Source organism: Trachypithecus francoisi, unplaced genomic scaffold (assembly GCF_009764315.1).
Source record: "Trachypithecus francoisi isolate TF-2019V2 unplaced genomic scaffold, Tfra_2.0 Lachesis_group8, whole genome shotgun sequence".
NCBI classification, from domain to species: domain Eukaryota; kingdom Metazoa; phylum Chordata; class Mammalia; order Primates; family Cercopithecidae; genus Trachypithecus; species Trachypithecus francoisi.
The window spans coordinates 2,200,710-2,711,106 of NW_022681473.1; the positions used below are offsets into that span (position 1 = coordinate 2,200,710).

General features: G+C 52.5%; 5 protein-coding genes and 1 pseudogene across 10 annotated transcripts; 2 read left to right on the forward strand and 4 right to left on the reverse strand.

Annotated features, from left to right (window-relative positions):
• Window positions 1–21,595: 21,595 nt before the first annotated feature.
• Window positions 21,596–422,779, forward strand: KCNQ1 (potassium voltage-gated channel subfamily Q member 1). Of its 3 annotated transcripts, none has more exons than XM_033207530.1 (16): window positions 21,605–22,190; window positions 105,732–105,822; window positions 147,978–148,104; window positions 148,672–148,750; window positions 149,357–149,453; window positions 150,169–150,309; window positions 160,688–160,798; window positions 162,237–162,332; window positions 164,596–164,718; window positions 165,740–165,881; window positions 235,142–235,262; window positions 342,011–342,086; window positions 349,405–349,473; window positions 350,389–350,435; window positions 351,388–351,449; window positions 421,535–422,779. In XM_033207530.1, exons 1-16 carry the CDS (start codon window positions 21,805–21,807, stop codon window positions 421,690–421,692), a joined length of 1,926 nt encoding a protein of 641 aa, XP_033063421.1. In that variant the 5' UTR covers window positions 21,605–21,804; the 3' UTR covers window positions 421,693–422,779. The 3 variants fall into 3 exon arrangements, with proteins under 3 accessions (XP_033063422.1, XP_033063421.1, XP_033063420.1); XM_033207529.1 differs by having other exon boundaries at window positions 21,607–22,190; window positions 349,405–349,499; XM_033207531.1 differs by lacking the exons at window positions 342,011–342,086; window positions 349,405–349,473; window positions 350,389–350,435; window positions 351,388–351,449; window positions 421,535–422,779 and adding an exon at window positions 237,129–237,940 and having other exon boundaries at window positions 21,596–22,190.
• On the reverse strand, window positions 189,573–190,531 carry LOC117081496 (annotated as a pseudogene). The gene has a single exon (XR_004436179.1). The product of XR_004436179.1 is annotated as a 60S ribosomal protein L5-like (transcript).
• Window positions 422,780–455,288: 32,509 nt separating the features above from the next.
• On the reverse strand, window positions 455,289–457,741 carry CDKN1C (cyclin dependent kinase inhibitor 1C). Of its 2 annotated transcripts, XM_033204284.1 has the most exons (4): window positions 456,957–457,723; window positions 456,750–456,922; window positions 456,074–456,209; window positions 455,289–455,992 (listed from the first exon to the last, which is right to left on the reverse strand). In XM_033204284.1, the coding sequence occupies exons 1-3, from the start codon at window positions 457,601–457,603 to the stop codon at window positions 456,079–456,081; spliced, it is 951 nt and encodes a 316-aa protein (XP_033060175.1). In that variant the 5' UTR covers window positions 457,604–457,723; the 3' UTR covers window positions 455,289–455,992; window positions 456,074–456,078. The 2 variants fall into 2 exon arrangements, with proteins under 2 accessions (XP_033060175.1, XP_033060176.1); XM_033204285.1 differs by lacking the exon at window positions 456,750–456,922 and having other exon boundaries at window positions 455,289–455,987; window positions 457,316–457,741.
• Window positions 457,742–457,747: 6 nt separating this feature from the next.
• Window positions 457,748–460,907, reverse strand: SLC22A18AS (solute carrier family 22 member 18 antisense). The gene is given in 4 exon segments (XM_033204283.1): window positions 457,748–460,374; window positions 460,376–460,508; window positions 460,511–460,581; window positions 460,583–460,907. Coding segments are annotated over 4 exon segments (435 nt in total). The 5' UTR covers window positions 460,711–460,907; the 3' UTR covers window positions 457,748–460,271.
• A 10,625-nt stretch (window positions 460,908–471,532) lies between these two features.
• Window positions 471,533–494,035, forward strand: SLC22A18 (solute carrier family 22 member 18). Of its 2 annotated transcripts, none has more exons than XM_033204282.1 (11): window positions 471,533–471,644; window positions 474,763–475,038; window positions 477,658–477,755; window positions 478,618–478,778; window positions 479,020–479,152; window positions 486,049–486,167; window positions 487,426–487,533; window positions 488,742–488,842; window positions 491,045–491,146; window positions 491,398–491,518; window positions 493,801–494,035. In XM_033204282.1, the coding sequence occupies exons 2-11, from the start codon at window positions 474,895–474,897 to the stop codon at window positions 493,986–493,988; spliced, it is 1,275 nt and encodes a 424-aa protein (XP_033060173.1). In that variant the 5' UTR covers window positions 471,533–471,644; window positions 474,763–474,894; the 3' UTR covers window positions 493,989–494,035. The 2 variants fall into 2 exon arrangements, with proteins under 2 accessions (XP_033060173.1, XP_033060171.1); XM_033204280.1 differs by lacking the exon at window positions 471,533–471,644 and adding an exon at window positions 473,732–473,897.
• A 3,021-nt stretch (window positions 494,036–497,056) lies between these two features.
• Window positions 497,057–498,231, reverse strand: PHLDA2 (pleckstrin homology like domain family A member 2). Its single transcript, XM_033204286.1, has 2 exons — window positions 497,669–498,231; window positions 497,057–497,451 (listed from the first exon to the last, which is right to left on the reverse strand). Exon 1 carries the CDS (start codon window positions 498,126–498,128, stop codon window positions 497,679–497,681), a length of 450 nt encoding a protein of 149 aa, XP_033060177.1. The 5' UTR covers window positions 498,129–498,231; the 3' UTR covers window positions 497,057–497,451; window positions 497,669–497,678.
• Window positions 498,232–510,397: the final 12,166 nt, after the last annotated feature.

Below are 510,397 nucleotides of genomic sequence, written 5' to 3' on the forward strand. Positions count from 1 at the left end.
TGCTGTCTGCCCTCCTGGAACCATGCGCCGGGTCACAGGCCACCGGGCAGAGATCTCCCTGGGCCCCCAGTCATACTACCCTGTCCCACCTGGGGCTACCTGGCAGCTCCTGATCCCACAGAGCTGTCCCTTGGTTATCCTGTGCCCACCCTGTGCCCAGGCGCTCTGGGCTGTGCCCACCACAGAAGGCCCTTTGTGAGAAGACAATGGACCGTTCTGTAAAACCTTTCATTTCCTAGAGAGGGGCCCACCAGTGACCTCAGAAGGGGACATAGGAGTTGAGGGGACCTTCAGGCACGAGAGGGAGTATGTCCTGGGACCCCTGGTGGGGGGCTGGCTTTGGGGCAGAGGCTAAGGCCAAGGCCCTCCCCACTAGGTCTCTGGAGCCAGCGCAGTTACTGCGTCCCCAGACAGGTATGTCCAAGCCCCAAACCCCAGTACGTGGGAATGTGACCTTTGGAAACAGGCCCTTTGCAGATGTGATTAAGATGTAAGTAAAGATGAGGCCATGTTGGAGCAGGGGGAAGCCTGATTCCCAGGTTCTCATATAAAAAGGGGACATTTGGACATAGAAACAGATGAGCAGGGGAAGACACCCTTTAAGACACAGGGGAGGTGGAGGCAGGGGTTGGGGGATGCAGCCACAAGCCAAGGGACACCTGGAGCCCAGAAGCTGGAAGAGGCAGGGAGGATCCCCCTCAAGAGCTTGGCCCTGCCGACACCTTGACTTAGGACTTAGCACTGGTGGCCTCCAGAACCATGAGAAAATCAATTGCTGTTGTTTTAAGATGCCCAGCTCGGGCTGCTGTCTCGGCTGCCCAGGGTCCCTGTACGAGGCCCAAGTCAAGCCTAGCATGACTTCTGGTGACTGCCAGCCCCAGGCAGGACCCACTCACGGACCTCAGCCCCCTCCTCTGGCCAGGCCTGCGGAGGCGCCCTGATGCTCTCAGCACCAAGTGGGCCTCAGCCGTCCCCGCAGGGTAATGCAAATCCTCCCGCACTTCCTGCCTGCAGAGCTGGAACCAGCCCGCAGACCGCAGAGAGGCAGTATTTGAATACGGCCTCCCGCGCTGCTGGTGGAGATGCTTGGTGGTTTTCAGTGTTGGAAGCTCGTGTCTGTGGCCAGGCCCTAGCTGGGGGCTGGAGGCTGGGACAAGACTTGGCATTGCTGTTGCGTCCCAGGGCTGCTGAAACAAAGGGCCGCACCCTCGGGGGCTCAAAACAACAAATGATGATCTCATAGTTCTGGAGTCCAGACATCCCAAATCCAGGCATCGGCAGGGCCGTGCTCCCTCTGGAAGCTCTCCGGCGGGTCCTTCCCACCCCTTCCAGGTTCCCAAGGCGCCAGGTGTTCCTGGCTGTGGCCGCGTGGCTCCAGCCTCCGCCTTGGTTGGCGTGTGGTCTGCCTCACCTGTCTGTCTCCTCTGCAATTACTGAGTGCCCAGGCCTGCCCTACCCCAGTGTGCAAGGACCCTACTTCCAAATGAGGTCACATTCTAAGCTTTGCAGTGGACAGTATCCCACCATTAGTGTCGCCCCGTCTGAGAGGACACCACTTAATGCAGAACAGGCAGTGAGGTGGGATGTGTGCTTGCAGCCCTGGGCGGGGGTCCTCACCCTGGGTGGGAGTCCTCACCTTGGGCGGGGGTCCTCAGGCTGGCCTTCACTCCCACCAGGCCCTGCCACACCTGGCCACCCACTGGGGTAAATCCTGGCTACATCTGGACATGTGCCCTGCGGCTGGGGATGCATGACCAGACTTGTCCCCAGCACAGGGTGTAGGGGTTGGGGTTTGGCCATGACCCTCAGCCTGGGGGACAAGGCTGGGCTGGACAACACTGTTATCCTTACTTTCCCAATGACTCTTAGGCCATAGATGGGGGACTCCCTCTTCTCTTCCCTTCATCCCTGATGGGGAAGCTAATGGGAGCCTGGGCCTTGGGAGGGGTCCTACGGGGCTCCCTGACCCTTGAATTCCTCTCCAGTGAACCTCAGTTTTGCTTCTTGGAAGTTCTGGGATAGGACACCCATGAGCACCCTTCAGCCTGGAGCTCAGCAGCTCCTCCCCGACTCTGTGCAAGCCCCCCGGGGGAAGAGCAGCAGCCATTAGAGGTGGAAGCAGCCACAACCCAAGCTCTGGCCCTTCCCAGGGCCCACAGCACCTCTTTCCTCCTGAGGACAAGGCAGAGCTAGGCGCCCAGCAGCTGAGGTCAGGGAAGCCGAGCAGCAGCGTGGGGCAGCCTCACCTTCCCAGTGGCCGCAACCACCCCTTGCCCCACACCCAGGCTCGGCACCCCCTACACCCACCGGCCAGCCCAGGGGCTGAGGAGGCATTTGGGCAGGTGCTGGGCACCAGGCAAATGGGCCTAGAGGGAGGCAATGCAAATAGCTGGGATTTGCATGAGCAGGTGCTCAGGTCTTCTGCACCCCTCCCTGTGCATCCCAGGGTGGGGCAGGGAGCGGGGGACAGCCAGAAGCCTTCGTGACCCCTGGCCAGAAGCCCATCCCAGAACTCCCAAGAGGCAAGACTGAGGCAGCGCCCCGGGCAGTGAAGGTGCTGGGGCGGTCAGGGCAGTGGGGCACCCGTAGCCACAGCCATCCCAGAGACAGCCAGAGCCAAACATGGCTTCCCTGGCACCCCAGGACCAACGCAGGACAGAACTGGATGGCCAGGACCTGGGGTCCCAGCCCCACTCATCCCCACCAGGCTGTGTGACTTTGGGCGGGTCCCTCGGCCTCCCTGGGCCTGTCTCATTTTTGAGATTTGGGGGAACGGCGAGTCACAAGGGGAAGGTGCCAGAACGGTCCTTGCAGGCAACAGGCAGGAAGTCAGATGTGTCCCTGCGTCCTCCCTATGAGGATGCCCCATCTCCCTGGGCTGCAGTGGAGGACATAGCTCAGGGAACACAGTAGTGACCTGGTGACCCCAGACCCCTCCCACTGCCCCACTCCCTTCACCCTCGGCTTCTGAGCCACACCTGCCTTTGCAGGCTGCCGGCCAGACACTGTCCCTGAAGTCTCAGATCCAGAGCCCCTGGGGCTGGCCCTCCTGCCCAGACCATCTTCCAGCACTGGGCAGCCCCTTCCAGAATGCCCCACCTCACCCACAGTGGGGCCGGCCCTCCACAGCCCAGGGAAGCGGGGATCCTCCCTGCTAAAGATAAGGAAACTGAGGCAAGAGGCAGGGTGTGGCCAAGCCGCACTGTCCTGGTCCCCACTCCTCTCGTGCCCAACTGCCCTTCCCGCCCGGGAGGAGGGGTTACAATCCTGCCCCTTCTCCCTACCTGGGCTGTCAGCGGTGTGAGGGTCCCTACCTGCCTGCCTTCTCCCCAGCACCCTGACACGCGGCTGCTGGCCAAGGCGCGGGTGGAGCCGTCTGCCTACCTTGCAGGGTGTGCCTGTGGGCCCAGCTCTGGAGCCTCTCCTCCTCCTCTTCCCCACCCACAACTTCTGGCACCTCGGCAGCCAATGCTGGCCCCAGGGAGCTGGCTGTGAACCAACACAGGGCACCACCTGACCTGCTCAGCACGGCCGAGCCCACAGGCCTGCTGTTGTCAAAGCCACCCAGACACCAAGCGCTGGCCTTCCTCAGGTGTGATTGGCACCAAGGCCCTGGGGGCCTCTCTAATTTGACGGGGAGAGGAGACCCTGTGTGGACGTGGCTTCTAGGCCACTTAGATTGCTGCCATTGCCTCCTTTGGTGCTGTCTGGCGGGATGGCCCGGAACCGAATGCAGCTGAAGTCCACCCTGAAATGTGATTGGACAGGGCTCTTCAACCTCAGTTTCCACAGTAAGTAGGAACAGGAGCTGCCACAAGAGCACACGTCTCATCTGGAGTGCTGGGCCCAGCTGTCCCATGGAGGACAGGGAGCCAGAGCGACTGCCTCCTCCCTACTGTGGCCCTGCGAGGCCACGGGGCATTGGCTCTCATGGTGTCTCATCTGTACTGGAAAGGCTGCACAGCCAAGGGCCAGCTGTGAGTGATGTCCAGTCACCGGTCAGCACTGGGGATGCTCTGTGAGGACTGTCCCCGAATCTGGAGTCAGGACAGGGTGCCAGTGGAACAGAGTGTCCAGTCACCGGTCAGCACCGGGGATGCTCTGTGAGGACTGTCCCCGCATCTGGAGTCAGGACAGGGTGCCAGTGGAACAGAGTGTGCCTCTGGAGTCCTGCAGTCCTGGGATTGGATCCTGCATAGCTGTTGAGCTACTTAGCCACTCTGGGCCTCAGTACCTTGGAGTGTCAAACAGAGACTCTAGTAGCCTGGCTTCTGGGAGGCTTCAGGTAACACATGAGAACAGAGCCTGGGGAATACCTCTGTGTGCCCCTTCACAAAACAGACTCCAAGGACCCCCTGTCCGGGGCCCCTCAAACCATAAACTCCAGGAATTGTGGGGGACAGTATCTGGGACTTGCTCTCTGGGACCCTGGTGGCCTCGCTAGTCTGGCCTTTCAGCCACCAGAGGGCGCCAAAGGACCACAGGCAGAATCTGAGGCAGTGGTAATGGGTGAAGGTGATGGTGGTGGTGGTGATGATGGTGATAACAATGATTATGGTAATGATGGTGATGGTGGTGGTGGAGGTAAAGATGGTGGTTGTGATGATGGTGTTCATGGTGGTGGTAATGCTGGTAGTGGTGGTGATTATGATGGTGGTGATTGTGGTGGTGATGATGGTTGTGGTGATGGTGGTGGTGATGGTGGAAATGATGGTGGTGTTTGATAGTGGTGGTGATTGTGATGGTTGTGTTCATGTTGGTAATGGTGATAATGGTGGTGGTGATGATTGTGATGGTCGTGATAATGATGGCAGTGGTGATAATGGTGGTGGTGGTGACAATGGTGGTGATGGTGGCAATACTGGTGATGATGGTGGGGGCGGTGGTGGTTTTGGTGGTGGTGATGATCATAGTGGTGGTGATTCTGGTGATGGTGGTGGGGATGGTGCTGGTGGTGGCAATTATAGTTGTGATGATGGTAGTGGTGGTGGTGGTAATGATGATGTGGTGATGGTCGTGATGGTGCTGATGATGGTGGTGATGATAATGGCACTGATGGTGATGACGGAAGCGGTGGTAGTGATAATCACGGTGTTAGTGGTGATGGTGGTGATGAATATGGTGGTGGTGATGATTGTGGGGATGGTGATGAGGGTGGCAGAGGGGGTGATAATGATGTTGGTAATGATGGTAATGTTGGTGTGATGATGATGGTGGTGATCATGCTGGTGGTGGTAATGGTGGTAGTAATGATAGCAGTGGTGGTTTTGGTGGTGGTGATAGTAGTGATGATCATGGTGGTGGTGGTGACGATGATGGTGATGATTCTGATGGTGGTGGTGATGGTGGCGCTGGTGGAGGCGATGGTGGTGGTGATGATGATTGTGGTTGGGATAATGGTGGTGATAGTGGTAGTTATTGTAGTGGTAGTGTTGATCATGGTGGTGGTAGTGATGGTGGTCATGATGTTGGTGGTGTTGATATTGGTGTTGTTGGTGATGGTGATGGTGGTGGTAATAACCATGGTGATGATGATGATGGTAGTCATGGTGGTGGTGATAGTGGTGACAGTGGAGGTGATGGTGGTGGTGATAATGATTGTGATGGTGATGATGATGGTGGTGGTGATAGTGCTGGGACTGGTGGTGGTGGTGATGGTGATGTTAGTGGTGGTGATGGTGGAGATGGTAGTAACGGTGGTAGTGGTAGCTGGTAGTGGTGGTGATGGTGATGATGATTGTGGGGATGGTGATGGAGGTAGTGGTGGCTATGATAGTGTTGGTTTTTATGGTGGTAGTGATGATCATGGTAGTGGTGACTATAGTCACTGGTGATGCTGGTGGTTGTGGTCATGGTGATGATGATCGTGGTGATGGTTGTGTCAGTGCTGCTGCTGATGGTGGTGGCGGTGATGATGAGGGTGGTGATAGCAATGAGTATGATGGTGGTGGTGATGATAGTGGTTGTGGTGTGTTGATGGTGGTGTTTATTGTGGTGGTGATGATGATAGTGTTAATGATTGTGGTGGTGGTGATGTTGTTGGTGTTCGTGATGGCATTGATGCTGGTGATGGTGGTGACGGTGATGATGATGGTGATGATTGTACTGGTGTTGTTGATGGTGTGGTATGATGGTGGTGCTGATGGTCATGATGGTGGTGGGGGTGATGATCCTGGTGGTGGTGATGGTGGTTTTGATAATGTGATCATGTTGGAGATGGTGGTAGTGTTGATAGTAGTGATTGTGGTGGTGATAATGGTGATCATGGTGATGGTGATATCAGTGTGGGTGGTGTGGTGGGGGGGATGGTTAAGATGTTGGTGATGGTGGTGGTGGTGGCAGTGATAGTTAGGATGATGGTGATGATGATGATGGCATGGGTGCTTGATATGGTTTGGCTCTGTGTCCCAATCTCACCTCAAATTGTAGTCACTATAATCCTCATGTATCAAAGGCGGGACCAGGTGGAGGTAATCAGATCATGAGGGTGGTTTCCTCCATGGTGTTCTCATGATAGTGAGTGAGTTCTCATGAGATCTGATGGTTTTATAAGCATCTGGCATTTCCCCTCACTCCATCCTGCTGCCATGTGAAGAAGGTGCCTCTAAGTCTATGGGGTTGGGGGGCACCGTCCTTCCTCTATCCTGGTCCTTCCCTCCACCTCTGTCTCCTGGACACTCAAAAAAACCTGCAGAAGTTCTTCCCCAGCCACCCCTGGTTCAGTACTAGGTAATGTTCCTCCCTGCCTACAACCTTCCATGGCTCCCTATTACCCTGACAATAAAACCCAAAGAAGCTTTGGAACCTCGGCTTCTGGTGCTCTGCCAGGAGCACTCTTCCTTGGAACTCCTGCTGGCTCCCTCTTGCCACTCAGACACTGGCAGAACCTGAAGTGGGTGCTGGCTTGCACTCACTCCATCCTGCTGCCCTGTGAAGAAGGTACCTTGCTTCCCCTTCATCTCCGTCATGATTGTAAGTTTCCAGAGGCCTCCCCAGCCTTATTGAACTGAGTCCATTAAACCTCTTCCCTCTATAAATTACTCAGTCTCAGGCAGTTCCAATACAGTGGTGATGGTGGTGATGGTAGTGATGGTGGTGGTGGGGGTGGATGGTTATGGTAATTACAGTGGTAGTAGTGATGGTGGTGGTAGTAATGATGATGATAGTGGTGGTGGTGATGTTGGTGGCAGTGATGAGGGTAGTGGCGGTGATGGCAATGGTGTTGGTGGTGGTGGTAGCTTTGGTGGTGGTGATGGAGGTGGTGGTGATGATGGTGGTCATGCTTATGGTAGTGATGACAGTGATGATGCTGGTTGTGGTAATAGTGGTTGTGGTAGCAGGCCATGTTATAATGCTAGCAGCTTTGCTCTGGGTAGGAAGGCTCCAGGTACTCCCAAAGTAGGCACCTATGGGCTGCTCTGTAAGTGTCCTTTTGTCTCCTAGCATGGCTGAAACCCTCATCCTGAGAGGAGAAGCAGATATCAGATTCCTCAGTAAATACAGGTTGGTGTTGAGCTCAGAAACCCAGAACTTGGCTCTGGGCAAATGGGACTCAGACCAGGGACCTCACAAGCCCTCAGGGCTGAGACCCTAAAATCCTGGTTCTGAAGGTGAGGGGCCTATCTTGTGGGCCCTGGGCAAGGCAGAGGGTCCACTAGACCCTGAAAGTCCAGCCTGAGCTCACATCCACTCCTCTAGCCTGGATCGTTGTCCTACAGCAGGTTCTGCCAGTGTCTGTGGTATGTGAAGAATGAGAAGGTTCTCCCAGACCCTGTAAGCCTATGGGGTTGGGAGGCACAGTCCTTCCTCTATCCTGGTCTTGCCCTCCACCTCCATCTCCTGGACACCCAAAGGACTGCAGAAGTTCATCCCCAGCCACCCCTGGTTCAGAACTAAGTCATGTTCCTCCCTGCCTACAACATTCCATGGCTCCCTATTACCTTGACAATAAAACCCAAAGAAGCCTTGGAGCCTTGGCTTCTTGTGCCTTGCCAGGAGCACTCTTCCTTGGAACTCCTGCTGGCTCCCTCTTGCCACTCAGATCTCAGCTGTCATGTCCTTCCTCAGAGACCCCCTCACCCTAGACTACATCAGCACAGGGTGCTTCCCTCGGTCTCTTCCCATGTGACCTGGTGTTAGTTTTCAGTATGCCTCACACTCTGAAATGTCTTTCATTTACTTTTTTGCTTGTCTGTGTCCCCTACATGAGACTAAGGCCTGGGCATTCCCTGCCACTTCCCTGGGGCCCAGAACACACAGGTACAGACCACGTGTTCTAAAGTGGTAAGTCGATGAATGAATGAGTGAATCCATCTGTGAGTGTCCAGGTGTGTCTCTGTGTGAGCACTGCCATCAAGGCAGAGACGGAGGTGTCTAGGGAAGGCTGCATTTTTGCAAGGAGCAACTTCCTGGCTCACACTCATGCCCTGCATGGAAGGGCAGACACTGGGCCGGGGCTCCACTGTCTGCCCGCTCTAGCCACAGCCACTGCTGCCGGGGGAGGAGGTGCTCAGACGCTCACCTGCGTCCATGCATGCTGTCATGAGCGACATCCTAGCTGCCAACCGCAGCCTCTGCCTACCCTCTGCAGCAGCTTTGCCTTCAGCGGCCTCTGTCTCCTTTGCTACAGTTGGCCCTGAGCAGGCTTTACGTTGGAACTTCCTTTGTGTGAGAGGCCACGCCGCAGGGCAGGGCTCCAACAGGGCCCAGCCCCTGCCCCCACAGGGCCTCTATCCCTGGGACAGCGGATCCCTTTTGGACTCCCAGCAACCTGCCCGGCTGACTGCAGAGGCTCAGCTCTCTCCTGCTAAGCCCTGCCATGCGAGGCTGGGCCTACAGGCTCTGAAGCTGACCCCAGTGTCCAAGAGAACATGAGCCATCCCTGACCGGGGTCCTGGGGCCTCCGCTGAGAGGAGGAGCTGCAGGTAGCCTCCACCCTGGGCACATTCTTGGGTGCCATGTGGCATTTTATGTACAGAAAGACTTGCAACCCACTTCTTTGTCTTAGAGGAGAGAAACCACCACCCAGGGTAGGGCCCGCTGGCCCTGGGACCCCTGCCAGTGTGGTGGGTCCCCCCGACCCAGCACCTCCCTCTGAACCACACGCAGTCCAGTCCCTGGTGGGAGGGAGGCAGCTGGAGCCCCTCAGACAGGAAAGCTGATGGTGCGGGCGTCAGGTCTGACCCCTCAGGGGGGCGGCCTGAAGCCATGCCGTGGGGCAGCAGGGCCATGGGCAAGTTCTGCCAGTGGTGCCTGTGTCCAAGGCCTCTGGGCAGATCCTGAGTGCCCAGCAGTGGAGACCGGGAGTCTGGGGACCAGTGGAGCCACACGTCTGTCCCCACTCCATTAAGTTCCCTGGCCCGGGCAGTGCCTGCAGCTGGCCACCGCTGTCTTGGCACCATCCTTGCAGCATCACCTTATGCCTGTCCTTCTACTCTGGGAGGGCAACCTTGCCCCTATCACAGGATGTGAACAGAGGTAGAGGTTGTAGGGGCCAGCGAGGCCAAGTGACCTGCCCATATCAATGCTGCCATGAGGCAAGGCCCATGCCCTCTCCCCTACTGTTCTGTCCTGGAGCTTCCGCAGCTGCAGGAAGACGTCCCCTACGCCGCTCCCTGCAGAGGATGCTTGGCGGTCAGACGGCGGATCTGCAAAGGAAGGCGTACCCTTCTCAGTGTGCACAAGGGCTGCCAGGCCAACTCCACCATCGAGAGCAGACGCCGGCTGGGGAGAGGCCGAGTGCTGCCTGGGCCCAGTGGCTGGGGTGGGGGGCTCCATGCACCGTCCATGAGGGCTTGTCCATCTGGCGTGTGTGCACCTGTGTGAGTGTGCTGTGTGTGGAGTGGGCACTGGGCCGGTGGTCAAGGCTGCAGTAGGACTTTCAGTGATTCCAGCTCCTGTCTGGAAATGGGGATCATGAGAATTCCCTCCACTGAAGGGTACGTGAGGCCTGAGCCAGTGTGCCTGGAACGTCCTGAGGACCAGCGGGGCCGGGGCCTGGACACGGCCTGGGTAAGTGTGAGAAGCAAGGACCAGTGTGTGCCTGTGTGTGTCACTGTGGGCACACGGTGTGTGTGTGTGCGTGTATGTGTGGACACCGTGGGCATTTATGTGTGGATGTTGTGTGTGTGTGTGTAGCTGTACTGTGTGTGCAGATACCAAGTGTGCCTGTGCGTGTGTCTGTGTGACACTGTATGTGAGTGTATGTAGACACTGTGGCTGTGTGTGTAGATGCAGTGTGTGAGTGCATGTGTGTGTAGGTGCACTGTGTGTGTGTGGATGCTGTGTGTGAGTGTATGTAGACACTGTGTGTGGCTGTGTGTGTAGATGTACCATGTGTCTGTGTGGATGGTGTGTGTTTGTGTGTGTAGTGCACTATGTGTAGTGGACCATGTGTGTCTGTGTGGACACTGTGAGTGCATGTGTGTACATGGACACCGTGTTTGGTTGTGTGTGTGTCTGTGTGGACACTGTGTGATTGCATGTGTGTGGCTGCACTGTGTGTGTGTGTAGTTGCACTGTGTGTGTGGACACTGTGTGTCTGTGCAAATGCTGTGTGTGTGTGGATGTGTGTGGGTACATCATGTGTGTCTGTGTGGATGCTGTGTGAGAGTGCATGTGTGTGTGTAGGTGCACTGTGTGCAGACACTGTGTGTGTGTGTGTGTGTGTGTCTGGCTGTGTGTGTCTGTGTGGACACTGTGTGAGTGCATGTGTGTATAGCTGCACTGTATGAGTGTGTGTATGTATGCTGTGTGTCTGTGAGAATGCTGTCTATGAGTGTGTGTGAGTGTATGTGCAGGTACGCTGTGTCTGTGTGGACGCTGTGTGTGAAAGGGTATGTGTGTGTGTAGGTGCACTGTGTGTGTGGACACTGTGTGTGTCTATGTGGACAGTGTGTGAGTGCATGTGTGTGTAGGTGCACCGTGTGTGTGGCTGTGTGTGTGTCTGTGTGAACACTGTGTGAGTGCATGTGTGTGTAACTGCACCATGTGTGTGTCTGTGTGGACACTGTGTGTGTGTGTCTGTGGTGTGCGGGTGCTGGGAGGCAGGCTCTGCAGGTGCAGCTGGAGCTCCAAAGTTTGAGCATTGGGCCAGGAGGACCACAACCTGGCTGATCCAGGGGAGAGAAGTCGTTTCTGAGATTCTGGAAATGACAGCCATTGGTAAGCATCCCACAGCCACTCATCCGTAAACTCAACCATCCGATCACCCATCAGTTCATGCAGTCATTGGATACAGATTTACTGTTATTCATGTATCCACTTGTTTTTGTAGAGATGGGGTCTCACTATGCTGCCCAGACTGGTCTCAAACACTTGGACTCGAGCAATCCTCCCACCTCGGCCTCCCAAAGCACTGGATTATAGGCATGAGCCACCACAGCTGGCCTGGGGAGAGATTTATTGAGCAACTTCTATGTGCCAGGCACTGTGTCAGTGGGAGACACAGACCTTAAACAAGGGGATAAGTGAGGAAGAAGGAAAATCAATCAATGATTAAAATGGTTATGGAGAAAAATAAAGCAGTGGGGAGGCCCAGTGGCTGCGAGATTTTATTTTTAAATGGGCTGGTCGAGGGAGAATTCATGGAGAAGGTTCCATTTGTGCAAATAACTGGAGGAAGGGTGGCCCATCTGCTGGTCTATTCACCCAGCCACTCACCCATCCACTCATGTACACATCCACCAGCACACATGCACCTCCTCACCCATCACCACCCACCGAACCATCCAGCCTTCCACCGGCCTGCCCACCCGTCATTCACCCATGCACCCATTTACCCATCCCTCCGTCTGCCCATCTGTCCATCCATCCATCCATCCATCCACCCACCCACCTGTCTGTCCATTCATCCATCTATCCACCGTCTGTCCATCTGTCCATCCATCCATCCATCCATCCACCCACCCACCTGTCTGTCCATTCATCCATCTATCCACCGTCTGTCCATCTGTCCATCCATCCATCCATCCATCTATCCGTCCATCCACCCACCCACCTGTCTGTCCATTCATCCATCTATCCACCGTCTGTCCATCTGTCCATCCATCCATCCATCCATCCACCCACCCACCTGTCTGTCCATTCATCCATCTATCCACCGTCTGTCCATCTGTCCATCCATCCATCCATCCGTCCATCCACCCACCCACCTGTCTGTCCATTCATCCATCTATCCACCGTCTGTCCATCTGTCCATCCATCCATCCATCCACCCACCCACCTGTCTGTCCATTCATCCATCTATCCACCGTCTGTCCATCTGTCCATCCATCCATCCATCCACCCACCCACCTGTCTGTCCATTCATCCATCTATCCACCATCTGTCCATCTGTCCATCCATCCATCCATCCATCTATCCGTCCATCCACCCACCCACCTGTCTGTCCATTCATCCATCTATCTGTCTGTCTGTCCATCTGTCCATCCATCCATCCATCCATCCACCAATCTGTCTATCCATGCATCCATCTGTCTGTTCATCCATCTGTCCATGTGCATCTGTCCATCTGTCCACCCACCCATCCATCCATCCATCCGTCCATCTATCTATCTTCACCCACCTGTTCACTCCTCTCTCCAGTCACCCACTCACCACTTACTAACTTCTCCCCAGTGCCTGGGCTCTCCAGGATGGCGAGTCAGTCTCTGGTCTCGGGATGCCCACATGCTGGGGCACAGGCAGCTCTTTTGCAGGTAGCCACGGGGGATTGGCCAGAGCACCCCAAGAGAGCATGGGCAGTTCTCATGGCTTCTCCCTAGCCAGCATATGTCACAGAAGAGGTTACCATCCTTGAGGCCAGGAGCCTCACCTTCCGCTCCCCTGGCCTCCCCCACAGGCTGGGAATTCAGTAGGTGCCCAATAAATCCTGGGCACCTGGCTGAGTCATCCCACCTCCTCCTCCCCTACTCATCACCCAGTCAGCTTCTGGCCCCGTTGCCCAAACCCTGCTAGCCTTTGGGTGACCTGCTCAGCTGCCACCTCAAGTCCACTCTCGGCTTGGGGCCAGCTCTGGGCTCCGGCCTGTGATGGGCCATTGTGGGCTTCAGAGGGTGAGCCCCCGACACCATTGTACCAGTCTGGCAGCATCTGCAAGACAGATGAGTGCCCTGGTCAGGAGTGGCCCACCATGGCCTGGAAGGATGTAGGGACAGGCTGCCCATCACCTGTCACACATCCTGGACAGGCCTGCCTGGGCCCAGGGAAGGGCTATGTGTGGAGGTGGCAGGCTGCTGCCCTGGGCAGGGGCCCCACCAGGGTTGGGGAGGCCTCAGACCCAACACTCCCACTGGGGGTGGTAAGCTTGGTGGCCAGTGATGGGAGGGTCAACGGAGGGGCCCGTACTGCTGGCTGAAGCCAACCTCCCACACAAGGCGATGCTGACAACTCCAAGAATCGATGCTCCTCCGGGAGCAGTCTCAGAAGTGATTTCTGCCAGATGGGCTGGGCCTAGGCGGGAATCTGGGAGCTTCCCCAGAACAACAGGGAACATGCGACCAGCTCAGAAAGTCCGCAGTGAAGACATCAGATGACCTGACCCCAGACCAAAGCAAACACAGTCAGAAGCACCCCGCTCACCCTCCCCAGAACAACAGGGAACATGCGACCAGCTCAGAAAGTCTGCAGTGACATCAGATGACCTGACCCCAGACCAAAGCAAACATAGTCAGAAGCACCCCGCTCACCCCCCTGGGCGCCGGGCCAAGCCCCTGGGTCCTGGGCTGGGAGGAGTGAGTGTGGGTGTGTGACTTGCTGGGAGGGCCCGGCCACCAGCCATGGGCCCCAAGGGTGTAGCTCCCCACCTCTGTACTCTGCCCCACTGCTTTGTGTCCTGGGTGCACCTTTCCCAGCCTGCCGGATCCTGCTGCTTTAAGGCTGTCTTTCTTAGGAGAAGGGATGGGGGATCCCCAGGTCCTTCACGGTGACAAAAAGGCTTATTCACACATGCACGCCTACACATACTTGCACACGTGTGGGCAGACACACATACAGCCTCAGTCTTCCCTGGCCGGTTCCCAGCTTGGCATCTTGGAAGAGGAGGAGGTGGGGTACACCCGAGCTGTGAATTGGCGGACAGGCCATGGCACACCCATCTCCTACATCTCCTGATTTCACAGGTGAGAAAGTTGCCTTGGTAGGGAGCCCTGGCTTCATGTGGACCTGCTCCTGGGCGGGGGGTGCCTTTCTCTGTGAAGGCGTGTCTGTCCTGCACCACTGTGAGATTCATGAAGGTAAGGCCTCTAGTGCGGTGTGTGGGGCACAGTCAATGCCAGTGCTCACTGCTGAGTGACCATCCAACGTAGCCTGAAATCAGGAAGGACCAGGTCAAGGAAGAGCTGAAGGACCCTGGGCGAGTTCTGGCTCTGTCCTGCTGTGGTGCCCGAACTTGGGGACCCTTCTGCACAGGGTCTTCTGCACAGGAGAGAGGGGAGTACACTAAAATGCAGATTCCTGGGACCCATCCAGCCCCACTGCATCGGGTCTGCATTGGAAGCTGTTTACAGAGCCCCCAGGCAACTGCCCTGGGGTCCCCTCCCAGACCTGCTGGTAGGAGCGGGTCTGAGCTGACCAATCTTTATGAGCATGTGGGGGCAGGTAGTTAGGGAATAGGTGAGGCAACAATGAACTAGGAGTCACCTGTGGGGCTAGGATGAAGAACAGGGGCTTGCTGATGAACGTAAATGTAAATGTACGTAAATGTAAAAATCCTCAACAAATAATAGCAAACTGAACACATCAAAAACTTAGTTCACCACATCAAGCAGGCTTCATTCCTGGGAGGCAAGGTTGTTTCCATGTATGCAAATCAATAAATGTGGTTTGTCACATAAACAGAACGAAAAACCATCTGGTCCTCTCAATAGATTCTGAAAAAGCCTTTGATAAAATCCAAACATCCTTTCATGATAAAAACCTGCAACAAACTAGGCATCAAAGGAACATACCTCAAAATAATAAGAGCCATCTATGACAAACCCATAGCCAACATCATACTGAATGGGCAAAAGCTGGAAGCATTTCCCTTCAGAATAGGAATAAGACAAGGATGTCCACTCTCATCACACACAAAAAATTACCTAGGAATACATCTAACCCAGGAGATGATACATCTCCACAAGGAGAAACACTCCTGAAAGAAATTGGCTGGACGCAGTGGCTCACACCTGTAATCCTAGCATTTAGGGAGGCTGAGGTGAGTGGATTACTTGAGTCGAGGAGTTCGAGAGCAGCCTGGCCAACATGGCTAAAACCCCATCTCTACAAAAAAAATACAAAAATTAGCCAGGCATGGTGGCACATGCCTGTAGTCCTAGCTGCTAGGGCGGTTAAGGTGGGAGGATCACCTGAGCTTGGGAGGTTGAGGCTGCAGTGAACCATGATTGTGCCACTGCACTCCAGCCTGGGTGACAGAGTGAGACCTGTCTTAAAAAAAATTATAGATCACACAAATGGAAACACATTCCATGCTCATGGATAGGAAGAATCAGCATCATTAAATCACATTATCCAAAGCAATCTACAGATTAAGCGCTATTCCTATTAAACTACCAATGTCATTTTTCAGAGAATTAGAAAAACTGCTCTAAAATCTATATGGAACCAAAAAAGAGCCAGAATAGACAAGGCAATCCTAAGCAAAAAGAACAAAGCCAGAGGCATCACATTACCTGACTTCAAACTAATGTTCAAGGCTACTGTAACCAAACCAGCATGGCACTGGTACAAAAATAGACACACAGACCAATGGGACAGAATAGAGAGCCCAGAAATAAAGCCACATACCTACAGTAATCTGATCTTCAACAAAGTCAACAAAAATAGGAAATGGGGAAAAGACTCCATATTCAATAAATGGTGCTGAGATAGCTGGCTTGCCATATGCAGAATAATGAAACTGGACCCCCAACTTTCACCATATGCACAAATTAACACAAGATAGATTGAAGATTTAAATGTAAGACCTCAAACTATAAGACTACTAAGAGAAAACATCATAAATACCATTCTGGACATCAGCGCTGGGAAAGAATTTATGATTAATTTCTCAAAAGCCATTGCCACAAAAATATAAATTGACAAGTGGGACCTAATTAAGCTAAAGAGCTTCTGCACAGCAAAAGAAACTATCAACAGAGTAAACAGACAACCTACAGAATGGGATAAAATATTTCCATCTATGCATCTGACAAAGGTCTAATATCCAGAATCTATAAGGAACTCAAACAATTCAACAAGAAAAAAATAAATAACCCCATAAAAATTGCTCAAAGGAGATGAACAGATGCTTCTCAAAGGAAGACATCCATGCGGCCAACAAACATATAAAAAAATGCTCAACATCACTAATCATTAGAGAAATGCAAATCAAAACCATAGTGAAATCCCATCTCACACCAGTAAGAGTGGCCTTTGTTAAAATGTCAAAAAACAATACATGCTGGCAAGGGTGAGCAGAACAGGGAACGCTTATATGCTGTGGGTGGGAATGTAAATTAGTCCAGCCACTATGGAAAGCAGTTTGGAGATTTCCCAAAGGACTCAAAACAGAACTTCCATTTGACCCAGCAATTCCATTAATTACTAGATACATATACAAAAGAAAAATCATTCAACCAAAGAGACACCTGCACTTCCATGCACATTGCAGCACTATTCACAATAGCAAGACCTGGAATTAACCCAAGGTGCCCATTAGTGGTAGACTGGGTAAAGAAAATGTGGTATGTATACATCATGGAATACTATGCAGCCATAAAAAAGAATAAAATCATGTCATCTGCAGCAACATGGGTCCAGCTGGACACCATTATTCTAAGCAAATTAACTCAGGAACAGAAAACCAAATACCACATATTCTCACTTATAAGTGGGAAAGTGGGAACTAAACGACGGATGCTCATAGACATAGAGATGACAACAATAGACACTGGGGACTAGTAGATGGTTGAGGGGGAAGGGTTGAAAAACTATTGGCTACTATTGTCACTATCTGGGTGATGGGATCATCCATACCCCAAACCTCGGCATCATGCAATATGCCTACGTAACAAAGCTGCACACATACCCTCTGAATCTAAAAAAGAACAACACGTCCTTCAGTGAGGCGATGCCTTACAGGTGTGGGGCATGATATCCATAGGAGGCATTCTCCAGCCAGAAGGATCCTCTGGAGAGACACATCACCTTGAGGAATACAGGGCGGTGGCTCTGTTCAGCCACCCTCCCCCATCTCCTAGCCGCCCATCCATTCTGCATTGAGTGCCTACTGCATGCGGAGTCCTCCAACAGCAAAGACCTCCCAGATTCACGGAAGGGCCTGCTCCAGGGTCTCTGTGGAGACGCCCCCAGGGCCCTTGCTGACCATCCTCCACAGTCTGCAACCCCATCCTGTGCACCCTTCATTTTCTTTGTCTCACCACTACCTGGTGGTCTTGCACACAGCTCTGTGGCCTGCGCCTAGAACAGTGCCTGGCACTCAGCTGGTGCTGTACGAGGATCTGGGGGAACGAATGAATGAATGAAGGAATAATGAATAGGTAGGAAGATGACCTGAAGGAGGATGTTGGCCAGGAAGCCTTTGGTGGCCTGGCTGTTCTAGCAGCCCATCCCTGGCCCACAGATGCTGATCTCATAGCAGCCACACACCCTTCCTTTGGTCAGCCTCAGTTTCCCCATTCCTCAGCATTCTTGGTGACCTCTGAGGCTCCTCCCACTTCAGGCCTCTGACCCTGCCGAGGGAACACGAGGTGAGCCTAGTGAACTGAGGGATGTCGGCAAACAGCCCTGGAAGGTGGGTGTGAGGTAGGTTGAGAGCCATGTTTCCAGAAGTTTCTGAGGCTCTGGGACAGCCTGAGGGCCTGAGAGGCTAGGAGAGGGTTGCCTCCCTGTTCATGCTGGCTGGATAGGTCTGTCAGCCTTTGCATCCAGGACAGCCAGGGCTGGACATGTGCACCCATCAGAATGATAGAGGAGGGGCTTTCCTCAGTGGAGGGACCCCAGGGGTCCTGCTCCCTCAGCTGATAGGGGCCCTCCTCACCTCCATGCTCACACAGAGTGGCCACTGGGCTCAGTCAGGCCCCACTTGTATTTCCTGTTCTACCAGGCCACCCATCCTTACTCCCCCACCCTCAGCCCTTGGCCTCACCTGAGCCCATACCCAGCCCAGCCCAGCCCCACCTTACCTCACCTGCGCACCTGGCCTTACTCCCGCCTCTCAGTTCCCCACCCATCCCCCTTCAGTTCCCTGGAGTTTGCAGGGAGCTTGAAGACAATCCCTTATCCAGCCTCTCTCCTGCCTCAGTGTCCCCAAGCCAATGGGACCCCATAATCCCAGAGCAGCAGGCTGTGGCACAACTCAGGGCCCAGGAGACAGCCCTGGGGTCCTCCAAGAAGCCTGCCCAGTGAGTTTTTTTTTTTTTTTTTAGATAGAGTTTCGCTCTTGTCACCCAGGCTGGAGTGCAGTGGTGCGATCACGGCTCACTGCAGCCTCCACCTCCCGGGTCCAAGTGATTCTCCTGCCTCAGCCTCCCGAGCAGCTGGGATTATAGGCATGTGCCACCACACCTGGCTAATTTTGTATTTTCGGAAGAGATGGGATTTTATCATGTTGACCAGGCTGGTCTCAAACTCCTGGCCTCAAGTGGTCAGCCTGCCTCGGCCTCCCAAAGTGCTGGGATTACAGGTGTGAGCCACTGTGCCAGGCCTAGAATTTTTAAAATATGGAGGCTTGACCTGCTTGACCACTCTGCCTTTTCACTTGTCTTCAGAATAATGAGTCAAGCAACCTGCAGAGGACCAAATAGGATTTTTCAGTATTATTATCAATGCATGGGCTTTCCAGCTATTTGATGTGTTTTAATCCATGACTCTTCTTGATGCTCAAATTGTCCCATTGTTGATCAGCCCCTTCTCCAACTTGACAATGAACAGTAGTAGGATATACCTTTTTCCTAAGATAAAATAGCTGGGGAGTCTATGCTAACATAGTCCACTCAAATTTAAGGATTGGTTTGTACCTCTTTGATTTTTTAAATCTATATCTTTTTTATACTGAAAATCTTGCTTTCAAAGGAATTTAGCATCATTGTTTCTTTGATATATATATACACACACATATATCAATACAAATATATAAACATATATACACATATATACACACACAAACAGTTCTTTGGGATCTTTTGGTTCTTTGAGTATTAGTAATCATATTGATCATGGCACTCCATCGTGTGGCTGTACCATGGCACAGCTGAACCAATGGAAGGACAGTGTGATTGTCTCTAGACCTTTGCTAATATAAAAAATGCTGTGTTGACTATCATTTATATATGTACTTTTCTATTTTTCCTACATATCTTTGTGTTATTTCCTAGAAGTGGGGTTTCTGTATCAAATGATACATTTAGTAATATCACTAGGTCCCTTTCTACCAGTGACGAGGAGTGCACCTGCTGCCTCTCCCACAGAGTTGCCATCAAAGGTCTGGATTTTTGCCAATCTGATAAGCAACCAGTGGTATCAGAGTGTACTTTTAATTTGCATTTTTCTTGTTATAAATGAGGTTGAACATTTTTTCCTAAGTGCAAAGGTCATGAACCCCATTTGCTATGAACTGCTCATGTCTTCTGCTCCCTTTTCCATAGGACTGTCTGGCAGGTTCCTCACCTCAGTTTTGGATGTTCTTTATGTATTAGTGATATTAATCCTTTGTGATCGAAACTGCAAATACTTTTGCCATTTGGCCATTTGTCACCTTTACTTTGCTAATGGTGCTTTTATTTTGATTTTTCTTATTTTATCTATTGCTTTTGGATTTCAAGTCATAGTTGGAAATGTTTTCCCAGTTCACAGGTTCTTGAGGAATTGACCTGTACATTCTTGTAGAATTTACATGGCTTCATCTCACCTTTTACACATAAGCCTCTGATTCATTTAAGATTTATTCTTGCGTGTGGTGGGATGGACCCAAGCTATCCTTTTTCTTTCTTTCTTTATGACTGTCCAGTTGTCCAAACACTGCTTATTCACAGCTCACCTTCCTCCCGCTGAGGTGGGAGGGGAAGACAGAGACTCCATGCAGGTGTGTGTGCGTTCGCCCAGAAAGTACTTGCTGAATGTGTGCTGTGTGCCCTGTAGAGCTGACTGACCGCCCCCATCTTCTGGCCCGCTGCCCTTTTGTACTATATGCTTCCCAGGAAGGTACCCTCTCCTCGGCATCCCCTGCGCTATCATAGTGCCCAGCACAAGCTGGGAAGCTGGGACCCACTCCATCCACTCTTGCTGCAAATACAGACTGTGCACCCCTGTGTGGGCACCGCACTAGGGTGGGGAGTCAGGCGTCAAGGGCCTGGGCTGGACTGTCTCCATGATAAAAGAGCAGACTTTTGGCAGTAGGGTGGTGGATACGTCAGATTGGCCCAGGGTGCTCAGCGATGACCTGGAAGTGTCGCATGAGTTATGGGTCTCCTGGCCGGGCTGAGAGTCACCGCTGAGCTTCACCTTCAGTTCTTGCCTCGAGTCTGTGTGCAACATCCTGAAAAAAGCCGGTCTTTTCTGTTGGCTGCCCCCCCCCCGCCCCCCACCATCCCAAGCCTGAGATTTGCTGAGACCCAAATGCCAGCAGAGGGCGGGAGGCAGTGCAGAATCCCGTGAAAACCTTCCGATGTGATCAACCCACCCCTACTCAGGGGAATCCACGGGGCGCAGCGGCAGCGCGGTCCTGAGGGTAGGGAGGACAAGGCGCCCATTCTCCAAGACCCTAGGGTGGCACAAGCGCCTCTCCCTTGACCTGTCCAGGCAGCCCCTCCCGTTATGCCTGGCAGTCGAGCCAGGTGCAGACCCCGGCTGTGCCGCCCCGCTCTGCAGCAGCACCCGCACAGCTCCCACTGGGGGGTACCTCACAATTGGTGGTTCCATCTCACCCTCCTGGTCCAAGGGCCCCGGTGGGAAGCGACCCGAGCGTATTCCCCGCCCACAGCTCGTGCGCCTGGGCACCTGGGGGCGCTCACAGTGATCGCGGGGCCAGCACACCCTCACCCAGGACATCCCTTTCCTCCCACCACCCCCAACTCCAGAGCGGCTCAGAGGGAGGGAAAATAGATGCCGGCACCCTACCCCGCCCCTCCTGCCCGGGCTGTGCAGTTCTGTGGTGGTATCAGCCTGGCCTTACCCCTTCCTCCCTGGCTCAGCTGGGGTCCTCCTCCGGGCCAGGCAGAGCAGGCGGGCATCAGAAGTGGGGGCCAAGCAGGTGGGTGAGGGCAGGACAGGGGCAAGCAGAGGAGATGCAGAAGGGGCGGGGCTAAGCAGGTGGGCGGGGAGAGTCGGAACCAAGCCGGGGGGGGGGGGGGGGGGGGGTGTAAAGGCACATAGGGGCGGGGTCAAACAGGTGGGCGAGGAGGGGCGGGGCCAAGCGGGGTAGTTGCAGACAGGAGTGGGGCTAACTAAGCAGGTGGGCGGGGGCGGGGGCGGGACAGGCCAAGCCAGGGGGTGAGGCGGAGGCGGGACCAAGCCGGTCCTCGAGGGAGAGGGCGGGCCAAGCCGGTGGGCGCGGGCAGGGACGAAATGAGCGCGCCGGGCTGGCGGGGGCGGGGCGTGCAGGCGGGGGCGGGGCCCTCCGCTCCATGAGACCGGTCCTCGGCCACTGCCCCCTCCGGCCCCGCCCCGAGCGCCCGGGCTGGGCCGGCAGCGGCCCCCCGCGGCGGGGCTGGCAGCAGTGGCTGCCCGCACTGTGCCTGGGCGCTCGCCTTCGCTGCAGCTCCCAGTGCCGCCTCCCGGGCCGGCCCGCTGCGGGCTCTCCTTGTTATGGCCGCGGCCTCCTCCCCGCCCAGGGCCGAGAGGAAGCGCTGGGGTTGGGGCCGCCTGCCAGGCGCCCGGCGGGGTAGCGCGGGCCTGGCCAAGAAGTGCCCCTTCTCGCTGGAGCTGGTGGAGGGCGGTCCGGCGGGCGGCGCGCTCTACGCGCCCATCGCGCCCGGCGCCCCAGGTCCCGCGCCCCCTGCTTCCCCGGCCGCGCCCGCAGCGCCACCAGTTGCCTCCGACCTTGGCCCGCGGCCGCGGGTGAGCCTAGATCCGCGCGTCTCCATCTACAGCACGCGCCGCCCGCTGTTGGCGCGCACCCACGTCCAGGGCCGCGTCTACAACTTCCTCGAGCGTCCCACCGGCTGGAAATGCTTCGTCTACCACTTCGCCGTGTGAGTATCGCCACCGGCGACGGCCGGCACGAAGGTGCTTCCTGAGAGCTTGTGTGGGGGAGCTCTGTCCCAGCGCCACCTGCCCCGTAGGGGCTGCGACCCTGGAGCAGAGGAGGGAAGGAAGTGGGGAAAGGCAGAAACACAAACTGCACTCCCCCTTGAAGTTCAGGGGCGCTGCTGTGTCTGGGGGTGCGCAGCTGCTCGCAGGCCCAGCATGGGGAGGGAGCCGGCTGGGGAGGGGACCACCTGGAGCCCAGAATTTGGCGCCACACCTCCGGGAGGGTCGGCCCAGGTGTGATTCCTTCTGGGAAGAGAAGCCTGCTGGGGAGCGCACCTTTGGGTTCAGTAAGAGAACTCCTCAAGGTCGGCTGAGACCCGAGGCTCAGGGGCCCCCAAGAGAGAAGGCGCCTGATGTCCAGCTGGTGCCACATCTCAGACCCCTCTGAGGCGCAGTTGTACTCTGGGGAAGGGGGCTGTCCAGGATAGGAAGGTGACGGTGGCGGTGCTCCTTGAGGGCTCAGCGTGCCATGGGACGCCCCCACCGGCCTCACATTAACCGAACCAAGCTCATGAAAACCTGGCTTGATGCAGAGTGGAGAGGCACGTTTGCAGCTCTCATTCAGAGGCAGCTGTGCTCCCGCAGACGGTAGCGCTGGTAGCAGAGGCTCCTGGCCCTCCCTGTTACCAGGTGGTTCCAATTCCCGGTACAGCGTGCCTGAGCAGGGCTGGGCACTAGATTTCTCGGGGATGGGCCCGGGAAGTCACCTCCGGAAAGGTCCAGGCTGCTCTCCTCAGTGCCTGCCTGGGGCCCTCCCCCGCCGCCCCCGTGGCCCTACTTCCTGGCTGCCCAGCCAGCGGCCTTTTGGTGTGGTGCCAGCCTCTGGCCTGGGAGCCTCTACCCAGCCATCCTATGGCTGATGGCCGTGGGGCTCACCTGAGGGCTGAAGGGTGGTCTCCCTGAGCATCCTCAGGTGGAAGCATCTCCTCTGCCTTGGGCAGGCTCAGTAGAGAACTGGCTGGAGGGCATCCAGGGGCCTCTCCATGCCTGCTGGCAGCTGCCACCAGCAGGAGCCAGGCCCCAACCAGCTTCAAGCATCGTCTCAGGTGAGGGGGTGGGGTAGAGGTCGCAGGGCTGCTGCCTTCCTTGCTGAGAGGTGGCCTTCCACTTCAGGAAGGGGATGTCGCAACCACCTCTGTCCTCAAAGATGTGGTTGGGGTGTGGTCTTGGAGACTTTTCCCCACCCCAGCTCCCAAGCCCCTGTCTCCTGACATGTCAGTGGGTGCCTGAGCCACAGCTGCTGCTGGTCTGTGAGAGGAGCTGGCGCTGCTCATGGGTGCAGCCGCAGGGGCTTGGCCTGGGGTCTGGGAGATGTTTGTGTGCAGTGACCTAGGGGAACCCACCCAAGTCCGATGCCACTGTGCAAATGTCCAGCAGATGCCAGATTCACAGGTGCTGTGTGCTGGTGGCCACCTGCCTCCTGGACCCCAGACTCTTTGAGGTGTCCAGGGGTGGGAAGACCCCCTCAGCCAGAGGCCAAGACAAAGTGCCTGCAGACCCCCTCCATTCTCGCTTGTATTCAGGTTTGTGGACATGTGCCTCTGCGCTCACTGCAGCCACCCGTGCGGAGGAGGAGGAGGAAGAGGGCTCGCCGCGCCCCAGAGGAAGTCTCTGCTTGCACTTGTGTTTTCTTCCTGATTTGGATTGTTTAGGTCTCGGAAGTTTGCTCAGCAGAGTCCACCTTTGCCCAGCCTCCGTAGAGCTGGCAAGGCAGGGGCAGCTTCCGGGGACAGGGGCAGCTTCCGGGGACAGGGGCAGCTTCCGGGGACAGGGGCAGCTTCCGGGGACAGGGGCAGGATGGCTTCTGTGAGGGGGTGGCCAGGAAAGAGATGCTTCTGTGAAGTGGCCAGACCTGGGGCTGGTCCTTTCCAGCTCTGGGCCCTGTCCCTGTAAGATGTGTGCCTGGCCCTGGGAAGTTGTCATGAACAGCCCCCTCCCAGGTACCTCCATGCGGAGTGGGACTGGAGGTGGACCCTGGCTGGGCAGGACATGTGGCTTGGTGTGGGCCTGGGAGATGCACTCCCACCCTCAGTGCTCTAGGAGGTTGGCACGACCAGTCTCTCAAGGGGAGACCTGGTCATAGAGCCAGGATGGCAGAGTAGCTGGAGGCCACCTACAGCCTCACAAAATCCGGTCCAGCCCTGCGCCTGTCCAGTCCTTGTGTGGCTGTAAGAAGTCTTGGCAGTGGTGGCAGAGACAGGGCCCTGTCCTTCGGTGGATTGTGAAATGAGAAGTATTGTGATTTTTGACCTGAAGACGACAAGCCTGGCCTTGAAGAGCCAGGGCCCAGGCGTGTGTGCAGGGGGGTTGAGGCAGGAGCCGGTGTTCCGCTGACCCTACAGGGCTAGGCGAACTCTCCTGTGTGTGGCTGGGGAAGCCAGTGAGGATATCCTGTCCCCTCCTTGGGGAACCCCCGCCCCCAGGAGAGCAGCTCTTCCTGTGTTCCTTTTGGCCTCCCTGGGCTGGCCAGGGTGGACACAGCACCTGGGCCACGACCCTTGCCCGCTTAGGCTTCCTACCCCCAACACCCCCAGTTATCTGTGGCTGCTTGCGCCCCCACTGGGGGCAGCTCCCATCTTAGCTGAGGGGATGGGGATCCGTACAGCCCTGTTGCACCCAGAGGTCCTAGCTCCCTTGCTGTGAGCCTTGGTCAGGGGTGTGGACATCCAGCTGGCATCTATTTTGGTTGCTGAGATGCTTGGAGATCCTGGTTGTGGTCAAGGAGAGGGATTTGAGGGGATACCTGGAGTGCATGGAGACAGCCCCCACAGGCCCTCAAACCCAAGCCTGGCTCAGCAGCCCCTGGTCCCCCTTCCCACAGCCTTGGCTTTCCCTGTTTCCCAAGAACTTTCCAGGGGTGTTGGCAGAACCCTCACGGATGCTTGTTAATCAACAATGGAGCCAGAAGCAGGTCCTGGAGGTGGATTGGGCTGATCTGGTTGCCTCCCCAAAAGACAAAGCCATGCAGAGGCCAGCTCTCAGGGTGCAGCACCCAACTTTGTGGACCTCAGTGCCCTCCTGTCTCCAGGCTCTAGCATTGGAGTCCGAGGCAGCTGCTAGGCAGTTGTTCTGCAGCTGGGCAGGGAGGCTGGAGGCTGAAGCAGGTGCTGGAGCTGGGCACAGAGGAGGATGGAGCTCTTTGGACAATCAGGTCTCTTTCCATCTTCTTTAAGACTCCTCAGCCCTAGGTTCCCAGTAAAACTGCGAATTCCTTTTGGGGCTTTTCCCAGTGCCACCTTCTGTGGGGCCTGAGCCTTTGGTCTCATCCTCTGGCTGTCGGGGGTCACCTCACCTCCATTACAGACCCAGCCCGGTGTTTCTGGATCCACTCTTGCCAACATGTTGAGTGCCTGACTCTGGCTTCACTCTAGCTGGGGGGAGCACAGGCATCCCTTACCCCTGGCCATCAGCTGGGGAGGGGGTAGTCCAGGTGGCAAAAGAGCCTGGAGTCTGGGAGAAAGGGCCTCCCCAGCCTGTGTGGGGACAGGGGGTCAGGAGTGTGGTAGGGACTTGGGTCCTTGAGGTGGCCTGGGCAGTGCCTGGTGGGCGTGGAGCAGGCGGCAGGGTTTTGTGTCTGCGCATGGCCCCATGGTTGGGCCGCCTTGGCCAGGGTCCTAGGCCTTCTGAGTCTGCGTCTTGTCCTCTGTGGCAGAGGCTACTGGTGCTGGCGCCCTCAGTGCAGGGTGCCTCAGTTGGAGGGAACATTCGCCCGTGCCTGGCACTGAAGCCACAGCTCCCTGTGGGCATGGTACTCGCAGCTTGAGCCTACAACCCTGGGGTGCTGGAGGCGAGGGGGTCCCTTTTCACTTGGCAGTTGCGAGGTCCTGGAACCTTTACACATAATGTGTTGGCTGTGATGTGTCGTGGGGCCGGGTCTGAGGGAGGGGCTTTTCAGGGACACTCCTGGGTGCCGATGGGATGAAATTCCTCTGGGTGTGAGGGCCTGGGGTGCAGTTGGGCCGTCCAGTGGCGAGGTCAGGTGGTTGGAGCCAGGGAGCTGGCATGTCAGCTGCTGCTATGAGTTCTGCCACGTGCCATCCTGGCATGTGGCACATCCTGCAGAGGACAGGAAGGGTGAACAGCTCCAAACCCACCCTATGTGTGCTCCAGAGCTGGAAACAGGCTGTGTGGAGCTGAGCGCCTTTGGGGGCAGCTGAGATGGGCAGGAGCACCGTGCCCACCGCGGGTATCAGAGTGACAGGGATTGGCAGGCAATTCTACTCGGGTGGCTGATGCCGCTCTTTTTAAAGGCGTTGGGTGCTGAGAATTCTGCTCCTGCTGTCAGGCTGGTTTCAAGTCTGCTCCTTCTACGCTCGACGCCCTTGCCAGGGTGATCCAGAGCTGCTCAGACGAGCAAGCATCCTCGAGTCCCAGGGGTGCTGTTTGCAGGGCTGTTGCCTGATGCAGCAGGTCCAGGGAACTCATGCCTTCCAGTGATGGGAATGCCACCGGTCGCTGTAGCCAAGGTGCAGACACACGTGTCCTGGTCCTGAGCCCCTGCTTGGCCCTGGGCAGGGCCCCCAGTCCCTTGCATTCCGCCAGCCTTGTCTGGGAGGTGGACGAGCCCTCCCTAGCCCTGACATTCCAAACTGCCTTTTGGCCCCTGCGATATCTCGCTGTGATTCAAGACTCTGCCCACGGGCAAGAACAACAAGGCTGGGACAATCTCATCTCAGGCACCTGTGGGAGGAGACAGGTCCCAAGGCCACGTGGTGCCAGGAGAACATTCCAGGCCTAGGAGGAGCTGAGAGAGCAGACGCCCAAGGGGAGATGCTGGTGTGTGGCTAGTGTCGGGAGAGCATGGTGTCGGCCTGGGGAGGTGCTGCAGAGAAGCTTCCAGAAGCCCAACATCTGCTGCTGGAGGGGAGAATGGGGCAATGAATATCACCATCCTGGGCCACTTTGACCCAGACCCCAAGTATTTGGTTACAGAGGGGAGGGCGGCAGGGTCTGGCTTCACTCTCAGGAGGTGCCTTGGGGCTGGCCAGTATGGGATTGCTGTCACCACGGGTCACTCCAGCCCCTGGGCGCTCCTACACTATGCTCTGCTTGTGCCTGGGGTCCCTGCAGGCACGTCGGTGAGAACGTCCTGGCCTCCACACCCCTTCCTGGTGGGTGGCTGTGTCTTTCCAGCACCTCCTCGGAGCACCATGAGAAACTCCAGACCTCATGGATGCAAAATTATGGTGGTTGATGAAGGGAGGCGGCTGGTGTCTGTGGTACCGGCTGGGTGACCACAGCGATGCCGTGTGACCCTAGTCCAGGGGGCCAGTTTTACATGAGGCATCTGACCATGTGATGGGATGTGGCTTCCGCTGCCCGGCCCAGCCCCCTTCTGGGAGCTGCATGTGGGTGGGTGCTGACTGGGCAGGGTCTTCTCTCTGGGGAGCAGGCCCTGGCTGGGGCTGGGGAAGATCCATGATGGGACCCAGGTGTCTTCCCACTTCCCGACCATCTCCTGGGAAGTTCTACTATTTGGTTCAGGGTGTGGGGTCTGTCTGAGCAGGCGTGGTGCTTCCAGAAGGATCCAGGTTAAGGGTAGTGTGTGCAAGGGGGTGCCTGAGCCCTTCTGCGGAAACACCATTCCCCACAGAGCAGCAGTCCTCAACCTTTTTAGTACCAGCGACCTGTTTTATGGAAGACAGATTTTTCCACTGGGACAGTGGTGATCTTGGGATCAAACAGTTCCATCTCAGATCATCAGGCATTAGATTCTCATAAGAAGCACACAACCTAGATCCCTCGCATGCGCAGTTCACAATAGGATTTGTGCTCCTGTGAGAATCTAATGGCAGCGCTGATCCAACAGGCGGTAGAGCTCAGGTGGTCATGCTCATTCACCTGACACTCACTGCTGTACGTCCTGCTCCCTAACAGGCCATGGACCTGGGGTTGGGGAACCTTGTCTCAGAGGATTGAGGCTCGGGGCCATGGGATCGGCACTGTCGTTGCCCTTGGAGGGCTCTGAGCACCGGAAGGACCCGACTGTGGTCCCAGGTACTGTGTGGGATGGACCAGCAGAAAGGCTCCCAGGAGGGTGGTGGCTCCGTCATCAGCACGGGACTGTCGGGATGAGCCGTCTGGAGTCTGTTGGCATCTGCCTGGCCACCTCTGGCAGGAACTTCTCTTGATTGAAGAGCCGGGCTGGGGAGCTGACCCCAGGACATGCTCCTACCCCCTCTGGGACCTGGGACCTGGGCTCTGCTCCCCATTTCGCTCATCCACACACAGATGGGGACATTTGGGTCTCCTTACAGATGAGACAGCTAGGCCTGGCCACTTTGCTCATGCCATGCCCAGAAAGCCCTTAGGATGCCCAAAAGCCCTTAGGATGCTGTGGTCTCGAGTGAGGTGACACACTATTCCTGGCCTCAAGTCCAGTTTGTTTCCACGGGCACCCCCACTCCCACCTAGCACTTGCCACGAGGAAGCACCCTGAGGACTGTCCCCTTTGAGAGGCGGCTCCAAAAGCCTTGCTCTGTGCCTGTGTCGGATGAACTCTGGTAGCGGATGAACTCTGGCCGCCCTCACCCAGAGGGTGCAGGTTCCCTGGGGATGGGGGCTCTTGGCTTCCCCTCCATATCTGCTAAGGTGCACGCCTTTCTCTGCTGCCTTCCCAAATCACACTCTGGGGTGCACTGAAAGGGTGCTCTGAGTAGCTCTCCCCAGCTCCTGGCTGAACGTGCTCCAGGCAGAGACTTGAAGAGATTCAGAAAGCAGGAACCACAGGCAGAGCAGCTGGAGAGGGACCCCCACCCCTGCACTCCCTTCGGCCCTGGACCGCTCCTCTGCATGGAGACAGCCCAGCTGCACTGGGACCCCTCACCCCACCCTGGGGCCAGGGGCTGCCTCCTCGACTTCCACTCAGAGCAGCCTGGGTAGCTCAGAGGAGGGAGCAGAAGGATCTCTGACTGAGAGGGGCAGACCCCTCCCAGAGGCATCCCCACCCTGCCCCACAGAGGGGAGCAGCTGGAGACAGGGGGCGGGAACCTCTTCTGGCTGTGTCTGAGCAGCCCCAGGAGCCATGCGCTTCAAGCATTTGATCTTGGCGGGCCCTGGGCTTGGCATTCTACTCCATGACGTCTCCAGCTGTTCTCTTGTGAAGAGTCACGTCTGTGCTCTTGGCTAGGATGGCTCAAATATTATAAAACATACAGCTTTGCTAATTAAAACAGCATGACACTGCCTTATAGGCAGGCAGATCACCAATGGAACAGCTTTTTAAAACCGCATGTAACTCCATTGTATATGAATTTTAGTAAAAGCAGACGCGGCATCTCCAACTAGTGGGGAACAGATGGGCAGCTTCCTGCGTGCTGCGGCGTGGGTGAGTGGCCACGTGGAAAGTGATCAGACTGTATCCACTTGTCACATCACACACCAGGATAGACTTCCAGGGGGTCAGAAAACCACTTGGGTACCAAAAGAAAGCACCTGGAATTCTTTAACCTGAGAGTGAAGAAACTTTTCTATGACTTGAAAGCTAGATGCATGGAGCAGGAGATTTATGTGTTTGACCACATAAGAAAGAAGCAACTTTGGTCGGGCATGGTGTCTCACGCCTGTAATCCTAGCACTTGGGGAGGCCGAGGCAGGCGGATCACCTTAGGTCAGGAGTTCAAGACCAGCCTGGCCAACATGGTGAAACCCGTCTCTGCTAAAAATGCAAAATTAGCTGGGCGTGGTGACACATGCCTGTAATCCTAGCTACTTGGGAGGCTGAGGCAGGAGAATCGCTTGAACCTGGGAGGTGGAGGTTGTGGTGGGCTGAGATTGCGTCATTGCATTCCAGCCTGGGTAACAAAAGCAAAACTCCATCTCAGGAGGAAAAAAAAAAAAAGCAAACTTAACGGGAAACAGCCAATGCCAGGCTGGGGGAATGTGCTGTTTGATGAAGGGTTAATCTCTTTACTATAGAAAGAGTTTCTGAAAACAGAAGAAAACCCACAGCCAGCAGGAGATATGAACACCACTCACAGTTCAGCAACCCACAGGGGGCCCTTGAACATGTGAGAAGGTGCCACCTACACTCCTGGTGAGAGGAGTGCCAAGGAAATGTCACTGAGGTCCCGTCAGGCTGGCAGAAATCCTTTGGCGTTTGCTAGCAGGCATGCAAGAGGGTAGACTCCGTGAGGAGGGGATTTGGCAACATCTAGCAAAACTGTCTGCACTGACCTCTGACCCAGCAGTCCCCCTCCCCGGAACCTACCTGAAGGCACCGGCATCGGCAAAGGCAGGAAAAGCCACGTGTGAAGGGCTGCTTGTGAAAGTACTGTTTGGAAAACTGCAAATGCCCGTTGTAGGAGACTGGTTGAGTCAGAGATGTGTGGAATATTATGCAGCTGTAAAAAAGGAATGCATAGATCTCTCTTACTGTGGAGTGATTATCAGGATTTATTTATTTTTTAGACAGGATCTTGCTGTGTTGGCCAGGGTGGTCTTGAACTCTTGGCCTCAAGCAATCCTCCCACCTCAGCCTCCCGAAGTGCTGAGATTACAGGTATGAGCCACCACACCCAGCATATCAGGATACTTTTTAAGTGAAAAAGCACAGTGAATAAAAATATAGCAGCTATTCTTCATCTGATAAACAGGAAGATGCAAGTCTAGATGTGTATTAAAAACAAAAGCAATGGAAGCCTCCAGATCTTAAAAGTTGACCTCAAAAGGAGCGGGGTATGGAATCAAGATGTCCCTGAACACACCTTGTTTTACAGATTTCACTTTGGAGCCATGTAAATAGTTTGCATACTTTTAAAAAAGCTGTTCCTAATTGCTTAGTGAAAAATCCCTAAATAAATCTTACCCAGAAAAAGCAGTCCCTCAAAACGGAAATGAAACAAATGAGCCTAAAAATGTGTGCTGAGTTCGTGGCTTAACCACCCAGAAGGACTGATTTCAGGTGACCTATTTCTAGCGGGTTACTGCTGAAGACAAATAGAGCTGCATGCAGTGACCACATCATTGTTGTGATACTATTTGTTTTATTATTCTAAGAGTGCTGCATGGGAATTGCAGGTTAAGATAAGTAATTGTGTTGGTGTCACCAAGAATGGAGGTTTTACAAAATATGATTCACGTATAAACAGAAGTAAAAACAACCGTATGATCATCTCAATAGATGTAGAAAAAATTTTTGATAAAATTCATCATCCCTTCATTTAAAACTCCTCAACAAAAATAGGCATCAAAGGAACATATCTCAAAATAATAAGAGCCGTTTATGGGCCGGGCGCGGTGGCTCAAGCCTGTAATCCCAGCACTTTGGGAGGCCGAGACGGGCGGATCACGAGGTCAGGAGTTCGAGACCATCCTGGCTAACACAGTGAAACCCCGTCTCTACTAAAAAAAAAAAAAAAATACAAAAAGCTAGCCGGGCGAGGTGGCTGGTGCCTGTAGTCCCAGCTACTCGGGAGGCTGAGGCAGGAGAATGGCGTAAACCCGGGAGGCGGAGCTTGTGGTGAGCTGAGATCCGGCCACTGCACTCCAGCCCGGGTGACAGAGCGAGACTCCGTCTCAAAAAAAAAAAAAAAAAAAAAAGCCATTTATGACAAACCCATGGTAAATATGATACCGAATGGGTAAAAGCTAGACGCATTCCCCTTTAAGAATAGGAACAAGACAAGGATGCCCGCTTTCACCACTCCTATTCAGAATAATACTGGAAGTCCTAGCCAGAAAAATCAGGCAAGAGAAAGAAAAGGGGATCCAAAAAGGAAAATAGGACCTCAAAACATCTCCCTTCACCGATGACGGTAAGATTCTATACCTAGAAAACCCTAAAGAGTCTGCCAAAAGTCTCCTGGAACTGTAAATGAAGTCTCAGGATACAAAATCCATGTGCAAAAATCAGCATTCTTCTTTTTTTTTTGAAACGAAGTCTCGCTCTGTCACCCAGGCCGGAGTGCAGTGGTGCAATCTCAGCTCACTGCAAGCTCCGCCTCCTGGGTTCACACCATTCTCCTGCCTCAGCCTCTTGAGTAGCTGGGATTACAGGCACCTGCCACCATGCCCGGCTAATTTTTTGTATTTTTTAGTAGAGAAGGGGTTTCACCGTGTTAGCCAGAATGTTCTCAATCTCCTGATCTCGTGATCTGCTCGCCTCGGCCTCCCAAAGTGCTGGGATTACAGACGTGAGACAGCGCGCCTGGCCAATCAGCAGCATTCTTATACACCAATGACGTTCAAGCTGAGAGCCAAATCAAGAATGCAATTCCACTTATAATAGACACAAAAAGAATAAAATACCCAGGAATACATCTAACCAAGGAGGTGAAAGATCTCTACACAAGAGTTACAAAACACTGCTGAAAGGAATCATAGATGACAGAAATGGAAAAACATTCCATGCTGATGGGTTGGAAGAATCAATATTGTTAAAATGGCCGCATGGCCCAAAGCAATCTACAGATTCAATGCTATTCCTATCAAACTACCAATGTCATTTTTCATAGAATTAGAACAAACTATTCTAACATTGGTGTAGAACCAAAAAGCCCAAATAGCAAAAAATAAACTAAGCTAGAGGCATCACGTTACCTGACTTCAAACTATACTTCAAGGCTACAGTAACCAAAACAGCATGGTATTGATACAAAAACAGACACATAGACCAATGGAACAGAACAGAGAACTCAGAAATAAAGCCATACATCTACAGACATCTGATCTTCAATAAAATCTACAAAAATATGCCATAGGGAAAAGGCTTCATATTCAATAAATGGCTCAGGAATAACTGGCTCCCCGTATGCAGAGGAATGAAATCAGATTCCTATCTATCACCATATACAAAAATTAAAGACAGATTAGATGTGGCCAGGCACGGTGGCTCATGCCTGTAATCCCAGTACTTTGGGAGGCCAAGGTGGGTGGATCATGGGGTCAGGAGTTTGAGACCAGCTTGGCCAAGATGGGGAAACCCTGTCTCTACTAAAAATACAAAAATTAGCTGGGTGTGATGGTACGTGCCTGTAGTCCCAGCTACTTGGGAGGCTGAGGCAGGAGATTGCACCACTGCACTCCAGCCTGAGTGACAAGAGCGAAACTCTATCTCAAAATAATAATAATAATAATAAAGATTAGATGTAAACATTAGACTACAAACTGAAAAAATCGTGGAAGAAAACCTAATACCCTTTTCAATATTGGCCTTGGCAAATAATGTATAGCTAAGTCCTCGAAAGCAATTGCAACAAAACAAAAAATTCACAAGCGGGACCTAATTAAAGAGCTTCTGCACAGCAAGAGAGACTGTAGAGGGAATAAATAGACAACCTACAGAACGGGAGAAAATATTCGCAAACTTTGACAAAGGCCTAATATCTGGCGTCTACAAGGAATTAACAAATCAACAAGCAAAAAAACAACCCCATTAAAAAGTGGGCAATGGCCAGGCACAGTGGCTCACACCTATAATCTCAGCACTTTGGGAGGCCGAGGTGGGCGGATCACGAGGTCAGGAGATCGAGACCATCCTGGCTAACACAGTTAAACCCCGTCTCTACTAAAAATACAAAAAATTACCTGGGCGTGGTGGCGGGCACCTGTAGTCCCAGCTGCTCGGGAGGCTGAGGCAGAAGAATAGCGTGAACCTGGGAGGTGGAGCTTGCGGTGAGCCGAGATTACACCACTGGACTCCAGCCTGGGCGTCAGAGCGAGACTCCGTCTCAAAAAAAAAAAAAAAAAAAAAAAAGATATGGTAGACATTTCTTAAAAAGAAGACATACAAGCAGTCAAACACCTGAAAAAATGCTCATCACGGATCATCAGAGAAGTGCAAATCAAGGTCACAGTGAGATACTATCTCACACCAGTCAGAATGGCCTTTGTTTAAAAAGTCTAAAAACAGATGCTGGAGAGGCAGCAGAGAAAGGGGAACACTTACATCCTGTTGATGGGAATGTAAATGAGTCCAGCCATCATGGAAAGCAGTTTGGAGATATCCCAGAGAACCAAGAGTTGAACTACCATTCGATCCAGCAGTCTCATGTGCTGAATGTATACCCTAAGAAAAATTAGTCATTCTACCAAAAAGACATATACACCTATACATTCATGGCGAAAGACATAGAATTAACCCTGGTGCCTGTCAATGGTAGATCGAATAAAGAAAATGTGGTATATATACACCGTGGAATATTATGCAGACATGAAAATCATGTCCTTTGCAGCAACATGGATGCAGCTGGAGGTCATTATCCTAAGGGAATTAATGCAGAAACTGAAAACCAAATACTGCATGGTCTTACTGATTATAAGTGAGGGCTAAACATCGAATACATGTGGACATAAAGATGAGAAAAAGAGACACTGGAAAATACAAGAGTGGGGAGGGAGGAAGGGGAGCAAGGTTTGAAAAGTTACCTGTGGGTGCTGTGCTCACTACATGGGAGACAGGATCCGTTTGCACGCCAAACCTCAGCATCATGCAATATACCTTCGTAACAAACCTGCACTTGTACCTCCTGAACCTGTTTAAAAAGTTGAAAAAAAAAAAAAAAAGTGGAAACTTTTGGCATGGGAGAAAAAAAAAATAGATGTAAGTTAGAAGAGGTTAAGCAAAAATCCTCCATCCCTACATTTGAATGAGGACTACCAGTATGCATCCATGATGACATTTACTTAAATATCTCTGTTTACTGGAAAGGCCCAGGACCAAGGACCACTCAGTAGCTAAGAGCATCTCTAGACCCCAGACTGTGGCCTCTAGGTACCATTTCCCCCTGAAAGAAACCAGGGCCCCTGGCGGGTTCCAGGTTGTGGCGGGAGATGTGCAAGCTAAGCCTGAAGTATTCATCACAGCAGAAGGCAGGGAAGTTATCAAAGGCCGTCTAGGGCCATGTCAGTGGGACTTGAAGGTGTCCCTGTCTTCCCCCTTCTCCCCAGGCTGAAGATGCAGTGGGTAAGCCTCACTGAAAATAACAGAGGAAGTGGATGAGCTGCATCGATGGGGTTCAGATCCCAAGTTCATTCTGATACTGAGGGGCAAAACCAGCGGACTTTGATTTGCATTTCTCTGATGATCTGTGGAGGTCGACAGGGAGACCACTCATGATGTTGAATCCTGGCAGAGTAAATGGAGAGAATCTGACATGTGTCCCTGCTGTGATTCCCCTGTGAACTGTAACTTGGGGAAACCCAGCAGCTCATGAAGTTGCCTCTTTCTTCAAGACTCACGCAGATGCCCGAAGCAGCAGTGCTGCTAAAGTCCTGCCAGACTCCAGCTCCTGGTGAGGTCAGGGATTCCGCATGGAGCGCCACAGCTGCCAACCTCTCCAAAGCAGTGAAGGCCTTTGGACGGGGCACAGAAAGTGCTCCCATCCACAATGCTTCCTTGCCTGGATGGATGGATGGATCGATCTCACCAAACCTCGTGCTCTAAGTACAAGTTAACTGGAAATACTCGGGCCAGAGGAACACGCTGAATGGCACTACCGGAGGCCACTTGCGAAATCCCAGTGGTGGGGAATGCTCCATAGGACACACGACCTGATTTCCTCAGCAAGTCAATGACCAAGAAATAATGGGAAGGGAAGGAGGAAAGAACCACCTATCCACCAGTTGCGACGTAGGCCTTAGTTAGGTCCTCACTAAATAAGTGACAACAAATATTGTATTACATTACTTCTGGTTTGCTGACATGTTCCATTTGTGCCCATGCCCCACCTGCTAGGGTGCGTTTCTGATCCACGTGCCCATTTGGGAGGGTTTGGGGCTGTTGGGATGCTTTTGTGAATGGCTTCCTTCCTTCCCAGCACAGGGGCTTAATGGCGCTCTGGAGCAGACAGACCAGAGGTTGCACCCAGCTCCCAGCTGGCCATGTTACCTCAACCGTAAAACGAGGAGAGGCAGACTTCCCTGGGACGCAGTGGTGGGGACACTGTGGTCTGTCTCCTCTGGGCGCCCCGTGGTGCCTGGTGGTGTGAGGTTAGGATGTGGGGCGTGGTGTCCAGGGGCTGTGTGGCCTGCCTGGAGCTGGGCAGAGACAAAGCACGTATGTGACACTCCCTGACTTTAGGCCATAACAGGGGCGGGGGAGCGGTGAGGCAATCGGGGTTCCTAGAGGAGAACCCCATGTAGTTCCTCACTGCAGGGCTTAGTGGGAACAGGTGAAGGCTTACCTGTCTCAGGTAATGAGGAGCTGTGGGAGTCTGAGACAGCTCTGGTTCCTTTAAGGGTATGTAGGGGTCACTGCCAGTCTGTAGCTCCCTCTGTGCGGGGCAGACTGTGGCACTATGGTGACTGGTAGTACTGACTTCCTCTAAGCCAACCAGGCAGGGACAAGTCAGCTTGTTGTTCCGTCCATGGTGGAGGGCAGCCCTGGGGGTGAACAGCTGACTGTGAGGGCGTGGTCCCTCCCCCTAGACCACCCTGGAGGCCCCCTCAGCCCTCCTGCCTACGAAGAGTTCCCCCTATGTGGCGAGAGGCCTGGGCCTCAGAGGTAGATGATTGGAGTCTGTGAAATCAGGGCAGGGGTTCACTTCTGCTTAAAACCCACTCTCCTTTCCTGCGGAGAAACCTGCGGCCAAAACCTGCGGCTGGATCAGAGGACTGGTTTAGTAAGAATTGTTTTTTTTTTTTTTTTCTTTTATGTGGTTACCTGCTAGCCAGAAAAGGTGTGTGGTTTTGCAGTCTTACAGACAAGTGAATTTAATAGTAGCTGACGTGAACAACTGTTTCTCCTCTAGGCTCCAGAGCCCCACCCCAGTGCAGATGTGGAAGCTCAGTTCCTCCGAAACCTAGACGGGCCTCGGTGTCCTGACTGCCACCCCCAGGGTGCCCGTCACTCAAGTCCTTGCTCGCAGTGCCCTGGAGACGCAATAGGGCCCAGACCCCTACCAGCCTGTGGCCCAGCTGGGGGCAGGACTCCGGGGCAGGGCGAGTCCCTGAGTGACCTGATTCTCTGTGGGCAGGCCGGGCAGGTTGGCTGCAGGGCAGTGGAGCCTTTGCTGCTGGCCTGTATTTCTCTGGCTGGACAGATACTGCGCTCATATCCCTGGTCTTTCAGGGGGCTCTGTGGCTGGTGGAGGGCAGCAGTACCCCAAGGGAGGAGCAGGTGCCCAAGCCCCTAAGCAGCCCTGTGGGTACAGGTACTTGTCTACTCCGTGCATCAGTCCTACTTCCCAACTCAAGGCTTTGGCCTCCACAGGCCGCCTCCCTTCCTCCCGCTTCCCTTCCTCCCTCCCTTTTTTCCTGCGGCTCTGAGGCCTGCTGGAGAAAGGCTCCAGTCTGTGTCCATGCGTTTGGAAGGCCTCTCAGGTACAGGGACCGTCAGCCCAGCTATAACGGGACCTTGGACCACAAGTTTGCATAGGACCCTTTGCCAAAGCCCTGTGCCCACTGCCGGGGAATGCTGGGGACTCTGCTCTGGTGGGGCGGTGGGGCTGGATGGGAGCAGCTCCCTATCCAGGTGGCTGTGGCCAGGGCTGTCTCTGGATGCTCCGAGGCCCTTATGAGAGGGAGGTAGGTGTGTCTCCACAGTGGGGGACCAGATCTCTCTCTGGCACCAAAGACTGCTTCAAGCCTTTGGAGGAGCACTTCGCCCCAGGCTGGGGTGGGACTGCTTCTGGTTTAGGGTCGCTGCCTGTGCAGGTGGCCCTCTTGTCAGTCTTGTCTGCTGCCTGGGGGTGTGGCCTCTTGTGGAGGCCCCTGTCCTGGGTGGTACTGCTGCAGGACCTGGGCTTCCAGGAGGTGTCCGGGAGTCAGATGGGCCTCCCTCTCCTGGCCTCCACTGGGTCCGGGGTGGCGATCTGTGAGCCAGTGGCTGCGGCTGGGGGCAGCCTGGGGTGGGTGAGAGGCCCTGGGCAGCCACTTTGTGTCTCTGAGTTTGTCCTCATGTGTCTCTGGTTCTGGGGCTGGAACTTGGTGTCCGACCTGGTGACAGGTCAGGTGTGATTAAGTGTGTGGGACTCGGTCTGCGTGTGCAGGGCTGTTCGAAGGCCTGCGGGGCTGTCTGATGCCCCCCATTTCTTCCACCTCAGAGGGGATGGCATCTCAGGCCGCCTCGCAGATTTGCGGGCCGGTTGCTGTCGTTCCTGAAATAGCCTCTGAAGCTCTGTCCGGGAAGGGAACCTTGAGTGTGGAGGAGATAAGGCTGCTGACTGGGTAAGCTGGCCGGGGGCGGAGGCGGCCCCTCTTCCCTTCCTCCCCTCCAGCTTCCATGGCCTGGCGCTGTGAGAGGCTTGGGAAGGCCCTGTCTTTGCGCCCGCACACATATGTGTCTGGAGTGCGGGAGGGCGCTGGTGCTGGGCCTAGATGTACTCAGCCCAGATCATGGCTGCTTTTGTTTACGTGGTCCCTGCTCTCACCCACAACTCCAGGCTTCTGGCTCTCGGGAATTTGAGGCCTGTGGCCGCTGTGGACCCTGGGAAACAGCCTGTGCTGCCTGAGACAGTGCGGGGCCTGGCATGGAGTAGGTACCCTGGGGGTGGACAGGTAGGCAGAGGGAGAGATGGGCAGGTGGATGGGGGGATGGATTGTGGTGAGTTATGGGTGGCGGGTAGATGGGTGGACAGCTGGATAGATGAAGTAGTGGGTGGGTGAAGAGAGAAAGGGGTAGGTGGACGGAGGGATGGGCAGGGAGAGAAATGGATGGGGCATGCTGGTTCCAGCACCCACTGGGTGCAGCTGTCTGCCGTCTGCTCTCCTGGGGGAAGGTCTGGAGAGGGCCTCTCCGTGCGTGTGGTCTTGGCCAGCCTAGCCCCAGTACACTTGGGATGCATTGCTTCTCCTTCTGCCATCTCAGCAGCTGTCCAGGGATGAGACCCAGCCCTACTGTGTCTTTCTGGGATTTACAAGTGACTCCGAGCCCTTCCCTGGGCTGAGGGGCGTCGCTGTGGGTGTATCTCATGGAGAGCCCCTGGGAGCCTGGCTGGAGCCTTCTGGTGGTTTGGGTTCCGGATCAGTGGGTGCTGGGTGGGTCTTCATGGCTGTTCCTGGGGCCGCCAGGCCTGCAAGGTAGACAGGACTCTGGACTCGAGTGTGGCTGTGGATGAGGGCAGCGTGGCCATCAGAGGCGGTGTCTAGGGCCGCCCCATCTCCCCCTCTATCTCCCTCTGACTTGCCTCCTCTCTCTGACGGGCCTGCTCCTGAGCCTGACGCCTGCCTGGGGGCTCCCAGCAAAGGGCGCTGGTTTCAGAATGCACCATCTCTTCCTGGCGTGATGGAACCACCTGTGATGTTGCCACCACCTGACTGTAAGCTGTCATGATCCCCCCATGTGCCCCCTGTAAGACCCCCACCTGTTACTGAGTGGCAGGGACGTGCTCCCACACCCCCATGTGCCATCCTGCAGGCAATTTCTGCTGACCTCTGTGTGCCCTGGGGCCTGCTCTCCTAGTAGAGGGTGACCCTGTCTGTGACTTAGATGGCTTAGAGTGCCAGGACTGAGGCGAGGGGCCAGTGGAGTGAAGGGGAGGGTGGGCACTGCTGGCGAGAACCACAGGCAAAGGGTGTCGGGGGCAGGGAAGACCTGGAGGTTTGAGGAGCAGAAAGGAGACCCTCCCTGGACTGGTGAGTCAGGGCCCAGCCCAGAGTGACAGGGACCGAACCTGGGTCCGTGTGCCGTGCCCAGCCTGGGGTTCGGGTTTCTTCCCAGTGAGCCGAGCAGACAGGGAGGGTCTTGGGTGAGGGCTGCAGACTCTTGGTGGAAGAGTCTCGGGTGAGACCCCCGAGCTGGTAGGTGGGGCAGCAGCGGCAGGGGGCCCAGGGAAGTGGGGCCAGTCGGGGGTCCTCGGGGGTCTTTCAGGGATGTATCTGCTGTCAGGGTGTGGGGAGTGGGGAGTAGGGGGCGGGGTGGATTCCAGGATCCTGGGTTGTGCTTGGTCGGAGTGGGGAACTGGACTCTCCGTCCCTGGCTCAGCCTCTGCCGGCTGTGACCTCGGGGGACCATTGACCTTACTGTGTGCCTGGTGAGCCTGATCCCTACCTGCCAGTGGGTGAAACAGCCGGCAGGAATACAGAAGGCCTTTCAGAAGTTCTCGCTGACCTGCAAGGTAGAGGCTGTTTTCTGCTAAGGATAAAATCACCCCCTCTATCTCCCAGATCAGCGGCTGCTCGAGGAGCCCAGTGCAGCTCCATGGGGGTGCAGCAACCACAGGGCAAGTGGTGGAATGTTCTGGTTGTCCTTGGTGCAGGGGGCGGGCGGGGCTGGGGGCTCTTTAGCCTTCCTGGCCTCGGTCCCCTGGGCAGGCTCCACCTCCCTTTTATCATGCCCCTTTGGCAGGCTGCCTGCCACCTCAAAGTCACGCCGCCCTGGGCGTCCTGCCTCTTCCGGGGACTGGGGCTGGGGCTGGGGCTGGGGCAGCGGTAGCCGTGTTTATGCGTGTACTCCTTGTGCTGGGCCCTTCACTGAGCTCAACACACAGGGGCTTAGGGAGGTCTGTGGGTGCCTAGGCCAAGATGTGAACCCTGAGTTTGTGCAACTTGAGTTTCAGAGCGGTGACCTCTGCTGCTCGCAAGACATTGCCCTGTGAGGGGGTCAGCCCTGAAGCCGGATGGTCCGGCCCCTGGCTACCACGTGGTGACTCCCTGTAGGTGCTCATGTAGACACCCCTGTGGGGGGACTTGCTTGGTCCATGGATCAGAGGGAAGGTTCTCCCCAGGGTGTGAGGCAGCACTGAGGGCTCCGTGCCCAGCAGGCTCACTGTTGGGAGTTGGGTCTGGTTTGATAACCGTGGACTGGGGTGACCGGCCCTGACTCTGCAAAGCAGGACTGTGGAATATGGACACTGATGCTGCCAGGTGGATCCAGGCAGGGCCAAGATGTTTGCAGGACAATTAGAATGACTGGGCCTGACTGGCATAGGGATGTGGAATACGGTGCTTGTCATCAGCAGATACAAGCTGTATGTGGTGGGCTGAGGGTGCTCCCTGGGCCAGAATGCACGGATGTCCAGATGTGGAATGGCCCAGACAGCAGACGCCAAGCCTTCATCGTGGTCACCCCTGGGTGTGGGCTGTGGGTTTTAATCTTTTCATTTTTGCTCATCTGAATTTTCTAATTAAAAATCTATTGCTTTTTAAAAATTATAAAAGATCATTTAAATTAAAATGTATAAGTGCGGAGAGGCTGGTAAGAATGTTCTGGAGTCCCTGGAGTATCTTCTGGCATCTCAGGGCTGAGAACTCTGATTGAATTAAGTGTGATTTGACCTAGGAGGGTGCTGGGGTGGGGGCAGGTGCACTGTGGCCCTGGGTCCTCATGGTGCCAGGGTCCCATGGGTTTCTGGCCCCTGGCTGCTGCCCCTCTATTGGGCCCTGCACAGGGCATGAGTCCCATGTCCTGTCCTTGGGGAGGCCTGGGGGATGGGAGTGGGTGGGATGGGCAGTGCCTCTGTTTGGCAGATTCCAGCTTCTCTCAGGGGCCAGGATTGCACGGTCCGTGTTGGACTCTGGGATGCTGGTGGGAAGAACAGTCTGGGTGAGGAGGAAAGAGTGACCCTGCTGACCCCTCTTAGGTGGGCTGGGGCTGAGGCGGATCCCACCTGTGGGGCGCTGCCTGGAGATGGAAGGAGCCAGAGTCCACAGGGCGTTTCTCTTCTCTTTTCCTGTATGTTAAGGTAGTTCAAAGGCCTCCTGCCTAAGGAAGTAAGACAGCAATCTCTGTGGTCCTGGGCACCAGCTCTGGGCACCGATGGGCCGGTCCAGTGCGGGGAGCTGCCCCGGCAGCCCCTGTGGGTGCAGGCCATGGCCTCTTGTTTCCTTTCCTGAATCTGTAAAGTGGGTAACGACAGCTCCTTCAGGGACTGTTAGCCACGTGCTTAGACCACGCCTAGAAAGCGCAGTCCCTCCAGAGCTCCTAACCTTTCACGGGCCACAGGCCCCTTCCCAGAAGTTTTTTTATTTTTTATTTTTTGAAGCAGGGTCTCACTCTGTCACCCAGGTTAGAGTGTAGTGGCGCAGTCATAACTCACTGCAGCATGACCTCCTGGGCTCAAGCTGGCACTGTGACCCCTCGTCCAAGGTACCAGCCTGGGAGGCTGGTCTCTAGTCCAGGTGTGAGGCCCTGAGGCCCTGGCTACAGCTGGAAGCTCTTGGGCAGTGCTCTGTGCCCATAGCAGACTGCCTCCATCAAGCCAGGCGGCCTTAGATGCTCCTCCAAGGCCCAGCCAGCCGGGACCTGAGTCGGGAGGAACCATGGTCCCCACCAGGGCTGAGACTCCTCTGAGCTCATCATCCATCTTGGCTGGGTAGAGGCCTGAGAGGGCGGACACTTGCCCAGGGTCACACAGCTGGTGCTAGCAGAGCTCTCTGTCCGGCCCCTGCCCCATGCCGGCCCCTCTCGCACCTTGCTCACACTAGGTGCCTTGTACCAGTGCCTGCTTGGGGGTAGAATCAGAGAGGGGAGGGGTGGGCGCGGAGCTCTGCCTCCTACTAGCACGTTTCCGGAGCTTCCTGGGAGAAGGTTTTTAGAGCAGTGGCCTTGTCTGGTGTTCCTCTGGGTAGAACCTGTGTTCTGGGCAGGCTGGGAACAATGAATGGTATGGATCCACTGCTCCCCTTGGGCCTCGGTGGGTGCCAGCTGTGCCTCCTGGAAGGTCATTTGGAGCCTGGTCGGCAGGCAGGAGCTGAGTGCTGCTAGGCGGATCTGGATGTGGTTGGTTCCTGGCTGCACCTGCTGGGCTCATGACCTGACCTGTCCTTTCCTGAGGGAGCTTGGTGATGGCTCAGGCTGACTCCCAGGGGCCTGCCCTTCAGGGCCTGCATGAGTGTCCCTGGACTGGCTGTGGGACATTGCTTCTTCCTGTCCTAGCCAGGACCTGCCCATCCACCCAGGGGCTCAGGGACGTTTTTGAGTTTTCCTGAGGCTCTGCTAGGGAGTGTTGCTGAGGAAGCTAGAGCAGCGACCTTCGTTGTTGGGGGAGGAGATGCAGTAGGCTGTGGCCCAGCTACCCCATTTTGTAGCTGGGGAAACGGAGGCCCAGAGTGGAGAAGGGATCTCCAAAGGGGAGGTGATCCCTTCTCAGGCGGAGCCCCTGCCTGATGGGTGCTTGCTGTGGGGAGAAGTCCTGGGGTTCCCCTCCCCAGGCTGGGGTTTGTCCCCTACTTTGCAGGAGGAGTGGGGCTCCCAGAAGAGAGTGAATTTTGGGGGAACATAGTGCTGGGGGTCCCCTCCTGGGCCTGGGGCTGTGGTTCTTAGAGGGGCAAGGGGCTGGCCCCTGTTGCTGGCCATGGCAGCCACAGTTCTGACCCTTGCTGGCCTGTCATGGAGTGGGGTTCAAGATGCTATCACAGACATCTGCCCAGCCTCGGGGGCTTCTGTGTGGTGCCAGCCTTGCCCGGGGGCACAGCCCTCAGCAGGCCAGAAGTCCTCAGGAGAGCTTGCTGCCAGGCCGCTGCCTGGGGCCGGGCTACAGATATGCTGGCCAGCCTTGTCCAGGGGGCCTCCTGCCAGGGGGACAGAGGGAGACGGCCTTCCTGTCCTAGTGAGAACAGGGCTGGGCTCCATGCCTGGCAGTTCCTTAGCCTCTCTTGGCCTCAGTCATCCTGTCTGGAAACAGGGATTATAATAGTTTTAGTTTATAGAGAGCGAGGGCCCGGCCTCTGCCCTCTTCCTCTGTGGTCCCCTCTGCCCACTCCCAGAACACCTGGCCGCTTGCTCTGAGGGCCAGCCCTGGGTTGCAGCAGTGAGCATGACCTGGCCACAGTCCAGGGGCTTTGGGGTGGGTTTGTGAGCAGCTGGGCTACAGGGGGCTGTGGGAGCCCGAGGGGTACCTTCCAGGGGAAGCCCGACAGATGGGGGTACCCCAGGCAGCGGCAGGAGGTGACCTGGAAGTCAGGGAGCAAGCTGTGGCTGGAGAGCCAGGCAGGGTTGGTCAGCAGGACCGAGGGCCTGGGCCTCCCTGGGGTGAGGGCCAGGGTGCCTCTGCAGGGGTGGAAGTGGGCTGTGAGGGGGTCTGGGTTTATCTCCCCATTGCACAGGGCTCCATGGGGTGGGCTGAGCTATGGGCGCTCTTCGTGGCACCTTGGTGTCCAGCAGGGAGGCAGGGGCCCAGGAGGAGGGCATGACTGGCTTTGACGGCGTCAGTCTCTACCCTTTTGGTCCTCACAGAAGAGGCTGCTCCATCTTCCCTGGAGCAGCCAGGGATGGCGTAGGGGTCTGGTCCCCTGGCTCGATGTAGGCTTCCGCAAAGGATATGGTGTGGCCGGGGGCTCAGCTGAGAAGCCACCAGGAGACAGATACAGGCTCAGGAAGTGGCTTTGTATCTCTGCTGAGAGCCACAATCCGAGTCACAAGGGCCCATTGAGATCACGTCAGGGTGTAGGCGGGGCAAGGCTGGGAGCTGGGCTTTGGCAAAGGCCCTGGGGTGCTCCTGTGCTGGACAGGCTGCTGTCTACCACCGGGCCTGCCCCAGGTGAGGTGAGAGACACCTGCCGCCCACATCAATGCCTGGGCACACGGGCCCAGCGCACACAGCCAGAAGGCGTGCGTCTTGCAGTGGGGGCTGCGGGAACCACTTTGCTCCCCGATCCCTCCCCTGCAGACCCAGGAAAGGTGGATTCAAGGTGTGGGGCAGGGTAGGGGCTGGGCACTGCCAGATGGCACGGGCCACCCACACTGGGGCTGCTGTGACCTCCGAGTCTGGGCGCTGCTTTCCATGTGGTTAGGGACAGGGCAGGGAGGCTGATGGGCTGGCCCAGCGTGGGGACCTGCCCAGTGGCCCTGTGGGTGCAGGCCATGTGCCTCTGCATTTCCTTTACCCCATCTGTAAAATAGGCATAACAGCAGCTCCTTCAGGGGCTGTTAGCCACGTGCTTAGACTGCACCCAGAAAATGCACTGTCTCTCCTGGGCTCCTAACCTTTCATAGGCCACAGGCCCATTCCCAGAAGTTTATTTATTTATTTTTTATTTTTTGAGACAGGGTCTACCTCTGTCACTTAGGTTAGAGTGCAGTAGTGTGATCTTGGTTCACTGCAGCCTCGACATTCCCGGCTCAAGGGATCCTCCCGCTTCAGCCTCCTGAGTAGCTGGGATGACAGACGTGCACCACCACGCCCAGCTAATTTTTGTATTTTTTTGCAGAGATGGGGTCTTGCTATATTGCCCAAGCTGGTGTCAAGCTCCTGGGCTCAAGCAATCTGCCTGCCTCAGCCTCCCGAAGTGCTGGGATTACAGGCATGCACTTTTTTTCTAAGTAGCTTTATGGAGGCGTGCTTGGCATATGGTAAACTGCCCCAGTTTAAAGCAGACAGTTCCACGAGTCCTGACATTTGGAGACCCTGTGAAACCAGCATCAGAGTGGGCACACCCATCACCCTCACAGTGTCCTCCTGTCCCCACGGCCAGGCCACCGCTGCCTACCATTAGGCTTGATGGATGAGCCTGTGCCTTGTGGAACTTTATTTGGATGGACTTTTGCAGCCAGTGCTGGTTTCGTCTGGCTTCCTTTACTCAGCGTCATGATTTTGAATTGTGTGTCTGTTGTGTGTGTCAGTTGTTTGGGTAGAGGCTACTTTGCTGTTCCATGCACCTGTTGATGGATATGTGGGCTGTATCCCGTTTGGGCTGTCACAAATGATGCTGCTAGGAATAGTTGGAGTGTTTGTGCGAGCAAATGCTTTTGCTTCTCTTGTGCGAGCACATGGTTTAACCTCTCCACAGCCAGCTGGGAAGTGGAACGGCTATGTCATGGGGTGGGTGTGGGTTTAACTTTCTAGGACACTGACAAGTCGTTTTCTAAAGCAACAATCCCCTTTTGCAGTCCAGCAGCCCTGTGACAGCTCTAGTTCCTCTGTCTCCTCGTCAACACTTGATGTGGTTGGTCTTTAATTTTAGCCAATCTAATGGATGTGTCGGGGCCCTCCCTGGCCTTCCTGGTGACTCACTGTGTGGGGGTATCTTTTCAGCTGCTTAGTTGTCCACATGTCTTCTTTGGTGAAGTTTCTGTCCAATTGCTTGTTAAGAAAACTTGATTGTTTTTTATTGAATTCAAGAGTTTTTTTTTTTTTTTTTTTTTTTTCCTGAGACGGAGTCTCGCTCTGTTGCCCAGGCTGGAGTGCAGTGGCACAATCTTGGCTCACTGTGACCTCCACCTCCCAGGTTCAAGCGATTCTTCTGCCTCAGCCTCCTGAGTAGTTGGGACTACAGGCACCTGCCACCACACCCGGCTAATATTTGTAGTTTTAGTAGAGACAGGGTTTCACCACTTTAGCCAGGCCCGTCTCTAACTCCTGACCTCGTGATCCTCCCGCCTCGGCCTCCCAAAGTGCTGGGATTACAGGCGTGAGCCACTGCTCCCGGCCAAGATGTTACATGTTTCTGTATTCTGGACCAAGTCCTCTATCAGATACCTGCTCTGTGAAGTCTTCCCTCTTCCCTTGCTAGTCCTTCCGTTCTTTTAAACAATTTTTTTAGAGCTGTGGTCTCACTCTGTCACCCAGGTTGAAGTGGGTGGTGCTCTCATAGCTCACTGCAGCTCCAACTCCTGGGCTCAAGCCATCCTCCCGTCTCAGCCTCCTAAGTAGCTGGGACCACAGGTGCAGGCCACCACACCTGGCTGGTTTTTAAATTTTTTGTAGAGCTGGGGTCTCGCTATGTTGCTGACAATCAAAATGAGTACTGGAAGCATACTCCTCAAATCATCGAGGTTTACTGAGCCGGCTTGAGGGCACGCCCAGGAAAGTCTCAAGTCACAGAAGCATCTGTGGCTGCTTTTCCAAAGAGGTGCTTAGGAGGTTTCATTCATATTTATATGTTTTCTTGAAGAGGGGAGGGACATCAATTGAGACAAACGATTATATACTGGCGAGACTTTAGTTAGTACCCAGTAAATCTGCGTTTTATAGAAGACACACATTGGAGGAAAGAGGGAGCGTGGAAGCGTACATCTCAGGGAGGCGGAAGAACATCTTGTTATCTCATCTTGTCTTTGTTCTGTGCCTGGGAAGGAAGACAAGTGGTCATCTTATGAAAAGGCTGGTTTCTGTTCACCCTTTGGGGAGAAAACCCAATGACTGTTATCGAGGGAGGGGGTGTGATGATACGTATCCGACCACACATCCGTCGTGGCCCTGAACTCAGCTTCCAGAGTTTCTCTGGGTTCCCTCGGCCAGGTGGGGATCCGTCCAGTCAGGTGAGGAAGTGCTTAGAATTTTATTTTTATTTCTCATTGCCCAGACTGGTCTGGAAATCCTGATCTCAATCCATCCTCCCACCTCGGCCTCCCGTTCTCTTAATAGTGCCGTTTTAGAGAACAAACGTTTTGACTTTGATGAAGTCTCGTTTATCAGTTTGTTCCCTATGGATTGTGTTTTTTGGTGCTGTCTCAGAAATCTTTGCCTAAACCAAGGGCACAGATTTTCTGTTTTCTTCTAGAAATTTTGTAGTGTCAGCTTTCACGCTGAGGTGGCTATTCCTTTTGAGTTAACATCTGACCAGCTGAGAGGTGTCAGTGGAGGCTCCCTTTCTGCCTGTGGGTTCCAGCACATTTGCTGGGATGGCCCTCCTCCCTCCACAGCAGAGCTCTGCCCGCCCTCACCACCCTGTATCAATCCATCTCATCGAAATCTTCCAACGGCTGGGGAACAAGGGCTGACTCAGCTGCAATCATCCTGCAGGCAGACTCAGCGACCGAGGACTCTGAACCTCCAAATGCCCTGCTCTTGTCAGTGACAGAGACCAGGACTCAAGCCCACAAAGTAGCCCAGGCCATGACCCTCCTTCTCTGGGCTGAGGTGCTTCATTCACCCTGAGATGAAGGGACCAGCCTCGGCCTCTCCAGTTCTTTCCAGCTCTGCCCTGTGAGGGACATGCACACGTGCATACACACACACACACACACACAGACACCCATAGCCTGTGGTTTCAGGCTCCCCAGCCTTTCAGACCCCACCTCTGAGTTGCTCTGCAAGTGGGGATTGGCAGGGCTGTACCCCAAATGCTGCTTGCTTCTCCCGCCCTCCTCCCTCTCCCCATCGGCTCTCGGCTGCACCCCCAACCCTGACCCAGGTGTCCTGTGCACTGGTCAGCAATGCCACAGCTTCTGACACTCCAGGGCACTAAAGTGTCAAGAGACCCAGGGAACCCGCGAGATCCACCTCACCCCACACACCACCAGGTCCCCAGGGCTTGGAGGACTCTGAGGGCCAAGCTCTGGGTCCTAAGCATGGCAGCATCACAGCCTCACATGCACATTTGTCTGTGTGTGCGTGTGTGTGGGTGCGTGTGCACCTGCGTTTATAGGTGTGTATGGGTGTGTGCACGTACGCATGGATGTGTGTACACACGTGTATGGGTGTGTGCATGTGTGTATGTGTGCATGTGTATGGGCGTGTGCAATGTGTATGGGTGTGTGCATGTGTATATAGGTGTGTGTGCACGTGTATGGGTGCGTATGCCCCATGTGTGTCTAGGTGTGTTTATGGGTGTGTGTGCACCTATGTGTGTATAGATGTGTATGTTTATGTATGGGTGTATGTGTATGTGCGCCTATGTGTGTATATGTGTGTATGTGCATGTCTGTATAGGTGTGTTTGAGTGTGTTTGAGTGTGTGTGCACATAGGTGTGTATGTGTGTATGTGCATGTCTGTGTGTGTGTGTGTTCATGTCTGTATGATTGTGTGTATGTGCAAGTCTGGGTGTGTGTGTTCATGTCTGTATGGGTGTGTGTGTACCTATGTGTGGGGGTGTGTGTGTTCATATCTGTGTGTGTGGGTGTGTGTGTGTTCATGTCTGTATGGATGTCTGTGTGTGTGTTCATGTCTGTATGGATGTCTGTGTGTGTGTTCATGTCTGTATGGCTGTGTGCATGTCTGTATGGGTGTCGTGTATGTGTGTGTTCATGTCTGGGTGTCTGTGTGTGTGTTCATGTCTGTAGTGCTGTGTGTGTTCATGTCGGTATGGGAGTCTGTGTGTGTGTGTGTATGCACGTGTGCATGTCCCTCACAGGGCAGAGCTGGAAAGAACTGGAGAGGCCGAGGCTGGTCCCCTCATCTCAGGGTGAATGAAGCACCTCTACCCAGAGAAGGAGGGTCATGCCCTGGGCTACTTTGTGGGCTTGAGTCCTGGTCTCTGTCACTGACAAGAGCAGGGCAGAGCGGCTGGGAGGGGCGTCATACGGGGCTTTCTGAGTCGCTGGCTGTGCGATGTGAGTGGGAGGTCTGTGGGACGGGGAGCTGGCCAGGGACTTGAGCTCCCTGCCTGCTGCGACCTCAGTCAGGCCCTGCCCCTTGTCAGTCTCCTTCCCTGTCTGGGAGTGCCCAGTAGAGCTGCCCAGCCCTGCCACCCCAGCTTGTCTGAGGAACAGGTGCAACCATGCTGTGGGTGGAGCCAGGTGTGATTCTGTCCTCAGGGGCATGGGGGTGACTCCATGACTCTGAGCCAAGTCACAGCTCTGGGGCCCTTCCTGATACTCCAGGGCCCCCATCACCCCAGCACCGAGATGGGCATGAGCAGAGGGGCTCATGGTGATGGGGTGGCGTGGCTGGGAGAAGCCTGCACATGAAGCCCTCTGTCGTTGGAGGAGACCATCCCATGTCCCCCCAAATCATGCCCCTGAGTGGGGAGCACCTTCTGGGCAGAGTGGCGCACAGGGTCCCACCCATCTCAAGTGTCTCATCCCCAGTTTGTCCCTGGGCAGTTCCCATCCATGGGAATAACTCCCCTGTGCTGGCACCTGCAGGAGCTGCTGCCTGTGGCTGAGGCGAGGCCAGGTCAGGCCAAGGAGAGCAGGCGAGAGGCCGGGGTCTGGCAGCGAGGGAGCTCCATCTCCATTAATTCTGATGTCCTTTATTGCTGTTCCTATATTTGTGTCATAAATGGAAGAAAATAGTGGTTGGGGGCTTGCTGGGGACTCAGGGAGTGTTGGGGACCTCCAGGGCTTCCATTCGCCCTGGGGCGCATGGTGCAGTGAGTCCTGCCTGGAGTCCCATCCAGCAGGAGGCAGGAGAGCTGGTTTCTGGAGATGTGAGGGGCTGGGCCCTCCCAGGTGAGCAGGGTGGGGAAGGAAGGGGTCTGTGCTGGGAAGTCCAAGGGGCAAGGCCGTTTTCCGTCCTGGTCCGTCGTTGAGTCCTCTGCTGTGGGACAGCCCTCAGCATGGCACAGATGCTCAGCTGTGTCATGTGGCCTGTAGAGCAAGGGTGTGTGGTTGGCATCATCCCAGGGAGCTCTGGAGGGACCAGGCCTCGGTGGGCATGGCCCGGGGCTGCCAGCCAAGAGCCTTCCTCCATCCCATTGAGAGCCAGGGCAGGTCCTGGAGATGGCAGCCTGCAGGTTGAAACCCTGACGACTGGGGGAGGCACTTGTCTGCAGGGGCAGGGCCATGGGGCCCGCTGGCCAGGGTGGCCGTTGCTCAGTGGCACCAGCTGGGCAGACAGCCACATGCATTCACCCCTCGCTGTCCACAGATGGGAGCCTGGGAGAGCCCTGACTTCAGGAATGGACGTTTTCCTTCACCAAACCCGCAAAATAGGCCTGATGCCAGGAACGGGGCACTACAAGGCCCTCGGGAGGGAGGTAAGCGGGCAGCCGGGCCAACCTGCTGCTTGGGGAAGGGCTGTGGCTGGCCCCAGCCTCCTACCAGCACGCTGGCCCAGTGGTCTCTCCACACATCACCCAGTGTGGAGTGGTTTTTTGTCCTTCCTTCGAAACAGGCTTTCCTCACTGAGGGGCTCACCGTGGGGCTGTGCTGGGGACACTGGATGTATACAGGGTATGTCAAGAAGGGTTGGGGGTAGTCAGGGTCTCGGGGACCACTCTGCTGTGCTCGGGTCTCCTGGTAGTGGCCAGTGGTGACTCTTGTGGCGCCTGGGCCACAGCTGCTTTGTTCACCTCCTAGGAGGGAGAGGGCAAGGGTGAGCCGAGGGCAGACACCAGGGCAGCGAGGCTCACACAAGTCTCTTTGCTTCTTCTTGCGCCCAGGCTGCAGTGGACACCCAAGCCCTGTGGGAAGTCCTGAGCCTGCAGCTGAGCAGAATGGCAGCCACCAGATGATGGGCCCCAAGTGGCTGCAGATTGCAGGCACCATTAAATGCAGAGACCGTCTGAGGCTGCAGGCTCAGCACAGGTGGCTTTGGTGCCCTCAGGGAGGGGCAGCGGCGGAGCCCAGGTCTCTGAAACATTTATGACTTCATACGTCAGCTGGAGGCTCTTTCACCGCCCAGACAAAAGGCCCTTGCGTCAGAATGTTCCATGTGGGGCGGGAGCTTGGGTTGAGAGCTTGGGTCCATGCTCCCAGAGCTCCCTGGGAGAGGCCCAGACCTGGGGCAGCCACACCTGCTGGGAATGCCGCTGGTGGGACTAGGTTAAGGCGAGGAGGAGGGTGTCCATGGCCAGGTGGATTATGGCAGATTGTGATGGTGTGGTGGTCCTCACGGCGGGGGACTTACCCATGGGAACCTCGTCACAGCCCCACATTGGCCCCTTTTACAGATGGGAAGACTGAGGCATGGGGTGCATAGCTAGTGAGGAGCAGAGCCAGATGGGAACCCAGGCGTCGAGTTCAGAGCTGACCTTTATGCATTTGTGTGTTGTTTATATTGTGATAAAATACACATAACGTGAAATTGACCTTTTTAACCCATGTTTTGTGGTCTTCGGTTTACTCGCAACGCTATGCATCCACCACTTCTTTCTTCTAATTCCTGAATGTTTCCATCATCCCCAAAAGGAAATTAGAAGCCACTCCTTTCCCCCTGCCCCCAGCTCCTGACAACCACAAGCCCACTTTCTACCTCTGGATTTACCTATTCTGGACATTTCATGTGCCCGAAATCATGGCAAACGTGGCCCTGTGTGTCTGGCTTCCTCCACCGAGCATCCTGTCCTCACTGTCCACCGTGTTACAACACACAAGGGAATTCCCTTCCTTTCTGAGCTGAGTAGTGGTCTGTCGTGTGGGTGGACTATGCGCAGTTGTCCTGCCTTTGGCTGTTGTGGCTAGAGGTGCCTTCCTAACAGCCTAATACTTAGAATGGATTTAAAAACAAATTCAAATATGTGTTGCTTATGAAAATCACAAAATTCAGTATGATGCCATCAAAATGAAAAGATGGCTAAAGATTTTTAAGTACACACACCTAAAGATAGCAGAAGTTTCATTCAGCCTTAATCTCAAAGAATTAGGGCAAGGAGGGCAATTCTAAATGGCTGAAGACATAGTCAGCTGCGAAGCTGTAACTTTCATGAAGACAATGACGTGGTTTGACTGTGTCCCTGCCCAAATCTCATCTTGAATTCCTGTGTGTTGTGGGAGGGACCTGGTGGGAGGTAATTGAATCATGGGGACGAGTCTTTCCTGTGCTGTTGTTGTGATAGTGAATACATCTCACAAGATCTGATAGTTTTAAAAAGAGCCATTCCCCTACACAAGCGCTCTCATTTTTTGCCTGCCACCATCCACGTAAGATGGGACTTGGTCCTCCTTGCCTTCCTCTCTGATTGTGGGGCTTCCCCAGCCACATGGAACTGTAAGTCCAATTAAACCTCTTTCTGTTGTAAATTGCTCAGTCTTGGGTATGTCTTTACCAGCAGTGTGAAAACGGACTAATACAGACAATAAAGTAAAAACTATTTAAAATGCAAACGAAAATATAAATTTAAATCACTTCATCCAGTCTTTGGTAGATCAAGAAAACAAAAATAATCTGAATTATTAATATAGTTAAATCAATAGATAAACTTTGTAATTTTAAAGCAAAAGGTGTACCTATTACAGTGTTTCTGGGACACTCACAAACATTGATCATATATTAGACTGCAAAAACTTTAAGACATTCTAAAATTAAGAACCTGTGCTGGATATCTCTGATTTCAACATATGTTTAAAACTTATATTATTAATTACAAGTTTAATTAATGAAAGTCTAAAAGAAGAAAAATCTACTTAGAAGTAAAAACATCAACAATAGATGTTTTGATTAACAGATCAAAATAGATGTTTTGTGTAATAGATATGAACGTTAAAGGAGTATATAGGCATATCTGTATACTGAGGCAAATTTATAGCTACAGGCATTTTCATTTTTTGAAAAAGGTAAATATGTACGTTAAAAAGTTCACAGTTAGAAAAGCAAATATAAATAAGAGATAAGAACAGAAAATAATAGGAAACAGGAAAACAGACTTGAGAGTTCTTTTCAGGAGGTGATTCTTGGTTCTTTGAGGAAAAAAATATATATCTTATCATTTCAATCATGGAAAAACCCAAAATATATAACTAAATTTAGACATGAGAAGGCTCTTCAGCAACCGAGTTAGAAAAGTTTTGTTTGTTTTTTTGAGACAGAGTCTCACTCTGTCACCCAGGCTGGAGTGTAGTGGTGTAATCTTGGCTTACTGCAACATCTACCTCCTGGGTTAAAGCACTGCTCCCCTTCTCAGCCTCCCAAGTAGCTGGGTTTACAGGCATTGGCCACCACCCCTGGCTAACTTTTTGTATTTTTAGTAGAGACAAGGGTTTCGTTATGTTGACCAGGCTGGTCTCGAACTCCTGACCACGAATGATCCACCCACCTCGGCCTCCCAAAGTGCTGGGATTACAGGCATGAGCCACTGCACCCAGGCAAGTTTTTAATGGGACAGTACTTTGTAAAATTACACTCCAACGAATTTGAAAAATGTGAGATGGCTTATTCTTTGGGAAAAGATGTTAAGTCAAAATTAGGAAGAAGTGGAGACAATCTCAGTATGTGTGAGATGAATCTGAACCATCATCAGAATGCCCACAGCTGACGTCGAACGCATTGGCAGGTGAGATAGGTGGAGACATGGCACGTGGTGAAAGTGCTTGGCAAAGTGCTCATGGCAGGATGGAGATACTGTATGGGCATTCACTGGACACTGGTTTCATCCTGCATGTTTGAAAAATTTTTGTTTTTGTTTTTGTTTTTTGTTTTTTTTGAGACAGAGTCTCGCTCTGTCACCCAGGCTGGAGTGCAGTGGCCGGATCTCAGCTCACTGCAAGCTCTGCCTCCCGGGTTCCCGCCATTCTCCTGTCTCAGCCTCCCGAGTAGCTGGGACTACAGGCGCCCGCCACCTCGCCCGGCTAGTTTTTTGTATTTTTTATTAGAGACGGGGTTTCACCGTGTTAGCCAGGATGGTCTCGATCTCCTGACCTCGTGATCCGCCCGTCTCGGCCTCCCAAAGTGCTGGGATTACAGGCGAAAAATTTTTAATGTGGGATCAAAGGTAGGAAATGCTCCTTACAGAGTCATCAAAAAGTTTTTTTCTGGAAAAGCCTCCAGCCCACCGTGACCTAGGTTCTTCTCACTGTTGGAATAAGATGCCGTCTGCTACTGAGAGATCCAGTCATGTTAGTGGCTCATTAGGCAGGGTGCCCAGATTGGCTGTGAACAAAGTGATCTCTCTGCTGCCTCGCTAGCAGAGAGAAAAGAAAAATACAGACCACTGATACGTACACAGAGAGAGATGAAAATCCTCATTATGATGGCAGACTAAACTCATAGTGTGTTAAAAATGACCACACATGTAGGCCAGGCTCAAAGAGCCAGTGGTTGTAGTCTCAGTGTCTCCCACCACTACTTACTAGTTACAAAGGAAAAAGAGTCACTTCCCAAGGGCAAAACTGTGACACCACCCGAGCCAAGTGATCCAAGTTAGCATCGCCAGGAACGGGACAGGCCAGCTTCACCACCTTCTGGATGGACAGCCTTGGTAGCAGAACTCCTGCCAAAGACACAGCTGTCCAGGGTCAAATCATCCGGAGACATAGGGCAAACCCACATGGAGGGAGACACACAGTGTCCTGAATACTTCCAAAATGCCAGGGCCAAAAACCGTAAAAGGCTAAATAAAGTACTGTTCAGGGCAAAGGGGAAGGAAGAAATGTGATCCCTAAGTGGGAGTCTATGATTCCACTATGTTATGTATTAGTCCATTTTCACATTACTGATAAAGACATACCTGAGACTGGATAATTTATAAAGGAAAGAAGTTTAATTAACTAACAGTTCCACATGTCTGGGGATGCCTCACAATCACAGCAGAAGATGAGGGAAGAGCAAAGGGACATCTTACATGGTGACAGGCAAAGAGAGAAAGAAAACTGAGCACAAAGGGTTTCTCCTTGTAAAACCATCAGATCTCATGAGACTTATTCATTACCATGAGAACAGTATGGAGGAAACCGGCCCCATAATTCAATTATCTCCCACCAGATCCCTCCCACAACACGTCAGAACTATGGGAGCTACAATTCAAGATGATATTTGGGTGGGGACACAGCCAAACCATATCATTCCACCCCTGGCCCCTCACAAATCTCATGTCCTCACATTTCAGAACCAATCATGCCTTCCCAACAGTGCCCCAAAGTCTTAACTCATTTCAGCATTAACTCAAAAACCTGCAGTCCAAAGTCTCATCTGAGATAAGGCAAGACCTTTCCACTTATGAGCCTGTAAAATCAAAAGCAAGTTAGTTAATTCCTAGACACAATTAGGGTACAGGCCTTGGATAAATACACCCATTTGAAATGGGAGAAATTGGCCAAAACAAAGGGGCTAAAGGCCTCATGCAAGTTCGAAATCCAGTGGAGCAGTTAAATCTTAATGCTCCAAAATGATCTCCATTGAATCCATGTCTCACATCCAGGTCATGCTGATGCAAGAGGTGGGTTCCCATAGTCTTGAGCAGCTCTGCCTCTCTGGCTTTGCAGGGTACAGCCTCCCTCCTGGCTGCTTTCACAGGCTGGCATTGAGTGTTTGCAGCTTTTCCAGGCACATGGTGCAAGATGTTGATGGATCTATTATTCTGGGATCTGGAGGACAGCGGCCTTCTTCTCACAGCTCCACTAGGCAGTGGCCCAGTGGGGACTTTGCATGGGGGCTCTGACCCCACTTTTCCCTTCTTCACTGCCCTGGCAGAGGTTCTCCATGAGGGCCCCACCCCTGCAGCAAACTTCTGCCTGGATATCCAGGCGTTTCCATACATCTCTGAAATCCAGGCAGAGCTTTCCAAACCTCAATTCTTGACTTCTGTGCACCCACAGGCTCAACACCACATGGAAGCTACCAAGACTTGGGGCTTGCACCCTCTGAAGCCGCAGCCCAAGCTGTACCTTGACACCTTTTAGCTATGGCTAGAGTGGCTGGGACACAGAGCACCAAGTCCCTAGGCTGCACACAGCAGGGAGGCCCTGGGTCCAGTCCAGGAAGCCATTTTATCCTCCTAGGCCTCTGGGCCGGGGATGGGAGGGGCTGCCACTAACGTCTCTGACATGCCCTGGAGACATTTTACCCATTGTCTTAGTGATTAACATTTGGCTTCTCATTACTTATGCAAATTTCTGCAGCCAGCTTGAATTTCCCCTCAGAAAATGGGTTTTTATTTTCTATCACATTGTCAGACTGCACATTTTCTGAACTTTTATGCTCTGTTTCCCTTTTAAAACTGAATGCTTTTAGCAACACCCAAGTCACCTCTTGAATGCTTTGCAGCTTAGAAATTTCTTCCACCAAATACCCTAAATCATCTCCCTCAAGTTCAAAGTTCCACAAATCTCTAGGGCAGTGGCAAAATGCTGACAGTCTCTTTGCTAAAACATAGCAAGAGTCATCTTTAATCCAGTTCCTAAAAAGTTTCTCATCTCCATCTGAGACCACCTCAGCCTGGATTTCATTGTCCATATCATTATCAGCATTTTGGTCAAGCCATTCAACAAGTTTCTAGGAAGTTCCAAAATTCTCCCACATTTTCTTGTCATCTTCTGAGCCCTTCAAACTGTCCAACCTCTGCCTCTTACCCAGTTCTAAAGTTGCTTCCACATTTTTGGGTATCTTTACAGCCGCACCCCACTCCCAGTACCAATTTACTGTATTAGTCCATTTTCATGCTGCTGATAAAGGCATACCTGAGACTGAATAATTTATAAAGGGAAGAGGTTTAATTGACTCCCAGTTCCACAGGGCTGGGGAGGTCTCACAATCATGGCAGAAGACAAAGAAAGAGCAAAGGCACATCTTACATGGCAGCTGGCAAAGAGAGAATGAAAACCGAGTGCAAGTGGTTCCCCCTTATAAAACCATCAGATCTCATGAGACTTAATTCACTACCATGAGAACAATATGGGAGAAACTGTCACCATGATTCAATTATCTCCCACCGGGTCCCTCCCACAACACATGGGAATTATGGGAGCTACAGTTCCAGATGAGATTTGGATGGAGACACAGCCAAACCATATCAGAAGTGAATCCTGGCTGGGAAGAGAAGGCTGCAATAGCCAGCGTCGGGGCAGCCGATGACATGAGAGTGTGAGGTAGTGTGCAATAGAGACCTTTAGTGTGTATGTCAGTGTTCATTCCCAATTTCGACAACAGTACCACATGGTTACAGAATAGAACACCCTTATTCCTAAGAAATCCATGAGGAGGCATTTAGCAGAAAACAGGCATGGTATCTCCAAGGGCTCAGAAAGATTCAACTGAAAGAGGAAAGGCTGGAGAGGGATGGGACGGAGCAGGACGGGGACAGTGTCGAAACTGCAGGGAAGTCTAGGCAGAGCACGTTTGGGAGTTCCTCCTGCTATTCTTTCAACTTCTCTATAAGTTTGAAATGAAATCATAAATCGAAAGTTAGAAAAGAATTACCACATCACATTGGATTTCACTCATAGCCACAAGAATGGGTGGTGGTCTTTTCTGCGGTGTACTGATGCGATGTGTGATGTCACTAGTTCTCATCCAAAGCAGCTGACAATTCCAGTCACTACTGGGAGGGTTGGGGTTATCTCCTCACCAGACATGAGAAAATGTTTTTAGTAGATCAGTTTTTCTGATTGTAATGTTCAGAAATGTTAATCAGAGAACGTGCAGAAATTTTAAAGAAGAAAAGGAAAATGACTCATCATACCAAAAACCAGAGATGCCAGCTTTTAGTTTCCTGCTCGTCTCTTTTTCTCAGCGTGTGTGTGTGTGCATGTGTGCAGGCACATGTTTCTTCTTGGTCATTGAGTGTGTGTTAAGGGCGTGTACGCACACAGTGCAGTCAGGAGTGAGTTGCGGGTCTACAGCTAGGCTGCTGCCCCGAGGCTGTGTGGCCATCAGCCAGGCGTCCCCAACCCCCAGACCACAGAGCACTACCAGTCCATGGCCTCTTAGGAACCAGGCTGGACAGCTGGAGGTGAGCAGCGGGTGAGCAAATGAAGCTTCATCTGTATTTACAGTCACTCTCCATCGCTTGCATTACCGAGTGAGCTCCACTTCCTGTCAGATCAGTGGTGGCATTAGATTCTCACAGGGGTGTGAACCCTGTTGCAAACCGTGCATGCGAGGGATCTAGGTTGACTGCTCTTTATGAGAATCTAATGCCTGATGATCTGTCACTGTCTCCCATCACCCCCAGATGGGACTGTCTAGTTGCAGGAAAACAAGCTCAGGGCTCCCACTGATTCTACATGATGGTGAGTTGTATAATTATTTAATTCTACATTGCAATATATTAACAGTAGAAATAAAGTGCCCAATACAAGTAATGTGCTTGAATCATCCCAGAACCACCCCCACCACTGGTCCATGGAAAAACTGTTTTCCATGAGACCAGTCCCTGATTCCAAAAAGGTTGGGGACCACAACCATTGGCTGTTTGCTTTACGAATTTGTGCCTCAGTTTCTTCATCTCTGAAATGGGAACGACAGGATCCCTCACCACGTAGGGTGGTTTGAGGATTGAATGAACTCATTGTCCAGCACTCTTAGCTTCTTGCCAGCTCAGGAAGTGCTGAGCGGGGTAGCCCCTATCACTGTGTGTGTGTGTGTGTGTGTGTGTGTGTGTGGTGTACTTGCCTATGCATGTCTGTGCAAATACTTGGTAAAATTGGGAGGGTACTAGACAACTCATTCATATCTTCTTACCTCTTGACACATGGCAGACGTGTCTCACATTTGTTCTTCCTCCAAATGTGAGTTTTCAATGACTGCCTGGCATTTCCCCTGTGTTATTGAACGTAACCAACTCTCTATTGACGGCTGGGTTATTTCCTAATTGACTGCTGTAAATAACATTGTGATGCAAATCCTTGTACACTCATTTTTGCCTGGAACTCAAGATTATTTCCTTGGGTCACATTTTCAGGAGAAGACTGACAGACAGGATCAAAGGGTTCCTGCATTTTTATGGCTCTGACACCTTTGGCCAAATCACCTTCCGGGACTGTTTTCCTAATTTAGCTTCTACTGTGCTGCTGGACTTCACTGACTCCCCCCGCCACCCCCCACCCCCCACCGCACCACAAAGCTGGGTATTATCTTAAAAACACTGCCATTTTGATGAAGCAAAAATAGAATATCCTTCCTCTTTGTTAGTGAGGGGAGTGTGTTTATGTTTGTTGACTTCTTTGTATTTTAGCCACCCATTCACTGGCCCACCTGCCCCTCGTGCACCTGCAGCAGTGAGACTGTCATCTAGGTTGCTGGGGAAACTGGGAGTGAGTGGAGCAGGAGGGTCACCCTCCAGGAAGTGATATGCAAGATAGTGGAAAGAGTCATGGACTGGCATGGCGTGGTATTATACGGCGCGTGTCTCTCAGCAGTAAGACTCTGAGAAGGAGCCAGGCAGGGGGAATGGGAGGGTGAAGGAGTGCCTTTTGTGGAGGGGAGTTGGACACAGCCTCTTGGGCCAGATGGGATTTCAGCAGCCACCCAATGGAACTGAGGGAGTGGGCAGTGTGTGCTTCTGCATGAAGAGCACCCAGGCAGAGGGCACGGCACGTGCAAAGGTCCTGTGGTGGGAACGTGCTTGGTGCATGTGAGGAACAGTGTGGGGAAGGTGCTGGAGATAGGACAGGAGGACCATGAGGGTTAAGATCCCAAAAGCAATGCGGGGGGAATGGGGGCAGAGGGTGGGGTTGTGAGTGATGAGGGATAACATCAGTCCTCTCTTGGCTTCTGTACTTTAAAAAAATAATTTTGTTTTGAAGTAATTATAGACCTACAGAAAAGTTCCACGACAGTACTGAGAGTTCCTGTAGACTCCTGGTATTAACATCTTAATAACGGGGTATACTGATCAAAACCGACACCTGATATGTTACTGTGAACTCAACTGCAGACCTGATTCAAATCCCACGTTTTTCTAGCGTCCGGTTTCTGTTCTGTGATCCCCACGTTGCTTTCAGCTGCCAGGTCTCCTTTCGTGTCCTGCAGCCTGTGCCAGCTCCTCAGTCTCTCTTTGTCTTTTGTGACCTTGATGTTTGAGATAAGTACTGGGCCGCTCTTTTGTAGAATGCCCCTCAGTTTGGATTTTCCGATATGCTCTCATGATTAGATCAAGATTGTGCATTTTTGGCAAGAACACCGCGGGGGTGTTCTTGGGTCCTGAGGAGTCCCTGTGGCAGGGCTGTGTGAGGTTAGCATGACTTAGGGCGGGTTCATTTGACCTTGACTGTTCAGGTAGGAGTGTGTCAGCCGGGCTTCTCAGCTGCAAAATGACCATTTTCCACTTCCTAGTTAGTAAACACCTTGAGGAAGCTGCACCGAGACATTGCAGATACCTTTTGTCTCCTGAGATTTTGCCCCGCTGATTTTAGTACCCATCAGTGGGTCTTGCTTGTGACAGGTAAAGTCTGTGGTGCTTGCCAAATGGGGATTTATTTCCCGCTTGCTTTCTGTGTTTGTCAATTTGGATTCTTCTCCAGGAAGAGCTGTCCCCTTTGCTCTGGTTATGTATCCAGTGGCTTATTTATATCAACATGGTTTCATAGATACTTCTTTTGTGTTATGGGCTATAAGCCAATGCTATCATTATTTATTTTCCTCTCTCTCTCCAGAGAGAGAGAGAGAGAGAGAGAGAGAGAGAGATTGAGATTGAGATTTACTCTTGTTGCACAGACTGGAGTGCAGTGGCGTGATCTTGGCTTACTGCAACCTCTGACTCCGGGGTTCAAGTGATTCTCCTGCCTCAGCCTCCTGAGTAGCTGGGATTACAGGCATGCACCACTACACCCAGCTAATATTTCATATTTTTAGTGGAGACTGGGTTTCATCATGTTGGCCAGGCTGGTCTTGAACTCCTAACCTCAGATGAGCCACCCACCTCAGCATCCCAAAGTGCAGGGATTACAGGCATGAGCCACCACACCCGGCCTCATTATTTATTTTCATTGCTCAAATTATGCTGGCTCTGGCCCCAGAAACACCTTCCAGCCAGCTTTCATGCCCCTTTGGTGTACCCTGTCTTTTCTTGGACACTGCCTTCCCGGCATCCCGAGACGCTGTGGGTTCAGCTTGTATTTCTGTGTCCCAGTCCTGAAATCAGTCACTTCTCTGAGGAGCCGGGGTTCCTTGCATTGGAGAGTGGTCTTTAGACACCCAGGCCTGGGTGCGTGGTGTGCTCATTGCCACTGTGGAGCTGCTGCTCTGGGCCCACTCAGCTGACGGAGCTGGGGAATATGTGTATGGCACCCCCAGGTCTATGTTTCTGTGTTCATCTGCAGATGTGTTCATACATACCTGGGCTCATACTGTCTCCAACTCCAGTTCTGCCCCAGTGGGGCCAATACTCTCTGTTGTAACATCTATCTTCGATAGTGAGAAACCTGGCTCTCACACCTTCACATGCTTGTCCGACCCCAGCTGCAAGGGAACTGGCTCCTCACTTGCTGATGCGTACCCCCATGAGAAACGACCGACCACCGAGGGCCCGGCGTCTGTGCACGGCACGTCTTGTCTTCAGCCTCGCTGCGTCCCATCAGTGCTTTTCCCCACGGTGACTTCGGGTATTTCTTTACTTCTCTACTCCCTTCAGTGTGATTATATCATTCATCTGTGATATGTTTAGATTCATCTGTTAGGTTAGTATTCCTTTTTGGGTGTCCCCCAATTCTGATTGGTTTTCGTTACTTATTTGGGGGTTTGTGTGAAGGGAATGTAAAGCTGCTATGACTCCTGGAGTCAGACCTGCACAAAGAGGTGTCCTCAGAGGAGAGCTAGGCGCCCACCCTGCCAGGCCCTCCCTCCCTCCCTCCTCCATCCCCCACCCCCAACCCTGGACAAAACCAGCTCTTCAGCCTTTTATGTCTCTCTTGCAGGCCTCTCGCACAGACGAGAAAATACACATGTGTTTTCCCGTATCCCCTCTTTCTTACAAAAAGGGAAGCACACTATCGATACTCCTTTGTAAATCTTTAATTGTGGTAAGATACATGTAATGCAAAATTTACCATTTTAACTATTTTTAAGCACACAGTTCGGTGGCATTAAGTACAATGATTTTGTTATGCAGCCATCACCACCATCCATCTCTAGAATTTCTCATCCTCCCAAACTGAAACTCTGTCCTCATTAAACACCAGCTCCCTCATTCTCTCTTCCCTATCCCCTGGCACCTACCATTTACCTTTTGTCCCCATGGATTTGATGACTCCAGGAACCTCATATAAGTGGAATCATTGAGTACTCTATTTGTCTTTTGTGACTGGCTTATTTCACTCAGCAAAATGTCCTCAAGGTTCACTCATGCTGTAGCATGTGTAAAAATTTCCTTCCTTTTCCTTTTCAAAGCTGAATAATATTCCATTGTATGGATAGACCACATTTTGCTTATCCATTCATCTTTTGATGAACAATTGGGTTGCCTCCATGTTTTAGCTATTGTGAATAATGCTGATATGAATATGGGTGTACAACTATCTTTTCAACGCCCTGCTTTCAATTCTTTTGGGTATATACCTAGAAGTGGAATTTCTGGATTATATGGTAATTATATTTTTAATTTTTTGAGGAAGCACTATGCCATTTTCCACAGTGGCTACCACATCCTCACCAACACTTGTAATTTCTGGGGTTTTTTAATAGTAGCCATTCTAGTGGGTGTGAAGTGGTATCTCATTATAGTTTTGATTTGCATTTTCTTATGATTAGTGATGTTGAGTATCTTTTCATGTTCTTATTAGCCATTTGTATATCTTCTTTTTTTTTTTTTTTTTTGAGACGGAGTCTCGCTCTGCCGCCCAGGCTGGAGTGCAGTGGCTGGATCTCAGCTCACTGCAAGCTCCGCCTCCCGGGTTTACGCCATTCTCCTGCCTCAGCCTCCCGAGTAGCTGGGACTACAGGCGCCTGCCACCTCGCCCGGCTAATTTTTTGTATTTTTTAGTAGAGACGGGGTTTCACCGTGTTAGCCAGGATGGTCTCGATCTCCTGACCTCGTGATCCGCCCTTCTCGGCCTCCCAAAGTGCTGGATTACAGGCTTGAGCCACCGCGCCCGGCCTTGTATATCTTCTTTGGAGAATATCTCCTCAGCTCTTTTGCCCACTTCATTAAATTGAGAGGTTTGTTTTTGTTGTTGAGTTTTAACACTTCTCTATGTATTCTGGATATAAATCCCTTATCAGATATAGGATGCGCAGATATTTTCTCTCATTCTGTGGGTTGCCTTTTTACTCTGTTGATAGTGTCTTTAGGTGTACAAAAATTTTTAATGTTCATGAAGTCCAAGTTATCTATTTTTTGTTTTGTTGCCTGTGCCTTTGCTGTTTGTGTTAGTCCATTTAGCATTGCTATAAAGGAATACCAGAGGCTGGTAATTTATAAAGAAAAGAGGTTTAATTGGCTCATGATTCTGCAGGCTGTACAAGAAACATGGTGCCAGCATCTGCTTCCAGTGAGAGCCTCTGGAAGCTTCCAACCATGGCAGAAGGTGAAGCGGGAATAGGTATCTCATATGATAAGACAGGGAGTGAGAGAGAGGAGGTTTCAGTCTCCTTTTAACAACCAGATCTTGCATGAACTCATTACCTAATCATGGGGAATCTGCCCCCGTGACCCAAACGGCACCCACCAGGCCCCACCTCCAACACTAGGGATCACATTTCAATGTGAGAGTTGGAGGGGACAAACATCTAAACTCTATCAATGTCATATCCAAGAAATCATAGCCAAATACAATGTCATGAAGCTTTTGCCCTATGTTTTATTCTAAGATTTTTATAGTTTTACGTTGCACATTTACATATTTGATCCATTTTGCGTTTTTGTATATGGTATGAAGTAAGAGTCCAGCTTTCCTCTTGCATGTGGATTTCCAGTTTTCCCAGCATCGTTTATTGAAAAGACAGTCCTTTTCTCATTGACTAGTCTTGGAACCCTAGTCAAAAATCATTGACCATTTATGCTGGGGTTTATTTCTGGGCTCTTTCATGTTCCATTGGTTTATATGTTGGTCTTTTTGCCTGTACCACACTGTCTTGATTACTGTAAGTTTATAGTAAAGTTTTGAAATCAGAAAGTGTTAGGCTTCCAGCTTTGCTTTTCTTTTTCAATATTGTTTTTGGCTGTTTGGAATTCCTTGAGATTTCCGTATGAATTTTAGGATAGGTTTTTCTATTTTTGCAAAAAATGTCATTAGGATTTTGAGAGGGATTGCACTGAATCTATAAATCACTTTGGTTAGTGTTGATATCTCAACATTGTCTTCTAATCCATGAACATGGGATATGTTTCCATTTATTTGCATCTTTTAAGTTTCTTTCAGTAATGTTTTATCAGTTTTGCTGCACAAGTCTTTTACCTCCTTGGTTAAGTTAATTCCTAAGTATTCTATTTGATGCTATTATAAATTGAATTGTTTTCTTAATTTCATTTTTGGATTGTTCATTGTAAGTATATAGAAATGCCACAGATTTTGCCTGACTTTAGATTCTGTAACTTTGCTGAATTCATTTATTAGCTCTAATAAGTTTTTGTGGAATCTTTGGGGTTTTCTACATATAAGATTATGTCATCTGTGAATAGAAATAGTTTTACTTCTTCTTTTTCCATTCTGCATGCCTTTTATTTCTTTTAATGTTTTTCTTGCCAAATTGCTCTGGCTAGAATTTTCAGTACTATGTTGAACAGAAGTGATGAAAGTGGTCACCCTGGGCTTATTCCTGACCTTAGAGGGAAAAATTTCAGTCTCATCATTATCATGTTAGCTGTGGATTTTTCACATATGGTTTTTATTATGTTAAGGTAGTTTCCTTCTATTCCTAGTTTGTTGAGAGTTTTTAATAAGGATGTTGAATTTTGTCAAATGCTTTTTTGTATCAATTGAGATCATGTGATCATGTGAGTGATATTTTCCTTCATTCTGTTAATATGCTCTATTACATGGATTTATTTTTTATGTTGAACCATCCTTGCATTCCAGGAATAAATCTCACATGGTCATGATGTGTAATACTTTAAATATGTTTCTGAACTCAGTTTGCTAGTATTTTGTTGAGAATTTTGCATCAGTTTTCATAAGGAATATTGATCTGTAGTTTTCTTGTAGTCTTTGTCTGACTTGAGTACCAGAGTAATGCTTTCCTCATAGAATGAGTTAGAGACGTTTCCCCTCCTCTTTAATTTTTTGGGGAATTTTGAGAAGGATTGGAGTTTATTCTTTAAATATTTGGTAGGATTCACTGGAGAAGCCATCAGGTCCAGGTTTTCTTTGTTGAGAGTTTTTTGATTACTGATTCAATCTCCTCACTAGTTATAGGTCCATGCAGATTTTCTATTTCTTTGTGATTTCGTCTTGGTTGGTTTTGTGTGTCTCAGAATTTGTCCATTTCATCTAGGTTATCCAATTTGTTGATACACAATTGGTCACAATACTCTCTTATAATCCTTTTTATTTCTGTAGAATTGATAGTCATGTCCCTATTTTCACTTCTGATTTTAGCAGTTTTCTCTCTTTTTTACTTAGTCCATCTAGCTAAAGGTTTATCTTTTGTGTGTGTGTGTGTGTGTGAGACAGAGTCTCGCTCAGTTGCCCAGGTTGGAGTGCAGTGGCGCGATCTCAGCAAGCTCCGCCTCCCGGGTTCACGCCATTCTCCTGCCTCAGCCTCCCTAGTAGCTGGGACTACAGGTGCCCACCACCACGCCCGGCTAATTTTTTTTTGTATTTTTAGTAGAGATGGGGTTTCACCGCGCTAGCCAGGATGGTCTCGATCTCCTGACCTGGTGATCCGCCTGCCTCTGCCTCCCAAAGTGCTGGGATTACAGGCGTGAGCCACCGCACCCGGCAGGTTTGTCAATTTTTAAAATCTTTTCAGAGAAGCAACTTTGATTTCGTTGATTTTTCTCTATTTTTTTTCTATTCTCTATTTTGTTGATCTCTGCTGTGGTATTTATTATCTTGTTTCTTCTGCTAGCTTTGCGTTTAGTTCTTTTGCTAGTTCCTTAAGCAGTAAAGTTAGGTTATTTATGGGAGATCTTTCTTGTTTATTAATGTAGCAATTTTTAGGGAGGGGGTGGAGCAAGATGACCAAATAGAAGCCTCCAATTGCCCTTCCCAACACCAAATTTGGTAACTACACAAAAAAGCACCTTCATAAGAACCAAAAATCAGATAAGCAATCACAGTACCTACTTTTAACTTTATATTGCTGGAAGAGGCACTGAAGAGGACAAGAGAGACAGCACTGAATCACCAACAGCACTGCTGTCCCATCCCCCAGCTATGTGGCATGGAGAGAGAATCTGAGAGCCTGGGGGAGGGAAAGTCCAGTGCTTTGGGACTTTCCGTTGAGCTCTGATTCCCTGTTGCCGCAGAAAGCAGAACCAGGCTAAATTCAGCCCACACCCAGCACAGAGGGAGAATTTAAACCAGCCCTAGCCAGAGGGGAATCACTTATCCTAGGGGTCAGAAACTGAGTTCCAGGAAACCTTGCCACCATGGGCTAAAGTACTCTGGGGTTGTAAATAAACTTGTAAGGCAGTCTAAGCCACAGTAACTGCAATTCCTAGGCAAGTCCTATTGCTGTAATGGGCTCAGAGCCAGTGGACGTGGGGGGCACACAACCTAGTGAGACACCAGCCAGGGTGGCTAACCCCAGGCAGCACAGCTCACAGCAACAAAAGTGACTCTTTTCCTCTGCTTAAAGAGAGGAGAGGGGGAAGTAAAGAGAACATTGTCTTGCATCTTGAATACCAGCTCATCCACAGTAGGAGAGGGCCCTGGGCAGCGTCAATGGGCACCCATTTCAGGCCCTGGCTCTTGGACATTTCCAGACACACCCTGGGCCAGAAGAGAATCCATTGGCTTGGAGGGAAGGACCTATTCCTGTCAGTATTCATCATCAGCTGACTAAAGAGCCCTTGGACCCTGAACAACCAGCAGTGCCAGGTAGTATCCTGTGGGCCTTGGATGAGATTCTGAAATATACTGACATCAGGTACCAGCTTGACCACAGTGAGGTAGAGCACCAAACGGGTTCTTGGGGTCCCTGATTCCAGGCCTTGGCTCTTGGCCAGCACTTCTGGACCTGCTCTAGGCCAGAAGACAGCCCACTGACCTTGGAAGTTGAGTCCACAGCCTAGAAGCCTTCACCACAAGCTGACTGAAGAGCCTTCAGGCCTTCAGTGAACAACCATGGTAACCTGACAATACTGCCTATGGATCTGTAGTGGTGGTGGCCACAGGGAGAGACTCCTTTGCCTATGGAAAGGAGAAGAAAGTCTAGGAATGACTTTGTCTTGTGCTACTACTGAGTGCCAGCTTAGCTTCTGTAGTATACCACACCAGGTAGGTTTCTAAGGTCTTTGACTATAGTCCCTGGCTCCTGGATGGCATCTCTGGACCCACCTTGGACTTGGGGAAACTTACCACCCTAAAGTAAAGGACAAAAGCCTGGCTGGCTTTACCATTTGCTGATTGTGGAGCCCTAGGGCTTTGAGTGAACATAGTTGGTAGCCAGGTAGTGCTTACAGCGGGCCTTGGGTGAAACCCAGTGCTGTGTTGGCTTCAGGTCTGACCAGCACAGTCCCAGTGGTGGTGGCCACAGGTAAGCTTGTGTCACTCCACCCCAAGCTTCAGGTGGCTCAGCACAGAGAGAGACTCCATTTCCTTGGGAGAAAGTAAGAGAAGAAAATAAGTCTCTGCCTGGTAATGCAGAGAATTCTTCTGGATCTTATCTAAGACCACCAAGGCAGTATTTTTTTTAATATTTATTTTTTGAGACAGAGTTTCACTCCTGTTGCCCAGGCTAGAGTGCAATGGTGTGATCTCAGCTCACCGCAACCTCTATCTCCTGGGTTCAAGCGATTCTCCTGCTTCAGTGTCCCGAGTAGCTGGGATTACAGGCATGTGCCATCACGCCTGGCTATTTTTTTTTTTTTTTTCAGTAGAGACGACGTTTCTCCATGTTGGTCAGGCTGGTCTCAAACTCCCACCTCAGGTGATCTGCCTGCCTCAGCCTCCCAAAGTGCTGGGATTACAGGAATGAAAAGAAGAACGATAAATAATGACTACAGCAACTTTTGCTCTACAATAGGCAGTACAGTAAGATAAAGAGACACCAAAAACTTAAAAAGCAGAGAGACAAAAGTTGAAGTGTAGAGATTTTTTATTTTACTTTAAGTTCTGGAATACATGTGCAGAACATGCAGGTTTGCTACATATGTATACAGTGCCATGGTGGTTTGCTGCGCCTATCAACACATCATCTAGGTTTTAAGCCCCACATGTATTAGGTATTTGTCCTAATTCTTTCCCTCCCCTTGGCCCCCATCTCCCAACAGATCTCAGTGTGTGATGTTCCCCTCATTGTGTCCATGTGTTCTCATTGTTCAACTTCCACTTATGAGTGAGAACATATGGTGTTTGGTTTTCTGTTCCTGCGTTAGTTAACTGAGAATGATGGTTTTTCAGCTTCATCCCCACAAAAGACATGAACTCATTCTTTTTTTATGGCTGCATAGTATTCCATAGTGTATATGTGCCACATTTTCTTAATCCAGTCTATCATTGATGGGCATTTGGGTTGGTTCCAAGTCTTTGCTATTGTGAATAGTGCTGCAGTAAACATACATGTGCATGTGTCTTTACAGTAGAATGATTTATAATCCTTTGGGTTTATACCCAGTAATGGGATCGCTGGGTCAAATGGTATTTGTATTCTAGATCCTTGAGGAATCACCACACTGTCTTCCACGATGGTTGAACTAATTTACACTCCCACCGACAGTGTAAAAGTGTTCCTATTTCTCCACAGCCTCACCAGCATCTGTTGTTTCCTGACTTTTTAATGATCGCCATTTTAACTGGTGTGAGATGGTATCTCATTGTGGTTTTGATTTGCATTTCTCTAGTGACCAGTAATAATGAGTTTGTTTTTTCACATGTTTCTTGGCCACATAAATGTCTTCTTTTGAGAAGTGTCTGTTCATATCCTTCACCTACTTTTTAATGGGTTTTTTTTTCTTGTAAATTTAAATTCCTTGTAGATTTTGGATATTAGACCTTGTCAGATGGATAGATTGTAAACATTTTCTCCCATTCTGTAGGTTGCCTGTTTGCTGTGCAGAAGCTCTTTAGTTTAACTGGATCCCATTTGTCAATTTTGGCTTTTGTTGCAATTGCTTTTGGTGTTTTAGTCATGAAGCCTTTGCCCATGCCTATGTCCTGGATGGTATTGCCTAGATTTTATTCTAGGGTTTTCATGGTTTTATGTTTTACATTTAAGTCTTTAATACATCTTGAGTTAATTTTTATATAAGATATAAGGAAAGGGTCCAGTTTCTGTTCTCTGCATATGACTAGCCAGTTTTCCCAGCACCATTTATTAAATAGGGAATCCTTTACGCATTGCTTTTTTGTCAGGTTTGTCAAAGATCAGATGGTTGTAGATGAGTGGTTTTATTTCTGAGATCTCTTCTGTTCCCTTGGTCTATATATCTGTTTTGGTACCAGTACCATGCTGTTTTGGCTACTGTAACCTTGTAGTATAGTTTGAAGTCAGGTAGTGTGATGCCTCCAGCTTTGTTCTTTTTGCTTAGGATTGCCTTGGCTGTACGGGCTCTTTTTTGATTCCATATGAAATTTAAAGTAGTTTTTTCTAATTCTGCAAAGAAAGTCAATGGTAGCTTGATGGGGATAGCATTGAATCTGTAAATTACTTTGGGCAGTATGGCCATTTTCATGATATTGATTCTTCATATCCATGAGCATGGAATTTTTTTCCACTTGTTTGTGTCCTCTCTTATTTCCTTCAGCAGTGGTTTGTAGTTCTCCTTGAAGAGGTCCTTCACATCCCTTGTAAGTTGTATTCCTAGGTATTTTCTCTTTGTAGCAATTGTGAATGGGGGTTCACTCATGATTTGGCTCTCTGCTTGTCTATTCTTGGTGTATATGAATGCTTGTGAATTTTGCACATTGATTTTGTATCCTGAGACTTTGCTGAAGTTGCTGATCAGCGTAAGGAGTTTTAGGGCTGAGACAATGGGGTTTTCTAAACATACAATCATGTCAGCTGCAGAGACAATTTGACTTCCTGTCTTCCTATTTGAATACTCTTTATTTTTTCTCTTGCCTGATTGCCCTGGCCGGAACTTCCAATACTATGTTGAATAGGAGTGGTGAGAGAGGGCATCCTTGTCTTGTGCCAGTTTTCAAAGTGAATGCTTCCAGCTTTTGCCCATTCAGTATGATATTGGCTGTGGGTTTGTCATAAATAGCTCTTGTTATTTTGAGATATGTTCCATCAATACCTAGTTTTTAACATGAGAGTTTTTAACATGAAGGGATGTTGAATTTTATTGAAGGCCTTTTCTGCATCTGTTGAGAGAATCATGTGGTTTTTGTCATTGGTTCTGTTTATGTGATGGATCACATTTATTGATTTGCATATGTTGAATCAGCCTTGCATCCCAGGGATGAAGCCCGCTTGATCCTGGTGGATACGCTTTTTGATGTGCTGCTGGATTCGGTTTGCCAGTATTTTATTGAGGGTTTTCGCATCAATGTTCGTCAGGGATATTGGCCTGAAGTTTTCTTTTTTTGTGTGTCTCTGCCAAATTTTGGTATCAGGATGATGCCGGCCTCATAAAATGTGTTAGGGAGGAGTCCCTCTTTTTCTACTGTTTGGAGTAGTTTCAGAAGGAATGGTACCAGCTCCTCTTTGTAACTCTGGTAGAATTTGAGTGTGAATCCATCTGGTCCTGAGCTTTTTTTTTTTTTTTTTTTTTTTTGGTTGGTAGGCTATTAATTACTGCCTCGATTTCAGAACTTGTTATTGGTCGATTCGGGGATTCAACTTTTTCCTGATTTAGTCTTGGAGGGTGTGTATGTCCAGGAATTTATCCATTTCTTCTAGATTTTCTAGTTTATTTGCACGGAGGTGTTTTTAGTATTCTCTGATGGCAGTTTGTATTTCTGTGGGGTCAGTGGTGATATCCCCTTTATCATTTTTTATTGCATCTATTTGATTCTTCTCTCTTTTCTTCTTTATTAGTCTGGCTAGCAGTCTATTTTGTTAATCTTTACAAAAAACCAGCTCCTGGATTCATTGATTTTTTTTTTTTTTGAAGGGTTTTTCATGTCTCTGTCTCCTTCAGTTCTGCTCTGATCTTAGTTATTTCTTGTCTTCTGCTAGCTTTTGAATTTGTTTGCTCTTACTTCTCTAGTTCTTTTAATTGTAATATTTGGGTGTTGATTTCAGATCTTGCTAGCTTTCTGATATGGGCCTTTAGTGCTATAAATTTCCCTCTAAACACTGCTGTAGCTGTGTCCCAGAGATTCTGGTACATTGTCTCTTTGTTCTCATTTGTTTCAAAGAACTTTATTTCTGCCTTAATTTTGTTATTTACTCAGCAGTCATTCAGGAGCAGGTTGTTCAATTTCCATGCAGTTGTGCGGTTTTTAGTGAGTTTCTTCATCCTGAGTTCTAATTCGATTATACTGTGATCTGAGACTGTTTGTTATTATTTCCGTTCTTTGGCATTTGCTGAGAGTGTTTTACTTCCAAATATGTGGTCGATTTTAGAATAAGTGCTATGTGGTGTTGAGAACAATATACATTCTCTTGATTTGGGTTGGAAAGTTCTGTAGATGTCTATTAGGTCTGCTTCATCCAGAGCTGAGTTCAAGTCCTGACTATCCTTATTAATTTTCTGTCTCATTGATCTAATATTGACAGTCGGGTGTTAAAGTCTCCCACTATTATTGTGTGGGAATATAAGTCTCTTTGTAGGTCTCTAAGAACTGGTTTTATGAATCTAGGTGCTCCTGTATTGTGTGCATATATTTAGGATAGTTAGCTCTTCTTGTTGCATTGATCCCTTTACCATTGTGTAATGCTCTTTTTTGTCTTTTTTTATCTTTCTTATTTTAAATCTGTTTTATCAAAGACTAGGATCACAAATTTGCTTGGTTTCTATTCCTCCATCCCTTTATTTTGAGCCTATGTGTGTCTTTGCACATGAGATGGATCTCCTTAATACAGCACACTGATGAGCCTTAACTCTTTATCCAGTTTGCCAGTCTGTGTCTTTTAACTGGGGCATTTAGCCCATTTACATTTAAGGTTAATATTGTTATGTGTGAATTTGATCCTGTTGTCATGGTGCTAGCTGGTTATTTTGCACATTAGTTGATGCAGTTTCTTCATAGTGTCATCGGTCTTTATATTTTGGTGTGTTTTTGCAGTGGATGATACTGGTTTTTCCTTTCCATATTTAGTGTTTCCTTCAGGAGCTCTTGTAAGGCAGGCCTGGTGGTATCAAATCCCTCAGCATTAGCTTGTCTGGAAAGGATTTTATTTATCCTTTACTTATGAACCTTAGTTTGGCTGGATATGAAATTCTGGGTTGAAAATTCTTTTCTTTAAGTATGTTGAATATTGGTCCCCACTCTCTTCTGGCTTGTAGGGCTTCTGCAGAGAGATCTGCTGTTAGTCTGATGGGCTTCCCTTTGTGGGAAACCCGACCTTTCTCTCTGGCTGCCCTTAACATTTTTTCCTTCATGTCAACTTTGGAGAATCCGACAATTACATGTCTTGGGGTTGCTCTTCTTGAGGAGTATCTTAGTGGTGTTCTCTGTATTTCCTGAATTTGAATGCTGGCCTGTCTTGCTAGGTTGGGTAAGTTCTCCTGGATAATATCCTGAAGTGTGTTTTCCAACTTGGTTCCATTCTCCCCATCACTTTCAGGTACACCAATCAATTGTAGGTTTGGTCTTTTCACATAGTTCCGTATTTTTTGGAGGTTTTATTCATTCTTTTTCATCCTTTTTTCTCTAATCTTGTCTGCATGCCTTATTTTATTAAGTTCATCTTCAGTCTCTGATATCCTTTCTTCCACTTAATATTGATTTGGCTATTGATATTTGTGTATGCTTCACAAAGTTCTCATGCTATGTTTTTCAGCTCCATCAGGTCATTTATGTTCCTCTCTAAACTGGTTATTCTAGTTAGCAGTTCCTGTAACCTTTTATCAAGGTTCTTAGCTTCCTTGCGTTGGGTTAGAACATGTTCCTTTAGCTCAGAGGAATTTGTTATTACCCACCTCCTGAAGCCTACTTCTGTCAATTCGTCCATCTCATTCTCCATCCAGTTTTGCGCCCTTGCTGGAGAGGAGTTGCGATCATTTGGGAGAGAAGAGGCATTCTGGTTTTTAGAATTGTCAGCATTTTTGCGCTGGTTTTTCCTCATCTTCATGGATTTATCTACCTTTGATCTTTGAGGCTGATGAACTTTGAATGGGGTTTTTGTGTGGGGGTCCTTTTTATTGATGTTGATGTTGTTGCTTTCTGTTTGCTAGTTTCTCTTTTAACAGTCAAGCCCCGCTCCTGCAGATTTGCTGCAGTTTGCTGGAGGTCCACTCCAGATCCTGTTTGCCTGGGTATCACCAGTGGAGGCTGCAGAACAGCAAAGATTGCTGCCTACTCCTTCCTCTGGGAGCTTTGTCCCAGTAGGGCACCAGCCTATGCCAACCAGAGTTCTTCTGTATGAGGTGTCTGTTGACTCCTGTTAGGAGGTCTTGCCCACTTAGGAGGCACGGGGGTCAGGGACCCACTTGAAGAGGCAGTCTGTCCCTTAGCAGAGCTCATGTACTGTGCTGGGAGAATCTCCCTTATCAGGATCAGCTGCTCTCTTCAGAGCCTGCCGGCAGGAAATTTTAAGTGTGCTGAAGCTGTGCCCACAGCCACCCCTTCCCCCAGGTGCTCTGTCCCAGGGAAATGGGAGTTTTATCTATGATCCCCTGACTGGGGCTGCTGCCCTTCTTTCAGACATGCCCAGTGAGGAGGAGTCTAGAGAAGCAGTCTGGCCTCAGCTGCTTTGCTGTGCTTTGGTAAATTCTGCACAGTCCAAGCCTCCCAGCCTCCTTAGCACTCTCAGGAGAAAACTGCCTACTAAAGCCTCAGTAATACCAAACACCCCTCCCCCTACCAAGCTCGAGCATCCCAGGTCAACTTCAGACTGCTGTGCTGGCAGCGAGAATTGGAAGCCAGTGGTCCTTAGCTTGCTGGGCTCCATGGGAGTGGGACCCGCTGAGCGAGACCACTTGGCTCCCTGGCTTCAGCGCCCTTTCCAGAGGAGTACACGGTTCTGTCTTGCTGGAGTTCCAGGCACCACTGGGGTACAGAAAAACTCCTGCAGCTAGTTCAGTGTCTGTCCAAACACTCAATTTTGCGCTTGAAACCCAGGGCCCTGGTCATATAGGCACATGAGGGAATCTCCTGATCTGCAGATTGCAAAAACCATGGGAATAGCATAGTATCCAGGCCGGTATCACAGTCCCTCACAGCTTTCCTTGGCTAGGGGAGGGAGGTCTCCCAGTTCCTTGCATTTCCCAGGTGAGGCGATGCCCCCCCGCTTCTGTGTGCCCTCTGTGGGCTGCACCCACTGCCTAATCAGTCCCAATGAGATGAACTGGGTACCTCAGTTGGAAATGCAGAAATTGCCCACCTTCTGTGTTGATCTCACTGGGAGCTGCAAACTGGAGCTGTTCCTATTCTGCCATCTTGCCAGATCTAAAGTGTAGAGTTTTTGATTGTGTGTGTGTGTGTGTGTGTGTGTGTTTTTGCTTGTTTATGCAATTAGTGTTAAGTTGTCATCAGTTTAAAATAATGAATTATAAGATATTTTCAAGCCTCATGGTAACCTCAAATGACACACACACAAATAAAAAGCAAGAAATTAAAGCATACCACTAGAGAAAATCACCTTCACTAAAAGGAAGACAGGAGGGGGTGGCGCCAAGATGGCCAAATAGGAACAGCTCCAGCCTCCAGCTCCCAGCATGAGCGACACAGAGGATGGGTGATTTCTGCATTTCCAACTGAGGTACCGGGTTCATCTCACTGGGGCGTGTTGGACAGTGGGTGCAGGACAGTGGGTGCAGCCCACTGAGCGAGAGCCGAAGCAGGATGAGGCATCGCCTCACCCAGGAAGTGCAAGGGGGAAAGCAAATTCCCTTTCCTAGCCAAGGGAAACTGTGACACACAGTACCTGGAATAGACTCCTGCACAATAATAATGGGAGACTTTAACACCCCACTGTCAGCATTAGACAGATCAACGAGACAGAAAGTTAACAAGGATATCCAGGAATTGAACTCAGCTCTGCACCAAGCAGACCTAATAGACATCTACAGAACTCTCCACCCCAAATCAACAGAATATATTTTCTTCACAGCACCACATTGCACTTATTCCAAAATTGACCACATAGTTGGAAGTAAAGCACTCCTCAGCAAATACAAAAGAACAGAAATTATAACAAACTGTCTCTCAGACCACAGTGCAATCAAACTAGAACTTAGGATTAAGAAACTCAGTCAAAACTGCTCAACTACATGGAAAATGAACAACCTGCTCCTGAATGACTACTGGGTACATAACGAAATGAAGGCAGAAATAAAGATGTTCTTTAAAACCAATGAGAATAAAGATACAACATACCAGAATCTCTGGGACACATTTAAAGCAGTGTGTAGAGGGAAATTTGTAGCACTAAATGCCCGCAAGAGAAAGCAGGAAAGATCTAAAATTGGCACCCTAATATCACAATTAAAAGAACTAGAGAAGCAAGAGCAAACACATTCAAAAGCTAGCAGAAGGCAAGAAATAACTAAGATCAGAGCAGAACCGAAGGAGATAGAGACACAAAAAACCCTTCAAAAAATCAGTGAATCCATGAGCTGGTTTTTTGAAAAGATCAACAAAATTGATAGACCGCTAGCAAGACTAATAAGAAAAGAGAGAAGAATCAAATAGATGCAATAAAAAATGATAAAGGGGATATCACCACTGACCCCACAGAAATACAAACTACCATCAGAGAATACTATAAACACCTCTGTGCAAATAAACTAGAAAATCTAGAAGAAATGGATAAATTCCTGGACACATACACTCTTCCAAGACTAAGCTAGGAAGAAGCTGAATCCCTGAATAGACCAATAACAGGCTCTGAAATTGAGGCAATAATTAATAGCCTACCAACCAAAAAAGTCCAGGACCAGATGGATTCACAGCCAAATTCTACCGGAGGTACAAGGAGGAGCTGGTACAGTTCCTTCTGAAACTATTCCAATCAATAGAAAAAGAGGGAATCCTCCCTAACTCATTTTATGAGGCCAATATCATCCTGATACCAAAGCCTGGCAGAGACACAACAAAAAAAGAGAATTTTAGGCTAATATCCCTGAAGAACATCGATGCAAAAATCCTCAAAAAAAATACTGGCAAACCAAATCCCAGCAGCACATGAAAAAACTTATCCACCATGATCAAGTGGGCTTCATCCCTGGGATGCAAGGCTGGTTCAACATATGCAAATCAATAAACATAATCCAGCATGTAAACAGAACCAAAGACAAAAACCACATGATTATCTCAATAGATGCAGAAAAGGCCTTTGACAAAATTCAACAGCCCTTCATGCTAAAAACTCAATAAATTTGGTATTGATGGAACGTATCTCAAAATAATAAGAGCTGTTTATAACAAACCCACAGCCAATATCATACTGAATGGGCCAAAACTGGAAGTATTCCCTTTGTAAACTGGCACAAGACAAGGATGCCCTCTCTCACTATTCCTATTCAACATACTGTTGAAAGTTCTGGCCAGGGCAATCAGGCAGGAGAAAGAAATAAGGGGTATTCAATTAGGAAAAGGTGAAGTCAAATTGTCCCTTTTTCCAGATGACATGATTGCATATTTAGAAAACCCCATCGTCTCAGCCCAAAGTCTCCTAAGCTGATAAGCAACTTCAGCAAAGTCTCAGGATACAAAATCAATGTGCAAAAATCACAAGCATTTTATACACCAATAACAGACAAGCAGAGAGCCAACTCATGAGTGAACTCCCATTCACAATTGCTTCAAAGAGAATAAAATACCTAGGAATCCAACTTACAAGGGATGTGAAGGACGCCTTCAAGGAGAACTACAAACCACTGCTCAATGAAGTAAAAGAGGACACAAACAAATGGAAGAACATTCCATGCTCATGGATAGGAAGAATCAATATTGTGAAAATGGCCATACTTCCCAAAGTAATTTATAGATTCAATGCCATCCCCATTAAGCTACCAATGACTTTCTTCACAGAGTTGGAAAAAACTACTTTAAAGTTCATATGGAACCAAAAAAGAGCCCACATTGCCAAGACAATCCTAAGTCAAAAGAACAAAGCTGGAGGCATCATGCTACCTGACTTCAAACTATACTACAAGGTTACCGTAACCAAAAGAGCATGGTACTAGTACCAAAACAGAGATATAGACCAATGGAACAGAACAGAGCCCTCAGAAATAATACCACACATCTACAACCATCTGATCTTTGACAAATCTGATGAAAACAAGAAATGGGGAAAGGATTCCCTATTTAATAAATGGTACTGGGAAAACTGGCTAGCCGCAAGTAGAAAGCTGAAACTGGATCCCTTCCTTACACTTTATACAAAAATTATTTCAAGATGGTTTAGAGACTTAAATGTTAGACCTAAAATGGTAAAAACCCTAGAAGAAATCCTAGGCATACCATTCAGGACATAGGCATGGGCAAGGACTTCATGTCTAAAACAACAAAAGCAATGGCAACAAAAGCCAAAATTGACAAATGGGATCTAATTAAACTAAAGAGCTTCTGCACAGCAAAAGAAACTACCATCAGGGTGAACAGGCAATGTACAGAACGGGAGAAAATTTTTGTAATCTACTCATCTGACAAAGGGCTAATATTGAGAACCTGCAAAGAACTCAAACATATTTATAAGAAAAAAACAAACAACCTCATCAAAAAGTGGGCAAAGGATAGGAACAGACACTTCTCAAAAGAAGACATTTATGTAGCCAACAGACACATGAAAAAATGATCATCATCACTAGCTATCAGAGAAATGCAAATCAAAACCACAATGAGATACCATCTCACACCAGTTAAAATGGTGATCATTAAAAAGTCAGGAAACAACAGGTGCTGGAGAGGATGTGGAGAAATAGGAACACTTTTACCTTGTTGGTGGGACTGTAAACTAGTTCAACCATTGTGGAAGACAGTGTGGTGATTCCTCAAGGATCTAGAACTAGAAATACCATTTGACCCAGCCATCCCATTACTGGGTATATACCCAAAGGATTATAAATCATGCTGCTATAAAGACACATGCACACTTATGTTTACTGTGGCACTATTCACAATAGCAAAGACTTGGAACCAACCCAAATGCCCATCAATGACAGACTAGATTAAGAAAATGTGGCACATTTACACCATGGAATACTATACAGCCATAAAAAAGGATGAGTTTATGTTCTTTGCAGGGACACGGATGAAGCTGGGAGCTATCATTCTCAGCAAACTATCACAAGAACTGAAAACCAAACACTGCATGTTCTCACTCATAATTGGGAGTTGAACAAGGAGAACACATGGACACAGGGAGGGTAACATCACACACCAGGGCCTGTGGGGGGTGGGGGACTAGGGAAGGAAGAGCATTAGGAGAAATACCTAATGTAGATGATAGGTTGATGGATGCAGCAAACCACCATGGCATGTGTACACTTATGTAACAAAACTACATGTTCTGCACATGTACCCCAGAACTTATAATAATAATAAAAATCCTGTGGGATACAGCAAAAGCTTAAGAGGGAAGTTTCTAGTTAAAAGCACCTGCATCAATAAAGAGAAAAGCTTCAATTTGATCTTAAAGAACAAGAAATGTTCTAATGATCTTAAAGAACAAGAAAAGTGAGAGTAAGTCAACCTAAAATTAGTAGAAGAAATAATAAAGCTTACAGCAGAAATACATGAAATTGAAGGGAAGAAAAGACAAAAGATCAACAAAATAAAAAGTTGGTTTTTTTGAAAAGATAAAATTGACAAACCTTTAGCCAGACTAAGGAAAGAAGAGGGAAGATCCAATTAACTAAAGTTAGAGACAAAAAAGGAGACGTTACAACCGATACCACAGAAATTAAAAGGATAATTAGTGGCTGCTATGAGCAACTCTATGCCAATAAATTGGAAAATCTAGAAGAAATGGATAAATTCCTAGACATGTACAACCTACCAAGATTGAGCCAGGAAGAAATGCAAACCTGAACAGACCACTAAGCAGTAACGAGATTGAACCTGTAATTTAAAAATCCTCCAACAAAGAAAACCCTGAGACTTGATGGCTTCACTGCTCAATTCTGCCAAAATGTTTCAAGAACTAATACCAATCCTTCTGAAACTATTATGAAAAACAGAGGAGGAGGGAATACCTCCAAACTCATCTACAAGGCCAGTATTACCCTGTTACCAAAACCAGACAAAGATACATCAAGAAAAGGAAACACAGGCCAATATCCCTGAAAATATTGATGCAAAAATCCTCAACAAAATACTAGCAAAGCAAATTCAGCAACACCTTAAAAAAGATCACTCATCATGACCAAGTGGGAGTCACCCCAGGAATGCAAGGATAGTTCAACATATGCAAATCAATGTATGTGATACATCGTATCAGCAGAATGAAGGACACAACCACATGAACATTTCAATTGATGCTGAAAAGCACTTGATAAAATTCAACATCCCTTCAACATAAGAACCCTCAAAAACCTAGGTATAGAAGGAACATACCTCAACATAATAAAAGCCATATGTGACAGACCCACAGCTAGTAACATACTGAAGGGGGAAAAACTGAAGGCCTTTCCTCTAAGACCTGGAACATGACAAAGATGCCCACTTTCATCACTCTTATTTAACACAGTAGTTGGAGTCCTAGCTAGAACAATCAGACAAGAGAAAAAAATAAAGGGCATCCGAATGGGAAATAAAGAAGTCAAATTATCCTTGTTTGCAGGTGATAGGATCGTATATTTGGAAAAACCTAAAGACTCCACCAAAAAAACTATTAGAACTGATGAATTCAGTAAAGTTTGCAGGATACAAAGTCAACATACAAAAATCAGTAGCATTTCTATATGCCAACAGTGAACAATCTGAAAAACAAATCAAGAAAGTAATCCCATTTAAAATAGCTACAAATAAAATACCTAGGAATAAACTTAACCAAAGAAATGAGAGATCTCTACAATGAAAATTATAATACACTGATGCAAGAAATTAAAGAGGACCCCAAAATGGAAAGAAATTTCATGTTCATGGATTGGAAGAATCAATATTGTTAAAATGTCTATATTGTCCAAAGCAACCTGCAGAGTCAATGCAACCCCTGTCGCAATACCAATGACATTCTTCACAGAAATAGCAAAAACAGTCCTAAAACTTATATGGAATCACTAAAGTCCCAGAATAGACAAAGCTATCCTGAGCTAAAGAACAAAAGTGGAGGGAGCACGTTACCTGAGTTCAAATTATACTACAGAGTCATAGTAACCAAAACAGCATGTACTGGCATAAAAGCAGACACATAGACCAATGGAACAGAATAGAAAATCCAGAAAACAAATCCATGTATCTACAATGAACTCATTTTTGAGTGGTGCCAAGAATATGCATTAAATTGGAAAATCCAGAAGAAATGGATAAATTCCTAGACATGTACAACCTACCAAGATTGAGCCAGGAAGAAATGCAAACCTGAACAGACTACTAAGCGGTAACGAGATTGAACCTGTAATTTAAAATCCTCCAACAAAGAAAACGCTGAGACAGGGAAATGGACAGTCTCTTCAATAAACGATGCTGGGAAAACTGGATATCCATATGCAGAAGAATGAAACTAGGCCGGCGCGGTGGCTCAAGCCTGTAATCCCAGCACTTTGGGAGGCCGAGACGGGCGGATCACGAGGTCAGGAGATCGAGACCATCCTGGCGAACACGGTGAAACCCCGTCTCTACTAAAAATACAAAAACTAGCCGGGCGACGTGGCGGGCGCCTGTAGTCCCACTACTCGGGAGGCTGAGGCAGGAGAATGGCGTAAACCCGGGAGGCGGAGCTTGCAGTGAGCTGAGATCCGGCCACTGCACTCCAGCCTGGGCGACAGAGCGAGACTCCGCCTCAAAAAAAAAAAAAAAAAAAAAAAAAAAAAAAAAAAAAAGAAAAAAAGAAACTAGACCCCTATCTCTTGCCATTTTAAAAAACCAAAGTGGATTCAAGATTAAATCTAGACTTCAAACTATGAAACTACTAAAAAGGCACTGGAGAAACTCTCCAGGATATTGGAGTGAGCAGATTTCTTGAGTAATCCCTAAAAGCACAGGCAACCGAAGCAAAAATTGACAAACGGGATCACATCAAGTTAAAAAGCTTCTGCACAGCAAAGGAATCAAAGAGACAGCCTGCAGCATGGGAGAAAATACCTGCAAAGTGCCCGTCTGACAGGGGACTAGTAACCAGAATACATAAGGAGCTCAAACAACCATACAAGAAAAACATCTAATAATCCAATTAAAAGATAGGCAAAAGATCTGAATAGACATTTCTCAAAAAAAAGACAAATAACAAATAGGTAAATGAAAAGGCGCTCAACATCACTGATCAGAGAAATGCAAATGAAAACTATAATGAGATATGACCCCAGCCTAGTTAATACAGCTTTTATTCAAAAGATAGGCAATAATGAATGCTAGTGAGGATGTGGAGAAAAGGGAACACTGTCATACACTGTTGGTGGGAATGTAAGTTAGTATAGCCACTGTGGAGAACAGTTTCAAGGCTCCTCAAAACTAAAGATACAGCTACCTATGATCCAGCAGTCCCACTGCTAGTTATGTACCCAGAAGAAAGCAAATCAGTCCAGCAGAGAAGGATCCACACTCCTGTGTTTATTACAGCACTGTTCACAATAGCCAAGATTTGGGAGCAACCTGAGTGTCTATCAACAGATGAATGGATAAAGAAAATGCTGTGTATACACACAATGGTATACTAGTTAGCCATGAAAAAGAATGAGAACATGTCATTTGCAACAACATGGATGGAACTGGAGGTCACTATATTAGGTGAAATAAGCCAGGCACAGAAAGACAAACTTTGCATGTTCTCACTTATTTATGGGAGATAAAGATTAAAACAATAGAACTCGATATAGAGTGAAAGGATGGTTACCAGAGGCTGGGAAGCGTAGTGGGGGTTGTGAGGGAAGTAGAGATGGTTAATGGAAATAACAAAAAAATAGAAAAATGAATAAGACCTGGTATTTGATAGCACAACAGGGTGACTATAGTCAATGATTTAATTATACACTTAAAAATAACTAAAAGAGGGCCAGGCATAGTGGCTCACACCTGTAATCTCAGCACTTTGGGAGGCCAAGGCATGTGGATCACTTAAGGCCAGGAGTTCGAGGCCAGCCTGGCCAACATGGTGAAACCCCCTTCTCTACAAAAAATAGAAAAAATAGCTGGACATGGTGGCATACACCTGTAATCCCAGCTACTTGGGTGGCCGAGGCATGAGAATCACTCAAACCCAGGAGGTGGAGGTTTCAGTGAGCTGAGATCGCACCACTGCACTCCAGCTTGAGTAACAGAGTGAGACTCTGTCTCTAACTAAATAAATTAAATAAAACAAAAGAGTATAATGGGGTTGTTTGTAACACAAGGGATAAATGTTTGAGGTAGTAGATACCCCCGTTTACCTCGATGTGATTATTATGCACTGCGTGCCTACATCAGAATATCTCATGGACCCCATAAATCTATACACCTACTATGTACCCACAAAAATCAAAAAGAAAAAGAGCTTATAGGTGTACATTTTTCTGTTAGCACCACTTTTGTTGTGTTCCAGTAAGTTTGGGTACATTGTGTTTTCATCTTCATTTGCATTTAAGTATTTTCTAATTTCTCTTCTGATTTTTTTTTTTCTAAGTTCTAGGTTCCATGTGCAGGACATGCAGGTTTGTTACATAGGTAAATGTGTGCCATGGTGGTTTGCTGCACCTGTCAACCCATCACCTAGGTTTTAAGTCCTACATGCGTTAACTATTTATTCTGATGCTCTCCCTCCCTCTGCCCCCCTTTTTCTTTGATTTATTGGTTAAGAGTATGTTGTTTCATTTCCATAAATTTGTTAATTTTTCCATTTTACTTCTATTATTGATTTCTAACCTTATCCCATTATTGTTGGAGAAGATCCTTTGTATGACTGGCATCTTTTTGAGTATTTTGAGACTTAATTCATGGCCTGATCTCTCCTGGGAACATTTCCATGTGCACTTGGGATGAACATGCATGCTGTGGTCATGGGTCGAGTGTTCTCTGTATGTTGGTTAGATCTAGGTGGCTTATTGTGTTAAGTCCTCTATTCTGTAACTTACCTTCTGCCTGGTTGTTCTGTTTATTGTTGAGAGTGTGGTATTGAAGTCTCTCACCACCATTGTAGAACTATTTCTCCTTCAGTTCTGTAAATTTTTGCTTTGTATCTTTTGATCATCAGCCGTTAGATGCAGAAATATTTATAATGGTTATTTGTAACATCTTCTTGCAGTGTCGAACCTTTGATTAGTATGCAGTGTCCTCTTTTGTCTCTTGTAACCTTTTTAGATTTATTATAAAACTATTTTTGGCTGATGTTAGTAGCCAGTCTGCTCTTGTGGTTGCTATTTGCATGGAACATCTTTCTCTACCCTTTCCACCCTTTCACTTTCAATCTTTCTGTGTCTTTGGCTCTAACATGAGTCTCTAGTAGACAGCATGTAGCTGGATCATGTTTATCTGTTCTGCCAATGCCAATATTACCTTTTGATATACAGACTTTAGATTTTCATAAAATTTAATTTGTCCATGTGCTTAGCCCCTATGATCCAGCAATCCCACTGCTAGTTGTATACCCAAAAAGAAAGAAAATCAGTCCAGCAGAGACAGATCCACACTCCTACGTTTATTGCGGCACTGTTCACTGGAACCTGTGCCCTTGATGTTATATTCAAGATATCATCCTCAAATCCAATGTCCTTCTATTTTCTTCTACGCGTTTATACTGTTTTAGGTCTTACATTTAGACTTTTGATCCATTTTGAGTGAATTTTTGTATGCCCAACTTGATTCTTTTGCATGTAGATACTCAGTTTTCCCACCGTCATTTGTTGAAAAGACTATACATGAACTTTTTGAATTTGCTTTTCTCACGTGATAGTATTTTCTAGAGACCACTACATATCAGTTCGTGGGGTCCTTCCATATTCTTTTTTATAGCCACCCTGTGTTTCATGGTTGGATGTGCCATGCTTTTTCAAACCCTCTCCTGTTTGTGGGCATTTAGGTTGTTCTGGTATTGTGCAATGATAAACAATGTTGCACAGTGTAGCCTTATACATATGTATATTGTATTATTGAAACAATGTTGCAAAGAATAAATTTGTATCTATGGATGTTCCTATTGTTGGAGGTTTTATCTTCAGGGTAGATTCCTAGAAATGAGAGTGTTGAAAGAGAAACCCCTAGTTTTGTTGGGTGTGACCAAATTTCCCTGCAGAACGGTTACACATTTGCACAACCCCAGCAATGCATGAGCATGCCGTTTTTTCTACAGTTGTGCTGGCAGTGTGCTGTCACACTACTTTTTGCCAGGTCCATAGCTTTGTTTTAATCTGTTTTTCTGTAATTACGTTGAGTTTGAATGTTTTCCCTGTTTCTGAAAGTCATGTCTGTGTGTATTTGTAAATCGTCTCTCTTCTCATTTCCAGCTTCTTCTATTGGGTTTTTGGTTCTTGGTCTCTCAATCTTTAAGTCATTTATGTTATGGGAACATTTGTCTGGACTCATGTGAATCGTCTCCCCAGTCGGTCACTTGTCTTTGGCTTTGCTTATGGTGCTTTTTGCTATGAGAAATTTTGCATGTTCATATCATCAAATTTATCATGCTTCTTTCTACTGCCTCTCAATTACCGGCCACAGTTGAGAGGCTTTTCCTCCACTGAGGTTAAGGGGAATCCACTGTGTTTTCTTCTAGAAGTTTGGGGCCTTGTCTTCTGCATTTAGCTCCTTGTCCCTTTGGAGTTTGCTCTTGTGCATGATCTAAGGTAATCTTTTCTCAGATGGCGACCTGAGACCACTTCCTTAGAAGTTCACCCCACTGGCTGGAGCCTTCATGAGGGCCCTCTGGCCTCTAAGTGGAACATGGAGTGTTGGGTCACTGGGCAGGACGGGAGATGAGCAAAAGGCTGTGACTGACAGGTGACTGCGGGATGGGACGGCATGGCTTGCTCTAGAGGGTTTGAAGGAAGGGTGAGAAGTCAGGACCACTGCTGTCGAAAACAGGGTTTGCAGGTAGATTGGGTGGTGGGCGCAGGGAGAGGAAGAGGCAAGGATGCTGCTAGGACCCTCACACCTGGGAGGATGCACTTTCTGTTTCTGACATGGATCAGGGTTGGGGTGAAGGAGTCCAGCTGGGGACGTGTTATTTTGGAGGTGTTTGTGAGGCAGCCAGATGAGGCGAGTTGAAGGCAGTAAGACCCACAGGTGGGAGCTCTGGAGAGAGAGTGCAGGCTGGCTCACAGGTTAGGGGAAGTGTCAGTGTATAAATGACGTGAGAGCCGGGGCTAGACAGGGCCTCCCGTAGCCTGGGTGGGTGGAAGGGCAGAGGGCGAGAGCTGTAGTGATGGCAGCTGTGGAGGCTGAGGGCAAGGAAGGCAAATCCAGGAGTGAGGGTGTCCTGCACCCACACAGGGGCGATGGAGGAAGAACCAAGGACTCAGTGTTGAGCACTCCCGAGAGGTTTCGGAACTAGCCTTGACTTGGTAACATGGGGTTGTGGGTTTTATTCCACACATGTATGTGGGAGTCTGGGTCCTGGTGGCTCCCAGCCCCGTACATGGAGGCTGGGACCCTGCCCGAAACCTCTCAGGCACAAACACCCAGCTTGGCCCCACAGAGCTGGCCTGGGCCCCAGCAGGGGTCCGTGCTGCCTTGGCCCCACAGCAGTGGAGCTGAGGGTTCCCGGGGATGCTGCTGCTGAAGGTGAGGTTTGCAAACACTAAGCATGCATGTTTGAGGTGCAACAACCAAGGACCCCAAAGTCCTTGGTGGTCACCAAGGGTCTTTGGGTTCCTGTGTGGACCATACTGGCTTGTCTGACTTGCCGTTGCCCGGCGGAGATGTGACTTGGAAAGACTTTAGGCCAGGAGCCCATCATTGTCCTGGAACCTGGGTTTGGCAGGGCAAGCTATGGGGAGCACCGTCCAGACAGTGCCCTGGACACTGCATCTCAGGTCAAGACACAGCTCCCAGGGCCTGGCTGCTCTGCACGGGGAGGAGTGTGGGTCCTGAGTGGAGTGTCCCATGTGTCACGCAGGCGGTGATGATATAACCAGCAGGTGGGGTGGGGGTCTCGCTTGGCTCACAGGGTCTCAGGAGACTAGTAGGTGGGCTTCTCAGAGCACAGAGGGTGTGGGTGGCCCAGATCTCCTGTTGTTGCTCAGAGGCCCCCAGGGAATCCTTGAAGATGGCAGTGACCCCCTGGCTTCCTCTACAGAAACTGCCCGAATGGGAGGGATGGCAAGACTGTTGAACTAAGCTTTTCAGGGAGAAAGCCATCAATTCCCCTGCTCTCACACAGGCTTGAGGAGGGCTAAGGAAAGTCACAGTTGAACACGTGCTCCCTCCACACCTATGTGCCAGATGCACACAGCCTGGCCCTTGTGGGCACTGGAGGGCACCCTACAGTCACAGAGGCAAACGAAGAAAGTAGAGCTCCAGCTGGATGAGGGCCATGGGGAAGGGGCACAGTGCTGGGCAAGTGTGTGCAGAGTCTGCATGGGATTTGACTGAGCAATCTGGAAGGCTTCCTGGAGGAGGAGGTACTACTCAGGGTGAAATAGAGGTCTTGAAATTAGTACAACACATGCCCCATTCTGGGGAACTTGGGGGCCCCTGGGGGAAGGACTCTGCTACCAAAAACATAGCACAGGTTGGGAGACAGAGCACCTATCTCAAGGCTTTTATCTGCTGTTTCATGAAACTGAAAGTGTAAGTTTTTAATATCACATACTATTTCGTGAAGAATGGCTTTGGACTTTGGGGAACGGGCTGGTAGGATCCCAGGGCCCCTTCCCTCGGCGTCCTCATTGCTTCCCCTCCATGTTCAGGTTCAGCGTCTCTGCACCCCCTTGCCTGGCAAACCTCATCTTCCTCTCCAAAGCCAGACTCGGCTCCCTTTGCTCCAGTGAGTGGCCGGAGGCTGGGAGGCTGGGTCTGTGCTGTGTAGGGTGCCTTCGGTGTCTTAGGAGGAGTCTGTGTCCTGAGCAGAGGCTGGGGAAGGCAGGGCAGCCTGCTCAGAGGATGTGCCCGGCTATTCTGGGATTCAGGCAGGAAGTGGCAGCTCCAGGTCCGGGTGTGAGGGCAGTAGCACAGGCCGTGGTCCCAGATGGCCACGGAGGTGCCAGCGTTTCACTCCCACCACGTCACACCATGTCCCTTTCCTCTGCTTTGTTCCTCCTCAGCTGTGAGCTGTCTGGGTCTGGGCCAGGAGACAGTCCTGGGATAGAGAAAGAAAAGAGGGGCTTCCGGGGGTGGGGAGCGGGGCTGGGTGGCTGCTGGCTGAGCCAAGTGGACTGGGAGGCGTGGACAGGGAACCCTGGCGGGGCCGGCCAATGGTGGTGTGATGCAGCCTGGCTTGGGAAATGCCCACAGAGGTGACAAGTGACAGCCGGGAACAGACCCACTGCCAGGGCCGCCTCCCTCTTTAGATGTGTCCTGGTATCTGACTTTGGTTTCCTGGTGTTTAAAGGCTAATTGGGATCAGTCGTGGTGCCTCAGGCCTGTCATTCCAGCTCATTGGGAGGCCAAGGTGGGAGGATTGCTTGAGCCTAGGAGTTCGAGACCGGCCTGGGCGACATAGCAAGACCCCATCTCTACAAAAAAATTAAAATATTAATACTAGCTGGGTGTGCTGGCATGCACCCGTGGTCCCAAATACTCGGGAGGCTGAGGTAGGAGCATCACTGGAGTCCAGGAGTGCAAGGTTGCAGAAGCTATGATCTTGCCACTGCACTCCAGCCTGGGCGACAGAATGAGACCCTGTGTCCTAAATAAATAAATAAATAAAGGTTTGTTGGATGTGGTGGCTCACGCCTGTAATCTCAGCATTTGGTGAGGCTGAGGCAAGTGGATTGCTTGAGGCCAGGAGTTTGAGACCAGCCTGACCAGCCTGGGCAACATGGTGAAACCCCGTCTCTACTAAAAATACAAAAATTAGCTGGGCGTGGTGGCTCACATCTGTAGTCCCAGCTACTCTGGAGGCTGAGGTGGGAGGATCGCTTGAGCCCAGGGGTGGAGGTTGCAGTGAGCTCAGATTGTGCCACTGCACTCCAGTCTGGGGGACAGAGCCAGGCCCTGTCTCAAACAAACAAACAAGGCTTATTGGGCTTCTCGGCTTCTGGGCAATGCCCATGAAAGTGAAGCCACGCTGGTGGTGGTCTACCTTTCCATCCAGCTGAAGTCTCTGAGGCCCGGGCCAGGCGCTTCTCTGGTTAGCAGCAGGTTCTAGGCCAGAGCCTGCCTCCAGGTCCTGGGTAGGCTGGCACGTTCAGATGTCGCTCCTGGGCCTGGAGGCACTCCTGGGCGCGGCCTTCCTCCGATCGCAGTGTGAGCAACTCTCCCTGCCCATCACTCTGCTCCCACCACCCAGACCAGGCCATGCCTCGGGGCTTCTGCACATGCAGTTTTCTCTGCCTGCGGGGTCTGCCTCTAGCTCTCTACTCGATTCAGATCCCACACCAACTTCTGGGGCAGCCCTCTTGCCCTGCCTCTCCCCAAGACATCACCCTTTCTCTTTTCCCCATTGGTGGTGGTTTTATGTGTTCATTTACTGGTTTATTTTCTCTCTCCCTGTGTCTGTCATCTGTCGCTGCAACCCTGAGGCCCAGGGTGGTGCCAGGCACACACTACGTGCCTCCTGGGTCGGGGGCAGCAGGAACAAAAGCCAGGCATGGGATGTGGCTCTTGTGGGATGTGGCTTGGGTGTGGCTGTCACTGAAAAGGGGATGTGGGGTGGGGAAGGGGGCAGCCCTACTGTTCCTGGCAGCAGGGCCAGAAATGAGAGCCAGAGGTTGCCACTGGAGGGCTTCCTGGGGAGGCAACTGGCACCCCCTGATTCCTCTTTCTGAATGCCCTCTCCCTCTCCCCAACCCCCATGGAGCCAGAACCAACTCGTCAGGCCCAGGAGCCCTTCAGGGTCAGTCTCTGCGTGGGTGGTACTATGGCTTAACCGAGTCCTGGTCAGTCTGTGGCCTGGGAGTCCACCCTCCATGACTGGTGGTTTGTGGCAGGTGACGGGTGAGTGGTCTCCATGCTCCTAGCTGCTGTGTAGAGGTGCCAACCTGCCCCTCCTGCCAGAGTTGGGCTCCTGTTGGGCGGGACTGAGGATACCGAGACAGAAATAAAACTGCTAAATGCATCTGTTGTTGAATAATTCAATGCCCCATGCCAGGCCTGTTGCAAAATTAGCCACTTCCTCCCTCCAGGCCCATGAGTGACTCCAGGATTTGGTGAAAGCCAGGCCTGGTGGAACTGTGGCCCGGAAGGTCCTCTGTGCCGTGGGAACCTCCATGCAGGAGCCCAGGGGAGCGGGTGCTTGGACACATGCGGGCCCCTCAATCTGCTGTGTGGAACCTGGCCTGGCCTGCAGCCCCCTGTGCAGGGAGAAACTTGTGGTTTTCCCTGGTGGAGGGCACAGGTCAGAGTGGGCGTGGACAGGGCATGAGGAAGCAGTGCAGAGGAAGCATGAGCATTTGTCTCGGGTCAGCTGGAGAAAGGAAATGGGACCGCTTCCTGCAGGGCAGAGACGTCAGGGGCTGCACTGTAGGGTTCGGCATGCAAGATTTGCGTCTCATCCCAGGGTTGGGTGCCTCCTACATGCCAGGGCTTTCCATGGGCTGTGCACCCTCAGTCGAACAAGATTTGCACAAAACCTAGGACATAAGCTTACTGAGTGCTCGGCCTGGCCAGTCCGTGACAATGAGAACTGCACATGCTCAGCCTTCCCTGGACTCAGGACCCTATGGGTGCTGGAGCCGGGTCGGGAGGGGGCTGCAGGCTGCCCCTGCCTCTGCATCCTCCCCATCGATGCCTAGGGCCACTGGGATTGGCAGAAAAGTGATGCCCCCAAGATGGGCAGCCAGGAGAACTGTCTGTCCCCCATCCCAATATGCCCACCTCCCACTCTGAATCCCCGTTTCCCCCTCATCCTTGCCCCCACCTACCCGGATTTCCAATGGGATGCACAGCCACCTGGAATGACAGCCCCTCCCAGTCTTCCCTCAAGACAAGTGTGGCCACGACCGCGTGGGGCCAGCGGGCTGTGTGTTGAAGTGTCCCTCAGTGGCTTCTGGGGATGGGCAGCCCTGCCCTGAGGCCCTCTGGCCACCTCTTGCTCTGTGAGTGGGGATGTCCATGCCTTGGGCCTGAGGCTGAACTGGGCTGGGTCCCTGGGTGCCTGGGGCCACACACTCTGGTCCAGCCTGCTGTTACAGGGGATGCCTCAGGGCCACCACTGGTCATGGAGGCTGAGGGCACCTACCTGCCTGCCTGGAGTTCAGGTAAACAACCCCAATGAGGAGGCACCCCCAGTTGTGGGGGCTGGCGTGTCCCGTTCCCCAAGGGGGTCTGTCCCCTTGGCGAGATCCTTGCTGTGTCAGCAGAGGGTTTTCCTGGCCCAGGGTCTTGGGGAGTAGGTGATGGGGCTTTAGGAGCTCTGGCTCTGGGAAGGCAGTGGGCCCTGGAGCAGGAACCTTGGGAGGTCGGAGAGTTGGTAGCTCGGGAAGGAGGCTGCTCGTGCCCTGGCCTGCTCGTGCCCTGGCCTGCTCGTGCCCTGGCCTGCTCACTGGGAAGAGCCATCCTCCAAGGAGAGTGCTTCCCAGGAGACAGCCTGATGCTGTGCTGTGCTCTGGGCTACCAGGTCTTATTTGGGGGTGAATCCTGACCCTGTGTGATGTGGGTGCAGGGACCCCACCAGGACCTTTGTCTTCTCCTGGCCATGTCATTGCACAACTCCAGGGGGCGTCACTCACCTGAGCGCTATTTGCTCTTCTTGGCTGTCCCCTGGTATGGCCATGCAGAGACTATCTCTAAGTGTCAGTTCTAGACTCAACTGGAAAGGATTCATGACCTCAAGAGACCTGTGGGACATGAGGGTGGGGCAGCTGTTTGCCCTGCGGATCAAAGGGGAGTGTCTGGGATGGGATCCACCTGCCCTGCCCTCAAAGTGCTGGGCAGTCCCCGAGAGCCGCAGAGCCTAGCGGGTCTTGGGCCCTCTTCCCCAGGGCATGGCCTAAGCACCTGCCGGCCTGAGGTCCCTGCTGGGCCCAAGGCACCCCTGTCCTGTGTAGGGTTCCACAGACACCAGTCCACCACACTGGGGCCTATTGGGAGAGATGGCCACCCACTTGCTGTTGGGAGCCTCCATCACCAGAGCCTGGGGTTGTCCTAGCCACCCCAGCCACTGCTTCTCTGCGTCTGCACTGGCCTCTCTCCTGAGTTCCGTCCATCCCTGTAGGTTGCATTCTTTTCTCTCCTCTGGGATCTGCACAGGCTGCCATCCTCTCTGCCTGGACTGGGCCTCCACCTCTGAGAAGCCCTCCCTGATTGCCCCTTCCAGTGGGCTGGGAGAGGGAGGAAGGTCGGGTGCAGAAAGAGAATTCACCTGCCTGGCTAAAGCCCCACCTGCCTGTTTCAAGGCCTCTGATGCCCCCCGGCCTGCAAGGCGTGTGCATGGGGCCTGTCCCATGCTGGTTCACCCAGCTGCTCAGAGAGGCAGGTGGCTCCCGGGCCCCACAGTGACACTGGGGGACTGTTTGTCTCCATCAGCGGTGGGTGGGGGGTGTGCAGGTGACTCCTGGTGCCCTGGTCAGCTTCCTCAACCTGAGCTGCCCTCAGCTCCTGGCTTGGCCCTCCACGGAGGGGAAGATGCCCGCCTCCCCTGCCATTGTCGCACCTTACCTCGCTGGCGGCCATGGCGGCAGTGAGAAGAGCCGAGGGAGCTGCCTGGGGCACGTTGCCATGCAGGACACTGGCCGCCTCCCCACTTGCTCTTAGCCTGGTCATAGAGCCTGGCAGCATCTTACCAGGTGTCTGTGGTCCCGGAGCCTGGGGCTGCCCCATCTCTGGAATATTGAGGTGTGGCTGGGGCTGATCTGAGGATGAACGTGGCTCAGGTTGCCGGGTGCCCTTGATGCATTCCCATGTCCCAGTGGGGAAACTGAGGCTCGAGGCCACACAGCAGCTCTGTTTCCAGGGACACCCTGTGTTCTCTGTAGTGGGTAGGAGGTTTCCCTATGTAGGAGACCAAGCTACAGCAAGAAAGACTTGGGCTAGATGTGAGGAGGGACTTTCTCAAGTAGGGATGAACCCTGAGGACCCACACCCTGAGCTGCCAGTGGGTTGCATTGACCTGGCTGCCTGCGGTTCCCAGGCACCTGAGACCTTCTCTGTCCTTCCGCACCTCGCCCCCTTCCCGAGTGGAGGCTCTGGGAGCCCTGCCGGCTTCCTCAAGTCTTTCTTATTTTTTATGTTATGTTGTTTTAGATTTGAGGAGTACACATACTTGTTTGTTATGTGCATAATGGTGGGGTTTGGGCTTCTCGTGTGCCCATCAGCCGGGTATTGGACATGACACTCAGAAGGTAATTTTTCAACCCTCCCCCTCCCACCCACTCCACCTCCCCTTTGGAGTCCCAGAGTGACCTTTCTCCACCATCCAAGCATCCCATCTGTCTAGCTTCCACTCATGAGTGAGAACGTGCCGTGTTTGGTTTTCTGTTTCTGTTAGTTCGCTTAGGATCATGGTCTCCAGATGCATCCATGTTGCTGCAAAGGACGTCGTTTCATTCACTTCTCAGAGGCTTTAAAGCCCGCCCTGTGTGGGGGGGGTGGGGAGGCCTGGCCACCCCTCCCACGTCCCCGAGGCCCCTGCTGCCCAGCAAGACCACCACCCTCTGCTCCAGACAGTGCCACTGCCATCAGTGGGGGTGAGGGACAAGGCTGCTGGGACCAAGCCATGCCCAGGCAGAGCCTCGCCATTTCTGGGGTGGGGGGTGCTCAGGTGCATCTGGTCCGCCCAGTCCCTCCCCACCCTGGGCAGGCCTCTCACAGAGACAAGACGAGTGTCCTAGGGCAGATAGGGCCACATCCATGGGGTCACTTCAGTTTGTCCTCCCGGCGCCTTCTAAATATACTCTCTGTGGGTGTCTTATCACAGCCCAGGGAGCCCGGCTTTGTGTGGCTGGCCCCGGGAGCACAGAGCCCCGTCCCCAGCAGCCCTCGGCCCTGGCGGGCTTGTGCCTCTGCCTGGCCACCTGCACCCTCCAGGCCCCAGGAGAAGCTCATGCCTTTCCTGCTTGCACCCCAGAGCCTGGCCACCCCCGTCCTCTGCTGAGGCCCTGGCCACCTCTGTGTGTGCCATGGCTGCAGTGACAGCTTTGACCCCAGGGGCCGGGCATCCCACTGCTCTCCTCACTGAGCCCCTGGGCCTATCTGCCCACCCCCAGGCCAGGGCTCCTGCTGGAATCTCCCTCTGGAAGGTCAGGCTGCCCAGATGCCCACCACTCCAGGCTTACTTCTGGGTTGTAGTTTTCAGGGTGCTTCGAGGTACAGTGGGGACCTGTGATGCTGTCAGGCAGACCTGGAGTCCAGTTCTCTCCAACTGCTCAGTGCTGTGTGACTCGAGGCAGGTCCCTTAAGCTCTCTGAGCTTCCTCTTGTCCTGTGAATGAGGGATGGGCCAACTTCTCAGGCTTCTCATGAAGTTTAGAGTTGACAGGAGGAAGTGGACTTGACATGGCTCAATCCCAGCCTCCCCTCACGCCTGGGACCACTGACCCACTGTGCTTCTTGGGAGGCCACGATGGAGCCTGTTTGTAAAGGGGATGTGGCTGCCAGCTCTGGGGGCACACGTTCCTGTTTGAATTCTCAATCTCTGGGTTCAAAATTGGCCCCCAGAAAGCCTTTGAAATGGACAGGGAGCCAGACATGACCAATTCGGTTGCCCTCAGCTTGATGTTTACATGCCATCGTTGGGTGCTCCTGATCATGCAGCGGGTCCCATGAAACTAACACCCAGGTGCAGACACCCGCGTCATCCTGCCAGAGCCCTGGGTTCTCAGCAGTAGTCTGTGCCGGGGTCCTCATGCTACAGCCAGCACCTGATTTTGTCAACAAAGTTTTATCAGGACACAGCCATGCCTGGCCAAATATTGCCACAGAGGCCACCTGCCCCACCACACCTAGGACATTTCCTCTCTGGCCCAGAGGTGTGCCAGGCCTGCACTGGGCTCTTCTGGTAGGAAGGGACATTGTTCTGACCCTCCCGCCCCAATCTCTCCCCCACCTCGCCCTGACTTCCCGGTGGTGTCATTGGGAAGCTTCCTAGCAGCCTGAGGCTCCCCCAGCACCTGTCCCTCTAGTGCCTCTGAAGGGCTTTGATGTGACACTCAGGATGGTGCGGCAGGGGCCTCGAGCATGGCTGTGTTTGCCCCCAGGCTGCTCTTGGAAAGGAGGGATCAGGGCCAGGCTCCAGGCTCTGCACTGAGGTGTGGTCGAGGGCCCTGGCCATCAGGGAATGAATTGGGAATGAGCCCTTAGTAGCTGCCAGGCGGGGCCAGTCCTCATCCCCACTGCACAACCTGAGCATCCAGGAGCTCTGTGCTCAGCTGAACCCAGCAGTCCCTGGCTGGGTTCCTCAGCAGTCCCTCAGCAGAACCCAACACCCTGCAGGGCTGTTGAAAAAGGAACGCACACCTGTTGCCTCTTGGTGCGGGGGACATCCAGGTTCCTGGTGATGAGGATGGGGTGAGATGCACCTGATGGATCTCCAGGGACAGCTCCTGGGACACCCTGGAGGGCTCTGGTGGGAGACCTGGCTTTCTGTCTGCACCGAAGGGGGCTCAGGGCTTGGAAGCCCTGGGACAGGTTGGATTTGGGGCGCCTTCCCCACCCCACACGTGTTGAGTCCCGGCTGCGTCACTGTCTGGCCTGTGGCACCTCACCTCTCTGTCTGGCAGGAATCAGGCAGAATGGAAGTAAAGGCAGGACCTTGTCCCAGGACGTCCAGGCATGTGGTGTGGCAGCCAGGTGGGTTGGGAGGGTTTCCCCCGGCAGGATCACCACCTCCTGCACCTGTCCTGAGTTGGTCTTCTAGGGGCAGCCCCTAAGATGCTGCTCCTTCAGGGAAGAGGGACTGCTTTGGCCAGTGGGAGCATGTGCCTGCACGTCCTGCCCACTCACACCTGCCTGCTGGGGTGGCCATGCGAGCATGTGCCTGCACATCCTGCCCATCACACCTGCCTGCTGGGGTGGCCATGCGAGCATGTGCCTGCACGTCCTGCCCATCACACCTGCCTGCTGGGGTGGCCATGCGAGCATGTGCCTGCACGTCCTGCCCATCACACCTGCCTGCTGGGGTGGCCATGCGTGCACCCGCAGCTCACGTCAGAGCCCACCCCAGGAGGCTCCCAGCGACTTGTCAACCTGTGCTGTTGGCATGCAGCCTGGGGGTGAGGGGGTTGCAGAACGCTGCTTCAGTACCATGTCCTGCTGAAAGGCCACTCGGGGGCTAGGCTGAGCCTGTGGTGTGGGGCGGGATAGGAAGGAAAAGAACAGAGCCTGAGGAGCCTAATCTCACTTCCAGATTCACTCTGGAGGCCTGCATGGAGGAGGCAGCACTGAGACTTCGTTCACCGAGCTTCAGGGTTTACCCTAGACATTCATTCACACCAGCAGTCATTCAGTAAACACTTCACAGACGTGCATCCCAAGCCTGGCACTGGGCCTTCAGAGGGGATGCAGCTGGTAGGCCCCTGCCTGGGGAGCCCCTGCTCTGGTCGGGGAGGCAGTGGTGGAAATGACTGCCTGGTGGTCCATGAACTGGTACAAGCCAGAGCCAGAGGCCTCCTGAGAGGCCCCACAGTTGGGGTACAGGCCTGGTGGCCCCACAGTTGGGGTGCAGGCCCAGTGGCCCTGGCAGGGGGACCAGCCTCTGGGGAGGTACTGCAGGCAGAGGAGCTCTGTGGGGGCCCAGCCGAAAGCTGGCAGGGAGGGACCTGTTTCTTGGGGTTCCCAGTCCAGATCTGTTTTGGGAAGTGTCAGCTGAAACCCCAAGAGGCTGGGGACAGCCTCAGTCCTGCTGCGGGACACAGGTTTAATCTCCAGATGGCTCCTTGACAGGCGGGCTGGCGGCTGTGTCTAACGGGGGCAGCAGCACACTTGGGGCTTCCGGAGACAATGAGGGCAGAAATCTTACCCCCCGGCCGCACCGAGTCACCCATTGTTGTGTCCTTTGGGCTATGGATCACGTTGCCTTCAAGAACATTTGAAAGAAATGAGGCTCAGATGCTGTGGAACAAGTTGCAGTGAAAGAGTTCAAAACAGCGTGAGGCATGGGGTGGCCGCGGGAGCCCTGGGCCAACACGGCCCGGCCAGGTGGGGAGGCATCCGTGCACCCAGAGCTGGACCGGGAGGCCCAGGCTGTGGGTCTGTGAAGCGGGTGTGGGATCCCATCCACGCCTCTTCTGTGGGTTGTGCTCTGTTGTGGCCGCCAGGGGAGAGGCTTCCAAGGCCCTGCCAGCCAGCTGGGACGTGTGGACAATGGCAGACAGGGCGCTCTGGGGGGGCCTGAGGGGCAATGGTTGGGGGCAGCTGTTGCCTTTCTGGTGAGAAGTGCTGGTCCCTGAGGGGCTGGGGTGCTAGGGAGCCTCGTGGACCTACTCCTGACGTGGCAGCTGCCTGCTGAAGATGGACCAGCCGGGTCCTGCCTGTGCTGGGAGTTGTCATCCCCAGCTCCCTTTTCTCCAACACAACAGGGTTTGGGTGATGCCCTTGGGCTGAATGGTGAGGGAGATGTCCCTGTCCTGACACCAGTGTGCATGGACACCACCCTCGTTTTAAAAGAATCTTTGCAGATGCAATTCCATGAAGGATCTGGATGTGAGAGGATGAAAAGGAAACTCTGAGTGTTGAGTACATTTTGAATTATGTTTTAAAAATTAAGACATGAGGCCAGGTATGGTGGCTCATGCCTGTAATCCCAGCGCTTTGGGAGACCAGGGTGGGAGGATCGCTTGAGCCTAGGAAATTGAGGCTACAGTGAGCCAGGATCATACCACTGTCCTCTAGCCTGGGCGACAGAACAAGACCCTGTCTCAAAATGAAACAAAACAAAACAAAAAAAGCTAATATATGTTTTTGACCAATACCTAATTCGGCTGTTTAAGAATTCAAAATCTACCAATAATGATCATAAGTAATGTATTAAATACTTATCATATGTCATAGGACACCAGGTGGTGGCCCCCAAGACTGGTTTCCATCCCTGGAAGCTGCAAATGTGACCTGACATAGAAAAAACCCCTTTGCAGCTGAGGCTGAGGGTCTGGAGAGGCATGATTGCATTACCCAGGGGGCCCAAGTCCAGTGACACATGTCCTCCTAAAAGACAGGACAGATTCAACAGAGGAGGATCCGGCCACGTGCTGCACAGCACGAGAGTGAGGCCACCACACACCCAGGACACGGGAGCCCGCAGAGGCTGGAAGGTTGAAAAGGGCCCTGTCGCCCCCACCCCCACCCAGGATGACGCATGGCCTGGTTATGGCATTCCTGCCTCAGGACCGTGGCACCGAGTGGTGGGGCCGGGGGCCCTGGAGTCAGCCAGTCTGGGTGCGTCCCATGCTGTATCTGAGCCCAGCGTCTCCATCAGTTGGTAGTACCTCCTGGTCCCAGTCCAGGGGGCTTCCGGGGGGCAGCCTGGGACCAGACGTGCCTCACCAGGGCTTCTGTCTCCTCACCAGGACTTCCATGATGTGACGTGGGGTTCAGAGGGGGGAACCTGTGCCCGGTGTCCAGCCCAGCGTGGGGCCCTCTGTGTGGGCCAGAACTCACCCCTTGGGGAGGGGTCAGGAGATGCCTGGCCCAGGCTCCACCCATGCAGAGCCAGGAAGCAGGTGAACCTGTGGGTAACCTTGGTGACCCCCAAACCCTGCTGAGGCTGCCCGCTGACAGCCACTGGTGAGGGGGGTGACCAGCTGGTAGCTTTTTTACTGAGGTACAGATTCAGCCCTGGGGAACAGCCCTGGCAGGCCCTGAGACCTCTGCCCCTGGTCGTCCACATCCCAGGGCTCTGAGCTCAGCAGCCCTGGAGCCGGCAGCCACATCAGGGATGGAGACCTGCTGGTGGCCAGTGAGCGAGCAGGGGAAGCCTGTCCTCCCCAGCCCCCAGTGTTTCCTTCCTGGGGCACGTGGGTTTTGGAGGCATTTGGAGTCTTCCAGGATGACTTTTTTTTAAGCCCCTAGATGTGGTTTGGGGTTTAAGCATCAATATTTAATCTCTTGAGGTTACACATTCGAGGCCCTGTCCCGCCTTCGGCTTTACGTTCGCTTAACCTATTGTCTGCTTATCAGCCTGGCGAGGTCCTGTCCCCAGTGGGGGTCTTTGAACATTGCTCGATCTCGTTCACCAGCCACGTGAAACATTTTGAACCTTCTGATGCATGCTCTATGAATGTTGTTTACTGTTTCCTTTAAAAAGTGCTTTTTATTTTATTGTGATAAAATACACAGAACACAAAATTTACCATCTTAACCCTTTGTAAGGTTACAGTTCAGTGGCATTAGGTCCATTTACATGGTTGTGCAACCATCACCACCATCCACCCCAAAACTTCTCTCCCAAACTGAAACTCTGCACCCATGAAATTCCACTCCCTCTCCCTGGCCTGCCGTCCTGCTCTCTGCGACCATGGATCCGTCCTCCCCGTGTCCACAGATCCCCTGTCCCCCGGTCCCGCTGTCCGCCTCCCTGCGACGGTGGATTTGGCTGCTCCAGGTGCCTCCCGAGTGGAGCCCTGCGGCCTTTGTGCTTCTGTGACTGGCACTGTGCGTGGTGCGGTGTGCTCAAGGCGCCTCTGTGCTCATGTCCTTCCATGCATGATGCTTTCAGACTGACAAAGCTCTTCAAGTATTAACGTAATTTTTAATGTTTACAGATTCAAGAAATTAAGCATACGGACACGGGAGTGCAAAGTTCTCCAGGGGTTTTGCGCCTCGGGGTTTCAGCTTCGACCCTGGGTGAGCTCCACGGTGCAGTGGCTTCGAGCTGGAGTTCTAAGGGCACCCCTCGAGCTGCCCACATGTCTTTGCACGTGAAGTAGGCGGCTGTCTTTCAGGTTTCTCAGCTTTATTGGGAAACATCTCAGGGTTATAAAACGCCCCCCATGGGCTAACGAGGCTGTCACTCACTGTGTGTGCGTCCTGTCCCCAAGTGGGCACAGAAGGCCAGGGTCCCAGCATGTCCCCTGCCTGGACTGGATTCGCACCTGGATCAATCAGGCCCATTTAGGGGCACTGCTCAGGGGGCCCTAGTGTGTGCGACAGGGCAGGTCATGGAGTCTCCAGCCTTGAACTCGCTTTAGCCCCAGGCCATCTGAGCCATGGAGCCCACCCAGGCCCACTGCCTGCACCCCGGGGGAACCCTCCTGCAGCGTCTCAGGCTGTGACCCTGGTAGGATTCCTGCACTCTCCCGTGTTCCCGGCCACCCGGGACTGAGATGTTGAAATGATGTTGGATAATTCACCAGGTGCCCTCGGGGCTGGCACTCACCGTCACTGCTCCTGAGGCCGATTTGCTGCCAAGGAGAACAAGTAGGGGATTGTTTCCTGGGGCATGGGGGGCTGCCCACTCATGCAACGCCCCCCGCATGACCACGCTGTCCCGGGAGCTCCGGTGGGACAGCGTTCAGGGGACCATATGACCTGGGGGGGGGTCAATGTCTTCTCCCTTCCACCCCTTCACTAGCCTGCCCTGCTTTCCCCTCCGTGTCCAGAACACGCATAGGATTCATCCTTTCCCAGGGCCTCGGTTTCCCGGCTCTGCAGTCGGGGGCTGCGACTGCCTGGCCTTGGAGCTGAGGCAGAGGGGGTGGCGGGTGGCTCTGCAGAGGCAGGAGGGTGCACAGGCACCCCAGGCCCTGAGTGCCTCAAGGGCAGGGACCCCAGCTCGGCTCCTGTGAGGTTCCCAGCTCCGCCTGAGACAAGAATAGATAAAGCGGTAAATAAGATAAAACTCTTTTTATCTGGAGTAGATAAAAGTAACCTTTGTCATATAATTCCTTCTGAGGCTAGCACGGTGTATCAAAATATTGGAAGAATCATTTAGCCTTCAGAATATGGCAAGGCTGACAGCCAGCCTGGCCCATGGGCACCTGTCCCCACCATCTGCCTGGCCTGCGGGGGAACATTTCTCAGCCCCTGCTGGCTCCCAGCCCTGGTCCTGGAGCCCCGTCTTCTGACTCAGCTGCGATTCCACTGCACGGGACTTTCCCAGGCACCTCTGCCCAGGCAGTTGGGGTGAACACTCTGGGGGGGCTGGTCCAGGACCACCCACGTGCAGTCTTCCCTGGTCAGATCCTGTATTCCCCCGCAAGGTCCAGTCGAGAATCTTCCCGCTGCAGTAACTCCACACACCTGAGTCCACTGTGTCTCCCGAGCACAGGACATGGGCAGGACAAGCCCCTGCAGCTGGAATCCATGCCATGAAGCCTAGGCGCTTGGCGTTGGCAGCCAGTCACCAAGCTTCCAAGCCCACTTGCAGCCTGTGAGTGAGTGCCCACTCTGCACTTGGTGCTAACCAGCATCCATCATGGCTTTTTTTTTATTTTTATTTTTTTGAGACGGAGTCTCGCTCTGTCGCCCAGACTGGAGTGCGGTGGCATGATCTCGGCTCCCTGCAACCTCCACCTCCCTGGTTCAAGCAGTCCCCCTGCCTCAGCCTCCCGAGTAGCTGGGGTTACAGGCACAAACCACCACCACGCCCAGCTAATTTTTTCATATTTTTAGTAGAGCCGGGGTTTCACCATGTTGGCCAGACCGGTCTCGAACTCCTGTCCTCAGGCAATCCTCCCACCTCGGCCTCCCAAAGTGCTGGGATTACAGGCATGAGCCACTGCGCCCATCCCTGTCACTGCTTTCTATGCCGTGGCTGAGGTCACCAACTGCCACTGTGATGGCCGGCTGTCGCCCAAACAGCACAAGAATCGAAAAGCCGTGACAGCAGATGCAGAAAGCAGTGTCGCCTGTGGTCTTTTAGAAGAGTGGCCGTGAAGTGAGGCTATCTCAGCTTCCACGTTGCAGGTACCCATCACGGTGCCCTGCGAAGGGCAGAGAGGCTGCAGGCGATTCTGTTCGCTGGCCTCTGCCACGGAAGAAGTTTACAATTTGTTTGTTTTTTTTTCTTAAAAATTGAGAGCTTTCAACCTGGGCCTGGAGGCTGCAGGGTCAGCAGATCTGGGTCCTGCCCATGGCCCCCTTCCCTCCCCAGGCCCCCGTTTGCTCATTTGAGAGTGGGGGGAGTGCAGCGCCTTCTGTGCAGGTCACTGAGAGGCTGGGGCAGTGGCGTGGATTCGGGCGCGTGACTCAGACACGGCTATCACTTGGCTGAACGGTGGCCCCTGAGGTGTCCATGTCCTTGTCCTGTGAGCAAGTTAGGTTGTGTGGCCAAAGGAGCTTTGCAGGGTGACTGAGGGATGGCTCGCGAGAGGGGAGGTTGTCCTGAGTCACTCGGGTGGGCCCTCACTGCGATGGTGAGGGTTCTCCTAAGAGAAGCAGGAGGATCTGAGTTGGAGGAGGAGACGGGAGGATGGAAGCCGAGCTCTGCGACGGGGAAGCGGCCGTGCCCCCCTCACTGCAGCCCTATCCCTGCCCACGCGCACCGAGACCAGAGCCCGGCAGTCTCTCACACTGAGGGCCCAGCCTCCAGGAACCCCAGCCATGCCGGGTCGGGGAACCAGGCTGCAGTCCTTTGTCCCCTCCTCAGTTTACCCCAGTTGTGACCTCAGAAGCCCTTGGAGCCTTAGTTTCCCTACCTGTAGCATGTGTTTGATGATCGCGTGGCAGTGACGTCACAGTCGGGCAGGGTCTCGTGGGGGTCTGTGTTACTGTCTGCAAAGCACTGGCTGAGCCGGTGGTCAGTGAGCAGGGGTGTGGGTACCAGGCAGGGGCCTGCAACCCCCAGGAGCACTTCCTGTTGCTGGACAGAGAGCAACTTAGTGGATCCTCCCCAGGGTCCCTGGTGGGTGGTGGGTTTTGCCACATCTTTGCAGGAGTCAGCACTGGGAGCTTCTGGTTTATCCAAGGCCTCAGGGTGAAGTCGACGCTCACTCCTGACTCCCTGCTGGATGTCGGGTGACACTTCCCTCCACAGCCTGGGAAGAAGCACCTGTGGGCCGCTTCTTTGTGTTGATGAGGAAACTGAGGCAGGGGAGCTGCCTGGGGCACCAGTGGGCACTGCATCTCCATGTGCAGATGGAGCCCTGGTCCTCTCTGCACCCCATGGGCCTGGGGAGCAGGCAGGTGGCATCTTCTGCCCCGGGCAGCCCTGCTCTGCTTCCTCGTGGCTGAGCCAGGCTGTGTCTAATCTCACTTCCCTGCTCACTGCAAATCAAAACAAACAGACGTCCAGGAGGATTAAGTGTGGCAGTCATGGCGGAGGGAGCCCTGGTGGGGTGAGAGAGCCAACAGTTGTACCAACAAGGGGCAGAGACCCAGCCCTGCCTTGGGGGCTGCAGAGTGTGGGGCCAGGGCCTGCGGCTTGGCACAAAGGCTCTTCTAAGAACCTGGAGGGAACCCTGCTCCGGCAGTGGGCAGCATGCTCTGTGCAAGTCGGGCCAGTCTGAGCCCATTCCCAGTGCCCAGAATGGTGCCCAATGCAGATGGGCACTCACCCTTCCAACCAATCTTTGCTTGTATCCCCATGAGATCCACAGAGTCACCCTATGGAGGGCTCCCCACAGGGTTGGCCCAGAGGCTCCAGCTGTGTCTGTTGAACTAATTACTCTGCACCCACCCACCCCATGCCAGCACTGTGCAGATTTTGGTCCCAGAGACAGATGAGGGCAGGAGTGGTCAGTGTGGGAGCACCCAGAGGGAGCCTGGCAAGGCCGGGGCATCCTGTCCAAGCTGGCCAGGAAGAGTCCTCAGAGCCAAAGCAGTGTGGAGGGTGGGGGTGCAGAGAGGGTCCCTGGTTGGAAGCACCGCATTGGCAAATGCCAGGCAGCTTATGCAGCCAGAGCTTTGGGCCGGCGGGGGTCGGGGAGACTGAGGCCCAGGGAAAGGCAGGGCTGCATGCCAGCCTTCCAGGTGCTCCTGGAACCACATGGCTGATCAGACTTGTGCTTTGGGTCGAATGTCCCAGTGGGGGAGTAACCTCACGGAGCAGAGGAAGGGTCATGCTGAAGGGGATGAAGCAGCAGCATTGGGGCTTAGAGATTAAATGAAGGAAGTCCCACGGGACTGATCACCTACTGTGCACCAGGCCGCATCCTGGGTGTGCACTGCAGCCCACAGCCCCACTCTTGGGGTGCTCATGGTCTAGGGGGTGGACAACAGACTCTCGTCCCAGTGGTGATACTTGAGTATAAAGGACACAGTTGGGGTGTTGTGGGTGCCAGGGTCAGACATCAGAGTTGGCCTCTGCCCATGAGACAGGGCCCGTTGGTAGGACCCTGAAGCTGGGCTTTTAGGCTGGGCAGCAGCAGGCGCACGGGCCCTGTGGTGGGCTGGGCCAGGCATAGTCAGGACTGGCAACAAGGGCCAGGAGGAGCTGGGGTGGTCTGGGGCCACTGCGGTGTAATACTGGGGTATGACATTGAGGGTTCACTGACTGGCTGGGTATGTGGGCTGGGGATGCCAAGGGTGGAGGTGGGCACCGTGGTCAGGGGGAGATGAGGATGGATGGGCAGGGTACAGATGGGCTGGCTGGGGTCAGCTCTGCAGGTAGAGCTGACCAGTGTGGGAGGGATGGGGCGCTGGTGAGGCAGGTGGCTGAGGAAATGGTAGCTGCAGGTTTTGGCCCAGTGCCAGCAGTGGGACTATGGCTATGGGGAGGGAGGAACCCAGGAAGGGGGCCTAAGCAGGGTCGTTGGTTGAGTGAGCCATCAAGGGCCTTTGGGTAGGGCTGCCAGAGGCCAGGAAAGGATTGCCCTGCCCACAGGAGCTTGCTGGGGAGGGGGGTGCAGAGCTCCCCCACCACCTCCCCCAGAAACCTCTGTGCAGTGGGAGGATGAGCCAAGGCAGGCTGTGCTGGGAGGTAGCCTGTTTTTTGTGGGCTCCGGGGGCCTGGGGAGGGTGGGCTGGGCTGTACACATCTGGACAGGTGGAAGAGGATGGGTTCCACGTGGGGCTGAGTTCTGGAGGCTGGGTGAGAGGCAATGCAGGGGGCTTCTGGCTGCCCTGGGATGGGTTAGAAGCCACGTGGGATGGCAGGATCTCAGGGAGTGGAGGGGGCCTGGGGCACCCTATGCCAGGCGGAGGATCTATGCCAGGGCCCTCAGGGTCTGTGTGTGGCTTTCTCTGTGTCTCCCTGGGCCCTCGGGGCTGTGTGGCCACTTCCCGGCTCTCCTGTCGCTGAGGATCCATGGGGGTCCTTGGAGTCTCCGGAGCCCACAGGAATCTCCCCAGAGGCGGGAGGAAGGCCGGGCGGGCCCTGGAGGGTACGTTTGCAGAGGCAGCAGCCCCTTATCTTTATGGTTCCCTGGATCAGAGTGGGCCGCCCGTATGTTCTCTGCGAGCCCACAGGTACAGAACGTTTGCCCCAGGGTGGGGCTCTGTGCACCTTCCTTTTCATGAGTTCTGTGGCTCGGCCTCCAGGCCTTGGGGAGGAGGAAGTGAAACTGGAGGAGAGCCGCCCACAGCCTGCAGCCTCGAGGCTCCTCTGGGAAGCAGATACTTGGTGCAGGTATCAGGACCCCCATCTGGTGGGCTGGCTTCTGTGCTGTGACCACCAGCACCCCTGCCCTGGGCCCTGAACTCCTGGACAGGGGGCTGTTGACTGCTCTCTGGAAGTGATTTGTAAAATCAGCTTTGCGGAGACATGATTACGTGCCGCAGTTCACTTATGGAAAGTGGGCCCCCTGTGGCTCTAGGACGTTTGGAGTTGTGTAGCCATCACCACCATCCACATCCAGCATGTTTAATGACCCCAAAAGAAAACCCCATGCCCATAGCAGTCCCACCCTGGGGCAGCCACCAGCCTGCTTTCTGTTTCTGTGGCGCTGACTGTCCAAGGCGTAGCCACGCTGCAGGTGGTCAGCAGGTGGTCAGCAGGTGGTCACCTGTCTGTGTCTGGCCTTGGAGCCATGTTTCCAGGGCCCGTCCACGTGGCGGCACCTGTTGGTGCTTCGTCCCTTCCCGCGGCGGGACGGCATCCCTCGTGTGGACCTACGTCAAGTGTGTGCTCACCAGCTAACAGACGACTGGGTTTTCATAGCACTGTCTAGTCCTACCCAGGGGCAGGACTGAGGCCGGGGCCCCTCCACTCGCCGGGTGCATCTATGGGGTGGGTGGAGGCCGTGGCGCTGACCACCGTGTCCCTGTCTTACAGCTTCCTCATCGTCCTGGTCTGCCTCATCTTCAGCGTGCTGTCCACCATCGAGCAGTATGCCGCCCTGGCCACGGGGACCCTCTTCTGGATGGTACGTAGCATCTGAGGGCGTGGCTGGATGTCATGGCTGCCCTGGAGGCTGGCATCTCCCCAGCGCTGGGCCCCATAAGGTGGGGCAGAGCCGCCCCCGGCCCCTTGCCCACACGTTGGCCCTGCCCTGATACAGGGGCACCTCCCCAGACCCCACACTTGCCAAGTGACTCGGGATGTATGTGCCACAGGCGAGGGGGCCAAGGACTGAGAGGAGCCTGGAGCTGGTGGTCTGAAAGGACTTCCTGGAGGAGGCGCTCCCAAGCTGGGCTGGAAGGAGGGAAGGAGGAGGGAGGGTAGAGCTGGCGTTGTGGCCGGCAGGGGCCTGCCCGAGCCTTCATGCACAGTGTCCCTGGGGTCTGGGTGACACCTGCCCCTGGGTTATGGCTGGCACATGGGCCCTGCTGGCATCCCAGCAGCAGCCCTCACCCCGGGCACCTGGATGGTCCCCTCCATTGGCCTGAGCGGTGTCGGTGCCATCTGTGCCAGGCAGGTGCTGAGAGCAGGGCAGGGCAGGCTCATAGCCTGGTGGAAAACCCCAAAGTTGATCTGGCCGTGAGGCTGCCCGGAAGGCGGGGTGCAGGGAGCCAGCTGTGTCTGGAGCCCACAGGGTCCCCACACAAGCCACCTGAATGTGGGCCGTGGGCAACAGGACTCCGGCAGGACTGGGTCCAGCACCTCTCCGTGGCTGGGCTGTCTTGTTTTCCTGTCTTGTTGTGGAATATTTCCAGTATCTGCAAAGAAAGAGAGAGTCACGACTCAGGTCCTGGCACACACAGGCAGATCTGGGCTGGTTTCTTGCTGCTTTTCGGTGCTGTGTCTTCCTGGCTAGGGGAGCCTGTCCCGCCGGGGTCCAGAGTCCTCTCATGATGGCCTCAGTGGTGGAGTCCATCCCATTTCTAGGGAGTCCATTTTAGCTTTCCTTCGTTGCTTTTGGACCTTGAGCCATAGCTGGAGGAATTCACCTGTGGTTTCCTCCAGCCCTCACCAGGTTAACTGTGTGTGCTCCATGGTGGCTGGGAGTTTCCTGGTTAAGTGGTGTGAGGCACAGGCCTGCTGTGCTTCCCAGTTCTCCCAGTGCCGTGTTTTCCACAGTCCATCTGTCCTGCCTGACTGGAGGGGCCGTCTTCTCTGTAAACCAGAGGTCCAGAGGCAGCAGGAAGGGTCTGCTTTGGGGTTTTTCTATTCTGTCCCACTGGTCTGCTGGACTTTTCCTTTACCGGGGGCCCTACTGACTTGGTTCTCCCAGTACTAAAGTCAATTTCATGATGCCACTTTGTGCCTCGGCAGGGCTTTCTTTTTGGAGGGTTTCCTGGTGGCACTTGCAGCCTTGCTTTTCCCAGTGAATGTTGTCATCACCTTATCCAGCCCCGGGAAGAAACCCAATGGCAGTGGGTGAATGAATTGGGGGAGACCGACATCTCGGTGGTCTCCAGGAGCATGGCGTGTGTGTTTATGGGCAGCGTTTTGTGGTTTCATTATGTAGATTTCAGGCAGTTTTTGCTAAGTGTATTCCTGATGATTATAATATTGATGAGAATAAGTTGTTATTGTTCCCATCACATAGGGAGTCTCTAGTCTCTCATGGTTTCCAGGCACTTTGCTGGCATCTGTGAAAGCTGTTAATTTCTGCTACAGCCTGTGGCCCCGCCACCTCTCATGACTGGTCACAGTTTTCCCCTCTATCCTCTGCATTCTTTTGTGTTTCCAGATAAGGGATGCCCAGGAGGGCAGATTGCTGCTTGGGTCTGTCCAGAGCTGGGGGTAGTGCCTGCGGCCAGCTGGGCCCTCCTGGCTTCCATGGGCAGGTTGGCTGCTGGGCAGGGGTTGTGCACCTCCTGCGCTTAGGAAGGGTCCTTCAGGTCCGATGTCTGGTGTGGTTTTTTTAAAATTTTTTTTATTTTTGAGATGGAGTCTTGCTCTGTTGCCCAGGCTGGAGTGCAGTGGCTGGATCTCGGCTCACTGCAAGCTCCGCCTCCCGGGTTTACGCCATTCTCCTGCCTCAGCCTCCCGAGTAGCTGGGACTACAGGCGCCGCCACCGCGCCTGGCTAGTTTTTTGTATTTTTAGTTTCACCGTGTTAGCCAGGATGGTCTCGATCTCCCGACCTCATGATCCGCCCGTCTCGGCCTCCCAGAGTGCTGGGATTGCAGGCGTGAGCCACCGCGCCCAGCCGTCTGGTGTGGTTTTATGGTGACCATGTGGATTCTGGTCAGGGGTCTTTTCTGCTTCTGTGAGGTGCTCCTGTCGGTGAGGGGCCTGCCTTGCCTTCCGGGGACAAATCCCCTTGGTCCTGGAATTTGAGTTTCATGTCCTATCACACTGTACTCTCATACTTTGTTCAGACTTTTACACTGCACCAGTGAGGTGGGGTGTATGTGTCGTCTTGTGCCATCTTGGTTAGGGTGAGGCCATCCTTCCCCCACAGGGCAATGTCCAGTAGCCATGGCAGCATGGGCCCCATGTTTTATGGGGCCCCCATGGCACCTGTCCAGGATCCCCAAGTCCTCCGCACCCACCACAGACCTGGCTCTCAGGTGAGCACCCAGCCAAGTCTCTGGCTGTGACTAGCAGGAGGACGTTCTGCCCTCGCCAACTGACAGGCTTGGCTCAACTTCAGGAGTGGGCATGGGATGTCCTTTGCTGGTTCTGCCATGGGGGCTGGGTCTGTGGGGGGGTCCCTGACCTGGTAGTTGTCCCTGGAGGGCCTGGGGCCAAGGATGCCAGTGGTTCCCAGGCTGAGAGCCGGACTGCCAATCATTCCCCTGGAGGGTCTCCGTGTGAGGCCCTTTGTACCTCTGCAGGTGTGTGTACATGTGTGTATGTGTGTGCCCATATGCATGGGAATGTGTACGCGTGTGGCTGTGTGTACACGCATGTATGTGTTTATGGGTGAGCTGTGTGCTTAAGTGTGCATCTGTATCTGAGTAAGCGTGTGTACACATGAGCACGTGGGGACTTTCATGCATGGTTGGCTCTGTTTCATTGTGTGTACATGTGTGCACGTGTGTATCTGAGCATGTACACATGTAAATGTGGCCACATATAGGCACATTGTACTGTGCACCTGTGAGCATGTGTTGTGTGTTTATGTATGGCTGCGTTGTATGTATTTATGTATAGATATGTGTTGCTGTGCGTGTGTACCTATGTGTATGTATGTATGTTCATGCCTGTGCTGTGTGTGAGACGTGAGATCCTGCCTGTCCTGTCCCTCACATACTAGCTTGGATCTGGGTGGTTAGCCCCTCGCCCCCGACGTGGTCTGGGACTTGCTTGGTTTTAAATGGAGCATGGAGCTCCAGTGCTAACGTGAGCCCACCCAGGTGCCCCTGCCCAGCCAGGGCTGTCAGCACCACAGCATCCAAGTTCAGGTCCTGACTTCCTAGGTGGTCATCTCCCAGGCAGCTGGGAGGGCAAAGCCTGGAGAAGCGTGCACCCAGGCCCAACCTGCAGGGACCTTCAGATGTGCCCTGGGCTCCACGTGCCCATCTACAGCTCGAGAATTAGACATTCCCTGGGTTCCACGTGCCCATCTGCAGCCCTAGAATCACCAACAGCGCCCCAGGGCCTCCATGTCGCATCTAAACCAGGCAGGGACAGGGGCGAGGAGCAGACCAGGTAGGGTTGCTCCCTAGGATGCAGCCCTGCCCAGGCAGGAGGGCAGACCCTAGATTTCAAGGCACAGTGCTGAGCTGTGCCCCCAGGGAAGCCTCCAGGATGGTCCTTATCCCGGCAGCCCTGCCCACTGTCCACGCATCCCTGGGGTCTGTGCGCCACCTGGTGGCTATTTGCTGAACTGTGGCCACAGACCCCTGGTCGGCAGGAACCAGGCCTTTCACTGCCCTGCAGCTCCCTCTCCTCCAGGCTGGGGTGGCATGGCAGAGAAGCAGCCCGCAGCCCCAAGCAGAGAGCCCCCTTTCTGCTGCAGTCCCCTTTGCAGTCCCCTCTGCCTTTTCCACTGCTTGGAAGGCAGAGACCCTGGCCGCCTCCCTTGTCCCTCCTTCTCTCATGCCGGCTGCCTCCCTGCCACACCTTGCGTCTCACCAGGCAACCCTGCACACAGCAGCTGGGGAGGACTTTCTAAGACAAAAATCTGATCATTCCAGAAGCTCCCTGCGACGTTTAGAGTACACTCCCTAAGGTGCCACGTTCAGGTCCGTCACCTGTAACCCTCCCCTCTCCACCTCCTCCAGCCTGGGCTCACTCACTCCAGGCCAAGCCTTGGACATTCCTGGCTGCCCCAGGGCCTTTGCACACCCTCCGCCCTGGGCCTGGCTGTCCTCGGGAGTGTCAGCACTCAGCCTCTTAGCAGGTTTCAGGCCTCTGCTTGGCGCCATCCTGCGCAGCATCCCCGCCGACCTGCCCTGTTCTGGGTTGGTGGGGCTCTGGGAGGCTCAGAAGCATCTGTCTGCCTCAGGCCATTCCACACTCCCTGAGGGCGGGACCCCGTGGCCGCGCTATCCCCACAGGCTGCGCATGGCACTTCCTGGCTGTGCATGTCCCTCCCTGCATCAAGTCCATAGGCCAGAGTTGCCCGACGAGGACACCCCAGCTGGGTATGTGCTCCTGGTTTCCGCTGCCCCTGCATGGTGGAGGGGTGGGACACGCCCTCCCGCTCGCCTCGCCACACTTCCCAGCAGTCTCTTGAAGCACTGGCCTCATGGAGTCACATCCTTCGGGGGAATTTGAGGGTCCAGCTGTCAGTCATGGCCATGGAGGGCACACTGGGACACAGCAGAGTGAGGCAGCCGCGGGCCCGGCCTTGAGAGGCGGGTGTACAGACACATCAAAGGCAGAGCCGAGACTGAGGCGTAGGCTCTGGGTGGGGAGTATCTGCAGGGACAGTGACCACTTGCTTGGAGGAGGGGGCGCTCAGGTGGGAGGGGCACAGTGAGAAGGAGGTAAGCAGGTGCTGGCAGGGCAGGCAGGGACCCCTCCCAGGGCTCACAGCTTCCAGTGGACAGCAGGCACAGGGCAGGCGCAGGGCGGGCGCAGGGCGGGCGCAGGGCAGGCGCAGGGCGGGCGCAGGGCAGGCGCAGGGCGGTGGGGCTCAGAGCATAGGCAGAAGTCGGGGACTTCCTGGGGAAGGGGCTGACAGCAGGTTCCTGAGGCTTCAGGCCTGGAGGAGTGAGGACGGCTGTTGGGTTCTTGAGTCCAGCAGAGGGAGGCTGCGCAGGGTTGCAGGAAGGACGGGAGGTGCTGCGGGGAGGCACAAGAAGCGGAGGTGTTTGCAGCCCCTGGGCCAGGCGGCGGGAACGCCTGGAGACGCCAGAGGGCGCTCGGGTTACGTGCGACTCCGGAGCTGCGGGCCCCGCCAAGGAGTGCTGAGCGCGGGGAGCCCAAACCACAGCCTTGGGGAACCCAGGAGGGGCCGGCCGGGTGCAGGACCCGCGTGAGGGATTCCGAAAGCACGATGTTTAAATGCTGGGGAAAAAGTTGATCAAAGCGGTGTGTTTCCAGGGAGCCCCTGTTTTCTCGTTTCTTTTCGTCCGCCCAGCTTTGCAGTGCCAGAAAGCTGTTATCTCAGCGCGGCTAAGGAAAGCCCAGCGCGGCCTCGGAGGGATTAGGATTCTGCTGAACCAGGGATATGCGGTGGGCCTGAGAAAGCCATTTCGGGAGGAATCTGGTCTCGGCTGGGGTCCGGCGGACACCGTGAACAGCACGTGAACAGCACGTCGGAAATCTGCTGGGCAGGGAGATTTGCTCATGGCCTCCCAGGGAGGAGAGCCACTTCCTGGGCTGTAAAGAGGGCCCCAGCCTGGTTTCTGAATTCAGAGGGGGCTGTGTGTGCACGTGTTTACGTACATGCGTGTGCACATCTGTGTGCCCACGTCCGTGGAAGTGACACACGTGTGCATGTGTGTACTGTGTACGTGTGTGTGCTTGTAGGTAGCTCTGTGCACACATGCATACACATGTGCCTGTTGTGCGCGTGCACACGTGTGTCTGACGTGCGTGTGCGTTGCGTGTTCTTGCTTGGGAAGGAGTTCCCGGTTTGGGTGGCTCTCCTGTTTCTTGCTGAGGCCGGCTGCTGCCAGAAACTGCCCCCCTGCTCTCTGCAGTAGGAGACCCTGCCCTGGCCCAGGTGAAGGCCTGGCTTTTGTCTCCAGGATCACGGCTTTTGTCAAACCCCACACAAAGAGAGAGGCACTCAAAAGCACAACACAAACATGGCTCGTCCGCGCCTTTGGTGGTGAACATACCAGGGAATTGTCCTGCAATGCCTGTGGTTAAAAAACCCCGTGAGCGGCGGCCCCGGAGGCCTAGGGGATGAGGTCATCGCTGCGGCTTCCTCCCCTCTGCTGAGGCTCCCTCCACCCCGCCCGGTGGCCCACCCCTCCCGCCAGCTGGAGCCTCCACTGCCTGGGTTTCTGCTGCCCCTTCAGCACAGAGTGAGGCCTCAGTTTCCCTCCCAGCACAGAGCGAGGCCTCAGTTTCCCTCCCAGCACAGAGCAAGGCCTCAGTTTCCCTCCCAGCAGCAAAGTGAGACCCTGTGGAGAGTCTCTGGGCCTCCGTGACAGCCCTGGGTGGGCCCCTCTCTGTGGAACAAGGTTGGGTCCTGTCCTCAGCGCCCTGGCCTCCACTTGCTCAGGGCGCCCGCAGGCCCGCAGGTCTCCACCTGGTGTTTTCCACCTGGGACCCGCAGCTGCTCTGATGAGGAGCCTGCTCTGCGCAGGGCCTCAGGCGGTTTCCCGCAGCGCCCTTGCTGCTGCTGCCGGGAAAAGACGCAGAAGTAAAGGCACCTTTGCCCGCGTTGGGGAACCAGTGGGTGACTCAGAATTTTCCTCAACCCACCGCGAGGTCTGATTCCCTCTGCAGCTGCTGCCCGCTAGGGGTTCTCTTCCTCCCTGCCTGCCTCACTCTGCCTGGTGAGCTCCTATGGGTCTGACAAAGCCCCGTCCTGCACACTTGCTTCAGGGGCAACTCTCCACTAGACTGGTTGCCCAGGGACAGAGTACCCACTCCCTCCTCAGGGCTGCAGGGTGCTCTGGGAAGCGTCGTGTCCCTCTGTGGGATTGTGGGCTCACTTGCCTTTTTGTCCCTGTCACTCGGGAGCTACCCAGCCAAAACCGGTCCCCACTGCCCAGGCCACCCTGAGGCTTCGAACGCAGTCGTCAGCTCCCTGGCCGGGTTATTTCCGCCTGCATTTGTTCAGCCAGCAAATCTTTATTAAGCACCTACTGTGTGTCAGGATCTATGTGCAAGCAGACCATGGGCTCATGAAAGGCAGATCTGGACTTGGATTCTGCACCCCGGGATCCTCACTGCAGGGCCCTGTGTATGTGTGGGCCAGAGCCCTGGTTCCTGTCTGCACTGAGACCCTGGAACTAGGACTTGACAGATGTGGGCCCTCCCTCTGCACAGCCCCCAGGGCACGGGGTGGCCTGCAGCTCTGCACAGCCAGACTTGAGGTCACTGCCCCGTGAGCCTGTAGGAGGAACTTCTCACTCATCTGTCCTGAGACCCTGCCTGGAGCCCACCCCAGGGAGACAGAGGCTCTCGGGGCCTGTTCAGGATGGAAGGATGCTGGAGCTGGACACTGGCCTGTAGGCTTTGGGCAGGCACGGGTAGCGAAGGTGAACGTGGACCAGGGGCAGGGGGAACAGGGTAGGCCCGAGTGTCTCTCTGGGGCAGTTGGGGGCACCTAGGTGGGCTGAGCTTCAGCTGCCAAGGCTCCTCCCGGGTCAGGGTCGACCCCTGATGTCCTGGCAAGAGTTCCAAGAACAAAGGCTCAGAATCCACCAGGCAGAACTTGAAGCCACTGCCCTGTTGGGACAGGAGAAGTAACTTGGCCGACTCTCCAGAGCCCGGTGTTGGTCACTGAGGACCACCGGATACCAGTCCCTCCTGCCTTCCCCTTGAGTGACTCTGAAGCTGTTGAAATCCCCTTCTGCCAGGAGCTCCTTGTCCTGGGAAGTCCTGTGCAACTCCCTTGCTGCCTTTCAGAGCCCTATGGCGTCTCTCTATGTGCTGGCCATAGAGCTTCCTAAAAGCATCTCTGTCACCCACTCTGCACCTGAGAGAGGGCGGCCAGGTGACTGGTGCCCCTTGAAGAGCCCGGGCCAGGCCCCCTGCCTCTGGGAATCCATCAGAGTGTCTCCTTTCTGAGGCCGCTTTGCTGGGCGTAGGATCAGCCTTGCTTTGGGGGCTGTTTAGGAGAGAAGCCACGGCGTTGCTGTTCCTCGGAGGCAGCCTGTGCTTGTGATGGGCGCCCTGCTTTGAGTGCTCTGCTTCAGGGTGTGGGATGCACAGCTGGGGGGCAGGGGCGCTGCTGAAGCCACAGTCTCAGAGTCTGAGGCCCACGGGACATGGCATGAAGACCCAGTGGCTCTGCTTCCCCGGGACAGCCTTGGTCCAGCCTCACTGGCCACATGCTCTGCTTAGCACACCCGCTGCTGTCCCCAGCCACCCAGCCCCACGCACAGGCCACGCGGTGACAGGGGCTGCTGAAGGAAGGCCGGCCTGCTCCCTGCCTGTGATGGGAGCTCAGGCTCAGGGCAGGGCAGCAGGGGCACTCAGCTGGGCCGCAGCTCCATGGTGTTGAGGGATTCTAGAAATTTCCTGCTGTGCCAGGCTGCAGCAGAGACTCCAGCCCCAGGCTTCCTGTACTTGGTGATAAACGCACCATCCACAGTGCCTACGGCTCTTACAGGAGTCTCGTGTGCACCATTGCTCAACTCCCGAGAGTTACGGAAGGAAGGGAGGCTGGGGTGGGTGCTCCGAGCGCCTTGTTAGAGTGGAGGCTGGCGCTGCCCTCCCCACCAGGGTGGCTGGCAGGGCTCAGCAGTTGCCTGGCCTGCAGGGGTGGAGGACCTGGGGAGACATGCTGAGCCCTCCCAGCCAGACACTGAGGGTCGGGAGGGTAAAATGTGATTTTGAGGCCACCTGCTACAGTTTCTCGGTACCTCCCTCTCTCAGGTGGGTCTGGAACCCGACAAAACTGGTTTGGGCCACAGCAATGGCTTCCCAGGCTATGCTTCAAAACCAGACACAATGTGCGGCTCTCCCTCCCAACCTCTGGTCTGCCAGAGGGACTGCTGGGCCTATCTCCTGCCACATGGGTCACAAGAGTCAACCCGGGCTGTGTGATGGGGGACCCCAGGCTGGGCGGCTTAAACCGTGGAGGTCGCCTTCTCACAGCTCTGAACGATGGAGGGCCGAGACCCAGGTGTGGGCAGAGCTGGCTCTTCTGAGGCCTTTCCCAGCTTCTGGGGGTGGCTAGTGACTGTTGGGTCTTTTGTCTTGTAGATGTAGTACCCTAGTTCCCCCCAGTCCCTCCCTTTACCTCACAGGGCATCCTCCCTATGTGAGTCTGGAGCCAAATTTCTCCTCTTTGGAAGGACACCAGTCTTACTGGATTGCAGGCTACCCACTGACCCCCTCTTAACTAATCATTTCTGTAGGGACCCCATTTCCAAACAAGGTCTCACTCTCAGGTACTAGGGATTAGAGCTTCATCATATGAATTTGAGGGCAACCCAGACCCAAACCATGGCCCACAGGGTGGCTCCCTGTGTGTGTAAATAAAGCTTTATCAGCACACGGCCCCATATACTTGAGGGCCTAATGCCTCTGGCTGCTTTGTGCAATGGCAGATTTGAGTCCTGCCATGGAGACTGTGCAGCCCACAGGGCCTAAGATCCCTACTGTCTGACCTTCCAGGAAAGGTTTGCCACGCTGTTTATTTAGCAGGATAATTTTGGAAAGAGCAGTTGCTAGGGGCATTTAAACTTGCATTTGAATTAGTAACAATGTTATTTTCTGGGAAAATAGAAGTGGGAGAGCGTGTGCCCCGGGCCAGCCCGATGTGCCCCAGGTTTGTACAGCGCCCAGGTTGGCGCAGGGCCTTTGGGTTCCACAGTCTGTGTCTTTCTTCCTGGATGTTTGAATTTTGATTTAATCTCAGGCTTGTCAGTACGAGCAGCTCCCAGGCACCCTCGGCCAGGTCAGCAATGGCTTTCATCTTCTGCCATTTGCTCTGCATGTTTCTCTCTATATGCAAAAATCTATATGGGTTTTGTGGGGTTTTTTGTTGTTAGTTTTTTAAATTTATTTTTATTTATTTATTTATTTTTGAGAGAGAGAGAGAGTCTTGCTGTGTTGCCCAGGTTGGAGTGTAGTGGTATACTCATGGCTCACTGCAGCCTTGGCCTCCCGGGATCAAGTGTTCCCACTTCAGCCTCCTGAGCAGCTGGGACTGTGGGTGCGTGCCATCATGTCCAGCTAATTTTTGTATCTTTTGTAGAGATGGGGTTTTGCCATGTTACCCATGCTGGTCTTGAACTCCTGAGCTCAAACAATCCTCCCGCCTCAGCCAACCCAAAGTGCTGAAATTATAGGCGTGAGCCACGGCACCCAGCCTGCTTTGTTTTTATCCTGAGTCATTTGAGAGTAAGTTGGAAACAGTGTGATCCTTTCTCCCTATAAAGCGTGTGTATATCCTCTGGAATGAGGACCTTCAACTTAGCCAGGGTGTCCGACTCTCAAGACACTGCTGTCCGTTTCACAGCCTGCATTCAAGGCTCATCACTCGTCCCAGTGAGCGTGACTGGTTTTTCCTCATTGCACGTGACTGTCACGCGATTTCAGCTTCTTTGACCTGGAGCAGCCCTGCCCGGCCTTCCCTTCATGGTCTGTCTCTTGAGCAGGGAGAGGTGGTAGACATGGAGGCTTGAGGACAGTCCCCTGGCCCCAGGGATGTTGTGTGGAGGAGTTGGAGGGCTCACTGGCCCCTCTGTGGGGCCCAGGGCAGAGGCAGCAGGCAGGCTGTCTCCAGCACAGTGGACATCGTGTATGCCCCAGCCGGGTCCCCTGTCCCAGGACCGCGGTCGACAGGGTTTGGGTTGGCTACGTTCCTGTCTGAAGGCAGCTGCTTGGGCGGAGGACAGCTGACATTCCTTCATGCAAAATCTGCTCGCGGGAGAGTCGTGAAAGTGGGAATCCTGGGCTGGAACCGGAATGTTCCCCAAGTACATAGGAATCCTGGGCTGGAACCGGAACTTTCCCCGAGTACAGGGGGCCTTGTGTGTGGAGGGGCCCCACGGTGAATCGTTTTCTTTAACAAAGACTTCCTCTGTGCAACCCACACCCGGGCCTCACGTTATCTTTTGCAGGCCAGAATTGTCATATATATCAAGTTCGTTCAGAACAAGATGGGGTGGGGTGGGGGGCGGTGAGGGGCCCGGGGCAGGAGGTAGAGGAAACTGCAAGATTTTTTAAACCTTCCCGAAAAGTAACTTGGACAGCAACCCGATTCTGTCCAAGTGGTTTGTGAGAATTGGGTTGACACCCCTGGGCCGGAACCTGAGAACCGCCAGTCCGCGTCTTTCCTCCAGGGAGGCTGTGCAGAGGGAAGGCAGTGAGACCCACCTGGGTTTGAGGAACCTGGGGCTTCAAGGGAGGCACTCTTAGCCCATAGTGCTCCGGCCAGGGGTAGGGCAGCCGCGGCATGAGTGCACAATGTCCCGTCTGCAGCCTGTGGTCCCTCTGGGGGTCAAGGTGCCTGTTCCCCATTGCTCCTCCATCAGAACTCCTCCAGATCTGCCAGGTGCGCTCCCTGGAGGAAAAGGGGATGGGGACCTGGCTTGTGCCTGAGAGCAAGTCCTCTTGGGCCCCAGAAAGACCCCATAATGGCCAGGTAGAAGCTCCCACCTGCTGTGCCGGGAGAGTCTAGGGCCCTGTGGGCTCATTCCGTCGTCTTCCCTGTTTTCAAGCCACAGGAGTGCGATCTTTCCAGAGCACTGAGTGACTAGAGGAACAGGCTTATGCTAGGCAGGCGCTGGCATCTTAGACAATACCTGACATCTTTGCGGAACCTTGGTGAGAGACCCCACAAGCGTGTGACCCTGTGCAGACTCCACCGCGGCAGCCTGGGGGCCGAACCGATGGCTGTGCCGGCCGTAGGGAGCATCACTCGTCTCGCCTTTCCAGAAACCCCTGGGAAAGGCTGGTGGGAAGGAAAGCGGGGCTGGGATGGGCCCATCTCTCTCTGGGGCAGGAGGAACCAAGAAGCCAAACGCAGCCAGGTGCCTGCCCGCAGCCAGCACTCCCCACCACGCCCCAGTGCCTGGCGTGCATGGCGCGCGTGGTCTCCAGGTCTCTCCCCAGTGCCAGGTATCTGGGTGGTCTCTCTAACTCCCCCTACCGCACTCGCTTCTCTTTCTCCTCTTTTTAGAAATTGTGATGATTCAGCTCCACGTTGGTAATGAGAGAGCCAGCGGCCTGGGTTTGGGTGCAGGCGCAGTTGGGGCCAAGCAGGGCGCCTGCGGGCTCTGCCAGGGTTGGGGCTCAGCCTGGGCAGGGGCTCTGTGTCGGGAGGAAGGGCCTTACTGGAGCGGGAGCCCCCAGTCCCTGGAAGGTGGTGACTGCACAAGGACAGGAGTGAGGGGACCCTTAGGCACCCAGGGTGTTGGAGGCCCCCACACCGCCATGGTGCTCTGTTCTCGGCAGCCCTGGGTCTGGTTGGAAGCTGTCCCTGGTGAAGGGCGGCCGCGGCTTTCCAGCTCTCCCAGGCCAGTTCCCGTGTTTTCTCTCCCGCCTTCCCCATAGTCCGGGACAAAAGTCAGACCTTGGTGGGGGGTGCCCCTAGCTGCAGGGCCCCCGGGCTTCTCCATTCGGGTTTAGTGGGATTAAAGTGTGCGGCCCTGGGGACAGGTGTTTCCTTTATGTCCTGCCTGAGGGCTGGAAAGAGCCTCATCAGTGAGCGCCACGTTCGGTGGGGGTCTCTGGTGCAGGGGAGCCGGGGGGCTGGGTTGGGTTAGGTCCTTGTTTTCACATCTGACCCTGGCCAGCTGGAGAGCCTCGCTTGAAGCACAGGGCAGCAGCTGACACAACACAACGGGACGGGCTGAGCAGGCCGGGCACAGGCAGGCGTGGGGGAGCTGGCACCGGCACTGCACGTGGGGCTCCCAGGGGGCTGCCAGGGAAGTCGTTGGGGGATAATAGGATCCACCCTGTGGGGCCCACTGGCCATGGGGTGCTGCACAATGGGGTCCACCCACTGTGTCCCTGGACGAGGAGGTAGCCTGAGGTCTCCTCTGACACTGGGCAGCAGCCTGGGGAGGGGCTGGGCAGGTGCCAGGGGAACCCCTAGGGCGTTACATTCAGATGAGTTCTAATCCCATTCTTAGCTTCCCAGGTCACACAGAGCGAAAACCAGAGGTCCTGGCCAAGGACCATTGAAGTGTGTCATCGTGTGACTTTGCGGGTGTGGGGACGGGGCTCGGTGTGGCCTCACGGGGTCAGGAGCTGCGGCTCGAGCACCTCGGACCCCAGCCCTCTGTTCAGGGCCAGGCCTAGACGGCTCTTCCCACAGGATTTTCTGTCTCCCAGGTATAAAACTGGGACCAGCAGGGATGCCTGGGGGGATACCTGGGGCCAGGGGCTGCCAGCAGCCTCCTCAGTAGCTTATGGGAGATGCTCTCAACCCCAAGGTTGGCTCCAGCTGGCCTCAGGAGGAGTGGATGTTCACTTCAGGTGTCTTTAGGACCCTGGCAATTGGGGACAATAGTCTCCTCCCCACATATGCAGTCTTGACTCCTGGCCACTTGGAAGGTGTATTCTGGACCTCACAGCTTCATGCCCTTTAGGATGGCAATGGGAGGCAGAGAGCACAGCCTGGGGACTTGCTATGAGGGGACTGCATTTGAATTTTTAGGTGGAGCTAATCCTTATTGGGCTGAGAAAAGTCCTGGGCGGCCGTGAGCTGGTGGTGAGGTTTCCAGACTTGGTCATGGTCAAGGTAGTTGAAGTTGGGGGTTGGAAAACACACTCATGTCCAGCCCAGATGCCTGGTGGAGAAGAGGATGCACGGGCACACATGCACAGACATGGGTGCACGGATGGGCGTGTGGACACATGCACACACAGGTACCCATGTGGACACACTCACGTGTGTGCTCACGTTCAGGTTCAGACACGTGCCTGCACGCACACATGCACACGTGCACACCCAGCCCTGGACCTCAGGCGGGCAGGGAGAGAGACCCCCTTGGGGCCGCGTTCCATTTGCACATTTAATCCAGAAACTGTCAGCATGGGAAGCCTGGATGAGAACAAAATGTCAAGTGTGTGCCGAGAGGCGCAGGCCAGCCCCTTTTCCTGGCGGGGCGATGATCTGGTCAGTTTCCGAGCACCATGTGCTGAGAATAATCTGTGCATTGAGACCAGCATTTGGTGGGGAACCTGGGGGAAGGGCGGCGTCTTTATTTCATTTTAGCTTTCTTTAGCGAGGCCTGTGTCTCTTCTCGCTGACCATTTTCTGAAACTGGCTAGGGAGGGTCGGGGGTGGCTGCTGTCCTCCGGGGAGGGACTGAGCTGGGTCCTGTTTGCTGATCAGTTCTCAGTGTTGTCCACCCAGCCAGGTCCCTGGACCTGGCCATGGCTACAAAAGCCTGGGATTGAGGACAAAAGCCATGGGGACGCCGTTTTCAGGATGCTTGTGAGCAGGGCTTTGTCCCCACCGTTAAGATACTCTGAACGTTCCCAGAAAACCCCTCCTGCTCGAGTTCTCGCGCTTCATCTCAGGCTCAGGTGTTTTGGGTGTTCTTTTTAAATGAGGACATCTGTTAGACCACTGAGGCGTTCTAGAACCTGCGGAAAACCGCCTCTCATCCTGAGAGTTGGTAAGAATTTGTCGTTTCTCCCCAGTTTTCATGGAGCCCCTGTCAGAGGCACTGAGGCCGGGTCCTGTGGCCGATTCTCGCATAGACATCAGCTAAGGGGGTTTGGGGGCCAGTCGGCAGCCTCTGGAGGCCTCTGCACCCCTCCTGTGAAAAGCCAGCGTCGAGCTGCGGCGTGGGGCCCCTAGCTTGGGGTGGGCCTCAGACGCTGTCGCTGTGCCTGCTGTTCCTCTTCATGGCCCTGGGGCCTGGGATTGTGGAAAGACTCCCACACCTTGCTGGAGAAACTCCAGGATGTGGGGAAATCCTGAGACTTCCCAATGGGTCCACACACATCACCAATCCTCTCTGCACCTCAGTTTCTTCATGTGTAAAATTCAGGTCACATCAGGACCGCAGTTCCCGGGGCTGTGCCGAGGGTGTGGGGACATTTGGCACGAAGGTTCTCAGTCCAGAGCCAATGGCCAAGAGGTGTTGGTGGACAATGCCTCCTCCCCTGACAGGGGCAGGAAAAGAGGTGCTGGGGAAGCAGATGTAAAGGGCCCCGTGCCCACCAGAGGTGCGCTAATTGCGAAGGAGGGGCCTCCGCCAGGAACCACCATAGCCTCAGTTTTATTTATTCTGCTCACTCAAACAAAAAATCAGCTTTGTTGAGGTATAATTGGCATAGAGTAGACGGCCTTGTTTAAAATGTACGATTTGACCAATCTGGGCATGGGTGTGTGCCACGGGACCATCACCACAATTGAGACAGCAGGCACATCCGTCACCCCCAGAAGGCTTCTCGTGCCCGTCGCTGGCCCCTCCTCCGCTGCTCCTGGCTCTGGATGGGACCCCTGGTCTGTCTTGTCAGTGTAGACGGTTGGTGTTTTCTGGAGCTTGCTGTCAGGGGAATTATACAGTGTGTGATTTTTATTGTTTGGTTTCCATCACTCCACATTTGAGAGTCATCCAGTCTGTGGCACGTAATAATTCATCCCTTTTTCATTGCTGAGCCGTATCCCATTGTATGGACGCATCGCAGTCTGTTTATCCACTCGTGTGCTGGTGGACTCTGTATAAAAGTCTTTGTAGGGACTTATATTCCTTTCTTCATGGGTAAATACCTAGGAATAGAATGGCTGGATAATGTGGTGGGGGTATATAGATATAGATATATAGATATATAGATATATATAGATATATAGATATATATAGATAGTTTTTTTTTTTTTTTTTGAGACAGCGTCTCCCTCGGTCTCCCAGGCTGGAGTGCAGTGGCTGGATCTCAGCTCACTGCAAGCTCCGCCTCCCGGGTTTACGCCATTCTCCTGCCTCAGCCTCCTGAGTAGCTGGGACTACAGGCGCCCACCACCGCACCTGGCTACTTTTTTGTATTTTTAGTGGAGACGGGGTTTCACCGTGGTCTCGATCTCCTGACCTTGTGATTCGCCCGCCTCGGCCTCCCAAAGTGCTAGGATTACAGGCGTGAGCCACCGCGCCTGGCCAGGTGTATATTTTTAACTATTTAAGAAACCGACTAACTCATCAACACTTGACATGGTCTGTCATTTTCATGTGAGCCAGTCTCAGAGGTGTGTGTGGCATCTTGCTGTGGTTTTAACTTTCATTTCCTAATGACCAGTGATGTTGAATATCTTTTTACATGCTTCATTGGCATCCAGGGAACATCTTTGGTGACATATCTTTTCAAATGTTTCACCCGTTGTAAAATTGGGCTGTTTATCATCTTACTGAGTTGTAAAAGTTCTTTGTATATTCTGGTTACATAGCTATTTGTTTTACACATATATTCTCTAGTTGGTGGCTTTCCTTTTCATTAATTTAATAGTTTTTTTTTTTTTTTTTTTTTTTTTTGAGACTGGGCCCCTGCACTGTGCTCAGGCTGGAGTGCAGTGGTGTAAATGTAGCTCACTGCAACCTGGAATTCCTGGGCTCCAAGGATCCTCCCACTTCAGCCTCCCAAGTAGCTGGGACTGTAGGCATGTGCCACCACAGCTAACTTTTTAAAGTTCTTGTACAGACAGCGTCTCACTTTGTTGCCCAGGTTGGTCTCAAACTCCTGGACTCAAGCGATCCCCCTGCCTTGGCCTCCCAAAGTGCTGGAATTACAGGTGTGAGCCACTGCTCCAGGCCCGATAGTATCTTTTAAAGACCAAACATTTTCAGTTTTATGAAGTCAAATGTAGCTTTTTCCTTTTAAATATTTCTCATGCTTTTGACATTATATTTAAGAAATGCTTACAAAACACACAATTACTAAGATTTTCTGCCAGTAGTTTTATAATTTTTGTGCTTACATTTAGGCCTAGGATGCATTTTGGGTTAATTTTTCTCTATCATGTAAGACAAAGGTGGAGATTCATGTGTTTTTTTCTTATGGATGACTGGTCCAGTGTCATTTATTGAAAAGAGTATACTTTCCCCAGTGAACCACCTTGACTCCTTTTAAAAGGTTCAATGTATCATAAAAGTGTCTCTTTCTGGACACTCTACTGTGATCCGTTGATCTGTCCTTTTGCCAGTCACACACTGGGATCGTTACAGCTCTATGATAAGGCTTAAAATAAGTTAGGGTAATTTCACCAGCTTTGTTTTGCTATTTCAAGTTGTGTTGGTGGTTCTGGGTCCTTTGTATTTACATATAAACTTTGGAAGCTGCGTGCCAGTTTTTACAAAGAAGCCTGGTAGAATTTTGTTTGGGATTGCGTTCAACCTAAAGATCAACATGGGGAGAATTGACATCTTACCAATATTGAATCCTCTGATCAATGAGACTATCTATTTCATATATATGGTTATATGTCTAATATGTATATGGTTATATAGCTCTTATACATATAAGGGTTACATATCTCATATATATATATACACATATGAGGTTATATGCCACTTATTTAGATTTTTTTTTTTTTTTTTTTTTTTTGAGACGGAGTCTCGCTCTTTGGCCCAGGCTGGAGTGCAGTGGCCGGATCTCAGCTCACTGCAAGCTCCGCCTCCTGGGTTTACGCCATTCTCCTGCCTCGGCCTCCCGAGTAGCTGGGACTACAGGCGCCCGCCTCGTCGCCCGGCTAGTGTTTTGTATTTTTAAGTAGAGACAGGGTTTCACCGTATTAGCCAGGATGGTCTCGATCTCCTGACCTCGTGATCCGCCCATCTCGGCCTCCCAAAGTGCTGGGATTACAGGCTTGAGCCACCGCGCCCGGCCACTTACTTAGATTTTTAACTTGTGTCAGAGATGTTTCGTAGCTTTTAGTGTATAGGTCTTGTACAATCTTTTGTGAGATACCCAGATATTTCGCATTTTTTTAATGCTATTGTCACTGGTATTTCTTCTAATTTAGAACTGAAATACATTTTGGCAAATTTATCTTGAATCTTGCAACCTTTCTAAACTCAGTTATTTTTGTTCTAGTGGCTTTTGAAAAAATGAACTCCATTGATTTCCTTACGTTAATATTGTTTTCTGAAAATAAAGAAGTTTTACCTCTTTTTCTCCAATGTGGATGCCTGTTTGTTTCTTTTTCTTGCCTGATTGCAGCGTCCAATAGAAGTGAACATTGCCCTGTCCTCAGCCGTAGAAGAAACGCCTTGTCATTCACCGTCAAGTGTGGTGTTGGCTCTGGATCTCCACAGATGTCTTTACCAGGTTAAGGAAACATCCTCTCTGATACTATTGCTGAGGTCTTTTAATACGAATGGGTGTTCCTTTTTGTCAAATGCTGTTTGCTACATCTTTTGATATGATCATGTGGTTTTTCTTCTTCAGTCTCTTAATATGATAAATTATACTGATTTCATTTTCACAGGTTAAACCTTGTATTCCTGGATAAACCCCACTTGGTCATGTTGTAGTATTCTTTTTGTGTATCATTGGACTTGACCTGTTAAAATTCTGCTAGCAACCTTTGTATCTAGGTTCGTGAGGGATATTGTCTCTATATTTTCTTGTAACGTCTTTGGCTTTGGTATTAGAGTAATGCTGGCATGAGAAGTGAGTTGAGAAGTGTTCTCTCTCCCTTTTCAAGAGGGAGTTTGTGCAGAATTGGTTTTATTTCTTCCCTGTGTGTTTGGTGGACTCCATCAGGAAAGTTGTTTAGGTAGGCCTGGACTTCGCTTGATGAGAAGGTTGTTAACTAGATTTTAAATTGACATGATAGTTATAGTCAGGTGATTGATAATTATATTCAGGTGATTGATAGTAGTTATAGTCAGGTGATTGATAATAATTGTATTCAGGTGATTGATAATTACATTCAGATGATTGATAATTATATTCAGGTGATTGATAGTTATATTCAGGTGATTGATAATAGTTATATTCAGGTGATTGCTTCTTGAGTGGGCTTTGGTATTTTGTGTATTTGAAAGAATATGTTCATTTCACCTAGGTGTTAATTATATTGGCATAAAGTTGTTCAGAATATCCTGTTATTATCCTTTAAACAGCTTTAGAATTTGTAGCAACGTCTCCTCTCTCATTCCTGATATTGGTAATTTGTGCCTCTTTCTTCGTTAGTGTAATTAGCTAAAGTTTTAGCAATTTTATAGATCTCAAATAATCAGCTTTTGGTTTCATTAATTTTTTTCTTTTTGGTTACTTGATTAATTTCTTCTTTTTAATTATTTTATTCTGCTTAGTTTTAATTTGCTCTTTTTTTCTACTTTCTTAAGCCGGAAGCTGAGGTCATTGATTAGAAAATTTTTTTTCCTTTCTAATACAGGCACTTGGTGGTATAAATTTCTCACCCTTTAGTTACATCCACAAATTTTGTGTTTTTTTAATCCCATTTAAAATATTTTCTAATTTCCTTTTTAGTTTCTTCTTCGGTGCCTGCGTTATTTAAAAGTGTATTCGAAACATTGAGGGATTTTCAAGACACCTTTTTGTTACTGACTTCTACTTTAATTCATTTATGGCTATAGAAATACTTAATATAATTTGGTCTCTTAAAATATATTAAGACTTGATTTATGGCTCAGAATATGATTTATCCTGGTAAATACGCCATTGTGTGCTTGGAAAGAGTGTGTACTGCTGTTGTTGGGAGGACTGTTCTATAAATGTCAATGAGACTAATGTGGTTGATGATGGCATTTTCCAAGTCTACATCAGTAATGATACATCGTTACTGATTTTGTATCTACTTGTTCTGTTAGTTCTTGAGAGAGGGATGTTAGCATCTCCAACTATATATGTGGATTTCTCTAGTTCTTTATTCTTTAGTTATTAGTTTTTTGTTTAATGTATTTTTTTGCTTTGCTCATTTAAAAAATTATTTACATTCATTATTTTTCACTTCTGTGGATACGCAATAGTTGTACATATTTATGGAGTCTATATGATATTTCAATACAAGTATACCACGTGTTCAATGTATTTTGAAGCTTCGTTCTTGGGTGCATTAGCATTTAGGATTGTTGTGTCCTCTTGAGAAATCAACACATTTGTCTTTATGAAACTGCCTCTTTATCCCTGGTCACTTTCTTTGCTCTGAAATCTGCTTTGTCTGAGATTAATATGGCTATTCTGGCTTTTTCTTTTTATCATTGTTAGCATAGTATGTATTTTATTCATTTACTTTTAAACCATTTGTGTCTTTAGACTCAAAACATGTTTTTCATATGAAGCATATATTTGAGTCTTATTCTGTGAGTCAAACTATTTTTCTCCTGATGAGTAAAGCTAATTTGCATTTATTCATATAACTGATATTCTTGGTCTCAACTCTGTCACTGTCTTTTATAATTACGTATATTTTGTCACGGTTGCTGTTGTAGTTTTCTTTACAATATGTGTATTATTCTCTTTTTAAAAACATTTGGGTAATTAGGAGGTTGTATTTTTTATTTATTTATTTATTTATGAAAAACAGTTTCACTCTGTCACCCAGGCTGGAGTGCAGTGGCACAGTCTCAGCTCACTGAAACCCCCATCTCCCAGGGTTTAAGTGATTTTCTTGCCTCAACCTCCCAAGTAGCTGGGATTACAGGTGGGCACCACCACACCTGGCTAATTTTTTTGTATTGTTAGTAGAGATGATGTTTCACCATGTTGGCCAGGCTGGTCTTGAACTCCTCACCTCAAGTCATCTGCCCACCTCGGCCTCCCAAAGTTCTGGAATTACAGATGTGAGCCACCACGCCCAGCCTGTATTTTTGTCATAACAGTTACCTTTATACTTATGCCTTTTTAAGTTTCTTTAGTCCCTGGTTTCTCATTTAACCCTTTACTGTCTGGCTTACTGTTTTTATTAATGTGCCTTAACCTCCACTTAGTGCCTATACCACAAACAATAAGCTGACTCCATTTCCATCTTTTATAAGTTCAGACCCCCAAAACTTTGGGTGGACTACTGACTACTTCGAGGGTAAGAAATGGTAAGTGGTATGGAAGGGGAGGGGCGGCAGTTCTCAGTGGAGCGGCCAGGCTGCAAGTCTCTGGAGGTGAAGGTCCAAATGTTAGGGTTTCGGGGGCAAGCATTCCTGGCAGACAGCATGGCACACGCTGAGACCCAGATAGGGTGTGTGCCTGGTGCAGGTGGAGGGAGCTGTGAGGATCCCATAGCGTTCAGAGACGGGGAGCAGGGAGCGGTGGGGGATGAGGTCAGGGAGGCGGTAGGACCTGGCGTGCGAGGGCTTGGGGCGACTCTGGGGACTTAGGGTTTTGCTCTGCATGACAGGAGCCCTGGGGCCTGGCATGGTGTGACTCAGACTTAACACTGCCCCTCTGACTGGTAGAGGCCAGGCCCAGGATAAGGTGGCGGCAGGCAGGCCACTAAGCAGTGGCAGCTCAGGCCTGAGGTCCCAGGGTCACACGTGTTTGTCCTGATTGCATGTGTCGTGCGAGCACAGAAGCGCAGGTAGAAAGATGGTGGCTCCGTCCAGGGAGGTAGATTGGGGGGTGTCTTTTGCTACTTCCATTGAGTTTTGCTTCTCAAAGTCTGAATGAAGCATATGGCAGAAGAAAATACAGCAGAACATAGGATGGGAGTATCCATGCGCATAGTCCGTCAGGTTAGTTGCTGTATTCTGACATATTTGAAAGATTTCATAATGAACAAAGAAAAATTCCGGTATAATTTTCCCATAGCAGTTTATATTCCCTTTCTCAGCCTTGTTAGGTGTAGGTGGAGTGTCCTGAGCTCTGGGTCAAGGTGACTTCTTCTTGCATCTCAGATAGCACCATGCTTGTGTGTTTGCACATGTGCACACACGGTGTTGGGCTCTGGCGGTGGCCTGGGTGTGCTTAGGCTGTGCACAAATGCCCGTGCATATACACACACACAGACACACACACAGCCTGACTTGGCCCAGGTGGGTGGGTATCTGAGGAGAAGTTTGCCATTGTCGACCTTGAAGTAAAGTGAGGACCTGTCTGGCGGGAATAAAGGGGCCCTATTGCCCCCCGGCCCTCCTGAGCCCCTGGGGCTGAAAAATCCTTACTTTGGAGGATGTTTGGTGACAGGTGCTGGGGCCTGGACAGGACCTGGTTTCTTCATCCCAGGGGCTGTACATCCAGCTTCCACCCAAGGGAGAGTGACTGGGGGGAGAGGGGCAGGATGAGGTCTGAGAAGCCAGGCTTGGGGGTTGTGGAGCAAATGATGGTGACTCAACCATGTGGCTTTAGGTCCCCAGCACGTGCTAGTGGCCATCAGCAGGCTACAGCATCCAGCCAGTGCCAGCAGGAGCTCACTGGTGCCAGGATGCTGGGGTGGGGCTATGGGGGAAGGAAGGCAGGTGGGCCAGGGTATGGGAGAAACCTGGGCCAGGCACCTGGGACGACCCTCCTTGGCCGTCCTCTCCATCCTCTCTCTCCACACCTCTGACCTTTGCCTGCTTTGGGGGCAGTTTGGGGCCTCAGATTTTCTACCTCAAAGAGATGGAAACCAGAAGACATGGGGTCCTCGAGGAGGGTCCCCTGGGGGCTGCGAAAGCTGAGGGAGTGGAGTGTTACCGGGTGTCCCGGCCTGGGCAGGTCCTGTTGTGAGCTTCGTGACCTGCTTATGGTACAACTGGGCTGTGACTGTCACTTCCAGTGCTCTGCACAGCCCGGAGGCCGGGGGACTTCCTCCTCCCAAGCACCTGGGGTGTTTGTGTTCTGCGTGGGCGGCCCTGGGCTCCCCGGGCCTGGTGTGGGGATGCCTTGGGGGGCAGTGGACATGAGCAGCAGCACATGGCCCCCAGTCACGAATGCCCTAGGCCCCTATGCACCTTCTTCCCCATGGCTGGCCCCTGGGCAGGACACCCCTCCCTGACTTTCCTTCTGCACCACTCAATCTGGGGGCTCCGGCCCCTTGCCCACTGCCCCCACCACCCAGTGCAAGCTGCGTAGAGCAGCAGGAAGGGGAACCAGCTCCACCTCCAGTAGACCCAGAGACGGGGAGGCCAGGGTGCAGGGGACTGTTTGGGCCTCGAGAGGGACAGACCCCAGAACTGGACCCCAATGTGCAGGTCTGCGTGTGGATGTACCTGTGTGTCTTTGGGGAGCTCAGATGAGGGGTGCCCAGAGTTGTCTGTAGAGAACCAGAGCCTCCAAGCCCCAGCCTGGATGGACATCCCACAGGCAGTACACGTACCTCCCCCGCCTCTCTTTGCCGTTGCTGGGACTGGGCCGTGTGCCTGGAGTTCGAACCTTTCTGATCACGGGGTGAGAGGGTCTTTGCAGAAGCAGAGCCGTGGCATGGCACCTGCATCCTCGCCGTCACCCCTCACGCCCCCTCCTAGGGTCCCTCTCGGGGTTGAATGAAAAGGCGTAGGTAGAAGGTGGGAGAAGACCATGTTCTGGGAGCATCGTGATGGCCCAGACACCCACGCTCCTCCCTGGGCAGCTCCACGCCCGGGCCCTGGAGCTGGAAAGCAGCCAAGGGCACTGCCCGCCCTGGGAGCTGGTGCCTGACATGCATCCTCACTGAGGCCAGAGTGCCAGGCGGGGTAGGGGAACAAATGCCAACACGTGAGGCCGAGTGACCGGAAGGGGCGGCGCCTCCCTAAGCAGGTGAATGAAGGGCGCTGGGGTGGCGAGTTGAGCGCCAACAGAGACAGTGTCCCAGGTGGTGTAGGGTCAGAGGCTTCTGGAATCCAGAGCCTCACAGGGAGAGCAGGGCAGCACCAGGCTCAGCCCAGAACCAGAGTGCAAATAGGGCTAGAGTCCTGAGTACGAGGCATGGACAGGAGCCAGGCTTCACCCAGCACCTGGCTCCCCGGGGGCCCACACGGCAGGTGAGGGGTGCCTGGGGAGGCTGCCATGTGAGGGGGCACAGACAGAGACAGGGCCCCCGCGTTCCATCCACGGGGTACAGTGGCTCCCAGGCCAGACTCTGGTGGTAGCAGGATCCGGGGAGGCTACGCTGAGCTCAGTGGGTCTGGTGGGGTCATAGCTGCCTCTCTCCTCTAAATAGATTAACTAAAAAATATTGTTGATTGACTCATGCATTTCTTTGGTTTTCTTATTTTCTAATTTCTTCTTCTTTTAAATTTAGGTTTGTTGAGGTTTAAATTACATATAGGAAAACTCTCCTCCTCTGTAGGTGTCCAGGTTGATGAGTTCTGGCAAACATGTATGGTCCTGTGACCACCCCCAAAATCAAGATCCAAGGTGTTCCCATCACCCCAAAAGCTCTCTGGTACTCCTTGGCGGCTAGCCCCCTCCCCCCGCCGCACCTGGGAGCCATGGACGTGGTTCCTGTCCCCATGGCGTTGCCTTTTCCAGAACGTCATGTGAATGGAATCTTGCAGCGTGCAGCCTCTGTGCCTGGCTTCTGTCACTTAGCATAATTCATTTGAGGTCCATCCGTGTCACGGTCTCTGCATTCAGCAGTTTGTCTCCTGTTATTTGGAAAGGATAAAATGTACCATAGTTTGTTTATCCTTTCACAGGCTGATGGACATTTGAGCTGTCTCCAGTTTTCAGCTGTTATGATTAAAGCTGCCATGAATATTGCGTGCAGGTTTCTGAGTAATCGTATGTCTTCATTTCTCTGGGGTAAATCCCTGGGAGTGGGATTGTGGGATCATGTGTTAGATACATGTTTTCCTTTCGAAGACACTGCCAAACCATTTTGCAAAATGGTAGGCCGGTGTTTCACTGTTACCATCAGTGTATGAGCCCCTACGGATTCTCACCAGCACTTAGTATTGTCTGCTTTTTAAGCTTTGCCTATCCTCAAGGTTGGAGCCATATTCCGTCGTAGTCTTTATTTGCATTTCCCTAGTGACGAATGGTGTTGGGCGCATTTGCCATTCATTTATCTCCTTTGATGGAGTATCTGTTCAATTTGTTGCTGATTTGAACAATTAGGTTGTCTTCTTAGAATCATAATGTGCGTTGTAAGAGTTGTGTCTATTTTCTGGATATCCGTCCTTCACCAGATCTGTTTTACAAATATTTTCTCCCAATCATGGCTTTATCTTTGCGTTTTCTTAACAGGATCTTTCAAAAGAGCAGCAGTTTTTAATTTTGATGAAGTTCAATTCATCAGGGTTTTTTTTTTTTTTCCTTTAGGGTTCATGTTCTTTGTGTTCTGTCTAAGAAATATTTGCCTAATCCAAGGTTACGAAGTTTTTTCTCCTGTTTTCTATAGAAATTTTATAGTTTCACATTTCTTGTTTAGATCTGTGATTCATTTCGAGTTTAATTTTATATATGGTGACAGGTATGGATGGAGGTTAAATCTTTTTGCATGTGGTTATCCAGTTGTCCCAGAGACTTTTTTCCCGTTGAATTACTTTGGCACCTTTGATGAAAATCAGTTGGCCGTGTGTGTGGGTTCGATTTCTGGACTTTGTCATCTGTTCTGCCAGGAAAGCACTGTCTTGATTACTGTGACTTTTACGCTAAGCCTTGAAATCAGGTCCTGTTAATCCTCCAATTTTGTTCATTTTCAAGAGTGTGCTGCTCTGCCAGCTCCTTCACATTCCCATGAATATCTTAGAATCAGTTCATCAATTTCTACCAAAAAAAAAAAATTGGCTAGAATTTTGATTGGCATTGCATTGGATGTGTAGATAAATTTGGGTCTCATACACATCTTAATAATACTGAGTTTTCTGATCCACGAACACGGTCTCACTCCCCAGTGCCTTAGATATTTTTCAACGCCACTCATCAGTATTGTGTAATTTTTAGTGGTGCGAAACTTGTTAGATTTGCTCCTAAGTATTTTATGTTTTTGAAGCTACTGAAATGATATTGTTTTCTCAGTTCCACTTTTGGATTATTTGTTGCTGGGATATAGAAATACAATTGATTTGTTCGTATATTGACCTTGCATCCTGTGACTTTGCTCATGTTACTTGTTAGTTTGAGAAGGTTTCTTGTTCATTTGTTTTTGGGTGTGTGTGTGTGTGTGTTTTTTTTGGTAGATTCTTTAGGATTTTCTATGGAGATGATTGTGTTGTCCCAAATTAAGTCAGTCTTATTTTTGCCTTTTCAATCCATATGCTGTTTATTTCTTGTTTTTGCTTGAACGCACCTGAGAGTGTCTGCCAGTGGGGAGAGGGCCGCTATCCTTGTCTTACTCCTAAGGTGAAGTGAGGCAGTCTTTCACCATTGGGTGTGGTGGCAGCTGTGGGATTTTAGTAGAAACCACTTACCAGGCCAAGAAGTTCCTCCTCTTCCTGGTTTGCTGGGAAGGGAGAGTGCGTTAAGAATGGCTGTTGGGGCCGGGTGCAGTGGCTCAAGCCTGTAATCCCAGTACTTTGGGAGGCCGAGACGGGCGGATCATGAGGTCAGGAGATCGAGACCATCCTGGCTAACACGGTGAAACCCCGTCTCTACTAAAAAATACAAAACACTAGCCGGGTGAGGTGGCGGGCACCTGTAGTCCCAGCTACTTGGGAGGCTGAGGCAGGAGAATGGCGTAAAACCTGGGAGGTGGAGCTTGCAGTGAGCTGAGATCCAGCCACTGCACTCCAGCCTGGGTGGCAGAGCAAGACTCCATCTCAAAAAAAAAAAAAAGAATGGCTGTTGGATTTTTGTCAAGTGCTCCTTCTGCCTCTATTGAGATAATCATATCATTTGCAATGATCTCAATCACAAATTCTTCCTTAATTTGCTAGTGTGGGGAATCGCATTGATTGATTTTCAAATAGCAAAGCAACCTTGCATTCCTTACACAAAGCCCACTTGGTCATGATGAATTTTTATTTTATTTTGTTTTATTTATTTATTTTATATGTATTTGTACTTTTTAAAAATTTTTATTTTTTTGAGATGGAGTCTTGGTCTTATTGTCCAAGCTGGAGTACAATGGCGCGATCTTGGCTCACTGCAACCTCTGTCTCCCGGGCTCAAGTGATTCTCCTGCCTCAGCCTCCTGAGTAGCTGGGACTACAGGCACCTGCCATCACAACTAGCTAATTTTTGTATTTTTAAGTAGAGATAGAGTTTCACCTTGTTGGCCAGGGTGGTCTTGAACTCCTGACCTCAGGTGATCTGCCTGCCTTGACCTTCCAAAGTGCTGGGATTACAAGCATGAGCCACCGTGCCCAGCTGTCATGATGCATTTTAAAACACCTTGTTGGATGTGACTGACTTCGGTTGTGTGTAGAACTTCCACGCCCGCGCTCACGAGGGCGTCGCCTGCCGTGTGTTGGCTGTTGTGTCTGGTTTTGGCATCAGATGCCGCTGGCATCAGAGAATGAGTTGGGAAATATTTCCTGCTCTTCAATTTTTAGGAAGAGCTTGTGTAGAATTGCAATTATTTTTCCCTTAAACATTTGATAGCAAGAACATGTGGAGGTATCTGGGCCTGGAGTTTTCTTTGTGGGGAAGTTTGTCGTTGGAAAGTCAGGAGATACAGGGCTATGCAGGTTGTCTATTTCTTCTTGATGAGGTTTTAATAGTTCATGTCTTTGAAGGTATTTGTCCCCAAGGAACAGAAGCCCCAGCCCCAATTTGGAAACAAGACCCTGTTGTGCTGAGATGTCATTCCTGAGCAGCTTAGGGGCTGTGGGGTTTACAGACCTCTGAATGCAGCCATCTGCTGGGGGACCCTCCTCAGTGCCCTGAGGGGGCCTGGGCTGGGTGGTCTCTGCCACTGGCCATCCCACTGGGCACTGCCCCCCCAGGGATTCTGCAACGGGACACAGTGAGGGGCACGGGGGACAAAGATCAGACTTTCGCTGTTTCCTTCCAGCTTTGCTCCCCAGGAAGGCAGCCTCTTCTCAGAGGAATGAAATTTAAGAAGACGGGCCCTACAAATTCACGACAAGTCTGCTTTTGACTCTCCCGTTTACTGTGTAAACTTCGGCCCTAAAACAACATACATCCTTCTGAAGTTGTTCACATATTAGCTCTTAAAACAGCAAAATCCGTGCACAATTTCCTCTCAATCCCTTAAAACATTCCTGAAAGGGGGGGAAAAAAACTGTTTAAATTCACCGCCTGTTATTAAAATCTCTAGATTTGCAGAATCAGAGTGAGGTACCCAGCAGTCAGAAAACAGACTAGACAGGCCCGCGTGCACACACGCACCGACACACGTGCACACACACACGTACACAGGGCAGCCTTTAATAACTGCAGGCCTTCCTGTCCCAACACCGTGCCGGCCCCTGAAAGGCTGGTGTGGGTCGCAGCTCCTCAACCTCTGCTAAAGTAAACAGGGTTCAACCCTGCGGCCTTCTCAGCACTCTTCCCAAGTCAAAAGAAGGGTGCTCAGAACTTGGTTTGCCAAACTTCTAGTGCTGGTGAAATTCTTAAATAAGACATTTTTAGAAGCTTCGGCTCCTGGCAGATAAAAATAATGTCCCTCCCTCCACTCCCTTTCCCCCCCATCCCAGTTCCAGCTAAGACAGTGATCATAGGGGTATACGGTCTTTGGGGTTAACAGCCATCAGCAGTGGGGTTCCCAGGCTGAAAGTAAATCCTCGTTTAACTGGCCTGGAGACGGAAATAGCCCTGCCTGGGGAAAATGGGGATTTGCTTTAAATACGTGTAAAGCTGCCTGCCGGGCGGCTAACGGTGTCTGCAGCCAGGCATGGGCGTCTCAGGGCCATGGACTCCCCCACCACAAATTGCAGGGCGGCCGGCTTGGGCCACTCCTGTGTGTGCGGGGCCGTGGGTGTGATTCCTGGGAGGCAGCTCCCAAACTGTGGGGCTCAGCAGAGGGTTCAGGGCCTGATTTGCGGGCAGCCCCACCTGCCTTTTTGACTGTCCAGAGCCCTGGGTGCCTCCACACGCCCACGTTTTCCTGCCCCTGGGCCTTTTCTTCTGCTGGTCGTCGGCCTGGAGTGCCTCCACTGACACTTTGAGTTCCGCCTTCAGAGCCCGGGTTTTCCGGTGGAAGGGGGCAGGGGTAGGCTGATAGACCTCTTGGAGAGACAGGGCACTGTTTATTGTAGGCCCCAGGGACACTGCCTGGGGAGGGGGAAGCTTCAGGCCCTGAGGCCTATGGCCAGGACTTCTCCAGAGACCGTAGAACAGACCTCTGGCCTGGCCGTGCTGATGACCTGGAGCCCCTGGTGCCAGCGGTAGCCCCTGCCTGTCCGGGAGAGTCTGAGATCCGGGTATCAGCTGGGTGGGCTCTTTCTAAGGCTGTGAGGGAGTGTGTTCCAGCCTCCCCGAAGCTACTGTGGAAGGGTTCCTGGTCGATGCAGCACACCAGGCTCTGCCTCCGCCTCCACACAGTGCTCCCCTGGCCTGCAAGTCCATGTCTAGGTTTCCCATTTGATAAGAACACCAGTTGTATGGGAATAGGGGCCCGCCCTAACCACCTCATCTTAACTAATAGCGTCTGCAGCAACCCTGTTTCCAAACAAGGTCACACTCTGAGGTGTGCTAGAGGATATAGGACTTCAACGTATGAACGTGGGGACACAATTTAGCCGGTAGGAATACCTACCCGTCAGAGGATTCTTTATTCCAAGGGTCTGCAAACCATAACCTACAAACCTGGCTGCTGATTTGTATAAATAAGGTTTGATTAGCACACAGCCACGTGTGCTTGTGAATATCTCATCTCTGGCTGTTTTTGTGCTATAACAGCACAAAATTGTCTGCTGGAATTGTTGCAACAGAAATCGCATGGCCTGCAAAGCCTAAAATATTTACTATCTGGCTTTTGAGAAAAAGCTTGTCAAGCCCTGTTCTAAACTATGAAAACAATGTTGGAGGTTGCTTTCTTTACCCACAGAGCCGTTGATGGGGTGAAGGGAGAGGGGTGAAATGCAGTCACACGCAAATTCTTATCTTCCTGAGGAGAAAGCCTTAGGGAACACACTATAGTGGAAACTGTCTTTAGAAAGTAGCAGACTTGGTTGTGAGTTGAAGGAACCAGTGAAATGAGAGTTCAGTGAAATTCTCAAATTCATGAGATCAGAAAATGGATAATATGTGGGTCAACTAAATAACCAAAAGCAAAAGGGAGAAGCAAGAGAGTCAAATAGCAAATATAAAGATAGAAAAAGTCAAATCAAATGCATCCAACTCCACACCAAATGTAAATGGCCTGAATTCCTCTTGGAAAGAGAGAGAAGGTCCCGCCATAGCTGCTGGGCTTTTATCTTTTAACAAATACATTGCTCAGTAGCATTAAGTAAGGCAAAGCAATAATGGGTGGTTGAAAAATAAATGAATGGCGAAAGAGATGCCAAGAAATTGCAAGCTAAAAGAAGAAAAGAGAGAGAAAAAACAGGGAGATTAGGATTCATATCAACACTGAAGCCAAAATAAGACAAGTGTGAATGAGATCAGGCACTATTAGAAGACCTGACTGTAATCTTTAAGGCATCAGACAGCATAAAATACATAAAGCAAAAGCTATTGAAAATCTGCAAGGGCAGGAAGGTTAAATATGATAATGGGAGGAGATTTTAATGTACCTCTTTTGGAATAGCACAGTTCTAGTGAGCACAAAATAAGTGAGGACATGGACAGTTAAATGTTGTAATCATGAGCAATTTCAGATTCTAACAGTAATTTGAAATAACTCCTATTCTTGCTATCTATAGCTATGTAACAAACCATTCACAAATCTAGCACCTTCAAAATAGGCATCACGCCTGAGCTCACTAGCGTGCAGTCTGGCAGGGCTCAGTGGGATGGCTCATCTCCCCTCTGCGTAGTATCAGCTGGGGCTGGAGGTTCCGTAGCAGCATTGCACCTATGTGGTTGGTAAGGCTCCTGTTCATGAGGGCCTCTCCAAGGCTGCATGGATTCCTCACATCTCAGAAATGAACAGTCCAAGAGACAGGCAGGGACTGCAGAGCCACCTGGCTGTATTCTCTTGATGCAGGTGTCACAGAGCCCAGGTTCAGCTGGGGAGGACTGGCAAAGAACTTCAGGACTGTGCTTTAAAACCAACGCTATATCTTCGGACCCTAGTAATGGAGTTGTTTTGTTCCCTTATGTCTGCGGAACACTTACAAAACCAATCATTCATGTGGCTATAAACAAATCTAACCTACCTCAAAAAATTGAGATTTAACTGGCCATGTTCTCTGATCAAAACCCGGTATCACGAGAAATAAATGACTTAAAGATTGGGGAAGAAAAATCCCTTCCCTATTTGAGAATTAAGCAACACTCTCCCAAATAGCCAGAAAGAAGAGATTGATGTGGGAAGGGTGGGCCCTGTACGGCGTTATGAGACGTAGGCCCCTCTGCCTGCCCCAGCCCCCACCTCACTCCAGCTGCCCCCCAGCAACAACTGTAGATGCTTTTATTTTGTAAATTCCTTGGCAGTGCCTGTGTCCCTTGCCGGTGGCTTCACTGTGTTTGCAAATGTTATCCCCCCCATGGACTGAAATTCACCTATTGCCTGAAAGTGATGAAATACGTGCCTTGCACACTGTGTAAGCACACACATTTATTCAGTGCCTCCTGGGTCTCACCCCTTGCCAGGCGATGTGTTGATTCGATGTGCTGGGGGTCTCCAGGCGGGGAGTTCCACATAGTTTTTGCTTCATCAGAATTTGCTGATAAGCCCAGTTCGGAGCAGAGATTCGATGGGCCAGCCTATGGGCACTCTGCCTAACGCCATCTGCCTCTCCCACCCCAGGCAGGTGTCGGGTGGCTGCTGCGCCCTGTGTCCGCCTCCTGACCTTGAGAACACCCAGGTGGGGGAGGAAGTGGGCCGCGCTTGGGAACCCCCACCCCGCCGGCTCGTGCAGCGAGCTGGGTCCCAGGGCTGGAGGCACCTCATTAAACCGCCTGAAACGTGTGTAACTCTAGTCGGCCCCCGTAAGGCACCGGCAGTACATGTGAAATTAAAATTACCGAGAGGCCCCACTCGCCTCCCCACCGTGGGTGGGCAGCCTTCATGCGGAGGCCAAGGCCCGGAAGCCGGCAGTCCTGGGAAAGATTTGGCCCCAATGATAATGGGCCCAAGAATGTGCTGGGCCTAGGGTGTGGTCCAAGTTCCTTTCTTAGCTAACCCCTCCACCCTGAGAAGCCTCCCCCCGCTACACCCACACGTGGGGCCAGCTGCCTTGAGCGCCTCCTGCTCAGACCCAGGTGAGGTACCTGAGTGACAAATGTCGGGAGTTTGCAGTCACTTCCAGAGCTATGGACGAGGGGCAAGGAGGGGCTGGAGGCACCGGCCCAGCAAGAGGGGTCACTTGAGCCTTGGCCTGTGGGGAGGTTTTGCTCAAGGAATGTCTCTTGAGCAAAATATTGCAGTTTTGTTGCTCTCTGAAAGCCCACCAGGCAGTCTTCCCAGAGGTGCCTCCTGGGAAGCCCGTGGAGAGAATGCGTTCTACACTCAAGGCCTTATGGAATCAGTCCCAGGGCCTGGAAAGTCGTAGGGAAATGTGTGAACATGGCTCCCCTTAGGCCAGGGGTAGACAGAGGACCAGGGAGGATCAGGAAAGCCCTGGATCTTGTAGACACCCCGGGGTGTGCCCCTGTAGCTACTTAGATGTAGAGCACGGGGCAAGGGGAGGGCCAGCTCCTATGGTTTTAGCCTCCCGAGAGTCTCCCCAGACAGCCCACAGGGGACACTGGGCCTCATGCCGCCTGTCGGGATGGTGTCCAGGATGGGGGGACCAGACGACAGCTGTCGCCCACTTGCAGGGCCCGGCTGCCCGGTGGATGGGAACGGCCGTCCCCATGACAACCCAGCAAGTCCCTTGCCTCTCTTGCTCACCAGGAAGAAGAGACGTCCGGGCAGCTGGCAGGTGGGGCTAGTTCTTGAGGGAAAGAGGCCCTGTGCTTCCCAGAGTTACCCCGAAATCATTAACGGGGAGACAAGCACACAGAGCAGCTGGCCGATTGCGACTCTGAAGGTCAGAGATGGCCGCCGGCTGTGGGAAGGCCTGTGGCTAGGGCTCTGCTGCCCGCTTCCTGGGCAGGGGCTCCTTCCTCCCTCTCTGTCTCTGGGTCCCATGGGAAGTCAGGGTGGGGCCTGGTGTGTGGCTTCCGCTGACTTTCTGGGTGTGTCTTCCTGCAGGGTCAGGACCCCCAAAGTGTTCCAGTGACTTCAGGGAGGGGGAGCCAGACCAGGAGGAGCTCCAGAGGTGCCCTGTGGGGAGATGGCAGCATCCGAAACACGGGGGAGGGGGGTACAACCAGCCTGGGGATGGACAGCAGCATCTCAGCCACGGGGGGCAGTGACATCCGGTCAGGAGGGGGTTAGCAGCATCTCAGACATGGTGGGGTGATGTCCAGCCCAGGGGAACGGGGGAAGGTGACGTCCATCCTGGGGGATGGGAAGTGACGTCCATCCTGGGGGGGTGCGGGGTGATGTCCATCCTGGGGGGGTGGGGGGTGATGTCCATCCTGGGGGGGCGGGGGGGTGATGTCCATCCTGGGGGGTGAGGGGGTGATGTCCATCCTGGGGGGGCGGGGGGGTGATGTCCATCCTGGGGGGGTGGGGGGTGATGTCCATCTTGGGGGAGACGGCAACATCCCAAACATGGGGGGTGATGTCCAGAGTGGGGGTCTGCAGGTCTTTACAAGCCCCTCAGCCTCCCTTTCCACACCCCAAGTACAGCACCCACAAGGCAGGTGCCTGTGAGAGAGACGCACCTGTCCCCTGCCTGAAGTTTCTCAGCAGGCTTTTGGGCACCGGCGGGTAGTGAGCTGGTCTCAGCACTGAGCTTGCAGGTAGAGAAGGCGGCCCCTGACTTGAGGGTGCTCTGGGCGGGATGAGGACAGACCTGGAGGAAAGGAGGGATCCCAGCAGAGGCAGAGGCAGCAGAGGACGGGGCAGGGCTTCACCGCAGGGAGGTGAGGCTGAGCAGTGCCCTCCCGGACAGATAGGCACTCCCAGGCTGGAGCTGTGAACAGATAGGAACTTCCACAGCCGGGAAGGCCAGGTGACGTGGAGGACTCCAGGCAGTTGGGCCAGCACGGGATGGGGCGTCAGGTCAGCGGGCCTCTTCTGTGCTGTGTGCGGCATGAGAGTCTGCACCCCAGCTGTACTCAGCACCCTGCCCCCACCCCCGATAACAAGGCTGCTTCCCTCTTGAGCGCACGGAACCCCACCTTCCTGCTACACTGTTCTCATGGCATTTCCACAGCCCAAGCCACTGTCGTCGTTCCACCCTCCCCACAGCCCTTGGAGGTGGGCACTGCTGGTGCCCCTGTTTTACAGATATAGATGCTGAGCACAGAGTGGCTGAGCTGCTCGTCCAGGTCCCCTGCCTGGGATGCCACCAGTGTCCTCACACCAGCCTGCTCCTGCCCTGCGCCCATCCTCCTCCTGCTTAGCGATCCTTTCTCTTGCTAATGTGTGGGACGGGGCTCCCAGGAGGCCTGCCTGAGGTAGCGGGTCCCCCCACCATACTCCCAGTGCCACCCCTGGCTGCCTGGAGCTAGCTGTGCGGGGTCCCAGAAGCCCTCCCCTCCGAGGAAGTGGGCCTGTTCCAGGCTACCTTGGGCGGGCAGGGCCTTGAGCGGCCAGGGCCTTGGGCGGCCAGGGCCTCAGGAGGGACACAGAGGGCCCCACTCAAGGTCGCAGGCTGCACATTCCATGGGGCCTGGGGAAACAGCCGAGCAGAAGGTTGCAACCCTGGACTAAGGCTGGCTCCGCGTGGCACCCCAGCAGTGCCCACACTAAGGGGACACTTGGCAGGGGAGGGGCTGTGGTAGGGCAGGGTCAGCTCCCCAGCAGTAAGACCAGGACAGGGCAACCGGACCCCGACTGTGTCACCCTCAGCCCAGTGGCTGGTGCATCTCACCTGGGCCTGGCCGGCTGTACCGTGGCGCCTGCCCCAGACCAGGCTACCTTGGGCAGGGTGGGGACTGGTGCTCTCTCGGGGGGTGGGGGTGAGGGGGGTGGCAAGTGTGGACTGAGGGCCCCAGCTGTGCCCAGCACGTCACCGGGGGCCCACAAGCTCTCAGCACAGGCTGGCGGCTGGGAGCAGCTGGCCACAGGCAGGCCCTGGGACAAAGGGCGCTTTGAGCCGCCTGAGTGCCTGCATCGCCCTCCGGCCAGCTGACCCTCCCGGGAGCCGAGACTGGCTCTCTCTGTGGCTTATCAGGGCCGGGCCGGCGTGGAGTTGGAACAGCTGGCCCCAGAGCCCGCCAGCCGGGCTCTATGCTGTGGGGACCACTGCCCCCACAGGGAAATGCCTGGCTCAGTGCAGGCCCAGCCCTCTGGCGTCCCAGCTATGGGAGGGGGTGAGACCCTAATCCCGGGTCCCCACAGCACCCTCAGCCTAACCCTGTGTCCACCCCTCTTCAGAGTCTCCAGGCCCCATCTTGGCCTGATGGGATCTCATTGTCTCCTAAAAAAGTGTGGGCACAGATCTCAGGCTTTTCGGGGGGTGGGTGGATTCCTGACTCCAGCGGAAGGTCCCCAGGCCTAAGTCTATGGGGGCGCCTGGGAGGCCAGCTGTGTTTCTGCATCCTTGACCCTGGCCCCGCCACAAAGCTCAGCTCTGATCCTTGGTATTTAATCTTCATCTTCCAGCCCTCTTTAAAATTAAATTTCCTTTAAAGATATTGTAGAGTAGTAACATCAGAGACACCAAAATAGACAAAAGAGATAATAGAAGAGTAATATCAGAGACGCTAAAGTCCTCGCGATAAGGGTCTGCGACGCTTCCTTTATTGTTTTGCAAAAAAAAATCTATATATTTCATCCAGAAAGACAGGATATGAGTGCAGCTGGTCAGAACCAGTTATTTCAGGCTGCCCTGCGCTCTTTCCCGTGTGATGGATTGACACAGGGACCTTCTCTCAGATCCTAAATTATGTGGTTCCGGCAGCGTGGAACTTCAAAACACATTGAACCCCAGAAAATCTTCGCTATGATGCAGATTCACCGGCTGATAAAAGCAAAACAATAGATAAGATGGCCAGGTCGACCTTCAGCCTTCTCGGAGAACACCGGTTCCACAGCCGGTTGCAACACGTTTGAGCCAAAGTGCGACCTTTCCCCCCTCTGTTCACTCAGAGACTAAAAATCCCAGATAAGCACCTGCTTTGCTAAACCCTCGCTGGCCCTCCGGCTTTGGGCAGATCTCCTGTTTACGCTACTGTAACCCCACAACACCGGATACCAGCATGGGGCCGGCCTGCGGGGCCGTGTGTCTCCTCCTGTGTGACCTTGAACTACCTTGAGCTTCCATTTTCCTTCCACACCACGCACTGATTTCCTCTGGGTTGAGGTTGAGGGTCCCAGGGTCTGTCTGCCTAATGACAAGATTTCAGCCCAACAGTGAAGCCGTCAGTGGCAGTGACTGTGCTTTAGGGTGTCCTGTTGGCATCCAGGACCCCCTGGGAAGGACGGCACTGAGCTCCATTCAACATAAGTCTTGTCAACGATGAAACAAGATTAGGGGAATTTTACAGCTTGCCTGTGTTTTTCCACCCAGGGCCCTTTGCACTGCCTGCTATTTGTTTTCTGTCTTCATCCTGAGAGGGCTCAAGGTCTGCGTGCCATTTTGCAATTGACAAATGACTTGTGCTTAGCTATTTTGTTTAATGCTGAACTAACAATAGTTAGTGAAGATTAAGAACTAAAGGCTCAAGGACAGCTACAGATGACCACAGCTGGAGTGTGGCAGATACTCGGGGCCGCTGGGTGGCCCTGAAGGTCCATGGAATCTTTTGGGAGACGTGACCCGCAGGAGCCCAGGTGAGCAACCGCCATGGACCAGGGCCCCTCAAGGCACTCATTTCCGTATCAGAGAACACACATAACGTAAAATTCACCATTTCAGCCATTTCATAGCGTGCAATTTGGTGGCATTTAGTACATTCACAAGGCAGTGCAACCAACACCTGTCTCTGGTTCCAGAGGTTTTTTATCACCTCAAAAGGAAAACCATCCCCACTGCCTTTCTCCCAGTTCCTGACAAACACATTCTTTTTGAAAATTATGGTGAAATATAAGGCCAGGTGCAGTGACTCACGCCTGTAATCCCAGCACTTTGGAAGGCTGAGGCGGGCGGATCACCTGAGGTCAGGAGTTTGAGACCAGCTTGGCCAACATGGTGAAAGCCCATCTCTACTAATAATACAAAAAAAGTTAGCCTGGTGTGGTGGTGCGTGCCACTAATCCCTGCTGCTCAGGAGGCTGAGGCAGGAGAATCACTTGAACCCAGGAGGCAGAGGTTGCAGTGAGCTGAGATAGCGCCACTGCACTCCTGCCTGGGCAACAGAGTAAGACTCTATCTCAAAATAAAATAAAATGAAAATGTGTTTTACCATCTTAACCCTTTTTAAGATCGCAGTTCATTGCGACCGTCGCCACCATCCAGCTCCAGAGCTTTTTTCATCCTGTAAAACTGATGAAAGTCTGTCCCCGTTAAACACTCACTCCCTACTCCCCCTTCCCCAGCCCCTGACACCCACCATCTACTTTCTACCTCTGTGAATCTGACGACTGTAGCAACCTCACGTGAGTGGAAGTAGATAGTATTTGTCCTTGTGTAACTGGCTCGTTTCACTGAGAGTAATGTCTTCAAGGTTCCTCCATGTTGCAGCCTGTGTGAGAATTCTCTTCCTTTTTGAGGCCGAATCCTATCCCATGGTATGGAGGGACCACATCTTCTGTCTCCGTCGGTGCGCTGAGGGTCACTGGGCTGGTTCCACTTTTTGGCTGTTGTGAATGGTGCTGCTGTGGACATGGGTGTGTGTGGCTCTCCTTTAAAGAGACTGGGGACAGACTCCAAGGTGGAATTGCTGGGTCATACAGTCATTCTATTTTTTTTTTTTTTCTGACATATTATTTAAATAGACTGTTAGAGCAGTTTTAGGTTCACCACAAAATCGAGAGACTGGTCGTTTCATGTTTTAAAGCAGCTGCAGCATTCTACCTCCCCCAGCAGCACACAAGGTCCCAACTTCTCCAGATCCTTGGGAGCACTTGTCACTCTGTTTGGGGTGGTAGCTGCCCTAGTGGATGAAAGGCGGCATCTCGTTGTGGTCTTGATTTCCCTGATGATTAGTGACACTGGGCACCTCTCCGTGTGCCTGTTGGCCATCTGTGTATCTTCTTCACAGAAATGACTGTCCAAGCCCTTTGCCTATTTTTTAAAAATTGAGTCATTAGGAACTTTGGTTTTTTAAATAATTTTAAATCACACAAACAATACCCCTGAGAACCAACTTATAACACGCCCCAGGATGGACATGGACTTCTGGTAGAATGGAGCTAGGGGTACAGCATGGGATGGCTGGCTTGTGGGCAGGGGAAAGACCCGTGGCCTATCTTGTTTTGGGGGGCAGGGACCCAGAAACCCATTGCTTTCAGGCCTTGCTAGAAGAGCACACAGTCGAACGAGTGGGTCCAATGTGGAGGGCAGTGGCATCAGCCAAGGCTCCGGGGCGTTTCTTCCCATTTCACGTCTTTTCTGTTGTTTCTGTGAGGGTGTCTCAGGGAGGGGCAGAACCCACAGGATTTGGCTTCCTGACCCTGAACATCCTTGTCCCCAGCCCCTCACTGGGTCTGGAGGAAGGAGGGTACAGTGGTCCTGGTGGCTCTTGTGCCTACACCAGCCTTGGGGCCATCTGACACCCACACCCTCTCTCCAGGCTAGACCCAGCTCTCTAGCTGCCCACTAGATGACCACCAAGGGAGGGCAGCTGGTGGTGCTGACGGCTCTGTGAGGCCCAGGCCTGTCTTCCCCACCTCGCCCCACAGGGCTGAGACACCTCCCTGTCCCATGGTAGGTGGAGGCTCTGGAGTCTCTCTTGGTTACCCTCTCCCTCCTGGGGCTGCTTTTGCAGCCTGGTGTCCTTGTCTCATGTCTGGGTCCCCTTTGCCAAAGGTCCTCCAGCCTTTGTCCTGTACCCACTCACCCGGCAGTAACAGGGCCGCTTCCAGAACCACCACCATGCCCAGGTCGTGTCTGAAAGTGGTCAGCCCTCCGTGGCAGGCCTGGCCTCACCTGCCAGTGTCCTCTTCCACACCTGAGGATACCTGTACCTTGTCCCGGAGGCGGGTGGGGGGGTGCTCTCTCTGCCATGGACACCAGCCTTCCCTCCCCTAAGCTGCGGGTGACCTGACCTAGCCAAGCCTGGCTTTCCTCCTCTGTAAAATGTGAACAGAGGCCACCACCCCCATTATGTGGGTCTGTGTTTGTTCTGTGCACGTCTCGGTGCCCAGCTCTGAGGCCCTTTTGTCCATGAAGCCATCCGCAGCCAGGAGGCGGCCTTGCTTTAGTCTGAAGGAGGGTGTCCAGGGTGGGAGGGGCCTCTTTGTCCCTTTGGTCTGTTTGTGGTCTCAGTGGAGACCAAGGACGGCTCTTTTTCTTGTATCTGTGGGGCAGAGCTCAGGGCCGCACTCCATCAGCGTCCCGGGCCATTGCATCCTTGACCCCGGGGGGCTTGCAGGCGCCACATAGATCTTGTGAGAGACGCTTTATGGGGCTGGACGATCCTGGGTGCCCCTCAGAGAAGGGCCTGGGGCTGGCCCTGTTATCAGTGGGGGAGTCAGGAAGTACCCCTGGCTCTGCATGTGTAGTGGGTGGGCCTCTCAGAGGGGCTGGGGGTGGGGGTGCTGAGCTGGCCTGAGAAGGGTGGGTGGGATAACCTAGGCGGTGGAATGGGGAAGGGAGAGAGCACTCCAGACACAGGGCCCTGAGGAGGCAGGGGCACCCCAGGGAATGGGGGACACCTGGGGCCCATGGGAGGCTCTGGGGGAGACTGGGCTGTGAGCCCCCGGGAAGAAGGCCTCAGGGACAGCCCTAGACTCTGACCCTCAGTGTGGACAGCAGGAGCTATGGCAGTTGCTTAAGCAAGGTGGGCAAGGGAGAAGTGCCAAATGCATGCAGGTTCTGGGGAGGAGCTTGAGGCCCCTTTAGTTCACCTTTGGAGCTTAGAGCCAAGTCTGCAAATACAGATGAACCCAGGGTTAGGAGGGTGGCTAGGGCATCACCCACCTGGGGTCTGGACTGCTGGAGCCAGGGGGAGGCAGGCCTGCCATTCTGTGAACCTGCTTTAGACGGGGGCTGTGGTCCTGTGAATTGGGGATGGGCCATGGCATGGTGTGGGGGACTAGCCCTCCTCCCTGTCCCCGGCTGAGTGTGAGCTCCCTGGGGTCTCGCTGTGGCCTTGGCCCTGGGTGTTGTCCCGCACAACCCAGGAGAGTGTTGGAGGCTGATGGTGGTGGAGATCGTTTTGTCTCTGAGCAAACATTCCATCTTGCTGTTTCCAGCCTAGAGATGGTGAAGGAACTTTTCCTTGGCTCTTTCCTGGCCTGCCAATGGCACCAGCCTAATTAACCCAACAAGCCGGGCCTCCCCAGCCACAGAGCCCGGCTCCCTAAAGGGCAGGTTCTCCGAAGCAAAGACCGATGAGACTGAGCTCCTGCTACCAGAGAGCTGTAGGCCAGCTCGTTGGAATAGTCATGTATTTGTTCCTTCGTTCGTTCATTCAGCATGTCCATGTTGAGCACTGACTGGAGCAGGTCCTGTTCTGGGGCCTGGGAAATGGGGGTGGGTAAGACCAAGGAGCTTAGCCGGACCTCAGCCTAGAGCCCCAGTCCCCAGGAGCTGAAGACAGAGGTGGGACCCGAATCCCACCATGAGGCCACAGAGCCTGCAGGTGTTCACACCTTTTGTTTTTGTGTGTGTGTGTGTGTTTTGTTGTTTTTGTTTGTTTTCTTTTTTGTTCTTTTTCTTTTATTTTTTGAGATGGAGCCTCGCTCTGTCATCCAGGCTAGAGTGCAATGGAGCAATCTTGGCTCACTGCAACCTCCGCCTCCTGGGTTCAAGTGATTCTCCTGCCTCAGCCTCCTGAGTAGCTGGGATTAGAGGCACCCGCCACCATGCCCGGCTAATTTTTGTATTTTTAGTAGAGACAGGGTTTCACCATGTTGGTCAGACTGGTCTTGAACTCATGACCTCGTGATCCGCCCACGTCGGCCTCCCAAAGTGCTGGGATTACAGGCGTGAGCCACCGTGCCCGGCCCACACCCTTTCTTTACCTTGCACCCCTGCCATCTCCCGTATGCACTCGACTGCACACACCCCGACCCCTGAAGGATCTGACGTCATGAGCCTAAAACATTTTTGCAAAAGGAAAGCAACTAAGCTCCCAGCATGTCTCCCCTTATCCATTGGGCTTGCCCCAAACACATGCTGGATGGTGTAAGTATCATTCCATCCTAATTAATAACATTTGGGAGCCAGTGATGGCAGTGTCCAGATGATGGCTCATAGTAGACTCCCTGGTGGGGGTGTGGCCTGGGAGCAAGGCCAGCCGCTGTCACCCAGTGGGAGCAGAAGTCCCCTCCAGGGCCCAGCTTCTGAGGGAAGCCAGGCAGGAGTCTGCCGGAAGTGGGCCTGAGACGCTGTATGCCTGTGGCTTTGTGGCTTTGTGTGGCTAGCGCCTCTCACATGTGGGGGCTGGTTTCATCTTCCAGCCCCACATACCTTCCCTAAGGGCCTCCCATACACCCCGGCTGCCTGGGCGCTGGGCTGGAGCCTGCAGCTGGCCGCCATGCTTTAAGTGTCACAACGGGCTGCACTTCACATGAAAGCTGCATTTTGGCAATAAATCTCCACGAAAGCCCACTGAGCCTGGCACTGCTGCATCCACACTTTACAGCCGAGGAAACTGAGGGCCAGGTTCCCACTTCTGTGCCTAGGGGGTGGGGTCCAGCTCCGAGCGTCGTCTTCCCACTCCTCCAGGAACCTCAGCCTCCTGTTGTCGGTGGAGTTGAGGAGGTGTTGGGGTGTAGAGGGGCCAGGTGACTCCCTATACGGGCAAAGTGGTCCAGAGGCTGCCCCTACCCCAGGTATACCAGGCTCAAAGGCCAGCTGTGAGGTTTTCCAGGGCTGGATCTAGTGGAAAAATGCTTCTCATGGAGGGCGCCCAGGGTTCCTGGCGTGGGGCCCCCTCTGACCCAGGCTGGGGTCCCTGGCGTGGGGCCTCCTCTGGCCTGGGTGGTCCTGGCCTGAGAGCTGCAGCCTCACCTGGGCTCCACTGCCTGTGGACGTGAGCTGAAGCTGCTCGGCTCTCCAGGGCCTCTGTGCGCAGGCGTCGCCATCCGCAGCGGGCCAGGACCTGGGCCTGCTGTTCTCGGTGTCCTTCAGGGGAGGCTCCAGCATGGCTGGGTTCAAACAGGTTGCAGGGCCTGAAGCCACTCAAGGCCGAGCCTGCCTGCAGTGAGTGCCCCACTCTGTCGCTGCAGGAGATCGTGCTGGTGGTGTTCTTTGGGACAGAGTACGTGGTCCGCCTCTGGTCCGCCGGCTGCCGCAGCAAGTACGTGGGCCTCTGGGGGCGGCTGCGCTTTGCCCGGAAGCCCATTTCCATCATCGGTGAGTCATGCCTGCCCTGTGGAGGTCACGCCCAGGTTTCCAGACCAGGAATGACCCCCACCTCACGATCCCCACCAGATGGAGTCCCCTAAGGACTGGGGAACCCCAAGGCCAGCAGCGGGTGACTGCCCAGGATCCAGCATAGGAGCATTGGCAGCCCTCAGCCACCTCTGCACTAAGACGCTGACATGGTGTTGGGAGTAGGGGATTGGTCCCTTACAGATTCCCATGAGCCCTTGCAGCCCAGCATAGCTTCACGGTGGGGCGGTCGCCCTCGGCGGCCTGAGAACCATGGTCCAGGCCTAAGGCCCTGCCCTTTCTGGTCCCTTGCAGGGCTCAGCACAGGGCCCAGCAAGGGCTGGGGGCTCCACATGACCAGGACAGAGGTTGGGTCTCTCGGTTTAGACGCTGCCTGCCTCCCTATCCGAGATGTCCCCCTGTCCCTGGTCATCAGGCCCTGACCCGCCTGACCAGCAAGCCCCTTCCCCAGATGAGAGAAGGGGGTGTGCTCTTCCCCGGGATCCCGGCTGTGACGACCACAAGCTCCCCCTCTCCTGTACTCCACAGACCTCATCGTGGTTGTGGCCTCCATGGTGGTCCTCTGCGTGGGCTCCAAGGGGCAGGTGTTTGCCACATCAGCCATCAGGTGCGTCTGTGCCATGAGCTCTCCCTGCCATGCTGACCTGCCCCGAGCACCCCTCCTGAGCCGTGGGTGGTCTCGTGCCCCATCCGCCTTGCTCTGATGCAAGGTGCCCTGGTGCCCGCTGCCCCTGGGGACACTGAGCCATGTGCTGGGGTGGGTGGAGCGGAGTAGGTGCAGGCAAGTGTGGAGGGCACGGCTCAGACCCAAGATGCCTCAGGCAGTCCTAGGCTCTGGCCCAACGCCAGCGCCTCTGAGCTTCCAGGACTTGGGTGGTAACCTGACCATCTGGGCACATAGCCTGCCCATCTGCAAACTGGGGTGACCCCAGGGGCTCCCCCAGAAGGCAGTCTGGGGACTGAGGGAATCTGGAGGTACCTGGTCGACCCCCAGCCCCAGCCCTGTGTGAGCAGATTCAGAGCAGACTCTGGGGGGCTGCGCCTGGGAGGGAAATTCCGAGGCCCCTGTCATGATGGACGTATACCCGGCTTCCCCACCCAGAGTGGGCGCCCGGCAGGGGCAGGGACACCCATGCCATCGGCCACCCCCAGGCCCAGAGTGAACACCTGAGCCCAGCCTGGCTCCCTCAGCCCCACACCATCTCCTTCCCAGGGGCATCCGCTTCCTGCAGATCCTGAGGATGCTACATGTCGACCGCCAGGGAGGCACCTGGAGGCTCCTGGGCTCCGTGGTCTTCATCCACCGCCAGGTGGGTGGCCCAGGTTGGGGTGGGGCCCGGGTTGGGGGCAGGATGGAGGGAGCAGAGCAGCCCACGCCAGGACAGCTTGAGATGCGCCGAGGCCCTGGGGGTCGGTGGGTGCCGGGGCGCAAGGGTACCTGAACGGGGCCCAGGATCTCAGAGCAAGCCCAAGCCTGAGCCCAGCTTGGATGCTCACCCCAGCCTGGTGCCGGTGACCCTGGCCTGCCAGGCTGATGATGTGCTCACTTTCCTCTGAGCTGGGAGCAAAAGAAGACAGAAAGTCAGAAATGAAAAACCCAGGCAAATCAGGAACCCGGTCAAGGCGGGGACACCCGCACCCCTTCCCGAGGGTGCGCCCAGATGGGCTCGGGCTGCACCAGCCCCTGGCTCTGGGGTGAGGGGACCCTTCCTCTCCCTGGGGATCTCCTGGGTCCTGGTCCATTCTTGGTTCTGTCATGTGGCGGGAAAGAGAGCCGGAGCCTGTGCCGGTCCAGACGGTGGGCCTGGGGCGACCCCAGGGCTGAGCCTCATTCTGGGGGTAACCCCCACCTGCCACTTACTGGATGAGGAGTGGGTTATATTGAAGCCAGCCCCATGCATGTGAACCGCACTAGAGCGGCTTAGGACGCCCAGTGATCGCTGGGACTCGCTGCGTTAGGTGTCTGCACAGGAGGCTCCCAGCCTGCAGTTCCTGGAGCCCGACACTGTCTGTTTTCTGGCCTAGGAGCTGATAACCACCCTGTACATCGGCTTCCTGGGCCTCATCTTCTCCTCGTACTTTGTGTACCTGGCTGAGAAGGACGCGGTGAACGAGTCAGGCCGCGTGGAGTTCGGCAGCTATGCAGATGCGCTGTGGTGGGGGGTGGTAAGTCAGAAACTCCCAGGCATGGGGACAGGGGCAGCTGGGGCTGAAGAGGTGGCAGGACACCAGGGCACCGGTGTCTCGAGACTGCAGGCCTTGTTGGCGGGGGGCTTCTCACCTGCGTGCTCACAGGCCTCTGTCCACAAACCTGCGCTTGGAGCCGCTGGCATGGGTCCCCGTGCTCAGTGTCCAATCCTTCGGCATCACTGTCTTGAAGTTCTGAACGTCTCGTCTTTGAACTTGAGATTTGAGAGGGAAGTTGGAGTGGTCACTGGAGTGTGTGTTGGGGGCTTAGCGGTCTCGGCTCCCCCATGGCTCTGCCTCCCACCATCGTCCTAGGCTGCCCATTCTCTCCTCCACCCCGGCCCTCACCCTGGCAGGGCCCCAGGAGAGCGGCGTCAGACGCATACCTCCCGTGTCTCTGAGGGTCCGCACGGGCCCTGTGAGTGCCCCTGACCCCAAGGAGCCAGACGTGAGACAGCAAACAGGAAAGACCACGATGGCTCAAGAGACCCCAGCAGAGATCCGAGAGTCCCCGTGTTTCCAGTGGATGCTGGGCCTGCAAGTTCTGGAGCCGGCCCTGGGCGGTGGCGACGTAGGTGCAGCTGAGCCTGGGGAGCAGGGACCCGGCCTGTGGGCCCAGAGGCTCTGCCCCTGGCTGTGAAAGTGGGTTCCAACCACCTAGAGCAGCCCAGGAGCCTTGGGGAAGTGGGTGTGCAGCAGGCGGATCCCGCAGTGGAACACCAAGCCACCCAAAGCTCCGTGAGGCTGCACAGGAGGGGTGGGGCGGGGTGTCTCAGGCCGAGTCTGTGGCGGCTTCCTTGAGGGCGTCAGGCTTGCACGTGGGAGAGGGAGATGTTCCGATGAGGATGCAGCTGCAGGAATCAGGGCGCACCCTCTGAGCTGCAGGCTCCCCGAGTCCCGTGTCACTGGCCTGTGGGCCCAGCAGCAGTTGCTCATGGCTCGGAGGACGTTGGTCGAGGCATTTTTAGGGGCAGGCCCAGCTTGCCAGTGTCCCTCTGGGAGCTGGTGGTTGCCTTCAAATCCTCCAGTGAAAGCTGGCGTTTATATACACGTGGAGCTTGAGAGTTGCTTCTAGGGGGAACACGTAGGTACCCTGAGGGGAGCAGCTGGCTGGAGGTCAGAGTGCAGGGAGGGAGTGACTCCATCCCATCTCCCCCCACAGCTGCAGGGCTGGGTGGGCCGTCCAGAGGCCACCAAGGCCCAGGGTGGCACCATCACACCTTGGGGAGTGGCCGTGGGTGGGTGCCGGGAAGCCCAAATGCCGAGGTGACGGGGTACCCCCTGCTCTGCCGCCACAAGGCTGTCCCCGCGTCTGCTCTTGCCTACTGACCTCCGGACTCACTCAGCCCGATAACAGGCCAGATGGGATCGTGGTAGCAACAGGGGCTGGGGGCTGCGGAGGAGGCCATCGAAGCCCGCACAGGGTGGGAGCCAAGGACTGCAGGCCGCACAGGGGCTGGAGGTGGGGCGGGCAGGGCATCCATGGGCAACACATGCTGGTGGTGCCAGGACCCAGTCTGTCTGCCCTGAGTTCTCCTTCCAGAAAGGACCAGCCTTGCTGGCTCTTGGGCCCCCCGACCACCATCAGAGCCTATCTGGGCGGGATGAGAAGCCTCCCCGTGGCTCCCCAGGCAGGCACATGTCCCTGCGATTGCTGTGCCTCGTCCCTCCCCCACCGCTTCCCCGGTGAGGCCAGACACTCAGCAGTGGCTCCTGACATAGGCAGAGTCAGCAGGTTTTCTGGAAGCTTCCAAAGTGCTGCACGGCTCAGGGATGGCAGGGACATGCTGACACAGCTCCTGGGCTGGGGCAGGCCCCGGTTTCGGCCTCTTCCCGCCTTCCTGGGGGCCTGTGTCCCTGAAGGCCCCAGGGTGGCAGGCCTGGGCAGGTTTGGGCAGAAGGACCCAGCCCCCGGCGGGAGCCTGCCGGCAGTGAGTGTGGGTGGGTAGGGCCTGCTCGGGGAATGGACTGCCCAAAGCCAGGAGAGTTCCCAGGAGGCTGGTGGCAAGGTGGGCAGTGAGGAGTGGTGGTGTGGCGGAAGCCAGTGGATACTGGCCCTGGAACGGCTGATAAGCAGTGCCCAGCCTTCGGTGCTGTCCTGCCTGCCTTCCCAGCCGCCCACTGGAGCTATGGGCAGCAGACGCTACTCCCCAGCCCCCCAGCCCGCGGCAGAGCGGCGCTCCCACTCCCACACCTGTGCAAACATCCGCTCGCTGGCCGGGAACACGGCCCCTTTGTGCCCGGCTTGGCATCAGTGCCCTGGCCCGCACTGTCAGCTGCAGCCTGAGCCTCGGCCATCGCGCGCCCTGGCCTGGCCATTGTTCCCGCCGGGCCCTGCGCCCCTGGTCGCCCTGGGCCCCCCGCCGCCCGGGGCTCTGGGGCAAACAGCTCCCATTCAGCTGCCCTGCAGCTGTCTGGGGGGAGCGGCCCCTGAGGCCTGAGTTATGGGCTGTGTTCCTGGCGTTTCTCGGACAAACAGAACTTGAGAAACGCAAGAAGGGGCAGCCCAGATGGGGGCTTTTAAGCCAGTTTTGCCAATTTGCAACTGCGCCCTGAGCAGTTGTTTTCTTTCAGCTCCTTTGTCCTGCTTCCCTCACTCCACTGGGGAGTGAAGCATGCCCCCCCGGCCAGGCAGCCAGGCCTGCTCCATGTCCGTCCGTCTGTCCGTCTAGGCTGCCACCGGCCCTTACTGGGTGGGAGGTGGCTTCCTGGAGGCCAGGCCATTCTGATCATCATGCTGCATCTGCCCCAGGCCTTGCCTGGACTCTGTGGACTCCTCACCCCTCAGACACACCCTGAGAGGGTGCTGGAGCTGCCACAACAAAGTCCTCGAACTGCTGGGCCCAGAGCAACAGAAACGCACGAGCTCTAGAGGCCAGAGCCTGAAGCGAGGTGTGCACAGGGCCGGCCCCTCCGAAGGCTCAGGGAGAACTTGCCTGTGCGGCCGCCTCATTCCTCTGTGTCAGGCCCTGTCTCTCAGGAGGACGCTGTTGGCTTTCGAGTCCACCCGGGGGATCCAGGAGGAGCTCATCTCGAATGAATCTTCAAAGCCTATTTCCAAATATCACATTCTGTGGGGCCGGGTGAATGTGAATTAGGGGGGATGCGGTCCAGCCTAGGACAGTGGGTGTGGCCCAGGTGGGCTTCCTGGGAAGGTCCCTCCCCTTGCCAGCCACCAGTTTCCACAGCTGTCCAGTGAAGGTGCCAGCTCAGTGGCTGAGCGTCCCCTCCTGTCCCCTTCCCCAGGGTGGCGATACCCAACTTGGATGTGAGAACTCCCGGACCCCTAAGCGTGGCGCCTGCCCTGGCTGCCGAGGCGTTTGGGGAGAATTTAAGACTTTTCTTTGCCCTTGGAACAAAATGCGTTTGTTTGTGTTGAAGTTTGAGTGGAGGGAGAAGCAGTTTTTGCAAACACGGGCTCCTCTGTTCAGCGCCTGGGGGTCTCTAAAAACAGGAGGCTGCCGGGCTCTGTTTACCCCTCTGCATCTAAATTTAGAATTGACAGTAAAAAAACTGGAACCCCATTCCTACATTTCAGCTGCCTTTTGAAGTAGAACCTCACTGCCTGCCGTTCACTCTCTCCTCACCTGGAGGCTCCAAAAACTCCCACCTCCTTGGCAGTGCTGCACCCTGGCGGGGCAAGGCCAGAAGGGGCTAAGGGCTGGTGCAGGGGTGTGCATGAGGGCAGGGCCTCCCAGGCAGTCACAGGCAAGCCCTGTTGGCACTGCCCAGCAGGAGGGGTGGTGTCCGGAATTGCTGGGGAAGCCAAGGCACTGTAGGCTGAGGCGCAGCAAGACCCGGCCCCCATCTGAGCACCTGGGTCAGGGTTCTTCCTCCTCCTGGAGTTCCGTGCAAAGGGGAATGAGTTCAGCTGCCCTACTGAGTGGGCCTGGGGACAGAGGCAGAGTACGCACCTGCTGCGTGCCTCAGTTTCTCCATCTGCACATGGGAGACAGAAATCCATCTCCCAGGGCCAATGCGGGGCCCGCGGCGAGGGCTGCTGAGGACTGTAATCCCAGAGGCTGCGACCGATCCCTTTGCTGCGGTGACTCCCTGGACCGAAAAGGCCTCCTGGTGAGGCTGGGTCTCCATTTGTGGACTCACTGTTGAGGCATGTGGCTTGCGGTCCTACTCTGTGCCAGGCACTGGCAGGGGTTCGGGCAGCCCTGTCTTGCTCTCTCTGTCACGGTCAGGAGCAAGAAGCATGGTGTGAGCTGGTGCTGGCCTGTGGTGGTTCACAGGTGGCCATGGGACACGCCACCGGGGTGTCCCTGCAAGACAGTCTCCGCGCGGGGCAAGGAGGCCTCCCTGAGGTGACGTCTGAGCTGAGACCTCAACACAGAGTCACCGTCACCTGGGCCACCTTCGGGCAGGGTGCTGAGCCTGACTGTACCTCGGGGAAGACGCGGCCTGGGGCCTGGGTGCCATGGGGGTGTTGACGGTTTCACCACCAGCCCGTGTGTGGGGCTCCGGCCTTCATGAGTGAAGAGAGGACCCCATGTGATGGGGAGGCCTGGCCCTCATGAATTTGTGTTCGTTTATTTACTTTCTCCTGCTGAAAGGAAGCGGGTTTATTTTGGGGTGTGTGTTTGCTTTTGCTTTTACCCTGAGAGTTTGCGAGCCTGCTGGCTTGTTCCCCCACCCCCACGTGGCGGCGTCAGCCCCTTTATGGCTCTTCCTGAAAGCCAGGCCAGAGTCTCCAGGGCGGCCCCACGGGGGCTGGGCGAATCTTCGGAATGTGCTGGGCGTCCCCTCGGAATGTGAGTGCCTGGCCTGTTAGAGCCCCAGGACTGCTGGCCCCACCCTTCTCTGCTCCAGAGGCAGTCCTGCCTCCCATCCAGGGGCCTCCCTCTGTCCATGGCTCCCCCTTCCCCAGGCCACCCCCAGGCCCCTCTTCTCCAACTCTGTTGGCCCTGCCCTCCGTAGTATCACCCAGGGCAGGGGGCCCTGTCCTGCCCTGTCCTGAGGAGTGCATGTCTCTGATCCCTGCATGGGGGCAGCCCACCAGCTAGCAGAGGCTCTAGACAGGCTCTAGACTGGGTCTCTAAGTCTGCAAGGGGCACCAGAGCACTTTACAAATCCCAGGAGTGAATGACAGGCTGGCCATGTGCCAAACCCTAACCCAGCAGGCAGCCCGTGAGAAGTGTGTTGTGACCATGCACCTTCCTAAGAGGAGGAAATTGAGGCACAGAACAGGCTGGGGCTTTGCCTGAGGCCAGATGGACAGGGTGAGAACTGCCCCCCACACTCAGCGCTGTGGTGCCAGCCCAGCCTTGCCAGCACGGCAACCACAGGACTGCCAGGCAAGGCGAGGGTGCCAGGTGGGGCCCGAGGCCCTCACAGGGCATTGTCCCACATCCCTTGGAACGGCTGAGACAGGCATCGTGCCACGAGAGGGGACACCTGCCTGGACCTCTGTGTGCTCAGCCTACTGGGGGCACTGAGACTGAGGGCGCAGCTCTGGGAGATCCTACATGGGCTTCCTGCTAGGCCCTGGAGAGGGGACCAGGCCTGGGAGGGCATCCTTGGCCCAGAGCCTCCATGAAGAGCCAGGGGCCTCCTCATGGCTGGGGCCCCGGCACAGCGACCTGGGAATGGCTGTGGTCGCATGGGATGTCCCAGAGCCCCTGCCACCCTCCCTGGAGCTGTGGGGCTAAGCTTGGGTGCTGCACTCTCCTGACTCCATCCTCGGGTGCCTCCTCATGGGCAGCCTGCGCCCTCGATGCTGGGCAAGGTCTAGGCCTACAAGGCTGAAGCAGCCTCAGTCCATCTCTGCCTTCGGGGACCACAGCGGGAGCGTGGGTCCTGCAGGCCTTGGTCCAGCTGTCTGCCTGGACACTTTCTAATGGGAAGCCCTCAACACAGTGACTGCCCAGCCTCAGTTTCCTCCTCTGTAGATGATCTTGACCTGAGGGTGCCAGCTGGGGTGTGACACCTCTGGGCTACCCCCTGCTCCCGCTCTTGACCACCCCTCCCTCTGGACAGATGACCACCACCTCTCCAGCCAAGGCCACCCCTTCCTTCTGGGCAGATGACTACCACATCTCCAGCCGGGGCCAGTGAGTTCTGAGAGCCAGGGCTTCGCGTGTGGCTGGAGCTCAGGTTTCTGGGCTGGCCTCAGTCATCCCCTTGAGGCCAGCCTTGAGGAGGCTGCTTCCGAAAGGAGGGAATAGAATCCCAGTGCTCCTCAGGGCGGAAAATGGGGAACTAGAAGGCTCCCCATGCCTCCCACCCCTTCACACGGGAGTGAAGGCACAGGCCAGCAGGAGGGTGGGAGAACGTGCTGACCAGTGGGGTGTGGGTTCCCCACTCGCCCCCACAGTTCCTGCCATGGGTGTGACTTTGTGTGCCTCGTGTGACTGGCGCCCTGGCAAGGAGCTGTCGCCCAGGAGACAGACATGTGGATCTGCATTCCAGGAGGCGGGCCATCAGGGACTAATCCCCAGCATAGTGACCATAAAACAGCCCATTCCTGAGCTGCTCGTGTCTGAATGTAGGAAAAACAAACAGGTCTGCAGGGAGGGGCCTTTTCCTCGTTAACTTGAGGAGGGGGGTCGGGCCGGGTCTGGGCAGACGGGCAGACAGGGCGAAGGTGGGGTCCTGGAACTACATCTGGCTGTATGTGTGCTCTCCACGGTGGGCAGACACCCAGGGGTACTTCTGGGGCTGGCCTTTCTCTCCCGCTGGGGGCACCCCTGGCTTCTACAGACCGCCCAGCCAGCCAGCCAGCAGGCGCCCACGTGTACCCAGCTCAGCCCCAGGAGGTGACGCCCCCACCCTCAGCAGGTCTCGTCTGTTTGGGGCAGGTTTGGGAGGCGGTCTGGGGTGTCCTTACCTGAGCAGGTGGCCACCTCACCTGCTCGCCTGACCCCAGCTCCACTCTGGCTTCCAGGCCAGCCCTACTCCATTCCACCTTCATCATGGAGTTTCTGTATTCGATTTTTAAGTAAATCAAAATATAGTATTTTCATTTAAAAAGTAATGATTCTAAATATTTTTAAATAATGTAATGTTATTATTAAAATGACGTTTAATACACCAGCCCGTGCCATTTGTTCTGATGCCTGAGTTTGCCGGCGCCCCTTACACTTGGCACCCAAGGCACGAGCACCTTGCTGGCGTCCCCCAGCCACCTGCTGCCTGGACCCCCTACAGGCCAATTCCTGCCTCTCAGCCTATCTTGGGTTTGTCCCCGGCCTCCTCGGGAGGCAACCGTGCCCAGGCCTCTTGGTCTCAGGGCCCCTTGGTGCCCCTGACAGAGAAGCCCCGTTCGTGGGCATTGTGCCATCAATGTTTAATACAGTGGAGACATGTAAAAACAATTCCATATTAATTTATTAAAATAATAGACCCATTACATTTTCATAAATAATGTTATGAAAAATTTCTATATTTTCCAAAACAAATATTATTGAAAGAAAAATATGCATTTTTGCAAATCTCCAGAAAGCCTGGCTCCCCAGAGGACGGGGATCCCCACACCTGCCCCGGGCCTGTCTGTCAAGAGCAGTGTCCCACTGCTCACGCTTGGGTGGGAGCAAGAGCACCCGTGAGTGCCCCCCAGCCATAGCGAGGGCTGCCGTCCCTGAGCCCGGCCCCAGCAGATCATCAGTGCACATTTGCCTGGGGAATGCAGACTCAGCCCTGTCCTGGACACAGCCCTTCAACCCTGCTTCTCGTACCTGGCCCCCACCTTGGGCACTGCTCTGCCACACCCCACCACCCCCGCTTTCTTCGGCCTAATCTTGTCCTTCGGGACCCAGTGCTAGAAGGATGTCCTGGTGGGGTGGGACTTGGGCCTGCGCTGGGCTGCTTCTCAAGTCTCGGGCTGCACATGCCAGCCAGGCGGATGGTGCTGAGAGGGCCCCTTCTGCAGAGCAGAGGCAGAGCCAGGAGTGGAGGGGTGAGCACTGCCTCAGGGCGTCAGCAGGGGCTGTGCAGGCCCAGGCACAGGTTTGAGGGATGAATAGGAGGAATCAGCATGTTCATACTGAAGGAGTGAGTGTCCCCCCAAGAAATCTGGATTAGACAGACTCTGGAGCCCTCTTGTTACCTGTCCAGGCTGCAGGGGCCCTCTGAGCTTAAGGCCAGGATAGGCCAGGGTCCCCGCTCTGCCCAGGCCCTTCTAGGCCCGTTAATGGGCCACCCGTGTGTGCTTTCTTGGACTTGCTGCAGACTTGGTAAATAGTGGATGTGCTGGGCCCCTAGGCTCTGAGCCTCTGGGCTGAGAGCTCACCAGGTGAGAGTTGCTCCCCAGGGCAAGACTGGCACAGGGTCTCCGATGCCCCGCCCAATTTGCAGCCCTGTGTCTGCCTCTGCAACTCCCCACCCCAGTGCACATGGGCCCTCTGGGGAAGTTAGCGGCAGCCCAGCCTGTGCATGTGGGTGCAGGCCCTCTGGGGAGGACACCCTGCAGACAAGGGCCTTGGGCTTCCCCAGGGTCTCCCTCTCTGCCAGTCACTGTCAGCCTCACCCATGGCCTGGTTGCACCCTGCAGGGACGTGGCTGCACTCTGTGCCTGTGCTGCGCGTTCAAGGTGTCTGCACCTCAGTGCGCCCTGAAAGTGTCAGGCTCGGACATGGGGACCAGCTCCCTTTTTACATGACCTTGTCACGTGTGTGACGCACGTGTGTGTACCGACCGGGTCATTGTATGTTTCAGTGTGTATGTGTGCGCACACACATGTGCATGTGTGGAGCGTCCCATCTCTGCATGAGGCATGTTTGTGGGTGTGTGCCCACGCACACAGAGCCGGGTGGCCCACAGAAAGGGCCTGGCAGTAAACAGCTTCCTGTGCACATTGTGTGTATGGTGGGGGCATGGGTGCATGTGGGTGTCTCTTAAGAACAGCGGCACTGCAGGGAGAGCTCCGTGTGCAGTTGCAGAAGATAACCTGCGAGCAGCCTCTGCACCAGCGTCCTGACCATAAGCGAACGTGCGGTCAGAGCATTAGCGGGGCAGGGGCCTGGGTGACGGCCAGGGCTCAGCAGTGGCCTGTCCTGCCCCGCGGCCTGACGGCGGTGGCTGGCATTTGTCAGTGTTCGTTAATGTGCTCATCAGCACAGCCTGGTTTCCCATAATGTGGCCCCTTCTGCTGCCTGAGCCTCCAAGCCTCCTGCTCTGGCAGTTCTGGGCAGTCACATGAGCTGTGGGCACCTGCTTCTCCACGTGTGCGCCTGTGCACGCCTGCCCAGCGGTGGTCACGGGGATTCTCCCCACCCTCCCTCCTCCTCAGTGGCTGGTGGAAACCATGGGGAGGCCCGGGGACCCTGGTCTCGTGGGGGTTCAGGTGGGCCGGGAATTGTTCTTGCCCTTCCATCAGAGTGTGTTAAACAGGCCTCAGGCCTTCCTGCCATCAGCACTGGGCCCATAGGGCTGAGAATCCAATGGGGGTCTCCATGTGGTTCCCAGCTAGGGCATTCCTGGGCCTGCAAGCAGTGGCTGTCACTTGGCCTTGACCAGAAGCCCCAAGCGGGTAAATGCTGGGCTAATAGCTGAGTGTGGTGCCCACAGCAGGGCTGCAAAGACCTCCCGCAGCCACAGCCTTGGTCTGGGCCACCATGCCAGCTGTCCAGGTGACCCTGGGCATGAGCCTGTGTGTCTACAGGGTGAGCTGTGCCTCAGGGCCACTCTGGGTCTCCTTATTGGGCTCAGCGCCAGCTCCTGAAGAATCCAGCAGGCAGCCCACACAGGGTGGGCTCCTAAGTCCTGCAGGATGACATTTCCAGGCTCAGGCTGGAAGCCCCAGGAAGCAAACCTCAGATGCCAGCAGGAGGCATGGGCGGGGGGAGCCTCCTATTGTCCCACCACACGTCCTGGACGGATGGCTCTCCCACCAAGAAGAAGGCTTGAGCTGCATCTTGTACTCTCAGAAAAGAGGAAAATAAAACATCTGGTGCCCTGGAGTGGCGTCAGGAAGCAGCGCGTCATCCCAGCCCTTGCTCTTTGTCAACGACCGGCCTCAGTGGGAGCTACCGGTCTCCTGGGGGCTGGCACACAGCAACGTCGGTGGTCCAGGGGCCCAGCCTCCTGGGGACAGGCAGGCAGATGAGGCAGCAGGTGCGGGGTGAGCTCTCAGGCCCACGTTCCCAGCCAGCAGGCCCGGCCCTTTGTGGGTGCTGGGGTCCTTGCATGTGCTGGTGGGACATGCCTTGTGTGTGACACCGAGAGCCTGGGAGACACGCGCCATCCCGCTGCTCTGTTCCTGGTGCTTTCGCCGAGTCACACGGGGTCGTCCTGGTGGTCAGGGTCTCTTATGGGCCTCTCCGCGCATCAGAGTGGTGGGTTTGGGTTAGGCAGGTGGCCCTCCCAAGGCTCCAGTCCCATCCGTGGCTGACCACTGTCCCTCTTCCTGCAGGTCACAGTCACCACCATTGGCTATGGGGACAAGGTGCCCCAGACGTGGGTCGGGAAGACCATTGCCTCCTGCTTCTCTGTCTTTGCCATCTCCTTCTTTGCGCTCCCAGCGGTAGGTGCTCCATGGTGTGTTTTCCCCAGCTCCTCGGACAGCTGGGGCCCTGGGGTGGCTGCACGCCCCTCCCTCTGAGCAGACCCGCTTCTGTTCAGAACCAAGAGGGCGCTTCCCTTCCAGAAGGTGCTAGACCCCAGAGCTCCACTTGCCCTCCCTGGGGCCCTGGATGCAGACTTCCTGTTTGCAGTCCCCATTGGGGTCCTTGCAGGCAGTGTGGGAGGCAGCCTAGAGTGGCTGTGCATGGACACAGTGTGGGACAGGCCTGCTTACTCAGCCCTGCGGGGTGGGCAATGCTGCTACCACGCCCCATGGAGGCAGAATCTTGCGCCTGGAGAGGGCGCTTCCATGCTGTGGCTGGCCCGGGGAGGGGGTTTGTTCCATGGCCTTTCCAGAAACCACAGATTGTTAGGTGATGTGTCTAGTTCGCAATGCCCATATGTGGGTGTATGTGTGTTATGTGTGTATGTGCATATGTGTTTGTGCTGTGTGTGTATAATTTTATGTTACTTGTATACTATGGATATGTGTATATGTATCACATGGGTGTGTATTGTACCGTATATGTGCGTGCATACTGTGTATACATATTGTATGTGCATATGTTGTATTTAGTATGTGTGGTGTGTTGTGTGCACATGTATGCGTTATACATGTATATCAGTATGTTTGCATATGTGTATTTATGTATCTGTGTGTCACAGGTATATATACTATACATCTATGTGCTGTATATGTGTGTGTGCACATGACATGTAGACGTACGTGTTAGTGTGTTAGTATGTGTTAGTGTGTGTTAGTGTTTGTTAGTGTTAGTGTGCATTATTAGTGTGTTAGTGTTTGTGTGTGTTTGTGTTAGTGTGTTAGTGTTTGTTAGTGTGTGTGTGTTAGTGTGTTAGTGTGTTAGTGTGTGTGTTAGTGCGTGTTAGTGCGTGTGTTTGTGTGTGTTAGTGTGCATATCTATTGTGTGTGCGTGTGCGTCACATATGCATATGGACCATGTGATCCCCTCTGTAGACCAGGAGTTCTCTAGCTTGTGGGTGGGTCCTTTGCATCCCATCAGCCGTCCTTGGGCAGGGCGGCAGCAGCAGTGACTGAGAAGGGCTGACTTCTCACTTGCGACCCCCATCCCAGTGGTATGACCCCTTCCTGGGTGCATACAGATGGGCCAGCCCACCTGGCCCCCAGAATGGTCCCTGGGAATGGGTTAGAGAGGCTCTAGCCCCACCCCACGGGACTGGGCCCCTTGCTGGATAAGCCCTGTGGTATAAGTTCTGCCCCCCATGCTGGCCCAGGACAGGCAGGCTGGGCCCAAGGTGGGACTTGGGGGACTTCCGGCATGGCCTTCCCACAACTATGACTGGCAACCATGTCCTGAGGCTGCACCCAGCTGGCAGTGGCCTGTGTGGACGGGACTCTCCTGTCCATTCCTTCCCAGGGGATTCTCGGCTCAGGGTTTGCCCTGAAGGTGCAGCAGAAGCAGAGGCAGAAGCACTTCAACCGGCAGATCCCGGCGGCAGCCTCACTCATTCAGGTGCGGTACCTGCAAGGCCCTAGTCACTGACATTTTGGTCACTGTTAGTGTTGCTTCCAGCCCTCATGGCCACCTGTCGGAACCACCATTGGCCCCTGTGTCCGCCTGGCTGGCCTGTGGGGCATACCCTGCTTGTGGAACCCTTGGCTTCTGTGGTGATGGGGTGAGCATGGGGCGCTGGAGCCTGTCTTCCTGCAAAGCCACTCCCATCAAGGGCCATGCCCTGTGGGCTGGAGAGGAGGCACGGCCGTGGCCATGCCAGGAGTGGACGTGGTTGGCTCTGAGGCTCCCCTGTGCTCCCATTCTCCCCCCAACCGCACAACAACCTGAGGGCTGAGTCTGGGAGTGGGGTGGCCAGGTGATTGTCCCCAAGGGAGGTAGGACCCAGCTGTGCAGTTGGTGCCTTCTGGAGGGCCTGGCATCCCTCAGGGCTCGGGAGGCCCTGGTGCCTGGAGGTGAGGGCTGGCGATGGACGGCATGGGCCTTCCTCTGGGCTCACAAGGCCAGTGGGCTGGGAAAGGCAGAGCCCTGGAGCATGATGGGCAGGAAGGTTCTGGGGGTGGGTGGGAGGCAGGCAGTACCAAGCTCTGGGATGCTGGGCTCTGGCTCTGTCACTCCAGGCTCTCCAGGACCCACCGGAGAATGGGACTGCCCTGTTAACATAAGCAAGGACTTAGCACAGAAGCCACTTGAGAACTGCGTCCCTGTGGGTCTCTCTGGTTGGCCACCGCAGGGCCAGGGCTGCCCTGAGGAACAGCTGCTGAGGGGCCCGGAGGGTGGTCATTGCTAGGTTGAATGACAAGTGCCCACTAGGGATAGGGCCTCTGCCCAGTGCAGTGGCTGGGAGCAGTGTCAGCTCCTCTGGGTGCACTGGGCCTGATGTCCCCCAGGAAGGCCCAGGGCCTGGGCAGCCCCTGCTGGCTGGGGTCCCCCCTGCAGGCCTCCTGAGCTTGCTGCCCCAGGCAAGGCCCAGGCTATCAGGGGCCAGTCGCAGTCCTGCCGGGCTCCTGGCTCAGCTATGGGGGGGCTGTGAGCTCCCACCCTTGGCCTGGTTTTATGACTTCACAGTTTCTCCTTCCCAGGAGACCGTAAATCAGGCCCGTAAACCCACCTTGGTCCCAGCGTGAGCATGCTGACTGCCCATGCCCAGCAGGGGACCACATTGGATTCCTGGTCCCACTCCCTAGGAACCACAGGTCCTGTGAAACGGGGCTCCCTCGGAAGCTGCACACACTGTGCAGGGAGGACTGGAGTGGGGGCCCCAGGTGACAGGCCTGCACAGGAGCAGGGCAGGGGTTGTGGGGTTTGCCAGGGTTGGGGGACCACATGGAGTGCTCGACCTGTATGTGTGATGCTCGGGCCTTGGAAGACTGGGCTTGTGCCCTTGCCTGCCTGTCCCTGGGTGCTGGGTGGGAGTGAGGGCTGCAGGTGCCCCTCGCCAGCTGCTGTGTCTATCTGGGACTATCACCCAGGAGCCCACCAGTGTGGGGGCACATTCTCCACTCGGCCCTCTCTCAGGCTCATGTGGCCAGTGATGACAAGGCCACCAGGACGTGTCCTCATACAGGCCCTGGGAGCCCCTCCTGCCCACCTGGATGCTGCACGACTTCCCTCTGCCAAGTCCCCTACCGACAGTGTCTCCTCCTCCCACCCTTCCCATGTGGTGCTGCCATGGGGTCTCTCTGAAATGCTGGCTTCAAAGCTGCACTCATGTGCCATCAGAGGCTCCCCCAACTGCAAGGTGGCACTTACAGGCCTCTGGGAGAGACCTCACCTCCTGTCAGCCCAAGGGACCCTTCCTCTCCCTGCCCCCTGTTCAGCACCTGCAGGTCCTGGACGACCTCTTTCTCAGCCCTTCCTCACTGTGTGGCCGCTGGTTGCCTATGTCTGCATTGGTCTCCTATGCACGCTGTGCACCCTGGCACCCAGGGACGCTGTGCAACCTGCCCACCTTTGCGAGTCTTGCCTTTGGCTCAAGGCTGGCTCGGGGCCGGTAAAGACCTTTGTGGTGTCCCAGCTGTGGGTAACAGTTGGCCCAGGTGGCGGTGAGCTGCCTGGCACAGCAAGGGACCAAGCCAGGCTGCCTGGGCAGAGGGTCTGGGAGCTGGGACCATGTCAAGCCTGTGACTCTGAGGTCCCAGACCCTGCCACCCAGAGGGGAGGGAGTCTGGCCTGGGGAACAGGGAGGGGGAGCTGTAGCTTCCATAAGGGCCCCCACTGGGTGGCTCAGCAGGTGACAGCCTCTCCCCCTGACCGACCTCAGACCGCATGGAGGTGCTATGCTGCCGAGAACCCCGACTCCTCCACCTGGAAGATCTATGTCCGGAAGCCCTCCCGGAGCCACACTCTGCTGTCACCCAGCCCCAAACCCAAGAAGTCTGTGGTGGTGAGTAGCCCACCTGCCACCAGGGCAGGGCCTTCTTGCTAGCAGGTGGGGGGGCATGGGGGCCGCAGCACAAGGCTGGGATCTCACCATGCATTGGACCTGGTGTGGCCTATGTCAGGGTGTCAGCATCGTTCGGGACACTGGGCTATACACCCGATGCTAGGTTCCTGCTATCCCAATGTCCCCCGACTTGGGGGTATGTAGGATCGGTCATTCCAGGGTCAGGGCATGAGAGTTCCAGAGATAGAGCTCTGGGAGCAGGACGTGCTGGAAAGAAGGCTCTTCAGAGGGCCTTGGGGTTGGGCTTTCCACGTGGGGCGCAGTGGGTGGTGAGCAGTGGGCAGGGGGCCACGTGAGGTGGGCAGTGGGAGGGGAGCAGCAGGGGAGGGAGGTGATGCAAGGGTGTAGCGAAGGGGGTCTGGAGGTCACAGGGCAGTGGAGTTTGGCAGGTGCCAGGCAGAAGTCTTGTGACGTGGCTGCGGTCATAAGAGGGGTTGGGGCTGATGCTGGCATGGTTCCGCTTCCTGGCCTGTGCCCACACCCTCTGTGGAGAGACCTGGCCTTCTCAGTTTCCAGCTGCCAGTGGAGCCTCCGTGCCGACTGTTCCCTGTGCTGGAATGTTCCCCCAGATTTCCACACAGCCTGCTCCCTGACTTCAGGCGCCCTCTTCATGCCCTGCTGGCCCCTAGCCTGTTCCCTCCATATGCCTTCACCCTTACTGGTCACAGCTCCCATTACCACTTCCACTGGCACCATCTTGTATGTCTGTCTGCTTCCTGCTGTCCTGTTAGCGAGGCCATGAGCTCACAGGGCAGCACCAGGGCCAAGCCCCCCATGTGACCCCCAGCAGCCCTGCCCTGTCTCTGTGTGAGGACTCTGGAGCTGGCCCCAGGCCTCAGGTCCCTGTCCGGGTGTATGTGGTGGGGGCTGGGCTCAGGGTAGCTGCACAGGCACTTTGGGGCCAGCGTAGGGCCTGGCAGATGATGTCCAGGAACCGCTAATCTATTGTCTGTTTTTTTAGGTAAAGAAAAAAAAGTTCAAGCTGGACAAAGACAATGGGGTGAGTCCCGGAGAGAAGATGCTCACAGTCCCCCATATCACGTGCGACCCCCCAGAAGAGCGGAGGCTGGACCACTTCTCTGTTGACGGCTATGACAGTTCTGGTGAGAACCCCTCAAGCAGGTGTGGGCCACAGGGCCGGGAAGGTCACTGCCTTTTTTGGGAGACCGAGCAAGCCAATGAGTTTCTCCCTTGGGCTGGGGTCTCTGATAACGAGGTATGAACAGACAGAGGGTGGAGCTTCTAGAAACTTCTGTAAACCTTCCAGCTGCCTTCCCCTCAGAGTCTTCCCAAGGAGGGGCTGGCCACACCTTCTGATGCGAGAGGAAGCCTGGGCAGGTGACGGGACGGGTCAGCTCTGTCCGGCCGTGCTGAGGGTAGGCTGTGTTCCTGATTCCAGCTGCCTGGCTTCCTCCCAGCTGAGCCCACGGGCTGTGGTTGGAAAGTGTCTGGGGTGACCTCTGGGCCCACTGGCAGGGAGACCAGAGGTAAGGGGTCTGGGGACGGTGCCCTGGAGGAGAAGCCCCAGGCCTGGGTAAAACGTGGGGGGTCTGATGGGACAGGCTGTTCTCATGCAGCCCGGAGGCCACGAGTCTGTACGTGATGGTGTGGCTCAGACCTGCATCCCTCCTCTCACCCCTGCAGTGGGGGCTGGGATGAAGCTACCTTCTGCAGCACCTGACAATTGGATGGCAGACCTGTCTAGGGTTTAGATGCCCTCCATCCCGGGTGAGGGGTTTTACCCACGCTAACTCGTAAGCATGGCTCTTTGACAGACATGGAGAGCGAGGCCCTGGACGCTGGGCTCGTGTGCTCTAGCCACACGGCGGGAATACAGCAGTGCCCAGTTGTGGCCCCCACGAGTGAGGCCCTGGAGGCTGGGCTCGTGTGCTCCAGCCACACGGCAGGGACACAGCAGTGCCTGGTTGTGGCCCCCATACGCCTCCTGCCAACTTCTGCTGTTCCCAGAAGTGCAGCTGGCTGAGCGCACACAGCAGGTGGCCTGCGGTGATGCCAGGGCATCAGTGCTTGGCCTCCCCACACTGCTCCAGGGCAGACCTGGCCTCCTGGCTGCTTCAGGAGGCACACGTGATGCATCCGTCATCTTGGGACCAGTTTTGAGACAAACCTCCTATAGGACAGGACCGTGAACTGGCCAGCTCTACAGAGTGTGAGGGGCTGGAGACCTCATGCTCCCTGGCCACAGATGCCCTTGAGAGTTAGGAGAGGCGGAAGGGACCCCACTTCTCCCTGGGAGCTCCAACTTCTCTCGCATATGACTTCAATGCCCACTTCTGGGGACTGTGATCCCAAACTGCCAAATTCTCTAGCAGCTCCCTTAAAATCGAATGTGAAGGATTCTGGCTTTTTCTGGCCTCTGAGCCCAGTGTGGGGTATTCGAGATAGCTGTGCTGCCACCAGGACAGGGGCGTGCCCCTTGTCTTCCCAGGAGAAAACACAGTGAAGCCTGTTTGCTCCCCAGTACCTTGTGCAAAGGTGCCATCTGTGGCCCTGCTCGCTGCTTCCTCTGAGGCAGACATAGTGGTGACTGTGTTCTGATACAAAGATGGCACTTGCCGGCTGCTGCACTGCAGCACCAATGCAGGGGCCCTGGCAAATGTTTGCAGAAGCACCTGTCCCAGGGCGCGGTCTCCCTGGGAGGAGAGGGGCACCTGTTTTGAAAATACTTGGTTGTCATGGTGCCAGAAAGAAGCACTAGTTCAGGCCCACGGGAAACAGTGGCCTTGCCCTCCCAGCATGGGAGAGCCCTCAACTTCCAGGTGGTGGGGGGAGCACAGCATTCCAGGTGGTGGGGAGCACAGCGTTTGAAGCCCACTCCTCTTTGACCACTTGCTGTTGTCCAGACAGACATCACGCACTTGCGCCTTGCATTGGTTCCTGCTCACCTTGTTTCTGCTCACTGGGTTTCTGCCCCTTGAAGTCTCAGACTCCTTCTTCCATGACTCCAAGGCATGTCCCTCTAAGGAGGCTTGATCCCACCCTGGAGGGACTGCTCCCCACTCTCCCTGCCTTCCATGCCCCATGGGAGGACTCCATGTGGCCCAGTCCCTTGGAGACTTGACCCCACTGTTCTGGACTCTGGGCTATTGGAAGCCAGGCCCTGCCTCAGTTGTGCCAAGTGGCCAGGGTTCCATGCCTGGCAGAGGAGGTGGGTCATCCACCTTGCCCTCCCATCCAGGTCATATGATCCATTCCCTCATCAGCAGCTGTCCCTTTACCCTTTGATCACTTCTGTATCCATCCCTCCTCTCTCAGACCTCTTCCCGGTGCCTGGGACCAATCCGAATGTTCCAGCTTACCAGCAGTTGTAAGGATGCTGTCACGTCTTATGCATGGCAGAGAGGGTACAAACCCACACTGTTCACAACCCTTTGTGCTTGCAGACACCAGCCCAGCCCGCCAAGCTCCAGTTTATTCGGGATGGTTCACCTGCATCCCCCCATCCTTGGCAGGAGGCTGGGTGGTGTTCCCTGCCCCTTGGGGCTTTCCTGGGCATCCAATGTGGAAGTCACCAGGCAAGACCAAGTCCAGGCACCCGCTCCACTGGGCACCAGGCTCCCCAGGGCCTCAGATGCCATCAGGATTTGGCTGGGACCTGGCCACATCTCTGAGCCCCTGGGATGTGCTCCCACCTGCCCGCTGGAGCCGGCACAAAGGGCGATTGTGCCAACCAGTGCCCAGTGCCCCCACAGCTCTGGATTCAGGGCTGGGACCATTGTCTCCATGCAAATGGGGGCTTTCTGCGCATGCTAACGGGCAGGTGGGCGTGGCCGGGGGCTGGGGACGCAGCCTGTGTGCGGCCTGGAGAAGCATCGCTTGCTGCTTGCTGAATGCGGGGCAGCCCGAGTCGATGCCATCCATTCAGCCTGGTTAGTGTTATGAAGTCATTAGTGCTGTCTGCGGAATGTTAATGAGGAGCAAGTGCGGAGAAAGTCAGGCGCCTTTTGTGGAATGCTCCTCCACGGAGGTTTTTCTTTCCTGCTGGACTTTTTTCTTTCCTAACTTGATAAGTCAGCCCAGGCTGGAGCCACCAGATTTCTGGAGCCTGAGCTGTCGACCTGGCCCCCAGGGACCTAGAGCGGCCCCTGATACTCCTGAGTCCCCTTTGCCCAGGAGGCTCTTGGAGAGTCCTGGCATGGGGAGAAGGGCATGTGGATCCCAGGGCAGATGCCACCCCTGGGGAAGCCCCACAGCCCCTCAAGGCGGGTACGAACAGCCACACTGATCCCCCGCAAAGGCAAACCCAGGCCTCGACCTTGCCTGACTGTGCTTATTGTTGTGTGAATCTGCAGATTAGGCAGAAGTCCCCTTGACCCTGCCTCAGGGCTCCTACCTGTCTGCGCCATCCACCTGCACACAGACCCCTTCAGCTTGTGCTCTAGCTGGTGCTGTGCAGTGTTGGCCCCATTTATAGATGGAGAAACGGAAGGACAGGGCCATGTGGGGAACTCCTGAGGACACCTGTGTGTCCTGACACCCCACTGAGCCTGCTAAGAGGCACATGCGGGTATGGCAGTGGCAGACCTCAGGGGAGGGAGGCTGGGAAGGAAGAAGGTCCCTCACGGTGGCATCAGAACACAGACTAACCTGCAGCAAAAATGGGCTGCGTGGTCCCTGCAGAGCAGCCTCACTAAGGGGAGGAACCAGCGCTCATCCCACGCGGCAGGGTCTGCTGCTGTTCCCCCAACCTTCTGACCTGGGTGGGGAGGGAGGGGAATGGCAGCAGCCACCCAGCTCGAGAGCCAGAGCGCAGCAGGGGCTGGCCAGCCTAGCCCTAGGGTCTTTGCAGTGAAGCCTCACAGACTGCTCGTGAAGGATGCATGGCGACCCAACCTCAGGCCGCTTGGCTTGGCAGTGTTGAAGGGACTGGGGACCTGCGAGGATGCAGTGGCCACTGTCCATGCCTAGCCTGGGGAGCCTGACACTCACAGCCTGGCTGCTGCTGCCTTGGGGGTCCTGAAGATCCTCTGTATGCTTGCGGGGTGGGGGCAGACACAGGCAGCCTCCTGCTCAGAGGGTCCAAGTAGGCACGGGCCATCCACATCTGCAGGTCAGAAGAGGCCTGGGCTGGAGCCACATACTGGCCATCCTGCCTCGCTGTCCCTGCCTCAGAGCCACTGTATTCACTCTGCCTGGAACTGTCTTGCCTGGATCCCAGAAGTCCTGAAGGAGCCACCTCCATCCTGCGCTGACTACCCCGCCCCTCCTCCACTCTAGTTGTCTCCACAGCCAGGTCACCACTGACCAGGTTGTCCAGTCCCCTCCTCAAAGGGGAGTGGCCCTTTGTCTTTCACCACTGACCCTTCCCGAGCTGGTACCATGCGTAACCCACGGTGGGCACACGATAAAAATGCAGGGCCGTGCCACCAGGGTTTTGTCTTGACAAAGGGGCTGGAGGCGGGTTGTCAAGAACAGGGCTGGCCGGAGGTGGCCTCCTGAACACCCAGTCCCCAGGAGGGCAGAGGCGACTTCCCCAAATTCACTGGTCCTGGAGGCCGCCGCAGAGGCCTTTTGCTGCTCAGAGAACACTGGGATGGAAGGTCCGGGTCTGTGACGTAGGATCAGGCAGCACGTACGTTTCCACCTGGCCTAGAGGTCATTCTGAAGGGCTTCTGCGGAGGTGTCTTCAAAGCTGTGCCTGTGTATGTCACCACGTGTTTGTCAGGTGACCTGGGATGATTGTGTGGTTCCCCATTTGTGAAGTGGGGCAGCGTGCTGGAGGAGCATGCGTCACCTACCCAGAGGTTCCCTGTGGCCTGGGGTCTCGTCTTTCACACTCGTGTGTGTACTTTTTGGAAGCACGCGTCGTGGAACAGCCTAATTTCTCACTTCTACGCTTGTGAGCCTGGTTCTCACAGGGTCAGGCTATAGCCTCCTCCTGCTCCCAGCTTGACATCCTCAGCCCAACACACCAAGCCTGGCCTTTCACCCACTCCTCCATTCAAAGCTGTGTGTTCTGATTGTGCATTTTTGGTGGCTGCTGCAGGATTAAATCCTGAATGCTTTGCCAATGGAGATCAAAAGTCACCCTAACTCCTCTGGAACCTCACTGGGACCTCAAGGTGCTCCAGATCCTACTGTCTCTTGCCGTTTCCTGGGCCTTTGTTGCCCAGTGTTTTGGTTTTGTCTTTTAAACAATCCTCTTTTTGTTGATGCTGCATACATCTAGATATTTACTCACAGACTTGCAGTTTTCTGTCTCACTGTTTGGATTTAATTTCCTTTTTCCTGAAGTCTGTGATTCTTTCAGTGAAGGTAAACTCTCAGTTTCTGGTTGTCTGAAATATTTTTACTTTGCCTTTATTCTTGGATGATGATTTCGTTGGGGGGAAAGTTACAGGTTAATGTGTATATTTTGTCTGAAGACTCTGGAGCTATAACACTGCAGTCTCCTAGCTTCTGTGGCTTATCAGGCTGATTGATTTTCCTTTGTAAGTGACCCTACCTCTAGTGACTTCAGAAACCTTCCTTTTGACTTTAGTGTTCAGAAATTTCACTGTACTGTACCAAGGTGGTGGATTATTTTTATTTATCGTGCCTACAATTTGTTGTGATTCCTGAATCTGAGGATTTATGTCTTTCGTCAACTGTGGAAAGTCAGTACCATTATGTTGTAGAATATTGCCTCCCCTAATGCTTCTGATCTTTTCCAGAAACTTCTATTTGACCATCTCATTGTCTTCCTCAGCTGTCTCATAGATTTTCTATCTCTGTCTCCCTCTGCTTCACTCACAGAATTTTCCATGCAGTTTCTAACTCTTGAGATGTTTCTGTTCCACTGCTTTATCCACCCACTGAGACTTTCAGTTACATATTTTTTCCATTCCTATAAATTCTTGTATGTGGGTTTAATTTGCTTTATTTTAGCATCTTGTGCCTTTCTCATATTTTAAACTACAACTTTAAATCTTTAGGTCATTTGAACCTGTGTATTTTGTACCCTCTATCATGTCATTTCATCATCTGCAGTTCTTGGAGAATCTAATTCTGTTCACTGTAGTTTTTCCTGACTCTTGCTCATGATGGCTCATTTCACTGTGGGTTTGCAATTTAGATCATGAGTTTGTGTGGTGGATGTTTTTGTTTGTGGGGTTCCTGTGTATCCTGTATAAGGTACATGCCTCTGGAGAAGCTGTACTTTTGCTTGTACAGGGTGACTGAGTGAACCAATCCAGGACCTTCATGATACATGTTTTAGATATGGGATCTTCCAGACAACCTATGCAGTGTAAACAGAAACCCCAGTCTCCTGTGAGAGCAAGTCTAAGTTACATATATTGAGAGAGTTTTATTTTATAAAGTAAAACTGTCTTTATTTGCAGGAGACACGGCTATCTATGTAGAAAATCTGATAAATATACAAGATGACCACTATGACTAATATATGAGTTTAGTAAGGTGGCAGATACAAGATTAATATGAAAAATCAATTCCATTCATATATTCTTACAGCAAATAACCAGAAATTGAAATTTTTAAAATACAGGCATGTTTCATTCTTATTGACTGCACTTTGATTTGTTGCACTTTGCTGATAATGCATTTTTTACAAATTGAAGGTTTGTGGCAACCCTGCTCAAGTTGAAGCCAGTACTCATTTACCATTTCAATAATCCTAGGGCCCTTAAGAATTATGCTAAATCTACTCTGCTTATGCTCTATAATGGAACAACAAAGCCTGATGACAGTACATCTGTTGACAACATGGTTTACTGAATATGTTGAGCCCATTTTTGAGACCTACTGCTCAGACAAAAAGATTCCTCAAAATGTTACTGCTCATTGACAGTGCACCTGGTCATCCAAGACCTCTGATGGAGATGTACAAGAAGATTAATGTTGTTCTTATGCCTGCTAACACAACATCCATTCTGCAGCCCATAATCAAGGAGTAATTCCAACTTCAAAGTTTTATTATTTAAGAAATGCATTTTATAAGGCTATAGCGGTCATAGAGAGTGATTGCTTTGATGAATCTGGGCAAAGTAAATTGAAAACACTTTAGAAAAGAATCACCATTCTGGATGAAATTGAGAATATTAGTGATTCATGGAAGAAGGTAAAAATATCAACATTAACAGGAATTGGGAAAAAGTTGATTTCAACCCTCTTGGATGACTGTGAGGGGTTGAAGATTTCAGTAGAGGAAGTAACTGCTGATGTTGTGAAAACTGCAAGAGAACTAGAATTAGAAATGGAGCCTGAAGATGTGGCTGAAATATCATTAGTTATTAGAGAAATGCAAATGAAAACCACCATGAAATACCAGTACCCAATTATTATATTGTGTAAAATTAGGGAGATGGATGATACCAAGTGTTGGTGAAGATGTGTTGGAGGTGGAACTCTCACGTGCTCCTGGTGAGCATGCAAAGTCCAAAGCGATGCAACCATTTGGGAAACAGTTCAGCAGTTTCTTAATGTGTTAAATATATACCTACCATATTCCACAGCCATTCTATTCTTAGGTATTTATCCAGGAGAAATAAGATCATATGCATGCCACCATTTGTACATGGAATAGTCATAGCAGCTTTATAAAAACTGGAAACCCAAAACTGGAGGCAACTCAAATGCCCATCATTTGAATAGATTTTTTTTTCAAAGTTGTGGTATATTCCTACAATGGAATACTACTCCGAAATACAAAGGAATGAACCATTGATACACCTACAATATGGATAAATTGCAACATAATTATGGTGAGTGAAAGAAGCCAGACCAAAAAAAAAAAAAGAGTACATGGTATCTTATTTATGTAAAAATCTACAAAATGACCACTAATATAGAGTGGCAAAAATATCAGTGGTTATCAGTGGTTACCTGGGGGTCAGGGGTAGTGGCAGGAGGGAAAAGGACACAAAAGGGCACAAAAAAACTTTTGGGGCAGTGGATATGTTCATTATCATAATCATGGCAATGGTTTCATCGTGTGTCAAAAGTTACCAAATTGCACACTTTAAACATATGCAAGTTATGTCAATTATACCTCAATAAAGCTGTTTATAATAAATGTGTAATATAAATATATAATATATATTTTGCATAGCAAAAAAATACTGAAAATACTTTTTTATTGATAACCTAAAGAAACCAGTTGCCACTCACCTATAGGCCTGGGGCTAATTTAGTTGCTATATAAAAATGCTCTTGGCCAGGCCGCGGTAGCTCATGCCTGTAATCCCAGCACTTTGGGAGGCCGAGGTGGGCAGATCACAAGGTCAGGAGATCAAGACCATCCTGGCTAACACGGTGAAACCCCATCTCTACTAAAAAAATACAAAAAATTAGCCAGGCGTGGTGGCGGGTGCCTGTAGTCCCAGTTACTTGGGAGGCTGAGGCAGGAGAATGGCGTGAACCCTGGAGGCGGAGCTTGCAGTGAGCTGAGATCACGCCACTGCACTCCAGACTGGGAGAGAGAGTGAGACTCCATCTCAAAAATAAAAAAAATAAAAAATAAATAAAAATGGTCTTGTAAATAAAGATAAAAATTAAAGGGTTCACAGAAAAGGAAATACCAATGATTCTTAAGAATGAAAATGGGCCGGGCGCGGTGGCTCAAGCCTGTAATCCCAGCACTTTGGGAGGCCGAGACGGGCCGATCACGAGGTCAGGAGATCGAGACCATCCTGGCTAACATGGTGAAACCCCGTCTCTACTAAAAATACAAAAAACTAGCCGGGCGACGTGGCGGGCGCCTGTTAGTCCCACCTACTCGGGAGGCTGAGGCAGGAGAATGGCGTGAACCCGGGAGGCGGAGCTTGCAGTGAGATGAGATCCGGCCACTGCACTCCAGCCTGGGCGGCAGAGCGAGACTCCGTCTCAAAAAAAAAAAAAAAGAATGAAAATGTGCCGGATGACTTCAATTATGACAGAAATGCAAATTAAAGCAATGGGATTTTTGAAACTTATCTAATTATTAAATATCAAAGAGTTTGATAACACTATGGGTATGTGTACAGGGAAACTCTCAGTCATTGATGTTGGAAAAATAAATTGATGCAAACCTCTGTGGAGATAAATAAGGCAATCTCAATCAAAATTAAAGATGCATATGCCTTTGAATCATTCTAGAAATTTATTCTACACATATCTTACACATTTGCAAAACAATCCATCATGAGGATATTGATTTCTGCAATTGTTAAATAGCAAATAATTGCAAACCAGCAACATGCCCATCAGTGGAGGCCTGCTTCAAGTATCATATCTCCATTAAACAGTCATCAAAACTGTGAGGCTGCACTCTCATCACTGGTGCAGGCCATCCCTGATATCTGATCCTAGAAATAACAGTACATCTTTCAGAAAAGTATGAAATCTGCCATCCTGTGGGGGCAAATACAATGGTTTACAAAACAAAGTTTTATCTGCCTTGTTCTGTGTCTTGGAACTGTTTGAAGAACATTGGGATTATCTTTTCTGTAAAGGTTAGATAGAACTGAGTTGTATAACCATCTGGGCCTGACACATGTTTTATAGGACATCTTTAATAATTTCTTTTTAGCCTGTTTTATGATAAGTTGTTATACATTAGTTTATTGCATCTTTTGGAGTGATTTATTCACTCCTATTTAATTTCCTCAAGTGTTTCAATTGTGTTGCCACTTGGTAGCAACTAATTTTTTCCTTTAGTGATTTTATGGTCTCTATCATCTCTTTGTTTTTCTTTTCCTTTATGCCTGAACTTTTGTAGTTTTTCTCCTTTTCTCTTAAGCACATGAGAAATTTATCTATTTTATTTATATTATCAGAAAACTATCTTTGTACTCTTTGTTATCTATTTCATTAATCTAAGCTTTTATAGCTGTTAATTCCCTTTTCTTGGCTAACTCTGTTTTCTTTTACTTAAGAGTCATAGTTCATTTATTTGAAGTTCTTCTACTAAAGGCATTTTTAAAGGCTATAAATTTTCCTCTGATTGCAGCTTTAGCTGTGACACATAGATCTGATTATGAAATATGTTCCTTTTCATTGCTTTCTTGATAGTTTTTATTTTGTGTTTTGATTTTTCTCTTTAGAGTTCTTTTAATGTCTTCTTAATTTTTAAGCAGTAAATTTTTATCACTGTTATTTATTTCTAATTTAGTAGGTTTACAGTGAAAGGATGTAGCCTATGAAGTCTCCACTTCTTTTAAATGAAGATTTTCTTTGTGTCCAAGTATGAAAATAAGACCATTATTTTTGTAAATGCTCCACAGACCTCAGAAAATATTTTCTGTATTTGTAGGACACAAAGTTTTATTTGTATACGTGACAGCTAAAATGTATATTGAGATGGATTGTATATACATACATACATATATATATATATGTATACATATATGCTTATTCATTGCCTCATTTAGGTCTGCTCTGCTCTTAGTTTAAAAAAAAAAAAAAAAAAAAAAAAAAAAACCTAATACATCTGCCAGATTCTGAGACAGGAAAATTAAATCCTTCCTGTACAATTATGTTTCTAAAACTTGAGTGGCAGGTTCCATGGAGTGGTTTGGAGTATAGCCTATATGGCCAACCTTCTTAGGGCCATAGCCCAGCTCTGCCATTTTCTTACGTGGCCCTAAGCAAGCTACTGCATTCTCTATGCCTCAGTTTCCACATCTGTGAAATCAGGATCCTAACTGTGCCTGCTCCCAGGACTCCTGTGTTGACTGAGTTAGAACATGTAAAGTGCTCACCCAGGGCCCATATGCAGCAAACAGTCTTGTGTCTCTGTCTACTGCCAAATTGGCCCCAGGCTCTATCAACACCAGATCTGCTCTGCTCTCCTTCCAAACACTCGTACCACAAATCTAGGGGCTATTCTTTCTTTTAGTGTCCTTAATATTGTATTACTTTCTAATATTCACTTTAACTTTACAGATGAGTAGAATGGAATAGATGTGTTTCAGTACAGAACTTTTTTCTTATGTTTGCTTGAGCTCCCCTCCTCTCTGTTACCTATGTTGATAATCTAGGATTTGTTGTCTAACATTTTTCCTGATGTTCATATAATATTCAATGAAATAAAATACATGTGACATAATGAAGGCATTATCATTGTTTTCCAAACTCATGGAATCATATCATACCTGCTTTCTGCATCTTGTTTTTCTCAATCAGTAAAATAGTAAAAATGTCCCTAAGGCTGCTGGAACAATTCTATTTTGATTTAATTCGATCTCTAATTGAATTTTATTTCTATTTCAATTCTATTCTAAAATTTATAATCTCTGCTTAATTTCCTTTGGTGTACATATTCTGTGATGTTCTCTATTGCTTAAAATTCATTTTGTTTCTGAACATAGGTTCTTGAACCTGTTTCTATGTACAGAACTTTTATTTCTATGTGATAAATTTCCAGAATGTATTCGTTTGCTAGGGCTGCCATAACAAAAATACCACAGGCTGGGTGGCTTAGACGGCAGACATTTATTTCTCACAATTCTGGAGGATAGAAGTCTGAGATCAAGGTGTCAGCAAGGTTGCTTTCCCTGAGGCCTCTCTCCTTGCCTTGCAGATGGCTGCCTTCTTCCTGTGTCATCACATGGTCGTTGCTCTGTGCACTTGCATCCCAGTGTTTCTCTGTGTGTCCAAATATCCTTTTCTTTAAGGGCACCCGTCACATTGGATTAGGGCCACCCTAACAGCCTCACTGTAGCTTCATCACCTCTTCAAAGGTCCTGTCTCCAAATATGCTGAGTCACATGCTGAGGTATTAAAGACTAGGGCTTCAGTTGCAAATCTTGTGGGACACAATTCAGCCCATGACACAGGAATAGGCATGTTAATTTCAGTGATGTGGCCAGGTTGTTTTTCTTGGGTTGTCTGACCTTGAATTCCACAGGCAGGGTTCCTCTTTCCGGGCCGGCATTCCTGCCCACCCATCCTGGCAGAGTGACTTGTTGTCAGCCAAGTGGGGCAGAGTTTCTCCACTGTACTTCTATTGACATCTAGTGCCGGATAAGTCTTTGTTGAGGGAGGAAGTCCTGTCCATTGTAGGATGTTTAGCAGCATCTCTGGCCCCTACCAGGAAGCCAGCAGCATCATTCCCTCAGTTATGACAACCAAAAACATCTCCACATGTTGCCACATGTCCCCTGGAGGGCAAAATTGCCCCCAGTTGTGACCTGCTGGGCTAAGGTGGTCCCTCATGATTCTTTCTTAAAACAAAACAAACTTTATTTGGCAATAAAATTTTGAACTACAGAAAAATTACAAGCATGAGATATAAAACACCTATATACCCTTCACTAAGACTTACCAGTTTACTAATTGTTACATTTTGCCACATTCGCTTTATCATTTGAACCCCTTTCTCTACATTCTATTCACATAACGTTTTTCTGAAACATCTGTGAGTTGCATACTCCACAGCCCTTTGCCCCTAAACATTTTGCTGTGTATTTCTGAAAAATAAAGATATTATCTTTGAAAGCAAGAATACAGTTATCGACTTCTACAATTAAACATCGATATAATACTTTGACCTAATTTAATGCCTATGTTCCCATTTTGTCAGTTGCCATGACAGTGTCCTTTGTAGCATTTTTTCCTCCACTGAAAGATCCAGTTCAGGGTCAGTATTGCCTTTAGATGTGTCTCTTCAGTCGTCTTTAATCTGGAGCATTTCTAGTCTCCTTCTCTGTTATGACACTGATATTTTTGAAAGATACAGTCCTGCCACTTCTTGGGGGAGTTTGATGTTTCCTCAGGTTATATCCACGTTGTGTACTCTGTAAGTGACCTGATGTCCTTCTCAGTGTACCACATCCTGAGGCACACAGTGTATCTGCCCCTTATTGAAGATGTTATTTTGATCACCAAATTGAGGCATTATCCACTTTTCTACCTTACGGTTACTATATTTTGTCTTGCAACCAATAGAAAATCTGGGGGAGATTCTTTAAGGCCATGCATATACCCTGCTGTGTATCAAAAAAGTCTCTCCAGATTTAAATGCTTTTGGAAACCAGGCTTTACTGTGGTAGTTGCAAAAATGATAATTTTCCAACTCTAGCACCCCTTCTACGAGAGTATAGAAAGAAAAAAAAAATACCATCCCGTTGGAATGGTTACCTCATCGTGGTTTTGATTTGCATTTTCCTAATGATGCTGAGCGTTTTTCCATGTGCCTGGTGCTCAATTGTATATCTTCTTTAATGAAATATTTATTCAGATCTTTTATCCATTTTTAAAAATGACACTTTTAAGTTTTTTATTTTTAGACATTCACATGCAATGGTAAGAAATAATAGGGATCCCATGCACCCTTTAGTTAGTTTCCCTCAGTGGTAGCATCTTCTAAAACCATAGCACAATATGATAACCAGAATGTCAACAGTGAGAGTCAAGATACAGAGTGTTTCCATCACAAGGATTCCCATTGTTTGTCCTTTTACACCAACTTTCTCCCACCCTATTCCTCTAACCCCTGGCAACCACTAATCTGTTCTCTGATTCTGTAGTTTTATCTTTTCAAAAGTGCCATATAAATGGAATCACACCGTACACAATATCTTAGAAACTGAGTCTTTTGGCTCAGCATCATTCTCTGGATTCACTCAAGTTGTTTTGTATAGCGACAGTTCACTAAATTGTAGTGCTGAGTGGAATTTCATGATATGGACGTATACCCCAGTTTAACCATTCCCTCATCCAAGGACATGTGGGTCATTTCCAGTTTGGGCTATTACAAATCATAGTAGGCTGAACAATGGCCCCCAAAGTAGCCAGGTCCTAACTCCTGGAACCTATGACTATTGCCTTCTGTGGCAAAGGGCACTCTGCAGATGTGTTAAATGAAGGACCTTGAGATGGAGAGATCATCCTGGATTGTCTGAGTGGGTCCAGTGTAATCACAAGGGTCCTTATAAGAGGGAGGCAGAAGCATATTTGACTATAGAAGAGAAAGAGGGTTATGTGGCCACGGAAGCAGGGGCAGGAAATGGTAATGTGATTTGAGGAAGGGGTCGCAAACCAAGGAATGCAGGCAGCTTCCAGAAGAAAAGGCAAGGAAAGGGAAGTGGAGCCTCCAGAAGGAACCGGCCCTGCCGACACCTTGATTTTTAGTCCCTTAAGACTCTTTTCAGACTTCTGGCCTCTAGAACTGTTAAAAAAAAAAAAAAAGAAAAAAAAAAGCTTGTGTTGTTTTAAGCCACTAAGTTTGTGGAAATGTATTACAGCAGCCATGGGAACCTTATACATTGATAAGGATGACATGAATATTCTTGTAAGGTTCTTGTGTGAACATAAGTTTTTATTTCTTTGGGATAAAAACCCAAGCTGGTAACTGCTGAGTTATATGGCAGTTGCATGTTTAGTTTTATAAGAAACTACCAAACTGATTTTCCAGAGTGACTGCACCATTTCACATTCTCCATTCCTGCCAGCAATGTCTAAGTTATGTAGTTTCTCTGCATTCTTGCTGGTATTTGATGTTCACACTGTTTTTCATTTTATCCATTCAGATAAGTGGGTAGTGAGATCTCACTGTGGTTTACATGTACATTTCCTCATTAGGATGATACTGAACATCTTTTCATGTGCCTGTTTGCCATTTTTATGTTCTATTCAGTGAAATTCTTATTGATACCATTTTCCCATTTCCCAATTATAATGACTTTTTGTTACTGTCGAGTTTTGGGAGATATTTATATATTCTAGACACTTATACTAAGTCAGAAACAGGGTGCAAATATTTTACTCATTGTAGCTTTCATTGTCATCATCTCAACAGGGTACTTTATAGAGCAAACATTTTAAAATTGGATGAGATTCAATGTATCCTTTTTATGGATTGCACTTCTGATGTCAGGTCTAAGAAGACCTTGGCCCTGGACCCCAAATATTTTCTCCCATAGCTTTTTTCTAACAGCCTTGTGGAGATAATAGTTTACATACATACAATTCACCCATTTAAAGAATATGATTGAATGGTTTTTAGTATAGGCATACCTCGGAGATATTGTAGTTCGGCTCCAGTACACTGCAATAAAGCAAATATTGCAATAAAGCAAGTCACACAAATTTTTTGGTTTACCACTGCATATAAAAGTTATGTTTATATTGTAGTCTATTAAGTGTGCAATAGCCCCATGTCTAGGAAAACAATGTGCCTACCTTAATTGAAAAACACTTTATTGCTAAAAAATGCTGACCCAGAATGAAGTGAGCACATGTTGTTGGAAAAATGACACTGATAGACTTGCTCAATGCAGGCTTACCACACACATTTAATTTTTAAAAAACACAATATCCACAAAGTACAATAAAGTGAAGTGTGCCTGTGTATCCCCAGAGCTGTGCAACTGCCACTCCAGTTTGAGAACATTTTCATCATTCCAAAAAGAAACCCAGTGCCTTTTAAATATCACCCCCAAACCCACTATTCCATCTCCCTCAGCCCTAGGCAATAACTAATCTTTCTCTCTATGGATTTGCCTATTCTGGACATTTTATATAAATGGAATCATACAATGTATGGTCCTTTGTGACTGGTTGCTTTGACTTAGCATCATGTTTTTAAGGTTCGTACTTCATCTTTTTTTTTTTTTTTTTTTTTTTCTTCTGAGACGGAGTCTCACTCTGTTGCCCAGGCTGGAGTGCAGTGGCGTGATATTGGCTCACTGCAACCTCTGCCTCCCGGGTTCAAGCAATTCACCCGCCTCAGCCTCCCAAGCAGTTGGGATTACAGGCACACACCACCAAGCCTGGCTAATTTTTGTATTTTTAGTAGTGACGGGGTTTCGCCATGTTAGCCAGGCTGCTCTCGAACTCCTGACCTCAGGTGATCTGCCCGCCTTGACCTCCTAACCTGCTGGGACCACAGGTGTGAGCCATTGCATCCAGTCCTTGTGCTTCATTCTTTTATGAATGAATAATCTACCATCGTATGATATACAATGAATAAACATTTTGTTTATCCATTCATTTGTTGATAAGCATTTTAGATTGTTTCCACATTTTGACTACTAGGAAAAATGCTTCTAGAACACGTGAATATGGGTTTTTGTGTGGACATGTGTCTTCATATCTCTTGGGCATGAAAGAGATATGAAAGGCTGGGTGTGGTGGTGGCTCACGCCTGTAATCCCAACACTTTGGGAGGCCGAGGCAGGTAGATCACCTAAGGTCAGGAGTTCGAGACCAGCCTGGCCAACATGGTGAAACGCTATCTCTACTAAAAATACAAAAATTAGCTGGTTATGGTGGCAAGTGCCTGTAATTCCTGCTACTCGGGAGGCTCAGGCAGGAGGATTGCTTGAACCCAGGAGGAAGAGGTTGCAGTGAGCTGAGACCATGCCATTGCACTCCAGCCTGGGCAACAGAGCAAGACTCCGTTTCAAAAAAAAAAAAAAAGAAAGGGATATGAAAACACATGGGAATGGAAAGCTGAGTCAGATGACAACTTTTTTTTTTTTTTTTTTTTTGAGACAGAGTCTTGCTCTGTCGCCAAGCTGGAGAGCAGTGGTGCAATCTCAGCTCACTGCAACCTCCGCCTCCTGGGTTCAAGCGATTCCCCTGCCTCAGCCTCCCAAATAGCTGGGATTACAGGCACATGTCACCATGCCCAGCTAATTTTTTGTATTTTAGTAGAGATGGGGTTTCACCATGTTGTCCAAGATGGTCTCGATCTCCTGACCTTGTGATCCACCCGCCTCGGCCTCCCAAAGAGCTGGGATTACAGGTGTGAGCCATAGCACCCAGCCGATAACTATCTTTTTGAAGAACTGACCAATTATTTCCAAAGTGGGTGCATCATTTTACATTCTCACCACCAGCATATGAGCACTGTGCAATTTCTCCACATCCTCACCAACACTTGCTATTATCTTTTTTCAATTACAGCCATCTTAGTGGTTATTAACTGGTACCTCCTTTTGGGTTTGATTTACATTTTCCTATGACTAATCATGTTGAGCATCTTTTCATGTGTTTGTTGACTATATATATGTCATCACTGAAGAAATGTCTATTCCAATTCTTCATCCATTCTTTAAGTTGGGATATTTGTCTTTTTGTTTTTGAGTTGTAAGAGTTATTTATATATCCAGTAACAAGTCCCCTATCAGATAAATTATTTGCAAATATTTTCTCCCATCTGTAGGTTGTCTTTTCACTTTCTTTAAGATGTCTTTTGAAGCACAAAAGTTTTTAATTTTTATGAAGTCCAATATATCTACTTTTTTTCTTTTGTTCCTTGTTCTTTGGTGTTATATCTAAGAAATCTCTGCCAAATCCAAGGTCATAAAGATTTACCCTTATGTTTACTCTAAGAATTTTATAGCTTTATCTGTTATGTATTTATGTCTTTGATCCACTTTGAGTTAATTTTTGTATATGATGTGGAGTGGTCCAATTTATTTTTCTCATGTGGATATCAATTGTTTCAACACTATTTGTTCAAAAGACTATTCTTTCCACATTGAATGTTCTTGGCATCCTTGTCAAAAATCAATTGACATAGATGTATGGCTCCATTTTTACACTCGATTCTATTCCCTTGATCTATATATCTATCTCATGCCGGTATCACATTTTCTTGAATACTGTTGCTTTGTAGTCATTTTGGAGATCAGGAAGTGTGAAGCCTCCAACTTTTCTTTTTCAAAATTGTTGCTATTCTGGGTCCTTTGCATTTTCATATGAAGTTTAACATCAGTTTATTATTCTACAAAGAAACCAGCTGAGATTCTGGTAAGGATTGTGTTGAATTTGTAGATCAACACAATTCTGGGAGTGTTGCCATCTTAACAATATTAAGTCTTCTAGTCTATGAGCATGTAATGTCTTTCCATTTATTTGTATCTTCTTTTCTTTCAACAGTGTTTTGTAATTTTCAGAGGATAAATTTTGTACTTCTTTTGTTAAATTTATTCCCAAGATATTTTATTTTTCTTTAATATGGTAAAGATATACATAAAATCTACTATTTTACCCATTTTAGGTATATAGTTATGTGGCATTAAGTAAATTTGCACTGTTGTGCTTTACTCTTTTTTGAGGTTGTTGTACATGGAATTGTTGTCTTAATTATATTTTCAGATTGTTTTTTGACAGTGTGTAGAAATACAATTGATTTTTATATACTGATTTTGTCTCTTGCAACCTTACTGAACTCATTAGTTATAATTGTTTCACAATGGATTCCTTGGGGTTTTCTGTATACAACAGTGATATGGTTTGGATGTTTGGTCCCTCCAAATCTCATATTAAAATGATTTCCAATGTTGGAGGTGGGGTCTGGTGGGAGGTGTTTGGATCATGCATGGAGCCCTCATGAATGGCTTGGTACCATCCCCATGGTAATCAGCGAGTTCTGTGGTAGTTTATGCTAAGAGCTGGTTGTTTAAAGAACCTGCCACCTCCCTCCACCTTGCTCCTGTTCTTGCCATGTGATATGCCTTCCCCTCTGCCTTTCGCCATGATTGTAAGCTTCTTGAGGCCCTCACCAGGAGCAGGTGCTGGTGCCGTATTTCCTGTATAGCCTGAAGAACTGTGAGCCCATTAAAATCTTCTTTATAAATTACCCAGCCTCGGGTGTTCCTTTATAGTAATGCAAAACTGAACTAACACAAAGATTATGCCATCTCCAAGTAGTTTTACTTCTTCTTTCCAGTCTGGATTCTTTCTCTTCCCAAATTGTCCTGGATAGAACACTCAGTAAATGTTGAATACAAGTAGAAAAAGCAGATCTCTTTGTCTGGTTCCTGATCTTAATGGGGAAACATTTAGTCATTGCTGTTAAGTATGATATTAACTGTGATTTTTAATAGATGGCCTTTATCAGGTTGAGGATGTTCCCTTCTATTCCTAGTATACTGAGTACGGCTTTTTCTCCCATCATGGAAGGGTATTGAATTTTATTACCCAAATGCTTTTCTGTGTCTTTTATTCTATCATTAATTGCTCTAGATGGAATGTGTGTTTCCTCACAATGTGTATGTTGAAATCCTAACCCCCAATGTTGGTATTAGGAGGTGAGGCCTTTGGGAAGTGGTTAGGTCATGAGGGTGGAGACCTCATGGAAGGGATTAGTGCCCTCGTAAAAGAGACCTCAGTGAGCTCCTTTTTTTTCCTTCCATCATATGAGGACACAAGAAGACAACTGTTCATGAACCAGAAAGTGGGTCCTCACCAGACGCTGAATCTGCCAGTGCCTTGACCTTGAACTTCCAAGCCTGTAAAACTGCAAAAAAATAAATTTCTGTGTTTATAAGCCACCAGTTCGTGGTATTTTGTTATAACAATCTGAACAGACTGACAGAAATCGTGATGTTTTGTCTTTTATTGATAATGGTGCATTACATTAATTGATTTTCAGATGTTAATTCAACCTTGCATTCCTGAAATAAGTCCCATTTGATTATAATGTATAATCCCTTTTAAACATTGCTTGATTTTACTTGCTAGTATTTTGTTGAGGGTTTCGAGGGTTTTACATCATTTTCATCACAGTTATTGTAACAAAATACAAAAATCAATAGTATTTCTATATGCTGTCAAAAACAATCTGAAAATATAATTAAGAAAACAATCCCATTTACAACATCAAGAAAGAATAAAGCACAATAGTGTGAATTTGCCTAATGCCACAGAACTATACACCTAAAATGGGTAAAATAAATTTTATAAGTTCTCTTTTCATGTTTTTGTCTGATTTTGGTGTCAGGGTGATACTGGACTCAAAGAATGTATTGGAAAATTTTTCCTCCTCTTCTATTTTTTTTTTTTTGTTGTTGTTGTTGGAAGAGTTCATAAAGAATTTATATTCTTTAGATATTTGGCCATCTGGCCCCCTTGGGCTTTTCTTTTTAACTAGCGTTCTGATAACGAATTCAATCTCTTTAACTTGTTATAGATCCATTCACATTTTCTGCTTATTTCTTAGTCAGTTTTCATCTTTCTAGGTATTTGTCCATTTCATCTAAGTTGTGTAATTTATTGGCACAAAATTGTTCATAGTATTCCTTCATAATCCTTTTTATTTCTGTCAGGTTGGTAGTATACTTCCCTCATTCATTCCTTTTTCCTTTTCTTTTTCAGAAACAGAGTCTCTCTCTGTTGCCCAGGCTGGAATAGAGTGGTGTAATCATAGCTCACTGTAACCTTGATCTAGTCTCAAGTGATCCTTGCCCCTTACCTTATGATAGGTGTGCACCACAACATCAGCTGTTTTTCAAAAAATATTTTGTAGAGATAGGGTCTTGCTTTGTTGCACAGGCTATTCTTGAACTCCTGGCCACAAGCAATTCTCCTGCCTTGGCCTCCCAAATTGCTGGGCTAACAGGGGTGAGCCACTGCAGCTAGCCTCTTTTTTCTCCTTTAATTTGTAAAACTGCCATTCATTTTTGATTTTAGTAATTTGAGTTTTCTCTATCCCCCTTCGCCTCATGCACTTCCCCCTCTCTCTTTCCTTTTCCCCCTTTCTCCCTTTCTTTTCTTCTCCCTCTCCCTCTCTCTTACCAATCTATCAAAGGTTTGTTAATTTTGCTGATCTTTTCAAAGAACAAAGTTTTGGATTTGTTGACTTTATTATTTTTATATTCCATATTTTATTTCTACTCTAATATTTATTATATTTTTTTCTACTTGCTTTAGGTTTAGTTTGCTCTTCTTTTTCTAGTTTCCTGAGGTGGGGAGTTGGCTTATTGATTTGAAGCCTTATTTTTTGATATAGGCATTCATAGCTATAAAATTCCATCTCTGCACTGCTTTAAATGTATCCCATAAGTTCTGTTATGTTGTATCTTCATTTTCATTAATCTCAAAGTACGTTTAATTTCCCTTGTGAATTCTTTCACCCATTGATTAAAAGAATGTAGTGTTGTTTAATTTCCACATGTGTATGTTTCCCTAATTTCTTTGCTACTGGGTTCTACTTTTATTCCATTATATTCAGAAAAAAATACCTTGTATTATTTCAATCCTTTTAAATTTATGGAGGTTTGTTTTGTGACTTACCATATGGTCCTTCTTGAAGAATGTTTCATGTGCACTTGAAAATACTGTATATTCAATGCTGGTTGTTGGGTGAAGTGCTCTATAATTACCTTTTGAATCTAGTTGGTTTATGGTGTTGCTCATATCTTCTATTTCCTTATTGATCTTCTTTCTTCTACTACACATTATTGAAAGTGGAGTGTTGAAGTCTCCAACTGCTATTGTTGAATTGACTATTTCTCTGTTCAGTTCTGTCAGTTTTTGCTTCATATGTTTTAGTTCTATTGTTAGGTGAATATATGTTTGTAATCATATCTTCTCATGAATTGACATTTTATTATGAGATATCGTGTTTAACTTCAGTAACATTCTTAATTTAAAGTCTCCTTTGACTTTATTATAGCACTTCAGGTTACTTATGATTGCTGCTTACATGATATATATTTTTCCATCCTTTTACTTTCAGTCAGCAGTTTTCATCTAAAGTATGCCTCATATAGATGGAATACAGATGGATCCTGTTTTTCAAATCCGGTCTGACAATTCCTGCCTTTGATTAGATTGTGTAATCCATTCACATTTAATGTTATTACTGATATAGTTAGATTTACATCCTCAGTTTTACTTTTTGTCTTTTCTTTTTTTTTTTTTTTTTTTTTTTTTTTTTTTTTTTTTTTTGAGACGGAGTCTGCTCTTTCGCCCGGGCTGGAGTGCAGTGGCCGGATCTCAGCTCACTGCAAGCTCCGCCTCCCGGGTTTTACGCCATTCTCCTGCCTCAGCCTCCCGAGTAGCTGGACTACAGGCGCCCGCCACCTCGCCCGGCTAGTTTTTTTGTATTTTTTTTTTAGTAGAGACGGGGTTTCACCGTGTTAGCCAGGATGGTCTCGATCTCCTGACCTCGTGATCCGCCCGTCTCGGCCTCCCAAAGTGCTGGGATTACAGGCTTGAGCCACCGCGCCCGCCACTTTTTGTCTTTTCTATGTACTATTTCTTGTTCCTCTATTTCTCCTTTGCTGCTTTCTTTTCCATCTAGTGAATATTTTCTAATATAAATTTTCATTTATGATTCTTCAATATTCTATTTGTTATTAGTGTTTGCTCTAGGGCTTACCTTATGTAAGCCCTATGTCTCAAAATTTACTTCATATTTATATTAATCCGGGTGAGATATAGAAGTTATTCCTGTATGAGTTTATTCAGTTTTACCACTTTTGTGGTATTATTGTTACATATATTACATCTTTATTATGCACTATTATAATCGTATTATATAATGATACATCTTTAAAGAAGCTGAAAGGAGAGCAAGTATATATTTCTAGTTTCTGTTTTATTAACCTCCTTATATCATATGTTTGATCTACTTTTTTGGTTTTTATGGATTTGAGTTACCAACTGGTAGCACTTCCTTACTCTAGAACAGCTTTGCTCCTATTTACCTCCTTACTCTTTGCTTTTGGATATATGTGAACTTACTAGGAGCACTTGCTTTTTGCCTGAAGAACTTCCTCTAGTAGTTCTTACAAAGCTGGTCTGCTAACAAGGAATTCTGTTTTTGTTTATCTATAAATGTTTTTATTTTGCCTTATTTTTGAAAGAAACTTTTCTGGATACAGTATTCTTGGATTCTTGGTCGACTTTTTTTTTTTTTTTTACTTTGAGCACTTTGGATATGTTACCCCACTACTTTGTGGGTACCACTGTTTCTGACGAAAAGTCAGCTCCACATTTGTCTCCCTGACACCAGAACAGGGGAGGGTATTAAGCAGAGTGCCACATAGCCTCACCTCCCACCATTTCATCCAACAGTAGTGGTTGGGTAATAGTTCAGTACCCCACTCTGAATAACTGATAGAACAACAAGACAGAAAATCAACAAGGATATGAAAGAGTTCGTACTATTATTGTTAAATTGTCTATTATTGTTGAATTGCCTGTTTCTCTCTTCAGTTCTGACAGTTTTATTTCATATACTTTAGGGCTGTGTTTTTAGCTGTTATAAATTTTTTATTTATGATTTTTGTTTATGATTTCTATTTCTTCCTGTTAAATTTTCTATCTTGTAAACATTGTAAAATGTTTCTCAATATCTCTAATAACGTGGCTTGTTTTTAAAGTCTATTTTGTCTGATTTTATTTATTTTATTTTATTTTTGGGATGGAGTCTCACTCTGTCGCCCAGGCTGGAGTGCAGTAGCGTGATCTTGGCTCACTGCAACCTCCACCTCCCGGATTCAAGTGGTTCTCCTGTCTCAGCATCCCAAGTAGCTGGGACTATAGGCATCTGCCACCATGCCCAGCTAATTTTTAGTCGAGACAGGGTTTCACCATGTTGGCCAGGCTGGTCTTGAACTCCTGACCTCGAGTGCTCTGTCTGCTTCGGCCTCCCAGAATGCTGGGATTACAGGTGTGAGCCACTGCACCTAGCCAATTTTGTCTGATTTTAGTGCAGTCACTCTAGCTTTCTTATTACTGTTTGCATGTCATCTTTTTCCATCATTTTACTTTCAACTATGTCTTTGAATCTAAAGTGTGACTCTTGCAGACCATATATATTTGGATCCTGCTTTTAAGGCAGTCTGGCAATCTCTGCCCTGTATTGAGTTTTTAATTCACTTATATGTAATATAATTATTGATGCTGAAGGATTTATATCTACCATGTTGTTATTTATTTTCTATATGTCTCATATCACTTTTGTTCCTCTCTTCCTCCTTTACTGCTTTCTGCATGTTGAATAGGTATGTTCTAGAGTACCATTTTAATTCCTTTATTAGTTTATTTCCCCCATTCATTTTTATTTTTTTTTCTTTCCATAAGTTTATTGCCTGTATCTGAAAAATCATCATAGAAAATTGTTTGGTTTAGCTCTCAGCAGCCCGCTCCTGAGCTCTGAAGAAGCTTGCCTTCTTTTGAGCTACCCGATCCTTCTTCTGAGCAAGACATTTTGGGACAGTTCCATCTCTTCTTTTTAACTTCTTTCTTGGGCTTCTTTTCATAGACTGGATTCTCTCATATTGCAACATGAGCTTTCTTATACATCTCCTCCATCATGTCTGGAGTTATGCTGTTCTTTATGTATTGAGAGAACTGTTTCTTGTAAGCATCTTCATCTTCTTCCATTAAGTAGCACATGTAATCTGCAGCATTCTGGCCCATGATGTGCTTCCAGTGTACTTCCGCATTAAATTCCTTGCTTTCAGAATCATAACCAGGAAATCGTTTGGTACTACGAGGGATAGACAAGCCTCCATCCACAGCTCCCTTCAGGGCGCCAAAAACTTTATTGCCAGTGGTAGTTCTGGCAAGGCCTGCATCCAAATAGCAGGTGAAGGCACCTGGCTGACCATCAATGCTTTCCACATTGTATTCATCACCAGTCACCTCCACTTGGCCTTTATAGATCTTGTCCATGCCAAACCTATTGAGAAGCCTGCGGGCCAGCAGCAGGCCAGTACAATATGCTGCAGCATAATTTGTCAGGCCAACCTTCCCACCATATTTTGGCAGTTCGTGGGCATATGCTGCACAGACTATCATATCTCCCTCTATACGGGCATAAGCAATCTGACAAATGATATCTCTGTTTGTTACACGAACTATCATCCTGTATTTGGGTGTGTTGTATTTATTTTTATCCTGTATCACCAAGAGTTCGTGAGCATAGTAATCAGTTTTACCCTCTCGTCGTCTTCTAAATTTCACTTGGTATCTCTTAAAGTAGGCCTTATTCTTAACAACTTTAACAAACCCCATCCTGCGGAACTGAGACCCGCATCCGCAGCTCAACAGAGACCTGCAGGCCCAGCAGCGCTGTGGGGGTGGGGAAGGGTCCCCTATTTTTAAAGTGTAATCTGGAGGTTACAATAAGCAGCTTAAGCGAAAACAATCTGCTTCAGGTTAATAATCTACTCAAATATTTTTGTCTGCCCTTTTCTCTCCTTCTGAGTACTCTTATTAACACATATGTTGTTACTCCTTAATTCCACATATGTTTTCTACTCTTAATTACATGTATATTACAACTTAATTACACATACATTGTTACACATCCTGTTAGGACGGAGTTCCCCAACCCTAGGGCCATGGACTGGTACCAGTCTGTGGCCTATTAGAAACTGGGCCACACAGCAGGAGGTGAGCAGTGGGGAAGCAAGCATTACTGCCTGAGCTCCGCCTCCTGTCCAATCAGTGATGGCATTAGATTCTCACAGGAGAGCAAATCCTATTGTGAACTGAGCATGTGAGGGATCTAGGTTGTGCACTCCTTATGAGAATCTAACTAAAGCCTCCCACAGCTGGCTGTGGAAAAATGGTCTTCCACAAAACTGGTCCCTCGTGCCAAAAAGGTTGGGGACCACTATATTATGGTATCCAATGGGTATCTCTTCATTTTTCTTCATTATTTTTCTTTCTACAGTCTGAATTATCTTTATAGATCCATGTTCAAGTTCACTGATTCTTCTGCCAGGTCAAATTTGCTTAGCCCCACTAGTGAGTTTTTCATCTAAGTTATTATATTTCACAACTACAGAATTTCTATTTGGTTTACTTTATCATTTCTGTCTCTTTATTGATATTACCTATTTGATGAGTCTTTGTCATCACACTTTCATTCTTTAATGTGGTTTCTTTTGGTTTTTGGAACATAGTTATGATACTTATTTTGAAATCACGTCCTTACATTTGGGGTCCCTCAGAGATAATTCCTATTTACTGCTCATTATTCTTGTTTAAGGGTCACAATTTTCTGTTTCTTTGCATATCTCATAATTTTTTTTGTTAAAAACTTATTTTAGATAATATATCATAGAAACTCTGGATTCTAATTCTTCTCCCTAACCAGGGATGATTTCTGTTGCTCGTTTATTTGTTTGTTGGCTTGTTTATGCCTTCTCTGCATGGATTCTGCAGCGTCTGTGTTCTTCTGCAGTGTGCAGCCACTGGTGTCTCTGCTCAGTTTTGTTTGTTTTAACTCTTATGTTTGTTTTGTAAGCCCGGCTTCATTGGTGTCACCCCTGGATCAGCACAACCTAGTGGTCAAGCCATGATTAGTCAGACATTTGTTTAAACATCTTGAGCCAGTGAATCTTCCACCCTCTGCTGAGGGGATCTATGTGTGGGTTGGGACATTCAAAGTTCAGGCACTTTATAACTCTGTCCTGTATTTTACTGTCTGTTTTCAAAAGGTCTCACAGTCAGCCAAGGATAAGTAGATAGCGGGAAACCTCTCTGATCTCTCCTGTGAGCATGTACAATCTTCCATATCTCCAGACTTCCTTTTAAAATTTTTCTTAATCTGTCGCTTGCCCAACCAGTATTGGAACATTAGATTGCTGTGATGTTGGCTGCCTCCAATTATTTGCCACTGAAATCGTTGTTGCTTGACATAGTGCATAGGGTTTTCTGTGGAATTCAACATCAGATGAGCCTTCTTTGTTGCTGGTCCTCAAACCTACTGTGCCCCTGAGCTTGGGTGGGGAGATGGCAGCCCCATGTTAAATCAGAACAAACCCTGCTATTCTTAGGCAGGTTTGATATTTTTTTATTTAATTAGCACTTTTCAATTTTTGTATTTCTTTGGTTAATTTCCAGACTTCTTAAATGGTTGTTTTTGACAGTTTTGTCCAGTTTTATCATTGCTTTTCAGGGAGTGGTTATACCAAAGTGCTCATTCCACCATCTCAGAAGTGGTCCCGGCCGGGCGTGGTGGCTCAAGCCTGTAATCCCAGCACTTTGGGAGGCCGAGACGGGCGGATCACGAGGTCAGGAGATTGAGACCATCCTGGCTAATACGGTGAAACCCCGTCTCTACTACAAAATACAAAAAACTAGCCGGGCGACGAGGCGGGCACCTGTAGTCCCAGCTACTCGGGAGGCTGAGACAGGAGAATGGCGTGAACCCGGGAGGCGGAGCTTGCAGTGAGCTGAGAGCCGGCCACTGCACTCCAGCCCAGGCGGCAGAGCAAGACTCCGTCTCAAAAAAAAAAAAAAAAAAAAAAAAGAAGTGGTCCCTATCTTGTTAATTTTATTTTTTTTAATACATATAACATTAACATACTTCCAAAAGTCAATACTAAACAAAAGGAACTACTGAGAGAAATCTTCCTCTCACCCATCCATATCTCTTCCATCCTAATTCCCCCTACCCCTTATAGTTAACCAGTTTCAGTGTTTTCTAGTTTATACTTTGTGTGTGTGTGTGTTCTTTATGAGACATGATAATTTTCTCATTTCCCAAAAAAGTACTATTCTATATATGCTCTTTTGAATTTTGCTTTTCTCACCTAACAACATCTCCTAGAAATCACTCAATATCCATTCACAGAGATCTTTCTCATTTTATTGCTAAAGTTGCATAGTATTCCTTAGTGTGACTGTACTATAACCTTTCAACCAATCTGTTATGCTTGCATGTGTAGGTAGTTTCTAAATGGCAACTATGCTCACCATTCTTTGGCTTTCCTACCATGTCTCTGAGAGATACATCTACTTTATCAATCGAATCTACCCCCAAGAAGGGATTCTCTGAGGCTGCCACCTCAAATCTTAGTCATTTGCAAGAGCCTCCACTATAGCTGCTGCTCTGGACTGTCTATTTCTGACATGTGTTCTCCATGTTGACATTTAATGTTGAGCCTTATTTTTCTGGTGATAATTCTGTCTGTGCTGCTTTTCAGTCTTCTATGCACCCTTTAAATTTTTTTAAATAACATTTCAACATATACAATTCAGTGTCATTTAGTACATTTACAATGTTGTGTTCTCTGTGCCATTTCTAAGAATTTATTTCCAATCTCAAGTCATAAAGATTTACTCATGTTTTCTACTAAGGAATTTATGCCTTTAACTCTTATTTTTTGGTCTCTGATCCATTTTGAGATAATTTTTATATGCTATGAGGTATGGGTCCAACTTCATTCTTTGATATATGAGGATCCAGTTGCCCCAGCACCATTTGTTAAAAGACCACTCTTTCCACTGATTTCTTGACACATTTGTTGAAAATGAATTGACCATATATGTGCGTGTTTATTTCTACATTCTCTATTATATTCCATTGGTCTATATGTCCATCCTTGTGTCCTAGAGACCACAATGTGTCAGTACCACATTATTTTGATTACTGCAGCTTTGTAAAAGTTTTGGAAATGGCAGGCCTGAGTCTTCCAACTTTGTTCTTTTTCAATTGATTTTAGATTATTTGGGGCCCTGGAAAAATTCCATTTACATTGTAAAATCAGTTTTTAAATTTCTGCAAATAAAAAGACCCTTGGAATTTTGATAGGGGTTGCATTGAATCTGTAGATCACTGGGTAATACTGTCAACTTGACAATATTAAATCTTCCAATCTGTGAACACAGGATGTATAGTTCTATTTAGGTCTTCTTTAATTTTTGTCAACAGTGTTTTGTAGTCTTTAGTGCAGAAGTCTTTCACCTTCTTGGTTTAATTTATTCCCAGCTATTTTACTCTTTTTGATGCTATTATAAGTAGAATTTTAAAAATGGACTTCCTTCTTGGGCTGTTCATTCCTGGTATATAGAGGCACAAATGATTTTTTTAAATAAATGTTGAACATGTACCCTGCAATTTTGCTGGACCTGTTTATTAGCTCTACTAGTTTGTGGATTCTTTGAGATTTTTTAGATATAAGATGTCATTATTGAATAAAGAGTTTTACTGCTTCCTTTCCAATTTGGATGCTATTCATTTACCTGTTTATTTATCTGCCTAATTGTCATGGCTAAAACTTTCAGTACATTGTTCAGTAGCACTGGGTAAAGCACACAGCCATATCTTATTTTTGGTTATGGGAGAAATTTTTCAGTTTTTTTCTCGTTAAGTATATTAGCTGTGGATTTTTCACAAATCCTCTTTAACACATTTTGAAAGTTTCATGTTTTTATCCTGAAAGGTTGTTGAATTTTGTCAAATGCTTGTTCTGAGTCAATTGAAATGATCACATGGATTTTTTTCCTTCATTTTATTAATGTGGTGTATTACATTGATTGATACTCTTGTACTGAACCACCCTTGCATTCCTGAGATAAATTCCATGTGGTCATGGTATATAATCCTTTTTAATATGCTGCTGAATTTGGCTTACTAGTACTTTGTTAAATAAAATATTTTAGTATCTAGTTTTTCTTTTCTTGTGATATATTTGTCTGGCTTTGGAATCCATGTAATACTGGCCTCATAGAATGTATTGCAAAGTGTTTTCTCCTCCTCTGTTTTTTGGAAGAGTTTGAGTTAATTCTTCAAGTGTTTGGTATAATTCAACAGTGATGCCATCTGGTCATAGCATTTTCTTCATTGGAAGGTTTTTGGTTACTGATTCAAACTTTCTACTTGTTATGGGTCTGCTCATAATTTCAATTTCTTTTTTATATTAGTATTTTGTGAATTTGTCCATTTTATCTAGGTTATATAATTTGTTGGTATACAGTTATTCATAGTATTCTCTTATCACACTTTTTATTTCCGTAAGGTCAGTTATATCGTTCCCACTTTTCTTCTTATTTTTGTTTTTTTCTGTTGTGTTTCTACTTTTATGATTTTAGATATGTGCAACTTCTCTAATTTTTTCTTACTAATTCTAGTTAAAGGTTTTCAACTTTGATCTTTTCAAAAATAAGCAACTTTTGGTTTTGTTAAATTATCTCTGTTGTGTATTTAATCTCGAATTCAGTTATCTCCACTCTCATACATATTATTTCATTCTCTCTTTTAACTTTAGGTTTAGTTCGTTCTTCTTTCTCTAGTTACATAAGGTACAATATTAGGTTATTGATCCTTCTTCTTTTTCAGTGTGGGCATTCGCAGCTATTTTTCCTCTAAGCACTTCTTTCACTACATCCCATAAGTTTGAGTATGTTGTGTCTTCATTTTCACTTTTTGAAAGTATTTTATAATTTTCATTCTGATGTCTTCTTTGACATAATAATTTTTAAAGAGTGTGTAGTTTTGGCCGGGCGCGGTGGCCCAAGCCTGTAATCCCAGCACTTTGGGAGGCCAAGACGGGCGCATCACGAGGTCAGGAGATCGAGACCATCCTGGCTAACATGGTGAAACCCTGTCTCTACTAAAAAATACAAAAAACTAGCCGGGCAAGGTGGCGGGTGCCTATAGTCCCAGCTACTTGGGAGGCTGAGGCAGGAGAATGGCGTAAACCCGGGAGGCGGAGCTTGCCATGAGCTGAGATCCAGCCTCTGCACTCCAGCCTGGGTGACAGAGTGAGACTCCGTCTCACAAAAAAAAAGAGTGTGTAGTTTTATTTCCATGAATTTGTTAATTTTTAGATTTTTCTTCTGTTACAGATTTCTGGCCTCACTATATTGTAGTTAGAGAAGATATTTCATGTGATTTCTTTATTTTTAAATTTATTGAGACTCTTTTGTGGCCTAACATATCATCCCTCCTGGGGAATGTTCCATGTGCACTTAAGAATGTGTAGTTAGGTGGAATGTCCATATTTGTTTATAGGTCTAGTTGGTTTATAGTATTGTTCAAGTCCTCTCTTTTCTTATTGGGCTTTTGTCTGGCTGTACATTATCTTGTGGTTTTTGTTTTTTTAATTTTAAAAATATGCATATTTAGTGTATAAAACATACAGTTAAATCATTAACATAGTGATGCAAATTAATATATCCATCATCTCACAGTTATTCTTTTGTGTGTATAAGTGAGAAAAGCTATAATCTACTCAATTGACAAAAATTCCAAATGCAATATACTATTAACTATTCTCATGTTATACATTAGATTTCTAGACTTGTTTATCCTATATATCTGCTACTTTATATCCTTTGACCTACATCTTTCCATTTCCTTCCCCCACACCTTGCCCACGGTAACGACTATTTTATTCTATCTCTGTATATTTGACTTTTTTCTTTTTAAGATTCTACATATAAGTGAGATTATTTAAAACTTTCACTTGTATTTGGCTTATTTAACTTAGCATAATGTCTTCCAGTTTCATCCATATGGCAAGTGGCAGGATCTCCTTCTTTTTTAATGTGGAATAATATCCCATTGTACACATATACACCACAGTTTATTCATCCATCAAAGGACCCTTAAGTTTATATATTGTGACTCATGTGTATAATGCCACAATGAATATAAGAGTGCAGATATCTTTATGAGGTGGCGATTTTATTTTCTTTAGGAATATACCCAGGAAGAAGGATTACTGGGTCGGATGATGGTATATTTTCAATTTCTTTAGGAGTCACCATTCTGTTTTTCATTATGGCTACACCAATCTACAGTCCCACCAACACTGTACAAGAGTTCCCTAACCCTAGCCAACACTTAATAGCTATCCTAATGGGTGTGAGGTGATATGGTAATTTTGATTTGCATTTCCCTGATGATTAGTGATATTAAATGTCTTTTCATATATGTGTTTGCCATTTTTATAACTTCTTTGCAAAAATGTCTACTCAGGTCCATTGCCCATTTTTTAATTGGGTTATCTGTTTTCTTGCTATTGAGTTGTATGCATTCCTTATAAATTTTGGATACTATCCCCTTATAAGATACATGGTTTGCAAATATTTTCTTCTAATCTATAGGTTACCTTTTCATTTTGTTGACTGTTTCCATTCCTGTGCAGAAGTTTTTTAGTTTGATGGTATACCAATTATTTGTTTTTGTAGCCTGAGCTTTTGGTGTGATCTCCAAAAAATCACTGCCAGAGCCACGTCGAGCTTTTCCCTTCTGTTTTCTTCTGATTATGGGTTTTGGTCTTATGCTTAGATCTTTTATCCATTTTGAGTTTATTTTTATTTATGGTGTAAGGCAGCGATATCCAATCTTTTGGCTTCCCTGGGCCACATTGTAAGAACAATTGTCTTGGGCCACACATAAAATAAGCTAACAATAACAACAGCTGATGGGCTAAAATAAATGCAAAAAAAAAAAAACTCAATGTTTTAAGAAAGTTTACAAATTTGTGTTGGGCCTCATTAAAGCCATCCTGGGCTACATGTGGTCTGCGGGCCATGGTTTGGACAAGACACAAAACTGGGTTTCCTAACATCATTTATGAGCGAGACTATCCTTTCTGTGTTGTTTTCTTCATGTTCTTGTGGAGAATTGGTTGATCGTATATCTTTGAATTTCTTTCTTGGCTCTCTATTCTGTTCCACTGGTCTACATGTTTGTTTTTCATGCCAGGACCATACTGTTTGATCAATAGTTTTGTAAAATAAACCAGAAAGTATGATATCTCCAACTTTGTTTTTCAGAACAGAATTTTCAGAATTTCATTGGCTAGTAAAGGTTCTTGCTATTCCATACGAACCTCAGAATTTAAAAAAATTTTCCATGGGATTTTGATAGGGATTTTATTCAATCTGTATATTGCTTTGGATATTATTGACATTTTAACAATATTATTCAGATTCATGAGCATGGGATATCTTTCCATCTATTTGTATCTTGTTTAATTTCTTTCATCAGTGATTCATAGTTTTCAGTGTACAGGTCTTTCATCTTCTTGGTTAAATTTGTTCCTAAGCAATTTCTTTGATGCTATCATAAATGGGATTGTTTTCTTGATTTCTTTTTTGGCCAGGTCATTATTTGTGTATAGAAATGCAACTACTTTTTTATATTGATTTTATATTCTACAACTTGACTGAACTCATTTATTAGTTCTAACAGGTTTCTTTAGCAGAGTCTTTGGGGTTTTCTATATGTAGGATCACGTCATCTTCAAATAGAGATAATATTACTTCTTTCTGATTTGAATGCCTTTCATTTATTTTTCTTGTCTGTTTGGTCTTGCTAGTACTTCTAGTACTACATTGAGTAGAAGTAGCTAGAGTGGGCATCCTTGCCTTGTACTGGATCATAGTGGAAGAGCTTTTGTTTTCCCTCATTGATTATAATGTTAGCTGTGGGCTTTTCATAAATGGCATTCATTATATTGAGGAGTGTTCCTTCTATACCTGAACTGTTAGAATTTATCAAGAAAGGATGTTCAACTTCATCAAATGCTTTCTGTGTGTCAAATGAGATGATCATGTGGTTTTCATCTTTCAGTCTATTAGTGTGTATCACATTGATTGCCACATGTATATTAAACCAGACTTGCATGCCAGGGATTAATTCCACAGGGACATGATGTATAATCTTTTTGATGTGTTGTTAAATTTAGTCTGCTAATATTTTATTAAGGATTTTTGCATCAGTATTCTTGGGTTATATTGGCTTATAGTTTCCTTTTCCAGTGATGCCTTTGTCTCACCTGGGTATCAAGGTGATGCTAGCCTCATAAAATGTGTTAGGAAGTATTCCGTTTAGCTCCATTTTTTTTGGAAGAGTTTAACAAGTATTAGTATTATTTGAATATTGGGTAGTATTCAGCCATGAAGCTATCTGGTTCTGGGCTTTTCTTTGTTGGAGGCTTTTTTTTTTTTTTTTAACTTTTATTTTTGATTTAGAGGGTATATGTACAGGTTTGTATGTTGCATCATGGGTATATGGAGTATATTGCATGATGCTGAGGTTTGGGGTGTGGATAAGCCTTATCACCCAGGTAGTGAGCATAGTACCCAATAGGTAGTTTTTCAGCCCACCTCTTTGTTCCTCCCCGAAGTAGTCCCCAGTGTCCATTGATCATCTTTATGTCCATGTTTACTCAGTGTTTAGGTCCCACTTGCAAGTGGGAACATGCAGTATTTGGTTTTCTGTTCCTGCATTAATTTGCTTAAGATAGTGGCCTCTAGCTGCATCCATGTTGCTGCAAAGGACATGAGTTCATTCATATTTCTTTCTTTCTTTCTTTCTTTTTAGATGGAGTTTCACTCTTGTTGCCTAGGCTGGAGTGCAATGGTATAATCTCAGCTCATTGCAGCCTCTGCCTCCTGGGTTCAAGTGATTCTCCTGCCTCAGCCTCCTGAGTACCTGGGATTAGAGGCATGTGCCACCACGCCCAGCTAATTTCATATTTTTAGTAGAGGTGGAGTTTTTCCACGTTGCTCAGGCTGGTCTCGAACTCCTGACCTCAGGTGATCCACCTGCCTGGCCTCCCAAAGTGCTGGGATTACAGGTGAGAGCCACCGCACCTGGCCGAGTTCATTCATTTTTACAGCTGCATGGTATTCCATGGTGTACATGTACCACATTTTCTTTATCCAATCCACCATTAATGGGCATCTAAGTGGATTCCATGTCTTTGCTATTGTGAATAGTGCTGTGATGAACATACAAGTGCATGTGTCTTTTTGATAGAACAATTTATTTTCCTTTGAATATATATCCAGTAGTGGGATTGCTGGGTCAAATGGTAGTTCTGTTTTCAGTTTTTTATTTGAGAAATCTCCAAACTGCTTTTCACAGTGGTTGAATTAATTTGTATTCCTGCCAACAGTGTATAAGCATTCTCTTTTCTCTGCAGCCTTCCCAGCCACTTTTATTTTTTTGACTTTTTAATAATTGCCATTCTGACTGGTGTGAGATGGTATCTCCTTATGATTTGGTGGGTCTTTCTTTTTTTTTTTTTTTTTTTTTTTTTTGAGACAGAGTCTTGTCCTGTCTTCCAGGCTGGAGTGCAGTGGCACAATCTCAGCTCACTGCAACCTCCGCCTCCTGGGTTCAAGCAATTCTCCTGCCTCAGCCTCTCGAGTAGCTGGGAATACAGGTGACTGCCACCACACCTGGCTACTTTTTGTGTTTTTAGTAGAGACGGAGTTTCACCATGTTGGCCAGGATGGTCTCGAATGCCTGACCCGAGATGATCCACGTGCCTCGACCTCCCAAAGTGCTAGGATTACAAGTGTGAGCCACTGCGCCTGGTCTTATTGTGGCTGTGACTCACATTTCTGATTATTAGTGATCATGAGCATGTTTTTTTGTTTGGTTACTTGTGTATTTTCTTTTAAGAAATGTATGTTCATGTCCTTTGCCGATTCGATTGGATTATTTGTTTTTTGCTTGTTGATTGGTTTAAGTTCCTTATGGATTCTGGATATAGGACCTTTGTCAGATGAACAGTTTGCAAATATTTTTTCTCCCATTCTATATGTTGTCTGTTTACTCTGCTGATAATTTCTTTTGCTTTGCAGAAGCTCTTTAGTTTACCACTGTGATCTCTTTGCTGTTGGTCTGTTCAGGCTTTCTATTCCTGATTTAATCTTAGCAGGTTGTATTTTTTCTAGCAATTTATCCATTTCCTCTAGGTTATTCAATTTGTTTGGATATAATTGTTCATAAAATCCCTTATGATCCTTTTTATTTCTGAAGTACCTGTTGTAATATATTCTCCATTTTCATTCTGATTTTTTCTTCTCTTTTTCTTGGTCCAAGAGTTTGTTGATTTTATTTTTCAAAAATCGATTCTTTGTTTCAAAAATTTAAGTCTTAGTTTTATTGACTTTTTTCCCCTATGGTTTTTCTATTCTAATTTGTCTCTGTTCTGATCTTTATTCTTTCCTTCTGCTAACTTTGGCCTTAGTTTGTTCTTTTTCTAATTCCTTGAGGTATAATTTTAGGCTATTTATTTGAAATATCTCTTCTTTTTTTAATGTAGGCAAGGCATTTAGCGCTGTAAACTTCCCTCTTAGAACTGCTTTTACTGAATGTTTTGCTTTTGGTATGTTGTGTTTCCACTGTCATTTGTCTGAAGATATTTTTAAGTTTCTGTTTTCATTTCTTCTTTTACTCTACCCATTGCTGAAAGTAACTTACTGAAGTCCCTAAGTATTATTGTAGAACTGTCTTTCTCACTCCAATTCTGTCAATATATTTTCTTATATTCTGGGGCTCTATATTATGGTGTGTCTACATTTCCAATTGCAAAGTCTTGGGTAATTTACCATTTTCTCAGTATGTAATGTCCTCTTTTGTCTCCTATAACAATTTTTAAATTCAAGTTTATTTCTTTTATTAGTATAATTACCTCCAGCTTTCTTTAGGTTACTATTTGTATGAAATATCATTTTTCATTCTTTCACTTTCAATCTACTTGTGTCTTTAGATCAAAAGTGAATTTGTTATAAATAACATAGGTTGATGGTTTTCTTTTAAATCCATTCTGCCAACCTCTGCCTTTTGGAGAATTTAATCAATTTACATTTAAAGAAATTCTGACATTTTGTGCCTTTTTTTTTTTTTGCCTTACACTTTTTAAATACAACATTTCCTCCCTTACTGCCTTTTTTTGTGTTTGTTGATTTTCGGTAATGTACCATTACAATGCTCTATTCGATTGTCTGTATGTGTTTATATGTATTTTAAAGACTTTATATTTTTAGAGCAGTTTTAGGGTTCAGCAAAATTGAGAGGAAAGTACAGAGATTTCCCATATACCCACTGCACCCATACATACACAGCTTTTCCCATTACCAACTCTCCCACCAGAGTGGCACGTTTGTTACAACTTATGAATCTGCATTTATACTTTATTATCAAAGTCCCTAGTTAACATTAGGGCTCACTCTTGGGGTGTACATTCTGTGGGTTTCTACAAATGTGGAACACGTTGATATGGTTTGGCTCTGTGTTCCCACCCAAATTTCATCTAGAACTGTAATCCCCATGTGTCAGGGGAGATGGCCTGGTGAGAGGTGACTGAATCATGGGGGCAAACTTCCCCCTTGCTGTTCACATGATAGTGAGTTCTCATGAGATCTGGTTGTTTAAATGTGTGTGGCATTTCCCATCTCGCTTTCTTTCCCTCTCCTATTCTGCCACGATAAAGATGTGCCTGCTTCTCCTTCGCCTTCCACCATGATTTTAAGTTTCTGAGGCCTGCCAGTCATGCTTACTGTACAGTCTACAAAACTGTGAGTCAATTAAACCTCTTTTCTCACAAATTACCCAGTCTCAGGTAGTTCTTTATAGCAGTGTGAGAACGGACTAATATACATGTATCTACCATTATAGTATCATACAGATACTGTATATTTATATATATTTGTACATTTTCACTGCCCTAAAAGTACTCTGCACTGCCTATTCATCCCTTCTTCCCCACCAACCCTTGGCAACCACTGAACTTTTTACTGTCTCCATAGCATTGTCTTTTCTAAAACGCAATATGATTGGAATCATACAGTATGTAGTATCTTCACATTGCCTTATTTCACATAGTAATATGTTTTTTAATTACCTCCCTATCTTTTCATGGCTTTATAGCTCATTTCTATTTAGTGATGAATAATATTTCATTGCCTGGATGTACTACAGTTTATCTGTCTACTCACCTACGGAAGGACATCTCGGTTGCTTCCAATTTCAACAATCACAAATAAAGCTTCTGTAAACATCTATGTGTAGATTTTTATGTGAATGTAAGTCTTCACCTCCTTTGAGTAAATACCAAGGATGTGATTGCTGAATTGCATGGTAAGAAAATGTTTAATTTTATAAGAAACCACCGATTTAGATATACTTTGGATTATTTGGGGGATATATATACACATTCAGAAGTGGAATTGATGGATCCTGTGATAATTCCACTTTTAATTTTTTGAAGAACCACCAAACTCTTTTCCACCAGGGCTGAACCACTTTACATTCCCATTAATGGTGTATGTCAAAGTGGCTGTACCATTTTGCATTCCCACCAGCAATGGATGAGTGTTCCTGTTGCCCCCCCATATTGGCAAGCATTTGGTACTGTCAGGGTTTTGAATTTTGGCCATTCTAATAAGCATGTAGATATATCACATTTCTTGTTTTAATTTCCATTTCCCTAATGACATAAGATGTGGGGCATCTTTTCATATACTTAGTTGCTGTCTGTATATCTTCATTGGTGAGATGTCTGTTAAGGTCTTCAGTTTACTTTGTAATCAGGTTGTTTGTTTTCTAATTGTTAAGTTTTTAAGGTTCTTTCTATATTTTGGATAACAGTCTTTTATCAGATATATTTTTTACAAGTATTATCTCCCTTCTGTGGCCTGTCCTTTCATCCTCTTGATAGTATGTTTTACAGAGCAGAAACTTTTATTTTTAACAAAGTCCAGCTTATCAATTATTTCTTTCATGAATCATGCCTTTGGTGTCATATCTAAAAAGTCATCACCAAACTAAAGATCATCTAGATTTCTTCTTATGTTATCTTCTGGGATTTCTGTTCGTTGTTGATTTCCAAATCTTTTCTTGTGGTAAAATACACTTAACATAAAAATTACCATCCTAACCAATTTTAGTGTACAATTCAGTGAACGTATTACTTTCACAATGTTGTACAATCATCACTATCATCCATCTCCATAACACTTGTCATTTGTAATTATGAAACTCTATATCCATTAAACAATAATTCCCTAATTCCCCCACCACCTCCATCTCTTGAAAACCACCTTTTACTTTCTATGTCTCTGATTTGACTATTCTACATACCTCATATAAGTGGAAACATACAGTACTCTTTTTGTGACTGCTGTATTTCATTTAACATAATGGCCTCAAGGTTCATCCATGTGGTGGCATGTGTCAGAATTTCTTTTTTTTTTTAAAGCTGAATAATATTACATTGTATGTATACACCACATTTTGCTTATCCATTCATCCATGGACGTTTGGGTTGCACTGATGTTTTAACTGGTCTAAATAATGCCACTATAATCATGGGTATACAAATATATCTTTGAGACTCTGCTTTTAATCCTTCTGGGTAAATACACAGAAGTAGAGTTGATGGATCAGATAATTCTGTTTTTAATTTTTGAAGGAACCACCAAACTGTTTAACATAGAGGCTGCACCATTTTGCATTCCCACTAACAGTGCACAAGGATTCCAATTCCTCCATGTCCCTACCAGCACTGGTTATTTTCTGTTTATTTGGGATTTTTTTTGAGAAAGGTCTGGCTCTGTCACTTAGGCTGGAATGCAGTGGCGTGATTATGGCACACTGCAGCCTCAACCTAGACCTCTGGGCTTAAGCGATCCTCCCACCTTAACCTCCCATGTAGCTGGTACCAGAGATGGGTCTTACTGTGTTGCTTAGACTGTGTTTGTTTTTTAATAGTAGTCGTCTGAGTGTATGTAGGGTTGTAGTTTTGACTTGTATTTCCTAATGATTAGTGATGTTAAACAACTTTTCATGTACAATTTCCATTTGTATACCTTCTTTGGAGATATGTCTGTCCAAGTCCTTTGCCCATGTTTTTTCTTTCTTTCTTTTCTTTTCTTTTCTTTCTTTTCTTTTCTTTTCTTTCTTTTCTTTTCTTTTCTTTCTTTTCTTTCTTTCTTTCTTTCTTTCTTTCTTTTTCTTTCTTTCTTTCTTTCTCTCTCTCTCTTTCTCTCTCTCTTTCTCTCTCTTTCTCTCTCTCTCTCTCTCTCTCTCTTTCTTTTCTTTTTGAAGGAGTCTCACTCTGTTGCCCAAGCTGGAGTGCAGTGGCACCATCTCAGCTCACTGCAAGCACCACCTCCCGGGTTCATGCCATTCTCCTGCCTCAGCCTCCCGAGTAGCTGGGACTACAGGCGCCCGCCACCACGCCCGGCTAATTTTTTGTATTTTTAGTAGAGATGGGGTTTCACCATGTTAGCCAGGATGGTCTCAATCTCCTGACCTCGTGATCCTCCTGCCTCGGCCTCCCAAAGTACTGGGATTACAGGCATAAGCCACTGTGCCCGGCCCCTTTGCCCATTTTTCAGTTGCATTGTTTTTTGGTGATGACTTTTAGAAGTTCTCTATATAATCTGGGCATTAATCCCTTATCAGGTATGTGATTTGCAAATATTTTATCCCATCCTGTAGGTTGTCTTATTACTTAGTTGATATTCTTTTAATGTACACAATGTAAATTTTTTAAATTTATCTATTTTTACTTTTATTGCCTGTGCAAGTACAATTTATCTATTTTTACTTTTATTGCCTGTGCCTTTGGTGTCATATGCAAGAAGCACTGCCAAATCCAATGATGTAAAATTTTTCCCCTATGTTTCCTTATAAGACTTTATAGTTTTAGGACTTTGACCCATTTTGAGTAAGTTTTTGTACGCGGTGTTAGGTAAGGGTCTCAACTTCATTCTCTTTTATACATGGTGTTAGGTAAGGATCTGAACTTCATTCTCTTTAGTTAATTTTTGTACATGGTATTAGGTAAGGGTCTCAACTTCAGTTTTCCTCGCACCATTTGTTGAAAATACAGCACTTTCCCTATTGAATGCTCTTGGCACTCTTCTCAGGAATCATTTGATCATGTATACAATGGTTTATTTCTGGGCTCTCTATTGAATTCCATTGGTCTCTACATCTTTCTTTATGTCAATACCACATAGTTTTGATTACTGTAGCTTTGTAATAAGTTGGGGTTTTTGTTTGTTTTTTAGACATTCTCACTCTGTTGCCCACGCTGGAGTACAATGGCATTATCACTGCTTACTGCCACCTCAATCTCCCAGGCTCAAGCAATCCTCCCACTTCAGATTCTTGAGTAGCTGGGAATACAAGTGTTTACCACTACACCTGGCTGATTATTTTATTTTTTGTAGAGATGAGGTCTCCCTGTGTTCCACAGGCTGGTCTCAAACTCCTGGGCTCAGTCCTCCCACCTCAGCCTTCAAAAGTGCTGAGATTACAGGTGTGAGCCATTGTACCTGGCCTGTAGTAAGTTTTGAAATCAGAAAGTGTGAGTCCTCCAATGTTGTTCATCATTTTCAAGAATGTTTTAGCTATTCAAGGTCCCTTGAGATTCCATATGAATTTTAGGATGGGGTTTCTTCTTTCTGCAAATAACATCATTAGGATTTTTATTGGGATTATCTTGGATTTGTAGATTGTTTTGTGTGGTATTGACACCTTAACAATATTGGTCTTCCAATCCATGCACATAGGATGTGTTTTCCTTTTATGTCTACTTTAATTTCTTTTGGCATTGTTTTATAATTTTCATTGTACAAGACTTTCACCTCCTTGGTAAAGTTGATTCCTAAGTATGTTATTCTTGATGCTTTTTCAGCTTTTATTGAGGTATAATTGACAAAAGTACATATATTTAAGAACATATTTTACCTACTGTGAAATGATTACTACAATCAAGCCAATTAACATATACCTCACATAGTTGCCACGTGTGTGCGTGTGTGTGGTGAGAAAACCTAAGCTATACTCTTAGCAAATTCCAAGTTAGAATATATTAACTATAGTCACCAATCTGGACATTATGTTTCAAGACCTTATTCATCTGATAACTCTGTTTGTACCCTTCAACCAACATTTCCTAATTCCCCCACTCCCTGACCCCTACTAACCACCCTTCTACTTCGTTTCTCTGAGTTCAAGCTTTTTAGAATTCCATATGTAACTGGGATAGTGCAGTATTTGTCTTTCTGTGTCTGGCTATTTCACTTAGCATAATATCCTCGAGGTTCATCTATGTTGTCACAAATTGCATGATTTCCTACTTTTTAAAGGATGAATATTTCATTGTGTGTGTATGTGTGTGTGTGTGTGTGTGATGTGATGTGTTTATTTGGGATTTTGGTGATACACACACACACACACACAATGTTTTCTTCCTTTCTTTCTTTTTGAGACAGGGTCTCCATCTGTCATCCAGGCAGGAGTACAGTGGCACAATCACAGTTCACTGTAGCCTCAGCCTCCCAAGTAGCTGGGACCACAGTCATGTGCCCCCAGGTCCAGCTAATTTTTAAAATTTTATATAGAATAGGGTATCACTATGTTTCCCAGGCTGTACTCAAACTCCTGTGTTCAAGCTATCCCCCACCTTGGCCACCCCCAAGTACTGGGATTACAGGTACAAGCCACCATGCCTGGTCCACATTTCTTTATCCACTCATCCATAAATGAACACTATGTTGTTCATTTCTTGACTACTGTAATGCTGCAATGAACATGGGAGTGCAGATAGCTCTCCAGGATACTGACTTTGTTTTCCTTAGATATACCCAGAACTGAGACTGCTGGATTATATAGCAGTTCCATTTTTAATTTTGTAAAGAAGATCTATCATGTTTTCCATAATGACTGTATCAATTTACATTCCTAACAAAAATGTATAAGGGATACCTTTTCTCCACATCCTCACCAACACTTGCTATCTTTTGACTTTTTGATAATAGCTATTCTAACAGTTGTGAGGTGATATCTCAGTGTGGTTTTGATGTGCATTTCCCTGATGATAAGTGACGTTAAGCACCTTTTCATATACCTGTTGACCATCTGTATGTCTTCTTTGGATAAATGTCTCTTCAGTCCCTTGTCCATCTTAACAGGTTATTAATGGGATTATTAAGATTTTTTTGCTATTTAGTTATATGAGTTCCTTAATATATTGATATTAATAGCTTGTCAGATATATGGTTGGAAATATTTTCTCCCACTACATATGCTGCCTTTCCATTCTGTTGTTTCCTTTGTTGTGCACTTTTTTGTTTGATGTAGTTCTAATTTATTTTTGCTTTTTATTCCTTGTGCTTTTGATGTCACATCTAAAAAATCATCACAAAGACCAATGGCAAGGAGTTTTCCCCTGTTTTCTTTTATAGGTTTTATGGTTTCAGGTCATATGTTTAAATCTTATTCACTTTTCTGTACAGTGTAGGGTAAGGTTCCAATTTCATTTTTTTGCATGTGGATATCCTGGTTTCACAGTGCCATTCAAGAGAGTACCCTTTCCCCATTATGTACTCTTGGTGTCTTTGTCAAAGATTAGTTGACCATAAATGTGTGGGTTTATTTCTGTGCTTTCTATTCTGTTGCATTGGTTTATTTCTATACCAGTACCATGCTGTTTTGGTTGCTATAACTTTGAAATATAATTCAAAATAAGCATGTGTAATGCCTCTCACTTTGTTCTTATTGCTCAAGAATGCTTTAGATCTTTAAAGTCTTTTGTAGTTTCTTTCAAATTTTAGGATTTTTTTGTATATGTGTGTGAACAAAAGTCACTGGAAATTTGATAGGCATTGCCTTGAATCTGTAGATCACTTTGAGTAGTATAGATATTTCAGCAACATTGATTCTATTGATCTACAAACACCAGATACCTTTCCATTTATTTGTGTCATCTTAGAATTCTTTCAATGTTTCATAGTTTTCAGTGTCTAGGTCTTTTACCTCCTTGGTTAAATGTATGGCTAAATGTTATGCAGTCCAATTTCTCTATTTTTTATTTTATCTGTGCCTTTGGTATTATCTCATATCCAAATGAAGTCAATACCAAATCTAATGTCATGCAGTTTTTGCCCCATGTTTTCTTCTAAGAGTTTTATAGTTTTAGGTCATACATTTAGGTTTGTGGTCCACTTGAGTTAATTTTTGTATATGGAGTTAGGTAAAGGTCTCAACTTCATTCTCTCACATGAAGATATCCAGTTTTCCTGGCACAATTTATTGAAAAGGTAATCCATTCTCCATTGAATGGACATGGCATGCCTGTCAGAAATCATGTGTTCATATATGAAAGGATTTATTTAGGAGCTCTCTTCTTTTTGATGCTATTTTAAATGAAATTGTTTTCTTAATTTGTTTTTCAGGTTGTTCATTATTAGGTGTATAGAAATGCAAATGATTTCTGAATGCTAATTTTGTATCCTGACACTTTACTGAATTAGATTATTACTTCTAACAGGTGTTTTTTGTGGAGTCTGTAGCATTTTCTACATATATGATCGTGTCATCTGCGAACCGAGACAATTTTACTTCCTTCTTTCTGATTCGAGTGTATTTATTTGTTTTTCTTGCCCAATTCCTCTGGTGAGGACTTCCAGTACTGTGTTGAATAGAAGTGGTGAGAATATCTTTTTCTTGTTCCTTATCTTAGAGGAGAGGCATTCAGCTTTTCAGCATTGAGTATGATGTTAGCTGTGGGCTTTTCATATATGGCCTTTACTGTGTTGCAGTACATTCCTTCTATACCTAATTTGTTCACAGTTTTTATCATGGAAGGATGTTGAATTATGTGAACTGCATTATTTGCACTTATCAAAATGATTGTATGATTTTTATCTTTGATTTTATTAATGTAATGTATCCCATTTATTGCATATATACATTTAACTGTCCTTATGTACTAAGGATAAATCCCATGTGTTTGTGATATATGATTTTTTTAATGTGCTGTTAAATTCAGTTTGATCACATTTGGTTGAAAATTTTTAAGTGTACTGTCATAAAAAATATTGGCCAGTTATTTTCTTTTCTTATATTGTCCTTGTCTGGCCTTAGTATGAGAGCAATGCTAGCCTTATAAAATAAGTTGGGATTGTCCCCTCTTTGTTTGGGGGGAATATTTTGATCTTATACTTCCCCCTCTACATTTTATTTTTGATGCCCCAAGGTACACCTTTTAATATTGTGTATCCATTGAGAAATTATTAAAACAATAGTAATTTTAAATTATTTTTCTTTTAACCTTTATACTAGAGTTATGTGATTTATATACTACCATTATACTATTATTCTTAAGTTGCTATATATTTATTTATTTATCAGTGAATTTTGTACTTTCATATGTTTTCATGTTACTAATTACCATCCTTCCATTAAGCTTGAATAGCTCCCTCTGGCATATCTTGTAAGGTAAGAGTAGTTGGTGATAAACTCCCTCAACTTTTGTTTACCTGAGAAAGTCTTGTATCTGTTTCATATCTGAAGGACAGCTTTGCTGTGTAATGTATTCTCAGATGGCAGTTTTTTTTATCTTTCAGAACTCTGAATATATAATTCTATTGTTTCCTGGCCTGGAAAGTTTCTGCTCAGAAATCCACTGATAGCCTTATGGAGGTTTCTGTAGATGTAAGAACTTTATTCATCTTGCCGCTTTCAAAATTATCTTGTCTTCCATTTTTTACAGTTTGATGGTAATATATCTAGGTGAAATCTCTTTTAGATGGAACCTAATTGTAATTCTTTGAGCTTCATGTACGTAGATGTCCATAAATCTGGGGAGAGCCCCAGATATGGGAAGTTTTCAGCCATTATTTCTTTGAATTATCTTTCTACCCTTTACCTCTCTCCTTTCCTTCTATAAATCCTGTGTGAACATTAACTCTCCTGCTGGTGTCCCATAAATCCTGTAAACTTCCCTTATTACCTTTTCATTCTTTATTTTTCTCCTCTACTGGATATTTTCAAATAATTTATCGTCCAGTTGACAAATACTTCCTTCTATTTGATTAAGTCTGCTGCTGCTGCTTTCTATTTCACTTTTAATTTCATGCGTTATATTCTTCACCTCCAAAATGTTTGGTAATTTTTTAGGATTTCTATTTCTTTATTAAATGTCTCCTTTTGTGTATTAATGATTTCTCTCTTCTCTGGTAGCACACTGAACTTCCTTAAATCAGTCGTTTTTAATTTTCTGTAAGGCAATTAACGTATCCCAATTTCTTTGGAGTCAGTCCCTGAAAATTATTGTATTTCTCTGGTGGGTGCTATGTTTCCTTAGTTTTTCTGTTTCTTGTTACAATGAATTGAAATCTGCTCACTTGATGGAGTGTTAAGTAGGTAGGGTGCAGCAGCTGTAGCCCAGGTGAGAATATAATGGAATACACTTCTTTGCAGCTCCATCAGCTGAGGTCAGCAGTGGCAAACATTACAAGAGTCCTTGGTGGCCAAGGCTGAGTGTTCTGATGCTGTTGTGTAGAGTGGTGTTCATAATATCCCTTTCAGATTGTTTGTGATTAATGTATAGAAATGCAACTGAATTTTGTGTACTGACTTGCTATCCTGCTACTTCGCTGAATTAATTTATTCAGTTTTTGTGGTGAGTTTTCAGGGATTTCTACATATATGATCATATCTATGAACAAATATAATTTTAATTCTTCCTTTCCAATTTGGATGCCTTTATTTCATTTCTACATTCTCCGGCTAGAAAGTCTACTACTATGTTTAATATAATGGCTGAAGTAGGCATCTTGCTTTATTCCTGATGTTAGAGGAAAAGCTCTCAGTCTTTTAACCATTATGATGCTCCTTGTGGGGTTTTCTTCTAGGAGTCTTTTTCTTTGTGTCCTTTTATTTTTAGTCAACATGTAATAATTGTAGATATTTATGGGATACACAGTGATATTTTGATACATGTATACAATGTGTCATAAATAATATTCATCACCTCAAATATCATTTCTCTGTTTTGTGAGCAGTCAAAATCCTCCATCTTTCTGTGCCTAATTTCATTTAACATATTCTCCAAGTTCATCCATGTTGCTGTGAATGACAGGACTTAATGCTTTATTATGACTGAATAATATTCCATTGTATTTACATACCACATTCTTTCTCCATTCATCTGCTGATGGAGATTTAAGTTGATTTCATATCTTAACTGTTGTGAACAGTACTGCAATAAACATGAGAATGCAAATATCTTTTCTATATACTGATTTCCTTTCCTTTGAGTCAATACCCAGTAGTGGGACTGTCAAACTGTATGGTAGTCTACTTTTAATTTTTTTGACAAACACCATAGTATTTTCCTTAATGACTCACTAATTTATATTCCCATAAATAATGTATTATTTCCCTTTTCTCTGCATCCTTGACAGCATTTGTTATTTTTTGTCTTTTTGAAAACAGCCATTCTAACTGAGGTGAAATAATATATCATTGTGGCTTTGACTTGTATTTCTGTGATGAGAGATGTTGAACATTTTTTCACATATCTGCTGGCCAGTTCTTCTATTTTGCACATTTCTAAATCAGATAATCTGGTGCTTTTTGCTGTTGAATTGTTTGAATTCCTTGTATATTCTGGATATTAATCCCTTGTCAGATGAATATTTTCTCCCATTCTGCAGGATCTCTCTTAACAGTTTATTATTTCTTTTTATGTGTAGGTTTTTAGTTTGATATAGTCCCATTTGTCTACTTTTGTTTTTGTTGCCTGTGCTTATAAAGTCTTACCTATAAAATCTTCACCTGGACCCATATCCTGAAGGATTTCCCTTCTGTTTTCTTCTAGTACTGTTTGCTTCAGGTCTCATGTTTAAATCTCTAATCAATTTTGAGTTGATTTTTTTATATGCTGAGAGATAGTCTAGTTTCATGCTTCTGCATATGGATATCCTGTTTTCCCAACATGATGCGTCTAACATAGTGTCCTTTCCCTGAAGTGTATTCTTGGCACCTTTGTCAAAAACCAGTTGTCTGTAAATAAATGGATTTAATTCTAGGTTCTCCATTCTGTTCCATTGGTCTATACATCTGTTTTATGCCCATTGCATGCTAATTTGGTTACCACTGTTTGGTATACATGGGGGATTGCTTCCAGGCCCCCCTGTATATACCAAAAGTCATGTATATTCAAGTCCCAGAGTCAGCCCTGTGTAACGCACATATACAAAATGTTAGCCATCTGTATACATGGTTTTCACTTTTGTGAATACTGCATTCTATCCTTGTTAGATTATGGGGAAAATCCACATATAAGTGAACCTACACAGTTCAAATCCATGTTGTTGAAGAGTTGACTGTATTTTGATGTCAGGCAGTGTGGTGCCTCTAGCTTCAGTCTACCTGCTCAGCATTGTTTGTCCTATTTGCAGTCTTTTGTGGTTCCATGCAAGTTTAAGGATTGTGTTTTTTCTATTTCTGTGAAGAATGTCATTTTTTTTTTTTTTTAGATTTCTCTTTTCTCTCTCTCTTTTTTTTTTTGACTGATACATAATACTATGGGGTACATGTGCTATTGCTACATGCATTGAATGTGTAATGATCAAGTCAGGGTATCCATCACCCTCAATTTATCATCTGTATGTGTTAGGAACATTTCAAGTCCTCTTTTTTATTTTGAAATATATATTGCATTGTTAAATATAGTCAACTGACTCTTATCAAACATTATAAATTATTTATTCTAACTAGCTGTATATTTTTGTCCACTAACCAACCTCTCTTCACCCCCCAAACATACCTTTCACAGCCTTCGGTATCTATCCTTCTACTCTCTACCTCCATGAGATCAACTTTTATAGCTCCCACATATGATAATAATATAAGATAATTATCTTTCTGTGCCTGGCTTAAAATAATGACCTCCAGCTCCATTCATGTTGCTGCAAAGGACATGATTTCATTCTTCTTTGGTCAATTAGTATTCCATTGTATATATTTACCTCATTTTCTTTTTCCATTTATCCACTGATGTACACTTAGGTTCCTGAGTCCATATCTTTGCTGTTGTGAATACTGCTGCAATAAACATGGGGATGCAGGTATATTTTTAGTATACTGATATCTTTTCCTTTAGATAAATATCATTAATGAGATTGCTGGATTATATCATATTTCTCTTTTTAGGTTTTTCAGAAATCAAACTGTTTTCTATAGTATTAATTTATATTCCCACCAACAGTGCATAAGAGTTCCTTGACATCCTCTCCAGCATTGGTTATTTTTTGTCTTTTTAATAATAGCCATTCTCATTCTGGTTTTGACTTGCATTTCCCTGATACTTACTGATGTTGAGCAATTTTTTCATATACCTGTTGGCTACTTGTATGTCTTCTTTTGAGAAATATCTATACATGTCTTTCGCTCACTTTTTATTGGAATTGGTTGTTTACTATTGAGTTATTTGAGTTCCTAGTATATTCTGGGTATTAGTACCTTGTCAGATGAGTAGTTGGCAAATATTTTCTCCCATTCAACAAGCTGTCTCTTCATTCTGGTGATTGTTTCCCTTGTTGTGTACAAGCTTTATCATTTAATATAGTCCCATTTGTCTATTTTTGTTTTTTGTCCGTGTTTTTCAGGTCTTATCCATAAAATCTTTGCCTAGACCAATGTCCTAAAGTGTTTCCCCAATGTCTCCTTCTATTAATAATGGTGTTATTGTTTCATGCCTCATGTTTAAGTCTTTAACCTGTCTTGAGTTGATTTTGGTATGGCAAGAGATAGAAACACTTTCATTTTTCACATGGATATCTAATTTTCCCAGCTCCATTAAGTGAAGAGGGTGCTCTTTCCCCAGTGTATGTTCTTGGCACCTTTATCAATAATCAGTTGGCTGTAAATACATGGATTTATTTACAGGTTCTACTCTGTTCCATTGGTCTATAAGTTTTTATTCCAAAACCATGCTGCTTTTGATGCTATAGCCTTATATTTTTAAGTCAGGCAGTGTGATGCATCCAACTTTCTTCTTTTTACTCAGAATTGTTGTGGCTATTCCAGCTTTTTTTTTTGGTTCCATCTGAATTTTAGGATTTTTTTCTATTTCCAGGAAAAATGGCATTGGTATTTTAACAGAGACTGCATTGAATCTGTAGATTGCTTTGAGTAGTATGGTCATTTTAATTTTGTTAATTCTCCCGACCCATGAGCATGGGACTTTTTTTGTGTGTTCTCTTCAATTTCTTTCATCAGACTTTTATAGTTTTCCTTGTTAGAGGTTTCTCACCTCTTTGGTTAAATTCATTCCTAGATTTTTTGTAGTGGTTGTAAATGATAATGCCTTCTTGATTTCTTTCTCAGCTGGTTCTTTGTTGGTATATAGAAATGCGCCTGATTTTTAAATCCTGTAACTATAATCAATTTATTGATCATACTGAAGAGTTCTGATCTTTTGTATTTCATGGGATCAGTTGTAATATCCCCTTTTTCATTTTTGATTTTATTCATGTAGGTCTTCTTTCTTCTTGGTTAGTTTAGCTACTTTGTTTCTTTTCAAAATCCAACTTTGCATTTCATTGATCCTTTATATTTAGTCTCTTGTTCTGCTCTGATCTTTGTTATTTCTTTTCTTCTACTAATTTTACATTTGGTATGGTTTGTTCTTGCTTTTCTGGTTCCTTCAGGTGCATCATTAGATTATTCAAGATCTTTTCTACCTTTTTTGATGGGGGCATTTATTACGATAAACTTTCCTCTTAGCATTGCTTTTGCAGTATCCCATAAGTATCAGAATGTTGTGTTTCTATTATCACTTGTTTCAGTAAATTTTTATTTCTGCCTTAATTTCTTCTTTGACCCAATGGTCATTCAGGAGCATGTTAATTTCCATTTCCTTATACAGTTTTGAATGCTCCTCTTATTTATTTATAGTTTTATGCTATTGTGGTCTGAGAAGATATGTGATACTAATCCAATTTAAAATATATGTATATTTAAAATCATACTTAGTCTCCTAACATATAATATATCCTGGAGAGTGTTCCATGTACTGATGAGAAGAGTGTGTATTCTGCAGCTGTTTTATGAACTGTTCTGTAAATGTCTGTTAGGTCCATTTGGTATTAAGTGCAGTTTAAATCCAATGTTTCTTTGTTAATTTTTTGTCTAGATGATCTGTCTACTACTGGAAGTGGAGAATTGAAGTTCCCAAGATTGTTGTGTTGAAGTCTACCTTTCCCTTCAGATTTGATGTTTGCCTTATATATCTGGGTGCTTTGGTTTTGGGTGCATATATGTTTAGAATTGTTATATCCTCTTGGTCAATTGATCCGTTTGTCACTATATAATGACTTTGTCTCTTTTTACTGTTTTATCTGATATAAGTATAGCTACTCCTGTTTGGTTTTTGTTTCCTTTTGCATGTAATATCTTTTCCCATTCCTTTACTTTCAACTATGCATGTCTTTACAGGTGAGACGAGTTTCTTGTAGACAGCATTTAGCTGGGTCGTGTATTTAAGTTCATTCAGCCAGTCTGTCTTTTAAGTAGAAAGTTTAATCCATATGCAAGGTTATTGTTGATATGCAAGGGCTTATTCCTGTCATTAATTGATTTCTGATTATTTTGTGTGCTTTCATGAAGTTGTCATTTCACATCTTCATGTAAGACTCCCTTAAGCATTTCTTGTAGGGCCTGTGTCATGGCAGTTAATTCCCTCAGCTTTTACTTTTCAGGGAAACACTTTATTTCTCCTTCATTTCTGACGAATATAACTTTGCTAAATACAGTATTCCTAGCTGGCAGGTTTTGGTTTTGTTTTTTCTTTCAGCACTCTCCATACATAATCCCATCATCCTGACCTGTAAAGTTTCTGCTGAGAAATCTGTTAGTCTGCAGGTTGTTCCCTTGTAAGTGTCTACAACCTCTTTTATCGCTGGTTTTATGATTCTGTTTGTCTTTGGTTGGGCAATTTGACTATAATATGCTGTGGAAAAGACCTTTCTGAATTGTATCTATTTAGGGTTCTGAGATTCCTATATTTGGATCTAAATCTCATGGGAGATTGGGAAGTGTTCAGGTATTATTTCATTAAATAGATTTTATAATCTTTTAGTTTGCTCTTCACCTTCTGGGACACTGAAAGTGTCACCTTATGGCACCCTGCAAGTCACACAGCCTTTGTTTATGCTTTTCTATTTTTTCTTTATTTTTGTCTGAGTCATTTCAAAAGACTTACCTTCAAGGTGTGAAATTCTTTCTTCTGCTTGGCGTGGTCTGTTACTGAAGCTTTCAAATGTGTTTTTTATTTCATTCAATTAGTTATTCAATTCCAGAATATGTTTGGTTCTTTTTATATCTATCTCTTGGACACATTTCTCATTCATACCCTGAATTGTTTTTTCTGATTTCTTTGTAGTCTTTCAGACCTTCTTTAATATTATATTTAATTGTTCAAGGTTTCATCAATTTCTTTTTCACTGGAATCTGTTGGAGAATTATTGCATTCCTTTGGAGGTGTCATGTTTTCTTGCCTTTTCATGTTTCCCGTGTGATTACATTGGTATCTGCACATCTGGTGTAACAGTAGCTTCTTCCAATTTTTTGATCTGTCTTTCCTAAGACAGTCTTATTCCCAAAGATGTATCTATGGTGTTCTTTGGGCAGGGCACTTTAGTTTTGATTCTGGGTGCCTACAGTAGTGTAATCTCCATGGAATTTTTTTTCAGCTGTAAACAGCACCAGTAGTGTCTTGAGAGTTCCTCTATAGTTTAGGATGCAGTTATTGGTAGAGGCTGTGGTAAAGTCTGGCTGGGGATAGGGACACCAGGTGGGCCAGTCCTCAGGCCCAGTGGCAGCAGTGGCTGGCCCTGAATGCTTATCCTTGGACCTAATGGTGGTATATGCTGGCACTAGTGTTAGCAGGTCCAGGAAGACCAACTTTAGGCCTCCAGGCAGCTTGCTCAGGTGCCAATGACGGCAGAGCTGGGCCACAGGGTGGGTAGGTCTTTGAGCCCTGAGCAGCAGGTATGGCTTAGGCAATGGTGGTAGCCATGGCAGAATAATCTTCTGCCTCCCAAGGTATCCATGCTTGTATTAGGATGGCTGGGATAAGCTGGATGAGCTTGTCCCAAGGCCCACAGGTGGCAAATTCAAGTGAATGCCAGTTGTGGTGGTAATGGTCAGTTGGGTAGTGCAGTCCTCAAGCCCCCAGGAGTGCTCAGGTGCCAACAATACTAGATATGGCAGGGTGATCCCTAGGCCCAGAGATGGTATGCGCTGGCACTGGGAGAAAAGAGGGTGGGACCAGGCCAGGTGGTTCTGTCCTGAGGCCCTCCAGTAATGCAAGAATGTACTGACTGGTAGGCAGGCACAGGATGATCCCTGTATACTCTGCTGAATGCTCATGCAGGGGCAGCAGCAACTCTATTGCAGCCCTACTCCTGGGGAAGTTGGGTGGGATTGCTTTCAGTGGCAGCAGCTATAAACAGGCAGTTGGGCAATGCACGCTTCAGCCCCAGGTGGTGACTATGGGCAGGGTTACCTTTCCTCAGGATGTTTTAAAATACATGGCAGCCTTGCTTCAGAGATGGCAGAGTATTGCCAGTGGCTCATGTTTTGGCCCTGGAGGCAGCAGTCAGGGGTGGCACCCAGCTTTGTGTAGGGGATGTCCATGGGGCTCCAGGGATGAGATACAGGGATGTGGGGCCCACGGCAGATGCAGCCTGGTGGGGGCTGGGCTATCAAAATGGAACTTTCCTGAAGTTGCCTGAGGATTCAGGGGATGTGTGAATTGCCTGAGGATTCAGGGTGATCTCCCTCTCTGGGAGCTGTTCGTTGCCATTGCACAGTCTGTAGGTGGCCTCTTGTTAGTCTCAGGGCATCTATGGGTTAGGGGGTTCTCTGACTAGGATTTCACGCATCTGCTGTGGGAATGTGGACCAGTGAGGGCTCACTTACTTACCCTTTCTGCACATCAAGGAGTCTCTTCATGCTCCCAGCCAGTCCCATAGAAGCCGACTGCCTGACTCCTCTCTTATCCCTTCGTTGGGTTTTTCTTATTACTTCTCAGTTGAATTCCAGCATTCTCTCAGAGGCGATCTATATAAACTGTGATTACCTACTTGCTATTTTTGTTCTTCTTTGTGGAGGAGGTGAGTGCCAGATGCCTCTAGTTAGCCATCTTGAAGCCCCTGCTGATATCCAGATAGGGATTTCATAGCATCTGTATATTGCTATGGGTAATATGATCCTTTTAACATTATTCTTTCAATCCATGAGCATGGGATATCTCAAAAATTTTGTAGCCTCTTAAATTACTGTCATCAGTATTTTATAGCTTTCATTGTGGAAATCTTTCACCTCCTTGGTTAAGCTTTGCTTTGCTTTTTTTTGTTTTTTTGTTTGTTTGTTTTGTTTTTGTTTTGTTGTTTTTTTGTAGCTATTGCAAATGGGATTGCTTTCTTGATTTCTCTTTTGGCTAATTTGCTGTTTCACAGAAATGCTACTGATTTTTTTTGGGAGGGGGGCGGGGGCCAGGCAGGGGGAGTGGAGACAGGGTCTCACTCTGTTGCCCAGGCTGGGGTGCAATGGTGCAATCTCTGCTCACTGCAACTTTCAGCTCCCAGGTTCAAGCGATCCTCCCATCTCAGCCTCCCAAGTAGCTGAACTTCAGGTGCAGGCCACCACACCCAGCTCATTTTTGTACAGATGGGGTTTTGCCATGTTGCCCAGGCCAGTCTCAAACTCCTGGGCCCAAGCAATCCACCCACCTCATCCTTTCAAAGTGCTGAAATTACAAGCATGGACCACCACGTCCACTTCTACTGATTTTTGTTTGTTGATGTTTTTATCCTGCAACTTTATTGAATTTGTTTACCAGTTCTAAAATATTTTGGTGGAATCTTTAGGTTTTTCTATGTATAAGATTGACATCTGCAAAGGACAGTATGACATTCTCTTTTCCAATTTGGATACCCTTTTTCTTTTACTTGCCTAATTGTTCTGGTGAGGACTTTTCTTACTCTGTTGAATAAGAGTGGTGAAAGTGGGCATCCTTGTCTTGTTCTAGTTCTAAGAGAGAAAGTGTTTGGCTTTTCCTCAGGTAGCTGGTGGGTTTGTCATATATGACCTTCATTGAGTTATGTTCCTTCTAGACATTAGGTGTTGAGTTTTTTTTTTTTAAATCATGAAGAGATGTTGAATTTCATCACATGCTTTTTCTGCATCTATTCAGATGATCGTGTATTTTTTGTCCTTCCTTCTGTTAATGTGATATATCACATTTATTGATTTGTATATGTTGAACCATCCTTGAATCCCTGGGATAAATCCCACTTGATAATGGTGTATTATCTTTTCGATGTGCAATTGGATTCAGATTGCTAGTTTGTGTGTCTGTGTGGGGGCTTTTTTTTTTTTTTTTTTTTGAGGATTCGGCAATCTATGCTCATCGGGGAGATTGGCCTGTAGTTTTCTTTTTTGCTGCTGTTGTGTCCTTATCTGGTTTTGGTATCAAGATATTGCTTGCCTCACAGAATAAGTTAGGGAGAATCCCTTTCTCTTCAATCTTTTGGAATCGTCTGAGAAGAATTCATGTTAGTTCTTTAAAAGTTTGGTAGAATTCAGTAGTAAACCCATGTAGTCCTGAGGTTTTCTTTACTGGGAGACTTTATTACTGATTCAATCTCATTCCTTGTTATTGCTCTGTTCAGACTTTTCTTCCTGGTTCAGTCTTGGGAGGTTATATATGTCCAGGAATTTAACTGTTTCCTCTAGGTTTTCTAATTGTTGACATATACTTGTTCATAATAGTCTCTAATAATCTTTTGTATTTCTGTGGTGTCCATTGTAAGTCTCCTTTTTCATTTCTGATTTTATTTGGGTCTTCTTGGTTAGTCTAGCTAATGGTTTATTGATTTTCTGTTTTCAAAAAATCAACTTTTTGGCTGGATTTGTTGGCTCACACCTGTAAACTCAGCACTTTGGAAGGCCAAGGCAGGCCGATTGCTTGAGTTCAGGAGTTTGAGACCAGCCTGAGCAACATGGCAAACCCCCTTCTCTACCAAAAAAAAAAAAAAAAAAAAAATTAGCCAGGTGTGGTGCACATCTACTCAGAAGCTGAGGTAGGAGGATTGCCTGAGCCCAGGAAGCGGAGGTTACAGCAAGTCAAGATCACACCACTGCGGTCTAGCCTGGATGACAGAGCAAGACCCTGTCTCGGGGTTGCAGGGGTGGGGGGAATCTCATTTCATTGATCTTTTGTCTTTTTTATTTTTTATCTCTATTTCATTTAGATCTGCTCTGATCTTTACTATTTATTTCCTTCTAATTTTAGGTTTGATTTGTTCTTGTGTTTCTAGTTCCTTGAGATGCATTTATTAAGTTGTTTAAAATATTTCTACCTTATTGATGTGGGTGTTTATTGAAATAAATGTCCCTCATAGCACTTCTTTTGTTGTACCCTATACATTTTTGTATGCTGTGTTTCTATTTTCATTTGTTTCAAAGAATTTTTAAATTTTTCAAATCAGGCTGGACGTGGTGGGTCACACCTGTAATCCCAGCACTTTGGGAGGCCCAGGCGGGCAGATCATGAGGTCAGGAGATCGAGACCATCCTGGTTAACACAGTGAAACCCCGTCTCTACTAAAAGTACAAAAAAATAGCCAGGCATGGTGGCAGGTGCCTTTAGTCCCAGCTACTCGGGAGGCTGAGGTAGGAGAATGGCGTGGACGCGGAGCTTGTGGTGAGCCGAAATCACGCCACTGCACTCCAGCCTGGGTGACAGAGCAAGACTCCGTTTCATAACAAAACAAAACAAAATTAAATCAGTTTCTTCATTGACACAATGGTCATTCAGGAACATGTAGTTTGATTTCCATGTATCCGTCCAATTTCAGAAGTTCCTCTTGTTATTGATTTCCAGTTTTATTCCATTGTGGTCTGAGAAGATACTTGATAAGATTTTGATTTTTAAAAATGTATTGAGTCTTGTTTTGTGTCCTAACATATGGTATATCCTGGAGAATGTGCTATGTGCTAATGAAGAATGTGTATTCTGCATCTGGGGATGAAATGTGTAAATTTGTTAGGTCCATTTGATCTATGCAGTTTAAATCCAATATTCCTTTGTTGATATTTTTACATCCAAATGATCTCTCCAGTGCTGATTATGGAACGTTGCCATCCCTAACTATTATTGTATTGGGGTCTATCTCTTTAGCACTAATAATATTTGTTTAGTATACCTGGGTACTCCAGTGTCGTTGGTTTCAAATATAATTGTTATATCTTCTTGCTGAATTGATCCTTTTATAATATATAATGACCTCCTTTGTCTCTTTTTTCTTTTTCTTTTTTTTGGACTTAATATTTTTTTGCCTATCTACTCCTGCATGCTTTTGGTGTCTGTGTGGAATATCTTTTTCTATCCATTCCCTTGCAGTCTATGGGTGTCTTTACAGGTGAAGTCAGTATCTTGTAGGCAGCATGTAAATGGTTTTTTTTTTTTTTTTAATTCATTTAGCCAGTATCTATTTTTCACTTGGGAAATTTAAATTACTTACATTCAAGATTGTTATCAATAGGTGAGGACTTACTCCTGTCCTTTTATTGTTTTCTGATTGATTTGTATACTTTTGTTTCCTCTCATTGTTTTTCTTTGCAATTTTATGATTCTCTGTAGTGATAATCCTTTATTCCTTTTCCTTTCTCATTTGTGTATCTGCTCGACTAGTAAGTTTTATGCTTTTGTATTTTCATGATGGTAGATATCATCCTCCTACTTCCAGATGTAGTACTCCCTTAAGCATTTCTTGTGGGGCTGATTTAGTAGTAATGAATTCCCTCAGTTTTTGCTTGTCTGAGGGAAGCAAAATTTCTTCCCTCATTCTGCTTCATTTCTGAAGGATAGCTTTGCTGGGTATAGTATTTGTGACTAGCAATTTTGTGAGCTTTTTCCCACCTTTCAGCACTTTGAATACAGCATCCAATTCCTTCCTGGCCTAGAAGGTTTCTGCTGAAAAATCTGTTCGTCTGCTGTTGATTCCCTTATATGTGACTTCATGCTTCTCTCTTGGTGTTTTTTTAAATTCTCTCTTTGATTTTTGACAGTTTGATGAAAATGTGCCTCAGAGAGGCCCTTTTAGGGTAAAATCTATTTAGGGATTTGTCAGCTTCCTTTATCTGTTAGTCTCTTTCTCTCCCAAAACTTTGGCAGTTTTCAGGTATTATCTTCTTAAATAGATTTTCTGGTCCGTATCCCAACACTTCTTCTGGAGCTCCCAAAATGTGAAATACTGTTAGCTTAATAGTGTCTCATATGTCACACAGGCGTTCTTCATTCCTTTTTATTGTTATTTTTTAAATCTGTCTGGTTTATTTCAAAACACCTGTCTTCAAATTTAGAAATTATTTCTTCTGCTTGATTTAGCCTGCTTTTGAAGTTTTCAATTGTATTTTTTATTTCATTCATTTAATTTATCACTTCCAGGACTTTTGTTTGGTTCTTTTTTATGATATCTAACTCTGCTGGATTTCCCATTTAGATCATGAATTGTTTTCCTGATATCTTTGTATTGTCTATTTGTGTTATCTTTTATCTCACTGGGTTTCCTTAAGACTTCCTTTCCTTTGGTGTCTATTATTGGAGAATTATTGTGTTCTTTTGGCAAGTCATGTTTTCTTGTTTTTTTATTTCCCCAAGTTTTTTGTGTCCCCAAGTTGATATCTGCACATCTGGAGTAACAGAGACTTCCAATTTTATGCAGTAGCCTTAGTAAGGACTTTTCCTGTACACGTGTCTGTAGTATCATTTGGGTAGGGTGCTTTGGCTTTGGTTCTGGTTCGGTGCAGAAGTGTGGTGTCTCTACAATTAATTAGACTATAATCAGCATCAGTGGTATCTGCAAGTTCATCAGTGGCTTAGGCTGCTTAGTGCTTAGGATGTCTGTGAAGGCAAAAAGGCTCCTTAGAGGTACTTACTCCTCTATTTTTGCTGATGTTGCTAACTACCTTCAAACTTTTTGACAACGCATTTTAAGCCTCTTCTCTCTGACTCTGTATGCACAGTTTTGCAGTGCTGGGCAGGGGACTAGAATGCTATTGGAATTTGGTTCACTTTGCTACTCATAGACAATTTAAAGGTATTCTTTCTCCTAATACTGCTAACAGCATGGGTCATATGGTTTTATTTGCACTAACTGATTTTATGCTTTTGGGGAAGATAAGTGAGATGATTTATAGTCAGAGGGGATGGGGAGCAGCATGCTATTTTTCTCCAAGCCTGGCTGAAAGTCTTTTTTAAATTATCCTTTTTTCTTAGTGCTCCTATCTAATCTATCAATGTGTCTTATCAACTCTCTGGATTTGCCCATACTAGTCTCTCCAGCTATCTCCCTGGTTAGGGACCACCACCATTTCTCTGCCTACATTGTTGTCCTTACCTCATTACTGGTCTCTCACTTTCCACTTTTGCTTCCTCTACTCCATTCTTCACATAACAGCTCAAGGGGGTTCTTTAAATGTAAAGTGGATCTTGCTGCTTCCCTGCTCGAATGTTCCAACAGCTTCCTGTCACACTGTCTTATGTCAGTCTCACAGCACACACAGCTTAATTCAGGAATCCTTGTGCTGGTCACTTATTGAGAAAGAGCTTCATGGTGGGCAGCTGGGAAGCTGCACAGAACACTCCTCAGAGTTCTACAAGCGGCTGAGAGAGCTGGGGTATTTATCTGTCACTAGTGAGTGCTGCCCCGGTGGTGGCTCACTTTCCATTCCTTTTGGCCTGCTCTGTGTGCAGCTAAGCAAGTCCCTGAAGTCAGAGGTAGTGCTTATGAAAGTATCTGGTGGGCTTGCATTAAGAAGCCGTCAGTGTGGAGAACGTGAATGCTAAGGGCATATGAGTGTGTCCTTGAGAACGTGGATATTGTGTTCTTTTCCTCCGTGTCTCCAGTGCCTGCCATATAGCAGGTCCTCCAAGATTTGCTGATCTGCCTGCCCCACCTGGGGTCTCTGTCTCTCCCATAGCTAGCTGACATTAGCCATGTGGCCCTCTGTTCCCTGTAATAGGCCATTTCCTAAGTAAGCATCATCCTCATTTCTATACATTTTCTCTGATTACTGGAAATTCCTCAAGTGTTGACCATTTTGATTCCTGGGCCCCTTAAGAGTCCATTAGCATTGGAATGGAGCCCACAGGACCATACCAGACAGATGCCACCACATCTTTTCTTGAAGTAGTGTTCAGGCTGAGGGGGTCATATCCGAGAGGTCCCCCTGGGGCCGCTTGCTCTCCTCCTACTCACAGCCCTCCTGCAGCCAGCAGCAGTGGGGGAGCCAAGCTGAGTTGATTACTTTTGACATCAGTTGTTAACATAATTTTGATGTTGAGCCTCCCCCCAGTTCTGGGGTGGCTCTGACTGTGTTCAGGCTCCAACTTGAGAAGCTATAGGGAGCCTCTCGGCCCCAGATCTGGCCTGGCTGGGAGGTGGCCTGGGAAGGGACCTGTGTTTCTCAAGCCCGCGCCCTCGGGGCCTGGGGGTGGGGCCCCAGCAGATGTCTGGATTTGGTAGCCAGGGCCTGGAGCCGGATGCTAAGAATGAGGCCTGCAACTCATTTCCCCATTAAACATTCTGAGAACATCTGCACCGGTTTCCAAGGCTTCTCCCTCACTAATTGCTTTGATTATTGTGTGAAGTTAAGAACTGGCACATTTCCGTGATGTTGTGATGAAGGTGAAAAGATCGCTCTTAATTAGATTAAAAACATTTTTTTCTTCCTGTGTAATTTTGCCTTGAAAATCAAGGCCACTTTTTTGTTTTCTTCATCCAAAGACCTCCAGAAACTTTCCTCCCCACCTCTCCAGAGGTTTCTGGGGAATGTCCTGTGAGCTCAACTCTTGGAGAAGATAGTGCTTAACCCAGATTCCATTGTATATTAAAGTTTCCTAGGGCTGCTCTTGCTGCCTGGAACCTTCCCCTGAAAATGTGTCTTGGGAGACCTAGACAGTGACTTCCTGCAGCATGGAGACCCGGGTGGGTCGATTTTAGTTGTGTGGGTGGCTGTGTTCTCTTTCCGTTTCCTGGGCTCACTCACGCTCAGGGTTGACCCTGTCCTGGCTCTGTCACTGCCTGTCTTCCTCAGCGCCCCCGCTACTCAGACCCCACCCTTGGGCCTGCAGAGCCATTTCCGTTCACTCTGAGATTTGTGTATGCTGAGGCTTGCTATACTCATTCTAAGGAGAAGTGTTTGGGGTGTGGGGGTGGTCCTCAGTATCCTAAAGTTGTTTAGAAAGCCCAGCATCCTCCCTGGGATTTCTCAGGATCCCGGAAGTCATCTTTGACTGTGTCACATCGCTGTCATGCTTGAGGCAAAACTATTCTGCACACCTTTGATCCAATGTGAGATCCAACGTGTTCCATAATTTGTATCAAACATCCTCATACAGCAGGGTGTGGAGAGAGGCTCACTGAAGGTTTGCGGAGATGAGGACTTGCCTCACAGCAGTAGAAAGCCTATGTCCCACCTTAGGAAGTCTCTTTTCCAAGAGTTCCCTGTGCTGTTGCAGGGTTAGGGCCAGGGCCTTGGCCTCAGACCAGCTTCTTTCCCACAAGCCTTCTCCCTGCCCTCTGCCCTGAAAACTAGTGGGGGCAGTGCAGAGCAATTTAGCTATTTTGTAACCTTGACTGCCCCCAGGCCCATGTCCTTAGGCTCACACCTCACCCCCAAGTTTGTCATGCACATTCCTGAAGACTCTTGGTAACAAATGATGGAACCCCAACTCAAACAAGCTTAAGCACAAAAGGGACATTTTTTGGCTCACACAGCTGGACACAGCTGTTTCAGACACAGCTGGACCCCAGAGCTGAGATGATCTTGCTCACTTGCTCTCACTCTCCCCCTCTTGCACTCCCCTTCTCCCTCCCCGTTCCCTCTTTTGTTCTCCCTTTCCCTTGCTCTCTATCCATTGGCCCCATGGGATGGCTGTATCCTTAGGCAGCTACTTTCTAAAAGGGGCAAAATGGCCACCAGCTTGCATTCAACAGCTCAGGAAGCCCAGCAGAACGAGGTCATCTCTTTCCCCAGGATTCCTGCCAGAATCTAAGGCCAGGTTCTTATTGACCTCAGCTGGGGTACAAGCCATCCTTGGACCTGCAACTGTACCTCCAATGGCTGAGGCAAGGTCCACAAGGACCCCTTTGGGGATGGCCAGAGGGTACCTCAACACTGCACACTAGGAGTGGGAAAAGAGGAGCCCCCTAAGGAAGATTTGAGAAGCTGTTCCCAGAAGCCAGGCCTGGCTGCTGGGCAGGCAAAAACAACAGGTGTCCACTCAAGCAAGGTATTTTCCTAAGCGGAACTGGGTGCCAGCTGTGAATATACATTTTCACTCCATTCCTCGCCTTGTTCCTGGCAGCTGTTGTGGGAATGGCTTTTACACTTTCCATCCATGTCCCCTACTTCTCGCCTCTGAGTGGAGACACAGGTGGTGGCGGGGCCACTCTGGCTCGGGGTCTATGAGCCGGGCATGGGCAGCTGGCACAGGCTGTGGGGCTGCGGCTCAGCAATGTCACGCAGGGCCTGGCTGCAGCTGTCCGGATGCCCCCGGGGAGGGCTTCTCCTTCACAGTGCAGGATCTGCAGGGCTTTGGTGAATCCACTGAAAGGGGGAGATTTCTTGAGGGGGCCAGGGAGGGGGCTTCTACTTGCGAAGGATAGGGAGAGCTTCTGTTTATCCCTGTGAAGTAGGCTGGCTCAGGGAACTCGCCTGTGCCAAATCCTGGAGAGACATGGGTGAGGCAGAAGGCAACGTTCCCGTGTCGAGCGCCAGGCACACATAAGCCCTGCAGCCGTACAGGGGAGGGGGCAATCTCCAGAGCCCTGGAAAGCTTGTGGAAGAGGGCTTGGGTTACACCTGGGAGATTAGGCAGGATTTTAATCAATCAGGAGGGGAAGGGCAGGGGATGAGTGGCTGGGTGAAGTTACCAGGAAGGGCCCAGACACTGGCGAGAGTGTCTTGAGGGCAGAGGGCAGCAGGGATGGGCTGGAGCTTTGAGCTTTGTCATAGGCTGGACTTGGAGCTTGAATGCTGACCTAATCTGGGCAGGGAGGGGTCTGGGGCTCGATGAGAAGGCAGAGGAAGTGAGACCAGAATTTCTTGGGAACAGAGAGCCTCAAAGAGCTTCATGATAGGAGAGCTCTGTGTTGCCTCATGGGCAGCTCCAGGCCAGGTGGAGGGACATATTCTGGCAACTCTAGGATAAGATGTGTAGGGTCGTGGGCCAGAGAGCGAGGCACAGATACAGGAGACTTCCACAAATTATTGTTTCTTGACTTGGAAAAGTATCATCCAAAATAGAAAACACGGACACAATAAGGAAGGAAATGAAAATCACCCAAAGTCCCTTCATCCAAAGATAAAGTTAACATTTGGATCTGTTTCCTTCTAGTCTTTTTTCTGTGCCTGTATTTAAAAAAAATAAAATTCAAATCCTTCTATCAAGCAGGACCACTGACTAGAAAGGAAGATGCTGTGCTGAGTTTGATTCCTGTTCTCCTGAGAGGGTGAGACTTGGCAGCCAGCGTCCCCAGCTGGGGTAGTCGCCACGCCCGAGGCTGCCTTTGCCATCCCAGACCTCCCATTTTCCTAGAAAACAAAATTGTTTTGTTCTGCCCTGAAAATTTAGGCCCAGATCCTGGCCTTGACAAAGCAAAGGCAGCCAAAGAATTAAAGCATCAAAAACCAGGACTGTCTTAGGAAAGTGTGACTTCATTGCCACCAGGATGCTGTGCTCTTTGTCCCCAGGGCCAGCCACTCCAGGCAGTTCAGCAAAGGGCACCTGGCATTGCTCCGGTACCTCCTGCAGAGACTGGTTGTCCAGATGAACTGCCCTTTCAAGTACACCATGGGCTAAACCTTCTCTGCAGCTGTGAGTTCAGGCTGTGAAATACCCACTTCAGAGGTGGGGGTGACAAGCAAAACCTGTTAGGGCACAGCACTTGCCCTCAAGCCCTGGCCTGAAAGAGGCAGCACCAGTGTGTCTGGAAAGAGCTGAATCCCCACCAACCCACCCCCAGCTCCCCTCCATGCTCTCCTAGATGCCTGACCTAACTACAACCACAGGTAAAAACAGGCAAGAAGTGGCAGCTCTGGTCACTGCCTCCCTGTGGTGGAGAAAGCACGCCCCACAGTCTCCAACACACAAGCCAACAGACAATAACCTCTCCTCTTGAACTGGAAAAACAAACCTGTGGAGTCTTTCTCTGTCCCTTGCTATAGGGGCCCCATATGCCTTTCCCAGGATTAAACCAAAAAGCACACATTCCTCTCTGGCAGGTGCAGGTCCCACCCACTCTGGGCAGCCAACTGATGTGCACATTTTAATTCCCTAAAACACCAGGGCAGAACCTTTCTCAGGGGTCAGGTGGCTCACCCTTGGCCCTCAGGCTTTGGAGATGGCACTTGTCATCATGGGTGTTTGGAAAGCAATTCCACATTCTAGCCTCTGCTCCATTGTTCCTTCTATACACAAGTGATGCAAACATCGAAATGGTTTTTTTTTTTTCTTCTTTCCTTAAAAAAAAAATTGAATCCTGGATGACGTTTTAGCTCTGTCACTTGACAACTGCTTTATATAACCCAGGGTACTTGAATCTCAGCCCCAAATCTCTAAAATGGGGGCAGTAGCATGCTTCTGCCAGGTCCCAGACCTGTGGGTCTCTGAATGTGCACACATTCTTCAAGCCTTACGGGTCCTTCCCTGGTCTCTCTAAGGATGTCATGGGCACAGAGCCCTTTCACTCTGAGCCCTTCTCCTGGCTGTGACTAAGTAATGTCTGTGTGGTTTCCTGCTGGAAGTCTGCCACTCGCCCCCACGGGCCATGAGCTCCTGAGTTTATTTACATTTCCCTGATTGCTAGTCAGGCGCAACACCTTTCCACATGCTCATCAGCCTTTTGGATTCCTCTTTTGTGATGTGCTACTTTGTCTATTGCCCATTTTCTATTAAGTCATTTATATTTTTCCTATTGATTTGTAGGAGTCCTTTGTATTTTGTGGGCACTGTCTTTTCATTCTTTAAGATGTATTTTGATGATTGGGTCTTAACTCTAATGTCAAATTAATCAGTCATCTCTCTTACGGTTATTGCTTCTTTTAAAAAAAGAAAACCATCCTAATACTGATGTCATGAAGATATTCTTCTATATTCAGTCATGTGACCATTATAGTTTTGCTTTCCATAATTAGGTCTTCAATCCCCTGGAATAACAAGAATGAATTTTTGGTATATGATGTGAGGTAATTAAGGATCCAACTTAATGTTTTTCGAGTGTGGGTATCCAGCTGCTCCTGAACATTTGATTGAAAAGTCCATCCTCTTCCCAGGATGTGAAGGCCACCTCTGATACACAGCAAGCTTCCATATTGTGTGGGCTATTTCCCAATGCTCAATCCTGTCCCATTGGCCTATTTGTCTCTCTGTGTGTCAATACCACATTGCCCTAATGATCACTGCCTTGGAAAAAGTACTGATGTTTGGTACAGCAAGTTCTCCCACCTTGTTCTTTAAGAATATTGCCAATTCTTGGCTTTTTGCACTTCCAAATCGCTGTTAGAATCAGCTTGCCAAAGTTCTCACACAGAAGCCTTGAGATTTTTATTAAGATTTGGAGAGATTTATTAAGATTTAGAGATAATCTTTTCAGTATTAAGTCTTCTAGTCATTGGAATGAAGGCATATTTCTCCATTTATATCTTCTTCATTGTCTCTTATTAAAGTTTTACAATTTTCTCCATAGAGTTCTTGCATATCCTTAGATAATTAATACTTTTGTGCTATTGTATACGGGTTCTGTTTTCACTTGTTATCTCACATTTTGTATTTGCAGAAGAGAAATAAAAATAGTACCAAGTCCCCACATCCCTTTCATCAGCTTCCCGTTAGCATCTTACATAACCATGGTACATTGACCAAAACTAAGAAATTAAAATTGGTACACTATTAAGCTAGGGTTGTTAATTTATTTGTATTTGCCCAGTTTAACTAGTAATGTCCTTTTTCTGTTCCAGGATCCCATCTAGGATCTATCATTACATTTATTGAGAATGTCTCTTTAGTCATCTCTGATCGATGATGGGCTTCTCAGTCTTGTTCTTCATTAACTTGACACTTTTGAAGAATACCAGTCAGGTGTCAGTGTCCCTCAGTTTGGGTTTGTCTGGTGTTTTCTCAGGACTAGACCAGGGTTATAGGTTTAGGGGAAGAATGCCAATGAAGTGAGATGTTTTCCTCATTGTGGAACATGACATCAACATGGTTTATCACTGGTAATATTAACGTTGAGCCAGTCATTTAAAGTGGTGTCGGCCAGGCTCCTTCACTGTAAGTGAATTGCTGTTTTTCCCTTTCCATAGTTTAGTCTTTAGAAGCGAGTCACTAAGTATAGCCCACACTCAAGGTGGGGAGAGGAGGAGTTCAACTCTACGTCCTGCAGGAGAGTATAAAAAAAAAAAAATCTGAAAATGTGTGTTAAAACTACCACAGCAATGAATATATTTCAAGGAAGAAACTTTGAAGTTTCTGAGTTTCACCAACTAATTTCAGCATTCATTTGTGGATCATTTTCCTGCAGCAAATATTACTGTGATGTACTTCTATTTTCCTCATTCCTTCTACATTTTTTATTTGGAATTCCTTTGTAAGAAAGAGTCGTCCCTCTCCTCCAATTATTTATTTAATTTTATCAGTGTGGATTCGGGAGTATTTATTTTTTGAGTTATAGTCCAATATTATTTATTTTGTTGCTCAAATTGTTCTAGCTGTGGCCATTGGTGGGTTCATGTGTCCTTTTGATGTGTCCCCCATCCTTTTCATTTATTTTTAAGCATTTCCTTCTTTTCTAGCACTTGACAATACTTCAGGCTCATCTTTTATTTTCCCTCCCCTAGCCCTAGAATCATCCATCCATCGAGAGAGCCCAGGCTCCTTTTATTGGAGAATGAATAAAACACCTGGATCTAGGCACGGGGTATGCTCGTGGCTACTAGGGTATCACTGATTCTATCTCCTCTCAGTGGACAGAGCTAGGAAATATATGTATGTATGTAACCTTAGTACACATACATCTTTACATATCTGTATCTATATAAAGCTAACCATGAGTTCATACTGACATTTCTGACCAGAGTTCATCCTTGCCCCCTCCCCCAAAACTTATTTATAGCTTTTTCTGTGACAGCGAGAAACCTGGCTCCCATTACCTACAGTTCATTTACTTATTTGTGTGACCCTATTGTACACGTAGTACCCTATGTGAAGCAAATTTACCTACTAGATTAGAGTGTTTATGCGACTTTTGCTTTAACCATAGAGTGTCCAGTCAAAACAGTGTTTTTGAAAGCAACGTATGCCAGCTTCTCCTCCTCCTTTCCTTTCACTGCTATGTCATTTGTTTGTAACACACATAGAATTCGCTTATCACAGTCTGCTTTCCATTGTAGGGTCCTCCAACATCCGGGTTAATTTTTAAAATTTGCATACAGTAAAATCCACTCTTTGAGATTCAGTTCTGTGGGCTTTGACAAATGCCTGGAGTCACGTATCCACAATCCAGTATCATTCAGAGAAGTTCCACACTCCTAAAAATACCCTGGGGTGAGTCTTTTGAAGTCAAGTACTTCTCCCCTAACCTCTGGCAGCTATTGATCTGTTTTATGTCCCTGTAGTTTTGTTTTTTCTAGAATGTCCTATAAATGGGATTCTATAATATGTATTCTTTTGCATCTGGCTTCTTTCACTGCTTAGCAAAATGCATTTGAGATTCATCCATGTTGTTGCATAAATCATTAGTTCATTTCTTTTTATTGCTGGGTGGTATTCCATTGCACGAATATATACCACATTTTGCTTATCCATTCACCTGTTGAAGGACATCTTCATTGTTTCACAGTATTTGGTAATTATGAGCAAAGTTACTATACACATTTATGTACAAGTTTTTGTGAACATAAAAATTCAGTTCACTTGGGTGGGAAAGGAACAGATAGGTCACATGGTATGTGTATGTTTAACTTTATAAGAAATTGTTAAACTATTTCCTAAAGTCACTGTGCCATTTTGCATTCCCACCAGCAACATATGAGAGTTCTACATGTTCCACATCCTCAAGAGTGGTTGGTATTGTCAGGTTTTGAAATTTTTTTTTAATTTATGGAATTTCATTGTGATTCTAATTTGCATTTCCATATTTATGTTAATTACGTATCTTTTCATGTGCTTATTTATAATCCATTTTTTAAATTGGATTGTTCACTTTATTGTCAAGTTGTAAGCATTCTTTATAGATTCTGAGTGCAAGTCCTTGACCCGATAGGTGATGTGCAAATATTCTTTCCAAGTCTGTGCTGTCTTTTCATTCCATTAGCAGTGTCTGTTGCATAGCAAAAGCTTTTAATTTTGATAAAGTCCAATTTGTTGATTCTTTTTCTCTTACGAGTTAAACTTTTGGTTTCGTATTTCAGAATTCACTGCCAAATCCAAGGTCCTGGAGATTTTCTCTTTATGTTTTCTTCAAGACATTTTGTGGTTTTATGTTTTATTTTTTAGTAAGGTTATATGTAGTACCCTTTAAATTTTCATTTTCTAATTGTTGATCATCTGTCACATCAGGCATAAATACTAAATGCATTAAAACTTTTACATACATACATATGTATACATACAACACATTCGAACAGTTAAATTAGGAATAAATGTAAGAGAGAATTGTATTACTCTGATGTGGGAAAACCTTCCTTTTTTATAAAGCAAAAGATGTATCACTTTAAAAACATAAAACATTTTCTAGGATAAAAGCAACATAATTCAGGTGAAAAAACAGACTGGGGAAGATATTTGTGCCTCATATAACAAGGAGTTAATGTCTATAATATATAGAAAATTCCTACAAAGTGATAAGCAAAAGTGAGCAAAGGATATGAACAGGCAATTCTGCAAGAGGAAACCCAAATAGATGCCAAGCCCATAAAAGGTATTCAACACAAATGGAAATAATAGCAATGCCTCAGTTTTCATCCATGCTTGGTAGTCCCTGCAAAAGGTGCTGACAACCTTCATTTGGGCTTCATTCAACAGTTCATTCAGGCATGGATGTGGGAAAGCTGAGGGAGCCTGAATTGCTACAACTTCTTGGGAAAGCAATCCAGCAACATTTATTAAAATTACTAAGGACACACTCTCTCACCCTGCTCCGATATGTCAACTTTTAAGAATAAAGATGGATATGGTATCATAGTCTGAATAATTAAGCAGCTTAAAACTATAAGAGCCTGAATGTCCATGACATACAGAATGGTTAGCTGTGGCCAATCCAAACTGTGGACTATTATGCAACTACTAAAATCATTAAATCCATGCCTGTATACCTAGAGAAAAATGAAATGAGCTTATGTTACAGAGTGACAAGAACAGCGTCGTCCTATGTGTATAAAAGCAACTCCCACCTGGCATCTGCTGCTCGGATGAGCAGAGAGGGTGGGGGCTAGGGATATAGTTGGCAGTTAACACTGATGACCTTGGGGGAAGAAAGCCATTGTGAATATTCGATTTATTCCACTTCCTACAGATGAGTACTTAATCCTTTTGCAATAAAATATTTAAATGAAGACAAATATAATCCAAGAGCAAATACTGATAGTGTGAACAGAGTGGGGAGTGATAAGGATCAGTATCCTGAGCTCCTGTGTCAAAGCTGCAGAGGTGGGCCCAGGAATCAGAATGTGAAGCCAGCTGTTGGAGGGACTCCTGTGCCTCACTAGGGGTGCAACTGGTTGATGTGGCATCGTGTTTTGAGAAAGGAATTCTGTGGCTGCCCCCACCTCCCAGGTTTGCCATTCCTCATGGGTCAGAGGTCCTATCACCCCATCTTTCCTGACCCACTGCTCTGTCAGTGTATGAGTGTGACAATGTGTGGTTGTGGGAGCTGTTGTCCCTTACCAGGCCTGTGCCTGTCACCTCTGTTTTATTCTTGACCCAAGTGTCAGTTATGAACATGGGAAGAGGCCCAGAACCTGAGGCAGGGAGAGTCTTTAGACACCTGAGCACAGCCCCAGGCACGGTTACCACTCTGAAGAGGATTCACTGGCCTTTACTTTCTTCAGACACTGAAGTGTCAGGCACTTTGGGGCCATCTTAAACACCCACCCACCCCAGCACCCCACTATAAAACTGATTGTCAGGGCTGGAGCTTCCAGGCACAAACTCCACTCCTCACCTGGCCCTGGGAGCTCACAGGCCTGGCTCCACAGGACTGGCAGGATGGGTGGGAGGCCTAACCTGCTGTCCCCACACTTTCTCCTCAGTGAGGAAGAGCCCAACACTGCTGGAAGTGAGCACGCCCCACTTCATGAGAACCAACAGCTTCGCTGAGGACCTGGACCTGGAAGGGGAGACTCTGCTGACACCCATCACCCACATCTCACAGTGAGTGCCTATATGTGTGTGAAGGGCTGGGCTGAAGGGGACTGGGGCTCAAGGACTCAGCCTTGGTGCTGGGGAAGGCTTGCCCTCTGGCCAGAGTGCTATCTACTCGCCTAGTGCCCACCACTCGCCGTCTGCCTGGCCCCAGCACCGAGGCACCAGGCAAGAGGGGAGAGCAAGGGCACTTCCCACTGAGTCTGGGAACATGATCCTGTTGTTTTGACTTATGGAAAACCAGACTGATCATTTTCCACTTGTTTTCATGCTTTGAGAGTCTGAGATTGTTTTTCTCTCCCCGAGCCCCCTCCCCTGCCCCCCAAAAAACAGACGACTTTGTTTTTTAGCATTTCCCCGTGGAACCCTGGCCAAAGCCACGGGGCAGATGCTGGGTGCAGTCTGCCAGTTGCTGCTGCTGTCCTCAGGGGCTCCTTCAGGTGGAGGAAATGGCTGATTTTCCACGCCTTCCAGTTGGCCTTCCCCTGAGGCACAGCTGGCCTGGGATGCAAGCCCATCCTCCCCCGCCGTCACCGCATGGCCAGGCCAATCCCTGGTGCCCGGCCATGGTGTGATTCCCCTGTGACATGTGACTCAGTGCTCCCTGCTGGGGTGCCCAGTGGTGACAGCCATGCAGTGGGGTCAGTGGGGCGCTCAGGTCCATTCTGGCCACAGTTCCATTCTGGCTGCCAACCCACTGGGGATTCCCCTTGATAAATGTCTGTGTCAGGATCTGTGAGTGACACTCACAGCCCTTCTGAGGGCCACTTGCGGGGACTCTCCTTCTCTCTACCGACGTTTTTCTAAAGGGTGTTTTGTTCTTTGGACTCTCTGAGGGTCAGGAGGTTGTCCTGAGCCATGTGTGTCTTTGTCGTAGTGAGGCCCTGGGCCTCCTGCCTTTGCAGTCAGCCAGGTGCAGACCCGGCCTTGCAAATCACTAAGGAAATCGCGACCCATGCTGCTGGGGGGCTGCAGGTGTAACCAGAGAACTGGCAGGGTTGGGTAGACAGAATGAGGCCACCTCCAGGGAAGGAGTGGCTGTCTTAAGGGGTAATTATGATCAGATGGGACCTGCCCACCATCTTTCCAGGACCCCCCAATTCACAGAGAGGTTGGCAGTACCTCATGGTTGGTAGGGTATGAAGAGGCTCCAAGGGAACCAGCAGGTCACTGGAAAGCAGGGGTGACTAGTCATGGACACCCTGAGAATAGGCTCTGAGCTTCTGGGCCCCTCCTGGCTGGGTAAAAAGGCAGGAGAAGCGGTGTGAGCAGGCTGGTAGCCAGATGGGCTGCCCAGGTACAAGTCAGCACCAAAAGACAGAATGATGGTTTATACTGTGGCCAAGGCTTGTACCAAGTCCTGGACATGATGGACCTCCAGAGTGATCAGTGTTAGAGTTTAGTGGCTCATGTTGTGTGCAATACAGGTAGCAATGACTGTATTGCCTCTTGGCTGTCCCCTCAGACAGGGGACTGTCCCTTCTCATCCTTCTGGCTGCTTGTTCCTCCTGTTGGAGCTCTCACTCACCTTGGTTCTCTTGGTCACAGACCGGCTTCCAGACATGCAAAAAGTCATACTGGGAGGAGAGGGCCATCACCCACAGTCCATCTAGCTGGGCAGCCAGGCTTTACCAACTCTTGGGTCTTGCAAGGCCCCTGCAGGTAAAGGTGGTGAGAGACCGGGTACTGTGTGGATCACAGCCAAACCTGCAGCTGCCCAGTAAATCACCACTATGGGGGTGAGGGCTGCCAGTGCTGATATCAGCACACGCCAAGCTCCCTGGAGCCAGAGGTTACCCACCTGCCCCAGGGGTGACCCAAAGCCTGTGTGGCTGTGTCATCTAGGACACTGGGCTGTTTCTTGTTCCATTCCAGGATGACAGGGCCTGAGAGACCTGAACTCCCATCCCCAAGCTCTCCGCCCACTCTGGGTCTGGCACATTATCATTCTGCAAGATCCTGCAGCCTTTTCAGGTTGGCACTCCCATGGCCTCCAGTGATAAGTGGGCCCAGGCAGGTCAGAGACTGCAGTCATCACCCAACCAGGTCCCTACCCTGGAACTTACCAAGGCCTCTCTCAGAGCAGACTGTTCCAAAAGTGACTGCTGGATATGAGCCAGCCTGGGAAGGCAGGAAGGAGCCCAGGCATGGGGCTTGGGTTGAGGGATCTGAAGAGGGGACTGGGAGAGGGAAGAACAAGGAGGTTGCTGCAAAGGGGCCACCTTGAGGCCTTGTGTTCTGGTCAGGGAAAACTCAGGGCTGAGGTGTCAGGGAAGCTGGTTGGAGTCAGGGTACGGTCCCTCCAGAGAGGCCTGCAGGGGAGAGTGGGCATATATAGTGTCAGGGCCTAGGAGCCCAGGCTCCTCCAGGGATACAGGCTGGGTAGAGGCCTCAGTCCACCTGGGGGAGAAGGCTGGCAGCAGTGGGCACCCTGTTTCCTCAGGACCCAAACCGCCTGGTGGCAGGGGTGTGGGGGCCATGCAGGTCTTCTGCCTGCATTGGGGCTGCATTCCTCCACCTCCCATAGAGCCTGCCCAGTGACTGATGCCCATAATTAAACTCAGCTACAGCTGCTCAGGGATGCAGCGAAGCTCCTGTGGGCAGCCTGGCCCCATGGACCCTGAACTGGGAAGAGAGGCACATGCCCTGGTGTGTGCAAGGAACAGGGATGTGTGCTGGGGTCTCACTGGGGGCAGAGTGGGTGGGAGGCAGTTACCAAAAAAATTTCCATTTTTCTTCAGCATTTTACTGATGTTAAATGTATTACCATGCTGGGCCAGTTCCAGAATTCAAATTAAAAACATAAATAAAGACACATTTTGTTTCCATCTCGAGCTCTCCCCGCCCGCAGGGCCCCAGAGAGGTGAGGTCACTGTAGCCTTGATTACGGGAAGGTCCCTGGGGTTGGGCGAAGCTCCTCTTTCCGGGGCCTGTTAGCCAGAGGTGGGGTGGGGGTGAGCAGGCCTGATGCAAGCTAGGGAGCCATGGCAAGATGAAGCATGGGGTACCCAGAAGATAGAGTGGCTTCACTGCACCCCAGCCTATAGGTGGGCCTTACTGCTCAGGCTTAGGACCCTTAACCAGCTCTGGGCGGCCAGGACTCAGCCTCTAACACACCTTTCAGGCAGAAGCTGTCTTCCTAGGTTCAACGGGGCACAAGAGAGTTCCTGCCAGCCTCAAACTCCCTGAACCTGTGTCTCCCACCCAGAACCATACAACAGGGCTTCTGAGGGAAAGGCATGAAGCAGAGACTATAGGCCTGCATGGGCAGTTGGGGAGAACCCCCATGACAGAAGAGGAGCCCTGTACTCCAAGAGCCAGGATGAATTCCTGGGATTCTGACCCACTCATTGTCCTCTGCTCACCAAGGGTCAACTGGCACAACAGTGGGTAGGGACAGTGCCATGCCTGTGTGCATCCCTGTGCCTTGCGTGTGGTGACCTGCCATCTAGAATGCCCTTGTCACTCATCTGCAGCTATCAGATTTCCATTCATCTTTCCAGCGTCTGCTCAGCAACCCCCCAGGATACACTCAGGCTGCACGGCTGTGTCCTCTTTTGGCTCTCAAAGCCCTCAGTACCAGTTCCCCAAGCCTTTCAAATGGTGCCAGGAGGGAGTAGGGTATGTATAGCCCTCTTGGTCTCTTCCTCTCCAGAACCCCCAAGGCCGCAGGCACGGAGAAGTGCTAGGATTGCCGCTCACTCAGCCCTGCCTGAGATGAGGCAAGGACTGCAGACACATTGCGCCAGTGCAGAGACACAGGGCTAGGGGCCTGAAGATCGGCATCTCTGAACTTGGGGGCTGTGTGCAGGTGTGACCTGGGTGAGCTTCTCCCAGCAACCTTGGGAGGCTGAAACCATTTTTGTGAAATCCTCCCTCACACTGCATCCCCAACTGCCAAGCCAGCCAGGACTGGCCTGGAAGTCACACATCTGCCCCATTGGTTGCACATGGATACCTGAGATAGACAGTCCAAGAGGACAGGCCCATAAGCCCTGCAGCCTGTGGCTCTGCCGAGCCCAGTCGTGTGGTTTCTCTGAAGGGCTTCCGTCTCTTCTATTTTGGCATCTAAGACGGGCAAGCCCCAGCTTGAGGTTAACAGATACTGCCCCCAGTCCCACTCTCCAGGGGGACCCTCAGGGAGCACCCTGCCCACTGAGATGGGCATGGGGGAGGACCAGGAGCCCCGAGGCTGGGCAGAGGGGGTGGAAAGAAGGCAGAGGGAAAGCTGCAGAGACCCCCACCAGGTGACTGTGAGCGCCTCCCTGGCAAGCATGTGCTTGCCTGGCCTCTTGCGACATGACAGCTTCGCAAATCCTTGAGCAAAAACAGCCCCGTGTGCGTTAATTAGAATTTCCATGTCTTCAACTTTCTCCTGGACCCTGCAGAATCTCACGCCAAGACGTTCAAGTTGCTCTTTTCCAGCAAGGCCGCTGTGGCCTGGCTTTCATCCACATCACTACTAATGTCTCCTGAATTCTGCATTTGTCAGCAAGGACAGGGCCAGTCTGTGCCGTCTGGAAATAAGGGCAAACGTCACAAGGGTGGCCCCAAATTCGGCTCCATGGACCAGGGGGCTAGCTCTTTTGATGGGACCAGCTTGGCCTGGGACATTCTGGAGACATCCAGGCCCACTGTGACCCACTCCCACAGACCCCAGGGTACCAGGCACTGCAGCTCTGTGAGTGTCTAAGCTCCTCACCATATTTCTCTCCCTGTAAACTTTGGTGGGAAAGGACAGAAAGGCCATTCTGGGACCAGTGTCCAGAAGGATGAGTGAGGGGCTTGTCAAGAACAGATGAGACCATTTTGTCTTTCTAGACCAGTGTCCTGTCTTCTGCAAAGTTTCAGACCACCTCTGTCTGCACGAGGTGCCAAGGAAGCCCTCTGGGGGCCCACCCGGGAGGGCTGTGCAGGGCTGCATGAGTCATAGGATCCCCGTCAGAGCCCCACATAGCCCCAGCCAGGCTCAAACCCGTCTCTGAAATGCACGGGGGGATTAAATGTTCTTCTAATTAAATTAAAACCGAGGCGTAATGGCTCAGTGGGAAAGAGATGGGATTGGGAATCAGATGCCCTCAATCTGGCTCCCAGCCTGCATCAGCCCAGCTGTGGCGGCCCCCCGTGGCCCCCTAACCTTTCCAAACTTCACTTCCTCCATCTGAGCATGTGAGGAAGAAGTGGCTGGCCTTCTAGGGCTGCTGCTATGGGGAGAGGGCCACACTGTCTAGGTGGATGGTCCAGAGGAAAGCAGTGAGGCTTCTCACTTCCTCTGCAAGGGAAGGGCCATGCAAATCACCCTGCCCCAGTGCACTCTGGCCAGGCTCAGCCCTCTCCACTTGTGAACTCCCAGCCACGATGCTGCTCAGGCCCTCAGCCAAGCGGGTAGTGTCGGAGGATGTGACAGAGAGAACATTCACACCACAGAGGTGGCTGGAGGGCAAAGGACTTCACAACTGCACTAATACTGTCATGGAGACACTTCTGGCAGTAGAGGCACATCCCATATAGATCTCTTATGTGCTCTGCCTAGACCTGAAAGGGGAGATTGAACTGCAGAGCATCTGGAGGCTGAAGCACAGAGGTGACCTAGTCAGGAAGTCTGAGAGCCATGTCCCCTTAAGTAACAGAGTGGGATGGGACTGGGCCTAGCAGCCCTGAAGTCCAGGACTAGCCACCTCTCTAATTGGGCTCACCTGGGCTACCCTGGTACAGGGTGGTAGTGTTAAACTTTTAAAGGGTGACACACACACAGATTTAGTACACAGGTCTCAAATGTGCAGCTTGAGGCATCTTCAGTCCCTGAGACCCATGTGTGCAGCACCCAGAGGAAGCAACAGAACCCCCAGAAAGCCTCTCAGACTCCCATTTCCTGTCACTGACCTTGAGATTAACCACAAGGCTAACTTCTAGCAGCAAGGACCAGCCGTGCCCACATTTGAACTTTATGCGGTGGGAATGATGCAACTCATACACCTTTGTGTCCAGTGTCCCTCACTCAATTTGATGACTGGCAGCCTCTCTGTGGGGCTGAAGGGAGCAGTGCTCCCTCGTGCTCCTTGCTGTCTGGTGCTCCATTGTGTGCATGGCCTACATCATTCATCCATTCTACCACCTGTGGCCAGCAGGCAGTTTCTGGCATAGGTTGCTGTTTAAGAATATTCTGTACATGCTTTTGGTGAGCATCAGGTTGCATTTCTGGGGAATATATGCCTATATGTGGAGCTGCAGGGTCCTGGGTGGGCATATGTTTACTCTTAGTGAATACTACCCACCAGTCTCCCGAAGGAGTCATCCCAATTTTCATTCCCACAGGCAGCATTTTGGCTGCTCCACATGCTAATACTTGGCATTTTCCATTTCCTTTTTAGCCATGATGGTGAATGTCTAGCAGCATCAAATGGTGATTTTAATTTGCAGTAACCTGTGGACTAATGAAGTTGAGTCCCTTTCCATATTATCATTTAGTCAGATACATCATTCTGTATAAATTGCCCACATCTTCTGCCTGTTTTATGTTGATTTATGGTTCTATATATTCTGGAGTCATTTGTCAGACAGAGAGAGAGAGACACACACACACACACTCTCTCTCTCTCTCTCTCTCTCTCACACACACACACACACACACACACACACACACACACTGCAAATATCGCCTCCCCCTCTGCAGGCTGCCTTCTTCCTCTCTTGATGGTGTCTTTTGATGAACAGAAGGTCTTAATTTTCATGTGGTCCAGTTAATCAAACATTTCCTCTCTGGATAGGGCTGCTTGTGTCCTATTTAAGAAGCTTTGACTACTCCAAGGTCATAAAGATATTCTGGTTTATTCTAAAGCTTTATTAGCTCACCTTTCCCATGTAGATCTGCACTCCATCTGGGATTGATTTTTGTGTCCAATGTGAGGCCGAGGTCAAGGTCCACTCTTCCCCTACTTGGATATCCAGTCTGGCTCAGCACCCGGCATGGGAAGGCCTGTCCTCTCCCCACTACCCTGCCGTATCAGTGTCTTTACAATCAGCTCCCTGGCTACATGTGGCTCTGTTTCTGGACCCTATTTGGTGCCACTGGTCAGATTCACGTTGTTCTTTGTGGCCAGGGCCATGTTTCATTCTCACTGCAGTTTGCTAACAGGTTTTGACAGCTGGTCCTGCTGGCTCTGACTGCTTCTCCTTCCTCATCACCGGCTTTGCTGTCTTTGTAGGGTTTCTGCCTCACCATACATATGCCAATTGCCATGGAAAGTCTCCTCTAGGTGCAGCAGACTCTAGATGGGCATGGGAGAATGGATATCCTTATAGTATTGGAGCTCCTGAAACATGGCATCGTGTGTCCCTTGTTTATTTAGGTTAACTTTCCTATCTTTTACCCTGCCCTGGAGTTTTCAGTGTGGTGGTCATGAACAGCTTGTCAGATTCATTCTTTGTCAGCTGATGGTTTGGTGTATGTTCACTGAATCCAGGGACCAGGTCTGTCAGGGAGCCCTGGCCAGCTTGGGTCATTTCATCCTGCCCACAGGACACTGGGGCAGTCACCTAATCTCTATGAGCCTCAGTTTCCTCTTGTATACACTGGGGGTATATCTCACAGTATTAATGTAAGGCTTTGAGGAGATGGTGTCAGGCATCCAGCCACATACCTGACTCAGGGAAATGCCTGAAAATATTAGCCAGCATAAAATGTCTCTTTATGATGGGAGATCCTGTGGGGACATTCCTTATTTGGTCTGAGAGCTTTTGAAACTGCCAGGTCATGAGTTACCATGGGATACAAATGGGGCCACAACATATGGCTGTCAGCTGCTGTCCTTAATAAGATGTGCCTAGAGGCCTGTGAGTCCCAAGCTCCAGGACAGTCTGGAGTTAGGTGGAGGGAAGGGAAGTCTAGAGGTCCCCAAGTCACAACCTCAAGTCTCGGAATGGGGTTCAGGAGCTGCTGGGGCTCCAGTGGAGGTACAGGCAGAAACCTAGCACTCACTATTCTGCTCTGGGGAGGGGGCTGGAGGCAGAATCAGTGGACTGTGCCTCATGGCAGTCACAGGTGCCCCAGTATGCATCTGTCATTTGTTCTCATCACTGTTGGGCCCATCTGCCAAGGCCAGCACCCACATTCAAGCAGAGTGAGGGGCAGGGCGAGCTGTGCAGCTCACCTGCCTTTGAGCCTGCACATGACGGGCGAGGGAAGACGACCATGGTAGCCTGTCTCTAGGCAACCCGTAGGTGCCCAATGGAGAGATAATTTCAAATATGGTAGCAGAGTTCAGACTCAGTGGCTTTCAGGTGCTTAGTATAGGCTGAAATTCCAGGAGCATTAACCAGACACCTACTATGTGTATTTCTTGTGTTGGGGTTAGAAGGGGATGCTGCTGTTGGCTGAGACACACAGCCCACATCATTGGTAGGTCCCTCAGAGAACATCTAGTGGGCCAGTCCTCCCAGCTCACAGAAGGGGAAATTGAAGCCTCAAGAAGGATAGGGACTTGCCAGTATCACTGGGAGATAGTAGCAGAAGCCAGGGCTCATTCCCAGACACACAATCTCTGGGGGAGCCTGGATATGCATGGCAGAGGCAGAGATGAACCCTGAAGATTGGTAGGAAGGCAGTGTAGCAGTAACAAGACAAAGGGATTCTGTGGCCCATGGAACAGGGGGGAAACAGTCTGCAGAGATTATCTGGGCACTGACCAGTGGCTCTTGTGGCTGCCCTCTGCAATAAGAATTCTTCAAGTTCAGCCTCTATGTGCATCATAAACCTGGTGCCACTAGGCAAGGAGGTCAAGGGTCCTCACTGGCCAGTGGGCCACTGGGAAGGCTCCTGGATTGCCTGGACAAGGCTGACCTGCCCTCCCAGGATGCAAATTGGCAGATCCAGCTTCATGCCTTCTCATGGTGCCCCAGATCCCCTGACGAGGCATTCATGCTTCAGATATGTAGGCCCTGTAGGGACAATGCAGGTGTCATGGGCAGGGGCTGCATCTGAGGCACACGTCCTTGGTAGTGACTGGCTAGCAGGAGGAAGTCTGGCAGTTAGTCTGTAAGGCCTGGTTGGTCCCATAGGAGGCCTGAGGTGCCATCTTAGAAAGAGGGCCTTGTTGGGAGAGGAGGAAGAAAAATAAAAGGCGGAGAGACAGAGGTAGACAGGAGTCCAGGTCTGACCTCAGAATCAGATGTCTCCACCATCCCCCAGCCCCCTAGCCTTTGATCTTCTCCACAAGTAATCTTTTCCCATGTGTGGCTACAGCCTCAGAGGCTCCCTCTGAAGATGACACTGGGAATATCCTGAAAAAAGTAAAAGAACACCTGGCATGCCTCTCCCAGGGTACCTTGGATGTCCACTCAGAGATTCTCCCACTTCAGCGGGCAGAAGAGCAACCCAGCAGGGGATATACACAAAGATCTGAGAAAGGAATTATTTTTAGGGCCAATTCAAGGGATTTTTCAAAGGTTAATTTTGACTCTGGCTGACTTATCTCCTAAGTCTTTGGCACTGAGCATTCATACGAAATCAGACTGCACGGCACCCTAAGTATAAACCTTGCCACAGCAGTGTCCTGTGGTGCCCTGCTGGGGAAACTGAGGCAGAGAGGAGTGACTTTGCAAGGGCAGTAGAGGGTACTTGGTAAGTAGGTGGTAGGCAGGACTTTTCAGAGAACAAGGAGTAGCTACACACATATACATGCATGCACATACTCATTCTGACCCAGTCAGGGTTCTTCCCCCAAATAAATCCCTGCAACCCTGCAACCCCACTGTGGTTACGGGTCTGAGCCTTTGGCCCCAGGAAGCCAAGCCCTGGAGAGGAGGTGGGCAGCACCAGGCAGCCAGTCTGTGGACCCTGCTATGCTTCCTCAGGCAGCTAGTCTCTGTATCTGCGGTAGAAAGAGTGAGCTAAAAAGTTAGATAGCACCCCTGACTTCAAGTCCTTGAGTGTGTGTTGGGCTTGTCTCCCTACCTTGGCCTGGTCTGCATTCAAGTCCAGCATCCTCCCCCAGTCCCTGGTCTGCACTGAACAACTGTCTTCTGCCCCAAGGGGACCTTTCTTCTCCCACCTAATCCTCCCTCTTTGGGCCTTTCAAAGGTGGGCTTGTTTTTCAGTGTTTTCTTTAGGTTCACGTCTTGATTTGTTAAGTTAAATTGAATTCCTTCCAGTCCAAAATACTTGAATGCTTTTTTCTGCTTTTCTTTTTGAATTGCCCCATGAACCCCACCAGCTAGGTGTGTGGGCCCCAGGTGGGAGCTCAAGGGGGCCTGGTGTGTTGGGTGCAGAAGCAGTGTGGTGGGGCAGCCTTCACAGGCTGGTATGATTGAGCTCAGGCTGGTATGGGTTAGGGGATGAGAGTACAGAACTGTCTACCCCAGGGGCTCTGAAGAGTTTCAATTGAGATGTCCTTCCCCTAAGGTCCCCACATTCCATGGCAGTGCCTAGGAGCTCTGTACTCCCAGGCCCCTCCATTACCAGCCTGTCTTCCACACTGGAAGGTGGCCTTATCAGACCACATGGCCTGAATTTTGATTGGGAAAGCATCCCTGCAAGTGTCAGGTGATGGAAGGACTCTGGGTAAATGGAAGCCCTAAGACCAGATATGATAGGACCTTGTGCAGTGGACACAGTCAGCTGATGGCAGAGCCAAGGCCAGATGTCAGGTTCCAGACTCTGAGTTCTATGCTTTTTTGCTGGTCCAGCATGGCATGTCTCCTCCGTGCACCAGATCCAACCAGTCCCCTTCAGAAGGGCTGGACCAAGTGACCCCAACTCAGGTTCTGCCTGGCCATTTTCTTGAGTGTCATACCCTAGCCACCTGTCAGGGGAGCAGTATGTGGCACTTGAGGCCTTGGGCCTGGCCATGCAGGCCCACCCCAGGTGGCAGGGAATAATGAACCCCAGCTGAGTCCACTGCAGGCCTTGCCTAAAGGAGAAGCCAATGAATCAATGTATTCCTTGAACAAATATAGGGTCTGGGGCTGGCCAAAAGAGACCATGAAGATGGCTTCTCAGGCCACAGTAGGCCTTCATGGTACTCAGCAGGAGACCCCAGCAGGCAGCATCAGGGCAGGCGTGCTGACCATCCCTGAGCCAAGCACAAGGATCAGAATGGGCCCTGGAGCCAAGGCCAAAAGCCGAACTGTGACTAGGCAAGCTGAGTCCCTTGTCTATTCTGGGGACTGGGTGATGCAGACTGCCAAGTCTTGGCCACCTTCTCCCCTACAAGAAATCTCAAGAGAAACAATCCACAGGCTACCAGGCCAGCTTCTGCAAACAGTCTCATTACCAAACAAAGGGAAGCGACAGTGCACAGCTCCCTTGGCCTTTGTTTAGCCCACCCTCTGCCTAGGCACCAGGCCTGGAGGTTCCAACTTGGTGTGGGGCCTCCTTGAGCCAGCACACCTGAAAAGCCATACAAACTCGTGCTCGTCACGACCACTTGTTGATGCTGACAGCCTGTAGAAAGATAGCTCTCAGCCTATCCCCTCCCTGGCCACACAGGTGCAAGGCCCTATTACTTGGGCTAATGAGAAGATAAACGTGACCAGCCTACCCACCTTGCTACTGCTGATGAACACCCTGACTCATGTCCCTGGTTTTCCTATAAATGTTTAATTCCTGACGATGCTGAATCTCAGGGCTTGGAAGGCCCAGACTGGACAGGGGAAGGAGTACAGTCCTTTCTTGCTGGTATGTTGGGAAGCTCTGGTGCAAAGGGCAGTGATGGCCCTTCAATCCCAGACCCACAAGCACCACAGCCAGGAGAGTCAAGGTTAGATATGAAGAGGGACTTCCTGAAAGCAGGCACAGGAAGGCATGGGAGCTTAGACCACGGGGTGCTAGACAAGGGAGAGTGTCTCTTTCCCCATGACTGACAGTAGCCACAAGGGATGCCCAGTGTTGTGGGGAGGGATGAGGGGGTGCTCTGTGCTTTCTGGCTCTTAGGGTCTGGGGTGCAGCCCCTCATTTGTACTTGCTGGCTGTCCTATGGGGGCTTGGGCTAGGTCTCCTGCCGGTGGGGAGGGAGGTGTGGAAGCTGGTTTGCCGGGGCCACCCAGTGTGGGCTCAGGAAGGGAAGGAATGTGACCGAGGCTGGGTGTGGCTGGGGAGAGCACAGCCAGTTGTGGGTTTTTCTTGGGGCCCAGATAGATGTGAGCAGAGCTGGAGGCCCCTCTCTCCCAGCCCCCAGCACACACACTAGGACCTTTCTTCATCATGCAGCCGTGGAGCTGGAGGCCAAGGACACCCTCTGGAAATCTGAATTCCATTCGCTCTTGGCAAAGAGCAGCTTCCTGCTTGGGGAAGGTGCACGCGTGCGTGTGTGTGCACGCACGCGCGACCACGGAGGCTGGGGGGAGGCATATGGGGAGGAGGGCTGCCTGTCGAGATATGTAAGATGGCCCCAGTGTTACTAGGCACTAGGTGGCACTTGCAAAGCCCATTCCAAGGATTTAGACAAATACCTCGAGTAAGTGAATCTGAAGCGTGCTGGTTGTGTTGCCTTTTAAATAGTCTCTGGCTTAAAACAGTCACAGCGAAACATGCCTTTGAATTGGAAAGCCAGAACTTTTTGCAAAATAATTTGAAAAGTTTGTTGAACCTTAAACCTTTCCTGATGACTCCTTCCTTCTGAATTTAACTCGTTAAAGTTGCTCCAATCCCAGCCCAGTGCCAGACCAGCTTCCTGGAAACTCTCGCCAACTGCTGGCCTTTGGAAAGGCTTGTCACCCTAATAGCTGTTTAAAAAAAAAAAAAAAAACTCACTGGGCACCTTGGCTGCAGGGTCTGAAAAGTCCTTTGTGTTAGCTCCAGCTGCAGAGTTTTTCCAGGCCTCGCTTCTGGGGCTGACTGGAGCTGTTTCTCTTCGTTTCCTCTTACAGTGGCGGGCACTCAGCCGGCTTCTTCCCGCCCGACTTTTCTGCCAGAGCCCAGGTGGGGGACGGGGATGCCAAGGGCAGAGCCCCTGGAGAGGCTAGTATGGGCATGTCCTGAGTGGACAGGCCTGAAGGTGGGTTCACTAGCCTCTTTTTCCCATCCTTCCCCCTATTAGAGGTAGTGCTCTAGTGGGGAAAGATTAGGGCCCCTCCTAAGTCAATATTGTGTCATTTCCCCAGAATAGCCGGGGCCAAACCAGCTCCCAAGCAGTACTGTTTCAGAAGTGAAGATAACTCACCCCTCCCAAAAGCAGAGTTTTGGCAATATAAAACATAAAAGTGGGATGGGATCTAAGTCATATTTTTTTAATGAGTTTAAAACACGTGTGTGCATTAGAAAACATTTAAATACAGACATCAGGCAAATCAATTGAAAAATATATTGTCATTTTGTGTTAAAATAAAAGATCTGAAATGAAAAAAAGTTACATAAAAACTTAAATATTTCATGAGACACAGCAGTCACAACATGCCATACACATTTGTTTCTTTCAGAATCACTCCACTTGAAATTCTGTAATAAGACATACGTAACAGTTTCACTTCCTAGGAGATCCCAATTGCTCCTCAGATAGGGTGGAGAGCACCCCTTATTAGAGGGTGGTTGGGCTCTCTGGGAGCCCGCCCAGGGCCTGCCCTGACTCTGGCTCTGCCTTTCCCTGTCAAAAACCTCTTTGTGCTGGAGCAGCCCCTGCTCCACAGAGTGACATGAACCAGAGACTCACAGCACTGTGTGCGGGGAGCTGCTGCCTGCAGGGCATACACGCGCATGCAGGGCTGCACCCTGCCCTACCGTGCATCCACTGCCTGGCCAACACCTGCCTTCTGGGGAGCCAATCGTGCTTTATGTATTCAAGTGTTGTGCTGCAAAAATTATAAAACAGTCTTTACACACATGGTAAAACAAATTCAGAGTACAAAAGGGGTGAAAAATAACACTCTCCCCACCCAACCCCTAATTCCCAAGTTTCCTTCCCTAAAGGTTACCACTCAACACTTTCCTATTGCATCTTTCCAGACATATTTTATATAAACAAATATATGTGTGTCTGTGTGTGCATGTACGTAGTAGATATGGCTCCTTTTTATACAAATGGTAACATACTATATGTATTCTTCTACACTTTGCCTTTGACTTCTTTCATAGGTATGCCATACTTCTTTCTGAGCTGTACATATGATGCTGATTTATTCTCGTGCACTACATCTGAGAAGCACTTTTATTTCAAAATGTGTGTGTACATGTATACAGACACACGTGTGAACAGGTGATGGCTCTGAACAGTGTAACTGAAGTGTTGTTTTCTTATGGTTGGGCTTCCAGTATAATTGGAAGAAGCATAGTCTCTGTGTTCAGTTTTAGCCCAATGGGCTGGGCTTTTCCCAGATAGGACATGCTCCCTGTTCTGCTCAGATTGTTAGCTGTAGTCTTTCTGGTATCAATTCCATTTCTGGTGAACACTTGGACTTGGCAAAAGGCATAGAGGTAGTGGTACAGGAAAGATTTAAGAAGGCTAAGGACCATCATACTGGTTATTCAACAGTCAGCTCTCCAAAGAGGCCTCTAAGAAATGGGTAGCTTCACAGATTCACAGATGGGTAGTTCATTAAGGTCTTGAGTATTTCTAAGGGAGCACTAACTGGACTACAGCCTGGAAAGAGAAAGCCAAGTTGTATGCATAGTGGCTGAGGGTATGATGGTCTGCTGTATGAAGCAACCCCAGGACATTTGAAGAGAATGGAGTGATGGCCAGTGTATTGTGCTGGGATCTACCACAGGGGTCATGCTGTAATGACCCTTGTCAGCTTTGACTGGGGAGCCTTTCATTTCTTAGTAAGCATTCAGCCCCAATGTGCGCCACTTAAAAGGAAGATGCTGGTATGTTCTGGAGATGGATCTGTATTAAGACATCTAGCAAATCTCCTTTTCATTAACAGCTGCAGAGAGTTTCATTGTGCCATGATTTATGGAACAGATCCTCTATTGATGGATATGTAGGGCAGCTAAAAAACAGCCATTAACCATTCAAATATATTCACTGCTGAAATGACCACTTATGAAATTAGTTTCCCCGAAACATCCCTCCCTATTGAACACTGTTGTTTCTCCCTATCCATCTTATCCCTACTTGTATCTCTGCTGACTGATCTCTGGCTGTCTCTTGTCAACCAAAGACAATATAAAGCACACACAAAGTAAAGAGGAACTTATAAAGAGGAACTGTAAATCTTGCCAAAATAGGAGATTTCATCAAGTTAAAGAAAATGATATCAAAGAATTTCTCAAATAGAGACTGGGCAGAGTAGACCAGTTAGTTATCAGTTGAAGAGGAAACCAAGATTGATGCCTAGATAAGCATTTCAGAGGACAGCAGAGGAGATGATAATTGATGCAGGTGGCCTCTTGGTCAAGCAGTGAAACCATGCCATACTTCTACAAAAAATGATCCTCTCTGTGGAAGTGCTGCCAACATCCTCTGCCAAGTATAAAAGATGCCCTCAGATGTTACCATATAATGTTTTACAAAAGACAAACCAAAATCCCCTCTGGATTTGTGTTTTTCTAAAATAGGTACATAACTGTAACTCTAACAACTGTTACTACATATGAGATAAAAGAATATTTTAACTACTGTTATTTTTCAAGATAACTTCCCAATCAAATATCTCTATTGTAAAATTTTGGTCTCCATTTTCAGTGGATTTACTTTAAGAGATCCTCCCTTTCCCCCCATTTCCAGCAGGATTAAAATATTCATTTATGGCCGGGCGCGGTGGCTCAAGCCTGTAATCCCAGCACTTTGGGAGGCCGAGACGGGCGGATCACGAGGTCAGGAGATCGAGACCATCCTGGCTAACACGGTGAAACCCCGTCTCTACTAAAAATACAAAAAAAAACTAGCCGGGCGAGGTGGCGGGCGCCTGTAGTCCCAGCTACTCGGGAGGCTGAGGCAGGAGAATGGCGTAAACCCGGGAGGCGAAGCTTGCAGTGAGCTGAGATCCGGCCACTGCACTCCAGCCGGGCGACAGAGCAAGACTCCGCCTCAAAAAAAAAAAAAAAAAATTCATTTATGTTGTGATAGATACTGCCAAATAAGGGCTATACCATTTACATCACTATGACTGCGCAAATGCACTTGCTTCCCCCACCCTTACCGAGTGTATAATCAGGTTTTTATCTTCATTAATTTCATAGATGAGAAATGGTACACTGGAGCTTTATTTTACATTTCTTTTGTTGGAAATGAGGTTTTTATCTTTTCAAATGATTAAAATCATTGTTTTTTCTTTTTCGTGAACTATCTCTTAATACCCTTTGGACTTTGTAAAACGTCTTACTGATTTATAGAAAACTTGCTTTGTCATATTCATTGAAAATATTTTATCCTAATTTTCCTTAGGTATTTTGGCCTTTTCTATAATATTTTTCTGGTGGCAGAATTTTTTAAATTTCACATAGTCAACTGTGTCAGTCTTTTATGATTTGAGGTTCTTATCTTAAATTTTGAAATAACCTCCTCATCCTGGAATTGTTTTAGTAAATTCTTCCATGTTTTCTTCTATCATTTTTTATTTCCTTTTTTACATTTAAATCCTTGCTTTATCTGGATTTTGGCATAGTAATTAAATCCAATTTAGTTTCCCATGTTTGTCCAGTTGTCCCAACACTATTTATTTGAGTATATCATCATCTCTCTACTAATTTCAACTGCTACCTTTATCATATTTCAAACTCTCATTTAATTTGTGTCCATTTCTAGACTCTATTCTGGACTGCTGATGGGTCTGTTGATAGGCCAGAGCTCAGTTATTTTAATTATGTAACTTTATGATGCACTTATCTGTGTAGCAGGACTCCCCCTCATCTCCATTGCTTAAGAGCCAATAATAGGAAGCTCATTTTCACAATGCAGTCAACCAGGGGAATTCATGGCATGGCCTAAGATCTAAACACTCTTAAGATTTAAACACAGGATTAGCTCTTGAGTTAGACAGGAAGCTGGGGTGTTTGGGACTGAGGCTTCATCTTGGCAACTAATAATGTCAGGGAGCATGAGCACTTGTTTCTTCCAAGGCTCACTTCATGGAAGGCAGAATCCAGGTCGGGGGTGTACAGGAGTTGCCAGCTGGACCCAGGGACCATTTCATATACATGTATGATCATACTTTTCAGGGCATCTTGGAAAAACTGAATTTGCTAACTCAATAGAGAATAAAAGAGTAAATAGGCCTAATTCAAGAATTTTTAAAAACCTACAATAAGAAACATAATCTAAAACTTGTAGCCCAGCCCCTCCTCCATACCAACCACCAAAAAAACCCACTAACACCATAAAGTATCATAGCTAGAGCTAGAGTGCTATTGTAAGCTGTGCAGGCCAAAATGGTTTCATGGCATGAGTTGGGCAGCAGCGACTCAGTTTCCATGTCTGAGTTAGGCCACCTGTAGCAATGCAGCCCAACCATGTGAATCTGGTCCAGAGGACTACAGCTGCCTGTCCCACCCTTGGCTGTGCTCTCCTTTACTAATCCATAGCCAAAGACAGGAACTAAGAACAGGGTCTGGGAGTCTGAATTCATATCCTAAGTCCACTACTTTCTACCTGCTACACCTTGAGTGAGTCACTTAACTTCAGTCTCAGTTTCTTTACCTGTAAAATGGGAATCATAAGAGTTTCCTTCCTCACAGGGTTGTTATGAGGATTACACAAATTAATAATGTAAAGTATGCAGAAAGGTGCCTGTCCTATACTAGTGACACAATGTTACTTAAATGTATTGCTGTACCTCATGATGGCCATTCCATCCATTGTGATCATGTGTACCACGCAATTCAGTGCCTGACAAAGCTGATGGGGAGGTGAGTTGGAATGAATAGTATCAGCATCAGAAAAAGTACAAGTGCATCCTCATAAGATTATTTAGGATGCATAGGATCCCAGATTAGATTTTTTGAAATCTGCCTTTCTCTCCATTCTTATCCAGATACTGTAGACAGTGATAGGAAAATGGTCCCTGCTGCACACTAGGGCCTGTTAGGCCAGGTGGGGGCTAGAGGAGCACAAGGGGCCAGACTGCTGCTACTTCTGAATTTTACAGGACATGCATTTTTTTTTTCATATAAACTTAGAACCAGCTCCCCTAATTATTATTATTATTATTTTTTTGAGGCAGAGTCTCACTCTGTCACCTAAGCTGGAGTGCAGTGGCGCAATCTCGGCTCACTGCATTTGCCCTCTGCCTCAATTCAAGCAATTCTCCTGCCTTAGCCTCCCTAGTAGCTGGGACTACAGACATCTGCCACCATGCCTGGCTAATTTTTTTTTTTTTTTTTTTTAATTAGAGACGGAGTTTCACTATGTTGGCCAGGCTGGTCTCAAACTCCTGACCTCAAGTGATCTGCCGGCCTCGGCCTCTCAAAGTGCTGGGACTGCAGGCGTGAGCCACCACCCGCGGCCTCAGCTTGCCTAATTAAAAAAAAAAAAAAAGTTGTCTATCTGTGTGTATATCCATATCCCAGTGGCATTTGTTATTGAAACTCTGTTCAATTTATATTAACTTAGGAAGAACTGCCATCCCCCCACTTCAAAAAAAAGTCTTTCCAGCCACAAATAGAAGCAGTTTACCCACATGTTCAAATCCATGGCAACATCCTTCCATATTTTTTAGATTTTTGTATGGATTGTGGACTTTCTAAAATTCATTTCTGGGTATTTTTAGGAGGACTATTGATTTTTTTTAAATTTGGGTTTTTTTAAAATAAACTTTTATTTTGAGATAATTGTAGATTTCACATGCAGGTTTAAGAAACAACATAGAGAAATCCTACATACTCCTTTACCTAGTTTCCCCCGATGGTAACATCTTGCAAAACTGTAGTACAATATTCTGACCAGGATATTGCATTGATAAGTCTCGCTACAGGACATTTCTAACTCTTCAAGAATCTCTCATGTCCCCCTTTTATAGCCACCCCCAATTCCCTCCCACCCCACCCTGTCCGCAGCCACTGGCAACTACTAACCTATTCTTCATTTCTTTATCATTCCAAGAATATTACATACATGGAACCACATAGCAAATTACCTATTTGGGATAGGCTCTTTTCACTCAGCACAATTCCCTGAAGATTCACCCAGGTTATTGTGTGTAGCCTTGCATTTTGGTATGACCCAATTTGGGTTTGTATTTTTAAAGCTGATGACCCTATTTACTAGTGCTTTCAAGATTGCACTGACCATCATAGGTGAAATACGTATGTGTTCTTTTATTATGATAGCCTCCTCAGAGGTGGACATTAGTACAATTTGGACTCCAAAAAGAGACTTTGGAAGATTTCACTAATGATGTGGTTATTTTTTAAATAAATGCCCCCCCCGCCAAAAAAAAAGCACCTATGAAAAAATTCTTATACAGCAATTCTACTTCTGAATGCTAAGAGGGTTTGGAAAAAGTCATTCTTACAGTGTTTGTGTTCTATGAAGAGTGGGTAGAAGGAAGCCGGGTAGAAGTATTCCTGCCTCCCCGAGAGAGCTTCACTTTCTCCCTATATCTTCCTGTCCTACCAGCCCACCTGGTTCTCTCTGTGTCTCTCTCCAACTGTGACCCGTCTTTTCCTTGTAGCTCCCTGCTCACTCCATGTGGAAGATGGCTCTTGGGGCTGGGGTGACTAAAGGCAAAGAATGGGGATCCCTGTGACAGCTCCAGGGGATTTTGGGACCAGATAACCTTAATGGCCTCAGGCTCCCCAGATGAGAAATGGGACTTAGTAAAGTCAAACTGGTCCAGGTTAAGCCAGCCCATGATACCTGGAAGGAACTTACCCTTTTCTAGAGTAACTTCCCTTTTCAGGGAGTTTCTAGCTTGCTCACTCGCTCGCTATCTCTCCCTACCCCCACCCAACCTCCCCCCACCTATCTCTCCCTCTCTCAGGAGAGGGTGAGTGCTCCCCCACCCTTAAAGACCAGGCAATTGCTGTTGCTTCTCATGTGTCTGTTCCTCTATTCAGTATTTGTGGGCACTGACCACACACCAGGGCACTGTGGGGGCCCTGGGACCTGGGAGGACCAAAGTGGATACAGTCCCTGCTTTCTCAGGTTATGGTCATATCATCCATGCTCCACAAGCATCAAGATACTCTAAAGGAGGCCCAGCACTACCATCTAGGTGGGGAGAAAACCTGCCAGCCATAATGAACACACCTTTAGGCTGAAGAATAATCTTCAAATGATACTACTACTTACACTTCCTGTTTGCCAGGCAAATATAGACATCATTTCACTAATCCTCACAGCAGCTTTTAACACAAGAATATTATCATTCCTGTTTTATAGATAATCTCCTCAGGGTTGAGGGATTAAGTCTAGGGCCCAGGGTCACAAAGCTAGGGAGCTGTGGCTCTGCAGGAGATGTCCCAGCTCATCAAATATTCTTTCAGTATTAAACATACCAAGCTCTCTCCTGACCTTCTCTCCCTTTCCCCAGGCTAGGACTGTCTTATCCTGTGGGTCTTAGCTGAAATGTCCCTTCCTCAGAGGAGCCGATTTCTAAAGCTTAAGACTGGGCTGTAAAAAGTCACATACCTCCCCTCCCATTCTTAATGTGTAACTGTGTGTTTACTTGTGGTAAAGGGTTTACTGGCTGGCTCCTTCAATCACATTCAAGACCCATGAGGGTATAGGCTGGCTGGTTTTGTTCAGTGTTTTATCTTCAGTGCTTAATCCATAGGGAGTCTGTCACGGACCCTCAGTGAATGTTTGATGAGTGAGTGAGTGAGTGAGTGAGTGAGTGAGTGAGTGAGTACTTGTGCCCAGGTCAAACTAGGTGCTAGGACCCAGGCAGGAGTTCCATGAGGCTATGCTGGTATTCAGGCAACCCAAGGCTGGTCTGGAGAGTGTAAGGCTTGAGAGCTCTTCTTCGGGCTCAGTCATCCCTATTTCCCCAGGGCTCATGTCCACATGCTATTGTCCATAGAAGCTGGGGTCCAAAGTCGACCAGAATGTCTCTAGTCATAAAGAATCTCTTCCCCTGGAGCCCACTTATCTCTGTTGACATTCTAGAAATGCAGGGAAATCTGGGCACCATGAAATGCAGTGACTTGCAGTGATCCTCCTGGGGCCTTGTATAGAAAAGACCATCTCAGTTTTGTAGACCAGGAAACTGAGGCTTGGGGATAGCAGATGTTCCCAGACAGAAAATGGTGGCACCTGGAGAGGTACTCAGGTCTCTGTGGAAGAAAGGACAGGAGTCCTTCTGCCACCCAGACTGTGCATTCAGACATCTCTCTTGTGCTGTGCAGTCTTAGTTCTGCCTCCTGAGAGAGGTGATCTTCTCCCACTTCTTACAGGCAAGGCTCTTGCTAGCCTGAGGACGAGGAGCTTTCAGATTTTCTTGTTCCCAGGATATATCTCACCAACTCAGGAGGTGTGGGGATGGGCTAGCATTAGGAATAGGTATTAGCATCTGCATTAAAAGGCTCCTACTGACAGCTCATGCACTGTGATGGAACTAGAGGTGAGATACAGAGCAGGAGTCAACGGCCCTCCAGAACCTGTCAGCCTGAGTATGGGCAATGGCATTTTAGTTTGCAAAACCAGATACATAGAGGCCAGGTTTCCCCCATCCAACACTAGGCCACTATGCCTGCCACTGCTGTCTGCAAATGTAGGTTCCTGGGGCTGTGGCTGGTTTGTCCAATGGCTAAGCTTTCCCTAGGAATGGGTAACTGGAAAAATGTAGGAATTACATATGATTCCATCAATGATGGTTTTCCTATTAAAACATAACTTGTTAAAGCATAGAGCTTAGTTCAGAGTAAACATTTCAAACTTCTAAGAAGTAGAGATTATAACATAGAGCAAGACTTAAAAAAGAGGTAGAAGCCTCTACCTACTGACTGGCATCACAAACACTGCCCTGAAATGCCAACTCATTTCAAATACTACTCTAGCCAACTGGGCCCTGCATCTGCTGCAAGGAACATCCCTTACTTTCCCATCTCAATACAACTGTGAAAAGCCTAGCCTGGGACTCAGGCCTTTCCTTACTCCCTCTGGTTACCTAGCTTTAGCTCTGGGGGCAGCCCAGATGACATGGGCCTCTAAGACTGGCTGCTCTTACTCTACACCCCAAAATCCCAGCCACTGCCTCGCAGAACAGCTTTGTTGGATTCCTCTCCCTGGCCCCACACTCACTGCTGCCTGTCTTTTCCAAATCACAAAAGCAAAAGATGGCCAAAGGTGCATGCTCTGTGACACATTTCACTGTCAGACAAAACTGGATGACTGCTTTTTCTTATTTTTTCATTTAGAAGAATTTCCTTGGCAACTCTGTCTCTCCTTAGTCAACACTAGCTAACTTCATCCTCCCCCTTTATCAAGTCATTGTTTAGAGTAAATAATTCATTAACTGGTACCGTGATTTCAGAACCGTTTCAGATAGAATCTTAAGGGGACTGTTTCCCTTGAAGAATGGGGTACACCAGAGGATTCAGGAAGAGAAGCGCCCATTGGGGCTTGGTCAGACTCTGCCAGGAGACAGGCAGCTATCTGTTTATTGACCCTACCCAGTACCTTCTGGATTAAGAAACAAAAGGGGAGTTGGTTAGGCTGGTGCATTGTAACTCATTTCTTCCCTGCAGTCTCTCTCCTAAGGTGGCCCAGGTATGTGTTTGAGGCCTGGGACTTGCTGCCAGCATGAGACAAGCTCCAGTGGGGTCCATCCCCCTGATTCCTCAGTGCCTCAGCACCATCCTCTTTCATTTGAAAACATGTTATTTTGGCAAAAAGTATGCTCCAGAACTTTCTGGCTGAGTTCCCCTTCTATTCCTCCTATTCCACTCTTAGGTGTTGGAAAAGCAATATATTTGATGCTTTCTCCATGTCCCGTAAATGACTTTCTGGCAGAGGAGAGTGACTGTCCTTTGTCTGTGGCCCTGGAGTTGAGGCTAAGCCTTCTTTGAAGAAGGAACAGGAAAGAAAGACTTGCTGGACTTGCAGGGAGCTAGTGGCCAACTGAGCACTTGCTCGGGCTGAGAGGCCTGGGGAGAACCCAGGGCAGGTCTGCCTGGGAGAAAAGTGGTAAGGGAGGACTGCCTCCCAGCCTTCCCTCCCCACTGGTCTAGGCACATGCCAAGGCTTGAGGTCTCCTAGTCAAGGCCTCCTGTGATTGGCTTCCTCCAGGGAGTATGCTGAGACAAAAGTTTTACAGATTCTTTCACTACATCATAAGGTAGGTAAGTTTGTGTTCCTGATCCATGCAGCATGTTATCTTTGTACCTGGTAAGGAGTGAAATGGCTTCCAATTTTAAGGACTGGCTGCTTTTCATTCATATCTTCCCACTATCCCTGTCTCATGGGTGAGCACATTTCCTGGATTTAAAATGTATGGGACAGCCTGTGAGAATTACAGATTCCAGGGAAGGGTCCCTTTTGGCACGAGGAGTCTGATGGCCAGAGCTAATCAGGTGTGGAAGAGGCTGCCTAGAAAGGATCCCCATCTACATGGAATGCCCCCTTCGTGGGGATGGCTGGCACAGCTCACACACAGAGGCACTACTTCAGTCCTCCCATTACCAAATTCCATGGCACACATGCCACCACTGTGTCTTGCCCACAAACATGCACACAGAGTATTGATCTGTCTGATGTTTCAGGGACCCTACCATGTCATGGAAGAGTTCACCCACATCTCTGCCTGGTACATGGGCAGGGGATAGATGCGTGTCCATGGGTCTCCTTCACATAGAGTTGTCACCTGAACAAGAAGCCCTTATCCGGAAGCCCAGTGCACCTCCCATCTCACAGGCCACCAGCAAGTTGCTCACATCCAGACAGGAGATGCTAGTCCTACAGGTGCAGTGGGAGGATCTGCAGATGACTACAGCTCTTGGCCCTTCCATATAGCACGTGACAGGAAGCTAGGAGGGTTGCAGCTGGCTGTTGCCATTCCACTCGGGGTTGAGGGGACAAGCCCACACAGGCACCAGAAGTTCAGGGGCCCCATGTGGACTTCAGGCTTTTGGTCTGGGACCCCAGGGAGGGTGCTCTGACAGTCTGCCCAAATGGCCAGCAGGCAGGCATCCTCCCAGGTGGCAGTGAGAAAGGGCCCCGCACAGCCTTCCTGAGAACGGGATTCCTACTAGAACAAGCCTGTTTCCCAGGATGCCTCCTGCTTCACCCAGGACTCAGACCACAACTGGACTAGGGAAGAACTTGTTCTCCACAGATGAGCCTGACCAAGTTCTGGGCCCACTCTCCCATTCTCCTGCTGGGTCACACAGGTGAGGCCTGTACACTCTGGGCCTCAGTCTCCACACCAAGGAGAGTCAGCGGGGCTCACTCTAAGCCCCTCCACCTCACACCATCTGGCAGGGCAAGGGCAGAGGAGGGGCAGGGCCAGCCTTGAGTAGGCCTGAGTTGATGGCAAAGCGTAGGCCTTTGCCCTGTCTCACCCCCTTGCTTCTGGGGTTTGCTTTGCCTTTCTGAGAGCACAGCAATGCCTATTCATCCTGCCCAAAACCCTGCTCCAACCTAGCTGTGTGACCTTCAGGCCTTGGGATAGTACACAGCAAATGTCTACCACCCCAGTACTGCCACTGGCCTGGGAGGCCAGACCACAGACCACACTGAGTGTCACCTGGCCCATTCCACCTGTTCCAAGCTGGGGGAGGAGCTTGTTCACTTGGGCTTATCAGCAGAGCCAGGGTATCCCAACCCCTGACTAGGATATTATGGATACCTACGCCCAGAGCCCCTCCACTGCCAAGTTTTCACAATTGTTTTGAAATAATTTCCAACAGATACCCCCATCCTCACCCAGTGTTGAGTCTCACTCCCGTCACGGAAATGACAGCTCCCAGCCCTGGGCAATGTGCTCCTGCAAGGACAGCTGTGGTGACTAGAATGACAGCTTTGCTACTAGCACTTTTCACATGAGCATGGCTACTCTCAGGCCCAGGTTGCACAGAGCATGGCTGCTGGATCAAATGTGGGTCCCAGTTGGATGACAACGCCATGTTCAAGGCTGGGAAGTCCTACTCAGCCCCACTTCTACTCAGGACCAGTAGCTTTCAACTGTAAATGTGCATCCCCTATAATGCATATGATGCACAAGCAGCCCCTGCTCACCCCTAAAGAGCAGCAAAAGTATCAGAGCCATTGTCCCCTCTGACCAGAGGCCCTGGTTTGTGTCTGCCCAGTGACCAGCCTGAAGATAGAGGCAACCCAATCCAGGTCCATGCAGGTCTCTGTGATGCAGAGCATGCCCAGCTTACCATCCTGATGCACAAAGGCAAGGACAACGCTGGGCCCGGACTTGCTAAGATGGGAGCAACAGCTTAGGGCCAAAACTCAGGAGTCCCAGCTCTGGGGGACAGGGACCCAGGAAGTGATGCAAGACACCCTGAGTTGGGTGTGACAAGGACACCTTGACACACAAACTGCACAGGGAGGTGAGGAATCTGAGCCAGCTTCCTCCACAAAGCACAGAAGGCTGCCAAAAGCCCAGGCTGGATAGGGAGCATCACAGTGCTGGGACAGGTGCAATTTTCACTCAGCCAGCATCACTTCCAGCTCCGGACTTCTCTCCCCTGGCCTCTCACCTTGCAGCTTTGAGATCCCAAGCCTCTCAGGGCTCTGGCTGAGGGCTGTGAGCAAGAGGCTGAGGTAGCCAGGCCTGCCTTGGGCTGTCACTCAGGGCTGAGCTCTGCTGAAGGATCTGGGAGGTCAGTAGGCACCTGTGTCCACCCAGCTGTCCATACAGATCCCTGCCTGCACAGGAGCTGCTGCATTTCAATAGGGCCATCCCAGGCACCCTAGGATTTGAGACTAGCCTCCTCTGTATGGTCCCTTCCCTGGTGCACCTACCACAGCCCACTCTGATGACCCCCTGTCAAGGAGGTGTGACTGAGAAGGGAAGGGGCAGAGATCCCTTCTTCATTCCTCTCAGGCCCCTGTAAAAATTGGGACCTGTCCTTGCCAGCCAGGTCTCAGGGACCTCAGGGTTCAGTGTTGGAATGGGTCTGGGCCCAGATTTCAACCCAGTAACCAGCAAATCATGGGGAGACTGAGAAGAGGAGCCCCCTAGCAGGCCTAACCACACCCCTAAACCACCCAGCCTGGCCCCCTCCTCTGCCCCAGCTGGCTCCAGGCCAAACCCTGGTTCCTGAGGAGCCTCAAAGGCTGGACTTGGGGTGTCCCGCGGAAATCCTGGTGGGATGGAAAATCCCCAGCAGTTGTGAGGCTGCACTTCTCCCACCTGCTGTGGGTCAGCCAGGCCGCTGCTTCCTGCTTCCCTTTGATGTCTCCTCATGCGAGGGAGGGGTCAGCACCCCTCTAGGCTTGGGCAGGCACACACTCCACTCAGCTGCAGCCATGGAGTTGGTGCTTCTAGGGCCTGGGTATGCTAGAAGGCAGGGGAGTCAGGCAGGGGACCTGGTGGGGGTGGGGAGAGAGGCTGAGGTGGAAAGACCCCACGCAGCTCCCTAAGCCTCTGCAGACGGCTCCTAAGCAAGGGGGCAGGAGGGGCTGTCCTGAGCCCACCAAAGGTTGTAGCCACTCATACAGGGCTGTTTGATCTGAGAAGGAGGTGCCATGACCTCTGTTTAGACAAGGAAAATGAAGACTCTGGAAAATCTAAGCACGTCACACACACGGCCTCCACGGGGGTCTTCCTCTCGTGTCTGGGGAACTTCCCCATAGAGATTTCAATAATTGCCATCCTTTGCTGATCCTCCATGCAGACACTGAGCCCTAGCCCCTGCCTGTGCCATCACTATTTCACAGAACACCACACTGAGACTCTGCCTCTGGTTGCCCTGCTCTGGGTATTGAGGTAGAGGTCACACAGCTGGGCCAGTGGCCCTGGTCAGGGTTCCACACCACAGCAGCAATAGCAGCCAGGACTCGCTCACTGAGGCCAGGCGCTCATCTTGGGCTGCACCTCGGTGAGCTCTGGACCTGCCTCCTGACCCTAGGGCTGCCTATTTTGTTTATTTCCACACACCACGTGCCTAAGCCCAGCTGGGGCTGGCATACAAATTGGGTGGCCTGGCTCTGAGGTGCAATTGGGTACTGTGGCAGTGTCCACCTATACCACACCTATATACTTGCCCTCCCCCACACACAGCCCACCTGGCCCACCCCACAAAGAGAGATGGCACTCCAGGTGGAGAGGGCTGGGCCAGAGGTCATGCAGCAAGGTCAGGGTGGAAGCAGAGGTGGGGCTAGGGCCACCCCACAGAGGCCTCTCTCACAGGCTGTCCCCCACTGGGCCTATGGCTCTGAGAGTAGGGGTCTGATCTGGAGAGCAGGGGAGCCTTCAGGTCCCTGGGTTGGAATTCTGGAGTCCTGGGCTGCAGTGTTTTGAGGGGCAGTCCTCCTCCTCCCCAGTGGCACATCCGGCCTAGAAGTTGGGTGGTCTGGCCCGAGGCCTGCCCTGGTGTGAAGGCCTGAGACCCTAAGGAGAGCTACAGGTGGCTCAAGGGCCTACCCCTCCTCCTTTTCTGTGCAAACAGCTCAGCTTGCTGACTTTGATGCAGTGGTTTAGGCCAAGCTTTGAAGTCAGCCCTTGGGGGACGTTCCTAGCAGCCTTTGCACAGATATCTCCCACTCCAACCCTAAGACTCAGTGCCACCTCAGGACTGCCCCTATCCACAGAGCTTGAGGCCTTTAGGTCAGCCTTGGGAAGAGGTGCCTGAGTGGGGTGGAGGAAGCCCACTCTTGGGAAATGGGGAGCATAGGGGAGGAGGAAGACACTGCCTTGGAATGACACTCCCAGAGACCTCTGTCCTGCCTACCTGCATTCTGCTGAAAGTTTTGGGTCACTTTGTTTTATGGTCCTTGTCCCAGCACTAGGCTTGCACAGGAAGAACAGAATGAATGATGTAGAAATCTGTTAGCAGTGGTATCTTCTAGGTTCTCAAGCATCCACGTATTTTAGGAACAAAACAAGCCAGCAGGTGCAGAGGTCACATAGCCTCCTGAGAGAGCCAGGACAGAGTGAGTAGCTGCAGGGGCAGCTGCCCTTTGCACTTGGGCCAAGAGTGCCAGAGACTTAGTCTCATTTGTTTACAGAAGGCTGATGGGTGGTATTTGGTTCCTGAGCAGCCCAGGAGGGGAGGGGAAGCACCACATTCTCAGTGTGGTGCTTGGCCCTCCCAGGTGCCTAGTTGTGGCCTGCCACTGAGCACCCACCCCTGCCTATTCAGCCCCTTCCCTGGGGAAGGTTCCCAACTGCTCCAACCTCTGGTACTCCCAGGCTGCCTCACCCAATGATGACAGTGACTAGCCTCAAAACCTGGTTGCTTGGAAGACCTTTGTCCAAGCAGAGAACTGGTGAGGAAGGTTAACCTTCCAAGGGGCAGCCCTGCCTCTCCTCCCCTCTCCTAGCCTGCTTCTGTCTGGGTTGAAGGCACAGCAGGGACAATCACTCTTCCAGGGTTAGAACTAGGGGAGCAGGGACAAAAGCTGGCAGCCCTCTGCAGCATGACAGGATGTGGAGGGCTGGTCTCTCCAGAGACTGGGCTAAACTCTGTTGTGTCAAGTGTCCGGTGACCTCAAGCAAGTCATTCCATGTGGCTGAGCTGCTCTTTGCTGCATCTGCACGTGTGTGTAGTGTCTTCCTCCTTGTAGGAATGTTACAAGGATTAAATGATATCAAGTCTGAGGCTGCCCTGTGGCTGCTGTCTCAACTACTTGGCATGGAACATGTGCCAGACCAAAAGAGCTCTCTCTCTCTCCCTGAGAAAAGCTGGGGTCCTAGGAACTACAGTTGGGTAAGATAAGAACAGAGGCTGGGTCCTGGGAACAGCCACTGGACCCAGTGGGGGGGTCTTAGCGCCCATCACAAAGAAGGTGCCATAGGGCCTAGGGAAGGACAAGAAGTAACATGTCAAAGATGGGACAGAACCCACCTCCTGGCAGGGCAAATGTATGTGCATGTTCATATATGTGTCAGAATGCATATTTGTCAGTGTATGTGTGTCAGTGCACATAGGTATAAGGGCTGCCTCTCAGAATTCCTGAGGGGTTTCCATTTGATCCCAGTGGTTGAAGATGGAGTATGATCCCAAACCCCTAGGTGGATGTGGCCTGGCAGAGGGTCAGCAGGAGGGAGCTCCCTGTCTCCTTGGCTTCCAGCTTCCAGGCTTTGGCACTCCCACTGTTAGGAGCAGGTATCTTTGGGGGCACAGGAGTGTAAGCCACTGTTTCCAGCTGGGTTTTGTCATATGTAGGTCCCAGCTGCTTTAAGCCAACCTTAAAGGTTCATTTGGGAGTCACGGGTATGTGTCAACAAAAGCCAACCAGACAATCAATGAAGTGGGCAAAAGCTCTGGATGAAGTCTTGGTTCAGGTATCAGGATATGCTGGGTTAGGGAAATAATGGAGGCACCTTTGTTCTAGATGCCTGCAGATTCCTGACAACACTAGGGGTGGAGGCTGTGCAGACCTGGTGCAGAGTCTGTGCTGGCCTCTGGCCTCTCACAGCCTTGGGAGGGGTGCTCAGAGCTCAGCTGTGTTTAAAAATTAGCAAGTGGAGGAGTTAGAGGATCTGCAGTTAACCCCTTGAGTCTCGGAAGGGTGTTTGAGCCGCTAATCAGGAAGGAGAGATGACAAGAAAAGACGATCTCTCGCCTCTAAGCTGCGATCCACTGCCCTTACAGTGACCACCCATCCTGACATCTTTGGCTCAGGCCTCTGTGGGGAGTCCACTGAAGCTCCCTGCCCCCACTGAGTCCTGATGTTGACAGCCTCTTTGTTTTTTCATCTCAGCCTATTCAAGGCCATTTTTCAGCTTGCTTGGCTTTGTATTAAAGTTGGGGGGATTTCTCTATCCTTCTGAGGTTATAAAATACCTCAGGAAGGACGAGGCCTCCCCGAGGGAGTCAACCCAGCTTGTTCCCTGCACGTACTGTGGGGAGGTCCTCTTTACTACCACAGTTCCAAGGGTGAAACAGAGAACCAGGTGGGGAAGAGGGTCTCTCCCCATCTGTCCGGGGAAAGGCAGCCCATAGGGAGGCACACAGGCAGGGAACATTCCACTAGGGCGATTTGCAGGCCAGTGGCCATCCACTGCCAGCAATCAGAGAATCACAAGCACTGGATCCAATGTGACCTCTGCCAGGACCATTACCCCTAGGTCCTCTTTTCCATCCCTCTTTTCCAGTTCTCCTGGCTTTCTTGCCATCTCTCTGGCTCTATGCTCAGTCTCCTTGGCAGGTTCTCCCTCCTGGCATAGCCACTAAATGCCAGTGCCTTTCTCTATGCAAACCATTTCCCTAAGCTGTTCCCACAGCACCAAGGGCTTCCGGAACACCTGTGAGGCCCTGACCACCCCCCCAAAATGTCTCTATAACCCAGCCCCACATTTCAGTCACCTGCCCCCACCTCCTCTCCACAGCCTCCATCATTTTATAGCCCACTCTACTGAAGGTCCCTGTCTGTCACCCACCCTTTCAGTGGCACAAGCCAGAAGCTCTGGGCTCATTTCGGATACACCCGCTTCCTCACCACCCGCATCAAGCCCATCACCAAGCCAGGCTTACTTCACCCATCCATAGTTCTAGAGGTTCCCTGCTTCCCTCCATCCGTATTGCCACTGCCCTGGTAGGCCACCGTTTCTCTGTACTGCAGGCACCTCCTAATTGGCGTTCTCACATTCCCTGCCCCATTCCAATCAATTATCTACTCAGTGGACAGAAATCCTTTCAAAGTTTAGAGACCTGTGGGTCTTGCTTAATCCTGCAGCTGCCTTTCTGGTAGTTCAGATTCTTGGCTTCTTTCCATCCCAGGTGCTCACCGGCTCCCTACCACCAGAGGGCCCTTGGCCTGCCCCTGCCACTTTCCCCAAGGAAGTTTCTCAGACCCCCCAGGCTAGTTCCAGTGGGTTCCTGCTATACACCTTCTGTGCTCCCAGGCCTCAACACTCCCCTCAGGGTGCAAACGGTCCTTCAACATTAGTTAGTCTTTCTCCCCTTTGTCCACAAACCCTCAGAGGGCAGGCAGGTCCCTGCTCCTATCAAATCCCTCCAGCTGGGCCAGGGTCTAGTACCTGGTGAGTGTTTGACAAATATTTCTTGAATGACTGCATCCCTAAAATGAGGCAATGATCATTCCCCTGCCTGTCAGACATAATTCACTGACTGGGAAGGCACTGTGCTGTGTAGATGCAGCAAGCTGGCTAAAATCAACTGTAGCATGGCCTATGTCACAAGCAGGTTGTGGTGCCCATATGCTCAATAATGAGGCCCACTGAACTCTCCTGGTTCCCAGAAGCCTCATAAGCAAGCACACTCAGTGAAGGAACAGGAAGTCCCTTCTGGAGTAGGGAGAGAGAAAGGCTTCCAGTTAGCCATAGAGGGGAATGGCTCCTTACTCTCTTAAGAGTCATTTGCTCCAAGACTACTTTCTGTCATATCACCAGATAGCCCTCGGTCTATACTCTATGATCCGCTCACGAATATCTGGTCTGGCTCTGCATTCCAATCAGACCCTTTTCTGAGAGGATCACAAGTCATAGCCCAGGGCTACCTGTATGGCCGGCCACCTGTCTTAACAACTCAGATGCACACCCTCCACAACTGCTCTTAGCACCCGCAGGCCTGGGCCCTCTCTCCCTGCCCTGAAGCCAGCCAGACCCTGGGTGGGGGCCGAGTCTGGCCAAGCAGCAGTGTGTCGAGCTGGGCCTGGGCCTAAGCTGGGAATAAGCTTGTTTTGCCAGGCGCTGGCCCCCCATCGAGTCCCCATTCTCTAATGCTAATTGCTACAATTAGCAGGAGAAAGGCCTTTTAGATCCATTTCTTCTCCTGGCTGAGGCCCGGGCTGCTAGGGAGGTTGAGCCCAAGGCTTTTCGGAGGAGCAGGGATTCTTCCATAAATGAGGCCCCATTTAAATTGCAAACAAGAGCCTCGCCCAGCCGTAGGAAAGGCTCTGGGAGAAAGGCTTTTAGTTCCGCAGACAGATCTGCCAGAGACTGGGTGCGCTCCAGCCTCATGGGCCTTCCTGGATGGTCTGACTGGAACCCTGGGTTATCCAGGCTGTTGCCAGTAACCTGGACATGCTGGAGCCGGTCAGTTCAGAGGAGCATGGCACAGGCTGATAGAGGCACCGGAAGGAAAGGCAGTATTAGAGGCCACTCCTTGCCCTCCCATCCAGGCCTGCTCTGAGGGAAACCTTTCTCGTCCTCCTCCTGGAGTATACTGCAAACCTGGATCCAGTATCCGCCGAGAACCACTCATTCATCAGTCTGCACTAACTGGAGAAGGTGAGCAGGCCCAGCCTGGCCTCTCTAGGCCACCTCCAACTTGGTCAAGCCACAGGTGCCCATGCCATAGACGGCTGAGGGACTGCAGCTGAAACGTAGTTCCAACTAAACCCCTGGGTGGCAGCCCATAGGTTGTAGGACTGGAAGTACTTGCCAAACTCAAATTATACTGCTGACCAGGGAAGAGGGTACTCTGATTGGCCAGGCCTGGGATGGGGTCTTTCTCGCAGAGGTGGTGAGGCTATGGGCGTTAGATGTGGCAGGATGCAAGCCAGGGCCTTCTGCCTTTAAAGAGCCAGAGCAGAGATACCATCCCAGTCCTAAGAGCTGGTCTAAGGAAGTGGTTGTCATCTGGGGTGCCCCCCAGGGGACATATGGCAATGTCTGGAAACATTTTTGGCTATCACAACTATGGGAGGATTACTAATATCTACTAGGTAAAGACCAGGCAGGATGCTAAGTATCTTACAATATAAATGACAGCCCCTTACAACAAAGATACATCCTGTCCCAAGCATTACCAGTGTGGTTGGCTAAGAAACCCTGGTTGTAAAGGGTCCGATTTTGACATGCTATTTGCTTTCTCACCGAGTTGTGAAAATGGATGCACACTTTCCTTGCCTGACCTCTTCATTCATTCAATAAATGAATGAAACCATTCAACAGAAATCTGTGACACACCTACCACGTGCAGACCCTATACAGAAGACAGATGATGCTCTCTTGGGGCCTCCCTTCCGGTGGAAGAGATAGGCAGCCAACAAATAAGTAGATGCCTAATAAACTAGAAAAGCATAGCCTGTGCTTTGCAGAGACTTGAAATGTAGTCCTCAGCTAGTGAGTGACTAAAGGGGATGACAGATATGGCAGGTCAGACCAAAATTTCCTGTGAGATTTAAATAATAAGAAGGAATTGTCAAGGGAAGATCACCGGAAAGGACAAGCCAGGCAGAGGTGGTGAAGGCCCTGAGGTAGGAGGGATACTTGGCAGATTTAACAAAGAAGAAGAAGGCTGGCAGAGCCAAAGCTCAGGGAGGACAGTGGTCAGAGAGGTAAGCAGGGCAGATCTTGTAAAAACCTGATGGAATTTGAATTTTATTTCCTAGAAATGGAAGCCACTAGAGGGTATCTGGCAGGAGACTCATGGACGCACATTCATTCGTTCATTCTTGGCTTTTGGGACTCTGCACAGAGTTGATCACAGCCCTCAGCCTATGAAACACCGTCACCCTGTAAGGGTCTGCATAAAGGCACCTCTCTCTTCCTCTCCATGCTTTTCCACTTCATCTCTATCCTCTATCCTTGCTCCCCTCCCTGCACAAACAGCTGCTCCAGGGTAATTTATTTATATCATTGTGTGTGTGTGCACTCACGAGCACTCCCTAGTACTGCATGTCTGGGTGGTGTGTAATTTTAATTTAAATACACAGTCCTGTACTGAGGCCCTCGTTCTGTTGGCATTTGTGTCACTCAGCACTGTGTTTCCACACATCTCTATCTCGTGAAGTGTACATCTAGTCCCCTGCTCCTAACCACAGTGACCAGCTCCAACTGCCCACCCCCATCAGCCACGCTGCCCTGAGCATGCACACACACAGCCTCTCGTTGTTCCGGGTGAGAACTGCTCCAGCATGTTTACTCAGGAGGGAAACTGCTGGGCCACAGGTATAAAATATTTTATTTGAGGAAGAAGTACTGGCTGGCTCTCCAGAATGTCTGTGCCTGTCTCCGTCCCCACCTGCAGCACACAGGGAGGCTTGTTCCCTGCCTTCTGCCAACACTTGGCCTTATCCTACTTTCTAATGCTTCTCCTATGAAGAATAGCTGTTGCTTTCATTTACATTTCTCTGATAACTGATTAGCTTGGGCAAATTTTAATCTATTTATTAACCCTCCTGCAAACTGCCAATCTTCCTACCTTTTTCTTAATGATTTGTGGTGCTTTCTGGTATATTTTAGCTGTTGTTCCCTTCTTAGCTTTAATTGTTTCAAATACCTTGTAACTAGTCATGGCAAAGTTACATTCATGAGTGTAAAAGTGAAAAAGGCAAATCATTTCCTTAGTATTATTATGAAAACAGTCCTGATCGTTGCCATGATGGATTTATTTAACAGAAATCCTTAATCCATAATCATTAATGTATTCAAATGCACTCATTTTAGTCTTGAGGTTTGTGCTTTCTGGATCCTGTTTAAGAACCCCATGACCACCCTGGCCCTGGAGATTATTCATTTTTTTCTCCTATTAAACAAATGGCAACTACCTTTTGCTTTCAAACTTTAAGTCCATTTGGAGCCTACTTTTCCTAGGGGCTCAGTTAGGAATCCATATTCCTATTCCTCCATTTTAGGGCTGGCTTTACAACATCATCTTCTGAACAGTCCCCATTGATATGTGGTGCCACCTTTATCACATGTCCCCTTCCTCTAGACTTGGAGTTACCTCTGAGCTCTCTTCTGGGCCTCTGTCACCACACTGCTCTGATTGCTGAAGCTTGGCGTGTGCCCTGGTATCTGCCAGCAGAAGTCCTCTGCTCTCCTTTTTAAAAGTTCGGTTGGCATTTACAAATATTTTTCTTCCACATACATTTTAGAATATGTTTGTTAAATTACTCAAGCCCTCCAACTGGAAGTTGGAGTGGAGTCCTATTGAACTTACAGATTTGGAAAATCCTGACATCATTCTAATGCTAAGTTGCCCCATTCAAGAAAATAAAATGTCTCTGCATATGGAAAGATCTCCCTCTATATCCCTCCAATAGAGTTTTAAAATTTTTTCCATAAAAGTCATCATCTTTGTTAATTCCTAGACTGGTATAAATTTTGTTGCTATTCTGATTGCTGTCTTAATCTTTATTATGCTTTTTTTTAGTCAGTTGCTATTGGCATAAAGAAATGTGGTTTTTGTTTTTTGTTTTGAGTACACTGATCTTATATCTAAAACCTCTCTGAAATTTGAAATCTCTCTTTAGTTGTAAGTTTCTTAATTTTTTTTTTCCATGTAGCCCAGTAATTTTCAAAGTGTAGTCTGGGGATTCCAGAGAGCCCCCCAGACCCTTTCAGGAAAGGTCAAAAACATTTTCATAATAATACTTAGACATTATTTGCCTTTCCTTTCATTCTCACAAAGATAAAGGGTTTTCCAGAGGCAGCACACCATGACCCCACTGGAATATGTGCTTGTGTAGTTCTGCTTTAAACATTTCTTAGTTTTAACTTCTAAGATGGTAACCATCAATAGATAGAATCTCTATCAAGAAAAGCCCTTTAGGGGTTTCAATAATTTTTAAGAACACAACGGGTCGTAACACCAAAATGTTTGAGAACCTTTATGGAGACCATCAATCCTGTGAGCTACACTAAGTTTTATGACTTCCTATCCGATCCTCACATCTCCATTTCTTTTTCTTGTATTATGGTATGGCCAAGATGACATCCTTAGCCTACTCCTTATCTTAAAGAGAAAGACACACTTTTAATTTCTCTATCAACTTTACTGAAAAGTTAAGTTTTGGTTTATAACTTGTATCAAGTGGAAGAAGTTCCTCTCTAGTCCTGGCTTGCTAAGTGGTGTCCTCCACTATCCCCAAATCACACACAGGCGTTAAACTTGATCACATCATTTTTTCAGCCTCTATTGAGAGAACCATATGGTTTTTCTCCTGTAGCCTCTTAATGTGAATTATATGGATAAAGTTTCTGATATTGGATCATCTTTGCATTCCTAAGAGAAATCCCACTTGTTTAAGAATCGTTTAATATATTACTGGATTTGGTTAGCTAACGTTCTACACGGAACTTCTGCATCTACATTTATAAGGGACATTCTTTATAGTTTTCTTGTGCTCTCTATCTGAATTTGGACATGCTCTGATTCGCAATTTAAAAAGATCCCTCTAGCTGGAGCATAAATCCTGAAACAGACCCACTTTTCTCCTCAGCATGTTAGGAAACACATTAAAATACAACCATAATCAAGCAACTCAATCCTTAAATTTTTCTCCTAGTGAGTATCTGGAAAACAGGTGCAGAAATGGATCATTTGAGACACCATAGAAATCTGGTTAATCCTGCCTGCCTGCTTTCCTTCAAGTACTGACTGAGCAAGGCTGTGTATCAGGCTCTTGGCTGGGTACAGGGCAGGCAGCAGAAAACAAAACAGAGTTCCTCCCTGGGAGCTTTTGGTCTAGCAAGAGGGGCACCACAATAAAGAAAGAACTGGTAAATGCATATCAAATGTGGATATTATCAGGAAAGTTTTTATACGTTGTGATAATCTAAGACAGAACTTTCATACCCAGAACAGTTCTGTGGGAAGGGACTCTTACCCGCAATTTTATAGAAAAGGCTATTTGACCTGCTCAGGGACCACAGTGGGGCACTGGGATCTGAACACAGTGATGGCCCTTCAAGCCTACTACCCAGACTAAGACCTTCATCCAGTCGACTCTCATCTCCAATATGACCAAGACTTCTACCACTGCCTCTCACCTGGCAGGTGATCACCACCCCCAACTCAGACTGCAACCTTTACTTCGCCCCCTAATTCCTGACTCAGAATCCCCACCTAGATGCAGAATTTCGACTTCAATTCCTGACTCCAATACCCAACTCAGACCTCTAACCCCAATCTCTTAACTCAGACCCCCACCCCCCATTAAGAACCTCTACCCAAAGGCAGACTCCAGACCCTGACTCCAGTCGCCAACTTGGACCTCCCTTGAATCTAAACTCAGAGACATGATGCAGACTCCAGACCGGGATTCAGGTCCCCAACTCAGACTCCTGATCCTCTCTTCCTAATGAGGCCCAACCTAAAACCACCATGCGAACTCCAGACCTGGACTGACTCGGACCCCAACTACTCAGATCCCAACTCAGGCAAACTCCCAGTCAGGATGTGGATCCTAGACCCGAATTCTGATCCCAACTGGGATACCTAACTCAGAACCACAACGGGGATTCCCAACTCCGATCCTAATTCGGGCCCTGACTCAGAACCACTAAGTGGATTTCCGACTCCGGTCCCAATTCGGGCTTTGACTCAAAACCACAACATGGATTCCCAACTTCCGTTGCAGTAGCGCGGACTCAGAACCACGATGCGGATTCCAGACTCCAATCCCAATTCAGCCAACTCTGAACCACCACGCGAACTATGGACCCGGAATCCGATCCCTGGGACGCGGCCGGGAACTCAGATGCCGACCGTGGCCACGCTGTCCATTAGGTGCGGAGGGGAGCGCACTGCCCAGGCCAGGCTGCACTGCTGACGCCTGTGATCTGGGGCCGCCATGGGGCACACAGCTCACCTCAGCAACGCCAGTGATCACCCGTCCCGCGCCGTCCGCCCAGTTCCGTGGTGACCGTGTTCAGACCCTCCCAGGGAGATGGGGAGGGCCGTGCTGAGGAGCCCCCGGGAGAGCACCGCGCTGAGGAGCCGTCGCGGAGAACCCCGCTGAGGAGCGCCCGAGAGAGAACCGCGGTGAGGAGCCCGCGGGAGAGAGAACTGCGCTGAGGAGCCGCCAGGGAGAACCGCGGTGAGGAGCACCGAAGAGAGAACCGCGCTGAGGAGCCGCCAGGGAGAACCCCGCTGAGGAGCACCGGAGAGAGAACCGCGCTGAGGAGCCCGCGGGAGAGAGTCGCGCTGAGGAGCCCCCGAGAGAGAACCGCGCTCAGCAGCCGCCAGGGAGAACCGCGCTGAGGAGCCCGCGGGAGAGAGTCGCCCTGAGGAGCCCCCGAGAGAGAACCGCGCCGAGGAGCCGCCAGGGAGAACCGCGGTGAGGAGTCCCCGAGAGAGAATCGCTCTGCTCAGGAGACAGTCGCGCTGAGGAACCCCAGAGAGAACCGCATGAAGGAGTCCCCGAGAGAGAACCGCGCCGAAAAGCCCCGGGTGCCCGGGGAGAACCGCGCCAAAAAGCCCCGGGTGCCCGGGGGAGAACCGCGCCAAAAAGCCCCGGGTGCCCGGGGAGAACCGCGCCGAAAAGCCCCGGGTGCCCCGGGTAGAAACGCGCCGAAAAGCCCCCGGTGCCCAGGGGAGAACCGCGCCGAAAAGCCCCCGGTGCCCAGGGGAGAACCGCGCCGAGGAACCCCGGGGGAGAACCATGCTGAGAAGCCCCTGGAAGAGCGCCGCGCTGAGGAGCCCCAGGGAGAACCGCGCCGAGGAACCCCGAGGAGAATCGCACCGAGGGGCCCCGGGGAGAACCGCGCTGAAGAGCCCTGGGGAGAACCACGATGATGGACGCACCGGGGAGGACTGCGCTGAGGGGCGCACCCGGAGAATTGCGCTGAGGAGCCCCGGGGAGAGCCACGCTGAGGGGCGCCTTGGCAGGATCTTGCTGAGAAGCTCCCTGGAAGTCCATGCAGAGGCGACGCGGCGACTGTTCTGCCTGGAGACTGCAGCGGCGCTCGGACTACCCCCACCACAGCTGACGTGGCGACCGCCCCCCATCTGCTGATTGGACGGCAGCAGGGGAAGGCTTGCGGCGGGCTGCTGCACGGATTGGCTGGGCGCGGAAAGTGATGTGCCGTGTCCTGTCATTGGCCGAAAGGGTATGGTTTTGATGCCACCCGGGCTCAGATTGGCCCAGCAGGTCCGGTGCCACGTGAGGCACTGGCTGGGTGTGAGGTGGCGCGAGCCACCGCCCTCCCTGCCCCCACCCGCCGTCCTGCGCACTGCCGGGGACTGGGGCAGGGGCCAGCGCCAGCCTCAGCGTTGGCACCGCCGGGGTGAGCCGGAGACACAGGCTAGTTCTCTGCCTGATGTGTTCACCACCCTGGGGTGACCGCGTGAGGACAGCGGCCGCACTCCGACACTGCTGTGGGCCCTCGGTGTGGAGGCCCGTGGGCGTCTAGGCCACGCCCGAGGCCAGCCCCTCCGCCGGCGCCGCTGCAGCGACCCTCGAACCGGGGCAAGGTCTCCACCGCCGTGGCACCGGGTGGTGCGGGTGGCGTTTTCCCCACTAGCAGCCGGTCCCTGCGGGGGATCGGGATGTTCTGAAGCCCCCACTACTGTGCCTGGAACACCCGTGTCTGCTGCTCACCCCTGAGGACCTGGGACCTCGGGAGTTGAGTGGCAGAGGTGGCCAGAACATGCTGGGCCACCCACCTAGCAAAGGGCAGCGCCGAGGGCACCCCGCGCCTGCCAGCGCCCGGCCGGGCCCGCCCTGCCCACCTCCCATCCCCCACCCGGGCCTGACACTTGACCGTGTCTGCCGTCCCCTCCCCTTGTCCGTTCCCTCCGCGCCCCTGGCGCGCGCCTTCTGAATGCCAAGCATTGCCATAAACCCTGGGGACAAAAGCCTGGGTCACAAAAACCCCTTCTGGAAACTCACACCCTGAGGCTTCCCTGGCAAGGCTGGGGGCAGTTTGGCCCTTCCATGTGGACTGCAAAAACACTGTTGGAATGCAGTTCTCTGGGTATGTTCTCGAAAGTTGTTACAACCCCAACCCAGGGTTGACCTCAAACACAGGAGGAAGGGGGAGGCTGGAGCCAGCCAAGCGAGCCAGCCGTCCCCCCACCCAGGCACGCAAGGAGGCCATTCATCTTCACCGCCTCTGCCGAAAATATATGTCTACGGGAGAGCCAGGAATCTCTCTCCAAGGGTGACTGGGTTGGGGGTTTTGTTGTTCTTCAGCCCAGAAGAGAAAGAGAAGATGGTGTCATTTTTTCAGGCAGCAAGAGATTCCTTTCTGGCCTTCGGCAAGGACGCCCAGATGAGTCCACTCCCTGCCTCCTGCTCAGCCCACAGGCAGGCTGGGCACAGGTGACATGTTCACTGGGCGCCTGTCACTTCGCACTGGCCCAGGGAGTTCGTGTGTTTGATCAGAGGGCGCATCCCACCCTCACCACCTAGCTGGGAGGTTTTTGTCGTCAGCCTGTCCCAGAGGCAGCTATGCAACCAGCGCCATCACTCAGAACCAGTGCTCAGGTGCGCCCCAGACTCAGGGTTTCATGCTGTACTGTCACTGTCTTGAAATTCTTGATAGTTATCTTTGAACTTGTGTTTTAGAAGTGACATCTGAGGGGGAAATGGAGCTTAGAACTTCAGCTCCCAAGTGGCTTTCCCACCTTCCTGCCTCCTCAGGACAGATTCTCAGCTGCCCGTCTGCCTGCTTCCTCTGTACCCAGCCTCCCTCTTGACATCCAGAAGATCACGACTCCCACTCGGTGACCACTATTATTCTCTGCCCCTGACCAAAAAGAGCAGGGAGTGGCTGGAGTCCTGACCCTGGCCTGGACTCTGCAATGCAGAGACACCTACAAGTCTCATTTCCCCGCCTGTAGGATGGAGGTGATGCTGACGGCCTCTTGGAGCTGTTGAGACGGGAAAGGAGAGAGATTATGTGGGAAGACAGGGCCAGGAATGTTGAGTTGAGCGTGGCCTCAGGCCCCTGTCCTGTTCCTTCTTGCTGCTTGGGGTGCAGCTCCATTCCAGCCTCACTGTGGCCCCCAGGCCTCCTCTGACCTTCCTCAGCCTTCTTCAGGAGGCCAGAATCCTCCCCTGGTCACCCTCCCTGCATGTCCATTTCTACCTCCCCAGGAGGTCAGGGGAGCAGAAGCACAGGTCTTCAGAGTCATTTCACAGATTTCACCAGAATAAAAGTCCTACTCATGTGGGGTTTACATTCTGGTAGGAAAGACAGATTTTCAAAATGTGGCCATTTTTCTTTGGGCCTTTGTTGGCTGCATCAGATGGAGGTACCCCGGTGGACTCCTTCAGTCCTCACTCGTGGACACAGAGCTGTCTTCCAACCTTTGTTTTTGTTTTATCCAAGGATGTTAAGCATAGGCTGAAAAGCTCCCTAAATCAATTTCACTTAAAACGATGTCCACCCTCCTATTAAAGAGTGACAAAGGGTGTTGGTTAGGATTTTTATCTTGAAAACTGATTTGTAGAATCATGAAAATTGAGCTTATTTGGTCTTACACTTAACAAAACTGTGGGTTCTAATTGTGGGCCTGGATGGGGACACATCTTACAAGTAGTTGATTCGTTCATACAGATTTTCATGTTCCGGGCTTGCCTCCACCCTCTACCTAACCCTGGAACCTCAGACCCCAAGCTCCTGGGCACTTGGATTTTTCCCTGACAAACTTCCCCTACTGTGATATTCCATGGGCACTTCACCTTGTGTGCTTGCGTGAAGTCTCCCTGAGTTTACTCTTAGCAGTGGGGTTGCCAGGCCAAGGAGCCTGTCACTATTGTTTGTGACCAGCTCACCAGACGTGGTCAGGAAGGACAGTTCTGAGTCCTGTGTCCTCCACTCCTCACCCCCTCGCCACACACGGGGCGCCGTCAATCAGCCAGCGCCGCCTGCCAGCCCAGCGCACCTGTTGTGTGCCCCCACTCCCGCCTCCTCTATTCCTTTGGGGGAAGAGTGGAGAGGAAAACAGGCCGAGACTGAGAAGGGTTTGTTGTCTCGTCGGGCGACAAGAGACACGTGGGAATTGGCTAGAGAAGCATGCGAGGCTGGGCGGACTCCAGGCCAGCCCCAGAGGCAGATGGGGGCTGCCAGGCAGGCTGGGAGGTGAGCCCGGGGCTGGCCTTGGGCACCATGGCAGAATTCTGGGAGGGGGCTGCAGTCACAGCCAGCTCCCTTTCTGAATTGTTCTGTGGGTTGTGGAAGGCTTTGAGATTTGGCGCCTGTACCTTGTCACCTTCTTGGGACTCAGTGCTGCAGGGGTGGGTGTGAGAAAGCCTGGGTACCTGGTGGCCACTCCCTGAGCTCCCCATGTGACAGAGGGCAGGTCCCGTTCTCCTCCTGCGTCTGGTTTGCCTCATCTGTATGTGGTAGGGGCTGAGTTAGCGTTCCTTGCACTCCCTCCAGCTTTACTCTTTGGGGTTCAAAAGGTTCCCTTGCAAGCCTGTGCACCGAGAGCACGCACGCACACACGCACTCACAGCTGAAGAGAATTAGGCTCAAAACGTCCACTCGGCTTTTCTCTTGATTCCAAGGTATTTAGAGTGGGGGTGGGGGATTAGGGGAGGAAGTTGCTGAGCTAATTCTTTTGCATTTGCCAGCACAGAAGTGCAGATGGGGCCCAGAGCCCCGGCGGTGTCCCAGGGGAAACACCAGTCCTCTTCTGCAGTGCAAGGCAGGAGAAAGAACTGCTGTGGGAGCCCCTCACCCAAGCAGCAGGATGTGTGGCAGGCCCTGGCCGAGGGGTTCTGTGGGCCTCAATTCTCTCCCTACCCTGCCCCCACCCTCAGAGTCTAAGGGTGGAACGATCTTCAGACCCAGCCAGATTCCCAAGTTGCTGCTTCCCTCGGAAGCCAAGAGGCCCAGGGCCACGTGGCTGCCTCCTCAGTACCTCTGAAGAAAGGCCCCACCCCCACGCTGCTCTCAGGAGCGGACAGGAACGTGGGGGAGTGGGGGTGATTAGGACCTCAGGGTTATCCCTGAGTGGCTGATGCATTGCCAAGAAGCCTGCTCTTAAGGTCAGCCCTTGCGGTTGGCACTCTGTGGCCCCTCCTCGGTCGCCTTCAGTGAGGCTTTTTGCATGCATTGGTGCATATACCCGCCACTGCAACTGTCCTGGGTAAGGGCTCTGTGATCCTGCAACCCCCACCATCCAGCAGCTTCTTCCTTCACTGGTCATACGTTTCTGCTGACCCTGCAGCCCATGTCCTTGTTCCAGAATCTTCCTCCTCCTGTGTCCTGTGTGTGCCTGCACCTGCATTCCATTGGGGCTTCCCCTCCAACTTGATGGCTTCAGGTACATGGACCTGTTGACAGCTCTGTTCCCACTGAGCCCATGAGACAGGTGTTCCTGTGAGACATGTTTACTTGACTTCCTGCCCCAGGTCTCTGCTGTACCCACAGGTGGCATGCACTCATGTCCCCACCCAAATCACATACCCACCAGTATGGGCAGACTCTGTAGGCTATCGTCAGAGGTGAGGCACAGTGGGGAGTCTCTAGGAGGTTTTGGGCAGGGCAGTGCCAAGGATCAGATCTTCCTTCTAGAAAGGTCACTCTGGCTGCTGAATGGAGAGAGAACTGAAGAGAGGCAGCAGGGTGAGGGGGAAGGCTACGGGGGACTCGCCATCACCCAGTGAGAGAGATGGGAGGAGGCTTGGAGAAAGCGAGCATCTGTGGAGGTGTGAGAAGTGCCAGGCTGGGCTCCCTCAGGTGGCAACTTTGTCTAGACTTCTGGCTGAGGACAGGGAGGAGCTTAAGGTAGCCCTCAGCATCCAACAGGGGTAGCAGCCTAGGGCGTGCATGACCACTAGGGGTAGCAGCCTAGGGCGTGCATGACCCACTAGCGAGCCCAAGGGAAGGATGGGTTTGGAGGGTTTCTTCAGACCTGGCTTGGATGGACAAGCGAGATCTTCAGAAACCTATATAGTGAGGTCATCCCCCATCCCTCCGCCCAGCTGCAGCCAACTCCATGGCTCTGGCGCACGGTCACCCTGTGGCATGGCCTGTTTGTGGTGTCCATCGCTGTCTTAGCTACCCAGGGCCCAGGGAGAGGCCTATGGCTCAGGCTGACAGAGTGTGACAGATGCAGGTCCTGCTCCCTCAGGGAAGCCCCTGTTCCAGGACAATCTCAGCCCCCTGCAAGAGCAGCCTCAGCGTGCGCTACTCGGGGAATGTCCTCAGACAACAGTGCTGTGTTAGGGTTGCTCCCAACCTGTCCTCACGGGCAGATTTGCGTTCCTGCATTTGGGGTCGGTGATAACGTCAGGCTAGACGGGTAGGGGGTCTGGAGTTCAGGCGGTCTCCATGAGTGGCAGCACGGGGTGTGGGCCAGTTCCCATTGGGAGGGCAGCTGTGCTGTGTGTGTATATGTTTGGGCATTGCTCAGCCAAGCCTTGATTAGCCGAACCCAACTCTCACAGAGCCCCCACTTCGACGCGGGTTAACTCAGCAGCTGTCTCCTGAGCACCTGCTTGGGGCCTGGTTGGGTGCCAGGCACGGGGGGTGGGAAAATGAAGTGAACTGGGCCTGCCAGACCCATTGCCTGCAGGGCCTCTTCTACCACCACCTTCCAGAGGCAGCTTCCTCCCACAAAGCATCCCAAGCTCAGGGTGTATGTTCCCCTTCCTGTGCAGGCCTGCCACTTCCACAGCTGCCCCCCAGCCAAGAACAATCCCCTCAGCCTGCCAGGGAAAAGTGGGCCCAGGCCTTTGAGGACATTGCCACAACAAGGGCCAACCTGGGAAGTTTCTGATTATCTCTTGAGTCCTGGGAGAGGTGTTAACAAAAAGCCCCATCCTCGTCCCTCTGGTGGTTATAGTTTATTTTAAGCCCCATCCTTGTCACTCTGGTGGTTATAGTTTGTTGTACGCATCAAAGGGCCCTGGATAAGTATTTGTAGTGAGAACAGATATTTGCAGAGAGCCTAGAGAGCCAACTCCATTCCCAGCTCTGTACTTGTAGAGGGTAAGGCTGCTGAAATGAAACCCACCAGGCCTCTGGTGAGCAGTGGGTGCACAGTCATTGGCAGTAAAGATCCTCAGAGAACCTGATGAGAATATTATAATCAAGCTAGTCAGGCTCAGAAGATGGATATAATTTGGAGGAAAAAGACAAGAATGGGAAAGAAAGGGAAAACTACCTGGGGTACCATGTGGCTGTGGTGGTTTTCATACGTGTCTGCAAGGCCTTTGACGATCTATTCTTCAGGAAATGGCACTTAATTCCCCTCTAATTAAGTTTGGGCTGGACTGTGATTTGCTTCTGTCAAATAAAATATGGAAGAAGTGACAGAGCATGACTTCCAAGACTAGGCCTTGCAGCCTCCTTGCCCTCTCACTGGAATCACTGATTCTGGAGGAAGCCAGCCACCACAGTGTGAGGATGGTAGCAGCCCTCTGGAGAGGTCACGTGGTGAGGAATTGAGGCCTCCTATCAGTGGCCTCCTGTATGAGCTTGGGAGTGGATCCTCCGGCCCCAGTCAAGCCTCTGATGAGACAGCAGCACTGGTCCACACCTTGACTGCAGCCTCACAGGAGACCCCGAGCCAGAACCACCCAGTCAAGCCACCCCCAGATCCCTGGCCCACAGAAACCATGTGGGATGATAAATGTGGGCTGCTTTAGGGATGAAGCTATAGGGTGACTTGTTACACAGCAAAGGCCAACTGACACAGCTACCTGCTCTCACCAGGCTTAGTCTGACCCTTGTCAGGGGCAGCAAAGTGGGCTCAGCCTACCTGGTAGCTTTTACTGATGGGTGGTGGCTCCCAGGAGAAAGAGTACTGTGCCCAGGTAGCATGCCTGCCGCAGGCATACATACCATGTCTTTGCTCTTGCAGAGTTTGAACTCTGCCCTCCAGACCAGTGGCTCTTAACCTAGGCTGCTCATGAGAACCACTCCCCGGTGCAGGTCCTACTCCCAAAGAGGAGAGCGGTTTTGACTCAGGCCATTGCTAAGGCAGCAGAGAGCTGTGGCATTTTGGGTGGAGTGGGTGGAGAGGGTGCATGACGGGTGCTCATGGGTGGGAGAAACTGACAGCTGGAATGTGATTTAGGAAATGTAATGGGTGACCTTTTCTGCCCAAGAGAACACCAAATCCATTTCTTTGGAACATGGATAAGGCTAACGGCAACACCCACAGGGACCAGGAAGGGGTTCTCAAAAGCCAGTTCTGTCCCAAATTTGTTTTCTATGCCCAGGAATGTCAAAGGGCCCTCTTGGGGTCAGCCTCGGAGAAGGAGGAGCAGGTGTGACGGGGTGGTGGTGGGATTCCGCAGGTGGAAGGGAAGTAGCACCAAAGTTGGCTCCTGTTTTTCTCTTATCCCTGGGTCTTGGGGATAGGCCTATGCTAGAAGCAGGGATTGCTTCTGCTCTAGCATCTACTGGAATAAAAAGCAGACACTGCAGTGTTGAGAAATTCCTTTAGCCCTCAGGAGGCAAGTTACAGAACAAGACAGAACTGCCCTAGTCAGGCCCTGCCTGGGCCCAAAGCTACCACCACTCTCCCAAGACCCCTCCCTTTTGGGGACTGTGCCCCCACCCCCCGCCAGGCAGCCCCTGCCTCCACCCTTACTCCTAGCTGGTGTTCTGGGCCGTCAGTTCATAGGTTCATCTCCGAGACCTGCCAGGCTCTCAGAGCAGCCTGGACCCAGGAGAGCAATAAATGGATGTGCACTGGCTTATTCCAAGCAGGGAGGCTTTGTTTATCTCACAAATAGTCCTGTAGCACTTACTGTCTGGTTCTGAGGACTTCATCCGCACTACCACCCACTGTAGAGATGAGAAAACTGAGGCATAGCAAGGTCAAGGGATTGGCCAGGCCTTAGGATGTAGAAGGTACTAGAGCTGGGCTGCACCTGGGTATGCTGGAGCCAGGGTCTATTCCTCCCTCTCTGCCACACAGCCTTGGTGTGAGGGACACAGCCCGTTTGCAGAGGCAGCTCCTTTCATGGAGCATGGCGGGCAGGGCAGATGTGCCTCGGCCCACATGTGGCTTCCTGAGCACTGAACCTGCATGTGCCACGCCCCAGAGTTCCTGTGTGTGGCCAGGTGAATGGGCACAGGTCGAGGAGGTGATGTGGGCAGCTAACCTCCCAAAGCACCAGGCCCCTCAGGGCTGTTCCCCTGTTTCCCAAGATTTCCCCAACAGACGGCCAAGATCGGGGGCCCCCAGGAGACCACGCTCATGAATTGTTCCACTTGAACACAACATTATTTTTTATGGAATTGGGCTGGGGAGGCCTCTGTGACTCTTTCCTCAGTAGGGAGAGAGTTCCTGAACCCACCGTGCACCCTGCCGCAGCAGCTGCTTTGGAGACTTGACTTTGACACTCTTCTCAACAGGATCCCTTTCCTCACTGGTGTCTGCGGCCCGGGCCGCTGGCATGGCTGAGCGGAACTTGGCAAAGCAGTGAATTGGGAGCTCACTTAGGCACGTGGTCCTGAGGCTCCTTGCTGGCATATCTGTTTTACTCCCTGCTCCTTTCTTTTGTTTGTAACTTCTCTTCAGGGCACCCACAGCCCCCGAGGAGGATGGGGCCGAGGAGGCTGGAGATGGAGCCCAGGCTCATCACCCTGGTGGGCCAGGCAGGCAGCAAAGAGATCAATCCCAAGAGGGTCGGTGTGGAGACCCCTGGGGTGTACAGGGTGGGCAGTGACTGGAAGACTCGCCCCAGGGCCTCTAATTTTGACCCTTGATCTGGGTCTAAGCGCCTCTGAGCCAGAGGTGAGGGTTTCAAGCAGCCTCAGCTCCTAGGAGGCAGAAGATACAGTTTATATGGGGGCGGTTCCATTTCCATCTCCCTGTTCCCTCCCCAGGCCAATGGCCAGAGCCAAAGCCCTCCTTGGGACATGTCAATAGCAGCAAACATTTTAAAGATGTGACATGTTCGAAGCCTGGCAACAGGGGCAGCTCCAGCTGCGCGAGAACATGGCTGGATTTACGTCTGCGGCAAAGCACCCGGTCACCTTTCTCTGCTTGGAGTGCAATCTTTTTTTGGAAGCCCTGCTGGAAAATCTGAATCTTGTGAGCCATCAGCTGTTTATAATCAGAGAAGCATATGTTTAAAAGAGCTGAGGGGCCTTATAAACTCCGTGTGCAAATTACCTTTGGGGCTGCCTGCTCCACCGCCCCTCCCTGAGGCTGCCATCACTGGCGAGCGGCTGAGTGTGCTGCACAGAATTTGCTGTAACCCCGTTGTGGCACGGGGTCTGTTTAGCTTTAGTCACGTCAGCTTGGCCCTGGAGCGTGGGAGCCTCCATCTCTCCTGCACAGCTTCCAGGCTCCCCCCCACCCCCCAACCCCAGCTGCAGAGGACTTCTGGCTCCCTGTTGCTGGGCTTTCACCATGAGAAATATCAAACCTGGGAACCGTGGAGCAAGAAGTGGGCAGAGGCTCAGACACCAGGACCTGTGGGGGCTTCCCGGAATTGGGAGCCGCTCTTGGTGTCTGCTGTGGTGCTGTGGTCCTGCAGGGCTGTTTTTTTATTTTGTATTTTTTGGTGTTCATTTTTGTTTTTGTAACAGCTTTATTAAGATAAAATTCACATACCATACAATTCACCCATTTAAAGTGTACGATTCAACGGTTTTTAGTACGTTCAGAGTTGCGCAACCATCACACTATCTAGTTCCAGAACATTTTCAGTGCCCCTAAAAGCAACCCTGCATTCTTTAGCCGTCACTCCCCACTTCCCTCCTCTCATTCCCCAGCCCCAGTCAGCCACGGCTCTGCTTTCTATCTCCACGGGTTTGCCTGTTCTGAACATTTCACATAGCTGGAATCGCACACTAAGCGGACTTTTGTGGCTGACTTCTTTCACTTAGCCTAAGGTTTTCAAGGTTCATTCATGCTGTAGCGTATATCAGTGCTTCATTCCACTTTAGGGCCAAATAGTATGCCATTTTATGGATACTATCACAATTTATTTATCCATTCATTCATTGAACACTTCGGCCATTTTTACTTTTTAGCTATTATGAATAATACTGCCAGGAACATTTGGGTACAGGCTTTTTTTGTGGACATAGATTTTCTTTTTCTTTTTCTTTTTTTTTTTTTTGAGTATTCACAAAGGAGTAGAAATGCTGGGTCATATGGTGCCTCCATATTTAACCTTTTGAGGATCTGCCAGACTGTTTTCCAATGTGGCAGCACCATTTTGCATTCCCACCAGTAGTGTATGTGGGTTCCTCTCCACATTCTCACCAACACTTGTTACTGTCTGCCGTTTTCATTTTAGCCATCTTAGTGGGCGTGAAGTAATATCTCCTAATGGTTTTGATTTGCATTTCCCTGATGACTAATGATGTTGAGTGTCTTTTCATGTGCTTATTAGCCATTTGTATCTCTTCTTTAGAGAAGTATGTATTCCAGTTCTTTACCCAGATTTTAATTGGGTTGTGTTTTTATTAGTAGAGTTCTTTATATTCTAGATATGTTTTTATATTCTAGATATAAGTTTTTATCTGATAAGTCCCTTATCAGATATATTTTCTTCCTTTTTGTGGGTTGTCTTTTCATTTTCTTGATCATGTCCTTTGACTCACAAAGGTTTTTAATTTTGATGAAGTTAAATTTATCTGTTTCTTTCGATGCTTTATGTTTTTGGTGTCATAACTAAATAACAACATATAATCCAAGGTCATAAAGATTTACCCCTATATTTTATTCCAAGAATTATATAGTTTTGGCTCTTACATTTAGGTCTTCCATCCACTTTAAGTTAGTTTAATGTATGGTATGAGGTAGGGGTCTAACTTTATTCTTTGTCATGTGGATAGCCAGTTACCCCAACACCATTTGTTGAAAAGACTCTTCTTTCCCCAGCGAAGGATCTTGACACCCTTGTCAAAAATCAATTGACAGTAAATATGAAGGTTTATTTCTGAATTCTCAATTTTATTCTATTGATTTGTTTGTCTATCCTTATGCTAGTACTACATTGTCTTGATTATTATAGCTTTGTAGTGAGTTTTAAAACCAGAAAGTGAGTTTTCCAACTTTGTTTTTCTTTTTCAAGATTGTTTTGGCTGTTCTGGGTCCCTTGAATTTCCATATGAATTTTATGATCAGCTTTGTCAATTTCTGCAAAGAAACCATCTGGGATACCAATAGGGATTGCATTGAATCTGAAGGTCAACTTGGGGAGTGTTGCCATCTTAACAATGTGTTAAATCTTCCAATCCAAGAGCATGTATTTCATTGTATTTGGATTTTTAAAAATTTGGTTCAAGGATATTTCACAGTTTTCAGAGTATAATTTTTGCACTACTTTTGTAAATCCTACAGGGTTTTGTGTGACACTGACTGGCAGTCATCCTTCCTCCCCATGTACTGGGTTCTGCCCGTCCTCCAGCCCATCTCCCTTGGAGTCTCCCCCCAACTCCAGGGCTCATGGCCCCTTTCAGGCCCCTGGCTTCTGGTAATGCTTCTTTGTGGTCTCCTGTCTTGTTGCACGAATTGTTACCCAAGTCTTTGCACATCCTGCATCCTGCCTGGAGTGCTCTCTCTCCCTTTTCTGTGAGCCCTCACGAAACACCTTCTGTGGGCTTACTGAGCCACCATCCTGTCCAAGTGCTCTGTGGCAGCTTGTGGAATCTTCTCGTCCTTGGGCACTGCCTGCCCAGAATGGGGCTCTCAGAGGCCAGGATGACTCCACTGTCCCACCAACCTCTGTACCCCACAGCCATGCACAAGGCACAGGGTCCCAGAGAGGGTCTGTGGGTACAATGGAGCCATTTCCCAGTCAGACCCTACAATCGATAAACTGTGCTTAAATGAAGTGAGGTAACTTGAGGCTTCACCACCGGGGAGATAGAACTTTGGCAGCTTACAAAGGAATTTTATTTTTCAAATTTCCTTTCAACTCGGGGGTCTCAAATCCACTCAGCAGACTTAGGAGGGAGGGTCCTGGCACTGCTTCTGAGGAGGGTGTCTTTGAGGGGAGGCAGAGTTGGCTCACGGCAAAGGCTCACCCTGAGGCATGGCAGGTGGCAGGTGGCTGGAGCTGCTCACCTGCTCGCCTGTGCCCATCCCCTTGGGCAGCACACAGTCAAGTCCTTTTGGACCAAATTGAATCACTGCCAAGTAGTATGCCCGGCCTTGCTGAATCTCTACCCATCTGTAAAAAGGAGAAATCATTTCTGTGTTCCCTCCCTCCCAGAGAGCCAGGGAGGGGCCAGGATCCAAGGAGGTAACGGCTTTCTAGCCATTTGGAAACCTGAGTGGGGCTTTGTGCTTGCATCTCATTTAATCTATGAACACTTGCTGACTCTCTATTCATCCACATACCCTGCATTTATTGTGTGCCTTCTGGGTGCCCGGCCCTCTACTAGACGTGGGAGTTATGATGTGAGATGGACTGACACTGGTGACCCCTCCCTGGGGGAAGCAGACTCTGGTTGGGCAGCCTGGCCTCAAGAGATCATTACAGCCCTTGCTGGGGCTGGGGCACAAATGGGGCAGGAGCAGGAGTCCAGCCTGGGGGATGTTAGACTCACCAGTCATCCCCTGGAAAGCTGTGGGGAGACTCAGAGCAGGGCCCCAGTAATCACAGTGAGGTGTTTAGGGATAGAGTGGAGATCCTTCCCACCTGTTCCCCAGGACACCAGACCCGATACTGCCCCAGCTGAATGCATACTGGCGGCCCAAATGTTAGACACTCTTCTCTCTTAGGTGGGTTGAGGAGACTTAGGGGCTTCCATTCCCCTTGGAACATGAAGAAGGGGCTGACTAAGGCCCCCATCCCTGCTCAGGCCTGTAGGAGAGCCCTGTGGACACTCCAGCCTCCGCCTTCCTTGCTATCCACAACCACACCAGTGGCTGGGAAGCCAGAATTCCCTGGCTCCTCCGCTTTTTCTGCACAGGACTCCCTCACAGCCTCTGGGTAGGAGCACACATAACATCTCCTAGAGAGTTTGGGGCTGGACACAGGGAGGAGGCAGCATGGAAAATAGAAGACTGCAGCCCCCGCCTCCCTCCAAGGCAATTGTCAGAGCAAGATCAGCTCCCTGGAAGACACCTGGGTTGTAAACAGGGTGGGGCAGGGGTCCTGGTAAGTATGAGGAACTAGAGGCCTGAGCCACCCACCCCTTGGCATGGGGCACCCAGAAGGTAGCAGGCTAACGACTCCCCATGAAATTAACAACTTTGTGAAGCATTTGGTATTTGGGGGATTTTACATTAGGGTTAATGAGCCTCTGAAATGAGATCCCGGAGAGGGGCCAGGACCATGCCGGGGATGTGGCTTCTGTGGACTGAGCAGCCTGGAGCCCCTACTTGCTTGGTGTCCTGGGCCAGCCAGACCTGTGTCCCACTCCTCCTCCGCGCCCTGGAAACGTTCCCTGAATCACATTGTTCACTGCGCTTCTCAGGCCTTCTGGGCTCTTCCTCTGCTGCTCGCCATAAAAACTCTCCAGTCATCTTTTCCGCTGTGGTTTTTATTGTTTTATTTTATTATTCCAGCTATATTACATTGGGAAGAGCTACAGAAATGGTTTCTTCTCCCCCAGATTCCAGAACAAGTCATGGCCATTGTAGATTTTGATTAATCGCCATCCCCCTTATTTCTTACTTTCTCCAGCTTAATTTTTCCCACTGTGGGAAGGGAATCTGGAGGACAGGCACCCTTGTTGACCGTGGATAGGTTTCCATTCCCCCTCAACCCACCCAACAAGAGAAAAAAGTGAGCTCACAGCGTGGGCCAGCCCCTGTTCTGGAGGCCACAGCCACAGGCTCTGCAGCCCCTGTTCTGGAGGCCACAACCACAGGCTCTGCAGCCCCGTTCTGGAGGCCACAGCCACAGGCTCTGCAGGCCTCTGGCCGAGCTGGGTTGCAGGAGAAGCCAAGTGCCGGTTGAAAGCCTGGGGAGGAATCTGGGTTCTCTTGGCTGCTGGTAAGATTATCCATTAAATCCATATTCCTCACTGTAGAGTTCATGGATTCAGAGGATATACCGTATTCTGGCCGTCTTACATTACTGCAATATTGCTTCCAGATGGGCAAACGCGCGCTCGGAGCCTGGCCTTGCAGACACGATGGCCCAGCACGCTGCTCACTGCCGCGCCTTTGTTCTCTGCTTCCTGCTCGGTTCCTGCTAACTCGGGGAGCTCCAGGTGGCTGCCACTCAGGGGTGTGTGGGGGGTGCCTTGGGGCACCCAGACCTGCAGCCTCCCCCCAACACACAGGCAGTCTCCACAGAGATAGAGTGCCAAGGATGCAGGCCAAGACTCTTTCCGAGCCTTTTCTGTTGCCGGGGCCTGTTCCCTGAAAGGCACGGTCCTGGGCAGGCGCAGTGCCCAGGCTGGAGAGGTCCTGCTTCTCCATCTCATCCACAGGATAAGTCAAGTGGGAGCATTCCAGCATTCCACATCTCATGGGGGGGTTAGGCCTCACCTCCCTGGCAGCTCACTCTCCTCACATGGCCTGAACCACAAGGTCAGCCCCCTCCCAGGCCCGTGAGAGGCAGCAGGGACTATGGGCAAGCTGCCTGTTGGGCCATGGACTCTGGTACTCCTCCTTGGGTAGGGCTCCTGGGGTAGGGCTAAGTGTGGTTGCAGTGGAGTCAAGGCAGCTGGACAGCCCTTCTGCCATCAGTGAGAACTGTCTTCTCTCTGCTTCCCCTGTGCACTTCTGAATCCCCAGGGCTGGGCACAGGGCCATGACGCCATAGGTGCTCTAGATGGATGGAGGAGCTCACAGCTGCAGGGAGTGTTGGGTGGACATATGGGGTGTGGAGGGCCAGGCCAGGCTTCACAGAAGTGGAATCTCAAAGGAGGAAGTGGCATGCCAGGTGGCAGACATAGCACGTGCAAAGGCCTGGGAGATGAAGGCACCAGGTGTAGCCAGCATCCCAGAAAGGGACACGAGGCCCTTGGGGCTGGGGTGGTAGGAGTAGGAGAGCATCTTGAGGGTGGCTGCAGCAGCAGCAGCATCTTTCAAATGGTGACATCCCTTCCCCAAGCAAGGGAATAATGCAGACAGAGGTGCCTTTCAGAAAGAATGGAGGTCCTGGGGACCTGACTTCTGGGTCTCTCAGGAAACATACTGTCCAGCTTGTCAGTGTTACCTGGACACTCTAATGGAGGCACACGGTGGGGGGGGGCACTGCAGGAGGGGCCTAACCAGGGCCTGGCATCACACAAGCAGAGCCCCAGGGTGCAGTCGGGCAGATTGCCGGTGGTTGGTGCAGGTGAGGAGTAGCAGGGTGGGGTCCGGCGGTAATGCCGCTGATGATAGTTGGTGAGGATGACTGCAAGTGTCTCAACCCAAACATGAGACACCCCTCACCCATCCTCCCATGCCACCTGCTCCATTTACAGCCAAGGAGCCCCAGTAGAGACACAGCTGGGAAGTGGCCTGCTGGGGTTTGGTGCTGAGCCTCTCTCTGACTCTCTGCTCTCTGGAGAGCTCAAGGGAACCTGTAAAGACCTGCGGGCTGCATCATGGAGGGCCCTCACCCCAGAGGAGCCAGGGAGGCGGACAGAGGAGGCAGGAGTGGGGCAGGAGGGGCTTTGCAGATTACTCAGATCCTTTGTTGGCCATTGTGGGAATGGGGGGGAGGCCAGGAAGGACACCCTGTAGCCTGGCTCAGGCAGAGGCATGTGTGAGGGACCAGGGGGAAGAGAGTAACCAGGTAGACTTGGTTTCCAGCCGAAGTGTGCCTGGGGATGTCTGTGCCCGAGCCTTCCTCTTCCACCAGCCCTGCTGGAGTCCCCTGGGACCTATCCTTCCAAGCCCCTGCCATACTTGGAGCCTGTGACTCCTCAGGTGGTCAAACACAGAAGGACCTCTTGGGGGAAGAAGAACCAGCTCAGGGGGCATGGGGAGCCCTCTGGGGCACCCTCCTATCACACCCTGTCCCTCTGGCCACATTCCAGCTGGCCCTGCCTGTGAGGGTTGACCAGCTGGAGCAGCCCCACATCCCACATCCCCAGAGCCTTGCACTGGTCTGAATGCCTCCCAGCCTCCTGGGGTTGAGGGTGGCCACACCAGCCAGAGCTCGGGTGATTGAGTGGGTAGAGGGGTTGGCCAGAGTGGGAACCATGGTGATGCAAACCATAAAACTGTCCCCCACGTCACCTCCAAACCCTTTGGGCTGGCCTCTTGGTGAGGAATGGCCCTGGGAGAGGCTGCCCTGCCTTTGACCTCTCATGCACTGACAGTGATGGGCAAGCACTGTCCACAGAGTGCTGACCCCACTGCCGGGGTCAGGGCCCCCATTCCTAGCCTCCCTTGAGCGTTTTGGTTGCTGGACCCTCATTAATTGCTGTTCGTATCACTTAACAATTTTTCACTTTTGGAGGAGTCATAAATAACCCAAAACAACATGTACCGTCTCGGACCAGGCTCAAGTGGTCCTCTCACTAGGGAAAGAAGTCAGAACAAAGCTCCAAACTGAAGCGCCCACACCTACCCGCTGCCTCAGATGGGCCATGGCTCTCAAGGAACCCTCTAGGGGCACAGCTTTGGGGAGTGGAGCTGCATGGTCAGCTGGCCAAGCCACAGTGGGAAAAGGTGGCCCGTTGGCCAGAACACAGTCCCCAAGCTTCCTTGGCTAGGCTCTCGAGGAATGGCTGGGTGTCTCTTCTCAGCAGAAGCCTTGTCCCTAGCCTCCAGGGCCAGGCTCCAGCTTCCCAGGCGTGTGGTTCCCACCCAGGCTCTCGTGGGTTGACTGGCCAAGTGGTGTTAGGACATGCAGCTTCAGTTCTGCAGGGCCTGGTGGAATTCCATTCCCTGCCTCCCAGAACATCTTATCTTGAGGGCCTCTCAGCCACAGTAGGCCCCAAGCCCCAGAGACTCCAGATTCCCCACTACGGAAGGGAGCCGTGAAAGGCACGGGCAGCGCGGTGCTTCTCCTTCAGGAGGTGGAACTGGGCGGCCCGCATGGAACAGGCCAGGAGCACTGGTGTTCTGGATCCAAAGCAACCATCTCTTCCCACATTTGGAGGGAGCTGAGAGCAGGCAGGAGCCAGGACCCAGTGCATCCTGAATACTGAGTGACTGGCAGACATTACCCTGGCCCAAGGCCAGGCCTGCAGTAGGAGCTCAGTGAATATCCCCTCCGTGAGTACAGGAATCTCAGTGGTGTGTGTGGAGCTGTTTAGTGGGTCCTGTATTCTACAGGACAGCCATGGTCCTGCTGAGTGACCAACAGCCCCCCAGATGTTCTGCCTCTGGTGCTGCTTGTCCACCATGAAGTGGCCGGAGTTCTGCTCAGGGACCCAGGTATCTTGCAGACAACCCAAGTCTTCCTTCCTACTCCTGGCAGGGCAGGCAATGACACTGATGGCTACAGTGTGACACAGACTGGGCCTGGCACAGTGTCTCTCAGGCTCCACGGCTTGGTTGAGTCACCTTGGCCATTTCAAAGGCTGTTGGGGAGCAGGAAGCGCAAGCTGGAAGTCAGTTTGAGGGTTACCCCAGAGTGAGAGCCTTGACAGCCAGGCCCCCCAGGCTGCTGTGACTGCAGCCCACACCTTTGCTCACAGTATGCCAGTGTTCCCCAGAATGTCTGTACTGAGAAGGTAGACAGCAAAGCCACAAAGAGACTTCTGGGTAGCCAAGGTGGAATTCTTCCCTCTTTGCTTCCCAGTGTTCCACCATTTTCCCTGGCTTTCTTCCAGAACCTTTTCATGAAAGTACCCCTGCCCCACCAGGGCCTGGCTTAGGATGGGTGAGGAGCTCCGGGAGATCACGGCCCTACCCGGGAACGTTCTTGTCCCAATCCCCTCACCCCCATATTCAGGAAAGTTCCTCAGGCCCATATGAACTGTCTTCTTAATTTTGTTTTAAACACAAGCTTTCAGAAGAGCAGAAACGGAAAGACAGATGGCAGGAGGTGCCGCAGGGCAACACTGGAGAGCCAGAGATGGAAATCAGGTAGATAGGAAAGCGGCTCACAGCGGCTGGAGAGCAGGGAGCACTCGCCTGTCTGAGACCTTGGGCCAGAGGAACCCCCTCTCCCACGATGACCCACTCGCCCCAGGGCCTCCAGGTTTGAGCCCCCCAGGGTATTAGCCCAGCGTTTTAGGGGCTGCCGTGGTCATGGAGCAAGGACTACACCTGGCATGGTTTCCTTGGTTTCTGAAGGCTGGGAAAGCTGCATCTGTCGCAGAAGTGAAACTTGTTTTGTTTTGTTGATGGGTGTAGTCTCAGAGCCTGTTCAATGTCTGTGGAGTTGCCTCTTCTAGAAGAGCCGGTTGACAGCCCGCGTGCCCCGTCCTGGCTTAAACCCTTTGAGGCCCTCCCTGCTCTTGGGGGAGCTGAGAGCCCCACTGCAGCCCAGAGGCCCTCCCCTGACAGCTGCCTTCCTCTGCCCCTTCCTTCCCCACATCCCCCTCACACACCTTGTGCTTCCTCTGAGCTTCAGGGGCCTAAGCCCCCGGTAGACCCCACACTTAGAGTGCCTCACCAAACTCGATCCCTAGCCCCAGACTGGCTTCCCTGCACTTGGCTGACCACCCCTCACCTGCCTGTTTCCACCTCAGGGCCCCTCTGGAAGCTGGAACTCGATCCCCACGGCACCAGCCCCTCCCCGCAGCCTCATGGGGCACAGCTCCCAGGATGTGGATGAGCAGAGGGGAGGACAGGGATGATGGACCTCAGGAATCATCTTCCTGTGGATGCAAGGCTGACTCGTACCTGTCATGGAGGATAGTTCGGGTGTCTGAGCTAGCTGAGGTTCCTTGGAGCACATGCACGGCCTGGACTGTCCAGAAGTCCTGTGCGTGCTTTGTGTAGATGTATGACTCCCCAGCTGACTCTGTACTAGATGACCTGGACTAGGGCCACTTACATCTGTCAGGGGAAGGGCAGTTGCAGTTAGGACCACACTAAAAGGTTAATATCCACCCTGGTGTTGACCAAGCCCTGGACCCTGCTGTGCCAGGCACTCCCATCAGCATCCAGGTGCCCATTTTACTACAGGGATCTAGGCAGGCATCCCTGGTCATTACTGGGCCTGTAGGAGCCTTCATGTCTGCATCCTCCCCGCCATGCACCTTAAGGTCAGGAAGTCCATTCAAATGCAGATTCCTGGGCTATTCCAAGAGTTACTGAATCCTCACTGTGGGGTGAAGGCTTGGCGTCTGTCAGGGACCATGGACGATAGATATTTCCATCTACTCTTGTTACCTACCTCCTGCCCCTCGAGTGTGTGCTGGGGCAGGAGGCCCTGTGGCCAGTGGAGCTCCAGCCACAGAGGACCATCTCTAGCCATGTGCTCTGGGGTGCAGAGCTGACCTCCCAAGTCTCAGGCTTCTCGTCTCTCAAGTTGGGGGTGACAATGGCTATGTACATAAGATTAGGAGCACACACAGGAGGTGATGCTGTTTAAAGCCATTATCAGAGGCTGGTGCCTATAGTCCCAGCACTTTGGGAGGCCAGGTGTTAGAGACCAGCCTGGGCAGTATAATGAGACTCTGTCTCTACCCAATAAATAAATAAATAAATAAATAAATAAAGAGCCATACAAGGTGGTACATGCCTGTGGTCCCAGCTGTTTGGGGGCTGAGATGGGAGGATCACCTGAGCCTGGGAGGTCAAGGCCGCAGTGAGCCATGATCACTGTGATTGATGTGTTGACCAGGCACTCAAAAAAAAAAAAAAGCCTGGTCTCCAAAAAAAAAAAAAAGCCGTTATCAAACCCTGCACACAAATCCCAGAGTTCAGAGAACACAGATCAAAATAAGAAGTCAGAGAATCCTCTCGAGCTGAAAACCCTCATTTTGTTATCACCTAAATGCTGCCTGCTGGCTGGCAAGCCTTGCTGGTGGAAGGCCCAGCAGTAGCAAATGAAACCAGGGTAGGATAGTGTAGGAAGTCGTGCCCTCAGATCATTTGGGGAAATTGGCACCTGTGCTGCTCATCATACAGTGCTGGGTTGGGGAACGGGCCTGGGTGCAGAGCTTCAGAGCCAAACACCGTGCTGGTTTCAGAGAAACAAACAGTCCTGATGTAGCTGTGGCCCCTGGAGGCATCCTAATGTTCCATCATCTTCAGTGACAGAAAGACGGAAATGGACACAGATCAAACTCGCATCACAGACATATAGCTAGGTCGGCAAACCACTCAAAAGACCCCCGGGTCTGACCCCTTGCACGCCTGGGTAGAGGTGGAGCCCCTTCACCATGTGTGCAAATGTGGCAAACTGCAAAATGTCCCAAAACAGGTCCCTTACTATCCATGTCCCTCCATGCCAGCTCGCTGGAGGGGCTCTTGCTGAAAGAGGTGGGGTTCTGTTCCCAAACCCACTGGAGGGTTGCAAGGAGACACGTCTAGTATGTTAGACAGCACAGTCTTCCAAATGGACTGTGGGCATGACGTGTGAAGAATCAAGAAGCCAAGTGCCCTTGTCATTTATTATCTTTAAAAAGTATCGGTGGGCTTGTGGGGGCTTGAGTGTGCTGGCAGCTCTCCTCATCTGGCCTGTTTGCACCTATTATACTGCCCAGGCTGGTCTCTAATGCCTGGCCTCCCAAAGTGCTGGGACTATAGGCACCAGCCTGTGAGGATTTGCGTGTACTCCCTGGCTCAGCCATCTTCTGGGGTCCGGCTACAGTCAGGCCTCCTTTGTGCTGAACATGTGCTGGCCCTGCCTGGGAACAGCTGAAGGCCAGGAGGAAGCTCTGGCCTCAAGAAGGTCTCTCAAAGCAGAGGCAGCCCCCTGCTCCCCTTTCTCTCTGTAAGGTGAGAGGGACCCAGGGCTGGCCAGAGCCAGCAGAGTGCCATTAACCCCTACCTGTCCAGAACTCCGAGCTCCTGTGGGTCCTTCTCTGAGTGTCTTATGTTGGGGGTGTCAGCCTGGGTGTCAAGGCTGAAGAGGGGAGCCTCCTTGGCCACTGAAACAAGAACAGAGCATAAGCCACCACCAGCCCCTTTCCTGTTTTGCAAGGTGGCTCCCAGAACCTAGGACTCCATGCTGTCTGTGGGGTTCATAGTGTGTTCCTTTCAGCCCATGGGAGGTCATGCCCTTGGATCATTTGAGGCAAATGGTCCTCGTTTTCTTCATTACGTGGTGTTGGGTTGGGGAATGGCCTTGCTGGGAGTTGGGGCCTGGCCTGGATCTCGAGGCCACTGGGGACTTGGCTACCTGAGGGAGATGAGGTTGTTCCCAGGGTTTCCTCATCCCAGGGACCCTCAGCTTTCCAGGGACTCAGGCAGGCCTGGCTTTCCAGGCCAGAGCCGTGGATGGTCCCTGGACACTTGCAGCAGCCCAGGCCCCAGATGCAAGAAAGGGTATTTGTTTCTTAAAGCTTGTGAAGAGTTTCTAAAGGGTGGGGAGGGGATTGGTGAAGGCCTGTCTCATGTTTTCTATTCTGGACACCGGGGGGACATGTTACTGGGGCCAGACCAACTCCAGGGAGACGACTCGACAAGTTACGAAACATCCAGCAGCATCCACGACTAATTTCTTCCCCCTGTTTGTCCTACCACGGAGGTCGAGTTAAAAGGCAGCACTTCGGGGGCTGAAAAGCTACCCGCAGGGGTCTGCTCGTGAGGGACCCCCGAGCCTCTGCAGCCTTTGTTCAGAGGCAGCTAATAAGCCGACTCCCGCTGGGCGCTTTGCAGCAAGGCCGCTGTTCCCAGTCCCAGCTCAGCCTCCCTGCCTCAGAGGGCTGGCAGATCAGCAAATGACTGTCTCCAGCCCGCAAGAGGGGCAGGTCCAGGGATGTGTCTCACCCCCAAGGTGTGAGTGGAATCAGCAAATTGTATCAAGAAATATTTCTAGGGATTTACATTCCGGCGGTCAGGGGCCTTCGGGAGGCTTTACTCCGCCTGCAGGGGTGGGAGGCCTCGCGTAGAGTTGGCGGGGGCAGCAGAGCCTGGGTGTTTCAGTAGGACCCACTCACTCTGGGCCACTTCTGATGCTGCAGATAACGCCAGGCAGCCCTCCAGCCGTTTGTCTCTTCCGACAGCAGCTGTGGTAATGGTCGCCTCGGCCTACCTGGCCTGCAGCAGCCCTGGCTGGAGGCTGACCGAGCCTCCGAGGAGGTTCATCTGGAGCTGTCCATCCATCCATCCATCTGTCCCTTGGCCCCTTTAACAGGCCTTGTCCCCTTTGCCAGTGCAGGGAGACCCCACCATGGACTTCTCTTGGGGTGACCCATGAGACCCAACTCCACTGCCGGGGGATACCCTCACACCAAGCCCAAGGAGCCTGTCTCTATGCACACCCCCTGCCCCCGGGAGGCACATGCTGAGCTTTCCTGTCCTCCATTTGGTGGCCACCTCACCTCCGTGGGGTCACAGGGCCCACACAGACAGCCTACTGGGGTCCTGGCAGGCACAGGATGTGGGAAGCCCTGTGCCCCTGGGATCAAGCTTGGATCCTGAGGTCCTGACCTTGGTGAGTCAGGACTAGGGAGCCACAAAGCCAGCATGCTCCTGCCTCTTGGGGTTCCCAGGTGATGTGTCATCTTACCAAGTGTTGACAGGTGGAGAGAGGTGGGCTGAGTGAAGATAGGAAAGGACTATGGGAGGCCGGGGCAGGCCTCGAGTGGACACCTCTCTGTGGCAGTGACATTTGTACAGAACCAGGCAAGGCCGGCCCATCCTGGGAGCTGAGTGCTGGACCATGGGGGCCTGCAGCCTGGAACTGAGCCCAGAGACTGCAGCATTCAGAGGTCAGGGATCAAGGAGGACCTCGCAAAGGAGATCGGGAAGGTGGAGGCCTGGTCACCCCCAGGAGGAGCTTTTTCTAAGGAAGGAGAGGCCAGCATGTCAGCCACGGCTGGTGGGTCCCACTGAAGCTGAGAACAGAACTGGCAGTGGGGTTTGGCCACGTGGAGGTCCTAGGGGAGCTAATGAGATCAATGCCACGGCCAGGGTCGGCAGTGGCGGACCGAGAGCGCTTCCCTTCTCATGTGGTTGAGAGTCGTGACTTGTTTAGTAAATAGGCTATGGCAGCCTCTTGAAACTTAGTGAGGTGGCTAAGCTGCCCCTAGATAGCTGTGCTCTGTGACCAAAACCCTTCCTTCCTCCCTCCCTCTACCCCGCCAGGTTCAGCCAACTGACACCAGGACCCTGTGAGGCAGCATCTGAGCCTCCCTTCGGAGTGGGAGATACGGCAACTGCTGCCTTAGTGGAGTAGGGGTGATGGCATGTGTCACTCCCAGACCAACTGGCAGATGAAGGCCTTTGGGCACTACAGCTGCCACCTGGGGTGCCTCAGGGCAGGCTCAGCTCACACCCTTGTGGGCCAGCTGCGGCCCAAAGGCCTCCTTGCCTCCATTCCTGTGCCAGGGTGGTCTGCGCGGAGAGGACAGGGGAGATTCCAGACGGATCCTGAAAACAGGCTCCGCCTTCCTCTGTGGCTCCGGCTTCCTCCATGGTGGCCCGAGAGGGGTGTGGTGCTGCTTGTCCGTGGTGTTCCATGCACCTGCCGCAGCTGCTCACCCCACTCCCTGCCACCCTGGACAAGGTGCCCACGGCCCTGTCCCATTTACTGTTGGGGCAAGTGAGGGACATGGAGGCTCTGCAGCCCCCCCCGGGACACTGCAGCCCTCAGGACTCCCAGCAAGCCCCTCCCTCTCAGAGCCTTGGTGTGCTCATCTGTAAAGTGGGATGTGATAATACCCTTCTTGCTGAATGGGCAGGGAGAGAGGAGCTGTTAGGTGAGACTAGGTGGTACTTGGCAGCTGTGGCATGTGGAGGCCCCATGCAGGCAGCCTCACACCTGGTCCATAGTTCTGTCCTTACTGCAGCAGTGGGCCTGGAGACAGTGGCATTTAGAGAGGATCCTGAAGTCCAAAGAGGGGATGCCAACCCCAAACTCAGCAGCTTGAAGTAGCAACAGGCTCGGATCCCTCACACCTCGTGGGTTGGCTGGGCAGGTGGACTGGTCCGAGCTGAGTGGTCTAGGATGGTCTTGCTCCCAGGGAAGACCCTTGGCAGACAGCTTCTGCTCTCCCAGCTAGCGGGGCCTCACTAACTGCTGGTGGCCGCAGGGTTCCCAGCCACTCAGTGGACATGCACTTCAGTCTCTCTCTGTCCCATTTGCTCATGACATGGTGGTCAAAGCAAGTCACAGATTCCAGGGGGACCTCAGGACGAGGAAGTCACACGTGGAGGGATGTGCCGCAGGGATGGGGGCATGTCCCTTAGCCTTCCTATCTGCCATAGGTGTGGAGGCTTTTACTCTTTTCACCGGGCAAGCAGAAATCAGAACATGGCTCTCTGTGTCTGACACAGAGCCCTGTACTCCATCTATGCAGCCCCCACCACCTCTGCACACAGCTCCTCGCGTGGTGCCTGGGGGCCCAGGCTTTTGATAGAGAATCGCATCTGGACCGGGACGTTCTAGTAAGATCGCCAGGGGGCCGCGGCAAGGAGACCAGGAAGGAAAGACAGAAAGAAAAACATGCACAGATCCAGGCTCAGATGATATACAGTCCTCCTCCCGGCTCAGGACCTCTTTGCGGTATCACCTTTCGGCATGTAACCACTTATTCTGTCAGGGAGGAGAGCCCTCCCGCTCCACCAGGTGACGGCCCTAAATCCTCAGGAGCGACAACATTCTCCTGCCTGGATTGGGTTTCTGCACAGTGGAATGGAGCTGGCAGCCAGGGTCCCTGTCCCGCCAGCCCTAGGCCTGGAACCCTCCCTGGCAAGCTAACACTGCCCTTAGAGGAAGGATGGTGGGAAGGCAAAGAGAGAGAAGTGGTGGGGGGCAGTGGGCAGGCTGTCCTACAGGGCTGTGGCTGCAGCCAGGGCAGAAAGGGCCTTGTCACCTAGGAGTGGCCCCACCAGGAACACTTTCCCAAGCAGACACAGCTTCTCCCCTTGGGTGCCATTGCAGGTGCACCCAAGCCGTGCCCTTCCCTCTCACTTTGCCCCCCAGGAGGTAATACTGTGATTGTCCTGGGATCACAGAGGAGGATGTGGGGACCTGTACAAGGAGACACAGGCAACAGAGTCAGGGCTTAGAGTTGGGGGAAGGGGCCAGTTCACCCACAGAGGAAGGAGTCGCTGGGCTCAAGCTTCTGGCCGTCGTCTGGAGCTGGAACAAGGCACTGGAAGGTGCGGGGCCTCGGCGTTCTCAGCTGTGAAATGGGAACACAGTGGTCTCTGTCACAGGGTAAAGACGACTGATCCAATAACCTGGACAGGATGCTGAGGGCAGAGCCTGATGTGGCCATCAGGAGCCATTAGATTGGAACCTGGTGTGCCACCGAGGCTCCCGGTCTATTTAAGAAAAGCCTGTGAGCCCAGTAGACAAGCACAGGGCCTGAGAAGCGTCAGACACAGCTCCTAAACAAGCTCACGTCTTGAAGCAGCGCTGGACCCGTTTCAGTTCCAGGGGTGAGCCAGGGCAGGGTGGGGCAGGCACGGATTCCTGACGTGGAGACAGGAGAAAGCTGAGGGCCATCTGTGCTCAGACCCAGTGGTGAGCCTAGGACAAGCTCCCAGGATCCACCTGGGACAGACGGCTGGACTTGTGAGACACCCAGGGCTGGGGGCTCGGCCGCGGGGCCAGCGCTTGCCAGAAATGTTCCCAGCTTTTTTGAGTTCATGAGTGGCTGGTGGATACTTAGTGGTTTGACTTTCGGGTTCCTGCCTTCCAAAACAGGAGAGGCAACTTGGCCTGCCTTTTCCTCAGAAGAGTCCACTTTTTACATGGAGGTGACCTGCTCTTTGTCTGGTTGGGGGTCCCCAGTTTTCTTCGAGCTACTGATGTAGAAACCCTGCATTTAGCTGTGGTTTAGGAAATGCGTTCACTTGAAGTCGCCAAGTTCAAAGGGCTGCCCCTGGAACCCCAGTCAGACTTGCCCTCGCCGCCTTCCCGGATGTGCCCTTTCCATGAGGCTGGGCGCCCTGTCCTGCCTTCAGTGCCAAAGCTCCAGGCCCACAGGCTGTGCACTCCAGCCGAGGGCAGCCTAGGGAAGGTATGAGGGATCACTGGGCTTTGTGAAACCTGTCAGCTCGTGTGAAAGCTATCTACTGCAGGTCCCACCCCCGCCCCCACCCAAAGCACAGGTCACCTGCCTGGTTAATCATCCTGGGCTCTGAGAGCTCCCTGGGGCCCCACAGACCAAGTGCTTTCTGACTTGGAGAGGCAGGAGGCCAACTCCCCGCTCCTCAGATTCTGCTGAACTAACTGAAACCCTAACCTTCGGGCTTCCCCACTAATTTGTGATAAGGCCTCGCCAAGAAAAACAGCAGGCTAAAGACCCCTGATTTCTTCATGAATTCCAGAGCACTTGGTTCACTCCGGCAGAGAAGGGGCCCCAGGCAGCCTTGCATACAGAGCCACCTCTGCGTGGGTGAAGGGCTGGGGACGGCCTCTTGGGGGCCCACTAAGGAGGACCACCTGCCTGTTCCAGGCGGATTGCTTCCAGCTGGCCAGGACAGAGCAGCAGGCCAAGGGTGGGTCCGGGGCAGTGGCCCAGAGAAGCTGAGCTCGCTCACGAGATGTGTGCTGACGTGGCAAAATGGGCGGGAGTCTTCATGAAGGAGTGGCTGCCTGGCCCCCTGACCTAAAGATCCTGGGGCCCCTGGATGGGTTTGGGGGACCTACGGCATCCTCAGATCACAGGCGGCGTGTTAAGTGAGGTTGGTGCTCTTCCTGGGCCAGAAGTAGGTTTCCAAAGGGGCCCAGACACAGCGCAGCAGATGGATGCTGCCCTGTCAGAGTGGGGAAACTGAGGCTCCAGGCGGAGATACACCCACTGCAGGTTCCAGTCATCCCCCACCCTGCTCCTGCCCCACCATGGCTGATGTGAGGGAGGTGGCTAGAAGTCCAGAGGGATGCTGGGTGGGACCCCAGTGAAGATCTGGTGGACGGAGGCCAGAGAAAAGGGGATGGCCCATTCATGGCAGGGAGGAATAGTAGTTGATATTTTCCCCCAACATTTTATTTCTGCATTGGCCTGAATAGGAGCTGACTTTAATATGGGGAAATGGTGATTTTAAAGCACCAGCGTGCCTGCCTTTCCATGGAATGTGCCTTTCCTGTGGCTGTGCCCATCTCCTCACTGCTTGGCAGAGACATATCTCCTGTGCCCCACTGGCATGGGTGCCAGGTCTGCCCTTCCAGAGGCCCCTCCCAAGTAGCTCCCAGCAGAACACTTGAAACCCAAAAGCACCTGTGTTCCTTAGTGAGAACGGGAACACATGTGCCCCGATCCTGATTCTCCAAGCCCTGTCCCTGCTCCCGTATGAAGGGTTGGCCCTGGGCATGGAGGTCGGCAGCGGGGAGGGGACACGTAAGCCACTTGGTTGGGAGCTTGTGCTATGCCGTTTCCCCTGCCTTGTGAGGTTTGCTTCAACCTCTGAGGTCCTGTATCTGCCCCTGTAGGAATGGGATAGACATAAGCCAGACTTCAGGAAGGAGCAGCCACAGGGCAGTGGGGCTTTGGGGCAACGGAGGCCTTTGGAGCAACAGAGGCCTCAAAAGCTCAGCGTCTACAGATGTCAGGGACAAGAAGGCAGCTTGGGGAACGTGCTTGGGCCCTGGGGGCAGGCACATCAGGGTCTGAATCCCAGCTCAGGGACCCAGGGCAGCTCAAGTCCTCTCTGAGGTTCTGTTTCTTCATCTGTAAAATAGGGACAATCATGGTAGCTATGTGTAGGGCATGGGATGGCACCTGAGGATCGTTCCTGTGAGTCAGGTGTCAGGGACCACCAGGTCTTGTGCAGGCACAAGGGGTAGTGTCCCTGGAGGGAATCCAACCCCAGAGTTGAGAAATAAAGAGGAGGAGGAGGTTGCCTGAGCTTAACAGAGTGATGGCTATATTACATGAGGCTCAAAACTGGCCCCAGCAGTTCCACAGCAGGGAGCAGGAGCAGACACCCTGGACTCGCTCTCCTCCCTCCTTGCCTCGTGTCAGGGGTCCAGTTGGCTAGACCCAATCTGAAGCCCTGGGCCAGGAGCTTGTGAACATAACCTGCAGAGATCAGCCTCCTAGGCCAGAGTGAGCCAAATGGAGAAGGGCTGTGTACAGAGGGGCGAGCAGACAGTGCCCAGGATTCCACAACAGTGTCAATGTACGACGCCGAGCACCTGGCCTGGTGTGGGTTCATCTTGCACTATGAAGGGGCAGGGGCATGGCCAGGCATTCCTTCCTCTGTGGGCACTGTGGGGCGTCGTTGTGGAGGCAGAGGGAGCAACTGATAGCCCCTGGGACCGCGCTAGTCAAAGCGCTTCATTTCCATCATATGTGGTGCAAAATCTAAACCTGTTACCCTGCGTGAGGCTCGTGTGGCTGCTCCTGCTCACCGCCCAGCCTCATTGCCTCCCTGTTCCCCTTCTCCCTCCCCAGCCACTCTGGCCTTCTCCTCATCCTTCAGTTGCTTCCAGCATGTTCTTGCCCAGGGTCTTTGCACACATCCCTTCCAGGACTTCTGATGGCTCTGTCCTCCCCTCACACAGGCCTCACCTCTTCTGTCCCCTACACCTCTGGAGCGGCTGTTCGCCCACCCTTCTGCCCTGACTTCTCTGTGGCTCCCTAAGGCTCTTCCTGGTACCTCATAGGGTAAGTCCCACCCCAGATGGATGTGCTCTGAGGCCAGGGCCAGGACTCTTGTTCACAATGCCATCCCTGACCCAGTGCCAGCCCTCAGGTGACCACAGCCAGCTGAATGCCAACTGGTTAGCCGCTTTTTCTATATTGCTCCTACCCAGCGTTTGACTCTAGAACCGGGGGTTGGTTCTTGGTGACAAGAGTTGGGCTGGCTTCCTGCTAATTCTGCAGCCTCTGGCTTGCTAGCCTCCTGCCCCCTAGGGTCCAGGTCACTTCCTCTAGGAGGTTCTAAAACACTCTGGCACAGCTCACCAGCAGAACCAGGCCTTGGGAGCATGAGGGCACAGAGCCTGAGCCCACTGCATCCTCCCAGAAGCTGGCCTACAGGACGGAGGCTAAGGGTGGCCAGCTGGGCATGGAGTGTGAGGGGGCCAGGAAGTCCCTGAGGGCTCTAGCTGCAGGAGGAGCACCCAGGAGGAGCCGAGGCTGGAGCAGAGCGTCCTCCTCGTCCTGGCAGCCCCTCGGCCCCTCAGCACCCCAGAGGGCCGGCCGCAGTGGATGCTGCTGAACCACCAGAAACTTAATCTATTATTACACAGAAACTTCTGTGCAGTCAGGGGTTTGAAGTCCCCAGAAGTGTTTGCCTGATTTGGGGCAGATAGCGGGGTGATTAATGCTCGTGATAAGGTGTTGATTGGTTCTGGGAGCCACTGCAGACACAGGGGCTGTTGTGCACGCAGGGCTGGCAACTGTAGTCACAGAACAATAGCCCATTTATGTAGCACACCCCCACCCCCCGCCTGCCCCAGGCGGGCACAAAGGGCGCTTGGGCCAGGAACCCATGAGCTGGGCTCTCCCAGGGCTGAGGGTCCAGACCTGTTGCACAGAAGCTGCTCAGCAAGGCCTGGGGGCGAGGGCTGGTCTAGCCTAGCTCTTTCTCCCTTGAGCCCCCCGCCACAGAGCTAGGGCCATGCTGTGGGCTCGAGTGATTGCCCTAGAGGTGACAAATCTCTGTGCCTTGCTGCTCACACCTATAAAATGGGATAGTAAAGTCCCCACATTGTAGCACTGCCAGGTGGATTAAATGAAAGAAGATAGTAAAGTCCTTAAAGTGAGATATGTTAGCGTTTACTCTACAAATACTGAATGCCTCCTCCAGGTGCCAGGGACAGCAGTGACAATACAAAACTGATACGAAATTCCAAAGGGATGTCTACCGACAGGAGATGTATAAGGGTTCTGCATCCATGGATTCAACTTCAGCACCCCGGAAAATATTTGGAAAGAAAATTGCTTCTGTGCTCTGAACATCTGAACTTGTACGGACTTTTTTTCTTGTCATTATTCTCTGAACAATAGAGTGTAACAGTGGTGTACGCGGCATGTGTGTTGTGTTAGGTATCATAAGTGGTCTGGCGATGGGAGGATGTATGTGGGTTCCATGTCAGTATCACACCATTTCGTATCGGGGACTTGAGCACCTGTGGATTTGGGTATCTGCGGAAGGTCCTCATGGGCGCTGAGGGACGGCTGCACTTCATTATTTATCTACTGAGTGCTTGGAAGGGAAAACAAAGGCAGGCAGGGCTGGTTCGGGGAAGGGGCCTGTTGTGGATGGGGTTGTGGAGGACCTTACAGTGTCCCCAAAGCAAAGTGAATCTCATGGTGTCAGGGCTAAAAGCAGTGTGGAGAGAGGGTACAGCCACAGCAAAGGCCCTGAAGTGGGGACGGGCCCACAGGCTGGCAGGACAGCAAGGAGGCCCGTGTGCTGAGACCCCGAGAGCTAGGGCACGCGAAGCCCTGGCTGGCCCTGCGTGCGTTGTGGTTGGTGCAGATGGCAACAGGGTCACTCTGGCTGCAGAGCCAAGAATGGACCATTGAGGGACTGGCACAGACCTGGCAGACCAGGATGGAGGCTACTGCGCTAGTCCAGGCAGAGGATGGCAGCTGGACCAGGAGGTCAAGGAGGAAGTCGTCGATTCAGGACTGTTTTGAGAGGGACCATTTTAGCTTCTTACGGTTGCTGTAATGAATTCCCACAAACTTAGTGGCTTTAAGTGACATATTTATTATCTAACAGCTCTGGAGGTCAGATGTCCAATGTGGGCTCCATTCAAGGTGCCAGCAGAGCTGGTTCCCACTAGAAGCTCAAAGGGAGGCCCCGCCTCCCTTAGCTTGCGGCCTTTCCCTACAGCTCCCTTGTCTCTGCTTCTGTCCTGCGCTCTTTACCACCTCCCTGCCTCCCCTCTTTCTCTTATGGGGAGCACAGGGGTGAACTGGAGGAGCCAGTCAGTGGCAGCGTGGTGGGAAAGTCTGGCAAAGACAGACTGCAGGGGGCCTGGGAGGCCCCAGGAGGTGGGTGGACTTTGTCCCTAGGCATCCAGTGCAGAGGTGAGATTTGTATGGTCACATAGTCTCCCGATCCAGGCCCCATGACCCTGGGGGAGGTGAATTAGGGTATGAACTGCTGCAGGTGGCCCAAGAAGGGCTGCCCCTGGGAGATGCAGCGTTCTTCAGTGATGGTGGTTTCAAAGGGCAGAGGAAGAAAGAATGGAGGGATGGGGGACAGACCCTGAAGCCATGTTGGTGGCAGGCCTCTGTGGCTGTGGCCAGGAGCAGGGCTGGGCACCAGGCCAGATGGACCAGAGGCTGCCCCCAGCTGAACCAACTACAGGAATGAGAGTCCCGGCCCAGCCTCCTCCCAGCCGCCGCTCTCTGGGAGCCCAGCTTTGCTCATAGAAAAGGAAGGCCCTTGTTGCCCTGCATTGGGAACAAACACCTCTTTTGGCCTCAAAGCTAAACCTCGGACCCAAAGGTCCTCAGGGCCCTGGGGGAAGAGAGGGCAGCCAGGCACCTCTGTTCACGCAGGGGCTGCATTGCCCAGCCTGGCAGAGGGAGGTGGCCCTAGGTGCAGTCCCCTATGCCCACTCGAGTGGGTGCTGAATTCCCCAAGGCCTGAGTCAGACCTGGTGCAGCTTCATAAAACCCAGAGCGGCAGGCGGAATCCAAGGGGCCTCACCGCCCATGCACCCCGCTGTTGCGTGGAGAGAACAATGCCCAAATGCCCTCGTCCCACAGTCGGCATGCCAGACCCCTTGGGAATTCAGGCCTTGGTGAGTCCGGCACATTCCGGCTGTGTGTCAGCGGGAAAGGCCTGGGAAAGGGAGCCAGCACTGCAGGCCGCCCACCACACACCCACTCGGGCACCAGACACAGGGAAGGCAGACACCCAGGGAGGCCATCTCTCGGGGCAGGAGGTGCGGCTCCAGGTTCTCACCCAGGAGAAGGGTTTCCTCCCATGTCAGTGTCGCCTTCATTGCTTGAGGCAAGCCCTCTGGAACAGACCCATCTTTTGGAGGACCTTGTGGTGGTGGGGATCAGGTTCCTACAATCACCTCCAGCAGTGTACACAGGAGGGCCTGAGGCCCAAAGAAAGGTGCCCAGAGCAAGGGAGGGGATGGTTGGTCCAGAGCCCCAGTCCCCTCCACCAGCTACCCAGGAGGCTCCTATGGCCCCGTCTCCCAGCTCTTCCGGGTGGAAGACAGTGGTGGGAAACTCACTCAGCTAGAGTGTCTGATCATACCGCTGCAGCGGCTGCTCACAGCCTTCACCATCAGGACCACAATTCTGAGGGCCCTTTGGATGAATCGATCTCACAGAGCTGTCTCCTGCAGAGACGAGAGGAGAGGGAGGCCGCCTTGCCGGCACGGGATCAGTGGGGTGTGGCCTGCAAGCCATGGGCTCCTGTGTTCCTTCCTCCCCCTTCAGAGGAATGGGAGGAAACCAGGCTTGAGTTCCTGATTTTTTCCCTTTAGAGTTTTTAAATTGTGGGAGAGCCAGCAGTGCCTGCGTGGTGGCCTCTGTCGACTCCATTTGCTCTGAGGCGGGGCTGCGACCAGGCAGTGCCTCTCAGCCTTCTTTTTGGTGGGTGAGGACGATGCTTGGTCTTGCCTCAGGAGCGTTGCTGGCGGCTTTCATGTGCTCCTGGGCCTCCCCCCAACCCTCACCTTGGCATCCCCCAATATCCAAACCTTAGTCCACAAAGCAAGTTGCCCCATGGGTACAGCGAAGACCCTGAGACCCTGAGGGTGCTGAGGCCACCGACTGGGGCCTTCTCTTTCCACACTATTCCTGACGCCTGGGCAGGGCAGGGGACTCCTGGCTTCATTTCTTCCCTCGCCTTTGCTGGGCCATCTTTCAGACCTTGTCTGGTACCTTCTCTCCCCGTGCCAAGGCCTGGAGCTGATGTGGATGCAGCCGGGCAGTGAGGAGCGCGGGCGAACATTACAGCAGGCGCGAGCGAAGGGGCCCGAGGCACCGGTGCTTCCGACGGGGCCCGAGGGCCGTCTGACCTTTCCGGCCACGGGGCAGCAGTTGCGTGAGCAGGAACAATCGCCCCAGTGTGCAAGGCACAAGCGGCCTTTTCTTCCTCACCGGGCCGGCGCACACAGCTCCCAGCCTGGCTTCCCTTGAACAAACATATTTATTGTGGCCGCCACCGAGGCCTCGCCTTGCAGCCGGAGCCTGGGGGCCTCTGTCCCACCCACTGGGGCCCAGGGAGGGGACCCCTGCCCTGGCGGTCTCCCCTGCCCCATGGGCCCCAGCCCCTTCTTGCCAGAGGCAGGGGTGGCTCTGGTCCCACCCACCCGCTGGGGGCCCAGAAACTCAGGCTCCTGCTGAGAGCTGGTGACCACCCACAGGCAGCAAGCCAGCCAGGATCCTGGAAAGAGGGGGTCTGGGACACAGCCACACCTGAGCCCATCCTCCACCTGGAGCCAGCCCCTGACCTCCTGGAGCCTCAGTTTCCCCCTCTGTAAAATAGGAGGCATCACCCAGCCTCACACGTCTCCAGAGTCCCTCAGCACAGCCCTGGCCCAGCTTCTGGGGTCCCAAGAGCAGGGCCCTGAGCTCTGAGATCTACTCCCACCCCCATCCCCAGGCCTCTGCCTTCCCTAGTGCTCCTCTGTGTGTCTAGAGGGAAGGGGCGTCCTCCCTCAGCACTGGCCCCACTCAGGCCTCTCAGCTGCACTCAATGCAGGGGCTCCCCACACTCGCCCTCCTTCGCTGCGGCCCTGACCCTCACTTCCCCACAAACCCTCAGTCTCTTTTGCTCAGCTTCCTTCCAGACAGGCTGGCCTGGGTCCTCCCCATAGCTTGGCTCCCCCGGGCGCTGTCAGGCAGGGACAGCAGCCGTCGGTGACACCCCTAGTGAGAGGGACTCATTCCAGTTGCAAAGATATGGGTAGAGCATAGGGACCCCAAAGAGTAGCAGGGGACCCCCGGGGTTGCTGCCGGCAGCTCCTAGGGAGACAGTCGGGCACGGAGGGCCCCTTGAGAGGAAGAACGGCCAGGCCTGGGCAGCCCTGGCAGAGGAGCTGGGGACAGGTATCCTGCCCTCTTGGCCTCAGATCTGTCCTGGAGGACAGAGGCAGTGGAGAGGGGTCTAGCAGGCAGGAGGGGGACTTCAGGCCTTCCTCTCTCTCTCTCTCTCTCTCTCTCCTCCCCCACCACCTCAGGGCCTTCGTGCCTGCTGTTCCCCTGCCCTGCCTGGCACAGCACCCTGAGACGTGAACATGCTCTCCTCTTCCCTGCTTAAGCCTCTTGAGTCTTCAGGCCTCAACCCACGCTTCCCCTGAACATCCTCCTCAGAGCAGTTGCGTGCTCTAAATCAGGACCACCTCGTGGTTCTCCCAGCCCCAGCCTTGCCTTTCTAGTGGTTCTGGCCTCTGATCACAGGTGCAGTTTCAGGCCTGTCTAGTGCTGGCAGGGGTGATCCTGCTCTGGCCCTAGGGCCTGCAGGTGTGTGTGAGAGGTGCATGGTGGACGTCCGAAGAATGAACGAATGAACCATCCAAAGCACAGGCCAGAGGCAGATTGGGAGGGTCAGGTCCTAAGAGGCCTCAGGCTGGAGCCCAGCTGCAGAGCAGGGCAGGGGCGGCCAAAAGGGGCCTGGAAGGCTGGACCTTCCCAGAGGTGATAGGGAGCACCGAGGGCAGAGGCAGGGGAGCAATGGATGGGTTGGATGAGGAGGCTTCACAGCTGCCCGGCCACTGCAGGTCAGGGGAGCACTGTTCCCAGGGCCCCGCAGCCAGCTGTGCTGGGCAAGGCAGGATGGGCCCCTTGGTGATGGGCAGAATGTGGGTAGCAGGGTAGGATGGGCCCCTTGGTTGAGAGCCGGATGTGGGGAGCGGCGCTGTCCAGGCTGATCTCAGGATGCTTGCTGTGGCTGCTGGGTGGGGGATAACAGGAGTCTCCCACGGCCCTGAAGGACTGGAAAGAAGGAGCAGTCCTCAGAGGTAGCTTCCTGAAGAGGTGAGTCAGGTCTCAGGCACATTCAGTGCCAGCCAGGGAGGTGACAGGTAATCCTGGAAGCTGCTGTGTAGACAGAAGCACGGACAAGACCACTGCTCCTCCGCCATAAACTGTGTTGGATGGGCCTCCTGCCTTCTCCAGCCTCAGTTTCCTCTACTGTGAAATAGGGATGACCTCCTGTGCTTGGGCCTGGCTGTGGCTTCCCAGGCCCCGGCTGGGACCATCGCAGAGGTGATGTCTGTCTCCAGGAGCCCTTCCCCGGCTCTCATGCACAGTCCCTCCCTGTTCTGCTGTGGCACTACTGTCAGGTTTAACACGTTTTACGGGGGAGTTCAATGTAAGCCAGATGCGTGCTGACAGCCACGGCACAGGTGATGACAAGGCAGGGCTTCCCTGGCACATGTGCCTCTCGTTAGTGTGTGCCCTCTGAGGCGCTTGCCCCACCAGCCCGGGGCAGCGTGCACCGCCAGCTGGGCACACGGCCACTCTGGGGTACGTGTGTCGCACTGGAACATGCTGGGGTTGAGGGGATGGTCCTGACAGATACTTTAGATGCCAGAGGGGCTCACTGGGCAGAGCCTACCTGGGAAGGGGCCCAGGCTTCCTGCCTGCCGTTCAGTTTACCCTTGCTCCCAAATCTGAAGGAAGCCTTTCCTGACCAGCAGTCCGGTGGAGTAGAGGACTGGGACCAGTTGAAACACCATTCTAAGGCTCAGGGACCTAATGGGATTGAAGGCGACTAAGCTTGGGCCGTATCTGGGATCTGGGGACCACCAGTGGCTGTGAATAGTTGGATCCCTGGAGTGCCGAGGGCCCAGGTCCCAGGCCTTTGGGGAACAGCAGGCATCTGTGGAGTCTGGATTTTTTGGAGTCTTTCTGGGACTTGTGACCAGTGGGCTTGGGAAAGTCTGAGGGGCCTCGGGTTAGATGGTGGCCTCCATGCCTGGAGAGCAGGTACACTCTGGGGGTGGGAGGTGCTAGGTGCCGATGGCCCGAGGAGGGGCCCTTAAGGGAGTCAGTGCCAGGTCGTCACCATGGCGGCTTGCTTAGGGCCGTCCCTCCCACACCCCAGTTACACAGCCTGCAAACCCCACCCCAGCCCCTTCCAGGTGTCCCTTGTGATCTCCCGCCACTGATACAGGCGTGGCCCGGAGCAAAGGGCGGCTTCCCATTTTGCCTGCGCATCTGCCGCCGGTATGCGGCCGCCCTGGTTGGTTCCTGGCTGGCTGGCGTGCGCCATGCGCCTTTGCTGGGCCTGGTGGGGCCTTAGGGTGAAAACTCGGTCAAGATAAGATGCCCATGGCTCAGGGACCCCACAGTCACAGGCGGAGAGTGGTGCGGAGCCTGGGCCTGCCTCAGACTACTCTAAAGTGTCCGCGGAGGGTAGCTGAGGAAGCCCAGTCCCGACCCCCACCGCCTGCCTTCCCAGGACGTCCTGAGTGCCCCAGCCGGGACTCCACACTCGGGATCCCATTATTCCAGGAGGAGGAGCCGGGGGTACCACATTCCATTAGTGGGTCCAGAAGAGATCCCAGCATTAAGGGGCAGCCTTCAGGGTAGGGCCGCAGATTAGGGAGGACTCCCCCAGGAGAGGAGGAGGCAGGCAGGGAAATTCTGGAGGGAGTGTATTCCACAGGGTGAGCAGAGGCTGGATCCCGAGAGCATCTGAACTTGTTCCCAGGGCACCCAGCATGGAAGTGAAGGGGTGCCAGTGGAGGCGGAGAGCCCGGGGCAGCTGCTGCCGTGTGGGTGGACGTCCAGCCGCTGCCCAGCCACCTCTCTGTCCCAGGAACCTGCTCTCCTGGGGCATGTGCACCTCAAGGGGTGTAGCAGGCCCAGACCCATGGGGGCCCCTGGAGGCCTGTGGACACCCGTGAGCTGCAAGGAGTTAATTCCTGGCCTTGTGGGCTGGCAAACTCTGACTCGCAGAGCAATAAAATTCTTGTGTTTTAAAAATCAGTATATTAGCTTAATTTTATAGATTTCAGAAGTGCTACTTGAAAATAAAAGTCTCCTAATTATATTTATGATCCCAACGTGAGTGAATTTGACTCTGTTCACGGTGAAGAAGCTTTGTGTAAAATGCCGGGAAGCCCTCGTGCTGACTCGGCCCTCACAGACCATAAAACACAGCTGGTGGGTCCGAGCCCGGCAGGGATATGGGGTCACAGCAAAGTCCCTATTAACGCCACGTCCACCTCGCCGCCAGGGAGAGTGGGGCTGCGGCAGGGCGCCACCGTCACAGCCCTAACCCTGTGATGCCTGCTGTTGTCATCGTGGACATGAGGACGTGAAGCAGTCATAACACAGGAGTGGGTTGGAGACAGGGAAAGGCCTTGGTGGCCCCTGCCCAGGGGAGGCACACGTGGGGCACAGAATGACACTAGGTCCTCTCAGCTTCATCCAGTTCCTGCCCCAGGCAGGGCCCTGGGCCTGGGCTGCCGGGATTCAAGGGAGAACCACACCCCTCCACTGCTGGGAGGGGCCTAGCCTGGCCCCAGGAGCCTGGGCCTGTGGTCAGGGCAGGAAATGGAGAAGATGAACGAGGAAAGGAGAAACTGCTCCAAATGGTGGGGAGGGAGGAGAGACTAGGGCAGAAGTGAGCCCCTGGCCCGGGGAGTGGGGTCTAAAGTGTGGGGGCACAGTGGGTTCCTTAGCCCAGGGGGAGGCAGGGTCTGGAGTGTGGGCACAGTGGGTTCCTTGGCCCAGGCGAGGCAGGGTCTGGAGTGTGGGGACACAGCAGGTTCCTTGGCCATGGGGGTGGGTATTGTGTTGTCATGAGGCCGGGAGATCAAGGAAGGCTCTCTGAAGGAGATGACATTTGTGCCAAGCAAGGAAAGAGGCAGAAGATCCTTCTTCCAGGCTAAGTGCCATGTGAGAATGCAGCGGGTCAGGGCTGCTGGCACCAGCGTGCGTGACAAGGGAATCTCAGGCTTCTGCTCACCTCTGCTGAGGGCAGAGACCCTGGCCAGAGCCCCCCCAGTCCCAGCCAGGCCTAGAGCAGAGTGCCCTTAGAGGCTGGAGGAGGCCAAGTCAGCCTGTCGCATCCCTCCTGGGCCCCAGAGTTGCCAGGAGATGCAGGGGTTAGCCTGGAGAGGGGCCTGTGCGGCCCCTGGGTGTTCAGCGGTGGGGAGATGTCTGCTTTTCCTGGGGGCCCCACAGCCGGACCAGGCTGTCCTCCCAGCAGAACGTGGGCTGCAGCACTGGCCACACAGACAGACCCTGAGGGGCTTGCCCTCCTGCCGCCCGGGCCTCAGCACACCAGCCTTCTGTAGACACTCAGCAGGCCAAAGAGAGGGCTATCATCAGACGCTGGCCCCAGGCCTGCCCTGCTGTTGCAGTGGGGTGCCTGCGGCTAGGTGGGTGGGCGAGGTGCAGGCTGTCACTCACCAGCAGGATTGGGACTTGGGGGGCCCTGGTACAGGTGGAGTCCAGGAGTCTGCAGAGGATGGCTCAAGCTCTGCTACCACCATGCTGCTTTGAAAGAGGACTGACTTCCCTGCTGCCTCTGCCTCCCTGTGAAGTGGGACTGACATCCCCCATCCTGGGGTGGCCTTGAGGGTGTGCAGTGCGTCTGGCACAGGCAGGTACCCCACATGGTTACCCAGCATGTCTGGGAGGGCCAGGGTCACAGCAGGGTCCCCACCCACCCAGGCTGGCTCAGACTTGGCCACTGGCCACGGGTGGCACCGACCCAGCTCCTGTGTGAGGCACTGAGAGCCCATCACACAGATGGACCAACTAAGGCCACAGATGATAGGTGGCAGGCCCGAGACTGCCCAAGGTCGCGTAGTAACACATTTGCGCCCAGGAGTGCTGGCGCCCGGCAGTGAGCTGTTTCTGCTCTATCTGTGGTTCCCAGCCATTTGGATGTCACAGCCCCATCAAAGGCCCACTACATATTCCCCCACCCCCAAAGATGAATGGACATAGGTGGCCAACATTTTTATTATGCAAAAAAGGACATTTCATAGAACAACATTACTCTAATGAAATGCCACCATTTCATTCTAGAAAGGCTGAGGACTCCATCTCAAACCCGGGGCTGGTGGTGTCCTGGTTTTTTAAGAACTTACTCTTACTCTGCCCCAGACTCTGTCAGCCCAGCCACGGCTCCCATCCACAGCAGTGGGCCAGTGGAGCTCCAGGAGCTGGCGTGCTCCGTCATAAGGGGGGTCAGCTTCTCCGAGGACTGCCGGTCCTGTCAGTATGGTGTCCTTGCCTGGTTGGTATTGGCCAAGGTGACTATTTCCAGGGGACAGAGAGAGGGGAGGGGTAGGTGGTTGGAAGCCTTTCTGCAGATGTGGCTTGGAGCAGTGTCCTAAGGGAGGCCAGCCACGATGGGTCGGGACAGAGGCCTCTGTGGGATCCAGTCACTGGAGCTGAGGCCTGGGTGTGCAGGTGAGCCGTGTGGCCGTGGTGACTGGAGCAGACTCCTTGTGGAGCTGTGTGGAGCTGGCTGATCTGGTCCCCGTGGCTTCAACCTGGGCGCGCTGCCGCCTCGGCCCTGAACAGACAGAGGCAAGCCCTGCATGGCGCCCAGGGTGCCAGTAACTCTGGTTGCTCTAAAACCAGGAGAAACTTTAGGATTTCTTTACCCCTCTGTGAGATGGGCTGGGCATGGCCTCTGGGAAGAGGGCCTGGGGAGCCTCCAAGGATGGCAGGAGGGAGGGTGGGGGATGGGGAGTGGGTGCTGCTGGGCAACTCTAACAAATTCAGCAAATTCTTCTTTTTATTGTGTATGTTCAACAACTACCTTCACTTAAAGTCACTTTTTTCTGGCTCTCCAAATATACTTAGATAAGGAAACAGAGTCTATTTAAGGAACAATGTTAAGCAAACAATAGTACAGGTGTTCAAAGATATGGAATGAGTGACAGATGGGGCGAGGGACCCCGATGCAGCCCCACCCAGGGGACAGTGCACGTGGACTTTGAAGTCCTTCCCAGCAGGCCCCGAATATGGCTGGGTGGACCCAGACCTCCCGGGGGCCTCAGCTCAGCTGGAGCCAGGGTCCCTGGGTGGGGGGGCGGGGGTGCCTGGGTTAGTTTCCTGTGGCTGCTGTAACAAGTCACCAAAATTTTGGTGGCCTAAAATCCAGGTGTCCGCAGGGCTGGTCCCTTCTGGAGGCTCGAGGGAGAGTCCGTGTCCCGCAGTTTCCTGCTTCTAGGGGCGCCTACATTCCTTGGATCTTGGCCCCTCCTTCACCCTCAAAGGCAGCTGCGGCCCGTGGCATCCTCACATCACAGGCTCAGTGCATCCCCTGCGGCCACGTCTCCTCCTCTGACTCTGATCCTCTGCCTCTTTCCCACATCAGGACCCTTGGCATTACATTGGGCTGCCCAGAGAACCCAGGATCTTCTCCCCGTTGCATGATCAGCTGCTTGGCTGCCTTAATTCCATATAGCCTTGATTCCCCTTCAAAGGAAATCAAGTGGCAAAGGGGAATTGAGTGGCGCACGTGTGAGTTCCAAGGATTAGGGCATGGACTCCTTCAGGGGCGCCCTGGGATGAAGGACATCCCTGTGGCCCTCCGCAGCCGCCACTTGGACACATAAGCAGCTCAGGCAGTGCTGCCTCCGGGGGAAGTCGAGAGTCCCTGGTGAGTCTCAGACCGAAATGTGGGAGGGTGGCCTCAGAGACAGGGGAGGCTCCTAGGAGCTGGAGGAAGTGTGAGGACAGGGCCTCCTATGAGAGGGCAGGTTTGACTTTTACTCTGCCACTGAGTGACGGCGTGGCCCAGGCAGTCACCCCGGAGAGGCCTGACTGACCCTTGCTGGGCGGCTGTGGGTGCAGCAGGCACTGGGGCCCTGGAGACATTTGCTCCTCCTTTTTGTTTTACTGTCCAGACTTGCAAGGCCCTGTGTGCCCCCACAGGGCTGCATAAGCGTGTGCGCAAACGCATGCCCAGCGTGACCCCTGTCCACACCTAGTGCCTGTCCCCTGTGCTCGTGGTTATCCCTTCCACCTACAGCCTATCCCCTACCCAGGCCCAGCCCTCCCAGCTCACCCTCTTCCAACCCAGGCCTGAGCTCTGTTTGGGTCTCTATCCTCCTGCCCTTTAGCCTCCTCTCTTACTGATAGAACATTCCAGAGCATTCCACCACCACTGGCCTGCAATTATCACCCCATCGCTGTGAGTGGGGGCAGGCTGAGGAAGCTGTGCTCGGCCGGAGAACAGCCGGCCTCCTTGCAGGGGCAGCTGCGGGCGTGCAGACAGCTGGGGCTGGGGGCCTCTTCCAAGGATCCTCTGCCTGTGGTTTTCCTCCTTGACCTTCTTAGGAGGGTCCAGATCCTTCTCCTGACCAAGGCCCCACTCTCTGCCACCCCAGGCAGGGCCAGGGTGGGTCGCCATCTGCAGAAGCCCTCAGGGGCCCCCAGCAGGGCCCCTCCTATCCCCCTACCCCAGGGCGGGCTGCTGCCTTGTAACCCCCAGAACTCTTGGCTGTCATGTGTGTGAGTCAGCGTTGACTGTTTAACCTGTTGCAAGACACTCTGCTGGGTGCTGCGACATGGTTAAGTTTTCTCCACATTAGAAGGTAGAAGGAAGAAAAATAAGTTCTCAAAGAAACAGACTTGCCCTGCCTCCGCCCTGCCCTTGAGGTGGACAGAGGTTTTGCATAGAACGAGCATCCCTGCAGCGGGTGGCTTGGAGGGTACTGCCATGATTTGAGACCGTGGGTGGTGCTGGCCAGAATCAGTCCCTATGAGATGGGCAGGGCAGTCCAGGGCAGGGGAAGCCCTGTGCCCCAAGCTCAGATGCATCAGCTACAATGCGAGGCATCAGGCGGCCTCAGGCCGGTCCCCATGGGCCCATTTGCAGCCTGTCTCATACTCGTACTCAGGGCCACCTGGCCACTGCACCCTGATACAGCAGTGGGGCCTTCATGCCTGCGGGGTATCTGCCTGCCCAGCTGTGTCCACTCATGTGGTAGATTCATCCGAATGCTGGTCCTGGGGGCCCTGGGATCCCCCCAGCCCTTTCTCGGGGCAGTTTACACTTTGCAGCTGAATCAATCAGGGGCAGAAATGCCTGGCAGGGGAATGTTGACCGATTTGGTTTTCTGGGGCTGAGGATGCTCAGTGTTTGTCCAGGCTCTGTCCCGCTGGCTCCTCTGAAGCTTTGCAAACAAGAGCCTCAGAGAGAAGGAGGCCTCCCCCTCCCCATGTGCTGAATTCGGGGCGGTCCTGACAGCCATGTGCAGGGGCCCACTGTGGCCTCCTCTGCTCTGCTGCTGAGGGAATGCAGGTCAAACAAAGCAGGCCAGCAGCTTAGGGACCCCCGAGTAAGCAGGCGGACCCACAGGAAACCCAGGGCTCCGAGCCCCCACACCTGGGGTGTGGCAGCCACTCAGCAAGACTAAACTGAGAGGCCACATGGGCAGCCACACTTGCCAGGTGGGCACAGGGAGCGCAGGTGGTTTGTTCTTGCCTCAGATCCAGGATAGAAGCTTTTATGCCTGAACCCACTCGTGAATTCTTCATATTTTTGGAGAGCTCCTTGTGAGGACGGCCGGCCTGAGCAGGCTTTGATGAGCATTAGAGCAGAGGACCACAACGGGGCAGATCTGGGCCTGGAGATCCGGTTGTCATGTTTGAGAGGGAAGGGGCATTCCCGGAAATCCCAGGGATGACTGGTGTGAGCCCACCTCTCACCTAGACTCCCGTACCATGCGGGGGCCCCTCATTGTCTCTGAGGGTCTTCAGGGCCCTGTGCTCCTCCAGAAGATGGGGTCTGAGGTGCCGCTGGGCATCTCTCTTCACCTCTCCAGAAACATTCGTGAGTCAAGCCTCCACCCCTTCAGGTCCTGGCACAGGCCTCAGAGCAGGTCCACCATCCAGCTCACTGGTTGACTTAGGGGAGGAAATTATCCCAGCTTTTATCCAGAGCTCAGGGCCCAAGATGTCAGGTCACCCGCCGGCTGTTGTTCTGCCTGTGGTCTCCCTCCCAGCTCCCCAGCATGCAGCTCCCGGAGGGAGAGTTTGAGCAGGGAAGGGAAGGAGCTCAAATCCCTGTGCCAGCCCCTGCATGGCCCCATGGGGACTTGCGTCTCCCCGGAGGAGAGCAGCCCTGCACAGCCCTCTCTCACCGATTCCTGGAGTCTGCGCAGCTGGGCCACAGGGCTCTGCATCTGCCAACAGTGCTCGCATGAGTAGAGCTGATGCTCTCCTGCCCCACATCCTATAGCCCCCCATGTCTTCCCTAAAGCCCTCTCTCTGGAGCCCACGGTCCACTCAGTATCCTCCAGGAAGTGGCCGGCACACTGTGACCACAACCCCACTGTGGGATTCATCTTCCCTGTGGTCTAGACGTACACCAGAATATATATTATGCATGCACACATACGCTTCCCATCTAACTTAGCCTATTTTTAAGGTAATTTTTATTACTTTAATAAATATAATAAAGTATGTAACCTAGTAATAATTTGATAGAATAGTTATTGTTTTAACCACATTTTAAAATTTTCATGGCCTGCACGTGATTTGCCCTTCCGCAGACTATTCTCCCTCGCCCCAGTCACTGCACTTGTGCCCCAGGACCCAGCTAGGCTCTGCCAGGTGACTGCCTGGTTGTAAATAGGTGGGTTCATTAAATTTTTTGTACCCAGGTGAGTGTGCCCAGAAATGGATTTCAGATTTCTGTGAAACTTTGTCAGCTGAGGGGAGACACAGTCTATAGGTGAGTTGGAATCAAACAGCTGAAAAGACAAGGAAGACTAGAGATTGCAAGAGATTCTAGAAGAATTTTGTTCTCAGGGGATACCTGAAGGTCATGGCGTGCAGACAGACCTGGGCCTGAGCAGTAGGGTCTCCCCTTAGTGCCTGCAAGGATGTCCCAGGTGAGGCTGCACATCTAAGCTACACAGGGTCAGATTCATGACCTCCCAGCTTTAACCAGACTTCTCGATTAGCCGCCATCTAAGGCCCAAGTGTGCTTCGTGACAGGCCTTTGAGCCTAAAAGGAGTTGCCCCCAGCAATGACATCGGATGCCTGTTTAGTCAGCGGACTGCCTCAGAAAGGAATCTCACAGGCAGCGGGTTCTTCTGGTAGGGTGGGATATTTCAGCGGGAGGTAAACAGGTGTTGTCACAGGACGGCAGATTGGGGCCTCCCCTGGTGGGCCTTGAGGGTGCTGGCCTGCGGACCTGCTCCTGCCTGTTCTGGCCTGATCTGGGACCTCTTGACTACAGGCCTCTCCTGGGCTCTCAGCCCCAGGTACCTGCCCTTGCCCACATAGCTTGGGACATCATCAGCCCATTGCCGGTACCCACGGCACCTTCACCACCCTCTTGGCCGCATTCTGAAAATCAATGTTTAGTCTCTCCTTGAACATACTCCTGCTCCCCCAGGGACCTGGGGACTCAGGCTTGCACCCTGCCTGTTTGGGATAAAAGTCCACTGTGTGTCCACTCCGGTGTCTCTGCTCAAACAGGAGATGATGTGGCATCGGGAACACCAATGCAGCACTCAGCAAAGGCTCTTAGCTAGCTGGCCCCCGGTTGGGCTCACCAGCTACACCAACTCTTGTAGCAGCTGAGCTCCTGCAGAGCCTTCTGGGTGCCTGGGTGCTGCTCTGGTTTAGAAACAGGTTCTAATGCTCAGAAGAGCTCCTAAACCCCTGTTTATAAGAATCTCTTTTGAAGTTTGACTTATCTGTTTGGGACCTTTATTCCTCCAGGCCAACTTTAAAGTTAAGTTTATCGCGTTTCTTAAAAATTTCAACTGGAAGTTTGCTTGGGATTGCCTCGAATTTGCAGGTTAAATTTGGGAAAAACTGGAGTCTCTCTCATCTTGCATCTTCTCCTCCAAGAGCAAGGAGGCTGTCTGCACTGAGTCAGGCCCTCTTGGACCTCTGTTGCCATCTGGAAGCGTTTTCTTGAAAGGGCTGGCGAGGTCTTGCTTCCATTATTCCTGGATGAGACCTTCTTTCCCCTGCTATTTTGGAATTTATTTCTTCCAGGAGTTTATTGCTGGTGTAAAGAAACACCATTGATTTGGGTGGGTTGATCTCACACCTGACAACCATGTCATACTTTCTATCAGCTCTATTGATTGATCTTTTGATCCTGCTGATGGTCTAACTGGACCCCTATCAGAAGGGGTCAGTGTGACCACAGACCCCCATCCCCCAGCCCCTAAAGTTCTTGCCTCATGTCTTCAGGTGTGGGGCTGGCAGCTGGGGTTACCTGACGTTTGCCATCCTTCTGCGGGGCCTCAGCCCTGGCGGAGGCAGGGGCTTCCTCTGACACAATACGGGGATTTGCTGATGGCTCCTTGTCTGCTCACTAAGGGTGCCTTGGAGAAGACCGCTCAGCAAGGGCCGCCTTCAGGCCTGCCTGAGCCCAGGGCCAGGACCAGGAGCAGGGGGCAGCAGCAAGGCAGCTCATCCTTGGCTGCCTCTTCTCCCTTGCTACTATTTGGTTTATGTTTTTTGTTTTGTTTTGTTTTGTTTTTTGAGATGGAGTCTCGTTCTGTCACCCAGGCTGGAGTGCAGTGGTGTGATCTTGGCTCACTGCAAACTCCACCTCCTGGGTTCAAGCGATTCTCTCACCTCAGCCTCCTGAGTAGCTGGGACTACAGGTGTGTGCCACCACATCCAGCTAATTTTTGTATTTGTAGTAGAGGTGGGGTTTCACCATGTTGGCCAGGGTGGTCTCCAACTCCTGGCCTCAAGTGATCCATCTACCTCGGCTTCCCAAAGTGCTGGGATTATAGGCATGAGACACTGTGCCCGGCCTATCGCCACCATTTTTTTTTTTTTTATTTTAAATAAACTTTGATTTTAGAATAGTTTTGGAATTACAGAATTCTTACACAGGTGGCACTGAGAGTCCCCAGGCGCCCTTCCCCCAGCAGCCTTATTATCAACGGCTCACATTAGTATGCACTTGTCACAAGGAAACAACAGTGATACATGACTGTTAACTGAGTCCATGCTTGATGCAGATTTCCGCCATTTCCCTACTGTCTTTTTTCTGTCCCAGCGCCCCACCCAGGGTCCCACGCGACATTCCCTCGTCCGTCTCCCTGGGCTCCTCTGGGCAGTGACCGTTTCCCAGGCTCTCCTTGTGGGTGGTGACCTGGATGGTTAGAGGATGACTGGTCAGGTGTTTGCAGGGTGCCCCTTATTGGGATCAGTCTGCTGCTCTCCTCACGATTAGACTGAACTGTGAGTGTGAGGAGGAAGAGCACAGAGGGACAGAGGGAAATGCCCTTCTCATCGCCCCGTTCCGAGGGCCCATCGTATCGGCGTGGCTCGTTGTGGACGATGCTGTCCCCGTCTCCTGGCTCTGAGGCCATGGCTGTCAATCTCCTCAACTGTGATTTGCTCTTTTCCCCCTTTGCAGACTGTCCTTGGACCCGCCAGCATTTGGCTCTGGGGTCCTAGAGAGACCCTGGGATGTGGATCACACTGGTGACCCCTGTGAGCCCCAGTGGGGACAGATCCAGGAAGGGACCTCCTGGGAATGAGGTCTGGCCTCTGCCTGGATCAAAGCCATGGCCCCCATTCCCCGGGGATAGGGAAGCTGTGCAGGCAGCCTGGGTAATGGGCCACCGCCCCAGGCAGGCGTGGGAATCCACACATGGCCCTTCTCAAAGACGGGTGCTGTCCCTGGGGCCCCGGTGGGGTCCTGGAGCCTCTCTCATTGGGCGCATCCGAGCCCAGCCTGGCCCATGGTGGAAATGCAAATCTAATTAGTCTGGCATTGAGCCCGTCTTAAAAGTATTAACAGAGCCTTAAACTGTGCTGTTGGACGGGGATGAAGAAACGCCTTAGAAAGAAATTACCGGATGGTGACAAAGCCCCAATTTATTAGTCTTCTCCAATGGGGACTGTGCAAAGGACATTAATTACTTTAATGGGACTTATTTTGCTTCGTTGCCCAAAGTAATTGGTTTATTAACCTCTCCTTCCCTTTAGGGAGGGAGAGAAAGACAGCGGCCCCCGGGGGTGGCCCCGGGAGGGGCTTGTCCAGCCTTCTCCTCTGCCCAGTGGTGCAGCCTTGCACCCTGGGGTAGCCAGTGCGCAGTCCCTGCTGGCCTGGGCTGGAGCTACCCCAGTGCCCACTGATCCATTCTTGTTCACTAGGCATCCACCATGTGCCAGACACTGGAATATGGCCATGAGAAAGACAGGACCCTCAAGAAACAAGCTGTTCCCTGAAGGCCATAAGTTCACTGTTGTCACAGGTGCCCAGAGGAAAGGAAGATGGCTTTGGGGTGGACACGTCAGGGCAGGCTTCCTGCAGAAAAGCCACAGGCTAGGATGGTGGGAAGGCAGGAGAATGCCGGGAAAGGGAGGACTGGATGCCCACAGGGAGTGGGGATCATGGGGGCAGGTTCCAGAGATCAGAAGGAGGTGGTGGGAAGAGGCACGCAGGATGAGGCTGGCTAGAGGCAGGTGAGGCAGCCCAGCCTCAGGAGCCAGGAGCCGGCTTCCCCGGGCTTTAGCAGATGAGGAGTGATAAGGTCTCTGTTTCAAAACAATCCCTCTGGCGTGAAGCAAGCCGTCTTGAAAACAGACCAGAACCGGCTGCTTCCACCACCAGCAGAATACTTCAAGAAGACCACTCAGGCCTAGGGCTCTGCAAACAATGTCTGATTTTCAGAAAACCATGGCTCACCCACACTCTACCCTGGGAAAGGGCAGGTTCCTAGGGCTGGGCTTGTGGCCAGTGCAGCACTGTCCTCAGTGGCCTGGCACACCCGGAACTGGCTGGGAAAGACCCCTACACAGACCCCCAACTCTCCAGTTAGCACTGTCTCCTTGTGTCCCCAGACCTCAGTGAGGGAGAAGCAAGTTCCCCTCAGAAATGCTGGTCAAGCTGGCACGCCCCCACCCCCAGCCCACCCTGGTTCCACGCACGGCCTGCTCCCACTTGAAGCCTAGAGGCGTGCCTGCCCTGCCTGTCCCAGTAAGGGTGGTTGTGTGTGTTGGGTAGATGTGGTAAGGTGTGCTGGCATGGAGAGGCCCCATCAGATACCCCTGGGTACCTCCCCAGGCAGGGCCCTCAGCATCTGATGCCAAACCAGCCTCCACTCTTCCTCCAGGTGAGCCTGAGGCCCCAGCTAGGTGTCCACGTGGAGGTGTGGGGCCCGGATGGGACAAGCCTGGCAACCAGGGCCCAGCATGAAACTGCAGGTGCAGAAGCCCCAGCCAGCCTGGAATGTGGGGGCTCAGAGGCCACCCAGAGCCCATAGCAAGGACTCCCCACACCAGGCCTGGCTGGGTCACAGAGCTTAGGGTCCAGCCAGCTGCTGCTGCCCCTCCCTCTGGGCCTCAAGACCATCTGTCACGTGACAGGGGCAGGCTAGTCCTTTCTTGAACTCATTGTGAGCTGCAGAGACTGTGCTCTGGCCAGGTGAATGGTGCCCCTGGGGGCCAAGATCCCCACCTCTGGTCTGGCAGCTGGGTGTGCAGGGGCAGCCCCAGACCTCCCGAGTGTCCTCTTCCCCTCTTTGCAGTTGTCACCCTGTCCTTGAGTCTAACTGGGGCTGTGCTGCCTGAGACATGAGCTATTCAAAATGGCGGTAGGGGCAAGACCTCTGGAGCAAGGAAAGAGGGCAATGGCCATGCCCAGCAAGTCCCTGTTGCCACTGATGGCATAAAAAGTAACTCTGCAACCTGGTGGCCCTACAGTTGACACACATGGGGCCACCGGAGGAAGGAGACTCAGGCCAGGCCAAATGTCAGAGACCTCAGGTCTGTCTCCTTTACCAAATGGAGGGCTGTTCTGCCAGCACCCCAGCAGGGAGGATGGGAGGATGCCATGATTTCCAGGCACAGACGAGAATGGAAGCAGCTCAGTGTCACTGAGTCTGCGTTGGGAATGGGGGATCCGAAGGCCAGGGCTCTGCCTGGTGCCAACTGTGTGACCCTGGACACACTGCTGAGCCTCTCTGGGTTCCAGTTCCCTTATTTGTACAACAGGAATAACAGAGGAGTTAACACATGTTTAAAAGCACAGAGGCTCAGCTGGGCATGGTGGCTCACTCCTGTAATCTCCAGCACTTTGGGAGGCTGAGGTGGGCAGATCACCTGAGGTCAGGAGTTTGAGACCCGCCTGGCCAACATGGTGAAACCCCATCTCTACTAAAAATACAAAAATTAACTGGATATGGTGGTGGACACCTGTAATCCCAGCTACTCAGGAGGCTGAGGCAGGAGAATCACTTGAACCCATGAGCTGAGATCGCACCACTGCACTCCAGCCTGGGCAACAGAGTAAGATCCCGTCTCTTAAAAAAAAAAAAAAAAAGCACAGGGGCTCTACACGGTGCCCTGAGAATTGCGTGTAAATGAATGAAAATGGGGTGAGAGGGACGGAGTGGGAACAGCCAAGAGGCCAGGAAGCAGAGCCTGGGCCCAGGGGCATCTTGCTGGTGAAGCTGGGGAGAGACCTGTGCAACCCCACCTGAGTGAGGCACTGAGGGCCCAGAGTCCAGGTCGGCGCCGGGGCAGCTGGGGCTGGATCTCTGGGGAAGCTGAGGAATGACATGTATTCCAGGGAAGAATGGGGCCAGAGGCTGAAACAGAACGACAGAGCCCTCAGCCCAGGGTGGAGGACATGGGAGATGGGGGTATAGCTGTTGGGCTTGTGGCTGGCCTGGCCTAACCAGCTGGGAAAATCCGTGGGAGGCTTTTGCCCTGCTTGGTGAACTGCTGGGCCTTCCTAAGGAGCCCTGGGGAGCCTTCCCAGCACAATGTCCAGGCTCCCGCTGGCCCAAGCTCCAAGTTCTCTGGCTCCCAGTGTCTGTGTGGAATCCACCAGTTTCACTGCACTTCTTTTCCTCTCCTGCCTGGTAACCCTCTTTGCAGAGACCCTGGCTGGACTAGTTGCTTTGCAATCCACAAGGCTTTGGAAGGCAATGCTCACAAATCACTTTTCTAGACGAAGACCAGTAAGAAGCCCATGTCATTCTTCCGAGACATTAGGGTTTTCTCTCCCTTGTTTTAATCAACCAGTTCCCAATAAGTCATTTCAGTCAGGCCATTACCAATGGCTCATAATCTCCTGGGCTGCTGGGCGAAATGGGATCCCCTGGCTCTTTCACTGAAAACACTTTTCTTGTTTTCTTTCTCCGGCGTGCTGGAAGCCAGCCAACTCGCCAGTTCCATTAACTTAATGAGGGCTGACAGCCTGCGACAAACGTCCTCATAATCTCCCCAGGATTTAAACGGGGTCCTCCCCAGCCGCCTGCCTACACCCCAACCTCGAGGCTCTTTACCTCTGTCTGTGCACCCACCCAGCCCCTCCCGGGAAAAAGCCAGGACAAAGATGCATTTCTTCACTAGCTGCTTCCTGGCGGCTCTGTGCAGGCAGCGTCAGACCTTCAGGCTCTCTGCCCAATTAGGGTCACCCACAGCCCCCGCACCCCACAGCAATTTCTTGGGAGCTGCTCATCCCCAAAGCTTGGAGCTGCAAGGCAGTGACTGGTTTTTCTGGGCTCCGTGAGCGAAGGGTCACCCTGGTCACCATGAAAACTTTATCCTCATCCACGCCTTTCTTTCTGGAACTCTCTGAGGCCTAGCATGGGAATCAGTTTAGGGTCCTCTCACACCCTCATCCAAACCCTCATCTCCCACCCCCCAGTTGCAGAGAAAGCCCCATGCTCTCAGCAGGAAATGGATGCCAGTGCTTAGGAGCAGGTGGGGTCCTGGATGGGGGCTCTACAGGCAAGGGGAGGCAAGACTGAGCAGCTGCCCAAAGTGAGCGTCCGTCCCATGTTCCGCCCCCAGGAAACCCTTCCTCCTGATGTGGCGACTTGCGTCTCAGTGCAGAGGGCAGTGGAGGGACAGCGCAGCTCCGAACTGAGCATCCAAGTTCACTCTGGCGGGCACCTTCCCGGCAAACAGGCCACTGGTGTGTTCTCCCTCTTTCAAATGGGGCGGCAACCCTCATCTGACAGGCGGCTGTTCTGAGAGCAGTGGCTGTCCCAGGGAAGCCCTCAGTGAGCGTTACCATGGTTTTTAAACAAAAGCAGCTGCTGATGTGCTGTGCCCCTGCAAGGGCAGGCAGATGGGGACCCCAGGGACAGGTCCCCATAGCCAAGGTGTTCAGCCACCCTGTCCCCTGCACAGAGAGCCTCTCCCACTGGCTCAGGGTGAAGGCAAAATGGAACTTGCAGAATGTGAGGTCCAGCCAGCTTTGCCCTATTCCCCCCACGGCCTGGCTGACCTTACTCTGGGCCCCTCGTGGATGCCCACACACAGCAAGATGTTTCCTCAAAGGTGCTATTCTGCAAAGCTGCACTTTCTCGGTCGCCGCTGCCACTTTGGCACCTCTGTGGGGTACCTTGTACTGCCCTGTCCTCCCCACGCCCTGAGGGGCCATCCTAGGCAGCACTCACCCTGGTCATCCCTGTTTCTACCACAAGACTGTTTGTAGCCAGAGCTTGGGAGTTGTGTTGTGTAGTGTTGACTTGAGTTGCATCATGTGTTTGAGCTGAACTGTGCTGAGTGTTACCGAGTTGGGGTGACTGGGTTGATTTTAGCTTCACAGGTGATCTGAACCCAGTTGAGTGGCTTCCATGGAGCTGATCTTCACTAAGCTCAACTGAGTTGCCTTGAGCAGCTTGTTCAGCTGGTCTGTGCCAGGTAGTATCTCGGGGAGTCCGACAGGATACCTCATGTCTTAATCTGTTCAGGCTGCTATAACCAAATACCTTAGACCTAGTGATGCACACTTAAGAATTCCTTGTTCTGGAGGCTGGGAAGCACAGGGTCAGGGCACCAGCAGATCTGGTGTCTGGTGAGGGGTCTGTCTGGTTCTTGGATGTCACCAACTGTGTCCTCATATAGCAGAAGAGGCAAAAAAGGTGCAAACAAGCTCCCTCAGGCCTTTTTCCCTAGGGCATGAATCCCCTTCCTGAAGGCTCTGCCCTCGCGGCTCAATCAGCTCTCAAATGCCCCATCTCCTAACACCATCAGGGGCTGCGGGTTAGGTTTCGACATAGGGACTTTAGGAAGACATACACATTCAAACTACAGCACCTTGCTCCTGGGGAAACAGAGGAAACTGGTTCCTTTCTTTCGGTTCTGGGTTATGTCAAAATGAGCTGCTTTCCTGAATCTGTTTCAGCCACCTCTCCCTAGGATCCTCGCAGAATTTCACTGCCAACCAGGAAGGTCTGCTCTGGCTGGTCTGGGCTTGAGGACCAGCACAGGGTTGTTCTTCTTTGTAGGTCGCTGATATGAAAACAATCTCGCAAAGACATAAGAGCCACACATGCTTAGCGTCACGTGTGACGCATCAGCCCAGGGGGAAGAGAGAACGTGCATTTACGCAGAACTCTCTCAGCCATAAGCTCTGTTTCTGTTGCATTTGGACCGGGTTGCAGGGAGCCAGGCAGGCCACCCTGCCAGTGTGGATGTCATTATATGAGCAGTAGGAAGCCATACAGTATCTGAGGCAGGGGAGTCGCGAGATCTTCAGTCTGTCCCTCAGAAAGCTCCTCCCGCCGCCACCCTGGGGGATGGGTTGGAAGGGGTGAGGCTGGAGCCAGAATAGGGAGTTCAGAGGCCTCCGTGTCTGCCCAGGGAGGGAGGGAGGTCGGCCTCAGCTGCTCTCCTGAGGGTCCCTGCCCGGGTCCCTGAGCCCCCTGAGGAAGGGCTCCCTCTCAGAAAAGGCATGTGCCCTGGGCAGAGCCAGGAAAGCTGGGGATGTCTCAAAGCCTCCCTACCTACTCTGCGTCCCATCCCTCTGAAGCCTGCCTCTCTCCCCAGCAAAGTACCTGCCACCTGGGGAGTGATCTGGGACAGTCAGCTGCACCTTTTGAAGTATACGTCTCGGTGGCTTTTGGTATATTCAGAGTCATGCAACATCACTACTCTCTAACTTGAGAGCATTTTCATCACCCTCAAAATGTACCTTGCATCCCAGGTACAAAACCATACCAGGCCCCCTGGGGATGGCTTGTGACTGCTGCAAACCCTGCCCCTGGGCCTTACTCTAGTTCTCCTTTCATCCACTGGTGTATTCCTTTGGCCGGGCACACACACATTTGAGAAACTTCCCCAGCTTCCCTCTCTCTGAGGCTCACTCCATTACAACACAAGGAACTGAGACATCCATGGCTGGCTTTTTTTTTTTTTTTCAAATTGTATATCTGATAAGGGATGTGTATCCAGAATATACAAAGAGGTCTTATAACTCAATAATGCATTGACCCAATTAAAAAATGGGCAAAGGACTTGAACAGACATTTCTCCAAAGAACAGACAAAAATGGCAAATGAGCACATGAACCCATGCCCATGAACACACGCTCAGCCTCAGCAGTCATTAAGGAGATGCAGATCAAAACCATAGTGAGGTTTACACTCAGTAGGCTGACTAAAACAAAAAAGACAATAACAAGTGTTGGCAAGGATGTGGACTGCCAGAGCCAGGCTGACCATGCCATGTATCTGGAGGAGGGCCCTGGAGGGGTGTGCCCATTCCATGTCTGTGTGTTTACATGCAGTGGGCACAGGCAGTGGTGCCAGAAAGAGCCTCTGCTGGGCTTTCTCACCACTCTAGCCTCTCACCTGCAGCCCAGGCATCCTCCAGTGGGTTTTTCAGGGAACTTAACATCATGAGTCTAAAATTTCTATGACTGAATAAATAACTGAATAAAAATAACCAAGACCTTGCCAAGAAGATCAAGGAAGGGCCCTGCCTTCCAGATACCAGGATGTGGAAGAGGCTACAGTAACTAAGATGTTGCAGTGTAGGCACAAGGGTAGACAATTAGCCCAGTAGACAAGATAGAGAGCCCTAAAGAGATCCATACAAGTGTGGGACATTGGCATGTGACCAAGCAGGTGTTGCAGGTTGCTGGAACCAATCATCATCCAGAAGGAAAAAGACAGAGTTGGGCCCCCACTTCATGCAATCTATAAAAACTAACTCCAGGTGGATCTAGGAATTAAATGTCAAAAGCAAACCTTAAAACTCTTACTGGATAATATAAGTTTATTAGTATCTTTTGTAACTTGGCATAGGGAAATATTTATTTTATAAGACACAAAAGCATTGACTATGAAAGAAAAATATTGCTCACTTTGATTCTACAAAATAAGAATCCCTCATCATCCAAAGATACCTTAAAGAAAGTGACAAGTTGCAGACTGGGGATTGCATTAGTTTCCTGGGACTGCTTTAACAGATGACCACCAACACACATCAGAATAACACATGTTTATTATCTTCCACTTCTATTGGTCAGAGGTCCAACCCTAGGTCTGATGGGGCTGGAAGACATCATTAGGGCTGGAGGTTCTAGGGGAGGATCTGTGCCCTTGCCTTTTTCAGCTTCTAGGGGTTGTCTGCATTCCTTGGCCTTTAGCCCCTTCCTCTATCTTCAGAGCCATCATGTTGCTCCTCTCTGACATTTTTTTTATAATCACAGCTCTCTCTGACCACAGCCAGGAAAGGGTCTCTGTCGTTGTTGTTGTTTGTTGTTGTTGTTGTGTTGTTGTTGTTGTTGTTGTTATAGGGTTTTGCTCTGTGACCCAGGTTGGAGTGCGGTGGTGCAATCATAGTTCACTGCAACCTTGAACTCCCTGGCTCAAACGATTCTTCCACCTCAACTTCCTGAGTAGCTGGGACTACACACACATGCCACTGCGCCTGGCTAAATTTTGTTTAGTTTTTTGTAGAGGTGTAGTCTCTCTCTGTTGCCTAAATTGGTCTTGGACTCCTGGCCTTAAGTGAGCCTCCCACCTCACTCTTGGCCTCCCAAAGCACTGGGATTATAGGCATGAGCCACTGTGCCTGGCCAGTGTCTCTGCTTTTAAAGACTTGTGGTTAATTGTACCCACCTAGAAAATTTGATATGATTTCCCCATCTCAGTGTCCATGACCTTAATTACATATACAAAGTCCCTTTTGCCATAGAAGGTAACATAGTCATAGGTTCTAGAACATCTTTGGGGGAGCCCTTATTCTGCCTGCCAAAGAAATGGATAGTCACAATACAATGAATTGACAAAGAATTGGTGTACATATAACTAATACATAGCATGTGTAATGTATTTATATATGTGTGTGTATAACCAATAAAATCAATAATAGAAACTAAAATAACGAATCAATAAAGATACAAATTATCGGACAGAAAAATGGGCCAAAGACAAAGACTTCCTCCGCCTTTCATGGTTGAGGAATACATGTGGCCAGTGAGTAGGTGAAGGCACCATTTACAGAAAGCATTTACATCACTCCATTGGCATAAACCACAAAGTCTGGCCATTGGGAGTGGTGACAGGGATGTAGGGCCCTGGGTCTCTCCTACACTGCTGATGGGAGTGTACAGTGGGACTACCACTTTAAAAGGGTGGCATCACCTCCAAGGTGGTGAATTCACATACTTGTTGACCCAGCAGTCCCATGTCTGGGCATACACCAAAAGGGAACTCTGGTGTGTGGACGAGTGAGAGTGAACAGGAGTGTTTGTTGCAACGCTATTCACAAGCTCCACGTGCAACCGGCCACTTGCCCCCCAGCAGGAGGGAGAGTGAGTAAACATGGAATGCCCATACAAAACAGAATTTTACACCAATTAAAACAAACAAGCCAGAGTGACAGACAACCATGTAGGAAGGCTTGACAAATAATACCAAGGAAAAGCCCACTGCATTCTTATCAAGTTTAAATTACTGAAATTTTAAAAAATGACCTTTGGGACACATATAGATACAATAACATTATATGAAAAAGAAAGCAAAGGAGAGGAATACAGGATTCAGTTTGATGGTTACCCAGAATGGGGGAGACAAGGATACAGTTGGGGTGGGGCTATCAGGATCCAGCATTTATTTTGTGTTTTGCTTGTTTGTTTGTTTGTTTTTGTAGAGATGTGGTTTTGCCAGGTTGCCCAGGCTGGTCTCAAACTCCTGAGCTCAAAGCAATCTGCCCACCTCAGCCTTCCAAAGTGCTGAAATTACAGGTGTGAGCCACCACACCTGGCTGTCTAGCATTTATTTTGAATAGCGAGTTATTGGGAGCTTTCTACATTGTTTTTAAAAACTAATTATGTGACATTGTATAAGAATATTATATACCACAAAGAATATATATACCACAACTAGAGATTTATTCTAGGTAATGCAAGGCTAGTTCAACGTTCAAAACTTAATTAACATGATCTGTTATAGAACTTTCCCAACTTGATAAAGAGCATCTTAAAAAAAGAAAAAAACCCACAGCTAACATCACAACATCACACTTAATGGCAAAAAACAGAATATTGTCCCCCTGAAATCAAAAAGAAGGCAAGGTTGTCTGTTCTCACCACTTCTGTTCTACATAGTACTGGAAGTTCAAGCTACTGCAATAAGACAAGAAAAAGAAATGGGACATGTAGATTAGAAAGGAGGATCTAAAACTATTCCTATTTGCAATGATAGAATTGTCTATGTAGAAAATCCCAAGGAATCTACAATAAAAACATCTGGAACTTAGGAGTTCAGCACACAAAAATCACTTGCATTTCTATATCCTAACAATGAACCTGTGAAAACCAAAATTAGAAACATAATACCATTTACAGTTGTGCTAAAGAAATTAAAATACTTAGGTATAAATTTAACAAAACATGTAAAGACATGTATACTAAAAATTACAATATGCCGATGGAAGAAATCAAGACCTAAATAAATGGAGAGACATTCCATGTTCATGAATTGGAAAACTCAAAATAGTAAACATTTCAATTCCCCTTAGAATTACCTATAAATATAGTATAATTCCTAACAAGAATCCTAGCAAGGTTTCTTATGGACATGGACAAACGTGTTCTAAAATCTACATGGAAAGGCACATGCTGTAGATTAAAACAATTTTGAAAAAGAATTAAGTGGGAGAAATCATTCTGCCAATTTTAAGGCCTACTATAGAGTAAGGAATCAACATGGTTTGATGTTGGTGGAGGAATAAACACGTAGCTCAGTAGAACAGAACAAGGAATCCAGAAATAGACACACACAAATATGCCTGACTGATTTTAAGACAAAGATGCAAAATTCAGTGGAGGAAGACTCCTCCTTCAACACACAGTACAGGAGCAGTTGGTCATTCGTAGGCCAAATAAATAAATGAAAACCCTGACCTAAGTCTCACACTTTATATAAAAATTAACTCAGTACTCACCTTGGGCTTAAATATGAAGTGTACAACTCTGAAACCTTTAGAAAACATGGAGGAGAAAGTCTTTAGGATTTAGGACAGGCAAAGAGTTCTCACACTGGATGCTAAAAGCATGATCTGTTTAAGGAAAATTGATGAAATGGACCCCATTAAAATTTAAAACATTTGTTTTGTGAAAGCTCCAGTGAAGGGGATAAAAATGCTAACTATAGACTTGGAGAAAATATGTGCAAGCCACATATCTGACAACTGGCACCTAGAATATAAAGCACTCTCAAAACTCAACAGTAGCTGGGCGTGGTGGGTCACACCTGTAATCCTAGCACTTTGGGAGGCCGAGGCAGGTGGATCACCTGGTCAGGAGATCGAGACCATCCTGGCTAACACAGTGAAACCCCGTCTCTACTAAAAATATAAAAAAATTAGCCGGGCGTGGTGGCGGGCGCCTGTAGTCCCAGCTACTTGGGAGGCTGAGGCAGGAGAATGGCGTAAACCCGGGAGGTGGAGGTTGCAGTGAGCTGAGATCGCGCCACTGCACTCCAGCCTGGGCAACAGAGCGAGACTCCGTCTCAAAAAAAAAAAAAAAAAAAAAAACCTCAACAGTAAAATACTCAGCCAGTCCAACTAGAAAATGGGCAAAAGACATGAAGAGACATTCCACCAAAGAAAACAGATAGATAGGGAAGAGCACACCAAAAGATGATCAACTTCGTTAGCCAAGAGGGAAATGAAGATTAAAACCACAGTGAGCGGTCACTACACAGCTATCAGAATGGCTCAAATGAAAAGTAATGATGACACCAAATGTTGGCGAGGATATGGAGAAACGGGATCGCCCATCTGTTGCTGCTGGGAATGTAAAATGATGCAGCCACTCAAGGAAAATAACGTGGTCGTTTCTTATGAAAGTCAGCATGCAACTACCACACATCCTGGCAACTGAACTCCTCCTGGGCATTTATCCCAAAGAAATGAAGACTCATATTCATACACAAACCTGAAAATGAAAGTTTATAGAAGCTTTATTCCTAATTAGCTGAAAGCTGAGAACCATCTAAGTATCATTCAATAGGGGAACAGGCAAACGGTGCATCCGTACCTTGAAACACTACCCAGCAGTAGAAAGGAACCCACTATTGGTACAACCTGAGCGGTGCTTACGGGAATTGTGCTGAAGAGAACAAGCCTCCCCCAAAAGGTTGCTTGCTGTGTGATTCCGTGTAGATAACATTCTCAAAGTCCAGGCTGTAGGGATGGAGATCAGAGGGTGGTTCCTGGGGTTAGGAACGGTGAGGGTGGGAGTGACTGCACAGGAGCAGCAGAGGGGGTCTTTCTGGTGGGGAGGACTTCCATTCCTCGTTGCTGTGGTGACCACTTGAATCTGCATGTGTGAACACAAGGCAGAACCACGCACACTGTGCCAATGTTGACCTCCCGGCGTTGATCTGGTGCTCCGGCCATGCAAGGTGTGACCGTTGGGAACTCAGGTAGAGGGCATACAGGACCTCTTGTTATTTATTTATTTATTTATTTATTTGCAACTTCCTAGGAATCTATAATTGTTGCAAAATAAAAAGCAAAACAATACCCTGGGAGGTGCAGGAAACTGCACACATGATGTACTTGTGTCTGCTGACATAAGTGCTCAAGGAAGAGTCTGGAAGGCCTGCAAGCCCCCCATGTCTGCGAGGTGGCTGCTAGGGGCATGTGACATACGGTGATTTCACTTTCCCTCTTCATGTCTCCTGGGTCCTCCAGCACCCTGGGTTTCCTCTGCCAAGACCCCCACCCATCTGCCTCTCTTCATCTCACAAACCTGCGTGTGTGCAGAGAGCAGGGGTCACCAGGGTATGTTCCTTCCCCAAGGCGCTGTGGCAACTTAGAGGACCCCTCCAAGCTTGGGCCCTTGAAGACAGCCCTGTGTCTCCTAGGACACACAGGTGTGGGAACTCACCACACAGGAGGGAGTTGCAAAGAGCAGGACCCCAGCATGTGGGAAGGAAGGGAGAGAGCTCTTATTTCCTTATTTTCTTTCCATGTCTACTCCCAGGCAAAGCTGATAAATTCTTCCTTATTCCAGAGTTACAGGATGCTCCAAACGGGGCCAAGAACTTGTTCAGGCAGGGTGGGTACAAGGGGCTTGCATCTGACTTAACTCTCTGGCTGGAGGAGAGGGGGACAGAGGTCCTGGGAGGGGCTAAAGGCTCAGGGACACAGGTGAGGCCAACCCCTCCTCCACAATGGACATCCCCCAGGCCCAGACCCACCCTGAACTGTACTGGATCCAAGTCCCAGGACCCCCTGGAGTCACCTCCAGCTCTCCCACATGCCAGCCCCTACCCCAGGCCTCAGGATCTGCCTGGATGGAGGCCAGGTCCCTGAGCCGCTGGGAATCTGTTCTACAGGTGGGAAGGTTGGCCTGCCTTGGGCAGCCCAGTCCGGGAAACTTCCTGTCTCTGCTTTCCCACAGTGTCCCTCGATGGCCCCCAGTGACGTGTGTTGAATGTGGTGCTGGCCCCTTGGGCAGCCCAGCAGCCCCCACCCCAGCCAGCCCAGCCTGGGCAGTACTGGGGGCTGCTGGCTTTGAATTTGACCTATCCAGAAACAACGGGTCCTTCAGCGGGCTCAGCCCCCGAGACCACTCAGCCTGGGCTGTGTGCCCAGCGGCACTTCATGTACGTGGACGGGGCAGGCAGGCAGGCAGGCGTGGAGGAGCTAATGGGTAATTTAGGCAGCACATTAACAAATGAACCAGCAGATGGGGGATGGGGAGCTCCTCTCATTAATCCACAAATTATTAACAATAACTTGTTCATTAATGAATGAACAGGTGAGATACAGGTCAGTGGGTGCATGAACAAGTGAGGAGATGAATGAAGTGGGTCTTTTCTCAGCAGCTGACCCATGGCCAAGACCCCGCTGGGCAGCACGTCCCTTCCTCCTCTCCCAAGCCAGGTGGTGCGGGCAGGGAGAGGGCCCATCCTCCCTTCAGTAGGTGAGGAAGCCACAGGCCTGGAAGGTGGCCCAGCCCAGGCAGGAGGGCGCCAGCCCCGGGTCCTTGGTCCCTTCCTGCAACCAGGGTCCAGGGGTCACTTCCTTCAGGGCCCAGTGAGCCCAAAGCCTCCGTCCTGCCCCCGTCTCTTACCAGCTCTCTCCTGCGTCAGAGCTACTGAGATGGGAAAGGTTTTCTTGTCCCCCTCGCAGGACGTATAACGGGGGTGTGGCTCGCTTCTTCAGTGCCCTGCTACTCAAAGCTCCAGGGGAGCTTACAGACGGGCAGGTTGTGGGGCCCCGACCCCACGGCAGCATCTAGGGGCGAATGTTTACAGCTGAAGCCCCAGAGGCGTGTGTTACAGGGTGCTCTTTGGTTTAGCTGTCCATAGACAGCTTGCGTTAGTCAGCTCAGTTAGACCCCCTGCCTTACCGCAAGGACAGAGGTCTTTCTGTATCCCGGGGTTCCTGTCTTGGTGTACTGGAAGAATCAGATCACACGTGAGCTTGGAGAATGAGTGCGAGGTTTTATTGAGTAGAAGTAGCTCTCAGCAGATGGGGAAGCCAGAAGGGAGATGGAGTGGGAGGGTGGTTTTCCCCTGGTGTCAGGCTGCTCAGCAGCCTAGGCTCTCCTGCATCCACCCCAGCCCAACCCTGCATCGTTCCTCCGGTCAATGGCCTGCCGGCCTGTCGGTGCCTGTCGGTGCCCTCTTACGTTGGTGTGTTCCTCTCTACCTACCCTCAATGTCCAGCCATTGTGTCTTCTTCTGCCGATGCGTTCCTCTCGATGTCCAGCCGCTTGTGTGTCTGCCCACTAGGGACTCGTGATTTATATAGACACAGGATGGGGGCATGGCAGGCCAGGGTGTTCTTGGGAAATGCAACATTTGGGCAGAAAAACAGAAATGTCTGTTCTCACCTGGGTCCATGCGCGCAGGCCCAGCGGTGGAACCCTAGCCAGGGACCCGCCCTTCTCCTCCCAGCACTTCCCTGCCCCTCTTCCGTATCACTACCAGGAAAGGCCACTTGACCCCATCCCAGGCCTCACCCAGTACAGAGAGAGAGAGACCACCCCCTGCAAAGGAGCAAGCCAGGCCCTTCTCTCCGAGACCACAGGGTCGACTGTGTTCAGCAGGAAAGCCAGGTAGCCAGCGCTATCACCAGAGCAGTGGCTGACCCACACCGTGGCCTGGGCAGAGCTAGGGGCCTGGCCTGGCACTGTCAGCCCTAGGCCTGCTTGCAGTCCTGGCTGGATTGTTTACCTGTGAAGGCTCCGACGGTGTTCTAGGAAGTTGGCAGGAGGGGAGGCCCGCAGCAGCTTCTAGCAGCCTGTGAAGCCACCACGGGGCATGGCCCTCTGTGCAGAACAGGATCTGAGAAGCCCCGAGTGTTCTCACTGGATGTGGGGCAGCATCCAGACCTTGGCGGTCATGGCCACAGGCTCCCAAGGCCCCAAGTCACAGCCAGTGGGGGACTCTTCACAGTTAGGCACCTATGGCTCCCTGTTCCCTGTCTGCTCCCAGGCTGTTTGGGGTGATGGAAAGAGGCCAGGACATGAGGCCTGGGTAACAGTTCCTCTCGCGTGTCAGGCCTGGGAAGGGGGCCTTCGTGAGACCATCTCAGAGATCCTGGGGCCTCCAATTTGTCAAATAGTTTTCTGTGACAATTCATACTGTTTGTGTTCCATTAAAGACAGCTTTGCCCATCCCAGGTCGTGAAAATATTCTCCCACTTTCTTCGGCAGGCCCGATTGCCTCATTCATAGTTAGACCTGTGACTCTACCTTGGTTAACTTTGTGACTGGTGTGTGGTAAGGATCAGGGTTTATATATTTTCACATGTGTATCCAAATTGTTCCAACACCGTTTATTGAAAAGAATATCCTTCCGCCAGCTCAACGGCAAAGGCGTCTTTTCTATGAACCAGTGGCCACAGGAGTGTTTGTGTGTCTGATGTCCTATTCCAGGGGTCCCCAGGCCACAGGCCCGTACCCGTCCATAGACTGTTAGGAACAGGGCCGTGCAGCAGGAGGTGAGCGGTTGGCAAGCGAGCATGATCACCTGAGCTCCGCCTCCTGTCAGATCAGTGGCGGCATTAGATTCTTACAGGAGCACGAACCCTATTGTGAACTGCACATGTGAGGATCTAGGCTGTGTGCTCCTTATGAGAATCTAACGCCTGCTGATCTGAACTGGAACAGTTTCATCCTGAAACCATCTCTTCCCACCCCACCCCTGTCCATGGAAAGAATGTCTTTCATGAAACTGGTCCCTGGTGCCAAAAAAGTTGGGGAACCACTGCCCTATTCTGTCAGACCCCCACTGTTCATCTGTCTGCCCAATGCTCTTAATCAAGCCCTGTGGCCTTATGAAACCCTGGGAGTGTCAGACCTCTGACTTTGTTGTTCTTCAAGATCATCTTGGCTATTCTTGGCCCTTCACATTGTTAGGAATATGTTAGAATCACCTCGTCAATTTCCAAGAAATAAATAAATAAGTAACAAAAAGCACTGTGATACTGATTGGAATCATATTTAATCCACACCTCAATTTGCAGAAAATTAACATCTTATAAATATTGAGTCTTCTTATACATGAACACACTGTATCCCCAAGTCAAGTTAGGTCTTTATCTCTCTCTCTAATGCTCAGTGCTTTTCTGTGTAGTAGTCTCACACATCTTTAAACAGATTTATTTTAGAGCTGGGTACGATGGCTCACACCTGTAATACCAACTCCTTGGGAGGCTGAGGCGAGAGGATCATTTGAGCACAGGAGTTTGAAACCAGCCTGGGCAAAATAACAAGACCCCATCTTAGAAAAGAAAAAAAGAAAGAAAGATTGTGAAAGGAAGACAGTAAAGAAGAAACAATTTTTTAAAGATTTGTTCTTAAGCTTACGGTCAAGTTTATGGTTATTGATGCTATTGTAATTGATATCTTTTTATTTTCTAATTGTTACTAGCATATAGAAATATACATATTTCAGAGACAGGGTCTCTGCATTCCAGGCCCATAACTTACAGCAGCCTTGAACTCCTGGGCTCAAGCAGTCTGCCCATCTCAGCCCCCTGAGTAGCTAGAACCACAGGTACACACCACCACGCCTGGCTATTTTTTAAATTTATTTTTTCTACAGATGGGGTCTCACTATGTTGCCCAGGCTGATCTCAAACTCCTGGGCTCAGGTGATCCTCCCACCCCACCCTCCCAAAGCACTGAGATTACAGATGTGAGCCACTCTGCCAGGCCTGGAAATATAATTATTATATATCATCCTTAAAACCAGTGTTCTTGCTAAATTTGTGTATTAATTCCAACAGCTTATCTGCAGATTCTTAGATTTTTTTTTACGTATATGGTTATGTCATTTGCAAATAACGAATGTTTTATTTTTTCCTGTCCCATTCTTTTACCTTTTATCTCCCTTTTCCTACCTTTTTAACATACCAGCTGGGACTTTCTGGACAATGTGAAATAGAAACGATAACATCCTTGCCTTGCTTCCTGTCTCAGGAGGAAAGTGTATCATATTTCACTATTAAGTATGATGTCTGCTTAGGGTTTGGGTTTTTTTTGTTTTAGTTTTTGTTTTTTTTTTTTAGGTAATGGAGTTTCTATTCCTAGTTTGCTAAGAGTTGTGTTTTTAATTATGAACAGGTCTCGGGTTTTATCAAATGCTTTTCTACAATCTGTTGTGTTGATTCTGTTTTTTCTTATTCTGTTGATGTGAAGAGTTACGTTGCTTGGTCCTTAGAGGGTAAACTGAGCATGCACAAGTGAATTAAACCACATTTGAGCATGTGTGTGGGCACAGCACTACATGCAGCTCGCTGGTGGTGGTTGGGATATTTGCACTTATGTTCACGAGAGAGATTAACCTGTGATTTTTTTTCTTTCTTGAAATATTCTTGTCAGATTTTGATATCAAGGTTATGCTGCTTTATGAAAATACTTGTATAAAATTGACATTATTTCTTCCTTAATTTTGGAAGAATTTACTGGTGATGTCATCTAGATATAGAGTTTTCTTTGCCAGAAGATCAGCAAAATTCCAAATTTAACTTATTTAATAATTATTGGGCAATTTGTATTATTTTTGTTTTTGTGTCTACTTTTACATATTGTGTTTTTAAAGAATTTGCATATTTTATCTAAATCATCAAAAGTATTTTTGTTTGTAACGTCCTCTGAATAAATGTTTCAGCACCTCTAGGCCTATAGTGGTGTTCCATCTTTAACTCCTGACGGTCGTCATTTGTGTCCCCTCCCCCACCTGATCAATCTTCCCAAAAGTGTGTCTGTTTTATTAGTCTCTTCTGAGAACCAAATTTTGGCTTTGTTGATTTTCCTTAAATAATGTTCATTTTTTATCTCATTGACTGTGCTCTTAACTTTATCTCTTTCCTCCTACTATCTTTGGGTGTAATTTGCCATTTTTTTAACTGCTTGAGATGGATTCCAGCCTTTCCTCTGCTCTGAGATGGGCATTTAAAAGCCACAAGGTTCACTCTCTGTGCTTATTTCACTGTACTTTCAGTACCTATTTAGCTATGAATTTTAATACGTTACATTTTTATTACTATTTAATTTAAACTGTTGTTTGATTCTCATTATATATTTTTCTTTGAGCCCTGGGTTATTTAGATTGTTTAATTTCCAAAATATATGGAGATTCCCTAGTTATCTCTTTTTATGGAATTCTAATTTAATTGTACTGTAGTCAGAGAACATAATAAACATGATTTGCTCTCTTTGAAATTTGTTGGAACTTGCTTCTGAAGTCTTGCATATGGTCTCTTTTGGTACATGTTCTGTGTGCACTAGGGAAGCTTATGTAGTCTCCAGTTGTAGGGGGGGCAGTGTTCTGTATATGTCAAGTTGCTAATTAGGCTGTTCAAATTTGTCTCTGATTTGACAAAGTTTTGACTGCTTTTCTGTTGGTTACTGACGAGGTGTGCTCAAATCTCCCACCATTTTTTCTTTTACATTTTAGTTCTGCCAGTTAGCTTTATATATTTTAAGGTTACGGTTTTAGGTGCGTACAAATTTAGAATTGATCTCATCCTGCTGAATTGACACTTTTATAATTATGACATATTCTTCTTTAATAATACTTAAAGTCTACTATTGGTTTTCCTTTACCAGTTTTCATTTGGCTACACCATGACCTATCTTTTTCTGTCCTTTCCCAACATGTTTTGTATCTTTATATTTTAAAGTAGATTTATATAGTTGCTTTTAATCATGACAATCTTGATCTTTTAATTGGACTATTAATCCACTTATAGTGCATGCAATCTACCATCTTATGTTTCTTTTTCATTTGTTTCATCTCTTCCTTTAAGTCTTTTTCGTTTCATGCTCCAAGTTGGCTATTTTCTTTGGGTTCACAGCTATCCGTTTCTACTCTGTCATCCCTGCTATCCAAACTCACCTATTGCATTCTTCATTTCCAGTATGGTCCTTATTTTTCTGGAACTTCCTTTTTATATATCTATAAATTTTATTTCTCTGGTAAAGTTTTCTATCTTTCCATCTGTTTTCTTGAACCTATTTATCATGGTTATTTTGAAGTCTTCATCTAAATATTCTGAGGCAAAGCACAATCATCTGTTAGCTCACAAATCTATGGGTCAGCAATCTGGGCATCCCAGTTGGGTGGTCTCACTTGGACTTGACAACATGGCAGCACTTGCATAGTGATGTGGTGGTGGCTGAGTGGTCTCTGTTGTCCTCACATGTCTGGAGTCACTGGGCTGTCAGCCAGGGTCTCTCAGCTCTCCTTCACGTGGCTCTTCCAGCAGGCTAGCTCAGACTTGTCCATGAGCCAACAGAATTCTAAGAGGGTAAGAGTAGATACCACAAGGTCCTTGAGGTTGAGCTTCAGAAGACATGATCATTTCCACCATGGTGGATATAGACTCTAGCCTGCAATGGGAGAACTACAATGGATTGTGGCCATCTTTAATTCATCACAGTCTGCCCTCTGGCCATAACTTTTCACATTCTCCCCAATGCAAAATTCCCTCACCCCCCTCCTCATGATACCTAAAAGTCTCACCCAATTACAAATGGCATCATGCTCAAAGTCCGACATCTTGGGATCTGCCCCTTCTTCCAGCCTCTGTCCAATTCCTTGTCCCAAAATTAATGCCATATGTTTTAGGATATTGATGTGACATTCCCTATTTCTTAGTCCTTATTTCTGTATCAGTTACCTATTGTTGTGCATAGCAAACTAGACCTAAATTTAGTGGCTTAAAATATTTTCTTTGGGCCAGGCACGGTGACTCATGCCTATAATCCCAGCATTTTGGGAGGCCAAGGCAGACAGATCATGAGGTCAAGAGATCAAGACCATCCTGGCCAACATGGTGAAGCCGTGTCTCTACTAAAAATACAAAAATTAGCTGGGCATGGTGGTGCACACCTGCTACTCAGGGGCTGAGGCAGGAAAATCGCTTGAACCTGGGAGGCAGAGGCTGCAGTGAGCCAAGGTTGCACCACTGTACTCCAGCCTGGCAATAGAGCGAGACTCCGTGTGTGTGTGTGTGTGTGTGTGTGTATTTTTTGTTTTTCTTTGCTCAGCTAGGAGGTTGGACTTGGCTCAGCTAGGAGGTTGTTCTGTTGGTGCTGGCTGTTAGCTGGGGCATCTCTGTTCTCCATGTGGCCTCTCTAACCAGCAAGCTTGTTTGTAGGGCCACATTCCAAAAGCACATGAATTATATACCGTGTAAGTTCCCCAGCACTCTTTTATCAATGAAGTCACAAGGTCACCCCAAATTCAAGTAATAGGAAAACACTCCATCTCTTAATGGAAGGAGCTACAAGTATTTAAGGCTGTTGAAAGTACACACCTTTAGATCTGTATGGTCTGTCTTTTCCCTTGCCTTTTAGTCTTTTGTGTATAAAATGGTAGAAGCTCAAGGATATTATCTCCCTACAGATAATTTTATTTTCTTCTGCCATGCACAAAGCACCTTACTCCAGTAAGGGATTGGGAGAAGTGGGGTCAATGTGATGCTAAGTTAGCATTGCTTAGTTTCTAGGGCTGTCTTCTAGATAGCTTCTAAACCCCAAAGCTTCTCTCCACAGTGCCATGAGTCTACTGAGTACTCTGCTTAGCTTTCACCCCTTCAGCAACTGCTTTTTGCTCAGTTTCTGTGAATCTCACCCACCCGTGTGGCTTAGGAATATCACAAGTGTTTCCAGAGGAAGTTGTGTGAAAGGTGGCTTTCTGCACCCTGGTCCTCTGTTGACCAGAATCTTGTTCCTTCATGTCCTGGGTGTCCTGTGGCCCTGGACTCCACATTTTTATCACCAGCCCACTGAGCCCCTGCCCTGTTGGGTGTCAATGCTCCCCTCCACAAATGGACAGGTGCCCTGCAGAGGAAACGCTTGGGTGCAGGCTCAGCTCATTTCATTTCCTTTCTATGTGGGATCCTCACCCTCCACATCTTTCTTGGTCTCTAGAGCCTCACACAGCTGTTCCTTGCTGTTGGCATCACTTAGTCTCGCAGTCCCTAGTGTTTCCATCAGGAGGGTCAGGCACGCGTGAGCTTCACTGCCAGGAGGGAATCTCCTGCAGCCTCCGTGGCACTGTGTTTTCTTCCAGTCTTTTTTCTATGCACACACACACATCATCCCTTTTGTTTCCTTTTGTGATGCTGTTTCTAAAAGGATCTTTATTTCTAGAAGAAACTTTAGGAGGCAAAACAATGCAGCCCCCTTAACAGAGCAGCTCTGGTGGCAACTTTCCCTTGTAAATTTGTCCTGTAGCTCCTACTTTCCCAAGCACTTGCTGTTTGTGGGGCTACAGGACACAGCAGCAGAAAGGAGCTGTGGACATCGCCAGCGTGTACCCTCTTATCCCATTTTGCTAACAAGGAGCCTGAAGGCCCAGACATAGAAAGAAGTTACCGTGGCTGCCATGTGTTAGCAGCACAGCCATTGCCAACCCAGGGCCCTGACTCCTACCTGATCCCCTTCTGAATGACACTCAAGGCAAGGGTCCCCTTCCCACTCACAGGTGAGGTGCAACATTTCACCTTGAAAAGCCTCTTGCCCCCAGCCTCCCCTCAAGCCCACACTAGGACATGGCCTAAGTATCTCCATCCCATGGAGTTGAACACTCTCCTTGTTTCTGGAAAGATCCAGTCTGTGTGCTCCTCAGGCAGTGCAGGGGCAGTGAGGGGATGACCAGCATAGGGTGGCCACTCACAATCTCCTCTCCTCTCTCCACTGCAGGCTGCGGGAACACCATCGGGCCACCATTAAGGTCATTCGACGCATGCAGTACTTTGTGGCCAAGAAGAAATTCCAGGTAAGCCCTGTGCTGAGCCTTCCTGCCCTCAGCCTACCCCTCGCAGCTTGCTGCAGCTGCCCACACCTCTCCTGGGTTCTCTCCTGCCCGTAGTGGAGGCTGTCAAGGCCTCTGCCCCCAAGCCACACAGGCAGGCCTATCTGAGACCTGACAGTGCCTACCTCACTGAACCCCAGACAGCAGGCCCCTCAGGGAACGTATCCTTGGAGGCCCGGCCTGGAACCAGAGTCACATGCAGTGTGTTCTTCACCTAGTAGAAGGCAGCAGCCGTGTGGCTCACTCAGTCCTCCCATGGGGTGGGTCGTGCAAGGAAGCATTAGCGAGAGATATGAGGGTGACATCAGAATGACTCAGAGATGGTATGGAGCCTGGCCTGAGTCACCAAGCTGGGAAGGCAGGTTCCCCCAGACCCCCCAGCCCTGTCCTCTACTGGCTCAGTGCTCTCTTTCCCTGCTCCACCACCGTCTGTGAGTTGGGAGGATGGAGGGAGGCTGGGCCCTGCTCTGTGAGAGGTGCGGTCCCCTTGCCAGGTGAGGCTGGAGCTCCAGGGCTTCCATAAGCTGCCCTAACTTCTCCAGGGCCAGGCCTCCTACAGAAGCCCCTTAGAGCCCCCAGAGTCCATGCCCCGCAGAGAGTGCCATTGATGGCAGGCATGTCTCCCCTTCTCCTGCCTTGGGGACATTCCTCGGATGGAGATGGTGGTGGAGGGGACTGAGTCCTGACTTGGAAATACATGTGTAGGCATGGGAACCCCGTATCCTCTGTGGTGGGTGATCGAGAAGGCATAGATCACAAAGCAGGGAAGGCTGGGGGGTGACTTGCCCGAGTCCCTTGGGGCGGAAGGCATGTGACGTGCTTGAATGAGTGTGTGTCAGCAGGAGCAGGCCAGGGTGGGGCTCCTGAGCAGGGGGCCCCTGGCATCTCAGTCACAGCCTCACCAGGTATAAGGCACAGCCCAGGAAGGCTCAGCAATGCCTGCCGACCACCAGGACCCACAGCCGGTGGCATCCCAGCCCACCAAGGCTTATCCTGGAGCCACTGAGCTCCCTGTTAGGGTCCGGTCAGGGCTCATGGGGGCCTTTGTCAAGTGGTCATTGGGTCAGACTGGAAAGATCATCTTGACTTCAGGAGCCTGAGATGAGCCAAGAAAATGCAGGGCCCATCCAGACAGACTGACAGTGGCATTCAAGTCTGGTCCCCTCTCAGCCATGCCTTTCACACCAGGCCACACCTTCCATGCCAGGACCCAGGATTGACACAGGCCTGCCCACAGTCCCCTCGGTGGAGCCCCCACCCATCTGGGCCCTGGAGCCACCGCAGCCTCCAGACTTCACATGGCGGTCTGGGTGCAGACCCCAGCCCTGGCAGCCCTGGGCAAGTTCTTCCTCAGCTGTGAGGGGAACGAGAGCCTAACGGTTTGGCATAAGATCATATGCACGTGCCTCACCCGGGCCTCACCCACAGCAACCCTGGGCCAGCACCCGCCAGGCCCGTCGTCACCCTGAGCCCCAAGAGCAGCCCTCGGCCAGGCCCTTGCCGAGAGTGGTGTGCGGGCCCTCGTTCTGGCCACCGGGCCGCCATCTCCAGGAGGGTTTTGCATGCACAGCCCTCCCACAGTGGTGTTCTCAGCGGGCCCTCCTGCCTGCATCCCCCCAGCGAAGGGGGTGGTTCATGACTCTACTGAACCAAGTTGTGTCAAAGCTCGTAGCAGGGCCTGGGACCTCTTGCAGTCAAAATAAAAGTCATGGTAAATGCCACTGCTGGCCGGTGCCCGGAGATCTGCCTGGCACGTTCTAGGGGAGATCTGACAGCCCTGTGGACAGGGTGTCTCCATCCTGGGACCGTCTCCTCTCTCTGGTGCTGGCATGCAGGGCCTTGCCGGAGCAGGGAGCTCACTCGGGGGCAATGGAAGAGAGGGGCCAGCCTCCTGGCAGCACCAGCGCTCTCCCAGGCAGGGAAGGGGCTGCAGGAACCCCCTTGGGATTCAGGTCTGGGCAGGGCAGTCCCCCGAGGGCAGAGGAGACCATGGGAAGGGCCAGGGTGTGTCAGTTCACTGGAGAACAGCATGGTCGTGGCAGCCGAAGCAGCTGACGTCACCCCAGCAGTACAGCAGAGGGTCACAGGGAGCCTCCCAGGGTAGGGCTGGTGTCTGGCCTGAGGGTGCAGAGCAGGTCCCAGGATGGCAGAGCCAGAGCCAGACCCCACCAAGGCTTGCAGAACTGTGCCACGTGGGCACCCTGGGGGCTGCTCCCAAGGTCTGGGGGAACCCAGCAGAACATGCAGACCCTCATGGCTCCTGGGCAGGCCTAGCTCCAGGGGTGGTGTGGGCAGCTTCCAGCTCAGGTCCAAGAGATCGTCCAGCCGTCCATTTCTCACATCAGCCAGGAAGGACACTGGCATTGAGGTTGATATCAAGGATATCCTATCATGATAATAACTACCATGGCCTCCAGTCTTGTGATGAAACCTCAGATGTGTAGCCTCCTGGCCAAGCGTCTGCAATTTCATGTTGTTGGAGCATTCGTTGAATACCTGGGAGATGCAGCTCTCTATAAGTTTGATGTGGCTGAACCAAGAAAAAAGGCACATGATTTCTAATGATTTCTACAGATATATATATATATATATATATTTTTTTTTTTTTTTTTTTTTTTTTTTTGAGATGGAGTCTCGCTCTGTTGCCCAGGCTGGAGTGCAGTGTCCGGATCTCAGCTCACTGCAAGCTCCGCCTCCCAGGTTCACGCCATTCTCCTGCCTCAGCCTCCCGAGTAGCTGAGACTACAGGCGTCCGCCACCTCGCCCGGCTAATTTTTTTGTATTTTTTTAGTAGAGACGGGGTTTCACCGGGTTAGCCAGGATGGTCTCGATCTCCTGACCTCGTGATCCGCCCGTCTCGGCCTCCCAAAGTGCTGGGATTACAGGCTTGAGCCACCGCGCCCGGCCTCTACAGATATTTTGATGCCATAAAAGATTTTGAGGTGATGAGGAAGGCTGGTATCTTTCAGAGTGCAAAGTGATTTTGGAATATAAAGAATTTCTTTGGGTTGAATTACCGAGAAGCTTGTCAGTGACCTGTGTTCCTGAACTGTGAAACGTGAATATGTGGGCCAAGAAATAGTTTCTCTTGGTAAATAAACAATTAACAAATACAAAAAGAGAGAGAGGGAGAGGGACAGAGAGAGAGATCATCAGCGCCAGCCCCAGCAGGCCCTGTTGCTGAGCCACAGGCGAAAAAGCTGGTTCCTGGGGAGGAGCACAGTGAGCCCTGCACTCCTTTCCAGGCGAGGGGGAGTGGGTCCCCTTTCTTGTCTTAGGACACAGGCCAGAACCCTGAGAATGGCCCAGAAGGCTTCCTGAAGCAGACTGGGAAACCCGCACCCCACTGTCTGCTTCTCCCCTGCTCCCTGGCCCTGGGAGCCTTGCAGAAATCTAGCAGCAGCAGGATCCTCACAGGGCACAGAGGCTCCTGCACAAAGCCACTGGGGCTCCCTCCGACCTCACCAGCTGGCTCTTATTGCTGGGGGCAGCATGGAGGGGTGGGGCTAGGGTGAGAGGAGCAGTAGCCCATGGCGGTGAGGAGCTGTGTGTGGCTCCAGGGGCTCCCCCAGCCTCCCTCTCAGGCTGCTTCCCATCCTCCATGCCAGCCTGTCTGCTTGCTTGCACCTCACCCGCCCCCCACCCCCGCTGGCCTCAGGGGCTGCTGACATGGCAGACGACACCCCCTGCCTGCCTTGATGGCCGATAAGTCTCTGGCTAGCCACTCCTGTGTCTGACTCAAGGAGCCAGAGCCTCTGCGCCCTTCAAGTTTGCCTTGAACTCCCTGTCCACCGTCAGTCGATCTGGATAGGCCTGCATTATCGCGGCTCATCTCAGGCTCCTGACATCAGGATGATCTTTCTAGCCCAACCCTGGATGACCACTGGACAAAGGCCCCCATGAGCCCTAACCATATCCTAGCAGGGATCTCAGTGGCTCCAGGATAAGTCTCTGTGGGCTGGGACGCCCCTGGACCGTGGGTCCTCATGGTCCGCGGGCATCACTGAGCCTCCTTGGGCTATACCCTATATCAGGTAAGGCTGTGGCTGAAGGTGTGGAGAGCTCTCTGCTCATAGGCCCCACCCAGCCCTGCTCCTGCAGACATGCACACACTCAGGCACATAATAGTTCCTTGCCCACAACAGGCCTGTTCGAAAGAACTTGCGTCTGCAGAGGCTGCTAGCACACACACCTACACCCACTTGGTCACAGTGGCCCAGGGACTCCCAGGCCTTGGTTTTCCCCTGCCCTGCCTCCCTTCACCTGCCTACACCTCACCCAGCATGCCTGGAGGTGCCCCACGCTTCAGCTTCCCAGAGCTCTGTGGTCTGCAGGAGACTCACCACCATGACTCACGCCATGTTCAGTGTGTGCTGAAGAGAGGCTCGACCACAGCCGGCTCTGACTCTGGCTCTTGCATGGTGCTGGCTTAGGATTCCCTGACCTTTCTCAACTCCCATCCTCTGTCATCCTCACTCTCTCCTTTAAGGCAGAGCAAGGCAGGGCTCAGCATCTCATCTTGCAGAAGGGAACTTAGAATCTCCATTATACAGAAGGGAGAAACAGAGCTCAGCAACCCATCTTACAGAAAGGAGGATCAAGGCTCAGCGTCCCATCTTATAGAAGAGAGAGGCAGGGCTCAGCATCCAATCTTACAGAAAGGAGGATCAAGGCTCAGCATCCCATCTTATAGAAGAGAGAGGCAGGGCTCAGCATCCAATCTTACAGAAAGGAGGATCAGGGCTCAGCATCCCATCTTACAGAAGGGAGCTCAGCATTTTCATCTTACAGGAAGGAGAAACATCCCATCTTCCAAAAGGGGGGATCAGGGCTCAGCATCATCCCATCTTACAGAAAGGAAGATCAAGTCTCAGCATTCCATCTTACAGAAAGGAGCTCAGCATCTCCATCTTACAGGAGGGAGAAACAGGGCTCAGCATCCCATCTTCCAAAAGGGAGGATCAGGGTTCAGCATCCCATCTTACAGAAAGGAGAATCAAGGCTCAGCATTCCATCTTACTGAAGGTAGCTTAGCATCTCCATCTTACAGGAGATGCTGCCAGGTACAAGAGATGCTACCAGATGCTAACAGGGCTCAGCAACCCACCTTATAGAAGGGGAGGATTGAGGCTCAGTATCTCATCTTAAAGAAGAGAGAGACAAGGTTCAGCATCTCATATTACAGAAGGGAGGATCAAGGCTCAGCATCCCATCTTATAGAAGACAGACACAGGGCTCAGCATCCCATCTTACAGAAAGGAGGATCAAGGCTCAGCATCCCGCCTTATATAAGAGACAGACAGGGCTCAGCATCCCATCTTACAGAAAAGAGAATCAAGACTCAGCATCCCATTTTATAGAAGAGAACTCAGCATCTTCTTATAGGAAGGAGAAACAGGACTCAGCATCCCCTTTTACAGAAGAGAGAGACAGGGCTCAGCATTTTATCTTACAGAAGAGAGAAGAAGGACTTAGCATTCCCATTATTACAGGAGAAACTGAGGCCTGAGGATGTTATTACTAGCCTGTACATAAGTACGTTTTTTATGACTGTTATCAAACTGAGTACATGGCGGGCCAGAAGGTCTGCCTAGAGTCCAACCCCATGCCTGACCCTATCACAGGCCTTAGTGTGTCGTTTCTGGGCAATGCTGGAGATCCTGGTGCCCAGTGTGGCCCCAGGAGCAGCAGGCCCTTCCTTCCATGAGGCACAGCTGTGTTGTGAGGACACAGACCCCATCCCAGCCCTCCTGATCTCAGGGTCTCCCGTTCAGGGCCCAGAAAGTGGCTAGTGTTGCCAGTGAGGTCCCTACCTGCTGGTGTCAGGTGAAAAAGGAAACTCCTGAACTTCTGAGGCCCAGTCTTTGGTAGGGAGGAGGTCTCTGCCCTGCCCTGGGATTCCTGGGGTCCAAAACAATGTTGGGTGGGCTGTAAGAACTCCACCAAGCCTCTGGCATTGGTGGCAGAACCCCTGGGCATGTCAGAAGTGTGTCTAGAGCTGAAAGTGGGTACTTGGATCCCTGACCTCAGGGACTCACCATCTGGGAACTTGCAGCTTCCCAAGGTGAAAATGACTGCATCCTCAGATTAAGGTCACCCTGGTCTCAGGAGTAGGGACCCCAAAGAGAGGTAGGAGGTGGGCAGGGAGGGCATGTTCCCAGACCCAGCCCGGGCCCTCAGTGGTACCTGAGCCTCCTCCTTTCTCATCCTCGACCTCAATTGCCTCCCTCTGACTGGGGCTGGCCCTGTTCTGCCCCTCCCCACCAAGCTACTTGGCTTGTCTCTTGGGTCTTGCAAATTCCCCAGCAAAAGGCAGGAAAGCCACTAGCTCAGTGCTAAGGAGGCTATGTGAGCACTAAAGATGACTACCCTGGGCCTCACCTGGTCACCCAGTGGCCCCTCGGGATAGAGGCAGTCTGTTGTCCTATGTGCTGGCTTGCCTGCAGGGCCAAGGCCTTCCTAGGCCATCAAACCCCCACTCAGCCTGGCTGCTCCACCTGAGTGAGGCCCTTGGGAGCAAGGCCACAAATGTGGCTTGGGGTTTCCTGATATCATGAGACGCTTTGTTTTCTCTGTTGTGGTTTCAAGATGTCACCTGAGTCCCATTTATGGGCTCAGAGCTGGCGACAAGCCTGGAAGCCCTGGGGTCACCTGCCCTGCCTCACATGGCCCCAGCCCCACTGTGGGAGCCCAAGCAGATGCTCGTCACCCACAGCAAGTGCCGCAGACTGTGGCTGTCATCTGGGGCCACACCTGCTGCCTGGCACAAACTGCCAGGAAGGATGCAGAGTGGACCCACTCCCTACCATGAGGACAGTGGGGGCTACAGCCAGTGAGCATGTCAAAGGTCAGTCTGGGGCCCAGGTAGGTAGCAGCCATGCAGAGCTGTGCGTCCTGGTCAGTGCCTGGCACTGTGCTGCTCCTTGGCCCTTTGGCTGGGCCAGCTCTTCCTGAAGTCATTGAGAACCAGGACTGGTAGCCCGGGGCAGGGGAGCAAGGTGAGTGGGAGGAGTGGGCAGGCCCCTGCTGGTGAGTGGATAGGAAGGTGGGACCCAGAGAGGCTGAGCTGATGGCCCAGGACCACCCAGAGCCCCGCGGCCAAGCTGATGGGGACAAGCTTCGCTCCTGTGCATACTTGGGACCAGGCCTACGCCATCACCATACAGGCGAGCTCCCAGGTTTTCACAAGCCTCCCAAGGGTAGGCACTGCCACTGCCTGCACTTTGAGCCACATGGCCGGGGCACAGGGAGGAGAAGTGATGTGTGTCTTTCTGTCCTGCAGCAAGCGCGGAAGCCTTACGACGTGCGGGACGTCATTGAGCAGTACTCACAGGGCCACCTCAACCTCATGGTGCGCATCAAAGAGCTGCAGAGGAGGTGGGCATGGCCAAGGGGCAGTGGGGAGGGTGCACGGGTCCTGCCCAGCCCAGCCCCAGCTGCACGATGAGCGGTGCCAGGAGGAGGGAGGAGCTGAGACCCTGAGTTCTCGCCTCTCAACCACCCCTACCCCTGCAGAGGGAGGGCAGCTGGCCACAGCCACGGTTCACAGCCAGCCCACCAGGCAGCTCTGCCTTGTTCCCCGCCCGGGTCTGAGACGATGGAGGAGTTGCGGTGGGGAGGTATATCGGGGAGGAAAACACCCGCCTCCATCCCTGCTCAGGCAGCGACACCAGCTTCACACTCCCCACAACTTCAGGACACTTGGCAGCCAGCCCACCCACCTCCCATGTCACCCCTGAGCAAGGGGCCAGGCCCAGCCCTGGGAAGACCATGGGTCTCCCCCTGCTGGCCCTGGAGCTGGAGACCCTGACGGTGGGGAGCCAACGTGTTCCCATGGAATCAGCGCCATCCTCCTGGGCCTGCACAGGCTCAGAGTGGCTGTGGCTCCAAGAGGGCTCGCCTGGGAACTAGCTCTGTGTGTTACAGGGTATGGCTGGGAACCCGTGTCCATTCTGGCCACAGCAAGGGGTCAGGCTGCCTTGCCCATGGCTGACCGATTGCCTCCTACTCCTAACCCCAGGGAGGAAGTCTGAGAGGCAGCCCACCGACTCCTCCTCTCCGAGCTCCCTGCTCAGCCCCCTCAGGAGCATGGCCCTCTGGGGGGTTGGGAGTGACCTGGCAGGTCTTAGGGTTGGGGGTGTCCCCAGAGTGGGTGGGCAGTGCACTGTCTTGCTGGGCACATCAGCCTGTCTGTCCCATGGACGGCAGTGCATCTGTGCAGTGCCGGGGCCAGGTGTGAACTAGTGTCCGTCTCCTTCCCTACCAGGCTGGACCAGTCCATTGGGAAGCCCTCGCTGTTCATCTCCGTCTCAGGTGGGTTTCTGTGTCAGTTGCTCTGGGCGCGGCAGCCTGCAATGGACTCTCCCACACCTCTGACCTCCTGGCTCTCCCCGCGATGTCAGAATGGGCCACTGGGCCTCCAAAGTGCATGACATGAAATGAAAGCCAGGGAGTAAGGGGAGGTAGACCCCACCCCTAGCAAAGTGGCTCCAAAGTACATTTTACAAAGGAATATTCAGGTTTCATAAGAACCTACCTGGGTCCCTTTAAATTCCAGGGCGTTGAGGTTAGGCTCTGGGTGTGGAAACATGAACCCAGGGCAACTTTGCAGAAGGGGGTGATCCTGGGGATGGGCCTGGGGTGGGGCTTGAACAGGGTGAGCTGCCAGCCCAGAATTCAAGAGACTATGGGTGGGGGCCTTGCAGGGCTCAAGTTGAGAGGGACAGAAGCACCTGGCCGCAGCCTGGGGGCTGGTTTTCTGGCTCCTCAACCAAATTCCTTGGGTCCCCTAGACACGGGGCTGTGAGTCATTCCGGGGAATGACAGGGAAAAGGCCCATTCCCTGGGGTTTCCCAAATGCAAACAGCAGCCACGGCTCACAATGTGGGCTGGTGTGACGGGGGCAGCTGAGCGGCTATGTCCCCCAGCCTGGAGTCAGGCCTATGCCGCCCTGGGAGTGGAATGGCACGGGCTTGCACAGCTGGCAGTGTGGCCAGTTTAGGCAGCCCCCTAGGGCTCTCGGAGGTCAGAGGTGGAGAGGGTGGAGCAGGATGGAGCCCAGGTCCCCAGCTGCAGCCATGCCCGCCCACTGTACCACTTCTGGTGTTTTTGTCATAGGACACTTTTTTAAAAATGTCCTAGTAGGTTTAGGCATTTTGACTCTCAGCTACCACCCCCAGCCCCACCATCCTGCTCCCCAAGCCCAGTTGGGGTCCCCGGTCCACCCCAGCACTCAGCCCTGATTTGGGTGTTTTATCCCCCATAGAAAAGAGCAAGGATCGCGGCAGCAACACGATCGGCGCCCGCCTGAACCGAGTAGAAGACAAGGTAGGCTCATGCGCTGGCCGCAGCGGCTCTGGTCAGTGTTCTGGGGCCAGCAGGCACCTCCCTGTGATCTGCGTGTGAATGTGAGGCTCCAGGGCCTGCAGGCCTCCCCACCTTCCCGCCAGGGCCCACTGCAGCCCGCCCAGCAACTCCCAAGAGGGGCCTAGGCCCACTGCCCACCTGGCTGGCATCGCTCCCCCATGGAAGGAGCCAGGCCAGGCTGGTTTCTCATCCTCTGACAATTGGCGTCTTTACTGGCAGGTGGCACCTAGTGACCCTCCCCCCAGCTCTTTCCCGCTGCCTCTCATAGTCTGCTTTGTGCTCTGTGAGCCTCCTGGCTGTGTCCTGAGTGGAGGGTGGCAGGAGCTGGCCTCACATCCCAGCCTTCTCCTGGGCCCAGCTGTCTGGGGCCTCCACTTGGGGCCGGCCGAGAGCTCAGGGAGATGCAGGGCCCAGCTGGGATGGGTTCATGGGAAGAGAAGCATCTTCTGTTTGCCCCGAACCCACCAGGCCCCCACTCCCCACCAGGCTCTATGCCCGTCACTCGGTGCCTCAGGCTGGAGCCTCTACCCCAGGCACCCTGGGAGCTGCTGGAGGATCTAGGCGGTGGGAGGGCCTTTCCTGGGCTCATGGCTGAGCCCACCACTGCCCTTTGAAGTCTCTGTGGTTTGAAGCGGGCTGTTATCTTGCCGAACAGCAAGTCCGTCTACATGGACTTTATCTGAAAGTAGCTGAGAGGCTAAAAATAGAGGAATTTCAGTTGGGCAGGGAGTGCGTCTGCTGCCCGGTTTCCCCGGCAACGCCTGGCTCTGGCCTGCTTCCATCTCGGCTGCAGCCGGGCAGGCGGGGCAGGCACAGCTCAGCCCAGGCTCCTGCTCCTGCTCCACCCGTCCTGGCCCCCAGGACCTGCAGCGTCACCCTCTCCCCACCTGGCACCATCTGCCCATGGCCTGGGGCGGCTGTGGGGCCCTGCGACCAACAAACTGGGTCAGGCAGAAAGAGCAAGGGCTGGTGTTCAGGTGCCTGGCCCAGTGGGGCTGTGTGACCATAGTATCCCGGGTCCCACGAGCCTGGCCACCCTCTGTCAGCACAGGCCTGAGCGGGGCTGGTGCAGGCCTTTGCCAGGCAGATGGCCCAGTGGGAGATGGCGCCCATCTGGCAGGACAGGAAGCAAGACCCGAGAGAGGTCCGTTCACAGGATTGGCAAAGCTCAGAGGCCCAGAAGCCTTGGCCTCTCTGCTACCTGGGGAACACGGTGTTTCCTTGGCTTTCTCTTTGCGCAAGGGCTGGATGACTCCTGGCTGGCACACCCAGTACAGCAGGACCGGGTACCCTGTGTTGTTGGCATGGCCAGGAGTTTCTAGACATCAAGGAAAGCCATGGTAGAGACAGGGAGTGGCACCCAGTTCCCCCACCTCCACTCCTGTTTCCATCTCGGCTGCAGCCAGGCAGGCGGGGCATGAACATCCCTGACGTGCAGGAGTCCCGGTGGCCCTTTCTGGACAGCACGGGCTGGGGACAGCCCCCACCTTTTCCCACCACTCCCTGCCCAGCTCTGGTTCCATTCCCTATGCTACTGTCCCAGGCCTTTCTTATGGCTCTGCCCCTGCTCCATGGGACGGACCACCCTTTAAGCCCAGACCTGGAGCCTGGCATCCTGCGGGGGTGATGGTGGGTGGCAGACAGGGTCTTCTGAAGTGCTGCGGCCCCTTCCTGACATGCACAGCGGCCGTCCAGCAGCCTGCTGGGGCCTGGGAACAAGGACGCAGTCCTCGGTCAGCCAAGGTCGGTGTGGGGGCCTGCAGTGGGGCCAGCGCTGGCCTTGAAGGCACAGAATTATGCACCCAATTTCTTCACATCTGAGCAACAAAGGAAGCGTTTTCCGAGTCCCTGATCCCTAGGGCAAGGTTTAAGAACAAGGCTGGGGCCGCATCCTGGTGCCCTGTCAGGCTCTGAGCCAGGGTCACGAGGATTCTGGTAGATTCTACATGCACAGCCCTGGTGGGCCCTGGCTCCCTGCTGTCACATTCGAGTCCCCTGCCTGGGGTCTCTGAGGTGGTGAGTGGCACCCACAGTTGACACTAAATCTCAGCCCCTCTGAGGGGTTCTACCTGGAACCTGGCTGCCCATCAAGGAGTTGACAGAGCTGTGCTGACCTGGGTGGGCAGGTGGTAGCCTGCCCGGTCTTTGCCCTGCCACTGACTGGTACCCCCCTCAGGGACAGACCCTGGGAAAGGGCCTGGCTGGGCCTGGAGGGCTTGGTGGCACAGCCTGGCTCGAGTTATCTTCGTTATCAGTGCAGCCATCGGGACCGTAAACACCCCAAGCGCAATCCTGCTGACTTCGGGAAGTAGGGGCAGGAAATCCAGCAGCCACCCCAGCCCGGAGGCCCAGCAGGCGTGCAGCGGTGCCAATGCCCGCCGGCCCCGCCAACCCCAGCCAGAGCCCCTGGCCTTCCCCACCGGCACCCTCCCCCACCCCATCCCGCCAGTCTGGCTGCCTGCCGGAAGCGAGTCAAGGCCCCAGCCCCCAACTGCTTTCTCAGCTCAGCTCAGTCCCTCACCCCTGGGTTGTGCAGTGAGTCCCATCCCAGGCCGGCTTGCCTAGCCATGGGATGAGAGGTCTCTGGGATGCACAGCCAGCTGGCACCCATCTTGGCAGGGGTCATGCTAAGAATCAGGGAGGCCTGGAGTGTCTCCTTGCAGGGAGTTCACCAGTGCAGATCAGCTGAGCTTGTTCAGGGCTGCCTCAGTTTCCCTGGCAGGGAGCCCTCTTCTTCCTTTGTGTCCATGACCCACACTGGGGAGAGGGGTCTGGGGGTCTTCCTTCTCGCCACAGTCCTGCGGCCTCGTCAAAACTCTTGCTTGGCAGTGCTGTCTGCTCTGACACAGACCTCCCCCCAAACTATCTTGCAGGACATCCCCATTCCTGGGATCCCTGCTCCCCCTGTGCCTGGCCGGGTGGCTCAGGCTCTGCCTCACTCCAGGGTGTGGAGAGCAGAAACCCCCCACACTCACAGACCCAGGGCCCTCCTCACAGCGAGTCTGCTTCCTGCGGGCCTCCTTCCCTTGTCAAATGAGAGAGCTTGATTCCTGCTTGTGTCCTTAGGGTCAAAAGTCACAAAAGCTGCCTCATGCCCTTTCTGTTTTCATCTTAGATTACTGTCTTCTTTGTTCTAGAGAGGACTCTTATTTACTCAAATGCCCAAATAAACCATCTTTTACAGATGGGGAAACCAAGGTTCAGAGAGGCTGAGCAGTCGCCTGAGGTCACACAGCTGGTTAGGTTGAAGAGCTGGTCCCAAGGAGGACATAGACAGGGGTGGGAGATAAGGTGGAGACAGCAAGGAAGGGTTTCATCATCACCCACAGTCTGTATGGAGAGGCTGAGGAGGGTTGAGGCCAGGGGCAGGCTGGGGGCGCCAGCAGCAGGACCCGGGGCCTTCAGCGTGGGCCAGAGACCAATGCAGGCGGTTGGGAGAGGTTCGGAGAGGGCTGGCCCTGCCCACTCCCTCTCTGGCCCCACTGGGCTTCCTGGAGTCCCACACAGGGCTGGCAGTCTGTGTGGGGGCTGCATAGCCCAGACACTCTGAGGAATAGATGGCAGAGGCCGCTGCAGCCCTCCTCCCCCAGCAAGTATTCTTAGCTTGGTCTCCAGGACCTGCCACACTGTTTACGCTGGGCCCTGTTTATTTTGCAAGCTAAGCTCCTGCTGCTTTTGCTGATATGAGGAGCACAGTAGGCTGGGAGAGTTTCTTTATTCTCTGTTTTTGCCGGAAATGTTCATGGCTGAGAGCCGGACACAGGGGAGTCCTGGGTTTCCATGTCCCAGTTCAGAAAGCGTTGGGCGGGAAGAGGCCCCCACCACCTGACACTCCTTTCACTGCCTCCGGTCCCAGAAGCCAGGCCTCCAGGATGAGAATGCCCCCCAACCCGGGACTCCCACAGCCACACCCTGCCCATGCCTTTACTAAGCTGTGTGCATGACCCCAACCTCCAGGATGCAGGCAGACGCAGCCTTCCAGAATTGGGTATTTGCCCCCAGACACTGCTACCCTTTCCCTCATTCCAGTGTGACTCCTCCATCCACCAGGCCCACAAGCTGGACCTCAAGTCTTTTTTGTCTTGGGCAGTTCTCCGAGCTGCGCCCCCAGAGTCGCCTTGCTGCTGTTTATCCCTGCCCTTCAGCCCAACCCCTGCTGAGTTCAGGCCTTTATCATCTCTTCCTTGGATTATTTTTCCAGCCATGTATGCGGTCTCCGGCCTCTCCTCACACCCACCAATCCTTCACATTGTATATTATTTCTTAAACACTGCTGAAATCTCACTTACTAGTATTTAATATATCAGAATTTTTGTGCCAGTATTTATGTGTGAGATACATACATAACATAATTTTCTTTTCTTGTATGGTCTTCATGCGGTTTTGGTATCAAATGTATGTGAGCCCCACCGACTAAGTTAAGAAATGTTCTCTTTTTTCCTATATTGTGATATTTTGTATAAGATTAGAATTTTATTTTCCTCAAATGTTTGGTGGAATTTAAAGGTAAAGACATCTAGGCCCGGTGTTTCCTTTGTGGGAAGAGTCATCATTCCTGATTCAATGGCTGTAATAATTATGGACTGTTCAGGTTTTCCATTTCTTCTTGTATCAGTTTTGATAAGTTATATATTCTAGGAATTTAAACATTTCATTTTAGTTTCCATGTTCATTGGCATTTATTATTATTTTAATGTCCATCCATTAGCATTTAGTCCCATTTTTTATTCTCAATATTATTTATTTGTGCCTTCACTGTTTTCCCCCTTAGTGGTCAAACCTGACACTATTCACCTGTCTTATGAAGTGTTTAGTGGACTTCTGGCTTTGTTGATCCTCCCTATTGTGGTTTTGTTTTGCTTCATTCACTTCTCTTTATTTTATTCCTTCTATTTACTTGGCCTTAATATACTGTTCTTTCTCTAACCTCTCTAAATTAAGAATAGGATAATTCTTAATTTTGAGGCTTTCTAAATTTCTTTTTTCTTTTTTAATTTTTCTAACCGCTGTCAATCTCGTGGCTTTCTAAATTTTGAAGGTATGCATTTAAGGTTATAAATTTTTCCTTTAAATATCATTCAAACTACATCTCCCACATTTTGATATATGGCATTTAATTTTAATCTTCATTCACTTTAGTATTTTTCTAATCTCCATTATGATCTCTTGTTTATCCTAGGAGTTCTGTAGCAATGTGGTTTTTGTCATTGTTATAATTGTAGCACAGCTTTCTTATAATGTTGCCCTCTTGTCAGAGAAAGCAATCCATGTGATATTAATACTTTAGAATGTTTTGAAATATGGTTTACAGCAAAAATGTCATCAATTTTTGTAAATGTGCCTTCTGTACTTGAAAACAAGGTATATTCTGACATTGTTGGGTGCAGTGTTATGTTCATATCCACTGGAACAAGCTTGTTAATTGGTCTGTTCAAATCTTCTATATTCTCATTGGAATGTTTTTATCTGCTTAATCTATTATTACTGAGAAGGCATAGGGCAAATTTCTGTTTAACTTCCTAAGAAACTTCTAAACTGTTTCCAAAGGATTTGTACCATTTTGCTTTCTCACCAGTAATGTATAAAGGTTCCACTTTCTCCACAGCCTTGCAAATACATGGTCTTTTCTATTTTAGCCCTTTTAGTGAGTATGTAATGGTATCTCATTGTGGTTTTGATTTGCATTTCCCTAATGACTAATGATGTTGAGCCACTTTTCATGTGCTTATTAGCCATTCATAGTCTTCTTTGGTGAAATGTTTATTCAACTCTCTTGCCCATTTTCTAATTAAGTAGTCTGTTCTATTATTGAGTTGCAAGGGTTTTTTATATGTTCTGGATACAAGTCCTTTATCAGATCTATGACTTGCAAATATTTTCTCCCATTCTGTGGCTGTCTTTTCATTTCCTTAATCACATCTTTTAAATCACAAAAGTTTTTAATTTTAATGAAGTCCAATTTGTCTTTTCTTATATGGCTCAGGCTTTTGATGTTTTATCTAAGAACTCTGCCTAATCCAAAGCCATAAACATTTTCTCCTGTTTTGTTTTGGTTTCTTTTCCTTCTAGAAGTTGTATAGAAGTAGCTCTTACATTTCGGTCTATATTTACTTTGAGGTAATTTTGGGGTATGATACGAGGTAAAGTCTAGATTTTTTTTGTTTCATTCTTACTGATGGATATTCAATTGCCCCAGAACATTTGTTGAAAATACTCCATTTCCTCCTTTGAATTATCATGGCTTCTTTGTCAAAAATCAATTGACCATAAATTTACAGGTTTATTTCTGCATTTTCAATTCTATTCTGTTGGTCTATATGCCTTTCTGTAAATCTATATGCCTTTCCATAAACCTATACTATACCATCTTGATTATTGTAGGTTTACAGTAAGTTTTAAAATTAAATTATGTAAGTTTTCTATTTTTGTTCATCTTTTTACAAATTGTTTCTGTCCATTCTAAGTCCTATGAGTTTTCATACAAATTTTAGGTTCAACCTGTCAATTAAAAAAGAAAGCCCTGCTGGGATTTTGATAGGCATCGTGTTGAATCTATAGATCCATTTGGGGAAAATTGACATCTTAACAAAATTGAGTATTATAATCAATGAACATGGTATATCCCTCCATTTATTTGATCTGCTTTAATTTCTTTCAGTGATATTTTACAGTTTGGGGCAGATAAATTTTATACTTATTTTGTTACATTTACTCCTAAATATTTTATTTGTCATGCTAGTGTTAATGAAATTGTTTTCTTAATTTCATTTTGAGTTAATTGTTCATTACTAGTATATAGAAATAACATTAAATTTTTATATCAATCTTGTAAACTATGACTTTTCTGTTCTTGGTTTTAGTCATTTTTGTTGTCACTATTGATTTCTTAAGATTTTCTCCATGTAAGATCATGTCTTGTGTCAATAGACAATTTTTACTTCTTTCCAATCAGATGCCTTTAATTTCTTTGTTTTGCCTAATTGCACTGGCTTGAACTTCCAAAAAAATTATTGAATAGAAGAAGTGCTAGAGCAGATCTTGTGGGGAAAATCATTCAATCAATTTCCATTAGCTCTGAGTTTTCCATAGATACCTTTCATCATTTCCTTCTATTTTTAGTGTGTTGAGAGCTCTTAATATGAATGGATATTGGATTTTGTCAAGTGCTCTTTCTGTGTGTAGTGAGATGATCCTGTGGTCTTTATTCCTTATCCTACTGATTTGGTATAATACATTAACTAATTTTCAGGTGTTAAACCAATCTCACATTTCTGGAATAAATCCCACCTGGGCATGATACATAATCCTTTTTATATGATGCTGGATTTGGTTTGCTAATATTTTGTTAAGAATGTTTGTATCTTCAACCTACAAAAGCTGACTGAAAGAAAAAAAAAGAATGTACTTTATATTCAGAAAGGATACTGGTGTGGTTTTCTTTTCTGACTTTGATGTCAGATTTTTAAATCCTTTTCTTTTTAATCCTACAACCATAGGATTTCGGGTTTGTCTTTTGTAAACACTATACTACTTAGTTTTTAAAAAATCATTTAATACATTTACATTTAATATAATTTCTAATAGATTTGGATTGAATTCTAGCAGTGTATTTTGTGCTTTCCATTTGTACTAAATTTTTATTTTTCTCCTCTTTCTTGCCTCTCATTAGATTATTACTTCTCATTCTACTTTTCCCTCTACTGGTTTTGAAGTTATGTTTTCTACTACTATTCTTGTAAAGGTTAACCTAGAACATTTTAAATGAATATATATCAGAAGTAATTGCTATATCTACCCATATCTGTAATAAAATAGGCATCCTAGAACACTAATTTCAATTATTCTCCTCCTGACTTAGTACTTTGCTGTTGTATATTTTAGTTGAACCATGTTTAATTTTTAACTCACTAATTGGTAGTGCTAAATTATACAACCAATGTTTGTTTAAATTTACCCACCTATTTGCCTCTTTGTCATTTGTCATTTCTTTTTTCTCTCAGATGTTACATCTGGGATTACCTTTTTATGTGACTGAGGGATTCATTTAAATTTTCTTCAGTGAAAAACTCTCAGATTGTGTCTGCAAATGACCATTTTACTGTCGTCTTTAAAAAAATCCGCCAATTATAAAATTATAGGCCTTAGGTTATCAAAATTCTTTTTTTCTTAGCACATTAAAATGTTATTGAACTATCCTTTGGCTTCCATCATTACCATTGAGAGTGAAGATGATGAATTGTTGCTCCTTGGAAGACAATCTGTCCTTTTTCTCTGGCTGCCTTTAAGATCTTTCTTTTGACTCTAGTGTTCTGCATTTTCACTAGGTGTGTTAATAGGTTTCTTTTGTTCTGCCTAGGCTACCTTACTCTGTGGTTTGGTGTCTTGCATCAGTTCTAGAATATTCTCAGTTAGTACTTCTTAAGATTTCACTTCAGTCTCATTATCTCCTTCTGAAATTTTTACTGGCCAGTAGTAGACCATCTCACTCCCCGTCACGTCTCTTACCTTCTTTTTTTTAAATCACTTTGTCTCCCTGTACTATATTCTGGAATCCATCTTCCAGTTCACTAGTTGTTTCTTCAACTGTGTTTAATCTGCTGTTAAAACTGTTCAGTGAATTTTAAACTTCAATTATTATTATTTTATTTATAAAAGTTCTTTTGGGTTCTTATTCATATCTGATAGGGCATTTTAATTGTATCTTCCTCTTTACTTCCATGTTCAAACTTTAAAATTTTCTTGAAGTGTATTAAATATGTGTCTAAATAAGTATATTAAATAAGTATCTGAAGTATTTCTGAGTTCACATCCCTGTTTGATTTTTTTCTTCTGCTGACTCTCATTCACGGTGTTTCATTTCCTTTCTGGGTTTTCTTGTGTTTCTTTTTTTCATTGTAAACTTATATATCTTAAAATGTATCTGTGGAAATTTTTGAAGTCTGGTGTGAAGTTGGGGTCCTCAGGGAGGAATCATGTTTACCCCTTCCATTGCCACATATGTGGGTGTACTGCCAGTCTGGACTTTCAATTGTAGGCTCAAAGTTTTCTAGGCCACCTAGGTAGTGTGAATTCAAGCCTCCAAGCTGAGCACGGACTAGCTTGTGAATATGACTTTCCAGGACAGAGCTTGTTCTCCTTCTCTTAGCAGTAAGGCAGTTTTCTTTACAATCTTCTCAGGGAAGAGAAGATTTTTCATTGGCCCTCACAATGAAAGTAGAGCCCTTTGAGGGTCACAGTTTTATGTAAGTCTCTGCTATGAGACTTCCTGGAGCAGGCCTGGGCTTTGACACCTCGCCATCTATTCCTGGTGAAACCAAAGCTCAAGTTCATCCCACTCATCAAATGCCTTCAGGGCCCCTAGTACCTCTGGGGATTCCCACTGAGTCTTCAGCCTTTAACTTCCCTTACTTCCTGGTCAGCTCATCCATGCTAGCCACAGATAGAATTTTAAATTTTTTAATAGCCACTTTTTAAAATTTAAAATTTAAAATAAATAGGTAAAATTAATTGCAATAATATATTTTATTTAACCTAATAGATCCAAAATATCATTTCAATATATAATTAATATTTTTAAAACTCTTGAAATTGTTGTTCTTTTTTTTCGTACTGGGTCTTCAAAAGCCACTGCGTATTTTACACATTTCAATTTAGACACTGAGTTTTCATGAGAGCGACTTGGTCTGTATTTAGATTTCATAAAATTTACCACTGAAAAAGGAGATTCCCATGCCTAAGTCATTTCAAACATACTGAAAGGTTTTCTGATAACTGAATGAAGGATCTGTCTTTAATTTTTAATTTCAGTGTATTAAAATGAAATGAAAATTCCATTCCTGGGTCTCAGTCGCCACTTTTTAAGTGCTGTGCCACACAGATTCAGGTATGGGACAGTGCTGCTTTGAACGGGCATGACTGTGCACACGTGTGGGGAGGTGAATGTGGCTCCCCCAACATTTACCCAGGCCAGCCCCAGGGAAATGCTCAGTGAATGCCCATAGAATGTGGTGAATATGGATGGCAGGGACCATATGGGAGAGCACACTCTAGTAGTTTCCGTCTCATGGCCCCAGTGCCCCTCTTCACCCCATGCCCCCAACAGAGATGCATCCCTGCAGACCCCTCCTGGGCTCCTTTTCCACAGCATCTTCCCCAAGTTCCCCTGCCTTGAGTCCCCAGAGCTCATGACCCATACCTCCCTGAGGTCCCTCAGGCATGTCCGCTTGGGATTCTGGTTCTTTTCTGGTTCTCTGCGGCCAGGTCTGTTCCCTGGTGTAGCTTTGCAACTGGAAGGTGCTGCTCAGGAAACTGTGAGAAGTGTCCGTCAGTGCATGCAGGACACACTTCCAGGCTGTCACAGAGGCCAGGGAGCGCCTTGCCACTGAGGGGCTGGTTGCATCAGAAAGTTGGGCAGCCCCAGCCCTGCCTCTCCTCTCAGCTCCCCCTCTCCTCTGCTCCCCCCCACCCCCACCCCAACACTCCTCTCTCTGCTGCTGGGCTGCTCTTGAGTGACAGGGCCGTAAATAGGCAAAGGCGGGGGCTCTGGCTGATCAAAGGGCTCCCTTTAGAAGCCGTCATTAGTTTGCTATTCTGGGAACTGGTTATTTTAAGGTTAGTGTATTTTTTCTTTCCTGAGGAGCCGTCTTAGTGGATGGCGGAGTCCTGAGGGGCTGCCCTTCAGTCAAACCACACAAGCCCTGTTTTGTCTGGGGTTCCAAAGATAAACCTATAATGAAAGCGGCATTTGACGCTGAGCACCGCCACCCCGTTCCTGCGCAGGGGTAGGTGTGTCTGCCAGGGAGTCCCTGTGCCCAGCAAGCACCAGGGAGGCTTGCAGGAGGCCCCTGGGCCTGGTTGAGTCTGGCCCAGGGAGCCTGAGGTGGGAGCCCTTTGGGCCTGGCATTCTCACAGCCATCATGGCTTGCCTGGCCAGGAACTGAGGCTCCATACCCTCCCCCAACTTCAGGTCACCCCCAGAGGCCACATCTAGAACCAGGCTCATCAGGCACCTCTGAACCGCAGCCCAGCTCTACCTATAACCTTCTGTGGAAAAACAGTGGCCCCACCAGTGGGCAGGGGAATGCACACCCCTAAAGTCAAAATGTAAGGAAATGAGGATACCCTGTGCTGGCATGGGTGCGGAAGAGCAGACACTCTTCTGTCTTACTAGGGAGTGGTAATGACTATAGTAACAACTCCTGGAAGGGACTCTAGCACTGCCTGTGAAAACTAGAAAACTGTCGTCACTCCTAGGAAAGAAAAGCACCAAGGTCGGGCTTTGCATGCACGCTTTGTCATGCAACAAGCTCAAAGCCATCTGTTTGTCCATAGAGCAGCATCATATATACTGAGACACCTCGACACCGCAGCCCCAATGCCAACCACGGACAAGCTTGCCGGCAGTCATTGCGCGGAGGGATGTTGTTGATGTATCACTAAGTAAGAAACCAAAGTTGCCAAGGAACATGATCGCATCTCTGTGGAACCACACCACCCAGGATGCGGCTGGGAAGGGAGGCCAGGGAACAGCTGTACTCTGGGATACTAGGGCTGTGGGCCTCCCCCTTCCCAGGCCCAGCTCCTGGGCACTGGGACTGCCGTGGGCTTGGTTCTGAGATCCGTTCTGAGATCCACCGTGAGTTCTCGCCTTGTCCGAGATTGAGATGTGTCAGGTAGTTGGTATGCTCATTCCGAGGTGTTTCTTTTTCCCCCAGTAAAGTGATTTCACATGGAGGTGAGTGTGATGGGAAAAGGAGTCTCAGAAACAAGACCCCACCTTGGTCCTCTGGTCTCCCCTGGGAGGACCACCCCCAATCCTAACATCCCATGAGGTCCTCCCCACTCAGAGGCTCCTCTCTGTGCCGCCCACTCTCGGATAGGTTGCCATGAGGTTGCCAGGGGCTGGCAAAGGGCACTTGTCAGCTGCAGATTCCAGCCCTGCCCTGGGACTTGGAGGGGATCACATCCCTTTGACCCCCAGGTTCCTCTGCCATACCATGAGCCCAAATGACCCTCAACCCGCCACAGAGACAGCCCCCACTAACTGTCGCTGGGTGATGGGACTGTGGAGAGCGCCAGCTCAGAGGAGAAGCCTGTCTGATGTGGCTCCCGTCCTCCTCTGCTGGGCTTGTCTGCAGTGTCCCCACTCAGTGACACCAGGAGTTGGCACTGCCCCTGGTTCTACTGCAGGGCTCAGGACAGCCCTGGCAGTGATGCCCTAGCCCGGCCCAGCACCTACTGAGACAGCCGGGCCAAGCCCCATCCTATGGGTGCAGTCTCACTTTGTCACCTTTGGTTACCTATGGGACCCTGAGCCCCATAGGAGGGGTTCATCACTCAGGGTCCTCATCCACATCCAGCATCCAGCTGTGCACACAGGCCCACACACAGACCCCCTTCCCATCCCCACTTCCCATCCCACACAGGGCAAAAGCCTGACCTCCTCTTGCGCCTTTGGAGCCAGTGGCTGGGGTGCAAGCTCTGCCCCCTACACACAATGGCTGTGAGACTCGGCGAGTCACATGGGCTCTCAGCGCCTCAGTCTCCAGGCCCCTGGTGGAGGGGGCAATGCCAGCACCACTGTGCTGATCGCTCACGTACAAAGACCCTATGACGTGGGCAGTGTCACAAGCTCCCGGCCCAGGAGGCCTGCTTGGCTGATGGCAGAGCTCAGACGGTGTGAGCATGAGGATGGCATCAGGGGCCCCTCTGCAAGTTCAAGTTCCGCCTCAACCCTACCACGTGGCCCTGGCCAGGCCTCCTGAATCCAGGCCTTGGTTTCCCCAGCTATCCAGCGGCTTCCTGCTTCTCTTACCCTCAGCAATCCCCCAAGAACTCTTCTTGTCCCTGCACTAGCATCTCTCTTTCTTGGGGTGTTTCTCTCTTAGCCTGTCTGGGGGACAACTGCTACCCTCAAGCCTCTCCTAAGTGACTCTATTTACAGGCCTCCAATATTGGCCAGAGAGGAAATTTAAGTCTTTTTAAAAATTAAGCTCAAGTGTGTGTCAACTTCTGTGGGTGCAACTGCTTCAGAGAGGCTGGGATAGGACAGCAGGCAGCAGGGGCGTGTCAGGTGCCCGAGGCGGACGGTGGCCGGAGCCCGCGGTAGCCGAGCCCTCACGGGCACCGTGTGCGGATCTATAAACAACAGCATCAATTGCGGGAGTCCGGCTGGACTGGCCGCCTGCAGGGGCCAGGGCGTGAGGGTGGTGCAGAGCCTTGTCTGTGCGGCAAACCCTGCCCGGCTGCCCTGGCCAACCTCAGAAAAACATGTATTTTGGTCAAAATGGGCCCCTTTTTAAACTTGTCACCCCGTGGGTCAGGGCACAGCCTGCCCCCGGCTGGTTCTGCATATTAAGTAGTGGCTTGGTCACCACCAAAAATAGATGTCCCGACCCGAGCCTCCCCTCCCTCCCGGGGAGGGGACCTGGCTGTGCCGGCTGGGCTGGGAAACCGCGGGCGGTGAAGGCAGGACGGGGCGAACCGGCGGCACAGGCCCCGCACGTCCCGGGCCCTCCCTGTCAGGTGCGGACCCCGAGGTTGTGCAGAGGCTTGGCGGCAGCGGCGAGTGGGGGCTGGGGGGCCTGGGCCTCCCGGGCTCGGTGGCGCTGGCGGCAGGTGGCTGCCCAGGTCCTCGCCGCGCCGCCCCGGCCGTGGGACCGGCTTCCTGCCCCGGCTCCGAGCCCGCAGGTGGGGGCTTCCGCCTCGCTTTGGACGGTGGCGTCCACAAAATGGCTGACGCTGCCGTTTAAAACTGGGACGCAGCGCACGGCAGCCCCTGCACGGAGCCGGTGTTTACTTTGCCGCGCGAACAGCCTTTCGTTGCCCGGGTTCCGAGTGCTCCAGAGGCAGATGGAAATTTTTGTGGATTAAACACGGGGCCGAGGCGCGCTGGGCTGTTTGGGTTGGCAACCGGAGTCCTCCCCACCCCGTTCCGCGTCCGCTGCTTCCCGCCCTGGTCCGGGGCTTCCATTCATGCCTTCCCGGGTCCCTCCTCCACCCCTGCAGGCCCGGCGTCCCCTCCCGCACTCCCGCGGCCTCCGGGGGTGGCCCTGCAGGCCCAGAGCAGCGTAGGCCTGAACCCCTCTCCGAGTTTGGAAGACGCTGCAGGAACAGGAAGGGGTTGCTCCTCTGAGGGCCCTTCTCAAAGCTGGAGCCCCTCTGACCGCCAGATCTTCGTCTGTGAAACAGCAGCCCGTGTGTGGACCAGACAGGAGTGGATGGGGTGTGCCCACAAGTCCAGCACCCAGAAAACCCCCAGCACCGGGTCCCTTTCACAGTGGCCTTTGCTCTCGGGAAGGTGGAAAGCGCCAGGTGGATACGAGGGGCGGGGCCGTGACCCCTCCCTCTGCACAGGAGAAACTCTGTCAAGAGGTTGCAGGGTGTGCGGGCTCCCAAGAAAGGTCTGTGCGGGTGAGGGAGCGCATCCTATGGATATCTGGAGGAAGAGCGTTCTGGGTGGAGGGCACAGCGGTTGTGGGGTGCGGGCTGAGGCGGTGCCTGGACCACCTTGGCAACAGCAGGAGGCACTGGCCAGAGCCACGGACAAGGGGGAGCCTGGGGGCGCAGCCCACCCTGTGAGGCCTCAATTAGAGGAGATGGGGGCTTGGGGCCCCCGGAGGGCTGAGATCCAACTCATGACTTTAGCAGCGTTATTCTTGCACGTTCAGGATTAGCCGAGGAAGGCAAGCCTGACCGCCGGGCCAGCACGCAAGCCCTCGCCCCCTCCCTGCCCCCGGTCCCCCACATAGGTGTTGTAGTGCACAGCGCCCCCTCTCTTCCCCGCCCCAGGGAGTCGCAGGTCAGGCACATAAGAGCCATCTGTGTGGGCGGCGAGGTGGCTGCCTGTCTGCTGCCTGCACAGGGACGCTTGTCCAGCAGGGTGAACACCACGTCAGGGCACTAGCAGCCGCCCCCAGGGCAGGAGCTGCTGAGGAGATGCTGATGCCTGAGTAACCCATGCTACCTGGCCACCCACCCTCACTGGGCTGCAAATGGATTCAGCCTCATGGGCATCAGGCAGGGCCCGCCTGGGTGTACCCAACAAACGCACGAGGTCTTGTTCTAAGGCTCTGTGATGTCACCTCTTACTGAGAGGGACCATATCCAATAACAGGTGGAAATTGCACTAGCTGGGTCATGTGAGGGCTCCGAGCTTTCTTCAGAACCCAGGAATATCCTCAAAACTGAGACTGGGCACGGTGGCTCAAACCTATAATCCCAGCTCTTCAGGAGGCCAAGAGTTCACGACCACCCTGGGCAACATAGCAAGACCCCGTCTCTATGAAAATAAAAATAAAAAATGATCCAAGCATGATGGTGTGTGCCTATAGTCCCGGCTACTCAACAGTTTGCGTTAGGATGATCGCTTGAGCCCAGGAGTTCGAGGCTACAGTGAGCCATGATCGCACCACTGCACTCCAGCCTGGGCAACAGAGTGAGATCCTGTCTCTAAAAGTAAAAGTAAAAGGTATTTTTTTTAATGAGGCCCTTCTGGAGGGATGGAGGAACCAGAAGTCATGGGAGCAGAAAGGAAAAAAGCAAAGGAATCCTTCTGAAGCACCGTGTGCATTTATTCATTCACCTTGTGCCACTGCCTGGGGCTGCATGAGTAGGATGGGCTGGCCCCTGCTCCTTATAATGCACAGCCCCATGGCTGGGCAGGAGGATGCACATAATGACCCGTAATTACATATCTGTCTGTGTGAAAGAGAAAGTACTGGGATTTCCCAGTCAGTGGAGTCAGCAGACCAGAGCCAACCAGGAGTGAGTGAGGAGGAGGGTGACACAGGGTGGAAGGGTGTCCAGTGTGTGCAGCCTTGCAAAGGCCCTGGGGCACGAGGGCACATCCTCCTGAGGCCATCAGAGCAGGTGAAGCAGAGCTGGTGAGTGAGGGATGGCCCAACTGGGCCAAGGATCCAGGGATGGCTCTGGCTTCGTGGGAGGAGAGTTACAAGGAGGTGAGGGTGCAGTTCCAGGAGTGATGAAGGGCTGCGGTGGGATGAGGGATGGCATCAGCACCTTGGACTAAGGTGGAGACCTTGGGGAGCCAGTCCCCAGTCTGCCAGCCCCGCTGATGAGAACAAGAAGACTGAGGGGAGAGAGTTTAGAGAAGGACCCGGGCTTCTGCTGTGAGCCCCCAGGTGGGGCTGCTTTGTTTGGAGGGGTGCGGAGGTAGGAGGGTCAGGAGGGTCTGGAGCTTGGTAGGCAACCAAAACCCCAGTGCTTAGAGGTCAGGTGGAAAAGAAAAGAGGAAGAAGATGGGGGTGTGAAAGAGATGGGGGGCAGCAAGGAAAGCCTCAGGGAGGCCGTGGTCAGGGGCGGCACAGGGGAGGGGCAGGCTCATGGGACTCAGCCTTGAGCCCAGCCAGGCCCCCAAAAACACTGGACCTTAAAGACACAAAGACATGACGCATGTGTGTTCACAGATTAGTGGGGAGCAGATGCCGCATGGAGGGGCGTCAGGGAGTACATCACCTTCCCAGGTGAGGGTGTCCTGGGGGAGGCACAAGGTCTGCTGGGCTGGACCGGACCCAGCAAGAGAGCCTGAGCCTGGAGGGCCCCCCGGCCCCCATCTCCCACTTTCAGCTTCAGCTCTGAAGCCACCACCCAGAACCACATACCTGTTCTTCCCAAGTTTGCTTTCCCTGGTGGAGGGAAAGATGGGAGGTCCACGGATTACCTTGTCTCTTGAAAGCAAGATGCCACCAGTGGGGACCAATGTACAGAGACCAGGCCTAGCCTGCAGTGGGTATAGCTTATCACACCCCCCAAAGCTGCACAGGGAGGAAGGTAGGCAGGCAGGCAGCACAATCAAGACCTGAGTTGTTTGATGACTCAGTCCTCTGCCTGTGATTGGCGAGGGTCCAATGGGTCTTCCCATCTGACTCGCCACCTCCTCCCATGTCCCACTCAACTCCACAGCAGCCAAGAAGCCAAGGCATCACTTGACCTTCCGCTGCCTCAGTCTCTGCATCTCGCCACCCCCACCCCCGACCTCTCAGGTGCGGTAAGGATGAGGTAGGAGTGGCGGCTATGAACTGGAGGCCTTCACCTCAGGCTGGAGCTCAGAGTAGTACCTGCTGCTGCCAGACCTGCAGTTGGGGCGCTACGCCAACGTCTGGGGAGGCCACAGACCGGGCCCCAGGGTCTCAGGTGACCTGTCTCGTGTATCCCACTTCGTTTCTCTCTTTCCCTAAAGTTGAAGCTCTGGAGCAAAACCAGCCTGAGCTGTGAGCCTAGGGGGTCCTCCTCCTCCAACCTGACACCCAGTCACAGAGCAATTGCTAAAGAAACAGTCATGCTTGGGACCAGGGTGGGCCCCACTGAGCTTCCCCCAACCCAACCTGGCTTGAGCAGGCCCCTGATCTAACCCACCCTACCGCACACCCACTGGGGCTCACCTGGGGTTTGGCCAGCATCCCTAGAAATCAGAAGCCTGCCCCTAATTCTGCCGGCTTCTGGCTTTCCGTTGCCATGGTGACACCCAGCCCCCAGCCACAGATCCCGCCAAATCTTCCCTGCCGTTTTGCAAGAAACAATATTTTTCTGCTCCACAAACTTGGCGGGACCCTGCCTTTCCCCGGGTCCATGAGGAACCCCACAGGTTCCTTGCCCTGGAGTCTCGCCAGCTTTCATCCCCGAGCGCCTCCACAAGCAGGGCTCCCACGGGGCGGGGGCTGGGGGAGCAGGGGGTAAGTGTGGCCAACCCCATGCACAGAGCTTGGAAATGGAGGCCCCTCGCCAGGTGAGACCGGCCTTCGGCCCCTGCCCCGCTCACACAGGGATACCCTTTGTGTTTTTCCACATCTGAGAGCCACTGACATTTCTTAGATGACATTTTCTTGAGCGCACTGTGCCTGGTGCACGTAAGTACTTGTACTGCAGCAGCCTAGAACCAACACCTGTGAAACCATTGGCTTATGGCGCAATGCACTTCCTCCCGGCATGCATGAAAACATAAACGTAAATATCAAAATGCACAGTGACTATTCGGACACCACCTGAAATCATTCCATGTCCCGCCAGAAGCCAGCACAGCCCCTGGCCCCCTGCCAGGTGACGCTGCCCCATGGCAGCCACAGTGCTGATGAAGCTCTGTTTGGGATCACCGCCTGGCTAAGGCCAAGGCGGCCACGTCAGTTCTCACGGCTCCTCCCAAACTGAGGAGCATGGAGGACCCCAGGCATTGATGGCGGGGTGGCAGGAAGCACCCATCGCTTTCCTCTCCCGAATCTTCTCAGCACGGTTCTGCCTTTAGCCTTTATATCCCGAAGCCAGGCGAGGCCTCCCACTGCCAACCCAGGCCTCTCATGGGGCCTAAGTAGTCCTCATTTCCTCACTCTCACAAACAGCCTCTCCATGGGGAAGGAAAACGTGCCCCGAAGGGGCCTGTGTCCAGGTTCCTGCCCGCTCAGCCCCTCATGGCTGTGTCTCCCTGCCGCAGAGCTGGGCCCGAAGATAATGAGCCCACTGAGGTGCAGGCGTTGGATGGGCCCAGGAAGATCTCATGGGTTTCCCAGGAAGACAGAGACTGGGAGCCATTCTTCCCAGCTACAGTGGCTCTCGGCCTGTCCTCGTCCCCACACAAGCCCCCACTGCTGCGCCGTCCCTCCCACACCACCTGACAGATGTGACGGTGACAAAACGATGGGGCAGGGAAATGTTCGCCATTCGGTGCCAATAAAGGCGGCCTTTATCCCAACCGTAAATGGTTTCTGTGTGGAGTGAGACTGTGCCTGTCCCAGGCCTAACCCCCCAAGGGCCAAAGAGGCGAAATTAGATCCGTGGGGAGAGATTTTACAACGTATGGGCTGGTGGCAAGTGGTGGCAAACCGTCCCCACGGGGCCACAATGGGGCATTGTTCACGGCCTCACCTGGGCTGTCTCCAGCACCCCAGGATTTACGAGGACTCAACCCAGAGCCTCGATGCCGGCCGCTCCAGGCAGACTCGGGGGGGCGCGGGGGAGGCCCTGTGAAGAGGAGGACAGTGCTGGGGGCTGGGCCACAGAGAGGCCAGGCAGTGCTGGCCCCAGCCCCCAGCTCCCCAGCGACAGCCAGCCAGGAACAGGCCCCAACATGCCTGCAGACCAAGCGGGTCACATTGCAAATGAGCCCTCATGCTCTGTACCCCCCACTGGGCAGCCAGCGCTGTGCCCAGCAGGGCCAGGAGGCTGAAGACAACTTTTCCTTGGGCTTTCGGTGATGCCAGCTCCGGCTGCTGTGTCATCAAGGTCGGGCTTGGCTGGCCTCTTCCTCGCAAACCTTCTGAAGACCCCCAGGCTCCCGTGGCTGTACCAGCCCTGCACCTCCTGGCCACCTGCCCCTGCCTACCCATCACCCTCACTTGGGAGCTCCAGGGCCCTTTCCCCACGAGCATCTGACCACCTTCTTGTATGTCTTGAAGGTTCTTTGCCTTCTCTGTGCAGCAGGGCCCCTCACAGTGTGGCCTGGCCCCTCCTCCTCCCCCGGACACTGTACTTCCTCCATTCTTCCCCCTCTCGTGCGGGGCCTTTTTGCAGCCCCCAGCCTGTGCCTGTACTCCCTCCCCCAGGAACCTGCCTCACCCTGACCACATGGCCTTCAGCATCCAGTTCGAGTGCCCCGTCCTGTGAGACCCTCAGGCACAGGGGACACCTCTTCCCTTTGGGCACCTGCCCTTCGTACTGCGCGAGCCTACAGGTTGGCCCCGGCAGTCCCGGTTGCTCAGAGTTATGGCCAACCCAGGGCACTGTGGTGGGCAGATGCAGCCCCTTTCCAGGCCAAGTTCAGTCCTCTCACCCCCCACAGGGGACCTAATTGCAGCCATCCACAGCGGCCATGGGACAATGCTGAGTCTTGAGTTAGGGGTATCTCTCCTCAACCCTGAGAGCAGCCTCTTTTCCCACCCTCAGTGCCCCCACCTGTGGCCCAGGCCGATGCAGTTCTGCATGGTGCAAACCCACATGGCAGCCCAGAGCCTGGGAATGGCTGTCTAAGAGGAAGGGGCTGGACCGTCCACACCCTGGGTTCCCTAACACCCTTACATTCCTGGTCACCTCCTTTCGGCTTGGCATCAGGAGGGCTTGAAGAAGACTCCTCAGCCCCACCTACAGACCCAGCTAGTTGCCAACCACCTGGGGTTGTGCCCAGTCCCCAGAACTCACCCGCCCATGGTCATCTGAGCTGTTCCCACAAAAGCCTTCCTTGGGATCCTCAGCTGTCTGTGGGGCCTCCTCACTGGGGTCACCTTAAAAATAGCTGTAGAGGGATTTGCGGCAGCAGCAGCAGACGTTTTTAAACTAATTCATTGGTAATGGCAAAATTATGCCGAGTTCCCTGAAAAAAAAATACCCACTCTATTTCCTCATTAACATAATTGCAAACAGAACGAATTTTCTTGATTTCGTGTAAACAACAGCTTGAAATAGTTTATAATCCTTGCAGGTATCAAATTAAGTTCTTACTTATGGTCTGGAAATTAATTACCCTTGCAGCGAGACAAATGTGAAAACTGTGTATTTTTGACAAGAAAATGAAGCAGCTATTGGGGAAAATGTAACTTAATCGTAGCAGAGAAAATTGTTTATAAATTGGTTGCGTTGTTTGAACTCTCGCCTCTGTGGCTCAGGGCTGGGTTGATCTATGCATGTACATTTGCCTAATTTGGGACGGCGAAGGGGCTGGAGGAGCAGGAACAGGAAAGGGGGAAGGAGAGGAAGAAGAGGAAGAGAAGAGGGTACCCAAGTGAAGGAGCGCACGAGGAAGGGGACATTAGACAAGAATGCAGGTGGTCAGGTGGCACTTACCTGGCAGGTGAAATCTAAACAGGCACCTGCAAAGGAGGACAAAGCAGCTCCCTTGAGTAACTAGGTAGAGGACACCAGCTGGCGGGAGGCAGAGCAAAGGGCCTGGGGCAGGCACGTCCCTGGAACAGAAAGGGAGCCAGTGTGTCTGCATTGAAGTGAGTGAAACAGCAGCGCAGGAGAGAACTCTCAGAGGCAGGCAGGGGCCGGACCACAGGGGCAGTGGTGCTCAGATTCCACATGGCTGTCCATCCATGGTGGGCCAGGAGGTCACTGTTGTGGTGACAACCAGCACTCTTTGAAATGGACTGAAGTGGAATGTGATGTTTAACTTCTGTAGCTGTACATTCAAGTGTGTGTGTGTGTGTGTGTGTGTGTGTGTGTGTGTGGTGTGGTGTGTAGTATGCTTGCATGCCTGGACACAGTATGTGTTTGCATGTGTGGTGTGGTGTGTTTGTATGTGAGGGCAGTGTGTGTGTTTTGTTGTATGTGGTGTGTTTTCTACGTGAGTGTGGTGTGTGTTGTGTCTGCGTGTATCATGTTTGTGTTGTGTTTGTGTGTGTGTGTGGTGTGTATATGTTGTATCCAAGACAGCCAAAGGGAAGTTCCAAGGGGCTCATGCACTGAGTGTCCAGGGAGCAGCATCTGTGCTGTCTGCAGGTGGTCACCATTCTCCATCCTGTTACAGCAAATACCTTCCTCTGCATTTTTCCCTTGTATTTTATTTGCCAGGAGTACAATTTCTGGGTCAGAATCGGGAACATTGAGAGGAACTTCTCAGTAGAGTTGTACAGAGTGGAAATGAGTTGGCAGTTTACATGGGGGGTTCCAGTCACACACAGAGGGGTGTGTGTTTCTGTGCCTGCCCTCCTGAGCTCCAAGGGTCCCACACCTGCCCATCAGTCCTCATATCTACCTGGGTGACCCCATTATGAAGATGCAGAACTGAGGTCCGGAGAGGTCTGGGTAGCTGCCTAAGGATGGGGTAGAAGCATGGCGCCAGCTCAGCCACCCTTAGGTCTCCAGGCTCCCAGCCAAGGTCTCTGATAAGGCTGCTGGGACCTGGGGCTGTGAGCAGATGCAGACGTCCACAGTTCCCAGGGCTCTGACCCTGCGCTATCTCCAGAGCCCACAGCCCCACCCAAAAGGCCCGGAGGTCGAAGATCTGGGATCCTTTCCCACCACCTTCAAGAAGGGAATAAAGCCATTTCCTGCTCCATCCCAGTGGCCTGAGAGTGTGGGAGGGACAGAGGCCTCCCCAGCAGGGTAACCCTGCAAAGAGGGAGCCAACAGCAGTTCCTGCTTCCTACCCGGCAGAGGCTATAGAGGTTTCCAGTGCCTCAGTGCAGGCAGCTGAGCCCAGACCCCTGGGCTGTCCTTGGCACCACTCCCAGCCCCCACCAGCTTTGTAGCCTCTTTCTTCCCCACCCCACTTGCCCCACCTCAGCCCAAACCTGGGTACTCCCAGCTGCAGCCCTCCCCACTTTGCCTACTCTGAGGCTGTGTAGGGCCCAGGGAGTGGGGGAAGGGGCCTGGGTCCCACACAGGGTTGAGGTGGCCTTTACAGAACCAGGGGCCAGAGCAGCTGTGGCTATGAAGGTTCCAAGCTTAAAGTGGAAAAGGTTTTGATGCCAAGGTCCAAAGCCCAACTTATCATTGTGTAAATCTGGGCACCACATAGCCTCTCTGTGACTCAGTTTCTTCAATCCTAAAATGGGGACAAGCTTGTGGGGGTTCAGGAGACCCCGTTGAGCACGGAGAAGAGCACGTGCTGTCCACTCGGTGACCATCTGCCATCACCATTCCCCAAGTTGTGAGAGAATTCAGCTGTGGTGAGAGCAGAGAACAGGATGGCGCTGGAGCAGGAGGAGAAGGTGTGGCTGGCAGGCACTCATGCGGACAGAGTCTCAGAGCCCACTCTAGAGAATGTTCCAGAAGTCATGGGGAGGCAAGAAACCAGGTGTGCCCAGGGTGGGAACACTGGTAATGGGAGGTGCCAGAGCCGGTGACAGAGGCAATGGAGGTGGGTGCAGGGCTGAGCTCCAGGCAGTGGCTCCTGGGGTGCTGGTGGCCCAGACAGACTGGAGGTGGTGAAGGGTAGAGTGCAGTCAGGTTTGGAGTGGGTCCACTCTTTGCATAGACCAGCCCCCTGGAGGGTCCCCAATTCCAACAGGATACTGGGCTCCATGGCTGTCATGTGGAGCTGTCTGCAGTGGCCTGGCTTCTGACCCACTTGGAGTGCCGGACCCTGCCCTGTGCCTGTGGGGGCGGGCACTCACCTGCCCTCGCAGTCCCCTCTAACTCCCCAGTTTCCTGCTGGCCAGTTATATCAGCTGGCTCAGCAGCAAAGACTGCAGACCAGGGAACTTAGGCGAGAGAAATTGATTCCTCACGGTTCTAGAGGCTGGAAGTCCGAGAGCAAGGTTGTGGTAGGGTTGGTTCCTGGTGAGGGCCCTCTTCCTGGCTGGCAGGCTGGGCCTTTCCCCTGTGCTTACACATCCCTGGTGCTGCCGCCTTCTCTTGGAAGGACGTGAGTCCTATGGGACCAAGGCCCCGCCTTCACAGTCTCCTTTAATATTAATCACCTCCTGAAGGCCTCATCTCCAAACACAGTCACATTGTGGATTAGGGCTTCAACATGTGAATTTAGGAGGGCACAGTTCAGTTCATAACACAAGTCCTCCATCGGGCCACTGGGGCGTGGGGAGATGCCCCCACTCCATGCTGAGAGGCAGGTGAGGGAGGGGAGAGCTGTGGGCTGGGGGGTGTCCTTGCCTCTCAGGGCTGTGCCCACTGCCTGCACCAGAGAAGACCAGCAGTGACAGGGATGGTGTCCCTGCAGCCCCTGGGGCAGCACTGCCTCCTCCCTTGCCCTTCTTGGCAGCACACAGACCTCAGAAGGTTGGAGCCCTGGGCAGGCCCAAGCACAGAAACAGCCAGAACAGGGTCTGGGGTCTCTGCCTCCAGTGGGATGTTGGGGGAGCTTCCTGTTCTCTGTGACTGGAGGCAATTTCACCAGCGGCAGAGCAGCGCACATTCACCCAGACTCACACCGGCCCAGGACGTGCTGAGGGTGTCGGGGCCCATCCACCCTCCACTCTGCTTTTCCAGGGTTCAGGCAGGGGGAGGCCGGGGGGTGCCCAGCTTCAGCCACACCCATCTTCTGACAATGCTAAGCCCACCTGGTCTGTGAGCTGTTGCCTCTGTCCTCACAGTACAGCGCTGGCTTTGGGGGCAGCAGGACAGGGGTTTAGCCCTGGCTCCAGCCCTGTCCCCAGCTGGCAGCGCTGGGGGCACCAGCACGGCCTCCCAGCCCTCATCAGTATTAACTGTCATCCCAAGGGGGCCACTGAGGCAGCAGGGAGCCCTTCCTGGAATGTGCCATCCTCGGGCACAGGCAGCCCTCCATGGGCCTGCACAATGTCTATTCATTAAACCCCCTGGAGACTCCAGGAGCTGGGGGCCTCGGCTCGGTGCCCTCTCATAAAGTCCTGCTCTCTGGGGACCATGGCTCTGGCAGCCACCCTGCCTCTCAGGCACCAGCCCAGTGCCTCCTGGGTCCCCGGGATATAGGGCCAGACCCCAAGGCTTAGTGGCGACAGGCCCAGCAAATGCTCATCCTCCCGGTCACCCACTAGATGACACTCACCCGGGAACAGATGGGCCAGGTCCAGAAAGGTGGCATTTGCAGGGTGGGGTTGTCTCCTGAGGACTGCGAGCTAGAGGGGAGAAGCCTCTGCATGCACCCAGCCCTTCATCTCACAGTCCCAGAAAGGGGAAACTGAGTGGCCATCCATCCTCAGATGTTCCCTGAGCATTTCCCTACTTAGTCCAGAAGCCCCCAGCCCCAGCAAACCCTACAGTGCTACCTGCAAAGGCCAGACCAGCCAGCCAGAGAGGTGGGCTAGATAGTGCCCTGGCCACCACAGGGCAACACCTCGGCTCCACCTCGCCACCCAGAAGAGCCGACCCTGGCCACTCTGTCTGGTTCCAGGGCTCATATAGAAGCATAAAGAGATGAAAATGGCTGATATTTCTAAAGGCAAAAGCTAACGAGTGGGGTTGTACCACCCAGCATGAAGTTGCAGCCACCGTTCTCGACACTCTCCTGGCCCTTGGCACAGGACGAGTCTCGCAGAGCAGGAGGTAACATGAAGGGGAAGATGGCAGGGTGGGAGTGCCCATCAGCCAGAAGGCCATGGGAGCCAATGGTGAGGGGCAGAGCGAGCAAGGGGCTCAGGGTAGCCCTGAAAACCCAGCCGGGTGCCCCCACGGGCACTCAGGAACCACCCTGGCTTTGCCGGAGGACCTGCCATGGCTTTGCTGGAAGCCCCTGGAACTGTCCAGAGCATCCTCCCAAGGACTCGCCCCTAGTCAGGAAAAAATAGGGCCCCAGAGTCAGCAAGGGCTTCCTGGGGGCCCAGGTCAGGCCGGACGCTGACAGGACTTGGCGAGGTGAGGATGGGGCTTGGAGGATGTGGCGGAGTTCTCATGGTGTGTGTAAAATGATGTTCCCTCCAGACCATGGTGCCCCCTGGGCTCTGGAGAATGCACTTGTGTTCCCAGGAGCTTTGGGGGTACCCAGGTGGTGTTGTGGGTAGCAGGAGCCAGTTGTTCCCAAACCTCACCCCTTGCCCGTGCAGGCACTGGCAGAGCTAGGGGTGATGGGGCTTCAGCGGAGCCCGCCAGGACTGGGGACACAAGCCTAGACCTGTGCCGTCTGCAGCCCCATCTCCAGGTCCCGGCCTGCCCTAGCCTGCCCACCCCCAGCCTGTCCCCCAAATGCCCAGGGCTGTGGCCTGCCCAGACTTGCCAGGGAGCTCCTGGGCCCTTCTTTCTCCTGGCCTCTCAGAAGCACTCCCTGATGCTTTCCCTACCTCCCTCCTCCCCTCTCATCCCCACCTCGGGCCCATCAGCTCCCACCTTACTACGCCCAGGGACCCCAGGGTCAGCTTTTATGCACACTCAGGTACTCAGGACACCCCACACCAGCCATTGGATAGGGCTGCCTCTGTCACCTGCTCCAGCCACCTGGCAGGTCCCACTCGGCTCACACAGAGCCTTGCCCACCATGTGGCCGCAGCCCCAACTGCAGCAGAAGGTCTCGGGGAGTCGAAAGGCAGAGGGGAAAGGAGGGGATGGCGGCCGCACCACGTGGGGAGGAGCCTGGAGCTCCTTCTGCATTTTCTTCAGAAGTGCTGCAGGGATCCACTGGACTTTCTACAGGGCCCAAGGGCCCATTAGAAGATACGGAGGCAGCAAAGGTTGCAGAACCAAGAACAACTGCAGTTCGCCCGCGCCGTGCGCCAGCTCCCACCCCTACCCATGCCTCATGCCTGCTCTCCACCCAGCCCTGCAACTGCCTCGGCACGTCAGCAAGCACAGGCCTCCTGCAACGTCATTTTACAGAAGGGAAACTGAGGCACAAAGTACTCCACCGCCACTGAGTCACCCAACTCAGTGGTGGAGCTGAGATCTGAATGCAGGACGCCTGGTCAAGCCCATCTGTGAACAAGAACCCCGCCGCCCTGGACAGAAACAAGGCCGTGTAGACGGTGCTGGGAGAGCTGAGGGGAGGGGAGGGATGGAGGCCAAAACAGAGCCAGCCACTCCCCTCGGAGGGCTGGGTGTCACCCCAGCTTTGTCTGTGGGTTTGTGGAGAGCATCCCTGAAATTTCCAACTTGACATAGTGGTTCCAGGGCTCATATAGAAGCATAAAGAGATGAAAATGGCTGATATTTCTAAAGGCAAAAGCTAACAAGTGGGGTTGCACCACCCAGCATGAAGTTGCAGCCACCGTTCTCGACACTCTCCTGGCCCTTGGCACAGGACAAGTCTCTCAGACGGAGACGACACCAAGGCCTTCCCCTGTGCCCGCACCAGCGTCTGGAGCTGCTGGAAATGTGTGTCCCCACCATGAAATCAATGCTGCTGTTCATCCCATTTTGTGTATGAGGAGACTGAGGCATGAGCCCACACCTGCACAGCTGGGATTTGTCCTAGGCCACCTAGCTCAGGCCACCAGAACATGTGACGACACATTTGGTCAGGGAGAAGCAGCACCACAGAAAGATACAATGCTGACAGGGACGGCAGAGTTCCGCAGGCGATGAGGCCCCCCGGGTAAAAATGAAGCAGTTTGAAAACAAAACCAGGAAGAGTGCCTGGCCATCCCTGGCCTGAGTTTCTGCCCATGGGCAGCAGCCGGACAAGCCCTCTGGTGTCAGCGGGTCAAGCTGAGCCAGACGCGGAGATGAGGCTGAGAGCCGGAAGCAAGGGCTTTGTCTCTAGAAGACACAGGGGTGGTTCACAGGCCCCTGGGGACCCAGGTCACAAAGCCTTTCCCCTAGTTCCAGCCTGGCCGAGGAGAGCAAAGGCTGCAGCTGCACAGGGCCCCTCCCTGCCTGCCCAAAGCTGCTACCAGACAGCAAGCTGGGGAGAAAACTGCAGCCCACAACAGAGAGGGCCTACGCTTTGTGTGTAAAACCTCAAATCAATGAGAAAAGCACTCACCCCGCAGTAGGAAAGCAGGCAAAGAACTAGAAAGATGATTTACAAAAGGATCTGAAGGTCCTCCCTGCACTCATCCTGTAAGATGGGCTTGGTGAGCCACGGCTGGAGGGCCTCATCTGGCCCCGCTGCCTGTTTTTGGAAATAAAGTTTTAATAACACATAGCCATACCCACCAGTGGACACACCATCCCTGGCGAACCTGTCACCACCTTGGCAGAGTTGAGTCGTTGTGACAGAGATCGTGTGACCGACGTGACCGACGAAGCCAGAACAATTTACTCTCTGGCCCTTTAGAGAGAAGTGTGCTCGCCCTTGCTCTAAGAGTTTCGGTGAAGAGACGCAAGATGCAGAAATGAACCTAATTGTGTGGTCTTCCGTGCTGGGGAAGCTGAGGAGAAATGGAAGTATGAGCCGGTTCCCTGCTCCAGAAATCGCTCTGATGACACGTATCACGGGGATTAAAAAACATTCCTCCCCCCTTGACCTCGTAATCCTCCTTCCAGGATTCTCTCCCTAAAGAACAAATCAGAGTTATGCACAAACAAGCTAATCACAGCCTTATTTATAATAGTGAGAAATTGGAAACAGACTGCATGTGCAGCATTTGCGGGATGTTGGTTCTTGTTATGCACATTAGGGACAATTATGCAGCTTTCAGTCATCTCTCAGTGACCCAGGAAAATGCCCCGTGTACAAGGTTACTGGAGACAAACATGGTCCCAGTTTGTGGGGTGGAGGGTGGTACACAAAACATCACCTTGCAGAAAATGCCCCAAAACGTGTCTCTGGAGGGTGGACTTAGAGATGTGTTTTTGAAACAGATTTTTTTGTATTTTTCAAAATTTCTCCCATAAGTGATTCTTACCTTTGTAATAGAAAAAGAGTAAACAATCAATGTGGAGTGAGGAAGAAGAGAGGGCAAGGAGAGAGGAAGGGAGGGAGCTACGCAGAGAGGCAGCAAGGGGACTTCCCTGCTTAGGACGCCAGCCCCTCCGTAATTTGTCTGTCCTTCCCAGCCTACCTGGGGCCACATGGGCCACTGCGCCCAGTGAAGCCTGGCTTCCTTGTCTGTGGTGCCAGCCGTGTGGAAGGGTAGGTGACCTGCCTTGGGCTGTGTGACGCAGGCTTGCCTCTTCCTTACCCCGGTCATGCCCAATAGCTGGGCACCAGGTAGCCTGTTTGTGCTCCCCACCGAGCAGCTGGGCTGCGTCTGCTTTCCGAGGAGGGTACAGCTCACCCTGCTCTAACGTGCGCAGCCCCCAGCTCCCATCTTCCACCTGCCCTGGGGGGTCCCCATTCATTCTCTCCGTGGACGTCATCAGAGGCCCAGCTGTACCAGGCCACTGCTTGGTAGTACATTCGGGCTCAGGTTTCCCTTGAGGGTGGCCCCCACCTGACCCCTCCCCACCCCTCTCCTATGCCCTGGGAGAATAGCGTGCTGCCACAAACAGTGAAAGCCTGGCTTGCGTGCTGGCCCTAGTGACACACGAAGGCCTTCCGCTCCTCCACTCTCAGGCCAGCCCGAGAGGGACGAGGGATGGCACTGGCGGTGGCATGGGGAGGGGTGACATGTTGGGTGGGGTCCCCGGGGCTGGGGTGCAGCCCCTCTCTGCAGGCCCCACAGTCTGTGACCATGCAGGGAGGGTGCAGGGAGTCTCGGCTCTTTCGGAAGGCGCCAGCATTTCCTTGTCACAGAATGAAGTAAATGGGACGATGATGGGGCAGTGCTTAAATGGCTGCTTTAGCCCGTTTGGAAGTCTGCTAATTATTCTCTTGAGGAAAGAAATGCAGGTTCATTATTATAATGAGCTTTGGGCAAAATATGTCATCGAGCCTGACAAGTCGCAGCGACGCCTCGAACGTGGCCGGCCCTGAAAGGCCTCTTATTCTGCTGGAAGCTAATTGGCCCGGGGTCTTCCCAGCCCTGTGCTGTTTGTATGCTATTTTAATTCGCTTATGAAAAGCCCCTGCTTTGATGTCCGGGACCAGATAAGGCCGGGAGGGGACCCTCCGTGGAGAGTGGGCCTGTGCCGCCCGCGGTCGCTGCACTGGGCCTCCTCGCCCCTCCACTCCGGGCCCAGGGCCAGCACGATGTCATGAGGTAACTGAACAAACAGTCCTGCTGAAAAATATGCTTTTGTTTCACTAATAAATCCCTCCTCGGAACACTCCCGGGCCAGGCTCTCCTCAGGCCCAGCCTATGGGGCCTTCCCGCCCAGCGCCTCCGCAACCCGCGCCAGGATGGCCGGTGGTGGGCACAGGCGAGCGAGGGGCACCCCCTACCCCTTCCCGGGCCCCCCTTCCCTCAACCTCCTCCCCACCCACCCAAGCTGCCTGCCTTTCCCACACTCTCCTCCCTGGCTTCCTCCCACCTACCGGCCTCTTCCGACCTCTCTCTGCCCCTTTCCCCCATCACAATGCCCCAGTGACCACCTTCCCTGCCCACCATGCCTCCCGGCCTGCAATCTGGTCATCAACTTGAGGCTCCCCCGACCAGCCCTGGCTGCAGCATGAGGGAGGCAGCGGTAGAGAAGGCCAAGTTTGGGCGCCCTGCACAGCCCCCTGGAGCCTCGGTTTCCACATCTATAAGGATGAGACAGGAACGCTCTCTCTGGGCACAGGGCCAGTGGTACCTGGAGCCCTCCCCGCTGAGTACCTGGCCCAGTGCCCGGCACGTGGCAAGTGGAGGTGCCTGCTTCCCGCCCCTCTCATGGGCACTGCTGTGGGCACCACTTGGGCACCCTGTGGGCTTATTTTCCCTGCCCGCTGCCAAGCACCAGACCAAGATCTGATGCCATCTGGCCAGGGCATCGAGGGTGAACCCATCCAGGCTGGCCCGCCTTCCATCCCTCCCCCAGCACCCACTCGAGCTCCTGCGATATCCCAGTGGAAGATACTGGAGGTGTTACAGGGATGGGCTAGAACTCAGTCCTGGCATCACAGAGCTGCCCCAGTCAAAAATATACCATGTAATTACAGACCAGGAAAATTGCTGTGCAGGAACAGAGCAGGGCACTGTGCCGGAGAGGAACAGGGGTGGTCAGGGAAGACCTCCGAAGGAGGGGTGTCTGAAAATAGCATTCAGAGTTGCTATTAATAGGCTTTGATACAGAACTGAGCAGAGAAGAAAACAAAAGAGGCTATAATATCTCCATAGAGAACTATCATCAATTTTTTAAATGGGAGTCCTTAGGTAGGTTGGTTGATTGAGTGATTGATTGATTGATAATCTTGGTTCTATTTGAATTTCTAGAAAATTCCAACAGTACAGAAAGGTCTGAAATGAAAGGTAAATACCTTCATGACCACGCTCCCTTTCCCTAGGATACCCTTGTTATCCTAGAAATGCCCATCCTCAGTGTGAGGGGAGCAGCATTCCAGACAGTTCTCTGCATGTTGCATAGAAAAAGGATGGTTAGATAGACGGGCAGATTAATGGATTGACAGATGGTTGTATGGAAGATTAAGGGAGGGATAGATGGATGGATGGATGAACAGATAGACAATGTGTGGGTAGATGAATGAACACATAGGTGGACAGATGGAAGGATGGATGGGTATAGGGATGCATGGAAAGACAGAGAAATAGATGTGGGGATGGATGGATGGATGGATGGATGGATGGATGGATGGATGGACAAATGGAGGAATGGAGGAATGGATGGATGGATGGGCGGGTGAGTGGGTGGGTGGCCAGACAATGGATATGTGAGTGAGTAGATGAATGAGTGGGCAGACAGACAGACACACCATCAGAAACAAATATAAATATGGAATCAAGGGATGCCTGCAGCTTTTGAATTGTTGATTTTTTTTTTTTTTGAGAAAAGAAACCAAAGTAAAACAGAAGTAATTGCTGAATTCAGATAAATGTTTCTTCACCAAAAGAGAAATTCATTTCTAAATGTCACTTTCAGGTTAAGGAAAAGAAAATGTGGGAAGCTGGACTCATTGTGGGTTTCTGCGGTCTTCTCTCAGCTTTGTGTGGTAGCCAGCAATGCTGCAACCACGCCCCCGCAACCTCCTGGTGCAGCACGTATTCATTATGGATTGTTGTTACCGTGGCTTTGGTCCAGGTTTTCGATGCTTGTGCGCAGCTCGGGGGCTCTGCTTCCCTCCGTTTGTTCGTCTTGGTTCTGTGTACGAAAGTGGCAACAGACTCCCCATAGTCCTCTCTCCACAGACGCCTCTTCTCAGTTCTTCCTTTCCAGTTGGACTCATCTCCTGACTGGTTGGGTTTCTGCCTCGGTTGCTGACTCCAGAGGGCCCCACGGCTCGTGCCTGCTTCCCTGCTATTCTCCTGTGCTCTCTTGGTCTCTATCATCTCCACCGCGTATTCATCACTCCAGGCCAGTGCCCTTCTCTCAAATCCCCCTTGGTTCTAGCCATGTTTCCCTGAGCCCTTCCTCTGTCACTCTAATTGATGCATTTTCCTCAGAAACCCTCCTGCCTTGCATCATTCTGCAATTGACCTTTTTTATGGCCATCCTAGGTTGGGTTTACTGTTCCCTGGTACTCAGACCTGCTTAATGCTCATTTCTTCAATTTTCTGGGGAAGCCTCAGGGGCCTTCCTGATAAGGACTGTGTGGAAGATAAGCGTTCAAAGTTCTTACATGGTGAAAATATCTTCATTCAACCATGGTGCTTTATTGATAGTTTAACTGGGTATAGAATTTGAAGCTGAATGTAATTTTCCTTCAGAATTTTGAAGACCTTGTCCTATGATATTCTGGCATCCAGGCTTACTATGCAGAAGTCTTACACTTGCTTTAGTCTCATACTTTTGTAAGTGGCCTTTCTTTTCTTCCTGGAAATGTTTAGTATCTAGCATCTGGACTCAGGGGTCTGAATTTCCCAGTGAAGTTCTCTGTTGGATGGCTTTGTTCACCGGCTGTTCTGGGCACTTGGTGGACCCTTTGGAAACTTTAGTCCTTGAGCTCTGGAAAGGTCTCTGCATGATTTCTCATCATATAGGCCACCATCTCTGTTCTCTCTTTCTGAAATTCCTTTTAAGTCAGATTGAAGACATTTTTAATGAAGCTTTGATGTCTCAACTTTCTTCTCTTTTTTATGGCATTATATTCTTAACTTTATCTCTTCAGAGTTCTAGGAAATGTTTTTAGCAGTCCTGTTTTTAATATCCCAGAGCACGCGCTTGCTCTCTGACCGTGGTCATGGCACTCCGCCCTTATTTGATGGGCACAACAGCTCCTAGGATCTTTCTGGAGACTCCAGATACATCTTATATCTTAAGTTCTGCTTAATTCCTTGATCTTCTGTTTATGTTTGGCCAGCCAGGCCCCTCTCTCTCATGTGCTGAATGTTTTTCAATGTTTGCTCGGGATCTGTGCATGGATGGGCCTGCTGGCATTTAGGGTGTGTTGACAATGACTGGGGGAGGTGCCTGTCGTTACACTGAGGAACCCTGTATGTCAGAGCTCTGAGGCCGCTGCATCTGAGGGCTTGGACTCAAGGTACAGGGCTGGCAGCCAGGAGTCCCACCTGGTAGGATGCTCTGGTGTGGCAGAGGGACAAGGCAAGGACCTCACGCTCAGCCTCCTCCCATCCTCTTGGTGCTGCAGGCCTGCTGTGTGCCTCCACGAGGACTCCTGCCTTCCCAGCATGGCATTCAGAGCAGCAGATGGCTTGGCCTCGCCCCCGCCCAGTCCTGACACCCTTGCAGGCCCGGCGAGACCAGGGTAGGTGTGGACCCTGGTGTCTCTCCACCCTCAGGCTGTGTACCTCAGCAGTGCTGTATCCTGTCTAGAGCCTGTCACACCCCTGTACAGATACCCCAATCCAAATGGAGCCTACCCCAGGAAGCTTGGTGGGAATCAGTCCCTGCGGCCCCTGTCTGGCTTCCCTGGCTCATTGTCCCTGTTACAACCCAGATTTCCCCTATCGCAACTGGTCCTAGCCTGTGACCTCCTGGGGTGGGGAATCATCTCTGCAAACACAGCTCCTCCGCCCTTATCAGTGCTTTGTGAAGGCAGCAGAACGTTCTCCTGAGCCAGTGTCTGGGTCAGTTGAGCAATGGCTGCCAAGTCCACGGGCCTACATGCATGTGGCTGTGCCTGTGTCTGTGCTGCTGGAGACCTTCTTGAGGTTCACTACCCTAAAGCCCTCATGGGGGGACAGAAGATGAACACAGGGCCCTGCTTGGTCTGACAAGCCCAGGCGGGGCCCCTGCCGAGTGTCGGGGTGGCTGGCAGCTACTGAGTGATCGTCCTCCTTCTGGGCTGCGGTCTAGGGCTGCACATTCAGGATGGGGATGTCCCAGTGGGCGTGCTGCACAAGGGTCAGCAGACCCCTGGCTGGAGGAGGTCAGTGTTGGGGACTGTGTGGGAGGCGGTGTGGCAGTGGGCCTGGGAGCTGAACAATGGTGGCTGGGATGGGTGGAGACCACCAAGGAGGAGGGGCCGGCAAAAGTCCTGCTTCCTGCAGGCTCAGGCCTGGAAAATGGCGCTCAGTGAGCAACACGTTCCCATTCTACAGTTTCCTGAGCTCCTGAGTGCCCGCCGCGACGTGACAGTGGGACAGTCCTCATAGAGACATGCTCAGGCCCCGCCCAGGCAGACCCCACGCCCTGGCACGCAGCCCAACCGGCTGTGCCGCCTCTCGCTCCTGTCCTCCTGGCACCGCCGGCCACCCCGCAGCCCAGCCTTTGTGGTTCTCTAAGCCACCTCCTCCTCAGGAAGCCTCCCAGGCATCCATGCTCCCTGCACGGACCCCCAGCCCCCAGCTTTGGCCAGGCACTCCCAGGTGGCTGATCCCCACACAAACTTTCTGTTTCAAGGAACCAAAACACCCCTGAAACTTGTCTAAGAAGGAAATGTGTCAATTCACAGACATGAAAAGCCTGAGTCCCTCCTCGAAGTCCTCCCCTCCCTCCTCCTCTCGCCTTCCTTCTTCCCCCTTCCCTCCTTCCCTCCCTCTCGGCTTCCTTCTCTCCTTCCTCCCTGAGACCCGGGACGCAGAGGAGGGTTCCATTCCCTCCCCCACCCTGGCAGTGCTCGGGGGCTCCAGTTGAAAATGGTGGGGGACATATTTGCATCACAGCCTGCCCGGCTGGCTCTGTGGCCCCTGATCTTCCTACTGCAGCCTCTGCCGGGGCCGGAAGGGCATTTCCGGGAGGCGGGAGCAGCATGTATGAAGGCAGAGCTCCTTCCCGGAGAGGAGGGCCAGCCCCGTCCCCAGGGGCTCCCGGCTTTCTCTCTCCCCCTACATTCCTGTCTCCATGCAGCAGCCAGAGGGACTTTAAAACATAAACCAGACCACAGCACTGCCTGCTCAAGCCCCCCATGGCCTCCCTCTTCCCTAGGAAGCAATCCAGGCACCCTTCCATGGCTGTGGGCCCCACACCCCCGAGGCCCCACGCCCCTGAGGCCCCACGCCCCCGAGGCCCCACGCCCCCGGGGCCCCATGCCTGCCCTTGCAACATCCCCTTCCTGACTCCACCCAGCCTTCTGGGGGCTTCCGCCTCAAGACCTCTGTGCCTGTGTGAGTGGCACTCTGGGGTTGTGCCATGGCCAGCCCTCAAGCCACCCAAGGTCTGCTGTTGGCACCTGCCCTCTCCTGGCTACAAAGCTGCCCCCTCACGGCCTCATGTCTCTGCCCCAGCCTCCAGCCCCTCATTACTGCCCCGCCTGTGCCTGTGCCTGGAGGCTGTGGCCTGGCTCTCCAGCTGGAACAGAAGCTGTGAGAAGACAGGGCTGGCTGGCACCATCTCACCTGTGAGAACCCTGTGCCTAGAACAGAACCTGGCACAGAGGGAGAACTCGACAGACTGTGAACCCTGCCTTCCTCTTGGCACCCTGGGTCACCTGCCAAACTGAGGGACTGGCAGAGCTGGAGGAAGTTCCAGCCCAGCCCCAAGGTGCCTGGAGCCGCTTGTGGAGGTCACTGATGGCCTCAGGATGCCAGCAGGCCCTCTGATGCCCAGGGCTCATTCAAGGGCATCTGCCCTCTGTCCTCATGCACCTCCATTCAGGGAACCTGGGCTCCCCACTCTCACAGGGTTGGAGACCTGCACCTCTTTTTCACCCCCAAACCCACCTGCCATCAGTGCTTGCAGCAAATGCCTCTCCCCCACCATATTTTCATGACTCACCCCCTTCCTCAACCCTGCGCCTAGTCACCAAGCCCTGACAACACCTCCAGTCCCTGTCTCTATGATCCCCTCTTTGATCTGGAGCCATTCAGCCACATGGAGTATGTCCTCTGTCGAGGGGGCAGGGACTCAAAGGATGAGAGAAGGAACAGAGGGAGGACCAACATCTTGGCTGATCCTCGTCTATTTTTAGTTGGTGGTGGGCTGTCACTCCAGAGGCCAGTGACTGCGTCATCAGTGCCTTTTGATCTTCTCGTTGCCGCAAGATACACAGGAGGCAGCTGCTCACTGCTTGTGGAAAGAATGAGGGCGGGCACATAGGCCTGGGGTGTGGGAAGCATGAATGAGTGCGAGTGAGTGGTGGATGAATAGGTAGATGGATGGGGAGCTGGAGGGAGGGAGGGTTGCAGAAAGGGATGCATGGAAGGATGGTTGATGGATGCATGGTTGGATAGATGAAGAGATAGATGAATAGATTAAAAGGTAAAAGGATGAATAGAGAGATGGGGGGAAGGAGGGCTAAATGAAGAGATGGATGGATGGATGGATGGATGGATGGATGGATGGATGGGTCTGTGGGTATGTGGATGGAGAGATGGATGAATGGATAAAGAGGTGGATGGATGAATGAAGAGATGGAAGGCAGGAGGGATGAATAAAGGGATGGGTGGATAATGGATGGATGAATGGATGATTGAATGGGTGGGTAGATGTATGAATGGATAGAGGTGGATGGATAAATGCAGATATAGAGGGAAGGAGGGCTAAATAAAAGATGGATGGATGGATGGATGGATGGATCGATGGGTATGTGGGTGGGTGGAGAGATGGATGAATGGATAAAGAGGTGGATAGATGAATGGAGGGAAGGAGATCTGAATAAAAGGATGGTGGATGAGTGGATGGATGGATGGGGAAATGAAGAGATGGGTGGGTGGATGGATGGATGAGTGGTGAATGAATGGATGGATGGGGAGATGGAGGGAAGGAAAGGCTGGATAAAGAGATGGCTGAGTGGGTGGGCAGATGGAGAGATAATGGATAGGATGGGTAGATGAATGGAAGGAGAAAAGGAAGGAAGGAAAGGTCGAGGGAAGGGAGGGAGCGAGAGGGAGTAAGCAGGCTTGGATGAATAGCTAAAGCACCTCAAGCAAGGGTGTCTCTCCTAGAAACACATGTGCCTCCAAGTCCTCGAGGCTGGCATCTCCTCCTGCTCCATATGCCTCTGACTGCTGGGCAGACCACTCTGCTGTCCTACCAAGGCCTAGGTCTTGGTACGTCTTGGACTCTTCCGTGCTCATCAGAGGGTACTGCTGGAGCTTCCTGGTCAGCCTGGCCCAACTGCCTCTGGAGCCTGGCCTGGGACCTGGAGAGAAAGCACCTGTGCAGAGGGCCCCAGCGCTATGCCCATCTGAGGCCTACTCTGCACATCCAACTTTCCTCATCCCCGCCTCATGGACCGTGGGCAGGAGTTGTCCTAGCAACCATCATTCAGGAACCTGCTGTGTGCTGAGCACCATGTTGGGTGCTTCCTGTATCAGTGAGGGTCCCAAGGCTGGGGTGGCCAGGTCACAGCTTGAACCTAGGCAGCCTTTATTCTCTTGGGGCCTTGGGGGTGTCTAGGCTGCCACCGTAGCATCCACACTCCCCCCTAGAGCCCACATAGGTCTTATGGGTACCACAGCAGGGACCCCACTGGACCTCTGGGCTTTTTGGTGGGGGGCTTGTCAGGGAGCTCATGGGCACCTCTAGGTTCTGAGAAGCTATGCTGAGGCCCCACAGGATGGTTCTGAGTTCGGGGGATGCTCTCCTGGCCCTGTGGGGTCAGAGGAGGTCCTGGAAACCCACCTCCTGTAGATCCAAACGCCTGATCTCAGCTCAGGACCCCTACCCCAGTGCCCCATCCCAGAGCCTTTGAGAGTGGGGGCAGGGTGTCCTGTTGTACTTGCCAAGCCCAAGAAAGATGAGGCACCCAGGATGCCTGAGAGTAGAGTTCAGGGGGCTGGCCCCAGTCCCTCCCTGGGCTATCCCCTCCCTATGCAGGCAGAGGGGCAATTGGAAGGGGCTAGAGGCTGTTCAGGAGAAGGTGGGAGCAGACAGGGGAGTAGGGTGGGGGCCCTGGAGGCACTGGGTAGAGCTGCCCCCAGCCCTTCCTGCCAGGCTCCCCAGAGCTCCAGGCTTTGAGGCTGTACCCTCACCAAATCCAAGCTGCTCAGGGGGTCTCCAGGCTGTCTCTAACAGCTGCCTGTGCCGAAAAATTAAGCGCCGCTGAGTCACCGCACACCTGTTGGGGTGGAGGGGACTTGGGGGACCAGCCAGCTGGATATGTTCCCTTGCAGGCGGGCAGGGCACTGGGGACCCCAAGTGTGCACGTAGCCCTGGGTGAGGGCTCCATTAGATGAATGTGGATGGCTGGCAGCCTGGGCTTGGGAGATCAACAAGTCCCTGAGAAAGAGGACAGTAGCCAGGGGCAAGACCTTGCACGACTCTGCCCATCCTGGGAAACTCACCTTGGCATTGCAGCTGAAGGGTCAGTGGCCACAGTGCAGAGAGTTCCTGCTGCAGTGTGGAAAAGACAAACAGGCGAATGAAGTGGATAAAGATTCAGGTCGTGGGAAGGAGACTTGAAGGGCAAGTTGGCCAAAACTAAAAAGTGGAGTCAAGCTCAGTGCTGGTGACAATGTTGGGGAGAGGGGCCTCCTGCGCAGTGGGGGAGAATTTCAAGAGCCATTTGTGAAAATGGTCAGGCTGCTGAAAGTGAGACCACACTCACCCTGTGGTCCAGTGATCTCCTCCTTCTAAGAATCCACCCTGGAGCAGTAACACCCCTGGGACTGAGAATGGCTTCTGGGTTGTGCGTCATCACAATCCAGGAGTGGTGAAAAGCTGGACTCTGACTGCCTGTCATCCAGAGGGAGCAGACAGCCACTCCGTGGTGAAGCCACACCACATATGATGTGGGGCTGGAGGCAGCAGAAAGGGGGCTATAGGACCCTTTGACTCACGGGCTAACTGTGATGTTCCATTAAGCGAGAAAAGCACTTGCTGCTCCTGGAACATTCTGGCTCACTCCTGCCTCAGGCCCACTGCCCTGGCTGGACTCCCTGAACTGAACACTCCTCCCAGCTCATGCCTTCCAAAGTCCCCTGCTCAGGAGGCCTTCCCTGAGCCACCACCCGCTCCGTTTCAGGCATCTCCATCTGATGCCTGAGCCCTGAACCACACAGGAGCCTGTTCAGGGCTCCTCAAATGCACAAACACATGTCTGTGACCACAGCCCAACCCCTGGGCAGTGGCTGCCCCTCTGCCTCTGGAGGTCCCCTCCAAAACCTTGGTCCCTGTCCACAGAGGATGTCAGGGCTTGAGGTCAACAAGCAGGTCCCAGGGCAACAGAGCCCAGTGGCACTCCTGACCCCAGGAGAGAGAGGGAACCCACCCTCACCCTAGTCCACATGCCCGACCCATGACCCAGGCCTGTGGCGCCAGCCTGCACCCGGCTCTGCTCCACAGGCCAGCTCTGCACACGCTCCTTTCAAGGGTTAATGGTGCAAGCTCCTCACAGCACCAGTGCGCTTGCCTTTGACATGAAAATGTTTTTGCAGCAGGCCTGGATGCCAGCATTTTTGTGGTTGCAGTCAGATGTTTTTAACTACGTTGGACAGAACCCACGGCGGCCCTTTCCGTGGCTGCAGCCAGTTTCTGAGCACTACCTTGAACCCCTGTTGTACCCTAGGATGAGAATCACACCAGTGTCCCCTGACCCCCAGCTGTGTGCAGACACTGACACCCTTAGGATGAAGCTGACCCCAGTCGTGGCAGCCACCCCAGCAGCCAGGGAAGGACCTGCTGGGGTATTTCAGATCCTGAGCAGCATGCACCCTGTGAGAGAACAGGTTCCCCAATTTTGGTTCATGGTGACTGAGATGATGGCTTCAGATGACGTCCCTGGCCAGGGAGGTGGAGGACGCCGGGCAGAGCCCTGGGCATTAACTCAGGGCCGTCACAGAGGTGGTGAGAGCTCCCCCGGGCCTGGGGACTGTTAGTACAGACCTGAACAGGGCCCCCTTCCCACAGGGGCCCACTCAGGCATGACCCACCTCCTCTCCTCCATGGCAAAGGTAAAACATTAGACTCAAAGAGCCATGATATCCCCTTGGGATGCAACTTAAATTCCAAGGAGAGGCCCTGAATCCAGAGTCACATGTATGTTAGAAACCTCTGGCACTCTCCCCTCCCCAGCCAGCACCTATCAGCTTTGTGCAAATGCTCCACATTGGCATTTTAAAAGCCCTGAGAAGGCCTGCAGTGAAAAAAAACTAACTGTATAATCCAACTATTCCCAAACTCTCTATCTACAAAATATGTTTATCTTTTATCATTAAAGAATATGCCTTAACACCTAAGACCCACTATCCTGGCAAAGAAGTGGCAGGATTGTCTGAAAAACATGTGGACACCCTGCCCCCGCGCCCTGAGTTCCACAACATGAAAACCCAGTGCCCTCAGAGTGGGAGAGCACACCCCAACTTCCGAGCCCCGGGAAAGGGTCTTGCCCGCTCTTCCTCTCAGTGTCAGGTGACCCAAGAGTGTGGGAGTCAGGAATGGCCTCCTTGTGCCCTCGTCACCCACATCTATGGGTACACAACTTCCCTTTCTACAAAGTCACACCCCAAGCCCTGGCTTGAGCATGTACACAGGCTGCAGCCCACATTCCTGGAGCCACCGTCCCAGACGTGGCTAAGGCCCTCACAGAGTGTGTACCCTAAGGTGGCCCAGAGGTCCTCAGGAAGCGCTAAGAGGCCTTCCTCAGAGGAACAGCAAGGGTAGGTGCCTCTGGCATGTCTGAGCCAGATGATGGGAGCTGTCACGGGACTTTGCCACCTGGGGTGAGGGGCCTAGAAACCCCCCATGGTCCCTTCTCCACCAGATGCCTTACACCCCCCCCCCCCCCCCCACAGCTTGGAGACTCGAAGCCCCTGGAATGCAGCCCACCCTCTCTCCAGTTGTTCCCCACCAGCCCAGCTGCTGGTCCCTAACCCCACCCACCTGTTGGGTCCTTAGCACCAGCTGCCCAGAGCCCCCAGCCCCTACCCTAGTCTGATGACCCAGGCCCTTCCCCCTGCCCAGGGTAGCCCCGTGCTCAGCTGCCAGCACAGCCCCCACCACACACTCCCCAACAGGTGTCTCCACAACTGCCAGGAGACAGCTCAGCTTAGCTGCTCTTCCCCCCACCCCCAGGCCCAGCAGAATCACATCTAGGAGAGTGGGCCACATGCCTCTTGGAAGGCAAGTGGCACATGTGGTTCATCCCACCCTCCAGCATTATCCAGCCCCACGGAACCCACCTCCTGCTCCCAGCTCCAGCCTGAAAGGAGCTAGGCCTCTCCAGCCCCTTTGAAAAGACCAGCTGGACATTCTTCAGGGAGATTCTGCCCTACAGGATTAGGGAGTACCTTCACCTGGCCTTTGTTCATTGGTTCATTCATTCATTCATTCATTCATTCAATAAGTATTCGCCAAGCATCCCTGTGCTCCAGGCATCAGTGGTAGGCCAGACAGCCAAAGTCCCTCCTCCCAAGGGCTGTGGCCCACTAGGAGGACAGACAATGACAGAGCATTGTGTGCTCTATGCCTGACCATGTGCTGAGGGAGGAGCAGGAGGCAGGCAAACCAGAGTTTAAGTGTGGAGTGGGCAAGGCTTGTATGAGGTCCAACCCACCCTCTCCTGGGCAAGCTGGGGATTGGGGAATGGGAGACACCCAACACCTGTCAGCCCATACATGAGAGTAGAAGTCCAATTGAAAACACACCTGAAACAGCAGGGTCCAAACACCAGGTGCCAGGAACCTTCCTGACATTGAACCTTCCTTGAATTCCTGAGGTAAACCTTATGTGATCTTGACTCAAGTCCAGCTGCTGATTTGGGCCTAGAATTTTCTTGTGTTTCCTTGAGCAGTTACGGTGCCTGGTTTTACCTTGTCAGATAAGTTGAGCAACTTCCCCTTTTGGCTAGTGCTCTGGGATGTATGGGATGAATGTCATCTGCTTTTTTAGGAAATTGTAGAAATCACCCCTAAAAACTAGACTGGGAACCTTTTAGAGGAGGGTAGGTAGCTGGCATTTCTGTCTCCCCAATAGGTTTATTTTTCTTAGGATTTTCTACCGCATAAGCCACTTTTGGTATTTTTTTGCCTTGAAATTTATCCATCATGTTGTGTTTTCAATTTTATTGATATGAAAGTATATATCATAATCACTTACAATTATTCAATTACCTCTGTAGCAGTAGTGTTCATTCCTAATTCTTATTTGTTACTTTACTTGCTTAAGGTTTATCTATTTTACTGGCTCTTCAAACAACCCACATACCCACATTTGGTTGTACTGGTCAGTTCTTTCTCATAAAATATTTTTCTATTTTGCTAATATCTTCCTTTGTCTTTGTTAATTCTTTTCTTTGTATTTGTTTTGGTGTTCTTTTTCTAGCTTCTCGAGTTGAAAGCTTAGCACATTTATTTTCAATCTTTTTTATTTTCTAAAATTCCCGTTGATACTTCTCCAAATAAATACCCTATAGAAAGCATCCCACACTCTTGGAGTATAATCAGCTCATTGTGAATCCATCCTAAGATTTTCTCTTTGCCTTATTTTCTCTTTAATCAAACAGTTATTTAGAAGGGTACTTTTTAAACTTCAAGATGTATCCATCTGTTGCTATTTTTATTAATAATTTTCTATTTTACTTCAAGGTACAGACTTTTTAAAATTTATGGAGTTTTCCTTTGGTGCCTAATAAGGTCATTTCTGTGATCTTTTTGTATATGTGCGGAGGCAGTGGACTCTTTTCTGTTAATTGTGTTCAACTTGTTAGTGGAGTTCTGCGACTCCTCCACCTCCTGATTTACGTTGTTGTTTGTTTGTTAGTTTTTCCCACTGTGGTTTGTCAGTTTCTGAGAGAAAGGCACTAGGATGGCCAATAATATTGTGGATTTCTTGATGTGTTGGTTTTGTTCATTTTTTTTTCTTGCCCTGTCCTCTGGACCCTTAAAGCCTGGGTATATGTGTCCTTTCCTTACGTCTAGGGAAATGGTCTCCATTGAGGGTTTGAGTCTGCATGGCTCCTACCTCCCTTCCCTCCTGCTAGAGCGCCTCTGGAAGCTTCTGGAAGCCATGTCCTCCACATCCCCTGGCTCTTCCTTCATCCCATACTCTCCTCTCCCTGACCAAGCTGTCAAGGGGCAGTGCCTACACCCCATCTCCATTGCTGCTCACCTCCCCTGTTCTGTGCTGGGCCTCAGCCATCTCTGGGGCTGCTTCTAGGTCCATCTAAGCAAGGGGTTCCTTAACCTGCCTTGCTTTTGCGGCTGCCTGAGCCCTCGCCTCCCTCTGAGGACATCAGCACTCTTCTGAGACCGGGTCCGGCCTGCTCTGCTCCCTTGGTGGGAAGCTTTCGTCTCTGCGGGGTGGGGTGGGTCTCTCAAGTGTTCAGTGGCCCCTGGCTGGTGCTGTAGCTCCATGGGTGTCAGAGGGCAGACACCTGAGCCTGGTGCTCTGTGCAAGTCCTGCTTCCTCACCTCTCAGCTGTGTGACTCCAGCCATGGAGGCCCCGCGTGGGGCAGAAGCACTGCAAGTGAGAGGATGGGAAGGCAGCCGTGGGCCTGGCAAGGGTTGGGGAGTGTGGTGAGAATGGTGCCCATGGGGTCACGCCAGCCACACACACTGTCTTGAGAAGTTTCAAGTGGTGCCACAGGGCCACCATGTGTCCTGAATCATTTCTCTGGCTGAGGGAGTCTGCGGACACGTGAGGGCCAGATGGATGGGCTCAGATGGGGTGGGAGGCCACTGGGAAGTGGCTGGCAAAAAGCCTCATGAGGACAGAGCCCCACTGACCCCACTCAGTCACCCACAGTGTCCTCTTCCCCATGTGGTAATTCTGGACTGTTCACAGTGGCTTCCAAGGCCTTTGGTATGGGCCTTGCGTGCTGCCCTTCTTCTGGAAGCCCTCCCAGCCATTTGAGGTCCTGCCCTCTGCTCACCTTCTTCCCTGTGCCCATGACACCTGCCCACCTTTTCCTGGCTGCTATGTACTGGTCCTAGAGGTGTTCCTTAAAGGGTGCATCTTCCAAGCCACTCCTGTTGCCCTCCTCTGCAGCCACATCCCTGCTCTGCACGCCCCCACCCCAGCAAGCATGTGTGAGTACTGCAGTCCTGTCACAGCCCCAGCGATGTCCCCATTCTATCCCTGTCTCTTCATGGCAGAGTGGACTTTGCAGGGTGACTAAGTGAAGGATCCAGAGATGGGGAGATGATCCTGGGTTATCCGGGGGCCCCGAATGTGATCACAAGGGTCCTTCTAAGAGGGAGGCAGGAGGGTCAGTCAGTGGAGAAGACAGGGGAATGGAAGCAGAGCTCAGAGAGGGTGAAGGTTCTGTGCTGCTCACTTTGAAGATGGGGGAGGGGCCACAACCCAGGAACACAGGCAGCTTCTAGAAAACTGGAGAAGGTAAGGAATGAATCAGCCCTAGAGCCTCCAGCAGGTATCAGCCCTGCTCACACCTTGTTAGCCCAGTGCGACTCCTGACCTCCAGAGCTGCAAGATGGCATGCATGCTGCACTATGCTTGTGGTAACATAGCACCACAGTGCAGGATGCTGACACAAGCACCAACGCAGCGCCAGGCCCTGGGGTATAGTGTGGATAAGACGGACTGAACCCAACCCTCCTAGGGATGTCCCTCTAGGAAGTGGAGGTGGGGAAATGGGACAGGTATTAGGCCACTTTGGCAGGATGCAAGTATTTAGTTAGAATTGTGCTAAGTGCTGTAAAGAGAGCTAAAGGCTACATAATAGGTTGTGAGCCTGCCTAGGGTATTAGCAGAGGTGTCCCGAGGAAGCTCCCTGTGAGCCGAACCCCAAAGGATGGGTGGAAATTAGTTCAACTAAGTGGAGAGGTGGGAGAGCCATGGGCCAAGGCCCCAAGGCAGGAAGGAATAGGCCTGGCCTGTAGGTCTGAGAGGATGGAGAGGGCTGAACATGGGCCAAAAGAGAAAGTTAGGGAGGGAAGGTGGAGTCCTCGACAGGGGCTCAGCTCAGAAGAGGGGGAGCCCCAAAGGATGTGAGGCAAGGGAGCAATTAACAAATCTCACCATTGTCAGATCTGAAATTCAGAAAGGTGGCATAGGCCAGAATAGGACATTGTGAAAAAGAAACAATTAGAGAAGCAGAAAGAGTGCTTGGAAATGTCAATTATGCTGCTGAATTAAAAAAAAAAAAAAAAATCAGGGTTGGGCACAGTGGCTCACGCCTGTAATCCCAACACTTTGGGAGGCCAAGGCAGGCAGATCACAAGGTCAGGAGATCAAGACCATCCTGGCTAACATAGTGAAACCCCATCTCTACTAAAAATACAAAAAATTAGCTGGGCATGGTGGCGGGCGCCTGTTGTCCCAGCTACTGGGGAGGCTGAGGCAGGAGAATGGCGTGAACCCGAGAGGCAGAGCTTGCAGTGAGCTGAGATCGCGCCACTGCACTCCAGCCTGGGCGACAGGAGAGCAAGACTCCATCTCAAAAAATAAATAAATAAATAAAAATAAAAATAAATCAGTAAAAGATGGAAGGAAATCTCCCCAAAAGTGGAATGAAGACTGAAAGACAGAAAATCAGAACACCCAAGAAACATGGAGACTCAATCCAAGGACATCCAATATCCTGCTACTGGAAGTTCCAGAAAGGGAGATGAGAGGAAATAGAGATTAAAGAAAGGGCCCACTAAGAACCTCTAGGAGAAAAGAGCAGCCACTGTGTCATCATGCCCTTCAGGAACAGCAGAGATAAAGAGAACATTCTAGAATCTTCTCAAAGAACTAACAGGTGGTTTTCCAAACATGGGCCTCTGAACAGATAAGTCTTTGGTAGAGAAAATTTATGAAGAGAGACACCTTCAAAATTGTGAAGGAAAATAAAATTCTATACCCAGTCAAAGTACCTATCAAGGGTGAGGATACAATAAAGACATTTTCAGATACTCAAGAACTTATAAAAATTTTCCAAGTCACGGCAGGAAAAAAAGCATAAAATTTGCTTTCTATTCCTTTTCTTAGAAGGTTCTGGAGAATGTACTCCAGCAAAACGTGGGAGGAAACCAGGGAAAAGTAAGGCACTGATGACAAGGAGGCAGAAGACCTTACACAGAGAGAACAGGGAGGTCCAAGCCCAGCAGCTGGCTCAGGGCTAGAGGCCTCCAGCCCAGGCAGCCCAGGCAGGAGCAGAGGACAGGATACTCCTGAAGAGGCCACCCAGGAAGAGAAAATAGGTGGGACTGGGAAGAAAATCTGCAACGGAGCTTCCAAAACAGCAGAGGATCTCCCTGAGGGAGGTGTTGTTAGAGAAGAGAGCAGAGAAGCAGAAGAACCCAGAAAGGAGATGTGAGCACAGTGTACCCACTGGCTATATGGGGAACCCAGGCACTGGGCATAGATTTCATCAAAACAATGGGAAAGCTGTGCTGGACAGTTAGAGGGTGGACAAAGCTGAGGGTGGGGTGAGAGCTCGAGCCTCGCCTTCATAGAAGGAAGATTCTGATAGCTGAGATTGACAAGTCGAGAAACCATGTGGCCAGCATGTCACCAAAGGCTGATAAGAGGACCAGTGATGGGCTTCCCGGGAGTGGAGCTGGGCATGCACACTAAGGCCTGGAGGCTTGTGATTATCCATCGTACAGTAGTCCTGCCCTTTCCACAGTACAAACACCGTGACACACACCGTCACACACATCCACACTCGAAACATTCACACAAACACAGCCAGACACATGCATGCACATGGATAACTAACTCTTCCCGCAACAGCCACCCCCTGGCTGAAGTGTGAGGCTGTCCGTGGAGGGGCCAGGGCAGAGGGGAGGTGGGTGAGGAGGCTACGCAGAGGCCCTGGGAGGAGGGAGGCAAGGCCTGGGGGTGGAAAGAAGACAGATACGATAGGGGATTTGGAGACACAATCCCCAGACTTGGGGACAAGCTGGATATGGTGGTGAAGGAGGGAAGTCTTCAGGAAAGACCCCCAGGTTCTGGCTTGGCCGTATGTTGGAGGCTGAAACGATTCCTCCAGACAGGAGCAGGGAGGAGGACAGGCAGGGCCTGGCAGGTTCTGAGGTGTCCATGTGGAGGTGTTTGCCCGGCAGTTTAGGCTGCAAGGCTCAGCAGGGAGACTGGAGCTGAAAACAGGCTGCAGCATGGAGGTGGTACCTGAGGAAGGGGTGTGGACAAGGTTGCCTGGCAAGAGATTGCAGGGAGAGGAGAGAGCAAGAATGGGGCCACTCAAGGGGTGAACAGGGCCTTGCAGTACAGGAAGTAGCGGCTGGGGGTGGCGGGAAGAAGACAGTCAGGAGCTTGGGTGTCCCAGAGGCCCCCCGGGACAGCTTTGAGGAAGGAGCGTCCCCTGGGTTCCACCCCACAGAGCCATAAAATTCTGTACTTGGCCTGTCTCGGTGCCATGCCACATCCATCCTGCCCCTGGCACCAGAGGGTACACCGATCAGGGACACGAGTTCCCCTGCCGGGCACAGAGCAGGTTCCCAGTGAGTTCTAGGGCCTGAATGACTGGGCAAGGACAGGGGCGTTTGGACAGGGGAGGCCCAGCAGAGGGGCCTGGGCCAGGGATTGTGGGCCAGCTCCGAGCTCAGACATTGGTCTGCACATGCGGACGGTGCAGGAGGCGCAGTGTGCTGGGCCTCAGCCTGGACAAGGCTGTCCCATGCGCAGAGACAGGGTCATGGTGGAAAGAGAGCCCAGAGAACATGGGAGGTGCCGTTTCCCTGCGGCGGGACTGGGGCCGGGGCCGGGCTTTCCCAACCCTGCTGTCGGGCGTGTGCCTTCATAGCCCAGGAAGCCAGTTCCTGTCAGGGTGGGCTCTGCAGCCAGGCCGCCGGGTGCAGACCCAGACCAATGGGAGGCCAAGGGAGGCCTTCTGCAGCCCAGACCTTCCAAGTCCTCAGCCTGCTCAGCTCAGTGTCCTTCCAGGGAAATGGGCGTTTCCTGTGGGAAGGTGCCAGGGGCCCCGGGTGCTGGAAGAGCAAGCACCGCGCGGCGGGGGGGTGTAGGGGCGCCCCAGCTCTTTACTCGCCAGTGTCCCTCCAGTCCTTCAGCCCTTGCTGCCAGGGGCCCCGCCCATGTGCCTGGAATCACACCCTGGACGCTTCCTTCTTTGGGTTAGATGTCGTCGTCTTCAGCAAATATTTTCTGAATGTCTGCTATGTACTAGACTCTGGGAACACAGGGGAAAGTATGTGGACCTGCCCATGAGGAAGTCAGTACAGTGGGGCCATGAACAATAAACAGACAATTAATTATCCTCTACAGAGCTGCGCAGGGGCAGCTCTCCCAAAGCAGTCAGTCATTCACACTTCAGTATGAATGAGTCTCCCGGTACTTTGCTCAGTAACGGACCGGACCAGTGCAGCCTCTGCGCCAGGGACTGGGGCAAGGGTGGTGTTTGGAGTAGAGAGAGAGGCAGGGCAACCCCTTCCCGTAGACACTTTACCACCTCCCCACATTTACAAGCTGCCTCCCCAGGGCCACCGGGAGCCCCTTCCACAGACCCTGTCCCCATCGGCATGGTCTCAGCCCCTCCTGCCCCTGTACCCTCTTCCCGAGGCCTCGTCCTCCCCGCCATCCTGGAAACGATTTTGTTGTCTGCAGAGATTATGTGTAACTGCCTGTGAGTTATAAGCCTCCACAGCAAGCAGCCTGTTACCTAACCAGGCCTGGCTCATGCCAATGTCTTGAGTAATTATTGGGGGGCGGGGGCTGTCCAGCCCGCAGCAGAACCTCTCCGAGGGAGTGCTATTGTTTTTCATGTCAGCTGCATTTTAAGACTACATTTCACGTCAGCTGTGACTTGGAAGGAAAGAGGGCCCGGCCTTTGAAAAATGAAGAAATTGAGCTGGGGTTGGGGGTGGGGAGGGTAGGTTAACCCTTTGAGCTCCAGTATTCCCCAGCTTCCCAGGGTCTTCTGGCAGTAACCAGGCCAGCTGGGGGTCAGAACCCGCGGCCAGGACCAGCAGCCGCCACTTGGCAGTGCTGATGGAAACCGCCGTGTGGTTCCGCGCAGACAGTCACGGAAACTCAGGCAGACCCAGCGCTGGGTGCGCCAGGCCGGTGTGGGAGCACTTTCCCCCGCCCCCTCCTGCTGCTGCTTCCCCGAAGGCCTCCCCAGCAGACCTGCAGCTGGGCACCCACAGGGTAGAAATGCCCTGGATTGACTGTGGCACAAGAGGGCTGGCCCAGCACACCCAACCCACTACTGTGCTCCCAGAGGGAGAACAGAGAGGGGTGCAGAGAGCCAGGGAGGCATGGGGCTCCCCTGGGTACCCCTCATCTTGGGGCCCCTGCCCCGCCTCCACTCAGAATTCCACTGTGTGCTTGGAGCTGAGCTAGGTGCTGGGGAGACACACTAACCACTTCCCCATATGCTTACAACCCGAGAGACGCACAGGCCAGCAACCCGTAAACCACTGGGTGTGCAGTGTCTGGTCCTGGAGTGACAAGGACAGAGAGGAAGAAAGCCAGGCAGGTGGCCCACGAGCCATGGAGTAGGTGGGGAAGGGGACATCTCTAAGGAGGTGACATCGGAGCAGTCCTCTAAGCAGTCTGGGGTCATTTTCAGTCACTCGCAAGCCACAGGAGTGTTTCAGCTTGAAGCTCAGAGGTGACGTGCTTGGATGTCACAGAGTCAGGTGGGGAACAGGCTGGGCTGCAGAGACGAGGCCAGGCACAGTCACCTCGTGTTGCTGTCCCCCAGGTAGGAGATGAGGGACTAGAGTCAGGGCAGTTGGGAGGAGGGGACGTTGTTCTTGGTTCAGCTGCTGCTGAGACAGTGACCCTGGGGACAGCCCAAATAAGAGAGAACTTTGCCACCTGCAGGGTCCCAGAGTAGCAGAAGTTTCAGGGTTGATGTGTGCCTAGTGAAACAGCCTGGCGTCAGACCTCCTCTCCCTGTTTGCTTTGCTGTCCACAATTCAGTGCTTCTGTCCTGTGGTCCCCAGTGGCTGCTTCTGCGTTCACCATCACATCTGCATTCCAGCAGCAGGAGGGAGGTAAAAGACATGAAGGACAGGCCTCATTCCTGTAAAACCCTACACAGAAGTGGCCCACGCCACCCCCCTTTCTGTCGACCAGCCGGAATGTGACGCACACCTGAGTCGCTGCAAGGGCCCCTGCGGACGGAGTCTCTATTCCAGGCAGGCAAACACCCAGCTCAATTCAGGGTTCTGTTGGTTAAAAAATAAATAAATAAATAAATAAAATTTTAAAAGGGTGGGGGAGAGTGGCTATGGGGACAAGTGGCTGTTTTGCCAGAGGGAAAATTCCACATGTGGCTTGGAGGCCAGATCAGAAGGACTTAGGTAGGAGTTGGGCACTTGAGGGAGGAAATGGGGGTACACTTCAGTGGCTCAGGCCAGGGCGTGAGTAGCAGGTACGTGGTGGTACTGTTTTCCGAAATGAAGAGGAAAGGGCTGGCAGAAGGCAGTGAGAGCTTTGTTTGAGATATGTCGAATTCATGCCTCTGAGACATGAAACTGGTGATGTCAGGGGCCGGGAGCCCTGTGGTGGTGTTGGCCTTGAGTCCAAGCCAGGCACCACCAGGTACATAGAGGTCTTGAAAGCTCAGATGTGGGGAGGCCAGCAACAGGGGGGACACCACCTGCAAAGAGGCGAGGGCAGGACAAAGGCTGGGCGGCACCACACAGCAGCCAGCGGGGAAGGGGCCACAGTGGGGACTTGGAGGAGGCAGCCACGTGCAGAAAGGCACCCATGGGAACATGGCTCCTGGGAGCTGGAGGACCTCAGCAGGCAGGGACTAGCACCCAAGAAGAAAACTCTGAGAAGTCAGGACAGAAGATGGCATCGTCAGAGGGCTGCTGGAAGGTTTGGTGACCAGAGCAGTAGGTGCTGGAGCTGAAAGCCAGGGCTGTGGAGCCGTGTGCAAGCACTGGTTAAACATATGTCTATTTCAACTTCTTTGAATCCCACGAAGCTGACAGTAAAGGCATGAAAACATGGAAACATGTAAATCAACTAAGGTAAAGTGGTCAGGAGAAAAGAGGAGACCAAAAATATGTTGACAAAGGTTTGGAAGCTGGGAAGCAGGAAGACAGATGGAGACTGGCCTAGGAGACTGGAGGGGGTAGACACCAAGCCCTGCAGGAGGAAGAGCCACCAAGAATGAGGCAGTTCCCAGCCCAGGACACTGACAGGCAGATCTCATCCCAGCCCATGAAGCCAGATGCTACCGACTCTCAAGCCCAGCCAGAGACAGGTTGAGTCTCCAGAAAAGCTGAGCCTGAGAGGTTCTGAACTTGAGGCCACCAGAAGCAGCTGTGGGTGGGGCAGGAGCTATCATGATGAAAACAACAGGGATTCAGTAAATGCATTCAAGCTAAAAAGGAAGACCTCCTCCCCCACTTCCCTCATCAACTTCCAGAATGCCCTGTGGGGCACACCATTGTTTTCAGAACACCAGCAATAAAGCAGGCAGTCCACATTTCCAGAGAGAAAAAGTAGGTCACACACAAGAGAAGAGAAAATCAAAATGGTATCCAATTTCTTAACAGCAATTCAGAAAGCTAGCACATAGTTGAGAAATGCCTTCAAATACCTGAGGGAAAAAATGATTTCCCATCTAGAATTCTATACCTAGTCAAACTCTCAGGTATGAGAGTAGAATAAAGACATTTCCAAACACACACAGTCAAAAATTTTATCTACCACATGCCTTTTCTCAGAAAGTTACTTGAGGACGTGCTCTAGCAAAATGAGAGGAAAAACCAAGAAAGAGAAACACAATTCAAGAACCAGGGAGATTCCAGCACCAAAAACAAAGGCCAAGAGAATTTTCAACATGGTGGGTGAAAGAAGTTCTAGCATTACAGCTGCTCAGCATGCCCACAGTGCAAACAGTCCTGCTAGGACTACAGGAAGAAATCCCAGGAGAAAAAAAATAATGAAGGTAATAGACGGCCAGTATTCTCAACAGGATGAAAGAAGTTTTATAATTCTTACAGAAAGTTCAAGAATGAATTAGTGACAGATGCAGCAAAAAACAAGCAAAACCTAAGGCCATTTGTAACCCAAGGGAAAACAAAAAGATGTAATCAGAGCACAGGACATGGCTAAAAACAGTGATTACATAGTGACATAAAGAGTTACATAATGTTTGTGTAAAATGCAAACAGTAAGTACTTATTTAGCCTAGAATTCTGATTTAACTGTATTGCAAAGATAAGGGAGTGGGGAGGGTAGGGGCATGAGAACAAAATCTTGATCACTCCTCTTCTATGTTAGGCAGTCACTAGATAATGTCTAAAGTGACAAAATTGCAAGGAACAGCAATGTAAATGTGTAGTTTGGAAATGCCAAGGTAAAGCCAAGAGGTAGTCGATAGGGTCGAAGGACTGCCTCTGGGAACAGAAATTGGAGATAGAAGATCTAGCATCCAGGGAAGGCTGTTTAAAGATGGGAGGGCTTCACGGGTTTTCTCACTGAAGGTAAGAAAATTTAAGAAGGCAGTGATGTGCCAGAGAATAGGGAATGAGAATAGGGAATTCTGCCGATACCCTGGTGGGGAGGGGGAGAGGAAGAGGACGAGGAGGAAGGAGGAGGGAAGAGAGAGAAGGAGAGAGAAGGAAGAGATTGGCCAAGGAGCTCTGAGAGGAGAAGGTGAGGACATGCCACCCTGGCTGGGAACAGCAGGTGTGTGGTGAAGGGGAAAGACCAGTGGACCCTTTACACCATGGGCACAGGCTCAGGACTGGCTGGGCGCTACACAGGAGCCCTCTGACTAGCTGGGGCTCTGCAGAATGAGGCCAGTGAGAAAAGAGGACTCACTGGTGGTTGCCCCCTCCCCACCTTTAGCAAGGGTTGACAGGGATCTGGGCTCTTCCCTGGGCAGGCCTCCCAGAGCTGTGACCTGAATGGTACCTTAGATGGTCTCCAAGGCACTGGGATCTAAGTCCCTGTTAAAGGACCTAGGTCCTCCCAACGGCCTGCAAACCACACCCAGTCTAGTCAGCATGTGTCCCCACACCCCAGCCCCAGTGTCCCAAGAACCTCTTCCTCCAGCCCCGGGAGCAGGAAGGGCGGGCTGGGAGCTGCAGGATGGGGCCTGAATCTCTCATCAACTCACAGAGTCAGCCCGGGCCAGGCAGGCTGGGGGCCAGCCCAGGGCCTCCTTCCTGGGTGGAGACCTTCCCACCCTTCCACTCACCTTCCGAGCATTGTGGGCCTTCCCGGGAACCCCCACATCTCTGTGGCCCTCAGACCTCTGGCCTCCCAAGGGCACCCCATGTGTGTGCCCTCCAGCACCCTGGCCACAGAGCCACACACCTGGGCCTTCCTCTCTCCCCATCATCAGGCAACCCAGCAAAGGCTGGCCTAGCCCTCTCTAGGCCTCAGCTTTCCTGTGAGGAAAATGCAGGGTTAGGAGCTGACCAGGGGTTCTTTGGGACTGCAAGGGTACCCTTGGGAGACCCCATGCAGGTCTTGTCAAGGCAGGACAGGGAAGTGGTAATGATGAGAGGCAACTGGCCTGGGTGCTGGCCCCACCCCAGCACCTGTCCAATGGCCCCCCTGAGGGAAGCTGCCCGTGCTCTCTGTGCCCCATTTCCTGGCCTCTGGCATGCAGAGGGCAGCCCTGCCTGCTTCCCAGTATGACTGTGAAGCCAAAGGCAGCGATCAATGGGATGTTCTCAGAATGACAGGTGCTCTGTGACCATCAGCAGCTGCTACAGGGACAGCCATCAGGTGCAGGGCAGGACGTGCCTGAGGAGGCACCTCAGCAGGCGTGATGGGTGCCTGTGCCCACAGTTGGGCCATGAGAACAAGTGTGTGGCCCGGCCCGCCCTATACCGTCAGGGGTATAGGACCACTGCTTGGACCAGTGGCAGCTGGAAATAACCCATGAACAGAGGAGATGACGGGTGAATGCCTTGTAGGCCTGGAACACTGTGGGGCTGTCCAAGGTGCTTCTCCCTCCAGGAAGCCCTCCCTGACTGTGGAGACACCAGTGGCTCTCCGGGTCTCTGGGTCCCTCTGGTACTCTCCACCCTCAACAGCCACCCTTAGGCCCAGATCTATTCCTGATCCTTCTGTAGACTTCAGTCTGTTTCTTCTTGATGTCCTGGATGACCACAACCACAGTTGTCCCCTCCACTCCTCTCTCCCCTCCTTCCTTCCACATTGCCCCTCCTCCCCTTTCCCCTTACCCACCACTGCTCCCCTCCGTCCTCCAGCACCCTTCTCCCCGCTGCCCTCCCCTCCCCTCCCCGCTGCCCTCCTCTGCCCCTCTCCGTTGCCCCCTCCTCCCTCCCCAACCAGAGCCCTGGAAGGCTAGGTACAGCGAGGAAGTGACCTCTCCATGACCCCCCAGTGATTTTACTTCTCTGAGTCTCAAGAGTCTCACCAGGGCCCATGGGATATGCCTGACTCAGCCCCTGGCACATGGTCTTGTAGTGGCCTGAGCTGGAGAAGCCCCTGGTAGGAAACTGGAAAGGAGGCCCTGCCCATGTACTAGGAGCCTCTGCTCCAGTGGGGTGGCCTGAGGCCCAGGCAGACGTCCACCTCCAGGCAGCCCTGCAGGTGGACAGCTGGGCCTGGAGTTTAGGACCTGGGACAACTGCCTAGACCACCCCCAGCCTTCCTGACAAGTAATAGCGTCGTTGCCCCCAGGACACGCACCAGCCCAGCCCCCACCCTGCCCTCTCCCAGCACCCCTGAGGGAAGCCTTGGCCCCTCAGGCACAGTAGGGGGTTGCCCGGCATCTTGGCAGATGGGCAGCGTTAGAGAGTCCTTGGACCTGGCCCTGCGAATGGAGGTACTAGAGGGCTGAACTAGATGAGGGATTTGAAGGCCCAGATGCCTGTGTAGGGCCTGGCAGGGTGGGGGCTTCTGGACTGGGAGACTAGGACAGGGTGCCTATGTCCCCTCCTGGGAGTGGGGCCATCGGAGCTCTGACTGCACAGGGTCATGGGGAGTGAGAGGAACCAGGATGCCCACAAGCTGCTCACTCAGATGGGCTCTGCGACTCCACAACTCACCTTCTCCTGCTGCAACACTGGAGAGATGGGACGCAGTCCTTGCCCATGCCCAGGGCCTTGGCAGGGTCAGGAGAGCCAATGCAGGCAAAGCACTGACAGCCCTGCTGCCTGGGGCACCACAGTTGCAGCCGGAAGCCCTCCTCGGGTCTGCCCACCTCCCCGAAGCATGTTCCCTCTGTAGCTCCTGGTAAGGCCTGTGTGGAGAAGGTTGCTGATGGCATCACTGAGCAATCCAGCCATGGGGAGAAAGGCAAGGCTCGGGCTGATGCTCCCCAACGTAGGAGGAGACCATGGTCTGGCTGTGGCTGCCCCAGGTCACAGCTGCAGTGTGTGGGGAAGGTGGCTGCCATCGCCGTGGTCCACAGGGCCTGGCCAGGGCTCCATGGGGCAGAAGACATGCTCAGCTCAGGGGGGTTCACTCCGTTTTCCCACTTTGACCTGGTCCCTCCCCTCTCCCTCAGAGTGACCTGGACACTAGCCTCTTCCCAGTGGGAGACAGACATGGGCAATGCAGCTGCTGTTCCCTGCTCAGGGCAGGCTGGTGCCCAGCGACTGCCCACCAGACCAGGGGACAAGAGGTTGGCAGCATCGTCCACAGCTATCCCACAGCTAGGAGGCTGTGGGTGTGGGAGGACATGCTGGGCAGGGGTGCCTGTGTGCCTCTGAAGCCTGGGCAATTAGCAGAGGCCCTGTGGAAACCCCTGCACACAAGGGGCCCATGCAGCAGGGCAGAGGACATAGCCCCTTCTTGCTTCCTGAGGGACGGGAGGCCTATGGGCTTCTGGAGACAACGGCAGAGTAGAGGGGCAAGAGCAGCCAAGCCAGGCCAGTACCCTGGAGCCGAGTCCTCCCCGCACCTGCCCACATGCCCCACCCCTCTCCAAGCTTCTCCTTTCATAGGAACCCAGAGCCCCTTGGGACCTCTGTGAAGACTGCATAGATGTGGGGGGGGGGGGTCTCAGCCTTAGGATGGGCAGGCACCTGGGTGCAGCTGTCAGGCCCCAAGTCGACCCCAGGCACGTGGACCTGGGAGCCAGCCTCAAGGGCAGGGGTTGCTGAGCACCCCCGCTGCTGCCCCACCAGCAACCGTGTCACTGGGAGGGGAGAGGCTGGGTTCCTGGGGTGGGCAGGCTTCCCCCCTTCACTCCATCTGTAGTCCCTGTCTTGCAGAGGCAAAATGGAGGTTCAGAGAGGTGACAAAACATCAAGTCCTATGTTTGCACCTGGCTGTGACTGTGCAGTCCACTGGGCCCAGCAGCAGGAACTGGGGCGCATGCCCCAAGGTGGGACCAAGACAACGGTGGGAAAGGTGGGCCAGGCAGCTGGCGGAAGGCCAGAGTGTCCAGCGCCAGCACCAGGGGCCATTCTGACAGGCTGAGGAGCGGAGGGGAGCAGGGCTTGCCAAATATGTCCAGATGGGGCTGGAGTGCTCGGGGCCTGGCCAGGAGCCCCAGCAAATTCCTGCCAGCCCACCCTGCTCCCCCATGTCCTCACCCCCTTCCCAGACTGTCAGCAGGGGCTGGGGGGCAGCAGCACCCCACTTAGCCACAAGGAGTACAGCCAGGGGCTGGCTCCCAGGAGGACATGGGCAGAGGTTTGGGTCCCCCTACACACACACTGCTGTGTTCGTACAGGATGGGCTTAGCGCCTACTGTGCCTGGCATGGCTGTGTGCATGCTGTGGTGGTGGCATGGTGGGGCGTGGTGTGGCACATGGCATGGCTGGGGCTAGGGCTGGGTTGTGTCGCATGTGGAGTGGCAAGGTGCATGGCATGGCATGTGGCATGATAGTATGCCCCTCCGGCCATGTGTCCAGGTGGGGCAGATCATAGAGGGCACCCAGGTGCAGTGCTGAGGCTGAGCTGGGGAAGGTGGGCAAAGCCCAGGCAGAGCAGGAGGAAGTCCCTTGTTCTCCGGAGCTGGAGAGCCAGAAAGAGCCCTGCAGCCTAGGCCTCATCATCACACCTCGCCCTCGAGGCCTCCAGGCACAGCATCCACTGCCAGCCTCTGGTCCTGCCTCTGAGGGCCTGTCTCCAAGGTCTTCTGGGCACCGCTCCAGCTCCCCCAACACAGAGAGCACCAGAGCTGGGCCTACCTGTGAGGTACTGAGTTCCCCATCTCAGAGACTGTGCAAGTAGAGGCAGGGAGGCGCTTGATGTCGGATGGAGAAAGGACAGGGGAAGGGTGTGGGGGTCAGGGCCCTGCCAGGTGAAGGAACGAGCTTGGAAGGGTGTCCTTATGTCTCTGAGTTGGGGAGATGCCCCCAAGCCCCAGCTGGGCCTCAAATACCAGACTGGGCCCAGAAGTGGGAAGGATCCCTTGGCTGCCCCAGGAGCGCAGGTTCCGGGGCAAGAATCCAGCCCTGGCTGGTTGAAGTCCATCCCAAGTCTCCCTCCCCACGAGGCTCCTGCAGATGCCAGGAAGGGACTGGATTCCAGATTCCAAGCCTGGCCGCCCAGCCCCCATCTGGGACCCCAGCCCAGAGCCCCCAGGCCTGGCCTCCAACCTGGCCCCAGCCTCAGGGGAGCTGAATTCAGGGAATCCTGTCCTAGGAGCGGGAGCCAGAAGCGGGGGAGGGAGGGAGGGCGGCCCTGTCCTGGGTTCAGGCCCAGGGGCTGGGGGCTGCCCGCCCATCTGGGTCCGCTGCAGCTGCAAACCGGCCCTGGCTGAGTCATGGGGCCTCTGTCTCCGGGCCTGGCCTGAGGTGGGAATAGCAGTGAGGATGGACATCCAGGGTGGGCAGGGCTCCCTGGGGCTGGGGTGGCCAGTGGCACCTGGCTGTTGCCCCCCTGCACCCCAGCCCTTTGGCCCCCAAGTCTCTGCCACCTCCCTGGGGTTCTGCTCCCATACTCCTCACACCCAGCACAGAACCCAGCATGTCTCCTGTGGACACCTGCATATAAACTCCAACTCACACATGTGCGCACACACACACACACACACACACACACGTGTGCATATGTGCAGACCAGGCCCCTCGGCCAGACATCCTACCATCACAGCTCTAGACATTTCTGGCCTCTGGTGACAATTCTTCGTGCAGCTCATCCTGCAAGTCTTTATTGAGCACCTACTGTGTGCCAGGCACTGGTACAGCAAGGGCAGAAGCCCCACCCCCAAGGAGCTGACCCCCTGCCATGGCAGAGACAGAAAACAAAGACAGCACCACCACGATGAGGGCCTGAGAGGAAAGTGGAGCAGGAGCCTGTGGCATGCTGGGGTAGGGGTGTCTTTAGAAAGGGTGCTGGGAGGACCCTGGAAAGGGACATAAGTAGTTGCTTACAGGAGGGAAGGGGTGGCCTGGGGCTCGCAGAGGAACAGCCTTCCTCGTGGAGGCGGCGGGGCAGAGGGCTCAGCCTGCAGTGTCCATGAGCGACAGGAAGCCTTGTGGCGCTATTGGGAGACAGCAAGACCTGGGTCAGCAGAGCACGGCATGGGGTGAGCAGATGACAGGGCAGTGACGGGTGATCGGGCCCCGTCAGTGGTCCAGGGGATCAGGGACAGGTGGGAGTCGAAGTCATAGGAGCAGGGCAAAGGCCACAGGGAAAGGGACAGAGCTGCTCCCAAGGAGGGACCACCATGGGGTGCCCCATGGCATGGCGGGGGGGGTCAGGACCTTTAACAGGAGGTAAAGACAAGACCAAGAGGCAGAGGGTGGAAGAGTTGAAAGCAGCCAAGTGTCACAAAGGCATTTCTGAGGGAAAGGGACAGGACCAGTGGCTCAAATCTTTGGAAATGAGGGTATGGGTCGGGTAGAGCACCCCAGATTCAAGGCGGGTGGCTTGGGGAAAGCGGGGAGACGGGTCTGGAAACTGTGCTAAGCAGGAGCCCCCACACCCACAGAGCAGGTACAGGGAGGCCCATCTGTCCATCTGTCCGTGGGGAGGCATGGTGACGTTTCAGCTGGGAGGTAGAAGCTTTCACCCAGGAGGTGGAGGGTGAGGCCAGACTGCACTCCGAGGGGAGGAGGCGGGAGAGCATGGCCTGGCTGTTGCCACCAAGCTCCCCAGAAGTGGGGCCCCCTCCCCCGAAACACCAGCACATGTAGGCACAAAGACTTGGCCTGTGGAGCCCTCAGCCTCCACGCCCACCAGCAGGGACTGGGTGGTGATGTCAGCAACCCGCACAGAAAGGAGGGCTGCACAGCCGTCCCAGGAGCCAACAACTGTCCACATGATTCTACTGCAGCCTCCACAAGCGTGTCGCATGGAAACAAGCAGTGGAGAGCCACACGTGTGTCACATCACGCCTCGCCTCACTCGTGCTGAGCTTTGCTGACCAGGCAGAATCAGGCATAGTAAAGTTGCTGGAAGGAGAAACATCAGATCCCGAAGCTGGTTACCTGGTAGGCAGGGGCCCTAGAGGGAAACGGGGCAGGTGAGACAGGGATGTGTCTTTGAAATGTCTTTATTTGGCGGGAGAATGTCTTCATAGAGTGCTTATATCATGAAAAACCCTGTACACAGAGTAATTCTGAAGCAAACGTGTGAAGCATTCACAGAAAGGGTTCAGGAGGACAAGCACCCCAGTGGCAGAGAGCCCGAGGGCTGGGGGCACGGGGCATGGCGGCCCTCTCCTGGGGATGGGCAAGGTGGGGCACGTGGGGCTGAGGAAGAGGCTCACATAGTGTGCACGTTTGGGAGCTCCCTGGGCAGCGTCTCGAGTGTGCAGAAAGAGGACACGGTCTTGAGCCAGCAGGGACAGCCAAGAGCGCCCTGGGAGAGGCCTGGGTGGAGGGAGAACACAGCAGGCTGTGGGCGTGGCCGATGCTGGGGGACAGAGGTGGCCAGAGGCCTCTCGGTACTGCCCAGGGAGCTGGGGACCAGGGGCCTCATCCTTCCCCTGAGCCCCTCCCTTCAGGCCCAGGGAGTGGCCTGGGGCCCAGGAGAGCCTGCCCTGCACTCACAGCCTCCGTTCCCAGACACGCCCCGGCCTGAGCCCCCAGGCTGCACTGTGCCACAGAACAGACTCACCAGCCCCTCCCTGCTCGAAAGGTGACCAAGGCCCGGGTCTCCCAGCGGGCAAGAGGCCATTGAACTGTGCAGTGCCCTGCCCTCGGAGAGGCGGCCTCTAAGAAGCAAACGCCACCAGTAGGGACCAGACAGACGGAGGTGGGGGATGGAAAGCAGGGGAAGTGACCACAGCCAGACCAGGAGGGGGAAGGGAGGGGGGCTCACCAAGGAGACCCTCACCTGGGGCCTGGAGAATGAGAAGGACCTGGAGGCTAAGGAGAGGGGTGGGTGCTCCAGGAGGCAGGGCCAGCCCATTTGAGGGTCCTGAAGTAGGAACCAGAGGAAACTGGCTCTGGGGCAACAAGGGCAGTGCCAAGGGGACCACAGGGGCCCGGGGCAAGGGACCCTCAGCCGAGGCTGGCACCAAGGCTGTATCTCGAGAACAGCAGGGAAGGCTCAAGGGTCCTCACCTAGCGAGTGGACATTGTGTGGGAGATCAGCAGGTTCTTTCTCTGTCTGCAGGAAGGAGAAGGGGTCACGGGCCTCAGAGGCCTTGATCTTAGAGAAAAATGGTGGCAACAGACAGAGGGAGCCAGCCCAGAAATGTTCCGGCCCATGTCCAGGAATATTTGGGGTATACCTGCTGCATGCCAAGGGCAATTTCAGGAAGGGAATCTACTTCTGAGAAGCAAATGCCACCAGTAGGGATTGGGCAGGCAGAGGTGGGGGACAGAAGGAAGCCAGACTGACCTCACATGGCTCACATCCACTGGCGGGGCCGGGGGACAGGTGCACAACCATCTCCATGCCGGTCAGACACCTGGAGGAGTGTGAAACGGCATTCGGAAAGAAGGAAGCAGGCTTGGGGCTGGGGACCGGGGACCGGGGCACTGGGAAGCAGGCTGCAGAGTGAGGCCAGGGATGGGGGCTGGGCCAGACCACAGGGTTGGGAGTGGACTCTGGCATTTATCCAGAGCCACGGAGGGTTAGAGCCTACGACAGGGGTCTGACTTCCAGTGGAATGGGGCCACCCTGCTGGGCTGGGAAAGGGAGGCTAGATGAAGTATCTAAGGTCTGCTTGTGGTTTTCTGGGGACAGCGAGGGGCATTGCTGGGGTCCTAGATGCACTCAGGAGTTCCAGATGGCCCAGGAAGTGGCTGAGGGCCCAGGGTAGGGGAGGATGTGGGGGCAACAAGGCCAGTGTGGGCAGACCTGGAGCAATGACGTGGGAGTGGCCAGGCAGCCCTGGCTTCCCCTGCCTACCTGCCCCCGTGGCTGGGCTGGGGTTTGGCTGAGGCAGCAGAGTGCTCGCTGGCTCCCTGAACAAAGTGTTCTGCCTGGTGTCCCCTGGCCTCTGGGCCTCCATGGGCTCGCCAGAGGGGGCAGCTCAGGAGGCAGCGGCAGAGAATCAAATGCAGGTGGGGCCTGTGCCTGCCGCCAGCACAAACACAGCTCCTGGGCCTCCAGCCTGCCCTACATTCCAGCCCTCCTGGCCCCCAAACAGCGGCTGGTGGGACCAGCCCCACCTAGGTGGGCAGGTGGGCAGCTGACCCGGGCTCTTGGACAGAGCCGCCCCCACCTGGCATCTGCCAGCAGGACGCTCCTGAGGCCAAGCTAGGGATGGGCCAGCCCTTGGGGAGACTGAAGACCCCATCCCAGCCTGGGGCTTCCCCACCGCCTCCCACCTGCCTGGCAGTGAGGCAGCTCCCTGGCGTCTGGGTGCACCTGGGCACCCCTGCCCAGGCCCCTTCCAAGGGAGGAGGGCAAAGGGGCTCCAGTGCTACCCAGGGAGTGATGTGCCATGTGGGCCTCCCTGGCTCTGCCACTGACTCCCTCCAAGACCTCTGTCCCCACCCTGAAGTTGACATGAATGTCCGCACGGAGCAGCCTCTGCAGGGCTGTGAGATTGTGGACGTGACAGCTCTGGCTCTGGCATAAATGTCAGCCCCAACCCAGATGCAGAGAGGGAGGGAGGTGGCTAAATGTCCAAGAGCATGGGGCCATGTGGCACCAGCTCGTGTCAGCAGACACGGCACACGTAGAGCCCTGAGGGCTATGACGAGGTGAGGGCTGAGCCGAGGGAGAATCTAGGAAGGCGTCCAGGCCGAGAGGAAGAGAGGGGAGGCTCTGGTGGCTGGAGCCAGTTGGGGGAGGGGAGGCATCAGGGGCTGGAATCCCTCAGCCCCCACAGCCATGGTACGGACTTTGTTGTTTGCTCAGAGTACAAAGAAGAGGCCTTCTCCCGGTTCTTAGCAGAGGAGCCAGACCTCTCTGACCAGGGGGACAAGAGGGGAGGTTATGAGGTCACCTGGGAGAGGGCAGGTTCTAGCTCCCCTCGCCGCTCCCCGACTGGACAGCAGAACGAGCCTGCCGTCTTTCACCTCCAGACAGCAGGGCCCTCGCCCCCGGTATCAAAGCATGTACAAGAGCGATCACTAGGGCAGTTCTGCATAGACGCCAAAGTACATGAAGACGTGCAGGAACTTTGTGCCGTCGACCCTTGAACAACGCGGGGTTGGGGCACCGACCCCCAAAGTGCTCCATCAGAACCCATGTATAACTTTTTTTTTTTTTTTTTTTGAGACGGAGTCTCGCTCTGTCGCCCAAACTGGAGTGCAGTGCCGGATCACAGCTCACTGCAAGCTCCGCCTTCGGGTTCACACCATTCTCCTGCCTCAGCCTCCCGAGTAGCTGGGACTATAGGCGCCCGCCACCTCGCCCGGCTAGTTTTTTGTATTTTTTTTTTTTTTTTTAGTAGAGACGGGTTTCACTGTGTTGCCAGGATGGTCTCGATCTCCTGACCTTGTGATCCGCCCATCTCGGCCTCCCAAAGTGCTGGGATTACAGGCTTGAGCCACCGTGCCCGGCCCCATGTATAACTTTTGACTCCCCAGAAACTTCACTAACAGCTTCCTGTGGACTGGAGGCCCTACCAATAACATAAACAATCAATTAACACATATTTTATATGCTTCATGTATTCCAATAAAGTCAGCTAGAGAAAAATGTTACTAAGACAACCATAGGAAGAGAAAAGATATTCATTCAGTGTAAGCAGATCATTGTAAAGGTCTTCATCCTCGTCATCTTCACGTTGAGTTAGCTGGGGGAGAGGGCGGGGAGGGGTGGCTCTTACTGTCTGGGGTGATGGAGGAGGAAGAAAATCCGCGTAGAAGTGGACTCACACGGTTCAAACTTGTGTTGTTCAAGGTCAGTGATATACAAAAAGAACATTCGAATCCAGTGGGGAAAAGGTAGATCATGCCATAAGTGGTGGGATATCAACAGGATAACCCACCAAAGTTAAGTCTGTAGGTCAGAATCAATCCCATGCGATTCAAAGATTTAAGGGTAAAACACAAATCAAAAAAATATTAGGAAAAAAGATTTTGACGTTGGAATGGAGGAGACCCTTCCAAGCACGCACAGGATGAGAAGGCATAAAGGAAAAGATGGATGGCTTTGACCACATGAAAAAATGAAACCATAAGTAAGACCTCTGTGTGGCAAAACAAAAAAATAATAAATGCCATAAACCCATACACGAGACAAATAGCACACTAGGGAAAAACATGGGTGATGTGTACTTGACATCTTTCTTAACATACAGAGTCCTTACAAATCAATGAACGTGAAAAGGCCCAGTCCCAGCCTCAGCTTCTCTGCCCAGCACCCACCCTGGAAGGGAGTGGGCTTAGGGGGCTTCTGCCCCCTCACTCCAGCCTTGGGGCCCCAGGAAATTGGCCAGGGCCTCACTTACTAATTCAACAAACATTTGTGCAGCACCAAGTCTACCCTCCATGTGTTTACTGGGCACCTTCTAGGCTCCAGGCTCTGGAAGACTGTCTGGGGTTAAGACGGTGACTGTCCGGCCTAGAGCTGGGCCTCCAGCTGGTGGCAAAACACCAAGCAAGGAGATCAATAAATGAGGACATTTCGGGGAGTGGTGAAGACTTCGAGGAACACAGGGAGAGACGAGATGAGGAGGCCACCCAGGATTTTGAGCTAAGGTTATACAAAGCAACAGAGGACAGCGTTCCAGGCAGAGGCAACAGCGGGTGCAAAGGCCCCAGGGCCCAGTTGAGATGCACGTGCTAAGGGCTGGAGAGGGGCCAGCGGAGGAGACACCCCTGGGGGCACTGCAGAAGGAGACTGGATTTTACTCCCCATCCAGTGGGAATTCTGCAGAAGGATTTGGCCCAGGCTGGGAGGGAAGGTTCAGCCTGGCTGTTGCCTGGAGCAAGCGGTGGACAGGTTGGGGGCATAGCCACATGGCAAGGCGGTTATGACAGCCCAGGCAGAAGATGCCGCAAGCCTGGGCAAGGGGCGTGGGGGGCAAGCTCAGAGCACACGCTCCAGACCAGAGAGCCGCAGACACCAGGCACACACCAGGGATGCTGGGGAGTTGGTTGTGCCCTGTGGATACAGGATTCGGGCCGGCTTGGGAGGCATCTGAGCTCCCGCTGGGACACGCTGAGCTGCGGGGCCGGTGGCCTGCATGCCTTGCAGCCCCTGGAGAGAGCAAATAGCTGACGGAGACATCCTAACCGAGGTCCCAGGAAGGGAACCAGAGTCATGTGGTGATGATCCCGAGGCATCCCCCACAGCGGTCAGCCAGGGACATGGCGCCCCTCAGACCCTTGGGGGGCCAAGCATCCGTCGGTGGGCAGAGGCTGGCAAAAGTGGATGTCAGCAGTGGGGGGAAGGGTCTTTCACCATCCTGGCCCTCTCTCAGAGGGAGGCAACCCCACTCCTGGGGGGTGGTCAGTGAGGGCCAGCCAGGCAGCAGCAGCCCCAGGAAGGGTGTTGGGGTGGTGCTGACCAGGCCTCCGCCACGTGGTTGTGCTGTGCCGAGAACCCGCTGAGGATGTAACTGACCGTTAGCAGTGTGGGTCCCCAGCCGCAGCAGAGCTTCCTCTGGCTGCTCAGCAGACACCAGTGAGACACCAGGGACAGCAGCAAGGATGAGGCTTTGGTCTGCAGCCTCTGAGCGGCCACACTCACCTCGGTGCCTGCCAATTCAGTCCCACCGCAGGCGCCAGTCCCGAGCGTGAGCACAGGGGCTGCCACGACACTCGACTCTCTGGGCCAAGACTCACACCCAGCCTGGACACTGCCCAGGTGGAGGGCTCTGGGGGACAGGTGGAGCAGCTGGTATGTGTGTGACCATGGGTCCCAGACTCAGTGCCATCTGTCTCCCCATTAGGAGAGGACGCCTGGTACCTGCCCAAGCACCCGTGCCTGGGACTTGCTGCTTGCTCTCCACGCAGCTTTGTCCCAGCAGCACCCCCAACCCCTGTGATGGTTTGCAGGGGGTGCTCACCTCTGTAGCACACACAAAGGCCCACGGGCCTGGGGGTGCAGGCAGGTGCACTCCAACCCTTGGGCAACTCAGAGAACAACCTAATGGAAAGTGAAGGGAATTGTGCAAGATCACGGGCAGGGTAGTTCCTGCATTCTTGCACAGTGTCCCACACTCTCATACAGCCCCAGGTGCATATGAGGTACACATGTGCCGGCTCACCCAGCACGCCTCCCATGTGCACAGCAATGCTCCTTTGGCCTCAGGTCACAGCACACATCTGCGACTGTACGTGCACTCGAGGAATCCCTGAGCACCAGTGCTCAGGAATGCACTGAGCACCACGCTCTGTCTCTGGTGTCTTCATGCCTCAGTCCACTTGATCCCCGCAGCATCCTCCTGGGGAAGGTGCTACAGCTGCCACGTTTTATAGGCAGGGAAACTGAGGTTCAGAGAAGCAAAAGTGACTTGCCCAAGGTCACCCAGCCGGGAAGCGGCAGAGGCAGTCTGACCCCAGACCCGCTATGGCACACACACGCCTGCCTGTACACTCCCATGAGGAGGTGCCGTGTCCCAGCCAGCCTGCGTGCCCAGGGCCCTGCAGCAGTGTGGCAGGTTCTGAGGCCATCTCCCACTGGCCACAGCACAGCAAGCTCCAGCAGGGCAGCTGCCCAAGGGCCTGGCAGTAAAACCTCAGCAGTGAGAAACACGGTCGACTTTTGTCCAAGAACTGAAGCACTAAAGCAAAGTCAAACACAATCACGTCGTGCCCTGCCATGAACTGTGACCTTACCACGTGCTGTGACCTATTGCCGCTTGTGCCCGGCTCCACGCGGGAGCCGGGGCTGGCATCCGATTGCTCGGAGCCTAGTATTAAGCATTCTAGATACCGCCCTGAGAGTGGCTTAGTAACTATTGGTTCCTCAGGGCAGGCAGGAGGAAGGCCAAGGTAACCTTTGCCCTGTGACCCCACAGAGGGCCCCAGGGAGGGAAAAGATGGATGGCTTTGACCACCAGGAGGCCCTGCCTGGTCTTGACACTGCCCAACAAGGATGCTAGAGGGAGCAGTGACTTTGCTGCCTCCTGGGGAGCTACAGCCCAGGCAGAGCACAGGACCCCCACCCTGGGAGCAGCAGGTGTGCCCGGCCTCTCCCTCCTGTCCCTGTCCAGTCTGGCATCCATGAGGCCAGGGCCTTTGGCGGTCCTAGGCGGGGATCAAGGCCGGGCAGGTTCTGCAAAAATTTCCCTTGAAAGACTCTTTTTCAAGATTTTCTTTTGAAAACAAATTCATAACCACATCAAACAGGAATCCCCGTCGCCTTGGGTTTGATTGCCGGCCGCCCGGGGCTCTCTAACTAGCTGTTATTCTAATTGCTTTTTTCTCTTCCGAGGGCTGCATAGGTCTCTTATGGTTATTAATTTGGTGAGTGCAGGCCGGGCACAAAGCAGCTTTTGTCTGCCTTGCCTTTTAATCACTATCAAATTGCAAATAATGGCGGGGGCCGAGATCCCCAAAATTGATCTGTCCCAGCAGTTCTTGGGGAACCGGCCCCAGTGCCTGGAGCATGCACTGCCTTCCCCGAGGGCAGCAGCTCCCCGATGGCACCTGCCCGGATGCACCTCCCTGTGGGTGGGGTATGGCTTCGGCCATGCGAGGTGCTTCTCAGGCTCCTCCATCACCACCAAAACCAAACATGCCAGCAAGATGAAGGCACCCTGCCTGCAGAGTGGTGGGGTGGGAGCCTTCAGGGAAGCAGGCTGTGACAAGTGCTTGAGTCAGAGCTAAGTCTCTGGGGCGGCAGAGGAGCCACCTGTAGCCCAGGCCTGGGCCCTTCCCACAAGAGGGGCAGCATCAGGATGTATCAGACTGTGGACCTGCCCTGGGCATCCAGCCCACATCCTGGCCCACCCCTGGGACCTCTATCACTAGCAACTGGGATGATGAGAGCATGTCTCCGGGGCCAAAGACCCCAGACAGTCCCTCAGAGCCCCAGTTGGCACAGGCAGCAGTTGAGGTGAGCTTGGGACCAGCCAGAGCCAGGCATGGGCTGGTGCTGGCCCAGGCAGCTTCAGGGAGCCCTTCAGTGTCAGTCAGAGACAAGCTCGGCCCTGTGGCTGCCTCCCTACCCCAAAGGTGGCTGAGTGCCTCTCTACACAGTGCCGAAGCTCCCTGCCGGGAGGAGCTGTCACCAAGGTGGCTCAGGACCGAGCGCTGGCACCAGCCACACCCTCAGCCTGCACACCCTGCCTGTGGCCCTGACACTCACTGTCTCCTTCTGTCCCAAGAATCCCCTGTGAAGGCCTCCACGCCCATTAGCACATGTGGGACTTGGACAGATGTTCAAGTGCCGTAAAGTGAAAATTTATGAAACCACAAATGTTCATCTGTGATGTATTTGGTGCTTTAATTAATGCCAAACCAATTGATACCCAAGCTGGGGCCTGCACGGTTAGTGACAGTAAGCCATGCAGAGCAAGCCTCGTTCAACGCTACCAGCATGCGGGACTCAGGGAGCTGAGGTGGGCCCCAGGACGCAAACCCGGGCTTTGCCCTCAAAGACCCAGGCTGGCTGCACCTGTGATCTGCTATGCTCTCGTAAATCTCTGGGCCTCAGTTTCCTCATGTGCACCCTGAAGGCTGAGCAACCTCCCATGCCTCCTGCCAGGCATGAGCAGGTCATGGGACTGAGACGGCTGGTCCTGCCAGCAGCAGGAGGCACAGGGGTCAGGGTGTGGGTAAACAAGAACAAGACCTCAGGCCAGTCCCCCTCCCAGAGGCCCTGCCCCATCCTGCCTTCCGCTCTTACCAGCTCCCTGCCTGACACTGTGTCCTCCCCCATGGCAACTCCATGGTCTCAAGATGGAGCCTTGGGGTGGAGCGAGCTGTGGGGACAGGATGGGAGACATAGCACTCTCAGCCAGTGACCCTGACCCTCTTCCTGGGCCTCAGTGTCTACATCTGTGGGATGGGGTGTGGACCTCTGTGGCTGGTCCCCAAGTGGCTTTGCAGAGCCCTGAAGTGCTGGCAGGTCCTTGGGTGTGAGGGGCCCCGGTGGATGGCCTTGGGTCCCTGCCCCTGCCAAACCACCGAAGCCCTGCACCTCGTTCCTCCATAGTCCAGGCTTCACATCAGGTTTATCTGGGAAAAATAAAAGATGGGGCTCCCTCTGGCCTGGACCATCAGACCTTGGACGTACACCTGCCCTTGTGCTCGGGACAGGTGGGTCTCAGACTCACCCCATACCTGCAAGGCAGAACCACAGGGGAGCCGGGGAGCCTCCACACTGCAGCCCCCACCACCCAGGGCTGGGAGTGGGTCCCCTGGACTCCTGCTCTGGGCAGGGCACAGTCCCACCTCCCAGGTGGAGGTTGCCTGGCTAGCCTTCTAGGCAGACGCTCGACCCCACTTAGGCAGGCGCCCCCCTCTCATCTCAGCCTCTCACAGCACCCTGTTGGCCACCTCTTCCTTACCATGCTCAGCCTCCGTGGTAGGTGCTGTGGGTGACGACCACAGCACCCAGCCTTTGAAGCTGGCCTGGGCCCACCTGGACCCTGGCAAACGCTTGCTCCCTCTCTGGCCATCTCGGGGCTTGTGCCCACGTCACCCAGCAGCATCTTCCCTGGGGTGGTCTTACCCGCACAGAACCCAGCCCTGGCCCACACCTTGCCCCAAGCCTATCCAGCTGGATCAGCAGTGGGGCCGGGTGCATGCGGGACAAGGCCTGCCTGGAGCAGCTAGGGTGCAGACACCTCAAGTGCACGGCCAGGGGGACCAGGCCAGCTCCTGCCTGCTGCCTGTCCTTAGGGCCAGTGGCTGTCATTGTTGTGGCTGAGTCATCTTGGTGCCTTTCTCTGGAACCACATGTTTCCCTGAAGCAGCTCTGCTGTTCAGCCCTTGTCCGGTGCTAATCTGGTTGCCCCTCCCGCACCACTTCTAGGTCTTTCCAGGCCTCCAGGTACCCACGGTGGGGAAGGGTCTACTTCATTCTCCACAGAGTACGCTGAGGGGCTCTCCTGCAAGAACACCACAGGCTGAAGGACCAGCCCTGTCTCCTGTGGCCACCAATAGAGCTGTACGCCCTCCCTGAACCCTCCCTGATGCTGGGGCCCCCAGGTCCACCCTCCTAGGGAGAGGGGTCCCCAACCTGGACTTCCTCACCTGCCCTAGTCTGCCCTTGGGGTTGGCCCTGCTCCACCCAGCACCTGCTCTGAGGGTGCCGGCCTGCCGGCCAGGGTCTTCCAGTCTCCCCATCAAGGCTGGAGGGCCCCTTCCCACCCAGGGCTGGGCTCCAGCCTCATTCCCCAGCGGTGCTGTCCTTCCAAGGAGCTCTCAGACCACCTGGCTTCTCTGCTGACTCTGCAGCCCTGCGAGGCCTCTGAGCACCTACTCTCTGCGCCGGGTGCATCTCGGGTTCTGTCCTGCCTTGACCTCCCTGCCAGCTTTGCAGGGCAGCCCCCCTGGCACATAGCTCACTGCAGAACCAGCCCCTGAGAAGGTGGAGGCCACATGGCTAGCCAGAGGGCATGCTCTGGGGCACTGCTTTGACCACAGAATGTGGGTGCAGATGGTGTCTGGGAAAATGGTGCTGTCCCTGCCAGGTTAAAGAAAGGGCATGGTGGTTCCTGGGGGATGACAAAAAACCCCACCCCTACCCCATTGCAGAAAGCATCGCAGAGGCACAAGCCCCCTGTGCCCCTGTATGCCCCTCCTGGTAGTGGCCCAGCAGGGGCATCCCCTGCACCCGGGCAAGGCCCAAGGCCTCTGCCTCCTCAACCACCCCAGGCCCTGCCCATGAGCCAGCCTTGCTGAACTCTGCCCTCTGTCCAGTTCTCCTCCAGACAGAGTAGACACAGCCCCCAGCCTTTCTTGACCCTTAACCCAAAGGTCCCCAAGCCTGGCCTCAAGAAGCCAAAGGCTGCCGCAATCCCAAATATTCCAAGTCCGAGTCCCTGGTACAGACCCTGCCATGTGGGGATGTGGCACAGAAGGCCAGCCAGCCTGGGGAGCAGAGGAGGAGCAGAGGAGAGCTCCTGACCCTGAGCCTACATGCCTGTGGACACACAGGGACTCCCGCACGCATGGGATGGACTCCAATGGGCACACATGCACATTCCTCGCACACACACGGGCGTGACCGAGGGCCTTGCAGACATAGGGTGCACACATGCGTGCTGCCTGCATACAGCACACACTTGCAGAAATGGTTGGCACCTTCCCTTCCCCGGCCCCTGAGGCTGTCTACACACCTGGCTGCTTCCCACCACTGACTCTCTCGTCTGCCTTTATCCCCACAGGTGACGCAGCTGGACCAGAGGCTGGCACTCATCACCGACATGCTTCACCAGCTGCTCTCTTTGCATGGTGGCAGCCCCCCAGGCAGTGGCGGCCCCCCCAGAGAGGACGGGGTGCACGTCACCCAGCCCTGCGGCAGTGGCGGCTCTGTCGACCCTGAGCTCTTCCTGCCCAGCAATGCCCTGCCCACCTACGAGCAGCTGACCGTGCCCAGGAGGGGCCCCGATGAGGGGTCCTGATGGGGGGTTGGGGCTGGGGGGTGGGCCTCAGAGGGGAGGCCAAGGGCGGCCCCACCTCGCCCTCTCTGAAGGTGGCCACCTCCTGAAAGGCCCAGAGAGACGAGCCCGGCTCTCGGAGGCCCCAATACCCCGTGGACCATGCTGTCCGGCACAGCCTGAGCCTGGGGGCTCAGCAAGGCCACCTCTTCCTGGTCGGTGGGTACTAGAAGTTGGCTGGGTGTGGGGAACCCGTCTCAGGTCTGAGTTTTACCCCTCACGCCCTGGCCCCCCATATGGTGATGTTGACGTCTCTGGCATGGTGGTTGGGACCCAGTGGCAGGGCACCGGGCCCGGCCCATGTATGGTCAGGAAGTAGCACAGGCTGAGTGCAGGCCCACCCTGCTTGGCCCAGGGGGCTTCCTGAGGGAAGACAGAGCAACCTCTGGACCCCAGCCTCAAATCCAGGACCCTGCCAGGCACAGGCAGGGCAGGACCAGCCCACACTGACTACAGGGCCACCGGCAATAAAAGCCCAGGAGCCCATTTGGAGGGCCTGTGGCTGGCTCCCTCACTCTCAGGAAATGCTGACCCCATGGGCGGAAGACTGTGGAGACTGCTCCTGGGCCCCCAGCTACCAGCAGGAGGAACAGTCTCACCATTTCCCCAGGGCACGTGGTTGAGTGGGGGGAACGCCCACTTCCCTGGGTTAGCCTGCCAGCTCTTCCTAGCTGGAGAGGAGCCCTACCTCCCTGCCCCCAAGCCCGCTCTGCGTGGGACTCCCGCCTCCAACCCCTCTCCCAGTCCCAGCAGTCAGCCAAACACACGGAAGGGGACTGCCACCTCCCCTCGCCAGCTGCTGAGCTGCAGAGAAGTCACGGTTCCTACATAGGACAGGGGTCCCTTCTGGGCATTACATCGCATAGAAATCAATAATTTGTGGTGATTTGGATCTGTGTTTTAATGAGTTTCACGGTGTGATTTTGATTATTAATTGTGCAAGCTTTTCCTAATAAACGTGGAGAATCACAGGCTGGGCTGGGCACTGCTCTCACCTTGGTTCCTGGGGCATCCATGGGGTCTCTGGGACAAACTGGGGCTCGGCCTCCACATCCCTGGCCAGCTCCTGCTGATGCCTGCAGGTCTCTGGGTGGCTTCCTCCCCAGGAGATCCCCACCCATGGACAGGACCCCTGCAGTTCCCCTGGAAGCAGTGCCCAGGTGGCCGTGGAATAGGGACACTATGTCCGTGTACCGAGGTCAGGGTTCAAAGGGTTCAGAGGGGCTGCAAGATGCCATCAAAGGCTCCAGCTCAGCGATGTTGCTCCTGCTCTGGGCCCTGGGCTGGCCCTGGCCATGGAGTACCATCACAGTGTGGTCACTCCCTGTCTTCCAGCGGACTCTATGCCCCTGGGGCAGATGGGCTCTGTCTGGGCCTCTCTGTCTGCCCCTTCCAGGCCAGGGTGGCCCTTGACCAAGGACCCACATGCTCCACTCTGGGAGCAGACCCCACCCAGGCCCACTCCCCAGGATGCCAAGAGCTAGACTCTGGATGGGGTGTGGTGCAAGGAAGGCCTGGGGCCCCTGGGGCTCCCATATGCTCACCCCTGTCCTCCTCCAGGCCTCTGTTTCCCCATTGGTAACATGATGCTCCCTTAGCCTGTCCAGTTCTCTGAGTGGGACAGAGGGGCCACCACCCTGCTCGCCCTGACCCTGTGCCAGCAGCTTGCTGTGAGACCCTCCTCTCCTGGGGCGGAAAGAGAGCCTCGCTCTCGGCACAGACACACTCAGTCGGGGCAGGTGCAGCTGCTGTGCCTGCACCTCAGCTATTGGACCATTTCTCAGTCCTTCAAGACTGCAGCCCCCTTCTGTCCTCTTTCCAGAGCCCACCCCGAAGTCTCAGGCTACCAGGGCTTGGGGCATCTGAGATCTCAAGGATGGGGCTGTCCTGAGTCCACTGGAGGCAGCAGGCGGCCAGCAGCAGGTGGCAGGGACAGGGGCCCCAGGTTTCTGTGTGGAGTAGAGGTGGAAGCCCTTGTCAGAGGGGAAGGCCCTAGGTCCCACCTGGTGCCAAGCCCGCGGGCCCATGCCCCCAATCCATAGGTCTTGGCATCTGGCCTGGCCAGCACTGACCGGAATGGATGAGGTGGAGGGGCAGCACAGGGCCTCTCATGCTTCCCCGGTCTGCACCCACCCGGGAGGAGCCGGTGCAGCAGTTACTGAAAGGCAGGAACTGTTGTTTCCTTGTTGGGTAAATATTTGTGGAAACCCGGAGATGCCGGCCGGAAAGCAGGGCCCTCCACAGCGCCCAGGCCCCCCAGCCCTGGCCGCCCACCCCAGGCCCCGGCCCACAGGGAGCTCCATGGGGCCGCCCATCTGGGCCGGGCGCGGCCCCGGCACCCAGCCCTTGTTGTCCGTATTATGGACTGCGCACAAAGTGCCCGAGGACTCCACTCCTGGACGGGCCATTGCAGCCCTCTCGGGTGTGAAATGCAATTTACCTGAAATAAAGCCCAATTATGGAATTAGCTAATTAAAGCCGTGGCGGAGGCTGGGCCCGGCCGGCCGGGTGCTCAATGCCCGCCGGTGCCCACGGACTTAGGGAACAGATGGCGCCTCGGCCCGCCGTGCCGGCCACATTCCTTCACTCTGTCCCCCGATAAGTGACCTAGACAGCACACGACCATCTGGTGTGTGGCACGTCCTGCGGGCCCCGGACAATGGCCCGGCAGACCTCTCTGCGAGAGGGCCGTCGTCCGGGCAACGGTGGCATGTGCAGCCCCGGCCCATTCACGGCCCCTCCCGCGGCCCCTTTCTTCGGGCCCTTTGTGGCCTCACCGCGGCTGCCTGGCTGCTCTGGCTGGGGATAGCCGCGAGTGTTTGTCCGCAGAGCCGGCCTTTGTCTCCAAATTGGGCTCCCTTATTGAGGTCCTCGGGGTCCAATGGGTGCCAAGAGCATCTGCTGGGGGTGGCTGGGGGAGGGGCTGCTCCTGCTTCCCGGGGCACCCACTCCTCTGCCAGCCTCCCCTCCTCCATCGCCTGCCCTCAGATGGCCTCTCAGGGTGCTGGGCGTGGCCCTGGGGAAGCCAGTTTCCAGGGCTGGCATTGGCCAAGCCTGAGGTTCTCTCGTCTTTGGGCTGGGGGACCAGGAAGAGGAGGAGGCAAGGGCGTGGCCGACCTGCAGCCCCTCAGCTCCCACCACAGCCCTGTCTGTAAAATGGGGAACAGTAAAAGCGTCCCCTTGGAAGGGGCGTAGGAGGCAGGGGCTTGATGGAGGTGAGACGCGAGCTCTGGGCCTAGGCCAGGCACACAGTAGGCGCTTAATAAAGGAAGCCAGACAAACCACCTGGGTGGGTGATACTGAGCTCTGCCTCCTTGCTGCACTCCTGCCTGTCCCCTCGGAGCTCCTTTCCGAGGACCCTCCTGCATCTAGCCTCACCCCACCAAGCTCCCTGCCCCTCGGTGCCAGGGAGAGCTGTCCAAACCCAAGCTGGCAGCTCCCCAGCCTGCTCTCAAGCCGACTGTGACTCCCACTGGCCCAAAGGCTGCAGCCCTGCCACTCACCCTGGGCATCCCCTGCCATGAGCCCGGCTTCTCCATCCTCACCCTGTAGTTGATGTCCAGCCCCCCTCCCTACTCAGGACATCCTTTGAGCACCATCTTGGCAGGCAGTCCCCCACAAGCGTGGTGGTCAGGAGTCAGTCCCACCACTGGGGGAGGGGCTGTGCTGGGCCTTTTGGGCCCCAAAAAGGGGCCGGGGCTGGCAGTGCCTAGTACAGGCCTGGCCCCAGCTGGGTGCTCAGGAAGTGCCAGTTAAATTAAGGGATAAAATGAAAATTTGGAAGGAGGCTGCCCAGCATTGCACATGCAGCAGAGGTATCAGGACCCACGCAGGGCATCACCAGGCATCCCTCCAATGGATAGGAGAGGGGTCCACACTCTGTGCCCTGAAGGAGGGCATCAGGCCAGGTGTTTTGATCTGGGGCAGCCAGACAGCTGGGGGAAGGAGCAGGAAGGCAGACAAGAGCCAGGGCTCCTGGGGCTGCCACACGCAGCACCCTCATCTCCAGGTGATCTGCTCAGTCACCTGCAGGGATGGGGACCCCCCTTTCTCAACTGTATCAGGTCCTTAATTTGGAGTGCCCATCTGAGCTGTGCCAAAGCCTGCTCCCCCCAGCACCCCTGCCTCCTCCCAGTACACCCCTCTGGGCTCTAAGACCCAGGACCCAGGGGCTCCTTGGGGATTTTTGTTTGTTTGTTTGTTTTTGTTTTTGTCTTGCTCTGTCTCCCAGGCTGGAGCGCAGTGGCATGATCTCAGCTCACTGTAAGCTCCGCCTCCCGGGTTCCCACCATTCTCCTGCCTCAGCTTCCCAAGTAGCTGGGACTACAGGCGCCTGCCACCATGCCCGGCTAATTTTTTTTGTATTTTTAGTAGAGATGGGGTTTCACCATGTAAGCCAAGACGGTCTCGATCTCCTGACCTCGTGATCCGCCTGCCTCGGCCTCCCAAAGTGCTGGGATTACAAGGAGGCTGCGCCCAGCCTCCTTGGGGATCTTAAGTATGTCTCAGCCTCACCATTCTCGGCCCCCAACGGCACCAACCCCTCTCTTGCCTCTGGCCCTATTCTTGTGGCCCTGGAGGGCCAGCTAGTTGGGAGATCAGGCCTGTGTCCTGTGTCTCAGCACCCTTCACCTTTCCTGTCCCCACCCAGGTCAGCCAGGGTCCCAGGCAGCCAGGCCTGGAGTACGCTTGGGGCAGCCAGAGCCAAACAGAACTTCAGTTTCCACTGGCCTCTGAGTGCAGACAGCCGGAGCCAGGGCCCCCTAAAAGCTGACAGGTCCCACCCCGGCCCTTCCCAACTCCATTGTGGAGCCTTGGTGAGGAAGCCTAGAGGGCCCTCAGTCAGGCAGTGCAGGAGGGCTGGGGGCTGCCACCCCATCCCAAGGCTTAGAGGCCAGGGCACCAGCCTGTGCCCACCTAGGCATTGGCTGTGTAATAGGAGGTGGGGCATCCACTCTGACCTCAAGATCCTTCTCCCTCAGTAGGTCCTGCTATGACCTCCTGGCCCTCCTCTTCAGCACCCCTGCGAGGTACCAGGCCTCCTGCAACTCCCCTCCCCTGCGGCCCCCACAACTCAAGGCACCTGAGTGAGGCAGAGAGTAGAGGAGATGGACAGCCTAGCCCAGGGCAGCTCTGCTGGACTCCAGGGGATGCTCAGACCCCCTCCCCTCCTCTTCCTTCTAGACCCTCACCCATGGCTCCCAGAGGGGACGAGGCTGCCCTTAATTCTCAGAGCCAAGCCAAGCCCTGCCCTCCACCTATCCCCAGGCTTAGGTTTCACATGTCCAGGCAGCAAGCCCTAGGCCCAAGAAGACACAAGCCAGGCCCAGAGGTGGCCATGGATGGCTCAGTGGACAGAGTCCATCCCGGTGCCTTCTGGGACCTCAAACACACAGCTCCTTCCACTTCCTGGGAGTGGCCCTAAGGTGCAGGGATGGGGGTGTCAAGACGGAGTCCAGGCTTGTCACTTGGGCACAGTCATCCCCACCTGCATGACCCCGGACCCTGGAAACCCCCCACCTTCTCCTCTCCCCACCGCCAGCCCCTCCACAACATTCCCCATGACGTGCTCCTTTCCAGGCTGCAGGACGCATGTGGTCTTTCTGTGGCTACACAGCTGAGCAGCCTCAGGGCAGGAGGTACAGGCTCGGAACCAGGCTCACAGCTTCATCTCCCTCCTGCGCCTGCGCCCTGGGAAGCCAGTGGCAGCGGCAAACCCATGGCGAGAGTTAACAGGTGCGCAAGGAGAGGGGAGACTCACACTGAGGGGAGAGACCCCAGAGCAAAAAGGCCTCAGAGCTCGTGAAGCCCCCAACCTGGTACAGACAGGGAGACCAAGGCGAGGGGAAGTCTGGGCCAGTGCTGCACCTGTTTGTGGGACTTTGCATTGGAAAAGCCTCCGAGAAGAAATGGGACTTCCGACAGCAGAGAAGTCGGTAGCTCAGCCAGGAAGCCAGAGGGCAGGAAGGAACTAACTGGCTGAAAGTAAGAGCTGGCTTTGCCGGACCTTGGACTGGAAAGGCCAGATCTGAGGAAGAGATGCTCAAAATTCCAGGGTGGTCTGAGCACAGCTCCTCTGCTGGCCCACACAGGCCAAGAAGCCACAAAGCACTGTGCCTGCCTGATACAGGTGGGCCTTCGGAACACATCGACTGGCTCCAAGAAGGCTGCTGTTGCACCTGCCACACAGAAAATCCCCAACTTCCCAGTTGGATCCTCAAGAAACTGTGTTACAGCCTGACCACAAATGTGATTCAACAAACCCCACTGAATGACTTTTGGTTGTTTCTTAGCCACATCCCTCCCCTGGCCAACCCTGACTCACACCTACACACACCTGCACACACATACACCTACACACATACCTACACACCTACAAACCTGCACACACAGTACACACACTTACACACACCCACACACGCCTACACACCTACACCCCACACACACCTACACAAGCTTGTTGCCCAAGCTGGAGTACAGCGGTCTGATCACAGCTCACTGCAGCCTCGGATCCTAGGCTCAAGTGATCCTCCCACCTCAGCCTCCCAAGAAGTGGGGACTACAGGTGCACACCACCATGCCTGACTAATTGTGTTTATTTTCTTGTAGAGACAGAGTCTTGCTGTGTTGCCCAGCTGGTCTCAAACTCTTGGGCTCAAGTGATCTTCCCACCTCGGCCTTCCAAAGCACTGCAGGTATGAGCCACAGCTCCAGACCACCTTGGGCATTTTTTCAAGGTATAGACACAAAACCTTCTTATTGTGTGTTCCCAAATGTCCCACAGTCACAGGCTGAACAAAGCAGGGCCATTCACCCCCACCACAGCCACACCACCTCTCCCACCTGGGTGGTTAACCTGCAAGTGCTAAGGGCTCTGAAACAACACAGCAGTGGCCTGCAATCCAAATTGTTCTGCAGCCAGCTGTCCTCACCCATCAGATGCTATGGAGCCCATCTGTGAAGACCTTCCTGTTCTCCTGACCTTCTGCAAAGAGTTTCTCAGGCGACTGCGACCTAACGGTGTCCAGCCTCCCTATGCAAATGGAAATTCACCCATTCTGGGTTGAATTGAGACGCAAACTCACACCCAGCCACCCCACATGCACCCCCAAGAGCCAAAATCACTCTCCCAGAGCTGTTCCCGGCCTCATTGAGCAGGTGCACGGGCAACAGTCCGGGCTCAGAAGTTGCCTCCTCTCAGGCTCCCAGGCCCGGCCGCTCCGCTGACTCCGTTGGCTACGACCACTGTTCTGGGGCAGAGAGCGAGGTGGGCACACCCAGGTTGGGGCTATGGGTGGAACAAATGAACCAATGAAAGCTGGAACACTCCCAGGAAGAGGGCTTTGTGCGCCCCCAGCCCTGGCCTCACCCTTTCCCTGGAGAGTCACCCCACGGAGGGCTTCAAGGGCAAGTGTCTGTGGTGTGACAGCCGGGGCCCCTCATCGCCTACCTGATGCTACCATCCCCCCAACTGATGGGACAGAAACGAGGCCTTGGAAGCTCAGCCCTTGTGACTAACTGCACCTGCCAGACTTTGAACTCGGAGTTCTGTGCCACCAGGAAGCCCCCTCACCCCCCACCACTGAAGGAGCTGGGGAACCACCACCCCAGACTGTGCTGCTTTGCTATGCAGACCACACGGAGCTGTGGGCAGGAGAGGACGCCACCAGGGGCATCGGCCCAGAAGGCCCCTCACCTCCTCCGCTGAGCGCTGCCCAGAGGCAACGTGGGTCCCAGAGGACTTTTCATGCGAGACCACCGTCACTCATGCTCCCTCCCCAGCCCTCCCACGACTCGTGCCGCCCCCACCCCAGAACCCCAGCCCCTAGTCCTCTGTGGCTAGGAGGACATACGAGCTTAAATCATCCTGCCCTTCTCTGGATGTCACATTTTGTGGCCTTCCCTCGTATGTACATAACGAAAATTACTTTTTTCCTCCTGTTAATCTGCTCAATTTAACTCGTGGCCCAGCCAAAGAACAAGAAGGGTGGGGGGAGACATTTTTACTCCGTCCACCACCAGCAGCACCTGTACCTCCAGAGGAGCCGGCAGAGAAGGCCGGCCCCTGCCCTCAGCTCAGCAGAACCCAGGCTGCGCTAGGGAGCCGAGAGGCCAGTGGGGGTTAATCCCCAGCCCCCTGGTGCCACGAACACACTCCTCCCTCCCTCCCCCATGGCTCCCCGCCACCATCCTTGAGGTAAAGCAGGCAGAACTGTGTCCTGAAAACGCTCCACAGCCCCCGTGTGTGTCCAGGTGGCTTCAGTTACCCGGCGCCTGGCTGGCCCAGCCTCCAGAGAGCTCTGCCAAGGCCTGGCACCGCTGTCCCCAGTGGCCCCTCTTGCCGCCAGCAAGCCCAAGAGGCCTCAGGGCACAGGCAGATTGCTTTCCTCTATTCGGGCTGCCCCTGCTCCCCGGGAAAAGGCTTCATTGTCTCCCACCCCCCGGCCACCGCCTGGCTCAGGAGACACGGGGGCTCCAAGCTGTGAGGTCACCGGGCCTTGCAGAATCCACCTGCAGCCACACCAGTCTAGGAAACCAAATCCCAGCAGCAGATGACAGCCGAGGGTGGCAGGACAGAGTGCCCATTCAGCCTCCTCTGGAGCCGGCCTGGCCTGACCTGGCGGCCGCCTCCCCCACCTGGGCCCTCCCACGCCTGAGCGGAGGCCTCACTTAGCCAGTGCTACCCAGACAGAGGGCTGGGACGTGCCACACCCTGGGGCACCCACAAGTGCGAGGATGGACGGTGAAGGTGGCAGAGACCCTGCCCCACCACCAGGGCCTCCTGCAGCCCGGAATGGGCTTGAGGAAGCCTCCAAGCCAAGCATTAACAGGGATGTCTCCTGAACTTGCCATGCATTGCTGCCCCATCTTACAGATGAGGAGCCTGAGGCTGGGCGCCAACTCACCTGCCAGCTGGGTGCAGCCAAGCTGGCGCCTCGCTGCCTCAGGGGTCCCTGCTCCGTGAGCATATGGAGAAAGTGGCCTGGAAGGGGCCCCAGGCTGCACAGCAGCCTGTAGGGAACAGGAGACGGGCCAAGGCATGGGGACACATGGACCCATTTCACAGACAGGCAGCTGAAGTGGCAGCCTCGGCAGCAAGTTGACAAGAAGGCACCAGGACAGCCCTTGTGTGAGCTGCATCAAAGACAGGAGACCCACCCACCCTCCCCTCCTTAACATCCTGCAAGACCTGAGACCACCAGCCATAGCTGGTCCCTCATCACCTTCCCCTACCCCTAGCCCTGGCCTCTGCATTTGGGCAAAGGCTGTGGAGGAAGAGGCTTTGGCTTTTTGACCCTGGCTTCAGCCAAATCCCCCAAGCACCTCGTGGAGGATGGCTGAACCTGGGAGCCTCGTGGGCTCCGTGGAGGCCCTAAAGAAACCAGGCCCCAGCCCCAGGAAGGCTTAACACCCCCTCTCCAGGCAAAAAGTAACCATTTCTCTTCCAGTGGTTCCCCAGCTTGGGGTCTCCAGCCAGACTGGCTGCTTATGGGCCAGAGAAGGACAGAGGGGACAGGCAAGTGCGAGTGTTCTCAGGCCACTGGGGCCCATCCCCACCCACACCCAGTCATCAGCCCCAGGGACAGCCAGGCCCTCCGCAGTGCAGGGCACACCCCGATTCTGCAGCAGGGCCCCAGGGCCCAGTGCTTCCTCTAGGCTGCCCGGGCTCCCTCCTGAGTGGCAAGCTCAGGCCCGGACTCTGGCCCAACCCGCAGGCTCAGAGGCAGCCCTGCCTTCCACAGACCAGGCCACGAGTTGCCTGTCACTCAGCTCTTCTGCCCGGTTGGTCACACTGAAAAGAGCATCCAGTGGCTGGGAGGCATGGATATCGGCTCCAACTCAGCTCAGGAAGCAAGAGCTGGAAACCCAGGCGCAGGAGGTATCTCCAGGCCCAGCACACCCTGCAGCAGCTGCCCCAGCCCTCCCAAACGCCACCTACCAAACTGGCCCTCTTCCCCATCTGGATTTAGCAAACTCCTACTCATCCTCCAAAGCCCAGAGCCAAAGGGCCCCTCTTCCATGATGCTCCTTTTCCAAAAGCAGCCCAGGGTCTCCCCCTTGGCACTCAGCACCCACTCCAGACACTGTCTGTGTGGATCTTGAAGCTGATCTCCCTTCCAGACGGACAGTGGCCCTTGAGGGCATTGCAAATGGGATGCCTGACAAGGAGAATCCTTGGGGATTAGGAAATGGGGGTCTGCTGAAAGCCAATGCAGGCTGGATCTGAGACTTCCTGAGGACAAAGTGCAGGGAGCTGTGCTCATGCTCACACTCAGCATGGGGCTCACACTGTCTGCTGAGGGCTGCTTCCCTGTCCTGGAGGATGGGAAGGATGGAGGCGAAAGAGGGGCTCACGCACCTCCTGCTCTCTGCAGAGTGCCCCCTCCAGCACCTGTCCAGGCAGACCAGCCGTGCTGCGGTCCCTCAGAAGCCCTGGGGTTCCACCCCATGTATGTACCCTCTCCCTGGGTTCATGCCTGCTCCCCTGGGCCCACCCCACCCATGTGCCTACTCCCCCGACAACCCACCCATCCCCAGAACCCTCTTTGCCCACATCCCACGCTGGTATACTTTTGAAGGCAGCATTGAAGCGGGGGTGGTTCTGAAATCCTCTGTGCTTCCATCTCCTCCATGGGCACACCCCAAGATGTTGGGAGAGCGAGGTGCTGGTGCCCAGCTCAGCACAGATAGATGAGACCACCGTCCAGTCTACTTCGCTTTTCCAGACATCTCACACCCATAACTGGCCTGAGGAACCTCATTCCAGCTTCCAAAGAACACTGAGTGCCAGGCGCCACCACACCCCAGGCTCCACACCTCCCAGAACCCTTGTGGTAGGGGAAGGAGGGGGTTACTCTGCCCCATTTACCTAAGAGAAAATGCAAGGCCTAGATGGAGAAGTGCACCCTTTCCAGCTCACATGGCTACCAGGCCAGAGACCTTTGCCCCACCACATGTGTGGCCCACAGATGAGGTCGTGAGTCATTCAGCCACATCACAGATGGGAGATCCCCTGCCCCTTGGGAGGAGCTGGAGTCCCCACACCTGGGATCCAGTGCCAGGCTTTTAGCACGGATCCCTGTGTGCCCACACCCACCCTGTCTGAACCCCCCATCTAAGGGACTCCTGATTACACACTGGTCCCTAAGCCCCTGATTTCTGAGAAAATTAATTGGCAGAGTAATTCTCACTAGAGTGTTGTTGACTTCTCCATTTGTAGCTTGCTGTTTCTGACAGCATCTGTACTGCAGAAGGAAAACCTGAAGACCTCACCTGAGCTCCGAGGTATGGATTTCTGGGCAGATTTGAGACTTTGTGGTCCCTGCTAAGGGGATATAATTGAAGGTCCTCATAAATCATGACTCAGTCTATGAGGAACCAGCACCTAGCTGCATCCCTAGCCTCTTCCTTCATCACACCCAAGCAAAACCCCAGGTTCCAGCCCCACCTAGCAGACTGCAGGCAGGCTGTGGTCCCCCCTGCTCCATTCAAGACTCCACTCTGGCTTTTCTCCTTCAGGAAAACTTCTCATCACCCTCAGGCTGGGTCCGGGGCCCAGGCCCTACGGTTATGCTGGGTGCTGGTGCTGAGAGACAGAACGGGAACCACAGCTGGACCTCACCCTGGACAACATCGCCACGACCCCCACTGGTCCACCTGGGAGAACAGAGACCCAGAGACAGCCACACACTGTCCTCTATGCCCCTCACTGCCCCCCGGGCCTTTGGGGGTTCTGGGGGTGGCTACTGCAGTTTAATTGGGGCCACAACCCCTAATGAGCAGTCCAACGGCATGGGGGAGAGTTCATAGGCACCCAGAGCCTGAGCAATGTGGCAATAAGTCCAGGGGGCCTTCCAGGGGCCCCCAAGTGACCCAGGCATCTGGCAGAGTCCAGCTGGCCCCAGGGCTCCCAGTCCCAACCTCCTGCCCCCCGGCCCACTGGCCCTGCCTGTAGCCTCAGTTGTACCACCTGGGGAGTCCCAGATTTCCTGTACCGCCACCCCACACACTTAGTCCCCGAAAGACCTGATCCTGAGCTCTTGCTAATCATCTGGCTGTCACTAAGCTGCACCACAATCATTTTCAAAGAGTCCCTGATTTTTAAGGCTCATAAAACACTGTGAAATGGCCCTTTTCAAAGATTTAGGGCATTAATGACCATGGAAAAACAAAAACTTGTCCAGGTGGCCAGTTTTTAGTAGCTCCCAATACAAAATTGCCCCCACGGCAGCCCCCACCTGTCCACGCCCCCTCCACTTACCCACCCCAAGTGATTCTAGCCAGGACCCCTGCGTCCTGAGAAACCCTTTCCAGGAGCAGGCTGGGGAATACCGGCCCAGAGGGCGAGGACCAGGTGGGGCAGGGGTAGGGTCAAGAGGCCAGGGTCCCAGCGGCTCTCCTGGAGGTTGCAGAAGGACCTGGCTTGGATGGGGGGCTCCGACGCTCCCCAGCCTGTCCTGGCCCGGCCCGGCCCCCTGCCCAGTCGCAGCACTGCCCGGCCCGACCCCCAGACCTACGGGGTGCCCAGTCCGAGCCTGGACCGCTAGGGGCCGCGGGCCTGGCGGGCGGGGCGGGGGCCGGGGTCGGGGGTCCGGCGAGCTTTAATGCGCGCACAAAGCCTCATTTGCAGGTCAATGCCGCGGCACACTCGCCTCTCCCCTCGCCCGGCGCCCTTTGTCCGGCCGCGCCCGCTCCTCGCGCCAGATGGCCGCGGAAATGCTAATTTCGGGCGCCCCTGCCCCCCCACCCCCACGTTTAATTGCGCCTTTGCAGATGGGCCGCGAGTGTGCGCTTCATGCAGATGAGCGCGGCCTCGCCGCCTTCGGGCCCGCCATGCCGGCAGCCTCGGACCTCCGGGAGCCGCGGCCGGGCGCGCTGGGGCCGGGGACGGGGAGGGGGCCGCTGTGCCCCCACTCGACGCGCCGCCGGGCACGGGCGGGCACCCAGCGGGCCGGGCGCGGGAAGCGCGCTTCTCTCTTTTCATTTCTCCAAAATGGGATCTTAAGTGATTCTGAATGAAAACAAATTGGCCCGCTTTCTTCTCCAAACAGACGCGCGGCGCGGTGGGGGCGGCGGGCGCGGGCCCGGGGCGGCCCGGGCGATGGGGTTGGCTCCGGGACCCCTTTCCCTGCCCGGCCCTCGCGCCCTCTGCCCGCGGCCGCCTTCCTCAGCCCTGGGCCGGCGGCTCTCGGAGGCGGCCGGACAAGACAGCAGACGTGGGGGCCTCTTTAACCGGAGTCAAGGATCCCCGGACTTTCTGACCAACCAGGAGCAGAAACCCGCCAGGTCACCCTCGCCTTTCATGACAGAAACAGATTCCCAGCCTGGTCGGAGCGCAGAAATGAGGCAGGCCAGGGCCGGCCTCCCCCACCCCTCCCATCTCCAGCCCCAGCAGGAGCCTGGCCCAGGCCTCTGGCCCCACAGCGCCAGGGGGCATCGTCCGGGAGCCCAGGCCTGCCTCGAAGCCTTGGGGTGGGGCAGGCTGGGCAGAGGGAGGGAGGGAGTTTCTTTGTGATGTGTCCACTTTACTAGCAAAATTTCAACCACAAACTTAGAAAACCTATACACTGGTGGGTGATTCACTTGCTCCATCACCAGCTGTGAAGCAGAGACAGAGCCATATTCTGGGTGAGTAAGAATACTCCCAATACAAAACTCAGCCACAGATCTTTAAAAGGAAAAGAGGGCCGGGCGCGGTGGCTCACGCCTGTAATCCCAACACTTCGGGAGGCCGAGGCAGGAGGACTGCTTGAGCGCCAGAGTTCCACTCCAGCCTGCACAACCTGGCAAGGTTGCATCTCTAGAAAAATATCTTCTGATTTTTGTATCCAGGCGTAGCGGCGCGCCTGTAGAACCAGGAAGGATCACTTGAGCCTGGGAGATGGAGGCTACATTGAGCCCGTGACTGTGTCACTGTACTCCAGCCCGGGTGATGGAGTAGGACCCTATCGCGAAAAAGAAAGAAAAAGAGAGAGACAGAAAGATGGAGGGGGGGGAGGGGGAGGAGGAGGAGGGGGAGGGGGAGGGGAGGAAAGAAAAAGGAAGGAAAGAAGAGAAAGAAAAAAAGAGAAAAAAGAAAAAGGAAAGAAGGGAAGAAAGAAAAAGAAGAAAGAAGAAAAAGAAAGGAAAGAAGAAAGAAGAAAAAGAAAGAAAAGAAAAGGAAAGAAAGAAAGAAAGAAAGAAAGAGCGAGAAAGAATCACCTGTTCCTGAAACATTCTGTGATACTTTCATAATTTGCTCAGAGGACTGAAAGTCAGTGCAGGTGGATCCCTCAGCCTTGGGCTCAGCTGAGACTGAAGTCGGCGGACAGAGTGAATCTGGCCCAACTGCCACCAGCCCGGCTCTGGCACCCTGGCCCTGGCGTGGCCTTCACAGCCGCACCCCACCATGCCCCACCTCCACCTCAGTGCCCACCCTCCAGCTCCACATCATTGAGCCTGCCCTGCTGCACCCTGGCACAGGCACCCTGGCTGCCAGCTTTCCTCCACCCATTCCTCCTCTGAGTGCCCTCCGGCCCCTCAGGGGCTGCTCTTCCCTGGACACCCAGGAGCCTCAACCCTTGCCCTGTGCCACACCTCCCTCACCTGGCTCTTGAAAGGAGTCCCATCCACCTTCCCCTCAGGGTGAAGCTCAGGGCCGGGCCCATACCCCTGCTGGTACTGAAGGCCCATATCTGGGGGACCTAACAGGGGTTCAAGTAGACACCCAGGCCGAGGCCAGAGGGCTCAGCCATCCTTGTCACCCATTCTGCAGGGCACTGCCTCATGGGTGCCAGCACAGTGACATGCCATGGGCTGGGGGTAGCTGGCTCATAGAATATGCATGGCCAGGATGCACCATGGAAATTTCCATGGTCACGGGATGGAAACCATTTCCTATCAATAAAATAACAGGTGCCCCGTCAGAATCCCCCTTTCGTTTCTTTCCAGGAAACAGTTCAAATGGGATGGTTACACCCATTTGAGACAAACATCTCTTGGTCCTAACCCCTTGTGGTTGCTTCATTAACCAGAGGCCTCCATCTTCCTCTGGGGAAGCCAGTGCAGCCCAGCTGCCCTCTGCCCCCAAACCCTCCCTGTGCCCCAAGGTGCCATGTGGACCCACTGCTGCAATCGCCACATTACCCCACACTCGATGTTAAACCCAGAGCATTTGAACTGTCCTCATATTCCCTCAGCCACTTCTCAACAACAGTGCCTTCCCAATCCTGTAACCTGGGACCTTTCCCTAACACGTTTAAAAGACACCAGCCGCCTTCTCCCGCCTTAGTACTGTCACCAGCTACTTGTACTCAACTCTCTGCCAAACTGTTACTTTGTTTGTCACACTCAGATTACGGGTCTCTTAAACAGTTTGTTATGGTTACTTTCAATTAAAACAGTATATGTATGTGTGTGTATACAAACAGATAGATATTCTAATATTTTAAAATAGATACTTTGAGCTAGGCACAATGGTGCACACCTGTAGTCCCAGCTACTCCAGAGGCAGAGGTGAGAGAATCTCTTGAGCCCAGGAATTCGAGTCCATACTGGACAACATAGCAAGACCCTGTTGCTATTAAAAATATATTTTTAGGCTGGATGTCTATAATCCTAGCACTTTGAGAGGCCGAGGCAGGAGGATCACTTGAGCCCAAGAACTGGAGACCAGCCTGGACAACACAGGGAGACCCTGTCTCTATAAAAAAATATTTTTTAAAGATTAGCTGGGTGTGGTGGCACACACCTATGGTCTCAGCCACCCAGGAGGCTGAGACGAGTGGATTGCTTGAGCCCAGGTGTTCGAAACTACAGTGAGCTATGATCATGCCACTGCACTCCAACATGGGTGACAGAATGAGATCCTATCTCAAAAAATATTTTTTAAAATATATTTTAATATTTATTAATTAAAATAAAATATGTACTTTGGACTTAAAAAGTAAATGTGAGTTCCATAGATGTAAAAAGGTATAGAGCCCCAAAGTGCCATCTGCGCTTATCTCAGGACAGCAGCATCTATCTGGGGGAGTTTTTACTGTCTTTTTATACATTCCCTTATTGTTTCCTTTTTTTTTTTCTTACAATGAGCATATGCTGCTATTTCTACAATCAAGGGAAATATATGGCTATTTTCATTTTGGGAATCAAAAGAAATAAAAAGCCCCATTGGCTTGCCAGCCCTGTGACCTGGGGGCTGTAGCAATAACGCCTGGAACTGGCCCTAGCCAGTGAAGGACCCCAGCCACAGCCCATGCCAGAGTCCACTGACAGGACCATCTCACGAGAGGGGCTGCCTCAGAATGGAGTCCTGGGGGTGCCTCAGTAACTAAACCCCCTTGGATGGAAGCCAGGCCAGACCCACTCAGTGCCAAATTCCACTCAGGCCTGCTCTCAGTTCCAGCAAAATTCCGAAGTATATTGTTGTTATCGTTATTATTTTGCAATTACGTGACATTTTTTAAATGCCTAGAGTGTTTTTTCAGCTACTTCCATTAGCTCCTTCTCACTCTGCCCAAGAGACACTTCAGCTTTGTGTCTGCCACTGGGCAGGCTGGCCAAGGCTCAGAGAGGTTAACCAACCTGCCGAGGTCTCACAGCAACGAAGAGGCAGGTGCGAGAGTAGACGTCAGGGTTGGGCCCAGGTCATCCTGCAGAGCTAGGGGGCGAGTCTCACTGTTGAGCCCTGTTGGGCTTTTATTCGGATTTAGGAATTTTTTTGGGGGGGGCAGGGGCAGATTTGGGAAAGAGAAGAAAAAGTAGGAATGAGAGAAGAGAGAAAAAAAGGAAAGGAAAGGAAAGCCCATGGCAGAAGCAAGAGAGCAAAATAAGCAGAAGACACCGTGGGGGTGGGGCTGGCAGCCCCGCATTGAGAGCCCCTGGCAGGGAACCAGGCCCTGGAGGTGCCCCTGCCTTCTCCCCACACCCTGGCATAGTGCCGGCTTCCAGAGGAGCCTCCTTTCTCAGTGAGGGGGGCAGGAGGAGGTGAGACAGCATCCGTGTGTAGACGCCTATCCTTTGAGGAGAATACCAGGGTCCCCAAATGCCACTTGAGATCTCTCTGAAATGCAGGAGGCCCCGGAGGCTGTATGTGTCATAAGCCTCAGTCACCACGCCTACTCCCAGCTCAGGAGCAGGTGCCACAGCTCAACCTGACTCTCATGCTGAACCAGGTCCCCAGGGATCTGGACAGTGCCACTCACCAGCAGGCATCCTGGGCCACAGGGCAGGACGCCCAATCTGGAAGCCCAGTGTTATGGGAGGAATCGTGTCCCCCAAAAGTCATGTGTAGAAGCCCTCATCCCCAGCACCTCAGCACATGACTGTATGTGGATACAGGGTTTTATAGAAAACAGTTAAAATGAGGCCATTAGTGTGGGCCGTAATCCAACAGGACTGGGGTCTTTATAAGGAGATGAGCACACAGGCACACTCAGAGGCAAGACCCTGCAGGGACACAGGGAGAAGGTGACGTCTGCAAGCCAAGGAGAGAGGCCTCAGGAGGAACCAGCCCTGCCAACTCCTTGATCGTGGACTCCAGCCTCCTGGACTGGTCGTGATAAACGTCTGCTCTCTCAGCAGCCCTGTCTGTGACCCTTTGTGATGGCAGCTCCAAGACAGGAATACACCCAGCATCCAGAGGGATTACATCTGTCCAGGCCCGCACAGCCAGGTCAGACAGAGACCACACCCCAGACCTCCAGACCAGGGAAACCCCACGCACCGCTGGCTCAGAGATCTTCTCTGACTGAGCACAGGAAGCTGGCTCCTCCTGGCTGATTTCCCTCAGATGCATCATCCCAACACCTAGAGACACATCGTGCAAGTAGAGAGTCCGCAAAAATACCATTTTCCAAGGTGGAGACAAAAAAAACCATGTGCACAGTTGACATCTGTAGGCCCCTAATGCTAATTGGGGACACTGGCATTTGGATCTGGGTGGCTGAGGGGTTTGGTGACCTGGACAATCAGGGCCTGCCTGAAGAACCAGGGGCTGCCGGAGGCGCTGGGCCTCCCTCCCACTCACCCGGGCCTTCATTAACAGCCGCGTCCAGACCAGCTGGAGTCAGCTGATTAGCCCATTCTAAGTGGCATTGGGACTTCCCCCACCCCCTGTATCTATTTTTTCACCCGCACATGTTCAATTCAATTTTGCTTTTGTGCCAGAGAGGCCTCTGATGTGAATGTTTCTGGGGAGTTTTTCCATGTTTCTTTATGTCCTCGAAACCAAAGTCAGTCACCAAGTTTCAGAAAACACCCTCCTGGATTGAAGCGAGTAAGAGGAAAGAAAAACACACAACACAAAACAAAAGCAAAAGAAAACAAAAGAGAAAGCACTGGCTGCCTTTCTACAGAATCCTCCTGTGAGGAGACAATTCATTTCGATTGAAACGTTTCCATTGTGCAGCGTTCGAAACGTGCTCCTCGCGTTGAGCAGAAATGCAAATCCCCCTTTTTCCTTTGATTCAAATATTTAAATTTTCAAATATATATGCTGCGACAATTGAATGGCAGCTGACCTCACTTATTTTCATAGAAGCAATGCGGAAGCCACGGGCTGCAGTTAATCTCGCCAGCAGCGCCCCGCCTGCTGACAGCGGCACGGTCAGTCCTGGGGGGGCGCGGGGAATAATCCTTTTATTCAGACATTTGGCTTAAAAGAATAACAAGGAGGAAAAGCTGGAACATAATTGCATTGCATGGAAAACAGAGAAAGATTTTTTCTCTCTCTCTCTAACAAGCTTTCTCCTTTTCCTTCCTCAAAGAACTGGAGGCTCATGGCCAGAGGCTGTTTTCTTGGTAGAGAAATCAGGAGTGTTTTCCTTCCACTATTGTCCCCACTCCCGCCCACCCCCCGAGGGATTTTCATAGTTGGGTTGGCTGCCACACTGGCTCATCCATTCATTCATTCATTCACTCACTCACTCACTCATTCTGCAAACTCGGAAGGAAGACCTACTGTCTGTCCAGTTCAGCTGGGCTGGGGGCGGGGCAGAACCAGACACTCCCCAGGCAGCCTTCCTCTCCTGGACTGGACGCCCCCACAGAGCCATGCCCTGACCCTCGGAGGCACCCTGAAGCATAACTGGGCCATCCGTGCCTGCAGGAACCCCCTTTGTTCCTCCTTGGGGCCCCAGAGCACCTGAGTGAAAGAGTCTGAGACCGGAGGGGCGGCGAGAGGGGGCCCTGGAGGGAGGCGGAGGGGCCCCCTCCCAGGGCCAGCCAGGCCAGAGTCTGCCAGAGTGGCTGTTGCAAAGTCCTCTTCCTGCAGCCTGAGGATCCCAGAGGACCCCGGCCCAGTCCATCAGCGGGGCTGGGTCTTTAATATTTAAAGAGCTCTCCCGGACATTTCAAGAACTCCCCGACACGATTTTCTGTGATGCGTGGGCTGTCGGGACATCTGTCTTCTATACCTAATAAAGTCGCCCGATGCAGAATGAACTCCTCGGCATCGCTTTGAATCCGGGCTCACATATGGTTGCTAATTAGCTGGCTATCTCTTGGAGTTAAATGATTTTTTTTCTCGCCCCGTTCGCATCCATAATAGACGCGAACAGAGTCGTGATTGTTCCCTGTTGCGGGACATTCTGCGCCTGAATGAGCGGGGGCTGCTGTGTCGACGCGGATTTGCCATATGGTTGCGCGGAGCCAGGAAGAATGGGCCCCTGTGTGTGCGACCGGGACGCGGCGGCGCGGGCCGTGCCAGCCGGGAGGAGACGGGTGCCCGACGGCGCAGGACGAGCGGGCGCAGCGGGCGCGAGCGCACCGTCGGGGCGCGGGGACCCCGAGGGCCAGCGGAGCCGGGCGGTGCGCAGGGATGGACGCCAGGCCCCGAGGCCCGCTCCCGGCTGACAGGCGCGCGGAGGGCAGTAGGGCCAATGCACCGACGGATGAACCGACGGACGTGCGGACGGATGCGCCGACCGCAGGCTCTCCCGCCGCCCCGGGGCCGTCGCGCCCGTGCAGGCCGCAAGCCGCGGCGGGGGCCGGCTCTGCGGCTGCAGCAGCCCCATTGTGAGGCCGGCGAGACAATGGGCGGCCCGAGGAGGCACCTGCTCGCCTGAAAGGCCCATAAATCGCCGCCGCGTCCAGCTGCCTTCCCGCCCCTCCCCGCGGACCCGCTAGCGGGAAGCGCGGCCACGGCCGGGAGGGGGAGGCTCGGTCCGTCAGTCGGGCAGGGCCGCCTGGGCCACCTCCGCGCGTTCCCTCCCGCCTGGGCGCAGCTGCCTGCGCGCCCCGACGGAAGCCCGGCCTAGCCTCCACTCTGGAGTCGGCGCTCCAGGCTGCTGCCAGGCCGGTGGCCAAGGCCCCAACACCACCGTCCCTTCTGCAGGGCACCAGCATCCACCCTCCCGCCGGGCGGCTCCTGGTCCTGGCCCTGGCCCCGGGGGGCTTACTCCGGCTGCCTTTGGACCAGATTCTTGAACTTTTGAACCGACAATATTGCTGCTGTTTGTAACGTCGAATCCTGAAAAAGCGCTGTGTTGGGGAGCAGCAGGCTCTCCCTTGCTCCCCCAGGGCCTGGGAAAATCAACCCACCTCCGCCCCCCGACCCCCAGGGCTGTAACCCGGTGCCTGGTAGCCCCACTGTGATAAACCGAAGCCCAGCACAGTTTGAGATTCGTCCTGAGTTGACTTATGCAGCCCTCCAGAACAGAGGCTGAAACCCGGGGCATACTGGTGAAGCCACACCCAGCCGGCCTGGTCCCAGGCCCCCGGCACAGGGTCCCCTCCACTCCCAGCCGCTTCCCTTTCAGAGCCTGGACTGAGCTGGCAGGGACACCTGCTCAGGGCTCTGGACTCCCACTTTCTGGGCACTTGCATGCATGCCCAGCATCAACTCGCCTTTCTGAGAAAGCAATCCCTCCTCAGAGCAGAGAAGCCGTGGCTGAGATGGGCAGGAAGTGGTCAGGACCCACTGCCCAGGCACCAACTCCCCATGCTACCACCAGGGTTGCACCTGGACTCTTGGAAAGGGGTCGCGTCAAGGTGCAGCCCATCAAAGGCTTCCCAAGAGGCAAGAGGCAAGGAGAAGGGTCTTACTTTAAACAGCCAGCCTCAGGTGAGCACCAGAGATCAGGCCCAGACCTGTGTAGAGAAAAGGAGGCAATGTCTCCTGGCTACTGACAAGGACCCTGAGGCTGCCCTCTTCCCTCTGCATCAGTGACCTTTGTTTAGGCACTGCCTTTCTGTGTGGAAGGAGCAGGACTCAGTCCCAAGACCATTTGGCCACCCTGTGCCCTTGGGACCAGCACGTGCTGGCACCCCGATCCCCCTGGGATTCTCTTCCAGGAAAAGGCTTGCATTCAGTTCACAGGGCCCTGCCAACACCAACCCTGTGCTGGCTGCCTGCAGCAGGTACCCTGTGGGGACCACATCCCTGGGCCTGGAGGAGCTGGCTGAGACAGAGGCGGGCCTGAGGCCAGGCCTTTGCCCGCTGCTGCTCCAGGCACTCCTGGAGGGCTCTGAGCATGCTCCTTGGGTCTCCCGGCTGCAGGGAGGACACTCACTCCCACCCCCAGGTGTCTGGTGCTTTGATTTTAATTATTTCTAGCCTTCCAGTGCCATCTCTTATCGCCCCCTCCCCCGTCCCCTAATAAAGGGCCAGCACCCCCCGCCTTCCTCTAGCCTCCCTGACATATTAGAAGAATGTTTTTCCATTTCCTTGATGTCTGTTACAAGTTGCATCTCATTTCCTGCTTGGGCATTTCTGACCTCGAGTGACTCCGGCCGCCGTGGCTGTGTGGCTGGTCTGCTCCTCGTGCCCCGCCCAGACGCCAGCTTGAGAAGATTTGGTCCTCCATGTGCCGCCACCGCCAACTCAGTTTCCCCCTACCCTCCCCACTTTGTTTTCTGGGGCTCCAAGGGGGAGGTCAGGCCCTCAACCCTGTTTCCATGGGGAGGGCTCTTCACTGCGGGTTGCGGGGAGCAGCATCCCTCTATGGGGCGGGGAGGGCTCCTCACAGTGGCGGGGGCAGGGGGCGCCATCCCTCTGTGGGGCTTCCTAAAGACCTGCATTCTTCCCTTCATTTTTCTGGGATTATTCCCCTTTCAGTGGTCGGCCCTGTTCACTCTGCCACCTCAGAGAGGGTGAACCCAGCAGAGGTGTGACGGGAGGCTGGGGAGAGACCCCAGCACCTTGAGCACACAGGAGCCAGGAGGAGCCCAACAGAGCAGCAGGGGCTGGGGTCTTCGGAAACCTGACTCCTTGGGACCCCAAAGAAGCAGGTGGAAAACTGAAAAAGAAAACCACTCAAGTGAGCCACTGGAAAGAAAGCAAAATAAGAGAAAATAAATGAGTTGTGTGACGTAATTTAACTTGCTTGTTTTTCCATCTTCCTTCCTGCTCACCCCACCACCACCGCGGTCCCATCTAGTTGAGGCACACAGCTCTGGGCTTAAAGGAACCAAGGGACGTGTCTCAGAGCAGTCTCCAAATTGGGTGCTGGAACTGAAGAAATGCAGAGAGGGCAGCAGCTGTGAGAGAGGTTTGCATAAGAAAACAGACAAGACAGAACTTGGTTTTATCGGTTTTTGTTTTGTTTTGTTTGTTTGTTTGTTTGTTTTGTTTTGTTTTTAGATAGAGTTTTGCTCTTGTTGCCCAGGCTGGCGTGCAATGGTGCGATCTCGGCTCACTGCAACCTCCACCTCCTGGGTTCAAGCGATTCTCCTGCCTCAGCCTCCCTCCCGAGTAGCTGGGATTACAGGCGCCCGCCACCACGCTCCGTTAATATTTCTTTTGTAACTTTAGTAGAGACAGGGTTTCTCCATGTTGGCCAGGCTGGTCTCAAACTCCTGACCTCAGGTGATCTGCCCGCCTGAGCCTCCCAAAGTACCGACCGGGATTACAGGCACGAGCCACCGCGCGCGGCCAATTTTGCCTTAAAACCACAGCTAGACTCCTCCACAGGGACCAGGACCCAGGCCATGTCTGTCCTGCCTGCAGAGGTGGGTCAGCCCTGTACAGTGCTCTCTGGAAGAGAATCAGGGAGCAGCGTGGCCCCTGCGCAGAGGCACCTGACTGGCCGTTGGCCTACTGGTAGCCTCCAAGGGTAGATGCAAGGTATCTCAGTCCATTTGTGCCACTGTAACAAAATACCTAAGACTCAGTGATTTATTTTTTACTTTTCTATTTTTTATTTATTTGTTTTTGAGATGGAGTTTTGCTCCTGCTGCCCAGATTGGAGTGCAATGGCACAATCTCGGCTCACTGCAACCTCCGCCTCCCAGGTTCAAGCGATTCTCCTGAGTAGCTGGGATTACAGGCATGTGCCACCACACTCAGCTAATTTTATATTTGTAGTAGAGATGAGGTTTCTCCATGTTTGCCAGGCTGGTCTCAAACTCCTGACCTCAGGTAATCCACCCACCTCGGCCTTCCAAAGTGCTGGGATTACAGGTGTGAGCCACTGTGCTTGGCTACTTTTCTGGTTTTAGTAGAGATGGGGTCTCCATGTTGGTCAGGCTGATCTCAAACTCCTGACCTCAGGTGATCCACGAGACTGGGTGATTTATAAATAATAGAAATGTATTTCTCACAGTTCCAGAGGGTGGGAAGCCCAAGATCAAGGCGTCAGGGCAATCAGAGTCTGGTGAGGGCTCTCTGCTTCCAAGATGGCACTGTGTTGTAAGTAAGCGAACGCTTCATGAAACCTCTTTTATAAAATCCTTAATCTCACTCAGAGGGAGGAATCCTCAGGCTTAATCACCTCCTAAAGACCCTAGTTCTGTGTGTGTGTGTGTGTGTGTGTGTGTGTGTGTGACAGTCTTGCTCTGTCACCTAGGCTGGAATATAGTGGTACCATCTCAGCTCACTGCAACCTCCACCTCCTGCCTTCAAGCAGTTCTCCCTGCCTCAGCCTTCCAATTACCTGGGATAACAGGCGCCCACCACCATGTCCACTTAATTTTTGTATTTTTAGTGGACATGGGGTTTCACCATGTTGGCTAGGCTGGTCTTGAACTCCTGACCTTGGGTGATCTGACCACCACGACCTCCCAAAGTACTAGGATTACAGGCGTGAGCCCCTGTGCCCGGCCCCTTGTTTTTTTTTTGTTTTTTTGGGGGGTTTTCTTGGTGACAGGATCTGGCTCTCTGGCTCTGTCAGCCAGGTTGGAGTACAGTGGTGTGGTCACGGCTCACTGCAACCTCCACCTTCCAGGCTTGAGTGATCCTCCCACCTCAGCCTCCTGACTAGCTTGCACCACCACACCTGGCTAATTTTTCTTTTTTTTTTTGTAAAGTTCTCCCTATGTTGCCCAGGCTGGTCTCAAAATCCTGGGCTCGAGCAATTCACTCACCTCAGCCTCCCAAAGTGCTGAGATCACAGGCTTGAGCTACTGTGCCCAGTTTCCCACTTACATTAACACTATCACATTGGCCGGTAAGTTTCAGACATGAATTCCAGAGGGGACGTAGTCAAACCCAGCACCAGGTCTCAGGTGTCCTTACTTCTCCCTCTGAAATTCTGGCTTCACCACATCCCCTCAGGTCTAGGGCCCTGTTGTCCGGACCACGTGCTTTTTCCCAGGACTGAGAGGCAAGTGCTGGGGTTGCATGATAAAAAACCATGTGACTATATGACCATTAAAATGAATAGCCCCAGAGCACTGGGGAGTGGGGACCGGGGCTCCCTGCTACCCAGACAGACCAGTTAAGGTCTTCCAGGCCCGGATGTAGGCCAGGCTACAGGGAGGGAATCAGCACCCAGCTAGAGCAGAAGGGTCTGAAGGAACCAAAAGGGGTTCTGGGGCAAATCTCAAACCACGGGCAATCTTCATTCAAACACTCAAGGAACATTCGAGCTAGACAGGCCCCCAAAGATCCTATGTTCTCCTTTCAGTGAGGGAAAAGTGAGGCCCAGGGAGGCTTCTGCACCCTAGACAGCCTCCACCCTTTAGAGGGATCAGTGAGGGAAAGTCGGACCCCAGCAAAATGGAGAAAGTCCCAAATTGGAGACAATCAGAAAGATAGCACCAGTGCAGACCATAAACCAACACCCTACCTGCTCCAAGCTGGGCTCCAGTCCCCCTAAGGATGAGCTGGGCCCATGCAAACTCCCTTCATTTTCCTGTGCAAACACAAAACTTGTGTTTCCTGCATGTGGGCCACCAGGCAACCACCCTCTGACTCGAACCCCTGCCCACAGACCCCAGTACCACCCAATGATTGGCCGGGGGCACCCCCAAAGGATTCGACCATGCCAAAAGTAGCCACAGGCAGATGACAGTGTCAAAGGGAAAGGGAAAAAGTGGTTTTTGTTCATGCAGACCATAGGAGTGAAGGCTGGAGCGCTCCCAAAGGCAAGTCCGTGTGGCTGAGAATGCGAGTAGGGCTCCCCAGCTGGCCTGGCTCCCGCTGTCTGTGCGTTATTGTGTGCGTGTGTGGCATTTCCACTTGGATTACTATTTCAGCTCTCAAAATTGGACCAGTGGCTCATAAGAGGATCCATGAAGCAGCAACATATTGAGCCGTCAGGATTTCAGGGTGAACATGGGATGTCCTCTACATGCAGGGACTGTCCACCAAGTGTGACACTGGATGCAGGAGGACCTGGACTTGTCCCAGGTGCATTGTCTCTTAAGACACTTGGCTGGATGGGGGCATGAGGCCAGCAGTGGTTTTGTGTCATTTGCAAGCAAAGACCAGGGCCTTCCCTGGAAGCTAGCATTGTTGTACTAGAATGAGTAGAAAGGGACGCTTTCCAGGACGAAGCTGATGTGCACCACCCTGAAGCTGGGAAAGAGCCCACGCTGTCTCTTCCTGTCCATATTGCATTTGTAAGAATGAAACTTGCCTGAGTTGCATGGAGGAAGTTGCAGGTGGGAGGATGCGGCGTCTGGAATCTGCTTTTTTTGTTGTTGGTTTTTTCAGTAGAGACAGGGTCCTGCTATGTTGCTCAGGCTGGTCTCCAACTCCTGGGCTTTAGCAATCCTCCTACCTCAACCTCCCAAAGTGCTGGGATTACAGGCATCAGCCACTGTGCTCAGCCAGGGATCTGCTTTATGAAACTGCAGAAAGGAAAAAAAGTAAAAGTAGAAGTGGGAAACAGATTGACAAGGTTGGAAAAATGTTAATGATGGTTGAAACTGGCTGGTGATATACTATTCTATTGCTTTTGTATATGTTTGCAAATTTCCATAAGAATGCTTTGTAAAGAAGTAGAGGTGATACTGTTACATATTGCTGAGAAAATGTAAAACCAAATACAAAGTTAACAAAAAGAGAAAAATTATCTTTATGTACATATAGACAATATATGCACACATACATACATGTGTGTACATACACATTATGTGTACATGTGTATGTCTATAACGTATAGACATGTACATGTTATATACATGCACATACAATAAAAGAAGGCAGAAAGGCTGTGGGCAGATACCTGATCAAGAGTTTTTGTGGCATCATCACAGTGGCCTTGCAATATTCTGATCAAGAGTTTTTGTGACATCATCACAGTGGCCTTGCAGCCCTTACTCAGGGGTCCTTGCTGACATGAACTCACAGCAGTGTGCCTCTCACCTAGGCCTGCATCTTTCTAATTTGCCAGATAGGAAGCCACTCCTGGCACTTGGTCAGTTCAAACATGAGAAACGTTTGATGATTTTTTAATTCTGTTAATTACTAAAAATCCATGCTAGAGGAAAAAAATTGTTTTTGTTTTGAATTTACTTATTTATTGAGACAGAGTCTTGCTCTACCACCCAGGCTGGAATGCAGTGGTGTGATCACGACTCACTGCAGACTTGACCTCCCAGGCTCAAGCAATCCTCCCATCTCAGCCCCCTGAGGTTACAGCCTCAGTACCTGTAACTAGAGGTACACGCCACCACTCCCAGCTAATTTTTATATTTTTTGTAGAGACAGGGTCTCACTATATTGCCTAAACTGGTCTCAAACTTCTGAGCTCAAGTGATCCTCACAGCTTGGCCTCCCAAAGTGCTGGGATAATAGGCTGTTTTGAATTCAGGTAACAATTGCTTGTGGGTCCTGAAGTAAACCCCCCAAAACGTTCTGGCTATCAGTCAATCACCAGAGTTGGGTTCTGTAAGGAAAGATGGCTGCAAACCCTTTGCCACTCAAGCAGAGCAGATCCCCCTCCCATGAATCTGGGATGGGCTCAGTAGCTTGCTTGATTAATCAAATAAGGCAGACGTGATGCTGCATAGCTTCTGAGACCAGGTCTCTAGAGCTGCTTCTAGGCCTCCTGGAACACCTGCTCTTGAAACCCAGCTGCCATGCTGTGAGGAAGCCCAAGCAGGCCTGTGGAGGGAGCCACAGGCAGCAGCTCCCAGGGCTCTGCCAGGCATGGGAATGGGCCATCTTGGAATTTGAGTCCTCAGCCCCAATCGAACTACTCTAGCTGACACCCCACAACACAGAACCAAGCTATCCTGCCAACTGTTCCCAAATTTCTGATATAATCATAGGTATAAATAAAACCATTGTTTTTTTGTTTTGTTTTGTTTTTGAGGTGGAGTCTCACTATTGCCCAGGCTGGAGTGCAGTGATGCGATCTCAGCTCACTGCAAACTCCACCTCCTGGGTTCAGGCCATTCTCTAGCCTCAGCCTTCCGAGTAGCTGGGACTACAGGTGCCCACCACCACGCCCGGCTGGTTTTTTGTATTTTTTTAGTAGAGACAGGGTTTCACCGCGTTAGCCAGGATGGTCTCGATCTCCTGACCTCGTGATCCACCCACCTCGGCCTCCCAAAAGTGCTGGGATTACAGGCGTGAGCCACCGCACCTGGCTAAAACCACTGTTTTAAACCACAAAGTGTTGGGATAGTTGTTTACTTGGCAGGAGATCATTAGAACAGGTGTTATCATGCCAACAGAAGAGAAGGTACTGGCTGCCTGTCCACACCCGACTTCATGCCTCAGTGTTGAACAGTAGAGTAGTGGCTGTGATTTGAGGCAGAAGAGAATGGTGAGTACACACAGCTGTCAGACACTGGAGCAGGCAAGCCCTGCCGAGAAAGTCCTGCCCCTGAGGGCTTTCAAGTAACAGCTAAGATCAGAGCGCTTCTTCCTGACGCCACAAGGTCATCAGAGGCTATTTTCATTTTTTATTCCAAGGGGCTTACCATAGAGCAGATCTTGGTGATATAATCAATATCTCAGATGCCCCTAAACAAGCACTCCAGGGCTTACATGACACAATTTTTAGTTTTCAGAATAAGCAATTGAGTTTTTTTTTTGAGACAGAGTCTCACTCTGTCGCCCAGGCTGGAGTGCAGTGATGCAGTCTTGGCTCACTGCAACCTCCACCTCCCGGGTTCAAGTGATTCTCCTGCCTCAGCCTCCCAAGTAGCTGGGATGACAGGCACCCGCCACCATGTCTGGCTAATTTTTTGTATTTTTAGTAGAGATGGGGTTTCACTGTGTTAGCCAGGATGATCTTGATCTCTTGACCTTGTGATCTGACCACCTCGGCCTCCAAAGTGCTGGGATTACAGGCGTGAGCCACCTCGCCCAGCCTTTTTTTTTTTTTTTTTTTTTTTTTTTTTGACAGGGTCTCGCTCGCACTGTCGCCCAGGCTGGAGAATACAGTGATGCAGTTGATCATGGCTCACTGCAATCTCCGCTTCCCAAGCTCAAGTGATCCTCCCACCTCAGCCCCCCAAGTAGCTGGGACCACAGGTGCACACACACCACCAAGCCTGGCTAATTTTTAAAACTTTTGTAGAGATAGAGTCTCGCTATACTGCCCCAAGCTGGTCTCAAACTCCTGTGCTCAAGTGACCCTCCCACCTCAGCCTCCCAAAGGGCTTGGATTACAGGTGTGAGCATCCACACCCAGCCAGGATTTCTTAAGGATGCTAGAGTGTGGGCAGCCAGCTCCATCTCTGAGACTTTGACCCTTCCCCAAATCACAATCATTTTATTCCTTCATCAAAGAAAAAAAAAAGATGACTGACTAGACACTTGCGAAGGCACACACCACACACAAAACTACAGTATAGCAGGATAGATGGTAACCAAGAGAGAACTCAGGATCTGTCACTACCAACTGGAAACACCTGACCTCCAGCCTGCAAACGTGACAAGCTGGAACAACACCAGCAGGACTGAACACAGCTTGCAGGGTTGAGTCTCTGTGTCATTTCTGGACATGTGTCCAAGTAACCAGAACAACTTGAAATGGCACCAGGCCTTTGCTGTCATTCCCATAAACCTCTAACAGTGAGCTGGGTCTTCAAAGAACCTGTCTCTGTCAGCTTATCTTATGCTGTGTAACAAACAGGCCCAAAGCTCTTGATGATCTCTCACTCACCATGATGGCCCCTACGCTGGAGGGCTGGGGTTGTGCTCCATTTTCTCTTTTGGAAGGAGCAGCCCCTGTCTGAGGTCTCACTTGTCTCACAGCAGAGGGATGAAATAGCAGGACGCTGGCTTTGGCGGGCTCCATTCAGCAACGGTACATGCCAAGTGGGTCACATTTCACTGCCCAGAGCAAGTTACATGGCCACGTCTGATATTGATGTGTGGGAAATGCAGAATCTTCCTGCAGTTGGGGAGGCAGATATTTGGACAATATGCAATTCATTACAGGGCCAGCTGGATGAAGAATGGCCAAGGGCCCAGGCTCTTCATCCCAAGCCAGGCCGAACCAGCTGAGGCCCTGAGATCAAGCCACGGTCATCAGTGTTCGTTTGGAATTATGCCTTGTCCTTGTCGTGTGCACATTGTAGTAGGGTTTCTGTTTTTTAATTCATCTGAAATTGGTGGTTGGTGTGGTCCACAGATGAGAAACAGGAACTCTCAACGCTGCCCTTCAACAGGAGCTGCAGTGGGAACACAAATGGTGCAGCCACTTTGGAAGATAGTTTGGTGGTTTCTTACAAAACTAAATGTACCCTTCACATATGATCCATCACACACCATCCAGCAATTGTACTCCTTGGTATTTGCCCAAATGAGTTGAAAACTTGCATCCACACAAAAACCTGCATGTGGATATTGATAGCAGCTTTATTCATAATTGCCAAAACCTGGAAGCCTTCAGGAGGTGAGTGGCTAAACAAACTGTGGTGCATCCAGTCAGTGGAATATTATTCAGTGCTAAAAAGAAATGAGCTCAAGTCATGGAAAGACATGGAAGAACCTTAAGTATTATTAAGCCAAAGAAGCTGATCTGAAAAGGCTGATGGTGTATGAGTCCAACTCTATGACATTATAGAAAAGGCAAAACTACGAAGACAGTAAAAGGATCAGTGGTTGCAGGAGTTAGGGAGGACGGAGGGATGAATAGGTGGAACACAGAGGATTTTGAGGGCAGTGAAACTACCTTGTACAACACTGTAATGGTGGATACAGGACAGTAAGCATCTGTCCAAACCCATAGAATGTACAGCACTGAGAACGGACCCTCATGTAACCTATGGACTTCAGGTAATAATATTGAATCAAAAAATAGCAAACAATAAAACAGTGCTCTTCAGACACCATCACCTGCTGTGTCACCTGCTGGGAGCTGGAGGAGGGGCTTCCTAGCCCCTTCCGTTTTAAAGGCTAGGCTGGTGCTGGGCTCAGCTCTGTCCTCCCCTAACACTAACCGCCTTTGTATGCACCACAGCCCACTGGAGGGGTTTTCTGATGTCACCTCCCCCAGTGGAGAAAGCACCTGCAGCAGGGACCTTCTGTCTCTCTATTCACTGCTAAGTCTCTGGTGCCTGGAACAGGGACTGGCATGCTGGAGCTTGGAATGTCTACCCACCCCAGTGCCTCTGCCCTCTGCCTGGATGGCCACAGTGCCCTTCTGGTCCCCTCACCCCCTTCCCTCTTGCTGGCGCTCCTCATTCCTCACCTGGCAGCTGAGATGCTTCTACCACTCCCTGCTTTAGTCCCTCTGGGGCTCCCCACTGCTGGCTGATGAAATCCAACCTTTGGCACCAGTCCATCAGGCCCGGGGAGGTACAGGAGACCAGTAGGACAGGGCAGGGAAGGGGGAGGCCCAGCAGGCACACTCAAAAGACACCCTTACGCTAAACCATATGTACGCCCGTGTGCCGGCCTCACACGCACCAGCAGGCCAGGCCCGCCAAGGTCCCCGGCACCAGCAGCCTCCCCTGCCTCATCTCTCCTGCCTCACCCTGATCCTCTGGCTCCAACACATCCACCCTTCTCCCTCACCACCTTCATCTGGACTGTCTGTAGATTAATGGAGCAACTGCCTGTCTTCCCAGCCCAGTCCGCGGGACAGGATAGTGCAATGGTTTCCAGGCCTGGTGCCAGAGCACCCCAGCCCAACATCCCTCTGCCCTGCCAAGGTCAGGAGCGTGACCTCAGGTGGATTACTCCATGCCTCAGTATCCTCTTCAAACAAGGAACACGGTGGGGCCTGGCTGAAGCTGGTCCTGCTTAGCACATGGCTGGCACAGGGAAAAGCCATTGCTATGAGCCTGGCGGTCCTGGTGTCATAGTTCATATGATGATCGTGGATCCCCAGTGGAGCTGCGGTGTGACTCCCACATGGCCGACCCATGAGTGCTCTGGCCGCCAGCCGGTGCCTGTGTTTTCAGCTTGGATGAGGCCTGGGGGCTGGGACGCATGCTCGTATCTGCTCTTCCCCAACAGCATGGGTGAGAAGAGAGCTTTGCAAACAGTGCCATCGGGTATTATTTCCCGATTGCAGCCATTCTCATGGCTGTCCCCACATGAGAATCACATAAACACAGCACTGGAAAAAACCCTGGACATTTCTCAGCCCAGATGGGGAAACCGAGGCCCCCAGAAGGAAAGGCCAGCTTGCCTGGGTCACATGTGCCCAGAGTCCCACCTGTGACTAGCAGCCCATGGAGGGTGGTGGCCTGTGGGTCCCTGCAGCCAGCTCCTGCCCTGGGGAGAAACTCCTCCTGAGAAATGGCACTGGGCCTCACCTTCACGTCCCCACAAAGTCGTCACACTGCTTTTGAAAAAGCTACCCTTGAGTGACAAGAGGGTGCTGGGCAACCACATGTCCCGTGCCCAGGGGCCAGGACTGTGAGAAGTCAAGCAAGGTTAGGAGCCCCACCAGCCCTGGCTGCAGCAGGAGGCCTGGCAGCAGATGCCACTGTGGATGATGAGGATCCACCCTAGCAGGCCGGTCACCAGAAACAGTTAACTCAGGTTACCCTGTGCACCCACGAACTGCCTGCCAGGCACCCGGTCCAGCCTCCTCCCAGCCCAGGGCAGAAGGCACTGCCACCCTCCTTTATCTCAGAAGGGAAAGGGCTCTGTGCTGCTCACACAGGTGAATGCTGCGGTTTCTCCCCAGGGGAGAGGTTTGAAGGCTGAAGCCAGGTCTACATGGGTCTGGTCCCTCGTTACCATCGGCTGAGGGTCCCTGTTGCTGAGTCGAAGCAGCAGGACCTGCCACTCTCAGGTCCCAGGGGCATTTCCCAGAGTCTGGCCCCAGCTGGGTCTCGAGGCCAGCCCCTTCGCCCTCCTCGCCCAGCCCTTCCAGGCAGCTGGGGGAGGCTCAGTTAATTATATGTCTAAATACATCTCCACCATCTCAACTTGAGCCCCCCCTTTGTCCCTGACCCAGTGCGGGGCCAGGTGGGGTGGGGGGGAAGTCAGCAACTGTCACGTAGGGCGCCATAAGGGTCCACCAGTTCTTTTCTTCTCCTAGCCCAAGGCACCAGCAAAAATACTGCTAGCTGTTCTGTTTTTGCTATTTTGCGTCACCCTTTCCATTGTAAGCCATAATTTTCAGAGGTTTATAGGTCAGCTATTAAAAAAATAATAAACGTCTCTTTTACCAAGAGGGAGCGCTTTGAAACTAGTCGGCTGGTAGGGCTGACAGTGTGGGTGCACAGGGAGGCACACAGCCTCGACTTCTTCCACCAAAGCCTGGTCATCAGAAGCCACCCCTCCCCAAGCGCTCCTGGTTCCAGGGCACCACCCCCTTGTGTTCCCATTTCTCCCTCCCCTCAGAGGCTTCGAGGCTGCCCCCCCTCCACTGCAGGTGTGACTAGACCTTGAACATTTTGGGTGTTTTGTGGCAAGACCTAGGGAGACCCTGGCCCACAAAAACAGGAGACCCTGGTGCAAGGCCTGAAGAAAAGTCTGTAGGACTGGATGTGTCTTGGTGGAGTGCTGCTCCCCACCCTCCACCCCAGCACATCCTCAAAGTACCAGGGTTCTGAGCCCATCAGCTGGGTGCAGAGGGGTTTCTCATGGTTTCCTTTAAACAAGCCTGAGTCTGGGCAGCAAGTCAGGGGCTGTGCTCCCTGCCTGCTGGGGCTACGTGAAGCCCACACTTGTCTTTCTGCAGCCCGGCAGGTGGGAGGTGATAAATGCAGGGTGCACTGCAGGCCGGCCGCCCCTCCTGAGATAAGGGGACTGGAGCAGGTGGATTTGGGCCAGGCCCAGCCAGGAGAGAGGCTTCCCCTTTTGGATGGACTGGGGATGCCCACTTTGGCCTGCTCTCTCCTGCGTTCTAGCTCTCCAGCTTTTGGGGGTGCAGGAGAAGGGAGCTGGAGGCAGGCACAAGCACAAACAGACTGGAGTTGCAGCATTTTTCGGCCTCTTTATTTAGAACCCGGCGGACGAGGGGCCGGGGCAGTGGTACAGACGGCTCAGGAACCATTTTAACAGATTTGTCTTCAAGTTTAAGATAAACACAGTAATAATAAGAGAGAGAGCGAAAGCGCGAAGAGACTGCAAGCTAGATGGGCATGTATGGCAGCTACAGCTTGTGAGTGACCCCTTTCCCCAGAGTCCGCGATGAAAATAAAGTTACACTTGTCAATAACCGCATGTGGGAGATGGATAGTGCCTTTGGCATAACCAATAACCAAGCTAGTGCGTGGCAGAGCGGTCCACGCCTGGACATAAATAGAAAATATAAGTTAGTATAACTTTAAAAACTTTTTGTACAAATATACATGGTTTTTTTTATTTTTTCCTTTTTTTTTTCTTTTTTCTTTTTTTTGCACTGAGTTTCAGCAGAGATTAAACATTTTATATAAATGACTCTTAAAGCTTTACACCTTGGGACCAGTGTACCTTCTCGTGCAGAATACATTTAGATATAAAAAGACGTTATTAATACATTGCACAGTTTTCAAAATTTAAACACAAAACCGAACGCTGCTCTGCGGCAGCCGCCGCCGGTTGCTGCTACATGAACGGTCCCAGCCGAGGCCCAGCGCCCTTCCAACGTCCGCTGCCCCGGCAGGTTCCCTCGGGGCTCTTTGGGCTCTAAACTGCGGGGAGAGGGGCGGTCAGGAAAGCGGCGGGGACCCCGCGGGTCAGCCCTCCGCGCCCCCCAGGTGCGCTGTACTCACTTCGCTCACCGCAGCCTCTTGCGCGGGGTCTGCTCCACCGAGCCCACTCCAGGGGCGGCGCTGGGAGAGGGACAGGGCGCAGGGACATCGCCCGACGACTTCTCAGGCGCTGATCTCTTGCGCTTGGCGAAGAAATCTGCGGGCGACAGCGCGCGCGGCCGGTCAGGGCGGGGCCGGCCCGGAGCCCCCAGAGGGGGCCGGGAGAGGGCACGGGGCGCGGGCCGGCCGGGGTGGGGGCGCCGTCCCCGCCCGCGCCGAGGTCCGCGGCGGGTCAGCTTTGTTTACGTCGCCGCGCAATGTGCTGTGTAAGCATTTCCCCTTGTCCCGCGGCCAAGCCCCCCGGGGCCGCCGCCGCGCTTAACCCCCTCCGCGCCGTGCTCACGGCGCCCGGCCGCGCCCGGGGAGGGGCTCCCGCGGCCGGGGGCGAAGACCGCGCTCCCGGGGGGTCGCGGCCTGGACTCAGCCTCCCACCCCGCCCGCGCAAAGCCGCTGGAAGGCACAACAACGGGGCGGGGAGGGGGGTGCGGGCGCAGCCGCGCCCTGAGCGCTGCGGGCCCTTTAATGCCACGGGAGGAGGCGGGAACCCAGCGAGGCCCCCGAGGGCTGGGGGGACCGGCCGGCCGGACAAAGCGGGGCCGGGCCGGGCCGGGCCGGGGCGGGGCCGTGCGGGGCTCACCGGAGATCAGAGGCCCGGACAGCTTCTTGATCGCCGCGCCGTTGGCGCTGGCGGCCGCGGTGCCGGCCGCGGGACGTCCCGAAATCCCCGAGTGCAGCTGGTCAGCGAGAGGCTCCTGGCCGCGCTGCCCCTGATTCGCGCCCTGCTCGGCGCTCTCTTGAGGCGCCGCGTCCTGGGCCGGGGCCGGGGCCGGGGCCGGGGCCGGGCGGGGCGGGGGCCGGGGCCGGGGCCGGGGCCGGGGCCGGGACCGGGGCTGGGGCCGGGGCCACGACTGGAGCCGGGGCCGGAGCCGGAGCCGGGGCCGGGGCCGGGGCCAGGGCCGGGGCCGGGGCCGCGGCCAGGACCGCGACCGCGACCGGAGCCGCAACCGGAGCCGGGGCCGGGGCTGGAGCCAGGACCGGGGCTGGGGGCGGGGTGGACGCCGGGGCCGGGACCGGGACATTAGGCAGCTGCTCCGGCGCCTCCTCGAGGCCGTCGAGGGACTCAGCGGCCGGCTCGAGGGGCGGGCTGACAGCCACTGCGACCGCGACGGGCCGCGGCGCCAGCAGCAGGCGGCAGCGCCCCACCTGCACCGTCTCGCGGTAGAACGCGGGCACCGAGTCGCTGTCCACTTCGGTCCACTGCAGGCGTCCTGGGCCCCGCAGCGGCATGTCCTGCTGGAAGTCGTAATCCCAGCGGTTCTGGTCCTCGGCATTCAGCTCGGCCAGGCGGGCCTGCAGCTCGCGGCTCAACTCCTCGTGGTCCACTGGCCCGAAGAGGCTGCGGCAGGCGCTGGTGCGCACAAGTACCGGGAAGGTCCCACGGGCGACAAGACGCTCCATCGTGGATGTGCTGCGGAGGGACGCGTCGGACATGGCCCGGGGCTGCGCGAACGCGGGCAGCGAGAGAGGAGAGGACAGCGAGAAGAAGGGGAAAGGAGAGGAGGAGAGGGCGGAGGCCGGGTGCAAGGGAGACCCCGCGCCGCCCGACTCTGCGTGTGCGAGGGACGCGGCGGCTACCTGGCTGTCCGGTGGTGGACTCTCCTGTGTCGGGTTCGTCTGTCTCGTTCGGCCGGCAGCCGCGCCCCCTCGATGCCTGCTGGCTCGCTCGCTGGCTCAGACCTGGCTGGCACCCCTCGAGCACAGCGCACTTGGCCTGTGGAACGCCCAGCCCGCCTGCGCCCCCTTTATACGCGCGGGCCCCACCCCCGTGCGCGCGGGCCCGGCCGCGATTAGCATAATGTAGTATTTTCAGTTTCAACAACACCGCGGCGATTGGAGGCCGCCCCGCTGCCCCGCCCCGCCGCGGCCCGGCCCCAGAGCACCGCCCATTGGCCGCGCGCACACCCACCGGGGGAGGGGCGGGGCGCGCGGCCGGGGCGCGCGGCTGATTGGCGGCCGCGGGGCGAGCGCGCTGTAGCAGGGGAAGGGGGCGGTGAACGGGGCGGGGGCGGGAGTTAAAGGGCGCTGCGGGCGGTAACGTGACACCGCGACGCCCCGCCCCCTCGCCCCATCCCCCCTGCAAACCCCCCCCCCCGCTCCCGCCCCCCGCCGGCTCCTTTGTCTGCAGGCGGGGGCCTCAGCCCTGCACGGCAGGGGCCGTGTCCCGGCGGGTCCAGTGTCCGGCCAGGCCCAGCTCGACCCCGGCCCGGTCCGGACCCCGGCGCCCAGCTCGGTCCCGCGCTCGTCCCTGGGCCTCCTGCGCCAGCTGACAGGGCTTGGACCCGCCGCTGCCAGCTCGGCCCTGGCCTGCGCCGGATGGGGTCTTCGGCTGCCCCCGCGCGGCCTGCTGCTGCTGGGCTAGTGTCCTTTCGAGGGCTCCGCGCACCTGGAGCCCTCACACACCTGCTGGCCCTAAAGCCCTCGAGTCGGGAGGGAGGACAGGGGTCAGCTCCACTCTTTCCCCGAGGGACCATGTGTGGGACACCTTGAGAGACTCCCACCAGCCCCCTGGAGCTGCAGTCTGAAGCCGCTATCTGCAGAGGCCCACCCTGCCCAGTAGATGGAACAGAGGCTGAGCCCATCATGTCACTGTCCGGGGTCCCAGCCCTTCTCAGCCTTGGGCCAGACCACTCCAGCCCCGGAATCTGCCTGTCCAGGCTAGCTGGAGGCAGTTGTACTGCGTAAAAGTGAAAGATCTGCCCGAGGTCACAGGGGAAGGGGCTGTGAAGGAGCATGCCCCTCCCCCGCCTGCAGCCCTTCCTGGTACAGACCTTGGTCGTGCGTGCACGCGCACACACACACACACACACACACACACACACAGTGCTTCACCCCAGCCAAGCCAGACCAAGAGAGACCATTATTTCCCGCTGCCTCCCTTTTGACCCACCTACCATAAGGCAGGAAGCCCCCTCCTGAGACCAGGAGCCTCCCACGTCGGGAGGGGGACTGTCAGACACCTGTTGGAGGGTCCAGCAGCCCATGAGCTCTAAGCCCCTATCTCAGGTGAGCCTGTGAGCCAGCCAGAGAGACATCTGGGAGGGAGGGAAGGTGAGGTCCCCTGAACCCCAACCAGCCTTCCTCTGAGTCCCAAGACACCCCCACCCCCATGAAATGCTGTCACATCATGCAGATGCAGCTGGGGGAGCAGGGCTGGTCTTCTGGGTCTTGGGGAAGAGAGATCTGAAGTGAGGGGGGCGAACTGGACAGGACAGGGTGTTAACCCAGGAGAGGGGCCAGAGCCACTCTTGGCTCTTGGCAGAACCAAAAGCGACAATTTATGTTGATTTCATATTCTTCTCTGCGCACAATTTACAAATTTCCCACAACAAGCACAGATGTCACAGTTTTCATCTTAGGAAAACAGAGAAGCTGAAGAAGGCCTTGCGAACCCCTCAAGCAGGGCTCATATCAACTGGCCTGGGGGCAGAAAGAGGCAGAGTCTAGTCTGCTCCATGCCCCTGTGCCACCACCTCCCCAGAGACTAGGAGCAAAGGGCCAGAGTGGGTAGTGACCTAGTGGTGCCTGGATACCCACACTCCAACCATCAGGACTAACTGGCCCCAGTGACACCCCTCAGAGGGTGTAGCTACCATCATCCTGTGTTAGAGAAAACCAGCAGAGACTTCGCGTCAGCCGCTGAGGCCGCACAGCTGGAAGGAAGCAGGCTCGGAACTCCCAGGCTGCCTGGCTTTCTGGTTTGGTTTCCACTTAGGTTTCCTACTTTTATTTTTCCACTTTACCAGCCTAATTACAGAGGCAAACCCAGTGCTGTGGGGACTCCTCTGTCTTGGCTTCATTAGAAGCTGAGAGGTGACCTGCTATAAGTCTGTCACTCTGAATTTTATCAAGGATGGTACCTAGTAGCTTATTAAACCTGCATATCCCAGGAGCGGGACTGCATTCCCCCAGCCCAAGCCAGGGACACACCTGGAGGAAGGCACCCCAGGAGCTGGGGGCTGGGAGTTCCAGGCTCTGAGAGGAGGCCCAATGGGCCCAGAAGCAAGCAAACATCTGTCTGGGCGCTACAATCAGGCTCTATTTTTGTAATTAAAAATGTATCCAAAGGGAAAAAAGAAACAAAAGGAACAATATTTGTACTCTATGTTGCTGCAGAGAGCAGGACTGGGGAGGGGGTGCTGGTCCCAAGGGGTGGGCTGTGCTGTGCTAGTGCCCCAAATCCTGCAAGCCCAGGAGTAGGGGGGGCCTCTGTAAGGGGTCGTGAGTTCCAGGCCCTTGTGTGCATGTTCACGTCCTGTCATTCTTGCCCCCAGCCGAGAGAGCAGCAGAGGAAAGGCAGTACATCCACCAGCCTTTGCATTCTCCTTGGAGCACACAGACATTTTCCTGCTATGTTGCACACAAGTGGGCCGCGGGACCCGTTTTGGCCAGGAACCTTGTCAGGAACTCTACACCACTTCCAGGCGGTCACGTCCAAGCGGCCCAGGCAGTCCTTCTGCGCCCTCTGCTGGCCAGATGGAGGCTCCAGACCCGGCGGGGCCATCAGGAGAGAACAACCAAGCGCCCTCTGCACACTGCATTGCCTGTGTTGGGCACAAACAATAAACTTTTATTGCATCTTAACCCACTAGAAATGTAGGCTTGTCCATCACAGTGGGGTGTTACATACCCTAATATGTAGGGAAGGCATAGGTAGATTTCAGTTGGCCTTTTACAGATAAGGAAACCAAGGCTTGAGAAGATTCAAACCTTTCTGCAGCCGTGGCTCACACCTACACCCTCAATACTTTGGGAGGCCAGGGCGGGTGGCTCGCTTGAGCCCAGGAGTTCCAGACAAGCCTGGGCAACACAGAGAAACCCCATCTCTACAGATATTTTAAAAATTAGCTGGGTGTGGTGGCACGTGCCTGTGGTCCCAGCTACTTGGGAGGCTGAGGTGGGAGGACTGCTTAAGCCCAGGAGGTCAAGGCTATAGTGAGCCATGATCGTGCCACTACCCTCCAGCCTGGGTGACAGAGCGAGACACCCTCTCAGAAAGAAGAAGAAGAAGAAGAAGAAGAAGAAGAAGAAGAAGAAGAAGAAGACAACTTGCTGCACAAGCAGCTAAGGCAGGATTAACCTGCAGCCCTCACTGCTGTGCATTCCTGCTAGGAAAGGCCCAGAAGCCAGAGACGCCTAGGTCCCTATCCTGGTGGATCTTCGTGCTGGAGTCATTAAACCAGCTATTTCCCAGGGGCCACCCAGGGGCCAGTCCTCACCACAACCTCATGGGTCAATGTTGTGCGCCCACTTTACAGCCGAGGAGACAGAGGCTTCCAGAGGCAAACACACTGGCCCATGAGTAGCAGAGCCTGGGTAGGCCCAGGAAGCCCTGTCCTTGGCCACATGTGCTTTCTGGCGGGTGACCTCCACTCCAGTGCCTCCCTGGCTGCCTGAGGCCTCCTCTTCCCGGGTGTGGCAGCTGTACAGCTGCCTTGTCGGCATGTTCATGGCCCCATCAGGAATGTGTGCCGCAGGTGGCTTCACAGGGCTAAGAATGCCTGTCCTAGGTCAGGCCCAATCCCTACCCAGAGCCCCAGGGAACCCAAATTCTGGGACACAGGACACCCGGCCGGCGGGCCAATAGCCCCTATCAGGGAGTGACCAAGGACAGGCCGGGAGCTTTTCTTTTCCCTCTGACCCATGGTGAAACCTGCCTTGGGCCTGTTCCCTGGGTTCTGAGGCCCTGAGCTATCTGTCTTCAAACAAACGAAGGCCTCAAAGAATGTTCCATTGAGCCATGGGCCCCATATCATCCATCAATCACAGAGGGCTGGAGAATGCAGGCACAGGGTCAAGGTGGGTAGAAGGTGAGGGCTGGACACCACATGAATCTCTGCTGATCCAGGGCCCACTAGAGTCTCTGGGTACCCAGAGCCTGCCCTCAGCAGCACCACCCTCCCGCAGCACCCCAGGGATCCTGCAAGAGGTGTCTGTGCCCTTCCCGGCTGCCTCCCCAGCTGCTCTCCAGGTGGTGCCCTTTGGAGAGGGATATTATAAACAATGACAACGCTCGCTGGCTTCATCTTGTTCCTGCTCAGGGCCCTGCCCTAACCCAGGGTTAAGCTCGTTGCCTCATTTAATCCTTCCGAGACCCCTGAGAGGGAGGTGTGTTCATGCCCATTTTGCAAGGGACAGGACTCAGGCTCCCAGAGGTTAAGCCACCTGCCTGAGATCGCTGAGACTTGAGGTTGGCTCTGCCTTTCCCCCAGCCTGAGCCCCTCCATAGGACTTCTGTGCGGGAACAAGAAAGCAGGAGTAGAAAGAAGTCAAGGGCCCTGGGAATCTCCCCTGACATCCCCCACCCCAAGCACTAGAGCCAGGGCTGGGCATCTGTGCAGGGTATAACCCTGCCCGGAGATGCCTGACTCTGGAAAGGCCACCCCTTTGGCCTCAAACCACATCACCCAGCAGCAGGTCCTCAGACCAGCCCTGGACAGGAGCTTGACTGGCTCTGCCCCCAAAGGCCGGAGAGACCCCTGCCCCCGCTGAGCCTCCACCTTCCCATCCATAAGATGGGGTGGGGAGTCATCCAGCCCAGAGGCCCCAGGGGCATGGGGAGTGACAGATTAACCCAAGCCCCCCCTCCCGCAACAGGCAGCTCAGCACAAACTTGGCGGGGGGCCATGCTGGGCCAGAAGAGCTCCCCCGCACCAGTTTCCCGCGCAAGGCTCACCCCGCCCCCCAGGACAGGCTGTTCTTGGAGCAGCTGCCAGGCACGTCCTCCGCAGGTGCCGGCCTCCCTCCAGTGACGCGGCCACATGCGGCACAAGCTCCGATTACAGGGACGGCCTTGTGCTGGGGGTTCGGCCGGGGGTCCTCACTCCCCAGGAACTGATGGGCGGAGCTGGGCAGGCCCTGAGGGGAGGCACAGTGGGAATAGGGAACAGTCACCCCTGCTCCAGAGCAGGACCAGGGGCTGCTTCCCTTGGGGTCTGGAAGAGAGGGACCCCACTGAGCCCAGCCTGCCTGAGACTTTGCTGGTTTCGGCACTGAATGTCCCAGGAAACTAAGGGCCACTGGTCATCCTGGGCTCCACACGGCTCCTTTCTGGGCTAGGAAGGGAGCTCTCGGGCTAGGAAGCAGGTACCGAGGAGGGTCTCAAGGACACAGGGGGACCTATGTCAGACACCCCTGCAGCCAGCTCTGAGCTCACCAGGCCTTTCCTCCTCTCCCTGCCAACCCACAGGACACAGACACAGGGGTCCCAGGCCCAGTGGCTCACTTCTTCAGGGAAACAGCCGGAAAAACAAATGTGGTGTGAGCAGGTCTCCCTTCCCACCAAGCCTCCTGACTCACTGCTGGAGCTGGGGGAGACCCCTGTGACCAGCATGCCCTGCCCACAGGTTACACCAGGGCCCCAAGGCCTCTCCAAGCCACTCCCTCCCACCCTGCTTTCCACACCCAAGCCACAGTGTTCAGAGAAGCTCAGGGCCTATTCGAAATGCCAGAGAGTGGGGATGCCTCCAGAGAGGTGGCATGAGGGCCCCCAGATGCACCCCACCACTCCCTCCTTCATGCAGGAGGAGAGGCCTGCAGTTACTGAGGAAGCCCCACCCCTACTGGGCCCTTGCGCATGAAGGGGCTTCCCAGGCCTTGAGGGAGACTTTATTTTAGATGTCAGTCAAAAGCGCCTGCTACATGGCGTGACCTCTCTGAATCCTGTTACTTTCCTGTGCAGGAAACTGAGGCCCAGAGAGATGGAGTGACTGGCCCACGGTACCCCAGCAAGTCAGACGATGAAGCCACCTCCTGCCCTGGCTGGGGTCCCGCCCCACTGACCTCCAGGGTCAGAAAAGGAGGGAAGCCCCCATCACTTCACTCCTTCCTTCTTTCCTTCCTTCCTTCCTTCCTCCCTCCCTCCCATTTTCCACCTCCTCCTGGCCGAGTTTTGAAGCCAGGGCAGTCGGCCAGACCCAGCGCAGAGGCCAGGAGGTGACGGCAGGCCTGCCCTGGCCGCCTCCCAGGTGGCTGCGCCCCACAGGCGAGGGCTGCTCAGAGTAGATACTCGACCAAGAGGTTGCCTGTGCCCCCTTCCCCAGCCACAGGGGCAGCCACTGGAACCTGGCAGCCTCAGGGCTGAAGCTGGGTGCCTGAGGGCTGAAGCTGGGTGCCTGCTGCCCCCGGCGTCCCGAAACCACACAGCCACCAGGACCCCCACCCACCTCATTTATGCCTCACACCTGGGGGTGACTTGGGCCAGGGCCTTGCTCTCTGACCCCGAGTCCCCTCAAGTCTAAGATGGGGGCTCTACCCAGTGTGGCCTCCCAGGCTGCAGCGGGCAGGAGCGCGTTTTTCACAAAACCCCAACCCATCAGATCTGGGGGTGGGGCAGTGTCAGTGGCACCTCAGTGGGAAACAGCACGTGGACCTCGCCCGTCTCTAGGGGGTGGGGGAGGGGAGACAAAGAGCCCGCTCTGCGGAGAGGTGGGTACCCGCCCTGTCACCCCTCCCCCGTTTCCTCTCTGCTCCCTCTGCCCCTCCTCCCCTCCCTCCTCCTTCCTTCCCTCCTCATCCCCAGCTCCTCCTCTTCCTCTTCCTGCCCTGTCCCCCCGCAGGCCCGGCCGGCAGCCCGGCGCCCTCTGCCTTAGTTCCCGCCACTGGCGCTGCTGCCCAGAGCCCCTAGGTGACAGCCAGCCCCCAAGGCGGCAGCCTGTCTGTCGGGCCTGCACCTGCCCACTGCGTGGTCACCACCTGGGCACGTGTGGACACTCACACCCTTCAGTCCTGAGCACAATTGTGCCCTGGCTGCTTCAGAACAACAAGGAATCACAGTCCCGCTTCTGGCTGGGAGCTGGGGGCCAGCAATCAGGGCAGCTGGGGAAGTGGTTAAGGAGGTGGCAGCACACAGGCTGGGCTCAGAGAGTGAGCAGAGATGGGCCTAGGGGAGGGGGCTGGAGAGGGTTGCAGGGCTTGGGGCTGCAGCTCAGGAACTGGCTTCACCTTGGAGGCTATCAGACCTGCTCCTCAGCATTGGCCCAGCAAGGGGAATAGCATGGGGAAGAGGGGACAGGCACTGCCTGGCCAGCAGCAAACACATAGGCTGTGGAGTCGGGCAGAGCATCTTCCTTGTACTAGCTGTGTGTCCTTGGGCAAGTTGCTTAACCTCTCTGTGCCTCTTCCTTCTCATCTGTAAAGTAGCGGCCTTCTTCTTAAGGACACCACTACCCTCACCATCACCAGCATCTCCCTCCAACCTAGAGGGGCAGGCAGGGCAGAGACCTGCCACTGGCCACCCCTCCAGCTGTGCTGCAATGAAAACTGGACATTCACTCTATACCCAAGGACGTGGGCTGGCGGGGAGGAAAGGCACCTACACCCCCTTCACATAAACAGGCAGGCAGGGTGAAACAGATCTGGTTTGTTTGTTTATTTTTGAGATGGAGTCTCGCCCTGTTGCCCAGGCTGGAGTGCAGTGGCTCGATCTTGGCTCACTGCAATTTCTGCCTCCCAGGTTCAAGCAATTCTGCCTCAGCCTCCCAAGTAGCTGGGATTACAGATGCCCACCACCACACCTGGTTAATTTTTGTATTTTTAGTAGAGCCAGGGTTTCACCATTTTGGCCAGGCTGGTCTCAAACTCTTGACCTCATGATCCACCTGCCTCAGCCTCCCAAAGTGCTGGGATTACAGGCATAAGCCACCGTGCCCAGCCTAGGATGAAATGTTTTCTAAATGACGAGCAGTTTGGGCAGTGAACCCCACATTTGTCAGAGTTCAGGACAGTCCGTGGGATTCGGGTCACTATGACTCTGATGCATCAGTCTTCACGCCAGCCCTGAGTGAGCACTGAGGCACACATGCCCAGTGCCCAGCAGTGGCCCCATCCCCTAGCTGCTGGTCAGTACCAGCTGCCACTGCAGCACACCCTCTCTGCCAGGCAGCCTCATGCCATGCACTTTATGTGCAAATTATCTTGTGTGATCTTCACAAGCATCCTGTGAGGCAGGGATTAACGTTGTCCCCATTTCACAGATGGGGAAACTGAGGCTCAAGAGTTCCAGACTCATGCAAGGCCTGGTCAATGGTGAAGATGCCAGCCTGCTGGGGCTGGCTGCAGAGTGCATGTATAAGTGCTGGGCCCTGTCATAAGCACAGGCCCCTGGCACGCATGCTGACTGCTGGGGATTTTAAGATTGGGGCCCCCTGCTGAGCCCAATCTACAGCTGCCCCCTTCCCTGGGTGCTCCAGGTTTCAATTTGAAGCAATTAGTGAATTGAGCTCATGTGGGGTCTTATTTGTATTTGTATTTGCTTTTGGGTTTTTGGTTTTTTTTTGCGGGGAGGGTTGGGGTTTTATTGAGACAGACTCTTGCCCAGGCCGGAGTGGAGTGGTACAATCTCGGCTCACTGCAGCCTCCACCTCCCAGGTTCACGATTCTCATGCCTCAGCCTCTCAAGTAGCTGGGATGACAGGCACGCGCCACCACACCCAGCCAATTTTTTGTATTTTTAGTAGAGACAGGGTTTTGCCTTGTTGGCTAGGCTGGTCAACTGGCCTCAAGCGATCTGCCGGCCTCAGCCTCCCAAAGTGCTGGGATTACAAGCGTGAGCCACCTCACAGGGCCCTGTATTTGGATATTAGCCATGGCAGCCTGGCAGATGTTGCTGAGGGTGTCTGGGCACCTGGACCAGGGCCTGGTGGCCTGAGCAGCGCCTCCTCCTCAAATGTCAAATTGAGGCCTGGACTAGGGGTGTCTGATTTATGGCCTCACCTGTCTGTCTATCCATTCAGCAATATCTCCCTGGGACCTCAGGGGCGACTGTGCCTTCAGGGGCTTCCGGGTGGGCAGGCAGAAGCAGAAATAAGTATACAAGGCAGGCTGGTGTCCAGGTTGCATGATGAAGGAGGGGATGGGGGATTTTCAGGGCAATGACTTGTGCCAAGACCCAAGAATGGAAGGGAAGGGACGTACAGGCAAGGGGACCATTCCAGGCAGGGCACAAAGGCACAGAGCCATCCAAAGATGAGTGCAGGGCAGGCAGTGCTTGAAGCTGGAGCTCTCTATCTCTCATGCTGCTTTGGTTTGCAAAATGTGGTGTGATCCAGTGGGGGCTGAGGGGCCAGGGCTCTGGGGCTGGCAGTCCCGGAAGCAGAGCAGTGTCACCAGAGGTCCGGGGTGAGAACCACCAGAGTTTTAGAAACTCACCCAGCCAGGTCCAGGGTGCCCGGAGCAGAGAAGGGAGGCTGCTACATCTCACTGAGATGCCAGTGTGGCTGCTCCCAGTGGAAACCAAATAGCCAGGTTCCCTGAAGCTACCAGCAAGTCTAGGGGCAGGAAGGACAGGTGAGAGCTGAGGGCCTCCAAGGGTCAGAAGTAATTGCATGGGTTTTGTGACTTCTCATCTTGCTTCTTGGAAATCCTTCCTGCTTCTTTCTGGATTCCCTACTGAATTCTGACAGTTCTAAAAGACCTAGAAGCTGGGCACCATGGCTCATGCCTGTAATTCCAGTGGGAGGATCGCTTGAGGCCAGAAGTTCAAGACCAGCCCGGGCAACATAGCAAGATCTTGTCTCTATTAAAAAAAAATTTTTTTTTTTTAATTAGCTGGGTGTGGTGGTATTCATATGCAGTCCCAGCTACTAGGAACACTGAGGCAGGAGGATCACTTGAACCCAGGAGTTCAAGGTGGTGGTGAGCTGTGATCACACCACTGCACTCCAGCCTGGGTGACAGGGCAAGACCTTGTCTTATAAAAAATAAAATAAAGAGACCCTGGATATGGGTTCGATGGTGAGAGCTTGGGGCTGTCCTTTGTTCCTGGGGGACAAGGGACTGGGACCAAAGGAGGCTGAGGTCGAGGGAGATGTGTGTACCTAAGAGATAGGCAGTAGCTAAGCTCCAGGCCCTCAGGCAGGTGCCTGTGGGGGGACAGAGGCACTGGTGGCCATGCCACCTATCCTACCTGAGTTTCCCAGTTCTGGCTGATGAGCAGGTGCGAGGCTGCTCTTTCAGGACCCTGTTCTAAGGCACATCTCTTCCTGATTCCACGATGCCCTTGACATGCGCATACACGCTCACATGCACACACACCCCACCACGGCCCTTGCCAGGCTGGGACCACCAGCTGCTGGCTCCTCCCCCTGCCTCCCTGGATGGACATCCGTCCTTTGCAGGAGCTGTTCTTCCTTCTTCCTGAGTCCTGAGGTCGGACAAGGCATCCCTCAAGGGAGTCCGCAGGTGGGGCCCACCGCCCCGCAGTTCCCAGTTTCTATGCCGTTGCCTGGCTACCTCCCCAGCCTCCACCATCGTCCCTTCCTGCCTCCAGGTCAAGGACCAGGGAGAGTCCATCTGGCCTCCAGGGTCCCATGAGGGGAGGTGACCCAGTTTGTCCAGAGCTGTCCCAATTTTGGCATGGGAAATCCTACATCCCAAAACTCCTCAGTCCCGAGCAAACCAGGTCTCCCCCAAGCAATGAGTGAGCTTCCTAGAGCAGGGTCCCAGCGCCTCCACCCATCTCCTCTGGTCCCTTGGCCTGTGGTATGAGAAAGGGGACGTCGGCTACTCCAGACTATACCCCCGCTGTCCCCCAAAGGCCCCAAGGGCTCCAGTCTTCAGGCCTCACACTGGATGCCTCCCCCATGGGGCCATCTGGGCCTTTATCTCCTTCAGCTGTGGCTGTTGGCCAGCGTGAACCCAAGTGCGTGAACCATAGTCCACTATGTTGGAGCCCCCAGGTCCAGGCTCATAGTGGAGCCCAGTGAGGGGAGGGTGCTCGCCCATCCAGGACCCCAGGCCTCTCACCAAAGCCCATAGCAGGTTGCTGCCCTCCCTCCATTTGGACACTGGTGTCAGGGACTGGGACCTTGGCCCTAAGCCCGTCTGGGGTCCCTAGTTCACTAGAGGCCAGTGGAGAAGCCCCTGCTAGCAGAGCCTCCTCCGGGAACATGCTGCCCTGGCCCTAAAGGCCACAATTCCACAAACCTCTCACGGGATGTGTCTGAGTCCAATGCCCAGCCCGGTAAGAACAAACCCTGGATGAGGTCCAGCCCCTGCCCCTCCTCCTAAGTCTCTGCCCAAACTCCAGTCCCAGAAGAGCATTCATAGAGTCCAGTTCTAGAAGGTTCCTCAGCACCTGACAGCTCACTTCCTCAAGTGTCATCTGCAGAGTCGGGGCCTAGCAGGTGAGAGGCAGAGTGGGCACCACCAGGCCTCCCCAGGGCTATCTGACAAGCCTAGCCCCTTTGGGCTGAGGGCTGACCCCTGGGGCCCAAGGATACCAGGTCAGGGGGTGAAGGACCTTTGACCCCAGCCTCCTAGACTCTTAACCTGACACCTCCCAGATGAAGCCGAGGCCAGGCACCCAGTGCCTACAGCAGGCTGGAGGTCCCTCATAAGACTGTGGTTCCCAGGACAACATACCAAGCCTGGGGTGCTGGGATGGAACCTCACAGGGTGTCAGACACAGACCCCACTGTGGGATCCAGGCAGCCCCCACTGACCAAGGTCTGCAACCGCACCTCACCTGGTTGAGAAGGTGTGAGGTGGGCGGGAACGGAGGTTCGGGCAGAAGGGAGTCACATCCAACCAGGCCTCAACTCTAGTCCCGTCCCAGGCAAAACCTTGCTGGCTTTGTTGAGACAGGCCCTTAGAGAATCGTAGGAGTAAGAGCAGGGAGCCTCAAGGAGAACACATTCACCTCACCCGTGGAGGAACGGTGAAGGCCAGACCTCCCCACTCCTTCCAGATCACCCTTCTGTCCTCTGCAGCATCACTCTTTAAAATCTGAAAATTGTAAACAAAGGTTTTCTCTCTTCATCCCACTTCCCCTCCAGCCACAGTCCCGTTTCTCAGCCCCCTTTTGGTGCAAAACCCTTCAGAAGGGTGTCCAGCCCATTCCTCCTGCTTGAATCCCGAGGGTCAGCCCCTGTGCCCATGACACTCTTGCCAAAGCCACCAGTGACTCCAGCGCTCGGCCCCAGGGAAGCTCCCAGGCCTCCACTCACCTGCCTCTCCTCTCCAGGCCTGGCTCCTTTATTTTTCCCTCCCTTTCCCTGGTCAGAGCCCCGGCCACCTCCTCCTCATGCTGGAGTCCAGCCTTAGCCCTTGGCCCCTCTCCTCTCTAGCCCCATCCATTCCTGGTCATCTCATCCAGGTGGGAGCTCTAAACAAGACCTCAGCATGAATGACACCCTCACGTCCAGCTCAGCCCACAGCCGCAAACTGCACACTCTGCCCTCTCTTCTGGCCCACAGGCCCCTCCCCTACAGGGTTCCCTCCCCTCATGTCGCCCCCAGCCACCCCTTCTCAGCAGCCTCGCCCTGGAGGCCCCCTCAGTTGGCCCTCTCAGCCCAGGCCCCAATCAGCAGGAAGCCTGTCAACCCTCCTTCCAGGGAGGTTCCAAACCTGCCCCTCGAATCCCCCCACGCCCCATCCAAGTCCACACCGCCTCTCATCTGGACCACAGCAGAGACCTCCTACACCGCCCCCTCCCCTGAATCCCTCATCAGCACATCAGCCAGAGGCTCCCTGGAGGACAGAAGGGGCTGAGAACCCTGCAGCAGTGTCCACTGCACACACAGGAAGAACTCAAGTGCCCATAGGTGGTGAGTTACCTCCTTATGCATTGTGGTGACCCGGATCATCTGCCTCCCCGAAACCTGCACATGCACTCTAATAATGCAAGCTACCAACGGGTGGTCACCTTTGCCAGCTGTCATCCCAAACAGCTGGCACGGGGCATGCACACAGTAGGTGCTTAATAAATGTGTGTTGGGTTAAGATAGGCCCAAAGCCATTTCAAATGTCCAGGCAGTGGTGTAGGCAGGGGTCAGCTCTGAAGCTGGCCTCCTCTCATTCAGGAGACCCTCGGAGGTCCCAGCCTCCAGGGTGAGGCCATCAGAGCAACACTTCTCAGTGCACATCTGGCTGTGTCCCTGCCAGCCCTAATAGGGTGACCCCTCTCTCCAGACTCACTTTCTGCCCCGTCACCCCACTGTACACCCTTGGTGCCAGCCCCTTCCAGTGGCTCAGCTTCCTGAACACTCCAAGCCTGGGCTCACCTCTAAGCCATTATCCAGGCTATTCTCTCGGCCAGGATGCCCTTCCCATACCCGACCTTTAAGACTGGTTGAGGCAGCACCTCCTCTGAGCAGCCTTCTCTCCCAAACCTGAGCCCAGATGAGATAAGGCCCTTCCTTCCCCCAGTCAGCCTGGATCCCCTCATCTGGCAGAACTGTTGCCCTGCTTCTCCGAAGCGGTGAACGCCCTAGGGCTGGAGACGCACAGGCTCACTGGCCCATAACCAAAGCCGCTTCCTCTGGAGGAGGAAGTCCAGGGGTCCCAGGGTTCTACTTGCTTCTTTCTTCACCCAGCCCAAAGGGCAATTTTCCCACATTCCCTCAGAAACAGGAAGTTCCCCTACCCACACCAAGCCTGTTCATGACCAAAAAAAAAAAAAAAAGTCTATCCAATTTCCTCTGCTCAACCAGTTCCCCGGCTACCTGAGACCCTGTTTCACCTGGAGCAAGACAGTGTAAGTTCCCAGGATCCCCGCCACCCCTCAGTGCCAGAGGACCCTCAGCCTCCCTCGCGCACCTCTGGGTAGTTTGGTAACTCATCCCATCTCCTTCTGCCACTTCACCCTCTAAGCCCTCCCCAGGGAACCCAGGAGGCGTCTGGAAGCTGTTGGGGACAGTCCTTCACACCTGCCCCATGGAGTAAGGGTTCATGTGGATGCCCATCCTCTCCCAGGAGTCCCAAATCTAAGACACTCTGAGACTCCTGTCACCCACCCCCACCTTCCTCTGCGGGCCTTTCTGTGCAGTCCTTCCAGGAAATCCTGGCTGGACCTGGGCTCTCGACTTTGGGCTCTGGGTTCTCAGCTTGACTGCACCCTCCCCAGGTCCCCAGGGAGGCCAATGGTGACTATTCTTGAAACCGAGCTTGGCAGAGGATCTGGGGACACGCACTCCAGATGCAAACACATTTGCACTGTTTAGGCTGGAATCTCCTCGCGCAGTGCACTGCACCCGTGGGCTTGCTAAGACACAAACTCACAAAAGGCGGATTCATTGGACAAAAGGTATTTGGTCCCCAAATTTATGGATGTGTGTGAACGGGAGCCTTCAGGACGAAGACCCAAAGATACAGGGGAAATTGCCATTTTTGATGCTTAGGCTCAACAAAATACGGACATCCATGAGGGAACACAGATTAATCCAGGGACCTGCGCTAATGCTACTGGACCACAAGGGGAAGCGCAGCGAGGGTTGTTGGTCTAGATTTCTTGAACTTTCTGAGCAGCATTCCTTCCTTCTGGGCGTGGGGCAGGACCCTCCTGGAATGGGGTCTTATGCCCTACAGTCAAACAACGCAGGTCAGATAATTTCTTTATGGCCAGTTTCTGAACACAAAGGTGGAGGGAAAGTTAAGGCACTATTTTTAGGTTTGATATCTGGCTGTGGGGAAAGGGGGGCTCCGATTTCTATGACCTGCCCTGAGGAAAATGGATTCTAGTTTCTATGACCAGCTGCGGGAAAGAATGGCGCTGAGAGACAGCAGAGCAAGAGAAGGTCAGAGAAAAACTTTTGCTTCCAAAGCTGCTTCTGAAGCTGCTTCGTTTTGGGGTATTATTTTCTGATCCCCGACACCTGAGCTGCTGAACCAAGGGTAGCCTGACCCACTCCCGCATGACTTAGAATGGCTTCGCCAGCCGGCCTTGGGCTACCTACCTGGCTCTGGCCCCCTGTCCACCAGGACTTTGGCCGGCTCTCACTTGCCTCTGTGATGTCTGTCTCACCCTGTCTCACTCCTGCAGTTTTCTGTTCTGTTGAGTGATGATTGACACATGACATTGGTTCTGATATTTGAGCCTGTGCCCAGCCGCAGGTAGGTGGGGCAGGAGTCCTGAGTGAGCATCTCCCTTCTTAGTGACAGTCAGGGGGCACGGAGAATGGTGCCCAGGCCAAGGTCAGGGCCTGGGCCAAGTGTGCTCAGCACGTGGTGTGTGTGCTCAAGCGGCTCCTGCTGCGGAGGGCGGCATGAAGCCTGTTTACCTGTGTGCCTGCATCTCTGGTGGCCCCTGCAAGGGTGGGGAAGTGGCAGGCAGGGTGAAATGGGGAAAAGCGGGCTCTCAGCTGCTCCTAGCAGCCTCCGGGTCTGGGGAGAGAAGTGAGGAGGGGCCCAGAGCTGTTCCCAGAACTGCGCCTGTCTCCTGGTCACTCTTCTGGGGCTCTGTGCAGACCCTTGGCAGGGCCAGGCTACACAACACCCTCTACCACCTCCCCTTACTTCTTCCCCTAACGCCTCATTCCTCCACTTTCCTCTCCCCGGCCCTGCCCCTCCTCCATCCTCTCCTTCCCTCCACCTCCCGGTCCCATCCCCTGCCCACACTGCCCCTCCTCGAGTTCAGAGTGGACACCTGTGCTGCCTGAGGGTCAGAGTGCCCACTCCAGCAGCCCGGGCACCGAGCAGGATCCAAGCTGGAGAGGGCTGGAGCTGGCGAAGCCGGGCACCGGGCCGGCCTGCTGGTGGGCGGGGCATGGGCGGGTCCTTCGAGGGGAGGGACGGGCTCGGCCAATGAGAGCTCAGAGACCGCAGCACGGGCGCTCCCGGAACCATTGCAAAGGGCGAGTGCTGGAACTCAGACCCAGAGGGGCGGTCCCTGTCCCAGGTCATCCCCCGAAAGGGCCCGGCCCGGGCTCACCCCGGAAGGACCGGTGCCGAGATCACCCGGGAGCGCTCACCCCACCGGTACCCGTGCCCAAGCCCGCCCCTGCGAAGGCAGGTACCCGAGCACACTCCGGCGAGGGCGGCCCCTGAGCCCCGAACCCCGAGCCCCGAACTCCGGCGCAGTGTCGCGCCTCTGCCCAGTGAGGTGCCCCTGACGTGCCTGCTGCGGCTGCCCTGCTCCCCCCAGCCTCCTCGCATCCTGAGATGGGGGAGGGCGCTGGGCGCAGCTCCTGGGCCCTCAGTGGGTCTCCCCGCCCTGCCCCACCGGCCTGGGCTCGGTACCTCGGGGCCCAGATGTGCAGTCAGGTGTGAATGTGGCAAAATTTGGGAAAGGCCTCTGCAGCCGCAAAATCCAGTTCCCACCAGTCGGGGGCCAGGCGGGGAAGGGTGGGGACAGACAGCACCCCGCTGTGGGAGGTGAGGCAGGGCTACCCTGCCTGGGGAGCCTGGAAGGCTGAGCTGTGTCTCCCCTATGCACTCCAAGACCATTCCAGAAGCCCCTTGGAGCTCTGGTTGCTGGTCACGGGGGAAGGTGGACCTTCCCTGAGAGCTGCACTGTATTGAGGACAGGTGCAGCTACAGAGGCCCTCAGAGGCCCCCCAGGCACAGGGACCCACATCAGCCCTCCGGCCAACAGAAGGTGCTGATGATTTGAGGTGGACCCAGCCACCACTCTGAGCCTCTGCCTCCCTCTAAAAGTGGGGCATGGTGCCTTCCATGGGGCAACGGGGCACTGAGCCTGGCCCACCTGCAGGGGTGGGGTGGAGCAGCGTGTCCATCTCCCCTCCCATGGAGACTGTGTGCCTGGAGACCAGAGCTGTCGAAAGTAGAGGAGGGGGCCTCCTGATTGTGTCCTCTAAGGTCCAGGTAGCAGAAGAGCTCCACTGGGAGGAGTCCTGCAGTGTTGTCCTCTCTTACAGGCAAGGCCAGGCGGGTGCTGCCTGGGACCCAGTGACTCAGCACCCCCGCCCAGATCAACTGGACTTTTGCCCCCTGCTCCACCAGCCTCCTGCTTGGATCTTTCCTGGGTCTCCCAGCTGTGCCCGTCCAGGATGCAGGCAGCTTGGTCTCCCAGGGACCAGGTCCAGTCCCCCGGCAGGATGAGCACTCTAGGCCGGTCCTCAGTCATCCTGCTCACCTACGTGCTGGCCGCCATAGAACTTACCTGCCTCTTCATGCAGTTCTCCGTCTTGCCAGTGAGTAACACACCCCAGCCCCTGCAGCCCCAGCCAGGGCTGTCCCACTGTTCCTCCTGCCTTCCATCTGGGCTGTGGCAGAAAGTGGGGATAGGGGCTTCATGCTGCCAGGGTCCCTCCTGGTTGGGACCCCACGCCACACTTAAGCTGAGTAAGTTAAGGACTCTGCCTCTGGACCCCTGTCAGCACATCGTGTGCTACAGCTGCAGTGCCAGTCTCGGGAGAAGCCATGGGGAGGCACCCCACTTCCCTCCTGGGGCCAGCACCTCCTCAAACCATCCTAGCGCTGTTCCTCCTGCCTCTCACCTGGCAGCCTTTGCCCTCTGGAGTCCCTGCCCCATGGGCTGTTCAATCCAATCTGGCTCCGGGCAGTTCACCCCTCAGAGAGGCTCTCCTTGCATCTGCCAGCAGCTTCTATCTCTCCCCTCCATCTTCTTGGGTCCCTGTTGTCCACTAAATGATCTGTGGCAGCAAATTGATCTCAAGCTTTTTCATGCAGGAGATAAAATGCTGTCTTAGTTTATTATCTCTGTTGCCAAATGCGGAAACATTTCATTGGCAAATTCATGTTAGTTTAGTGTATCATCCAGTAGTCTACAGCACAGTGTGTGGCTCTGGAAGCTGTAATAGTAATGATTAAATTCTATTCATCAAGTCTGGAGAGGCTTGGGAACAAAGTCTCACATCACCAAGAAGCTCAGGTAGAATCAGGGCCAACCCCAGGCCTTCCTGCGTTTGCTTCTGGGAAGCCTGGCGTGGGCTCAGACACCTGCTGTCCTCCTCAGAGGGCTCTCCAGCCCTCAGAGCCTGGACCTGGGCATCTGGGTGGGAGTGGGGATGGGCCTTTGGCATGATTCCGGGCCTGGCAGAGGCTCCCAGCCCAAAGGTGAACCTAAGGATCCCTCCCCGCCATGCATCAGGAGCCCCGCCCACTCCTGCTAAATGGCTTGGGTCAAGCCCTGAATCTCCTCCCTACCAGTGGGGAAGGCTGGACAGAAGCCTTGGCTTTCTCATCATAAGATGGTAATAACAGTCCCTCCCTGTAGGGTTGGTGCGGGGAAGAGTGAATGAGAAGTCAGAACTCTTCCCACAGCTGGGTACGGAACACGGGTGGCGTAGCTTTGGCCGCCCATCGACTCTCATAGGCAGTAACTCTGTGCCGAGTGCCCAGGAGCTGACCCTGATGTCAGAACCTGAAATACTGCAGAATGTAAAAGTCCTCAACAGTCCATACCCTCGGAGCTGGTGGTCTGCACACACACGGGCTGCAGTGGGAAAGGGGCGAGGTCTTCCTCATAGAGAAGGCAACCTTGGAGCAGGGCTGGAGGAAGCAGGAGAGGCCCCGGGGCAGTAGAGAGACCAGAGTGGCCAGAGTGGACAGGTTGAGGCCAGAATAGGACCACACCCCACCTGCTGCTCAAAGAACTCTGGGCTGGTGATGGCCATGGAGGAGGTGAGAGGTGGCTGGATTTTACATGTGTTGTCAATGGATTGCTGTGGGTGTGAGAGAAAGCAGGGCTCAGGGAGCGCTGAAGATTTCGGCCTGAGCCCATAAGGAAGGAGGCATGGACAGGAGGAGAGGCAGTCTTTGGGGAAAGATGGGAGCCCCGTTGGGAACGGGTTGAGTTTGAGATGATTTTAGACCTCAGTGGAGAGCCCAAGGGAGCTGGACACAAGGCAGTTCAGCACAGAGGCTCTGGGGCCCTGCAGCAAGTAGATGGTCATGGAGTGGGCTCCCCCAGAGGGCAGGGAGGCTGGGGGTCGGATGAGCTGGGGGAACTGGCAGTGGTGGCAGAGGAGGGGCGGAGGACCCAGCACAGCCCAGAGCAGCAGACCATGGTGGAGGAGGGAAGAAGCCACCAAGGTAACTGTCACTCCAGTAGGAGGCGTGCCAAAGCAGACCACTGGAGGCAGCCGTGTGAGGTCAGTGGCGACCTGGGGGAGAGGAGGCAGCAGGAGGCAGGGGCCTGCTCCAAGGGCTGGGAGAGAAGGAAAGAGATGGAAAGAGAGGAGGCTGCAAGATGAAGCAGCTGCTCAGAGCTTTGCCCGCAAATATGTGGGAGTAGCTGTAGGGGAGGGTCAAGAGAAGGCAAGAGAAGTAATAGGATGTGAGCTTGCTCCAGTGGGCGTCCCCCAGAAGGGGACTGTGCAGAGAAACTGGGAGAGAGGAGCACTGGGAGCTTGCTCCAGTGGGCACCCCCACAGAAGGGGACTGTGCAGAGAAACAGGGAGAGAGGAGCATTGGGAGCCCTGCCCTTGAGGAGGCAAAAGGTTGGCATGTGATGCAGGCAGGGAGGATGACTTGGGTAGGCGAGGACAGGTGGGCAGGCATGGGGATGAGAAGCTCAGTATCCTCTATGAACAGACAAAATGGTGGGGGTCAGGTGCCTCTCTGAGGTGTGCCCTGCAGAGGGGAAGGACCCTAAAGGCCACCACAGGCTTCCACCTAGGAGAGGAGGAGCAGGGTCCCCTGGGAAGGGCCCCTGGATAGTCATACTGTGTAGTCAACAGAGCTCAGGCCCTTGGTCCCCTCCCACCCCCTGCCCATCCGGGGACCCCAAATTCCAGGCCCTGCAGTCTTTCCCAGCCCCTCCCTCTGGGCTCCCTCCTGTGTTTCAGTACCTGTCTCGGAAACTGGGCCTGGATTCCATTGCCTTTGGCTACCTGCAAACCACCTTTGGGGTGCTGCAGCTGCTGGGCGGTCCGGTGTTTGGCAGGTACAGTGTGTGTGTATGCAGGGGGCTCTCCCCACAATGACCCAGGCCCCTTCTCAGACGCCATGGGCTCCGACTGGCCAGGTTCCCCAACCCCATATCAGACCCCCCCGGGAGGATGGCACTTCTGGGTCCCAGGCCGGTGGGGGTGCAGAAGAACTTTGGCTCCCGGTAGGCTCCCTCGGTGTCCCACCCACGCCTTCCACTAATCCTGGCTGTGGCCACAGAGACAGGGTGATTGGTGAACACCTTGTGGCTGTAAGTGCCCATACATAGGCCTGCTGAGACCAGGCAGGAGGGACTTTGGGGGCCCTGTACACCCTGGGTCTCAGTGCTGTGGGAACACTGAGCGTGGACGGGACGGGGACATCCTCCCACAAGCCACAGCAGACAGGTGAGCAAGGGACACATAATGGGAGTTGCCTCTTCAGAGCAACCCGTAGGCAGAAATGAAGGGTTCCGCAGGCAGCAGACTAGCAGGGGTCTGAGGGTTTCCAGTGGCTCAGAACAGGAGGGAGAAAGGCTCTGCTTTCTCAGACCCAACCTGGGAAACACTTCCTGTAAAACGCGGGCCCATCCCTTGGTCCTCTGGGATTCCACCATTTATTTTTACACGGAGTTGGTCTCTGCTCTGGGTCAGACTCCCAGCTCAGTGAAGCTGTCTGCGCACAGCCCCACTGGGACGCTGGGGAAACTGAGGCCCTGAGAGGAGGGAGGCCTCCCAGCAGCCGCCCAGGCGTCCCGGCCGTCCATCCCCATGCGCACTCCAGCCTCCCTGGTCAGCCCCGCTTGGGCAGCCCCTGGACGGGGGGAAGGGGAGCTGTGACTGCCTCCCTGAGGGTCTGACCCGCCCCTCGGACTCCAGGTTCGCAGATCAGCGCGGGGCGCGGGCGGCGCTCACGCTCTCTTTCCTGGCTGCCTTGGCGCTCTACCTGCTCCTGGCGGCCGCCTCCAGCCCGGCCCTGCCCGGGGTCTACCTGCTCTTCGCCTCGCGACTGCCCGGAGCGCTCATGCACACGCTGCCAGGTAGGGCCTGGGGACTGGGGGCCAGGTGGGGCCAGGAAGGGGGCAGCCTGCGGAGGACCCAGGACACCGCCAGGGAGGTCTGCGTGCGTGCGGGGTCTGGCCTTAAGGGCTGGACAGGGGCGGGGGCGACGTGGGGCGAGGCTTGTGGAAGGGCAGGTCGGGATGGAAAGGGCTTGGGGAGGTGGGTGGGGGAGGGCCACCAAGGGGCTTTCCCTGCTCAGCTGCCCCGCCCCGTCCCCAGCTGCCCAGATGGTCATCACGGATCTGTCTGCACCTGAGGAGCGGCCTGCGGCCCTGGGCCGGCTCGGCCTCTGCTTCGGGGTCGGCGTCATCCTCGGCTCCCTGCTGGGCGGGACCCTGGTCTCCGCGTACGGGTGAGTGGCGGCGGGCCGGGACGGAGGCTGCGGGTCAGAACGCCAGCGGCTGGGTCGGCCCCGCCCCGCCCCTTCTCGGCCTCGGTTTCCCCGTTTGCTCGTCAGGCGGGCTGGGCTAGGAACCCGCAGGGCGTGAGCGGCCACAGGATGTGGCTACAGGGGACACCTGGCTCCGCGCTAGGCCTAGGCCTGACCTCCCAAGCTGGCCCTGGATGGGGCGGGGTGATGTCTCAGTGCTATCCCGGGCTCGACTGACTGTGAGGCTGTCCACGCACAGCCCACTGGGACGCTGGGGAAACTGAGGCCCTGAGAGGAGGGAGCCCTCCCAGCAGCCTCCTGCTGGGGACAAGAGCACCTGGGGACCAGGATGCTGTGGCAGTGGGGCTGCGCTGTTGGACGGTGCCCAGAGTGGAGAGTCCAGGGGGCGCCCGGGTGGGCAGTGGGAGGATGGGGGGATGCCGGGCTTCCCATTTGCCTCCTAATGGTCCCTTACTAGCTGTCCCTGTAGGCTGCGAGGGTGGCTGTGCCCCAGGGAGGGTCTCCCGGGGAGGGTGTCCCCGGGAGAGGGACCGCAGCAGGGACTCTGGCGGGATAAGGAGGATCCATGGGTCTGCTGCCTCCTTCTGTGAGCTCTCCCTGACTCAGTTTCCTCAGCTCTGAAATGTAAATCCTGATAGTAGCAGCATGATCCTGGGACAGTAGAAGAAGTCACAACTGTGCCCTGTCCCCAGCCTTGTATTATACACCCGGGGTCTCCCAGGCCCTGCGCCAGCTGGTGACCCCCACCCTCTGCTGGCCTGTGAGTTTCCCTGAGGCTGCATTCTGCAGTGGAGTCTTTCTGGCATCTGAACGCCCCTCACATTGGAGATGCCCCTTGGCATGAGGCAGGCACTTCTGTGGACACCAGGCTCTCCAGTCCTGGATGAACTGATAGCAGTTCCCAGGCCAGGCACCCCCAGGACCTCGAGACAAATCCCAACAATGGTGGAGGCCACTGGGTGCTGGTGCAGCCCCAACGATCAGCGCCGGGAGGGCACAGTGGCCTTGTTAGCACACTTCCTTCTCCCGAGGGCTCTAGGGCTGTGCTGCAGGCCTTGTTTGAGCCCCTGAACGTTCTCCCAGCATTTTCATTAGAGCCTAGGCTGGGGACTGGTGGCTGCTGACGGCTGTGAGCAGGAGGTGGAGTGCGGGGGGTGGGCAGTTTGTCCGAACACCTAAACATTGCCCCCAGGACTCTGGTTCTAGAATACAGTGGCAGACAACACAGGCTGAGTCCCTGGGATGACGGGAATGTGATAGGAACTCCTGTAACATGAGGCTGAGCTACATGGAGCAAAAAGTCACAAAGCAGAACGGGGGGCTCAATGGATGAGGTCACTAGGGACTGTCTGAGGAGGTGGCATCTGAGTCGAGGCCTGAAGCAGGTGAAGGAGGCAAAGGAACCACGGTACAGAAGCTCTGGGTGTGGAAGCCGGGGGGCCGCGTGGCTGGAGGGAGGGAGGAGGGGCAGGCGCCAGACCAGGGTGCCCTGGCTGGCACAGCAGGGGTGAGAATGGGGGGTGGGCCATGGGAAGGCGTCCCCGGGAGAGGGAAGGGCTGATGTGGGAGTCAAGCACATTGCTGGTAGGGTGTCCCTGGAGGATGGGGCTTAGGGCACTTGCATGGGCAGCTGTGGTGGGACAGCAGGGACCACTCCCCCTGGAGCCAGGGGGCTGGCAGGTATGAGGCATGGGGAGCCGGCACCACCCATGGCCTGCCTCTCCAGGGTGGCCGGGGCGAGGAAGGGCATGAGAAGGGCATGGGGAGGAGCGCTGGGCCCCAGCAGGTGGCTGAGCTGGGCGGCCACCCTCCCAGGGTGCTGCCCACCCCGGGGACTCTGCCGGCTCAGGGCCTAGCCGCCTGCTGCCACCTCCTTCCCTGGCCAACCTTCCTCACCCATTAAATGGGCCCTCCCCTGCCGTTACTCACCCACAAGGATGCGAGCTCACTCAGGCAGTGAGCGTGGCCATGATGCTGGAGAGCTCAGCATGCACGCCTGCCTCCTGCAGGCTCATCTACCAGGCCACAGGTCCCCTCCTGTCCTCACCTGCCCTTTCCCCCATCCCAGCTGCTGACCCAGAAGACACTACTTATGTCCCTCTCCCTCCCAGTAGCTGCCAAGACGGCCTCTACCTCTGCCCACACCTGCCAGAACATTCCATTCGCTTCCCTGCCTCCATTCATCGCAAGATCTGAGGTGCTTTACAACCTTCACGGTTCATAACCAGACCAGCTGCGACATTTCCTTTGATGGGTGGGGTAACTGAGGCCCGGGAGATGGTGAGGCTCCCTCCATGGAGCTCCCCACTCCCCATCCAAGACCCAGGCAGTGTGGGACTCCCTCAGGGTCCTCATACCACGCCCAAGACATGGGGTGCTGCTTGGGCCCTGTAGCAAAAGCTGGCTGCCCAGAGTGGTGGTGGCACGGGAGGGCTGCAGGGGTGAGCTTATGGCTGGTACTCTGCCTTTGTCCAACCCAGATGGGGTGAGGGAGGACCACACCTCCTCCTTGGGGGCTCACCAAAGGCAGTGGGGCCAGGTGCCGGCCAGGCTTCAAGGCCTGGTGCCCCATGGCAAGGGCCAGCCCCCTGGCCTTCTTGGTCCGGCAGTCCCGATGCCCCTAGCCTGCTCTGGCTCCTGGCCTAGCACAGGGCAGGAGTCTGGTGCAGCTGTGAACACCCCCTGCCTTGCAGCCTTCCTGCTCTTCCTTAATGGAAACCGAGGCACAATGTGCATGGGATCTCCCTTCCTGCCCACCCACCTGTGTATCCTATTCCCCTGAAAGGCCCCAGTGCTGCCTCATCCACACCCACCTGGGCAGCAGGTGGGAGGAGGAAGTGGACTTGGCACCCACAGGCTGCGGGGGCGGGCACTGGTATAACTGGTTTGGCCCAGCCTCCAGAGCCCAGGGCTAAGAGGCCAGGCTGGCCTGGGGAGGGACCCGGGACCTGAGTCACTGCACACACGCTGGGTGGGGGGTGGCTCTGTGACTCGTATTCTGAGCCCATCCTCTCACAGCCTGGGGAGGGATGGGAAGAGGCCATAGAGTCCTATCCTGAGCCAGACAGCAGGGAGTTTGCCTTCTCTGGGTGGACAAGCAGCCATCAGGGCAATGCCTATGGGGGTGCCAGGGCCCTGTGGGCAGGACACCCCTGCCCAGCTGAGAAAAAATGAGAAGCCAGGGGCACTGGAGCTCAGAGAGGCAGGAGGGGGTGGGAGGGGAAGTGAGCAGCACCCCATATGACACAGGGCACCCCAAGTGCTGAGCAGCGGCTGAGGGGTGCAGGGGTGTTTGTAACAGGGCACCTGCTGGAAGAGGCTCTTGGGGGCAGGTAGATGCAGGGCAGGGGCTGGCAGGCAGCTGAGGGGGCAGCAGGATATGGAGGATCCGGGCCCACTCCCACCCCAGCCAGGTGACTCAGCCACTGCCTTAGTCCGTGTGCCTCCCAGTGCCCAGGACACTCCGGTTCTTTCTGTTCTTCCCGAGGCAGGAAGGGAACAGGCCCCGCTGAGATGGTTCTGGCCCAGCCATCCCTCAGGACAGCGCTGGTGAGCAGTGGGCCGGACAGGCCTCCTGCTAGGCCTGTGAGTCACTCCAGTCTCAGAGTCCATTTGGGGCAGGAGGGAGCTTGTGGTTTGGTTGGAGGGCTATGTGTTTGGGGAATGGGAGGACCAGGTACTGGGAGACACAAGGACTGGGAAGGGTCTGGCCAGAGGGGCCTTTAGGACCTTCTGGGGCACCCTGGAAGCCAGAGGGCAACTGAGTTAGGAGTGGCATGGCAAGATGTTCTTTTCAAACATGGTTGTAACTGCAGCATCCTGGGGCATGGATGACTTCTCCCGGCCCTAGGCTGGACATCCAGGGATGCTCTGTATGCCCCCCTGCCCCATCCTCTTATGAGCTAGGTGTCCCATGAAGCCAGGTCCCAGCTGATCCAGCCTTGGCCCCACCTGTGGGTTTGCTCCTGGCAGCAGGATGACCTGGGCATATGTTGTCACCTTGTGTGTCCCCTCTCAGAGCCTCAGAGCAAGGTGAGGCTTGATGAGGGCTTGTCACTGTAGACCACACAGGAGTCCAGACTTCACCAGAGGTTCCTGGAGACACGGCTGAAAGCCAGCTCCACCCCCTGCTGTCTGGGCAGCCTCAGGTGTGGGCTGCGGTTGGTGGGCAGGATGCGGGTGGGCTGGGCCCTGCAGGTCCAGAGGGGCCCCAGAACAGGAGAGTGAGGGGCAGCGGCAGCTGTGAGCCCAACCCTCATTTGCATATAAGGAAAGGAGGTCACCTAGCAGGTGAGCAGCAGAGAAGGGACAGAGGCTCTGGGTCCCCTGAGTCCTGTCCAGTGTCCTTTCAACAGCATCTATGTGTCCAGATAGACACTCCTGTAATACATTCAACCGAAAGAGGAGGAGGGGACAAAGACAAATTAGCCTGTCCCCATCTTGCTGGTCGTGGCTCCATTGATAAAAGTATTGGAGGCACCCCTGGTGCCCCTGCATCTGGCAGATCGGGGTGAGGTTGAGGGGGACTAAGCAGGAGGGACTGACTGCACTGTGCTCAGGGTGCTGGGGGATGCACAGGCTGTCCGGCGTGCAGAGGCCCCAGGGCTGAGGACAGCGTGCTGGATTTCCTTCCCACTCCCGTTTCCCTCCCAGCAGTTTGTTTATGGGGAGCAGGAGAGAGCTCTGACTGGGGAAGGACAGCCTGCCTCTCCCCCAGCAGCCACCTGCAGCCCCTGGCACAGTTGCAGCCCTGATTCCCTCCCTCCTGGGGCCCTCCAGGGTCCCCCAGTCCCAGGCTCTCCTGTTGCCCACAGCAGCACTGGCCTTTGGTTTGCCCACCACCACTTGAGAGCCTGGATCCCTGCCCCCACGCCTTGCTTGTCAATAGCCATCGAAGTGGTGCCTCTGCTCCTGTGTACTTCTGGGGCATCTGGCAAAGAAGTCGGGTTTTGCTCCTGCCCAGCCAGACCCTGAGCTGTGACACGCAGGCCTCTGAGGCCAGGATCCCAAAGAAAGGGCCTTCTCTCTGGGGCTGGCCACAGGGGCCAGGTGTCCCTCCCAGCTGGAGGGACAAGCCGTGGGGCCCTAGCCCAGCCCCGCCCCTTCCCTGGCATTTTCCCAAGGGAAGGGCCCATTCTTGCAGAAACCCAGCAGCCAGAAAGCCCGAGTAGGTGACATCCTGGGCCGTGGGTGCTGCAGAGGTCAGAGCTGCCCTGATGGATTGGCGGGGGGCAGCAGCACGGGCCGGGTGGATGTGCCGGCCCACCCCAGACTGATGTGAGCTCAGGGGTCCTGCCTGAGAAATGAGGGGTGGCCAATGCCCAGACTCTCTGGACCCAGAGGTGGCCCCACTGACTGTCCTAGTCAGGGCGGCACCAAGTCCCTTCCTTGCTCTGGCAAACAGGTGCATGTCAATGCATGTGTACAAGTTTGCACGTGTGCATGTGCACATGCGTGCGTGTGTGTGCACGTGCACGAGTGTCTGCGTGTGCACGTGTGTGTATGTGTGCGTGTGTGCATATGTGCGTGCACATGTGGCTGTGGTGAAGGGGGGCGGAGGAAAGTCCTTTCTTTGAACTCCTTGGTGGGGACACGGTGGCCTATGGCTGGCCTTGTTTTCGGGTGCAAGGGCATCTTCCAGGATCCTGACCCCTCCTGGTGTCTGTGCCCTGAGGCCCTGGCCAGGGCAGATTTGGAGGCTCTGTTGAGGTTGGGGCAGAACTTGTGCTGCCTGTGTGACCGGCTTCACACATCTGTCCGATCATCGGATGATCACTGCGGTCTCCGTGCAGGGTCCCACCCCGGCCCACCTGCCCTCAGGGGCCAGATTCTAGCCAACTGGTAAAGTGAGTCCTTCTCAGATGGCATGCTGTCTGGGAAGGAGGGCTGGGGCCTCACCAAGAAGGGCCCTTGCAGGCTGTATAGGAGTTTGCTCAGCTGCTGAGAGGAAGGCTGTGGCAGTCCGGTACAGGCCTAGAGGCCTTACAGGCGAGCTCAGTAGGAAGCCCCGATTTCCTCCTGTCTCTCCCTGAGGAGAGGGGGCTGGCTCAGCCCCCAGGAGGCAATGGTAACAGTTGGAACAGCCAGCTCCATGTGCCTGTGTTCCCAGGTGACAAAGTCTGCTGGTTCCTTCCAGGAGAATCACAGGCCGAGTTTCCAGGTGGGGACTCATGGCAGGGAAGCTGACAGCAGAGCCAGAGTCACAGGCCTTGGTAGTGGCCCAGGCAGGTGGGAAGGTGGCAAAGCAGCCTGAGGGGCACATCTGCGGCTTTGCAAGGCTCTGGGATCCCAGCCCAAAGCCCCCTCCAGGCCCGGCATGCCCCACCCACTCTAGAAAGTGGGGAGGGGTCTGACAGGAGGGGAGGTGGTTTCTGAGGGCCCGCTGAGTGCCAGGCCCACCTTTGCCCATGCTGGGGAGGTAGCATGGCCATCCCCGTGACACAGCACAGGTGCCAAGGTCTCGGAGAGCCCCTCCCAAGGACATGCAGACCAGGCTGGCCCTTTGGAGCCCCTTCTGACCTTGACCAGCCAGGGAGCTGCGGTCCCTGGGAGGATCTGCTGCCTGCCCCAGGTGCTTACCAGCCTGGTTTCCACACTTGCTACCCACAGGGGCTGCCGGGGCCTGCACGGTGTGGTGAGGGTCAGGGATAGTGAGCCCCCTACCCGTTCCTTCATCTATCACCTAATAAATGTGCTCTGAGGGTCCCAGTCCCCACATTTTAGGCCACAGACTGTGGGGATGTGGGAGGTCAGGTTTAAGCTAATTTAGTGTGACTGAAGGCGCAGATTGGAGGATGTGGCTGGGGCGCCTGGGCCCTGGGACCCACGCCCTGTGCAGCCAAGACTGTTGCCCACAGGATTCAGTGCCCACCCATCCTGGCTGCCCTGGCCACCCTCCTGGGAGCTGTCCTCAGCTTCACCTGCATCCCCGCCAGCACCAAAGGGACCAAAACTGACACTCAGACTCCACCGCCAGGTAAACCCCGCCAGGTACACCCTGCCCAGATGCTGGGTCTATGGGAGGCACTGGCTAGGCCTGCGTGTTCCAGCCAAGGGGCACAGGGGCCTGAGGGGAAATCTGGGGGCTACTCACACCCTCCTGCCTTCCTTGAACCCCTCCCAACTGCTGACATCATAGGAGCCAAGTGAGGTGTGGTCATGAAGAGGTGGAATTGGGCCTCCGGCAAGCAGGGAGGTCCAGAGAAGGGAGGAGGCCCAGACAGGGAAGACGCTAGGAAGGGAGGCCCAGAGAGACAGGGAAGACGTCAGGAAAGGAGGCCCAGACAGGGAAGGCGTTAGGAAGGAAGGCCCAGAGAGGCCTGGGGAGGACCAGGAGGGACCCCCAACAGGGTGGGTGGACCAGTAAGGCTCCCAAGGCTCTGAGTGTCCAGGGAGAGGTGAGGGTTCTGCCTGAAGGGCACTGATTGGTGGAGGGCAGAGGATGGTCAGGCTGGTCCCACGAGGAGAGGCCAAGGCTCCTCAGAGGGGCTCCCCTGAAGGCTGGCCCCCTGCTGAACCCAGCCCCTGAGTGCCAGGCACGTGGCAGGACCTATGCCGCGGTGCCTAGGGACTAAGAGCTCAGCCTGGGACGGAGGGACCCACCTGGGGTCATCCTGGGACAGGAGGCTGTGATGAAATTAACCTAGGAAGTCCAGGGGGAGGGCCAGGTGGAGCTGGGCCTGTGGCAAACACAGTAGAGCTAGAGAGGCAGGAGCCCCTGGGGAAATAGGGAGGAAGAATGCCGTGAGCCGGGCTGGGGACCCGCGGCTCTGCACGCGAAGGTGTCCAGTTGGCCAGGCCACGACGGTGACTTGTGGCCACAGAGAAGGGCGCAGCGTTGCCATTGTCTTCCTCTGGGCTGGTGGCCTGGTCATGCTCGGCCCCAGGCCCCAGGCCAGGACCATACAGGAAGCAGCTATTGGTCCCTTGTTCAGGGACTGCCACAGGCCTGCACCACTGCAAGCCCAGGTTGAGGCCAGGCTACCTGCAGGCAGAGAATGCTTTTCCTGAGTGCCTCTGGGGATTCAGGGGGCCCTTAGGAATGCGTGGCAGTGTGCTGAGGGGCGGTGCCCACCTCGGGGCTCGGAGCATCACCAGCTCCCGTTCCCACAAGTGAGCGGCACTGAAGCCAAGGAAGGAAGCTCTACCCAGGCGGGCGCAACAGGAGCCTAGGAGCGGCGAGACCTGCAGCTGGGTGAGGGGTGGGCGTTGGGACAATGGCCTCTCCGTGCCAGGCAGCCCCCGGGCCAGTGTGTTTGACCTGAAGGCCATCGCCTCCCTGCTGCGGCTGCCAGATGTCCCAAGGATCTTCCTGGTCAAGGTGGCCTCGAACTTCCCCACAGGTGAGTCCCAACTACTGCCCCGACAGCGGCCAGAGCCTGGCAGAGTTCCAGCTGCAGCCAGGGCCTAGCCCTTCCTCTGGCCTGTGTCCCGCAGGTCCACGCAGATGTGGTAGAGCAGGCGGGAGCGGGAGGAAGGCAGAAAAGGATCTTTCCCGCCTCCTTCCAGCCCCTCCACACTGTGCAGCTGCACATCCCAGGGAGGGTCCTCACAGGCAGAGGGCCTGGCTCGCAGCCATGCATCCCTGCATGCTCCTCAGCTCTTTACCCTCCTACCCTGTGGCCTCACGTGCTCTCCAGACAGCCTGAGATGCAGGGACAGCGAATCTGAGTGTCAACACAGCCTTCTGAAGCATGCTGGCCCAGGGCCCTCTCAGCAGACCCTAGGGTGTCACGGACCACAGATAGGATAGCGAGCCATGGACAAGCCCAGGAGCAGCCCTGTCCCTCAGAAGCCCCGCCTGGACTCCTCTAACTGGGATGCCAGGAAGCAGGATGGAGAACAGGCCCTCAGCACTCTGACTGGCCCCCGCCTCTGTCCCACCCAGCCCACCCAGGCCAGCTCTGTTGGTTCTCAAAACTGGAACCCAAGTTACTAACCTCAGTAACAGGCCCTTTGAGGGCCCTTTTTTTTGAGACCACTGCCCAGGCTGGTGTGCAGTGGCATGATCTCGGCTCACTGCAGGCTCCACCTCGCAGGCTCAAGCAATCCTCCTGTCTCAGCCTCCCGAGCAGCTGCAACTATAGGCATGCGCCACCACCCTCAGCTAATTTAACTGTTTGTAGAGACAGGGTCTCACTATGTTTTCCAGGCTGGTCCCAAACTCCTGGCCTCAATCAGTCCTCCCTCCTTGGCCTCCCAAAGTGCTGGGATTGCAGACGTGACTTTAAGGGCTGTTATAATAGACAGCCGTGGTGGGTCTTGGGGCCAAATCCTCCCGCATGGTCAGCCCTGGGTCCCTCCCTTCCAGCACCTTCCTGCTGACAGTCCAGAGCTTAGCAACTGCATGGGAGGCATTTTCCACACCAGGGATCCGGCAGAATCCCAGGGAAGGGTCTCATTGGTCCGGCTGGCATCACAGGTCCCTCCCTGAACCAGTCACTGGCCAGGGCCCAGACACCCTGATTGGCCAGGCTGCTGAGGTGGGAGGGAGGTGGGCGCCAAGGCCGGGGTGTGGGGGTGCTCACCCTGTTCCCCTGCCCCGGCTCAGGGCTCTTCATGGTCATGTTCTCCATCATCTCCATGGACTTCTTCCAGCTGGAGGCCGCCCAAGCTGGCTACCTCATGTCCTTCTTCGGGCTCCTCCAGATGGTGAGTGGGCACATAGGGTCTGCTGGGGGGCACGGCAGGGGTCTCCAGTGGGACAGGCCTGTGAGAGTAGAGGCTCCTCCCCGGTGGTACATGTCAGGGTCCACAGGGAACCAGGCATACAGGCCAGGGAGAGAGAGCCAGCTGCAGTGGTGGGCACGCTGTGAGGACAGTGGACTCTGGCCTCTGATGGGCAGCCAGCTCGGGTCTGTGGCAGCCCACCTGCCCACCAGCTGTGTGACCACAGCAAGTCTCCCAACCTCTCCATATCTGTCCCATGAAGCCAAAGTGCCCGCCTTGCAGGGTCCTTGGCAGACGAGATGACCTAACATGGCAAAGTGCTTAGACTAGTGTGGGTGCCTTTGGAGGTCCCATAGGAGCAAGCACCAGCCCTCAGAGGCCACGCGGTCATGGTGGGATGAGACGCCAGCCCTCAGAGGCCACGCGGTCATGGTGGGATGAGACGCCAGCCCTCAGAGGCCACGCGGTCATGGTGGGATGAGACGCCAGCCCTCAGAGGCCACGCGGTCATGGAGGGATGAGACGCCAGCCCTCAGAGGCCACTCGGTCATGGAGGGATGCCCTGAAACCCTGGCAGCTCCGATGCAGCAGGTGTCCTGTCTGCTCCCGAAGAACCGCTCAGCTACCAGGCCAGGGCGAGCCACCTCCACCGCCAGCTCCTCTGGGTATCTGGACCAGACCCTGGGGTGGTAGGGACAGCTGATGATGTGCCGCCACCCGGGATGGCCGCCTGACAGCCAGAGCGCGGGGCGGGGGCTATTCTGGGACCCACCGGGGTGGGGGCAGGGGCTTTCGGCCTCTCCGGAAGCCTGTGGCATTCCTGGCACCTCCAAGTCATCTGCTCTTCAACCTCTGGACCCAGGACTAGACTAGTGCTAAAATAGCTGCTCCTGGGAGGGGCTAGACCCCCACTGTGGGCAGGGAGGGCCTCGGTTTTGTGGGCCAGGAGGAGCCACCCTGGCAGGGTAAAAAGAGATAAACAGAAAAACAACAAGAGCAACAATAATAGTAACAATCTGGGGCTGGTGCCATGGGGCCTGTTCTGAACAGGCTGCGCCCAGCTCACTGCAGGGAAGGATGCTTAGCCAGTCACTGGCTGAAGTCTGCAGCTGGGCTGGACACCGCAGTCATTGGCCTGTGTTGTGGGGCACTTGGGCCTGCCATGGCTGCAGTAGGGCCCCTGCCTGAGACAGAGCTGGGGTGGTGACCAACACCATTGGGACACCCTCGCAGGAACTGGGCCTGGTGAACTGCCCAGGGACGGGGAAGGAGCGAGGTGAGGCCTGGGGACCCCGACCCAGGCTGAGCAGCAGGAGAGGAGGCTGAGGAGGGGAAGGAGGGGCCCACGGAGTAGTCCCCAGGCCCCAAGTCCGGCCAGGGACAGGCTTGTTAGCTCCAGGTTCATGTCACAACCTGCAGGGCTCCTAAGTTCAAGCTTTTTTAAACTTATTGGGTAAATTGAGATGTAACACAAAGAGGCTTCTGGCCTTGGTGTCTGAGTCCTGGCTTGAAGTCCTTCACGGCACTCACCGTGAGCTACTCCTAAGTGCATTGCACCAAGTGAAACTTGCCAGCTCTTCCTTTTAAAAACGTGTTAAAATCCCCCCAAAAACCCTAAGATAAAGCAAGTGTGAAGGTAAGATTTTTAAACCGTTTATGACTCCGGTTGGAAGCAATTTCTGTTCTGCCAGGCAGGAAGTGGGGAGAGTGACTGGTGCCCTGCAGAGGTGCTGCAGGCTGGGCCTGCCCTGCAGGCAGATACTGAGCCCAGGGACTCCTCCGGCAGGGGCCACCCCTGCACTCCCAGGTGCTTTGGCCCAGCACACCTTGCTCGGTGGAGGAGCTGAGATGACCCAACAGAGAGCCTCTCCCTGGCCTGGGAGCAGCCAGCGGCCGAGCCTGTCCCACCGGGTCCATCCCTGGTGTCCCTGGTGTGGGCCTTTCCTTCCTCCCTGTGGAGAGGAGCCCCACTCCTCAGGGACCTCAGACCCATCCTGACGCAGTCACTGCTGGCAGGGTGGGGAGAGACCCCGGGGCTTGCAGATGCTGAGGGGCTTTCTCTGCAGAGGGGCCCTGGCCACCAAAGGCCAGTCTGGAGGTCCCCTGCTTGAGGGGCTGGCCACAGTCCAGGCGCCCCTCCCTCACCTCTCCCATACCCACTTCTACCCTCTCTGTCTGGTCTAGGTGACCCAGGGCCTGGTCATCGGACAGCTGAGCAGCCGCTTCTCGGAGGAGGCGCTGCTCCGGGCCAGCGTGCTGGCCTTCATCGCGGTGGGACTGGCCATGGTGAGGGCTCCCCACTTTGGGCCCCTCACCTGACCCTCTCACTGGGCAAGGCCACTTGGGCGGTGCCATCTGTGCTTGAGCCCCTGGGGCCTCCTCCACCCCTCCACACCCACCCAGGGCCAGCTCTTCAGCAGGGGCAGCGGTCAGGGTGGAGAGGGGCAGGTCAGGGTGGAGAGGGGCAGGTAAGATCCCCAGAGAGAAGCCTGGTCCCGTGAGGCCCCCACTCAGCTCGGCCCCACCTGCCGTCCCAGGCCTGGATGTCCAACGTCTTCCACTTCTGCCTCCTGGTGCCTGGCCTGGTGTTCAGCCTCTGCACACTCAATGTGGTCACCGACAGCATGCTGACCAAGGCTGTCTCCACCTCGGACACAGGTGAGCTGTGGCCAGCTGGTGGGGCAGCCTCCTCCAGGAAGCCCTGGGAGCTACCTAGTGGGGCTGGGGTGGGCGGCCTAAGGTCTGTGTGGGGTGGGTAGGGTGGGAAGCCTGGGGTCTGTGTGGGTTGGGTGGAGTGTGTGGAGTGGGGGGCCTGGGGTCTGTGTGGGGTGGGTAAGGCGCAGAGCCTGGGTCCTGCATGAGACTCCTGCCCGACCACCTAGCCCAGCTGGGGGCAGGCCAGGGGCCTGGGAGGGGCTGCCCTGAGAAGCACCTAAGGGCCTTGCCTGCCAGACCTGGAGGCCCCAGGGACTTCTGGGCCCTCCCCCAGCATGGAGGCGGGCACACAAGTGCTCAGGAGCTTCCTGAACGAATGAGTGAATGAATGCACAGCAGTAATTAAACCCAGGAAGCCCCTAGGTCACTGCGGGGGACACAGGTACCCCAGACATAGACGCCTCAGCCCCCACTTCGGACCCAGCTTTCTTTCTTGAGGCCTAAGAAAGCCCCCCAAGCAGACTGGGGATGCCCTGGGCCCAACGGTACCCAGGCTCCTGCCCCACCCCAGGCACAGTGTGGCTACACACTAGCCAGTGCGGGGGGCTCCTGTGGGCTGGTTGAGGTCAAAGGAATCAGGGAGTCATTTGGAGTACTGGAGATTCTTCCAGGACTCCCCAGCAGCAGAGCCAGGAAGCTCAGGGCACACATCTGACCCTCCGTCCACTTGCCTGTCTGGGAGGCAGCAGATCGAGGTCTAGAGGCCTGGAAGTGGCCGGGCTGCAAAGGGCAGGCCTCTTCTCAGGACTGCCTGGGAACCTCCAAGGCCTTCCAGGACTGTGACTTCATGGTGCATGGGCCGATGCAGGCTGAACCAGGAGGGCTTCCTGGAGGAGGTTGGGCAGCACTTTGGAGAGGCCAGGAGGAGGGCACAGGAGAGGAAGGGCTGGGGAGATAAGGACCAGGTCTGGCTGGGAAGAGGCCCCTGGAGGCTGAGGGAGACCCGGCCCAGGCCACTGGGCCACATCATGCACAGACACCACCCCTGGCCTGGAAGGAGCCAGCACCTGGTTCCCAGCAGCAGCCTGGAAACCCAGCGTCAGAGGGGGCAGAGGACAGAAGGGGCAGGAACTGCACCCTGTGTCTGCAGAAGGGGCTGCTCTGGTGCAGCAGGCAAGGCTGCTCTTAATGCTCGTCCACACTGGGCCTTGAGCCCAGGTGGGGCCTGGCCAGCTCCTCATCACAGCTGACCAGCCCCGGGATTGCCAACTCCAGGAGACCTGAGCTCTGAAGTCCCTGAAGCCAGAGACCCTCTGGGCACGGGACCAGAGGCAGAGAGTGTCCTCCCAGCTGGAGGCCTGGGGGGTCCTCCGTTCAGGGAGTGCTGCCCCCGTGTTGCCCGAGGGTTGACAACAGCCACAGATAGTGCCCACGTGCCTGTCCATGCTGGGGGTTGCTGGCCAGAGGGGTGTGGAGACAGGGTGTCAGGGACAGAGCAGGCTGCCGCGCAGGTGGGGGCTGTCCGGGGAGCCTGGGAAGCTGCTCAGTCTTGCTGAGGCTGCAGGAGGGGCAGGTGGAGGGGCTGTGCATGGGCTCCCGAAGCCCCTGTGGGAGGAGTTCCTGGAGTAGTAGGAGCTCCGCAGGGGGGCGGCTGGAGGAGGGGCTGATGGCCAGGAGGGGCTGTGGGGCTGGGGTGTCATGTCCACTCTGAACTCAAGCCCCAACAGTGTCTCACAGGCCAGGCTTAGCCTCCCCACTGCATCACCAGCCCTCGGTGGTGGCAGGCACCCTGGGAAAGAGCCGTGAGAGCCAGCTCCCTGACAGCCTGGGCGGGAGGTTCCGGGCCCCAGGCACAGATGCCATCTCCCTTGGCAGGCCTGGCAGGGCGGGGCCTGCTGTGGTGACCTGTGGCCCCATTCCCAGGCTCCTCCTGTGCTTGGAAACTTTCTGGAGCAGGGAAGAGACTCAGCCCAATGCCCTGGGAAGCACCGTGTGCAGCCCCCTGCATGGCTGAAAGGTCCTCGGGGAACAGGCCCAGTGGGTAGAGAGAGCTGCGTTTGCTCCCAAGGCCGGGCGGGTGGCAGGGAGTGGGGGACTGGAGGTTAGAAGCCAGCAGTGGAAAGGAGGGGTGTTTGGGGGAGTATTTCACCAGACTATGCAAGGTGCAGACTGCCCCGTGAGGTTGGGATGGGTCAGGAGAGATGAGAGGTCATGGCTGTGTCCAGGAAGTGGGCAGCCGGCCCAGGGAGCTGCCCAGGGCCTGACTACCCCCATGCACCCCCCAGGGGCCATGCTGGGCCTCTGCGCCTCTGTGCAGCCACTGCTCCGAACGCTGGGGCCCACCGTCGGCGGCTTCCTGTACCGCAGCTTTGGCGTCCCTATCTTCGGCCACGTGCAGGTTGCTATCAATGTTCTTGTCCTCCTGGTCCTCTGGAGGAAACCTATGCCCCAGAGGAAGGACAAAGTCCGGTGACCGCTGCCCAGACACAGACTGGCAATAAACTCCTACTAAATCCCTCCGACCTCTTCCGGGCTGGTTTCTGCAGGCTATCGCGTGGTCTGCCTGTGTCCTTCAGCGAGGGATGGGGCCTCGGGGCTGGAGGGCTTCCTAGAGGAGGGGGCCTACAGCTGAGCAAAGCTCTGGGAAGGACAGAATCACCCAAATTGGTTCACCGTTATTAGTACAGTCCGCCCACAAAGGAGTTCCCCTGCTGCCGCGCAGACAGCTCTTGCTCACATCCCAAGCAATGGGGAGCTCACTGCCCAACCCCCGCCCACAGTGTGCCTGCCCAAAAGCAGAAACAGGTTGCTTTAAAAGATCAGGGAACCTGGCTGGGCACGGTGGCTCACGCCTGTAATCCCAGCACTGGGAGGCCGAGGCAGGCAGATCATGAGGTCAAGAGATGGAAACCATCCTGGCCAACATGGAGAAATTCTTGCTCTACTAAAAATATTTTTTAAAAAATTAGCTGGGGGCCAGGCGCGGTGGCTCAAACCTGTAATCCCAGCACTTTGGGAGGCCGAGACGGGTGGATCACGAGGTCAGGAGATCGAGACCATCCTGGCTAACACGGTGAAACCCCGTCTCTACTAAAAAATACAAAAAATTAGCCGGGCGAGATGGTGGGCGCCTGTAGTCCCAGCTACTCGGGAGGCTGAGGCAGGAGAATGGCGTAAACCCGGGAGGCGGAGCTTGCAGTGAGCCGAGATCACGCCACCGCACTCCAGCCTGGGCGACAGAGCGAGACTCCGTCTCAAAAAAAATAATAATAATAAAAATAAAAAATAAAAATAAAAAATTAGCTGGGTGAGGTGGTGCGTGCCTATAGTCCCAGCTACTCGGGAAGCTGAGGCAGGAGAATCGCTTGAACCCAGGAGGCAGAGGTTGCAGTGAGCTGAGATCCCACCATTGCATTCCAGCCTGGCAGCAGAGCAAGACTGTCTCAAAAAAAAAAAAAAAAAAACAGGTCAGGGAACTGAGGCCTTCCTAGATGGAAGGAAAAATGCCCTCACTCTGCTGAACAGCCCAGCGCACAAACCCAAACCCTGGTCCCAGAACTGCACCAGGGAGGCTGCCAGCCACCCGCACCCCGGAACTGCACCAGACACGGCCAGTCACACGAACCCCAGGACTGCACCACACACTGCCAGCCACCTGAACCCCAGAACCGCACCAGACACTGCCAGCCTACCGAACCCCAGAACTGCACCCGACACGGCCAGTCACATGAACCCCGGAACTGCACCAGGGAGGCTGCCAGCCACCCGAACCCCAGAACTCCTATGGTGTCCCCTTCTCTCAGCCTCTTTGACCTATAGCTCGATGGCCCCCAACATTTTCTGCACTAGGGACCAGTTTCATGGAAGACAGTTTTTCCACAGATGTGGCTGGGCAAGATGAAACTGTTTCACCCCAGATCATCAGGTATTAGGTTCTCATGGGGAGTGCTCAACCTAGATCCCTCTTGTGCACAGTTCGCAGTAGGGTTCTCGCTCCTGTGAGAATCTAATGCTGCCGCTGATCTGGCGGGAGGTGGAATTCAGGTGGTCGCTTGCCCCGCTGCGCACCTCCTGCTGTGTGGCCCGGCTACTAACAGGCTGTGGACCAGTACCCATCCGTGGCCTGGGAATTGGGGGTCCCTCCTGTAGCTGATGTGCTGGCCAGGCCACGCACTGTTGCCTTCCAGCCTCCTGACCACAGGACTTCCCGACCCCTCACCCCCACCTCCTGGCCCTGGGTTCTGGAGAGGAGAACTGGGCATGAGAAGGCCAGCCCAGCCGCTGTGACCAGTTGACCCATCTGGAGAGAACAGGCTTTCCACAGCCTCAGCGAGGGTCTGTAGCTGCCCCTGAGACCATGAAGGCTGCTCCTTCTCTCCTCAGGCTGCTTTTAAAAGAGGCTGTTAAAACATGGACTCCCCAAACCTTAGAATTCCACTGTTCTCAGAATTTGAGGAATTCCAAAATTCCTCAAACAAGAAGTGGCCTCAGTGAACCAAGGGCCATCAACCGTTTTTGCCTAAAGCTCAGGCCAGATCATGCCTATGCTTGAAGATCCCAGGGGCAAGAGCTCTCCTCTTGACCTTGGATATCCATCCAGGTGAGGCTCTGGTGGGGCAGCTAGGAGGCCCAGGAGCCCAGCCAGGCAGCGTCCCCTGCTGCTCTTTTCTGCTTTTTGCAGGAGCCCCTCTCCCATTTGCACAGGGGCTTCACCAATTGTGTTCGGGAGAAACTTCCTTGCAGGAAATAGTTTCTTCTGGACCTAGCAGCAACACTCCTACGGGCCATGCAGCGAAGGGCTAGCACCCTCCCCGCCCTGGCCCCGGACCAGCTAGGAGGTTTTGTTGGCCCCCTAGCAACAGAGATTAGGGGCCAATTCTGGCACTTCTCTGCCTCCCCTGCTGGCATCCCTCCAACCACGAAGGTTCCAGAAATGAAGGCCCCATTGTGGGGCGAGGAGTCATGCCTATATCCCTTATCACCTCCTCAGCTTGTTCATCATCAGGAGCCCTTCTGGGTGGGAGACACACTTCCCGAACCCTAACTGTCTCAGACCATCCCTGTCTTTCGGAGAGCACTGCCAGACGGGAGGGCAGAAAGCCGTGGTCAGCTATCTCAGAAAGAGGAGCAGGGGTTTGCTGCACTCAGGCCTCTCCACCCCAATGACCTGGACGTGCAGGGACCTCTGCCTCCTGCCCCACCATCGGAGACAGCCCAGAACTCTCTCCTGTTCCCCCAAAAGCAAAGGCGACCCTGCCGGCCCCACACTGCGGGCACTGGCCAGGAGCGACTGGCGGCAGGCAACCAGAGGGCTGGGCACTTCCCTTTGGTCTGGCTGCGCGGGTGGTATGTGGGCAGGAAGGGCTGCTGGGGAACGTCCCCCCACCACAGGCAGCAGCAGCTCGGACCCAGGGCCCTTGTCCTCCCCAGGCTCAATTCCTCAGGACACACCAAGGAGCAGAAGGTAGCCAGGGTCAAGCCCCAGGGCACTTCCTGGCCTCTGGGGAGGCTACTTGGAAAAGAGGGTGTGGACCAGGCCCAGCAGATGACACGATTCATTTATTCATTCAAAGCCGGTTCCCAGCGCCTTTCACGCCAGCCCCGCAGGACTGGATGAGGGTGTCCTGCCCACCCATTCCTGGGCCTCCACCCTCCCAGCAGGAACCTCACTGAGCCACAGCCGAATGGTAGAAAAGCAAACTGGCCAAGTGATTTATTTGCAATGGGCACAGTGATGCAAAAACAAGATATTAAGACTATAAAATATGTGACTACAAAGAACCAGTGAAATAAATACATAGATATTAGATAGTCCAATAACTTAAGGCGCCCGTGCAGCGGAGCAAGGATCCGCGCGCACGGGAAGTTCTGCTGCTGCGGAGCTGGAGAGCGCCGGCCACGTCCTGGCCTCGGTCCGACTCGTCCAGCGTATGGCCCTGTGGGGAAAGGACTGGGTCAGGGAGCTGTGCCAGGGCCGGTCGGGGTCCAGCCCGAGGGCCCCGAGACCCTGACGCGAGGGGGCCAGCGCGATTGCGGGGCGCCGGGTCCCCCAAGGAGATGCAGCTCCCCCGCCCCCCGCCCCGCCGTCTGACGTTGAAGTGGTTTTTGCCAACGGCCCCCGTCCCGGCTGTGAGGACGCGGGCAGGCACTCACAGCGGCGGGCTCATGGCGTGCGGGGCTTGGGCTGCGGAGATGGCCCGGAGGGCTCGGAGGGTGCGGCGGCCACGGCGGCCTCGGCGGCCTCGGCGGGTGCGGCGAGCGCGGCGCGTTCCTGGCGGCTGCGAAAGTCCTGCAGGGCGCGGCGGTTCTGGAAATCGATGAGCGCCAGCGCGATGGCCGCGTTCCAGCAGCTCTCGCCCGCGCAGCGGAAGTCGATCTCCTTGTGGTCCGTGGTGACGATGGTGAAGTACACGTACTTGCCGGTGCGCTCCACGCAGTCCACCTTGAGGATGGAGTGGAAGCGCAGCTCCTTGGGGCGCGCGCGGGGGCTGGCGGGGAACAGGCTCAGGCGGTCGGAGGTGAGCACGCCGCGCTTCTTCTTCCATAGCTGGAAGAGGCTGTCGCTGCGCTTCTCCAGCTCGCCCTCGCGTAGCACCTCGTCGGGGGACTTCATGACGTGCCGGGCGTACGACTGGGAGCGGCAGCGCGAGAGGCAACTTGGGCGGTGGCGGCGCCGGATCTGCTCCTCGTGGCCCCGGCGCGGCCTTTATAGCTGCCCCTCCCCGCCCCGCCCCGCCCCGGCCCTCGGGCCACCCCGCCCGCCCGCGCCCCGCGCGCCCCAGGCCATACCCTCCCCAAGCCCCGCCGTCCGGACCCGCACGTCCGCGCTCCGGTCGGTCCCCGGCCGTCCCCTCCCATCTCAGAAGCCCGCGCTCCTGTGGCCCCCGATGCCCCAGCTGTCCAGCCCCGTGGGGTGACTCGAGGTCCCGCCCTGCCCGGGCGCTCGCCCGCACCGTCTCGCAGGCCGGCCCCGCGGAAGAATGCGCTGCAGCCAGCCCTGCCCGCGGTGACTCACGCCAGGGAGCCCCGGGAAGCACCCCCGGGCCCGGGGCCGGCCCACCGTGGGGAGACAGCGGGGACCAGACCTTCACCTTCCAGGCGCCCCAAGTCCAGCCCTGCCGCTCTCGGGCTCCCGGGGCAGAAGGAGGGTCGAGGCCCCCTTCCTTACTCCCGAGCGCTGGCCGTTCCGTCCTCTTCGGGGGCCCTTCCCAGGGGGAACAGTAACCTTTGCTGGATTAGGGAACACGTGGAAAGGGCTAGAACAGCAACCCATAGAGCTCAGTAAGTGCGAGGGGAAGAGGAAGCCGGCTCTCCTCCCTGCGCCCTCGCAGTGTCCCGAACTGGGGGACGGACTGCTCCGACCGCGTCCCCACGACCTGGACCGGAGAGAGGTCCCGGGAGCCGAGGGGTGCGGGCTGGGCCGCGACGCCCGCTCTCTGGGATCAGCCTGGGGGCGAGGGGCGGCGGGGGCGGCTGAGTCATCGCTTTCCAGCTGGGCAGACGGGCGGTTTTATTTACCCTCTTCCTTTAAAGGGTTTAATAGACAGGAAGCGAAAGCCGGCTCTTCCCGGGTTCCCAGGGGTGGGGGTGAAGCCGGCCGAGAGGACCCCGGGGACCCCGGCTGCTCCAGGTCTCCCACCTTCCCGCGCCCCTGCCCCCCAGCTGCGTCCTGGGGTGGTTACAGCAGGAAGTACCACCTCTGGCGTCGGATTTGGCCTCAATGGAGGAGCCCACGCAAAATGAAAATGAGAGTCCCCTGATTCAAAATGTATTTAAAATGTCAAGACAGTGGCAGCAGAGCGTAAAACCCAGACCTGAGACCAGCCCCGCCTCCGCCTGCCCTTCAGGGTCACTGTAAGGGATAAAGAGGCAGCTGGCTCAGAGGAGCGCCCCGGACCAGGTTCCGTGAACGGCATGCAGGTGGCAGCTGCCCGGTGGTCCTACCTGTGTGGCCAGAGGACATGGCAGTGAGCAGGGGCGTGATGTGGAGGGGCAGTGCCGGCAGAGGGCAGGGTTGGCCTGTGCCAGGGTTCTGGCCTGGGAGTGAGACACCTGCCTGGGGCCGGCAGGTCAACACTGCCCCCTACCTGACACCTGTCCTCGCAGCAGGGCTGGGATCCTGTGGGGTGAGGGAGCAGCAGGTAGGGTGGGCAGGTGAGGGGAGATCAGCCTTTGGCGAGGAGAAGGGATTCCAGCATTGGCCCAGAGAGGCTGCAGGAAGGATGCGGACTCTGGTATCCCTTCTGCTGCTGCTAGAGGGCCCTGGGCTGCCGAGCAGTGGGGCCTGGGCAAGAGGCACCTCTGGGCAATGGGAGATCAGGAGAAGTGGCCCAGGGCAGAGCGCTGTGTCACTGCCCGAGCCCACAGGTGCCTGGAACACCCCCAGGCCCACCAGCCTGCCTACCCCATTGAGGGGCCAGCCATCGGAACTTCGGCTCCAGGCAAATCCCCCAACACTCGGCGTTGCTTAAGCACCTACTGTGTGCCTGCAGGCCTGGCTGGTGCTGGGACCCCAGAGGAGGGGAGAGGAATCCCTCTAACCCCCAGCGGCACAGCAGGTACATGAGGGTGGGGATGGGGGACGGGGGTACTGGGGGCCAGGAGGACAGCTTGGAGGACTCTATGGGGAGGGTGTGCCCTCGAAGATTCCAAGGAGACCTTGAAGGGCCAGTGGTGCCTGTATGCCACCACTGTGTCCAGCCTCCACCTAACCTGGAGAACGCCCCAAAGTGGGCATTCCAGCCCCCATTCCACAGAAGAGGAAACTGGCTCAGGATGGAGAGGGCCTTGGGGAAGGGACAGAGGACAGGCAGGAGCAGATAAGAGGCTGGGAGAAATGAGGGGGAGGAACAGGGTTTGGAAACCAGGTGAGGCCAGGTGAGGTGTGCTCCCCCAGCCCCGCCCAGCTCCTCTCTTTGCCTGTACCCCAGTGGCCCTCTCAAGGGAGGCTGGGAAACTCAGTCCCCTGGGGGCAGGACTTGTAACCCAGGGGTGGTGCTCTGACAGGTGGGGCAGGAGCTGGGAGGCCAGGGAGCAGGGGATGCGGCAGAGATTCAGAGGCCCTGCCCTCCTGGCCTCCCCAGGGGGTTTCCTACCCATTCAGCCCCTGTCGGCTAGTCCCCTCATGGACCATGTGAAGACCTGGGGGGTATGGAGCTAGATGGCCCTTTGGGGGCTGCTGGAAATCAGGTCTGAGCCCTGGAGGCCAGGCCTCCCCAGGCAGCTTCTCTGCCCACAGTCCCGGCCCCAGAGACTCAGTCATAGTGGCCCTGGCCTCCCCAGCAGCGGCTAGACACCCTGGGGCCCTGCTTGGCAGAACCAGCCTGAACCTAGTTGCAAATGTGGGGGCTGGAGGGAGCCGACTCCCAAGCCTGACCAGCCCTGGACCAGCAGGTGACTTCAGGAGCCGCCAGGGTGTCTTTATGGACATGGTCAAAAATAAAGCATGGCCTTGGGAGGTGAGAGGGGCTTGGAGGACACAATGCCCACTTGGCAGGTACTTGCACGCAGGGACTGCCCATCCTCTCCGCATCTACCCGAGGGGCTTTCCCACCACCACCACACTGCCCTCTGCCCCTCTGACCACCCACCCTCTGCCAGCACCCCTCAGCCTCCCTTGCCTGCGGCCTGAGCCTCACCTGGTCCCACCTGGGGCTGAGCAGTGTCCCCAGGAGGAGCACTGGCCCCATGCTGCAGATGCAGAAAGGGTGGCTCAGAGAGGTGCAGCAACTTGTCAAGGTCACATTTACAAGGAAGGACCTATCCCATTCCCCAGAGCAGGCCTGCCTGAGGGCCTCCTCTGGAGGATGAGGACTGTGGACACTCACTTCCTGGGATGTGGGGGAGGGATATTGAGGCAGAAGAGTGCCGACATAGGGACCCCACATGAGGGTCTTTTGAGGAATGCCCCCTCCTAGGGCCATTTGATAGCCAAGAGCCTGGGAGCGTCTCCAGCACGGCACAGAGATTGGAACCCGGTGTGGATTCGGCTGCACCCCATGGGACCTGCTTTTACAAGGGTTCTGGGCCACTCACATGCTGGAGGCGGAGGAACCACCGGCTGGAGAGATGCCAAGGTCAGACAATGGCAGGACAGTCTGCGTGGCACTGCCCTGCACTAGTTCTGTGCAGTCATTTCTCCCTGTTTTTTATTTATTTATTTATTTATTTATTTATTTTTTTTTTTTTTGAGGCGGAGTCTCGCTCTGTCGCCCGGACTGGAGTGCAGTGGCCGGATCTCAGCTCACTGCAAGCTTCGCCTCCGGGTTTACACCATTCTCCTGCCTCAGCCTCCCGAGTAGCTGGGACTACAGGCGCCCGCCACCTCGCCCGGCTAGTTTTTGTATTTTTAGTAGAGACGGGGTTTCACTGTGTTAGCCAGGATGGTCTCGATCTCCTGACCTCGTGATCCGCCCGTCTCGGCCTCCCAAAGTGCTGGGATTACAGGCTTGAGCCACCGCGCCCGGCCGATTTCTCCCTGTTGAGACTGCTTTCTTGGGTTTGCAGGGAACGTGGGGTGGGGGTTTCAGAGAGGTGGTGACTCACCCAGGTTACACAGCGGCCAGTGGGGCCACATCCACAGCTTCCCCGATTCTGTGGCACCCTGTGGCCAGGGGCAGGAAATAGCCCTGATGTTCTGTGACTGCTTCTCAGGATGGGGAGGGGGCTCTGCCTCGAGTTGCTGGTGTCAGGCAGAGCCTGTCCAAACCAGGTTTACTAATATTTATCTGAGGGGTCACATCCAGGATTCATGTGGAGCCTGAGCCAAGGGTCCTCACCCCCAGGCAGGCATTGTACAGCCTGGGTGCCCAAACATCTGACCTGGGACACTGGCCACCCAGTCCAGCTGCCTGGATCCTTGGCACCAGAGCCCAGCTGTGTGAGGTTGTCAGCAGCTGGGGGAGGATGCGGGCACCTCTCCGAAACTCCCTGAGTGAGGTCACTTCCTTATGGTGACGAGGCCGGGCCCTCCAGGCACTTGCCCAACGAGCCTGGCCATCCTGCCAGCCTGTGAGGAAGCTGCGTGTCATAGAGCTGCATGTCACAGGGCCCGGCCCAGTGCCTAGGGCTTGACACCACCCTCTTGTGGGAGGGGTTGCTCAGGGACAGCCCTGAAGAAAGGCCCTCTGCTCCTCAGTCGGGAAGGCCCACCCCTAGTTCCTCTCACCTCCTCCAGGAAGCCTTCTCAGATGGCCAGGCCTGCCTCCTGCCAACCACATACTGCTAGGCTGTGGGTCTCCAAGCCTCTGCCCACCTGAGCCTGGGGAGGCTAGGGGAAGACCCAAGTTGCCTGGAGTTGCAGCACCTGAGCAGTGCACTTTTGCCACCTCAGTGGTGCCACCTCACCTGAGCCTGTGGCCCATGTGTCAGGGCCTGTGATTCAGGCCTGCCCTCGATCTGTCTCCTCCCAGCCGCAGCCTGAGGAAAGTGAGAGGCACCGTGACAGGAACCACCTGGTTTTCAGACACTCGCAGTCAGCCTGACCTTGACCTCTGAGGGCTGTGTTCTCTGTTGCTGTGTCTCTTCCTGAGCTCTTCCACTGGGGCCTGACAGGCAGGTTCTACCTCACAAGGTATTGGGGATTGAATGAGATACCAGGAACACCCTTCTCCTTGGCCCCTGATGAGCTCCTGTTTATCCCCGAGTACCCTACTCAGAAGCTATTATCAGTTCCTTAAATGCAGTGATAATGTTTTATTCTCTGGGACCCTCAGGGACCAGCCCAGGCACTCAGGAAATTATTCTGAAAACTGGTGGCTACAAAAGCATCCTGAGGCCAGGCTCTGTGGCTCACGCCTATGATCCCAGCAAGTTGGGAGGCGGAGGTGAGCAGATTGCTTGAGCCCAGAAGTTTGAGAACAGCCTGGACAACATAGCAAGACCCCCCATCTCTACAAAAAAATAAAAATAAAAATTAGCCAGGCATGGTGGCGTGTGCACTATAGCCCCAACTACTTGGGAGGCTGAGGTGGGAGGATCACTTCAGCCTGGGAGGCTGAGGCTGCAGCCAGCCGTGATCACTCCACTGCACTGCAGCCTGGGTGACAGAGTGAGACCCTGTCTCAAAAAATAAAGGCATCCATGTCATTGTCCAAAAGACCCCCTCTGCACTGACTACCGAACATGCAGACTGTTGGCCTGTGTATGAGACCAGACAGCCCCCAGCTGCCTCCGGTGAGACTGGGCGTGCCAAGATGAGGGGGCCCTGTGGGGCAGAGTGGGGCCTCCGTTAGGCTCCATTAGGCTGGTGTCGCCTCCACAGGGCTACTTGTGGGTGGCTGTGGAGCCCCCAGAGGTTGGGAGATGGGTCCAGGACGTGGGGAGCTCGAGGAAGGGCCTTCCCAGCAGTCACTCACAGATGGAAAAGAAGAGCAGCCAACATGACTGCCCTGGGCCTGGCTTACGGGGATATCTCCAGAAGCCTGAAGGAGTGAACCAATGAACAAAGGAACAAACAAAATACAGGAAGGGAGAGAGGGAGGACTGAGGCGGCCCCATGCCCTGCACAGGGCTCAGATTGCAGAATCGCGGGGCAGTCTTCTCACGGCACAGCTGCTCACCCTCCTGGCCTGAGCTGCTCATTCAGCGGGTCTGGGGAAGCCCTGGCAGGTGTATTATCATTAATTATTTCCAACATTAAAAAATGACCAAAGATAGGCCAGGCGCTGTGACTGGTGCCAGTAATCCAGTGCTTTGGGAGGACTAGGCGGGAGGATTACTTGAAAACAGGAGTTCAAGACCAGCCTAGGCAAGACAGCAAGACTCCATCTCTAAAAAAAAAAAAAAAAAAAAACCTACCAAAAATAGTAACAAATTGTTGATATAAAAAGTAAAAAAGAGGCTCGAATTATTTCAGAATTGATGCTGGGCATGGTAGCTCATGCCTGTAATCCCAGCACTTTGGGAGGCCAAGGCAGGCAGATCACTTGCAGTCAGGAGTTCAAGACCAGCCTGGCCAACATGGTGAAACCCCATCTCTACTAAAAATGCAAACAACAACAAAATAATAATAATAATATTAATAATAATTAGCCAGACATGGTGGTGCACACCTGTAATCCCAGCTACTCGGCAGGCTGAGGCAGGAGAATTTCTTGAACCTGGGAGGCGGAGGTTGCAGTGACCTGAGATTGTGCCATTGCACTCCAGCCTGGGCAACAGAGCAAGAAAAAACAAAAAATAAAAATAAAAACAAAATCAAGTGTTCATCTCTCATGTCTTCCCACCTAGGGCCACTCTCATCCTTTTTTGTTTGTTTGTTTGTGATGGGGTCTTGCTCTGTTGCCCAGACTGGAGTGCAGTGGCATGATCTTGGCTCACTGCAACCTCCACCTCCCAGGCTCAAGCAATCCTCTCGCCTCAGCCTCCTGAGTAGCTGGGACCACAGGTGTGTACCTCCATGCCCGGCTAACTTTTTTGTATTTTTGTACAGACAGGGTTTCACCATGTTTCCCAGGCTGGTCCCGAACTCCTGAGCTCAAGCAATCCACCCATCTCAGCCTCCCAAAGTGCTAAGATTACAGGCATGAGCCACTGAGCCTGGCCTCTTTTATTATTATTATTATTATTATTATTATTATTATTATAAATTTTTGAGACAGGGTCTTACGCTGTGGCCCAGGCTGGAGTGCAGTGGCACAATAATGGCCCACTGCAACCTCGACCTCCTAAGGTTATGATCCTCCCACCTCAGCGTCCTGAGTAGCTGGGACTACAAGGCACGTGCCACCACGCCTGGCTAATTTGTGTATCTTTTGTAGAGATGTGATCTCACTATGTTGCCCAAGCTGGTCTTGAACTCCTGGGCTCAAGCAATACACCTGCCTCATCCTCCCAAAGTATTGGAATTACAGGTATGAGCCACTGTGCCTGGCCTCATCCTTTTTAAAAAAGCATTTACATTATTTTCACAATTGCTTTTTTTTTTTTTTTTTTTTTTTTTTGAGACGGAGTCTCGCTCTGTCGCCCAGGCTGGAGTGCAGTGGCCGGATCTCAGCTCACTGCAAGCTCCGCATCCCGGGTTCCTGCCATTCTCCTGCCTCAGCCTCCCGAGTAGCTGGGACTACAGGCGCCCGCCACCTCGCCCGGCTAGTTTTTTGTATTTTTAGTAGAGACGGGGTTTCACCGTGTTACCCAGGATGGTCTCGATCTCCTGACCTCATGATCCACCCGTCTCGGCCTCCCAAAGTGCTGGGATTACAGGCTTGAGCCACCGCACCTGGCCCACAATTGCTTTTTGTTTGTTTTTGAGATGGAGTCCCACTCTGTCATCCAGGCTGTAGTGCAGTGGCACGATCTTGGCTCCCTGCAACCTCCACCTCCTGGGTTCAAGCGATTCTCCTGCCTCAGCCCCCTGAGTAGCTGGGACTACAGGCGTGTGGCACCACGCCCAGCTAATTTTTTTTTTTTGTATTTTTAGTAGAGATGGGGTTTCACCATATTGATCAGGCTGGTCTCGAACTCCTGACCTCAGGTGATCCACTCACCTTCCTCCCAAAGTGGTGGGATTACAGGAGTGAGCCACAGTGCCCAGCCTCCTTTCACAATTAAATATAGGATTGCCCTGTGATCCCACAATTCTGCTCTTCTCATTCACATGCTCATAATAACTAAAAGTAGAGTCTGAGAGGTCCATGCACACCCATATTCCCAGCAGCATGCCAAAAGGTAGAAGCCACCAAGTGTCCACTGACAATGGGCACACACAATGTGGTCCACCCACACACTGGAATAGTCACAGCCTTAAAATGGAAGGGAATTCTGGCCAGGTGTGTGGCTCGCACCTGTAATCCCAGCACTTTGGCAAGCCGAGGCAAGTGGATCACCTGAAAAATTAGCTGGGCGTGGTGGTGTATGCCTGTAATCCCAGCTACTCAGGAGGCTGAGGCAGGAGAATCACTTGAACCCAGGAGGTGGAGGTTGTGGTGAGCCAAGATTGTGCCATTGCACACCAGCCTGGGCAACAAGAGTGAAACTCCATCTCAAAATAAAATAAAAATTAAATTTAAAAAAAAATGGAAGGGAATTCTAACACAAGCTACAACACAGATGGACTCTGAGGACACTGTGCTGAGTGAAGTAAGCCAGACACAAAAGGACAAGTACTGAATGATTCCACATGTACGAGGTCCCAAGAGTCATCAGATTCTGAGACAGAAGGCCGGAGGGCAGGTGCCAGGGGCTGGAGAGGACAATGGGGAGTGTTTTTTTTTTTTTTTTTGAGACGGAGTCTCGCTCTGCCGCCCAGGCTGGAGTGCTGTGGCCGGATCTCAGCTCACTGCAAGCTCCGCCTCCCGGGTTCACGCCATTCTCCTGCCTCAGAATGGGGAGTGTTTAATGGGGACACAGTTTCCATTTGGGGAGATGAGAAATTGTGGAGGCAGATGCTGATGGTGGCTGCACAACTGTGTGAATATGCTTGGTTGAATATGCTCGGTGTGAATATGCTCAGTGTATGTTTAGTGCAAATATGCTCGGTGTGAATGTGCTCCGTGTGAATATGCTCAGTGTGACTATGCTTGGTGTGAATATGCTCAGTGTGAATATGCTTGGTGTATGTTTAGTGCAAATATGCTCAGTGTGAATGTGCTCCGCGTGAATATGCTCAGTGTGAATATGCTTGGTGTGAATATGGTCGGTGTGAATATGCTCGGTGTGAATATGCTCAGTGTATGTTTAGTGCAAATATGCTTGGTGTGAATGTGCTCCGTGTGAATATGCTTGGTGTGAATATGGTCGGTGTGAATATGCTCGGTGTATGTTTAGTGCAAATATGCTTGGTGTGAATGTGCTCCATGTGAATATGCTCAGTGTGAATATGCTTGGTGTGAATATGGTCGGTGTGAATATGCTCAGTGTGAATATGCTCAGTGTGAATACGCTTAGTGTGAATATGCTCAGTGTGATATGCTTAGTGGCACTGAACTGTGCACTTTAAAAAATGGTTAAGAATGTAACTTGTGGGCCGGGCGCGGTGGCTCAAGCCTGTAATCCCAGCACTTTGGGAGGCCGAGACGGGCGGATCATGAGGTCAGGAGATCGAGACCATCCTGGCTAACATGGTGAAACCCCGTCTCTACTAAAAATACAAAAAAAAAAAAAAAAAAAACTAGCCGGGCGAGGTGGCGGGCGCCTGTAGTCCCAGCTACTTGGGAGGCTGAGGCAGGAGAATGGCGTGAACCCAGGAGGCGGAGCTTGCAGTGAACCGAGATTGCGCCACTGCACTCCAGTCTAGGCGACAGAGCGAGACTCCGCCTCAAAAAAAAAAAAAAAAATGTAACTTGTGATGTGCCTTTTACCAGTTTTAAAAATGCATTTACATATGAATATCCATGCATGTGGGGGTATGAGCTTGTGTCTCTTCCTGTATCTGGGCCATTTCCCAGGAACCCCTCACCCCAGCCCTCATCCTCTGCATCCTCTGGAATCCTCCATGTCTCAGCCACCCCTTGTGATGGATGGGCTTGGGCTAGGTCCCCGGTTGCTGTCATCATACACGGCGCTGCCTTCCTGGACACCAGACGTGGCACTGCTGGGCTAGTGGGGCCCTCAGATGTGTGGTAACTGCCAAGATGGCCCACCAGTGGGGCTGTTCCTATTCACCCTCTCCCCTGAGGGCTGCAATGCCAATCTCCCCATGGCCAGGCCAATGGTGGGCACTCTGTACTTAAAAAAAAGAAAAAGAAAAAAAAAAAGGGTCAATCTGGGCTGGGGGCAATGAGTCACACCTGTAATCCAGCACTTTGGGAGGCCAAGGAGAGTGGATTACTTGAGTTCAGGAATTTGAGACCAGCCTGGCCCAGATGGTGAAACCCTGTCTCTACTAAGAATAGAAAAAATTAGCCTAGTGCAGTGGCATGCACCTGTAATCCCAGCTACTCGGGAGGCTGAGGCAGGAGAATTGCTTCACCCTGGGAGTCGGAGGTTGCAGTGAGCTGAGAAAGTGCCACTGCACTCCAGCCTGGGCCATAGAGTGAGACCCTGTCTCAAAAAAACAAAAAACCAAAACAAAACAAACAACAAAGACAAAAAAAACCCCACAAACAATCTGGTGGTCAAAACCTGAGGTCTTGTCTTCCCACACATTTCTCTATTCAGGGGGTGGGGGCAGTCATCTCTCTGGGTGTCCGTGGCCTTTGGCACAGCTGTCTGTTCCCCTTTTCATGTGCTTTGGTCTGTTTGAAAGGCCCCTTTCATGGGCTGAATGGTGCCCCCAATAAGACGTATCCATGTTCTACTCCCCAAAACCCATGAATGTGACCTTTGATGGCAAAAGGGTGAACATGACCTTAGTGGCCAGAGTGTGACAGAGGCAAGGCCCCTGAGAGCAGGAGCCTCCCCTGGACTACCCAGGTGGGCCTCACAAGGGAGAACTGCCGAGAAGCAGGCATAAGGGGAGGAGGCCACGTGAGACAGAGGCAGAGATCGGAGGGAAGTGGCTGCAAGCCAAGGAATGCCTGGAGCCCCCAGATGACAAGGAAGGGTCCCCACGTAAGGTTTGGTGTTCTGGTCCTTGGGGAGGGCAGCACCTGCTGAAAAGGGGCAGCTTGAGACCCAGGGACTGCCTCAGGCCCTCACTGGCGGTCCCCAGACAGGGGGCAACAGACTCTAGCAACTGACCAGTGCCTGCGCCTGAAGTCCCATCTCCAGGCGCTCCCTCTTGTCCTCCTGACCCTGTACCTGCCTTGCTTGGTGAGGCACTGTCCTCCCTCCTCCGACTGGCTACCAGTCAGGCAGGCACTGGTGAGGGCCGGTGTGGGCAGCCCTGCCATGCCCAGGGTCTGGGTTCTGAGGAGGTGAGATTTCTCCCCATGTCCCAGATGCAGAAATTGAGACCTAGGGAGATTCGGAAACTTGGTGGACACCACAGACTTCTTGTGGAGCCCGACAAGGGTGACCTGTGGGTCTGCCCTGAGTGGGGTCCTGGACACAGCTGTAGCTGCCCCGTTTCTCCTGGGCTGGGCTGGGCCAGGCTGTTGGGTTGTCATGGTAAGTAACATCCGGCTGCCGCCCTCAGAGAGCCATGAGTCAGCATAGCCAGGATGGGCCAGTGATTGGCACCTTGGGGACAGCCTGGCAGGCGGGGCTTCCCTCAGGCACACCAAGGTGACCTGGCCTAAGCAGGAGGCATCCAGGCCTCACCCTGCAAGAGCTGGGCTCTGGCTTCTGTCCTGAGCTTCGGGTCTGTCTCTTAAATGGGGAAGGTCCCAGGCGCATGAGGTGCCTGGAAATCCTCACCAAATTCAGAGCCTCAGAAACTCAACCAGGACCAGCCTCAGGAGGCGTCCTTCCAGGAGGCCCTGCTGTGGGGGACAACTGCTTGCCAGTGTCTCCTGGTGGGTGGGGCTGAAACAGCTGGGCCTGGGGTCCCCTGGGCCCCCCACTCCACATGAAGATGCTCCCTGGGGCAGGTTGGGGGGGAGGTGCCTGCTCCAGCAGAAGGAACCTGGGAAGGCACCTGTTCTGAGGGCTTGGGGCAGAGGCTGAAGTCCATGCCAGGCTGTGGCCAAGTCAGGCTGGCTGGCGGGGAGCCACAGGCTTCTGCACACAGCAACCCCTTCTGCAGGCCCAGGGCTCCCTCAGGGCACTGCAGCTGTGGTTGGCTGAGTCTGGGATGGTCACTTCTCCCACCGCTGCCCCTGGGTGTTCCTCTGTTGCTCACTGGTTGCCCAGCCCTGAGTCCTGACTCAGAGCCAGGCAAGCCAAGGACCCAGCAGGGGCAGGTCAGAGGTCAGTAATATCAAGGTGTGCCTGGATGAGCCAGGCAGAGGCCAAGGGCTCCACCTACTCACCCTGGCTGTCTCCCCCCCACCCCAACCCTGCCTCCCACCTTAGGGGCAAGCTTGGATCCTGGCAGCCCAGGCTGACTCAGCCTGTCCAGTG

Coding starts and splice junctions, on each gene's coding strand:
- KCNQ1 (XM_033207529.1), top strand. CDS start 21,805: ATGGCCGCGGCCTCCTCCCCGCCCAGGGCCGAGAGGAAGCGCTGGGGT. Junction 105,823..147,977: donor CGGGGACCCTCTTCTGGATG/GTACGTAGCATC, acceptor CTGTCGCTGCAG/GAGATCGTGCTGGTGGTGTT. Junction 235,263..342,010: donor CCCATCACCCACATCTCACA/GTGAGTGCCTAT, acceptor TCTCCACTGCAG/GCTGCGGGAACACCATCGGG.
- PHLDA2 (XM_033204286.1), bottom strand. CDS start 498,128: ATGAAGTCCCCCGACGAGGTGCTACGCGAGGGCGAGCTGGAGAAGCGC.
- SLC22A18 (XM_033204282.1), top strand. CDS start 474,895: ATGCAGGCAGCTTGGTCTCCCAGGGACCAGGTCCAGTCCCCCGGCAGG. Junction 478,779..479,019: donor GCTCATGCACACGCTGCCAG/GTAGGGCCTGGG, acceptor CCCCGTCCCCAG/CTGCCCAGATGGTCATCACG. Junction 491,519..493,800: donor TGTCTCCACCTCGGACACAG/GTGAGCTGTGGC, acceptor TGCACCCCCCAG/GGGCCATGCTGGGCCTCTGC.
- CDKN1C (XM_033204284.1), bottom strand. CDS start 457,603: ATGTCCGACGCGTCCCTCCGCAGCACATCCACGATGGAGCGTCTTGTC. Junction 456,923..456,956: donor CCGGCCCCGGCCCCCGCCCC/GCCCGGCCCCGG, acceptor GGCCCCGGCCCA/GGACGCGGCGCCTCAAGAGA. Junction 456,210..456,749: donor GTCCGGGCCTCTGATCTCCG/GTGAGCCCCGCA, acceptor TGTCGCCCGCAG/ATTTCTTCGCCAAGCGCAAG.